This window comes from Carassius gibelio, chromosome A22 (genome assembly GCF_023724105.1).
Source record: "Carassius gibelio isolate Cgi1373 ecotype wild population from Czech Republic chromosome A22, carGib1.2-hapl.c, whole genome shotgun sequence".
NCBI lineage: Eukaryota > Metazoa > Chordata > Actinopteri > Cypriniformes > Cyprinidae > Carassius > Carassius gibelio.
The window spans coordinates 14,712,804-15,261,998 of record NC_068392.1 but is presented as its reverse complement, the minus strand read 5'-3'; the positions used below and the strand labels follow the sequence as shown (position 1 = coordinate 15,261,998).

At 38.9% G+C, this 549,195-nt stretch overlaps 28 protein-coding genes and 4 long non-coding RNA genes across 107 annotated transcripts; 26 read left to right on the top strand and 6 right to left on the bottom strand.

The window, feature by feature from the left end:
* The first annotated feature begins 3,460 nt into the window (after positions 1-3,460).
* LOC127943439 (RNA-binding protein 20) lies at positions 3,461-60,508 on the top strand. 4 transcript variants are annotated; one of them, XM_052539910.1, is made up of 14 exons: positions 3,461-3,910; positions 35,342-36,329; positions 37,642-37,703; positions 38,086-38,183; positions 38,765-38,856; positions 50,970-51,113; positions 51,515-51,646; positions 51,715-51,794; positions 52,732-53,353; positions 53,653-53,733; positions 53,855-54,413; positions 55,874-55,981; positions 56,356-56,477; positions 59,225-60,508. In XM_052539910.1, the coding sequence occupies exons 1-14, from the start codon at positions 3,819-3,821 to the stop codon at positions 59,291-59,293; spliced, it is 3,249 nt and encodes a 1,082-aa protein (XP_052395870.1). In that variant the 5' UTR covers positions 3,461-3,818; the 3' UTR covers positions 59,294-60,508. The 4 variants fall into 4 exon arrangements, with proteins under 4 accessions (XP_052395870.1, XP_052395871.1, XP_052395873.1 ...); XM_052539911.1 differs by lacking the exon at positions 3,461-3,910 and adding an exon at positions 6,623-6,825; XM_052539913.1 differs by lacking the exon at positions 3,461-3,910 and adding an exon at positions 14,057-15,816 and having other exon boundaries at positions 35,387-36,329.
* A 294-nt stretch (positions 60,509-60,802) lies between these two features.
* Positions 60,803-69,956, top strand: LOC127943172 (programmed cell death protein 4). Of its 2 annotated transcripts, none has more exons than XM_052539387.1 (12): positions 60,803-60,937; positions 61,393-61,486; positions 61,753-62,055; positions 64,426-64,520; positions 65,059-65,172; positions 65,301-65,522; positions 67,755-67,852; positions 67,933-68,050; positions 68,154-68,261; positions 68,338-68,448; positions 68,527-68,666; positions 69,336-69,956. In XM_052539387.1, exons 2-12 carry the CDS (start codon positions 61,435-61,437, stop codon positions 69,394-69,396), a joined length of 1,422 nt encoding a protein of 473 aa, XP_052395347.1. In that variant the 5' UTR covers positions 60,803-60,937; positions 61,393-61,434; the 3' UTR covers positions 69,397-69,956. The 2 variants fall into 2 exon arrangements, with proteins under 2 accessions (XP_052395347.1, XP_052395348.1); XM_052539388.1 differs by having other exon boundaries at positions 60,832-60,937; positions 61,435-61,486.
* Positions 69,957-74,490: 4,534 nt separating this feature from the next.
* Positions 74,491-89,820, top strand: LOC127943051 (leucine-rich repeat protein SHOC-2-like). 3 transcript variants are annotated; one of them, XM_052539163.1, is made up of 9 exons: positions 74,491-74,615; positions 84,244-85,230; positions 85,436-85,573; positions 85,673-85,803; positions 85,902-86,090; positions 86,305-86,427; positions 86,508-86,645; positions 86,787-86,904; positions 86,978-89,820. In XM_052539163.1, exons 2-9 carry the CDS (start codon positions 84,591-84,593, stop codon positions 87,184-87,186), a joined length of 1,686 nt encoding a protein of 561 aa, XP_052395123.1. In that variant the 5' UTR covers positions 74,491-74,615; positions 84,244-84,590; the 3' UTR covers positions 87,187-89,820. The 3 variants fall into 3 exon arrangements, with proteins under 3 accessions (XP_052395123.1, XP_052395120.1, XP_052395122.1); XM_052539160.1 differs by lacking the exon at positions 74,491-74,615 and adding an exon at positions 76,565-76,742; XM_052539162.1 differs by lacking the exon at positions 74,491-74,615 and adding an exon at positions 76,592-76,767.
* A 2,610-nt stretch (positions 89,821-92,430) lies between these two features.
* LOC127942652 (alpha-2A adrenergic receptor) lies at positions 92,431-95,397 on the top strand. The gene is made up of 2 exons (XM_052538508.1): positions 92,431-92,661; positions 92,836-95,397. The coding sequence occupies exon 2, from the start codon at positions 92,950-92,952 to the stop codon at positions 94,105-94,107; it is 1,158 nt and encodes a 385-aa protein (XP_052394468.1). The 5' UTR covers positions 92,431-92,661; positions 92,836-92,949; the 3' UTR covers positions 94,108-95,397.
* A 70,225-nt stretch (positions 95,398-165,622) lies between these two features.
* On the top strand, positions 165,623-177,109 carry LOC127943411 (putative mediator of RNA polymerase II transcription subunit 26). 4 transcript variants are annotated; one of them, XR_008149643.1, is made up of 8 exons: positions 165,623-166,075; positions 169,385-169,481; positions 172,111-172,182; positions 172,748-172,941; positions 173,490-174,369; positions 174,619-174,733; positions 175,692-175,767; positions 175,871-177,109. XR_008149643.1 is itself a non-coding variant. In XM_052539881.1 (7 exons), the coding sequence occupies exons 4-7, from the start codon at positions 172,771-172,773 to the stop codon at positions 175,702-175,704; spliced, it is 1,179 nt and encodes a 392-aa protein (XP_052395841.1). In that variant the 5' UTR covers positions 165,623-166,075; positions 169,388-169,477; positions 172,111-172,182; positions 172,748-172,770; the 3' UTR covers positions 175,705-177,109. The 4 variants fall into 4 exon arrangements, 3 of the variants coding, with proteins under 3 accessions (XP_052395841.1, XP_052395840.1, XP_052395838.1); XM_052539881.1 differs by having other exon boundaries at positions 169,388-169,477; positions 175,692-177,109; XM_052539880.1 differs by having other exon boundaries at positions 169,388-169,481; positions 175,692-177,109.
* A 17,726-nt stretch (positions 177,110-194,835) lies between these two features.
* On the bottom strand, positions 194,836-196,586 carry LOC127942510 (zona pellucida sperm-binding protein 4-like). 5 transcript variants are annotated; one of them, XM_052538288.1, is made up of 6 exons: positions 196,230-196,586; positions 195,903-196,061; positions 195,646-195,833; positions 195,480-195,577; positions 195,251-195,408; positions 194,836-195,177 (listed from the first exon to the last, which is right to left on the bottom strand). In XM_052538288.1, exons 1-6 carry the CDS (start codon positions 196,549-196,551, stop codon positions 194,870-194,872), a joined length of 1,233 nt encoding a protein of 410 aa, XP_052394248.1. In that variant the 5' UTR covers positions 196,552-196,586; the 3' UTR covers positions 194,836-194,869. The 5 variants fall into 5 exon arrangements, with proteins under 5 accessions (XP_052394248.1, XP_052394246.1, XP_052394247.1 ...); XM_052538286.1 differs by having other exon boundaries at positions 195,903-196,229; positions 196,314-196,586; XM_052538287.1 differs by having other exon boundaries at positions 195,903-196,145; positions 196,230-196,585.
* Positions 196,039-204,420, top strand: LOC127942528 (uncharacterized). Of its 2 annotated transcripts, XR_008149337.1 has the most exons (3): positions 196,039-196,187; positions 203,994-204,119; positions 204,162-204,420. It is a non-coding gene; the product is annotated as an uncharacterized LOC127942528 (long non-coding RNA). The 2 variants fall into 2 exon arrangements; XR_008149338.1 differs by lacking the exon at positions 203,994-204,119 and having other exon boundaries at positions 196,123-196,271.
* On the top strand, positions 197,592-199,679 carry LOC127942525 (zona pellucida sperm-binding protein 3-like). The gene is made up of 8 exons (XM_052538302.1): positions 197,592-198,189; positions 198,430-198,548; positions 198,632-198,735; positions 198,807-198,984; positions 199,080-199,197; positions 199,277-199,359; positions 199,420-199,511; positions 199,581-199,679. The coding sequence occupies exons 1-8, from the start codon at positions 197,656-197,658 to the stop codon at positions 199,658-199,660; spliced, it is 1,308 nt and encodes a 435-aa protein (XP_052394262.1). The 5' UTR covers positions 197,592-197,655; the 3' UTR covers positions 199,661-199,679.
* Positions 202,271-282,849, bottom strand: LOC127942507 (uncharacterized). Of its 50 annotated transcripts, none has more exons than XM_052538251.1 (19): positions 282,563-282,849; positions 282,437-282,520; positions 274,459-274,710; positions 266,617-266,868; positions 258,942-258,983; positions 251,058-251,183; positions 243,205-243,330; positions 235,436-235,477; positions 227,625-227,708; positions 219,741-219,866; positions 211,847-212,014; positions 203,751-204,035; positions 203,494-203,681; positions 203,328-203,425; positions 203,099-203,256; positions 202,833-203,025; positions 202,613-202,760; positions 202,461-202,533; positions 202,271-202,382 (listed from the first exon to the last, which is right to left on the bottom strand). In XM_052538251.1, exons 1-19 carry the CDS (start codon positions 282,798-282,800, stop codon positions 202,306-202,308), a joined length of 2,760 nt encoding a protein of 919 aa, XP_052394211.1. In that variant the 5' UTR covers positions 282,801-282,849; the 3' UTR covers positions 202,271-202,305. The 50 variants fall into 50 exon arrangements, with proteins under 50 accessions (XP_052394211.1, XP_052394212.1, XP_052394221.1 ...); XM_052538252.1 differs by having other exon boundaries at positions 266,617-266,742; positions 266,785-266,868; positions 282,437-282,848; XM_052538261.1 differs by lacking the exon at positions 219,741-219,866 and adding exons at positions 219,657-219,740; positions 227,499-227,582 and having other exon boundaries at positions 211,847-211,888; positions 282,437-282,847.
* Positions 205,470-207,527, top strand: LOC127942523 (zona pellucida sperm-binding protein 3-like). The gene is made up of 8 exons (XM_052538299.1): positions 205,470-206,037; positions 206,278-206,396; positions 206,480-206,583; positions 206,655-206,832; positions 206,928-207,045; positions 207,125-207,207; positions 207,268-207,359; positions 207,429-207,527. The coding sequence occupies exons 1-8, from the start codon at positions 205,504-205,506 to the stop codon at positions 207,506-207,508; spliced, it is 1,308 nt and encodes a 435-aa protein (XP_052394259.1). The 5' UTR covers positions 205,470-205,503; the 3' UTR covers positions 207,509-207,527.
* Positions 211,740-235,689, top strand: LOC127942527 (uncharacterized). 3 transcript variants are annotated; one of them, XR_008149336.1, is made up of 5 exons: positions 211,740-211,888; positions 219,699-219,740; positions 227,499-227,540; positions 227,625-227,708; positions 235,436-235,689. It is a non-coding gene; the product is annotated as an uncharacterized LOC127942527 (long non-coding RNA). The 3 variants fall into 3 exon arrangements; XR_008149334.1 differs by having other exon boundaries at positions 227,499-227,708; XR_008149335.1 differs by lacking the exons at positions 211,740-211,888; positions 219,699-219,740 and having other exon boundaries at positions 227,434-227,582.
* On the top strand, positions 213,323-215,380 carry LOC127942524 (zona pellucida sperm-binding protein 3-like). Its single transcript, XM_052538300.1, has 8 exons — positions 213,323-213,890; positions 214,131-214,249; positions 214,333-214,436; positions 214,508-214,685; positions 214,781-214,898; positions 214,978-215,060; positions 215,121-215,212; positions 215,282-215,380. Exons 1-8 carry the CDS (start codon positions 213,357-213,359, stop codon positions 215,359-215,361), a joined length of 1,308 nt encoding a protein of 435 aa, XP_052394260.1. The 5' UTR covers positions 213,323-213,356; the 3' UTR covers positions 215,362-215,380.
* LOC127942518 (zona pellucida sperm-binding protein 3-like) lies at positions 221,158-223,222 on the top strand. Its single transcript, XM_052538295.1, has 8 exons — positions 221,158-221,742; positions 221,973-222,091; positions 222,175-222,278; positions 222,350-222,527; positions 222,623-222,740; positions 222,820-222,902; positions 222,963-223,054; positions 223,124-223,222. Exons 1-8 carry the CDS (start codon positions 221,209-221,211, stop codon positions 223,201-223,203), a joined length of 1,308 nt encoding a protein of 435 aa, XP_052394255.1. The 5' UTR covers positions 221,158-221,208; the 3' UTR covers positions 223,204-223,222.
* Positions 236,787-238,843, top strand: LOC127942519 (zona pellucida sperm-binding protein 3-like). The gene is made up of 8 exons (XM_052538296.1): positions 236,787-237,353; positions 237,594-237,712; positions 237,796-237,899; positions 237,971-238,148; positions 238,244-238,361; positions 238,441-238,523; positions 238,584-238,675; positions 238,745-238,843. Exons 1-8 carry the CDS (start codon positions 236,820-236,822, stop codon positions 238,822-238,824), a joined length of 1,308 nt encoding a protein of 435 aa, XP_052394256.1. The 5' UTR covers positions 236,787-236,819; the 3' UTR covers positions 238,825-238,843.
* On the top strand, positions 243,140-251,442 carry LOC127942529 (uncharacterized). Of its 2 annotated transcripts, none has more exons than XR_008149340.1 (2): positions 243,140-243,288; positions 251,184-251,442. It is a non-coding gene; the product is annotated as an uncharacterized LOC127942529 (long non-coding RNA). The 2 variants fall into 2 exon arrangements; XR_008149339.1 differs by lacking the exon at positions 251,184-251,442 and adding an exon at positions 243,331-243,589.
* On the top strand, positions 244,639-246,696 carry LOC127942522 (zona pellucida sperm-binding protein 3-like). Its single transcript, XM_052538298.1, has 8 exons — positions 244,639-245,206; positions 245,447-245,565; positions 245,649-245,752; positions 245,824-246,001; positions 246,097-246,214; positions 246,294-246,376; positions 246,437-246,528; positions 246,598-246,696. The coding sequence occupies exons 1-8, from the start codon at positions 244,673-244,675 to the stop codon at positions 246,675-246,677; spliced, it is 1,308 nt and encodes a 435-aa protein (XP_052394258.1). The 5' UTR covers positions 244,639-244,672; the 3' UTR covers positions 246,678-246,696.
* Positions 252,462-254,539, top strand: LOC127942520 (zona pellucida sperm-binding protein 3-like). The gene is made up of 8 exons (XM_052538297.1): positions 252,462-253,059; positions 253,290-253,408; positions 253,492-253,595; positions 253,667-253,844; positions 253,940-254,057; positions 254,137-254,219; positions 254,280-254,371; positions 254,441-254,539. The coding sequence occupies exons 1-8, from the start codon at positions 252,526-252,528 to the stop codon at positions 254,518-254,520; spliced, it is 1,308 nt and encodes a 435-aa protein (XP_052394257.1). The 5' UTR covers positions 252,462-252,525; the 3' UTR covers positions 254,521-254,539.
* LOC127942526 (uncharacterized) lies at positions 258,648-282,774 on the top strand. 2 transcript variants are annotated; one of them, XR_008149332.1, is made up of 6 exons: positions 258,648-258,815; positions 258,858-259,025; positions 266,617-266,742; positions 266,785-266,868; positions 274,459-274,584; positions 282,479-282,774. It is a non-coding gene; the product is annotated as an uncharacterized LOC127942526 (long non-coding RNA). The 2 variants fall into 2 exon arrangements; XR_008149333.1 differs by lacking the exon at positions 258,858-259,025 and having other exon boundaries at positions 258,651-258,815; positions 266,701-266,868.
* Positions 260,304-262,381, top strand: LOC127942517 (zona pellucida sperm-binding protein 3-like). The gene is made up of 8 exons (XM_052538294.1): positions 260,304-260,901; positions 261,132-261,250; positions 261,334-261,437; positions 261,509-261,686; positions 261,782-261,899; positions 261,979-262,061; positions 262,122-262,213; positions 262,283-262,381. The coding sequence occupies exons 1-8, from the start codon at positions 260,368-260,370 to the stop codon at positions 262,360-262,362; spliced, it is 1,308 nt and encodes a 435-aa protein (XP_052394254.1). The 5' UTR covers positions 260,304-260,367; the 3' UTR covers positions 262,363-262,381.
* Positions 268,160-270,224, top strand: LOC127942513 (zona pellucida sperm-binding protein 3-like). Its single transcript, XM_052538293.1, has 8 exons — positions 268,160-268,744; positions 268,975-269,093; positions 269,177-269,280; positions 269,352-269,529; positions 269,625-269,742; positions 269,822-269,904; positions 269,965-270,056; positions 270,126-270,224. The coding sequence occupies exons 1-8, from the start codon at positions 268,211-268,213 to the stop codon at positions 270,203-270,205; spliced, it is 1,308 nt and encodes a 435-aa protein (XP_052394253.1). The 5' UTR covers positions 268,160-268,210; the 3' UTR covers positions 270,206-270,224.
* LOC127942512 (zona pellucida sperm-binding protein 3-like) lies at positions 275,989-278,076 on the top strand. Its single transcript, XM_052538292.1, has 8 exons — positions 275,989-276,586; positions 276,827-276,945; positions 277,029-277,132; positions 277,204-277,381; positions 277,477-277,594; positions 277,674-277,756; positions 277,817-277,908; positions 277,978-278,076. The coding sequence occupies exons 1-8, from the start codon at positions 276,053-276,055 to the stop codon at positions 278,055-278,057; spliced, it is 1,308 nt and encodes a 435-aa protein (XP_052394252.1). The 5' UTR covers positions 275,989-276,052; the 3' UTR covers positions 278,058-278,076.
* Positions 282,850-283,840: 991 nt separating the features above from the next.
* On the top strand, positions 283,841-290,201 carry LOC127942511 (zona pellucida sperm-binding protein 3-like). Of its 2 annotated transcripts, none has more exons than XM_052538291.1 (8): positions 283,841-284,438; positions 284,679-284,797; positions 284,881-284,984; positions 285,056-285,233; positions 285,329-285,446; positions 285,526-285,608; positions 285,669-285,760; positions 285,830-285,928. In XM_052538291.1, exons 1-8 carry the CDS (start codon positions 283,905-283,907, stop codon positions 285,907-285,909), a joined length of 1,308 nt encoding a protein of 435 aa, XP_052394251.1. In that variant the 5' UTR covers positions 283,841-283,904; the 3' UTR covers positions 285,910-285,928. The 2 variants fall into 2 exon arrangements, with proteins under 2 accessions (XP_052394251.1, XP_052394250.1); XM_052538290.1 differs by lacking the exon at positions 285,830-285,928 and adding an exon at positions 290,103-290,201 and having other exon boundaries at positions 283,873-284,438.
* A 23,277-nt stretch (positions 290,202-313,478) lies between these two features.
* On the bottom strand, positions 313,479-333,213 carry ncf4 (neutrophil cytosolic factor 4). The gene is made up of 10 exons (XM_052539633.1): positions 333,075-333,213; positions 332,319-332,403; positions 331,909-332,062; positions 328,149-328,219; positions 327,443-327,570; positions 326,858-326,906; positions 318,878-318,976; positions 316,186-316,361; positions 315,601-315,666; positions 313,479-314,133 (listed from the first exon to the last, which is right to left on the bottom strand). The coding sequence occupies exons 1-10, from the start codon at positions 333,104-333,106 to the stop codon at positions 313,929-313,931; spliced, it is 1,065 nt and encodes a 354-aa protein (XP_052395593.1). The 5' UTR covers positions 333,107-333,213; the 3' UTR covers positions 313,479-313,928.
* pvalb7 (parvalbumin 7) lies at positions 318,937-350,915 on the top strand. Of its 2 annotated transcripts, none has more exons than XM_052539635.1 (5): positions 318,937-319,087; positions 348,041-348,109; positions 348,772-348,904; positions 350,177-350,286; positions 350,448-350,915. In XM_052539635.1, the coding sequence occupies exons 2-5, from the start codon at positions 348,049-348,051 to the stop codon at positions 350,471-350,473; spliced, it is 330 nt and encodes a 109-aa protein (XP_052395595.1). In that variant the 5' UTR covers positions 318,937-319,087; positions 348,041-348,048; the 3' UTR covers positions 350,474-350,915. The 2 variants fall into 2 exon arrangements, with proteins under 2 accessions (XP_052395595.1, XP_052395594.1); XM_052539634.1 differs by lacking the exon at positions 318,937-319,087 and adding an exon at positions 342,983-343,077.
* Positions 350,916-350,997: 82 nt separating this feature from the next.
* baiap2l2b (BAR/IMD domain containing adaptor protein 2 like 2b) lies at positions 350,998-359,303 on the bottom strand. The gene is made up of 14 exons (XM_052539637.1): positions 359,250-359,303; positions 358,802-358,877; positions 358,243-358,329; positions 356,875-356,936; positions 356,677-356,748; positions 356,507-356,596; positions 355,515-355,646; positions 355,290-355,394; positions 353,665-353,746; positions 353,359-353,566; positions 353,203-353,265; positions 352,736-353,135; positions 352,346-352,401; positions 350,998-352,024 (listed from the first exon to the last, which is right to left on the bottom strand). The coding sequence occupies exons 1-14, from the start codon at positions 359,301-359,303 to the stop codon at positions 351,949-351,951; spliced, it is 1,563 nt and encodes a 520-aa protein (XP_052395597.1). The 3' UTR covers positions 350,998-351,948.
* Positions 359,304-360,194: 891 nt separating this feature from the next.
* On the bottom strand, positions 360,195-381,210 carry LOC127943243 (85/88 kDa calcium-independent phospholipase A2). Of its 2 annotated transcripts, XM_052539561.1 has the most exons (18): positions 381,066-381,210; positions 376,727-376,941; positions 375,923-376,138; positions 372,836-373,016; positions 372,559-372,746; positions 372,382-372,478; positions 372,116-372,298; positions 371,183-371,291; positions 370,456-370,572; positions 369,540-369,630; positions 369,298-369,461; positions 369,003-369,153; positions 367,892-368,028; positions 367,672-367,746; positions 367,318-367,472; positions 365,683-365,850; positions 365,451-365,524; positions 360,195-364,481 (listed from the first exon to the last, which is right to left on the bottom strand). In XM_052539561.1, the coding sequence occupies exons 2-18, from the start codon at positions 376,933-376,935 to the stop codon at positions 364,337-364,339; spliced, it is 2,460 nt and encodes an 819-aa protein (XP_052395521.1). In that variant the 5' UTR covers positions 376,936-376,941; positions 381,066-381,210; the 3' UTR covers positions 360,195-364,336. The 2 variants fall into 2 exon arrangements, with proteins under 2 accessions (XP_052395521.1, XP_052395522.1); XM_052539562.1 differs by lacking the exon at positions 367,672-367,746.
* A 529-nt stretch (positions 381,211-381,739) lies between these two features.
* Positions 381,740-388,504, top strand: LOC127942701 (chromobox protein homolog 6). Of its 3 annotated transcripts, none has more exons than XM_052538610.1 (6): positions 381,740-381,881; positions 382,478-382,521; positions 383,831-383,896; positions 384,260-384,326; positions 384,437-385,441; positions 385,942-388,504. In XM_052538610.1, the coding sequence occupies exons 1-6, from the start codon at positions 381,813-381,815 to the stop codon at positions 385,942-385,944; spliced, it is 1,254 nt and encodes a 417-aa protein (XP_052394570.1). In that variant the 5' UTR covers positions 381,740-381,812; the 3' UTR covers positions 385,945-388,504. The 3 variants fall into 3 exon arrangements, with proteins under 3 accessions (XP_052394570.1, XP_052394569.1, XP_052394568.1); XM_052538609.1 differs by having other exon boundaries at positions 384,437-385,465; XM_052538608.1 differs by having other exon boundaries at positions 384,437-388,504.
* An 825-nt stretch (positions 388,505-389,329) lies between these two features.
* On the top strand, positions 389,330-399,029 carry LOC127942700 (GTP-binding protein 2-like). Its single transcript, XM_052538607.1, has 12 exons — positions 389,330-389,705; positions 390,776-390,802; positions 390,886-391,070; positions 391,178-391,283; positions 392,003-392,200; positions 392,344-392,518; positions 392,772-392,991; positions 393,225-393,360; positions 394,134-394,192; positions 395,082-395,253; positions 395,354-395,518; positions 395,757-399,029. Exons 1-12 carry the CDS (start codon positions 389,520-389,522, stop codon positions 395,943-395,945), a joined length of 1,818 nt encoding a protein of 605 aa, XP_052394567.1. The 5' UTR covers positions 389,330-389,519; the 3' UTR covers positions 395,946-399,029.
* Positions 399,030-399,381: 352 nt separating this feature from the next.
* LOC127942699 (apoptosis-stimulating of p53 protein 2) lies at positions 399,382-424,261 on the bottom strand. 3 transcript variants are annotated; one of them, XM_052538606.1, is made up of 18 exons: positions 423,761-424,261; positions 416,933-417,080; positions 416,376-416,489; positions 411,276-411,349; positions 408,941-409,042; positions 408,266-408,443; positions 407,342-407,526; positions 406,918-407,082; positions 406,645-406,822; positions 406,432-406,503; positions 405,260-405,339; positions 404,757-405,150; positions 402,845-403,605; positions 400,957-401,094; positions 400,711-400,844; positions 400,456-400,622; positions 400,139-400,338; positions 399,382-400,037 (listed from the first exon to the last, which is right to left on the bottom strand). In XM_052538606.1, the coding sequence occupies exons 1-18, from the start codon at positions 423,767-423,769 to the stop codon at positions 399,996-399,998; spliced, it is 3,141 nt and encodes a 1,046-aa protein (XP_052394566.1). In that variant the 5' UTR covers positions 423,770-424,261; the 3' UTR covers positions 399,382-399,995. The 3 variants fall into 3 exon arrangements, with proteins under 3 accessions (XP_052394566.1, XP_052394565.1, XP_052394564.1); XM_052538605.1 differs by having other exon boundaries at positions 406,432-406,560; positions 406,645-406,819; XM_052538604.1 differs by having other exon boundaries at positions 406,432-406,560; positions 423,761-424,260.
* A 56,815-nt stretch (positions 424,262-481,076) lies between these two features.
* On the top strand, positions 481,077-491,691 carry LOC127942597 (collagen alpha-1(VIII) chain-like). The gene is made up of 3 exons (XM_052538419.1): positions 481,077-481,201; positions 487,859-488,165; positions 488,919-491,691. Exons 2-3 carry the CDS (start codon positions 487,862-487,864, stop codon positions 490,826-490,828), a joined length of 2,214 nt encoding a protein of 737 aa, XP_052394379.1. The 5' UTR covers positions 481,077-481,201; positions 487,859-487,861; the 3' UTR covers positions 490,829-491,691.
* A 2,435-nt stretch (positions 491,692-494,126) lies between these two features.
* Positions 494,127-496,913, top strand: LOC127942650 (protein jagunal homolog 1-B-like). Of its 2 annotated transcripts, none has more exons than XM_052538506.1 (3): positions 494,127-494,282; positions 494,994-495,105; positions 496,014-496,913. In XM_052538506.1, the coding sequence occupies exons 2-3, from the start codon at positions 495,017-495,019 to the stop codon at positions 496,474-496,476; spliced, it is 552 nt and encodes a 183-aa protein (XP_052394466.1). In that variant the 5' UTR covers positions 494,127-494,282; positions 494,994-495,016; the 3' UTR covers positions 496,477-496,913. The 2 variants fall into 2 exon arrangements, with proteins under 2 accessions (XP_052394466.1, XP_052394467.1); XM_052538507.1 differs by having other exon boundaries at positions 494,198-494,282; positions 494,960-495,105.
* A 17,007-nt stretch (positions 496,914-513,920) lies between these two features.
* On the top strand, positions 513,921-526,867 carry LOC127942649 (adhesion G-protein coupled receptor G7-like). Its single transcript, XM_052538505.1, has 5 exons — positions 513,921-514,243; positions 515,094-515,175; positions 521,918-522,076; positions 525,898-526,057; positions 526,213-526,867. The coding sequence occupies exons 1-5, from the start codon at positions 513,940-513,942 to the stop codon at positions 526,360-526,362; spliced, it is 855 nt and encodes a 284-aa protein (XP_052394465.1). The 5' UTR covers positions 513,921-513,939; the 3' UTR covers positions 526,363-526,867.
* Positions 526,868-549,195: the final 22,328 nt, after the last annotated feature.

Sequence of the window (549,195 nt, the reverse complement as noted above, 5' to 3'; positions counted from 1 at the left end):
TTGGGGGAAATTGGATCCTCTTTCCATCTGCCAACAGCACCAATGCAGTTTTATCTGCCAGCAGATCACTAAACTGATCCAAGAGTCCTTTGGGCATGTCCATCTCTCGTCTCTTAACTGCTCACGCACTTCTCTCTGCCAGATTTGCGACCTAGATCAGCCTCGCAACATAATCAACAGATGAAACCACCCCATAATCACGGCGAGGCCCCGATAAATATCGCATAAATCTGTCCGTGCTTTACAGTCATTCACCACACAAGTTAATTTGTTGTCTGGCAGGTGCCATGTCAAACCTACAAGCAGTTGGTCTTTCCATGTGCCCTTGACTCTGTCAGTCTTTGTGAACGGTGTTGGGGTCCCTTGTCAGTTGTCAGTTTCGTGAGCAGTGGCCTGCTGGGAGAACAGATGCTGCTGTCTCAATGGCAGACATGTTTACAAGTGCCTAAGTCCAAGTGTTATTAAATATTAGGATTTAAAAATTATTATAATAGGAGAAAGTGTATGTATTTTGTGTTTTCGGGAAAGTTGTAATACTCCTTCATTTTTTTTTCCATCTTTTGTTTTCATCTAAAGTTAAACTACTTTAAAATTACTTTTTTCACTTTAATCTACACTCCATAACACCATACAGACCAAGCAAAAAAAAAGGATTAGGGCAACTTAGCAAATTAATAAAAAATAAAAAACCTGATATTGCATAAGTATTCATACCCTTCCCAGTGCTTAGTTGAAGCACCTTTTACAGCTCTGCACTGTAAGGTTGGATGGAGGCTGCCTGGTTTTCTCCACATGCTTGCAACATGGTTTCATCAGACCAGAGAATCTTGTTTCTCACAATCTGAGAGTCCTTTAGGGGTTTTTTGTTTGTTGTGGCAAATTCCAGATGGGTTTTGATCATGAAGCTCCGCTGCAGTGACCATCAGCTTCTTGGTCTCCACTCTGATCAAGACCCTTCTCCATCGATTGCTCAGTTTGGCCAGGAGGCCAGCTCTAGGGAGATTCCTGGTTGTTACAGACTTCTTCCATTAATGGAGGCTACATGTTTATATGAACCAGAAGATTTTCGTTCATATTCAGAACACAAGACATTTTTTGAGTTATCCAAGAGCTTTCTGACCCTGCACAGACAGCAATGCAACTACCACGTTCTAGGCCCAGAAAGGTAGTAAGGAAAAGGTTTGCCCCATAATCGACTAACCATTAGTCAGCGAGAAGAGGATTGGTCATTAACGGCTGACATCCATATGTTCACCTGACATTCATTAATGGCTTATCATCTGAAATATGCATGTAGAAGCAACTTTACATGGCAGCTCAATCTAATGTCTAATGTGAAAAAGTGCACTGTTCACGTGTTTGTGCGGAGTGTGGAAGCTGAACAGTAGCATGCTTGGGCTACTGCAGGACAGATGGAGGCACCAGTGTGAGCATTTGCTCTTCATCGTTTTTGGTCATACAGATAACAGTAATGCATCTTTTGTTTCTGTAGAGATTCTACTTTTATTCGTGTGCACTCAGAAAATCAACGAAACGTTGCACTTTTGTAAAATAAAGCAATCAAGATGAGCTTTCTGCCGTCTCAGTCTGTCAACTTGGGCAGTCACTTTGAATCTCTGTGTATTCTTGTAAACGTTTAAATGAACCAATTCAAATAGGAAACAAATATCTTCAGATTTTGTAATACATATAAAACATGCACATGACTTCATATCTTAAACCAAAAACAAGTGTAACAGAAAAAAAGCACTAGTGTAGCAATAAATCAAAACGTTAATGCGGTGTACTTCCTGTTTTCCCCTAACACATTTATATTTATTATATTTGCCTGTGCGCTGTGGCAAGCTTTTTTCTTTTTATCGTGCACTTATTAGGTTATGTAGATTGCCCACATTTATATGGTTTATTAATAAAATTGTGACTAATAGTTGACTAATGCTTAAAATGAACGACTGCTAGTTGACCAGAACAATCTTTAGTCGAGGGCAGCACTAGTATAAGGACATTGTTAAAATAGTCCATGTGACATCAGTGGTTTAACCATCATTTTATGAAGCTATGAGAATACTTTCTGTGAGAAAGAAAACCAATATAACAACTTTATTCAACAACTTACTCTCTTCCCTGTCACGCATGCATGTGGTGCTGCTGACACAGGAGCTGCAATGTTGTGAATACGCGTCAAAGATTGACACCGAAGAAAATAGATTGTTGAAAATAGTTATTTTTGTTTTCTTGTTTGACTGGGAACTACATTCGTTCATTTTTTTTAAAGCAGGTTTATGTTGTACAGTGCAAAAACGGCCAATCAACCTGAACTGGAATTGGGTTTTCACTTTGAATATCTAATTACAATGATTTCCTGATGTGTGACTGATGAGCTTTTAAATCCAGTGTAGCATAAACATTGGGTCGTATAGGGGCGAGTTATTATGAATGGCATCCACAGCTGTGTCCCAGCCTTTTTCAGAATAGTGATCTAGTGCAAAGAGACCACGTCATGATTTAGCACAGGTCTAGTGAACCGGGGTGCTAATGAGAACTTCCTTGCTTTCTGCCCTTTTTAGAAAGTAAAGTCTCTAGAAGGACTTTTTTTTTACACTACAAACAATGTCCAACAGTGGATATACATAGACCATAGGACAATACTGTAATCTTTGCCTCTTTTTATTTATTATTATTATTATTATTTTCTGTCATAACCAACACACCTAAAATTATGTATTGTATTTTAATAATATTTGGTTTCTGGAATAAAATAAACTAATTTCACAGTTAGCATTTTATTCCGTTAAATGTTTTCACATTTAAATAATTGAAAAAAAAAATCATAAATTACATTTGGAAATGTTTATATTTCAGTTTTCGTTGGCTTTATAATCAAATTATTTTCATGGTGGATTTTCATTGATTGAGAGGCATTTGAAACGAAAATGAAAGCATGATAAAAAGCGTCTTAAGTGTTAAAATGACCGTTATTCATGCACCGCTCCAGCTGTCGTTGTGTTTATGTCTGTTTCTGAGGGGTTTCTAGTGCAGTTCTCCTGCTAATGTGGAACATTTTGTTCGGTGCTTGCAGTTTTAGTGTCATTTCTTAAACCGGATCTGTTTTCCTGCGAGTCAGGAACACTTTGGGATTGTCACTGTGAGTGTCACACAATCCCACCCAGTGTTTTGAGTCAAATGAAACCCAGACACGATATCCTTCAGCCAGCATACAGATCTTTAATAGGGCTTTGTTCCTGGGACTCTCAATGTCCCAGAGCTTTACAGTGAGAGAACCCAAGGCTTTGCACATAGACGTGCACCAGGGGCCTCATTGTCCCTCACAAAATGTTAATGGTCGGAAATGTTAATAATCTGTACATGGGGTTCTGGCCTTTGATGATCTGTTGACGAAACTGATCCGGCAGTTTTGAGTGACTGGTTAATGGCATTCCTCGCACTTGCTCTATCATTGGCTGGGGAGAGAATGAAAGTGTCCGGCAGCCCTCAGGGAATCCCAAATGGTCAAGTGCCTTTAACATCCCGGCTTCATGTCGTATTCCTCCAGCTTTACCACCAGCCCATTTGAGAACCCTTTTTTATCCACACTTTTTTTTTAGCCCGTTTGAGGGTCTGGCAGAAGCTCAGTGAGAGGGCGCGAGTGAGCTAACTTTCATTACCGCTGCTGATCCCAGAGGCACTGGAGGCCGATTCAAAACAACACGGCTGCACCCAAAGACCGGACCTCCATTGGGATTGAGTGCAGAGAAACCTCCTGTGAAGGACTCGTTGGATTTTTTTGTTGTGTGTGTGGGTAGAAATATATTTCTACCATGAAGCAAACTTGGGACAAGGGTGTTTTTGAGAACGGCCAGTCAAAAATTCCAGGGAATGTTGGGGAAGCTTCCACTGAACACCTCCAGAGGCAAGTAATGTGTTGCTGTGGGAAAGTAGTTTGTGTTGCATGGATTACATGTATGTAAAATCAGTTTACTTGTGAGTGTTTTGCCACAGTTGTAGATAAATTACATTTAAGTAGCTAGTACAGTAAGAAGTCTTCTAAACACTTGATGTCACTCGGTTTCTCTCAAGACACCGGGATGATGGATGATGGATTGGTTTGATGAGTGTAACTTGGGAGTTCTTTGCCAGAGTGTAATTCCACTGCAAGTCTGAGCAGTATTACTGTAGCCGAAGGTACTGCAAAAGTAACTATTTTAAATTTAATGCCATATCATTTTAATACAATAAACTGTTTCATTTTATTACATCATCAATCTAATACACTTTTATTTGAATGCATTTTTGTAATCTATTTTGTTGTCAGTTTACTTTTAAATTGACTATTTTTTTCTTTCTAACATTTGTTCTGTTTTAGCTAACGCTGGATATAATTCCTTGGTTCATTTAATAATAGAGCAGGTAACAAGTGTGATAATACTGAGAAAAAAAATCCCAGTTTATATTACGTGTTTTTTTTTTTTTTTTTTCATGTAATTAGTAATTATTTCCATTCCTTACTGATAATAATGGAATAAATAATAGTATTTATTGGAAATTGATCTGGTCAAATTTTGTGACAATAGTTAAAAGGACTTAAGAAGGCTAATTAAATTTAAATTTATATTCAGTTAAATCAGAAACGAATAAGTGTAACTTTAAATGTAATTATTAACATTACAGCTTTTATTTATTTTAAAACTGACATTTGAGAAGACAAAGTTGTTAATTTAGCTACAGAAGGTTTTGAAGTTATTTGTTCCGTTGTATTAATTGCAAAATTAACTTATTTAACACTCTTTAAAAAAATCATTCAAGAAAAGTAAACTTATGCTCTAATATGAGTTTTCATGTCTTGCTTGATAAATTATCTAAAAGTAAATATTCTCTTTAATGCAAGCACTCAAACATTTTTAAATGTAAAACACTGATTTATGGAAGAAAATAGGAAATGATGGAAGATAACTATTCCCTTTCTTTGTTTTGGCAAGTTGAATCACTTATTAAGAAAACCAAGAAAAGTGAAACACGATGAACTTTTTTTTTGGGAGTCATGTATGTGGCCCCGCTGAATGTTTTCAGCAGATGTTACTGGTGACAAACTGCTATTTGCTTGTAAAAGATAAATGCACACGGCATGATCAGTGCTGAAGTGTGCATGTGATGACCACATTCCTGCAGCATGCCTCTCTATGAAATCACTTAGCACTGGCATAATTCTAATCATACACAAAACACTTGTGTTCAATACTGTGATTTTGCAGTTAATATATATTTTGTATTCTAAGCAGTTGTTAAGATGGTTGCATAGGCGAGTTGTCTAAAGAACAACTGATTTTGTTTGAGGAGTACTGCGTAACTTCTAATTACGTGAGATCTAATACTGGCAAACAAAATTAGCCCTGTATACCGGACAAACATGGCAGTAATATGCAGTCTTGAGTGAAACCCCACTGTAGGGTCGCCAGTGGCCGATGTGTAAAATCTCGCAAATCTTCTGTGTGTGTGTGTGTGTGTGTGTGTGTTACTGACAGAAATGTGGACATAAATATTTTTGCAGCGCTAAAAAGGTGTCCATTTATGGTCGGGCCGTCCACTGATTCTATTTTAACCCATCAACATTCTCTGTTTTTGCACGACTCTTCCTGCGAGCAAGTAAAGGCTGTCTTACGTTGCATCTAACCATTCTACATTTCAATATTGATTTTGTGTGTGTGTCTGTATATATATATATGTAAATGTGTGTATGAAAAAAAAGTATAAACAGGGTTTAAGAAATTCACCCTTCCACAAATGTGGTTCCTCTTCTGTAAGTCACTTTAAATGTAATGTAAATTACTATTTTTTTCTGAGCTCATTGGCAGATAAATGTTTGTTCTTTTGTAATCATAATCTCACTCCATTTTGATCAGTTTCACAGAAAACAAGACTTATGTCATTTTGCTACTTGATTAAAGAATCTTTAGACATATGCACTGGAAAACAAAGTGAAGATAAAATAAAGATCAGTTCAGAAAGCACAGTAAAAGTTATTTCCATATTCATTGCAAATGTAACTATTAAAATCTTAAGCATTTTTTTTTTTTTTTACAAGGAATTAAAAATCAGTAGAGAATTATTGGAAGTTTATTTTCAAACCTTGAAGTTTTACTAATACAGCGCATTGGGTTTCTTTAATTTTCTTTACGTATTCTTAAAGGTCTTAAATATACCTTCATAAACCCTGCTAAAACCATTGTCAAACATTGATATATTTAAGCAACAATAGATATATTCAGGATTTTTCAAGTAAGTTGTAAAAGATTTTAAAGTAAACTTAATCTCTCAAGTTAACAGCATTTGCATTGTTGTGTGAAACGGAAATATTTGTATTTATAAACACTTCAAACACTATCAAAATTAATCCGATCGTCAATGGGTTAATTGTTAAACAACCCCTTCTAGGTTGGCTCCTGCATTAAACCCTGGGCTGCCTGTGTGTAGATCTTTGCAGCCAGCGCAAGGACTTGGGCTCTGACAGTGCGCTGAAAGATGGGGTATTTTTGATGGATTGTTTTTTAATAGCGCTGTGGGCCGCAGCATTAGAGCTGGTATTGTCAGGATGTATCAGGGCTTTTTCCTCTCGTCCGCCGCACAGTATCGCTCCCTCTCTTTTCCCATATATCCCTCCTCAGCTGCTCTCTCTATATCACTCTGCCAGCCCGACCCAAAGGGGGAAGTTGCCTCGTACCCCCGGGAACGTGAAGGCTGATGGGAGTCCCAGACGCCATTCTGGTTTATAGCACTTCTGAGTTTTCCGGATACTGCTGTAAACTGCCGTGTGAATATGCCCCTGGAAAGGTACATTTGTGTTTTTTGTTTTTTTCTTTCGTTTGTTTCACTTTTTTCGACTGCAGTGATGGTTGTTGGTGTTGTTTGACCACTGAACAGTTGGATCTAGAAGTTTCAAACCATTTCTTTAGCGATGGCCCGAGCGCTGTGTTGACCTTGGCTCTTCATAGCAAGCGTGTTTGCTGGTATTACAAGGGATGCTTAAATCACAGCTGGGAAATATGTTGTGAATGCCTTTGTCCCTTCAGCTCTTAAGACTAGCGGCTATCGGTTGCCTTTTGTCATTAGCTACATATGAAGGCATATGGTAACACAATGCTGCATGGAAACACTTGAGCTGTTTGATGTGTAGATGCAACAGGAGAGGCCTTTACAATTCTAAAACGACAGGAAAGAGCTGAACTTGAGTCCGTTCTTTGGTTCTGGGACAACATTTTCGTCAAAGTCTAAAAGTTAGGAGGTAAGAAAGGTGACCATGTCTGTATTGGGTTCAAATGGGCTTATAAGATCCCTAACTGGCCTTGCTAAGCTAACTGTTGCATTGCTGTTGTAGTTCTTTATAGGTGTTGGGCAACACTGGATGTTGGGAATGGCTTCCAATCATAAATTCATTCCCAATGTCCACAACATGGTTTCCATTGTCCAGATCAGTGGTTCTCAATTCCAGTACTCGCGCCCCCAGCTCCGCATATTCTGCATGTCTCTATTATTTAACACACCTGATCGTAGTCATCAGCTCGTTAGAAATGAGCTTCGTGCATAAACTGTGTTCCGATTGAAATGGTCCCTACTTAGTGTTCACTGAATAGGGAAATCTGTTGAAGTTTACTTGCAGTCGAATAGAACAAACGTCTGAAGTGATGCATTCAAAATGTGCAGAGTGAGGGGTCAAGAGAACTGGAATTGAGAACCGCATACTATAGACAATGGCGTACAAATAGGCAAAACCGGTTGTCATTGAAGAACTTAATTCGCAACCAAATAACCAAGGATTTCTGAACATTTGTGAAAAGGTTTTATCATCATGTGACAAGAAACAGAATGCCGACGCTATCATTAGCTTCATGTTTAGTAATAAAGTTGTCAAGCAATTAAACACTGCAATATAATTTGTTGTATAGGTGTACAGTCATCAACAGAAAATAATATCATCTTCAAACATTTACAAAAATAACTAAATTTAAGATTTTCGACTTTATTTTATTTGTTTTAAATAAATCATCATCTTTATTCTTCCATTCACTGCGTCGCCTTTTGATATCTCAGTGATCTTCACTTCACTTTTACTTCTGACACCATTTGGCTGAATCCTGAGGTTCACACCGTACGTCTGAATGTGCTTTGCTTCCTGCTGTGGCTTGGATCACATGAGAGTTTATTCAGGAAAGTGTTATCTCTCAAATATCAGCACTCGCCCTTTCAGCAACTATAAGATTGGTGCTGTCAGCTGCTTTGATCGATGAACAATGGAAAAAAACTAACAGCGATTAAATTATCAAAACCAGTTTGGTTGGTTAAATTGGGAAGTGTTAGTGTTTGGAATGACATCGACACAAGTGCGATTTCCTTCACATCCACGGACAAATGCAACAAATACAGTGTGAAAAGATTTGTAGACAAGGCGCCAGTTTAGCTTGGTGAAAAAGTGTTAGGCTTGGCCCTCAGCGGGTGTCAACCGCTATCAGCCTATTTGTGGTGACACTTATTTGTTTCCATCTTTGCAGAACTGTGGGATTCCCATAGTTGCGTTGAGGTTCAGGCCTCTGGGCATGAGTTCATTGCTTTGTTGACACGTAGAAACAACTGGGCTAATCTAGAAGTTAAAGTTTGACAGTTTTATGGCACTAGCAACTTCTGCTGTTTCACTTAAAGGACATTTCTGAACTTGGAACTAACATATTTGGAAGTAAAAGGAACTCCAGAAATTCTGAATTTAAAAGTACATCACAACATTGCATTGGGGATATAATGACAACATGTATAATTGTATGAAATAACTTGCTTAAAGGGGTCATATGATGCTTTTTTAAAAGATAATTATTTTGTGTTTTTGGAATATGTTGACATGCTTTTAATGTTCAAAAAATTTTTTTTCAAAAACTGTACATTATTGTAGCTCATCTATGCCCCGCCTCTCTCAATCACATCCCTCCTCCTGACAAGCACAGTCTGCTCTGATTGGCCAACTGACCTAATGTATTGTGATTGGCCGAACACTGCAAGTACTCATTGTAAATGAACCACCCCTTTCCATAATCACAAGCTTCAAAATAAATGTAAAGAGGGTTAATAAAGTATTTAGTTTTACCTTAAGTTCAAGCGTGGGAGTGTAACAGTCGCATGACAGACACATTGATGAAGCTCGTATGTGTTTGCAGTACACAAGCCACGGATGGTTAAGACTGCTGACTCACTCACACTGTGACTCACACTCTCATTCATTCTCTCACTAACTCTCACTCACACTCATTCACTCACTCACACGGTCACTCTCTCTCACATTCTCATTCACTCACACTCTTTCACTCACTCTTTCACTCTCTCTCACTCACTCTCTCACTCTGTCACTCACACTCTTTCTCTCACTCTCACTCACTCACACTGTCTCTCACTCTCACTCACTCTCTCTCACACTCTCATTCAATCACACTTTCACTCACTCACGCTGTCTCACTCACTCACACTCTCACTCACTCACACTGTCTCTCACTCTCACTCACTCTCTCTCACACTCTCATTCAATCACACACTCTCATTCACTCACACTCTCACTCACTCACACTGTCACTCGCTCATACTGTCACTCGCTCACACTCTCTCACTCGCTCACACTGTCACTCGCTCACACTCTCTCACTCTCACACTCTCACTCACTCACACTGTCACACGCTCACACTCTCACTCACTCACTCGCTCACACTCTCACTCGCTCACACGGTCACTCACACTCACTCACTAACACTGTCACTCTCACACTCAGTCACTCACTCGCTCTCACTCACTCACTCGCTCACACTGTCACTCACTCACTCTCTCTCACTCGCTCACACTGTCAATCGGTCACACTCTCACTCACTCTCACTCGCTCACACTGTCACTCACTCACACTCTCTCACTCACTCGCTCACACTGTCACTCACACTCACTCACTAACACTGTCACTCTCACACTCAGTCACTCACTCGCACTCACTCACTCGCTCTCACTCACTCACACTCTCTCACTCACTCGCTCACATTGTCACTCACTCTCTCTCACTCGCTTACACTGTCACTCTCTCTCTCTCTCTCTCTCTCTCACACACACACACACACACACATACAATGCGCAAATGGGAGTGTTCAAGCGAGGCATTGTAAGGGGGCGTGGCAGACTTTGATAAAGAATATCTTTTTGGATTTGAGACTTTATTCTTTGCTACTTTACAGATCTTCTTTATCTACCAAGAGCTTGTGACACTTCAAAGAGAAAGGAAAATGTATAATCGCATCATGTGACCCATTAAAAAAATCTTTCGTTAATTTGTTCATTCTATTTTTATTTTGTTCTATCCGTATATCGATTTTTTTTGATTGTTCGTTCCTTCTATCTATATATCTCATTTATCTATTGTTCATTTGTTACATCTATCATTAGTTTTATGTATCGTCCTGTCATTCTGTCAGTATATATCTAATGTTAGTTTTCCCATCTATTGTTATTACCTATAAATCTAAATACATATGTATAATTATATTTTGAACTGGGAAGCAGAAAAAACCCCAATAATAATAAATATATAAAAATAAACCTATATTTTAAATAAGCCAAATACTTGACCCTGAGGTCTGATGGAAATTCTCTGCTTTATGTATCATTTGTGGCTTAATCAAATAAATAGTGCCAACTCATCCACCCCCAAGTGGATGATTTTTTATTTTTATAAAAAAACTGCATCAGATGCCATCAGAAATGGGCAGTCAGCCCTGGTAACTGCTTCACACCAACCCCGATGCGGTTTCTCTTTTCAGAAAGTGCTCGATGTGACGTCACTGACAGCTCTATATCTGTCTGATTGAATTATTTGTAATGAGCTCTGCTGTTGTGGTCGTCCTGCTGTGTGCCCAACATATGCTGAGAAACACGTCAGCCAAGTGAAAAGGTCCCTGGGTAAACGTTGTCTAAAATTAAAGGAGGTGTTTATCCGATTTTAATTGGACGTCTGTCCCCAAGCAGAATCGAGGCATGAGGCAAGTCTGCCTATAAACTAGATTTAGCCTTTATTTGATTGTTAAAATACAAGGTCCTCCAGGGACAGAAGTAAAAATCATTGCCATGCTGCTGTAGGTACATTCAGTGTTCAATGTCAAAGTTTTTTTTGGCATTGTGTGTCTGTCTGATAACCCTTGACAATACTGCATCACATTTCACATTAAAGTCAATATGGTTTCCTCAACTTTATCTCAGTGCTTCCTTTAGGTTCCTTTCCTATTTTGTCCACCACATCCCAATCAGTTAATGACCCTTAATCCTGTATGCTCCTTTTAACTCCAATATATTATCCTTTTTAAAAAAAAGAAAAAAGGAGGGGTTCTGTCTATAATTTACATTCATTATTAAGTCATGTTAGACCTTTATACCTATATATGTATGTATGTATATATATATATATATGTGTGTGTGTGTGTGTATGTTTTTTTTTTTTTTTTTTGTTTTTTACACATTATACTTTTTCCCCATTTAAAAGAAACTCAATTATTAATCATGGTTAGTTAACTTAAGACACTTAGTGCTTGAGATTCAGGTTTATTATTTTGTGACTCCTCTCGGCTAAAAGTGACAATTATTATAATTTTATATATAATTACACTTATTAATAGGTTCTCTGGTAAATAAACTGTTAGCATTCTCTCATGCTTGGCACCATCACACGTCGAGAATAACCGTAAGCCATTTTCATCATAATAAGTGTTTCAGATCAAGGTTGATTGAATTTCTAACACCTCGTGTGCTCTATGAAATCTTTACAGGGTTTAGTATAGGCTTGTAAGTGTTAAGTACTGTGCTAAATATTCCTTTTGTTGCTTTTTGTTTTATGGTGTTTTCACACATTCTCTCTTATCAGGACTTCAGTATAGCCGTGTTTCCACTGCTGGATCTAAATAAAGTGCCAGGTAAAAAAAAAATGCCCCTCAGAAAGCCCCTGCTGGCGATGTACTACTTTTTTTCAAAGTTCCGCAACTTTGGGGGGCGGGACTTGGGCGCTAAACATGCTGATAACTATAACTATGTTCAAATGAAAATGAAAGGAGGCAGTGGTATTTGATATCCTATTTCGTTTTATTGTAAATCTACAGTGAGGAAAATAGCAGTAGCCAAGGTCAGCTGACTGATGTTATCAAGTACGCTGCTGTTTGCAGAATTACTGGATTTGCGTCGTCGCGGACATCACACTTCGGAGTCGAATGCGCAAAGTGTGATCTACCGAGGAAGTCCAAAATTTGGTGTACTTAGTATTGAGAAAAGCACCTACAGTAAACCTACGTCATCAGTCTATTTGCCTAATCTTTATGGTACTTTAGACCGCAGTGGAAACGCAGAAAGCAACAGGTCTGGTACAATTGTTCTGGGTAATTTCGGTGGAAACCCGGCATATGTCGTCGAATGTCACTTTAAGTTCAGCTAAAACAGATGTGGCCTGACCAAAGGAAGTTCAGGGCTCACCAATGTGCTTTTGTCTGCAAACGACCCCAAGATAATTCTGTCATGTTTTCAGGTAATACAACAATTTAAGCTGTGTTGAGCATCAATGGAGAAAGACAATAGTCAAAATGTGAAAGTCAATAGTCTAAATAGTGTACCATCAACTAGATGGGAGTAACTGACTGACTGAAGTGTGCTGGACATTCCTCTGGACGGCTTTTAAAAACTAGTGAAACCAAAGAGCCCTATGTGGGAACACCGTCTCTTGTCAGCAGGTGATTGTTTGTTTATCACTAAATGGCACATTCAGAAGAGACACACGCCTATGTTTCCCTTCATCAGTTATATACTGCCTCCACCTTCCTCGTGGTGCGCCTTGACACTTCTAGGCCCTAAATTCTCGCTTTATTAATTCTAAACTCTGACAAGTCATGGCTGATTTGTGGTGTATTCAGATACAGATCAACATACAATATGTGATGAGTAATCTTCTTTTTCCATTCTAAGCCAGTGTAAGGTTCATCCACATGTGAAAGAGAGACGGGCCTGCCAGCAGGTTGCACTGAGGTCTCATGGTCTGGCCAGGTGCTCGGTGTATAAATTACCAGGCAGGGCAGCTCCCACTGCAATGCCCACATTTGCCAGCAGGTGCTCTGAAGGGAAGAAAACAGCAGGGGTCCATATATTTTAATACTGGCCATATGTAATTTTAGATCCTAACTGCTGCCGACGTTAATGGAAAGCAATGCCTGATATTCCTTATGGACTAACAGCGGTGTTCGTCTCGATGTTCGATCACATGACCCCCGTCTATAGTGTGTACTGTGTGTGCAACATTTTGTTGACTTGCTGACAGTTGAAAATAGGTTACCTTTCGATCGCTGCCAAGACGGCGGTAGCCGGTAGCTTTTGTTTAGCAAGCTGGATAAACGAGGAGGATCGAAATTTATTGAACAATCATCCCATAATACACTGGTGCCAGCACCTAGAAGCTTATATCTCATCGACGCTCACTGTTAGACAGTTTTTATGATTTTTAATGGAAGTTGTTATCTTAAATATATCATCTGTTCACATTCATGAGTAAAGATGACCATTTATTTGTTTATCCTAAATGGGAAGAAAATCCGACAAATACATGAAATATTCCTATAAACACTGTTTAACAGTCAGAAAAGCCAATACAAACACACAACTATAGAACAGACCACACATGCTTGAAGCCCCAGAGGGCTTCAAGATTAATTTAGAGCGCATGTTTTACAGCGACTTTACAGACCCTGTGACAGCTTGTCTTTCTCTGAGACTCCATATGATATCCCTCGTAACACAACCCCAGCCGGCCATGCCAAAACAACTCCTCACCATATTAGCAACAAAATTAATAGATGAAGGAGTGTTGGGATGATCTGAAAAGTAATGGGAACAGCATAAAACCTGTCAGGTTTGCCCATGAGTATTAATTACTAGTTTGTTATACAGTTACAATTTCTTCTTTTACATGTTGAACACCGAGTGATGCTAACTCATTGCTAAAACGGCACTAGCCATAGTAGCATTCGTGTTTAGGTGTCTGTTAAGTCCGTTGCACATGGTTCTACATGTAGACTACAAACACGTGTATTTGATGAAGTAGCTTTAGCATTAGTGTTTGTGTTTTAGTCAAATTAAACACAAGTTAACAAGTTAACAAGGTTCTACGTGAGCTTTGTTTTTGATGCATTAGCATATAGCTTTAATGTCTGTGTTTTAGTCAACTGTATAAGTTAACAGGGTTCTACATGAGCTTTGTGTTTGACGCTTTAGCATATAGCATTAGTGTTTGTGTTTTAGTCCATTATGCAAATTGTTAACAAGGTTCTACATAAGGACTACAAATACTATGAGGATGCAAGTTGATGTGCTTGGTGAAGTAGCATTAGCATAGTAGCAACCATTTGTGTTTTGTTCAACTGTGCATGCGAACACTGTTTTAGAGAAGTACTACAAGTACCACAAGGACTTGACTTTATGTGCTTGATTAATTAGAAAACCATTGTAGTCTTTATATAGAAGCTTTCTAGCAGCTTTTCTAAAAATTATATATGCAACACATGGAGAACTGGTTTTCCATTAGCTTTCCAAATTAACATCATGATGAGTTCTATTTCAAAATACTTTTTTATTTGTATTTTAGTTATTATAGAGGAGACACATTCATGTTTGATCATTGAAAACCCGAATTTACATTCTGAAACCGTTTCCTACAGGATTTTAACAGTGTTTCACAACAGCTTCTTTCTACGCCACTTCTCTTCTGACTCAAACTCAGTGTGCACATGTCAAACATTGTTTGTTTTGTTTAGCACAGTGGGGAAGCCAACCCTGTGCTTCTGGTGTCATTAGCTGAACTTGATAAGCTGACCAAAAAAGCTAAAGCTTCCCTCTGGAGGCAGTCTGAGAGGATGACACAGCTGCAGGTTGGCGTTGATTGTCTGTGGGGTGGGATGTGTTAAGGTATGGGCTATTCGTGTTCATTCACAATGTAAATATCAGGCAGATGTATGAAGAGTGAGTCATGTAGACATTTTAAGGGTTGAGGTGACTCATGTCCACCCACAGTCAATCTTGCATAACACCCAAAACATCACTGACGAACAAGAACTCAGGTAGACCTGCTGTTTCTTTAAAACACCACAATGAAGATGCAACAAACAAGTTACTGGAATGTATTTAAACCCTTATACTGTTATTTATTTTTATTTTTTTGTTAGTTTGTTTTAAGTTTTATATATTTATATTTCAATAAAAGTTTATATTTCAATGAAGGACTTTAGTCAAGTGGTGTAACCCTTTTTTTTGTTGTAAATATTAAGGTCATACATGCATATATATATATATATATCTTGTTTCTCATTTTCCTCTTGACAATACTTCTTATATTCTCTCTGAGGTTCAAGTCTGGTTAGTTTGCTGGCCAGTGCTTTTGGCAGTGTGGGCAGGTGCCAAATTCTGCTGGAAAATGAAATCAGCATCTCCAAAAAGCTGGTCAGCAGAAGGAAGCACGAAGTGCTCCAAGATCTCTTGGTAAACGGGTGCTGTGACTTTGGTTTTCAAAAAACACAATGGACCAACACCAGCAGATGACATTGCACCCCAAATCATCACAGACTGTGGAAACTTAACACTGGACTTCAAGCAACTTGGGCTATGAGCTTCTCCACCCTTCCTCCAGACTCTAGGACCTTGGTTTACAAATGAAATACAAAACTTGCTCTCATCTGAAAAGAGGACTTTGGACCAATGGCAACAGTCCAGTTCTTCTTCTCCTTAGCCCAGGTAAGACGCCTCTGACGTTGTCTTTGGTTCAGGAAGGGCTTAACAAGAGAAATACGGCAACAGTAGCCAAATTCCTTCGACACATCTGTGTGTGGTGGCTCTTGATGCCTTGACCCCAGCCTCAGTCCATTCCTTGTGAAATTCACTCAAATTCTTGAATCGATTTTGCTTGACAATCCTCAAAAGGCTGCGGTTCTCTCGGTTGGTTGTGCATCTTTTTCTGCCACACTTTTTCCTTTCCACTCAACTTTCTGTAAACATGCTTGTATACAGCACTCTGTGAACAGCCAGCTTCTTTGGCAATTAATGTTTGAGGCTTACCCTCCTTGTGAAGGGTGTCAATGATTGTCTTCTGGACAACTGTCAGATCAGCAGTCTCCCCCATGATTGTGTAGCCTAGAGAGAACATTTTAAAGGCTCAGGAAACCTTTGCAGGTGATTTGAGTTGATGAGCTGATTGGCATGTCACCATATACTAATTATTTTTGTTAAATGTGAGCCAAAATCAAAACAATTAAAGGAACCAAAAACTTAAACTACTTCAGTCTATGTGCATTGAATTTATTTAATACACGAGTTTCAGAATTTGAGTTAAATTACTGAAATAAATGAACTTTTCAACAAAATTCTAATCTATTGAGATGCACCTGTATATATATTTCCAAATGAAGTTTTAGAATCAAATATGATATTTTAAAAGCCACTTTAGCACATTTTAAACTCGTAAAAAAAAAAAAAGATTATGTATAAAATATTTTGACATTTCTAATGATATAATACTATAATTCTAAATTACATTTTTTAGAAATATTTTTATCTAATTAATAACGTTTATTAAGCAATACCGAAGTCATATTCACAACATTTTTAAAAAAAAATTCCAATTTGCCTTTACAATTTTACATTTTGTTATTTTAGTTTGTGTTCGTATTTTTCTTGTTTTTGTCATTTTAAAAAAAAATCTTTTTGTAGGTTTATGTACACGCATATGCACCTGTTTGCATGTAAAACATGAGTGCACAAGTTCTTAGTATTTTTTAAAAAATGTTTTTTTAATGATATTGATAACAGCGCACTTCACATTACTCAAGGATCTTGCTGCGCATGCAGTGTGAGTCGGTAAAACGCGCAAAGATAAGTTTGATAAGCGATGAATGGCTGTGCAGGTCTTTGTCTATATTGAGATGGTTTGTCGTGTGTTATGCTAATTAGTAATTACAAGCACGTGCTTATACACACGCTGTATATCAATTTGCATGAAAACCACGCTTGGGCCACGTGTCCACCAAAGCGTTTTCAGATAGTACAAAATGCCAGGTGCTCTGGTGAAAATGCTTTTAAAAAAAATTATTGTTGATTTATAACCTGTGCTCTCATTTGCTTCTCAAAGCACTGTCCCAGTGTAGTCGATGGAAACAAACAGGCCGTCACTGCTCTATTCTCAGCTGCTGCTATCAGTGCAGCTCATGGTTATCTCATAAGAGCTTTGACTGAGACAGGGACAGACAGTCTAATGGATGATGTGCGTCTAAGAGCGGGCGTCGAGTTTCATTAGACTTGTGTGTCCCTCACTGATGAATGGAAGGATCTTCTCAGTTTTGTGGATGATGGAAATTGAGTGCATGAATGAGTCAGAATGTGCGTGTGTGATCTTCAAAAGCGTATTGATGACATCTCAAAACCGCAGGTGGCCATAGTGCAGTGAAGCCTGGAAAGTGCACAGCTGTCATCAGCTATAACCTCTCATCAGATGATCTTGCCGAATCAATGGCCCCAGTGGGGAGGAAGTGATGTCGGGGCCTCTCATAATGGCTGCAAATGGGCCCCGGATGCAAAGTTCATCATTGAATTGATTAGCATGGCCCCATCGTATATATATATATATATATATATATATATATATATATATATATATATATATATATATATATATATATATATATATATATATATCCATATATATATCCATCATATATCTATGTATAGTTGTTTTAATTATTTTCTCTTTAGATAACTAAGCAAATATTTCTGCTCATGTGACTGTGTGATGATTCAGATATGAAGCAGGCAGCCTGCCAAACAGTGATATTTTAAGGCTTTACTGCAGTGTTAACTTTATTTTAATAGGGTTTATTTAAAGAAGTGCAAAGTGCAAGCTCATTGTGCGTGTATGTGTGAACTTCATCCACAATATGTTTTAAAACATAATAAAGGCATTTCATGAGCTGAAATTGTAGAAACTCTAGTTTTCTATTAAATTGTATGTCAATTATTTGATATATTTGCAATAACTTTATGAAAAAATGGATGCTCGTCACACTTTAAGGAATAGTTTCCCCAAAAATGAAAACTTGCTGACAGTTTACTCATCCTCAGGCCATTTCAAAATATAGATGAGATTGTTTCTTCATCAGAATTGGAGAAATGTAGCATTACAGTACATCACGAGTCCTCGGTTCATTTGGTCCTTATAATGAAAGCCAGTGGCTCCAAACCCACATTGTATGGAGAAAAAGGCACTGACATTCTTCAAAATATCTTCTTTTGTGTTCTGTGGAAGAAATGATCTCTTAAAGTGTATCCTTGATAATATGAAGTCTTTCTACACTGGCACAATCTCCCTTCAGCTGCTTACAGCTGTGGCGTCTGTCTTTTTGCCAACACTTCATCGGCAGAAATGTTTCATCCTCCACTTCCTCATTTGTCTTCTCTGACAGTCTGTGTGTCTTTATTAAATCCAGTAGGGATATGACACCAATGCGGCCCCTTTTTACTAGTGATTTTCACACAGGTCCCCCAGCTTCCTTGAGTATGTGGCAGCTGTTCACAGGTTTTCTATAATCGTCTGACTATAACAGTCATTACAGTAATGGCCATTTGATAAAGTATGTTTCCGTTCTGTGGAGTAAACATGTGGCCGTTTGCCTCTTGCTCCGATGTTCTAGAATAAAACAGATAGTACCGGTCACAAAGGTGTATGTTTGTACAGTAATTTACAACAGCAAGTGAGATGGAGTTTTACCTTTTCTACGCAGAATTCAACAAGTTTTTTTAACTCTACATCCTATGAATAAACAATATGCATGGGGTGTGTGTGTGTTTTTTTTTAATTTATTTATTTATTTTTTGTAAATTTAATCATTCCATAATTGTCCTTTTTTGCAATTTTGTACATGCAAGTAAAAAAAAAAAAAAAAAAAACTTTGGCTCTAAAGAAAAACCAAAATTTCCGTGTTGTAATTACATGTGTGTTCAAGAACAGAAGACATGTGAAGAGGAACTTCGGATATCTTTCTGAGGGCGAGTGTGCGTGTGTATGTGTAAGTGCATTTGGGCAGGCATAGTTTTCCATGTGAGGACAGAGACAGGTGGATGAGGCACTGGATCCTGATTGGTGGGGAGGACATGTTTCTAGGCAGTTCTTTGTAGTGATTGGCTGAGGAAGGTGGTATCGCTGGGGAGTGACAGGGCGTGATTGGCATCCACAGGCTGATGGTGCTGACAGATGGAAAAATGCTACGCAAGCTCTGGACAGATCTCACTCACAGGGTGGTGGTAGTTGGGGCAGTCAGGGGCCGTACTGTGGGGTGGTGGGGCAAAGAATGCTGGAATGGATGCCTTGAGAATGTTCCCCTGAACTTATGTTTGGAAACATCGCACTTTTACAAATATATATATGTGTGTGTGTATCTATCTATCTATCTGTATATATATATATATGTTCTCTTGTGGCAACTTGATTCACTGTGACATTGCAATGAGCTGCATTTCAAAACCGGTTTGCCTGCAAATTGGCTAATTAATCTATTTTAGTTCACACCCTGCCTCAGGGACCTCATTTAAAGGAGTAGTTCAACCAACAATTGAGATTATTTATTAAAAAAAAAATGTAAAAGTCATGTGGTGCAACCAAGATTAATAGAGGCTGAGACCCTCATGACTGTGTCAAGGTCAATAAATCTGTTAAAATGTTAGATGGTTTGACCTTTTAATGACGAGGCAAAGCTGGGCCAGGTTGTAAAATGTCATGTGATGCGACTTCTCTGGAAAAAATAAAAAATAATAATAATAATAATTAATTTTACTTTTATAAATGGTTTTTTTTTTTTACTTTTTGAAAATAATGATTACGATGTGTATTCCTAAGCGTGTAGGAAACGATTACATTATTTCATCGTTCATTTCATTTTTACGCCAGAACAAATAATAACGCAACTCTGTAAAGCACAAAGTGAAATAAAAACGTTTTGAGTTTTATATTTGATACATCAGGCTTTTGTGGATCTTATAAGTTGATTATAAGAGAATATGGAGCTCATACTCAGAAAGAGAGAGAGAGAGAGAGAGAGAGAAACACCTACATTTTATTTTTATTCAGAGGTTAAATCTGAGCAAAAAATGTGACATTTAATGCAGCTGCTGATATTTCTATGTAAATCTAAGATGAAATTCTGATAGCTTTTAATGTTATTAACATACTACTTACATAAAATGCATATATATGAGTTTACTTTTATCTCACAATAATATGTCTTAGATGATATTTAAATGCTTTGTTTTATGATCAAAGCCCTTTAGTTTTTATTTTTGGGGGCAAAACCTATATGCAGTGCAATACAATGATGGCTGAGAGATGAAAAATTAACTTTTCCTCAAAAGCCTGATGATCATATTTATTTTTTTGTTTGTTTGTTTGTTTTTTTTTTTTAAAGAAAAAAGATGGATAATCAAGTAAACCCAAGTTGATTCAGTTCTCTAAGATTTCGTTTTGAAATATTACTAACAATGATATAAAAGTTATTTTTAGGTTTACTTTATAAAAGTCAGTAAAGGTTTCATAGCAAAAAGGCGTGTGAACCACAACCTGGCATTTTTATAATTGCGCTAAAAGGCCTTTCACAAGCTAAAAAAGGTAAAAACTATCAACCAGAAAGCACGTAGATTGTGTATAACAGGTTTTTCAACAAAGTTTTGATCATATTGATAATTTAGAAGTCTGTTCTAGATGTGGTCATCATGTCACTTTTATCCTTTTAAATATTTTTAGGAGGTGGTGGAAGTGCACATCAAGGAAGTCCATCTTTCCAATTTCTCTTTTTCTGTGCAGTCTGGACTTGAGCCAGCGTTGAACAGATTGAAGGCCGTCTGTGTTGGCACGAGTGTGTGAATGTTGAATGTAGTCCACATTATGATGTGCTTTGCCGGCTGGACTCAGAATATTCACAGACGGGGGGTCCCAGAGCCAAACGCTGTGCAATCATCTGGCCCCTGCCCTCAACACGTGCTTTGACATGTACTGTCAGCAACCTGCAGGTAGGTGGGCGTCTTTTTCCTGTGGCTGTCAGCACAGGGGTGGGAGCCAGATCTGCACTTCCCAAACCGACCAATCATACTGATGCAGTGTGTCCAAAAACAAGGACCTGCTGTTAGGAGCTCAGTTCCAAAACCTAGTGAGTGGCTCTGCCGCCTATATAGGCAGCATCCTGAAATGGAACCTTGCGAATGACCGATTTGGAACGCTCTATATTTGCAGCAGCTCTGGACGCCTCACAAAATGCATCCTTGCAACTGATTTGAGTGGATGTTAGCATGTGGACAAGCTTAACAACATAATACTCTGATTACAGCCATATGACATGAAGAACGCGGATGGAATTGCAAAATCCAGTCATAGATTTGCTTGTATAATGTGGAATATCACTGCAAAATTTGGATGAATAAATCAAAAGTATGGTTGTACACTCAGGCCGCATTTACCTTACATGGTCCAAGTGATCCAATTCCATTTCTTTATTTCTTTATTTTTCCATGTGGCACAGATCGGATATGACTCACAAATTTATAGACAGGAAAAAGCATGTGGATTCCAATATTCTGAGTTTGGTTTCAGGCCTCACTCGTATGTGGAAATAAATCAGATATGTGCATTTGTGTCTGCCATGTAAGTGGACAGATGGGATAGTGCCCTGTCAATGAGTCGTACATCACTGATAAAGCGATGGTGTCAAAAGACGTCAACTCGGACAGAATGCGCAGTGTTGCCAAGTCTGCCGTTTTGCTGTGGAATTGGGGTAGTTTTGCACCCCACCCCCCACAGTTCCACTGGAGAAGGATCCCCCAGAATGCAATAATGGAGGGGACCTTTAATGAAGGGGAAAACGTGACCGGGTTAATTTAGGCTAGTTCTGAATAGCAGTTTGTTTCGCAGATCTGGCAACCCTGTTTAGTGTGTTTCACCAAGTGTATAATGTAAATGCAGATATCAGTTATGGGTCACTTTTCAAAAAATACTGTTAATTTAAGTATGGAGTCTGTATATTCTGCACATCTATATTCACCATTTGTTAAAAATGTCATCATACATGGAAACACAATTACAAGCCACCAAGCATTTTTTTATTATTATATTTATATTTTTAAAATGAATTACATTGTTAAAGTTTTATGCATTCATATGATTACCACAGTTTTTAATAAATGTAACATTTATTTTAAATCATCAAACACTGCTTTCAGAAAAAACGAAAATCAAAACCAATGAATTTGGCAAAAATTCAAATGGAATTAAAAAAAATAAAAAAACTGAGAAAAAGAAACTGATTTCTAAACTATACAATTACCATAAAAGCATTCCACACACACACACACACAAACATTAAAGAAAAAAAAAACCTCAATATTTATGTCTGATGTATTAACTTTTCCCTCAACTCGTTCACCATCTTGGGTTTATTTTTCTCTGAGCTTTTCGCCGTGCATTCTGGGATTGTTTTCTCTGTGAATATGTCTTTGTGTCAGATTAGTGATGCTTTAAAATGCTTCTCTTGGCAATTCGTAGCTATTTTACATTTTATTTATTTTATTTTATTTATTATATTTTGTCATGTAGTGGCTAATTCGTTTAATGTTTAGGGGTGGAGCTTCATGCTTCCTCTTTTTTTTCATACAGATCACATCGAACAAATTCATAGGAAATCACTACCTCATAAAAATACATATTTTCTCATGAGATCAGGCTGGTTTTGGATCACAACCAGCGTTGTGTGTTCAGTTTAAAGCATGTAACTCTTAGTATATAGTAGGCACTAAACAAGTCTTTTTAAAGTTTAATTTCTATGCTTAGGTCGTGACAATTTTAGGCTGCTTGCTTTGTGTGAACACTGTAACACCAGTCATCACCTTTGATGCACAATTGTATCAGCTATTTTATATTTATCGCTGGTTTTATTACACAGAATTGGGATTCAAATGTGGGAATTAGGTAACACAATGTGTGACACAATGCCCTACTTGTTCATGCATGTTTTCTTACTTTAGAAGTGCTTGTAAAAGTCACCATATGGCATGACTAAATGTGGACCTTTTAAAAACCTTTCGGGGGGAAAGTGATGTGATGATTGTGACGTTACTACAGTATAGCGCTTGAATCATCTTCTAAAAGCCTGCGACGCTACGCTGTTGCTTCTTGGACTAGACTGTGGTTTGGGTCACACCAGAACATCGTAAAACACTCTCTCCTCAATGGCGCTTTGCTCAGACACCTCCCACATCTCCAACTAGCCAATCCAGACCGACTCTAATGACTTGGCCAAGTGGAATAGGCTGGGTTTGCTGAAAGGTTGTTAATGTCAGGGTGATTTATTGAAAGCTGGTTTGAAATGATATGCGTGCTTCACATTTCTGCTTTCTAAATTGTTATTTTATACAATAGTAATATATGTGTTTATAGTGTAACCACAGTGATTTTTATAAAACTGAAGTTGCGACCCTAAAATCTGGCTGATTGAGTCGTACATGTGAATTTTGGTAGACTCGGGACATTGAGCTCTTCACTGTAAGTTGAGAAAGCTCGAGAAACTTTTACTGTTTTTAGAGAGTATAGACTATAAAAAATATTTTTTTCAAGTTTAAAATAAAGTAGTAAAGAATATAGGAGATTGCATATATGTTGTAAAGATTATTGGGGTGTTTATAGTTTTATGGTGCGTCTATTTCAATCGTGTTACTTCAGAATTTCAGATTTGATTCAATATGTTACTTGCACTTTCCTTGCCCTTCAACTGAGGAGAACAAACTGTTTAAGTCAGTTTCAAACCATTTTTCCCCCATTGTAATCAACTTATGGAAAAAGTGCTACATATCAACAGTTGGTCTGTCCTTTGATAAAACAATACAAGTTCTTTTTTTTTCTTTTTTTGTAAGTATCTTATTTAAATTGAAGGTGCTTCACAAAGAGAACACTAATCACCCGAATGGTGACTTTAACTGTAGCACAACATTTACATTTATGCATTTCATAGACACTTTTATCCAAAGCGACTTGCAATGCATTCAGGCTATACATTTATACCAGTATGTAGATATAATCATGATACATCAGGGTTAGTATCATTAATGCAAACTTAAAAAAAAAAAAATAGTTAAACTAAAAAATGAATATTAGTTGAAAAAAAATGGAAATAAGACATGAGTTCAGGGAGAAGCACTATATATAAGGGATATAAAACCCATATATGTAGGTTTGAAAGTTATTAAAGTTTTCCTTTAAGTATTTTTAAGGTAACACAGCACTGCTAGTGCTACAGATGCCTCAAAAATGTCACCTCAAAGTGAGCAGAGACGTGCTGTTACTTTTCTAAGCAAACAGATTTGTGAATTTGGCAATGAAAATCCCGAACACTTACAGAAGCTAAGAGTCAGTTGAGGATCCTCTGTTAACTCTGTGTGGAGTATGATATCTTGTGAACCAGCAGATGTATCCTGCAGTGCACACTGCCCTCATTAGGCCATATGTGGGTCATAGGACACAATTAATGTCTGGGATGCTTTGGTGACAGTCAGAAATCTGTCAGCACCATCTAGTGGATTTGCTCATTTTCTGCTTATGGCAAAGAATGAAATCAATCACTTGAAATGACAGTTTGTCAGGGGTTACCTTAAACCTATGTAACATTTTATTAATGTATTACATTTTATTACAATGTTTTTTTTCTACTATTTGTCTGTTTCTTTTCCATTTGTTTCCTTTTTATTATTATTATAACAATTACAATGTTTTTTACGTGTTTGTTTTAAATTTAAATTTGTTTTCCTTTATCTTCGTACTATTTCACTTTTGAACAAAAACTCTATACCAAAGCTTTAAATAATTGTTGCTTTCGATACAGTTTTATTTCTCAGATCAGTGAGTGTTACTGGTTTTCTTCCTCTCCTTTGTTTTGGCGCCAAATTAAAGGTTTAGTATCACAGCAGTCATGTTATATTTGTCAGAAAGGTCTGACTTAGTCCTGTGGCTAAAAAAAGGGAAAGAATGTGAAATGCTGGTTGTTGTGTCGTCCGGCCTGAATGCCAACAGATGGCTGGCTGTAAATCTGTCACATTGGCACCTTGCTGGGAATTGGATGATGTACCGTTTGTGTACAAAGGCCTGTTTATGGCAGGCTGTGAAGAGCAAAATTACAGACTAATGTTAACTAACAATAATAAAGAAACAAATGGTTGCTGGATTATCTAAAAAATAAACAAAGTCACAAACTTGTTTTATTTGTAAAATGTTTTAGTTGTCAGACCCTCGTCTGAGAAGAATACTTTTTGTCAGAGCGTGATGTAGTAGGAAAAGAAATACAACGTTTGAAATGTATTAAATGCTAATGTATTTGTGTTTGTAATTTACTGCAAATTTGAAAACAAAAACAATGTATAAAACACTAATTGCAAAGGTAAGATACAAAAACATAAATTTAATTTTGAATAGAAGTTTTTAATTAGGTGTGTGAAACGAACATACAAAACTACTGTTTAAGAAAACAAGTGTCCGTTTACTTTGCAGTGGTTTTGACGTAAGACCTTGTAGATAGTGAGATAAGTAGTTATTGTGTAAATGTAAGATGGTCTATGAGACTCTGTAACTGAAAGCATGCCTCTTGTGTTTGAGGGCTGAGTTTGGACCGATTTCAGCTTTCGGCTGGTATAGTCTCTGAAGATATAGACTCTCGGCTTTAGGGTTTGGTGTCCACATGTGTTTCACGCGAGTTTCACGTTTCACTGGTTTTACGTTCAGATGAATTCATTCTGTTTTATTATTAATCAATTATTCTTGGAATATTTCATGGAGTATCTTCATAAAGTGTTTTCGAACAACGACCAGGGCTGTGCACTACTGAGAAATCAATTGAGAATGGACTTACAATTGAAATTCTGTTGCTGGGTCTAAATTGAAATGAAATCAAGGCCGTAAACAATTAAAATTAAATGATATTCTTATAACTCCTTTTTTTTAATGAGTATCAGTTTTTCCGTTTGAATTTCATGTAAAAAACAAGTTATCAATCTTGCAATTTCAACATTCAAATTAAATATTCATTAAATGTAGTGACAAAACAAATAATTACATCATTAATTTTAACAACTTACTACCATATTAAATAATATAAAAACAACGTTTATTAAGTTTAAAACTGACAGAAATTAACACCATCAAAATATCTTACCACTAATAGAAATGTAAGGTTTATTTTACATGAAATTACACTTAAATTTCTGTTACTTAATGAAATTCAATCTTAAAATTAAACATGCTGTTCATTCATGGTGGAACAAGACTTCATTTTCATGGAAGAATTTAACTTAACCAAAAATTTGATTTGAGTATTCATAAAGTTATCTGAAAACAACGTGGTGAACATATTTATTTGGAAAAATGACAATTCAGTTCTGACTTTCAGTAACTAAATTTCCCTTCACGGCTGTATTTTATAAGATATAGGCTATTTTCCATATTTTTTGAGTATACTTACAATACTATTGCAATTTATCGAAACTGTAAAATGTTTTGCAACAAACACAATTAAGCTATTTTGATTATTGCGTGATTACGTATTATTTATTTTCAGATTTCGTCAGTAATTTTGTCAAATATTTCCTGCCGAAGTTTGGACGTGCTTGTGGTTCATAATGATTTTCTGTTGTGTGTTAATATTCCCAATAGCTGAAGTAGGTCTGTCCGGGTGTTGTGTTTTATCCCAGACGCTGTCAGCGCTTCAGTTTATCAAGATAAGCAGGTGACAGCAATCACCTGTCACTCCAAACGCAAGGATGTTCCTAATTAAAAATGTGAAAACTAGGACCGAAAGAAACTCGACATTTGACGTTCGGAGCCAGGTGTGCGTCTTGGCAAAGACCGAATGTTGTCAAACAAGGATCACATTCAGGATTTAATACTCTAAGATTATCCTACAAACTTGTACGTGACTCCTGGAGAACATTTATGTCTGGATTTGGATTGCTCTTGTTTCACTTAGATTTCACTAAGAAGGTCCTACAAGAGTATTTTTAACATCTGTATTGTAACATGCATATTTTGCATTTTACTTCAATTTGTGTGGCTTACTTTGCTTTTCTTGTCAGGATAAAAGTTTATTAAATTAATTTTTCTTTTAATGAAATTAAGTTACATAAACTTTTATGAACTAACCTTTTAATTACATTACTTTTTATTTTTAAGTCATCTCTTTTATAATTATATGTATACATTTTATATGAAATATATAAGCGTCTTTTTAGTTTTTGCTAGAAAAATTAGTGTATTTGTTTACTCATGAATTACTAGCAAATTTCACAGTTATAAAGAAACGGCAAGTAGCAAGTTGAATTTAACATGAAATTTTGAAGTAGAAAAACTAAAATGGTATTTTTTTTTCATAAAACATACTCCAATAACCTTTTTTTTCAAACTTTGGAAATCAGTGTAGTTAATTAAAATTAGCTACATATACTAATATATTAGCTGTTCAACAAAAACACATTATTTATTGTTATTTGTTTGATTTTAATATGATTAAATCAACATGACTACATTAATTCACTGTTATTACACTGAATTTAAACAACAAACAAAATTGATGTTGATAACGACACTGTTGTCTTCTGTAGCGCTGCTTTACAGCAAAAATTTAATTTGTTTCATAATTCATGAATTTTACAACATACATTTTACTGTTTATTACTCCAAATCTGTATCATATCAAGTAAAAAATAAAATAAATTTTTTTTTTGCAAAATTTAACTAGAAAATGAGTTCAAACTAAGTTAAATCAAGTCAAAAATGGTCATCCATGGTAAAGTTCCTACATCTGGTAAATAAATATGCGTATAGAAACCATACTTGATGCATCGGATGAAGAAACACATCCCATTTAGGAATGGTTTCATCCCAAAGGTTTTAGTTCACGTAACATCGCCCTCCCTGTTCTCCCTTCATTCACTTTTGTGAAGCACATGTGACTCTTCATAACTCCAGCCGCTATTCCAGGCCAAAGCAGCCTGCTGAGCAGCACACATTCAAGGCAAAGGGGACTACAGGCGGCTAGTGAACGCAGAGGCTGTTATAAAGAGACAAACCTGCAGACTCGAGTGAAGGAACAGCGCGAGGTAAGAGCCAGCGGCCTGCTGATGTGTTGACTGTGCTTTCTGCCATAAATTGTGAAGTGGCTGCCAGGTTTTTTTTTTTTTTGATTAAATGCACTTTTAAATCTGTTTGTCACACATTTCAAGGGGCGCTAATTTATTATTTCCTGAACGCAGCAGACAGATGTAGTGTGTCAAAATGTGAGGAGGTTTGATGTTTGTGGTGTGGTGTTGTAGGACTAGCGTGATAGATGTGCTGCTGTACGCAGAGACAAAGATGCGGATCGAGTATTAGAAATTTAACACTGAGTTCAGTTGTTGAGCAGTTTTGGAGGTTGCAAATTTTACATTTTGGGTATGGGTGCATTTTTAAATGTTTGTCTTTTGGTGATGTGTCCTAAAGCGTCTAAAGAAACTGGTTTAATTGATGTAAAAAAGTTTTTATTTACTCAATTTAACATAACTGAATCAACCTCATTACACTCTCATTTTATTTTTTAATATATATATATATATATATATATATATATTATTGGTTAGATTCGATTAAAATATTATTGGAAGGAAATACTGTTTTAATGTTTCTACTTCCAAATTTCATGTTAAACTGAATGTGTTACTTGACGTTTTTGTGTAGTTGTTTGTGAAATGTATTATCAATTTCTGAGTGAAAATTGATTTCCCATGGAGTTACACCAATCAATAAAAGGAACAGACAGGTTGAAAAAGGTCCTTAATTGAACAGTTGCACGTTCAGTGTTCGCAGTATCATTTAACATAATTTTGTATCAAAGTGATTAAAATTTGTATGTTTCTGAAAAGGAAGAATTCTGATATTGATAAAAAAAGGCTGCATATTGCATTTGAAATACATTATCACATACTTATAATAAATGGAATAAATAACAGTACAGTATAAACACAAATAATTTTTTTTCTCTTATAAAACTAAAGTACTTGTAATGTATAATCATTTGTATGTTTACACTTTTAAGTTCAGTTAAGTGTGCTGATGTGAAAAGAAAGCTTCTACATGCAGTACATTACAGACACCAGATGCCCCTGTAAGCAGTAACTGAATACGGATACTGTATATATGCGCAACATTATAAGTTTGTAAGGGTTTTCAGTCAGGATAGACGGTCTCTGATTTCCTTGTTGAACTGTTAATATTAATGTTTTTTTATATATATAAATTAAAGGGGAGATGTGTTTCTTGAGACTTCTGAATTAAATGTAAGATTTTATGGTTAAGTACAGTTTAATTCCCAAATTAAACGTGTAAATTTATTTTAGCATTACTTTTAACATGCCAAAAAATTATCAAAAGGGGCAATAAATCAGAGTCGCTTTAAATTGAGAACAGTTTTCAATTTAAAGAATATGTAATGCTTTACAGGAGCAGAACATCACACACAACATTTAAAACATGAAACTACGATAAATAAAACCAACGTTACAGTAAATACAGCCACATAACTTTCCAATATCAAACTAAAAACTATACTAAAACCATTTTTAATCATGTTTGCTACCTGAATGCCTGGTACTATTTAACATGCACGGTTATTGTTATGTACTATCAGTAGGCACATGGGTAGACGATGTTAAATATATTTTCAGTAGTTGTGGTTTCTTTGTGGATTTTCTCAATTCTCTGTTGCCTGTGCTAATAAATGCTGTTTTTGAAATATTTTAGTGAATGCAAATGTTGTTGCAAGACTGGAGAACTACTGTTCAAAAAAAAAAATTGTTTTTGAAATAAGTCTAGTCTCTAATGTTCAGCATTTATTTGAACAAATATACAGTAAAAATAAAAAATTGTTATATTATTACAATAACTGTTTTCTATTGGAATAAAATTAATACTGTAATTTATTTCTGTGATCAAAGCTGAATTTTCAGCATCATCCATTCTTCAGTCACATAATCCTTCAGAAATCATTCAAATGTGCTGATTTGATGCTCAAGAAACATTTCTTATGATAAGTGTTGAAAACAGTAGTGCTGCTTCATATTTTTGTTGGAAATGGTGATTAAATTTCTACATTCATTGATGAATAGATAATTCAAAAGAACTGCATTTACTCAAAATATAATTTTTTTGTAATCAAAATACATTTTTACTGACACATTTGAACATTTTAATGTATTGTTTTATTTTTTTAAATGGTTACACTTTATTTTACTGCACTGTTGTACTGTACTGTTAGTACATCTAACAGTGTATTTAACCAAGAAAGTACCGGGTAATAGATGGTATCTTCATGGGTTAAGGTTAGGTTTAAGTTGTCGGTAGCACTTTATTTTACAGTCCTGTTCCTCATGTACATACTATGTACTTATTATAGTAATTAGAATAACTATGTAACAACTAAGTACTAACCCTGAACCTACCCCTGAACCTACCCCTAAACCTAACCCTAACCCATATAGTTACCTTGTATTACCAGAACTTTCTTATATAAATACACAGTAAGTACATTATAAGTACATTTAAGTACACATACTGTAAAATAAAGTTCAACCAAGTTGTCAGTGTAATAGCTACAATAACAATAACCATAATAATATTTTTTGTATATATATGTTCATCATTTCCTTTTTATGTTTGCTCAAACAATGCTAAAACATTTCGTCCACTTTTGTTAACGTACTGAAGAGCTGTTTTATTAGAAGGTACTGCAGACTGAATCTGAGGCATGATGTCATGCATTTCCAGCCAATAAAAGTTCAGCTCTTATAAACAGTTGCTTTCGGGACACAGTTTGTCACATCATGAGGTCGGCAGGGCGTGACCTCTGTGCTCTTGCCAATTTACCCCAGGATTATCTAGAGACAGACGAAGAGTCACAGATTGTTCCTTCCCACGGCCCTGATTGGTGCAAAGACATGGTACATGCACAATAGCGTATAATTATGCTCCGCACATTTCCTGTCCTAAGACGGGCTTTTATTAATTGGCGAAGGGCATTTGACACCTGGATCCTCTGCTTATATGAGACGACTCGAGTGCAGAAGCCAGCGGGCAGCTGTGAGAGCCGTATTGGTTTGTGGTGGTAGATGAGCATGATGTGTTGTGTGTCACTGGTGTATTTTGGGCTTTTGAGTCATGAAGATGTAATATCTAGCAGTCCTCTTTAGTGGCGCAAGCAAACTTTGTTTATCCAGTTTTGATTTTGTCAATGATATTCAATCATTTTGATCAATTTTATGACAAAATACCAAAAAAGTAACACTACAACTTATTAACAATGTGCAAATAAGGTTTTTAGAGGAATAAAAGCAAATGTGTCAAACGAATCTATTAAAATAAACTAAATGTGCTTTAGGAATTAAGCTTTACTTAAGTGCAACTAACGTTACAATATTTTTGAAACCCAAACTGAGAGAGTCAGTGGTTGCGTTTACGTGCACTTATGATGTGTAAGATCATATTATAGCATGCCAACCGTGAAACTAGACTTTTTAAATCCATTGTTGGCTCCCTTTCTGCACTCTTAATTGTGGTATGCTACAGTTGAGCAGCTGTTGGGTCTCAAAGGCCAGTTGTACCATAAAATCTCATTTATGTATGTTGTGTCTTAGCCCAAGATTTCCGTTACATTTTTGCATGCCGTTTCACATGCCAGGTTGTCCAGGCTAAATAGTAGCTTGGTAATAGACACCCATATTTAAGTACCAGTTTACTGCTTGTACTGCTTATAACAATAAAATAAAACTGTATGTACATTTTTTAGTTTCCACAAAGATATAAAGTGCCTTTCAACACATAAGTAGCTCTTAGCTACAAGCTGTTTTGCTAATAACAAACCTTTAATGAAACTGATATCTATATCTATTTGTGGTCTGAGAAATAAGTTTTATTTTAATGTCCACAAAGATATTATTATTATTATATACCTTTCAAGTCATAAGAAGCCATGCTACATGCTAACAACAATCCAATATTATAACTATAGATGTGATCTGAATAATGATAATAACAATAATAATAACTAATAAAACTTATTTTATGTGCATTTCTTAATGTTTTTTGCATTTTTAAGCATCATAAACCATTAGCTACATGCTAACAACAATGAAACCAATATCCATATGTTTCTTTGTGGTCTGAGAAAGATTAAAGTCAACTGCAACCACTCATGGTAGTCTACTTTTCCCAAACCAATCCATTCCTCATCATATTAGCAGTAACCGTGTATTAACTAGCAGTTGGTTAGCCTAACTCTTGCTGTGTAATGTCATTGAGAGATGAAAGTCTCTATATCCCTGCATAAATATCAGGTTTGCTTGTAACAGAGGTGGCCTGGTTGCCAATTTCTCACTGCAACTCTATATTTATTAGACTAATGCTAGGAATAATGATATAACCATGTGCTTTGGATATAGATATTTTGATTTGTTCTTACACATTCACCCTGGGATATTGTATGTTCCAATAGTGCCCGGTTTACCTCTTCAAAGTATATTCCACCATCTTTTTGGCCATGTCCATGAGTTTTTCCTCCCATTTAAAAAAAAAAAAAAAAATCCATCCACATGATAGCGCAAACACATGCTATGAAACACTGTTAAGAGCATGCCAAGCCAACAGGTGGCAATATATTCTGAACTGTAAAGCCATGTTGGCCAATCAGAAACCTGAAAAAGTTTACCTTAGACGGAGATAACTGCGCATGCTCTGACGTCACAACCCAAAATCTCACATTTCTCTGTCTACATGATAACACTGCAACCGGAGTTTTTGAAAGTCTTCTCTCTGGCAGGAGTTTTCAAAAATTTTCTGTTTCAGTAACCTGGTACTGTGTTTGCGTGTGGACGAACGGCCAAACCACATAGAAAAAACTGCGTTTTTGGAATAACCAAGCGTTCTTGTGGACAGGGCCTGATGAGACTCAAAATCATAAGGAGCCCGTGAACTACCAACTCTGTCCATGGCAAGCTCTATGATCCATATGTTAATAGGCAATATATTTTTTAAGGTCTTATGAAAAGATTTTTTGTAAAGATAAAATCAAATTTAAAGATCCAATCACATGAGGCCAAAAAAACTAAACAAAAAAAAAACAATAATGTTTTGTTAAAATCGAAAGTGGGAGGCCATGCCCCGAGGAAAATCTGAAAGAAGCCAATTAGAACTCAGCTTCAAGTCACATGCTTTTCAAAAGTTTACAGATCTAATATGGCGCTTTTCCACTGCATGCTATGGCATGGCAACGTAAGGTTCACTTTTGGGGGGTTTTCCACTGGGCACAGTACCTGGTACTTTTTTTAGTACCACCTTGGTTGAGGTTCCAAATGAACCATACCGTTACCAAAAGTTGACACATAAACTCTTCTGATCATGGATTGGACGGAGAGAATTGTCACTACCTGTGCCACTGAACTTGCGATGCAAACACAACAGAACCGCTAGATTTAAATCAGCAGAGCCAGTGAAAGCCGTGCCGAGCCAAGCCAAATCGTACCACACAGTGGAAAAGCGCCAATAGACACCCATTTGTCTGTTGCCCTGTGCTCACACACCACAAACGAAATGCAGTTTTGATTTTTGATATTTTGCAATATATATATTAAACTTATTTTTAATATGTTCTTAAACATATATAAGTAGGCTTCTTCCCTGGCTAACTTGAGGGGGGTGGCGCCCAAGCACCCTTAATTGACCAGCCGCCACTGCACAACCAAATCGCATTCACTAACTTAACCGGTCTAAATTAATTTATATGTATTTATATCATCTGTGAAAGTCATAGGACCATAAAATGTTCGTCCAGTCATGTGCCTCGATCCCTCTGAGAGCAACGATAGGCTGTAATACCTACCTGTCAACATATGTATTTGCATGCCTACACGCACCCTATTCACACAGACATGATATGTCTTCGGAGCATTCCAGTACACTATTGCAGACAGAGCTAAAATGGATAGTGTTATTATTGTAATATTACGCACTTTGAACTGTAATGTTTTCACACCGGTGAATGAGACATGAGGAAATCTGACAGCACTGCATTCAACCCTCCACCAACACGTCTCTCATCATGTCGCTGGTTAGTCTCTGGTCTGACTGTTTGCGTTCATGTGTATTGGAGGAGACATGGCTTTGGAGAGTAATTTGCTGGGAGGGTGTATCTTGTTTTCAAAGCTAGCTTGCTATTCCTTGCCTATTCGAAATCACCTACCCAACCTTTAACAGGAAGTGGAGAGATAAATTACCCCTTAAGTCCTGAACACTACGTAGGTGTGCTGTAAATCGGAATGCAACTGTGATCGGTTTCCTGCATGCAAATCTTTAATAAAATATTTTTAATAAATGTGGACATTTGTGTAATGAGTACAAAAGCAGAAAAAAACTCTTATCTTATTATCTTCTGGTCTGGGGGATAACTTATTTAGAGCCGGTATTGATGTGTGAACTTTATGACCTGTAAGTCCATGTCATAATCTTAAATGACTCCAGCACTACTCTGGAGAGGTGTAAATCCCACCAAAAGATTCAGTTGCACAAATTCAGATCTGAAAGGATCTGAGGGCCTCCCCTTGTTCCAGCTGTTTCTTGACTGCTCATGTATAACCTTGGTGTGTATTTGAAAAACCAGAACACCTGGAATGTACTTTATAAACAACCTCTGAGGTTATAGGACTACAAAATCCCTTTATCATGGCCTGTACCTTTGAGAAACATTGTTGTTCCCTTTTTCACCACTAATACAACTTTCCCTTGGGGCTTTGCCACTTATTTCGTTTCTTGGCTTGGAGGGTGTGTGCTCAGCTAGAATGGTATCAGGCTTGCATAGATGTTTTGATTGATAGTAGTGCTTGCTAAATTTAGCAAGCATGTGAGTGCATTAATCAGTCCACTGAAACAGGGACAGTGAGTCTAGAGTTTCAGTTCTCATGTCAGGCCAGGAAGAATGTTTCTGAACTGTACAAAAACCCATTTCAGCACCTTGAGGTTTTGCAAAACAACACCTTTCAGTTTTAAGAGTTCTCAGTAAATTTGTGACCCATGGAACAGTTTGCATAGTCACTTGTTGATGTGTAGTTTTTACTGTGTACATTTGCCATGTATCTTGGTCATTTAACTGACGAAGTGTTATTTTTCTCTCCACAGTACCTCAGGAGAAAAGCTTGATAATAAGTCTGCTCCTCTGTCTAGTGCTCATGGTGGAGTGGGTCAGAACCTGCTGCTGAGTCCTGCCAGTCTTCAGCTTGCGCAGCTTCAGGCCCAGCTTACCCTACACCGCCTCAAACTCGCCCAGACCAGCAATACTGCCACTGCAGCCACTGTCCTAAATCAGGTTCTTTCCAATGTGGCCATGTCCCAGCCACTCTTTAACCATCTACGGGGTTCCAGCATGGCCCAAGCCCACAGTGGAGCCTTTCCACCACCACCCATAGCCTTCCCACCACAAAATGCTTCACTGGGACAATTAGTTGGTGGTGGCTTTGCCCCAAGTCCCACGGGAATTAGGCCCACCAACTACAGTGGGGTGTCCAATCAGAAAGCTGGTCAGCACAACGATTTCACCAAAAAGGCTGGAAAATTTTCGATGGACACGGACCGTCGCTTGCAGTTTGGATATCTGGGAGGGGCTTCAGTGGTTACTAGTAAATCATGTGATGGGAGACAGTATGGTGGAGCCACACAACCCGGAAGCAATGTCCACAGCAATTTTTACTCCTCAGAAACACCAGTACAACAAACTTGTTTCATGGGAGGAAGCAATGATCAGAATCTTGGATCAGCCTCTAAGGATCAATGGAAAGGTCCGATCAACTTGGGGAAGATGGATTTGGGTACAGGAACAGGTTCTGGTGGTTGGGTACCACCTGGACCAGGGTTCGTGGGTCAGAGAGCGGAGTTGTATAACCCAGAGGAACCAACAGCAGATCTTAAATTCAACTCAACATGTGGCCCAAGGATTGGGCCACCCCTTGGGCAGCAAGGGGGATTTCAACAGCAGCCACAGGTTTCCCAGAGTGAGGAAAGGGTGACCTTGCAATTGCAACCCCACCAGTTCAATGACTACAATGGGAAAACACCTTCACACCTACCCCATCAGTGCACCATTTGTGAGAAGAAGGTTTACAACCTAAAGGTGAGTAGTTAGATCTTGAGTAGATCCTGTTGGTTGAGTTGAAAGGAAATGGCCCATTCACACCACTCTCAAAAATATAATGGCATTCACACTACCAATTACTCTGAATGCTGGCTGGATCAGACAAAATTTTGGATTCCGTTACAAACTGTATTTAGGAATTTCCAGTTGAGATCAGATGACACAAGATGGGATCAAATTGGTATTGGGATCTCAATACTAGGTTTGAATGTAATTAAATAGCTAAGACAAACCTCCCAAAGCTTAAATTGTTTCCCTACATGTGCCAAATTTATGTTAAGCTTTGAATTCTGCAAATGTACTGTGCACCATATCTACATAAGTTTGTCCTGATGTCTCAGCTCCAGCATTCAGTATACAGAATTGAGATCCAGTTGTCTTGACAGCAGCAACTGTTCTTTCCAGCTATTTCTGCAGAACTGAGAGGGTTCTCTTGGGCCCCATCCACACGGAGACGCGTTTCTGTGAATACGCACAAATGTTTTATCGGATAGGCGTTTCGTCCACACGGATCCGGCGTTTTCGCAAGGTGAAACCGCTATTTTTTTAAACCAGGTCCCAGAGTGGATAAATTTGAAAACGCCGTCTTTGCGTTTTCGTCTGCAGGGCTAATCCGTAAATTTTCTGAAACGAAGACGTCATCAGCCCACATCTCCCCCCTAGTCAGACACCTCTCCGTCACGTAACAGCAACAAAAACATGAACAAACACTAAACGATTGTCTTTTTATTAACTAAGATTAACACTGATTATTAAATGTATTGTTCCATGTTCGTTTTTGTACCACGCGCAAGGTTTATGAGCATAGTCCAAGTCTTCTTCTCTATTTTTTGTGTATCTCTGTGGCAGAATTACAGCGCCACATACTGGTCTGGCATGTATACTACATCATTTTGCGGTTTTGTGTGGACGCGGATATTTCTTGAGACGAGGAAAAAAAAGAACGGATTGGGGTAAGCTCCGTCTCCGTGTGGACGGGGCCTTGATTCTTGTTTAAAATGGGCTCATTGGTTACACTAGGGTGTGAATGCTTTTGTAGCAGCTGGCATGTGCTGAGTGGAGGGAGGTTTAGAGGGGGCGAGGACACAGTTGTTCTGCAAGATTTTGCCACAATCGCATTCGTTCTCAACTATTGCTTGGCTTTTCTCTGCTGTGAACCACTAGCTTTCTAATTGGCCCAGGTTCTGGCTACACCAGGGGGAATCTCTCACTCATAGAGAAGGATCGTAATGAAGTCTATCTGACAGGCATATCGTGTGTGTGTGTGTGTGCGTGTGTGCGCTGTTTTCAGGACTGGGACCAGCATGTGAAGGGCAAGTTACATCTACAGAACTGTTCACTCTACACCGAAAGGTGAGTACAAAGAAAATTTCCTGTTGTACCATGTTACAATAAAAAAGTGTATTTTTAAGTCTTATGATTGTGATAATCCATCAGCTAACTCTGATGCATGGGCAGCTACAGTAATAGTTGCTAACCTGGTGTAGAAACAAGATAGTTTTAATGGGACTGTTATTTGTCTATTTTGATCTGAGTTACGTATCGGTCATCACCTGTGATTCTCTTGTTAAGCGTTTAATGAGTACAGCCAATCTCCGTATTAAACACAGTTATTTTATGAAGAGTCTGCTTCTATATAGAGAGTGTTATGACCTGAATTTTGAACTGTCATGAGATCTAGTCAGACCAGATGCACTGGGATTGATGATCTAAATGCAGTGCTGTCTCTTCACAGTCCAACGCTCGGAGCAGTGCACTTTCCAGTATCATCTGAAGGATGTCTCAACATGGTATTGAGTAACACTATGGCATACACGTCGGCTGCCAGTCAAGGTAACTCAGATCTCCTAATCTGTAGTACAGTGTAAGTGCTGAAAATTCAGGAGGCTGAAAGCTCAGGGACATGATTTTAGAGGACTCTATTTTTAGGGCTGTGGCGGGGGAGCGGAGTGTCTACAAACTTGCACACTGAGCGACGTGCTAACACCAGTTTGTCAGAAATGACCGAAAAAACTTGTCACTGTCATTTTTATTAAACGTGTTTCTTGTCTTGATATCTTTTTAACTATCTTATAGATTAGCTTTTGTGCCATTTATACTAGTGTACTAGTGATACCACCGTTGACTAGCATTATCAAGACACAACCCAGATAGCACGGGTACGTCTGCAAGATGTCTGTTAAAGAACACTTCATCTGCATCAAGAACTGCAAGCCCTCCAGTATTCCTTGCCCCAACTTCCTGTTTCAATAGAAAATACATCAACAGAAAAATACGTTAGTCGAACTATTTAGTGTTTCCTCAATTCTTTTGCTGATCAGATGTGTTCTAGACAGATCAGATGTATTGTAGACAATTGTACTCGACATTTATTATATAACTATATCTGAAGTGCCGTTTAATGTTTTCTACAGATGTTTCAACTGGAAGTGCTTCGTATTTGCCTGCCACAGCCATGAAGTCATTTCCTCTCACAGGGGCGGGATTTACTTCGCACCAAGCAGGGGTAAGGGTTAAAATGGACAATTAAACAGATGTTTTTATCTTTATTTTTATTTTGATTAAGATTCACATGATATTTGCCGTTGGCTTTTTAAGAAACACAATTTAAACATTGTAGTAGTGTGCAATTTTAAAAATGTCACCTAGCTCTAGTTGATGAGGTCTTTATTTGTGAATGTTTGTTGGGTTACCTCATAGCGGTGTTATTTTTGCCTTTTAGCTCACAGGGTTTGTAAAGAAGCCAAGAGTGTTGAGATACAGAGTGTGCTATATTTAGGTCACACTATTTCACTGACTGACAGATTACTTAGTGCTTATTATCACAGTCTAACGGTTATTATTATTAAGGACAACTGAGCCATCTCCACTGCTAGAGCTTGTTGAGAGCAGGTGGAAGCCAGCAGTTTTGTATGGCTCAGTCACTGTTAGTAAAGAGTTTAGTTTGGTAGCATCAATATGGGATTGTTTCTGTATCAAGGGTTGTGAATATATAGCTTTGAAAACTTTCCAGCACAATTGCATTTTTCAGGTAAATCAATAGGTGCCGATCACACTCGGTTCAGGTAGTTATGTTGTCGTGCTGTTGTAATAAGGTGGGAATTCATCAGGCCAGACAGATCTTGTCCCATGTGAAAACTAACACTAGTTTTTGTTGTCTGGGGACTTTATTTAGCTGTGTGATCAGGCTCCAAAATTAACTTTTTGCCCGACCTGCCAGTGCTGAGTGATTAGAAAAAAAATCTACCACCTATAATACAAAGCACAGTATCATGGTCAGAAAGAATACATTTTATATATATATATTTTTCATATTATATATATTAATATTTGTGTATATATGAACAGTTTGGTTCCAAAACGCAATAAATAAATTGGCAAACATTCACATAGCATCTCTATGTTATTACGTAAATTCAAATCGTTCGTAACTTTTGACGTTTTAGCGGTTAATAAACAGAACTGCTTGCGTCTTGCTACTTCTCTCTGTTTATGTCTATGAAGAATCACAAAGGAACTGGTTTACTCCGCCGCGGTATCCCCGAAGCAATCTAAAATAGTCTGAATATAAACACTTATTATAGGTGCACCCTATTGATTCAGGACAAGCTAAAAACACAGTTTGGAAAATGGATTCATGGTGTACTCGCTTATTATATACATTTAAAAAAGTTATGGACCGCAGCTCTGATTGGCTGTTTCTTAACGGGAGCGGATGAATTTCTGCAAATGGCAATAGGAGCACTGGGAGGAGCCAGAGGAGCTTTATTTTTTTCACAGATTATCTGTCTCATATTCTACTGTCAGGACATAATGATAGCACACATATTTTTACATATTTACAAATATGTAAAAAATACATTTTTCACAAAAGTTACCTACTGCAGCTTTAATATTAAATTGTATCGCCCTTCCCCCCAATGCAATAAATCCATGATACTCTTTTTTTCTCAAAATGCAATAAATCCATTTAATCAATATGAAAGTAATTTTTCATTTCGAAACTGATGAAAATACACAACATAGTAAGTTGATCCACATATGACAGCCTCTGAACTTTGTCAGTACTATTGTTATACAGAGACACTGGACTAAAATACATTCATCAGTCAATCTGTTCCAACAAGAATTCAACGGGTCATCTTGTTAATGCTATAAATTAATTACAGCAATAAAATAAAATTTCAACAAGAAAAACATCACATTAGAACACAGAAATTCAAAAATGACATTTCCCTTACATTCAACTTCCAAAAGTGCATTCATCTTTGTCATGTTACGTTCATTTAGTTGACTAGAACTATGTGCTGTATTAACAAAAACATAAATGGCATTAATAAAAACACTAACACTGACAAGCTACACAATATCGCAATATTGCGTTCATCTAATGAATTATGTAGCCTAGCTTGTCAGCTTTGTGTATTAAATGCATCTGAATAATTTCCATCTGAAAGCACGTGAAGGAGAATAACCAGTAATATTAATCACAGAATCAGCTTTACTGACGAGATGCGGATGGCAATCAGATGCAATTTATCATGCAGCCCTTGATTGTTGATCATAAAGTACTAAGTAGATGAGGAAAACTAGGATGTGGAGTGTATTCAAAGCGATGCCATTACTGTCTAGAGTGTGTGGAATGGTGCGCTGTGATTGGTTGTTACAGTTTACAGTGCGTGGAATGGTGTGCTGTGATTGGTTGTTACAGTTTACAGTGCGTGGAATGGTGCGCTGTGATTGGTTGTTACAGTTTACAGTGCGTGGAATGGTGTGCTGTGATTGGTTGAGTGGATATATCGCATTTTGCAAAAAAGGTAGATTGTCGTTTATCGTAGTTTGGAAATTTTTTTAGAAAACATGACCTGATAACTCTGCGAATATCGCATTTTGTGTAGAAATAAAAATTGACTTTTCAATACCGACCAGATATGTCAGGGTTTGGGTAGAGGGATGAGGCGAGGACTCAAGGATGCAGAGAGAAGGGCTCTTTAATAGCAATAAAAATAAAACAAACAAAAACTACCCCGTGGGGGAGAACAGACAAACCTGACTGGCAAGGCAGGGCAAGGCAAGGCAAGGCAAGGCATACACAGACAAATATTAGACGACGAACTAGCAACCAGACTGCAAACACAAGGACAATAAATAGGGAGCTAATAAGGAGGGTAACGAAGGAACACATGTGGGGAGAATTACATCAATAATCAGGTAACAAGATGGGTGGGGTCAAGACAATTGACGAGAGCACATGGCACGTAGGGCCTAAGACAAAAGCCATGTGCTCACACAAAACAAAAAACACAAGCACATGGCCAGCAAACCAATCGCAAACCATGTGCTTGAATTGGACACAAACACGCAGCTAATGAGCAAGCTCATACGCCGCGCGTTCACACAAACACGCAGCTAATGAGCAAGCTCATAACCCGCGTGTTCACACAAGACAGCACGCAGCCAGTAAAAACTAAGCTGCGTGCGACAGCACAAGACAAAATATAACAAGCACACAGCCGATAACTCGAGCTGTGTGCAACAATGCCACAATAAAACCGAACATGGAGCGCGAGTGTTCGCTCCCCGACACGAAACCGAAACTCAGCAAGACATGAGTGCCGGGATCCGAACACCACGCTCCAACATGAAACAGGACACGCAGACAAGAGCGCACAGCTCGAGCGGTCTCGAAGCCGCGCACTCACATGAAAACAATGACAGGAGGAGAGTATCAGGGCTCTGTCACAAAACATGAAAACCACTAGACTGAAGTGACAGAACCCTGACACTAGCCCCCCTCAAAAGGGACGCCACCTGGCGTCCCTAACGAAGAACACCCAAAAACAAGACAGGCACGAGACAGCACAGGCATGGCAACACAAACCCGGTACACAACAGAACACAAGACATGGAAATCAAAATACAGACAAAATACAGGAGGGAGGGGAGGGAGGGAGGGAAGGGAGCCCAGTCAAGCAATATGAAAACCCAAGCAGTTATTAAAGGGACCAGGGAGGGGCGGGAGGGCTGAGCCAAGGAGGCTCAGGCAGTCCAGGAGTCCCAGCAGTGGACCAGGGTGGAGCCGGAAAGATGAGCCAGTGAGGATCTGGCCTAACAGAAACCCCGACAGACCACCAGGGAGGAGCCGGAGGGACGAACCAGTGAGGATCTGGCCTAACAGAAACCCCGACAGACCACCAGGGAGGAGCCGGAGGGACGGACCAGCGAGGATCCGGCCAAACAGGAACCCCGGCACACCACCAGGGCGGAGCCGGAGGGACGGACCAGCGAGGATCCGGCCAAACAGGAACCCCGGCAGACCACCAGGGCGGAGCCGGAGGGACGGACCAGCGAGGATCCGGCCAAACAGGAACCCCGGCAGACCACCAGGGCGGAGCCGGAGGGACGGACCAGCGAGGATCCGGCCAAACAGGAACCCCGGCAGACCACCAGGGCGGAGCCGGAGGGACGAACCAGCGAGGATCCGGCCAAACAGGAACCCCGGCAGACCACCAGGGTGGAACCAGACGGAGAGACCAGGAGGCTTCCAGCCAAACAGGGACCCCGACGGATAGGGAGGGCAAAGCCGGCAAGGCACTCCTCAGGGGTAGAGCTGGCATCAGGGCAGGGAGCTTAGACAGAGCCGGCATCAGGGCAAGGAAACTGGGCGGCGCCGGCAGGGCAAGGAGACTGGGCGGCGCCGGCAGGGCAAGGAGACTGGGCGGCGCCGGCAGGGCAAGGAGACTGGGCGGCGCCGGCAGGGCAAGGAGACTGGGCATGACTGGGATGACCTCCAGGCCAGCAGTGGGCTCCTGAATGGCCTCCAGGCCATGTGGGATGGAGGAAGCCTTTCTTCTCCTCCTCCTCCGTCTCTGAGAGGGGGGCGCTGCAGCCTCATCAGGCTCCTCTGGGGGCGCTGCAGCCTCATCAGGCTCCTCTGGGGGCGCTGCAGCCTCATCAGGCTCCTCTGGCAGTGGCGGGGTAGAGCCATTCCTCTTCTTACCCCTCTTCCGTCTACGAGAGGGAGGTGCTGCAGTCTCTTCGGCCACCTCTAGGGGTTCTGCAGTGTCGCAAGTCACCTCAGGGGGTGCTGCAGCTCCTTCATCCACCACAGGTGGATCTGCAGCTTTGACAGGGACCACAGGCAGCACTGCAGCCTCCTTAGCTGGGGAACGTGCCACAAACTCCACAAATTCCCCAAACAACAGGTGGTCCAGCCCCCTCATTCTCCACCAGCTGAGAGGCTCATCAAGGGCGTAATTGAAGAGGTCCTTGAGGGCCGCATCATTGACCTCCAATCCCTCTGCAGTCCCACTGAACTCCAGGGCAAAATCCCTCACACCAGTACCTTGTTGATGAAGAGAGAGCAAAGTCTTAAACTGGAGCATGCGCTGATAATGGGGGCTGGAAAGAGTGGAGGCTGGTGGACAGTGCAAACCCTTCCTCCGCTGAGTCCTCATACTGGCTAGTTCGTACTGTCAGGGTTTGGGTAGAGGGATGAGGCGAGGACTCAAGGATGCAGAGAGAAGGGCTCTTTAATAGCAATAAAAATAAAACAAACAAAAACTACCCCGTGGGGGAGAACAGACAAACCTGACTGGCAAGGCAGGGCAAGGCAAGGCAAGGCAATGCAAGGCATACACAGACAAATATTAGACGACGAACTAGCAACCAGACTGCAAACACAAGGACAATAAATAGGGAGCTAATAAGGAGGGTAACGAAGGAACACATGTGGGGAGAATTACATCAATAATCAGGTAACAAGATGGGTGGGGTCAAGACAATTGACGAGAGCACATGGCACGTAGGGCCTAAGACAAAAGCCATGTGCTCACACAAAACAAAAAACACAAGCACATGGCCAGCAAACCAATCGCAAACCATGTGCTTGAATTGGACACAAACACGCAGCTAATGAGCAAGCTCATACGCCGCGCGTTCACACAAACACGCAGCTAATGAGCAAGCTCATAACCCGCGTGTTCACACAAGACAGCACGCAGCCAGTAAAAACTAAGCTGCGTGCGACAGCACAAGACAAAATATAACAAGCACACAGCCGATAACTCGAGCTGTATGCAACAATGCCACAATAAAACCGAACATGGAGCGCGAGTGTTCGCTCCCCGACACGAAACCGAAACTCAGCAAGACATGAGTGCCGGGATCCGAACACCACGCTCCAACATGAAACAGGACACGCAGACAAGAGCGCACAGCTCGAGCGGTCTCGAAGCCGCGCACTCACATGAAAACAATGACAGGAGGAGAGTATCAGGGCTCTGTCACAAAACATGAAAACCACTAGACTGAAGTGACAGAACCCTGACAAGATAAAATACTGATTTGGCGGAAACCACTCATTTTAATTTTGGTTTTTAGTTTTGATTGATTTATTTATTTATTTATTTATCTTGGTTTGCATTCCAGCTAAAAAAATTGATCGACATTATTCTGGTCATTGGTTTGTCTTCTGTTTTTCATTTCACCTCTCCCGCTCGTTCTTTAAGTGAATTGTAGTTATGCGAGTCATGCTCAGACAGACGGCTGAGTGTGACTGATGGGTCTTCACATATGGACGATGTGAAGCATTGTTTAGGATTAGATTCTCTGACCTTGCACAGATGTCTGCCACCTATAATTGAAAGCATGTCCTGTGTGCAGGACAGTATTTTATGCGGTTGCCAGCTTGTGGATTCAGAGATTTGCCCAAAGATTCTTTATGGTCGTCTTTTTAGCCAAGTTATTTATGATTTAGTCCACTGGAGAGGCATGGGCTAATGTTAGCTCCTATTAAACCCACCTGTTTTATAGCAGCTGTACCTCAGCGGTGCTTTTATAACTCTTTTAGTTTTCAGTTTATCATGTGAAAGGATGCATAGACTCACACTCTGTTTCAAAAATCAGTAAGTTACACAAAGAAATTCATGGTTTTGACAGATCCGGGCAAGTAGTCAAAAAGTGTGTGATGTGTTCCAGGATTTTTTAAAGGCTCTGTGGCTGGGAATTCAGTTCGAGTCCACAGAATCGTAACCTGATCTTTGGAGGATAAAGGCTTCCTGACAGTGGGAATGCCATGAGATTCAGATGAAATTCAGAAAGTGCATCCTATAGATTTCAGACGAACCTGTTTCAGGGCCTGTGTGAAGCAGTTTAAACCCTCTCTAGATAAGTGAACAGATGTATCTGTAGCGTGATACGGTGTCCATCATCGCTAGATCTCCAAAGAGAATGCCTTTCGTTCTCCTAATTTATGATGTGCTCACGACAAATCTCTTCATTTGTTGCCAAGTGTCATTGTCTGTTGACATCCATGATATAGCACTACTGTATTCTGTTACAGTTGAATAAAAAATAGATGTAATCAAAGTACCAATACATTTTTATAACAAAATAAATGGTGACAGATGTTGGAGTAGACAGTGACTGAAAAATATTTTTGCTATGTGGAAAATTCAGTTACATTTTACTGGTAATAATGAACATCATCTATGCTACATATCATAACAGTTTTGTAGATAATTGGAGTATGTTTTATAAGGAAAAGCTGTTTCAGTTTTTCTACTAGAAAAATTCACAACTAATTAAAGTGTTACTTGTCATTTCCTTGTAACTTTTAGTAAAAATAACAATAGCAATAGCAAAAATAGCAATTTCTGAGTTAAATATGAAATATTTTAATGAAAATTTTGGGATATTGCTTTAAAAAAATTCTAGATTGAAATTGTATTTATGCATTTTATCCAAAGCAGTTTGTTAAACCCGTGACACTGACACTGCTAGCACATCTAAAAAAAAAAGTAAAAAAAAGAAAAAAGAAAATGAATTCATTAAAAAGTCATGTCACTGTTCCATAATGTCACATGACAGAATTATTCAAAATAATGTGTTATATGGATTTTCCACACAAATTACTGTATGTTCGCATTTATATTGTATAGAAATATGCCATATTTGTTGCCATACAAAAGACATTTAACAGTTATCTAATCTCAGATATATATATATATATATATATATATATATATATATATATATATATATATATATATATATATATATATATAGTTATTTCTCATCTTTATTTGGTGTTAAAATGCGTTATCACAACTTAATTTTATCACAACTTATCACTAATGTAGTTAACTAAAACTAAAGTGTGACTATATCACACATTGTCTTATTTGAAATAAAATAAACGTTTACCAAATGAAAGTATAAAAGTCGTAAAAATTTATATTTTATGCAAGCCAAGGCAGTATTCCTTATTTTCATTTGCTGTAAATTGATGTTCAAAAATACCTACAATTAAAACTAAAATAAACTATATATAGAAAAAATGTAACACTAAAAAACTAAATTACTAAAATTTAAATGAAAACTAAAAAATAAAATGCCTAAAAATATTAATAAAAAGCATATTGGTATTAAAATAACCCTACAACTTAATAACCAGAGGCAACTTTGTAGGTTGATTTCACATCAAAATGCGCCTTTGAAGCCACTATTGATTTCAAAACATTGAGCTGTTGGTTTACGAATCCCGACCAGCCCAGCATAGCAACACCGACTTAACCAATCGCACGAGTTTGGGGGTGTGGCTATCCGTTTGGCCAACCAATGACTAACGGAAAATGTGATTGGGGAAACCTGTTTGAAACACGAATTTTTTTTAACAAAACAAAATATGTACAATACAGCTGCAGTAACCTTTTGAAAGGAATACATTTTTACCATTTAGGGGTAAATAAGGTACACATGTAACTTTAAGCTTTTGTATCTTAAGGCCCCGATATACTTCAAACGAAATCAAAGAACGAACTGATATGACGTCATTTCGAACAAAATCAGACCAAAACAAAGATAGTTTTGAGTTAGTTTCAGCAGTTCGAAACAGCTGAACAAAGTGAACTATCTGGGGGAACTCGTTTCGGCTCCTAAACACCTTTGAGTTTCTATTGGTCCGTGGTTGTTACGCAGTTGATGGGTGTGTTCTGAAACTCCACCTTCTTTGACGTACGATTTATTTTTTGGTTCGTTTCTCATTTAATGAAGGTAAGGCAAGACAGAACAAAATCTCCTAGTCACTAACAACTTGAATACACTGTAGTGTCCAATGGCTGAGCTGGCACAAATATAACTGCACCTATGCGATCACTAACGGAAAGACTTTAAAGATTCAGAGAAAGCATTAATTCCTAGAAAGAAATTGAAAAGAAGCTAGGTGTCAACACCCTGGAGTTATGCAAAAAGCGACGCAGAGAGATATCCAAGATAAGTTTTCCAAAGCCATGAAAGGAAAGAGTATAAATGTTACACCAAACTGCTGCTGCTGCTCCTGCTGTTGCTCTTTTAATAAGCGAATTTAAAGGCTATACAATAAATGAAATGCCAAACGAACATACAATAATAAACCTTTGTTTTTATTGAAAGTAAATCATGACACCACATAAAATATAAAAAAGGTGTAACAATTTATCCAGTTTAATGAAGAATGAAAATGAACTTTGTCTGAAGTATACCGGGGCCTTAAGGGTACGGCCTCAGTGACAGCTAAGATTTTTCGCTGCTTTGGTGCTTTGTTAGAACAACCATAAAAAAAAACTTATTTTGATTGGCATCTCATGCCCACCAATCAGCAGCAGCCACAGCCCCTCAGGGTTTCACTGCACTGCCAGAGTTATGTTTCACCCAGCATTTCAACATAATCACCTTCACTGCCAGAACATGGAGCCACTCAACAATCTTCGACTGCCTACAATAAGCTGAACGAACTCCAAAACACTGGTGTTGCATTTTACTAGCCCAGCATACAGAAGCCATTCACGGTTACACACTGACTTATATAGCATATAGCAGAGGCATAAACAGCCTGTTTGGTGGCCTATTGTGGTATGTGTTTATGGAGGTAGATCTAATGTGACCTTTTTGGCACATTTGGCCAAAAGGAAAGTCTGGCAGGAAGCCATTCATAGAATTATCAGGAGCTCAGCTCCGACTGTTAGAGTCGGTCAGCGGCCAGCCACAGATAAACCCAGAAATCAACCGTGTCTAGATTAACATTGTTTTAAGGCTTTGAATTTGCTAGGGGTTGTCACATTCTGTGCCTTTTTGGCACCTATTTGAGATCCGGTTCGAGTCTGACGATTGAATCATTTCCACGGATGACAGGATCGTCACGATCAGCAGTCATGATAATTAATAATTTCTCACACTCTGGATCTCTGTGTGCTAATACTAATACTTATCATGTGGTGTGTAAATTGCAGTGTAAACCCTGACCCTCGTCTCTGACCCTGTGCTCATGTGGGCTGAGCGGCTCTCACACTTGCTGCTGTCAATCAAGTCCTGCCACCTCCATGTGAAAACTCCCTGTACACATCCAACCTCAATCTAGCTTATATTACTGTCAGGGAAATTACATTAGCATGTTTTTTACAGTATTTATATTTTGCTGTATGTACAGGTATAAAAAGGTAGTTTTCATTTTTTTAATTATATTTCCTGTTGAATAATATACATCATTTATAAATAAATAATAATAATCATATTGTGGTACAGGTATAATATGTGCTACCATAAAAGTTTGTCATAAGTCAGAATTCATTTTTTTTTTTTAAATTGTTGCAAGAAATGAAAACATTTATTTAGAGAGAATGCATACAATTTATTAATTCTAAGTAAAGACATTTATAATGTAACTCTTTATAATATATATATTACAAAATTTAGTTTTCTGTTTATTAAATAATCTGAAAATTAATAATAATAATTCACAGTTTCCAATGAAAATATGAAGCAGCACAACTCATGTAATAATAACAGAAGTTTCTTGAGTATCAAATCAACATATTATAATTATTTCTGAAGAATTATGTGACTCTGAAGACTGGAGTAATGGCTTATAATTTTAAATTTAATTTAAAAATGGCTTATAATTTACTTAAATAGAAACGGTTTAAATTGTAATAATATTTCACAATATTGCTGATTTTACTGTATCTTTGGTACAGCCTTAATGAGCAGAAGAAACTTTTCAAAAACAGTAAAAATATTTCTGATCACAAATGTTTGAATTGAAGTGTAGATCAATCATTAAATCAACATTTATTTATACAGCCCTTTACAACACTTGAGGTGATCCAAAGTGCTTTCCAATAAAAAAAGAAAATACATATAATACACAAAAATTTTACAACAATTGCTAAAAGCTAGTCTAAATAACTAAGTTTTAAGCTTTGCTTTAAAAAGGCCCAGGTCAGTAATGGTGCGCATATTGGCCGGAAGCTTATTCCAGAGTCTTGACCCAGCTACAGAAAAAGCCCGGTCACCCCAGTGTTTGTACCGTGACCTTGGGACTTCCAGCAAAGTTGATTTGTTGACCTAAGAACCCCGTGTGGTTGACGAAAAAACCAGCATCTCCGTTACATAAGGTGGGGCAAGACCGTTGAGTGCTTTAAAAACAAACAAATACAATTTTAAAAACAACTCTAAAAGAAGCCAGTGGAACAAATAAAGAATTGGGGTCATGTGCTCACGTTTGCGTATGTTAGTTAAAAGACGGGCTACAGCATTCTGCACCAGCTGAAGGCGCCTAAGAGATGACTGTGATACACCAGTATAAAGCGCATTACAATAATCTAATCTTGAACTGATAAAAGCATGAATAGTTTTCTCAAGGTCAGAGCGATCCAAAAATGGCTTAACCTAGGCCAAAAGATGTAGCTGAAAAAAAAAAACTATTTTTAACCACGCTGTCGATTTGTTTATCAAATTTCAGGCTACTATCAAAAGTCACACCAAGATTTCTGACAGTTGGTCCAAGCTTTGAGGTCGGCACATCAAAGTCAGAAGTTCCAGACTCTCCAAATATTATATATTCATTAATTTAGTTGAAGCTAATTTTGCTCTAGCCATAGTTTAATATCATAAATAAAATCAATTAGTGACCCAACTGCGTCAGCATTTTTTTGGACTCATAGGCAAATAAATTTGCAAATCATCAGCATAGCAGTGAAAAGCTATATTGTGCCTGGCTATAATGGACCCGAGAGGCAGCATGTAAAGTGTAAATAAAATGGGGCCGAGAATAGAACCTTGTGGCACCCCGCAAGAGAGAGAAGTGGTGGAGGAGGACAAGTCCCCAATCACTACAGAAAAGGTTCTATTGGTCATATATGATGAGAACCACTGAAGTGCTGTGCCTTGAATGCAAACAAAGTGATTAAGGCGAGACAGAAGGACTTCATGGTCCACTGTATCAAAGGCCGCCATGAGATCAAGTAGCACTAGAATAACAGGGCTCTTGGCATCAACAAACCGAGCAATATCATTGTGCACCTTTAACAGTGCAGACTCAGTGCTATGTCGCGATCTGAATCCAGGTTTGGTTTGGGCATGTTTTGTGGCAATGCTAGGTGAATGTTGTATTTCAGCAGCAGTAGGGGGCATTAGTGAGCACATCAGGGGCAGGTTTCAACACACACAGAAACTGCTAATCACAGACATCTTAAATATGAACATATATTTAATCTAAACATTGTTGATGTATTTCATTCGTAACATTAAGACAAAGATGTAAAATATTTAATATCTAATGAATCTATGTTGTGTCCTCAGTTTCTTCAGCGTAAAGCGTGTCCCGGACGAGTTGTGCACATCTGTAACCTCCCGGAGGGCAGCTGCACAGAGAATGATGTCATCAACTTGGGACTTCCCTTCGGCAAAGTGACCAACTACATCCTCATGCGCACAACGCATCAGGTAGGATGCAATTTCAGCTCTGAAGAGAAGATCGCAATGATATACCGTACAGTTTGTCTTACATAAAACCATAGTGCTAGGCTGAGCAAAAATAGGTTTAGATGAGCACTTTGTGTACTTTATCTTGGTGTATTTAAACCCTGACACCGATGATGTCTCCATCACCCCGATTCATTAATCACATTTGACTTCTTGATTGGTCCTGTTAGTACAGACTGGATCCAATTCTGGGTCCAGTGCCAAGTTTGCCATGTGCCTGAAATGCCTGGCATTGAATTGACCTTGTAACTGTCTCGAAGATTTATCACACAATTAAAAAGAATATCTTGAAGATCTGCTCGGATCACATCTGACACCTTTTATGTTTCATGCATGCTTTAACGATTTGATGCCGGCGTCAGGCTTTTCTGGAAATGGCATACGTGGAGGCGGCGCAGGCGATGGTGCAGTACTACCAGCTGCAGCCGGCTACCATCAACGGACACAAGCTACTGATCCGCATGTCCAAGAGATACCAGGAGCTGCAGCTGAAGGTATGAAGCTCATCCTGATCATGGGATTCAAACAAAACCAACTCAAAGTGTTTTCCTCTCTGATCCAGAAACCAGGTAAAGATGTTGACTCTATAATCCAAGACATCACTTGCCAGAGAGAGCGAGACGAGATGCAGGAGATCGACAGGTGAGAAATATTGAGATTTTTTTTTTTTTGTCTGGATCTACTGATTTACTCGACAGTGCATAAAAATGGCAATTCATATTTATAATAAACTGGATGCATCTCTTCTATTATTGAAGTTCAAATTTTAAAAAAATCTAAATTCAAAACTAAAAATTGCTTTTTGGAGGGCACGAAGGCTAAAAAATGCAGGGAGATGAAACCGTCCTCACATCATAAAGAAGAAAAAACATTTAAGTAGTTTGGTATAATCTGCTACTTGTATATTATTATATTTAATATAAATAATGTTTTATGTATTTTGCAAATCTAAGTCGTGGTGTGACCAACGTGCAGAAAACAAAAACATTAAAATGACATCACAGAGATGACCACTGCAGACCTTCATGACTGTGTGTTAATATAGAATTATTAATAAAATTCCAATGTTCTATTTTAGGTTTAATATAGATTAATTGGTTAAAATTTAATTTGTTTTAGATACTTAAATATAGTAAATATAGAATACTACTTTTATAAATTTTTTAATCGAAAACTGGAAAAATAACAAAAAAAAAAAATTCATTATTGGTTACATAATTTTTATTGTATTTATAATATTTAATGTTTGGTTAATATTTAGAAATATTTTATCAGATATTTTATTCAGTTTGTAAAATGACTTGGTGCATCTACTCAAAAAATATATATTTATGAATTAAAAATTCATTGTAGTTGTAAAAACACAAACAAACTAAAACTTTTCCCTTTAAAATATATTTCTGTTACAAACTTTTTTGAAAATTTAAGATGTGTAAAATCACATGGTTGCCCCACATGACATCATTAAAGATGAACTTTTCTTGAAAATGGTATGAAAGCTTTTCAAAGTAATAAACCTGCCACAGTTTGTCACTTTGTGTTTTAAACTTTTCTCAACCCCGCTGCTGTTTTTGTGCAGGTACCTGCCGGAGCGTGCCAGATCACGCAGTCCAGTCAGTCGTTCTCTGAGTCCGCGCTCACACAGTCCCAGCTTCACTTCCTGTAGCTCCGCCCACAGTCCACCGGGGCCGTCCTGCCGGCCTGACTGGAGCAATGGCATGGGTCCCCGCCGGGCCTCTTGGGACTGGACATCTCATTCCCGATGCGACGAAGACCCCCGCGAGAGAGACGACTGGAGGAATGACGAGGAAGAAAGACACAATGGATGGCTCTCTGAGCGCAGGAAAGCCTACCTTAAAACCGGGGACCGGATCAGCCCACGTATGGGCCCCGGGGACGAGCGGGGCAGGGACTGGTACCCCCGCGGAAGCCCCCAGGGTTCATCCTTCTCCTCCTACCACTCCAAAGATGATTTTTACAAGAAAGACTCACTGTACAAAACTGATAAACTGAGCAGGCCGCAACATCAGAGACATGAAGGGAAAACGAAGAGAAGGGAAGGCAGCGACTACCACAGACCCAGACGCTCAGAGTCAGACGTGACGGATGACACACACTCCAACCGGACAACTGAAGACAGAGGACGGAGCAAGAGGCCGAGCCGAAGACAAGATCAAGAGGAGAAAGAGTCCGAAAATCAGGTACACCCTACACATTTGAGAGACTACTGTAATACTGTGTATAATGTTCAGAATGACAAAACTGAAGTTTTTCTTAGAGTTAAGAACATTAAAGAAACATTCAAAATATAGTATAATTTACTTAATCCATTTTGTATATTTATATTACTTTTTTATTTGAATATTATAGATTATTTAAATATTTAGAAAAATACTTTAAATATTTAAAGATATTTATATTTTATTTTATGTGCCTGCATATGTTTAAATAGCACTGTTTTTTTTTTTTTTCATCTTTTTTTTTTTTTTACATATTACAGAAGGAAGAATATAGAGCCAAAGAAAGATCAGCATCTCCCAATAACAGCAAACCTGCACAGTCTTCACAGTGTGACAGAGAGGTAAACATTCATTCATATGCATTTTTGCTTTCTTAAAAAAAAAAAAAAGTATTTTCTGTCACATTTGGTCAATTTGTTGCATCCCTGCTAAATAAAAGTATGAATTTCTAATGTCTCTCAGGGACTGGAAAGTGTAGATGATGGAGAAGAGGAGAGCTGGTATCCTAAAAGCATGGAGGAACTGGTGACCGTAGATGAAGTCGGAGAAGAGGACGACTCTATAGTTGAACCTGATCTACCTGATCTTCACGAGGAGGACCAGAGAGTCGAGCCCAGCCAGTCGACAGCAGAGAGCCCTAAACCAATCGCAAAGACCCCCACAGAAGGTGAGGAGAGCACGGTGGACCCTCTGTCGCTTCCACTGCTGGATTTGGTTTCAGCAGAAAGCTCTGGAGGTGCTCAGTCCAAGCCTGGAGAGACGCCCCTGAGACCATCTGCCCCAGAACAACCGGTCTGTCAACTCATCCTCTTCCCGTCCCAGGAGTTCAAGAGCGCTTTGGAGGAGGCCTGCTCCACCACTCATATGGATACACACATCGACACAACCACGCCAGCTGGTCCTCTAAACAACAGCAGCACATGTGAAAATGGGAAAGTGAATGACTTGAGTAATGATGAGAGAAAGACGGCAGAGATGGACGACAAGGAACCATGTCTCAAAGTTGACAGTCAGAAGAAAGGTATACCCACAACTGACCTCAGTTTGTTAGTGAATGTCTGTAATGACCCGTCTAATGAAAATATGTTCCAAAAACGTTTTTCTAATGTTTCCAATACGTTATAATAATGTTATTTCTGAATGGTCTCTGAACGTTCAAGATGTCCAGTTTTTAAAAATTAACATTCCATTTGAGAATTTTGCAAATATAACGGGAACGTTACTTTTAAATATTGTCTGAATGTCCAACTACAAGATTTCAGGAAATAATGGTCCATGAATGATATATATATAAGATTTTAGCGCCAAGATTTTAAGAACATTATTAAAGATGAGCATTATAATAATGAAAAAAATAACGTTTAGAGATCCTTGGGTGTTGGGTGTTTGGGAATTTTACTTCTTGATACTCATACAATAATAGTACTTGGTAGTTCCTCATACAGATTTACCGTATTTTCCGGACTATAAGTCGCACTTCTTTTCATAGTTTGGCTGGTCCTGCGACTTATAGTCAGGTGCAAATTATTTATAAAAATTAATTTGACATGAACCAAGAGAAATGAATCAATAGAAAACATTACCGTCTTCAGCCTTGAGAGGGCGGCTCTCACACTGAGCAGCATAGAGCGCCCTCTCACGGTTGTAGATGGTAATGTTTTCTATTGGCTCTTGGTTCTAAATAAATGCGACTTATAGTCCAGTGCGACTTATAGTCCGAAAAATAAGGTAAGTGTGGTCACTGTAATTTCAATAGGAATCCTCATTAGGAATTATATTGTGAAGGGTGAAGGATTTCCCCATTCAGATTTTGCATCAGGTTCAAGTTGGTTATGCAATTTCCCCACTTTGAGTATCGGAAAGAACTTAGTGACTTCTGTGTGAGCTAAGTGCTTGCAAAATTGTGCTAATAAAACTGCATATGTAGTTTAATTACAGAATCATATGATTAAGATTGCTGTTCAAAAGCGGTTCAGATTCACTGACTGAGCAAGTCTACTTTAAACCATTAACTCATGAGTGAGTTCTGCTAATATTTGTTTTAATGCAGCAAGCATAAATTTCCCAAAACCTTGTTAAATTTGGAAAGCTTTTGTGGAAAAGCTTTGACATTTTTAAAACAACTTTTTTGTGCGTGTGTGTTTTTGTGACACGGATAGGTAGATGATGTCAGAATTTTCAATTCCTAGCAAGTAATCTTCGGAAACTTGATTGAACTAATGAAATTTTGCTTTTTGGTAAAATTTGAAAATTTCAAATTTCGACAAATTGCTTTTTACCTCTAAATTTTTATTATTTATTTATTTATTTTTTGAAGTTGCATTTAAAATCATACTCGCCTCAAATATCTTAAGAGGCATTTTTGAAAATTTTGTAGCAGTTTAATGTGATTACAAGCTGTAGATAAAAAAAACTACTTCACGGATCAATGGTACAGAACAAACACTAAAGCATTTAATTCCACGGATTCATCTGTTCCAGATATTCCTGAATCATTACGTGCCCCTTCACCTCTGGTGACAGACATCTTTACTGCGTCACCCTCTCAGGAGCAGGAGAAAGCCATCAGTGAACACAGCATACCGTTAGGTACGTCCCCCAGAATTCATATGGGCCAAGTACCATTTGGTCAGGATGAAGAAAGTATGAGCAATAATAATAGCGACGCTTTTCTGCGCGAGCGGCACTAATGAACGGCTCTGGCTGTGATGTGGGCTCTCAGTGGGTGACTGAAGCCTTTAAGGCCAGCTGATGTCAGTGGAGCATTTGTCATCCTGCTGAGTGAGGTGTGAATTGCACCCTCGAGGCCCAGGCTTGTGTACTCATTACCACACAGCTAACACACCAGATTCTTTCACTGAAGAGCTGACTTTACACCCCTGCACACACTCACAGAGCCGTATATGAAAATGTATTTGTTTGGAGTCGCTCTGATTTCTGGCTGGTTGTGTTGTTTTTGGCAGGTGTGGAGTTCATCGTGCCAAGGACAGGATTTTATTGCAACCTGTGTGGTTTGTTTTACACCAGTGAACAAGCCGCCAAGACGTCACACTGTCGGAGTACAATTCACTACAGGAACCTACAGGTCAGAACCATACAGTCTTCCTTTCTCTTCCCACCCAAATATGAAAGGTTCTCTCTTTCTTAACATTTTCTGTGTTTGAAAGATTGATGATTCAAAGAGCTTTTGGATGACACATTTTAACTTTTGAATTTACTGAAGTTCTTTTATAATATAATAAGCCATATTATACTTGAGTGTGATAAGGAGCAGGTCTGATATTTTGACTACACTGAAGCTACTTAAGGGACTTCAATCAATGAATTGTTTCCTAAAATCTCTTCCCCAATGAACTGATTCACTTAAATGAATCAGACTTTCCAGCAGTACACATGAGACTACTTACTTTACCGACTACCTATCTACACTGAAGCTACTTAAGTGACTAAAATCAGTGAATCAGTCAACTGTTTCTTAAATCTCTTCCCCAATGAACTGATTCACTTAAATGAATCAGACTTTCCAGCAGTACACATGAGACTACTTACTTTACCGACTACCTATCTACACTGAAGCTACTTAAGTGACTAAAATCAGTGAATCAGTCAACTGTTTCTTAAATCTCTTCCCAAATGAACTGATTCACCAAAATGAATCAGACTTTCCAGCAGTACACATGGGACAACTTACGTTATAGACTACCTATCTACACTGAAGCTACTTAAGTGACTACAATCAGTGAATCAGTCAACTGTTTCTTAAATCTCTTCCCAAATGAACATATTCACCAAAATGAATCTGACTTTCCAGCCGTACACATGAGACAACTTACGTTATAGACTACCTATCTACACTGAAGCTACTTAAGTGACTAAAATCATTGAATCAGTCAACTGTTTCTTAAATCTCTTCCCCAATGAACTGATTCACCAAAATGAATCAGACTTTCCAGCAGTACACATGAGACTACTTACTTGCCTTATAAACTACCTATCTACACTGAAGCTACTTAAGCGACTAAAATCAGTGAATCAGTCAACTGTTTCTTAAATCTCTTCCCAAATGAACTGATTCACCAAAATGAATCAGACTTTCCAGCAGTACACATGGGACAACTTACGTTATAGACTACCTATCTACACTGAAGCTACTTAAGTGACTACAATCAGTGAATCAGTCAACTGTTTCTTAAATCTCTTCCCAAATGAACATATTCACCAAAATGAATCTGACTTTCCAGCCGTACACATGAGACAACTTACGTTATAGACTACCTATCTACACTGAAGCTACTTAAGTGACTAAAATCATTGAATCAGTCAACTGTTTCTTAAATCTCTTCCCCAATGAACTGATTCACCAAAATGAATCAGACTTTCCAGCAGTACACATGAGACTACTTACTTGCCTTATAAACTACCTATCTACACTGAAGCTACTTAAGTGACTAAAATCAGTGAATCAGTCAACTGTTTCTTAAATCTCTTCCCCAATGAACTGATTCACCAAAATGAATCAGACTTTCCAGCAGTACACATGAGACTACTTACTTGCCTTATAAACTACCTATCTACACTGAAGCTACTTAAGTGACTAAAATCAGTGAATCAGTCAACTGTTTCTTAAATCTCTTCCCAAATGAACTGATTCACTGAAACAAATGAAACTTTCCAGCCGTACACATGAGAGGACCAATTAGCAGATTGTATTTGACTATAAAGCTGCACTCAACATGAACAATGTGAAATCCAAACAGCGATGTAGCATTTGGCCATGCTACACTGCTACACTGTTGTAAATAGAAGCTTGTTACTGAAAAGGCTTACTTAGTTACTCCCCACCCCTGGTGACTGCCGTGTAAGATTGACTGACGCAAGACGCCCAGTGCTCAGGGTGGGATATAGTTCCTCATTATAACCCTTCAGAAACACACGCATACAGACAAACACACTTTCCAGCACAACATAGTTGAGGCGGCAAGGAGCCGGACATTCCCCGTCATCACAGTCAGACCACAACCAGTTGTCGTCTCTCAGACTAGAGCGGTCGGCCAAAGAGCGTCACCTCATACTTCACTTCTCTGCCTTGAGGTCTGCCAGCTGTGTTGAGTTTACAAGAAGAAGAGAGTGAGAAGGTGACAGATGAATATAACACCAGAAGAGCAAGACAGGTGAAACCAAGAATGACAGAGAGAGAGAGAGAGAGACTGTAAACACTACAGGAAACCTGCTTTCCTCCCACATTTTAACCTTGTTCCGTTTCAACTTGTTCCTTGTTTCACTGGTAAACAAATACGCTTTTCGGAAGCACATTAAATGTGTTTCATCAACTCTTATGTCATTAAAACTGACCTCAACAGGAAGTCCAATAGACCATGAGTGCAAAATTACTTTGCAACTTTAAAATAGCTTTTAAAGTGCTATCTTTTAGTTTATTCAAATTATGAAAAAATGTGACTAGATCATTTAACGGTGTGCATTAAGGTTACTTAAAAAGCCAGCTATGAAATTAGCCTAAGTATGACAAAGTTTCACCAATTTTATCCACTAGTAGACATTGTTAGTGATAAAATTAAATAAATTAATGGGTTTCAAAAATATGTTGTGATAGTGTTTAATTTCTAAGACAAACGAGCCTAGAAACACGCGATATCTCAATGTAGCTTGAACTTTCTTGAGTTTAACAGTCATAACAGATGCTGTCAGTCAGCCATCTTAGTCAGAGAAACCAAACTGTTGCTCTTCAAGGCGTTAAAGCTGTACTTATGCCTGTGATTTAAAAGTGAATGGTCATTTGTGTAATTTAACAGACGGTTGTTTGTGTTTTTATAGAAGTATCTGTCAAAGCTGGCGGAGGAAAGTCTCTTAAATTTCCACACACAGTCGCCAAACACTGAATGAAGCTCACGTGAGACTATCAGGACTGCACCACTGCTGGGACATGGACACAAGAAGAACTGCAATTGGGTTATTTGTGTACTCGGGTTCATAGCAATACAAACTGTATGAAAGTTTTCAGGGATTAAAAAAATGGCACATTAAATATCTTAGCTTTTAAAGGAATAGTTCACTGAAAAATGTAAATTTCAAACACTTTTTTGCTGTTATTTTTCTGTACAGTGGAATTGAGGGTTGGCTGTTGCTCCAAAATTTTAATTTAAATCATAAAAGTAGTCCATGTGACATGTGCAACAATATTCCACGTTTTATTTTTGAAGCCATAGCGTTAGAAACAAACTGAAAATTATAATATATAATATAAATATATAGCCCTAGTCCCCCATTCACTTTCATTGTATGGAAAAGAGCAGCAGGAACGTTCTGTAAAATATCTTCAGTTGTGTTCCACTGGAAAAACATAAGTCTCTCATACAGGTTTGAAACATGAGGAACAGTAAATGATGACAGTTTTCAGTTTTCTGTGAACTCTAATGCGGTGTGTGTGTCTTCTGTAGTCCAGCATTGACTTTTTCTTACACTGTGAAATATATGCATCAGAATGTGAAATGCACTGGTAAGTGTTGTGTTTACATCATCTGCATCTTCCTAGTTCATACTCCAAAGCTTGCATATGTGTTGGTTTTTCCAAGCGGTGGACAAATATGAACTCCACTGCAGAAGTGCCTAATTTAAATTTCTATTTTAATTTAAAGAGGTGTAAAATGATCCTCAGGTCAATACTTGTGAATATTCTGTTGATGCTTTTTAAATTATTATTATTCTGTTTCAGTCTGAATTGCATTTTCTGTGGTTATATTTGTCAGTCTAATGCTTGAAATATTAACTTTTCAAAGTGCCTTGTAATGCATTAAAAGCCCCAGATGCTTAATAATCAGCTGAACACCAGGGAACGCTGCTTCTGTATAATGTCTGTCATACTATTTTGTTTTTCATCATTGCTGTACACAGAGCTCAGACTTTTGGGATACTTGAACTGGACCATGTTTATTTAACTCATATCAAATTTATAAAAAGCTGAGTTGTTATAATGCTAGTATATAAGCAGAATGGTTCTGGAAAACTTTGTTTTATATTCTGTTAATAATAGCACAGCATTTTATGGAAGAAAATTGTATAGCACTGATGCAAATGTTAAATAAACATTTTGGAAAATAAGGTTGCCTGATGTTTATGTGAAACAAATAACTAAAGAAAGTCTCCCATGGTGGACCTGGAAGATATGTCTGGGCCTGTACTTTTTTTTTTTTTTTTTTTACATATAATATATGCCAATTTAATAATATAAAAAGACAGAGGGACTTCATCTTCACCCCATGAGCAATCTGTTACATAATGACAAATTCTGTTACAGCATCCATCGCAGGGCGGAAAGTCACGATCTTTACCGAAGACCTCATAGAAAATACGAGAAAGACCGGATTCATTTCAACTCAATTTTCATTGGTCACTTTGTCATCCGCCTCTATTTTTCCAACCAATCAGAGAGCGCGCAGGACAGCATTACGCTATCGAGTTGCCGGGCAGAGAACACAGAATCAACATCAACGGAGCGTCTACTCGAACTTGGACTACGCGATAAAACAGGTTAGTGGGATTTATTCCTTATCGGCTGTATATTGTTTCAAAGCAACGTACTCTGCGATATTGAAGAAATTCGAATGTTTTATTTTAGACGCTGTGTCAAATATAGATAAAAATGGCGTTTGTTGGCTGCTAGTTCCGAGGCTTTGTTTATGTTTATGTTGCGCTCGTGCACTTGTTCGTGCTCGTAACACGATATATTGAATGCATGCTCTACGTCAAAATTTAAACGCATTAATGATCGTTAGTACAAAAACTAAGTATTCCTCATCCAAAACACTTTGTTTTGGAGACTGCAGGTCTTCTGTCTGTTTGGTAATGGATACATTCATTGTATCAGGCTTATGTTGGAGCCAAATGGACGCTGCTGATTGGAGCAGCTGCTTGTTCTCATTTATCCATTCATTTTTGCTTCACAAAGAAACTAACATATTAACGTTAATATTTCTGCATTCTAGGTGCAAAGGCACATTTTATACCCCGTAAAACTTAATTTTCAGATGTTTACCATGGCAGCTGACTGTGAGGCATGGCTGAATGCAAACCCTGTTGGTAAGTTGATTTTTACTGCGATATTTAGGTATTTAATATCACAGTAAATGTTTCTAGGTCAGTGTTTCAGAATCGTTTGCCCTCATATTTGGTATGTGATATGATAAGTCTGTGCAAAGTTGCCAAGGTCAAGCCTATCACTTGTTTCTACTCTCTCAAATATATGTATAAGTGGCCCAAACTTTGGTCTCTAGTGCTAATGCTGTTTTAAAACATATGTTTAGTCTCATATAACACATGATATGCATATTCACATATAAACACAGAGGCTGGAAATCTCAGCGATTCCTTCCCCTCCGGGGACGAGGACAGCACCTTCACTGGAAACGTTGATAATGAAATCAATGGAAACTGGATCTCGGCTCCCACCGGCAGCATCCATGAAGCAAGACTCAAGGCCAAGGTGAAGAGACGCCTGAGGAAGACCTCCTCCAGGGACTCGGGCCGGGGCGACTCGCTGAGCGATAACAGTGATGTGGTCCGCTCTGTGGTGCCCCCCACCAGCCCTAAGGGCAAACTACTTAACAGGAGGTCGAGGATGGGCAAGGGACGAGGACTGCCCAAGAAAGGTATCCGTGCTGTTTGATTCCTTAACCAAGAACGATAGCTATATTAGCATCCACACCAATTGACAATACCATTCGGTTTATTATAAGCATGCTGCATTTTCCGATTATTATCCTCAAGGTTTTAAAAATCGTTCTGAAAGTGATTCCAAATGTATCGTTTTTCTGTCGTTTTTGTTGTGGTTTGGAGTTATTTATACTCGTCGATTTAAAACAATTAAAACCTTGTATAGTTAATCAGTTTATATCATCGTATAGTTCTCAAGTTACCGCCCCTGGAATCACTGGGGGGTTTTCTGTTTGGAATGTCGAGATTGGTTCAGTTGGACTCGGAATGCACGCATTCAAAGAAACTGGATTTAGAGAATTCTGAAAGTTCCGGAACTCCAGTGCAGGTTGGGATTTATTGGCATCAGTTCAGAGCTTAGAAGTGTTGACTTGGTTCCGTTCCAGCATCCGTTGTTTAATTTTTGCCAGTTTAGACTTGACTTAAACATCCGAGCGTTTCTTCACGCAAGCGGACTGACGCACTTCAGCAACTAAACTCCACCCACATTCACTCATACACCCTAAACAGACAGTCACTGCCGTTCATTCAGTCGCTGAGGGTTAATCACCCTTGTGTGCAACAGACCTGAATAATATAAGCAAGACTGCAAAAAATATTTAGATTTTGCCTCTCGTGACCTTTTCACCTCCCCCATCCCCCGCGAGATAACTTCGTGACATGCTTCTCTTTTTGATTCGGTCTGCGCTGGCACATTCGACCCCGTTTGTGTTATGTAACCGCTGGTTAAGTCGGACTGCAGGGCTAGAGTTCCTGTTAGCGGTCTTTGGACAGAAGCCTTCAGATGAAAATATAGTTCATCATCATGAAAAGTGAAAACCTGACAAAACTGGATTACAGCATATTGACAATCTTCTTTGGAGGCTTTGCGGTCAGGCTGAGCAGAACCTAGTTGTCGTGGTTTGCATTTAATCAGGGATTACAAATTGGTGACAAATTTTCATTGTCAGATAGTAATTAGTAATAAACAATCGTGATTACTAAAGGAATAATTTTTTTTCTTTGTCACTGATTAATTTGATAATATTAGGTTTTTAATCAAATTACAGTATTTTAATTTAGCTTTAATTCAGGCCATTTTTGTAAAGATTTTTTTTTTTTTTTATTATTATACTTTATTATGGTTCTTCTGTAATTCTGTCGTGCTAATTATTATCGTACTACTTATTTTTGCCTAGTGTCAATATTTTGGTAAATATTTAGGTCGGGGACATTTTAGAACATCTATCGTTAATTATGTAATGCTGTTGAAGTACAGATATGTTTTTGCACTAATGTTGAATGTTTTTAAAAGAGATTATGCTTTTGCAAGGATCGGAACGTTCTAGATGTTTCTGGAACATTCTGGAATGTTCCACTGCTTTCTGGAATATTGTGGGACTAGTCAAACAACGTCATCTAACGTACACTTCTTGAGTTTTGGATGTCTCACTTTTGGTAATAGTTTGTTATATATATATATATATATATATATATTATAAATTACATTCTGCAATGCCATACATTATTTATTAGTGTCAGTGGAAAGTGGATAAAAATGATGACTTAGAAATACTTAAAATGTTTGTAAAAATATAAAATATATAGGTTTTTTTTGTTTGTTTTTTTTTTTACAAAAAAACACTTTACCAGAGATTATATACAGTATGCCTATTTTATTGTTAATGAAATCAGTTCCTTTTTTGAATCCTGAGGAATTGGGAGGAATTGTTTTTGGATGGAAAAAAAAAGTATTCAAAGATTTAAGTTGACCAAAAAGAGAAAAATGTATAAATATATTGATATTTAGGATCTCTTTATATATTTGATATGCTAATTGTATTATGAATCCAAGTTAAATATGGAAAACTTGTAACTATTTTCAAAATGTAGTTTGCGTAAATGTGTACAGTCTTTAAATTCAGTCAAACGTTTATTAAGTGGGTAGTTCATCTAAAAATAAAAATGATTATTTACACACCCTCTTACCACTTCTGAACTTCATGATTTTATTTTGCGGAGCACAAAAGAAGATATTTTGAAGATTAAGAACCGAACAACACCGAACCCCATTGACCTCCATTGTAATAAATAAATATTGTGCCACAGAAGAATGACAATCATTCAGGTTTGGAGCGACGTGAGGATGTAGCAGAACGTCACACTTAGCCTTGCGTGCACAGACTGCTGTATGCTCTTCTGCCATTGAGAGATGATTTCAGCACAGGGCCTGTGTGGGCAACATGACAAAGACACTTTCATTGACTTTCTTCTTTCTGTTCTCTGTCGACATGTCTTGGCACTGTTTCTGTGTTTTGTCTTCATAGGTGGGGCAGGAGGTAAAGGTGTATGGGGAACACCTGGGCAGGTTTACGACGAAGATAAAGTTGACGTTAAAGATCCCAATTACGATGCTGAGCAGGTAAAAGCCACACAATGTGCTTGCTTATGGTTTTTAAAGTAATAGTTCGTCCTAAAATAAAGCTTTGCTGAAAAATTACTTAATCTCAGATCAGAACCAATGGGTGCTCTGCACAGTGAATGGGTGCCGTCAGAATGAGAGTCTAAACCGCTGATAAACACATCACAATAATCCACACCACTCCAGTCCATTAATGTCTTGTGAAGTGAAAAGCTGTGTATGTAAAACTGTCGAAGTTAAAGATCGGACTGGAGTGGTGCGTGTTATTTCTGGATTATTGTAATGTTTTTAACATCTGTTTGCAGTCTCAAGTCCAAAGCACACTTTGGCCATGGTACGCTCATGCAATTTACTCATCAGAAGTGTCTGTGAACGGCCCATGAGTCGTCTATCTGCACTTATCTGCTGAATTTCTCCAAATCTGTTCCCATGAGGAAACGAGGTCGAGAGAATATTCAGAAAATGCTTATTTTGGGCTGGACTTTTCCCTTTAACCATGAAACGGTCACACAATCCATCAAACGTTGTGTTTCTGCAGGAGAACTGTGTGTATGAGACGCTCGTCCTCCCTCTGGACGAAGAGACGTTTGAGAAGACGCTCACTCCTATCGTTCAAGAGTACTTTGAGCACGGGGATGCTAATGAAGTGGCGGTGAGATTTATGGCTGTGTTGTTGAATGAGGCGGTTCATATCTAATTGAGTGTTGTGCGTTTGAGTAAAAAACCTGAGGATCACGCTGCATTCGACTATAATCCGGACATCTGTCTCTGTTCCCGCAGGAACTGCTCGCTGAGCTGAACCTGGGCAGCATGCGAGGCGACGTGCCCATGCTAGCCGTGTCGCTAGCGCTGGAGGCCAAAGCCAGCCACAGGGAGCTGACGTCACGACTGCTCAGCGAGCTCTGCGGGTGTGTGCTCACAGCGGGCGACGTGGAGGCCTCCTTCCACAAACTTCTCAAAGAGCTGCCCGACCTGGTGCTGGACACACCTGGAGCTCCACAGGTGACCTGCTACAACTAGTGTAGAGTCGCTCCAGTGAGGCCCTTAACCGTGCACACTAAACAACAAAATATATTACCATGTATGTGTTTATATATGTGTGTGTGTGTGTGAAAAAACAAACACACACATACACACAATCATATATAATTTGTTATATTTTTATATTTACCTTTTTATTTCGTTTTTAAAAGCCATAGTTTGATTTTGATATTCATTAATTTTACTATTAATTATTCCAGTTCCTTTTTTGGACCCTGTGGAAAAACAAAAAACAATATGTTTGTTAAAAGTAAATATTTAATATTTCTAGTTATCTGTACAAGTGTTTTTAATATATATAAAAAAACGAATTAGTATATATTTCTGCATGTATTATAGAATTGATAAAAATTATGTATTTAAATATAATATTATTATACTTAATTAAAATTCTATAATATCATATTTTTTTTATATTATATTTGACAGTATGATCAGAAAGTGTACCAGGTTGAACTCAGAAAAAGATTGTAATTCTTTGCATAATTTTTTGTCAAATTTTAATATTATATTTGATGTATAGGCCTCATATTTAATACATTATTTATATGCACATATATAAATGTATATGATTTATATGCGTGTATACATTATAATTTAGATATGAATATATACATAAATATATATTATATTTCAGATATCATATCTTATGTATTAACATAAATATATAAATGTTAAATATTGTTATATACCTTATATTAACAGCATTTACATTAAAATATTTTTCTTTATGGCAGTATTTAATGCTTTATTTCTTAATTCTATATATCACTACTATATGACCTAAGTTAAAAACAATTTTAAGTCTATGAACAGAAGTGATGATTAAATTGTTAAACACAACTTTGTTGTATGACATTTAATGATCAGCTACGCTTCATAATCATGAAGCGCTCTAGTTGAGGAGTAGCTTTAATTTTTGCAGCGTAACATTTGCCCCAGTTTCTGAGCTGCACGTTTCCTCTGCTAAAGGCTGCGGTTAACGATGGAAACTCTGTGGTCGGTCGGAGCACGTCTGTGTGATGCAGAGACTTTCAGCTGTTTCCTTTGGCTTCGTAGAAACAGCAGTGAGCTTGTGTGCAGAATGCTGGGTCAGCGCTGTGCATCAAACACATCATTACAGACACGAGGGCTCATGTTGCTCGAGCGGTTGAACTGGTTAACAGCCAACACAATCTGAATACAAAGGGTAGACGTGTCTAAACAGCACAAGAACAAATATTGACCTCCGACTGCATTCGTATGAACTGATGCGTGCTACTGCATCACAGACACTGTGTGTCCTCCAGCTTCACACACAGCTGCACCGCTTACAATAACACACACACACACACACACCAGTGTCTCGAGGAGGAACTCAAGGGGCCTGTATATACTCTTCAAGTGAAAAGATTCAGTTCCTCTTTTTTTGTATCCTATGAGGGGTTTTGTGTGTAAACAAGAAATGTGGAGAGCTCTTAGAATGAGCTGGAAATATGAAATGTTGATTTTTTTTTTTTAATGACAAAGATATTAAATCTTTAAATCTTTATTTTAGAAGAAATCAAGTTATATATTTTCTAAATTAAAAAATATTTAAATATAAGTATTTAATATGAGTAAAATTAATAAAAATATATACAAATATATTTTATTCAGGAAGGTGTGATTTGAAAATAGAGAAAAAGGTTGCCAAAAATGAATGATCTGTATATATTTTAAAATGTAACATTTTATTATTACTATTTAATATTACTGTTTAATAATATTTCATACTTTTATTATTTGTCAGAGTTTTCAAAACCTTAAAAGCAATTGATATAGTTTAATTACGAATAATAAATGATTTCTTGATGTTTTTGTGTCAGTAAGAAATATGGAAATAATTTCAGAATGAGTGATATTTATCTGAAAATATTATTGTTGTTGTCGTTTTACGCGTGACTCAATTAATGGTAGATGGTACAAAAAAAAGCTAATGTTTGAACCAAAAATGGATCAAGATTAAAGCTGATCAAGCATTTGTAAATAATATTAATACTTCAAATTATATCTAATATTGAAATAATATAATCTGTTAAATAATTCAAAAATTGAATATCTTTAATATTTGTCAGTGTTTTAATATAGGAAAACAAGTCTTTTTTCCTCAGTATCTTGTGAACTCTCCGAATGAGTGATCTTTAGCTGGAAATGTTTCCTTTTGTCTTCCAGATGCTCGGTCAGTTCATCGCTCGAGCCGTCGCAGACAACATCCTCCCAAAGAGCTTCATAGATGGCTACAAAGGACGTGTGGATTGTGAATACGCCAGGTACTGCGTGCGTTCCTCTCGGTGGGTCTGGTTCTGTGTTTTGACGGCGTGTTTGACGTGGGTTTGTGTGGTTTGATCAGAGCGGCTCTGGATCGCGCCGCCGTGCTGCTGAGGATGAGCCGATGGACCGGCCTGCGCATCGACAGCCTCTGGGGCTCGGGCGGCGGCCAGAGACCTGTCAATCAACTCATCAAAGAGGCAAGGACACGCCCATTCACCGCATCCTTCGTCTATGAGCTGGAAGATGTTGAGCAGCACCACATATATTCATTCTCTAACTCCATGATGGCTGTTGTTGCAGGTGAACCTCCTGTTGAAGGAGTATCTGTTATCAGGAGACACGGTGGAAGCCGAGCGCTGCTTGAGAGAACTGGAAGTCCCACATTTCCATCACGAGTTCGTTTATGAGGTAATAACGGCAACAGAACCGGGTCTTTCGAGGAAAGCTTGTGCCTGATTGTTAATAGTTGTGTTATATTTCCCAGGCGGTTATCATGGTTCTGGAGTCTAACGGCAACAGGACGCTTCAGATGATCCTGCAGCTGCTGAAGTCTCTGTGCGCCTCCACGGTCATCACTGTGGACCAGCTGAGACGGGTACGGCGCCACCCGCCGGTCAGTTTGAGTCACTGCAGTTTAAAAAGCAGATGTACAGTGAATGCTGTCCTCTTGCAGGGCTTTGAGAGGGTGTACGTGGACATGGCTGATCTCAGTATCGACGTGCCGTGTGCGTATTCGCTTCTGGAGAAGTTTGTGGAGCAGAGCTTCGATGCCGGCGTCATCGATAAAAAACTCCGAGACCTCTGTCCTTGTCGGTGAGTGAGGCCTTTTCTGTATAACAAACGTATATAATTTTATTATTATAAAAATATTTATTCTGTTACGTTCCATCTCAACTATTATCAAAACTATTTTTTTTATTTATCCAAATAAACGTATTGTTTTCATTGTTGTCATTCGTTATGGATAATAGTAGTGTATAAACACAATATTTATTATTACACACAGAAATATTTAAGAATTTATACAATTATTATACATCAAAACTTTTTTTTTTGTTATGTACCCGAATTAACTTTTCTTTATGAATGGTAGTAACGAATAAAAAATTATATACAAAAATATAAATTACATCAGAAATATTTAGATATCTTGCACCCAAGTGAACTAATTGTTTATATTATATTATTATTATTATTAGTAGAGGTAGTAGCACTGTATATTTATTCTTATGAATAATAATAATACATTTTTACATAAATTATTTTGCATAATTTCTGAATAGCAGTAATGTACACACACACACATATATATATATATATATATATATATATATATATATATATATATATAAAATATGTTTATACATTATTGCTATTCAGAAATGACAAGTGTGAGATTACATATATAAGAATAACATTTATTACTAGTGTACTAATGTTGTCGTATCCGCATCTGTTTCGTTCGGTCTGTTTCTGTGTCAGGGGCCGTAAGCGGTTCGTCAGTGAAGGAGACGGGGGGCGTCTCAAACTCTGCAGCTTCTGAGTTCAGGAGTCCTGCGAGCCATTTCTGTGGCAGCTGCTCCAGTCGTGACCCTCGCTGGAGTTTTGTATTTCCTTCATGTTGCTTTTATTTGTCACGAAGCTTTAAATACTAAAACCTTTCCTCCTGTCAGAACACAATGGGACCGAAGGGCCAGGCACTTTCCAGTCTGAAGGAGGCGCAAGATCCTTCTGATATCACTTGTATAAGCTAATCCTGAAAGTGCCACACTTATGAGCTAGTCATTCCCTGTTTAGTATTCCTGAGTTCACTGCCAGAGCTCTCTCTCTCTCTGCTCCTGGGCTGCTTTTGTATTCTGTGCTCCAGTTTACTCTTCCCTTTATCTCCTCTGACTTCTCAAAGATGTCACTTCTGATGGTCACCGACGAAAGGACAAACCTGAGCATCGCACAGCAGCTGGGGATCATTTCACAGGAGTGTGTCCAGAACATTTATTTTTATATTTCAGGAGACTGGTGGAAGTGAAATGCACCTAACTTACTTTTTGTTCAAAACGGTTGATGAATAAATAATAAATTGTCGTCATCATTGATTACTGGTAATGACTTGGGAGTGTGTGGTTTCATTAAGACAATATCTTTTTTTTTTTTTTTTTTTAGGGTGAAAAATCCATCATGACATTATTAAAACCAGCATAAGTTACAATAAAATTATTAAATATTACTTTACATTTATTTAACATCTGGAGTGGAGGGAAATATACCAGACTACAATTTATATAATTAGCGATTAAACACTGAAAGTGTGTATTAGATGATAGACACAAGGAGAAATGAAACAAAATATTTAAATTAATGTATTTTTAATCAATATTCACTACATATTGAAAACAGTATTCAATACATCACAAAATAGCTAAAAATTGGCCCAATTATTGAATGCTTTTGAAAGTCTCTTCAAGGCTGCATTTATTTGATCAAAAATGCAGTAAAATATATTAAAAATTTATATATACAGTAATTAATATATATATTATTGAATATATTCCTGTTCTGGCAGAGCTGGATTGTTGGCAGCCATGTTTTTGTGGAAACGGTGACACTTTTTTTTTTTTTTTTTTAACTAACTGAATGAACATTTCTCTCCATAAAAACGGTTTTGTAGTTTTGAAGATACATATATATTTAAATATGATATTTACAAAGGGGAATGTACTTTAAAACTAGACGAGGGATGTGCCCTCTGACCGACTGTATGAGTGATACATGCAGATCTCCGGTTGTGATGATGGACGTGTGTCCTACTCTGCTCTCTCACACTCCTTCAAAGCCCGTTCTTGTTGTCTGATGAGCTCCTGAGCGTCCTGCTGCATCTTCTCCAGTTTCTCCAGCGTCACGGACTTCAGAGGAAGCAGTTTGGGTTTGCACAGGACCATGGTGGGAACATCCTCCACGGAGAGCTGACCTGCACACACACACACACACATGTGCTGGCTGTCAACGAGATACAGACTAGAGTTGAGCTAAGGGTGAGAGTTTGAAAAGCTGCGTGCTACAAACAAATGCAGCAGCGCTGAGCAAAACACCACAAGAGCAGTCGAGAAAACTCACCTTGTTGAGGGAGAACCTCTCGAAACACTGACTTCACTTCAGGCATCCTGCTTGAGCGAGGAATCCCTTAATGTCACGCAAAAAAAATAAAAATAAAATAAGTTCGAGAGTTTACCTTTATTTTTCTGTATTATAAGTGTCCGGATGTCAGTGAAGGACCAACGTCACCGCTCATAAACGACTGTTGGTTTACATTAACAAAAACGCATAAAACACGCTTTGCTTCGTGGATTTACTGTTGTTGATCTCGTCAGCTGGTGTCACACGCTCTTCCGGTTCCGGTCTCGCTCTGTTGCCGCCTCGCGACGCTGACACGCGGATCTGTGTTTCAGAGCACACATCGGAGACGGGATCATTTTTTGCTGTTGCTTATTATTTTTGTTTAATTAATAGATATAGTGTTCATAAAGCGAGCTGTCTGAAAGTCAAACCTACGGCTGTTTGAATTTGCCATTGGAAATGTTTATAGTAGAATTACAGACTTTGTTTCGCTTCATAAAAGCAACTCAAATACAAATAATATACATATTTCTTTATTTATTAATTAATTCATTGTAATTATAACAATTATTATTATTGCTGTTGTTGTTAGTGTTATTATGTTATTGCTGGTTTTTAACACATACTGATCATTTTCACTCCAAAATCAAAGGAAAAAAAGTTAGAAATGTTATTTTATGTAAAATAAGCCCAATTCTTGACCGTTATTTTATATATACAGGTTCTGGTCATATAATTAGAATATCATACATTAGAATATAACTAATTCTATTCAAAAATTGAAACTTGTATGAGAGCCCAGGTTACTCTGATAGTGCCCTTCAGCTCTTCTGCATTCTTGGGTCTGGTTAAGGTCAGGTGAGTTTGCTGGCCAATTAAGAACAGGGATACCATGGTCCTTAAACCAGGTACTGGTAGCTTTGGCACTGTGTGCAGGTGCCAAGTCCTGTTGGAAAATGAAATCCGCATCTCCATAAAGTTGAGCAGCAGCAGGAAGCATGAAGTGCTCTAAAACTTCCTGGTATACGGCTGTGTTGACCTTTGACCTCAGAAAACACAGTGGACCAACCAGCAGATGACGTGGCACGCCAAACCATCACTGACTGGAAACTTTACCCTGGACCTCAAGCAACGTGGATTGTGTGCCTCTCCTCTCTTCCTCCAGACTCTGGGACCCTGATTTCCAAAGGAAATGCAAAATATACTTTCATCAGAGAACATAACTTTGGACCACTCAGCAGCAGTCCGGTTCTTTTTGAAGCGAGATGCTTCTGACGCTGTCTGTTGTTCGAGAGTGGATTGACACAAGGAATGCGACAGCTGAAACCCATGTTTTGCATACGTCTGTTTATAGTGGTTCTTGAAGCACTGACTCCAGTTGCAGTTCACTCTTTGTGAATCTCCCCCACGTTTTTTAATGTGTTTTGTTTCACAATCCTCTTGGTATCAGTCACGGCCGTGGCTTGAATATTTTGTAGATCGCGATGCATGCTTTTGTTTTCCCTGTCGAGTGTTTGTTGTTGCTTTCTATGAAAATGACACGTTAGTTTCGACAGGTTTTCGAAACTGGATAGCAGCATTAGAACGTGACCGTGGTCTTCAAAAACATGCATGGAGCCAAGCATTTTTGATACATGTTCTTGCCATTTTAAAACCAGCTAATGCCATCCTACAGTCTTAGCATGTTGATTTGTGAAGTGCAGCTGAAGTTGTGCAGGGATGTCTTGCTGCACTAAAAGATCTCAGAGAAAATGACACTGAATTTCAACAGTACTGCGCTGACATGTCTACTGTTGAGCCCTCACCAAAACGTCTAAGGACTGTGAATCCCTCCTATGGTGACTCTGTCATTTTTTCACCTTTAGGGCAAGAAGGGCAGTCAGGTTCTGAATGTGCCACTACATCTCTAAGACGACAGATGTTGAACATACTAGATAGAAAACAGGTTTTCCACAAAGGATTTACAGCTGATGCAAGCCCTCTCAGGTTTAATGCCAAAATCCAACACAGTTCTTGACATCCAGTTGCTTCAACCTCTCTGTAGTCTTGCAGGGGTTGCAAAAACTGAACTCCAGAATGAAAATCTTGTTGTCAGACCAATGCTGTAAATATATTATAGTGAAAGAAGTAGATATTTTTTAAGACCTGCCCTGTTTTCCTCAAATCTAAAGTCACTAAACTGATACAAGATCTATTGTGTGGTAAAAAAATATATATATATTGTAAAAGAAAAAAAAAAATATATATATATACATATAATGAATGTACAAAATAACAATGGCCAAAAATCTGTAATTTTATACATATTAAGAGCCGTGAGACTAATTCTTAAGAAAAACAGTATTTCAGACAAAATTTACATTTTTAGTTTTTAACAAGTTTGTTTTAGTTGATGTAAATAGTTAATTTAAAAGAACTGCCCCTTTTATCAAATCTAAAGTTACTTAATTGATACAAGATCTGTTAAGGGGTCAAAAAAATTGCAAATGCAAAAAGAGGATGTAAAAGTAAACATGTTAACCATTTATATATACACTAATAAGTTACTAATAGTTGCAAAATATGTACAAAACATATTAAAAAAAATAAAAATAATAATAATTAAATGTATGCATTTAACAGACGCTTTTATCCAAAGCAACTTACAGTGCATTCAGGCTATCAATTTTTACATATAATGTGTTCCCATCGAACCCCCAACACAAACAATAGCAAACAACCCTAACAAATTAACCCAAATTAACTTAAAATTAGAGTGTGGCACCAGGTGTCTTCAATATTGAACCTTTTCACAATATTCAAATTTTCTGAGAGACTGAATTTGGGATATTCCTTAGTTGTCAGTTATAATCATCAAAATTAAAAGAAATAAGTTTCACTTTTTGAATGGAATTAGTGAAATAAATAAACTCATTGATTATATTGTAATTATATGACCAGCACCTGTATATGTATGTGTTTATACTCATCATTGATTTTATACTTGCAAACAAAAAGAGAATAATTATAAATGTTATTTCACATAAAATACGCCTAGTTCTAGACATTTATTTATTTCTGTTTTTATATTATTTTATGTTATGATATTGCCTAGTTATTATTTTCTTGTTGGTTTTAAACACACCTGGGTTATATTTAACTTCATATTTATTACTTTTATTGTTATTATGTTGTTAGTTTTAAGACGTATCGGTCAATTTGTAATTGTTGGCTTGAACACCTCTGCGTTATATTTCACTCCACAATGATTATTTTAATTCTTGTCATTTCCATTATTATGGTTATTATTTTATTGTTCGTTTTTAAGATGTACTGGGCACTCCAAAATCATAAGAGAATGATGGGAAATGTTATTTTACATGAATACAGTTATAATAGTATTGTTGTGTGCCAGTGATTAAAGTACTAAATCTCATTGCTTCACGTGTTCAGCTACATCTGAATAAATGCACATTTACGCCAGAAGATTAATTACACGCCTTAATCAGTTCGTGCATGTTTCGATATTTCCAAACAGAAACCAAGCAGAACTGCATAGGTCTCGAGACGCGTCTGTGACGCGTGCGTGTGACGCGCGCTGGGAGGGAGCGCGAGCTGCAGCGCTGCTGGAGAGCAGGAGGACACGAGGATGGCGGAGTCACGCGTCCGAAGGTAAATTTCTTTAGAGGCTCTGAGTCGCAGCTTCCGCGGCGCGGGGTTGACGCTCGCCCCGATAAACGTCCGCGTCCGGGGTTCAGTCTCGGAATGGCCGCTGCTTTATGTGTGTGTATAGAATGGGTTGTCTTTTTTTTCTTGCAGAGAGAGAGAGAGAGAAGAGAGAGAGAGAGAGAGAGAGAGAGAGAGAGAGGTATGCGTGCGGAATGCGTCTGAGCCACCCGACAACTAACAAAAGAGTGATTTGTCCCAAAATGGTCACAGCGTCAGAGTCAACAGAGCTTGACTGACTGATTGTGAGCCTACAATTTAAATACTTATCGCACAAAAACATTTCTTTAAAACTAGAAACAAGTTATATTACATGCACAAAGGACGAAAAAGAAAGAGACACGGTCACAGAAAAAAAAGATACATTAAAAAATAATAAATATATTTATAGGTGTCAGTTCAATACACAGTAGAGCACGACTGCTAGTGCCCGCGCACGCACACTAGCGATGTGAGATTCGTTAACGAGTCGTTCTTTTGAATCGGATCTTTTCAGTGAATTGATTGAACCGGTTCAAGAAAATTAACCAGTCCGTTTGTTACTTGTTGGCCAAAAAAATTTGACTTAATCCCCAAACTTTTTACTTATTATTATTACTTAATTTTTTTTACAATTGGGCTAGTTTTGATTAGCAGTTGTTTCGCAGTCCTGGCCACCCTGAGAGCAGTATGACACTATAATGTCCAGTTATGACATTTTGATTAAAGTTTACAAGGACATAAATGCACAATGAATTGTTCAGATCTATAATATGAATATGTTAAGCTTCGGTGTTGTGGAAAGTTACTTTCAAAAGTAATGCATTACAATATTGTGTTACTTTATAAAAAAAGTACTTAATTAGCCTATGTTATTTTACGTTGCTTTTACGGAAAGTAATACGTTTTTTTTCTCATCTGCCTAGCTTCATGTTTCTCTCTTCAGAAACAAGCAAACAAAAAAGAACATAGATTTTATATTTATCTAAAGTCATTTTTGCTTAATAGTGGTTGATCATTGAAGGTCAGCAGTAAACAGACTGGTTAATAAAATGGAATTAAATATATAAAGGATATTTTTGTTATTTAACATGTTTGCGCCATGTCCTAAGTTTGCATTGGACTATTTTTATTCAGTTTGACATGTCTAAAACTATAATAAGTTAACCATCATGTTCTCTCAATATGCGGGCAGCTGTCAGTCAATACATGAGAAAACAAAGTAACTGGCATAAAAAAAATAAATAAAAAAAAAAATAATAATAATTTATTACTAGTAGCTTGAAAAAAGTACTCAGATTACCTAATTCACAATACTTGTAATGTATTGGAGCCCCGCACATGGCATGCAGGAAAAAATAGTAGGCTAAATTGTGTGCATTATTTACTAATTCTTTCCCTCTATGTACTAAAACGTGCACACGATTACTATTGCGTTCCCTCGATTTACTATTTAGTTCACTCGATTTATAAATTGTGCACACAATTTACTAATTTTTTCCCTTGATTTGCTAAATCGTGCGCACAATTTAGCAAATTGAGGGAACGCAATAGTAAATCGAGGGAACACAATAGTAATCGTTTGCACGTTTTAGAACATTGAGGGAACAGATTAGTAAATCATGCGCACAATTTATAAATCGAGTGAACACAATAGTAAATCAAGAAAACGCAATAGTCATCGTGTGTACGTTTTAGTACATCGAGGGAAAGAATTAGTAAATAATGCACACAATTTAGCCTACTATCTTTTCTTGCATGTCATGTGTGGGGCTCCGTAGTAATGCTATCCCCAAACAATATTAGGTTTTTATTTTTACGCTGACTAGCTGTTGGCTGAATCTGGCTCTTTGAACCGATTCTTCTAAACGAACCGTTCGAACGAACCGATTCGCGGAAAGCGAGCCGGACGTTCCATCCCTGACGCACGCGCAGGCCGCGTCTTGAGCTCTTCCCGCTTTGAGCTCGAGGTCTGTTCGGCGGATGACAGTTTGTTTTCACAGGGCCCTGTCTGAAAACAAGAACCAGCGCTTGCACCTTCAGCCACGGGAACCGAGTCTGTTTTCGTCAAGATGAGACCGCTTATTCCCAAATGTACGCGTTTGGTGAGAAGCATGAGGTGACACTTGTGTTTTGTACAGTTTGTGTGTGTGAGAGCTCGCTAATGCTGTTAGCCGAAGCTGAAGGGTGGCTAATGCTAGCATAGAGATTTCCGTAGCCAGCTTTTTATCTGTCCGTTTGTGCCGTCAGAAATCACGACACAGACTGTTTTCGTGATTGTTTCCTTTAGTCAGCAGTATCGTGTTAGTCGATAACAGTGACAGCTGTGTGGGTGTATATGTGGTTTGATAGCACGGAATAGTTAGCTAGCTAGCTAGCCGTATCCAAACAAACGCCCATCAATCAGCAGACAATACAGATTTTTATTGCTTACCACATTTAAACGTTTTATTACACTTGTAAATGCGCTTCAGGTTAATAATATGGTTTGTTTGTAAACGAAATTAAGCATTTGATGCTTTCGCTGACCCGTTTGCTGAAATCTCTTTATGCTTGTGTGTGTGTGTGTTTGTGTAGAAGTGCATCTGTGGGCTTCTAGGCCTTGTTTGAAAGGCAACAACATATAGTAGAGCCGAGCAATTGAAATTGTCATTAAGTAAAATCATAACCCTTCAGGTGTTAAAATAGACTGTATATAACATCCCAAGCTGATGATCAATGTTATAGGCTTGTTTTGTGTGTGTGTGTGTGTGTGTGTGTGTGATCACAGTATGGTGCTTTTGTGATTGAACTGTTCTGAGTGCATTTAACAGATCTTTTAGTACTTTTTTTTTTTTTTTTATAAAGAAATATTTTGGGGAAAATCTTTCCAGTCTTCACTGCTGTCAAATGATGAAATGATTATGAGACAAGTTTTTAAGCAGAGTCATGCACAATTGTAGGTCACCTCAAATCAAACGTGCATGTGTTTATTTTTTTGACCTTTAGTGTTTAAACATAATGTCATCCCTGGGCTTTCTGATGAATATGGCAGATTTATTTCTGGTGATGTATGCAGGACTTGTCCTGTCATTTAGTCTGTTTTAACTCCGCCCCCTGCTAGCTCACATTCATCAGCCCTCACATTTTGAGTGCCACGCCCACATCTAGGTACCCAACAAACAAACAATACATTAAACAAAGTCCCCGCCTTACATCTTTCTATTTCAGTAATTCGTTACATGTAGGTGTGTCACAGACAGAAAAAGAAAATGCTCTCTTTTACATTTAGACACATTCGTATGAATTTGTGCGCTGTACACAAAGTTGCGCTTTGCTCACAAACACTGTTTTATCAGGCATTTAATGCAAGATGAAATGAAAATGACATTCAAAATTTTCTCAAGACAGTCGGTTTCCTTCTGAAATGCAGTGATATAAAAACACCCCGCTGGTTTTTGAAGAAATAATAAACATTAATCAGTCAAAATCAAAATAATATGCACTTGTCAACCCTCTACATTACGACTAAATCTTCCTTCTGGCTACTAAATGATGTATAATATTAGCCAATGGCTAATAAATTCTCAGGATTTACTAGCCAGTGTGTGAGTTGGAGGCTAAGTATAAGTATAGCACAGATATATTTTCACTCGCGAACACTCAGCTGACTCTCCGTAAGGCGATCTGTGCTTTTTTTCAGTTCATCTCAATGGATGCGCAGCGCACCTGTATTTAATGTACCTTAAACTGTAGTGTGAAAGCGCACAAATTGCCGTCGCTTTCTCTCACACACACGCAGAGAGAGAGAAGTGACATGCTACAATTAAACCATATTCTTTGTTGTATTTTACTGTCGAAATAACAGCGTTCCTATGGAAATCTTCAGCTTTTAAGAACAGCCAGGTTTTCCGGTAGTGGGTGGAGTTAATGCGCAAACGCCAATCTCATTGGCTGGCACTCACCTATTATCGTCCCTGTTTTGATTTCAGAAAATCAGTTTGAGTGAACGCACACAACCTGATTAATATTCATGAATCCAGCAGCTCATTAACCCTTAGTGTTTTTTAGTTCTTATTAGTAGGAATTGTATTATTATTATCATATTTTCAGTATTTTTTTTTTTATAACAGGAAAAGCACCACCACCAGTCCAGTTAAAATGTTGAGTTAAAACGACTAATAAGCATTCAAACATGGTTATCAACCAAAAGCTTGACTGACTGGCGAGTAAACTAAAATAATTACTAGCCAAACATGATTCAATTGCCAAGGTGTCCGTAGAGCGTTGCTTGTAGCTTTAAAAACTTGACCGCAAACTCGTGTGTAAAGAACTCTGAATGTAATTTTCCACAATATATTATATATATTGTACATATATTTCCTAAGAATATACATTTATTGGTAACACTTTAGAATATCGGTCCATTATTTAATGTTAGTTAACTAATTTAGTTAACATGATCTAAGCAAGAATGATCCTTCATCAATCATAGTTTGTTAATTTCAACATTTGCTAATGCATTATTCAAATCAAAAGTTGTGCTTGTTAACATTAGTTAATGCACTGTGAACAAGCATGGACTTACAGTGAATAACTGTAGTTTCATTAACTAAAATTAACAAAGATGAATACAGTAATAAATGTATTGTTCATTGTTTGTTCATGTTAATAAAATAATTAACTAACAGTAACTAATGGACTTATTCTAAAGTGTTTGTGTGTATTTATACGTGTAAATATACACAGCTGTAGTTCTTTTTTTAATTAACCAGTTGAAATCTTAAAAAAAATATCAGCTAAAACTGTCATACCAAGAAGAAGAAAAAAAGAACAATGTGATAAAGCAGATAAATGAGAGACTAGGAAGTAAGCATGGCCATTTTTAGTTGTGTTTGCTCATGTACTTCACATGTAAACCTAGTGTGAGGAGTTTTACACACTTTCTCTTGGCATTTGTATATGTGCATTTTTAGGTCAGATGGATGTTTGGCTATAGGATTCAATTTTGATGCTTTTTTTCAGGATCTTGCACCACATGTGGAACAAAATTAGATTTTTTGACACATTTTTTGTAACTTGTTACAGATTTTCAATTGATACAAACTCTTTTGATAAGCTTAAAAAGTCCCACAATTAGTGTCACTTCTGAGCACTTGTGCCCATCCACGTTAGAAGAGTGAAGAGATGGCTACATATTGTCACAGCCCATGTTTCAAAAGCCAGTAAAGTGATTTTTTTGAGTGTGTGTTTAGTTGGATGGGGTTCTGTGTGTTTATTGATCTGCACATGGTTGTTTAGTTTTACTCTTCCCTCATGACAGGCTTGTTCTGTGAAACAGGTGGCTCATTCAGAAGTGGTATCAAGTGGGATTTCTGCGAAATATCACAGCTTTGGGATTTGTAGGGAGCTTATCTGAAGTCGTGTGGGCTTACCTGCATCTAATTTAAAAGAGTCAAGCTATACGAGTGTCAGCATCTAGAGTTGACAGATCCTAAAATGATTCAAAGGCATGGAAGTGGCTGACAAAGCGACCTGTTTATAATGCAAACAAAGCGGTTTTTGCCTGCGTATGAAGACGGGTCAGCAGAAACTGCTGCAGATCACTTGTGCACTCTGCTCACCTCAAGATTTAACCAAGATTAGTTTGTGGAAGGTCATGAAACTGAAAGTTATTTTTCAATTGCATTGTGTGGCTCGGTTTGCGCCTCCACTCTGATTAAGTACTAGGATTGGGTATCGACTGGGTTTTTTATGATACCGGTGCCATATCGATACTTTTAAATAGGGATACACCGGTTGACCGGCCATAAATCAGAACCGGCTGGTTTTTGCTGAAAATACGCGATTGGCAATCGGCCGGTTTTTTGTCTTCTTTCAGCCGATTTTTCCGGAAGCGTGGCCGCGTGCACAGACTACATTGTAATCGTTCGCTATTTCATTTGTGTGGAAGTATTTCGAAATCTGTGCGCAGGACACGGGCAGCCGTTCAACATTGGAAGCGCAGAGCTACATGTCTGAGGCACAGCAGGAAGCGATCAGCCGTTGGTATTACTGGCGCACAAATAAGAGTCCCTTTTCTGCCCGCACTAAAGCTGCGCGAGCGTATACTGTTACCGGTCCGAGCCCTGAACACGAGTACTAGACCGTGAAGAGATGTTCAGATCAACTTCTCACGTGTTGGATGAGAAACGAAAAGGACTAAACTGACGAAACTTTTTTTTTTTTTAAGTGCGACTTGCATACACGTTTGAAAAGCTAGAAGTAAACGACAGTTCTGTATAAGATGATTATTTTTATTTTTACCTTAAAATTACATCGACTCAATTTGATTTAAAAATCACCTGCTGTAGCACACTGAGAAAAAGTGTTTCATTCATCCAATTAAAAAAAAAATAGGGTAATGATTCACATCTATATTTTTTTACTTGAGAGACTAGTTATTTATTTTTCATTGGCTCAAGTAAAAAAAAAATATATAGATGTAAATCATTACCCTTTTTTATTGGATGAATTTGTCTTGAATGTAGGCTACTTACTTTGCAGTTACTGCTGTTAATTTCAGATGGTTGCAGTTATTGTTTTCATTAGCCAAAAGCCAGTTTGGCTTATTAAATACCAAATAAACATCTTGTTTATGCACACTTTCCTTCTTTCTTGTTTATTGCCTAAAGATAAAAAAAAAAAAAAAAAATCGGAAATCGGTATCGGAATCAGCCAGTTTGTTTGTAAAAAATCGGTATCTGAATCGGCCATGAAAAATCATGATCGGTGCATCCCTACATTTAAAAAGGTAACGTGGCTGAACCGATACTTAAAAAAAAAAACATTAAAAAGATTTAATATAAAACCACACATAATGTTTCTACTGTATCTCTGTCAATCAGGATCTTAACGTCACCCTGTCAAAATAAAAGTCCGGTTAAAGACTATTGTTCAGCACAATGTACATAGCCTACTACTAAAAAAAAAAAAAAAAAAAAAAAAATCAAACATTATTATTATTATAATTTTTTAAAGGTTTAATCACACAACATTTCTTACTATTTTTAATAGTAAATCCCCTTTGTTTACCAAAAAGTTAAGTTTGCTTAGTTTTCAATAATTAAAAGATAAATTCAATTAATGTTTTATGTGTTTATTGTTCAATGTGCATCTCAGAAAATGCTTTATTTAAAACCCCAACTGAATGGCACTTAAATGCACTTAATTCGTCTTTCAACTTTATTGTCGTTGTTCACAGTACAAGTACAGACAGAGAAACAATGGGTAATAATTACATTTTTATTTTTGATGTATGCATTGCATTCTATGCATTTAAAAAATAAAAATATTTGTTTTTCTAAAAAAGGAAACTTAGTTGTTAATTTTAAGAGACCCAGGAGTCTTATTTTCTCTTGCATAATTAATATTGCACTTTAAGCAAAAACTAATTTTATCCGATTAATCAATGGAATTTTTGGTAGAATACTCTTACTAAAATGTTCGATAGCTAAAGGCCTAGTTACCAAATTCTGTTTGCTCTAGCTGGATCCACTCCTTGGCGATAAACAAGAGGGACATCTGCACTTCCTCAACAGACCTCAAAACAGCCATTATTTTGTTGTTTAAATAAAGGTGCAGTCGTTTAAACTGTTGCGTTCGTTCAAAAAGTTAGGTCGATCCTCGCTGGCTGTGCTGATTTAATCTAGCGGGTCTAGTGTGTCGTGTCGCAAGTTCAATGATGCAGGAAGTGGCAAATTCTCTCCGGCAATCAGTGATCAGTGACCAAAAAGCAAGCTGTGCCATACCATGTAGTGGAAAAGCTTCAGGTAACCTCAGTTACACATTCAGTGGTAGTGGAGGTCAGGTAATATTTGACAAATTGCTTCGTTGTAAAGGAATAATGCACCCCAAAAAATGAAAAAGTGCTAAAAATTTAGTCCATCAAAGATGTAGATGAGTTTGTGTTTTCATCAGAACCGATTCCGAGAAATTTAGCATTTTATCACTTGCTCATCAATGGATGCTCTGCAGTGAATGGGTGCCGTCAGAATGATAGTCCAAACAACTGATAAAAACATCCATAGGTAATCCACACCACTCCATTCCATCAGTTAACATATTGAGAAAAGCTGTGTGTTTGTAAAATACAAATCCATCATTAAGGCGTTTTAACTTTTAACCATCACTTCAGTCCAAAATATGAGTCCATAATCCATAATAATGCTTCCTCCAGTGAAAAAGTCCATCCCCTGTTGACTCTCACATCAAAACCCACTAACATGTTTGTTCAGAACTGTTTTGGACTTTTTTTTATCTTGTAAACAGTACTTAATCTGTGCATATTTCTCTCCTAATTCAGACCGGTCAAATTTTTCACCAGAGAAAACTAATATTTTGGATTATGGACTCGTATTTTAGCTAGAAGCAGCATTTTGAATATAAAAACCCCTTAATGATGGATTGGTTTCTTACAGTGACGCAGCTTTACGCTTCACAAGACTAATTAACTGATGGACTGGAGTGGTGTGGATTATTCTGATGTTTATATCAGCCATTTGGACTCTCATTCTGACGGCACCCATTCACTGCTGATGATCCACTGGTAAACAAGTGATCTAATGCTACATTTCTCAGAATCTGTTCCCATGAAGAAAATTGTGTATATCTTGGATGGTCTGGACTCTGGGGGTACATTTAAAGGAATTTGTATTTTGCCATCTGTCAGTATCTTAGCATGCGAGTCTTCATGTGCACTCTGAGTATTGCTTTATAAAGAATATTTAAATAGTACACCTAAAAATAAAAATCAAGCCATTTGAACTAAACCTGATGTTGTTCTAATGACCGTCTTTCTTTTTAGATCAGAAAAAAAGTTTTCAAAAAATGTCCTGCATATAATGGCAGTAAAGAGCAAAAGAGTCTTTTTTGGCTACATGTATACTCAAAAAGGGTGCACTGGTGTCATGGCCTCATGAACAGACTGACCCAATGACCAAAGTCAGGGTTTTCTGATTTTAATATTGTTTTTCATTTAGATTTTGGTTTGTTTTCCAGCAAAACCACATGCCTTCAGAACACTTGGAGAATACTGTGAAAGAATACTGACTTTTCATTTTTGGGTGGACTATGACTTAAACAGTTTTCTTTAGTATGATGACAATCTAAAACCCAGCTGTATTATTTGGGAATCAGACGGGTCCAGTTATGTTTTTGATTAAGAAAGAAAGAAACGGCTTGGCTTGTTCCACATCCTCAAAATGGCTCTAATGCATTCTTATCAGTGAAACGCTCCCAAACCTTTCCTAGTGTAAAAGCAGCCAATGTCGTTTTTCTTCCAGGGTGCTTAATAATTTCCCGCAAATCCTCCAGTAAAGGATCATCTGATGCATCGGCGATTTAATTGCTCTTAATTGCCCAATTGGCTGACCATTGACGGCCTGAAGCTTTCTTCCTGAAAGCACTTGTGGTACAAGCATACAGGAAGGAACTGAATGTTTATTAGTTAGTGGCTCACACGTGAGTCAGAGGAAAGCTCATACCTTTCTCACATCTGAAACCGAACGCAACTTTTGTCTGCAAGTCATTCCCAGCATTATACGTCTGACCTGTAACCGTTTGCTTTGTTTAACAGCCACAGGATGTGAATCCCCACGACCTGTCTGTGTACCACAGCTGTAGCCGAGCCGAGGGAAAGAGTGCAGTTCAAACAGGCATGAGGCTGTTGGCCTCCTCGCCACACCGACTACAACAAACACGCGTCGTCCCAATGACGTTTTAACCCCTGCAGGAGTACACACTGCTTGGTCCACCGAGGCTGGTGAAGAAACACGGGTATGTATGAGCACACGCAGATATAACCACCCCTCCCTTTGGTTCGACGCCAGAACTACCCTCGATTAACGAACAAAACACAAGAGCGATAGAAAGAGAGCGAGTGACTGAGGGTCCCATGTGCCATTGGGCAGAGGGGCTTTCGCCATGAGCAGTACTCTGGGCAAAGATAAAGACTCTAAGGAGAGGGAACCCAAAGCTGAAGGGAAATCCAAAACCAAAGGGAAAGATGCCAAAGACGGGAAGAAAGACACGAGCGGCGCTTCGCCCGCGGTGGCCTTCACTTTGGACAGCACGATAAAGCGACCCAACCCACCGCCCAGCACGCGCAAAAAATCCAGCAATGCAGAGGTCAGCAAGGAGCTGAACAAGTGCCGAGAGGAGAACTCGACGCGCCTGGACCTGTCCAAGAGGTCCATCCATCTGTTGCCCTCCTCCATCAAGGAGCTGACCCAGCTGACCGAGCTGTACCTGTACAGTAACAAGCTTCAAAGCCTGCCGGCCGAGGTGGGATGCCTGTCGGGGCTGATGACGCTGGCGCTCAGCGAGAACTCTCTCACCAGCCTCCCTGACTCGCTGGACAACCTGAAGAAGCTGCGCATGCTCGACCTGCGGCACAACAAGCTGCGGGAGATCCCAGCTGTGGTCTACCGCGTCACCTCCCTCACCACGCTCTACCTGCGCTTCAATCGGATCACCACCGTGGAGAAGGACATCAAGAATCTGTCCAAACTCACCATGCTCAGCATCCGAGAGAACAAGATCAAACATCTCCCCGCAGAGATCGGTGAGTGACACTTTTCATTTGAACTCTTCAAAGTACATTTCCCTTAGCTTTACATTTGGCATCCTCTAGCAGTCACTTCAAGTTAAACTGACCCATTTTGAACATATTTTAATAACAGTCTAATGTCATTCAAATTTCAGAATGATTAGCAAATCTCAAAATCAGTATCTGTATCATATCAGTTTCCTGCCGGCTTGTGTTGTAGGGGAGCTCTGTAACTTGATCACGCTGGATGTAGCCCACAACCAGCTGGAGCACCTTCCTAAAGAGATCGGGAGTTGCACTCAGATCACCAACCTTGACCTGCAGCACAACGAGCTTCTCGACCTACCGGAGACTATAGGTGAGAATCGCATCTTTATTGCCAAACGGCTCTTGTAAATTAGATTAAATCAACAGTTTACGCATTTGAATCATAAACCGTGATGATTTGCTGCTTTAGGTAACCTGTCGAGTATAAACCGTCTGGGTCTGAGGTACAACCGTCTGTCAGCGATCCCTCGATCTTTATCGAAGTGCCGAGAGCTGGAGGAGCTCAACCTTGAAAACAACAACATCTCAGTGTTACCAGAGGTGAGGCTTAGTTCAGCTCGGTACAGCTTTTAAAAATCAGTGGTTTATATTGTCCCCTTTTATAAGTATTACGTTGGTCCCTGTCCGTTTCTCCTCAGGGTCTTCTCTCCAGTTTGGTGAACCTGACGAGTCTGACGCTGGCACGAAACTGTTTCCAGTCTTACCCAGTGGGCGGCCCGTCCCAGTTCTCCACCATCTACTCACTCAACATGGAGCACAACCGTATCAACAAGATCCCTTTTGGCATCTTCTCTCGAGCCAAAGTGCTCAGCAAGCTCAATATGAAGGTGAGAGCGCATGGACTCAGTCACTGCGGAAGGTAACAAACTCGCCCTGAAGGAAACACATAACTAGAGACCAGAATTTGGCAGAGGGTTGTTAGTGTTTCTTTTTTTTTTTTTTTGACCTGGACCAATAAGCATCCACCCTAGCATTCCTGTTGCTAGTTTTGCATGCCCAAGCAAGAAATTATAATACCATTTTTTAAAACTATTTTTACAGGACAACCAGTTAACGTCTCTTCCGCTGGATTTTGGGACGTGGACCAGTATGGTAGAGCTAAACCTGGCAACAAACCAGCTCACCAAGATTCCAGAGGACATCTGTGGACTGGTGTCTTTAGAGGTGACCCTCTTCTGTATTTTACCATCACTCACATTCTTGCCTTTGTGTTTTAGCTCATGGTTTTCCTTTGGTACCTTCAGGTCCTCATATTGTCCAACAATCTCCTGAAGAAGTTGCCTCATGGGATAGGAAACTTACGGAAACTGCGAGAGCTTGACTTTGAGGAGAACAAACTGGAGTCCCTCCCGAATGAGATCGCATACCTTAAGGATCTGCAGGTAAGCAGGTTTTTCAAGCCAGTGCAGTTGGAGTTTGTTTTGTTAGTGTGTTGCTAAGCTAACAAAGCGAAACACTCGCTCGTAAACAAATGGTATAGATGCTGTTATAGTGGTTGGTGTGAAACCCATTTTTTTTTGCAGAAACTTGTGTTGACCAATAATCAGCTGAACACTTTGCCGAGAGGAATCGGTCACCTGACCAACCTGACATACCTGGGCTTGGGAGAGAACCTGCTGCAGCACCTACCTGAGGAGATCGGTACGAGCTCACCGCTGTCCTCAAACGCACACATACACAGCTCGCTTACACCCTCTCTCTCTCTAACCCTCAGGTACACTGGAGAACCTGGAGGACCTGTACCTGAATGACAACCCTAACCTGCACAGTCTGCCGTTCGAGCTGGCGCTGTGCAGTAAGCTGTCCATCATGAGCATCGAGAACTGCCCCCTCAGCCACCTCCCGCCGCAGATCGTCGCCGGAGGCCCGTCCTTCATCATCCAGTTCCTCAAGATGCAGGGTCCCTACCGCGCCATGGTCTGAGACGGCTCGCACACGACGTTACCTTCGTCGTCATTGTATCTAGGACAAGAAACTGCGTAACTGGCTTCCTATCGGTGGAAGAGTCAAAGCCAGTTAGGTCTCCTTAGAAAACAATGTCTAGACTTCACTTGCCAAAATCAGTGTACATTAATGATTCTGAAGAGGCGCTCCTTAAAAAAAAAAAAAGTTTGTCATTTTGCCAATTTATTGAAAGTCATTACAGGGGTTTCGACGCCAGGAAACAGTTGTATGCAAAAACAGAACAATTCATTTTTGCTGCTCCCGCCATACTGTATGTGAGAGGTTTTATGTTTTTTAGTTTTTTTTGTCATCCCACAACCAAAAGATTTGTATTGTACAGAGCACCTGTTTTGGAAGCATTGAACAAATTTTAGTTCTTCTTTTTTTTTTTCTATTACTATGAATTAATTGTAGAATCGTGCCTATTCAGTGCAGTTGGGTGGTTTGTGTCTGAACATTATTAGCCGAGAAGTTTTTAATGCAACAAGGATGAATTTACAAAAGTATAATTTATTCCGTAATTCATACTGTCGATTTATTTTGTCGCGCCCTTTTTGGAAACATTCATTCCTCTTCGCTGTCAGGACGTGTTGGTGCGTTCGAGCTTTTAAAACGATGAATCCACAATTCTTTTTTTTTTCTGTGAAGTAGTGAAGTAACATGAATCGCAGATGTTTTCTTGATAGCAGCCTGTCTAGCGCGTCTCTGTCCTGGACGTGGGGTTTGTGATTGTCCACAGGTTTGCGCTCTGCTCATGTCCTGTCAGTGAGAGCAGCATCTACGAATCGGGTGCTGAACAGTGCTAGCAGTTAAAGGCCAAGCGCCCATTCAACATCACTTCTGTCCTCTTCTTAAATTCCACATTTGAAGGATTTCCTGGTCAGTGTCATCGGACCGGTTGAAACCATTCCCTGTGATTTTCTGCTCTTTTAAATCCACAGAATATTAAACAGTGGTCACCAGGGGGGTTTGAACCATTTGTCCCACATACCGCTCTTCTTATGCTGCTGCTTCTAATGCACTTTGTATTGATATTCGGCATCCCCCTCAAGTAAAAGGGTCGCGGTATTTCATGTTACCGATTAAACATATGGAAGGGGGCATTTATTATTATTTCTGAAGTGTTTTATTTGAGTTCTCGATCATGTATGTTTTAAAACCGTGAATGAAAACGTTTGCCTCAGCAAATTCGAACTATAACATTCTCTTAAGAACTTATTTTCTTTTCTCAAGGCGTTGATGCCTTTTCTCTTTATTAAATGTTTTGATTTAAACTTCTGACTAGTTTGTGTTTCTATATATTTAAAACCTCATATCGGTTTCAAATGGTGCAGATCATCAAAGTATTGCGATTAAAAACCCAAATGTGGCCATTATACATATTTGCAAACTTTTATTCCGCCTTTACAACGTCGTTTTGTTCTTGATGGAAGTTCTTTTGGTTTAGTATTATATATATATATATCAAGTGACTGTAAATTTCCGCCTCCACTTTAGTCGATCAAGCCAAATGTATTTTGTGTTGTGTCCACATTTTCTCTTTTTTTTTCTTTGTTTACATTTCCTCGCTCTTTCCTTTGATTCGTAAGGACATTGTGCACATCGGCGGCAGTGGAAAGGCTTCGGAGAGGCACTTCGCGTTCGTGGGGCCATGACAAGGACACAAACCGCTGCTTTTTTTAATCAAACCAGCAGAACCTGTTGCTGCTTATGGACCTCCTAGAAACGTAATGCTGTAAAAGAACCGGCCCGCGCGAGACGTCACGGACTGGCTTCACGGGCCGGTTTCTACCAGCACAGACGTTCTGCCACAGACGAAATCCCTCTGGACCTGCTCGGTGCATATCTTGCACCTGATGCAGATGCTGAATAAAACACACAAAAACGACAAACATTGTAAAAAGGGCTTTCTCTGTTCATGCTTAACTATACACCAGAAGCATTGCATTCCTGGTTTTGTATAAAAGCTTTCTTTTGTTTGAGTGTGTGTATGAGTGTGTGTGAGGGAATAGTTAGATGTTAACAAAATGGAATTGTTATGTGACAATAAATGCCTTTGAGTACTTCAAGTGAGACGTGCATTAGGGACGTGGCCTTGTGACGTGTCCCATTTAAGTTTAATTTTGTCCCCGCCTCAGCATTCATATGCCATTTATTGCAGGGGAGGTGGGCTGGATTTAACGTAGGTTAACAGTATGATCGGATGAGAGTGCATCACAAATCAGGAATGTAGTCAAAAAAGACAATACATACATAATAATTGTACTTTTAATGGTGAATACTGACAGCGCGGTTATAATCAGCCGAGGTGGCGATTTTAATTTTGATCTTGTATTTTTCTGGTGAATCCTTATGATTGGAGTTTTTTTATATATATTGTCTGTGCATTTAGGTCATATAAATTGTAAAATGAAGGTCATTTTCCATGGTTTTGTTTTTTATTTTTTTATTTTAAACATAGGAATATTATGTTTTCCTGCATTTTTTTTCTTGCCTTGATATGTGTAGGAAACAATGTTTATTTTCTTTAATTTTTTTTTCATAATTGTCTGGTTGGTTGGACAGGGATGTAAAAAAAAAAATACACACGATAAAAATGTTGCTCTTTCTTAACTGCAAAATGTTTTTTTTCCTCTCTCTCTGACAGTTCATAGGGTATCAAGTGTTGTGCGGACATGTCTAACGTACTTTTCTCTAGAAAAACAGCCTTAAAGGTGACTCTAGGTTTCTTTTGTTTCTGACTGCGCGCGAGCGAGTAACAGGACACTCTTCCATCAGATCAAGTCTTTGCTTTGATGAGCATTCTTCAAATAAATGTTAATTTGACTGCCTTATGAATGTCAAATGTGCTCCTCTCTCATATATATATATAATATTATAATGACCTTTCATGCAGTGTGTGACGCACAGCTCTTAGTGAATGAAAACATCTGCAGTTTTAAATCTGAAAGGGCACCGTGTATGGAGTTATTGTCTCTCAAAAGAAAGAGTCGAGTCTGAATCATTGAAACGAGTCGTTTTTAAAACGATTCCCAAGCCTAATGTTGACGTCAAAAAGAAACATTAGCATATTGCCCGCCCACTTGTTCTGAATGAAACCGCAAAGTCATTATTTGACACTAGGGGGCGCTTTTGGAGTGTAAAAATAGCTGTTTCCTTGGTAACATTGTAAACAAAACCGCACTGCACTCACAAACACTACTTTATCAGGCATGAGATGAAATGAAAATGAGACAAATCGGACCAATCCCCGCAGATTAGCATCATGCAAAGAAGGGGTTTGAGAAAATATAATAGTGAAATTAATAATTTGGGAGTCGTTGAGCAAGTAAAGAAAAGAATAACTACATATTTTTAGGGCCGGGACTCGATTAAAAAAATAATCTAATTAATTAGAGGCTTTGTAATTAATTAATCACATTTTAATCGCACAGAAATATTTGACCTGAGAACAGTGATAAGTAATTTTTTTTTCACATGGATTTATAGTATACCATTGAATAATGACTGAATACATAAGCTTAAGCAACAAAATATTGTTTATTTTTGTTCAACCAAGTCTAGCAGACCAGTGCAATTTTTGCCATGAAGAGTAGCAATAGCATATTTAGAAACAATTTAGAAATAGTACATTTCAGAAATTCAGGAAGCTTATAGGTGCTGGAACCTTCTGTAAAGTGTTTTTTAAGTAAAACACAATACTGTCAATTACATTCAGAACATTGGAAACACTGACTATTAGAAAACATCTCTCTGTTGCTTCAGAGGCCATAACATACTAAGTCCAACTCTCAATAACCTTGGCCAAAACAATAAAGAGTTCAACATAAACTGTTGCACCAACAAAATAATACATAGTTCAACATAAAGTGTAAAGTCCACGCTAGCTGCTATATGTTTTGCGTTGAGGTGATACTTGAGGTTCGATGTGCTGCTGCGGTGATATGCGAACGCTAGTTGGTGCTCCAGTATAATCGGTCCGCCGAAACTCAACCAGTGAGAAAAATAATAAAATTGTAACTAATTTTAACCGCGGTGCAAAAATAAGTTATAAAAAATGCGGGAAATGTTTTTCTGTAACTAATTAATCTTAATTAACGCGTTATTTTTTGTGTAATTAATTAATCTCAATTAACTCGTTAAAGTCCCGGCCCTACATATTTTAAAAAATGGAAAGTGTTTTTTGACCTTACATGCATGTCAACCTGTTGTTAGGGACTCCCAAACCCAAATATGGACCTTTCATTACCCATAATAGGGGCACTTTAAAACTAAATGTAAATATTCTTAACTGATGAGTTTAAAATGATATTGAATTAAAACACCCCAAAAATGACCAGCATATATGTGAACTCCTATACTGCTTAAAAAGCATCCCATGATGAGATGGAGAATTTGTTTTACATTGCTCACATTTGTTCACTACATAATTCCCATCTATCATCTCTGGTCTATCCCATTTTTGCCTTCCTCCCATTTATTAAAATCTAAAAGTTATTAAAATGTAACTTAATTTTTAGACTGGTACTTGTACTTAAGTAAAATTTCATAAATGTAATGGTACTTTTGTACTCTCTCCACTTCTGCAAGCTCATCAAGGTCTTCGAGATTGCCATAAAGCTACAGCCAGGTACTTCTGCTCGGGATTAAAGCTTAAATCTGCAGTAAAGTGCATCTCAGCGGCCAGAGTTTCCCGTGTAAATACATACAGTGTGAATACAGCGTGCTTGTGTTTCCGGAAGGTGTCGCTGTTTCCTCGCTGAGCTGCATTGTTTACATCTTACTCATTCATCACGTCTCCTCATCCTTTAAAAACTATTTTCCAGTAAAGTTTTCAGATATTATTAGGGATCCCACGGACATGGAAATGTGAGGGAATTGTAAAAAGGTTGGTTTTCAGCCATAGATTATTAAATTGTAACTGTATAAAAACAAGCGTGTGTTTATTTTTAGACCAATAAATCCATGATAATTTATCAGTGATAAATAGTTTACTATCTCTTGTTCAGGCAAACACTACGACAAGTAGTTTAACTGATTTAAACCAGTCAGGCGCGTTTAAAATGTGTTTTCAGTGGTTTCTGGACACGCTTTTCCCGCCGCGCCTCTCTTGGTGGCTGCTAAACAACGTGGATTCGGAGGAAAGAGGGCGGGGCTTGCGAGGGAGGTCGTTTAGAACGCGCGCGCACTCACACTCTGCCAGACGCCCGTCTCTCCCGCGCACACACGCAGCGCGCGCACAGCAGGCACACGTGCTCGCGCCTCGATTAGCTCCGTGCGCGCACAGCTGATTTGAGCGCTGGTGATGAAGCGCCGTCTTCACATGCTCCACCGACGAGATGCGAGAAATTAATCACGCCGTTTTTTCTCATGCTGGGCGACTTAGTTACACTCTGAGGAAAGATTTCTTGGATTCATAAGTTGGTGCTTCGTATCAGGCTTTTTTTCTCTAAGGTAAGGTCCATTCCTGTCGTACTTTTTGCTGCGAGTTGTGGTATTTTTGAACAAAGTGTGAGAAATAAATCGATTATATTTTTTATATTATTACTCACCTTTGTTTCTATATATATATATATATATATATATGATTATTATTGAAATTTAAATTGTTTCCCCTCTTTTTTTTAGATGACAAAATGACCAAAAAAGTCACTTTGGTCTTCAATAATATGGAAAAAATGACGTGTCATCAACCAAAAACATAATTTCAGTTGTGAGAGGAAGAGCTTGGTATTCTCAGCAATGAGGTGTGACAATTCGACCAATGGGACAGATACGCCATACACCCTGCTGGTGGCCCTTCCTATGAGCGTCCTGGTGGGGCTCCTCATCCTCCTCATTGTCTTTGGCAATGTGCTGGTGATCATCGCCGTGTTCACGAGCCGGGCTCTCCGGGCTCCTCAGAACCTGTTCTTGGTGTCGCTGGCCTCCGCTGATATACTGGTGGCCACTCTGGTGATGCCGTTCTCGTTGGCGAATGAGCTGATGGGATGCTGGGTCTTCGGACAGGTTTGGTGCGAAATCTACCTGGCTTTGGACGTTCTTTTCTGCACGGCCTCGATCACTCACCTGTGCGCCATCAGTCTGGACAGGTACTGGTCGATCACGCAAGCCATCGAGTATAATCTCAAGCGCACGCCGCAACGAATCAAGCGCATTATTTTTATAGTCTGGATCATCGCCGCCGTGATCTCCTTCCCGCCTCTGATCACCATGAAGAAGGAAGAGGGGAACACCTGCAAAATCAACGAAGAAAAATGGTACATTGTCTCCTCTTCAATCGGCTCGTTTTTCTTGCCCTGCATCATTATGGTCCTCGTTTACATCCGAATCTACCAGATCGCCAAGAAGAGGACCAGAGCGCCCCCTGGGGACCGGAGGAAAAAGGACGCCGGCAAGAAGGAGAACGACCCCCATGAGAAGCTCAACGGGAATCCCAACCCTAAACCGGACATCAAGGGTGAGATAAACGGCGTGGACATGGAGGAATCGTCCTCCTCGGACCACAAGGTCTCCAACCCCTGCTCCCTCAAGAAGAAGAGCTCCAAAGGAAAGACCAAGCTGAGCCAAATCAAACCGGGGGACGGCGACAAGAGCGAGGTCCTTCAGACCACCAAGACCAGCAGGTGGAAGGGTCGTCAAAACCGGGAGAAGCGCTTCACGTTCGTGCTGGCGGTGGTCATAGGCGTGTTCGTCGTCTGCTGGTTCCCGTTCTTCTTCACTTACACGCTGACCGCATTCTGCAAAAGCTGTGTGCCGGAAACTCTCTTCAAGTTCTTCTTCTGGTTCGGCTACTGCAACAGCTCCCTCAATCCCATTATATACACCATCTTCAATAACGACTTCCGAAGATCCTTCAAGAAGATCCTCTGCCGGAGAGATAACAGGAGAGGGGTGTGAATGGGTTGCTTTTTCTTTTAGCCAGTGCAATTCATCGCCCGGCGTTTATAGGAAGTACTTGTGTACAGTAAGCCAACGTGTCTGAAGAGGAAAAAACGGACTCTTTACGTGCTTTGTACAATCGCGACAATGCATGATTATGCAATTAGGGCACTATTCAGATTCGTCCATTTCTGAAGTGTATTGTTGTGTCGTTCTTGATATACAGTGAGTTGGTGTGGTTTCGTAATTCTGGTAATTAGGCATCCGCCAACGTGGGGGGACGTAGTCAAAGACAGTGCATCACAAACCATGCCGGATGCTGATTAAAATGTGAATTATTATTATTTTTTTTAAATGTCAAAGCACTACAAACTTGGCCTTCAAGCTTCATAATGTGCTGCAAAACTGTTGTTGCAACGTGCATGTCGATGTGTTTTCTCGCAGGGCCCCGTTTATTTTCCCTGACATATTGCGTAATTAATTGTGAAGGTGTTGATATTGTTCGGTGGATTTATTGTATTTTTTTTTATCCTTGCCAGTAACGGTTCATTTGAAATCTGGCTGTGGACCATTAAGCAAAACGAGGTTGAGCTCGTCTGACTGGAAACTGACAGACCGGTGTCACAACAGATTTCTCCGGCTTCTGATGTACTTTATATCTGTCACCATAGACATAATGGATGGATCTTTAGTATGACAACACAAGGGATAGTGTCAGCCTGCGACTGATAAACTGTGTCAAACGGGCTGGCAGATTTATAGAAGTGCACAACAAAATAAAGTGGAATATTTAGCAGGATATTGAATGACTAGCAACAGAGTTTCTCCAGGTCAAGATGAGGTCAGGTGGTTTTTTTCCTCTTCGGGATGCGTGTAGTGTCCCCAGATCCAGTTGTGGAGAGATAGAGTGAGTGTCCAGTCCGATTGGATGTAAACCAAGGTCTTGAATGACATCTACAAAACTACCTGTCACTGTGCGTTATTGCCATAGCTCAAAAACCTATGTATGGCTCACTTCAATATATTGGTTTTCCGTTTGTGCTTTCAACGTGTTCAACCATTGAGGTCTGAGAAACAAAAAAAATGGTGTAAGCACATATAAAAAGAGAAGAAAAAAAAACACTCAAAAAATATAAATAATAAAAAGTGCAGAGCCTTTTTTCCTTTTTTTTTGTCTGTCTGTAATCATTCTGGAAAGGCAACTGGAGAATGTTTTCTAATGAAAAGCAAAGCTCCACTTACGGGATCAGACTCTGAAAGAGCTGAATGTGTCTTCACAAAAGCAGAAATTGTGTTTACAGCAATGCGTTTACAATGGAAACAAAGCGCTGACTGGGATAAATACCAAAATACACAGTTTTGAAAGTATAAAAACAAAAACGAAGCAATTTTATGTAGCTATAGACCGATTCCTGACTGACAGCATCAACTAGATTATTCTAGAAAAGACTTTGAGTGACATGCAAACTGACCAATCACGCGTTAATCTGATAAATATTCCTCTAACTCTCTTATTTTGTACCTTTTCTAAGCCTTTGATAATCGCATGGAATTGCTCAATCTCCTCGACTTTCTCACATTTAATGAACAAATGAGAAAAGTTGCGATTATCTGCTGGCGATTATCTCGTCAGTTTTAATTATTTCGCCCGTCTCTCAGCTCAGTTTGACTTGAATGTCTCAGTTGACCGTTCACCCCAGAAACCCGGTCGATTGTGTGCCTGTTTGCTCTGCATGTGATTTACGCATTTCATATTTTCCCCCCTCAGAGCAAATTCAGGAATAGCATTTAACAAAAAGCGTAAAACCGCGCCCGCGGTGAAGATCCCCAGTGGCAGCGATACACTTATATGCTGGAGAGAGTGTACAGAGACCTTCATAATTATGATGGATCGAGATAATTTAATCTCTTTTATAATCATCATTAAATCGTCAAGACAGCGGGGTGATAATTACGAAATGTAAAATAAGGTTTTATTACACGGACCTGTAGCGCCGGTCCCGAACCTTTTACGAACTGACATAAAAGCATTAAATGGGAACCCTAAAGATATGGCAGCCCCACAGCGTTTGAGATATGTGACCTGATGTGAGCTGGAGGGGGCGTGATCCTGCGGGCCGTCCTGAAGAGTGTGTGGGAGACCAGAGAGACGCTGATGGACACGGACGTTCAGTGGGAGTGCAGGGGGTTGTATTGATGAGCTGCACTTCAAAAGTGTGAAGGAGGGTGTTTGGTCAACTTTGAGAGAGAGAGAGAGAGAAACTTGATAGTTAATTACATCAGCGCAGGTGAGGGCTGAGAGGATTTTCAATTGCTAGCTTGACAGAGACAGGGCTGTGAATAAAATCAATCAAACAAACAAGTAATATTTTATTTTTATTTAACAATTGTAATAATAATAGTAATTATTATTATTATCAGGGAAAGTTTATGCTTCATGCCACTCTTCAATGAACAGACCCCAATAATTCTGGACAAAACAGTGCTTATGTCTTTGAAATGATTGGTTCTTATTACTTTTGTGTTGACAAATAACAGACTACATGTTTTATGATAATTTCCTTGGTGTTTATGAAAAAAGAATCACAATAATTATTAGAATTTAATGTTTAGAAAAAAATATATAATATCAATATTAAATAATAATAATGATTATTAATATTATCTTATAGATACCTTTGTACAATTATCGTCATAATAATATATTGATTTTATAGAATAGCAACAACTGTTGTTATTATTGTTGTTGCTGTTTTATCTTAAAATACCTTTACACAATTATAATAATAACACATTATACAATTAAAAAAACAACATCTATAAATCTGAACAAAAATCTGAAAATAAATAAAAATAAATGTTACGCCTTAGTAAAATCCCAAAATAATAAAATTAAAGAAAGAATAAAGTAAAAAGAAAATAAAAAAGGAAAGAAAAAATTCAATAATAATAATTAAATATATTGTTATTATATTGCAATAATTATTGTCGCAATAACTATTATATGAACTTAAAAAATATATACATTAAATATGACTTTAAAATATACATTAAAAAGAATAATAATGAAAATAATAAGTCCATATATTGTACGCTAATTTCTTTAATTTGTTATTATTACATAAGCATTAAGTATCATATATAATAATAAAATATATTACTATTTGAATTTAAGTTAATAATCATAATTACATTTCAAATCATTAAAATTAAGATAACAAAGATAATATTGATATAATTAATTATCTAACAGTCATTCTTGTTGTATTATATATATATATATATATATATATATATATATATATATATATATATATATATATATGTATGTATATGATGGCTAGTTCGGTGGAGAAATTAAATGCATAGAAGAGCATTTCACAAAATATTAGACTTTGTAATTTTACTTACCTGTTAGTGATTAATTAATTATTTAATGTATGTTTAAATAAATCGCCCTTCTGGGTTTGAAATGAGCTTATTAATTAAAGGAATGTTCTCTGTAATCTCTATTGACAGCATCTGATTACCATTGTATGTGACAACAATCTCATCTAAAATAATGAACTTTAGAAACGGAAGTCTATGTGGAATTCTAAAAGCAACTGGGGGCCTTCAAAGAATTGTTCCCGGGGCCTCCCAGGACCGTAATCCAAGTTTAAACAGGAGGCAGGCTAGACAAAATGACTGAGAAAATGAGCGTCACATCATGGCTTTTGAGAGCTAGCATATGTTGCACTGCATGATAAACTTTATTTGTACCTCACCGCAGCAGATGACTGCACTGAATGACAGAACCAACAGCCAAAACGCTTGGGCTCCAGATTTGAGACTTGGCTCGCAGCTATCCGCATGCGTAGGTACGACAGATCTGAGTTTTTATCCACTTTAAATTCAGAAATTTGAGAAGCCTCAAAGGTCAAGTTAAACAGAGGCTGAGTACTTTCAAAAGATACCCCGCTGCTTTTTTTATTCAATGTTGTTGACAGTTTCTCTCTTTTTTTTCTTTTTTTTTACAGCAGACAAACAAAGAAGCAGACATCTTATTATTAAAGAGAGCGATGGGAAATGGGAGGGATTTGTTTGCCCCATCCTGGACCCTACTTTTTGCTCGCAATCCACCCTGTGGGAAATCAATTTGTGTTTGTCAAATGAGCAATACACTTAAATCCACTGAAATGCAGCTGTGTGCCAGAGAGGCAGCGTGTGTGTGTGTGTGTGTGTGTGTGTGGTAAGCACAGTGAAGCAGTCTCACAGTGCATTTGAGAAAAAACAAACAGAAGAAATGCAGCGCTTCGAGTGTTTAATTGCAGAAGGCAGTTTATAAAATTAGTCAGCGGGGACACAAACGACATGAGATGAATGCTGATGGGGTCCATTATTTCAATTCAGTGCGCAAAGTTTGAGAGTGACACCATTTGAAAAAGAACATTGCAAATGTTTCTTTTAGACTCCAGTGAGGTTATATAGTGAGCAATGGACAATTCCATGACATTTCCTAAAATGTCATCATTTCTACGCATTCGCAAAACCATGTAATTCATATGACTTTTGAATATTTTTAACCCAAAAGCATCAATGTTTTACTATAATAAGAGATGCACTGATCACAATGAATTAATTTATCAGGATTGAAAATTAGTCACATAGAAATATGAACATCAGAAAGATCAGGCCCTTTCTAAAGGAGCATGCTACACAACTTCTTGTCCAGGCCCTTGTCTTTTATAGACTGGACTACTGCAATGGTCTTCTGGCTGGATTTCCACAAAGCACAATCAAACCTCTACAAATTTTTCAGAATGCAGCGGCACGACTGGTCTTCAACGAGCCCAAAAGAGCCCATGTTAGATGTTTGAAAGAGATGTTCGAAAGGGCATGCTCCGTTAGAAAGGGCCTGATCTTTCTGATGTTGTGCAATGGAAACCTGCACATTCAAGAGTCTTTGCAATGTGGATTATGAAGGTCAGCTGGTCATCAAAGGTGGTTATGAACAAAGGCGAAGTTTCTCCGTGTCTGGGGATCGTCAGCGCCGCGGATCATTGCATGAAGCTAACAGCTATAACACCAGAATTAAAGACTTTTTAAAATAAGTTGAGCTCAAAACTCACTTTCAATCAGCAACGAGTAGTATTTGAAATAACTTGATCCGATGTGGATTATAGCAATGCAAAAGACTGTGCACGCTAGCCATTACCGTTACCATTGTAAACATGGAAAATTTGACCGCTGGAGAAATCAGACGTCAGCTTCTTATTCTCTATCAATTGTGTATTTATTTAGTAACATATTTTATCTGTCATGTTACACCTCTCTTTATCTCATTGCACTTGCTACTGGTTGCGGCTCAAATCAAGTTCAAGACATTGATGCTTCCACATAGAACAGCCCCAAGCTCAGCACCCCTCTACTTCCACTCACTATTACGAATCTACATCCCCGCCAGAAGTCTTGAGATCCGCTAGCGAGCGACGCCTCGTGGTACCATCACAGAGAGGCTCAAAATCACTTTCCAGAACACTCTCGTTCACAATTCCTGGCTGGTGGAATGATCTATCTGGGATGCTGAATCCCTGACAATTTTCAAGCGACAACTAATTTTTTTCGAAACAACTTGGTTATGTTGTAAAAAATATTTATTTATTCTTTCTTTTTCTAGCTTGTACTCATTTGAACAATGTATAAAACTTGGTATTGCAAGCACTTCCTGTGTCTGTGCCTCTTTAAGAAGAATCACTTTCTGTATCCCCCCAGTTGTAAATCGCTTTGGATAAAAGCATTTGCAAAATGACTAAATTTAAATGTAACCAATCCTCTAGCCCCAGCTGGCCTGCTTTGGCACAAGGTTTTCGCCGAAAGTGGAAACCCAGCCATTGGTAGCTTAAGGGTTGGGCTTGATGTTTATGTTTGGGTCTTACATTTTTTCATGACCCAAGTCATAAGTTTACTACTGATTTAGCCATCTCATACAAATTATGATTTTTCATGAACAACTGGACGATCAGGAATTTACTTGCGTTCTGTATAGTTTTAGTTAAAGATTCACTTAAGGAATTATGCAAATCTGGGAGCATTTGAGACACATGATCACATTCAATGACAATTCGCAAAATCTCAAAATTTGTACAAGCTTGCGAAACCATAATATATTGTACACCTTTAATACTTTTTTTTTATCCCTACAACAATCATGGGTAGATTTACAGGTTAGGCTTTATGCTTAGGTTTTGGTCTGGATCTTAGGTTTTTGCGCCGACCAAGTTCTATGTTTTGCCATTTCGTACAAATGATTACGAGTTCTCATGAGACCAGGTTGGACATTTTCTATGTGCGATACATGTGTTCAGTATTTTGTATAGCCTATCTATTTTTATTTCTTCCTTTTTTTAAATTTTACATTGGACTTTTTCATTTCGTCATGATACTTAAAAAGAACTGTTCCGAGAGCTCCATTAGATTAGACCTGAGCTTTAAAAGACCAACATCTGAGTAGTAAAAGTTTCCTCTGGGGATATTTTACATTCATTCAACAACCAGGTCATCGTAAAGACGCTAGCTGTCACTTTGAACTCAGGAAAGCTTGCGAGTTGAGATGTAAAAATAGAATTTAACCTTGAGATTTAGTCCCTGGAGAATGTTCATAAATTTTGTCACATGAACTGAAAATGGCCTAAAGGTCAGATAGCTTCATGTCGTTATGATGATGTTGTGGTTTGGATGAGGAAGGCCACAAATGTCATGAGACACTTAAAAAGTAAGTAGTTCCTGCGGTGAGCAAATCAGCATGGAGTAAAAGCAGGCTCCTCCGGTAGTCCGTTCACACAGGGTCCGCTGGGAATCTGTAGACAGTGTTTCAGACGGTTTCCTCTATGCATCTGTTGCCCCGTTCCCTTGTGGCTGTTTTGCTAAGAGGAAAGTTGCTGCAGAGTTTGAAGACCTGCCAGACAGAGAATTCATGTTTCTCTTAGAACGTATGTGCATTTTGTGTGCGTGTGTGCTTGTCAATATTAAAACAGAACAAATTGGAAATTGAGGTAAACATTGGATCACCCAGGGAACACAAGCAGTGGAAAATAAGTGTTTTAGTTTTAATGAGGCCATTAGATGCTACTGAATAAAATTATGCTGTAGTTTCTTCCAGTGATTTGGAAAGAGCCCCTGACATGCTTTCTAATATTAAAAATATTGGAGAACGTCTAGATGCACTTCATCCATGAAGGTCTGTACCTGGAGATCTATCCGTTAGTATTCCCATTTATTTTAATGGCAGATGCATACTCCATAATATTTTCCATTCATTTTATATATTCCAAACTGCCATGTCTGGAACAAGCGACAGACTCGTTTGAATAGCATCTTTTAACTGAATCAGGTTCACAAAATGCTCTAAACGATTCATTTACGAACCGAACTAAATGATTCAATCACAAATTGGACTGTTGATGCTCAAACCGTCTCTTTCGGACTCGTTGCGTAGTAATCTGATAGAGATTCTGTCATCTGTTAGTAAGATAAGCTTTTTCACAAAGACTTTGAAACCTTTTCTTAAGAACTGATTTTCCGAAACGAGTCGGACTTTCATTACTCCCTCACGTTTCTGTTTTCGCGCCATCACGTTAGGAAGCCCCGCCCATAGCAAAACCTCATTGGTCCAAAGTCCCGCTCAATGTGTTTGTATCAGGCGGGAAGGAAGTTGACTGGAAGTTGAAGTCGGCTGCATGCTGCCATCTTGTAGCAGAACGTCACTTGCGTTAGCATTCCCATTGACTCCCATTCATTTTGGCGTCACTTTGACAGCGAATAACTTTACATCTGAGGCGTTTAAAGACTCCATTTGTCCATTATTTATTTCTAAAGATACACGACAATGTATAAAGGGCTCCATTACCTTCTATGTTACATTATGGCCCCGTACAAATAGTTTTTGTAAAAAATAGGCTAATGATTGCATCATAACCACTCGACCCTCTGTCGCACAGTAGAGAAATTACCGTACAGACAGGAGGAGAAGCTCGCAGGCAATTAACTTAATATGGCGTACTGGCGTTACATTTTAAAATACTATACAAAATAATTAATCAGAATACTTACTCCTGCTCACTCACGACAAAGAACTCCCCGCTCAAGCTCGCCGTCTCTGCAAGATTAACGATGGCAGTTTGCACGCACAGCCACTAGAAGATTTACATCTGTCAGACAGGTTGCTGACGTCGTCAAGCTTCGTTTGAGTCTGCGCGTCAGAAACGGAAGTGCTAAAAAACGCTAAAAATGGGCTTCACTTGTCTCAGTTGAGTTCCAATGGGGTCTCTGTGTCCATTTCTTTTACTGTCTATGGTTTGTATATTAAGAATTAAATCTGATTGGCTGTTACACATTTACCTCAGGGAGCAGTTTTACTCTTAGTGTGGAAAAACTTGACGTTTGACAATGTAAGTTCTCTCAACAGCATTTAATAGTGTATGACAGTAAATATATAACAATGTTCATTGTCACAGACAATAATTTAGATTTGCTGAGTTTGTAAAAAACGCTGGTAACAGCTTCACACGTACAAAGGCAGTCTGTGGGTGGTCTTTTGCTGGTAAGTTGTTCATTTTTACAAAATGAGGGATGAGTTTAAATTATACGCTGTGGTAACTGATGGTATTTCACAGGTACTGTCGATACAGCCTAACTTTTATTGAACCCAGAACATTAATTTTAATGTTTTACTTGAAAACGCTCGTAAATCTTTGCCAGTAGTTCACCACTGGTTTTATTAAATTCTTTTATTTGCTTCATTTTGTCATAAGAATGAGAGAATCCATGGCACCTTGCACACATGGCCAACATAAATTAATAGTAATCTAATCACTACGAGAAAAGCTTGTGTGAGCAGGCCAGTCGTGAATCCACGCCAGCCAGTCTCATTCGGTTTAATAATGCCACAGCTAAGATGGACAAATTTAACCATTCTACCCGAGGCGTTCGTCTCTTCTGTCTTAATGCTGAACAAAAAAAAATGAAAAAAAAAAAAAAATGGTTCTAGAAAGAAGATGTGATGGACTTCCGAGGTGGCAAAGTCAGTTTGTAGACAAATGTAAATTTATAATCAAGGATGCAATTGATGTTTAGTCTATTGTTTCCTCTTGATGAAGAATAGCGATAGATAATTGGTTGATGAGCTCACAGACTTGTGCAATCAATCTACATTTCCCATGATTCCCTCTGGCAGCAAAACATCAAGTACACACAAAATGTGCATTCATTGTTTATATATCGTTGTTTTAGTCCTAAAAGAGGAATATGAATTTGCCTGGAAAGTTCTGACTGAAATCATCTGAACGCATGTGATTCACATCACCCATATTTCTTTATAATGTTTTTAAAGAACGAGATGAACAGACCATGGTGAGCAAGTTTCCTCTGTGTACTTGTTATGCAAATCATGTCCCAATCCATTTTAAAACCATTTTTATTGAATATTTTCCATTTCGTGCTTTTGTTAATGCCTTAATATATCTTGGCCCCTTTTGAGATGTCAGTTAATTTATTGCAAAGTTCCCAATCCAGCAGATGAATCATGCTCGACATTACTGAAAAAAATGCGTTGAATGAATCCAGGTGACCGCGGTCTCAAGTACCAATATATAGCATTATATAAATTCTGGACATGATTCATTCAAAAGGATTTTCATTTCAAAATAAAAATAGAAAAATAATGGGTTGGGGCAGTGGTGGCATCAATTTCCCTTCATTCTTTCATGCCCACTCTTGAGGACACTTACTCATAATTCATGTACAGGTAATTGGCGGAGTCTTTTGGGGTCCCTAGGGGACAGATATAGTGAGGGAGAGAGAAAGAGAGTTGACATGAAGTGCTGATTCTAATCTAAAGAAGCAGTACTTGAAAACAGTGAATGTCTGGTGATGTGATATTTTATTTATATAAATGTAATATAATATAGTATTGTTGCATATTAGTTATACATTAATTAGTTTAAAGCATTACTGTATCAGTATGTTATTTCATTGTGATTCATTCATAGAGAGCCAGACTGGGAGGTATAATGTGTGTTTCATTAGCAAAGCACAAGGTGTCCAGTACTATTGCACCATTCAATCACATCAGTTTACTCAGTGCTGACACACACTTCCTCTTTCTGTTTCCCACGTCAGTCAACTCAAGATTCAAATTCACATGGCGATCCTGATGCTCTCACTGTGTGAATCCCAGACCTCAACCTTCCTCCGCAATCAAACACGATCACACACACACACACACACACACACACACACATACACACACTCATGCGCACAGAATAATTGACTCGAGTGTGTAAAGACAGAGGGCAGTCATCAGCAGAGATGTGCTCATAAATGTGCCATAACCCTGAGGTCAGAATTGCTCCAATTTGGAAATTAATTTTCCACAAGCAATTAGTTTGTTTCTTTTCAGATTTGTCAGATTAAATGATGTAGCACAGAAATTAGGTATTTCATATGACCAATCAGAGTTTAAAAGAACCGCAGTTGATTTAAAGTTAAAGTTAAATAAAGGTTTAATTATGCCATAGTGCTCCAACAGTCTCATCCGGCTTTATTTTGTGACTCGTGTCATACCTAGTTATGAATGTGTTTATTATAATGAGCTCTTTCATAAAAGTTGAAAAGTGAAAATTAGACTTGAGTAGTACGAATTATGAAAAACGGCAGTCTACTTTTAATATAGCGTCTAATTCAGTATCATTCTAACTAACAAAAATAAAGCAAACTCTTTATCACGAGAGCTCAAGAGTCAAACCAGCAGTTTTTATTTTGTTTTAGTTTGTTAAAAAATAAACTTAATGAAGATGTGAAAAGTGATCAAACCAAATGATATTTTAGTTTTTGCTCAGAAAGTAATTGAATTAAACAGGACACATTCTGTATGAAAAAATAATCCTATAATATATATACACACACTATACAGTTCTCTTATGTGGCCCTCTTGAGTGTGAAGTTGAGTGGCTCTTTATTTGCTGTGTAGCTGAGGAGGACCATCACAATGAACGTGTGATTTTACATAAGATGTTTTAAATTCTGAAGAGCATTTTTTTTTGCCGCCTCTGTAGCCCACTCTGATTTCTGATGCACTGTTGGATGCATTAGTACCTCGATGCTTCCCAAACCCCCTACCCCCCGTTCCTGCCAAACAAGAGCCATTCTGTCAGTCACGTTCTTCCAGTCACTTTAGCTAAATCCACACTTGGCAGCTAATTAAGAAGAGCGCTGCGCTCTCGTGCGCGTGGCAAGAGAGTCACATTTTGCATGCCAGTGCAATCGCACAAGTCTTTGTTTTCCAGTGCAAGCATCTAAATAACCATTAAACAAGATATTTACTTGGGAACTGATTGATTTGTTGGTCTTATATGTACCAAAATGGAGCTAAATCAGTGCTATGTTGTTAAAATATAAGATACATTGCTAGATAGTGCACAGGAACATGTATTATGAAACTAAATAGTGTCATTTTTGATTTCATGTTTATTCATCTGTTAGCTTAACTCGATTAGCCCTTGTTTTTTTATCACGCCAACAATGCGTGTGTTGTTCTCTAAACCACGTTATTCACACTTGATTCAAGGTTTAGTCATCTATATAGTGTCATTAGGTTGTGGCTGTGATGCAAGCGCTCTCCGGATATCCTATTGGCCGATATTTTTCAGCTGTGGGCTCTTCAGCTTATTAGCGCCGACGCATTTGTGGAGTATCTGGAGCTCCGCAGCCCTCCGTCCTCCAATAATTTCCTTTTGTCTTTATCTTCTGACAGCGCTCATACATTGTGCGTGTAATCGCATGAGCTAATATCTAACTGCTATGCAGCTTCCCGAAACATTATTAGTTAATCAGTCCTTCTTCGCCTAGAGCACAGTAGTTACAGTGCTGTGCTACACAGAGGGATCTCAAATGTACAAATATATATGCATGCATCCTTCTGAAGCGTAACAACACAGGTCAACAGACAGATACAGTCCCTCAGTTTCTTAATACTTTTCACACCTCCTGGCCATTAAACTGCCTGCTGTTTTCCCACAACATTGGCTCATCTCTCTAATACAGCATGCTGGATGAAGAATTATTAATTGATTTAGACTAAATATTTATTTTGAGCCGCAGGAACATGTCAGTCGTGCTCTTTTTGCATTGAAAATGCGTCACCAAAGTACATTAAACGGCTCTTGTGTAAGTTAAATGATGGTTAACCACAAAGGTGAATTACTCATATTAGCTCCACGCGCATGTGTCGCTAAACACTGGACTGAATAATTGAGGAATTAGAAGAGTAATGTGCTCCTACTTTGATCTGTGTGTTTTATTAATATTTAAACAAAGCTTTGTGTAAGGTAGAAGTACACAATGATCCAAACAATTATTTTCACATAACAGCTTGTATCAAATGGGCACAAATGGCTCAAAACGACCCTTATTATTATTATTATTATTATTATTATTATTATTATTAATTGGTTCCATAATATATTGTTTTATTGAATATTTATTGTATTTTGGGCTGTGCCTTTGAAATGCATTTGATATAAACTTTTATTTATTTATTTGTTCATTTAAACAAAATTACATTCATCAAAATAAAGTACTTGTTTACAAAATGAAATGGTAAACAAATCTGTTATTTATTGTTGTTATCGCATTTCATGGCCCAAAGTATTTCACTTTATCAATATATATATATATATATCTTTAAATATGCTTACCTTTCATTCATTTATTAATTTATTTTCAGGCATATATGCAAATAACCATGGCACTAATTTGATGTTTATTTAATGAAACATTTCATATCTTTATTCGTATTCAAAAAGTGCAACACATCGAGTATGATGAACTTTCATATCTTAAATTTCACATCTCATTTTGATTGCAGTAACAAACATTCAAGCATGACCTTGGCTTTGCTAGCATCACAAAGAGCATTGATTTATTCAATAAAGCATTTTGAGTTGATTTATTGAGTAAATTCTCAGTAAGAAAATGGAAGTTACGCATTTGGCTGAATCTGTCCTTGCCATCATCACTTCAGCTCGGGCATCTCTTCAAAAAGTCGGTAAACAATAGTAAACACTGTCGTTATTGGAAAATGAAAATGTCCCAGCACACACCCTTTTAAACAGCCTGTCAACATTTATATATGAGATGTACACAATCGTACAACCTAAATGCAAATCTATGAAGTTGTCCCAGACAAAGCCTGGTGAAAGTGTTGGGCTTTAAGAGATGAGCCATCACCTGGATCTACATCCCGCTACAGATGGTGTGCTATTTATTGAAAAGTCTCGCCGAACCTCCGTCACCCACAACAGGTTCTGTCTGAATATGCCAGTACTCCGAGTTAATACTCTCTGGATCTCATCCAGTCCGCTTGTCCAATCTCCCATCCAAATATATACTGTACTTTCAACTCGGGAGAAGTTTTTAGATTTGTGCTCAGCCAGTTTGTACAGTTAAGTTACAATAGAAAAGTTAAAATGATGATAAAAGTTCACTATAGCTTTTTACAGCCCCCCCCCCTCCCTAAAGTTTGCGATTAAATGCAATGCAATTAAACGTGTCTTGTTTAATTGCATTGTTTTCTGTGCAAAAAAAATAACGACTCCATGATTTGCCATGAAGATATCCTCTTAACTGTCATTCAGTGTAACAATAGTTCACATATAAAAAAATGTCATCAGGGATATAGAACCAGAATCATTAGATGACATTAAACAACCCTATTGGAAGATCACAGTGCAGCCACCAAAACAAATCTTTTCTTCGAATCCTGTTTTAACTGATCATCACTTTATAGAATTGAATCTTTAATCTTACTTTCCATTTTGTTAGTAGTCTGTCACTTAACTTCTTTCCAAGCGGACAGAATATCCATATCGGATAATATCTGAGAAGATGGAAAAACACTTCCAATCATTATTGGACAGACATAATAGAAGAGCGCTTAAATGTCTTTCATTGAATTTGCTCACATTTCCAATGTCAGGTAAAACTGCGAGGGTCACACTTCTTGCAATTTAAATATGAATTATGCAGCAGTCCCTAAAAAAGTCATTTTTATTTTCTTGAAAAATGTATTTCACTTGAATTTGACACCTGAACAGTGTTTTGGCAAAGCAGAAAGAGTGCATTTATACCTATGTTCATAATGTTTATTTGTTCATTTATTTATTATTTGATGTTTTTTTATATAATTTGATTACATTTTTTTAAGAAAAATAGAAAAAACAACTTAAATGCCAACATTTCTTAATAATAATATAAAAAAATAACAATTACTGAATTAAAGAGCTAGGAATGACCTGTTTTTAATAGACAAACCCCATGTTAATTGAAGCAGCAGTGTGAAATTGGCTAAATGCACTTTAGTAATGAACCTCTGTGTGGCAGAAATTGTTTTGCCAAAAATAGAAGCTGAAACAAAAACAAAAACAATATAGCATGGCAAAATGCTAACTTCACTCATTACCATGATGGCTTTGTCTGCGCTAGATTTAATGGTTTTGCCAAGGGTGCAAATTTGTAGCTAATCTTCATTGCTAATGCATGCTAGTTATTAGGAATACTAAGGCTTTGGGTTGTCAGAAAGTGCTTTTAAAATCCACATGGGATTTACCTTCTACTGTGGCATAGCTCACTTCTGTCAGAGGGGAAGGAACAATCTGGGACATAGAGTTTCAGAAACGAACAGATTTCCCCCCCTGAAATCTTCCAATGAAATTTGTAAAAGTGATTAAAGCTTGCAGCTCCTCTTGTGGCGCATGCATTTTTGCTTATTATGAAAACTGCAGGTCAGACGCTCCTGAAGTTTCTGTTAAGAAGGTAATCACGTCTGAAAAAGAATTTCAATATTGGCTTGTTATTATGGATTGGATGTTATTTGGAGATTTCATAACATCTCGTCCCATTACTAACGGCAAAAACTCAATTACGGGGTTAGGACCGAGCGCATCCGACTCCATTGTGGCTTTAAGCCAATTCTGTGTTTTGTTGTCATAAATTGATATCAGTGAGGCGGTAATTTTGTTCCGCATATTGAACACGACTTACTGTTACAAAGGAGATCCGCATTTCTGCTGTAACCTCTGATGCCCCCAATGATTTCACATGGTTTGTATCCAGGCAACCCACGGCAACATAATTATCATTCAAGTAGGGAAGCGTCCACTTTTTTTATTTTTTCATGCATGCTCAACCATTCCCTGTCATTTATGGATGCAACAACAAACAAAGGATTTACAAACCCTATCACATCCCACTAAAAGCACCTAAAATAGCCAGGCGAGAACATATTCTTCTAATGCCTCTCTGACTTCCGCTCGTATTAAGGTTAAACTTGCGCGACACGCTCCAAACGGAAAACCCACCGCATTTACAGCCAGTTGTGTTTAACAGAGTCTTCGCAAGGGTTAGCGTCGAAAGAAATTCGCCGAACTTCCTTGTTTAATCTAGTCTGTTTTGTTTGAATGCAAATAAAGCGAGAACACCATGTCAACAAAGCAGATTGATAATATTAGTTCACAGTAATAACATTTCAAGCGCGGCACACATATTGGGTTTGGTGTCTAGATCATATCACAATCCCGCATCCTGGACAAACGGATCACGTTCATTATGTTTCAAGGTTCTCGTCATTCTCGGTTTTCAGGTGTTTTCCCAGAGCGCAACACACCCGTGTTCTTCATTACTCCAGTATGGACCTGCCCAACAGCTCGTAAAGTGTGTTTCAAGGCTGCAACTCAAATATATTAGCCAGAGCACGGCTCATTTGGCAAGTGGAGTTGGTGTGCATCTTTGCACTGTATCGGGTCGTGGGCGGTCACATCCTGATTACACAGAGTAGAGTAAACACATCACTCAGTATTGGGGTTAGGATGTTCTGTACATAAAATCACAAAGACATGCACACAGTACCAGAAACATATCATGAGGAGCACGAGAGGGTGGAGTAAATCGAAAAACGAGGGGGGAAAAATACAGTTGAGTGGAGATCTAGAGTTGTATTAGACTGACATCATGGAAAACACGGTGTTCCCAGACTCCCAATCTATTGTTGTCGACTCAGAGCCACCACCAGAAGCTCTCAGAGCGGCGATCCTTAATCAAGCCAGGGCGAACAATAACACTTAGACAATCGCTGTTGCTTAGAGCACGGCCACCACGGGAGCTAATAATGGGGAAATTGATGGAGTGGATGATGACGGCTCTTAGTCATTCATAGAACATTCCGCATTAAATCCTTTCGGAACACACTATGTGTTTTAAAATTAAAGGAAAAGATGACGGTGTAACAGTACTAAGCTGTAAAATACACTTTCCAGCCCCGTTCAGGCTGTAATCGTTTCTCAGCGTGACGTTCGTGAAGGAACATTTGGTCTTACGTGATAAAACTCACAATTGAGGAACGTTTCAGGTTTAAGATCCGTCGTCTCTATGGGTGTCGATTAACACAGTAAATCATAGATGTTCACCGAGCTTAGTATTATAACCTGTTCAAATTTGAAACTTATTCAACCAAGGGTCCGTGAAGGTACGGCAGAAGTCCATGGAGAAAATAGAAGAGAATCTAGAAAAAAAACATTTCACTTATATAGTATAATATATAGAGAAATCATATAAATATATATTTTTAAATGAAATCTTATTGTGAATTTAATAGCTATTTTTTCTATATGCCATTTTTTTTACAAGCCAACATATTTCCTTTGACTTGCAATGTGTTGAATGGTCACTTTAAAAGCTTTGTCATTGGTAAAAACAAATATTTCCAAAATATTCTGGGGCCTGTTCATTTTTGTAAACTCAGAAATGTTGATTTAGATGAGATGTTATTACCTCAAAACTCTGTTGTTTGTCAGGAGATGGTAATTAAATTAAAATTAAATGTAAATTTATGCATTCAGCAGATGCTTTTATCCAAAGCGACTTACAGTGCATACAGTCTAATATTTTTTACCTTACATGTGTTCCCTGGGAATTGAACTCACAACCTTTTGCGCTGATTATGCAATGCTCTACCACTGAGCCACAGGAACACTTAGATCAAATTTTCCAGCCAAAACACAATATGTATATCACCTTTGATGGTACTTTCCACAGGGTTGCAATTTTGACGGCTATAAGTGATGAAAAAGACAAATAAAATTACCTCAGAAAAAAAAAAACAATTATCATCTGTAAAGGTGTTATGGTAATGCACAGTGGACCACGCTCTTATTCATATTCTCCAAACGAATGTTAAGAGCATCTGTCTTATTGACACAGGAATCCAACTGGTGTAGTCGAGGATGGATAATGAACCGGGTCAATACTAGGTCAGTCCCTCAGGGCCTCGGACAGTCAGGGGCCTTCAGCGCAGAGGCCCACGATATCCCCACACCTGGAAGCAAGCCACTGCACATGTACAATTTATATAGATGGACAGGATGCCAGATACAGGTAAACATTTCAGTTAATATGCTGCCTTAGAGAGCAGCTGTCTATGTAGGCAGTGAGGCAGCTCACTAGATTAAATTTTTTTTTTTTTTAACAAATTAAATTAAATTAATTTAAATCTTTAAGTCTGTATATCTATGCATTTAGCAGAGACTTTTATCCAAAGCGACTTACATTGCATTCGGGCTAACAATTTTCTCTTAACTTGTGTTTTCTGGGATTCAAACCCACAACCTTACGCTTACTAACACAATGCTCTACCACTTGAGCTACAGGAACATAGAAAAATATATTACACCGTAATCAAAGTCATCAATTTAGAAAAATATTTTTGATCAAAGATATTTATAGATAATGATCAAAGATTCATTCAAAATGTATAAAAACAATCGTTATTCACCTTTGTGTGTGTGTGTGTGTGTGTGTACTAAATAAATATGAATGATCAAAGTAGCATGTATATAATATAGAAAAATAACATGGATAAATTCTAATACAAATAACTAGATTTCTAGCTTCAGATTTAGAGATGTTTTATTATTTGACCAGTATTTTGATATTATAATAGCATGCTGTACTCGTGAACTTGATTTGTATTGAATGGGATGCTAACAGAGCGTGTGGTGGGGTGTTATAGAGCTGGTGGGTTTGTGCGTGTGGCGAGGGGACAGCAGCACCTGTTGGGACACTTTAATGTCCTCTCTATCCACAGAGCTGTACTGAGAAGAGATAGCACAGGACACGGCTAATGTGGTTGTGCATGCTATTAGCCTCTGGGCGATACAACCAGCCTTGCTCTCTCGCTCTCTCTCTCCCATTAGGAGAACAGCAAGGGTCCTCAGCATTAGACAGAGTGGCAAGAGGGCAGCACACACCCCCATTTTTGTCATTAAAACGCATTAACCACCTCTGAACAGACCGCCGTGTGAGGAGAGCGTCACCTGGCTTTAGACGGAAAATACTTTTACTTATCCACTCTTTCACAGCTCTTTGATTACCGGACGCCTCTCCTCTGAGGGCCGTCTGAAAGCCGTCCGATGATGATCAGAATGCAGAGAGTGGTTTTTTTCGACATAGGCACTTCGGATGCATCTGGAATAGCGTCTGCTTTCATTTAACCGTCAGACACGAGCATTGTCATGGAAACGATTCCCTCCAGTCTATGGTATATGGAGAAAGCGGAGATAATTGCGTGCGTGAGTTGGGGGGCGGGTGGGGTTTGCACTTGAAAACCAAACTGTTCGCCATAATTCATCTGATTTGTTCAGCGGCATCTCAGATTAAGGCTACGCTTTCAGAGCAAGACATAACCAGCTCTTCACAAGAACTGTAGCTTCTCCAACATGAAAACTTCAGAAGCATTAAACTGCTAACTAATGGGATAAAACCCTCAACTAGCTGCATCTGAGATTTTTGAGCATATTTTGAGTGGTTAAAAAATGTTATGTATTGACTTTTAATGAAAATATTTGTAAACATCATAAACTAAGACTCATCTATTTTCAAAAAACAAAAAAACAAATTGCATATATTTTAGTAGGTATTACCGATCATTTCTATAATTTTAGAATCATTTCGATAATTGACTAGCAATGCATTATATATATATATATATATATATATATATATATATATATATATATATATATATATATATATATATATAAATATATATATATATATATTAGTGTTCCTGTAGAGCATTGTGCTATCAAGCGCAAGGTTGTTGGTTCGATTCCCCGGGAACACATTATAGGTAAAAATTGTTATCCTGAATGCACTGTAAGTCGCTTTGGATAAAAGCGTCTGCTAAATGCATACATTTAATTTAATATATTATATTTTAATTATTTCACTATTATTATTAATATTTTATTATTCTGATATTATATTTTCATCTAGTACAATTAAAATTCAATAGTAGAATGACTATCTTTTCATCAATAACGCAGGCATTGAAGATGTTTAAACAAATTTTAAGTGAAAAATGACACCTCAATGACACGCAAAAGAAGAACCCTTGGGTGACTTATCAAAACCAAAATGAATGATTTTAACTGTGCAGAGGAAGACGATTTTAAGCTGATTCTGGAATAAGTGCGCAAATTCATCTTATCTTATGTTTAAAACATTCTGAGTGGCATCTTAGAGTGGAGGGTTACACAATAATGCTCACTGAATATATAAATGTAGTTTTAAATACCTCCTTTAAAAGCCAAAGAGAGCTAATACAGGCAGAAAGAGGAACAGAGAGAGTGACAGATTGATGAACTGGAGGAATTAATGAGATGTCGACATGCAAGAGGTCAAACTCTTGCTGTGGAACTTTTAACAGCAAAAGCAAAATGCTAATTCTTCATGAATATTTTCTGTCTCTTTTATCTCTTTCATGCTTAATGGTAATGGTTACCCCCCGAGGGAAACCATAAATCTTGATCTTCTACTGCCTTATGGAAATTGTTCACCTTAATGAACTGATGATTTTCATCTGGCAAACATGTAATGTGTGACTGCTAATCTTGACGAGTTAAAAATGTTGCTTACTTTTGACTATGCAAAGAGGGACTGTAGTTATTTTTCAGTTGTATTAAAGCAGCATGATTTGATGACTTGATGATGATCTGCAATCATTTTCAGTCGTTTTATCCTGGAGGAAGCATGTTTGTATTCTTTCAAAGCAGTTATATTGATCTGCAAAGGAATTTGAAATGCATTTTGTGACCAATATGTGGCTCAGGGATGCACAACACAATGAAAACAAGCCACAACGGAATGGAATTAATACAAATTGACAGTTTTCAAAGTCACCACAGAGGCGCTGAGGACAATACATAAGTTTGACTACTTGTATACCATTGAAGAAAAAGGTGCATTGCTCAATGTTCATCAACGGCAGTTTCTCAAGATTGTACCACTGTAAATACAAAATAATTTTCCTTAGAGAGAAAACACACACATACAAAGACTGACCCAGTTGCCGCAGTTGGGACAGAATAAGGACACCATCTCCTTATGCACACCCTCAATCTCGAATTTAAGATTCAAGTCTCTTGCACTTGCTAAACAGGAGCTCTACTTCATATTTCATCCTGACAGACCGACTGCAGCTCTTTACAACTCTACAGTCTAATGCAGGGTGACATATATCGATCAATTTCACACCGTGTTTGAAATGGGGTCTGAAGTCGGGGTCTGAAAGACACTTAACTCCAAGTTAATTTATCAATATGACTGCACCAACACTATCTCCCTCGAATGAGAGCAAAACTTGAACTGAATTAAGCTGGATGATGGCGCTATTGTCTTCTGTAGAGCTGCATTACTGCTGAATCCCAACTTCCTACATCAATCATGTAATCTACAAAAATGTGAGTTTTTGAAAGCGATGACGTCATGCACATGTATATTACGCGTGTTTCTTAAAGTGACATTGATGTCCAAGTGAACGTGGATTGTTCTGACAACATCTATACACTAGGAGTGGGCGATATGGAAGAAAAGTTTTTTAGAAATGTCACGAATCACGATTTTATCACGATTCTTTGTCATGTTGGTTTTACTATTTTGCAAGTTGTCTGAGCTTTACAGCCAAACTAATTTCCCTATTGTAAAGACAAAGCCTTTCAAGGTAACAAAGAAAAAAAAAGAAAAGAATGGAAGATATTTAGGCCAAAGAAAAAAAGTCTTTGTTCTTATTTTTTTATAACGAAGATAAAAATGACAAAGATACACATTACAACTACACATAATATACAAATAAAACAAACAGTGCTTTATTTTCAGGCACAATAGGTGTATTTAGCAGCAGCATTCAAGAAATCGATTGAACAAATATAAAAAATAAAAGACTTTAACTGATTCCTAAAGCAACTGAATTACATTTCTTCAGTCAAGAGCAGTGAGTGGTTTTTCTCTGTGTTTTGTTGTTTTATTTACATTAAATAGTTCTCCCAAAAATAAAAATGGTCAGCTGTCTGTCAATTTTGTCATAGTGTTTTATATTTATACCACCATTTACTCACTCAAAATTGGTTTTAAACCTTCTTCTGAACATAAATGCTATTTTGAGGAACGAGGAACGTGACTAAATAATGACAGAATAAAATTTTAGGGTGATCTATCCCTTGACAGTAATGACAGTAGGCTGCATGTTTAATAGGCCTACTGTCCCTTTAAGACCTGCACGCATCTAATATACAGGCATGTATACGTTTTTCTCTCAACTGTTTACTTTCATCTTAAACAACCAACTGAGTCTACATGTAAACCTTGTGTGTTTTGACAGTATTAGCGCAAAAGATAACTTAGTTCAATAATCAGGCGCTGTTTGACAGGTTTAAGCACGCGCTTTGGGTGCATAAAACTGCTTTAATGAAGCATATGTAAAACGAATGAACCGGAAGCGACGAGATCCGGTTGACAGAATACGGAAATCTGTTGTGCACAACTTCTATTTGTACATTGTTGTCATTTAAACATACCTTTAGAATCAAATTTGATGAGACAAATCACTGGGATTCCACATAGAGATGCATAAAAAGCATTGCGCCTGGTGAAGCATCACAGACATAATGAAAATACAAGGTGTGCATTATTAATTTCACACTCTTTTGTGAGTGTGAGAGAGCATGGAAACAGAGAGATGTCAAATACTTCAGAAATCACTCACGTTACTTATAAATGGGAGAAAGTGCAATATGGAGGAATAAGTCTTCTTTTAGAAGGAGAATAGCCTTCTAAATAAAATCCAGTCGCTAACACGTGAAGTCACTGAATCCCTGCAGCCGCTGTTTGAAGCATAGAAACAGTCACCTGTGCTGGCTGGTCTAGCCTGCAAAATAAGTTTTGACCAACAGAAACAACATTATGGGGCAATTCATGTCCGATTTTGTTGCTGATTTGATAATTCATAGCAATTGTTTTGAAATTTCAGGATTTCTCCATTCAAGCAGACGGGACCTGGATGTCTGATTTAGCTACCTGTTTCAAATACGGCCTGTAGTTCCTTGAAAGGTAACTATTATAATCTGTTGCATGACTGATACTGCTGCTTCACGTTCAGTCTGGATCATAGTGTTACCGCTGATAAACAGCTTTAAATTGCAGCTTCTGTCTTTGTAAAAATACTGCTTTTAAAAGCCTGTGGCAGGGTGAGTAAATTGTACGATTAGGCATTTACGAAAATAACAGGGTGACATGTCTAAACAAACCCACAGGAGTCTGAACACATGAGCTCAATTGCAGCCGTGCAAATAGCACCGCGATTAGTGACATAAACAACATCAACGAGCGCTACAGGATTTTACACCACGCTTGCCGTTGTGCCCGGCAGGATGAATGGATTTTGGGAAATGCATCAGAACTCTATTTCATCTCGAGAAACAAAGCTGAACCGCTGACCTCCGCTCTCCTCGTTCTCAGTTTTCTCGGATCAATCGAGGCTCTCAGGTAAAAAATCCAGCCTTTTAGGTCTGCTATACGCTGATTCCAGTCTTTCACACAGTATCTCTTCTTTCCTAAAATACTATCCATTGAGGAAAGGCCTATTCCTGACGGGTCAGATTGAAGGAAGAGTTTCCAAAGCTGGAAATAGATAGATAGATAGAAACAATGTCATTGTTGTTTTTATTACAATCTGTGGGCAACTGTCAAATTACAAATTTGCACAAGTTTGCATTTCTGGTCTCCTGTTTTAACACGTATATGAACGAAAGTCGGTGCAATGAAAAGTGTAGTGTGTCCACTCTTTAATACAGATGGGGAGACTGAACTGTCATCAAAATGACAAAAATTCATGCTGGCTATGGAAATTAGTAAGAAAAAGAACAAATTAAAATCCCAACAACTACAGATTAACGCTTTATTCTCTTGCTGATGCTTCTCACTCTTTTCTAAAACTTTTTTTGCACACTTTTGTTCTGCCGCAAAATGTGATTGGATTTTGGACACAAGGTGCTTTGTTGTATCCGCAATTCGTTTTGTCTTTTTATTATCATTATTATACCTGAACGATCTACATAAAATCCCTTATTTGTTTCATGCGGTAATTTTTATACTTAAAGGTCCCTTGAAGTTCCTTGAAACGTGCAGCATTATTCTATGCGTTGATGTAACTTCAACTGAAACAGGAAGAGAGGGTGGGACATATCTAGCAGCCCCGCCCCCTTTTTCAAATAGCCAATAGCTTTTTTTTTATATCTGCTCAGGCCTAGATTCGATATGAAACTGCTAGTAAAACAAAATATAGGGTCATAGTCATGCTGAGGCTGTGTAGTTGTAAAAGTTTTTACTAAATGCCGACTTGCACATTTGATGCGCTCCATGTAATCACATCTGTGCCGGAGCCAAAGTCCGGATCAGACTGTGTGCACTGCCGCGGTTTGCATGAAACAACGTGAAACCTGTCTGAAGCGTTCCTCTGCTTATAAACAAATGAACCAAAAACCATTTGACAAAAAGAAATTCATTGCAATCTCATAAATTCTTTTTTATCAACACTTGAATATGAATACGATGATGGGATAGATCGCTTCCATCAACAAATCCAAATCTTGCACGTTCCTATACCGCTTCCTGGATAGTCATTTCATTCGGTAAGGTTAGACAGTTTTGATTTATATGCTGTTTAATACTTGATGACCTCGTTATTTTACATATGCATCTGTCGTTCAATACGTTGCAGAAGATGCATAATAGCGCCCCCTATCGTACATCAGTGAATTCCTTCAATGGCGGAGAAATAGTTAACAACCGCATAGCAACACCTTGTCAATCGCATTCACACAGCAACCCCCTAAAACTAGAAACAACTATTTAGCAAGAGCGCAGTGATGCCATGTCAGTGGATGACTCATAACACCTTAGCAACTGGATAGCAACATCTTGTCAACCATCCGCTACACCCTTATATAACATTTCTTTAATAATATGTAGAGACGAACTGCTGTTTTATAACTGAGCCAAGTTTCTTTTCCCACCGTCTAGAGTTTCTTTAACATCATAACAAATGAAATTTAAGACTGATATTGCCTGGCGGTCCACACACACACACACACCTGAGAAAATGAATACATGTGTATAAGCAGAATGCTAACTAGATGGATTGCGAGGCTGTATGAAAACCTCATTTACCAATTTGAGAGTTGATCTTGGATTGTGTTTCTGTCAGTCTGGATCAGTTGTAGCTACTTTGAGCAGTTTGGCGATGAGCAGAGCTGATCTGGTTCCAGCACCCGTATCGGCTTTGTAAACACGGCCTCTAGTCTCTGGGTAGCGGTTATTCACAACGACAGATGGTGACACTCAAAACTCCCCAAGTCTCTCTGTTCTTCTCTTCCATTGAGACGAGCCGCTCGTGCTCTCTCTCTCTGGATGTTTGCAATAATTAATCGGACTAAATGTCAATGCCCACTGGCTAAAGAGTGTGAGATTACAGACACCATCATTTAGCAGGTCATGATTTTGATAAGGGCAATTAGACAACAAGCTGCTGGAGAAAAATCGATGTGCCATAGCCAAGGCCTGGCGAGAGAGCTTCAGACCACCCGTGAGCTCTAGGTTATGCCACCAGGGGCTTGATAACACACACACAGAGATGACACTTTCACCTTCCACAGCTACATATCACAAGAAAATACTAGTGCATCTGGAAATCCTTCTTCAATTTAAAGCTGCTGTATGTAATTTCGTTGAGCTACTAATGCATAAAAATAGCATAATATGCGTATAAAAAACACAGCGTATGAGCACATGGAAAGCAGCAAACGAACTGGGCCAGAAATCACATATTCTACCCAACTTAAAAAGCCTCGGCATGAGTATAAACACTCTATTGCCAGAGGAGCCTGTCCTCCAACAAAAAATGACCGTATAGGTCGTTTGTGCAAGCATTTATTACGACCTATATTTACGTTTTAAAGTTAAGCGCCCTCTAACGGGCGTAAAAATAATGACAGTATAACGTCATTACCAATCAAAATGAATGTTTATTTAAATGCAATCTGTGGGCGTTTTACACCGATCTCACAGTATTTCCTACATATTTTACTACTGTAGGTGGCTTGTTCGTTCAAATTACCACACCTAACCCCACCCCTATACCTAACCCTCACAGAAATCATGCTAAATTATGATTTATTGGGCATATACATTTTTGTGCACGTCCGTTCCCTGGGATCAAACCCATGATAGCATGATTACATATCAAGGTATAACGCAATAATCTACTAACTGAGCTACACGAAATGCAAACCAGAGAGCAAATAAAAGAGTACAAAACATTAATATGAAAACGACCTTTTGCCGATAGGGGCGCAGTTGTAGTATACGCTCTAATGCGTCGTATTTCAGGGATTTGGACAAACGACCTATACAAGCGTATTGGTTGGAGGACAGGTTGTGCCAGAGGTATCAAAACGTGGAGAATTAAACTCATTAACTTAAAGTATAAGGCGCGTCGCCTTTCATTGTCAGTTGCACTTGTTTCATGTCCTTTGGTTTTCCATTGGTTAAATTCTATTTCATCAAAAGTATCAAAAGAATCATAGTTCATATCCTTCATGATGACGAATTTGGATAGTGACTGTGAATTTATAACATGATGATTGTTTGTTTTGGTTTTGGATGTTGGTTATTTCTTCTAAAGGATATTAGATGTGAGACTGATGAGGCTTTGGTTTTGAATGCAATAAGCTCTTAGTGAAGCAGATCAATAAATCCACTTTGCTGACATATTAATTTCTGAGCCCCAGATTTTTCTTTTTTTTTTTTTTTAGCAGCCGGCATAATCAATTCAGCAGCAATGATTCAGGAGAGATAGCTGACACTACAGTCATGTGTAATAAAGGCAGAGTCAGTACAATAAAGATCTTATTGCATTTTGCTGAACCTCTTCATCTCTTCAGCCCTCTTCATCTTAAGAGTCACAATTTACAAAGCCAAGCTTAACCCTCTGGTTTTAGCGTTTCATCAAACTTGGCTTCTGGAGTATCTTTGGATATTTTAGGCATAATCCCGTTGAAACTTTCGCATTTTGCTGCAACATACAAGTAAGGATTTGTTTCTGTGTGTTATTGGGAAAAAAAAAACTCTATTACAGTGAATTAAATTGGTTCAGTCTCATGAAGCACCTTGGCAACCACGTAGCAATGCCCTGGCATCCAATGATTACCCTAGAAACCACATATTAATGCTCAAAACTGATGAACAACTCCATAGAAACACCCTGAAATTCACTCAGAACAGCTTAGCAACAGCACAGCAGTGCCTTGGGAACCACTCAGAACACTTTATCAACTACATATCAACACCCTGGCAACTACCCACAACACCCTAACATTGTGAAGCAAGATGCTAAGAAGTAGGTCTGCCCCTTAATAGTCGAATAAGCGTTAGTCGACGAGAACAGGCTTCAATCAAATGTGTAATAATTGTTATTTTTACAGATTATTAACAGCTGGTCTATGTGGTAATTACAGTACATTCGACATCCAAACGTTAATTTCGTTCATCGACCTCAAATGTGGCTTACGATCGGAAACATGTAAGTAGTAGCAACATTACGTGGCCGCTCGCTCTTATACTAACTTAGAAAATGTGTGTGTTTGTGTGGAACCTGAAAGATACTTCTCAACTAGAAAAATCTTTAGTTGAGGGCAGCCATACTAAGAAGCACTCGGAAAACTGAATCACAACACCCTGGAAACTAGAGGTGTAACGGTACGCAAAAATCAGGGTTCGGTACGTACCTTGGTGTGTAAAGACACAGAAAACGCGGAGACTTCCGCCACTTAATATGTTCGTTTGGAAACACGAAGATGTACCTATGTTGCGCAATAAAAATATTGCATTCGGTCATTCGGTACACAAGTGCACCGTAACGAAAGCCCTGTACCGAAACGGTCCGGTACGAATGCACGGAATACCATCCACAACTCCATAGCAGCTGAACAGCAAAACCCTGGCAAACACAGAACACTCTTAAAAGTTCTTATAGAAACGTGCTAAAAAACAAAACAAAAAAACATCCAGAACACCTTAGCAACAACATTGCACTGCCCTGGCAACCACCCATAGCACCCAAACAATTTTATAGCAGCATGCTAAAATCCATTCAGAAAACCTTAGCAATCTCATAGCAACCACCCACTATACCCAAGCAATTGTTTCGTACCATGCTAAATAAGTGGTCAGAACCCCAACAGAAACTGCATTGCAACACCCTGCGAACCATTCAGAGCACTCAATACAAACAATTGTATAGAAACATACAGAACACCCTAGCAACTGCAAAACAATACCCTGGCAACCACCTAGAAAACCCCTAACAATCACAGAACAACATGGTAAACAAATGAAATTAGCCTCAACATTTAAGTGGATTTGGGAAATGGCGTCGGCATCTTTGGATCTTTCAGGCATAATCCTGTTAAATCTTTGAGAGTCACCTTCTGCTGCAACATACGAATGTGGATTTTCTTTTTGGTACGTTTTTGGGATAAAAATCACTCACTCACCAACACACACACACACACACACACACACATTCAAAAACACACTTGTTGGGTTTACACGTTTTAGGGAGATATTCCATAGGCCCAATGATTTTTATACTGTACAGTCGGTATTTTCTATCCCCTTACAGTAGACCTAACTTCGTTCTGTATGATTTATAACCTTGTTTTCTCATGGGGACCCAAAATAGTCCTGAAAAGGCTAAGGATTTTAGAGATTGCCATCTCTCTCTCCCTCTATCTCAAAAGCACTGAGCATGTCTAGGGCATATTTCGTCATATTTCATTGCCTTTTACATAAAGAAAACAAGGTTTGTTTTGTTCAAGGAGGTTTCTCATTTGTGCAAAAGTTCAGAGTGATTTATCAAGGCTGATCATGCCTGTGTTTAACATTCAGGGTAATTAGATCCTAATGCAAACGATGTCGGCGCAAACATGTTCTCCTGTTTCAGATATGGTAACAGCATGCATACTGAACATGTCGAGGGTTGCTGAGCAGGTTTGTATGTAAAAATCCACTGAGACATGGGACAATTGGATAATGGGTTTTATTTTAATGTACACACACTAAAAGGACCAAGCTCTTATGCTTGTGTAAGTGTGTGAAAGTTCAGGCAGTGCGTCTGCATGTGTCAGCACCAGTGTGTGTGTGTCTGTGTGTTTCTCAATATGTGCATCATGCTTGTGTCCCTGTTGCTGGGACAGCATCAGCCCATTAGTGCATTCTCCTCCGTCCAGCTTGAGGAGTTTTCCCAGCATGCAGCTGAGGATGATGGGACCTCAGCAGGTGCTCCTGTACCAGTAAACTCAGCTCAATGACTAGAGAGCGAGACAGACTGAGAGAAAATGATAAGCTGAAGAAAAAACATATAATGCATTTGTAATTGCATGATGTCAGTTATGTATTGCGGGAAAATGTATTCCAGGTGTCCTTGAAATTCACACCCACAGACAAATATTATTGCTTTACTGCTTTAGCCTACTTTACTTTTCTTTCTATCTTTCTTATTAACTTGGAAAGGGGCTCTTTTTCCAGCAGTTTTGGTTTTGCTTGTTTTGTTTAGTTTTTGCTCTGTTCAATGTTTTTTATTTGTATTGTTTTGTTTTTGCCTTGTATTTTTGTTTTGTTTTGTTTGTACAAAGTTTTTTTTTTCTTTCTGTTTTTGTTGCTGTTTTGTTTTGATTAAATTGTTTTGTGTTTTATTTGTTTGATTTATTTATTGTTTGTATTATGTTGCTTTTGCTTAGTGTTTCTTTTTTTCTATTTGATGGTTAAAACACTGATGAATAGAATAAACAGACACAGTTAAATGTGTGTCATTCGTTCATTTGATTTGATTTCATATTGAAAAAAGAAAAGCGATTTCTTAAAAAAGAAAAACAAATATTCAGTCTTATTTGTGTTTGCATTCAGAGGTAGAAAATCAGTAAACATCTTGTATATTCAATCTTTACATGAAGGCAAGAATAAAAAGCCCCTTTCTGCGAACTGATCATTTTTCTGCTAAGATCAAACCGTGCGGTCATCAGTTCTCAATCAATTCAGTACAGGAGAATAATAGTCCTCTGCTGTATTGATTCATAAAGCATTTATTACAGATACATTTCTATCTTTTTCTCATCAAACAACCAGTCTAACAAATGGCTCGACACAAACTGTATCAGGGCAGAGTTGTGACTGGGCTTTCTTCTTTGATTAAATAAATTCACCTTACACGTGAAATGGCATCACTTGGATATGGCACGGCTCTAATTTAATTGATTTTTAATTTTTTTTTAGCACAGTGTTTAGCATTTAAAAATACAATAACTGTTCCTTTTTCTTTTCTTTTTTTTTACTTGTCATGGTTAAAAAACAAATGGACGAATAAGTACACAGATCATTGTTCTATGTTTTTTTTTTCTCTGTTTCCTTTTTTGTTTAGTTTTAGCTTTGTTTAGTTTTTTTGTTGTTGTTTTTACTTTGTTTAGTTTTAGCTTTGTTTAGTTTTTTTGTTGTTGTTTTTGCTTTGTTTTGTTTTGGCTTTGTTTAGTTTTTTTGATGTTGTTTTTGCTTTGTTTTGTTTTTGCTTTTTTTAATTATTGTTTTTTCGAAAAACAATATATATATATTTTTTGCAAGTGTCTTTGGTACAATTTTCCTTTTTCTTTTGCCTGTTACAAATCAAAGTTGTTTAGAAATGTATAATTTATTCCTTAAAATCTGTAAAGTAGCCTAAAGTGGGTCCACTGTTTTTGCTCTTTGCATAGATGCTTTGGCATTGTCCTGCCAATAATTTTAAATAGGAGAGAGCATGAGGAATGAAGGAAGTGAGGTCAGTCTTCATCTTAGTTGCTCACGCACATTGAATTACAGAAATGTGTTAAGACTAAAGAACAGAATGAAAAGAGACACAAACACCTGTTAAGATGATTGTCATGTCACTCTGTCCCTCCTCCACCTTGATCTTCTTTCTCTCTGCTGTACCGTCTCTCTCGTACACACACAGTTGTTGAAGATAAAGATGACTCACAGGTGTTAACGTGGGAGGAGTGGCACATGAGGTCAGCAGTATCTCTCTGTCTTCATTACTGATGACACACACACACACACATGCACATACTCACAGCCGTGCACACATTATTTAAATGCTCCATGCACACGTCTCTTGGCCTATACAGTACATGTATTGGTCACTATATGTTAAAACAGACCTTAAGTTGATACATAACTGAAACACACTGTAAAAAAGTACAGTTTTATACAAGTTGTAAATATAATAAAGATAATAATAGCACATAAAAAAGTATTCATATAAATAATGTCTGTCTTTACATGTTATTTGCCTTTTCTTGATATATATTTTTTTTCATTGCAGGTAATATTGCTGTAACAATACTAATGAACTAAATATGTTTTAAATGAACATTTAAACACTATTTTCATCATTAATAAATCCAATTATACATGTTAATTAAAAACAAAACAAAACATTCCCACAGCTAGGCATATTTTGTTTTCACAATAAAAGCTGTTTGAATAAATGCATTTTCAAAATATGATAATTTTTTAATAAAATCAAGATGCAAATAGATAACAGTAAACTATGGCATGATTTTTTGAGTGCAGAAACCATGCCTATTTAATATACAACTGACAAATATGTATTTAATATGCAAGTTTAGTGGTTTAAGTTAAAAATTGAAGAACTTGTCTTTATCCAATTCTAACACACACACAGTATAAATATGTGTTGGTCAAACATATTAGGTGTTATTTGGTCATTATTGTTATTGCTATTATTATTAGTAATAGTAATAGTTATTTATTTATTTACATGCTGGCTTTGCTAATGTTAGCGTTAACCTCTAATTATATGTGGAAAATAATTGTTGATTGTGTGTATATATATATATAAAATTCTTTTTTTAACATCTTAATAAATAAAAATAGTTTTTGTTTGCTTTCTAGTTGTATCTATGTCTAATATTAATTGCCCAATACATTGGAGGACGGAATGAAGGTCTAGGGCCCTCTTCTGTCTGAAATAAATAATGCATTAAAAAATAAAATCCACACCTGGTCCTTTATCAACTTCGTTATATTATATTTGCTCTTTCGCTGTTCTTTTTCTTCGAAGCGTCAGTCAAATGTCACAAATCTTTAAGTCATTCGTTTGTGTAAATCATCATAGAATAATAAAAGTCAAATGTTCAGGGTCATTCTCAGTACTGACTACAGGACATTTCACTTTGCATTACGTGACAGATTGAACTCTGTAATGCAAAACCATTTTATCAGCATTTTATTATAGTTACACTGTCAAGCTCAATAGTTCAAGCCTGTCATGGGGGGAAAATCACATAAATGACCCACAAAGTATGTTTTAGTATAATGCCATGCAATCTGTCAAGGTAAAGAATCACTTTGGTTACAAAAGCATGAGTCATTTCCACCATACGGAGATGCAGCAATAGCTGAATAGCATTGATTATGTTTCAATCCTGGGACTCTGAACCCACCTGAACCTTGTCAATGTTCATTTCTACTTAGCAACTAAGTACAAACACATTGCGCTGTCACCATCTGTTGAATTGTTAACAAAGCATGCTGACCTGTGGATGGAATGCAGATATATGGTGAGGCTGCACTAATAGTTTACTGAGGATGTTACACAACATGATATTTACTAAGAAATGTCAAACAGCATCTTTTGGATAATGATATTCGTTCATCTGGAACTAAAAAAAAAAAAAAAAAAAAAGTGAAAATGTGAAAATGCGGGCCAAATAACCATTCGTCTATGAAGAGCGACTACCTAATAATTTAATATTTACTATATTTCCACCAAGATGGGAAACATTTCGGGTAACAGTTTATTTTAAAATAAAAATAATGAGAAGACGAAGACAAAGAAGAAAAGAAGAAAAAGAAGAAAATAAATAAATAAAATAAAATAGAAAATAATAATAATAATAATAATAATAATAAAAATAATAAAAAAAAATAAAAAAAATAATAAGAATAATAATAATAATAATAATAATTATTATTATTATTATTATTATTATTATTATTATTAGTATTAGTATTATTATTAGTAGTAGTATTAGTATTATTATTTTAGGGCCATAAATATAAATTATTACTGTCTTGTTTTCTATATTTTTATTTAATAATATATTATATTATATTATTTAAAAAATCTACCCCCAGAATTCAACAAAAATTTATAAAAACTAATAATTTATGATAAATGTATGTAATATAATTAACATTTCTGGGACATATTTAACCACATAATTAAAATCAACAACAACATTAAACAACAACAACAAACATTTTAGGACTAAAGGTGTAAATATGATATCATTTTAATTTTAAATTTTAAGCACATTTACCTCTCAATATTCTTATTGCTGTTATGCAAAAAACAAAAAAAACAAACAAAAAAAAACCAACTAAAAACAAACAAACAAACAAACAAAAAACGGAAGAAAAAAAACAGTCAGTACCAAAAAATAATACGAAATATTTTATTTATAAAAAAAATACAATAAGTAATCAGACTTTTTAATGTTTTAAATTCATAACAATGTTGTGAAATTCATGTTTTAAATCTAAAAGGTTGAATACATAACTACTATTTGATTGAAATGATTTAAATAACAGAAATGACTGAGATGACACACACATACACATAACTGTCAGCAGGTGGCTGATTTTTATCACTGAATCATTCATTCAGTTGATTCGTTTGAACGGCTGATTTATTCAGGAACGTAGCAAGTGACTGTCTCTATGGGTAACTGAATCATTTACTCACTAGATTCATTTGGAGCTGCGCGTGCAGCCGCTCAGCTGTGACTGTTTCTGACTATTTACGTTGAAGAAATATCACAATTAATCCACAAAACTAATTATACATTCAAAAGTAGTCTATTGTGCAATTTTTTCATTTAAAAGTACTGATATATGAACAAAAGTGTATTCCTATAACATAGTAGCAGTAACTTATAACATTCATGTAATGAAATTAAATATAAAAGAAGCTATTTGTCACATTTGTACAGCTATTTTTTTAACTTGCCAGCCTTAATATAGATAAATAGATAGATAGATAGATAAATAGATAGATAGATAGATAGATAGATAGATAGATAGATAGATGTGTAATTTTTCTATGACTTAAAGAATTCTTCACAAGAATGCAGAACGTTTTTGTTAGTTATCTAACTCACAGAGAAATGATGAACTGACACAAACATGCATTAGCATACTAACAAACAATTTGCATCTAATTTACATCTTAATGTCCTTGTGGCAAGATGAAATTCTCGCTCTCTGTTTCCAAAGGTCGTACTCCGGTTTAAACGTTGCCGTTGTGTATGTTCTGTGGCCGGTCAAACACACCGAGTGACAGATTCAGCGTCTCTCTGAGACCGTGTACACAAGCTGCATGCGTGTGGGATTTTCCACAGCTTCTGTAAACAATCCTTCATACGGCTTTTCTCCGCACGCTTACTCGTCTCAGCAGTAATAATAATAAATCTGTCTGAACGTGTGACGGGTTGTGAACATGATTGTGTGCAGTCTGTACGGGGCTGATGGGACACATGTTATCAGTTACACACATGACGCATGACATTAGAGAACAGGAGAGAGAGAGAAATGAAGCTAGCTGCTATTACTGCCTGTTATAAATGTATCAAATGAAAACTGAATCACTTTCAAACAGTGTTTAAAATGCAAGAGTACGAGGGAGTTAAAAAAAAGCATTATATTACAGGGCCCTGCAAATCATGTGATGAATAATAAAAAAGAAAAGTATATTGAGTCCATGAATTAAGAATCCATTTTGAACCACAGCCACGTTGTACTAATTAATTCCCTCATTTTGATTTAATTAAATTAGTACAACATGGCCACGATTGTATGGAATTTTGTTTGTTTCTACCATGGGATAAAAAAAAAGAGTAAGTGAGACTTTATCTGACTTATTTCCTTGCAATTCTGAGTTTAATATCTCACAGTTCTGGCTTTATTTCAGAACAGCGAGATGAAAAGTCAAAACTGTGAGACGAAAATTCGCAATTCTGGGAAGAAATGTTAGAAATGTTAGATACAAACGTGCAATCGTGACAATAAAGTCAGAATTGTGAGATAAAAAGTCGCAATTACCTTTTTAGATCTATTTTCATTCCAAAGTGGGAATAAATAAACAGATTTCAACTCAGAATTCAGAGGGAATGAGTCAGAATTGCGACGTATAACCTCAGAATTGTAAAGTAATAATTATGAGTTGATGTCTCGCAATTCTGACGTCTTTCTTTGAACTGCGAGAAAAATGTGTAAACTGTAAAAGAAAGGTCATAAATATGAGATATAAACTCGATGTCAGGACAATGTGTCTGAGCATAGAGGCCATTTGTCAGATTTACACATTTCACATTTTCACCGTTATTACCCAAGAGATTCCTTTAATAAACGCAGACCTTATAATGGGGTATGCTGTCACGATAGGGGAAATATTAAACCTCATATACGGTTGAATATTATCCAGCCCTCAGCAGAAGCAACAATAGTAGTGATGCTTGCACGTTAATGCAATAACATGTTGTTTCTTTATTGTACACTAGAGAGCACCCTTGAGCTTTATATGTAAATGCAATAGACCAGGACATTCAAATATCTTCAGAGCTGACTGTAAAACAGAGTGCGTTTGTTATTTTAATCAACACTTGTCATGCTCATACCAGCCTTGGTGTTCCTCAGCTCGTAGTTTGTTTGTAAAATCAGGTTTTGTGTGCGTGAGGATGTTCGATCTCAGATCTCGTCCTCAGGGCAAGGGGTGAATTATATTTTGACTCTGTGTTTTTGTGTGTATGTGTCTGGGATGTTAAACTTGGCATTTGTGACGGTGTGGTCTTGGCGTGAAGATGCTCGCAAGTTTCTGTCAGCGGGTCAGCAATCCAGGAGGCCACAATCCGTAAATAACCACCGGAGACAGACTGGAACATTCATCCGTCCCTCCAGCTCTGTCTGAACTGGTCCAGTTACTAGAGATCTACGTTCACTCACTGTATACACAATCCCAGCCAACTAACATTAAACAGGTATGTGCTTCGTACAGTAGTGGTGGAGCTCTAAAAGTGCAACCTGCTTGATAATAATGATTTTTATGTGTCTATTTCTCAGACAGTCTGTCACTAGTCAGTCAGTACACAGAAAAAAAATCATTTGATTCTTTTTTTTTTTACTCCAAAAAGACAAATGACTACATTATGTGAAGCCCCCATATCCTACATTCCAGCTGTCAGTCAAAAGTTATTGGTTGCAACTGTGTAATTGTCTTCAAGCTGACACATCTCAAACTCTTTCAGCCTGTGCTTTGTCAGACAGTGACTCTCAGTGTGGGCCAGACAGGCTTCTGTAGACCAGCTTGCTGCAGGACGCAGTGCTGGATATGTGACCTTCTCGAGTCTACCTGCTAAACTGTGTCCTCTGTGTGAGGGAGGACGTGTGCTATTTTTACACAACGACAAATTGTGAAGGAAATGAAGCGAGAGGGAGGGTTGAGAGTGGGCGACAAGACCTGTAAACTCCTTGAAGCGAGACCTATAATAGAGAAATTTCTGTAATGAGACATCTTTAATATTTTTCCTAGATTACTTGATCTTAAAAGCTTTTCCTAAATTAACTGTAGCAAGCAATGTAGGCTTTATGGTGAAGATTTCCTGCTTTTCGAACGTTCAAGTCACACATATGTTCTGTACATTTTAAAGGACAATTCAGTAGAATCTGTGCTCAGATTTATAATTATATCAAAATCAGAAATGATAGATCTCAGTATGAACTCGGATTTTTACACTATTTTCACTATTTCCAGGACCAAACGATCTGAGCGATGCGATCAATATTAATTTTACTGGTATGTTCTCTCCTGATCAAACAACAGAAATTATAATTAGGCATTTGATCAGTGTAGCACGTCCTGATTTTGCTGAGTTAGATGTGTTCCTAGGTCAACATATTTTGTTGACCCTGGAACAACATTTTACTCCAAAAATATATTCTTGACCATATCCCTAAACCTAAACCTAACCTTAACCATGAGTAATCCCTAAAATCAGAGGAAATGATAGATGAATGACACTGTGATTTTAAGCATAAACTTCACAAAATCTATAAACTGGATCTTCAAATCTGATTGGTTAATCACAATGTTGTTCCAGGGACAACAAAGATGTTGTCCCAGGAACATGTCTCACTTGGTGAAATCAGGTTCTGCATCAGGCACAGTGTATAGGCTGAGCTAGCTGGCTAACTGTCTTGCACAAATGTCTTGCATTCCTCCAATAAACTTTGCATTCTTTCACAAAATGTTTGCATTCCCCCAAGAAACGTTGTATTCTCTTGTGAAAATTTACGTTCATTCACATAATTATTGCATTCTCTATTGAAATTTAAATTTACTTACGAAACATTTGCATTTTCTATTGAAACTTTACGGTCACTCGCAAAATGTTTGTGTTCTCTATTGAAACTTTACGGTCACTCGCAAAATGGTTGTGTTCTCCATCAAAACTTTGCGTTCACTCACAAAATGTTTGTGTTCTCTATCGAAACTTTGCGTTCACTCGCAAAATGTTTGTGTTCTCTATAGAAACTTTACGTTCACTCACAAAATGTTTGTGTTCTCTATCGAAACTTTACGTTCACTCACAAAATGTTTGTGTTCTCCATCGAAACTTTGCGTTCACTCACAAAATGTTTGTGTTCTCCATCGAAACTTTGCGTTCACTCACAAAATGTTTGTGTTCTCTATCGAAACTTTACGTTCACTCACAAAATGTTTGTGTTCTCCATCGAAACTTTGCGTTCACTCACAAAATGTTTGTGTTCTCCATCGAAACTTTGCGTTCACTCACAAAATGTTTGTGTTCTCCATCGAAACTTTGCGTTCACTCACAAAATGTTTGTGTTCTCCATCAAAACTTTGCGTTCACTCACAAAATGTTTGTGTTCTCCATCAAAACTTTGCGTTCACTCACAAAATGTTTGTGTTCTCTATCAAAACTTTGCGTTCACTCACAAAATGTTTGTGTTCTCCATCAAAACTTTGCGTTCACTCACAAAATGTTTGTGTTCTCCATCAAAACTTTGCGTTCACTGACAAAATGTTTGTGTTCTCCATCAAAACTTTGCGTTCACTCACAAAATGTTTGTGTTCTCCATCAAAACTTTGCGTTCACTCACAAAATGTTTGTGTTCTCCATCAAAACTTTGCGTTCACTCACAAAATGTTTGTGTTCTCCATCAAAACTTTGCGTTCACTCACAAAATGTTTGTGTTCTCCATCAAAACTTTGCGTTCACTCACAAAATGTTTGTGTTCTCCATCAAAACTTTGCGTTCACTCACAAAATGTTTGTGTTCTCTATCAAAACTTTGCGTTCACTCACAAAATGTTTGTGTTCTCCATCAAAACTTTGCGTTCACTCACAAAATGTTTGTGTTCTCCATCAAAACTTTGCGTTCACTCACAAAATGTTTGTGTTCTCTATAAAAAATGTACGTTCACTCACAAAATGTTTGTGTTCTCTATCAAAACTTTACGTTCACTCACAAAATGTTTGTGTTCTCTATAGAAACTTTACGTTCACTCACAAAATGTTTGTGTTCTCTATAGAAACTTTACGTTCACTCACAAAATGTTTGTGTTCTCTATAAAAAATGTACGTTCACTCACAAAATGTTTGTGTTCTCTATCAAAACTTTACGTTCACTCACAAAATGTTTGTGTTCTCTATAGAAACTTTACGTTCACTCACAAAATGTTTGTGTTCTCTATAGAAACTTTACGTTCACTCACAAAATGTTTGTGTTCTCTATAGAAACTTTACGTTCACTCACAAAATGTTTGTGTTCTCTATAAAAAATGTACGTTCACTCAAAAAAATTTTTGATTCTTTATTGAAACTTTGTGATTACTCACAAAAATGTTCATGTTTTTCCAATCAATGTTTTTTGGTTTTAAATGTTTTGAATTCCTCCAATAAACTTTGTGTTTAGCTAGCTAGCGATAAACACATCAACTTTAACTATCTTTAAACACCATTCAGCAATATTTTCTTGAAACTGTTGACTCGAGACATAAAATGGACCATAAAAGAAGATATTTTATGCTAATATGATATAGGACCCCTTGTGGCAACATTGAGAGTGTTAGAATTCTGACATTCTGACATATTTCCAATCAACAACAACAACAACAATAAAACATACAAAAGCAACCTTGTAAAGGTAAAAATAAATGTTTCAGACAGGAACTCCCTGACTAACAGACAAAAATAAAGATTGCCTACATAGATGTCACCTACGAATAGTATGACACACACACACACACACACACACACACACACAAAACACACACAGCTTTATCTGGATGGTACCCAAATCTCTCCCAGTGGTCTGCTCTCTGCTCGGGTGTGTCCACCCGCCTCAGGACGGGACAGAATAGACTATTGTTAACCTCAGAAGACACAAAAATTTCAAACAATTCAACACACACACGCTCACACAGCCTGAAGTAAATGGCAAGTGTGTGTATGTGTGTGTGGCTGGAAAGATTGGTAATGAAGGGCTACAGTTGGCAGAGCGAAAAATTTTCTCATTGTTATCAGTCCTCAACAAGCCTTTGTTCTGCTGTTTGTCCTTTCTGCTTTGTACGTGATGTGGTGGAATTATAGATGTAAGTGTGTGTTTGTGCGGTATGCATGGAAAATTTGACTTCTTTGTAGATCACACACTGACTGTAATCATAAGAATTTAAATTAAAGCAAGTGCCTGCGTGTGTGTCGCAGTTTGATTTGTGCGTCTTTCAGCATGACTGCAAAGTCATCATCAAAGCTGTCTTTTAGCCCGCAGAGTCAGTCCGCACACACATACACACACTTTGAAGTCAAGCCGGGTGACTTGCTGAGTTGCTGAGAGTGTGAGAATGAGTGTGACATATGTAACACCTGATCTCAGCATATCCTGCTATTCACATATAAACACTTAAGACATACTGATCTTCAAGAGCCCATCTCTCTCTCTCTCTCTCTCTCTCTCTCTCTCTCTCTCTCTCTCTCTCGTTCTGAGGGTCTGACAGTGCTGTTCTGTTGTCAGGGATGGAGTGTGTACTACAGTGTGACTGGCAGTGAGTTATATAAGAATGCTGCTGCTTGGTGCCGATGATGTTATACTTTACTGTATATTCATGTAATGTAATATTCATATAATTTGTTGTATTTAAATATATATTACATAAGTAATACTTCACATGCATTATATTACAGATTTAATCATTTATATTAAAATGAATAATAATACATTTTATGAATAAACATTTATATACATATACATACACACACACAGGTGCATCTCAAAAATGTTGAATATAATGGAAAGTTCTTTATGTTTTATAATTTAAATTAAAAAAGCATACTTTATTATATTTGAAATTAATTGCACACAAACTGAAATATTTAATATAAGAGTTTTTTGTTTTAATTCTGATGGTTATGATTTACAGTTTACAGCCCTCATTAAATCTCTCCCTCCAGCCGAGATTTCACCAGCTTGGAAAGAATCGGTTCGGCTTCCCCTGTATAAGGGTGGTGATCAGGCTGGCCTAAAAAGTTACAGGCCAATCTCCATCTTGCCTTGTGTGTCTAAAATTCTGGAAATACTTGTCAACAAACAACTAATCTATCATCTTAATGTGAACGGTATCATCTCCGGGGCACAGTCTGGCTTCCGATCAGGGCATGGTTGTGTTACAGGTACCACTAAAGTGCTCAATGACATTACATCTGCGTTAGATAACAAACAACACTGCGCTGCTATTTTCATTGACCTTGCAAAAGCTTTTGACTCTGTGGACCACAATACACTCATCCACAGACTCTGCAGCATTGGTGTCACTGATCACTCACTGGTTTGGTTCTCAAATTATCTCTCTTACCGGGTTCAGCGTGTAAGTTTTGCAAACCTTTTCTCCCAATCTCTCCTGGTTACCGGGGTGTCCCCCAAGGCTCCATCCTTGGCCCTACACTTTTCTCAATTTATATTAATAACATTCCACATGAAGTTGGTAATTCACTTATATGCTGATGATACAATCCTTTATGCACCCTTCAATACACACCACTGTGCTCTATACTCATCTGTTAACTGGCCCTCCCTTCACAAATGCCGTAAAATTCACTGGTTCACCTTCATTTACAAGACACTTCTCAGCCACTTACCTCCTTACTTAGGTCACATGTTGCAGCCAAAGCCCATCACATATGGCACTTGGTCCTTACTTCATCTTCAACTAAGCATTCCCAAAACCAACTCTGCATTTGGTCTTGCATCTTTTCAATCTGCTGTCACTCGTGACTGGAATGCTCAGAGTAACATTCTCAAACTGGATAAACTAATTTCAATTTCATCCTTCAAAACTAGTATATCATACTATCAGTTGCTTCTCTACATAATTATTCATTTATGTGGTGACTCTTGATGCACTGAATCCAGCTTCAGTCCACTGCTTGTGAAGCTCTCCCAAGTTCTTGAATTGTCTTTTCCTGATAATCTTCCCAAGTCTGTGGTCATCCCTGTTGCTTGTGTACCTTTTCCTACCACACTTTTTCCTTCCAGTCAACTTTCTATGAACATATTTTGATACAGCACTCTGTGAACAGCCAGCCCTTTCAGCAATGACCTTCTGTTGCTTACCCTCCTTGTGGAGGGTGTTGATGATCATCTTCTGGACAGCTGTCAAGTCAGTAGTCTTTCCCATAATTGTGGTTGCATGTTCTAAACTAGCCTAAGAGCTGCCCAGTATTTATACTCCAAATTAATCTAACTATTAAAGCTCAAAATGGAATATTAAATGTTTTTTGAGATATTGAAATTTTTATCTTCCTAGGCTGTAAGTCATAACCATCAGAATTTAAACAAAAAAACTCTTGAAATATTTCAGTTTGTGTGCAATGAATCTAGAATATAAGAAAGTTTGCTTTTTAAAATTAACATTTTCCTTTATATTCCATTTTTTAAAGATGCACCTGTGTATATATAAACACACACACACACACATTCAGCCTTCCGTCTATATGTTTTTCCACTCACATATTCATCCATGTATATTTACATTTATTCCTCCATCATAATCCATAATTTTCAGTCCATCTGCTGGACTGTGATTTGACCTCGGCTCCGTTGACCTGCCATCTGCTGATGTTGACAGGACAGTCTCCATTCTCCATTGCTCAATGGCAGCTCAGAAAAGCATTGGAAATTTTGCCCCAAGGAACAAATTAGCAAGAATTTCACTCAGAAGAAATCCCCGTCTCTGCTTGACGTCATGTTTCTTTGTTCCACATTTCTGCAGCATTCTGAAACACTGCTGTTATTTCCACATTGTTCAATGTCTGTCATAAAATGCCATCGCTGTTATGTTATGTGTGTGTGCATAGCAGTTAGCTGAACAAGGACTTGGCACGTCTATACAAGGCCTGTTGACCTCCTCTAGCTATAGTAGTACAGTGTGTGTCTGTGTGAGTGTGCAGAAGCCTATTGTCTGTATGCCTGTTATCATTAGACTGCAGTTTCCTATGTTGTAAAGGAAGGAGAGAGAGAAACTTGTTAAAAATATCTTCAGCTTTCAGCATAGATAAGCTGCAGCAAAACCACCAGTTAATGCATTTCAAACACAGTTTTCATGAAAAAAAAAAAAAAAAAGTTGCGTTAAAAGTTAATTCACAGACTTGGTGCTCTTTATTCAACTGTCTGTCTGCAAACACACAAACACGAGACGTCACACACTGTGACCTCAGCAGAAAGGAATGCAATTGGAAATAGAAAGAGACGCAGTAGTTGGGGAGGGGGGGGGGGGCAGTTTGCTTTTGAGGTGAGAGAGAGAGAAAAGTGAGAGAGAGACAGACGTGCAGACAGACGGACGGTAAATGCCAGACTAAAGTAATAATACAGGTGTCTGTCACTCACTTAATGAGCGGTTGGGACACTTTTACACACATAAACATAAAATGACACATAGCAATGACTGAGTCACTGCTCAGGTTCCTGTAAAATGACATTTCTGCTCAGGAAGTGTATTACGTTCCTAGACACTGATGTTTGAGTCTAGAAAAAGTTTTATGGATAAGAACTTTGACAGTCTGATCAAAGATCAGTTTTCTTAAAGGAATAGCGCACCTAAAAATAAAAGTCTAGTTTTAGTCACCCTTGTATCGTACCTAATGTGCTTAACTTTCCTTCTTTCATGAAAAACTTAAGGAGATGTTTGATAGAGTGTTCAAGCTGCTCTTTTCTTTAAAATGAAAGTGAATAGGGACTAGGGCTGTCGAGCTCCAAAATAGCAAGAAGGACTATATAAGGTCTACATAATATTCACATATGCACATCATAGGGGGCATATTGTATCAACCCTACAGTAATAGCATTAAAAAGCCTACTTTATAAAGATTTAGCTATTTTATCTCACAAATTCTGACTTTTTTCCTCGCAAATGCAAGTTTAAATCTCTTACTTCAAACTCAATTTAACTCAACAACTGCAGGTCTGTCAATTCTGAGGGGAAAAAAGCCAGACGTGTGGGATAAGAACTCATGATTCTGAGCCTAGGGGAAAAGAGCCAATGACGAGTTGATTTTTCTCATCAGAATTGTGAAATCTAATCATCGAAGTGCAAGTTTTTATTCTTTTATTCCTTGGCTTCCGTAGACTACTACTTCAAAAAAGGTCATTTTCTGCCACCAGAATGTCATTTGCAAAAACCAAATTTGGTCTTTAGGAATATAGACTAACTGCATAGCCACCAAAAATGCTAGATTCCTGAATGTTCTTGGAGCATTTGTTTACGCTTGTAATAATAATAATAAAAAAAGATTATTCGAAATTCTTTGAACAAAACGAGGATGAGTAAACGATAACAGAAGCCTCATTTTTGAGTGAAATGATTCATCAAACAGTTTAAGTATTTGAATCAATAGCAATAAAATACTTATACTGTGCAAAATCTGATCTAAAATCAACTTCCAACCCTTGATATGTAAATACGGATCTGTAAATCCAAAGCCAGACTGAGGCCGAGGTCGTTCCCTCAGCATAGACTGATGATGTCATGCATGTGTGACTCAGCGGGGTCCCTAATCCCTCAGGGGCCACATTCCAGGACGGGCCACTCATCTGAGTCAAGGAGTCACTCTCTCTCTCTCTCTTTTGTCATTAATTAACTTTCTATATGTCCTTCAACAAGCAGGAATTCTTAACCGATGACATCAGCACTGGAGGTGAAACCTCCTGCAGGAGGAACAGTGTTTCCGTGAGGACCTGTTTTCAATGCATTACTGCCCAATAAGGAGATATTCCTGTCTCTTGCACACAGGTTAGTCACACAGGATTTTCTCATCCTGTTTGCTGTTTCAGCTAATGGTTTCAGCAGCTGAGATGGAAGACGTGATGTGTGCCTGACTCATGTGGAGCTTATATACTGTACATTACGTCTGGTTCTCTGTCCTGACATTGATCACTTTGAGCCATTTTGCTCAATGTTTGGCCTCATGCACAGACGCCTATTATGTCTGAGGAAACCCATCATCATTTTTATGATCTATGATTATGATAATATGATAACCATGGGTAATAAAAAATGAAAGACTATGAAAACACTATTGACAATAAACATTTATTACATAGAAATAATGAGGGCAGTGTTATTTAGCACTATTTATATACTATTATAGTATTTTTTATATTTTGAGTGACCTTTATTTTGTATGTTTTTTGCTTTCTAGATTAGTTTTAGCTTAATTATAAATATTTTGGTAAAGTTACAAAAAACTAAATGAGTAATTAAATTTTTTTTTAGTTTTCATAAATATGTTTTCATAAATATTTCTGTTTAGTTTTAAGCCAAAGTTAATGTTGAAAAAATATTTAAAATAATAAACACTTTAATATATATATATAAGTATGTAAATAGTTTTTAAGTTTTTTTTTCATGAAAAATATTTGTATTTTGTTTCAGCTTTTATTCTTTAGGTGAGATTTTAGAATATTATTTTATTTTAATGATTTTATAATAAATCTAACAGAAACACACATGCATTATACTGTAAACCATGGAATAAAAATAAATAATAATAATAATAATAATAATAATAAAATGAAAAATGTAATTATTTTGACTTTTAATCTCACAATTCAGCCTGTGAAGTTTGTCTCAGAATTGTAATAAATAAATAAAAACATAAGAATTGTGAAATAAAAAAGTGACAATTACTTTTTTTTTATTCAGTTGTGAAAAAAATAAAATAAAATTGCGAGATGTAAACTGTGAGAGATGAAAAGTCAGAATTGTGACATAAAAAGTCGTAATCATTCACAATTAGTCTCTGTTATTTTCTTATTCGGACTTCCATAGTAAACTGAAATTATAAACCAATCTTGCATATTAAAAGCTACTTGGATGGAGGCATCTTTTTTTTTCAACTCTTCCTTTAACTCGCTCGGCTGTGTTTGTGTGTGAGGGAATGTTACCAAGGAAAAGCCACAGTCCAGTGATGACCCCAAAGACACTTGCTCAAGCACTCAATAGAGCCATTGATAGAGGAAAGAGTGGAAGCAGAGAAAGAGAGAGGAACAGATTTACGATTGACGCCTATCAAACAAAGGTGTAGTCACTGATTCAGAGGCATCGTGATCGTCTGAGGTCAAACACGCAAGCAGAATCAAATCTTCCACTCCCTTATCTGTTCATTGTTTGTGTCTTGTAGAAAAGACACGATTTATATTTAAAATTCGGTCTTTTTCATTTATATTTATTTATTGTTATATAAAAATATATAATTAAAAAAATTCTTTTTATATATAATTATCAAAATATATTTTTATAATAATTATATTTTTCTATTTATAAAAAAAAAAAAAAAAAAAAAATATATATATATATATATACATATATTGCTACATTCCAATCTGCATGACTGCACAGATATCTGCTGGTGACAGTATTTTCATTCATATTTTAAAAAATATATAATAACAGAATGGATCAGTATTGATGTACTATCATTTAACATACTATTATAGCTTTATTCTTATTTTGAATTAGTTTTAATTTTCATATTGTCCATTTCATTTGACATTTTACAAAGGTTCAATTAGTTAATTTAAACTAAAACTGAAATAAAAATGATTTAAACATAAACTAAACTACAGTGGGATATGGCCTTGGCAATTAACTGAAATTAACACACACACACACATATATATATGTGGCGAGTGGGGCGGGGCCGAGAGGCGTGGGAACGAGGAGTGAGGCCAGGTGTAGTGATTGGAGATGAGCTACACCTGCACCCCACCGCCGGTCTCGAGTCCCACGTAGGAGATGGAAGGATATAAAACTGGAGTGATGACCGTGAAGGACGAGAGAGGACCAGGCCTGGGACGTTATTTTATGTGTTTGCTTTTATTTGTGCGCGTCAGTCGCCGTGAGGGGCTGACGCGCTGTTTTGTTTATTTTTGAATATTAAAATGTTTTTGATTGTGCGCCGGTTCCCGCCTCCTTCTTCCCGATGTATGTGGAGTTGCATATCGTTACAATATACATACATATATATATATATATGTGTGTGTGTGTGTGTGTGTGTGTGTGTGTGTATATATATATATATATATATATATATATATATATATATATATATATATATATATATATATATATATAATTTTGTTGTTTGTCTATTTAATTTTTATTGTACCTATTTTTATATATTTTTTAAGTTATCTTATTTTTTTATAAATTACTTAAATTGTATTTTAGTTAGTTGCAAAGGCAAAAGCTGAAGTACTAAAATAATTTCAACTAAAATTTAAATAAAAATGACCATATAAAATGAACTATAGACTTATAGACATAAATATAAACTAATATATATTCTAGTGCTGTCAAACGATTAATCACGATTAATTGCATCAAAATGAAAGTTTGATTGTGATGTAGGCATGAATAAAATAAAATAAAATAAAATAATGTAGTAGCCAAACATAACATACTCTTCTGTAATCAGGGATTGTGGTTAACCAGAAATCATGCATGAATGCATGCATTCCTCAAAAATGACATAATATGTCACCTTTGTCATATTATGTCCTCCGCTTGATGATCTGGGACACACTAATCCTAATCCCACATACTATATAGGACGCATGCGAATTGGGTCGTTGTGCATCTTTCCCCGTCACCACTGCAATAAAGCCACTCACAGAGCATTTCCGTGGTCACACACACAGAACTGATCCAGAACAGCTGTTGTTGTTGTTTTGATTGTTATACACCACATGCTTGTGTGTGTAGCCGTTCCAAGCTGTTGAAACATGTCTTTAGTGATAAGGTCTCTTACTGACAGCCATTCTGGATGAGGAGTAATCAGTGATTCATTGGAAAGAAAAAGTGAAAGGCCTGATATGTTTGAACCTGCTTTCAGCAGAAATATTCAGGAGTTTCAGACAGCCCCCAAATATTTCTTCACGGGATTAACCTGTTTGTGGTGTAAAAGCTGGCATGGTGTTAGACTTTGGGCCCTATTTTAACGATCTGAAACGCAAGTGTCAAAGCGCAAAGCGCAAGTAAGTTTGTGGGCGGGTCTCGGCGCTGTTGCTATTTTCCCGGCGGGATAAATGGCTCTTGCGCCCGGCGCAAATCTAAAATGGGTTGGTCTGAAGTAGCTTCATTATTCATAGGTGTGGTTTGGGCGTAACGTGAAATAAACCAATCAGAGCGTCGTCCAACATTCCCTTTAAGAGCAGGTGCGCAAGTTCCATTATGGATTGCTATTATTATGGCGTATTTACCAGGCGCACGCCAGGAGCGGTTCACAGCCGAGGAGACTGATGTTTTTGTAAGAGCAGTGAAAGACAGAGAAGTTGTGTTGTATGGGGATGGGAGAATAATTAGCCTGAATAATTTGTAAGCTAGATTTATGCCTATTTTTTTCACATCTTCGTGTCACACCACAATGATTTCCGTCATCTCATGTGTTAATATTTTTTTAGTGTAACAATTTATGATTTGCAAAAATAACTGTTGCATCTGTGTAGATTACATGAGCAAAGTGTATGCGCGTTGTGCACGCTATACATTATGGTCAAGCATGCGCCCTTAAAATAGCATAATGAACAACGCGCAACGCGCCACTGACTTTAGACTTGGTTTTTTCTGGTCAGTGGCGCAATTGTTTAATGGAACAGCAAAATAGCACCAGGGATTGTTTGCGCCGGAACACGCCTCCTTTTTTGCGCTGAACCGCCCAGGGAGCGCAAGTTCATTCACTAGTTTAGCGACGTGCTTCTGTGGAGGGAAAAGCGCGCTTTGCGCGGGTGCAAAATAGGAATGACACATGCGTCGGTGTACAAAGTCAATTGCGCTGGGTGCAAGATAGGGCCCTTTATGTCTCTTTTGTGAGGAAGTATGGTCTCAAGTGGTTTACGCTCCATTATATCAGATTAATTATAAGATTAAGGTTTAAAGTGGTTTGTTTCCGCTTTTCGCTTCCCAAAAAAATATAACAGAGTAGAAATTTCATAATCAAAATAATCCACAAGTAATCCACACCATCAATTAATGTCTTGTGAAGCAAAAAGCTGCATGTTTGAAAGAAACAAGTCTATCCTTGAGAGGTTTTTGATGCAAGCAGTTGCTTCCGTCTAAAAGTATTGCTTTCTTCAGTGAAAAAGTCAGCTCGTCTGAATCAGGAGAGAAATATGTACAGAATAATCTCTGTTTTCAGGCAAAAAGATCTTAAAACTGTGGTAAACATATATTTTGGTGGATTTTAATGTGAGAGACAACAGCGGATGGACTTGTTCTATTATGGTTTATGGACTCATATTTTATAGTTATAGTTGCTAAAAGTTGGTAGCTTTTTGTATATAAAGCATTGCTGTTACTATTGCTTATCATTGGGATGTGAACGAACCCCAAATCATAAAGTTTAAACTTTTGCATGTAATTTAATATTCTGGGACATTTTTGCTATCGACAAAGCATATAGAAACGTGTGCTGTGACGTTTGGCACTTTTAACTGTTTTCCTACATTTTGTGCATACTAATATACTCAGCAGTGTCTCAGTATCGCTACTAAATTTACAGCGTGAAAATTTTCACTTTTATGATTTGAATCTTCTTAAGCCCCTTTCACACTGCACGTCGGACCCGCAATATTTCCGGAACATTGCCGGGTCGCCTTTTGTGTGAAAGCAACCACGTCCCGGAATTGATTACCGAATTTAACCCGGGTCGGGGACCTAGTAACATTGCGGGGTTCGACCCGAGACGAGCGCTGTGTGAACAAAAGCCAGATCTAATTCCGTGTCGAAGTGATGACGCGCGTTATCGCGCGACTCTTTTACCCGCTGTTTTGAAGGAAGATCAACATTCGCGACGAAAACATATGTGCAAACTGTAATGAAGCAGAGATCAGTTAGTTCCTCACTTTCCGCGCTGACACAGAGATCGTTTGCTTGCTTCAGAGAAAGTATAACGTGCCTAGCGTTGTCGACTCGTACATTACACGTCAAGCGCTGATGTCACGTGTCGTTACGGGATCTTCAAGGGTTGTGTGTGAAAGCACGGACATATACCGGGTCATCACTGGCAGTGTGAAAGTGCCAAATCTAGCGACCAGGGAGCTTTAGTGAATCAAAAACAAACAGCACGATGAGCGTCGTCTGATTCCTGAATGAATGAGTCTTATGTTCATGTGACAAATCTATGCAAAAAATAAAAAAAAAGGTTGGTATGTTTTTGGTATGTTTCTTGACATTTTCATATTGACAACATTGGCAACATTTTATAGTTGCAGTTCGGGAGTGAAATATCCAATGAGTGGCACTAAAAAGTTTTTGGAAAATGCTTTTTTGCATTTGGCGTACTCTAAACCTGCCAATAGGTTAACAAAAGCAAGCATTAAAATAAAAACACGTAGGTTGAAGCAACCATGCATTTTTAGCTTGTTTTGAGCTGTTTCATTGGACTCGCACATGAGCGCTCTGAATCACAAATACAGTGCTCTACCAGGTGTGCTGCGGAGCAAGTTTACTACATCAGAAAACCATACATATGGAGCCGGTGATATGATGCAAATCATGCACTATGGTAATATTCTATAATAAGTCTATAATATATGATAACCTCCCCCTGTGATCGAAATTTGTGTAAAACAAAGTAAAGGTTGTGGGTGTTTTACTGCCACTAGTGTTCATTTCACCTGGAAATGGCAGATCAATTGCAGTTGAAACATACAAATGCATGTATTGGTGCATTTTTGTAGTTGTGAAAAAATGCATTTCTTTTTCTTCAACTTTTTCTTGTGTGTGTATTCATTAAAAGCATCAAAAGTATTTTTAATGTAACTGTTCAGAATGTAAAAGCTGCATGAAACATCTGTGATGGGAAGTAAACATTAAAATTCATGTGTGATAGACACGGACAGAAAGATAATTAATCCCCGAGGGAGAATCTTCTAACATTCTTCTATAAATTGTTGTATAAATATTGCAGGAAAGCCCAGACAAGTCGCTCTCAGATTTTGTTGGATTGCAAGCCGAATAGTTTTAGCTTGAGCTTATTGTTTGTTTCAATGTAACCATTGGAGTTTTATAATAACTTTATGTTGAAGTTTATATTTGAGACAATGATGGTTAAACATACGGACTGGTTTTAGACACCTTTGAAAGCTCTGAAGGCTGCCTGTAATCTCACAGATGTTTCTGAAGAGTGTGTCAGCAGCCGTTCAAGTGAACTCTGCAGTATTTGTCATCTAGGGGGAAAATTAAATACCAGCATTATTCTGCCCCTCCTGCACCACAAGAAAGAGAGAGAGAAATAAGAGGGGATACCCTTTTCTGCATCTGAGTCATGCTGGAGACGTTGATGCAGAGTTTTCCAAGCTGGAAACACCGCAGCGGAACAGGAACGCAATGACACTTGGGATTTTCAATACAAACAATAACAAACATAGCTCAGGAAGAACTAATGCTAAAGACGTTACGTGTGTGTATTAAACATGAATGAAAGAGTGTGTGAGTAGATGGCAGAGGGAAGGGGAGTATTGTATTCAGAGGAGGATGTCTCTGTTCTGTCACTCCTCTGATTAAGCAAACATAACTCTCCTGTTACCTGGAAGCTGAGATCCCATCAAGGATGCATGTCCTCCAGCTCAAAATAACAATTAACCAACATTTACTGCACTGTAATCCAACAGCCTCTCTTGCACCTGTTTTCCTTTTATCTATCTATCTATCTATCTATCTATCTATCTATCTATCTATCTATCTATCTATCTATCTATCTATCTATCTATCTATCTATCTATCTATCTATCTATCTTCTATCTATCTATCTATCTATCTATCTATCGTCCATCCGTCCCTCCCTCCATCCGTCCGTCCGTCCGTCTGTCCATCTGTCCATCTGTCCATTTGTCTCTCTGTCTGTCTGCCCATCCGTCTGTCTCTCTGTCCACCTGTCTCTCTGTCTGTCTGTCTGTCTGTCTCTCTGTCTGTCCATCTTTCTCTTTGTCCATCCGTCTCTCTCTCTGTCCGTCTGTCGCTCTGTCTGTCTTTCTCTCTGTCTGTCCGTCCGTCTGTCTCTCTGTCTGTCAGTCGATCCATCTGTCCAGTTGTCTCTCTGTCTGTCCATCTGTCTCCGTGTCTGTCCGTCCATCCGTCTGTCTCTCTGTCTGTCTGTTTGTCTGTCTTTCTGTCCGTCTATCTGTCCATCTGTCTCTCTCTCTGTCCGTCTGTCTCTGTCCATCTGTCTCTCTATCCGTCTATCTCTCTCTGTCCATCTGTCTGTATCTCTGTCTGTCTCTCTGTCCATCTGTCTGTCTCTCTGTCTGTCTGTCTGTCCATCTGTCCATTTGTCTCTCTGTCTGTCCATCTGTCTCCGTGTCTGTCCGTCCATCCGTCTGTCTCTCTGTCTGTCTGTTTGTCTGTCTTTCTGTCCGTCTATCTGTCCATCTGTCTCTCTCTCTGTCCGTCTGTCTCTGTCCATCTGTCTCTCTATCCGTCTATCTCTCTCTGTCCATCTGTCTGTATCTCTGTCTGTCTCTCTGTCCATCTGTCTGTCTCTCTGTCTGTCTGTCTGTCCGTTCATCCATCCATCCTTCAGTCAATTTGTGTGGTGAATCAGTTGATTAGAAAATCGACGATCAGCTGACAAAATCATACACTGATTGTTTGTGATGTCATCACCTCATTGTTATCGGTCGGATGTTTATATTGTTCTGGCCTTCCTTTCCACTGTAAATAAGCAGTATGTACCACATCAACACCCTTCCTTAAAACTCATCACCTGTGTGTACTTACACAATCATTGTTTTGAACAGTCATCTTTTCACAATAATTCTGTCAACAGAATCAGCTCAAACACCTTTATTACAGCTGTAGGCTCAAACATGCTAAATACACTGAACACACATTCAGAATGAGCCCAAATCTTTCTACATCATCAACATTTTTTATGTTTTAATATAAATTTAAGAACCAAGTATTTGGGTGGAGTTGCACACAGGTTCAAATAGTAGTAGTAATAAATACTCCTATTCAGCATCTTAGATTATTATTGTTACTTTAATTTAACTATTATTGGTTTAATTAATAACATTATTACAACTAATAATAATGTTGTAATTAATTCATCATTGATGAATCATCTTCAATTGATTAATAATTATAATAATAATAGTTATTATTTGTACTATTTATTGTCTTTTATTATTATTGGTTTGATTACTATTATTCATATTAATTGTAATTATTATTATTATTTATTATTAATAATAATAATAATAATAATAATAATAATAATAATAATAATAATAATAATAATAATAATAATAAAAATAATAATAATAATAATGTATTCCTGTAATAGTGAATGTGCTGTAATTGTGTTTGTGGATGTAAGAGAGAAGCTTAGAAGGACATTTGCACTATTTCCACTAATACACACTTTTTTCCGTAGTTGAGAGAGAGATCTGTCTGCACCATTAGAAAGTCAATACGTGAAAAAAAAAAAATGAGAGAAAATGACAAGACTCAGCCAAACCCATGCTTTGGCCTGAGGCGGCATCTCTATCATGTGGTTTAGGTAGGAAAGGTGGATTTTCCCCATCTCTAAACATCAACATAACCTCATCCACAACTTTTCCACATCCCTCGCTCTCAAATTCTCCTGCACACGACAAACATTATCATATCTCGACAGCTGAGCACATCTTCCCAGACCTGATGTCACTGGGTGTGAGTGGATGTGTGCGTTTACTGTTCTGGATCATAATTTCTGTCCTTTGTTCTGAGCGTTGGTGTATTATTGGTATATGGCACCACATACACTTCACATTTTCCAACATCTCACTGATAATACCATGACAAGCAGAGAACACCTTCGCCCCTATTAAAGCCACAGAGGTAACAGTAGTCATGAAGTCATAGTTTTTTGGTCTTTTAAATTTTTAATATGTGGAAGCATTTGGAAGACTACAGAGCCCCGCACATGGCATGCAAGAAAAAATTCAGAGAAGTGACTGAAACGATCAGATGTCAAGACCCGCTGAAGTCCTGCGGTGTGTGTGAATGTGCTCTGACCAGCTACACAGACAGGAAATGGAAGGGACACTGGATGTGTTGGAGACGTTTTCTGTCTGGTCACCATTCTGTTTTTGTCTGTCTGCTTTAAACCACTTCTCATTCAGTAATCAAATTCTGTCATCACAACTTTCACTCGTTCATTTCTCCCTGTCTTCCCAAGGCCTTTCTCTTCCCCTCTCTCTCAAATAATGTGTTCCCTGGCAGAAATTCAGTGATGCGTGTAGCTGCATGCCTGATATTAATATCTTGGTAAGATAGAAGCTCTCCACCATCAGATAATACCATCAGAAAGAGCCCAGATTCAGCCAGTACACTTATTGACCATCACTGTTTCCAACCAACAACAAAATTATATTTCAATAGGACGGTCATTTGGGATTCATTGCAGGAATAATTGGATAATTAAATATTTATTTGATTCTAAATCTCTGCTACTTTTGCAGAATTAACAGAATGTTTATAGTGTTGTAGCATAGCATGTTTGCAAGAGGTTATGCTGGTTGGCTAACTTTTTTAAAATGCTAACCACTAGCCAAATAAGCTACTTCATAAAATTTTGCTCCATTCAAGTATATAAACTCACCCACCTTGCAAAAAGCTATTGAAGACTGTAGTGATGAGGTATTTTTGTAGGCCAAACCAGTTGTTCGTATCATCTTGGTTACCTTGACAAAAACCCTGTAGGATTTTTCCATGGGCTTTGGATTATTGCCGAAAAGTAAACTCTGTGACCAACAAAACTGTATGATTCTGTTCATCATTATAATATTCACTACTGAACACAACTGTAATGAATTTTGAAGGCTAAATGCAATCACCAGAGGCAAAAAGCTTAGACTTCAACGTCACCACCATTAAGCTTGAGTTTGAGTTAATAGTTTGCAAGAGTGTGCAACAACATTATACATTATAAACACAATGAGGCTGTCAGTAGTCAAGTCAATTTTAAAGCAAATTCAGCTTTATTGTCAATTCTTCCTCATGTACTGTACAGTACATACATACAATTGAAATTGTGTTACTCTCAAACCTTGCTGCACACAGATAACACTAACAGTAGAACATGAAATACAGATAATAAAATAAGTTCGGGAGTGATTTCAGCTTCCTGACAGCCTGATGAATGAAGCTGTCTTTTAGTCTGCTCGTCCTGGCATGACGACTTCACAGTCTCCACCATGATGGCAGCACACAGAAGAAGCTGTGTGTCATGTGTGTGGGATCACCTGCAATGCAGAGGGCTTTGTGGGTGAGACGGGTTCCATAAATGTCCTGGAGGGAGGGCAGAAAGACACCAACGATCTTCTCAGCTGCTCTCACTATGCATTGAAGAATCTTCTGGCAGGACGTGTTGCAGGCGCCATACCACAAAGTGAGGCAGCTCGTCAGGATTCTCTTGGTGGTGTCCCTGTAGAAGGTGCACAAGATGGGGGGCGGGGCTCTGGCTCTTCTCAGTTGGCAGAGGAAGTAGAGACGCTGCTGTGATTTCTTGGCCAGTGCTGCTGTGCTTTCAGTCTAAGAGAGGTCCACTGTCATGTGCACACCCAGGAACTCTCCTGAAGTCAACAACAATCTCCTTTGTCTTCTCGATGTTCAGAGAGCGATTGTTGTCACTGCACCATCCAGCCAGGTGACTCACCTCGCTCCTGTAGTCTCTCTCATCTTTTTTTTTTACTAATAAGACCTACCACCGTCGTGCCATCCTCAAACTTAATGAAGAGGTTGGAGTTGTGTGACGGTGTGCAGTCGTGGGTCAGGATAGTAAAGAGGAGGGGGCTCAGCACATATCCTTGGGGGGCCCCAGTGTTCAGTGTGATGGTGCTGGATGTCTTGCTGCCGACCAGTACTGCCTGAGGTTTTCCAGTCAGAAAGTCCAACAGCCAGTTGCACAGGGAAGTGTTGAGACCCAGCTGGACCACTTTGTTAATGACTTTTTGAGAGATGATAATGTTGAATTCTGAACTGAAGTCTATGAACATCATTCTGATGTATGAGTCCTTTTTGTCTATATGTTTGAGTGCTGAGTGGTTGGACCGATATGTAAATTGGAAGGGGTCCCGGGGTGGCAGACTTGATGTATTGATTGACTAGCCGTTCAAAGCACTTTATTAGAATGGGGGAAATGGAACTGGACAGTAGTCAATGAAGCAGGATGGAAACGGCTTCTTCGGGACTGGAATGATGGTGTTAACTTTAAAGCATGTGGGAACAACAGCCTGACTAAGCAAGATGTTGAAAATGTCTTTGAAGACATCAGTGAGTAGATGAGTTTACTCAGTGTGACATTCAACCATTGTAGTCACATTTATCTACTTGTTAGCAAATACTGTTTTCAAGTAAAGGCTTTTAAAATAATCACTAACCCATTCAAAAAACTGACTTCAGGACGGTAGAGCTGGAAGAAAAAAATGTCTTAAAAGTTCTCGCCTTCCCATGTCTTTGAGTTCACTGCATGCATTCCATAAATAGCTCTTTCTCCATGTCACTCTCTCCTTCTTTCTCCCTCACTTTTTCTCTCCCTCCTCCTCAAACATTAATCAACAATGACAACAGTGTGCTGACTGCCATATGGATAAACCCCTGCCTGTCGCAAAGCAACCTGCTTATACTTTATATACTCACAGTAAAGTTCTTTTTCATTCTTTGCTGATCAGTAAAAGGGAGTGTGAACCATGCATTTTAACAAACATCATGACGCTTCCCATACTTCACAGAGCAGCATTTCGATGAATATGTAAATATTCAGTAACAAACACAAACAACAGAAATGACAGTGGTGAAAAAAACAGCAGTTAAGAAAGCATCTGATCATAGAGATGTGGATATCTTCAGGGGCGAATTTAGACATTTTGGGGCCCAAGGCAAACACAGACATGGGGCCCTCTACATCTCTTGTTTCCCTCCTTTTGTCAATCCTTTTTTTTTTTTTTTTTTTTAAAGCCCTACTTGTTACTTCTCTTCAGCAGTCTTCACACAGCAATGATGTATAGACATCTGGAGTTGTATCTGTAAGAAAAAAATTAGAAAAATAAAAAACACAGAACAACATTCTGTTTAACAAATGTATCCTCTGTAAAATTGTATTTACATAAAATTTTCTCTGTACAATAATATGTATTGTCTATTTACACAGGGAAGAGCTGTCATTGGTTGTCATTACCTTGGTTGTTCTGATAGTATCTTCTATATGGATCTGCTTGCTGCTACATGTTGTTTTTGGACTTCTGTCTTGTGTTACTAAAGTGAGAAGAAACACACAAGACAATAAGTGATCAGTTATGGAGACATCATTTTAGTAAAAATAACTTACCTTTTAAAATTTTTACCTTTTTTCTTTCACTGACTTCCTTCTGCTCTCCCTTTTTTTCTGACCATTTCTTCATTTCCCTTGTCTCTGTTTTTGCATCTTTCTCGTCTTCTCTCTTTGGTCTTTGCCTATATTTTTCTTCTTCTCTCTTTGGTCTTTGCCTGTCTTTTTCTTCTTCTCTCTTTGGTCTTTGCCTGTCTTTTTCTTCTTCTCTCTTTGGTCTTTGCCTTTCTTTTTCTTCTTCTCTCTTTGGTCTGTGTGTGAGTGAGTGTGTCTGTGTGGGTGAGTGTCTCTGAGTGAGTGTGTCTGTGTGGGTGAGTGTCTCTGAGTGAGTGTGTCTGTGTGAGTGAGTGTGTCTGTGTGTGAGTGAGTGTCTGTATTGTCATGTCTAAAGCACTATAAACTGACCTTGCGAGCTTTGGCCTCAGCAAATCTTGCTATCACTGATTCCATATCCAATGACTTCCTGACTTCCTGCTCGATGGAGAGAACAGCTAGAGCAGACAGCCTGTCCTGTGACATAGTTGATCTGAGGCACGTTTTGATTAGTTTCAGTGATGAGAAACTTCTCTCACCCGAAGCTACTGTAGCAGGGAGAGTGAGGAGGAGTCTGAAAGCTATACTCAAATTTGGATATATGTCAAGTAAATTCTCTTTATATATATAGTCAAGCATCTCAAATGGTGATGAGACATGTGGCGGGAATGACCTAACTGCACCCTTAACCTCAAGCTTCAGATCTTCTGCATCAATGTCATCCATCCTTTGCTCTAATCTGTGGCAGCATTCATCCAGCTTCCCTTCCTTCTCAGTGCTTCTCATTATTCACTGAAAGTGAACGCGGAAGTTTTGTTACCTGCAGCTGCAGTTGAAGGATCCTCCTCATCCTGTAAAATTGCCGTGCATGTAACGTTAGCAGCAATATCACTTAAGCAGCTTGGGCTAGCACTGTCGGCGCCGGCGGCAACGGGTAGCTCCTCCACGCTAGCAGCAATGCTAACAGTCGTGATGGTGTTAGCGTTGTTGTCATTGTCAGCGGGGCCGGGCATCACAAAAAAGTTTGTTACCTTCGGCAATTTTGCTAAAAACTTTTTGCTTTCCTCCTGTTTCTTCCTTTTGTCAGCACCGCTTGGGTAGCTTCGCTTCATTTTTACTGTCAACACTCTCTCTCTGTACACTCTGTCAATCACTTCTACTTCGTCAGTTTTTTGGCGCATTTACAGCCTTGTCACTTTCGCAGATGCGCAGTAAGTGAAATAATGGAATAGTCCAATGTAGTGAGGTGGGGGGGGGGGGGGGGGGGCTCCTGTCTGCGACACTAATGATTTGATGCCATTTTTCGCAAATGGAGTTTAAGAAATATATATTTTGCACGAAGTAAAAAAAAAAAAAAAAAAGAATCTTTAAGCAAGTTAATGGGGCATTTTGCAATTGCCGACCTTTGCCTAATGGTAAAGTCCGGCCCTGGATATCTTTGCACAAGCTCTGTAATTCAGCACTCCAGTTAAGTCAAGTTCATTTATATAGCACTTTATACAACAGATTGCTTTAATTAAACCCAAACCCCCAAAAAAGAAGAACTATATATATATATGTATATATATGAAGGTTTAAGTTTGTTCAAAAGTGTTTTAGCAGTGAGGTTTCAAGTTGTGGTAAATAAATAAGCAGCAAATATTTCTTGTTGCTGGGAGACTTCAGATAAACACAGAAGGATGGTTACTAACTAGTCACCAGTCTGCTTACTGCATCACACGTATCTGACTCCTAGATCTACTGCATGTTAATAGTAATGTGTCTTTGTGATCATGATTCATGCTCCATATATATATATCTTCTTACACTTAACACTGGAAGCTGGAAAATCTCACTAAACTGGAAATAAAGACTTGATGTACCCTCACTCTGTTCAGGGGTGCTTTGTCATGGAAATACACACACGTATGTGATAAGAGGGTGACAAAGATGGCAACATTTGTAGATACAAACAGAAAGGGCATACTTACTGTATAATCACACCCACCCACACATACACACGGAAGACCACAGATAGACTCTTCACACCCTTGACACACGTTCACAGTTTTTTTTTTCATTATGCACCAGAATAGCCCAAGTTCTTCATTTGCTGCCGGGACACGCCTACACTTACTGTATGGAGCTGGGTGGTGCTCTCACAAAAGGTGATGCCGCACCATCTTTGTTCCCTTTTGACACTAAACACCTACTGGAAGCAAAAATCCAAGCTATATTTGGTTGGTTTGGAGAAACGGTCATTTTCTGAATAAGAATGTAAAACTGAACTTCCTGTTCTGGCTTTATTTAGCGGTTGGTGACTCTAAATGAAAGCAGAACCATTTTGGGGGTAATGATATTTTAAATTTATTTCTAAAGTACAGAGATATTAGACAGCTCATTTCCTGTGTTCTATCTCTGGTGTTCTGGCATAGAATAGAATAGAATAGAATGTCGGAAGGCTCATCTGTGCTAATTGCTAAACACATTGGGCCATTACCCCCTAACCCATTCCACATTAAAGAAAGGAGCTATTGTAGCAATATGAACTGAATAAGTGAGTAACACTCAAAAAGAATACAGAGATTGCCAGAGAGAATGGTTAAGGAGAAATACTAGAACACTCAAAACACATAAAAATGCTCATAAATCTCATATTTAAACATGCAATTCCAGAAAACTAGCATTCAGGTAACCATAGTGTACAACCTGAGCATTCTAGCAGGAAACACACAATTCATGTTCATTCTAAATCATTACTTGGTGAAACATGCCATGGAATCTTCCATGATCTAGTATGATGGGAGGAGAGATCTAAAAGCCCACAATTCAAGAGTAAATATGTATATTTTTATGGTGGTCTGGAATTCATTTTAGATCCATTCATTTATGTTTCCAAAGAAAACTTGGGCATTGGGTGTTCGCAATCATTCTGACTGCGTCTCTGACAATGCTGAAATAGGTTTTTATTATATATACACTGTAAAACCGAACAGTGAAATTAATCAAATGAAATTAGTTAATTGCACTCAAATAATAACGAAAGTTCATTGGACTTAATTTAAATAAGTTCTGTTAACTCAAAAATTTGTTGTAGTGAGGTGAACTAAAAATGATTGTGTTTTCTAGTTCCCAGCATGCTTTGCATCAGAAAACAAGGAAAATAAATTTAGAAATTAAGTGTTATTTTGTGTGTTTTTACACAAGATTAACATAGAGGGACATAAGTTAATACATAAATGTTGTGTTATATTAGATTTTACAAAGGTTTATGTTATGTTGGATTTGTAGTGTTACCGTTGTGGTGAAGAGTAGAGCCTGTGGTTAGACTGAGGATGGACAGCAAAAGCCTAATTTTGAGTGTATTTCCCACATTATAGGAGTTGAAAAATAGATAAAATTATGAGTGAATTACTCCCTAATTATAAGTTCAGAAATATAATTATTTAAGATAACTCTGAGATAATTTAAGGCAACTGGAATTAAATTTTTTAAGTTTATGTAAACTTAAAACATTTAAAAACATCACTTAAATGTTTTTGTGTAATCTGTTACAAAATATTTTTTGAGTTCTGTGAACTTATCAGGGTTTACAGTGTATATATATATATGTATATATATATATATATATATATATATATATATATATATATATATATATATATATATATATATATATATATATATATATTACATTCATGACTACAATTATATTTCTTGTAATTGCAACTTCAGTTCTTATATTTGTGACTTTATCTCACAATCAAATTCACATATCGGAACTGCAACTTAATTTCTCATTGTGACTGTACTGTATATCTTACAGTTTTCTAACAATTGTCTGTTTTTTGTAATTGCAACTTCATATCTCACAATTGCAACTTTATTTATCGTAATAGCAAATTCAGTTCTCATATTTGTGACCTTTATCTCACAATTTATACTTCAAGTCTCATAATTTGACCTTTTCTTTGTAATTGCCACTTTAGATATCATAATTATGACTTTATGCCCAGCAATTCCATCTTTGTTTCCATAACTGCGACATTGTCTCACAGTTGTTACGTAGTATCTGACAATTTCAATGTCATGTCTCACACTTATGAATATGTCTTGTAATTTCAACATTATATATCATAATTTAAGCTTTATGTTTTATAATTGTTAGTTCTCATATTTGTGACCTTTATCTCACAATTGACTTTTTTTTTGTAATTGCATCTTTATATATCATAATTATGACTTTATTTCTTGTAACAGCAACTATATTTTGCTATTGTAATTGTATTTCTTGTAGTGTTATTTAATATCTCAAATTTGGGACTTTTATATCTTGGTTTTCTCATAACTGTGACATCACCTCTAACAAATGACTTTTGCGTAATTGCGACTTCATTTGACTCACACTTTAGGATTTTTTCTTGTAATTGCAACTTCATAACTTACGATTTCAACATTATTTCTCATAATCGTGACTTAATGTCTCAAATTTCCATCTTTATTTGTTCTAACTGTGACAAATTGCAAGTTTATTTAAGACTTCAATCATTTCAAGTCCAATTAAGACGTTTTTTCTAGTAATTGTAACTTTATATCTCAAAATTGCAACTTTATTTCTTGTAATGAATACAAAAAGGATTCAACTGATAATCTATTGACTAAACATGTTTTAAGTCTATTGTAGAAGCTGTGACTACACATGTTTTTTTTAATGTTGATTAGATTGTGTGTTATTATAGTATTCCAAAGGCTTTAATAGATGTACGTACACACGTTCACACTACAAATCATGTCTAATTATGGGCCAGTTAGCACACAGACAAACATGTTTCAGTGCGAGCGCTGACCTGTGGGGCCTACAGAGGAGTTCTGGGACTGTTAGGGCAAGTCCTTCTGTTTGACTGTACAATATTAATGAGAGGAGGAGCGCATATGAGAACAAGGGAAAGACTGAGGTGTGTGTGTCAGAGTGAGTGAGGGCGGCCAAAGTCCCTGTATTCCCTCAGGTACCGTTTTCCTCAACCTCTGAGGACTTGGAGCAGGAAAGGAGAGAACATTGGAACGGATGCTCTCAGAGTTTGAGAGAGAGAGACCCTTCATGCTCTGGGACTTTTCCCAGAACCTTAAAACACTTCTCTGAGACCTTAAGTCACACGTGCTTTCAACATGCAGCCACCTGTGAGAGTTAGGAACACAACAAATCAAAAAACGTACTGTCTAGGAGAAACAATCGAGGTATCAAAGAGACCTCATGGTGATTTTTACGTTCCCACAGGGTTGCAGAGCACTGTCCGAAGATTAATGCTTGGGTGTGTTTGGGTTCTGGGTTAAGTTGGGAGTTGACTGGTTAATTCGTACACGTGTTTGACAGGTAGTTGGTTATTACAATATATTACAATATATCCGCCTTCAGTAAGAAGATATATGTGTTCAAATATTGATACTTTTGTCCTCCAAAAAAAAAAAAAAAAGGGAAAAAAGTTTTGTCACACTTTAACTAGTTCACCACTAACAATTTTTAGACAAATTCTGTTGTTTATTTTATCTTTATATCATTCTGTGATGGAAACGACAGTTTTTACATTTCAGGAATTAAATGTCAGATTCCTTTGTGTTGCTTTATCTAATTTCATAGCTGGCATCTTATCCATTCTTATAATATTTACACACATTTTGCTTAAATTGACAAAATTACAACTTGATTAACAATATGTGATATTTAGCTTGATATTTCTTTGTTTTCCTTACACATCATACATATTTCCTTTCTTCTTCTTGGTAAATAAATGCACCTTTTGGGGGAAATAAAGAAGAAGAAAAAACATTTGACAATTTGGTGTGGATGAAATGACACCTTGTCATTTTTTTTTATTCTATACATTTGACACAACAAATATTGAATTTGAAAACGTTGAATTCAAAAGTTTTAATTCATATTTTGAAGAAGGATTTTCATAGACTGTAAAAATAGATTTTTCAAAGATGAAAATAGAATTATGATTATACGAGTATATTCTACAAGAAAATCCTATTTCAGTCTTCCTGTGTAAAAATGTCACTTGTCGTTTGTTCGCCATTATTTGTGAAATTTGCTAGCAGTTTCTAAGCGAAAATTGTTTCAAGGTTTGAGGTTGAAAATCTGAGATAATGGTAAAACAATAAAGTCTATACATAAAACTCATTTGAAAAAAAAAAAAATGAAGGCATGGTAAAACATTTTTAATGAGATACATATAACACACACACAAACACAAATTCAGCTCTGTTTTAATAAAACAAAACTGATTATGAATCTCCAGAGGTTCCTTTATCCATCTGTGCACTGTATTCAAAAATTACAGATACTTACCATTTTCAGGCTAAAATTTCAGTCAAGCTCATATTGTTGGTATGTGAGGTTTGGACTGAGTTTCAGTGACAGCAGGTGTCAACAGTGCTGAATTACAGCATGCCTCAGTTTCCACTTCCCATCCAATCAGCCTCCAGTACCTCTGAGGGAAAGACTGTGACTCTGAAGGTAACCTCAGCCATGAACTTCAATCTGGACCAGCTAGTCAGCTTGTAATTTAACCAATAAATGCCTCTTTAACTGGACTTACTGTACATGTGAACATAGCTTGCTCTGCACTCTCAATTTGTGCAATTACCGTCTACCTGTGTTCTCACTGATTATTAAGCATGTGTGAAGATCTGACCCCTGAATATTTGCGGTTGGCCTCCCATTAGCTGTGCACATGCCTGTGGGACAATTCCTTTACCAGTGGCCCCGGCTCCTGTGGTAAGACTAACCCCTCACTCACAGAAAACACACCTAAGTTTGCCCATTCATTAAGAACCTGACACCAATACCTCATGCTCAACTGTGTAACCTCCCAGACTTACATGACAAACTTTCATTCACAAGCTAAGCAAAAGCTTGTACTTTTGCAAACACTTAATCAGAAACTAGTTTCAACTAGAAACCCGACCTGTTTCCAGCTTTGCTCTCAAATATATGATGCAGGGAAACAGTGGAAGTAGTAAAAAAACTTTGATTCTTTTTACTTATGCGTCTGTGTCTCAGAACTTCATAGCTCAAATAAAATAATCTCACAATCTCACAATTTTGCTTTCATCTAAATTTTATACATTTTATTTATCTTATTTGTTTCTTGTTAATGAAACTATTTCTCATGATTGTTTATTTTTTCTGCAACCTTATATTCCGTTTGCCTTTTTTTATCATTACAACTTTATTTCTCACAATTACGTGATATTTACAGTTGTGTTTGTAAACTGTTACAATTACAGCTTTATTTCTCATAAATGTTACTTTTTTCATAATAGCTTTATATCTAAAATTACAATTAACAAAGAACAATTGCAACATTGCGACAGTACCTTACAATTAAAACTTTATTTTTCATAATTGTGACTCTCTTACATAGTTGTTGCTTTTTCTTGCAATTGCCATTTAATATTTTAAAGTTGTGACTTCATATTTATAACTGCACTTGTTAAGTATTTCACAATAACTACTTTATCTCTCGTAAATGTGAATTTTACTTCACAATTTCCACAATACATGACAATTACACATTTTATTTGCAAAAGAGAATGGCATCTTATCGCAGTGGCAACTTTTCATTTTTTATGTGAATGTATGCTTCACAATTACACAATTTTCACTGCGACTTTATTTCTCACAATTACAACTTTTTTCACAATTGCGATTGTGAAGTATGTCACAGTTTAAACTATATTTTGCATAAATGTGACGTTTTTGTAATTAAAACTGTATAATAATACAGTAAAAAATAAAAAAAACATAAAAAATTCGAACTTTATAATGAACAATTGCAATTAACAACTTACAATTTCTAACAATTGCAATGTTATTACTAAACAAATACGACAGTATCTAAGTATAATTGTGACTTTTTCTCGCAATTGTACCTTTATATTACAATTATGACTTTATATTCACAACTGCAATCATGAAGTATATCCCAATTACAACTTTATTTTTCATAAATGTGGCTTTCTTGTTAATGAAATGTATATATAACCATTTCAATTAAAAACAAACAATTGCTAATAACTGTGGCATTATAATTCCACACAATTAAAACTATATTTTTCAGAATTGCAACTTTCTTATAAGTTTAGATTTTTCTCACAGTTGCACCTTTATATTTTCCATTTGTGACTTCATATTCACAACTGTATCGAGTGTCACAATTGCAGCTTTATTTCTCGTAAATGACCTTTTCTTGTAATTGCATCTTTGTGACTTTTTCTCACTTTTTCTACATTTGCTAAGAGTGCACTAACCAAACTCTTTTTTTTTTTTTTTTTTTTTTTTACACAAGAATGACTGAAGATATAGTTTTGGAAAACATAAACCCAAGTTGCGTCCTTTAATCATCTTGAATTATGCATTTGACAATGAATTGTAGAAGTCCCGGTGAAAGAGTTCTAGATTAGTCAAACTCTGTCTGTATCTGTTTGCATCTGATTTGTTGTGTATAAACAAGCACGGTTTGATTGGCAGAGATTTGTTGCCCATTCATGCAATGACCAAAATGGTGGGAAGCCAGATATGAAGATGTGAGATATATGACATGCTCGAGCTAGAACAGAGGCTGGAGTGTCTTTTATCAGAGGAGTGGATTTCATGTTGGCTTTGGTTTAATCGTGGATTACAAACCACTGATTTACAGATATGCTTGAAATTTGATCTTAATGTTGCCAAATCTCAACGAAACAAGATATCTCTAAAAAGAGACTGCAATGACTTACATGACTGCAATACCAAACAGAGTTCATTGAAAGCATTGGGTTACAGACATGAGTTATACCTCAAATTATTATACTTATCAAGCTGATGTCTGCTATTATTTTCTAAATGATTACATTTTCCCCCTGATAAATGATAAAAAATAAAAAACTCCCATATGCTCACATTAAAAGAAGAATGTAGAGACTATAATCTGAGGCAGGACAGCAAGAGATGAGATACAATTTCTGAAAATTCAGCTCTGGATGACAAAGACTGTGTATAACATGACATTAAGTTTCTGTTTCAGAAGAGGAAGCTAATGAGGGATGTATTTATAGAGCCTGCATAAATATTTGAGAGTGGAAATTGTAATCGTATTCTGGTGCTAAAACTGTGCATGTGACACTATAAAAAAACACACTGGAAAGATCATCAATAATAATAATTAATGTGTTTATATGGCTAGTAGTGACATTTAGGTAAGGTGTGGGTGGCACATGTGTGGAACATTAATTGATAAGGGCCTTGTTTTAATTTAGGGAGCACTGACAAGAACAGAAAATTAGCATTTTAGCCATCCATTAACATGACCACGTGGGCTTGAAAATCCAAACCCGAAAACGGGTTTCAAAGTGCCTGTCTTTAAAAACGATGCTGTTATTATTTCTGTGTAAACTACGATATGAATACGGTGACATCATGAGCAAGCGTATTATAAGTTCAGTCTATAGGAATGCGTGTGTACACAGGTGCATGGTGTTTCTTTACAATGTGACATCGCCAACTACTGGTCTGGCATGAAAAATACAATGTTTTAGGAAAAGCTTTTCTTTTTTTAGTTTCGATTTCCGTTTATAGTGAAGCTTCACTTCATCTAGAGAGTAAAAAGTTTCACAAAACCAGTATTTCTTTCACTCAGCATAAAGTCAGGTCTACATCGCAGCTTATTTTGTCCATGTAATGCCCACTTAGACAGGAAGAAACTGTTTAAGAACATGCAAAGCTTCCGGCTACTATTTTCTTTTTTTTTTTTTTTTTTGTAAATGCCACTTAGGTCTGGGTTTATCAAAAAAAAAATCATTCAGTTACAATTTTGATGTTTAATTAAACTAAATTTGTGCTCAAGAATCATTAGCGAAGTGTCGGTGCCAATTGGTGCATTCACCACTACATCTACAAGATGATTAATAAAGTGTTATGTTTTTATTTAATTAATGAAAGTCTTGTAAATGCAATGCAAATCTGTACATGCACCTTAGTTTTATTGTATATATTATTCATAATTTTTATTCATCTTAATTAATAAACAAATTTACTCTCAATACAGACTCTACTGCTTCTGCCTTATTTTCTCACATGTATCGAACTTGAAAACTCTGGGCTTAAAGAAATTCTAATTACAATTTTGTGGTGGCATTTATGTGCAATCTTTCTGACATGACTTGAATGCACCAAAATTATGCCTAAAAACAACATGCAAAATGGCCACCTGGGATCGTAACCAAGATGACCACCAGGTGACTTGACTAGTCTTAAAGGCACATTGGTGTGATCTTACTGTAAATTTGTAAATATGGTATGTTTTAGAAAACCCACTTTTGACACTATATATATATCTAAAGCATCTTAAACCATTTTGCGCTTTTGTTCTCAGAACTTTCCACTCCCATCTGCACTTTTATGGGATTGCACACTCATGCTAATTTGCTGTTTAGTAAATCTTTCCCGAAAAGGGCAGATCTGTAAATATAGGGAGATAAAGATATAACACAAACAACTAATTGTGGATGTTTTCTTGCAGACAGCTGCAGTGGTAATGATTCTGTACAGGTCGAGGCGTACAGTGAAGCTCTGTGTCTCTCTATGATCATTGGGTCGAATCCAGAATCCCGGCTCCACATTAACACCAGTTAGAGGGAAAAAACCATCAGCGCAGCTTCCTGTTTTCTCCTCCAGCCTGGAACGGTGATTCCCTCATGACCCGCTGCTATGATGATCGCACACAAACACCTAAACACAGCGACACATTGAGAACAGTTGGGCGTTAGCAACCAATCAAATATGTAATTCACCTGGCTCTCCACACTCTCCTTGACCTCCAGTTCACATCATCAAACTATCAATCCGTCCATATATTTCATTACCAGATCCTCATATCCGCCGGCTGTCTTCATCTGTTATTATACTCATTGCATTAGCCTTCCGCGTGCAGCTGCTATTCGTTAGCTTATTGTGATGTTTGTATATTTAGCTGCTGCATTCATTTCCTCTACTGTTGACTCGGGGAAAACACATACAATGCACAAACAGATGCCCCCCACCCCACTCGCTCCCACCCGCTGTTTTGCCCTCTACAGGTCCACATCTGTACGCCACCTCCTCCTGCCACCCTTCAGTTTTAAAAGAAGTGAGTTGAGAACGAAAGCAGGGCGAACTTCACAGCATGCAGGCCGTGAGCTCGCCATTGTTCGGCCAAAATTCCCAGACAATCAGGAGATCAAGCCTGAAATTCCCTACTAGCTCTTGTATCCTTCAGGAAAAAAAAAAAAGAAAAGAAAAAAAGTATTTATATATATCTCCATAATTACTATTTTTATATTTTATTTCATGGTCTGTCTGGATACTCGATTCTGATTGGCTGGCGGGTATGCATTAAAACAGTTTAATGCACAGGTAGTTCCAAGTCAGTTTAACCACCGATCTGTTTAACTGACACACACAAACGCATTTACACACACACACACACACACACACACACACACACACACACACACACACACACACGCACCCCAATCGTACAGAGAGAGAGACTGGAGATCCCACTGCACACAGAGAAACATTCAAGTGTTGGACAACACAAAGACTTTTATTTATAAAAATGGCTTAGATATGGGTTCTCTGCATTATATTTCTTAGCAACGAGGAGGTAAAATCTAGTCTAATCTAAGTAACTAAACTCACAAATTGTTTGTAAAGAGAGATGCACAGTTATTTCACTCAAACAATTATATTATATTATATTAATATTGTTGTTTAAGCCCTTTACAGGCCCTGCACCAACTGTGAGCCAGTGGCATTGCTTCTCCTCTCCTTCTCTTTAACTATCAAGCACCAGGTCACAGAGTTGGTAGTTAAAGCTGGTCATCAGTTGAGCACCCCCCTTCATTGGTGCTTCACCAATTTAAGCCCATGACACTTCGGGAAGGCTCAACAGCAGATTCTGCGTCCTAGATCTACCCCTGCTGACCACCACCAACTCTATGTCGTTGTTCGTCCTTCAATTGTCCTCCCGCTGCATCCAGATCCAATGAGATGCTGTTTCAGTCTGTTCAGTAACCTTGCCTACCAGCTGTTTCGTGGCCATCCCTTCAATACCCAGCAGCCCAAGGGTTCTCCGGAGTGACTGCCCAGCAAAACCTCTGCAGCCGTCCTCTACTGGGAAATTTCAGGCCTGCCATCCATTTTGCTGGCTTTCAAGGGATAAGGTCTTGATATTTCTTGTGCTTCAGTCATGATCCTCCTCCATGCTTTTTTCCAAGGGTACTGTTAACTCTTTAAGCACCACCTGCTTAGTGCCACTAGACCAGAGGACAATATCCGCTCTGAGGCTGGTGTGTATTATTATAGGATGTTTTATTATAATAATCTATAAAAATAATTGTTATTATTAGTATTGTTGTCATTTATTTTAACATCATAATTGTTATCATTATTTAATAACAACAGCAATTATAATTATGATATTTCAAGAAATAATAATAATTATTATAATAGTTAAAAATATAACATATATAATATTATTCTATTTTGTTTAATGCTTATAAGGTTATAATAGTAATTAATATTGTTTTTTTTTTGTATTTTTATTTCCTAATGAAAGTATTATTATTGCTATTGTTCTTAAAGTACAGCTATTATTTTTATTTTTAAGAAATAATAATAATAATAATAGTTAAGAATATAACATAAATAATATTATTCTATTTTTGTTTATTGTTCATATGGTAATTATAATTATTATTATAGTTTCCCCCCCTAATAAATGTATTATTATTGCTATTGTTCTTAAAGTATAGCTATTATTATTATTATTATATATTTTTGATTATTAAGTAATAATAATAATAATAATAATAATAATAATAATTATTATTATTATTATTATTATTATTATATTTTTGCCTGACAAATTATTAAACTGGTGATTTTTTTTTTCTTTTTTCCAAACTTGAGATGAACAAAGAGCCCGAGCTATGCAATGGCTACAAAAAAGCCAAATAATTAAATAATAATAATAATAATAAGAAGAAGAACTAAATAAATAACTTCTTGCAATTAATGATGTACAACTGCTCTGGGTGTGTGTACACAGTGTGTGAGTATGTTCACTGCTGTGTGTGTGCACTTTGGATGGGTTAAAGGCAGAGCACAAATTCTGAGTATGGGTCACCATACTTGGTTGAATGTCACTTTCACTTTCACTTTCACAATATCTCACTCAATAATTACTTTTTTTTTCTACTATACATATTAATTATTAGATATTTACCATAAATGTTACATTTTTGTCCTCAATCCTGCCTACTTTTTGATACTAAAGCATCTGTGATCTGTGGCAGACCCTCCCTCTGTTTTCAGATTGGATTTCACTGAAGAAATTCCTTGGAAATCTTGGATTCTTTCAGTGAGTTCTGTTAAGGCAGAAGAGAAGCAGTGGAGGGCAGTGGGGACGAGCAGGAGCAGCTCCTCAAAGCCTGAACATTCAGTTCAGGAATTTTGGCTGGCCTACTAATGGAGGTGGAAAATTGGCTTTATCAATTAAATCAGAGAGCCAGACAGGACTTCAGTCTGCAGTGACACACCGGGACTGACCCAGAACACTCTCACACTCTGTCAAATCTGACTCACTCTGTGTTTCACCTGATCTTATCTTAATGACATCACCTTATATTTGTTTTTGTGACTTTTGTGTGTGTCAGAGTTAAGTCTGATCTGAAGTGCAGGTGATCAGTAGCTCCTGTGGCTCACAATAACCTGGGTCACGTCAATCACTCACTGCATGTGGATAGAAAAGGTCAGCAGGTTTATAAATAGCCCCCAAGAGACATTCAAATGTCCGTGTCACTTCCTGCTGCTGCGGTAAAGGGGGCCGGCGTGTCCCTGTGACCTCTGACCTCTCATAGTTTGTGATGTGTGATTTTCCCTGAAAGCGGAAGAGCTGGCAAACACCGTACGTGCAGTGAGACGAGAGGATCTCACATCTCATTTTAAACTCCTCCGTCTCCAGACGTCAGGTCAGACCTTCACAAACATTCTCAGGCTCCCTGGAGGTGACTTCAGCTCCATGATGTCATCGCTCGACTGGAAATCCCAAAAACACAAAACCTTGTGAAATCAGAAGCTGAGGTATTTCACTTTTTAGTTTCTCTGTTGTGCAGTGTTTATATCTAAAACTATATCAATAGTAACACACATAACTGAACTAATGATTTCCCAGTATCTTATCTAATAATTCTCACGAAGCCTGTCGAGAATGTGAGTCATATTTCACTCCAAAATCAAAAGATACATGTATATTTTTCAATTAAATGTTTGATAAAAAAAAAAATGAAATAAAATGAAAATGATTATTATTATTATTATTATTATAAAATGATTAAAATACAAAAATACATATGTAATAATGATTGTTTAAAAATGATGGTTGCTGGCTAATTTCGCTGGTACTTGTAACTAGTGACAATAAAGGGCTACTACTACTACTACCACTAATATTTTTATATTTTAGTGAATCTCAAAAATGACATTTCTCTCCAAATTAAAATTATATACACAAAGATGATTCATTTATTTATCCATCTACCATAAAGAATATGAATTCATCCTCTTTAAGACCCATTTAAGATATGGTTTTGTGATATTTACACGACAAGAAGAGCATTGATTTTCTTGAAAATAACGGCACAATTATTGCTAATTGATTACTTTTTAAATTAGCATCAAATGCAGTACAATAACTTAATGGTGCAAAAACGGCACTTTAGTGAAACGAGACAGAACAGGTGGCTGTGAGAAAACGGTTGCCTTTTTCCCAAGAAAAGTCTCACTTCGAGAATGTCAGGTCATGTTTGAAGAGCACCCCCGCTCCTCTAATCGTTCGCCTAATATGGAAACATCAGTCCAGCCTCGAATCACCTAGCGAGCCAATCAGAAGACAGGAGGGGCGTGGTTTGTTTTTTAAGATTGAAGCTATAGAGAAGCGCTGCAGCGCGGTTTTAAAGCACCTGAGACACGCGCTACATCACAACAACTGCATGCGCGCCAAGAGAAGTCGCATTCTTGCAGCGTTTAAATGAAAATAAACGGGGTATTTATGAAATGAACATACTGGACGTATCTTACTTGGATATATAAAGCTGTTGTTTTAAGCGGAGACTGGGGTTTTAGTTTTTATTTCCTTTCAAATGTTTCATTAATATGCGTTTTTTGACGGACCGTGACCACTTTCTTTCCACACTGGAGATTTCGGATACGCCGTTAAATGGCAAACAGGATCAGCTGGCACGGCGTTCAAAGTGACTCAACCCCTCTGGAATAAACTTTCCTGCGGCTGTGTGTGTGTGAGAGAGTGTTTGACAGCGAGAGAGACAGTTGGATGTGCGCGCATGATGAGCTCGCGGCTGCTGCTGCTGGTGCTCGCGGCGCTCGCGGCGTGCCTGCGGTCTGGTCGCGCGCAGGTAAGCTTCACCTGATTGACGTCACGCTCGGTTTGAGTTTGATTCATATGTCTCACTTGACAATAGCTGCATTCACGGCGCGCTTGATTTCGAGGATGAAATTCAAGCAAACCGTAACAAATGCCCTCATAAGCATGCCTGACTGCGCGCTGGCCCCAGAGTGGAGGAGAAAAGAGAAACTATCCTTGATTTGATGCTTAATCTATCTGTATTTGTTTATGTCTGCAACTCTAAACTCAAACAAAGACACTGTTAGGGTTGCCAGCATTAATGTGCACTGGATGGGTTCCAAGATGGACCACTGCCAAAAACAAATCACTCAGCCCAAGAGCATCACTGTCACTGCCTAAACCACAGTTATGTTATAATGCATTTATCACTACAGTACGCCTTTAGCCGTGTTCAAATAGTGCTGTGAGTTGCTTTAGAAGAAGGTCCTCTAGAGGGTTACCACGGTCATAGAAAACTTGAAATTGTGTTTTCCAGACTAGGAAAGAAATCATGTGAATTCATCAAATCTTTTGAACTCACGTGCACAAAGACAAAATGTATTTATGTAAAAAAAATAATAATAATTACTGTGGGAATCCTGGTAATAATAAAATATATTTTGTATATTGGTCAATATTTGGCCATTCTGGGTTTGTCAGCTGACTCATCAATGGCTAATGTGCATATATATATATATATATATATATATATATATATATATATATATATATATATATATATATATATATAATTATATTTTTTTTTTGGTGGGGGTGATTTTTCTTTTAGTTGTTTTTAAATGCAAATCTTTTTTGGAACAGTATGCTACTGTCAGCCCTCCTGCTCTCTAAATATAGGCTATCGATATCTACCATTAAATACATTCATTCGTGCATCTTCGATTTGGGTTACAGATTCTTACATATGCGTACTGACCTTTACAGAAAGGTCTTTATGACATGCTCACCAATTCCCGTCCTCTCTCTCTCTCTCTCTCTCTCTCTGTGTGTTTCTCTCTCTAAGACCTAGATCCCCTTGTGATGTTTCTGTAATCCGTCTCTTGAATATCACCATTGCATCACCAGCAAACCTACAAAAAACTTTATATCAGGTCTACCCTTTAAACACAGGTGCTCTGATTTGGACCGTTTCAGGGAGTTTAAAAGGGCACCGCTGATGGGATTTTAGTCCTCCAGCTGATGCATCATAAGTCTTGTGTATAAGTTATATAAGAGAGAGAGAGGAATAATCTAGGCGACACTGTGAAGACGTGTGGACGGGATCACATAAAATAATTTGGGTCTCTCGGGGCATTATTGAGTGTCATGGATCGAGGGCTTAAAAAAAAAAAAACGTAATTGCTTTTGCAGACATGACTCAGGAATCGAGCGAATGAAAACTGAGCCGAACAACTGAGAGGAGCCAAACAAATGTGCATCGAATTAATGACTCGGTTTTGGAAAATAGAAGATGGATCGACCTTATTGTGCTTGTGCTTATGCGTTCTTGTAATATTTAATCTCTCGCTATGTAAGCGTGATTATCGAAGCTTGATCCCTCTTTTTATGTTTCTTTCAGTGCATCTATTTATGCAACCTCTGTGTTTGTATGTGCAGGTGTGGATACAGTATTTCTTTATGTCTGAATTCAGTTATGGCAGACTGCCATGTGGCCGCCCTCTAATGTTTCAAGTGTGCGCGTATAGCAATCCAGGTCCATAATTATACCTCATTCCTCCTCAACTTTTCCCCTGGATGAACTATTGGCATTCCAGTGTCCCATGATTCATTAGGGCATGTGGCAAATGGGAGTGATGTCATCCCTTATAGGATCAGTATATGTGTTACAGCGCACACACACACACATATGCACTTGACAGTGGGTATGAAATCTTTTTTAGTGCATGTGTGTTTTGCAAAACAGCTATTTTGCAGGGGGTCAGGTTCATACATATTTTTTCTATGATTCTTATAAAAACGAATGAAAAACGTATGTTTGAAGTTCCATCTCTAAACTTACCTCTCCGTGGGGCGAGGGTAAATCGAATGAAAATGCATGAGTTCGGTTGTACATATTAAATAGCTACGAATAGTTACTTGTTAAATCTTCAAAATTATTACAAGTTGAGTGATTATATGCCATGACCGTAGCTGAGCTGAAAAACAAAACTCAATGTAGAAGACTGTTGAAGAACAGCACCCCTTGTGTCCACATTGAGAATGCATCCATACTGTTGCGTTAAAACATTTTGGAATAAAATGATGGATTAAATCAAAATTGCGTAGCTACAAGTATTAACTTAAGTCTTAAATTAAGTTCTGCCCCTAGACTCATGCCTCAATGGGACGAATTTGTTTTATTAATTTATTGCACGAACAAATCAAATTAGTTACGAATTGTCATGAGACTTGTATTGTAATATTAGCATACTAAACGTGGGCAGTTGTATTATATTCAAGGGTGTGATATCATATGTAACGTGATCTGATTTTAGTCAGTTTAAATGGTTGCAGCTTTGCGAATTTTAGCACAAAAACACTATTTATACATTGCTAATGGAGTGATTTTCTGAAACATTTTGGTTGGATGTTTAAAAAAAGAGTCTAACTTAAAAAAAAAACCCATAATACTACTTTGATCAGCTGGTTATATAACTAATACACTTTAATGACAGCTAACGAGATTCACTTAAACTTACTAAAATGACTTGCTTTACTCAAAATGGGGAACTACTATTACCAATAACAACGGTCTATAACGTGGTCTATATTGGTCAATTAATCAGCCTGACCAAAATTTATATCACTTATCTGTATATAAAGTATATCAAACTCATTTAAAATGCAAGATAAATCAATTGCTTTCATGTCACTTAACAGCATAATGCTGAAAAGTACTCCAGTACACTATATGAAATTACGAATTATAACACATTTATGAGGAAGCACTGTGTGGTGGTGTGATTTTTGATTGGTTTGTTCCTTATGGCAATATGTTTTATTTATATATATATATATTTATTTTCCCACTGTGTGCCTGCCACATGACACTGACCACATCACACGCACATAGAGCGACCTGATTATGAGTAAGGCAGCTTAATAAAGGACAGAGATAGAAAGAAACACAAAGTACAAATGGAGCTCGCCACACATGCTCTCTGTAATTCTGCAACACGTGTGTGTACTCAATACTCTGACTAGACATGGATACGCGGAGGCTATTGAAATTACAGGAACTGGTTTTTCACTCAGACAGGTGTGTCTGTTCTGGTCATTTTTGACCATCTCTTTTTCTCTCTCTTTTTTTTTTCGTCAGAAGGATCCTCTCCCTCCATCTCTAGTGGATTTAGTGATGAACAGTCCAATCTCATCTGTAGATGATCTGAAGAGGCTTCTGGACGTAGAATCCGTAGGTAAAGCTGATCCCAAATAAACTATAACCAAGATAGAGCATAAACAACATAACAATTTATATGTGTATGTGTGTGTGATTTTAAAAATGGTAAAAAAATACTAAAAAACTAAGTTTTATTATTATTATTAATATTATTAATAAATTATTATGATATATTTATACTGTCTGTCTAACATTTTATATATATTAAAAAAGGATTAAAATCATTTAAAACATAAAATAAAATACATGAATACAGTATGATAAAATGCATATACAATTGTATTAGTACATTATATATTTTGATGAGTTTTTATGAACAAAATATCAAACCAAGTGCATTTACTTAATAAATAAATAAAATAAAATACATTTAAAGGGATTCTCCACCCCAAAATAAAACATTTTACATTAACAATTTACCCCCATGTCGTTCCAAACTTGTAAAAGCTATGTTTGTCTTCCGAACACAATTTAAGTTATTTTGGATGAAAACCGGGGAGGCTTGTGACTGTCCCAAAGACTGCCAAGTAAATTGCACGGTCAAGGTCCAGAAAAGTGTGAAAGACATCGTCAGAAGTAAAAAAAATAATTACGGTGATTTGGGGAGAGACAGAGAAGACAAATTGTTAAATACATTTGTTAGTTTAGTTTTATTCACATACAAAAAGTATTCTCATCGCTTCATAACGTTACGGTTGAACCACTTTTGGCAGATGGACTATTCTGATGATGTCTTTCATACTTTTATGGACCTCGACAGTATAACAGTCTATGGGACAGTCACAAGGCGAAGAGTATCCCTTTAATTGTCTTATGAAATTCATAAATTTGGTTATATTCGGTTATATAGTTATATACTGTTACATATATATTGACATTATATCTTGCACTGGCCACCTTGCTCTCTACATATCATCATAGGACATTGAAAAACTCATATCAGCACTACTTCAAACTAGTAAATGTCTCGTCATTTGTGGAATGTGTGTATTTTCTGGAGTGTGTTGAGTGGAAATGTGAGGCAGGAAAGAGTGAAGGGTCTGGAATGCAGTGCATGTGTGTGTGTACACGTGTGTGTGTGAATGCGTGTGGATAATGGTAATATTTACATGAATGGGCAGTGCATAGCTTTTCACAGGCACAATAGCAGTGACCTTGAGCCCAGTCCAGCTCTAAGTTTACAGAAGGGACACAAACACAAGGCTACACTATTGTTCCCTATACCGGTTTGTGTATGTGTGTGCATTTTAGCCAGATTTAACAATGTTTACGACCCTTACTTCAAGAGCTATTATACCAGACAAACGGCACTTATGGATACTCTTGATTAGATATATGGCAAGGTGCCAGGACAGTGGAATCAAGAGGATTCAAATGGCAATCTAAGACACAGCAGGTCTTTAGGATGAGACATACAGAGACACAAATGCACTGACAGAGTTCCAGTCGTATGTACAGGTTCAAATTGAAAAAAATGAGCATTTCAATAGAGGATTGGTTGATGGAATAGTTGTAAGTTTACAGCGTTTGTGATGCCTAGTAACACTTACTAAACAAATTAAGTAGAAATGCTTTAACTATACAGTACAATCCACTTATGTCCAAAATTCGTATGTCCGATAAACAAAAAAGCAGACTCGTCATACAACATCATAGAATCAAACAATTCTTAACTGTCTGTGTTGGAGGTTCTTTTTCTTACACTATTTTACTGGAGTTTCTCCCCAAGAGGGGAACATATAGGTTCCCTAAAAAGATGAGAAAATTAGGAAATAAATCATATACAAATAATATTTTGAAAATGTACAGTATTTCTGTACATTGGTAGATCAGGCATAAAAGGCTTATTCACACCATGACATCTATATTAGCATCCACTTTCTGTTAATTATTATCGCAATTCTGCGATATCAGTTGTAAAAAAAAAATTCTGAATGAGATTTGAATGAAATTGTTCCTCTTTGTCACTATTGTTATAGTTGTAGTTAATTTTCCCTAACTAGGACGTTCACATACAGAATAATAACTATAACAATAACTACTAGCATCTGCATTAACAAATGCTAACCTTAAGTTTATTAGAGGCATGCATTGCCATTTTGTCATGAGCCACTGTAAATTTTCCAAGCACTTTAATGTTGGATGGATTCTGATTGGCTATCTTTATCATTCATTAGCTAAAAGCTGTGCTGTGCTGGACTTCTCTGTATTCTCATAGTATTAGGTTCATATAAAATAACATAAAATGCTGTTTTGTGCATGCCAGGCCAGTAGTTGGCGATGTCACTTTGTAAAGAAACCCTAACACGTTATGCTGTGCATCACAACTTCACATTTTTATATTTAAACAGAGACAATAACTTTTCAAAACCTGCATTTTGCATTTTATGGCCCTCATTTTATGGCCCTTGTTGGGTAAATGAACGACTTAAACACGTAAAAAGTTTTCAGTTGAAATGCCGTTATGTAAACAGCACCTAAGATTGATTATCAAAACTTTATAATTATCATTATAATTATATTTACTTGTGGATTTCAGGAGTTTACAAGATCTGAAATTAGCTTTAAAGTTCTCTAACTACCCAAAATTGGTGGACAATGTAACCGATCTTTAATCCCTCCTTCGTTTTGTCTTTCATCTTTAGAGGAAGATGATGAAAAGCCAGAGAATGAGGTGCAATCTAACGGAACACACAGACGTCTTCCCAGAAGCCTTAGTAAGTCTTCTAGCATTCCCTTCCTTCCTCTCTTTGTCTCTTTTCCACACTCCCGTCTCTTCATCTTTGTCCTCTAGCAGGATTTCTATGTATTTACAGACTGTGGCGATTATTTTGAGACACTGTGGCATCTCCATTCCACAATGGTGTTGTGGCTTTGTGGTGTGTTTGTGCGAGTGTGTGAGATGTGCTTATATGAGCCTGGAGTCTGCTGTTGCATCTCTGTGATTGATTAGGTCTCATCCTGTCTCGCCGCATGTCCTTAGGTCACCCTCAAACACACACAAGTTTCAAAGCTCAATTTTACCACCCACGCTTCTTTCGCACACATACTCAAACCCTTATGTTTTTTCTCTCTTTCTGAGTGCTCACTTTCAGACAAGTGTACCTCAGATCTGCAAATTTTACAACAAACACACTCTGACAGCACTGAGAGGGTGAATTATAGTAGTCCTGTGAGTCTGGTTTGTCCTCCATCCAGTTTGACTGCTGCTATGTGGGAGTTTGATAAATAAATGTTAAATAAACATGAAATCAACCACTGTTATTTCTGTCTCTCTCATAGGCGTTCAGGTGGCCCAGCAGGCAATGTGTAAGGTGAGAACAGAAGTTATGGAAGTGACCCGTTCGATGTTGGACAAACGGAACGCCAACTTTTTGTTATGGCCTCCATGTGTGGAAGTGCAGCGCTGTTCGGGCTGCTGCAACACACGCATTCTACAATGCACGCCAGTCACCACAGAAACGCGACATTTACAGGTATTTATGCGCAAAATTGTAATGACTTTGTACCTGCTTTTAGACAACAAGTTGGCCAAATTATTAAGCAACATTACATGAATGATTTACTGAGAAGGTCATCCCAGAATGCATTGCACTTTGTGAAAAAAAAAATCTTGATCTAAGATATCTTCATCTATTTTTATGTTATGCCAATTGGTGAATAACATTGCTAGCTTAGCAACATGCTAATGCTTAAATAGGTCAATATAGTTATAAATACATTGATTTACATAATATTTATATGTACTGTGCATTTCAATGTTAATTTGTGTATAACATTGTTAGCTTATCAACATATGCTAACATAAAATTCTAATTACAAATAGCCAATTTTACCCAAATGTAGTGTGTAATGTTATGCAGATTAGCATATCACATTGTTAACATAACAATTCTAAAAAAAAAATAGTAATCTAATTACAAATTGAATATTTAACCCAGTATTTACAAGTAGGTTATTATAATTTTTTTATGATTGTAAATATCATTATTTTGATCTCTCGTTTTTTTTTTTTTTTGTCTAGATGACAAAAATACAGTTTATCAACCGACAGCCAGTCTATGAGAAGGTTGTCATACCCGTGGAGGACCATGTGACTTGTAGCTGTCAATCACGTGTTTCTGCACATCCCCCACGGCTCCAGACCACACCCCTTCCTCCGCCCAGACTCCACCATAAAGTTACATTACCAAAGACGCAATCGAAAGAGGAGCTACACCGCAATGATGAACTTAAACATAATCAAAGGCTCCATTTGGAGGATGGAGAGAGTCAAGAAGCACAATGGCAGTCCAAATACACAGTCACACACACACAGGGCTACAGACAAAGCCCATACCAACATACACACACGCCAGCTTATACAAGCAGAGGAGATGTTCCCACCAGACCAACAACATTGGTAGATCCACGCATGATGAGTGACACAACACAAACAGAGGAAGTCGAACACATGAAATCCGAAAACAGTGGCGATGGCATGACAAAAAAGATGCAACAGCATTATGACAAACATCTGCAAGAGGATCAACAGACGAAACAAAATCAAACGACACCACAGCAACCAAAAAACAGTCCTACCCACAATTCCGTCCAATCAGAGAACAGAATGCCGCACAGCAGCCAATTAGATGGTCTTAGTCACACTTACAGCCACGTTGAGGTCATCGGCCAATCCAGTGGCTTATCAGAAGTACCAAATCATCACTCTGATCAATCAGAAGTTAGAAAACATCATCACCACCATCACCAATCAGAAGCGAGTAATCAAAATAAGCAGGAAAGGGAACAGCAACAAGAGGAAACACAACATCATCTTCGCCACCAACACCACAGACACCATCAGCTTCAACAGCATACAACACAAGCAGTTAGCCAACAACAGACTAGCGCACAAAGAACAGGTCAGTGTCTAGATTGTAAATGGAGTTATTGTGTGTGTACACATTGTATTGTAATTAGCAGCTTATGCTTCCTGTTATTCTTTCTATTTCTTTAACGTCAGAGTTAGCTTATAAAGTCAAGGGTTAACAAACCATGTAACGCTAATATTTTGATAGCTGCCTTGAGATTAATTATTTCAGCCTTCATCCAACCGTCCTTCTAACCACATTCTTTATGTGTTCTATTTTCTTCATTATCTCATAATGAAGCCCCTCCCAGCACGCCCTCAGCCCCACAGACTCCGCCCCCTCTCCAGCCCCCACGGAAGCACCGGCGGAAACACCGGAGGAGGATGAGCAAGGCCTCCATGAGAGCGTTAATAATGTAATTTAATTTTATTATTGTTTTAAGAATCTAATGTGTGGCTCAATGACATGACAAAAAGACACAAAAGCCTCAATAAAATAATCAAATTATTGATAAGAAAGTGGCAGTTCACCCAAAAATTTAATTTCTGTCATTATTTATTTACACTAAAGCTGTTCCAAACCTCTATGAATTTCTTTTAGCTGTTGAACACGAAGATATTTTGAAGAATGTTGGTTACCAAACACTTGGCGGTAGCCAATGACTTCCATAGTATTGAAAAAAGAAAAAAAAATACTATGAAAGTCAATGGCTACCAGCACCAAAACAGGAAATGACACAAGATTGTAAAAAGTCATGTGGTATGATTTCCCAAAAATGTAATGATATTTACCCTGAATCCATGAAAACTTGTTTCCTTGAAAATATTTTTTTTTTTTCAAAACGTTTTTGAAAATAATTAGGTAAGATGTATAAATTAAGTTTTAGGGAAAAAAATATATATACTTTAGATTTTACACCACATGACACTTTTAAAGTCATTAAATTTAAACTTGAAAATTATACAAAAGTGCTTAAAAATGATATGAAACCAACAAGAATACAAAGAGCATATTGGCACATATGCTTTAAAAGATTATTCCTTGTGAACACACTTACGTGTAACTGACCCGTACCTCACTAAATATAGAATACACCAAAACCAACTCATTTCTGCGTAACTAGTAACATTAAAACAGAACTGCAGAAATGTTTTCCAACACCCAGTCTACCATTGTTGGATCAACAATGCTAAGGTTAATAGCATCCTCCATATATAAATACTATTGGTTGATCCCATTTAAACAGACTGTAGTTCAGTTTGATACCCTTAGTGGCGTGGAAATGACACACTGTGGCTTTAACAAAGCAATTCAATTTTCAAGTGAAATCTAATCAAAGATCTAACCAGATTTGGACCCTTATCCTCTTACAGGGTAATGTCCTGAAGAATACCAAGACTTTGAACTGCTGCCAAAGTCCCAGGAGCAACCACAAGGCTGGGAGTCAGGGTGGAGACACATGCGCACACACACACACACACAGGATATAGCAGAGACGCACTGGAAATGTCTTTATAATAACTGGAAATTTCTTTGATCTTTGCCAAAAAAGCTCCCATGAACTACATTTCCCATCAGCCATTGCAGTCATTGGAGGCCACCAGTTCTACGGTGTCTGCCCTATGGGAGTTGGTCGCACTCAGGATTTCCTGTGAGAAAGGACTTAAAAAGGATTCCATATGGACGCAAACACAGCCTGCCTAATAGTAAGACTGTATTTAAAACAACAGCGTTACGGTCTGCCAAATACACTTCACACTTCGGTCAGCAGAACAACTGCCAAATGTGGTGCAATATTGACTTGGCTGGCCAAGAACGGGCTCAAATCAGTGATAAGCTGCTTGGGGAAAGTCAAAGTAGCCTTCAAATGCCAATGAATGATGTAGACCTACTGTGGGTCGGGTTGGAAAACAACTGTGGACTATTTATCCACTGGACGAACTACTGGAATAGCAACTGGAAGAAGTCAAAACTGGAATATGTAAAGTTGTGAGGACTTTGAACTGGGCATCTCAAAGAGCAAAACAACTGGAGATATAAAGCTCAGGACTTCCAGAAAAGGATAAAATGCAAATAAATATTACACGTATAACTCAAAAGGTATAATCTGTACATTTTCCAAGCTACTTGAACACTCCAAGTTTATTAAATAGCAAAATATCAGCTGGCTAGATATAAAATCGAGGAGTAAAAGCACTTACTAAACAGTCTTTTGGACATTTACCATGGTAATATGATGGTGTTGGTTGAAGTACTTTGGAGTACTATGTATATACCATATGGTAATCCTTCTGGTACCGCCTCAGTACTTTTTTGTAAGGATCTCTCAGTATCATGCACATTATTTAATTGGTGCAGAAACACTGGAATGACGTACACTGGAGATTATTAACTATGAAGTGCTGAAAGCACTCAATGTTCGCATGTTGGTAGATGCACAGTCAAATAGTTCCTAATTCAATATTTAAATGGAAATAAGAAGACTGTGTTTAGCTGTAATGAGGTAACAGTGAGATACTCCCATCCTGTAGGGGGCGGTATTGAGCACTCTGTCATTTTATGCCTGCTGTTCCCAAACATCCGTCTGTGCATTCAGCTGCTTCTGGAATCTTGTAAAGCTATAAAATAACTGTTTGTAAATTGTGCATTTTCGGGCTTTTTACGTAACTTATTTATAAAAGGTAGATGCACTACCTATCTGCTTCCAAGAGTAATTGTTATATGTTTTGATGGAAATTATTGTTAATGTAATAATGCTATTTTAATATAAATATGAAACATTTTAAATTTATCATTGGTTTGATGTTTTTTTTTCTTCTTCTCCCCATTCAATTTTGCAAAAAACGTTTGAGATTTTCATCCAGAGTGGCATATACTGCCAATGCTTCCTCAGAAATCAAGTCATAAACCAAATCCAGATATAATCAAAATCTCTTGAAGTAAAACCGGTTTCGGCGGCCATCTTGGAAACACATGTAGCATTAGCTGAACCATACAAAACATGTCATACAAATGCAGTATCAAACAAACAAGGTCAAGATCATGTTTATCTACCAATCTGCAATACAACTTGAGGAAAAAAAGTCTTAAATTCTACTCTAGCATCTCGAGTCAGGATAAACACTACTTTTTTTTAGACTGTTCCTGCTAATACACATGCAAATGCTCCCACGAAAATCAAATTTCGCAGCTCTTCAAAATGTTGTTTGTGTGTCTTTACATATGGATGATTCTGCACAGCATGTAGCGTGTGGTGGTCATATTACAGTTGTGATTTGTGTGTGTGAGGGTGACAGGTCGCAGTGGTTACCGACAGTCGTCCTAGCAGCACAGATGGACGTGTATGCAGAGGGAGATCAGGTGGTGTAACAGATACCAGAGGGCTGGCCGGGAGGAGATGAACTGATAAATGTTACACAGACAAAGCAAATCGACGAGAGGGCAACAGAAAGCCAGCAGAAGTGAGAAGAGAGGTACAGGAAGAGAGGAGAGTCTGAGAGAGGGCAGACGAGGAGAAAAGGGAGTGTGAAAGAAACAGAAAACCGATGACATGTAGGGAGTGACACGGAGTAAGAGGTAAATCTTTGTGAACGTAGACCATCTAGTCTTCACAAGTGCTCGGTAATCTCAAAGTGGGAGTTATGTGTGTGTCTGGGGCCCCCGACATAGAGGCTGCCTCTTCAAGTGAGGGTCGAAGTTTCGAGCATAAAAAAACAGACACGGCAATCATTTGTAGACACCGCCAGACCCCTAAGTTATGACCGAGACCTTAAAAACAGTCAAATATTCTCCACATGAAACTAGTTGAGTTGCAATACTGTATACTGCCTACAAGGCAGCTGCATACTAAATGGAAATGGCCTGCAAGGGCGCCAATTCTTGTGGAAACAAGAAACTACTGACATTCCAACAGAGCTTGACTTAAGCATGTTGCTGAGCTAACGGCAAAATACTGTAATTAGCATAAAAACATATACAGTATGTAGGGGTGCTCCGATCACGATCAGCCGATCGTTAATGCGCATCTCGTCAGTAAACCTGATGGAATTAACCGCTAATTAGAGAACCGGCTTTACTGACGAGATGCGCATAACGATCAGCCCTAACTGTATGATATTAAAGTAATGTTTCTAGTGTCGTCAGTTCCAGTTATCTGGACAAAACAGTCTTTTATTTTGATTGATTTTGCAAACTGGTGTTATTTTAAGCATTATTTACCTATATAGTGGCTAAGAAATCAGATATCTCTTTAAGTATGCAATTATAGTATAAAAACATCATTACAGTGTTGATGTTAGAAATGTCTCTTAAGACACACATACATATCAGCTAATCTGAAAAACAAAATAGAAATGAAGTACTTTTCAAGCATTTTATTTTGTGCACTTCATTCAACCCAAAGAGAAAAGTTTCAGACCAGAAGGAGGATTAAATAAAAAATTATTTGAGTGTATGGATATCCACCCGCGTGTGTGTGTTGTGATGCATGGGGTGGTTTTGGTGTGTTCGTGTGATGTGAGAGCTCCAGCTGAACCCTGGCACACCCTGCAGCTTACCCTCACTGAACTCACTCACACCTGGGCTCCACCTGGCCTGGTGTCCCCTGCCCCGGTCAATCCTCCATCCATCTACACTGCTCAAATAGCCACGGTACACCTCTGCGAATTAACACGTGTGTGTGCATCTAATATAAAGTGCAGATTTAACCACAAACACATCGGTGTGTAGTGTTTGCACAAGAGAAAGGTAAAGAGGGGGTCAAATTTGCTCTAGAATCACATGGCTAGGTCGTTCTAGAGTAAGAGTTACTAGTCCCTTAATAAGAGTAAATAAATAGAACATTACAAATGTATTCAAATTTATAAACTTTATCCGGTTTTTATTACCTATTTACAGGTGTAAAAAAAAAAGCTCCAAAATACTGGTTAGAAATAATTGATTTGCAAAGGTTTCGTAGCTTCACAAAGCAGTGTTTCGAAAGCATCCATCACTACCAATTACTCATTTTATAACTAAATTACAATTTTGAAGCAATTTTCTTTGCCAGTGATGTTATCTAGGCCAGGTAGGCTATTGGTTAAGGATAGGTCACTGTAAAATTCTGCCAAATGTAGCAATTCTAACTCAAAATCCTAAAGGTTCTGTAAGCATTTTCTCAGCTGGTCTTTAACAGTAGGTAAAGAATACATTTTTTTATGAGTTCCTGGTGGTGTGTTTTGGCTTTGGTTTTCTGTGTGCGTTATTTATACATTTGTGTGCTCTGTGTGTTTTGGCTGGCACAGATAGAGCTGATAATGCATGCGTGGAATAAAGTCTGAGTGTCATAATCACCATCAGATCGTGCAGGGCTCGTAACGCTACACACAGACCTGTGCCAGATTTAGCAGCTCTGTGTAAGGACACACTCTTAAAGGGACAGATACAGCCCACAGCAAAAATATGGGACACAGATTGAGATAAAGACAGGGACAGACAAACTGGACCATACTATAATACTGTATAATAATAATAATAATAATATTAATAAAAATCTAGATAAATGTTGATATATCCAAATTGCTGGAGAATTAAAAAAACAAAATAGCCTAAAATACTTCTTACTGGCTAATTTTTAAGTTTAAAATGCTTTATTCTTAAACACAATAGTAATCTGGTTGTTAAAGATAAAACGAATCATATTTTAATTTGAACTTTGCGATATCCAACCCGATCTCAAGGGAAAACGTAACTATTTTTACAAGGTGGCGATTTCATCCAATCTGATGCATATTGTACGAAAATGTTCGAATGAGGTTTCATACGAATTACATAACAATTTGCCGAAACTAAAAATGTTACGAATTGTCATGATATTGTGTTATGAGAAATTAATCAGAAAAATGCTGGATGGAAACATTAAAATGCACAAAAAAAAAAAAAGTACTTCCTAGAAATGTCTGATACAGATATATCTGTCACCAGGCACGTGCACAGGTAGGGCTCAACCTGTGCAGAGCACATGCCCTTTTTGCCCTTACACTCTGAAGTGCCCTTTTTTTGGTGGTGTTTTTTTTTTTTTTTTTAATCAATGCTATTGGTCACCCTTTACGCCTGTCTGTCTGTTTTACCAAATTAAAGTTCTTAAAACAAGCTTGTGTAAATCTTATTCGATCCTCAAGCTGTCAGTAAGCTGATAACTCCGCCCCCTCTCATTGAATCAACTGAAGTTCCACAGCAGCCGCACAGTAGACAACAGCTGAGCTGAACAAAGTTTTGCGAAGGGTAAATAAATATCTTGTTGTTTGAATAAGTACTACTAAACACTGTCTATAAAGGCTCATATTTTATTTATTTGATGTCTGACTGACTGACTGAGAAATGTGGGACGTCGCCTGAGAGAGGGGGCTAGCATTTGCCATCTAGTCATAGCCAATATATAGCCAACACTTAAATAGCCTGTGCATACAGTAGCATTTCATCTTTTATAAAATGCTAATTTGGCCAAATGCATTTTACCACAGGAAAAACTGAGCGCTCCGTCTATATAGCTAAAAAAAACTAGTTTGTAAACTAGATGAAAATGTAATGTGATCCCGGCAGCGGCAGGCGCCGTAGCCGTTTTAATGACGGACAGAAAAAAAAATCACATTTGCACACATTCGCTGGTCAAAAACGATATATTGATAAGTAATACAACAACATATAATTTGTTTTTACCATCGGGAAATCATAACAGGTGCGCCCCCGCGCTGTTTCATACTGGAACTTACACAGCGACGAGTGATCTTCGTCACCTAGATAACTATATTTCTAAGAAATTTCTTCTTTGATTTATGATTGCTGATACACTTAATTTATTAACATTTAGCCTAATCATGTTATGGTATACTCTCTGTATACTCTCTGTATAAAATGTTATAAAACATGGTTTTACTACAGTAATGTAGTAGTAACTAAAAAAAAAATTTTCAGAAGATCACTGAAATCTTTATATTTTATCATGCAGAATGTAATTCATGATTCATGCCAAGGCTTCATTTATTTGATACAAAATACAGCAAAATCAGTAATATTGTGTAATAGTTTTACAATTTTAAATAACTGTTTTCTATTTGAATATTTTAAAATGTAATTTATTTTTGTGATCAAAGCTGAATGTTCAGCATCATTACTCCAGTTCAGTACTCTTCAGTGTCACATGATCCTTCAGAAATGCTTTTCACTGCAACTGTACATTTCACACTATTTTTATTTATTTTTTCATTGCTGGCTTATTTTAGGGAAAGTGTAGTGAATAAGAGACCTTCAAGAGACCAACATCCCTGGTCCACCACAGTATAAATTTTTTGCCAGATACATGGCTCACAGAAGGTTGCTGTTGTATTAGGTTTAAATAAGCCCTTAAAACCCTGTTTATCTATATTATCTAATATTATTATTATGGATGTTATTAATCGTGAATAAATCTAAAGCTTTTGAGACTATTATTTTGTGTTACTGAATTTGTCATGAACATGTGACCATTTCTTCCTTTTATGCAGGCTTACTAAATAATCTTAATATAAAAAAAGGGGGGGGGGGGTGCCCTTTTTCAGTTTCAGCACATGCCCCTCAAAAGGTCTGTGCACGGCCCTGTCTGTCACCAATCTGAAATTCTTCAGAATTTGTATTCGCAATATAAACCAGAAGTAATTTATTACTAGTATAAGCTACAGTGGCAATTTTGTTCTCTTGAGCACATGCGATTTACATGCAGCTTTAAAGCTTGTTCACGCCATTTTCATGAAAATTTGGTCACGCTTTGTGTGTAATTTGCATCAAAAAAGTTTTCTGCCTTTGATATTCACTGGCGCTTAGCGAAATACCACTAGTCAGTTTTATGTAACTAACATCAGCAGCTTTGGGCATGTGACCAAAAGTACAAATAAAATTGGTTGGACAATTTTCTTAACAATGCGATGGAACAGAAATTAGTGAAATATATATATTTTAAAATCCTTCATATTGCTGGCATTCAAATGTATGTGCTGGTCTGAACAGGCACATTATCAGCGAAATTAGTGTTTAAATAAATGTTTGTCGAACCAAATATTTGTCTTTTCCCCCAGTATATTTAGAATTATTTTCGATTTAACAATTTATAATTTAGCAATTGATGTTGTAAAATGAAGTACTTTACATTTAATATTATAATATTTTTTAACATTTATTTCGCAACTTGAAAGGAAAGCTGTTGCAAGTATAAATTAAAACTTTGGCATTCCTAAAATGTACATATTTTTTGGAGCTCTCCTTGAATCATTTTGGACTTTATTGGTGGCGGAATGTGCATAGTACTGACAAAAAATCTGGATTGAACACAAATGTGTACTATTACACAAACAATCACAGTGCTTTTATTAATAAATATCTAGATTTGCAATGCAAGTCACATACACACATAAGATGATGAAAAAACGACTTTTTCACCAATAAAACTGACAACACTCTTAAGATCCTACAGTTTCCATCGCAGTTTGTAATCACCGCATTCATCCCAGTATTCAATCAGACTGTTAATCGGAACAGTATCTTAACTCTTTAATCGGTTTTGGGTCATGACCTAATCTCGCTGTGACTAATGTCTTCCCCTCAGACAAAATATCTGACACATATCGCATTACTCAATGCCTGCAGGCTTCACAAACATGGACAAGCATGCTGACAATTCAGATGTTCTACTTTCACAGTTATTTTTAGGTTACGCATCCATGACATTCATCTGATCTTGGGAATGTACTGTAGATGCAATGGTTTCTCCCTCATCGTGCAGTACGGTGTCAATATTGTCAGTCTGGCAGACCTCTCAACTGCACCATGACTGTGTGTGTGTGTGTGTGTGTGTGTGTGTGTGCGTGTGTGTGTGTGTGTGTGAGAGAGAGAGAGATCACGGCCCCACTCAAGCATCTGCTATGAGCTGGGTGTTGTTTCACTGACTGACTTCAGAGAAAATACACATACATACATACAGACGTCTAAAGCTACATTAGCGAGAACCTCTCATTGACATTTTCAAATCCTCTCATAGTTTTAATATAACTTACCCTGATCTTATCTCTGCAAATATGTTAATACATAATAATAATAATGTAAATTATATAGAATGCTTGTTGTAGGCTCATCTGCCCATTTTCCACTTTCACACATCTGGATGTCACAATCATTCACAACCTCCATCAAGAAAAATACTGAATGAACTTTTTGACACTCAGCGTTTTCTTTTTTGTGCATTCTTTAAAACACAAGATTTAAACTCCTGATGCAATTGTACTTGAAAACAACTTACTAAGAACTGAAATTGTATTTGATATTGTATTTTCTTTTTAAATGAGATGTGTTTAGCAATTTGTTAAATCTACCTCATTAGCTTCCTAAAGCTACTAGCTGCAAACAAAATAGCAAAAAATCTTTATACTTGAATTTCATTAGGAAAACTTTACTGCTAAAGTTGTGTATCGATTGATTAAATGACATGTTATCTTGAGACTGTGAAGGACTGAAGTACATTTTGTCATACTGTTGTGAACCAAGTTGCTGGTGAAAACATAAGCATTAAAACGCATTTCAGTATATTGTTAAGAATTATTTGGCCAACAAAAGTTTCAAATGTAGTTTTAGTGGCATAAACATTGTCTGGAATCCTTTGCTATTGGATTCACATTCATTTCATGTTTGTTTTTGCATGTTTTGCAATTTACCGAAAAAAAAAGAAAGAAAAAAAAACTTATTTACAAAAGTTTTAGCAGTATATTAAGACAGTATTTTAAATGTAGAATTAACGATTGTAAATTTGCTAATATTTTAGCCTTTTTATGCTTTTCTTTAATAAATTTGATTACATTTTAGTAATATGTTGATATTAGCTAATGAATGAACCTGCTTTTGTTTTTTTTCCCCAAGTTACTTAGGCACAGACTGGTTTGGAGGAAAATCATAAAACTACACTTTTTTTAGGGGGAAAAAATAAATCAATTTGACAGTTGAACGATGCATTGAGCCATACATAGTGAAAAAAACTATATATTTTATTTTTAAAAAGAATGTATTAGTGTGTAAATCTGATTTTTGTTTCTTTAAACATTTTATTAAAATGTAAGCATTATGTTTAAATTAGCTAATGAATGACATTAAACACAGATTAGAAAAATAATTCAGGAAAATTACAGAAATGTAGCCTCAAATATTTCTTATTGGCTAATTGTAAGTTTAAAAATGATTTATTCTTAAACACAATGGTAATCTGGTTGCTAAAGATAAAACAAATCATAATTTAATTTTAACTTTGCGACATCCCAAAAAAATCTATTTACTCTGAGGGGGAATCTTGAGCCAACGACAGAGAGCAGAACATCTTAGAAACTTAAATGAGGGCTCTTTTCACTTGGGACAGTAAGTAACCAACACCCTAGCATCCACATAGAAACACCCTAGCAACTGCATAGCAATGGCCTGGCAGCCACATCCTAGCATTCCTCAGAAAATGTAAAATCTAGTTTCTTCTCTTTTGTCCCCTGGTAATGTCCCATCTCTAATGTACAATTACTTTGGGTTCTTCAGATAAAATAAAATTTGCTTGTTTAATCGAAAGTAAGAAGGCCACCTATTTCCTTCTCATTTTAACATTTGGAGAAGTTAAAAACCGTTGGCTGCTTCCAATCCTCCTTTCATCATGCCATCAAAACTTCATCTAAAAATATCACGCAGTAAACAAATGTTCTGTGTGAGCACAAAAAGCGGAATGTCTCCAAATAAAAGCCATGGATCTTTGTGAAAGTGTTTCGAAATGTGAATTGTGAAATGCAGTCTTGTCCCTCTTGTCCTCGGCTGTTGTTTTATTTAGATTCCGGTTGCCATAGAGGTGTCTGGTGTTAAAATGCACTGATGGTTTGAGATATTTTAACCCGTCTCAGTGCAGAGTGAATGGTGTTAATTGGATCCTTGACCTCTGACCTTCTCTCACACTCCATGGCTTTGTATGTCTCACAGTTTTCGTTTTTCTCCGAAAACCCCTCAGCACAACTGCGTTTAATCCTGGCCGTCAACCCTACTTCCTGTTAGCAGCTGCATTAGGCTTTAATTCACTCTCCTATTGTCCCTTTCAGTTACAAGACCTTTTCTCGCCATTTCCCTGGTTCCCATTTGATCATGTAGAGATATTTCTAGTTTGTGAGTGTGTGTGTGTGTGTACACTGCGACACACCCACTTCAGAAGCTGATTATGTGAGGGCTTCATCAGGCCGCTGTAACTCAGCTCAGTACAGATGAGTTATGAAGTGTCTGCTCCACTGCACATTTATTACAGCTGAGCTATTACAGCCATATACATACACAACTGGCACCCCACATGGGGGAACCTGCAAACGTCAGAAAAAGAATGTGGGACATGTTTTTATACACATGCTATACAATCTGCATTGTATAAAGTGCTAAAAAAATAAAGGTGACTTGACAATACAGGACATGTTTAAGTTAAATTGTGTATGTGCTGTATACATTTTATTGTATTTTTTTAAAATTATATATATATTTTTAACCAGTAAAATGAATTAACTTATGAGTCACATTTACCTTACCTGTAAAATATACTCACTTATATCCTGTAATGTTGTTTAACATTGTTGCTGCATGTATTTTTTTGTTTACATTTTTTTTTGTAAACTTATAAGAAAAACACATACGGACAGAACTTGAGGAAACATGAGACAGACGGATGGACAGATAGACAGACAGACAGTGAGACAGATAGACAGAGAGACAGACAGACAGACAGGAGACAGACAGTGAGACAGATGAGACAGACAGGCAGAGGATACAAACAGAGGAGACAGACAGACAGACAGACAGAGGAGACAGACAGTGGAGATAAACAGACAGAGAAGACTGACAGAGGAGACAGACAAACAGAGGAGACAGACAAAGGAGACAGATCGACAGACAAACAGACAGAGGAGACAGACAGACAGAGAAGACAGATAGACAGAGAGACAGACATAAAGAGGAAACAGACAGACAGACAAACAAAGGAGACAGGCAGACAAACAGAAAGGCAGAGGAGGCAGACAGACAGAGAAGACAGATAGACAGAGAGACAGACATAAAGAGGAAACAGACATACAGATAGACAGAGAGTCAGAGAAGACATACAGACAGACAGACAGACAGACAAAGGAGACAGACAGAAAGAAAGAGACAGACAGACAGATAGACAGAGAGTCAGAGGAGTCATACAGACAGACAGGGGAGATAGAAAAACAGAGGAGACAGAGGAGATAGACAGACAGACAGTCAGAGGATATAGACAGACAAACAGGGGAGATAGACAAACAGGGGAGACAGACAGAGAAGATAGACAGACAGACAGTCAGACGATATAGACAGACAGACAGGGGAGATAGACAAACAGAGGAGACAGACAGAGGAGATAGACAGACAGACAGTCAGACGATATAGACAGACAGACGGGAGATAGACAAACAGAGGAGACAGACAGAGGAGATAGACAGACATACAGAGGAGACAGAAAGACAGACAGACAGGGGAGATAGACAAACAGAGGAGACAGACAGAGGAGATAGACAGACATACAGAGGAGACAGAAAGACAGACAGACATACAGAGGAGACAGACAGACAGTCAAAGGAGACAGACAGACAGACAGTCAGAGGAGATAGACAGACATACAGAGCAGACAGACGAGACAGATAGACAGACAGACAGAGGAGACATACAGATAGTCAAAGGAGACAGACAGACAGACAGACTTATAGATAAAGGAGACAGACACAGACAGACAGATGAGACAGACAGACAGACAGATGAGACAGACAGACAGACAGACAGACAGATAAAGGAGACAGACACAGACAGACAGACAGACAGACAGAGGAGACAATCAGAGGAGATAGAGGACACAGACAGATAGTCAAAGGAGACAGACAGACAGATAAAGGAGACAGACACAGACAGACAGACAGACAGACAGATAAAGGAGACAGACACAGACAGACAGACAGACGGAGGATAGATAGATAGATAGATAGACAGACAGACAGATAGATAGATATGTCCCAATCAATTAGTAAGCATGACTTTATGACCAATGACTAAACATTTCTGTAGTTTTGATTTGGAGCCCAGACTTAAAGACATGATTACACTGAAATGTCATCAGTGTTGTCTAAGAAACAGCAAGACAGTGGAAACAATAGCAGCAAAGGTTATTTAAAAGCACTTGCAGAAGAGTTACGCCAGAAAGCAGGTATTACTGTTCAACACCCGTATCTAACGCACACACACACGCTCCGTCTGCATCAAATATTTATAACAAGTTTAGAAAAACAGGAACATTGTGCTCATGAAAATATCTGCTTCCCTTTTCTCCATCCCCTTTAGCAGAAGACAAAGGCATTTTTCATGAGTGAGCATGAAGGATGTGTACTCAGACATTTAGGGAACTCGGAGCTGATGGGAGTGCTTGAGTGTTACGCGTCAACATGAAAAACAAATTTATGGGTGACCCCATTTGTGAGCTTCATGGTGAGGGTCACAGTGCTGCAACTCACCATAAAAATAGTTTGTTGCCTGTTTGAGAGTGCATGTGTGTGTGTATTTACGCTGATATTTGTCCCGTGTTTTCCATTTCTTGGAAAGGAAATGGTACCTAGCGACCAGCGACAAGATGAAAACACAGGAAGTGCAAGCTGCATTCCTCACATTCCAGCATTGTCTCTACGTGCGGACACACACACACACACACACACACACACCGTAATTTGTAAACAACAAAACAAATGCATACACAAGTAGCACCTGCATGATGATACACATCACAAGTCCATTATATTATATAATATTAAGTCAAGTCACCTTTATTTATATAGCACTTTAAACAAAATACATTGCGTCAAAGCAACTTAACAAGATTCATTAGGAAAACAGTGTGTCAATAATGCAAAATGATAGTTAAAGGCAGTTCATTATTGAAATCAGTGATGTCATCTCTGTTCAGTTTAAATAGTGTCTGTGCATTTATTTGCAATCAAGTCAATGATATCGCTGTAGATGAATGTGACCACAACTAAGCGAGCCAGAGGCGACAGCGGCAAGGAACCGAAAATCAATCGGTGACAGAATGGAGAAAAACACCTTGGGAGAAACCAGGCTCAGTTGGGGGGCCAGTTCTCCTCTGACCAGACGAAACCAGCAGTTAAATTCCAGGCTGCAGCAAAGTCAGATTGTGCAGAAGAATCATCTGTTTCCTGTGGTCTTGTCCTGGTGGTCCTCTGAGACAAGGTCTTTACATGGTATCTGTGGCTCTAGTTGCCCTGGTCTCCGCTGTCTTTCAAGGGTTGTAGAGGTCCTTTCTAGGTGCTGCTCCACCATCTGGTCTGGATACATACTAGATACGGGCGACTGCAGTGACCCTCTGATCTGGATACAGACTGGATCTGGTGGCCACGGTGACCTCGGAACAAGAGAGAAACAGACTAATATTAGCGTAGATACCATTCTTCTAATGATATAGCAAGTACATCGGGAGTTATGGGAAGTGTTCCCGGTTCCAGTTTACCTAATTAATGCAGCCTAACAATCCTTTAATGGATTTGGATATTAAAAGCCTATTAGTATGTAATGTGTAAGCCAGGTAAAAGAGAAATCTTTAATCTAGATTTAAACTGCAAGAGTGTGTCTGTCTCCCAAACAATGATAGGTAGGTTATTCCAGAGTTTAGGCGCCAAATAGGAAAAGGATCTGCCGCCCGCAGTTGATTATATTTTAAAATTATGTTTATAATACAATAGATTAGATAATTTGATCTGCTTATGTTCTTGCATCTGAACCAATTGCTGCATGTACGAGACTCAAAGTCAGACTCTCTAACCATTAGGCCAAAACTTCCCCACACATTATATAAAATTATATATATATATATATATATATATATATATATATATATATATATATATATATATATATATATATACAGTATTGTTCAAAATAATAGCAGTACAATGTGACTAACCAGAATAATCAAGGTTTTTAGTATATTTTGTATTGCTATGTGGCAAACAAGTTACCAGTAGGTTCAGTAGATTGTCAGAAAACAAACAAGACCCAGCATTCATGATATGCACGCTCTTAAGGCTGTGCAATTGGGCAATTAGTTGAAAGGGGTGTGTTCAAAAAAATAGCAGTGTCTACCTTTGACTGTACAAACTCAAAACTATTTTGTACAAACATTTTTTTTTTTCTGGGATTTAGCAATCCTGTGAATCACTAAACTAATATTTAGTTGTATGACCACAGTTTTTTAAAACTGCTTGACATCTGTGTGGCATGGAGTCAACCAACTTGTGGCACCTCTCAGCTGTTATTCCACTCCATGATTCTTTAACAACATTCCACAATTCATTCACATTTCTTGGTTTTGCTTCAGAAACAGCATTTTTGATATCACCCCACAAGTTCTCAATTGGATTAAGGTCTGGAGATTGGGCTGGCCACTCCATAACATTAATTTTGTTGGTTTGGAACCAAGACTTTGCCCGTTTACTAGTGTGTTTTGGGTCATTGTCTTGTTGAAACAACCATTTCAAGGGCATGTCCTCTTCAGCATAGGGCAACATGACCTCTTCAAGTATTTTAACATATGCAAACTGATCCATGATCCCTGGTATGCGATAAATAGGCCCAACACCATAGTAGGAGAAACATGCCCATATCATGATGCTTGCACCTCCATGCTTCACTGTCTTCACTGTGTACTGTGGCTTGAATTCAGAGTTTGGGGGTCGTCTCACAAACTGCCTGTGGCCCTTGGACCCAAAAAGAACAATTTTACTCTCATCAGTCCACAAAATGTTCCTCCATTTCTCTTTAGGCCAGTTGATGTGTTCTTTGGCAAATTGTAACCTCTTCTGCACATGCCTTTTTTTAAACAGAGGGACTTTGCGGGGGATTCTTGAAAATAGATTAGCTTCACACAGGCGTCTTCTAACTGTCACAGTACTTACAGGTAACTCCAGACTGTCTTTGATCATCCTGGAGGTGATCATTGGCTGAGCCTTTGCCATTCTGGTTATTCTTCTATCCATTTTGATGGTTGTCTTCCGTTTTCTTCCACGTCTCTCTGGTTTTGCTCTCCATTTTACGGCATTGGAGATCATTTTAGCTGAACAGCCTATCATTTTTTGCACCTCTTTATAGGTTTTCCCCTCTCTAATCAACTTTTTAATCAAAGTAGGCTGTTCTTCTGAACAATGTCTTGAACAACCCATTTTCCTCAGCTTTCAAATGCATGTTCAACAAGTGTTGGCTTCATCCTTAAATAGGGGCCACCTGATTCACACCTGTTTCTTCACACAATTGATGACCTCAGTGATTGAATGCCACACTGCTATTTTTTTGAACACACCCCTTTCAACTAATTCAACTAATTGCCCAATTGCACAGCCTTAAGAGCGTGCATATCATGAATGCTGGGTCTCATTTGTTTTCTGAGAATCTACTGAACCTACTGGTAACTTGTTTGCCACGTAGCAATAAAAAAATATACGAAAAACCTTGATTATTCTGGTTAGTCACATTGTACTGCTATTATTTTGAACAATACTGTATAGCAATCATAATCGTAAGCAAACCACATCACATATTTTGAACAAATTTGATTATATCTAACTATATGAACCAATAATACGTATATCTAAATCTTGAATTTGCAAATAATTAATATAGTTTACAGAACCTTAGAATACAGAACCTTATTATAAAAATCTCGCTGTATTATGCATATAATATGCTCAGGTCATCAGCATAACGAACTGATGATGTCACATTTAAATCTTTTTAATGAAGTTGACCCCAAGCATGCCTTGCCACATACACACACACACACACACACACACACACACACTGCATAAGCCTTTGATCTTTGATCTCTCTTTTCGGATTACTGCGAGTGATGTTATTTTCTTTGAAAGCCTCCAGTGAAGCATCTGTTCTTCCCTCATTATTTACACCTTTTCTATCTGTGATAAATAATTCATCTTTTTTTTTTTCTAGAAGAAGAATTAGTGTACTGGATTGCCTTGGGTCAGAATCACTAATACTATTTCTTTATACTTAGTGTTAGTGATTTGGAGAACAAAAAAAATAAATAATTTGCAACCACACGGCAATGCCCCTGCAACCACCCCACAGAACATAAGACCTTCATAGCAATGTGCTAAAAAACGCTCAAAAACATTTTCAACCGCATAAATATCCTGACAATCACCTTGAACACTACAGCCACCCCATAGCAACATCCTGGCAACCACCCAAAAACCTTACCATTGAAACAGCACATTTTTGGTATAGTTTTCTTCTTACAGTGCCTGGTGCCTGACAACATGATAACACTAACGAGCAAGATCATTAAAGGGTTAGTTCATCCAAAAATGAAAATTATGTCATGGATAACTCACCCTTATGCTGTTCCAAACATGTAAGAACTCCTTTTATCTTTGGAACACAGTTTAAGATATTTTAGATTTAGTCCAAGAGCTCTCAGTCCCTCCATTGAAGCTGTGTGTACGGTCTACTGTCCATGTCCAGAAAGGTAAGAAAAACATCAAAGTAGTCCATGTGACATCAGAGGGTCCGTTGCAATTTTTTGAAGTGTCGAAAATACATTTTGGTCCAAAAATGGCAAAAACTACGACTTTATTCAGCATTGTCTTCTCTTCCGTGTCTGTTGTGAGAGAGAGTTCAAATCAAAGCAAACTGGATATCCGGTTCGCGAACGAATCATTCAGTTCACCAAATCGAACTGAATCGTTTTAAACGATTCGAATCTCTTATACGCATTAATCCACAAATGCCTTAAGCTGTTCACTTTTTTAATGTGGCTGACACTCCCTCTGAGTTCAAACAAACCAATATCCCGAAGTAATGCATGCACTCAAATAGTACACTGACTGAACTGCTGTGAAGAGAGAACTGAAGACTGACTATTATACTGTATATACTGAATGCTGTATAAAGTCGTCGTTTTGCCATTTTTGGACCAAAATGTATTTTCGACGCTTCAAAAAATTCCAACGGACCCTCTGATGTCACATGTACTACTTTGATGATGTTTTTCTTACCTTTCTGGACATGGACAGCATACTATATACACAGCATCAATGACTGAGAGCTCTTGGACTAAATCTAAAATATCTTAAACTGTGTTCCGAAGATTAAAGGAGGTCTTACATGTTTGGAACAGCATAAGGGTGAGTTATTAATGACATAATTTTCATTTTTGGATGAACTTACCCTTTAAGTAATTAATCTCATTATCTAAATGTGTCTTTTCATTGCAAATGGACCCATTTACATGATAAATCACATGAACACACTCGCAGTGAGGAGGTCTTGGAGCACCAGACGACCCTCATCAGTCTTTCTGCAGCTATATAAGAACTGTAGTCCATCACCATGATGGAAAACGAGCATTCATGAATACTGCATGCATACCCTAACTTTAGCACCGCACAAATAGAGACTACAAGGATAGTCTGACCTCAAATTTAGCTACAACAAGCTCAACAACATTAAAGACAACAAAACCTTCAACAGGAAAGCAGTTGTATATTTCCAAAAAGGTAACCTTTCATATCAAAATCTATCCAAGAGTAATGCTAACTAGCTACTGTTATTTTGTTGTACTCTAGATTACTTGTAGTAATCGAATAGGTGAAATGATAACCTTGACATTGTAAAAGGGATAACTACTATGAAACTGCATAGTAATGTGCTAAAAACCACACAAAGACACCCTGGCAACCAAATAGAACAACAACAACAACATAACACCCTGGCTGCATGGCAATATGCTACAACTCTCAGAACAACATTTAGCAATATTCTTCAATTATCTAGAAAATCATTGCAACTGCATAGGAACATGTTAAATATCCATCAGAACACTTTAACAATAGCTTAATCACAGACTGGAAACCAACCATAATACCTTTGAAACCACAGAACAGTGTGCAAAGGATCACAAAATAATACTTTTGCAACTGTATTGTAACAAGTTAAAACACCTTAGTAATGCCAGCACATTGGAAACTACCCAGAATCCCCATGCAACTAAATAGCAACAAGCTCAGAACAACTTAGCAACACCGCACAACAACATTTTACATTTCAAATGTTCAAATCTATTCATTAAGCATAACAACTACTTAGAATACATGAGAAACCACATAATGACACCCTGACAACCAACCAGAATATTCTAGTAAATGCATTTTATTGTACTAATAATCAAAACAAAGTAGCAACACCCTGGCGACCAGCTGGAACATTCCATTACCAGTATACCGATTAATGTAAAACTGCTAAAACATCTTGGAAACCACCCTGAATCCTTTGCAAATGCATAGACGTTAGTAACACCCTGGCAACTAACCAAACAGAAACATAAAAACTATTTAGATTACCATAGCAACCAAATAATGACACTCTGGCATCCAACAGGAAACATCCTAGCAACCACATTTAGCATTGAGCTAAACAACACTCAGAACAACATAACCAACTGGAACATTCATAGCAATGGGCAAACAATATATACACACACATATACATATATATATATATATATATATATATATATATATATATATATATATATATATATATATATATATATATATATATATATATATATCAACCTAAGAACACCTTAGCATTTGCATTAACACCTTGGCAACCACGCAAAAACCTTTTGCAACATGCTAAAACTAGCTCAAAACAACTTAGCCACACTTTGGCAAATAAAAAACATTATATGCTGCACAATCTACATCTATTCATGGACTACCTTAGCAACCACATAATACCATAGCAAGCAGAGAGAGAGAAAAAAAAACATTCAGAACACTTTTGCAACTGCATCTCAATGAACTAAAAACACTTAGGACTTCTTAGCAACTGCATAACACCATGCGACCACTTAGGTGTGACTGGTGGTTGTTAAATACCCACCATAATGTCAACCAATCCTCACAAAAACAAAATCAGGCTCTCAGAAAACAGTGAGAGGAATGCAAAATGAGTTGAACGGAGGCCCGTAAAGGTACATCAGAAGATCTTCTGACTGTCATTACACGCTTGAGTTTGGAGATCAGCCAAAATTCAGTCGTGTTCGAGGCCTATGACAGGTCTCAGCACAGTTCTCGAAGGGACCCCACCTCCAACAGAGAGCAAGAAGAAAGCAGCTCTTTCTTTTTATTCTAAATGACTCTTGCATATCTTGCTTGTGAATGACAGTCCTGCAGATGGAGAGAGAGCGAGACATTCATCAGAAAGATAGGAGCATGGAGGAATGTATCGCTCAAGGGCTACTTACACTCATCTTTTATTCTTTCTTGTGATGGCCAGCTCAAACCAGAAGGAAGGAGGAGAAGAAAGGATGGAAGGGATTAAATTTAGAAGAGTTTAAAAGACCATGTGGTACACTTGTAGCATTTTTCACAATAAAGTTCATTTATAGCTGCATTCACACCATCTCAGAATTACTGAGTAACATCTCATAACTATAATCACTGTGCCTAAGAGACTTCAATAGGTAAAGTTCCTCTGAAATGGCAAAAGGACAGATGGGATGATGGTTGTAGTAGTGTTCAAAGCCCCTATCACACTGCGATTCCGGAAAATACATGGGTAAAGTGTTCCGGCAATTGTTCCCCGGGTCAATGTTGGGGTCAGTCCTCTCCATAACGTGCACCTCAACATACACAGGCTCTCGCAGGACTTTTGTGATGGGATAATCAGCGTCACTGTAGTAGGACGTGTAGGCCTCATCCCCTGAGGAACAACACTGGGGTTTAACCGGACTCCAGTTTGAAAGGCTTTAGGCAGACACAGGACAAGACCTTACCTTCAGCACAGCCTTTGGTGACACATTGGCCATTGGCCAGTCTGAGCTCCACCCTGAGAGGTCCAGGAGCGGCTACTGGTGGAGGTGGAGGAACGGAGTTGACCTCCACAACCAGAGCTTCCACAGAAGTTCCCGAATATCTACACTGGAAGAGAAACCTGGACGACACACAGCGAGCTTGTAGCATTTATCAGGGATTAGTGGTCACACCAAGTCATGGATCACCTACTCAAAATGACTGTCCCTTGTGATGGAACCATATGGTCCAATCCCCACTTCATACGATGAGGTCATTCGGTTTTCATACACCACATATCCACCGTCCTCCTGTCAATAGAAACGGTGTCAGCATCCAGTCCAAGCTATGCAGAATAAAACCAGTAGCAGCTGCTAACCATCACGCTCGTGCCACATGCGGTCACAGGGAACTGGTATATAGCAAAGGAAGGTGTAGACCCCACAGGAGCACAAGGTGGGTCGTTTCCACCCAGTAGTTGAACCGAATCCAGACTCAGTCGAGGCAAGGTAACGTCTCGAGACACCACTACCACAAACTGACCATCTCTAATACACTGGACAGTCACTAGAACAAGAGCAGGTTAAATTCAGAGAAACGGTTTAACACGAACAGAATAAGATGGAGAACGCTTACCTGCCCTCCCATAGAAACACTGCTGTCCGTTAAAGCAGCAGTTGATAGCTTCACACGCAGCACCACTGATCCCAGGTAGACCGCATTGGATCTGCTCAGAATCAGCTACAGCACATTTATCAAGTTGAACTGGCTTCTGAAGCGGAAACTGCGGCTTAGGTTGTTGTGGAACTGGCTTCTGAAGAGGGAACTGCGGCTTAGGTTGTTGTGGAACTGGCTTCTGAAGCGGAAACTGCGGCTTAGGTTGTTGTGGAACTGGCTTCTGAAGCGGAAACTGCGGCTTAGGTTGTTGTGGAACTGGCTTCTGAAACGGAAACTGCGGCTTAGGTTGTTGTGGAACTGGCTTCTGAAACGGAAACTGCGGCTTAGGTTGTTGTGGAACTGGCTTCTGAAACGGAAACTGCGGCTTAGGTTGTTGTGGAACTGGCTTCTGAAACAGAAACTGCTGGTTAGTTAGCTGTTGAACTGGTTTCTGAGGTGGAAACTGCTGGTTAGTTAGCTGTTGAACTGGCTTCTGGAGCTGAAACTGCTGGTCAGTTTGCTGGATCATCAGAGCTTGAGCATTCTGAAGCGATTGACTCCACTGTGGGACAGCATGACAGAAAGCACAGACCACCAAAATCTGAGCCAAACACCAACTTCCAGCCATTGTTCAACAGCTAAACACAAAGTGAAGCTATTGCCCTTTGGTCTTTTTGTATTCTACAGGTTCCAGCTAATTAACGATAGTCCCTCCCTCTTCATTGACAACTGGGTGATTCTCATTGGATCTCGAGATTCAATTCTTATTGAGAGAAAACGCGTATAAAAGCAACACAGAGGCTGTGTCCACATCTTCACTGACAACTCTCTCAAGACTCGTTCACGCGGACGCTAAACATTCTTTCCAAATCTTTATCTTCGTCTGATACAGGCTCAAACATATCAGGTTGGATGCCTAATCTCGCCATCGTTCACGCTGGACAGAAGAGATCTGCGCTGTGAAACAGCCAATCAGAGCAGAGCTCAACATTATTGTTCATGACCCTTCCAAATAATTCTAGGGACAAATCCCAGGGTTGTAAACGGACATGTAAAACCGTTCCAGAGAATTTTTGCCCATACCCAAGCCACGTACCTTTTTATGTAGATCTCATTTAAAATATTGTATCAATGCATTCTATGGCACCTTTAGTTGGGATTATGAGATCATATTTTGGCCGGAAGCAATCATTTGAATTTCTCAACGATGGATTTGTTTCTTATAAACAGACAACCTTTCCCTTCACAAGACCGTAATTGATGTGAATTACTTGTGGATTATTTTGATATTTATAATAGCTCTTTGGACTTTCGTTTTGATGCCACCCATTCACTGGGGAGCAAGTGATGTAATTCTACATTTTTCCAAATCTTTTCCAATGATAAACTAAAAACTCTTTAAAAAAGAGAGAGAGAGATTTTTATGAATATTCTCTATTATTTGAGTCATATCAGGCGCTTTTTTAATGACATTCTTTGTCTATCATAAACACACTTTCAAACTTTAATTGTAAAATTGTGAATAAGTGTAGATGAAAATCTCAGATCCTTATCAAGCCTTCCATTGGCTAGTGACATTCCAGAACGTTCTCATTTGTTAATTACAGGCCCAGAGACCTTTGGAGGTCCAAAGGTAATCAATCAAGCTGAAAGGGGAGGAGCCGCTTAAATTCAAAGCTGTACTTAATGGCAAAGACGAGCACTGGTGGGTATTGTGTTAACGTTTGTCAGGATGGGTCTTTTGCAATGTCTGTTAGTGCTGGTTGTGCTTGTGGTGTTTGATCTGAAGAATGCTATTGGAAGTTTGAGTTCCAGTCAAAGTCCAAAAAGCAAGAAGCATCAATCATATCCAGCTTCCAGAGTGCCTGTTTCTTCTCAAGTGCTCGGGAACACTTTGCAGAAGGCCTCTCCGTTTCAGAGTCTCGACTACAGAGGATTTGCACAAGAGCCTCTTGGTCTTCAGGAGAAGCAGGTGTTGCAGGGTCCAGTGAAGCCTTTGGACTGGAGGTTTCCCATTGTTCCAGAAGTGCCGAGTGAGATGGCGGTGGATTTCCATTTGAGGCAACCTGTGACCCCCAGTAGTGTAGCTATTCAATGCGGTGAGAACCGGATTCATGTGGAGGTACAGCAGGACTTGTTTAGCAATGGTGAACTGATCCAGCCATCTGGTCTGACTCTGGGAGGATGTCCTGTTGTCGGTTTGGTCCCAGGCTCTAAGGTGCTCTTCTTTGAGAATGAACTGCAGGACTGCAACAGTGTCTTGATGGTAAGAGCTGTTAAGTGTTACTAGATTTATTGAACCCTACTAAAAATGGGGCCCTTGTTTTGGTATCGACGTTCTAGATTCAGGGAACCATCCATGGGACGGTTCTCTTATAGTGGGAAAGACTCTTAATAACTGCTTACTCGGGTAACCAAGTGTTATGGCATGACTTGCTAAGATGCCTTTTGGAATGGGTTCTCTTTTTCGGAGAACCCTCTTGGTAACCACGTCAGTCTCCTATAGATGACCAAGGATGAGCTTGTCTACACCTTTGCCCTTACCTACACTCCTGAGGCGTTTGCTGGCACTCCGATTACCCGTGCAGGTGGTGCAGTTATTGGAGTTCAATGCCACTATCAAAGGTAAGCGACCTTTTGTGACTTGTGGCATTGCTTGCAGTGGTGGAACTGGAAGCCCATTTAATTGGTCACTTCTTGAACTGCAGGTTTCAAAATGTCAGCAGTAGTGCCTTGAAGCCAACTTGGGTCCCTTATGCCTCAACGGAGGCTGGTGAAGAAGTCTTGGTGTTCTCCCTGAAGCTCATGACTGGTTTGTGCAGTTTCTCTAGACCTTCTGCCTTCTGAACGAGGCTGTGCCTAAGCAGTTCTTCCCTCTTGCAGATGACTGGTCCTATGAGAGGCCTTCAAACTCTTACTTCCTGGGTGACGTTATTAATGTTGAGGCATCTGTGAAGGTATACAACCACGTCCCTCTGCGTGTGTTTGTGGACAGCTGTGTGGCCACCCAAGTACCTGATGTGAACGCCCTTCCGAGATATTTGTTCATTGAGAATCATGGGTGTGTTCATGTCACCAGATGCTGCAGAGTTGACTTGTTCTCGAGTTTGCTCCTTGTAACCGCTTTGTCCCTGACAACTACTTTTTACTCCTTAGATGTCTTGTGGATGCCAAGGTCACCGCTTCCAGCTCGCGCTTCATGCCTCGATCCCAGGAAGACAAAATCCGGTTCCAGCTGGAGGCCTTCATGTTCCAGGGGGGATCCAGTCCTTCTGTATGTATTATGAGTGTTGGAGAATGACCTCTCCCATTTGCTTTGGTTTGTGTCCCCTTACCCGTGGTGTCTCTTGCAGATCTACATGACGTGTGTTCTGAAGGCCACTCTTGCTTCTGCACCTAGTGACGCGCTCCACAAATCCTGTTCCTTTGCCAATGGGTATGTTCATGCCACTTACGAATACATTAAAGGTGCCATGTCTGATTTTTCGTATTGCAGGTGGCTTGCTGCTGATGGGAACAACCAGGTTTGTGGTTGCTGTGACTCAACATGTGGTCCTGATGGTGGAACTGCTGCTTCTCCTTTTGGAGGTAGGAAGGTGCTTTTAAGCTTGGTTTTTGACCCTTCAAGCACTTAACTTTGGTGTCTGCTTTTTCTAGGCCTTCGGTGGGAAGGGAAGGCCTCGCTCGGTCCTGTAGTGGTTCAAGAGCACAAGAAGACTTTAGCTGGTCTTCAATAAATGTGGGGGAGCAAACTTATTCTCGTTTCTGTTTTTCTTGTCTAGTTTAACCAATTGATTTTGTGCGAGGAAGTGGGTAGTCCTACTGTACCTATTCTCTTGCCAGAAGGAAAGGCTCCCTTTTCTCGTTAGGGAAGTTAATAAACCTTTTTAAAGGGACCTGCTGTGAGCTCCCTTTTTTAGGAGTACTGTAAAGGTGGAATACATTGCCCATGATGCTGTAAAGGGAATTCTGTTAATTGGCACTTGTGCCAAAAGAGTTCTGCGTGAACGTCCACTTCCTTGAAGCACTGCAGATTTTTGCGTGCATCTTATGCAGTGAACTTGATTTTCTTCGTGTTGGTAACTTCAAATGAGCAGTTTAATTTCCCCCTTGCATCCCCCAAATAGGTTTGATCAGTTAAATTTGTTTCCTAATGCTCTTTGTTGACATCTCTCATGCTTTTTAAATCCATGTACAAGAGAAGCGCACTCCCAGTATCAACACTGGCACCACGTTTTCCACCTTCAGATGGGTTATTTATAGGCTTTACATTTTAGGAAAACGGCAGGCATCGCTTAAGTTTAGTATTTGGTGTGCCGAACCTGTACTGACGTAAGGGGTTTTTTGTGCAGTAGCAGGTCAGTTAGAATTCTGAAAAATCATTGACGAATTGACTCCCAGTGAATGACCTTTTTTGGTTTGTCACTTGTGCAACATCTTGGGCGGTTTCAATACTAAAGGGATACTCCACCCCAAAATGAAGATCGTCATCACTTGCCCCCAAGTCGTTCCGAACCCATAAGCGCTTCGTTCATCTTCGGAACCCCACTTATTTTGGATGAAAACCAGGAGGCTTGTGATTTGGCCCACAGGCTGCCAAGTAAAATGCACTGTCAAGGTCCAGAAAAGCATCCTCGGAGTAGTCAGACTGTGTACGTTCTTCTGTGTCAGCCGCGCCACAAGCATATGTTCTCCTCGCTTCCTAACTTTACGGTTCATCCACTGATGGCAGATGGGTAATTCCGATGGTGCTTTTCTGGACCTTGGCAGTATATGGGATGGTCACAGGCCTCCCGGTTTTCATCCAAAATATCTTTAACCCCTTTGCTGTCAAGGATAGTCACCGGCCCCAGATTGTTTTACTTTCACAGCACGTCAAACCTCTCTGCTGACAGAGACCGGATTCGCCCGTGTCTTGTCCATCATAACTGTGCATCATATCCCGCCCCATCCTACCCATGATGCATTTCCTGTACACATCTGTGTTGATATCTGACCACAACAACACAGAGAAACCTCTGTACCCATGAAACATCCAAATAATTAACACACGATTACGTTAGTTAATGGTATGTGATTTTGGGCGTTTTTATAACATAAATGTACATCTGAAATGCTAACTTGTGCAGCGACGTAAAAGGCTATAAATAGCATATTTTTACAGCAGTAAAATTCCACATGTGATCGCAAAAGGAGGTTATTACAATCGGTTAATTTTCATGAATAGTCTTATGTAGCTTGATGCTAACGTTAGCTCTAATGCAGCTACATAGCAGGTGCAGTTCTTCTTCATAATGCATTTTGTAATCATTTTGTCAAAGGTTGTAAGAAAATGTTTTGTTGTAATTTTATAGTAAGGCTTTTGATAATAGTGGGGTAAATGTATACTGGAATAATGATAAATGAAGAATCAGGATTTTGTGTCATACCTGGCCCATGTGTGAAAGGCTCGTTTTGTAACAACAATAGAATCATGAATGGGGCAGTTTTGCCGGTCCAAACAAGAGATAATTGCATTCCAGGAGTCATAAATCAATTTTACTAGCCTTCTCTAAAAACACACATGACACGGTCTTAGAAAAGGTTTCATAAAATTCACACTTTGTGAGATTATATTCTGAAATGTCAAAATGAAGTATTAGTAGACTTGTGGCTTTAGCTTCATTATGTATCTAAAATCATATCCTACATCACTTTTAAATAGGTTTTTAATATTTTTACTGACATGTTTGAGCTTACATACATCTCTATTATAACCGTCTAAGTAATTCTGATTCCTGAACAGTAAACTTTGAGGTGTCAGCTGTGTGAACCGATGTTGATTATGTATCTAGTAAGAAAGACTCCTTAGCAGCAACCTTTTAATTTTGGGCATGTCATTCGTGTCTCCATGCTGAAAATGGGGGGGTGACAAGTAAGGGGTTCAATTGTGTTCCAAAGACGAATGAAGTTTCTACAGGTTTGGAACGACACGGGGGTAAGTGATTAGTGACACCATTTTCATTTTGGGGAGGAGGATCCCTTTAATAGCATTACTTTGAGTTGAGGACAATTGACACGGTTTCGTGTTTGCTTCAAGACAGTCGAGAATTGATTTCCATTTAAAACTTGAGCTGGATTTAAAACAAAAGCCGCAAGTAATCCACATAACTTTATATTGTGAATATCGGGAGCCAAACTACCGTTTGGAAGACAAATTAAAATAGGGGAACCTTGTGCTGCCCCAGGTTAACAACTGGAGGATGGAGAAAGGAATGCCTTGGTTTAATGGTGCGAGGAAAAAACAACTGGGAAGAGGCACGTAATCCCGGATTCTGTCGAACCAAAACAATAGACAAAGAGATACCTCGGGGTTCTGCAGGGTTTATTAAAAACACTAGATTTACATGACCAGAGTAACTTCTCCACTAGAAACCACAGTCTGCTCCCCAGAGACAGCCTTGATACGGGTGTCTCTTCCTGAAAGAGAAGTGTTAGAAGTGAGAACGCACTTCTAAAATGCTCAGTTCCTCTTGTCGAGAGAAAGCAAGAACTCACGTTTCCTGGTGCAGCTTTGCTCACAAGAGCCAGATGATGGATGGCACACCTCTGTACTGCAGTGGATGAAGACCTGACAGGGAAGAAAGAGGCTCAAGTCATAGAATCCACAAGTAGTAAATACACAAATGTTCAAGTAAAGGGGGGCATACGGTTTCCTGCAGAGCAGCCAGTGAGGCTGGATCTACAAATGTGAACATCTTCACAACAAAGCGCTTGTAGTGGGTTGGGAACTGAAGACCAGACGATCCAGTCACTGGAACCAGTGTGGTCAGATAGCGGTCGTCCTGGTAAGGGCATCTGAAGACAAAGGAGAAGGTTAGAAAGGGTCTCCCAGCAGACTAAAAGGATGAAGATTGGCTGTACACTCACCCGTCGATCAGAAGGTCCCACTGGGGGAGACTGAGTGGACTGGGGGTTGAAGTAGTCCAACAACGTCCCAGCATCAGGACAATGTTGGGGTCAGTCCTCTCCATAATGTGCACCTCAACATACACAGGCTCTCGCAGGACTTTTGTGATGGGATAATCAGCGTCACTGTAGTAGGACGTGTAGGCCTCATCCCCTGAGGAACAACACTGGGGTTTAACCGGACTCCAGTTTGAAAGGCTTTAGGCAGACACAGGACAAGACCTTACCTTCAGCACAGCCTTTGGTGACACATTGGCCATTGGCCAGTCTGAGCTCCACCCTGAGAGGTCCAGGAGCGGCTACTGGTGGAGGTGGAGGAACGGAGTTGACCTCCACAACCAGAGCTTCCACAGAAGTTCCCGAATATCTACACTGGAAGAGAAACCTGGACGACACACAGCGAGCTTGTAGCATTTATCAGGGATTAGTGGTCACACCAAGTCATGGATCACCTACTCAAAATGACTGTCCCTTGTGATGGAACCATATGGTCCAATCCCCACTTCATACGATGAGGTCATTCGGTTTTCATACACCACATATCCACCGTCCTCCTGTCAATAGAAACGGTGTCAGCATCCAGTCCAAGCGATGCAGAATAAAACCAGTAGCAGCTGCTAACCATCACGCTCGTGCCACATGCGGTCACAGGGAACTGGTATATAGCAAAGGAAGGTGTAGACCCCACAGGAGCACAAGGTGGGTCGTTTCCACCCAGTAGTTGAACCGAATCCAGACTCAGTCGAGGCAAGGTAACGTCTCGAGACACCACTACCACAAACTGACCATCTCTAATACACTGGACAGTCACTAGAACAAGAGCAGGTTAAATTCAGAGAAACGGTTTAACACGAACAGAATAAGATGGAGAACGCTTACCTGCCCTCCCATAGAAACACTGCTGTCCGTTAAAGCAGCAGTTGATAGCTTCACACGCAGCACCACTGATCCCAGGTAGACCGCATTGGATCTGCTCAGAATCAGCTACAGCACATTTATCAAGTTGAACTGGCTTCTGAAGCGGAAACTGCGGCTTAGGTTGTTGTGGAACTGGCTTCTGAAGAGGGAACTGCGGCTTAGGTTGTTGTGGAACTGGCTTCTGAAGCGGAAACTGCGGCTTAGGTTGTTGTGGAACTGGCTTCTGAAGCGGAAACTGCGGCTTAGGTTGTTGTGGAACTGGCTTCTGAAACGGAAACTGCGGCTTAGGTTGTTGTGGAACTGGCTTCTGAAACGGAAACTGCGGCTTAGGTTGTTGTGGAACTGGCTTCTGAAACGGAAACTGCGGCTTAGGTTGTTGTGGAACTGGCTTCTGAAACAGAAACTGCTGGTTAGTTAGCTGTTGAACTGGTTTCTGAGGTGGAAACTGCTGGTTAGTTAGCTGTTGAACTGGCTTCTGGAGCTGAAACTGCTGGTCAGTTTGCTGGATCATCAGAGCTTGAGCATTCTGAAGCGATTGACTCCACTGTGGGACAGCATGACAGAAAGCACAGACCACCAAAATCTGAGCCAAACACCAACTTCCAGCCATTGTTCAACAGCTAAACACAAAGTGAAGCTATTGCCCTTTGGTCTTTTTGTATTCTACAGGTTCCAGCTAATTAACGATAGTCCCTCCCTCTTCATTGACAACTGGGTGATTCTCATTGGATCTCGAGATTCAATTCTTATTGAGAGAAAACGCGTATAAAAGCAACACAGAGGCTGTGTCCACATCTTCACTGACAACTCTCTCAAGACTCGTTCACGCGGACGCTAAACATTCTTTCCAAATCTTTATCTTCGTCTGATACAGGCTCAAACATATCAGGTTGGATGCCTAATCTCGCCATCGTTCACGCTGGACAGAAGAGATCTGCGCTGTGAAACAGCCAATCAGAGCAGAGCTCAACATTATTGTTCATGACCCTTCCAAATAATTCTAGGGACAAATCCCAGGGTTGTAAACGGACATGTAAAACCGTTCCAGAGAATTTTTGCCCATACCCAAGCCACGTACCTTTTTATGTAGATCTAATTTAAAATATTGTATCAATGCATTCTATGGCACCTTTAGTTGGGATTATGAGATCATATTTTGGCCGGAAGCAATCATTTGAATTTCTCAACGATGGATTTGTTTCTTATAAACAGACAACCTTTCCCTTCACAAGACCGTAATTGATGTGAATTACTTGTGGATTATTTTGATATTTATAATAGCTCTTTGGACTTTCGTTTTGATGCCACCCATTCACTGGGGAGCAAGTGATGTAATTCTACATTTTTCCAAATCTTTTCCAATGATAAACTAAAAACTCTTTAAAAAAGAGAGAGAGAGATTTTTATGAATATTCTCTATTATTTGAGTCATATCAGGCGCTTTTTTAATGACATTCTTTGTCTATCATAAACACACTTTCAAACTTTAATTGTAAAATTGTGAATAAGTGTAGATGAAAATCTCAGATCCTTATCAAGCCTTCCATTGGCTAGTGACATTCCAGAACGTTCTCATTTGTTAATTACAGGCCCAGAGACCTTTGGAGGTCCAAAGGTAATCAATCAAGCTGAAAGGGGAGGAGCCGCTTAAATTCAAAGCTGTACTTAATGGCAAAGACGAGCACTGGTGGGTATTGTGTTAACGTTTGTCAGGATGGGTCTTTTGCAATGTCTGTTAGTGCTGGTTGTGCTTGTGGTGTTTGATCTGAAGAATGCTATTGGAAGTTTGAGTTCCAGTCAAAGTCCAAAAAGCAAGAAGCATCAATCATATCCAGCTTCCAGAGTGCCTGTTTCTTCTCAAGTGCTCGGGAACACTTTGCAGAAGGCCTCTCTGTTTCAGAGTCTCGACTACAGAGGATTTGCACAAGAGCCTCTTGGTCTTCAGGAGAAGCAGGTGTTGCAGGGTCCAGTGAAGCCTTTGGACTGGAGGTTTCCCATTGTTCCAGAAGTGCTGAGTGAGATGGCGGTGGATTTCCATTTGAGGCAACCTGTGACCCCCAGTAGTGTAGCTATTCAATGCGGTGAGAACCGGATTCATGTGGAGGTACAGCAGGACTTGTTTAGCAATGGTGAACTGATCCAGCCATCTGGTCTGACTCTGGGAGGATGTCCTGTTGTCGGTTTGGTCCCAGGCTCTAAGGTGCTCTTCTTTGAGAATGAACTGCAGGACTGCAACAGTGTCTTGATGGTAAGAGCTGTTAAGTGTTACTAGATTTATTGAACCCTACTAAAAATGGGGCCCTTGTTTTGGTATCGACGTTCTAGATTCAGGGAACCATCCATGGGACGGTTCTCTTATAGTGGGAAAGACTCTTAATAACTGCTTACTCGGGTAACCAAGTGTTATGGCATGACTTGCTAAGATGCCTTTTGGAATGGGTTCTCTTTTTCGGAGAACCCTCTTGGTAACAACGTCAGTCTCCTATAGATGACCAAGGATGAGCTTGTCTACACCTTTGCCCTTACCTACACTCCTGAGGCGTTTGCTGGCACTCCGATTACCCGTGCAGGTGGTGCAGTTATTGGAGTTCAATGCCACTATCAAAGGTAAGCGACCTTTTGTGACTTGTGGCATTGCTTGCAGTGGTGGAACTGGAAGCCCATTTAATTGGTCACTTCTTGAACTGCAGGTTTCAAAATGTCAGCAGTAGTGCCTTGAAGCCAACTTGGGTCCCTTATGCCTCAACGGAGGCTGGTGAAGAAGTCTTGGTGTTCTCCCTGAAGCTCATGACTGGTTTGTGCAGTTTCTCTAGACCTTCTGCCTTCTGAACGAGGCTGTGCCTAAGCAGTTCTTCCCTCTTGCAGATGACTGGTCCTATGAGAGGCCTTCAAACTCTTACTTCCTGGGTGACGTTATTAATGTTGAGGCATCTGTGAAGGTATACAACCACGTCCCTCTGCGTGTGTTTGTGGACAGCTGTGTGGCCACCCAAGTACCTGATGTGAACGCCCTTCCGAGATATTTGTTCATTGAGAATCATGGGTGTGTTCATGTCACCAGATGCTGCAGAGTTGACTTGTTCTCGAGTTTGCTCCTTGTAACCGCTTTGTCCCTGACAACTACTTTTTACTCCTTAGATGTCTTGTGGATGCCAAGGTCACCGCTTCCAGCTCGCGCTTCATGCCTCGATCCCAGGAAGACAAAATCCGGTTCCAGCTGGAGGCCTTCATGTTCCAGGGGGGATCCAGTCCTTCTGTATGTATTATGAGTGTTGGAGAATGACCTCTCCCATTTGCTTTGGTTTGTGTCCCCTTACCCGTGGTGTCTCTTGCAGATCTACATGACGTGTGTTCTGAAGGCCACTCTTGCTTCTGCACCTAGTGACGCGCTCCACAAATCCTGTTCCTTTGCCAATGGGTATGTTCATGCCACTTACGAATACATTAAAGGTGCCATGTCTGATTTTTCGTATTGCAGGTGGCTTGCTGCTGATGGGAACAACCAGGTTTGTGGTTGCTGTGACTCAACATGTGGTCCTGATGGTGGAACTGCTGCTTCTCCTTTTGGAGGTAGGAAGGTGCTTTTAAGCTTGGTTTTTGACCCTTCAAGCACTTAACTTTGGTGTCTGCTTTTTCTAGGCCTTCGGTGGGAAGGGAAGGCCTCGCTCGGTCCTGTAGTGGTTCAAGAGCACAAGAAGACTTTAGCTGGTCTTCAATAAATGTGGGGGAGCAAACTTATTCTCGTTTCTGTTTTTCTTGTCTAGTTTAACCAATTGATTTTGTGCGAGGAAGTGGGTAGTCCTACTGTACCTATTCTCTTGCCAGAAGGAAAGGCTCCCTTTTCTCGTTAGGGAAGTTAATAAACCTTTTTAAAGGGACCTGCTGTGAGCTCCCTTTTTTAGGAGTACTGTAAAGGTGGAATACATTGCCCATGATGCTGTAAAGGGAATTCTGTTAATTGGCACTTGTGCCAAAAGAGTTCTGCGTGAACGTCCACTTCCTTGAAGCACTGCAGATTTTTGCGTGCATCTTATGCAGTGAACTTGATTTTCTTCGTGTTGGTAACTTCAAATGAGCAGTTTAATTTCCCCCTTGCATCCCCCAAATAGGTTTGATCAGTTAAATTTGTTTCCTAATGCTCTTTGTTGACATCTCTCATGCTTTTTAAATCCATGTACAAGAGAAGCGCACTCCCAGTATCAACACTGGCACCACGTTTTCCACCTTCAGATGGGTTATTTATAGGCTTTACATTTTAGGAAAACGGCAGGCATCGCTTAAGTTTAGTATTTGGTGTGCCGAACCTGTACTGACGTAAGGGGTTTTTTGTGCAGTAGCAGGTCAGTTAGAATTCTGAAAAATCATTGACGAATTGACTCCCAGTGAATGACCTTTTTTGGTTTGTCACTTGTGCAACATCTTGGGCGGTTTCAATACTAAAGGGATACTCCACCCCAAAATGAAGATCGTCATCACTTGCCCCCAAGTCGTTCCGAACCCATAAGCGCTTCGTTCATCTTCGGAACCCCACTTATTTTGGATGAAAACCAGGAGGCTTGTGATTTGGCCCACAGGCTGCCAAGTAAAATGCACTGTCAAGGTCCAGAAAAGCATCCTCGGAGTAGTCAGACTGTGTACGTTCTTCTGTGTCAGCCGCGCCACAAGCATATGTTCTCCTCGCTTCCTAACGTTACGGTTCATCCACTGATGGCAGATGGGTAATTCCGATGGTGCTTTTCTGGACCTTGGCAGTATATGGGATGGTCACAGGCCTCCCGGTTTTCATCCAAAATATCTTTAACCCCTTTGCTGTCAAGGATAGTCACCGGCCCCAGATTGTTTTACTTTCACAGCACGTCAAACCTCTCTGCTGACAGAGACCGGATTCGCCCGTGTCTTGTCCATCATAACTGTGCATCATATCCCGCCCCATCCTACCCATGATGCATTTCCTGTACACATCTGTGTTGATATCTGACCACAACAACACAGAGAAACCTCTGTACCCATGAAACATCCAAATAATTAACACACGATTACGTTAGTTAATGGTATGTGATTTTGGGCGTTTTTATAACATAAATGTACATCTGAAATGCTAACTTGTGCAGCGACGTAAAAGGCTATAAATAGCATATTTTTACAGCAGTAAAATTCCACATGTGATCGCAAAAGGAGGTTATTACAAACAATCGGTTAATTTTCATGAATAGTCTTATGTAGCTTGATGCTAACGTTAGCTCTAATGCAGCTACATAGCAGGTGCAGTTCTTCTTCATAATGCATTTTGTAATCATTTTGTCAAAGGTTGTAAGAAAATGTTTTGTTGTAATTTTATAGTAAGGCTTTTGATAATAGTGGGGTAAATGTATACTGGAATAATGATAAATGAAGAATCAGGATTTTGTGTCATACCTGGCCCATGTGTGAAAGGCTCGTTTTGTAACAACAATAGAATCATGAATGGGGCAGTTTTGCCGGTCCAAACAAGAGATAATTGCATTCCAGGAGTCATAAATCAATTTTACTAGCCTTCTCTAAAAACACACATGACACGGTCTTAGAAAAGGTTTCATAAAATTCACACTTTGTGAGATTATATTCTGAAATGTCAAAATGAAGTATTAGTAGACTTGTGGCTTTAGCTTCATTATGTATCTAAAATCATATCCTACATCACTTTTAAATAGGTTTTTAATATTTTTACTGACATGTTTGAGCTTACATACATCTCTATTATAACCGTCTAAGTAATTCTGATTCCTGAACAGTAAACTTTGAGGTGTCAGCTGTGTGAACCGATGTTGATTATGTATCTAGTAAGAAAGACTCCTTAGCAGCAACCTTTTAATTTTGGGCATGTCATTCGTGTCTCCATGCTGAAAATGGGGGGGGTGACAAGTAAGGGGTTCAATTGTGTTCCAAAGACGAATGAAGTTTCTACAGGTTTGGAACGACACGGGGGTAAGTGATTAGTGACACCATTTTCATTTTGGGGAGGAGGATCCCTTTAATAGCATTACTTTGAGTTGAGGACAATTGACACGGTTTCGTGTTTGCTTCAAGACAGTCGAGAATTGATTTCCATTTAAAACTTGAGCTGGATTTAAAACAAAAGCCGCAAGTAATCCACATAACTTTATATTGTGAATATCGGGAGCCAAACTACCGTTTGGAAGACAAATTAAAATAGGGGAACCTTGTGCTGCCCCAGGTTAACAACTGGAGGATGGAGAAAGGAATGCCTTGGTTTAATGGTGCGAGGAAAAAACAACTGGGAAGAGGCACGTAATCCCGGATTCTGTCGAACCAAAACAATAGACAAAGAGATACCTCGGGGTTCTGCAGGGTTTATTAAAAACACTAGATTTACATGACCAGAGTAACTTCTCCACTAGAAACCACAGTCTGCTCCCCAGAGACAGCCTTGATACGGGTGTCTCTTCCTGAAAGAGAAGTGTTAGAAGTGAGAACGCACTTCTAAAATGCTCAGTTCCTCTTGTCGAGAGAAAGCAAGAACTCACGTTTCCTGGTGCAGCTTTGCTCACAAGAGCCAGATGATGGATGGCACACCTCTGTACTGCAGTGGATGAAGACCTGACAGGGAAGAAAGAGGCTCAAGTCATAGAATCCACAAGTAGTAAATACACAAATGTTCAAGTAAAGGGGGGCATACGGTTTCCTGCAGAGCAGCCAGTGAGGCTGGATCTACAAATGTGAACATCTTCACAACAAAGCGCTTGTAGTGGGTTGGGAACTGAAGACCAGACGATCCAGTCACTGGAACCAGTGTGGTCAGATAGCGGTCGTCCTGGTAAGGGCATCTGAAGACAAAGGAGAAGGTTAGAAAGGGTCTCCCAGCAGACTAAAAGGATGAAGATTGGCTGTACACTCACCCGTCGATCAGAAGGTCCCACTGGGGGAGACTGAGTGGACTGGGGGTTGAAGTAGTCCAACAACGTCCCAGCATCAGGACAATGTTGGGGTCAGTCCTCTCCATAATGTGCACCTCAACATACACAGGCTCTCGCAGGACTTTTGTGATGGGATAATCAGCGTCACTGTAGTAGGACGTGTAGGCCTCATCCCCTGAGGAACAACACTGGGGTTTAACCGGACTCCAGTTTGAAAGGCTTTAGGCAGACACAGGACAAGACCTTACCTTCAGCACAGCCTTTGGTGACACATTGGCCATTGGCCAGTCTGAGCTCCACCCTGAGAGGTCCAGGAGCGGCTACTGGTGGAGGTGGAGGAACGGAGTTGACCTCCACAACCAGAGCTTCCACAGAAGTTCCCGAATATCTACACTGGAAGAGAAACCTGGACGACACACAGCGAGCTTGTAGCATTTATCAGGGATTAGTGGTCACACCAAGTCATGGATCACCTACTCAAAATGACTGTCCCTTGTGATGGAACCATATGGTCCAATCCCCACTTCATACGATGAGGTCATTCGGTTTTCATACACCACATATCCACCGTCCTCCTGTCAATAGAAACGGTGTCAGCATCCAGTCCAAGCGATGCAGAATAAAACCAGTAGCAGCTGCTAACCATCACGCTCGTGCCACATGCGGTCACAGGGAACTGGTATATAGCAAAGGAAGGTGTAGACCCCACAGGAGCACAAGGTGGGTCGTTTCCACCCAGTAGTTGAACCGAATCCAGACTCAGTCGAGGCAAGGTAACGTCTCGAGACACCACTACCACAAACTGACCATCTCTAATACACTGGACAGTCACTAGAACAAGAGCAGGTTAAATTCAGAGAAACGGTTTAACACGAACAGAATAAGATGGAGAACGCTTACCTGCCCTCCCATAGAAACACTGCTGTCCGTTAAAGCAGCAGTTGATAGCTTCACACGCAGCACCACTGATCCCAGGTAGACCGCATTGGATCTGCTCAGAATCAGCTACAGCACATTTATCAAGTTGAACTGGCTTCTGAAGCGGAAACTGCGGCTTAGGTTGTTGTGGAACTGGCTTCTGAAGAGGGAACTGCGGCTTAGGTTGTTGTGGAACTGGCTTCTGAAGCGGAAACTGCGGCTTAGGTTGTTGTGGAACTGGCTTCTGAAGCGGAAACTGCGGCTTAGGTTGTTGTGGAACTGGCTTCTGAAACGGAAACTGCGGCTTAGGTTGTTGTGGAACTGGCTTCTGAAACGGAAACTGCGGCTTAGGTTGTTGTGGAACTGGCTTCTGAAACGGAAACTGCGGCTTAGGTTGTTGTGGAACTGGCTTCTGAAACAGAAACTGCTGGTTAGTTAGCTGTTGAACTGGTTTCTGAGGTGGAAACTGCTGGTTAGTTAGCTGTTGAACTGGCTTCTGGAGCTGAAACTGCTGGTCAGTTTGCTGGATCATCAGAGCTTGAGCATTCTGAAGCGATTGACTCCACTGTGGGACAGCATGACAGAAAGCACAGACCACCAAAATCTGAGCCAAACACCAACTTCCAGCCATTGTTCAACAGCTAAACACAAAGTGAAGCTATTGCCCTTTGGTCTTTTTGTATTCTACAGGTTCCAGCTAATTAACGATAGTCCCTCCCTCTTCATTGACAACTGGGTGATTCTCATTGGATCTCGAGATTCAATTCTTATTGAGAGAAAACGCGTATAAAAGCAACACAGAGGCTGTGTCCACATCTTCACTGACAACTCTCTCAAGACTCGTTCACGCGGACGCTAAACATTCTTTCCAAATCTTTATCTTCGTCTGATACAGGCTCAAACATATCAGGTTGGATGCCTAATCTCGCCATCGTTCACGCTGGACAGAAGAGATCTGCGCTGTGAAACAGCCAATCAGAGCAGAGCTCAACATTATTGTTCATGACCCTTCCAAATAATTCTAGGGACAAATCCCAGGGTTGTAAACGGACATGTAAAACCGTTCCAGAGAATTTTTGCCCATACCCAAGCCACGTACCTTTTTATGTAGATCTAATTTAAAATATTGTATCAATGCATTCTATGGCACCTTTAGTTGGGATTATGAGATCATATTTTGGCCGGAAGCAATCATTTGAATTTCTCAACGATGGATTTGTTTCTTATAAACAGACAACCTTTCCCTTCACAAGACCGTAATTGATGTGAATTACTTGTGGATTATTTTGATATTTATAATAGCTCTTTGGACTTTCGTTTTGATGCCACCCATTCACTGGGGAGCAAGTGATGTAATTCTACATTTTTCCAAATCTTTTCCAATGATAAACTAAAAACTCTTTAAAAAAGAGAGAGAGAGATTTTTATGAATATTCTCTATTATTTGAGTCATATCAGGCGCTTTTTTAATGACATTCTTTGTCTATCATAAACACACTTTCAAACTTTAATTGTAAAATTGTGAATAAGTGTAGATGAAAATCTCAGATCCTTATCAAGCCTTCCATTGGCTAGTGACATTCCAGAACGTTCTCATTTGTTAATTACAGGCCCAGAGACCTTTGGAGGTCCAAAGGTAATCAATCAAGCTGAAAGGGGAGGAGCCGCTTAAATTCAAAGCTGTACTTAATGGCAAAGACGAGCACTGGTGGGTATTGTGTTAACGTTTGTCAGGATGGGTCTTTTGCAATGTCTGTTAGTGCTGGTTGTGCTTGTGGTGTTTGATCTGAAGAATGCTATTGGAAGTTTGAGTTCCAGTCAAAGTCCAAAAAGCAAGAAGCATCAATCATATCCAGCTTCCAGAGTGCCTGTTTCTTCTCAAGTGCTCGGGAACACTTTGCAGAAGGCCTCTCTGTTTCAGAGTCTCGACTACAGAGGATTTGCACAAGAGCCTCTTGGTCTTCAGGAGAAGCAGGTGTTGCAGGGTCCAGTGAAGCCTTTGGACTGGAGGTTTCCCATTGTTCCAGAAGTGCTGAGTGAGATGGCGGTGGATTTCCATTTGAGGCAACCTGTGACCCCCAGTAGTGTAGCTATTCAATGCGGTGAGAACCGGATTCATGTGGAGGTACAGCAGGACTTGTTTAGCAATGGTGAACTGATCCAGCCATCTGGTCTGACTCTGGGAGGATGTCCTGTTGTCGGTTTGGTCCCAGGCTCTAAGGTGCTCTTCTTTGAGAATGAACTGCAGGACTGCAACAGTGTCTTGATGGTAAGAGCTGTTAAGTGTTACTAGATTTATTGAACCCTACTAAAAATGGGGCCCTTGTTTTGGTATCGACGTTCTAGATTCAGGGAACCATCCATGGGACGGTTCTCTTATAGTGGGAAAGACTCTTAATAACTGCTTACTCGGGTAACCAAGTGTTATGGCATGACTTGCTAAGATGCCTTTTGGAATGGGTTCTCTTTTTCGGAGAACCCTCTTGGTAACAATGTCAGTCTCCTATAGATGACCAAGGATGAGCTTGTCTACACCTTTGCCCTTACCTACACTCCTGAGGCGTTTGCTGGCACTCCGATTACCCGTGCAGGTGGTGCAGTTATTGGAGTTCAATGCCACTATCAAAGGTAAGCGACCTTTTGTGACTTGTGGCATTGCTTGCAGTGGTGGAACTGGAAGCCCATTTAATTGGTCACTTCTTGAACTGCAGGTTTCAAAATGTCAGCAGTAGTGCCTTGAAGCCAACTTGGGTCCCTTATGCCTCAACGGAGGCTGGTGAAGAAGTCTTGGTGTTCTCCCTGAAGCTCATGACTGGTTTGTGCAGTTTCTCTAGACCTTCTGCCTTCTGAACGAGGCTGTGCCTAAGCAGTTCTTCCCTCTTGCAGATGACTGGTCCTATGAGAGGCCTTCAAACTCTTACTTCCTGGGTGACGTTATTAATGTTGAGGCATCTGTGAAGGTATACAACCACGTCCCTCTGCGTGTGTTTGTGGACAGCTGTGTGGCCACCCAAGTACCTGATGTGAACGCCCTTCCGAGATATTTGTTCATTGAGAATCATGGGTGTGTTCATGTCACCAGATGCTGCAGAGTTGACTTGTTCTCGAGTTTGCTCCTTGTAACCGCTTTGTCCCTGACAACTACTTTTTACTCCTTAGATGTCTTGTGGATGCCAAGGTCACCGCTTCCAGCTCGCGCTTCATGCCTCGATCCCAGGAAGACAAAATCCGGTTCCAGCTGGAGGCCTTCATGTTCCAGGGGGGATCCAGTCCTTCTGTATGTATTATGAGTGTTGGAGAATGACCTCTCCCATTTGCTTTGGTTTGTGTCCCCTTACCCGTGGTGTCTCTTGCAGATCTACATGACGTGTGTTCTGAAGGCCACTCTTGCTTCTGCACCTAGTGACGCGCTCCACAAATCCTGTTCCTTTGCCAATGGGTATGTTCATGCCACTTACGAATACATTAAAGGTGCCATGTCTGATTTTTCGTATTGCAGGTGGCTTGCTGCTGATGGGAACAACCAGGTTTGTGGTTGCTGTGACTCAACATGTGGTCCTGATGGTGGAACTGCTGCTTCTCCTTTTGGAGGTAGGAAGGTGCTTTTAAGCTTGGTTTTTGACCCTTCAAGCACTTAACTTTGGTGTCTGCTTTTTCTAGGCCTTCGGTGGGAAGGGAAGGCCTCGCTCGGTCCTGTAGTGGTTCAAGAGCACAAGAAGACTTTAGCTGGTCTTCAATAAATGTGGGGGAGCAAACTTATTCTCGTTTCTGTTTTTCTTGTCTAGTTTAACCAATTGATTTTGTGCGAGGAAGTGGGTAGTCCTACTGTACCTATTCTCTTGCCAGAAGGAAAGGCTCCCTTTTCTCGTTAGGGAAGTTAATAAACCTTTTTAAAGGGACCTGCTGTGAGCTCCCTTTTTTAGGAGTACTGTAAAGGTGGAATACATTGCCCATGATGCTGTAAAGGGAATTCTGTTAATTGGCACTTGTGCCAAAAGAGTTCTGCGTGAACGTCCACTTCCTTGAAGCACTGCAGATTTTTGCGTGCATCTTATGCAGTGAACTTGATTTTCTTCGTGTTGGTAACTTCAAATGAGCAGTTTAATTTCCCCCTTGCATCCCCCAAATAGGTTTGATCAGTTAAATTTGTTTCCTAATGCTCTTTGTTGACATCTCTCATGCTTTTTAAATCCATGTACAAGAGAAGCGCACTCCCAGTATCAACACTGGCACCACGTTTTCCACCTTCAGATGGGTTATTTATAGGCTTTACATTTTAGGAAAACGGCAGGCATCGCTTAAGTTTAGTATTTGGTGTGCCGAACCTGTACTGACGTAAGGGGTTTTTTGTGCAGTAGCAGGTCAGTTAGAATTCTGAAAAATCATTGACGAATTGACTCCCAGTGAATGACCTTTTTTGGTTTGTCACTTGTGCAACATCTTGGGCGGTTTCAATACTAAAGGGATACTCCACCCCAAAATGAAGATCGTCATCACTTGCCCCCAAGTCGTTCCGAACCCATAAGAGCTTCGTTCATCTTCGGAACCCCACTTATTTTGGATGAAAACCAGGAGGCTTGTGATTTGGCCCACAGGCTGCCAAGTAAAATGCACTGTCAAGGTCCAGAAAAGCATCCTCGGAGTAGTCAGACTGTGTACGTTCTTCTGTGTCAGCCGCGCCACAAGCATATGTTCTCCTCGCTTCCTAACGTTACGGTTCATCCACTGATGGCAGATGGGTAATTCCGATGGTGCTTTTCTGGACCTTGGCAGTATATGGGATGGTCACAGGCCTCCCGGTTTTCATCCAAAATATCTTTAACCCCTTTGCTGTCAAGGATAGTCACCGGCCCCAGATTGTTTTACTTTCACAGCACGTCAAACCTCTCTGCTGACAGAGACCGGATTCGCCCGTGTCTTGTCCATCATAACTGTGCATCATATCCCGCCCCATCCTACCCATGATGCATTTCCTGCACACATCTGTGTTGATATCTGACCACAACAACACAGAGAAACCTCTGTACCCATGAAACATACAAATAATTAACACACGATTACGTTAGTTAATGGTATGTGATTTTGGGCGTTTTTATAACATAAATGTACATCTGAAATGCTAACTTGTGCAGCGACGTAAAAGGCTATAAATAGAATATTTTTACAGCAGTAAAATTCCACATGTGATCGCAAAAGGAGGTTATTACAAACAATCGGTTAATTTTCATGAATAGTCTTATGTAGCTTGATGCTAACGTTAGCTCTAATGCAGCTACATAGCAGGTGCAGTTCTTCTTCATAATGCATTTTGTAATCATTTTGTCAAAGGTTGTAAGAAAATGTTTTGTTGTAATTTTATAGTAAGGCTTTTGATAATAGTGGGGTAAATGTATACTGGAATAATGATAAATGAAGAATCAGGATTTTGTGTCATACCTGGCCCATGTGTGAAAGGCTCGTTTTGTAACAACAATAGAATCATGAATGGGGCAGTTTTGCCGGTCCAAACAAGAGATAATTGCATTCCAGGAGTCATAAATCAATTTTACTAGCCTTCTCTAAAAACACACATGACACGGTCTTAGAAAAGGTTTCATAAAATTCACACTTTGTGAGATTATATTCTGAAATGTCAAAATGAAGTATTAGTAGACTTGTGGCTTTAGCTTCATTATGTATCTAAAATCATATCCTACATCACTTTTAAATAGGTTTTTAATATTTTTACTGACATGTTTGAGCTTACATACATCTCTATTATAACCGTCTAAGTAATTCTGATTCCTGAACAGTAAACTTTGAGGTGTCAGCTGTGTGAACCGATGTTGATTATGTATCTAGTAAGAAAGACTCCTTAGCAGCAACCTTTTAATTTTGGGCATGTCATTCGTGTCTCCATGCTGAAAATGGGGGGGTGACAAGTAAGGGGTTCAATTGTGTTCCAAAGACGAATGAAGTTTCTACAGGTTTGGAACGACACGGGGGTAAGTGATTAGTGACACCATTTTCATTTTGGGGAGGAGGATCCCTTTAATAGCATTACTTTGAGTTGAGGACAATTGACACGGTTTCGTGTTTGCTTCAAGACAGTCGAGAATTGATTTCCATTTAAAACTTGAGCTGGATTTAAAACAAAAGCCGCAAGTAATCCACATAACTTTATATTGTGAATATCGGGAGCCAAACTACCGTTTGGAAGACAAATTAAAATAGGGGAACCTTGTGCTGCCCCAGGTTAACAACTGGAGGATGGAGAAAGGAATGCCTTGGTTTAATGGTGCGAGGAAAAAACAACTGGGAAGAGGCACGTAATCCCGGATTCTGTCGAACCAAAACAATAGACAAAGAGATACCTCGGGGTTCTGCAGGGTTTATTAAAAACACTAGATTTACATGACCAGAGTAACTTCTCCACTAGAAACCACAGTCTGCTCCCCAGAGACAGCCTTGATACGGGTGTCTCTTCCTGAAAGAGAAGTGTTAGAAGTGAGAACGCACTTCTAAAATGCTCAGTTCCTCTTGTCGAGAGAAAGCAAGAACTCACGTTTCCTGGTGCAGCTTTGCTCACAAGAGCCAGATGATGGATGGCACACCTCTGTACTGCAGTGGATGAAGACCTGACAGGGAAGAAAGAGGCTCAAGTCATAGAATCCACAAGTAGTAAATACACAAATGTTCAAGTAAAGGGGGGCATACGGTTTCCTGCAGAGCAGCCAGTGAGGCTGGATCTACAAATGTGAACATCTTCACAACAAAGCGCTTGTAGTGGGTTGGGAACTGAAGACCAGACGATCCAGTCACTGGAACCAGTGTGGTCAGATAGCGGTCGTCCTGGTAAGGGCATCTGAAGACAAAGGAGAAGGTTAGAAAGGGTCTCCCAGCAGACTAAAAGGATGAAGATTGGCTGTACACTCACCCGTCGATCAGAAGGTCCCACTGGGGGAGACTGAGTGGACTGGGGGTTGAAGTAGTCCAACAACGTCCCAGCATCAGGACAATGTTGGGGTCAGTCCTCTCCATAATGTGCACCTCAACATACACAGGCTCTCGCAGGACTTTTGTGATGGGATAATCAGCGTCACTGTAGTAGGACGTGTAGGCCTCATCCCCTGAGGAACAACACTGGGGTTTAACCGGACTCCAGTTTGAAAGGCTTTAGGCAGACACAGGACAAGACCTTACCTTCAGCACAGCCTTTGGTGACACATTGGCCATTGGCCAGTCTGAGCTCCACCCTGAGAGGTCCAGGAGCGGCTACTGGTGGAGGTGGAGGAACGGAGTTGACCTCCACAACCAGAGCTTCCACAGAAGTTCCCGAATATCTACACTGGAAGAGAAACCTGGACGACACACAGCGAGCTTGTAGCATTTATCAGGGATTAGTGGTCACACCAAGTCATGGATCACCTACTCAAAATGACTGTCCCTTGTGATGGAACCATATGGTCCAATCCCCACTTCATACGATGAGGTCATTCGGTTTTCATACACCACATATCCACCGTCCTCCTGTCAATAGAAACGGTGTCAGCATCCAGTCCAAGCGATGCAGAATAAAACCAGTAGCAGCTGCTAACCATCACGCTCGTGCCACATGCGGTCACAGGGAACTGGTATATAGCAAAGGAAGGTGTAGACCCCACAGGAGCACAAGGTGGGTCGTTTCCACCCAGTAGTTGAACCGAATCCAGACTCAGTCGAGGCAAGGTAACGTCTCGAGACACCACTACCACAAACTGACCATCTCTAATACACTGGACAGTCACTAGAACAAGAGCAGGTTAAATTCAGAGAAACGGTTTAACACGAACAGAATAAGATGGAGAACGCTTACCTGCCCTCCCATAGAAACACTGCTGTCCGTTAAAGCAGCAGTTGATAGCTTCACACGCAGCACCACTGATCCCAGGTAGACCGCATTGGATCTGCTCAGAATCAGCTACAGCACATTTATCAAGTTGAACTGGCTTCTGAAGCGGAAACTGCGGCTTAGGTTGTTGTGGAACTGGCTTCTGAAGAGGGAACTGCTGCTTAGGTTGTTGTGGAACTGGCTTCTGAAGCGGAAACTGCGGCTTAGGTTGTTGTGGAACTGGCTTCTGAAGCGGAAACTGCGGCTTAGGTTGTTGTGGAACTGGCTTCTGAAACGGAAACTGCGGCTTAGGTTGTTGTGGAACTGGCTTCTGAAACGGAAACTGCGGCTTAGGTTGTTGTGGAACTGGCTTCTGAAACGGAAACTGCGGCTTAGGTTGTTGTGGAACTGGCTTCTGAAACAGAAACTGCTGGTTAGTTAGCTGTTGAACTGGTTTCTGAGGTGGAAACTGCTGGTTAGTTAGCTGTTGAACTGGCTTCTGGAGCTGAAACTGCTGGTCAGTTTGCTGGATCATCAGAGCTTGAGCATTCTGAAGCGATTGACTCCACTGTGGGACAGCATGACAGAAAGCACAGACCACCAAAATCTGAGCCAAACACCAACTTCCAGCCATTGTTCAACAGCTAAACACAAAGTGAAGCTATTGCCCTTTGGTCTTTTTGTATTCTACAGGTTCCAGCTAATTAACGATAGTCCCTCCCTCTTCATTGACAACTGGGTGATTCTCATTGGATCTCGAGATTCAATTCTTATTGAGAGAAAACGCGTATAAAAGCAACACAGAGGCTGTGTCCACATCTTCACTGACAACTCTCTCAAGACTCGTTCACGCGGACGCTAAACATTCTTTCCAAATCTTTATCTTCGTCTGATACAGGCTCAAACATATCAGGTTGGATGCCTAATCTCGCCATCGTTCACGCTGGACAGAAGAGATCTGCGCTGTGAAACAGCCAATCAGAGCAGAGCTCAACATTATTGTTCATGACCCTTCCAAATAATTCTAGGGACAAATCCCAGGGTTGTAAACGGACATGTAAAACCGTTCCAGAGAATTTTTGCCCATACCCAAGCCACGTACCTTTTTATGTAGATCTAATTTAAAATATTGTATCAATGCATTCTATGGCACCTTTAGTTGGGATTATGAGATCATATTTTGGCCGGAAGCAATCATTTGAATTTCTCAACGATGGATTTGTTTCTTATAAACAGACAACCTTTCCCTTCACAAGACCGTAATTGATGTGAATTACTTGTGGATTATTTTGATATTTATAATAGCTCTTTGGACTTTCGTTTTGATGCCACCCATTCACTGGGGAGCAAGTGATGTAATTCTACATTTTTCCAAATCTTTTCCAATAATAAACTAAAAACTCTTTAAAAAAGAGAGAGAGAGATTTTTATGAATATTCTCTATTATTTGAGTCATATCAGGCGCTTTTTTAATGACATTCTTTGTCTATCATAAACACACTTTCAAACTTTAATTGTAAAATTGTGAATAAGTGTAGATGAAAATCTCAGATCCTTATCAAGCCTTCCATTGGCTAGTGACATTCCAGAACGTTCTCATTTGTTAATTACAGGCCCAGAGACCTTTGGAGGTCCAAAGGTAATCAATCAAGCTGAAAGGGGAGGAGCCGCTTAAATTCAAAGCTGTACTTAATGGCAAAGACGAGCACTGGTGGGTATTGTGTTAACGTTTGTCAGGATGGGTCTTTTGCAATGTCTGTTAGTGCTGGTTGTGCTTGTGGTGTTTGATCTGAAGAATGCTATTGGAAGTTTGAGTTCCAGTCAAAGTCCAAAAAGCAAGAAGCATCAATCATATCCAGCTTCCAGAGTGCCTGTTTCTTCTCAAGTGCTCGGGAACACTTTGCAGAAGGCCTCTCTGTTTCAGAGTCTCGACTACAGAGGATTTGCACAAGAGCCTCTTGGTCTTCAGGAGAAGCAGGTGTTGCAGGGTCCAGTGAAGCCTTTGGACTGGAGGTTTCCCATTGTTCCAGAAGTGCCGAGTGAGATGGCGGTGGATTTCCATTTGAGGCAACCTGTGACCCCCAGTAGTGTAGCTATTCAATGCGGTGAGAACCGGATTCATGTGGAGGTACAGCAGGACTTGTTTAGCAATGGTGAACTGATCCAGCCATCTGGTCTGACTCTGGGAGGATGTCCTGTTGTCGGTTTGGTCCCAGGCTCTAAGGTGCTCTTCTTTGAGAATGAACTGCAGGACTGCAACAGTGTCTTGATGGTAAGAGCTAGTAGATTTATTGAACCCTACTAAAAATGGGGCCCTTGTTTTGGTATCGACGTTCTAGATTCAGGGAACCATCCATGGGACGGTTCTCTTATAGTGGGAAAGACTCTTAATAACTGCTTACTCGGGTAACCAAGTGTTATGGCATGACTTGCTAAGATGCCTTTTGGAATGGGTTCTCTTTTTCGGAGAACCCTCTTGGTAACAACGTCAGTCTCCTATAGATGACCAAGGATGAGCTTGTCTACACCTTTGCCCTTACCTACACTCCTGAGGCGTTTGCTGGCACTCCGATTACCCGTGCAGGTGGTGCAGTTATTGGAGTTCAATGCCACTATCAAAGGTAAGCGACCTTTTGTGACTTGTGGCATTGCTTGCAGTGGTGGAACTGGAAGCCCATTTAATTGGTCACTTCTTGAACTGCAGGTTTCAAAATGTCAGCAGTAGTGCCTTGAAGCCAACTTGGGTCCCTTATGCCTCAACGGAGGCTGGTGAAGAAGTCTTGGTGTTCTCCCTGAAGCTCATGACTGGTTTGTGCAGTTTCTCTAGACCTTCTGCCTTCTGAACGAGGCTGTGCCTAAGCAGTTCTTCCCTCTTGCAGATGACTGGTCCTATGAGAGGCCTTCAAACTCTTACTTCCTGGGTGACGTTATTAATGTTGAGGCATCTGTGAAGGTATACAACCACGTCCCTCTGCGTGTGTTTGTGGACAGCTGTGTGGCCACCCAAGTACCTGATGTGAACGCCCTTCCGAGATATTTGTTCATTGAGAATCATGGGTGTGTTCATGTCACCAGATGCTGCAGAGTTGACTTGTTCTCGAGTTTGCTCCTTGTAACCGCTTTGTCCCTGACAACTACTTTTTACTCCTTAGATGTCTTGTGGATGCCAAGGTCACCGCTTCCAGCTCGCGCTTCATGCCTCGATCCCAGGAAGACAAAATCCGGTTCCAGCTGGAGGCCTTCATGTTCCAGGGGGGATCCAGTCCTTCTGTATGTATTATGAGTGTTGGAGAATGACCTCTCCCATTTGCTTTGGTTTGTGTCCCCTTACCCGTGGTGTCTCTTGCAGATCTACATGACGTGTGTTCTGAAGGCCACTCTTGCTTCTGCACCTAGTGACGCGCTCCACAAATCCTGTTCCTTTGCCAATGGGTATGTTCATGCCACTTACGAATACATTAAAGGTGCCATGTCTGATTTTTCGTATTGCAGGTGGCTTGCTGCTGATGGGAACAACCAGGTTTGTGGTTGCTGTGACTCAACATGTGGTCCTGATGGTGGAACTGCTGCTTCTCCTTTTGGAGGTAGGAAGGTGCTTTTAAGCTTGGTTTTTGACCCTTCAAGCACTTAACTTTGGTGTCTGCTTTTTCTAGGCCTTCGGTGGGAAGGGAAGGCCTCGCTCGGTCCTGTAGTGGTTCAAGAGCACAAGAAGACTTTAGCTGGTCTTCAATAAATGTGGGGGAGCAAACTTATTCTCGTTTCTGTTTTTCTTGTCTAGTTTAACCAATTGATTTTGTGCGAGGAAGTGGGTAGTCCTACTGTACCTATTCTCTTGCCAGAAGGAAAGGCTCCCTTTTCTCGTTAGGGAAGTTAATAAACCTTTTAAAGGGACCTGCTGTGAGCTCCCTTTTTTAGGAGTACTGTAAAGGTGGAATACATTGCCCATGATGCTGTAAAGGGAATTCTGTTAATTGGCACTTGTGCCAAAAGAGTTCTGCGTGAACGTCCACTTCCTTGAAGCACTGCAGATTTTTGCGTGCATCTTATGCAGTGAACTTGATTTTCTTCGTGTTGGTAACTTCAAATGAGCAGTTTAATTTCCCCCTTGCATCCCCCAAATAGGTTTGATCAGTTAAATTTGTTTCCTAATGCTCTTTGTTGACATCTCTCATGCTTTTTAAATCCATGTACAATAGAAGCGCACTCCCAGTATCAACACTGGCACCACGTTTTCCACCTTCAGATGGGTTATTTATAGGCTTTACATTTTAGGAAAACGGCAGGCATCGCTTAAGTTTAGTATTTGGTGTGCCGAACCTGTACTGACGTAAGGGGTTTTTTGTGCAGTAGCAGGTCAGTTAGAATTCTGAAAAATCATTGACGAATTGACTCCCAGTGAATGACCTTTTTTGGTTTGTCACTTGTGCAACATCTTGGGCGGTTTCAATACTAAAGGGATACTCCACCCCAAAATGAAGATCGTCATCACTTGCCCCCAAGTCGTTCCGAACCCATAAGAGCTTCGTTCATCTTCGGAACCCCACTTATTTTGGATGAAAACCAGGAGGCTTGTGATTTGGCCCACAGGCTGCCAAGTAAAATGCACTGTCAAGGTCCAGAAAAGCATCCTCGGAGTAGTCAGACTGTGTACGTTCTTCTGTGTCAGCCGCGCCACAAGCATATGTTCTCCTCGCTTCCTAACGTTACGGTTCATCCACTGATGGCAGATGGGTAATTCCGATGGTGCTTTTCTGGACCTTGGCAGTATATGGGATGGTCACAGGCCTCCCGGTTTTCATCCAAAATATCTTTAACCCCTTTGCTGTCAAGGATAGTCACCGGCCCCAGATTGTTTTACTTTCACAGCACGTCAAACCTCTCTGCTGACAGAGACCGGATTCGCCCGTGTCTTGTCCATCATAACTGTGCATCATATCCCGCCCCATCCTACCCATGATGCATTTCCTGTACACATCTGTGTTGATATCTGACCACAACAACACAGAGAAACCTCTGTACCCATGAAACATCCAAATAATTAACACACGATTACGTTAGTTAATGGTATGTGATTTTGGGCGTTTTTATAACATAAATGTACATCTGAAATGCTAACTTGTGCAGCGACGTAAAAGGCTATAAATAGCATATTTTTACAGCAGTAAAATTCCACATGTGATCGCAAAAGGAGGTTATTACAAACAATCGGTTAATTTTCATGAATAGTCTTATGTAGCTTGATGCTAACGTTAGCTCTAATGCAGCTACATAGCAGGTGCAGTTCTTCTTCATAATGCATTTTGTAATCATTTTGTCAAAGGTTGTAAGAAAATGTTTTGTTGTAATTTTATAGTAAGGCTTTTGATAATAGTGGGGTAAATGTATACTGGAATAATGATAAATGAAGAATCAGGATTTTGTGTCATACCTGGCCCATGTGTGAAAGGCTCGTTTTGTAACAACAATAGAATCATGAATGGGGCAGTTTTGCCGGTCCAAACAAGAGATAATTGCATTCCAGGAGTCATAAATCAATTTTACTAGCCTTCTCTAAAAACACACATGACACGGTCTTAGAAAAGGTTTCATAAAATTCACACTTTGTGAGATTATATTCTGAAATGTCAAAATGAAGTATTAGTAGACTTGTGGCTTTAGCTTCATTATGTATCTAAAATCATATCCTACATCACTTTTAAATAGGTTTTTAATATTTTTACTGACATGTTTGAGCTTACATACATCTCTATTATAACCGTCTAAGTAATTCTGATTCCTGAACAGTAAACTTTGAGGTGTCAGCTGTGTGAACCGATGTTGATTATGTATCTAGTAAGAAAGACTCCTTAGCAGCAACCTTTTAATTTTGGGCATGTCATTCGTGTCTCCATGCTGAAAATGGGGGGGGTGACAAGTAAGGGGTTCAATTGTGTTCCAAAGACGAATGAAGTTTCTACAGGTTTGGAACGACACGGGGGTAAGTGATTAGTGACACCATTTTCATTTTGGGGAGGAGGATCCCTTTAATAGCATTACTTTGAGTTGAGGACAATTGAAACGGTTTCGTGTTTGCTTCAAGACAGTCGAGAATTGATTTCCATTTAAAACTTGAGCTGGATTTAAAACAAAAGCCGCAAGTAATCCACATAACTTTATATTGTGAATATCGGGAGCCAAACTACCGTTTGGAAGACAAATTAAAATAGGGGAACCTTGTGCTGCCCCAGGTTAACAACTGGAGGATGGAGAAAGGAATGCCTTGGTTTAATGGTGCGAGGAAAAAACAACTGGGAAGAGGCACGTAATCCCGGATTCTGTCGAACCAAAACAATAGACAAAGAGATACCTCGGGGTTCTGCAGGGTTTATTAAAAACACTAGATTTACATGACCAGAGTAACTTCTCCACTAGAAACCACAGTCTGCTCCCCAGAGACAGCCTTGATACGGGTGTCTCTTCCTGAAAGAGAGGTGTTAGAAGTGAGAACGCACTTCTAAAATGCTCAGTTCCTCTTGTCGAGAGAAAGCAAGAACTCACGTTTCCTGGTGCAGCTTTGCTCACAAGAGCCAGATGATGGATGGCACACCTCTGTACTGCAGTGGATGAAGACCTGACAGGGAAGAAAGAGGCTCAAGTCATAGAATCCACAAGTAGTAAATACACAAATGTTCAAGTAAAGGGGGGCATACGGTTTCCTGCAGAGCAGCCAGTGAGGCTGGATCTACAAATGTGAACATCTTCACAACAAAGCGCTTGTAGTGGGTTGGGAACTGAAGACCAGACGATCCAGTCACTGGAACCAGTGTGGTCAGATAGCGGTCGTCCTGGTAAGGGCATCTGAAGACAAAGGAGAAGGTTAGAAAGGGTCTCCCAGCAGACTAAAAGGATGAAGATTGGCTGTACACTCACCCGTCGATCAGAAGGTCCCACTGGGGGAGACTGAGTGGACTGGGGGTTGAAGTAGTCCAACAACGTCCCAGCATCAGGACAATGTTGGGGTCAGTCCTCTCCATAATGTGCACCTCAACATACACAGGCTCTCGCAGGACTTTTGTGATGGGATAATCAGCGTCACTGTAGTAGGACGTGTAGGCCTCATCCCCTGAGGAACAACACTGGGGTTTAACCGGACTCCAGTTTGAAAGGCTTTAGGCAGACACAGGACAAGACCTTACCTTCAGCACAGCCTTTGGTGACACATTGGCCATTGGCCAGTCTGAGCTCCACCCTGAGAGGTCCAGGAGCGGCTACTGGTGGAGGTGGAGGAACGGAGTTGACCTCCACAACCAGAGCTTCCACAGAAGTTCCCGAATATCTACACTGGAAGAGAAACCTGGACGACACACAGCGAGCTTGTAGCATTTATCAGGGATTAGTGGTCACACCAAGTCATGGATCACCTACTCAAAATGACTGTCCCTTGTGATGGAACCATATGGTCCAATCCCCACTTCATACGATGAGGTCATTCGGTTTTCATACACCACATATCCACCGTCCTCCTGTCAATAGAAACGGTGTCAGCATCCAGTCCAAGCGATGCAGAATAAAACCAGTAGCAGCTGCTAACCATCACGCTCGTGCCACATGCGGTCACAGGGAACTGGTATATAGCAAAGGAAGGTGTAGACCCCACAGGAGCACAAGGTGGGTCGTTTCCACCCAGTAGTTGAACCGAATCCAGACTCAGTCGAGGCAAGGTAACGTCTCGAGACACCACTACCACAAACTGACCATCTCTAATACACTGGACAGTCACTAGAACAAGAGCAGGTTAAATTCAGAGAAACGGTTTAACACGAACAGAATAAGATGGAGAACGCTTACCTGCCCTCCCATAGAAACACTGCTGTCCGTTAAAGCAGCAGTTGATAGCTTCACACGCAGCACCACTGATCCCAGGTAGACCGCATTGGATCTGCTCAGAATCAGCTACAGCACATTTATCAAGTTGAACTGGCTTCTGAAGCGGAAACTGCGGCTTAGGTTGTTGTGGAACTGGCTTCTGAAGAGGGAACTGCGGCTTAGGTTGTTGTGGAACTGGCTTCTGAAGCGGAAACTGCGGCTTAGGTTGTTGTGGAACTGGCTTCTGAAGCGGAAACTGCGGCTTAGGTTGTTGTGGAACTGGCTTCTGAAGCGGAAACTGCGGCTTAGGTTGTTGTGGAACTGGCTTCTGAAACGGAAACTGCGGCTTAGGTTGTTGTGGAACTGGCTTCTGAAACGGAAACTGCGGCTTAGGTTGTTGTGGAACTGGCTTCTGAAACAGAAACTGCTGGTTAGTTAGCTGTTGAACTGGTTTCTGAGGTGGAAACTGCTGGTTAGTTAGCTGTTGAACTGGCTTCTGGAGCTGAAACTGCTGGTCAGTTTGCTGGATCATCAGAGCTTGAGCATTCTGAAGCGATTGACTCCACTGTGGGACAGCATGACAGAAAGCACAGACCACCAAAATCTGAGCCAAACACCAACTTCCAGCCATTGTTCAACAGCTAAACACAAAGTGAAGCTATTGCCCTTTGGTCTTTTTGTATTCTACAGATTCCAGCTAATTAACGATAGTCCCTCCCTCTTCATTGACAACTGGGTGATTCTCATTGGATCTCGAGATTCAATTCTTATTGAGAGAAAACGCGTATAAAAGCAACACAGAGGCTGTGTCCACATCTTCACTGACAACTCTCTCAAGACTCGTTCACGCGGACGCTAAACATTCTTTCCAAATCTTTATCTTCGTCTGATACAGGCTCAAACATATCAGGTTGGATGCCTAATCTCGCCATCGTTCACGCTGGACAGAAGAGATCTGCGCTGTGAAACAGCCAATCAGAGCAGAGCTCAACATTATTGTTCATGACCCTTCCAAATAATTCTAGGGACAAATCCCAGGGTTGTAAACGGACATGTAAAACCGTTCCAGAGAATTTTTGCCCATACCCAAGCCACGTACCTTTTTATGTAGATCTAATTTAAAATATTGTATCAATGCATTCTATGGCACCTTTAGTTGGGATTATGAGATCATATTTTGGCCGGAAGCAATCATTTGAATTTCTCAACGATGGATTTGTTTCTTATAAACAGACAACCTTTCCCTTCACAAGACCGTAATTGATGTGAATTACTTGTGGATTATTTTGATATTTATAATAGCTCTTTGGACTTTCGTTTTGATGCCACCCATTCACTGGGGAGCAAGTGATGTAATTCTACATTTTTCCAAATCTTTTCCAATGATAAACTAAAAACTCTTTAAAAAAGAGAGAGAGAGATTTTTATGAATATTCTCTATTATTTGAGTCATATCAGGCGCTTTTTTAATGACATTCTTTGTCTATCATAAACACACTTTCAAACTTTAATTGTAAAATTGTGAATAAGTGTAGATGAAAATCTCAGATCCTTATCAAGCCTTCCATTGGCTAGTGACATTCCAGAACGTTCTCATTTGTTAATTACAGGCCCAGAGACCTTTGGAGGTCCAAAGGTAATCAATCAAGCTGAAAGGGGAGGAGCCGCTTAAATTCAAAGCTGTACTTAATGTCAAAGACGAGCACTGGTGGGTATTGTGTTAACGTTTGTCAGGATGGGTCTTTTGCAATGTCTGTTAGTGCCGGTTGTGCTTGTGGTGTTTGATCTGAAGAATGCTATTGGAAGTTTGAGTTCCAGTCAAAGTCCAAAAAGCAAGAAGCATCAATCATATCCAGCTTCCAGAGTGCCTGTTTCTTCTCAAGTGCTCGGGAACACTTTGCAGAAGGCCTCTCCGTTTCAGAGTCTCGACTACAGAGGATTTGCACAAGAGCCTCTTGGTCTTCAGGAGAAGCAGGTGTTGCAGGGTCCAGTGAAGCCTTTGGACTGGAGGTTTCCCATTGTTCCAGAAGTGCCGAGTGAGATGGCGGTGGATTTCCATTTGAGGCAACCTGTGACCCCCAGTAGTGTAGCTATTCAATGCGGTGAGAACCGGATTCATGTGGAGGTACAGCAGGACTTGTTTAGCAATGGTGAACTGATCCAGCCATCTGGTCTGACTCTGGGAGGATGTCCTGTTGTCGGTTTGGTCCCAGGCTCTAAGGTGCTCTTCTTTGAGAATGAACTGCAGGACTGCAACAGTGTCTTGATGGTAAGAGCTGTTAAGTGTTACTAGATTTATTGAACCCTACTAAAAATGGGGCCCTTGTTTTGGTATCGACGTTCTAGATTCAGGGAACCATCCATGGGACGGTTCTCTTATAGTGGGAAAGACTCTTAATAACTGCTTACTCGGGTAACCAAGTGTTATGGCATGACTTGCTAAGATGCCTTTTGGAATGGGTTCTCTTTTTCGGAGAACCCTCTTGGTAACAACGTCAGTCTCCTATAGATGACCAAGGATGAGCTTGTCTACACCTTTGCCCTTACCTACACTCCTGAGGCGTTTGCTGGCACTCCGATTACCCGTGCAGGTGGTGCAGTTATTGGAGTTCAATGCCACTATCAAAGGTAAGCGACCTTTTGTGACTTGTGGCATTGCTTGCAGTGGTGGAACTGGAAGCCCATTTAATTGGTCACTTCTTGAACTGCAGGTTTCAAAATGTCAGCAGTAGTGCCTTGAAGCCAACTTGGGTCCCTTATGCCTCAACGGAGGCTGGTGAAGAAGTCTTGGTGTTCTCCCTGAAGCTCATGACTGGTTTGTGCAGTTTCTCTAGACCTTCTGCCTTCTGAACGAGGCTGTGCCTAAGCAGTTCTTCCCTCTTGCAGATGACTGGTCCTATGAGAGGCCTTCAAACTCTTACTTCCTGGGTGACGTTATTAATGTTGAGGCATCTGTGAAGGTATACAACCACGTCCCTCTGCGTGTGTTTGTGGACAGCTGTGTGGCCACCCAAGTACCTGATGTGAACGCCCTTCCGAGATATTTGTTCATTGAGAATCATGGGTGTGTTCATGTCACCAAGATGCTGCAGAGTTGACTTGTTCTCGAGTTTGCTCCTTGTAACCGCTTTGTCCCTGACAACTACTTTTTACTCCTTAGATGTCTTGTGGATGCCAAGGTCACCGCTTCCAGCTCGCGCTTCATGCCTCGATCCCAGGAAGACAAAATCCGGTTCCAGCTGGAGGCCTTCATGTTCCAGGGGGGATCCAGTCCTTCTGTATGTATTATGAGTGTTGGAGAATGACCTCTCCCATTTGCTTTGGTTTGTGTCCCCTTACCCGTGGTGTCTCTTGCAGATCTACATGACGTGTGTTCTGAAGGCCACTCTTGCTTCTGCACCTAGTGACGCGCTCCACAAATCCTGTTCCTTTGCCAATGGGTATGTTCATGCCACTTACGAATACATTAAAGGTGCCATGTCTGATTTTTCGTATTGCAGGTGGCTTGCTGCTGATGGGAACAACCAGGTTTGTGGTTGCTGTGACTCAACATGTGGTCCTGATGGTGGAACTGCTGCTTCTCCTTTTGGAGGTAGGAAGGTGCTTTTAAGCTTGGTTTTTGACCCTTCAAGCACTTAACTTTGGTGTCTGCTTTTTCTAGGCCTTCGGTGGGAAGGGAAGGCCTCGCTCGGTCCTGTAGTGGTTCAAGAGCACAAGAAGACTTTAGCTGGTCTTCAATAAATGTGGGGGAGCAAACTTATTCTCGTTTCTGTTTTTCTTGTCTAGTTTAACCAATTGATTTTGTGCGAGGAAGTGGGTAGTCCTACTGTACCTATTCTCTTGCCAGAAGGAAAGGCTCCCTTTTCTCGTTAGGGAAGTTAATAAACCTTTTAAAGGGACCTGCTGTGAGCTCCCTTTTTTAGGAGTACTGTAAAGGTGGAATACATTGCCCATGATGCTGTAAAGGGAATTCTGTTAATTGGCACTTGTGCCAAAAGAGTTCTGCGTGAACGTCCACTTCCTTGAAGCACTGCAGATTTTTGCGTGCATCTTATGCAGTGAACTTGATTTTCTTCGTGTTGGTAACTTCAAATGAGCAGTTTAATTTCCCCCTTGCATCCCCCAAATAGGTTTGATCAGTTAAATTTGTTTCCTAATGCTCTTTGTTGACATCTCTCATGCTTTTTAAATCCATGTACAATAGAAGCGCACTCCCAGTATCAACACTGGCACCACGTTTTCCACCTTCAGATGGGTTATTTATAGGCTTTACATTTTAGGAAAACGGCAGGCATCGCTTAAGTTTAGTATTTGGTGTGCCGAACCTGTACTGACGTAAGGGGTTTTTTGTGCAGTAGCAGGTCAGTTAGAATTCTGAAAAATCATTGACGAATTGACTCCCAGTGAATGACCTTTTTTGGTTTGTCACTTGTGCAACATCTTGGGCGGTTTCAATACTAAAGGGATACTCCACCCCAAAATGAAGATCGTCATCACTTGCCCCCAAGTCGTTCCGAACCCATAAGAGCTTCGTTCATCTTCGGAACCCCACTTATTTTGGATGAAAACCAGGAGGCTTGTGATTTGGCCCACAGGCTGCCAAGTAAAATGCACTGTCAAGGTCCAGAAAAGCATCCTCGGAGTAGTCAGACTGTGTACGTTCTTCTGTGTCAGCCGCGCCACAAGCATATGTTCTCCTCGCTTCCTAACGTTACGGTTCATCCACTGATGGCAGATGGGTAATTCCGATGGTGCTTTTCTGGACCTTGGCAGTATATGGGATGGTCACAGGCCTCCCGGTTTTCATCCAAAATATCTTTAACCCCTTTGCTGTCAAGGATAGTCACCGGCCCCAGATTGTTTTACTTTCACAGCACGTCAAACCTCTCTGCTGACAGAGACCGGATTCGCCCGTGTCTTGTCCATCATAACTGTGCATCATATCCCGCCCCATCCTACCCATGATGCATTTCCTGTACACATCTGTGTTGATATCTGACCACAACAACACAGAGAAACCTCTGTACCCATGAAACATCCAAATAATTAACACACGATTACGTTAGTTAATGGTATGTGATTTTGGGCGTTTTTATAACATAAATGTACATCTGAAATGCTAACTTGTGCAGCGACGTAAAAGGCTATAAATAGCATATTTTTACAGCAGTAAAATTCCACATGTGATCGCAAAAGGAGGTTATTACAAACAATCGGTTAATTTTCATGAATAGTCTTATGTAGCTTGATGCTAACGTTAGCTCTAATGCAGCTACATAGCAGGTGCAGTTCTTCTTCATAATGCATTTTGTAATCATTTTGTCAAAGGTTGTAAGAAAATGTTTTGTTGTAATTTTATAGTAAGGCTTTTGATAATAGTGGGGTAAATGTATACTGGAATAATGATAAATGAAGAATCAGGATTTTGTGTCATACCTGGCCCATGTGTGAAAGGCTCGTTTTGTAACAACAATAGAATCATGAATGGGGCAGTTTTGCCGGTCCAAACAAGAGATAATTGCATTCCAGGAGTCATAAATCAATTTTACTAGCCTTCTCTAAAAACACACATGACACGGTCTTAGAAAAGGTTTCATAAAATTCACACTTTGTGAGATTATATTCTGAAATGTCAAAATGAAGTATTAGTAGACTTGTGGCTTTAGCTTCATTATGTATCTAAAATCATATCCTACATCACTTTTAAATAGGTTTTTAATATTTTTACTGACATGTTTGAGCTTACATACATCTCTATTATAACCGTCTAAGTAATTCTGATTCCTGAACAGTAAACTTTGAGGTGTCAGCTGTGTGAACCGATGTTGATTATGTATCTAGTAAGAAAGACTCCTTAGCAGCAACCTTTTAATTTTGGGCATGTCATTCGTGTCTCCATGCTGAAAATGGGGGGGGTGACAAGTAAGGGGTTCAATTGTGTTCCAAAGACGAATGAAGTTTCTACAGGTTTGGAACGACACGGGGGTAAGTGATTAGTGACACCATTTTCATTTTGGGGAGGAGGATCCCTTTAATAGCATTACTTTGAGTTGAGGACAATTGAAACGGTTTCGTGTTTGCTTCAAGACAGTCGAGAATTGATTTCCATTTAAAACTTGAGCTGGATTTAAAACAAAAGCCGCAAGTAATCCACATAACTTTATATTGTGAATATCGGGAGCCAAACTACCGTTTGGAAGACAAATTAAAATAGGGGAACCTTGTGCTGCCCCAGGTTAACAACTGGAGGATGGAGAAAGGAATGCCTTGGTTTAATGGTGCGAGGAAAAAACAACTGGGAAGAGGCACGTAATCCCGGATTCTGTCGAACCAAAACAATAGACAAAGAGATACCTCGGGGTTCTGCAGGGTTTATTAAAAACACTAGATTTACATGACCAGAGTAACTTCTCCACTAGAAACCACAGTCTGCTCCCCAGAGACAGCCTTGATACGGGTGTCTCTTCCTGAAAGAGAGGTGTTAGAAGTGAGAACGCACTTCTAAAATGCTCAGTTCCTCTTGTCGAGAGAAAGCAAGAACTCACGTTTCCTGGTGCAGCTTTGCTCACAAGAGCCAGATGATGGATGGCACACCTCTGTACTGCAGTGGATGAAGACCTGACAGGGAAGAAAGAGGCTCAAGTCATAGAATCCACAAGTAGTAAATACACAAATGTTCAAGTAAAGGGGGGCATACGGTTTCCTGCAGAGCAGCCAGTGAGGCTGGATCTACAAATGTGAACATCTTCACAACAAAGCGCTTGTAGTGGGTTGGGAACTGAAGACCAGACGATCCAGTCACTGGAACCAGTGTGGTCAGATAGCGGTCGTCCTGGTAAGGGCATCTGAAGACAAAGGAGAAGGTTAGAAAGGGTCTCCCAGCAGACTAAAAGGATGAAGATTGGCTGTACACTCACCCGTCGATCAGAAGGTCCCACTGGGGGAGACTGAGTGGACTGGGGGTTGAAGTAGTCCAACAACGTCCCAGCATCAGGACAATGTTGGGGTCAGTCCTCTCCATAATGTGCACCTCAACATACACAGGCTCTCGCAGGACTTTTGTGATGGGATAATCAGCGTCACTGTAGTAGGACGTGTAGGCCTCATCCCCTGAGGAACAACACTGGGGTTTAACCGGACTCCAGTTTGAAAGGCTTTAGGCAGACACAGGACAAGACCTTACCTTCAGCACAGCCTTTGGTGACACATTGGCCATTGGCCAGTCTGAGCTCCACCCTGAGAGGTCCAGGAGCGGCTACTGGTGGAGGTGGAGGAACGGAGTTGACCTCCACAACCAGAGCTTCCACAGAAGTTCCCGAATATCTACACTGGAAGAGAAACCTGGACGACACACAGCGAGCTTGTAGCATTTATCAGGGATTAGTGGTCACACCAAGTCATGGATCACCTACTCAAAATGACTGTCCCTTGTGATGGAACCATATGGTCCAATCCCCACTTCATACGATGAGGTCATTCGGTTTTCATACACCACATATCCACCGTCCTCCTGTCAATAGAAACAGTGTCAGCATCCAGTCCAAGCGATGCAGAATAAAACCAGTAGCAGCTGCTAACCATCACGCTCGTGCCACATGCGGTCACAGGGAACTGGTATATAGCAAAGGAAGGTGTAGACCCCACAGGAGCACAAGGTGGGTCGTTTCCACCCAGTAGTTGAACCGAATCCAGACTCAGTCGAGGCAAGGTAACGTCTCGAGACACCACTACCACAAACTGACCATCTCTAATACACTGGACAGTCACTAGAACAAGAGCAGGTTAAATTCAGAGAAACGGTTTAACACGAACAGAATAAGATGGAGAACGCTTACCTGCCCTCCCATAGAAACACTGCTGTCCGTTAAAGCAGCAGTTGATAGCTTCACACGCAGCACCACTGATCCCAGGTAGACCGCATTGGATCTGCTCAGAATCAGCTACAGCACATTTATCAAGTTGAACTGGCTTCTGAAGCGGAAACTGCGGCTTAGGTTGTTGTGGAACTGGCTTCTGAAGAGGGAACTGCGGCTTAGGTTGTTGTGGAACTGGCTTCTGAAGCGGAAACTGCGGCTTAGGTTGTTGTGGAACTGGCTTCTGAAGCGGAAACTGCGGCTTAGGTTGTTGTGGAACTGGCTTCTGAAACGGAAACTGCGGCTTAGGTTGTTGTGGAACTGGCTTCTGAAACAGAAACTGCTGGTTAGTTAGCTGTTGAACTGGTTTCTGAGGTGGAAACTGCTGGTTAGTTAGCTGTTGAACTGGCTTCTGGAGCTGAAACTGCTGGTCAGTTTGCTGGATCATCAGAGCTTGAGCATTCTGAAGCGATTGACTCCACTGTGGGACAGCATGACAGAAAGCACAGACCACCAAAATCTGAGCCAAACACCAACTTCCAGCCATTGTTCAACAGCTAAACACAAAGTGAAGCTATTGCCCTTTGGTCTTTTTGTATTCTACAGGTTCCAGCTAATTAACGATAGTCCCTCCCTCTTCATTGACAACTGGGTGATTCTCATTGGATCTCGAGATTCAATTCTTATTGAGAGAAAACGCGTATAAAAGCAACACAGAGGCTGTGTCCACATCTTCACTGACAACTCTCTCAAGACTCGTTCACGCGGACGCTAAACATTCTTTCCAAATCTTTATCTTCGTCTGATACAGGCTCAAACATATCAGGTTGGATGCCTAATCTCGCCATCGTTCACGCTGGACAGAAGAGATCTGCGCTGTGAAACAGCCAATCAGAGCAGAGCTCAACATTATTGTTCATGACCCTTCCAAATAATTCTAGGGACAAATCCCAGGGTTGTAAACGGACATGTAAAACCGTTCCAGAGAATTTTTGCCCATACCCAAGCCACGTACCTTTTTATGTAGATCTAATTTAAAATATTGTATCAATGCATTCTATGGCACCTTTAGTTGGGATTATGAGATCATATTTTGGCCGGAAGCAATCATTTGAATTTCTCAACGATGGATTTGTTTCTTATAAACAGACAACCTTTCCCTTCACAAGACCGTAATTGATGTGAATTACTTGTGGATTATTTTGATATTTATAATAGCTCTTTGGACTTTCGTTTTGATGCCACCCATTCACTGGGGAGCAAGTGATGTAATTCTACATTTTTCCAAATCTTTTCCAATGATAAACTAAAAACTCTTTAAAAAAGAGAGAGAGAGATTTTTATGAATATTCTCTATTATTTGAGTCATATCAGGCGCTTTTTTAATGACATTCTTTGTCTATCATAAACACACTTTCAAACTTTAATTGTAAAATTGTGAATAAGTGTAGATGAAAATCTCAGATCCTTATCAAGCCTTCCATTGGCTAGTGACATTCCAGAACGTTCTCATTTGTTAATTACAGGCCCAGAGACCTTTGGAGGTCCAAAGGTAATCAATCAAGCTGAAAGGGGAGGAGCCGCTTAAATTCAAAGCTGTACTTAATGGCAAAGACGAGCACTGGTGGGTATTGTGTTAACGTTTGTCAGGATGGGTCTTTTGCAATGTCTGTTAGTGCTGGTTGTGCTTGTGGTGTTTGATCTGAAGAATGCTATTGGAAGTTTGAGTTCCAGTCAAAGTCCAAAAAGCAAGAAGCATCAATCATATCCAGCTTCCAGAGTGCCTGTTTCTTCTCAAGTGCTCGGGAACACTTTGCAGAAGGCCTCTCTGTTTCAGAGTCTCGACTACAGAGGATTTGCACAAGAGCCTCTTGGTCTTCAGGAGAAGCAGGTGTTGCAGGGTCCAGTGAAGCCTTTGGACTGGAGGTTTCCCATTGTTCCAGAAGTGCTGAGTGAGATGGCGGTGGATTTCCATTTGAGGCAACCTGTGACCCCCAGTAGTGTAGCTATTCAATGCGGTGAGAACCGGATTCATGTGGAGGTACAGCAGGACTTGTTTAGCAATGGTGAACTGATCCAGCCATCTGGTCTGACTCTGGGAGGATGTCCTGTTGTCGGTTTGGTCCCAGGCTCTAAGGTGCTCTTCTTTGAGAATGAACTGCAGGACTGCAACAGTGTCTTGATGGTAAGAGCTGTTAAGTGTTACTAGATTTATTGAACCCTACTAAAAATGGGGCCCTTGTTTTGGTATCGACGTTCTAGATTCAGGGAACCATCCATGGGACGGTTCTCTTATAGTGGGAAAGACTCTTAATAACTGCTTACTCGGGTAACCAAGTGTTATGGCATGACTTGCTAAGATGCCTTTTGGAATGGGTTCTCTTTTTCGGAGAACCCTCTTGGTAACAATGTCAGTCTCCTATAGATGACCAAGGATGAGCTTGTCTACACCTTTGCCCTTACCTACACTCCTGAGGCGTTTGCTGGCACTCCGATTACCCGTGCAGGTGGTGCAGTTATTGGAGTTCAATGCCACTATCAAAGGTAAGCGACCTTTTGTGACTTGTGGCATTGCTTGCAGTGGTGGAACTGGAAGCCCATTTAATTGGTCACTTCTTGAACTGCAGGTTTCAAAATGTCAGCAGTAGTGCCTTGAAGCCAACTTGGGTCCCTTATGCCTCAACGGAGGCTGGTGAAGAAGTCTTGGTGTTCTCCCTGAAGCTCATGACTGGTTTGTGCAGTTTCTCTAGACCTTCTGCCTTCTGAACGAGGCTGTGCCTAAGCAGTTCTTCCCTCTTGCAGATGACTGGTCCTATGAGAGGCCTTCAAACTCTTACTTCCTGGGTGACGTTATTAATGTTGAGGCATCTGTGAAGGTATACAACCACGTCCCTCTGCGTGTGTTTGTGGACAGCTGTGTGGCCACCCAAGTACCTGATGTGAACGCCCTTCCGAGATATTTGTTCATTGAGAATCATGGGTGTGTTCATGTCACCAGATGCTGCAGAGTTGACTTGTTCTCGAGTTTGCTCCTTGTAACCGCTTTGTCCCTGACAACTACTTTTTACTCCTTAGATGTCTTGTGGATGCCAAGGTCACCGCTTCCAGCTCGCGCTTCATGCCTCGATCCCAGGAAGACAAAATCCGGTTCCAGCTGGAGGCCTTCATGTTCCAGGGGGGATCCAGTCCTTCTGTATGTATTATGAGTGTTGGAGAATGACCTCTCCCATTTGCTTTGGTTTGTGTCCCCTTACCCGTGGTGTCTCTTGCAGATCTACATGACGTGTGTTCTGAAGGCCACTCTTGCTTCTGCACCTAGTGACGCGCTCCACAAATCCTGTTCCTTTGCCAATGGGTATGTTCATGCCACTTACGAATACATTAAAGGTGCCATGTCTGATTTTTCGTATTGCAGGTGGCTTGCTGCTGATGGGAACAACCAGGTTTGTGGTTGCTGTGACTCAACATGTGGTCCTGATGGTGGAACTGCTGCTTCTCCTTTTGGAGGTAGGAAGGTGCTTTTAAGCTTGGTTTTTGACCCTTCAAGCACTTAACTTTGGTGTCTGCTTTTTCTAGGCCTTCGGTGGGAAGGGAAGGCCTCGCTCGGTCCTGTAGTGGTTCAAGAGCACAAGAAGACTTTAGCTGGTCTTCAATAAATGTGGGGGAGCAAACTTATTCTCGTTTCTGTTTTTCTTGTCTAGTTTAACCAATTGATTTTGTGCGAGGAAGTGGGTAGTCCTACTGTACCTATTCTCTTGCCAGAAGGAAAGGCTCCCTTTTCTCGTTAGGGAAGTTAATAAACCTTTTTAAAGGGACCTGCTGTGAGCTCCCTTTTTTAGGAGTACTGTAAAGGTGGAATACATTGCCCATGATGCTGTAAAGGGAATTCTGTTAATTGGCACTTGTGCCAAAAGAGTTCTGCGTGAACGTCCACTTCCTTGAAGCACTGCAGATTTTTGCGTGCATCTTATGCAGTGAACTTGATTTTCTTCGTGTTGGTAACTTCAAATGAGCAGTTTAATTTCCCCCTTGCATCCCCCAAATAGGTTTGATCAGTTAAATTTGTTTCCTAATGCTCTTTGTTGACATCTCTCATGCTTTTTAAATCCATGTACAAGAGAAGCGCACTCCCAGTATCAACACTGGCACCACGTTTTCCACCTTCAGATGGGTTATTTATAGGCTTTACATTTTAGGAAAACGGCAGGCATCGCTTAAGTTTAGTATTTGGTGTGCCGAACCTGTACTGACGTAAGGGGTTTTTTGTGCAGTAGCAGGTCAGTTAGAATTCTGAAAAATCATTGACGAATTGACTCCCAGTGAATGACCTTTTTTGGTTTGTCACTTGTGCAACATCTTGGGCGGTTTCAATACTAAAGGGATACTCCACCCCAAAATGAAGATCGTCATCACTTGCCCCCAAGTCGTTCCGAACCCATAAGCGCTTCGTTCATCTTCGGAACCCCACTTATTTTGGATGAAAACCAGGAGGCTTGTGATTTGGCCCACAGGCTGCCAAGTAAAATGCACTGTCAAGGTCCAGAAAAGCATCCTCGGAGTAGTCAGACTGTGTACGTTCTTCTGTGTCAGCCGCGCCACAAGCATATGTTCTCCTCGCTTCCTAACGTTACGGTTCATCCACTGATGGCAGATGGGTAATTCCGATGGTGCTTTTCTGGACCTTGGCAGTATATGGGATGGTCACAGGCCTCCCGGTTTTCATCCAAAATATCTTTAACCCCTTTGCTGTCAAGGATAGTCACCGGCCCCAGATTGTTTTACTTTCACAGCACGTCAAACCTCTCTGCTGACAGAGACCGGATTCGCCCGTGTCTTGTCCATCATAACTGTGCATCATATCCCGCCCCATCCTACCCATGATGCATTTCCTGTACACATCTGTGTTGATATCTGACCACAACAACACAGAGAAACCTCTGTACCCATGAAACATCCAAATAATTAACACACGATTACGTTAGTTAATGGTATGTGATTTTGGGCGTTTTTATAACATAAATGTACATCTGAAATGCTAACTTGTGCAGCGACGTAAAAGGCTATAAATAGCATATTTTTACAGCAGTAAAATTCCACATGTGATCGCAAAAGGAGGTTATTACAAACAATCGGTTAATTTTCATGAATAGTCTTATGTAGCTTGATGCTAACGTTAGCTCTAATGCAGCTACATAGCAGGTGCAGTTCTTCTTCATAATGCATTTTGTAATCATTTTGTCAAAGGTTGTAAGAAAATGTTTTGTTGTAATTTTATAGTAAGGCTTTTGATAATAGTGGGGTAAATGTATACTGGAATAATGATAAATGAAGAATCAGGATTTTGTGTCATACCTGGCCCATGTGTGAAAGGCTCGTTTTGTAACAACAATAGAATCATGAATGGGGCAGTTTTGCCGGTCCAAACAAGAGATAATTGCATTCCAGGAGTCATAAATCAATTTTACTAGCCTTCTCTAAAAACACACATGACACGGTCTTAGAAAAGGTTTCATAAAATTCACACTTTGTGAGATTATATTCTGAAATGTCAAAATGAAGTATTAGTAGACTTGTGGCTTTAGCTTCATTATGTATCTAAAATCATATCCTACATCACTTTTAAATAGGTTTTTAATATTTTTACTGACATGTTTGAGCTTACATACATCTCTATTATAACCGTCTAAGTAATTCTGATTCCTGAACAGTAAACTTTGAGGTGTCAGCTGTGTGAACCGATGTTGATTATGTATCTAGTAAGAAAGACTCCTTAGCAGCAACCTTTTAATTTTGGGCATGTCATTCGTGTCTCCATGCTGAAAATGGGGGGGGTGACAAGTAAGGGGTTCAATTGTGTTCCAAAGACGAATGAAGTTTCTACAGGTTTGGAACGACACGGGGGTAAGTGATTAGTGACACCATTTTCATTTTGGGGAGGAGGATCCCTTTAATAGCATTACTTTGAGTTGAGGACAATTGACACGGTTTCGTGTTTGCTTCAAGACAGTCGAGAATTGATTTCCATTTAAAACTTGAGCTGGATTTAAAACAAAAGCCGCAAGTAATCCACATAACTTTATATTGTGAATATCGGGAGCCAAACTACCGTTTGGAAGACAAATTAAAATAGGGGAACCTTGTGCTGCCCCAGGTTAACAACTGGAGGATGGAGAAAGGAATGCCTTGGTTTAATGGTGCGAGGAAAAAACAACTGGGAAGAGGCACGTAATCCCGGATTCTGTCGAACCAAAACAATAGACAAAGAGATACCTCGGGGTTCTGCAGGGTTTATTAAAAACACTAGATTTACATGACCAGAGTAACTTCTCCACTAGAAACCACAGTCTGCTCCCCAGAGACAGCCTTGATACGGGTGTCTCTTCCTGAAAGAGAGGTGTTAGAAGTGAGAACACACTTCTAAAATGCTCAGTTCCTCTTGTCGAGAGAAAGCAAGAACTCACGTTTCCTGGTGCAGCTTTGCTCACAAGAGCCAGATGATGGATGGCACACCTCTGTACTGCAGTGGATGAAGACCTGACAGGGAAGAAAGAGGCTCAAGTCATAGAATCCACAAGTAGTAAATACACAAATGTTCAAGTAAAGGGGGGCATACGGTTTCCTGCAGAGCAGCCAGTGAGGCTGGATCTACAAATGTGAACATCTTCACAACAAAGCGCTTGTAGTGGGTTGGGAACTGAAGACCAGACGATCCAGTCACTGGAACCAGTGTGGTCAGATAGCGGTCGTCCTGGTAAGGGCATCTGAAGACAAAGGAGAAGGTTAGAAAGGGTCTCCCAGCAGACTAAAAGGATGAAGATTGGCTGTACACTCACCCGTCGATCAGAAGGTCCCACTGGGGGAGACTGAGTGGACTGGGGGTTGAAGTAGTCCAACAACGTCCCAGCATCAGGACAATGTTGGGGTCAGTCCTCTCCATAATGTGCACCTCAACATACACAGGCTCTCGCAGGACTTTTGTGATGGGATAATCAGCGTCACTGTAGTAGGACGTGTAGGCCTCATCCCCTGAGGAACAACACTGGGGTTTAACCGGACTCCAGTTTGAAAGGCTTTAGGCAGACACAGGACAAGACCTTACCTTCAGCACAGCCTTTGGTGACACATTGGCCATTGGCCAGTCTGAGCTCCACCCTGAGAGGTCCAGGAGCGGCTACTGGTGGAGGTGGAGGAACGGAGTTGACCTCCACAACCAGAGCTTCCACAGAAGTTCCCGAATATCTACACTGGAAGAGAAACCTGGACGACACACAGCGAGCTTGTAGCATTTATCAGGGATTAGTGGTCACACCAAGTCATGGATCACCTACTCAAAATGACTGTCCCTTGTGATGGAACCATATGGTCCAATCCCCACTTCATACGATGAGGTCATTCGGTTTTCATACACCACATATCCACCGTCCTCCTGTCAATAGAAACGGTGTCAGCATCCAGTCCAAGCGATGCAGAATAAAACCAGTAGCAGCTGCTAACCATCACGCTCGTGCCACATGCGGTCACAGGGAACTGGTATATAGCAAAGGAAGGTGTAGACCCCACAGGAGCACAAGGTGGGTCGTTTCCACCCAGTAGTTGAACCGAATCCAGACTCAGTCGAGGCAAGGTAACGTCTCGAGACACCACTACCACAAACTGACCATCTCTAATACACTGGACAGTCACTAGAACAAGAGCAGGTTAAATTCAGAGAAACGGTTTAACACGAACAGAATAAGATGGAGAACGCTTACCTGCCCTCCCATAGAAACACTGCTGTCCGTTAAAGCAGCAGTTGATAGCTTCACACGCAGCACCACTGATCCCAGGTAGACCGCATTGGATCTGCTCAGAATCAGCTACAGCACATTTATCAAGTTGAACTGGCTTCTGAAGCGGAAACTGCGGCTTAGGTTGTTGTGGAACTGGCTTCTGAAGAGGGAACTGCGGCTTAGGTTGTTGTGGAACTGGCTTCTGAAGCGGAAACTGCGGCTTAGGTTGTTGTGGAACTGGCTTCTGAAGCGGAAACTGCGGCTTAGGTTGTTGTGGAACTGGCTTCTGAAACGGAAACTGCGGCTTAGGTTGTTGTGGAACTGGCTTCTGAAACGGAAACTGCGGCTTAGGTTGTTGTGGAACTGGCTTCTGAAACGGAAACTGCGGCTTAGGTTGTTGTGGAACTGGCTTCTGAAACAGAAACTGCTGGTTAGTTAGCTGTTGAACTGGTTTCTGAGGTGGAAACTGCTGGTTAGTTAGCTGTTGAACTGGCTTCTGGAGCTGAAACTGCTGGTCAGTTTGCTGGATCATCAGAGCTTGAGCATTCTGAAGCGATTGACTCCACTGTGGGACAGCATGACAGAAAGCACAGACCACCAAAATCTGAGCCAAACACCAACTTCCAGCCATTGTTCAACAGCTAAACACAAAGTGAAGCTATTGCCCTTTGGTCTTTTTGTATTCTACAGGTTCCAGCTAATTAACGATAGTCCCTCCCTCTTCATTGACAACTGGGTGATTCTCATTGGATCTCGAGATTCAATTCTTATTGAGAGAAAACGCGTATAAAAGCAACACAGAGGCTGTGTCCACATCTTCACTGACAACTCTCTCAAGACTCGTTCACGCGGACGCTAAACATTCTTTCCAAATCTTTATCTTCGTCTGATACAGGCTCAAACATATCAGGTTGGATGCCTAATCTCGCCATCGTTCACGCTGGACAGAAGAGATCTGCGCTGTGAAACAGCCAATCAGAGCAGAGCTCAACATTATTGTTCATGACCCTTCCAAATAATTCTAGGGACAAATCCCAGGGTTGTAAACGGACATGTAAAACCGTTCCAGAGAATTTTTGCCCATACCCAAGCCACGTACCTTTTTATGTAGATCTAATTTAAAATATTGTATCAATGCATTCTATGGCACCTTTAGTTGGGATTATGAGATCATATTTTGGCCGGAAGCAATCATTTGAATTTCTCAACGATGGATTTGTTTCTTATAAACAGACAACCTTTCCCTTCACAAGACCGTAATTGATGTAAATTACTTGTGGATTATTTTGATATTTATAATAGCTCTTTGGACTTTCGTTTTGATGCCACCCATTCACTGGGGAGCAAGTGATGTAATTCTACATTTTTCCAAATCTTCTCCAATGATAAACTAAAAACTCTTTAAAAAAGAGAGAGAGAGATTTTTATGAATATTCTCTATTATTTGAGTCATATCAGGCGCTTTTTTAATGACATTCTTTGTCTATCATAAACACACTTTCAAACTTTAATTGTAAAATTGTGAATAAGTGTAGATGAAAATCTCAGATCCTTATCAAGCCTTCCATTGGCTAGTGACATTCCAGAACGTTCTCATTTGTTAATTACAGGCCCAGAGACCTTTGGAGGTCCAAAGGTAATCAATCAAGCTGAAAGGGGAGGAGCCGCTTAAATTCAAAGCTGTACTTAATGGCAAAGACGAGCACTGGTGGGTATTGTGTTAACGTTTGTCAGGATGGGTCTTTTGCAATGTCTGTTAGTGCTGGTTGTGCTTGTGGTGTTTGATCTGAAGAATGCTATTGGAAGTTTGAGTTCCAGTCAAAGTCCAAAAAGCAAGAAGCATCAATCATATCCAGCTTCCAGAGTGCCTGTTTCTTCTCAAGTGCTCGGGAACACTTTGCAGAAGGCCTCTCTGTTTCAGAGTCTCGACTACAGAGGATTTGCACAAGAGCCTCTTGGTCTTCAGGAGAAGCAGGTGTTGCAGGGTCCAGTGAAGCCTTTGGACTGGAGGTTTCCCATTGTTCCAGAAGTGCTGAGTGAGATGGCGGTGGATTTCCATTTGAGGCAACCTGTGACCCCCAGTAGTGTAGCTATTCAATGCGGTGAGAACCGGATTCATGTGGAGGTACAGCAGGACTTGTTTAGCAATGGTGAACTGATCCAGCCATCTGGTCTGACTCTGGGAGGATGTCCTGTTGTCGGTTTGGTCCCAGGCTCTAAGGTGCTCTTCTTTGAGAATGAACTGCAGGACTGCAACAGTGTCTTGATGGTAAGAGCTGTTAAGTGTTACTAGATTTATTGAACCCTACTAAAAATGGGGCCCTTGTTTTGGTATCGACGTTCTAGATTCAGGGAACCATCCATGGGACGGTTCTCTTATAGTGGGAAAGACTCTTAATAACTGCTTACTCGGGTAACCAAGTGTTATGGCATGACTTGCTAAGATGCCTTTTGGAATGGGTTCTCTTTTTCGGAGAACCCTCTTGGTAACAACGTCAGTCTCCTATAGATGACCAAGGATGAGCTTGTCTACACCTTTGCCCTTACCTACACTCCTGAGGCGTTTGCTGGCACTCCGATTACCCGTGCAGGTGGTGCAGTTATTGGAGTTCAATGCCACTATCAAAGGTAAGCGACCTTTTGTGACTTGTGGCATTGCTTGCAGTGGTGGAACTGGAAGCCCATTTAATTGGTCACTTCTTGAACTGCAGGTTTCAAAATGTCAGCAGTAGTGCCTTGAAGCCAACTTGGGTCCCTTATGCCTCAACGGAGGCTGGTGAAGAAGTCTTGGTGTTCTCCCTGAAGCTCATGACTGGTTTGTGCAGTTTCTCTAGACCTTCTGCCTTCTGAACGAGGCTGTGCCTAAGCAGTTCTTCCCTCTTGCAGATGACTGGTCCTATGAGAGGCCTTCAAACTCTTACTTCCTGGGTGACGTTATTAATGTTGAGGCATCTGTGAAGGTATACAACCACGTCCCTCTGCGTGTGTTTGTGGACAGCTGTGTGGCCACCCAAGTACCTGATGTGAACGCCCTTCCGAGATATTTGTTCATTGAGAATCATGGGTGTGTTCATGTCACCAGATGCTGCAGAGTTGACTTGTTCTCGAGTTTGCTCCTTGTAACCGCTTTGTCCCTGACAACTACTTTTTACTCCTTAGATGTCTTGTGGATGCCAAGGTCACCGCTTCCAGCTCGCGCTTCATGCCTCGATCCCAGGAAGACAAAATCCGGTTCCAGCTGGAGGCCTTCATGTTCCAGGGGGGATCCAGTCCTTCTGTATGTATTATGAGTGTTGGAGAATGACCTCTCCCATTTGCTTTGGTTTGTGTCCCCTTACCCGTGGTGTCTCTTGCAGATCTACATGACGTGTGTTCTGAAGGCCACTCTTGCTTCTGCACCTAGTGACGCGCTCCACAAATCCTGTTCCTTTGCCAATGGGTATGTTCATGCCACTTACGAATACATTAAAGGTGCCATGTCTGATTTTTCGTATTGCAGGTGGCTTGCTGCTGATGGGAACAACCAGGTTTGTGGTTGCTGTGACTCAACATGTGGTCCTGATGGTGGAACTGCTGCTTCTCCTTTTGGAGGTAGGAAGGTGCTTTTAAGCTTGGTTTTTGACCCTTCAAGCACTTAACTTTGGTGTCTGCTTTTTCTAGGCCTTCGGTGGGAAGGGAAGGCCTCGCTCGGTCCTGTAGTGGTTCAAGAGCACAAGAAGACTTTAGCTGGTCTTCAATAAATGTGGGGGAGCAAACTTATTCTCGTTTCTGTTTTTCTTGTCTAGTTTAACCAATTGATTTTGTGCGAGGAAGTGGGTAGTCCTACTGTACCTATTCTCTTGCCAGAAGGAAAGGCTCCCTTTTCTCGTTAGGGAAGTTAATAAACCTTTTTAAAGGGACCTGCTGTGAGCTCCCTTTTTTAGGAGTACTGTAAAGGTGGAATACATTGCCCATGATGCTGTAAAGGGAATTCTGTTAATTGGCACTTGTGCCAAAAGAGTTCTGCGTGAACGTCCACTTCCTTGAAGCACTGCAGATTTTTGCGTGCATCTTATGCAGTGAACTTGATTTTCTTCGTGTTGGTAACTTCAAATGAGCAGTTTAATTTCCCCCTTGCATCCCCCAAATAGGTTTGATCAGTTAAATTTGTTTCCTAATGCTCTTTGTTGACATCTCTCATGCTTTTTAAATCCATGTACAAGAGAAGCGCACTCCCAGTATCAACACTGGCACCACGTTTTCCACCTTCAGATGGGTTATTTATAGGCTTTACATTTTAGGAAAACGGCAGGCATCGCTTAAGTTTAGTATTTGGTGTGCCGAACCTGTACTGACGTAAGGGGTTTTTTGTGCAGTAGCAGGTCAGTTAGAATTCTGAAAAATCATTGACGAATTGACTCCCAGTGAATGACCTTTTTTGGTTTGTCACTTGTGCAACATCTTGGGCGGTTTCAATACTAAAGGGATACTCCACCCCAAAATGAAGATCGTCATCACTTGCCCCCAAGTCGTTCCGAACCCATAAGAGCTTCGTTCATCTTCGGAACCCCACTTATTTTGGATGAAAACCAGGAGGCTTGTGCTTTGGCCCACAGGCTGCCAAGTAAAATGCACTGTCAAGGTCCAGAAAAGCATCCTCGGAGTAGTCAGACTGTGTACGTTCTTCTGTGTCAGCCGCGCCACAAGCATATGTTCTCCTCGCTTCCTAACGTTACGGTTCATCCACTGATGGCAGATGGGTAATTCCGATGGTGCTTTTCTGGACCTTGGCAGTATATGGGATGGTCACAGGCCTCCCGGTTTTCATCCAAAATATCTTTAACCCCTTTGCTGTCAAGGATAGTCACCGGCCCCAGATTGTTTTACTTTCACAGCACGTCAAACCTCTCTGCTGACAGAGACCGGATTCGCCCGTGTCTTGTCCATCATAACTGTGCATCATATCCCGCCCCATCCTACCCATGATGCATTTCCTGTACACATCTGTGTTGATATCTGACCACAACAACACAGAGAAACCTCTGTACCCATGAAACATCCAAATAATTAACACACGATTACGTTAGTTAATGGTATGTGATTTTGGGCGTTTTTATAACATAAATGTACATCTGAAATGCTAACTTGTGCAGCGACGTAAAAGGCTATAAATAGAATATTTTTACAGCAGTAAAATTCCACATGTGATCGCAAAAGGAGGTTATTACAAACAATCGGTTAATTTTCATGAATAGTCTTATGTAGCTTGATGCTAACGTTAGCTCTAATGCAGCTACATAGCAGGTGCAGTTCTTCTTCATAATGCATTTTGTAATCATTTTGTCAAAGGTTGTAAGAAAATGTTTTGTTGTAATTTTATAGTAAGGCTTTTGATAATAGTGGGGTAAATGTATACTGGAATAATGATAAATGAAGAATCAGGATTTTGTGTCATACCTGGCCCATGTGTGAAAGGCTCGTTTTGTAACAACAATAGAATCATGAATGGGGCAGTTTTGCCGGTCCAAACAAGAGATAATTGCATTCCAGGAGTCATAAATCAATTTTACTAGCCTTCTCTAAAAACACACATGACACGGTCTTAGAAAAGGTTTCATAAAATTCACACTTTGTGAGATTATATTCTGAAATGTCAAAATGAAGTATTAGTAGACTTGTGGCTTTAGCTTCATTATGTATCTAAAATCATATCCTACATCACTTTTAAATAGGTTTTTAATATTTTTACTGACATGTTTGAGCTTACATACATCTCTATTATAACCGTCTAAGTAATTCTGATTCCTGAACAGTAAACTTTGAGGTGTCAGCTGTGTGAACCGATGTTGATTATGTATCTAGTAAGAAAGACTCCTTAGCAGCAACCTTTTAATTTTGGGCATGTCATTCGTGTCTCCATGCTGAAAATGGGGGGGGTGACAAGTAAGGGGTTCAATTGTGTTCCAAAGACGAATGAAGTTTCTACAGGTTTGGAACGACACGGGGGTAAGTGATTAGTGACACCATTTTCATTTTGGGGAGGAGGATCCCTTTAATAGCATTACTTTGAGTTGAGGACAATTGACACGGTTTCGTGTTTGCTTCAAGACAGTCGAGAATTGATTTCCATTTAAAACTTGAGCTGGATTTAAAACAAAAGCCGCAAGTAATCCACATAACTTTATATTGTGAATATCGGGAGCCAAACTACCGTTTGGAAGACAAATTAAAATAGGGGAACCTTGTGCTGCCCCAGGTTAACAACTGGAGGATGGAGAAAGGAATGCCTTGGTTTAATGGTGCGAGGAAAAAACAACTGGGAAGAGGCACGTAATCCCGGATTCTGTCGAACCAAAACAATAGACAAAGAGATACCTCGGGGTTCTGCAGGGTTTATTAAAAACACTAGATTTACATGACCAGAGTAACTTCTCCACTAGAAACCACAGTCTGCTCCCCAGAGACAGCCTTGATACGGGTGTCTCTTCCTGAAAGAGAGGTGTTAGAAGTGAGAACGCACTTCTAAAATGCTCAGTTCCTCTTGTCGAGAGAAAGCAAGAACTCACGTTTCCTGGTGCAGCTTTGCTCACAAGAGCCAGATGATGGATGGCACACCTCTGTACTGCAGTGGATGAAGACCTGACAGGGAAGAAAGAGGCTCAAGTCATAGAATCCACAAGTAGTAAATACACAAATGTTCAAGTAAAGGGGGGCATACGGTTTCCTGCAGAGCAGCCAGTGAGGCTGGATCTACAAATGTGAACATCTTCACAACAAAGCGCTTGTAGTGGGTTGGGAACTGAAGACCAGACGATCCAGTCACTGGAACCAGTGTGGTCAGATAGCGGTCGTCCTGGTAAGGGCATCTGAAGACAAAGGAGAAGGTTAGAAAGGGTCTCCCAGCAGACTAAAAGGATGAAGATTGGCTGTACACTCACCCGTCGATCAGAAGGTCCCACTGGGGGAGACTGAGTGGACTGGGGGTTGAAGTAGTCCAACAACGTCCCAGCATCAGGACAATGTTGGGGTCAGTCCTCTCCATAATGTGCACCTCAACATACACAGGCTCTCGCAGGACTTTTGTGATGGGATAATCAGCGTCACTGTAGTAGGACGTGTAGGCCTCATCCCCTGAGGAACAACACTGGGGTTTAACCGGACTCCAGTTTGAAAGGCTTTAGGCAGACACAGGACAAGACCTTACCTTCAGCACAGCCTTTGGTGACACATTGGCCATTGGCCAGTCTGAGCTCCACCCTGAGAGGTCCAGGAGCGGCTACTGGTGGAGGTGGAGGAACGGAGTTGACCTCCACAACCAGAGCTTCCACAGAAGTTCCCGAATATCTACACTGGAAGAGAAACCTGGACGACACACAGCGAGCTTGTAGCATTTATCAGGGATTAGTGGTCACACCAAGTCATGGATCACCTACTCAAAATGACTGTCCCTTGTGATGGAACCATATGGTCCAATCCCCACTTCATACGATGAGGTCATTCGGTTTTCATACACCACATATCCACCGTCCTCCTGTCAATAGAAACGGTGTCAGCATCCAGTCCAAGCGATGCAGAATAAAACCAGTAGCAGCTGCTAACCATCACGCTCGTGCCACATGCGGTCACAGGGAACTGGTATATAGCAAAGGAAGGTGTAGACCCCACAGGAGCACAAGGTGGGTCGTTTCCACCCAGTAGTTGAACCGAATCCAGACTCAGTCGAGGCAAGGTAACGTCTCGAGACACCACTACCACAAACTGACCATCTCTAATACACTGGACAGTCACTAGAACAAGAGCAGGTTAAATTCAGAGAAACGGTTTAACACGAACAGAATAAGATGGAGAACGCTTACCTGCCCTCCCATAGAAACACTGCTGTCCGTTAAAGCAGCAGTTGATAGCTTCACACGCAGCACCACTGATCCCAGGTAGACCGCATTGGATCTGCTCAGAATCAGCTACAGCACATTTATCAAGTTGAACTGGCTTCTGAAGCGGAAACTGCGGCTTAGGTTGTTGTGGAACTGGCTTCTGAAGAGGGAACTGCTGCTTAGGTTGTTGTGGAACTGGCTTCTGAAGCGGAAACTGTGGCTTAGGTTGTTGTGGAACTGGCTTCTGAAGCGGAAACTGCGGCTTAGGTTGTTGTGGAACTGGCTTCTGAAACGGAAACTGCGGCTTAGGTTGTTGTGGAACTGGCTTCTGAAACGGAAACTGCGGCTTAGGTTGTTGTGGAACTGGCTTCTGAAACGGAAACTGCGGCTTAGGTTGTTGTGGAACTGGCTTCTGAAACAGAAACTGCTGGTTAGTTAGCTGTTGAACTGGTTTCTGAGGTGGAAACTGCTGGTTAGTTAGCTGTTGAACTGGCTTCTGGAGCTGAAACTGCTGGTCAGTTTGCTGGATCATCAGAGCTTGAGCATTCTGAAGCGATTGACTCCACTGTGGGACAGCATGACAGAAAGCACAGACCACCAAAATCTGAGCCAAACACCAACTTCCAGCCATTGTTCAACAGCTAAACACAAAGTGAAGCTATTGCCCTTTGGTCTTTTTGTATTCTACAGGTTCCAGCTAATTAACGATAGTCCCTCCCTCTTCATTGACAACTGGGTGATTCTCATTGGATCTCGAGATTCAATTCTTATTGAGAGAAAACGCGTATAAAAGCAACACAGAGGCTGTGTCCACATCTTCACTGACAACTCTCTCAAGACTCGTTCACGCGGACGCTAAACATTCTTTCCAAATCTTTATCTTCGTCTGATACAGGCTCAAACATATCAGGTTGGATGCCTAATCTCGCCATCGTTCACGCTGGACAGAAGAGATCTGCGCTGTGAAACAGCCAATCAGAGCAGAGCTCAACATTATTGTTCATGACCCTTCCAAATAATTCTAGGGACAAATCCCAGGGTTGTAAACAGACATGTAAAACCGTTCCAGAGAATTTTTGCCCATACCCAAGCCACGTACCTTTTTATGTAGATCTAATTTAAAATATTGTATCAATGCATTCTATGGCACCTTTAGTTGGGATTATGAGATCATATTTTGGCCGGAAGCAATCATTTGAATTTCTCAACGATGGATTTGTTTCTTATAAACAGACAACCTTTCCCTTCACAAGACCGTAATTGATGTGAATTACTTGTGGATTATTTTGATATTTATAATAGCTCTTTGGACTTTCGTTTTGATGCCACCCATTCACTGGGGAGCAAGTGATGTAATTCTACATTTTTCCAAATCTTTTCCAATAATAAACTAAAAACTCTTTAAAAAAGAGAGAGAGAGATTTTTATGAATATTCTCTATTATTTGAGTCATATCAGGCGCTTTTTTAATGACATTCTTTGTCTATCATAAACACACTTTCAAACTTTAATTGTAAAATTGTGAATAAGTGTAGATGAAAATCTCAGATCCTTATCAAGCCTTCCATTGGCTAGTGACATTCCAGAACGTTCTCATTTGTTAATTACAGGCCCAGAGACCTTTGGAGGTCCAAAGGTAATCAATCAAGCTGAAAGGGGAGGAGCCGCTTAAATTCAAAGCTGTACTTAATGGCAAAGACGAGCACTGGTGGGTATTGTGTTAACGTTTGTCAGGATGGGTCTTTTGCAATGTCTGTTAGTGCTGGTTGTGCTTGTGGTGTTTGATCTGAAGAATGCTATTGGAAGTTTGAGTTCCAGTCAAAGTCCAAAAAGCAAGAAGCATCAATCATATCCAGCTTCCAGAGTGCCTGTTTCTTCTCAAGTGCTCGGGAACACTTTGCAGAAGGCCTCTCTGTTTCAGAGTCTCGACTACAGAGGATTTGCACAAGAGCCTCTTGGTCTTCAGGAGAAGCAGGTGTTGCAGGGTCCAGTGAAGCCTTTGGACTGGAGGTTTCCCATTGTTCCAGAAGTGCCGAGTGAGATGGCGGTGGATTTCCATTTGAGGCAACCTGTGACCCCCAGTAGTGTAGCTATTCAATGCGGTGAGAACCGGATTCATGTGGAGGTACAGCAGGACTTGTTTAGCAATGGTGAACTGATCCAGCCATCTGGTCTGACTCTGGGAGGATGTCCTGTTGTCGGTTTGGTCCCAGGCTCTAAGGTGCTCTTCTTTGAGAATGAACTGCAGGACTGCAACAGTGTCTTGATGGTAAGAGCTAGTAGATTTATTGAACCCTACTAAAAATGGGGCCCTTGTTTTGGTATCGACGTTCTAGATTCAGGGAACCATCCATGGGACGGTTCTCTTATAGTGGGAAAGACTCTTAATAACTGCTTACTCGGGTAACCAAGTGTTATGGCATGACTTGCTAAGATGCCTTTTGGAATGGGTTCTCTTTTTCGGAGAACCCTCTTGGTAACAACGTCAGTCTCCTATAGATGACCAAGGATGAGCTTGTCTACACCTTTGCCCTTACCTACACTCCTGAGGCGTTTGCTGGCACTCCGATTACCCGTGCAGGTGGTGCAGTTATTGGAGTTCAATGCCACTATCAAAGGTAAGCGACCTTTTGTGACTTGTGGCATTGCTTGCAGTGGTGGAACTGGAAGCCCATTTAATTGGTCACTTCTTGAACTGCAGGTTTCAAAATGTCAGCAGTAGTGCCTTGAAGCCAACTTGGGTCCCTTATGCCTCAACGGAGGCTGGTGAAGAAGTCTTGGTGTTCTCCCTGAAGCTCATGACTGGTTTGTGCAGTTTCTCTAGACCTTCTGCCTTCTGAACGAGGCTGTGCCTAAGCAGTTCTTCCCTCTTGCAGATGACTGGTCCTATGAGAGGCCTTCAAACTCTTACTTCCTGGGTGACGTTATTAATGTTGAGGCATCTGTGAAGGTATACAACCACGTCCCTCTGCGTGTGTTTGTGGACAGCTGTGTGGCCACCCAAGTACCTGATGTGAACGCCCTTCCGAGATATTTGTTCATTGAGAATCATGGGTGTGTTCATGTCACCAGATGCTGCAGAGTTGACTTGTTCTCGAGTTTGCTCCTTGTAACCGCTTTGTCCCTGACAACTACTTTTTACTCCTTAGATGTCTTGTGGATGCCAAGGTCACCGCTTCCAGCTCGCGCTTCATGCCTCGATCCCAGGAAGACAAAATCCGGTTCCAGCTGGAGGCCTTCATGTTCCAGGGGGGATCCAGTCCTTCTGTATGTATTATGAGTGTTGGAGAATGACCTCTCCCATTTGCTTTGGTTTGTGTCCCCTTACCCGTGGTGTCTCTTGCAGATCTACATGACGTGTGTTCTGAAGGCCACTCTTGCTTCTGCACCTAGTGACGCGCTCCACAAATCCTGTTCCTTTGCCAATGGGTATGTTCATGCCACTTACGAATACATTAAAGGTGCCATGTCTGATTTTTCGTATTGCAGGTGGCTTGCTGCTGATGGGAACAACCAGGTTTGTGGTTGCTGTGACTCAACATGTGGTCCTGATGGTGGAACTGCTGCTTCTCCTTTTGGAGGTAGGAAGGTGCTTTTAAGCTTGGTTTTTGACCCTTCAAGCACTTAACTTTGGTGTCTGCTTTTTCTAGGCCTTCGGTGGGAAGGGAAGGCCTCGCTCGGTCCTGTAGTGGTTCAAGAGCACAAGAAGACTTTAGCTGGTCTTCAATAAATGTGGGGGAGCAAACTTATTCTCGTTTCTGTTTTTCTTGTCTAGTTTAACCAATTGATTTTGTGCGAGGAAGTGAGTAGTCCTACTGTACCTATTCTCTTGCCAGAAGGAAAGGCTCCCTTTTCTCGTTAGGGAAGTTAATAAACCTTTTAAAGGGACCTGCTGTGAGCTCCCTTTTTTAGGAGTACTGTAAAGGTGGAATACATTGCCCATGATGCTGTAAAGGGAATTCTGTTAATTGGCACTTGTGCCAAAAGAGTTCTGCGTGAACGTCCACTTCCTTGAAGCACTGCAGATTTTTGCGTGCATCTTATGCAGTGAACTTGATTTTCTTCGTGTTGGTAACTTCAAATGAGCAGTTTAATTTCCCCCTTGCATCCCCCAAATAGGTTTGATCAGTTAAATTTGTTTCCTAATGCTCTTTGTTGACATCTCTCATGCTTTTTAAATCCATGTACAATAGAAGCGCACTCCCAGTATCAACACTGGCACCACGTTTTCCACCTTCAGATGGGTTATTTATAGGCTTTACATTTTAGGAAAACGGCAGGCATCGCTTAAGTTTAGTATTTGGTGTGCCGAACCTGTACTGACGTAAGGGGTTTTTTGTGCAGTAGCAGGTCAGTTAGAATTCTGAAAAATCATTGACGAATTGACTCCCAGTGAATGACCTTTTTTGGTTTGTCACTTGTGCAACATCTTGGGCGGTTTCAATACTAAAGGAATACTCCACCCCAAAATGAAGATCGTCATCACTTGCCCCCAAGTCGTTCCGAACCCATAAGAGCTTCGTTCATCTTCGGAACCCCACTTATTTTGGATGAAAACCAGGAGGCTTGTGATTTGGCCCACAGGCTGCCAAGTAAAATGCACTGTCAAGGTCCAGAAAAGCATCCTCGGAGTAGTCAGACTGTGTACGTTCTTCTGTGTCAGCCGCGCCACAAGCATATGTTCTCCTCGCTTCCTAACGTTACGGTTCATCCACTGATGGCAGATGGGTAATTCCGATGGTGCTTTTCTGGACCTTGGCAGTATATGGGATGGTCACAGGCCTCCCGGTTTTCATCCAAAATATCTTTAACCCCTTTGCTGTCAAGGATAGTCACCGGCCCCAGATTGTTTTACTTTCACAGCACGTCAAACCTCTCTGCTGACAGAGACCGGATTCGCCCGTGTCTTGTCCATCATAACTGTGCATCATATCCCGCCCCATCCTACCCATGATGCATTTCCTGTACACATCTGTGTTGATATCTGACCACAACAACACAGAGAAACCTCTGTACCCATGAAACATCCAAATAATTAACACACGATTACGTTAGTTAATGGTATGTGATTTTGGGCGTTTTTATAACATAAATGTACATCTGAAATGCTAACTTGTGCAGCGACGTAAAAGGCTATAAATAGCATATTTTTACAGCAGTAAAATTCCACATGTGATCGCAAAAGGAGGTTATTACAAACAATCGGTTAATTTTCATGAATAGTCTTATGTAGCTTGATGCTAACGTTAGCTCTAATGCAGCTACATAGCAGGTGCAGTTCTTCTTCATAATGCATTTTGTAATCATTTTGTCAAAGGTTGTAAGAAAATGTTTTGTTGTAATTTTATAGTAAGGCTTTTGATAATAGTGGGGTAAATGTATACTGGAATAATGATAAATGAAGAATCAGGATTTTGTGTCATACCTGGCCCATGTGTGAAAGGCTCGTTTTGTAACAACAATAGAATCATGAATGGGGCAGTTTTGCCGGTCCAAACAAGAGATAATTGCATTCCAGGAGTCATAAATCAATTTTACTAGCCTTCTCTAAAAACACACATGACACGGTCTTAGAAAAGGTTTCATAAAATTCACACTTTGTGAGATTATATTCTGAAATGTCAAAATGAAGTATTAGTAGACTTGTGGCTTTAGCTTCATTATGTATCTAAAATCATATCCTACATCACTTTTAAATAGGTTTTTAATATTTTTACTGACATGTTTGAGCTTACATACATCTCTATTATAACCGTCTAAGTAATTCTGATTCCTGAACAGTAAACTTTGAGGTGTCAGCTGTGTGAACCGATGTTGATTATGTATCTAGTAAGAAAGACTCCTTAGCAGCAACCTTTTAATTTTGGGCATGTCATTCGTGTCTCCATGCTGAAAATGGGGGGGGTGACAAGTAAGGGGTTCAATTGTGTTCCAAAGACGAATGAAGTTTCTACAGGTTTGGAACGACACGGGGGTAAGTGATTAGTGACACCATTTTCATTTTGGGGAGGAGGATCCCTTTAATAGCATTACTTTGAGTTGAGGACAATTGACACGGTTTCGTGTTTGCTTCAAGACAGTCGAGAATTGATTTCCATTTAAAACTTGAGCTGGATTTAAAACAAAAGCCGCAAGTAATCCACATAACTTTATATTGTGAATATCGGGAGCCAAACTACCGTTTGGAAGACAAATTAAAATAGGGGAACCTTGTGCTGCCCCAGGTTAACAACTGGAGGATGGAGAAAGGAATGCCTTGGTTTAATGGTGCGAGGAAAAAACAACTGGGAAGAGGCACGTAATCCCGGATTCTGTCGAACCAAAACAATAGACAAAGAGATACCTCGGGGTTCTGCAGGGTTTATTAAAAACACTAGATTTACATGACCAGAGTAACTTCTCCACTAGAAACCACAGTCTGCTCCCCAGAGACAGCCTTGATACGGGTGTCTCTTCCTGAAAGAGAGGTGTTAGAAGTGAGAACACACTTCTAAAATGCTCAGTTCCTCTTGTCGAGAGAAAGCAAGAACTCACGTTTCCTGGTGCAGCTTTGCTCACAAGAGCCAGATGATGGATGGCACACCTCTGTACTGCAGTGGATGAAGACCTGACAGGGAAGAAAGAGGCTCAAGTCATAGAATCCACAAGTAGTAAATACACAAATGTTCAAGTAAAGGGGGGCATACGGTTTCCTGCAGAGCAGCCAGTGAGGCTGGATCTACAAATGTGAACATCTTCACAACAAAGCGCTTGTAGTGGGTTGGGAACTGAAGACCAGACGATCCAGTCACTGGAACCAGTGTGGTCAGATAGCGGTCGTCCTGGTAAGGGCATCTGAAGACAAAGGAGAAGGTTAGAAAGGGTCTCCCAGCAGACTAAAAGGATGAAGATTGGCTGTACACTCACCCGTCGATCAGAAGGTCCCACTGGGGGAGACTGAGTGGACTGGGGGTTGAAGTAGTCCAACAACGTCCCAGCATCAGGACAATGTTGGGGTCAGTCCTCTCCATAATGTGCACCTCAACATACACAGGCTCTCGCAGGACTTTTGTGATGGGATAATCAGCGTCACTGTAGTAGGACGTGTAGGCCTCATCCCCTGAGGAACAACACTGGGGTTTAACCGGACTCCAGTTTGAAAGGCTTTAGGCAGACACAGGACAAGACCTTACCTTCAGCACAGCCTTTGGTGACACATTGGCCATTGGCCAGTCTGAGCTCCACCCTGAGAGGTCCAGGAGCGGCTACTGGTGGAGGTGGAGGAACGGAGTTGACCTCCACAACCAGAGCTTCCACAGAAGTTCCCGAATATCTACACTGGAAGAGAAACCTGGACGACACACAGCGAGCTTGTAGCATTTATCAGGGATTAGTGGTCACACCAAGTCATGGATCACCTACTCAAAATGACTGTCCCTTGTGATGGAACCATATGGTCCAATCCCCACTTCATACGATGAGGTCATTCGGTTTTCATACACCACATATCCACCGTCCTCCTGTCAATAGAAACGGTGTCAGCATCCAGTCCAAGCGATGCAGAATAAAACCAGTAGCAGCTGCTAACCATCACGCTCGTGCCACATGCGGTCACAGGGAACTGGTATATAGCAAAGGAAGGTGTAGACCCCACAGGAGCACAAGGTGGGTCGTTTCCACCCAGTAGTTGAACCGAATCCAGACTCAGTCGAGGCAAGGTAACGTCTCGAGACACCACTACCACAAACTGACCATCTCTAATACACTGGACAGTCACTAGAACAAGAGCAGGTTAAATTCAGAGAAACGGTTTAACACGAACAGAATAAGATGGAGAACGCTTACCTGCCCTCCCATAGAAACACTGCTGTCCGTTAAAGCAGCAGTTGATAGCTTCACACGCAGCACCACTGATCCCAGGTAGACCGCATTGGATCTGCTCAGAATCAGCTACAGCACATTTATCAAGTTGAACTGGCTTCTGAAGCGGAAACTGCGGCTTAGGTTGTTGTGGAACTGGCTTCTGAAGAGGGAACTGCGGCTTAGGTTGTTGTGGAACTGGCTTCTGAAGCGGAAACTGCAGCTTAGGTTGTTGTGGAACTGGCTTCTGAAGCGGAAACTGCGGCTTAGGTTGTTGTGGAACTGGCTTCTGAAGCGGAAACTGCGGCTTAGGTTGTTGTGGAACTGGCTTCTGAAACGGAAACTGCGGCTTAGGTTGTTGTGGAACTGGCTTCTGAAACGGAAACTGCGGCTTAGGTTGTTGTGGAACTGGCTTCTGAAACAGAAACTGCTGGTTAGTTAGCTGTTGAACTGGTTTCTGAGGTGGAAACTGCTGGTTAGTTAGCTGTTGAACTGGCTTCTGGAGCTGAAACTGCTGGTCAGTTTGCTGGATCATCAGAGCTTGAGCATTCTGAAGCGATTGACTCCACTGTGGGACAGCATGACAGAAAGCACAGACCACCAAAATCTGAGCCAAACACCAACTTCCAGCCATTGTTCAACAGCTAAACACAAAGTGAAGCTATTGCCCTTTGGTCTTTTTGTATTCTACAGGTTCCAGCTAATTAACGATAGTCCCTCCCTCTTCATTGACAACTGGGTGATTCTCATTGGATCTCGAGATTCAATTCTTATTGAGAGAAAACGCGTATAAAAGCAACACAGAGGCTGTGTCCACATCTTCACTGACAACTCTCTCAAGACTCGTTCACGCGGACGCTAAACATTCTTTCCAAATCTTTATCTTCGTCTGATACAGGCTCAAACATATCAGGTTGGATGCCTAATCTCGCCATCGTTCACGCTGGACAGAAGAGATCTGCGCTGTGAAACAGCCAATCAGAGCAGAGCTCAACATTATTGTTCATGACCCTTCCAAATAATTCTAGGGACAAATCCCAGGGTTGTAAACGGACATGTAAAACCGTTCCAGAGAATTTTTGCCCATACCCAAGCCACGTACCTTTTTATGTAGATCTCATTTAAAATATTGTATCAATGCATTCTATGGCACCTTTAGTTGGGATTATGAGATCATATTTTGGCCGGAAGCAATCATTTGAATTTCTCAACGATGGATTTGTTTCTTATAAACAGACAACCTTTCCCTTCACAAGACCGTAATTGATGTGAATTACTTGTGGATTATTTTGATATTTATAATAGCTCTTTGGACTTTCGTTTTGATGCCACCCATTCACTGGGGAGCAAGTGATGTAATTCTACATTTTTCCAAATCTTTTCCAATGATAAACTAAAAACTCTTTAAAAAAGAGAGAGAGAGATTTTTATGAATATTCTCTATTATTTGAGTCATATCAGGCGCTTTTTTAATGACATTCTTTGTCTATCATAAACACACTTTCAAACTTTAATTGTAAAATTGTGAATAAGTGTAGATGAAAATCTCAGATCCTTATCAAGCCTTCCATTGGCTAGTGACATTCCAGAACGTTCTCATTTGTTAATTACAGGCCCAGAGACCTTTGGAGGTCCAAAGGTAATCAATCAAGCTGAAAGGGGAGGAGCCGCTTAAATTCAAAGCTGTACTTAATGGCAAAGACGAGCACTGGTGGGTATTGTGTTAACGTTTGTCAGGATGGGTCTTTTGCAATGTCTGTTAGTGCTGGTTGTGCTTGTGGTGTTTGATCTGAAGAATGCTATTGGAAGTTTGAGTTCCAGTCAAAGTCCAAAAAGCAAGAAGCATCAATCATATCCAGCTTCCAGAGTGCCTGTTTCTTCTCAAGTGCTCGGGAACACTTTGCAGAAGGCCTCTCTGTTTCAGAGTCTCGACTACAGAGGATTTGCACAAGAGCCTCTTGGTCTTCAGGAGAAGCAGGTGTTGCAGGGTCCAGTGAAGCCTTTGGACTGGAGGTTTCCCATTGTTCCAGAAGTGCCGAGTGAGATGGCGGTGGATTTCCATTTGAGGCAACCTGTGACCCCCAGTAGTGTAGCTATTCAATGCGGTGAGAACCGGATTCATGTGGAGGTACAGCAGGACTTGTTTAGCAATGGTGAACTGATCCAGCCATCTGGTCTGACTCTGGGAGGATGTCCTGTTGTCGGTTTGGTCCCAGGCTCTAAGGTGCTCTTCTTTGAGAATGAACTGCAGGACTGCAACAGTGTCTTGATGGTAAGAGCTAGTAGATTTATTGAACCCTACTAAAAATGGGGCCCTTGTTTTGGTATCGACGTTCTAGATTCAGGGAACCATCCATGGGACGGTTCTCTTATAGTGGGAAAGACTCTTAATAACTGCTTACTCGGGTAACCAAGTGTTATGGCATGACTTGCTAAGATGCCTTTTGGAATGGGTTCTCTTTTTCGGAGAACCCTCTTGGTAACAACGTCAGTCTCCTATAGATGACCAAGGATGAGCTTGTCTACACCTTTGCCCTTACCTACACTCCTGAGGCGTTTGCTGGCACTCCGATTACCCGTGCAGGTGGTGCAGTTATTGGAGTTCAATGCCACTATCAAAGGTAAGCGACCTTTTGTGACTTGTGGCATTGCTTGCAGTGGTGGAACTGGAAGCCCATTTAATTGGTCACTTCTTGAACTGCAGGTTTCAAAATGTCAGCAGTAGTGCCTTGAAGCCAACTTGGGTCCCTTATGCCTCAACGGAGGCTGGTGAAGAAGTCTTGGTGTTCTCCCTGAAGCTCATGACTGGTTTGTGCAGTTTCTCTAGACCTTCTGCCTTCTGAACGAGGCTGTGCCTAAGCAGTTCTTCCCTCTTGCAGATGACTGGTCCTATGAGAGGCCTTCAAACTCTTACTTCCTGGGTGACGTTATTAATGTTGAGGCATCTGTGAAGGTATACAACCACGTCCCTCTGCGTGTGTTTGTGGACAGCTGTGTGGCCACCCAAGTACCTGATGTGAACGCCCTTCCGAGATATTTGTTCATTGAGAATCATGGGTGTGTTCATGTCACCAGATGCTGCAGAGTTGACTTGTTCTCGAGTTTGCTCCTTGTAACCGCTTTGTCCCTGACAACTACTTTTTACTCCTTAGATGTCTTGTGGATGCCAAGGTCACCGCTTCCAGCTCGCGCTTCATGCCTCGATCCCAGGAAGACAAAATCCGGTTCCAGCTGGAGGCCTTCATGTTCCAGGGGGGATCCAGTCCTTCTGTATGTATTATGAGTGTTGGAGAATGACCTCTCCCATTTGCTTTGGTTTGTGTCCCCTTACCCGTGGTGTCTCTTGCAGATCTACATGACGTGTGTTCTGAAGGCCACTCTTGCTTCTGCACCTAGTGACGCGCTCCACAAATCCTGTTCCTTTGCCAATGGGTATGTTCATGCCACTTACGAATACATTAAAGGTGCCATGTCTGATTTTTCGTATTGCAGGTGGCTTGCTGCTGATGGGAACAACCAGGTTTGTGGTTGCTGTGACTCAACATGTGGTCCTGATGGTGGAACTGCTGCTTCTCCTTTTGGAGGTAGGAAGGTGCTTTTAAGCTTGGTTTTTGACCCTTCAAGCACTTAACTTTGGTGTCTGCTTTTTCTAGGCCTTCGGTGGGAAGGGAAGGCCTCGCTCGGTCCTGTAGTGGTTCAAGAGCACAAGAAGACTTTAGCTGGTCTTCAATAAATGTGGGGGAGCAAACTTATTCTCGTTTCTGTTTTTCTTGTCTAGTTTAACCAATTGATTTTGTGCGAGGAAGTGAGTAGTCCTACTGTACCTATTCTCTTGCCAGAAGGAAAGGCTCCCTTTTCTCGTTAGGGAAGTTAATAAACCTTTTTAAAGGGACCTGCTGTGAGCTCCCTTTTTTAGGAGTACTGTAAAGGTGGAATACATTGCCCATGATGCTGTAAAGGGAATTCTGTTAATTGGCACTTGTGCCAAAAGAGTTCTGCGTGAACGTCCACTTCCTTGAAGCACTGCAGATTTTTGCGTGCATCTTATGCAGTGAACTTGATTTTCTTCGTGTTGGTAACTTCAAATGAGCAGTTTAATTTCCCCCTTGCATCCCCCAAATAGGTTTGATCAGTTAAATTTGTTTCCTAATGCTCTTTGTTGACATCTCTCATGCTTTTTAAATCCATGTACAATAGAAGCGCACTCCCAGTATCAACACTGGCACCACGTTTTCCACCTTCAGATGGGTTATTTATAGGCTTTACATTTTAGGAAAACGGCAGGCATCGCTTAAGTTTAGTATTTGGTGTGCCGAACCTGTACTGACGTAAGGGGTTTTTTGTGCAGTAGCAGGTCAGTTAGAATTCTGAAAAATCATTGACGAATTGACTCCCAGTGAATGACCTTTTTTGGTTTGTCACTTGTGCAACATCTTGGGCGGTTTCAATACTAAAGGGATACTCCACCCCAAAATGAAGATCGTCATCACTTGCCCCCAAGTCGTTCCGAACCCATAAGCGCTTCGTTCATCTTCGGAACCCCACTTATTTTGGATGAAAACCAGGAGGCTTGTGATTTGGCCCACAGGCTGCCAAGTAAAATGCACTGTCAAGGTCCAGAAAAGCATCCTCGGAGTAGTCAGACTGTGTACGTTCTTCTGTGTCAGCCGCGCCACAAGCATATGTTCTCCTCGCTTCCTAACGTTACGGTTCATCCACTGATGGCAGATGGGTAATTCCGATGGTGCTTTTCTGGACCTTGGCAGTATATGGGATGGTCACAGGCCTCCCGGTTTTCATCCAAAATATCTTTAACCCCTTTGCTGTCAAGGATAGTCACCGGCCCCAGATTGTTTTACTTTCACAGCACGTCAAACCTCTCTGCTGACAGAGACCGGATTCGCCCGTGTCTTGTCCATCATAACTGTGCATCATATCCCGCCCCATCCTACCCATGATGCATTTCCTGTACACATCTGTGTTGATATCTGACCACAACAACACAGAGAAACCTCTGTACCCATGAAACATCCAAATAATTAACACACGATTACGTTAGTTAATGGTATGTGATTTTGGGCGTTTTTATAACATAAATGTACATCTGAAATGCTAACTTGTGCAGCGACGTAAAAGGCTATAAATAGCATATTTTTACAGCAGTAAAATTCCACATGTGATCGCAAAAGGAGGTTATTACAAACAATCGGTTAATTTTCATGAATAGTCTTATGTAGCTTGATGCTAACGTTAGCTCTAATGCAGCTACATAGCAGGTGCAGTTCTTCTTCATAATGCATTTTGTAATCATTTTGTCAAAGGTTGTAAGAAAATGTTTTGTTGTAATTTTATAGTAAGGCTTTTGATAATAGTGGGGTAAATGTATACTGGAATAATGATAAATGAAGAATCAGGATTTTGTGTCATACCTGGCCCATGTGTGAAAGGCTCGTTTTGTAACAACAATAGAATCATGAATGGGGCAGTTTTGCCGGTCCAAACAAGAGATAATTGCATTCCAGGAGTCATAAATCAATTTTACTAGCCTTCTCTAAAAACACACATGACACGGTCTTAGAAAAGGTTTCATAAAATTCACACTTTGTGAGATTATATTCTGAAATGTCAAAATGAAGTATTAGTAGACTTGTGGCTTTAGCTTCATTATGTATCTAAAATCATATCCTACATCACTTTTAAATAGGTTTTTAATATTTTTACTGACATGTTTGAGCTTACATACATCTCTATTATAACCGTCTAAGTAATTCTGATTCCTGAACAGTAAACTTTGAGGTGTCAGCTGTGTGAACCGATGTTGATTATGTATCTAGTAAGAAAGACTCCTTAGCAGCAACCTTTTAATTTTGGGCATGTCATTCGTGTCTCCATGCTGAAAATGGGGGGGGTGACAAGTAAGGGGTTCAATTGTGTTCCAAAGACGAATGAAGTTTCTACAGGTTTGGAACGACACGGGGGTAAGTGATTAGTGACACCATTTTCATTTTGGGGAGGAGGATCCCTTTAATAGCATTACTTTGAGTTGAGGACAATTGACACGGTTTCGTGTTTGCTTCAAGACAGTCGAGAATTGATTTCCATTTAAAACTTGAGCTGGATTTAAAACAAAAGCCGCAAGTAATCCACATAACTTTATATTGTGAATATCGGGAGCCAAACTACCGTTTGGAAGACAAATTAAAATAGGGGAACCTTGTGCTGCCCCAGGTTAACAACTGGAGGATGGAGAAAGGAATGCCTTGGTTTAATGGTGCGAGGAAAAAACAACTGGGAAGAGGCACGTAATCCCGGATTCTGTCGAACCAAAACAATAGACAAAGAGATACCTCGGGGTTCTGCAGGGTTTATTAAAAACACTAGATTTACATGACCAGAGTAACTTCTCCACTAGAAACCACAGTCTGCTCCCCAGAGACAGCCTTGATACGGGTGTCTCTTCCTGAAAGAGAGGTGTTAGAAGTGAGAACACACTTCTAAAATGCTCAGTTCCTCTTGTCGAGAGAAAGCAAGAACTCACGTTTCCTGGTGCAGCTTTGCTCACAAGAGCCAGATGATGGATGGCACACCTCTGTACTGCAGTGGATGAAGACCTGACAGGGAAGAAAGAGGCTCAAGTCATAGAATCCACAAGTAGTAAATACACAAATGTTCAAGTAAAGGGGGGCATACGGTTTCCTGCAGAGCAGCCAGTGAGGCTGGATCTACAAATGTGAACATCTTCACAACAAAGCGCTTGTAGTGGGTTGGGAACTGAAGACCAGACGATCCAGTCACTGGAACCAGTGTGGTCAGATAGCGGTCGTCCTGGTAAGGGCATCTGAAGACAAAGGAGAAGGTTAGAAAGGGTCTCCCAGCAGACTAAAAGGATGAAGATTGGCTGTACACTCACCCGTCGATCAGAAGGTCCCACTGGGGGAGACTGAGTGGACTGGGGGTTGAAGTAGTCCAACAACGTCCCAGCATCAGGACAATGTTGGGGTCAGTCCTCTCCATAATGTGCACCTCAACATACACAGGCTCTCGCAGGACTTTTGTGATGGGATAATCAGCGTCACTGTAGTAGGACGTGTAAGCCTCATCCCCTGAGGAACAACACTGGGGTTTAACCGGACTCCAGTTTGAAAGGCTTTAGGCAGACACAGGACAAGACCTTACCTTCAGCACAGCCTTTGGTGACACATTGGCCATTGGCCAGTCTGAGCTCCACCCTGAGAGGTCCAGGAGCGGCTACTGGTGGAGGTGGAGGAACGGAGTTGACCTCCACAACCAGAGCTTCCACAGAAGTTCCCGAATATCTACACTGGAAGAGAAACCTGGACGACACACAGCGAGCTTGTAGCATTTATCAGGGATTAGTGGTCACACCAAGTCATGGATCACCTACTCAAAATGACTGTCCCTTGTGATGGAACCATATGGTCCAATCCCCACTTCATACGATGAGGTCATTCGGTTTTCATACACCACATATCCACCGTCCTCCTGTCAATAGAAACGGTGTCAGCATCCAGTCCAAGCGATGCAGAATAAAACCAGTAGCAGCTGCTAACCATCACGCTCGTGCCACATGCGGTCACAGGGAACTGGTATATAGCAAAGGAAGGTGTAGACCCCACAGGAGCACAAGGTGGGTCGTTTCCACCCAGTAGTTGAACCGAATCCAGACTCAGTCGAGGCAAGGTAACGTCTCGAGACACCACTACCACAAACTGACCATCTCTAATACACTGGACAGTCACTAGAACAAGAGCAGGTTAAATTCAGAGAAACGGTTTAACACGAACAGAATAAGATGGAGAACGCTTACCTGCCCTCCCATAGAAACACTGCTGTCCGTTAAAGCAGCAGTTGATAGCTTCACACGCAGCACCACTGATCCCAGGTAGACCGCATTGGATCTGCTCAGAATCAGCTACAGCACATTTATCAAGTTGAACTGGCTTCTGAAGCGGAAACTGCGGCTTAGGTTGTTGTGGAACTGGCTTCTGAAGAGGGAACTGCGGCTTAGGTTGTTGTGGAACTGGCTTCTGAAGCGGAAACTGCGGCTTAGGTTGTTGTGGAACTGGCTTCTGAAGCGGAAACTGCGGCTTAGGTTGTTGTGGAACTGGCTTCTGAAGCGGAAACTGCGGCTTAGGTTGTTGTGGAACTGGCTTCTGAAACGGAAACTGCGGCTTAGGTTGTTGTGGAACTGGCTTCTGAAACGGAAACTGCGGCTTAGGTTGTTGTGGAACTGGCTTCTGAAACAGAAACTGCTGGTTAGTTAGCTGTTGAACTGGTTTCTGAGGTGGAAACTGCTGGTTAGTTAGCTGTTGAACTGGCTTCTGGAGCTGAAACTGCTGGTCAGTTTGCTGGATCATCAGAGCTTGAGCATTCTGAAGCGATTGACTCCACTGTGGGACAGCATGACAGAAAGCACAGACCACCAAAATCTGAGCCAAACACCAACTTCCAGCCATTGTTCAACAGCTAAACACAAAGTGAAGCTATTGCCCTTTGGTCTTTTTGTATTCTACAGGTTCCAGCTAATTAACGATAGTCCCTCCCTCTTCATTGACAACTGGGTGATTCTCATTGGATCTCGAGATTCAATTCTTATTGAGAGAAAACGCGTATAAAAGCAACACAGAGGCTGTGTCCACATCTTCACTGACAACTCTCTCAAGACTCGTTCACGCGGACGCTAAACATTCTTTCCAAATCTTTATCTTCGTCTGATACAGGCTCAAACATATCAGGTTGGATGCCTAATCTCGCCATCGTTCACGCTGGACAGAAGAGATCTGCGCTGTGAAACAGCCAATCAGAGCAGAGCTCAACATTATTGTTCATGACCCTTCCAAATAATTCTAGGGACAAATCCCAGGGTTGTAAACGGACATGTAAAACCGTTCCAGAGAATTTTTGCCCATACCCAAGCCACGTACCTTTTTATGTAGATCTCATTTAAAATATTGTATCAATGCATTCTATGGCACCTTTAGTTGGGATTATGAGATCATATTTTGGCCGGAAGCAATCATTTGAATTTCTCAACGATGGATTTGTTTCTTATAAACAGACAACCTTTCCCTTCACAAGACCGTAATTGATGTGAATTACTTGTGGATTATTTTGATATTTATAATAGCTCTTTGGACTTTCGTTTTGATGCCACCCATTCACTGGGGAGCAAGTGATGTAATTCTACATTTTTCCAAATCTTTTCCAATGATAAACTAAAAACTCTTTAAAAAAGAGAGAGAGAGATTTTTATGAATATTCTCTATTATTTGAGTCATATCAGGCGCTTTTTTAATGACATTCTTTGTCTATCATAAACACACTTTCAAACTTTAATTGTAAAATTGTGAATAAGTGTAGATGAAAATCTCAGATCCTTATCAAGCCTTCCATTGGCTAGTGACATTCCAGAACGTTCTCATTTGTTAATTACAGGCCCAGAGACCTTTGGAGGTCCAAAGGTAATCAATCAAGCTGAAAGGGGAGGAGCCGCTTAAATTCAAAGCTGTACTTAATGGCAAAGACGAGCACTGGTGGGTATTGTGTTAACGTTTGTCAGGATGGGTCTTTTGCAATGTCTGTTAGTGCTGGTTGTGCTTGTGGTGTTTGATCTGAAGAATGCTATTGGAAGTTTGAGTTCCAGTCAAAGTCCAAAAAGCAAGAAGCATCAATCATATCCAGCTTCCAGAGTGCCTGTTTCTTCTCAAGTGCTCGGGAACACTTTGCAGAAGGCCTCTCTGTTTCAGAGTCTCGACTACAGAGGATTTGCACAAGAGCCTCTTGGTCTTCAGGAGAAGCAGGTGTTGCAGGGTCCAGTGAAGCCTTTGGACTGGAGGTTTCCCATTGTTCCAGAAGTGCCGAGTGAGATGGCGGTGGATTTCCATTTGAGGCAACCTGTGACCCCCAGTAGTGTAGCTATTCAATGCGGTGAGAACCGGATTCATGTGGAGGTACAGCAGGACTTGTTTAGCAATGGTGAACTGATCCAGCCATCTGGTCTGACTCTGGGAGGATGTCCTGTTGTCGGTTTGGTCCCAGGCTCTAAGGTGCTCTTCTTTGAGAATGAACTGCAGGACTGCAACAGTGTCTTGATGGTAAGAGCTAGTAGATTTATTGAACCCTACTAAAAATGGGGCCCTTGTTTTGGTATCGACGTTCTAGATTCAGGGAACCATCCATGGGACGGTTCTCTTATAGTGGGAAAGACTCTTAATAACTGCTTACTCGGGTAACCAAGTGTTATGGCATGACTTGCTAAGATGCCTTTTGGAATGGGTTCTCTTTTTCGGAGAACCCTCTTGGTAACAACGTCAGTCTCCTATAGATGACCAAGGATGAGCTTGTCTACACCTTTGCCCTTACCTACACTCCTGAGGCGTTTGCTGGCACTCCGATTACCCGTGCAGGTGGTGCAGTTATTGGAGTTCAATGCCACTATCAAAGGTAAGCGACCTTTTGTGACTTGTGGCATTGCTTGCAGTGGTGGAACTGGAAGCCCATTTAATTGGTCACTTCTTGAACTGCAGGTTTCAAAATGTCAGCAGTAGTGCCTTGAAGCCAACTTGGGTCCCTTATGCCTCAACGGAGGCTGGTGAAGAAGTCTTGGTGTTCTCCCTGAAGCTCATGACTGGTTTGTGCAGTTTCTCTAGACCTTCTGCCTTCTGAACGAGGCTGTGCCTAAGCAGTTCTTCCCTCTTGCAGATGACTGGTCCTATGAGAGGCCTTCAAACTCTTACTTCCTGGGTGACGTTATTAATGTTGAGGCATCTGTGAAGGTATACAACCACGTCCCTCTGCGTGTGTTTGTGGACAGCTGTGTGGCCACCCAAGTACCTGATGTGAACGCCCTTCCGAGATATTTGTTCATTGAGAATCATGGGTGTGTTCATGTCACCAGATGCTGCAGAGTTGACTTGTTCTCGAGTTTGCTCCTTGTAACCGCTTTGTCCCTGACAACTACTTTTTACTCCTTAGATGTCTTGTGGATGCCAAGGTCACCGCTTCCAGCTCGCGCTTCATGCCTCGATCCCAGGAAGACAAAATCCGGTTCCAGCTGGAGGCCTTCATGTTCCAGGGGGGATCCAGTCCTTCTGTATGTATTATGAGTGTTGGAGAATGACCTCTCCCATTTGCTTTGGTTTGTGTCCCCTTACCCGTGGTGTCTCTTGCAGATCTACATGACGTGTGTTCTGAAGGCCACTCTTGCTTCTGCACCTAGTGACGCGCTCCACAAATCCTGTTCCTTTGCCAATGGGTATGTTCATGCCACTTACGAATACATTAAAGGTGCCATGTCTGATTTTTCGTATTGCAGGTGGCTTGCTGCTGATGGGAACAACCAGGTTTGTGGTTGCTGTGACTCAACATGTGGTCCTGATGGTGGAACTGCTGCTTCTCCTTTTGGAGGTAGGAAGGTGCTTTTAAGCTTGGTTTTTGACCCTTCAAGCACTTAACTTTGGTGTCTGCTTTTTCTAGGCCTTCGGTGGGAAGGGAAGGCCTCGCTCGGTCCTGTAGTGGTTCAAGAGCACAAGAAGACTTTAGCTGGTCTTCAATAAATGTGGGGGAGCAAACTTATTCTCGTTTCTGTTTTTCTTGTCTAGTTTAACCAATTGATTTTGTGCGAGGAAGTGAGTAGTCCTACTGTACCTATTCTCTTGCCAGAAGGAAAGGCTCCCTTTTCTCGTTAGGGAAGTTAATAAACCTTTTAAAGGGACCTGCTGTGAGCTCCCTTTTTTAGGAGTACTGTAAAGGTGGAATACATTGCCCATGATGCTGTAAAGGGAATTCTGTTAATTGGCACTTGTGCCAAAAGAGTTCTGCGTGAACGTCCACTTCCTTGAAGCACTGCAGATTTTTGCGTGCATCTTATGCAGTGAACTTGATTTTCTTCGTGTTGGTAACTTCAAATGAGCAGTTTAATTTCCCCCTTGCATCCCCCAAATAGGTTTGATCAGTTAAATTTGTTTCCTAATGCTCTTTGTTGACATCTCTCATGCTTTTTAAATCCATGTACAATAGAAGCGCACTCCCAGTATCAACACTGGCACCACGTTTTCCACCTTCAGATGGGTTATTTATAGGCTTTACATTTTAGGAAAACGGCAGGCATCGCTTAAGTTTAGTATTTGGTGTGCCGAACCTGTACTGACGTAAGGGGTTTTTTGTGCAGTAGCAGGTCAGTTAGAATTCTGAAAAATCATTGACGAATTGACTCCCAGTGAATGACCTTTTTTGGTTTGTCACTTGTGCAACATCTTGGGCGGTTTCAATACTAAAGGAATACTCCACCCCAAAATGAAGATCGTCATCACTTGCCCCCAAGTCGTTCCGAACCCATAAGAGCTTCGTTCATCTTCGGAACCCCACTTATTTTGGATGAAAACCAGGAGGCTTGTGATTTGGCCCACAGGCTGCCAAGTAAAATGCACTGTCAAGGTCCAGAAAAGCATCCTCGGAGTAGTCAGACTGTGTACGTTCTTCTGTGTCAGCCGCGCCACAAGCATATGTTCTCCTCGCTTCCTAACGTTACGGTTCATCCACTGATGGCAGATGGGTAATTCCGATGGTGCTTTTCTGGACCTTGGCAGTATATGGGATGGTCACAGGCCTCCCGGTTTTCATCCAAAATATCTTTAACCCCTTTGCTGTCAAGGATAGTCACCGGCCCCAGATTGTTTTACTTTCACAGCACGTCAAACCTCTCTGCTGACAGAGACCGGATTCGCCCGTGTCTTGTCCATCATAACTGTGCATCATATCCCGCCCCATCCTACCCATGATGCATTTCCTGTACACATCTGTGTTGATATCTGACCACAACAACACAGAGAAACCTCTGTACCCATGAAACATCCAAATAATTAACACACGATTACGTTAGTTAATGGTATGTGATTTTGGGCGTTTTTATAACATAAATGTACATCTGAAATGCTAACTTGTGCAGCGACGTAAAAGGCTATAAATAGCATATTTTTACAGCAGTAAAATTCCACATGTGATCGCAAAAGGAGGTTATTACAAACAATCGGTTAATTTTCATGAATAGTCTTATGTAGCTTGATGCTAACGTTAGCTCTAATGCAGCTACATAGCAGGTGCAGTTCTTCTTCATAATGCATTTTGTAATCATTTTGTCAAAGGTTGTAAGAAAATGTTTTGTTGTAATTTTATAGTAAGGCTTTTGATAATAGTGGGGTAAATGTATACTGGAATAATGATAAATGAAGAATCAGGATTTTGTGTCATACCTGGCCCATGTGTGAAAGGCTCGTTTTGTAACAACAATAGAATCATGAATGGGGCAGTTTTGCCGGTCCAAACAAGAGATAATTGCATTCCAGGAGTCATAAATCAATTTTACTAGCCTTCTCTAAAAACACACATGACACGGTCTTAGAAAAGGTTTCATAAAATTCACACTTTGTGAGATTATATTCTGAAATGTCAAAATGAAGTATTAGTAGACTTGTGGCTTTAGCTTCATTATGTATCTAAAATCATATCCTACATCACTTTTAAATAGGTTTTTAATATTTTTACTGACATGTTTGAGCTTACATACATCTCTATTATAACCGTCTAAGTAATTCTGATTCCTGAACAGTAAACTTTGAGGTGTCAGCTGTGTGAACCGATGTTGATTATGTATCTAGTAAGAAAGACTCCTTAGCAGCAACCTTTTAATTTTGGGCATGTCATTCGTGTCTCCATGCTGAAAATGGGGGGGGTGACAAGTAAGGGGTTCAATTGTGTTCCAAAGACGAATGAAGTTTCTACAGGTTTGGAACGACACGGGGGTAAGTGATTAGTGACACCATTTTCATTTTGGGGAGGAGGATCCCTTTAATAGCATTACTTTGAGTTGAGGACAATTGACACGGTTTCGTGTTTGCTTCAAGACAGTCGAGAATTGATTTCCATTTAAAACTTGAGCTGGATTTAAAACAAAAGCCGCAAGTAATCCACATAACTTTATATTGTGAATATCGGGAGCCAAACTACCGTTTGGAAGACAAATTAAAATAGGGGAACCTTGTGCTGCCCCAGGTTAACAACTGGAGGATGGAGAAAGGAATGCCTTGGTTTAATGGTGCGAGGAAAAAACAACTGGGAAGAGGCACGTAATCCCGGATTCTGTCGAACCAAAACAATAGACAAAGAGATACCTCGGGGTTCTGCAGGGTTTATTAAAAACACTAGATTTACATGACCAGAGTAACTTCTCCACTAGAAACCACAGTCTGCTCCCCAGAGACAGCCTTGATACGGGTGTCTCTTCCTGAAAGAGAGGTGTTAGAAGTGAGAACACACTTCTAAAATGCTCAGTTCCTCTTGTCGAGAGAAAGCAAGAACTCACGTTTCCTGGTGCAGCTTTGCTCACAAGAGCCAGATGATGGATGGCACACCTCTGTACTGCAGTGGATGAAGACCTGACAGGGAAGAAAGAGGCTCAAGTCATAGAATCCACAAGTAGTAAATACACAAATGTTCAAGTAAAGGGGGGCATACGGTTTCCTGCAGAGCAGCCAGTGAGGCTGGATCTACAAATGTGAACATCTTCACAACAAAGCGCTTGTAGTGGGTTGGGAACTGAAGACCAGACGATCCAGTCACTGGAACCAGTGTGGTCAGATAGCGGTCGTCCTGGTAAGGGCATCTGAAGACAAAGGAGAAGGTTAGAAAGGGTCTCCCAGCAGACTAAAAGGATGAAGATTGGCTGTACACTCACCCGTCGATCAGAAGGTCCCACTGGGGGAGACTGAGTGGACTGGGGGTTGAAGTAGTCCAACAACGTCCCAGCATCAGGACAATGTTGGGGTCAGTCCTCTCCATAATGTGCACCTCAACATACACAGGCTCTCGCAGGACTTTTGTGATGGGATAATCAGCGTCACTGTAGTAGGACGTGTAAGCCTCATCCCCTGAGGAACAACACTGGGGTTTAACCGGACTCCAGTTTGAAAGGCTTTAGGCAGACACAGGACAAGACCTTACCTTCAGCACAGCCTTTGGTGACACATTGGCCATTGGCCAGTCTGAGCTCCACCCTGAGAGGTCCAGGAGCGGCTACTGGTGGAGGTGGAGGAACGGAGTTGACCTCCACAACCAGAGCTTCCACAGAAGTTCCCGAATATCTACACTGGAAGAGAAACCTGGACGACACACAGCGAGCTTGTAGCATTTATCAGGGATTAGTGGTCACACCAAGTCATGGATCACCTACTCAAAATGACTGTCCCTTGTGATGGAACCATATGGTCCAATCCCCACTTCATACGATGAGGTCATTCGGTTTTCATACACCACATATCCACCGTCCTCCTGTCAATAGAAACGGTGTCAGCATCCAGTCCAAGCGATGCAGAATAAAACCAGTAGCAGCTGCTAACCATCACGCTCGTGCCACATGCGGTCACAGGGAACTGGTATATAGCAAAGGAAGGTGTAGACCCCACAGGAGCACAAGGTGGGTCGTTTCCACCCAGTAGTTGAACCGAATCCAGACTCAGTCGAGGCAAGGTAACGTCTCGAGACACCACTACCACAAACTGACCATCTCTAATACACTGGACAGTCACTAGAACAAGAGCAGGTTAAATTCAGAGAAACGGTTTAACACGAACAGAATAAGATGGAGAACGCTTACCTGCCCTCCCATAGAAACACTGCTGTCCGTTAAAGCAGCAGTTGATAGCTTCACACGCAGCACCACTGATCCCAGGTAGACCGCATTGGATCTGCTCAGAATCAGCTACAGCACATTTATCAAGTTGAACTGGCTTCTGAAGCGGAAACTGCGGCTTAGGTTGTTGTGGAACTGGCTTCTGAAGAGGGAACTGCGGCTTAGGTTGTTGTGGAACTGGCTTCTGAAGCGGAAACTGCGGCTTAGGTTGTTGTGGAACTGGCTTCTGAAGCGGAAACTGCGGCTTAGGTTGTTGTGGAACTGGCTTCTGAAGCGGAAACTGCGGCTTAGGTTGTTGTGGAACTGGCTTCTGAAACGGAAACTGCGGCTTAGGTTGTTGTGGAACTGGCTTCTGAAACGGAAACTGCGGCTTAGGTTGTTGTGGAACTGGCTTCTGAAACAGAAACTGCTGGTTAGTTAGCTGTTGAACTGGTTTCTGAGGTGGAAACTGCTGGTTAGTTAGCTGTTGAACTGGCTTCTGGAGCTGAAACTGCTGGTCAGTTTGCTGGATCATCAGAGCTTGAGCATTCTGAAGCGATTGACTCCACTGTGGGACAGCATGACAGAAAGCACAGACCACCAAAATCTGAGCCAAACACCAACTTCCAGCCATTGTTCAACAGCTAAACACAAAGTGAAGCTATTGCCCTTTGGTCTTTTTGTATTCTACAGGTTCCAGCTAATTAACGATAGTCCCTCCCTCTTCATTGACAACTGGGTGATTCTCATTGGATCTCGAGATTCAATTCTTATTGAGAGAAAACGCGTATAAAAGCAACACAGAGGCTGTGTCCACATCTTCACTGACAACTCTCTCAAGACTCGTTCACGCGGACGCTAAACATTCTTTCCAAATCTTTATCTTCGTCTGATACAGGCTCAAACATATCAGGTTGGATGCCTAATCTCGCCATCGTTCACGCTGGACAGAAGAGATCTGCGCTGTGAAACAGCCAATCAGAGCAGAGCTCAACATTATTGTTCATGACCCTTCCAAATAATTCTAGGGACAAATCCCAGGGTTGTAAACGGACATGTAAAACCGTTCCAGAGAATTTTTGCCCATACCCAAGCCACGTACCTTTTTATGTAGATCTCATTTAAAATATTGTATCAATGCATTCTATGGCACCTTTAGTTGGGATTATGAGATCATATTTTGGCCGGAAGCAATCATTTGAATTTCTCAACGATGGATTTGTTTCTTATAAACAGACAACCTTTCCCTTCACAAGACCGTAATTGATGTGAATTACTTGTGGATTATTTTGATATTTATAATAGCTCTTTGGACTTTCGTTTTGATGCCACCCATTCACTGGGGAGCAAGTGATGTAATTCTACATTTTTCCAAATCTTTTCCAATGATAAACTAAAAACTCTTTAAAAAAGAGAGAGAGAGATTTTTATGAATATTCTCTATTATTTGAGTCATATCAGGCGCTTTTTTAATGACATTCTTTGTCTATCATAAACACACTTTCAAACTTTAATTGTAAAATTGTGAATAAGTGTAGATGAAAATCTCAGATCCTTATCAAGCCTTCCATTGGCTAGTGACATTCCAGAACGTTCTCATTTGTTAATTACAGGCCCAGAGACCTTTGGAGGTCCAAAGGTAATCAATCAAGCTGAAAGGGGAGGAGCCGCTTAAATTCAAAGCTGTACTTAATGGCAAAGACGAGCACTGGTGGGTATTGTGTTAACGTTTGTCAGGATGGGTCTTTTGCAATGTCTGTTAGTGCTGGTTGTGCTTGTGGTGTTTGATCTGAAGAATGCTATTGGAAGTTTGAGTTCCAGTCAAAGTCCAAAAAGCAAGAAGCATCAATCATATCCAGCTTCCAGAGTGCCTGTTTCTTCTCAAGTGCTCGGGAACACTTTGCAGAAGGCCTCTCTGTTTCAGAGTCTCGACTACAGAGGATTTGCACAAGAGCCTCTTGGTCTTCAGGAGAAGCAGGTGTTGCAGGGTCCAGTGAAGCCTTTGGACTGGAGGTTTCCCATTGTTCCAGAAGTGCCGAGTGAGATGGCGGTGGATTTCCATTTGAGGCAACCTGTGACCCCCAGTAGTGTAGCTATTCAATGCGGTGAGAACCGGATTCATGTGGAGGTACAGCAGGACTTGTTTAGCAATGGTGAACTGATCCAGCCATCTGGTCTGACTCTGGGAGGATGTCCTGTTGTCGGTTTGGTCCCAGGCTCTAAGGTGCTCTTCTTTGAGAATGAACTGCAGGACTGCAACAGTGTCTTGATGGTAAGAGCTGTTAAGTGTTACTAGATTTATTGAACCCTACTAAAAATGGGGCCCTTGTTTTGGTATCGACGTTCTAGATTCAGGGAACCATCCATGGGACGGTTCTCTTATAGTGGGAAAGACTCTTAATAACTGCTTACTCGGGTAACCAAGTGTTATGGCATGACTTGCTAAGATGCCTTTTGGAATGGGTTCTCTTTTTCGGAGAACCCTCTTGGTAACAATGTCAGTCTCCTATAGATGACCAAGGATGAGCTTGTCTACACCTTTGCCCTTACCTACACTCCTGAGGCGTTTGCTGGCACTCCGATTACCCGTGCAGGTGGTGCAGTTATTGGAGTTCAATGCCACTATCAAAGGTAAGCGACCTTTTGTGACTTGTGGCATTGCTTGCAGTGGTGGAACTGGAAGCCCATTTAATTGGTCACTTCTTGAACTGCAGGTTTCAAAATGTCAGCAGTAGTGCCTTGAAGCCAACTTGGGTCCCTTATGCCTCAACGGAGGCTGGTGAAGAAGTCTTGGTGTTCTCCCTGAAGCTCATGACTGGTTTGTGCAGTTTCTCTAGACCTTCTGCCTTCTGAACGAGGCTGTGCCTAAGCAGTTCTTCCCTCTTGCAGATGACTGGTCCTATGAGAGGCCTTCAAACTCTTACTTCCTGGGTGACGTTATTAATGTTGAGGCATCTGTGAAGGTATACAACCACGTCCCTCTGCGTGTGTTTGTGGACAGCTGTGTGGCCACCCAAGTACCTGATGTGAACGCCCTTCCGAGATATTTGTTCATTGAGAATCATGGGTGTGTTCATGTCACCAGATGCTGCAGAGTTGACTTGTTCTCGAGTTTGCTCCTTGTAACCGCTTTGTCCCTGACAACTACTTTTTACTCCTTAGATGTCTTGTGGATGCCAAGGTCACCGCTTCCAGCTCGCGCTTCATGCCTCGATCCCAGGAAGACAAAATCCGGTTCCAGCTGGAGGCCTTCATGTTCCAGGGGGGATCCAGTCCTTCTGTATGTATTATGAGTGTTGGAGAATGACCTCTCCCATTTGCTTTGGTTTGTGTCCCCTTACCCGTGGTGTCTCTTGCAGATCTACATGACGTGTGTTCTGAAGGCCACTCTTGCTTCTGCACCTAGTGACGCGCTCCACAAATCCTGTTCCTTTGCCAATGGGTATGTTCATGCCACTTACGAATACATTAAAGGTGCCATGTCTGATTTTTCGTATTGCAGGTGGCTTGCTGCTGATGGGAACAACCAGGTTTGTGGTTGCTGTGACTCAACATGTGGTCCTGATGGTGGAACTGCTGCTTCTCCTTTTGGAGGTAGGAAGGTGCTTTTAAGCTTGGTTTTTGACCCTTCAAGCACTTAACTTTGGTGTCTGCTTTTTCTAGGCCTTCGGTGGGAAGGGAAGGCCTCGCTCGGTCCTGTAGTGGTTCAAGAGCACAAGAAGACTTTAGCTGGTCTTCAATAAATGTGGGGGAGCAAACTTATTCTCGTTTCTGTTTTTCTTGTCTAGTTTAACCAATTGATTTTGTGCGAGGAAGTGGGTAGTCCTACTGTACCTATTCTCTTGCCAGAAGGAAAGGCTCCCTTTTCTCGTTAGGGAAGTTAATAAACCTTTTTAAAGGGACCTGCTGTGAGCTCCCTTTTTTAGGAGTACTGTAAAGGTGGAATACATTGCCCATGATGCTGTAAAGGGAATTCTGTTAATTGGCACTTGTGCCAAAAGAGTTCTGCGTGAACGTCCACTTCCTTGAAGCACTGCAGATTTTTGCGTGCATCTTATGCAGTGAACTTGATTTTCTTCGTGTTGGTAACTTCAAATGAGCAGTTTAATTTCCCCCTTGCATCCCCCAAATAGGTTTGATCAGTTAAATTTGTTTCCTAATGCTCTTTGTTGACATCTCTCATGCTTTTTAAATCCATGTACAAGAGAAGCGCACTCCCAGTATCAACACTGGCACCACGTTTTCCACCTTCAGATGGGTTATTTATAGGCTTTACATTTTAGGAAAACGGCAGGCATCGCTTAAGTTTAGTATTTGGTGTGCCGAACCTGTACTGACGTAAGGGGTTTTTTGTGCAGTAGCAGGTCAGTTAGAATTCTGAAAAATCATTGACGAATTGACTCCCAGTGAATGACCTTTTTTGGTTTGTCACTTGTGCAACATCTTGGGCGGTTTCAATACTAAAGGGATACTCCACCCCAAAATGAAGATCGTCATCACTTGCCCCCAAGTCGTTCCGAACCCATAAGAGCTTCGTTCATCTTCGGAACCCCACTTATTTTGGATGAAAACCAGGAGGCTTGTGATTTGGCCCACAGGCTGCCAAGTAAAATGCACTGTCAAGGTCCAGAAAAGCATCCTCGGAGTAGTCAGACTGTGTACGTTCTTCTGTGTCAGCCGCGCCACAAGCATATGTTCTCCTCGCTTCCTAACGTTACGGTTCATCCACTGATGGCAGATGGGTAATTCCGATGGTGCTTTTCTGGACCTTGACAGTATATGGGATGGTCACAGGCCTCCCGGTTTTCATCCAAAATATCTTTAACCCCTTTGCTGTCAAGGATAGTCACCGGCCCCAGATTGTTTTACTTTCACAGCACGTCAAACCTCTCTGCTGACAGAGACCGGATTCGCCCGTGTCTTGTCCATCATAACTGTGCATCATATCCCGCCCCATCCTACCCATGATGCATTTCCTGTACACATCTGTGTTGATATCTGACCACAACAACACAGAGAAACCTCTGTACCCATGAAACATCCAAATAATTAACACACGATTACGTTAGTTAATGGTATGTGATTTTGGGCGTTTTTATAACATAAATGTACATCTGAAATGCTAACTTGTGCAGCGACGTAAAAGGCTATAAATAGAATATTTTTACAGCAGTAAAATTCCACATGTGATCGCAAAAGGAGGTTATTACAAACAATCGGTTAATTTTCATGAATAGTCTTATGTAGCTTGATGCTAACGTTAGCTCTAATGCAGCTACATAGCAGGTGCAGTTCTTCTTCATAATGCATTTTGTAATCATTTTGTCAAAGGTTGTAAGAAAATGTTTTGTTGTAATTTTATAGTAAGGCTTTTGATAATAGTGGGGTAAATGTATACTGGAATAATGATAAATGAAGAATCAGGATTTTGTGTCATACCTGGCCCATGTGTGAAAGGCTCGTTTTGTAACAACAATAGAATCATGAATGGGGCAGTTTTGCCGGTCCAAACAAGAGATAATTGCATTCCAGGAGTCATAAATCAATTTTACTAGCCTTCTCTAAAAACACACATGACACGGTCTTAGAAAAGGTTTCATAAAATTCACACTTTGTGAGATTATATTCTGAAATGTCAAAATGAAGTATTAGTAGACTTGTGGCTTTAGCTTCATTATGTATCTAAAATCATATCCTACATCACTTTTAAATAGGTTTTTAATATTTTTACTGACATGTTTGAGCTTACATACATCTCTATTATAACCGTCTAAGTAATTCTGATTCCTGAACAGTAAACTTTGAGGTGTCAGCTGTGTGAACCGATGTTGATTATGTATCTAGTAAGAAAGACTCCTTAGCAGCAACCTTTTAATTTTGGGCATGTCATTCGTGTCTCCATGCTGAAAATGGGGGGGTGACAAGTAAGGGGTTCAATTGTGTTCCAAAGACGAATGAAGTTTCTACAGGTTTGGAACGACACGGGGGTAAGTGATTAGTGACACCATTTTCATTTTGGGGAGGAGGATCCCTTTAATAGCATTACTTTGAGTTGAGGACAATTGACACGGTTTCGTGTTTGCTTCAAGACAGTCGAGAATTGATTTCCATTTAAAACTTGAGCTGGATTTAAAACAAAAGCCGCAAGTAATCCACATAACTTTATATTGTGAATATCGGGAGCCAAACTACCGTTTGGAAGACAAATTAAAATAGGGGAACCTTGTGCTGCCCCAGGTTAACAACTGGAGGATGGAGAAAGGAATGCCTTGGTTTAATGGTGCGAGGAAAAAACAACTGGGAAGAGGCACGTAATCCCGGATTCTGTCGAACCAAAACAATAGACAAAGAGATACCTCGGGGTTCTGCAGGGTTTATTAAAAACACTAGATTTACATGACCAGAGTAACTTCTCCACTAGAAACCACAGTCTGCTCCCCAGAGACAGCCTTGATACGGGTGTCTCTTCCTGAAAGAGAGGTGTTAGAAGTGAGAACGCACTTCTAAAATGCTCAGTTCCTCTTGTCGAGAGAAAGCAAGAACTCACGTTTCCTGGTGCAGCTTTGCTCACAAGAGCCAGATGATGGATGGCACACCTCTGTACTGCAGTGGATGAAGACCTGACAGGGAAGAAAGAGGCTCAAGTCATAGAATCCACAAGTAGTAAATACACAAATGTTCAAGTAAAGGGGGGCATACGGTTTCCTGCAGAGCAGCCAGTGAGGCTGGATCTACAAATGTGAACATCTTCACAACAAAGCGCTTGTAGTGGGTTGGGAACTGAAGACCAGACGATCCAGTCACTGGAACCAGTGTGGTCAGATAGCGGTCGTCCTGGTAAGGGCATCTGAAGACAAAGGAGAAGGTTAGAAAGGGTCTCCCAGCAGACTAAAAGGATGAAGATTGGCTGTACACTCACCCGTCGATCAGAAGGTCCCACTGGGGGAGACTGAGTGGACTGGGGGTTGAAGTAGTCCAACAACGTCCCAGCATCAGGACAATGTTGGGGTCAGTCCTCTCCATAATGTGCACCTCAACATACACAGGCTCTCGCAGGACTTTTGTGATGGGATAATCAGCGTCACTGTAGTAGGACGTGTAGGCCTCATCCCCTGAGGAACAACACTGGGGTTTAACCGGACTCCAGTTTGAAAGGCTTTAGGCAGACACAGGACAAGACCTTACCTTCAGCACAGCCTTTGGTGACACATTGGCCATTGGCCAGTCTGAGCTCCACCCTGAGAGGTCCAGGAGCGGCTACTGGTGGAGGTGGAGGAACGGAGTTGACCTCCACAACCAGAGCTTCCACAGAAGTTCCCGAATATCTACACTGGAAGAGAAACCTGGACGACACACAGCGAGCTTGTAGCATTTATCAGGGATTAGTGGTCACACCAAGTCATGGATCACCTACTCAAAATGACTGTCCCTTGTGATGGAACCATATGGTCCAATCCCCACTTCATACGATGAGGTCATTCGGTTTTCATACACCACATATCCACCGTCCTCCTGTCAATAGAAACGGTGTCAGCATCCAGTCCAAGCGATGCAGAATAAAACCAGTAGCAGCTGCTAACCATCACGCTCGTGCCACATGCGGTCACAGGGAACTGGTATATAGCAAAGGAAGGTGTAGACCCCACAGGAGCACAAGGTGGGTCGTTTCCACCCAGTAGTTGAACCGAATCCAGACTCAGTCGAGGCAAGGTAACGTCTCGAGACACCACTACCACAAACTGACCATCTCTAATACACTGGACAGTCACTAGAACAAGAGCAGGTTAAATTCAGAGAAACGGTTTAACACGAACAGAATAAGATGGAGAACGCTTACCTGCCCTCCCATAGAAACACTGCTGTCCGTTAAAGCAGCAGTTGATAGCTTCACACGCAGCACCACTGATCCCAGGTAGACCGCATTGGATCTGCTCAGAATCAGCTACAGCACATTTATCAAGTTGAACTGGCTTCTGAAGCGGAAACTGCGGCTTAGGTTGTTGTGGAACTGGCTTCTGAAGAGGGAACTGCTGCTTAGGTTGTTGTGGAACTGGCTTCTGAAGCGGAAACTGCGGCTTAGGTTGTTGTGGAACTGGCTTCTGAAGCGGAAACTGCGGCTTAGGTTGTTGTGGAACTGGCTTCTGAAACGGAAACTGCGGCTTAGGTTGTTGTGGAACTGGCTTCTGAAACGGAAACTGCGGCTTAGGTTGTTGTGGAACTGGCTTCTGAAACGGAAACTGCGGCTTAGGTTGTTGTGGAACTGGCTTCTGAAACAGAAACTGCTGGTTAGTTAGCTGTTGAACTGGTTTCTGAGGTGGAAACTGCTGGTTAGTTAGCTGTTGAACTGGCTTCTGGAGCTGAAACTGCTGGTCAGTTTGCTGGATCATCAGAGCTTGAGCATTCTGAAGCGATTGACTCCACTGTGGGACAGCATGACAGAAAGCACAGACCACCAAAATCTGAGCCAAACACCAACTTCCAGCCATTGTTCAACAGCTAAACACAAAGTGAAGCTATTGCCCTTTGGTCTTTTTGTATTCTACAGGTTCCAGCTAATTAACGATAGTCCCTCCCTCTTCATTGACAACTGGGTGATTCTCATTGGATCTCGAGATTCAATTCTTATTGAGAGAAAACGCGTATAAAAGCAACACAGAGGCTGTGTCCACATCTTCACTGACAACTCTCTCAAGACTCGTTCACGCGGACGCTAAACATTCTTTCCAAATCTTTATCTTCGTCTGATACAGGCTCAAACATATCAGGTTGGATGCCTAATCTCGCCATCGTTCACGCTGGACAGAAGAGATCTGCGCTGTGAAACAGCCAATCAGAGCAGAGCTCAACATTATTGTTCATGACCCTTCCAAATAATTCTAGGGACAAATCCCAGGGTTGTAAACGGACATGTAAAACCGTTCCAGAGAATTTTTGCCCATACCCAAGCCACGTACCTTTTTATGTAGATCTAATTTAAAATATTGTATCAATGCATTCTATGGCACCTTTAGTTGGGATTATGAGATCATATTTTGGCCGGAAGCAATCATTTGAATTTCTCAACGATGGATTTGTTTCTTATAAACAGACAACCTTTCCCTTCACAAGACCGTAATTGATGTGAATTACTTGTGGATTATTTTGATATTTATAATAGCTCTTTGGACTTTCGTTTTGATGCCACCCATTCACTGGGGAGCAAGTGATGTAATTCTACATTTTTCCAAATCTTTTCCAATGATAAACTAAAAACTCTTTAAAAAAGAGAGAGAGAGATTTTTATGAATATTCTCTATTATTTGAGTCATATCAGGCGCTTTTTTAATGACATTCTTTGTCTATCATAAACACACTTTCAAACTTTAATTGTAAAATTGTGAATAAGTGTAGATGAAAATCTCAGATCCTTATCAAGCCTTCCATTGGCTAGTGACATTCCAGAACGTTCTCATTTGTTAATTACAGGCCCAGAGACCTTTGGAGGTCCAAAGGTAATCAATCAAGCTGAAAGGGGAGGAGCCGCTTAAATTCAAAGCTGTACTTAATGGCAAAGACGAGCACTGGTGGGTATTGTGTTAACGTTTGTCAGGATGGGTCTTTTGCAATGTCTGTTAGTGCTGGTTGTGCTTGTGGTGTTTGATCTGAAGAATGCTATTGGAAGTTTGAGTTCCAGTCAAAGTCCAAAAAGCAAGAAGCATCAATCATATCCAGCTTCCAGAGTGCCTGTTTCTTCTCAAGTGCTCGGGAACACTTTGCAGAAGGCCTCTCTGTTTCAGAGTCTCGACTACAGAGGATTTGCACAAGAGCCTCTTGGTCTTCAGGAGAAGCAGGTGTTGCAGGGTCCAGTGAAGCCTTTGGACTGGAGGTTTCCCATTGTTCCAGAAGTGCCGAGTGAGATGGCGGTGGATTTCCATTTGAGGCAACCTGTGACCCCCAGTAGTGTAGCTATTCAATGCGGTGAGAACCGGATTCATGTGGAGGTACAGCAGGACTTGTTTAGCAATGGTGAACTGATCCAGCCATCTGGTCTGACTCTGGGAGGATGTCCTGTTGTCGGTTTGGTCCCAGGCTCTAAGGTGCTCTTCTTTGAGAATGAACTGCAGGACTGCAACAGTGTCTTGATGGTAAGAGCTGTTAAGTGTTACTAGATTTATTGAACCCTACTAAAAATGGGGCCCTTGTTTTGGTATCGACGTTCTAGATTCAGGGAACCATCCATGGGACGGTTCTCTTATAGTGGGAAAGACTCTTAATAACTGCTTACTCGGGTAACCAAGTGTTATGGCATGACTTGCTAAGATGCCTTTTGGAATGGGTTCTCTTTTTCGGAGAACCCTCTTGGTAACAACGTCAGTCTCCTATAGATGACCAAGGATGAGCTTGTCTACACCTTTGCCCTTACCTACACTCCTGAGGCGTTTGCTGGCACTCCGATTACCCGTGCAGGTGGTGCAGTTATTGGAGTTCAATGCCACTATCAAAGGTAAGCGACCTTTTGTGACTTGTGGCATTGCTTGCAGTGGTGGAACTGGAAGCCCATTTAATTGGTCACTTCTTGAACTGCAGGTTTCAAAATGTCAGCAGTAGTGCCTTGAAGCCAACTTGGGTCCCTTATGCCTCAACGGAGGCTGGTGAAGAAGTCTTGGTGTTCTCCCTGAAGCTCATGACTGGTTTGTGCAGTTTCTCTAGACCTTCTGCCTTCTGAACGAGGCTGTGCCTAAGCAGTTCTTCCCTCTTGCAGATGACTGGTCCTATGAGAGGCCTTCAAACTCTTACTTCCTGGGTGACGTTATTAATGTTGAGGCATCTGTGAAGGTATACAACCACGTCCCTCTGCGTGTGTTTGTGGACAGCTGTGTGGCCACCCAAGTACCTGATGTGAACGCCCTTCCGAGATATTTGTTCATTGAGAATCATGGGTGTGTTCATGTCACCAGATGCTGCAGAGTTGACTTGTTCTCGAGTTTGCTCCTTGTAACCGCTTTGTCCCTGACAACTACTTTTTACTCCTTAGATGTCTTGTGGATGCCAAGGTCACCGCTTCCAGCTCGCGCTTCATGCCTCGATCCCAGGAAGACAAAATCCGGTTCCAGCTGGAGGCCTTCATGTTCCAGGGGGGATCCAGTCCTTCTGTATGTATTATGAGTGTTGGAGAATGACCTCTCCCATTTGCTTTGGTTTGTGTCCCCTTACCCGTGGTGTCTCTTGCAGATCTACATGACGTGTGTTCTGAAGGCCACTCTTGCTTCTGCACCTAGTGACGCGCTCCACAAATCCTGTTCCTTTGCCAATGGGTATGTTCATGCCACTTACGAATACATTAAAGGTGCCATGTCTGATTTTTCGTATTGCAGGTGGCTTGCTGCTGATGGGAACAACCAGGTTTGTGGTTGCTGTGACTCAACATGTGGTCCTGATGGTGGAACTGCTGCTTCTCCTTTTGGAGGTAGGAAGGTGCTTTTAAGCTTGGTTTTTGACCCTTCAAGCACTTAACTTTGGTGTCTGCTTTTTCTAGGCCTTCGGTGGGAAGGGAAGGCCTCGCTCGGTCCTGTAGTGGTTCAAGAGCACAAGAAGACTTTAGCTGGTCTTCAATAAATGTGGGGGAGCAAACTTATTCTCGTTTCTGTTTTTCTTGTCTAGTTTAACCAATTGATTTTGTGCGAGGAAGTGGGTAGTCCTACTGTACCTATTCTCTTGCCAGAAGGAAAGGCTCCCTTTTCTCGTTAGGGAAGTTAATAAACCTTTTTAAAGGGACCTGCTGTGAGCTCCCTTTTTTTTTAGGAGTACTGTAAAGGTGGAATACATTGCCCATGATGCTGTAAAGGGAATTCTGTTAATTGGCACTTGTGCCAAAAGAGTTCTGCGTGAACGTCCACTTCCTTGAAGCACTGCAGATTTTTGCGTGCATCTTATGCAGTGAACTTGATTTTCTTCGTGTTGGTAACTTCAAATGAGCAGTTTAATTTCCCCCTTGCATCCCCCAAATAGGTTTGATCAGTTAAATTTGTTTCCTAATGCTCTTTGTTGACATCTCTCATGCTTTTTAAATCCATGTACAATAGAAGCGCACTCCCAGTATCAACACTGGCACCACGTTTTCCACCTTCAGATGGGTTATTTATAGGCTTTACATTTTAGGAAAACGGCAGGCATCGCTTAAGTTTAGTATTTGGTGTGCCGAACCTGTACTGACGTAAGGGGTTTTTTGTGCAGTAGCAGGTCAGTTAGAATTCTGAAAAATCATTGACGAATTGACTCCCAGTGAATGACCTTTTTTGGTTTTGTCACTTGTGCAACATCTTGGGCGGTTTCAATACTAAAGGGATACTCCACCCCAAAATGAAGATCGTCATCACTTGCCCCCAAGTCGTTCCGAACCCATAAGAGCTTCGTTCATCTTCGGAACCCCACTTATTTTGGATGAAAACCAGGAGGCTTGTGATTTGGCCCACAGGCTGCCAAGTAAAATGCACTGTCAAGGTCCAGAAAAGCATCCTCGGAGTAGTCAGACTGTGTACGTTCTTCTGTGTCAGCCGCGCCACAAGCATATGTTCTCCTCACTTCCTAACGTTACGGTTCATCCACTGATGGCAGATGGGTAATTCCGATGGTGCTTTTCTGGACCTTGGCAGTATATGGGATGGTCACAGGCCTCCCGGTTTTCATCCAAAATATCTTTAACCCCTTTGCTGTCAAGGATAGTCACCGGCCCCAGATTATTGTTTTACTTTCACAGCACGTCAAACCTCTCTGCTGACAGAGACCGGATTCGCCCGTGTCTTGTCCATCATAACTGTGCATCATATCCCGCCCCATCCTACCCATGATGCATTTCCTGTACACATCTGTGTTGATATCTGACCACAACAACACAGAGAAACCTCTGTACCCATGAAATATCCAAATAATTAACACACGATTACGTTAGTTAATGGTATGTGATTTTGGGCGTTTTTATAACATAAATGTACATCTGAAATGTTAACTTGTGCAGCGACGTAAAAGGCTATAAATAGCATATTTTTACAGCAGTAAAATTCCACATGTGATCGCAAAAGGAGGTTATTACAAACAATCGGTTAATTTTCATGAATAGTCTTATGTAGCTTGATGCTAACGTTAGCTCTAATGCAGCTACATAGCAGGTGCAGTTCTTCTTCATAATGCATTTTGTAATCATTTTGTCAAAGGTTGTAAGAAAATGTTTTGTTGTAATTTTATAGTAAGGCTTTTGATAATAGTGGGGTAAATGTATACTGGAATAATGATAAATGAAGAATCAGGATTTTGTGTCATACCTGGCCCATGTGTGAAAGGCTCGTTTTGTAACAACAATAGAATCATGAATGGGGCAGTTTTGCCGGTCCAAACAAGAGATAATTGCATTCCAGGAGTCATAAATCAATTTTACTAGCCTTCTCTAAAAACACACATGACACGGTCTTAGAAAAGGTTTCATAAAATTCACACTTTGTGAGATTATATTCTGAAATGTCAAAATGAAGTATTAGTAGACTTGTGGCTTTAGCTTCATTATGTATCTAAAATCATATCCTACATCACTTTTAAATAGGTTTTTAATATTTTTACTGACATGTTTGAGCTTACATACATCTCTATTATAACCGTCTAAGTAATTCTGATTCCTGAACAGTAAACTTTGAGGTGTCAGCTGTGTGAACCGATGTTGATTATGTATCTAGTAAGAAAGACTCCTTAGCAGCAACCTTTTAATTTTGGGCATGTCATTCGTGTCTCCATGCTGAAAATGGGGGGGTGACAAGTAAGGGGTTCAATTGTGTTCCAAAGACGAATGAAGTTTCTACAGGTTTGGAACGACACGGGGGTAAGTGATTAGTGACACCATTTTCATTTTGGGGAGGAGGATCCCTTTAATAGCATTACTTTGAGTTGAGGACAATTGACACGGTTTCGTGTTTGCTTCAAGACAGTCGAGAATTGATTTCCATTTAAAACTTGAGCTGGATTTAAAACAAAAGCCGCAAGTAATCCACATAACTTTATATTGTGAATATCGGGAGCCAAACTACCGTTTGGAAGACAAATTAAAATAGGGGAACCTTGTGCTGCCCCAGGTTAACAACTGGAGGATGGAGAAAGGAATGCCTTGGTTTAATGGTGCGAGGAAAAAACAACTGGGAAGAGGCACGTAATCCCGGATTCTGTCGAACCAAAACAATAGACAAAGAGATACCTCGGGGTTCTGCAGGGTTTATTAAAAACACTAGATTTACATGACCAGAGTAACTTCTCCACTAGAAACCACAGTCTGCTCCCCAGAGACAGCCTTGATACGGGTGTCTCTTCCTGAAAGAGAAGTGTTAGAAGTGAGAACGCACTTCTAAAATGCTCAGTTCCTCTTGTCGAGAGAAAGCAAGAACTCACGTTTCCTGGTGCAGCTTTGCTCACAAGAGCCAGATGATGGATGGCACACCTCTGTACTGCAGTGGATGAAGACCTGACAGGGAAGAAAGAGGCTCAAGTCATAGAATCCACAAGTAGTAAATACACAAATGTTCAAGTAAAGGGGGGCATACGGTTTCCTGCAGAGCAGCCAGTGAGGCTGGATCTACAAATGTGAACATCTTCACAACAAAGCGCTTGTAGTGGGTTGGGAACTGAAGACCAGACGATCCAGTCACTGGAACCAGTGTGGTCAGATAGCGGTCGTCCTGGTAAGGGCATCTGAAGACAAAGGAGAAGGTTAGAAAGGGTCTCCCAGCAGACTAAAAGGATGAAGATTGGCTGTACACTCACCCGTCGATCAGAAGGTCCCACTGGGGGAGACTGAGTGGACTGGGGGTTGAAGTAGTCCAACAACGTCCCAGCATCAGGACAATGTTGGGGTCAGTCCTCTCCATAATGTGCACCTCAACATACACAGGCTCTCGCAGGACTTTTGTGATGGGATAATCAGCGTCACTGTAGTAGGACGTGTAGGCCTCATCCCCTGAGGAACAACACTGGGGTTTAACCGGACTCCAGTTTGAAAGGCTTTAGGCAGACCTAAACTCTTCTAAACTCTTACTTCCTGGGTGACGTTATTAATGTTGAGGCATCTGTGAAGGTATACAACCACGTCCCTCTGCGTGTGTTTGTGGACAGCTGTGTGGCCACCCAAGTACCTGATGTGAACGCCCTTCCGAGATATTTGTTCATTGAGAATCATGGGTGTGTTCATGTCACCAGATGCTGCAGAGTTGACTTGTTCTCGAGTTTGCTCCTTGTAACCGCTTTGTCCCTGACAACTACTTTTTACTCCTTAGATGTCTTGTGGATGCCAAGGTCACCGCTTCCAGCTCGCGCTTCATGCCTCGATCCCAGGAAGACAAAATCCGGTTCCAGCTGGAGGCCTTCATGTTCCAGGGGGGATCCAGTCCTTCTGTATGTATTATGAGTGTTGGAGAATGACCTCTCCCATTTGCTTTGGTTTGTGTCCCCTTACCCGTGGTGTCTCTTGCAGATCTACATGACGTGTGTTCTGAAGGCCACTCTTGCTTCTGCACCTAGTGACGCGCTCCACAAATCCTGTTCCTTTGCCAATGGGTATGTTCATGCCACTTACGAATACATTAAAGGTGCCATGTCTGATTTTTCGTATTGCAGGTGGCTTGCTGCTGATGGGAACAACCAGGTTTGTGGTTGCTGTGACTCAACATGTGGTCCTGATGGTGGAACTGCTGCTTCTCCTTTTGGAGGTAGGAAGGTACTTTTAAGCTTGGTTTTTGACCCTTCAAGCACTTAACTTTGGTGTCTGCTTTTTCTAGGCCTTCAGTGGGAAGGGAAGGCCTCGCTCGGTCCTGTAGTGGTTCAAGAGCACAAGAAGACTTTAGCTGGTCTTCAATAAATGTGGGGGAGCAAACTTATTCTCGTTTCTGTTTTTCTTGTCTAGTTTAACCAATTGATTTTGTGCGAGGAAGTGGGTAGTCCTACTGTACCTATTCTCTTGCCAGAAGGAAAGGCTCCCTTTTCTCATTAGGGAAGTTAATAAACCTTCTGTGAGCTGCCTTTTTTAGGAGTACTGTAAAGGTGGAATACATTGCCCATGATGCTGTAAAGGGAATTCTGTTAATTGGCACTTGTGCCAAAAGAGTTCTGCGTGAACGTCCACTTCCTTGAAGCACTGCAGATTTTTGCGTGCATCTTATGCAGTGAACTTGATTTTCTTCGTGTTGGTAACTTCAAATGAGCAGTTTAATTTCCCCCTTGCATCCCCCAAATAGGTTTGAGCCGTTAAATGTTTCCTAATGCTCCTTGTTGATCTCTCTCTAATGCTTTTAAATCCGTGTGCAATAAAAGCGCACTCCCTGTATCAACACTGGCACAACATTTTACACCTTCAGATGGGTTATTGATAGGTTTTACATTTTTGTTAGGAAAATGGCAGGCATCTCTAAAGGTCAGTTTAGTATTTGGTCTGCTGAGCCTGTACTAGCGTAAGGTTTTTTTTTTTAAAAAGGTTTTTGATGCAGTAGCAGTCTGTTATAATTCTAAAAAAATCATTGACGAAATGATTCACAAATAGAACTGTTTAGACTCCCAGTGAAACTGGGGGGGGGGGGGGGGGTTGAGGTAATCCAGCGCAAGCAAACAGTCATCTGGTTCTGCAGCTATTAAAGAGCTGGTCAGACGCACTTTCCAGACTGGCGGAACAAAGTGGTGAGGGGTGGGGTGGTGAATGCATATCCGTATATATGTAAGAGTTAATGTATTTGTAGGCCTGGAGAGTTGCGATTCTCTCGATGCCTCAGTCCGCAGATTATACAGCAAGTTGCAATGGAGACAGCCTTGGTCAGGTCCTAGACAGAGTCAACAATCAGCAGGTGTCTGTGGGCGTGGTCGAGGACCGCGAGAAAGGTCTGGCTACACTGCTTGCCTGGGAGAAAATTTGGAGAGAAAAGAAATGCGACCGCCTCCGTTGAGAGCTGAAGAAGATGGGATATGAGTTTAGAAACACAGTGTAGCTAAAGCCACAAGTCTATCACCCATTCGTGATTTTCAGTTCAAGTTTATTTGTATAGCACTATTTACAATACAAATCTTTACAAAGCAACAGAAAATTATGTTTCTACAATATTTAGTAGTAGCTTATAAGTGGTGACTGTCAGTTTGTGCACGTATGACAGGATTTTTTTGAAAAATTAATATAAGACATAGTCAGCCAAACGATGAATATTATTAATAATTATTATATGATGCAGTCACACTTGTAGCAATATTTGTTAGTTATGTTTGTTGATTCAGGGTTAGCATCATGTCTTCTCAGGTGTTCTGGATCCAGATTAGAGCTTGTGCGGCAAAACAGAGAAACAAATAGAGACATAATTATCATAGCTGCTGTTCCAACAAAGTAAAATTAATTAGTTTAACCCAAGCTAAAGAATAAGAATGCGCATTTGATCAGATGCAACTGCAGTCACAATTTAAGAGATACATAATTTGAATGCTTGGTGTAAGAGATGCGTTTTTAATCTAGATTTAAACCGAGAGAGTGTGTCTGAACCCCGAACATTATCAGGAAGGCTATTCCACAGTTTGGGAGCCAAATGTGAAAAAGCTCTACCTCCTTTAGTGGACTTTGCTATCCTAGGGACTACCAAAAGTCCAGCGTTTTGTGACCTTAGGGAGCGTGATGATTGTATGGATTGTAACATGGTAGAAGGCTGGTTAGGTGTGCAGGAGCTAAACCATTTAGGGCCTTATAGGTAAGTAATGATAATTTGTAACTGATACGCAACTTAATAGGTAGCCAGTGCAGAGACTGTACAATTGGGATAATATGATCATTTTCTTGACCTGGTAAAGACTCTAGCTGCTGCATTTTGGACTACCTGTAGCTTGTTTATTGAAGATGCAGGACAACCACCCAGAAGTGCATTACAATCGTCCAGTCTAGAGGTTATGAATGCATGAACTATCTTTTCTGCATCAGAAACAGATGGCATGTTTCGTAGTTTGGCAATGTTTCTAAGATGGAAGAATGGAGTTTTTGTAATCTGGGAAATATGATTTTCAAAAGTTGCTTTTTGACTGTAGAGGAAGTAACAGTACATCCGTCTAGTTGCAAATTGTAATCTACAAGATTCTGTGTACAGTTTTTTTTTTTTTTTTTTGGTCCAATAATTAATATCAGTCTTATCCGAATTTAATTGGAGAAAATTATTGGTCATCCAATCTTTTACATTTTTAACATAAACCAAGATTAGAGTATAAGCCAGACTTATTTTTGGTAGATTCGGTTTCATAAATCAAATTTAAAGTTCAAACTCCGTTACCCCGGCAACTTATGCTGGCAAATTAACCTGGTCCGAGGCAGGCTAACTGTCAGGCTAAGTCTGAGTTCAGGCTTAACGAGCATACCATTTATACTTACCTGCTGGTATTTCTATGTCATTTTATTTTACTTAACCACTATTAATAAAACATTTTTTTAAATAAATAAGGAAATGTACTTTACTAATAAATGTAAGAAATTATAAGGTATAAATACACTAAGAAATGTTCAAAACTTGCGTGTTTAATTGGTGAGTTTGGTTAATGAGTTTGGTAATTAAAAGTATATAAATAGGGAGCTGAACTCGTTTCCAAACTAAACCATGGCTTGTCCTTTAATAGATGAGGTGGTGGATGAAGGAGCTATAGTCTTGTGGGGGGCATTTCAAAGAGAGAGAACTTTCAGAGACAGGTCAGACCCATTGGCTTTTAATGACAGCTACCTGTATGACTGATATAGGTTCTCAAGAGATGGGTTTTGCATATATTTGTAGGTTACTAAGACCATACATTGCAAATAATACACGCCGCAACAGAGCGCTCACAGTCCCACAGACGGTGTCCATTGCACTTTGCTTTTTTGCCAGTGGAAAATTTTTATACACAGTTGATGATGCAGAGAATATCAGCAAAGCAAAAGGTCGTATAGAGATGGCATTTGGGCTGATAAAGTCAAGGTTTCAGTGCCTGAAGCACATCAGAGTAACTCCACCTAGGGCATGTCACATTGTAGTTGCTTGTGTAGTGCTCCATATCATTACTTGTCTGAGGAAAGAGAGGCAACCAAGGATTGAAGAGGAAGACTGGGGCAATGAAGCAGTATTGGAAGAAAACGAAACAGGCAGACTTATACGAGACACATCGACTTATAGGCCGTTAAATTTTTCCACTGGCCCCTCAACTTTCTCCTTAGTTGAACAAACACAAAGAAGTCAAAGTATTTAATGTGATTTGTCTTTATTCAGAGTGAATCTGTCTGTTAGGGGTGAAAACACACAAATAAATGTTGTGGAAAGTGATCAAAAAGGTAATGTTTTTTTTTCTTTTCCTTTTTTAAAAATGGTAGTTCTACTTGCATTTTTCTGTAGCTGTTGAATTTCCAGCTCCAACTTCCTCATCTTCAGTTTTTATACTGGATGTCAATATCAAATCACTTCCATTTGTTTAAGGAGGTAGCGTTTATACACTCCTTTAATGTTTTCTGGGTTCTGTAGCAACATAGATTTAAGTTATTTAATTGAATACTCTTGTCACATTGTTTTCATTTCTTAATACTCACTTTGTCACATGTGGTCCCAGACTGAGAGGGCTCTAGAACAGTGTCAGCATCCTGAAAACACATTATGATCATTTTATCACACAAGTACACTTTTTAATATTCAATACATTATCACATGGAACCTGTGACTACCTCAGACCTCCTTGAACATACAGACACAGTCTCCTCATCCTCCTCAACTGATGGGCATCTCCCTGTGACCACTGATTAAACTCAGTTAAACTCATTAGCTTACATGACTGATTTAAAAGGTCTCATACTCACAGGCAACATGATGTCTGGTGGATCCATAAAGCATACAGAATCTTGATAGAAAAACTATTTTCTTTTTTTTACCAAAATTCACCATTACAGTAGCACAAGTACTTCTACGTGACATTACTGCTATGATGTACTTAGGCTTACAATGCCTAAGGAAGGAGGAAATCAGTTAGTCAGGAAGGAATAATGATAAAACACACACACACACACCACTCCTTATACTACGTGATATAATTTTAGATGATGTCCCCCCCTCTATTCCCTCAAGGACGGGCCTCCCTTTATTAAATTCCAAAGCCAGCTCCTCTGCAGGAGTGAAGCTGGCTGGTGGTGGCCCTCCCCCAGTGCCAGCAACCTCAGTCTTTTTTTTGGTCGCTGCAATAAAAATAAAATACATTAAAAAAAAATCTGAATAGTTGTAACTTCAAGCTGGAATTGATTACATATATACATAACATTAGATTTACTTACCATTCTGAACTATATTTTTATATTTTATTTTATTTTTCCTTCACTTAAGTTGCTGCTGCGTGGAAGCAATTAACGTTACTGTTATTCACACACAAACATTGCAATGTATTGTGACATACATTCAATGTTGATAAAGTATTTTAAATAGCTTACACCGCTACTTACGCATTGAGACGATCAGCAATTTCAAATTGCTTCATTTATTGCTGCTGTGTTGCCTTTTTTGGTGATGACATCTTTAAATTCATCATATGTTTCCAATAGCAAACGCTGTTCTGTTGCCGTGAACATCGCTGCTCTATCTTTTCCTTTTGTTGCCATGGTAGCCCACAGTAAATCGATTGACCCATGCTCGACTTTTCAGGACTTTTAAACAATGGTGTGCACGCGCAATTATCTAGACTATTTAAACCTGACTCAAATTAGTAAGATCACATGATCCTCAACTTACTGTTATGGAACCAATTTAAGCGTGGATGATTAGCTCGGCTCATTCAAGTCAGGTTTTGGACTTTAATCCCCACTTTTCTAAGCGGCTTTTATGGAACAGCCCCCTGGTCTCGTTGAGATATATAGCTGAGTATTATCAGCATAACAGTGGAAGCTAATTCCATATTTTCTAATAATATTACCAAGGGGCAACATGTATATTGAAAATAGAAGGGGACCCAGGACGGATCCTTGTGGCACTCTGGTGATAAATGAGATGACTCCCCATTTAAATAAACAAAATGGTAGCGATCGGACAGGTAGGATCTAAACCATCTTAGAGCCTGCCTTTGAATACCTGTATAGTTTTGTAATCAATCTATGAGTATGTCATGATCTATGGTGTCGAACGCAGCACTAAGATCAAGTAAAACTAGAAAGGAGATCCAGCCTTGATCTGACTCAAGAAGCAGGTCGTTTGTAATTTAACAAGTGCAGTTTATGTGCTATGGTGGGGCCTGAAACCTGACTGAAATTGTTCATACAGTTCATATTTGTGCAGGAAGGTGCTCAATTGAGCAGACACAACTTTTTCTAAAATTTTAAACATAAATGGAAGATTTGAAATAGGCCTATAAGTTACTAGTTCACTAGGATTTAGTTTTGGTTTCTTAATAAGAGGTTTAATAACCGCCAGCTTGAATGGTTTTGGGACGTGACCTAAAGATAACGACGAGTTAATGATATTGAGAAGCAGTTCTTTATGGAGCCAAAAGAGTCTCAATAAAGATAAATGCACACACTACATTCACATATGCACACATAGGATTCATACTTGCACACACATAATTCATAAATACACACACAGGATACACAAATGCGCACAAAATTCACAAATGCACACAAAAAAATTAAAAAGCACAGAAGATTCACAAATGCATACAAAATTCAGAAATGCACACAAAATTCAGAAATACACACACAATTCAGAAATGCAAACAACATTTACAAATGCACTCAAGATTCACAAATGCACAGGACAAGATTCAGAAATGTATTTCTGATGCACACACACACATATCTTGATTTACAAACTGCTTGCGGTCTGTGAACTTCACTGCATTTGTGTGTGAATTTTGAGACTCCCCTGCGCTTTTTTAATTTATATTTTGTAAAAAATAATAAAAAATAAAAACCTGAATTGTAATCTAAACATCTGTATTTAGCCACTGGGCTAAATAAAAACCTTGGGTTGTTTTGGTTATTTTCTATGAGTTTGTGTATATGCTAGCAGTTTTTAGAGCCTGTCTATAGCTGGACATACTGTTTTTCCCAGCAATTCTAAAAACTTCCAAGTTAGTTTTTCTCCATTTGCTTTCAAGACTACGAGTTACTTTCTTGGGAGAGTGAGTATAGACCAACGCTACTTTTGCGTCATCGAAGGTTTACGCCCCTTTTTGGGGGAAAACAAACGGATTCCCTTGATACAGAACTCGCTCTAATTTCTTGATAACAAAAATGGCACAAACATACACACTCTCTTTGCCGCCCGAGGACTGTGAGAGGTATTTAAAGAAGCTACTGGATACGGTGTTTACAGAGGTGTCCCTTTGAAATGGTCTAAAACTGGATTAATAACCCCACGCAGTGGCCAAATATGGACATCTAACGTTATCATTATCTCGTGGAAGCAACAAGTAGCCTATTTTTTGTCATTAACACACTCACAGTATGATAAACTAGACGATGAGGCCATGTCAAGAGGAGTCGGTGGCTTACTTGGATCATATTTCACTTGATTTAAGCTATTGACAGTTTTGTTGTAGTTAGAAATACGATGCTGCTAGCAGCTATGTGATTAACGTTAGCTCTCAATTAGGCACGCTACCTTGGCTGTTAACTGATTTTACGTTTGAAATATTTGTAGGCTAGGACTAGACAATTTCTGTTTGAAATTGTGTCTGACAGGCCTGTACACATCAGAAACAATGAAAAACAAAAGGTCCCTGGAGTGAGTTCTGTATCAGGAATCCATTTGTTTTCCCCCAAAAAGGGGTGTTACCCTTCGATGACGGAAAAGTAGCGTTGGTCTATTACTGTTATACCATGGCACAGTATGTTTTTCTCTAACCCTTTTCAATTTGATGGGGGCAACAGCTTCTTATATATTAAAGAAAATAGTGCTCATGTTGCCAGTCATTTCGTCTAGTTCATGTGTATTTTTGGGTACAAATAGAAGTTGAGATAGATCAGGCAGGTTTTTGCGAATCTGTCTTTGGTGGCTGGAACAATAGTTCTGCCCAGACGGTAACGCTGAGACATATAGTTAATATCAGTGATACGCAGCATGCATGATACAAGGAAATGGTCTGTAACATCATCGCTTTGAGGTATGATATCTATATCAGTAAGATCGATTCCATGCAATATAATTAAGTCTAATGTATGATTAAAATGATGAATGGCCCAGCTGACATTTTGCTTGACTCCAAAAGAGTTTAATAGGTCAGTAAACGCAAGTCCTAATGCATCATTTGTATTATCAAAGTGAAAATCTCCCATGATTAGCGCCTTACAACTGTAACCAGAAGGTCTGAAAGGAAATCAGCAAATTATTTTAGGAATTCTGTATACGGCCCTGGTGGTCTACACAGTAGCCAGAGCAAGAGATACATTAGATTTCTTTTGCATGTCTGACAGTGTAAGATTAAGCAGAAGTATTTCAAATGAGTTAAACCTGTATCCTGTTTTCTGGGTAACATTGAGAATATCACTATATATTATTGCAACACCTCCTCCACGACCAGTCTGACGGGGCTCATGCTTATAACAGTGTTTGGTGGAGTGGACTCATTTAGACCAAAATAGTAATTTGGTTTTAGCCAGGTTTTAGTCAAGCAGAGTAAATCAAAACTATTATTTGTGATCATTTCATTTACAATAACTGCTTTGGGTGTGAGTGATCTAATATTTATATGCCCAAACTTTAAAAATAGTTTTTGTTCATTTACTTAACATGTTTCTGGTTTAATCACAATAAGATGTTTTTCTAGATCCTACATTAAATTTATATTTAGACCTCATTATTCGGGGAACAGACACTGTCTTAATAGTTTTTACAGCGCAAGTACTTTTATCATTTAAGCGGGTGGAACAAAACTCATCATAATAGTTATTTGAGATTTGTCTTACTAGCCACATGGAGCAAAGTGTCCTGGAGATGTTGTCAGAGAGCAGCTCCGCTCCACCTCTGCTGGGGTGCAAGCCATCAGCGCGAAACAGCCTAGGACGCTCCCAAAAGATTCCAATTATTAACAAATAACAGTTTCTGTTCTTTACACCATGACAAAAACCATTCATTTAAAGCAATAAGTCTACTGAACCTTTCATGTCCTCGTCAATACGTTGGCAGTGGTCCTGACATGACGATCGTCGCCACGGGCTTCGTGCTGCGAACCGTCTTGATCAGGCTCCTGGAGTCCCTCTTCAGTGTCTCCATCTGCTGCAGCGTGGTGTCGTTATCCCCGGCGTGAAGCTTGACCTCTCCGGGGCTCTCGTCGGCCTTCAGGATCGTAGGTATCTGCGCAGAAACATTGAGAACACGAGCACCAGGGAAACAATGAGTGTGCACTTTACCTTTGGCTAACGTAGCACGAACGTCTCCGATGATGACATCGTTGTGTCCTGTCTCACGGAGGGGAGTGAAGCGGTTCCAGGTTGATATCTCAAAGATCAGAGGGGGAGAAGTCATCGCCCGGGGCCTGGCTCGCATCCTCCACTGTGGATGCACCCAGGGTCGGTGGGTCGCCCGGTGCCGGAGTGAAGGACATCTGGGAAGATCGCGTCCTGGGTGCACCGGGCCTGTGCAGAGAAACACACGGAGTAGACGTGGTGGGACTGTTAACAGCACGCTGTATACTTATGTGGGGATCTACACAGGCAGGCACACAACATAGCTGCATCACATTGACACAACAACCAGGATCACATGATATTTTGAAAAGTCACATGACCAATTAGGAAGTGATAAGTGTCTGCTGGTTGCAAGGCAGATTCTCTTTGTGTTGGTGCTGGACACTGTTGTGCGCGTTGGGCTTCCTTGTAATGTAGGTATTGTTGGTCATGGTAGAGCATGATTAATCACTGCTATTTGAATTTTAATATTTACTTCGCTTTATCAGGGTAATTTCTAGAAGTGCGTGTCTACTCTTCATGGAGGAACACAGGCTTCTGCATGGAGTTTTAAATTTTGTTGTGATCACCTCATTGTGAATGAGCTGCTGGGCTGCATCTGTAAATGCTTTAATATGCACATTTGCCATTGAGTGTTTTATATCTGCATTGGAACATGTTTTAAAATACTTTTTTCTGTCCGTAGAAAGGGAATGTTCACCTTTGTCTTCATATGTCAATGAGCTGTGGGACAGTTGAGCATACTGAAAAGGTGGCCTATATTTTCTAACCATTTTTTAGTTGACTATGCTATGCTGTTTAATGAGGCTGGCAACTAACATGATTGTTTATTTACAAAAAGGGACCAGGCCAGCCACTGTTTTCTTGTGATAAATATGCATTTTTATTTCATTGTTTGGTTGGTTTGTTTGTGTGACTGTGTGATGTGATTTTGCTTCTGGGCCTACCACCCATGTGCCCTACTTGCAGTAGCATTGTTCCTTAACTACTGGTGCGATCAATGCTGGTGGTTCTCCTCCCTAACTATGTCTTCTGCTTAGGCTATCCCTGTACAAAGCCGGATCCACACTGATGCTTTGCCCCTTCTTGCCAATGGACCACATTGTTAGAGACATTGGTTTGGGGTGTATTTATAACCATAACACGGAGTGAGATTTTTGTCGTGGTATCTGAAGATCTTGAATATGTGGTGCTTGCTGTGTTGCATGCTTCTTCTGGTGCTGGGTTGCTGTCTCCTGTTTCTTTGTCTCACCAGGGTCCTCCTGAGCAGGGGTTTCGCATTGGCTGATCCGACCTTCCTAGACTGAGGAGAATCCACCAATTGTTTATAGCAGTATTTAAGATCCATTTTAATAACTTTTTCACACTTTTTGTACTAAATTGTAATAAATTTGAAATACATTTATATATGCCTCTTGTCAACTGTCCCTTTGCGGGGAAATCCCCGCATCAGTGGGTGGCATAGTCAGACCGTAAAGAAGATTGTAAGCGTCAGCCCGGGATGATTTCAACGCGCCTCTCCGCTCTCTCAGCTAGGCCTGCCTCACCTCCAGGTGGCGAATCTGCTTGTAAGCTGCTCATGCCACCCTCCAGGTGGCGAATCTGCTTGTAAGCTGCTCATGCCTAAAGAAGGGGAGTGGCAATACTGAGAGCGTCCTCTGTGTTCCTCATGATGCGCTGGGGAAAAGGAACACCTGTGTGGCATTAGTAATTAGAGGGAAGCATTATAAATGTATGATGTGTTTGTTGTTGCGGGAGGGTTGGTTGGGTTGTTGCTGCTGAGTTCCTTGCCAAAGCTGCCGTGCCGGGACGTGGGTTTAGGATTGTTGTGCGACCCGTGCGAATCGATCGGGAGGGATATTTTGCTGGGGTTTTCGCCGTTTACGTTTGGCGGCCGCCGTTGAGTTCACTGAACGCAGAACCCACATCCGGAAGCGGGTAAGAAAGCCAGCAGTACATGTTGTTTTATTATTGTGTTGGATGTTAATGTCTGTTCCTGCTGTGTTTGCCGGGGAGGCCCTGATGTATGTATGAACCTAATGGTCCCCCGGTGCTATTTGTGTGTAGAGTGAGTGCATGTGTAAGGGGGTGGGCAGGTTATCCTTTCCCATATGCCTCCTATACAGTTGACGACGGCTAGATATTTAGCACGAGTATGATTGACGGTTTGTGGTGATTAATATTTGATATACATTTATTGGTGTGGTATTTATGACTATTAGGTTTTGCAGTGTAATGAACTTATGTGTGAGAGGTGATCACGTGAATATATTTAATGCATGTATTGACTAACTACTGAAATCTTGTGCTGAGTATATCCTGTTGGTTGTTACTTTATTATGCTGGAAGTTAACATCTTTGAAATCGTTCATTGCTTCTTAATTAAATTTAACCTGTTATGACTGCATTAACCTGCTGCCCCTGGGTTTTAATATTATGATTGTAAAATAATAAAACTATTAGTCAAGGAGTTTTGGGTATTTGAGTGTTTTCTTGGATATTGTCCCACTTAAAGTATTTAGTCCAATAGAGAACCTGTAAACCCTGGGTAGAGAGAGTTTGTGGGGGTTACATGCTTCTCCAAGGCCTCCAGTTCGAGCTTCACATAATGCAGCTCAAACGTGTCCTCACCTGACATTCATCCGCCATTAAAGCAAGTAACAGTTAATACAGCAATGGTAATGTGTGTGAATAGAGTACTAGCAATGTAAGTGCAGTTAGCAGCAACAACGCTTGCTGATGCTAACGGCTATAAGTTAATAGCGGACCCAGGAGATCAAAATAAAACTAGTGATAATGAGGTGCTCTGATTGTTTTTGTTGTAGAATACAATAGAGAATATATTCACACGTTATGTAAATGCAAATGATTGTGTATAAAATGTATTTTTAAGATAAAAATAGTAGATAAAAAGAATATAGTGATAGAGCTCAAATGCAGTACAGGCGCCAACAACAAACAGGAAGTGACGGTGATTCTATTGTTCTCACCAAACTAGTCTTTCACACCTCCGCCAGGTATGACACATTATCCGCATTATTCTTTTATCATTTATTCCTTTGCTTTTATTCCACCTTCATCAGCCTTTGTTGTGGTATTTTAAGCTTTACAATCCACTAAATTGCTTTCTCACTTCAGACTCTGTATGCATTTAGCCCTTATTTATCAAAAGTCTTACCATAAAAATATAACGAAACATTTTCTTACGACCTTACGTGAATTGTTGTGACAGAAATGCATTATGAAGAAGAAATTCACCTGCTATTAGTAGCATTAGAGCTAACGTTAACATCAAGCTACATCAGACAATTTATGAAATTAGTAGTACACTTTTACTCAAAACTCACTTTAAACCCCGATCGAGTGTTTGTAATTTCCTTTAGCGATCAGGGGTAGAATTTGGTTGTTTACTGTTGTAAAAATATGCTATTTATAGCCTTTTACATCATTGCACAAGTTAGCATTTCCAATGTATATTTTCAAATTGTTTTTTATAAAAATGCCCCAGATCTCAAGAAAATCTCATAGGTAATCATAGGTTTATTATTCGGATATTTCATGTGTACAGAGGTGTATCGCTGTTGTTTTGGCTAGATAACTACCAGGAAGTGTACAGGAAGCATGTGAAACGATGTGGGGGTGTCCGGTTTTGACTCTCTAAAGATTGACAAGGCGAAAGACCAATCAGAGTTTGTCGGACACAGAGCATGAGCACTGAGGGGCAAACACACCAAGACAGTGCTGGGAGAGGCTGTTTATCATCAGATCGCTTAAATCAGTGGAAAATGAATAGAAATGACGATTCTGTCTGAAGAAATATGAAGTAAACATCAGTAAATATATCCATATATCTCCGCGGATATGCATCTTTGGTTTATGAATACATATTGATGCTGTCTATGTGAACACAAATAAACCGCTGCAGACGTGACTGAATATGAATTAGTGGTGAATTTCTATTCAAAATGAGGCATAATACGGATTTATTATTTTGCACTCCTGACTCCTGACAGAAACCGGATTCGCCTGTGTCTTGTCCATCATAACTATGCATCATATCCCGCCCCATCCTACCCATGATGCATTTCCTGTACACTTCTGTGTTGATATCTGACCACAACAACACCGAGAAACCTCTGTACCCATGAAATATCCAAATAATAAACACACGACTAAGTTGAACCTGTTAACTGTCACCCGTCCACTCTGTGGGACGCCTACATTTACTTCACTATATTACAATTAAATCTAATCTAATCTTGACAATCTATATATCGTTGGAAAGGTCTAAGACTGCCAAATATATATTTTATCAGTGTTTTTTTGCTAAAAATTATGTAGGAAAAGTAATTGATTAATTTATGACAAGAGTGCACCCTCAAAAATCTAAATTATAACTGGAATTTTGAACTTTGTTTTAAAAAGAAGACTTGTTTGTTGCCTTTTTCTCTTTCACATTTTAGAAATCATCAGAAGTTATATATCGACTGAAAACTTAAAATCTCAAAATTCATCCTTTAAAACCCATTTTAAAATTGCATTTCCATGTAAATGGTACATAAATATCATGTTACAAAATATTTTCATTCATGAATTATAAAAATTTAAGTTTGGATCGTGCACTACAAAGTCAATGTTCAAAAATGTGAGTGACAGTTATTAGTTAATGGTTGGTTTGTGATTTTCTTGAGATTTGGGATATTGTTTGTATATTTTATAACGATATTAAAAATGTACATCTGAAATGCTAACTTGTGCAGCGATGTAAAAGGTTATAAATAGAACTTAAGTAAAGTTCCACATGTGATGGCAAAAGGTGGTTATCACAAACACTCGGTCAGGGTTATAAGTGATTTTTTGAGTAAAAGTGTACTAATAATTTCTTAAATAGTCTTATGTAGCTTGATGCTAACGTTAGCTCTAATGCAGCTACATAGCAGGTGCAGTTCTTCTTCATAATGCATTTTGTAATAATTTTCTCAAAGGTTGTAAGAAAATGTTTTGTTGTTTACAGTAAGGCTTTCGATAATAGTGGGGTAAATGTATGTTTGAAGTGTCAGCTTTGTGAACAGATGTAGATTATGTATCTAGTAAGAAAGACTCCTAAACAGCAACCTTTTAATTTTGGGCATGTCATTTGTGTTAGAGGGTGACACGGGAGTGGATTTTCAAATCTGTCCCAACCTACTCCCACAAAAAAAAAAAAAAAATCCCGTCCCATAACAATAACACAAAAGAAATTGGTGGGAAAAGCCCGTCCTGTACAATCCCAGAAGAATGAATCCCGTTCCCGGCCACTCTCGGTTATATTTTTTTTGGCTGGATTCTGTCAGGTACAGTAAAAAAATAAAATAAAAAATACAGTTGGCTACAGATCACAGCATGCCAACTTTAATAAAATAAACTTTTTAAATTTATGTGTATATATATATATATATATTGTGAGCGGTGTCCCGGGCACCTATCAGCGTCGCCCTGGCAACGAGGGAGATTCACCTGCCCGCAATCACAGTGGGCTGATCGATCCCAGCTGAAGCGGATGAGGAGAGGACCATAAAAGCTTAGCCTGAAGATGACACAGGGAGAGAGGATCTCCAGACGACAGAAACCAATGTTGTGTCTCTTGTCCCTCCAGAAAGCTGCGGATCGACCAGCCTACCACCCGAGAACCGGACACCAAGTCCCATTGCACTCAGCCGGCCAGCAAACAGGATCACATGGCACCAAGGACGAGCACCTGACACCACTGGCACCTTCACGGTTTAAAGCACCTGTCAATAAATACACCCTCCGGGGCTTCACTTTTGCACTAAACCCTGTCGTGTGATTCTTCAGCCCGCCACACTGGTGGAGAACGCGGGCAAATTGCTGAAGGATCACTGACCCACACGACTTTACTGGCTCACCAAATTGTTTTTTTTTTTTCCTCTGGTTTTTCGTCAGGCGGTGACTCCCTCCCCAGTTATGGAAAAGCTCCTCAAACACCTGACAGAAGTAAGCATTCGACAGCAGCAGATTGTCGAGCACAAGGCCACTCGGCAAGGAGAAACGGAGCGCGAAGTCGCGAAGTCGCTACCACCACCACACCCACCCAACTTCGTGGTTCAGAATGGCCTGCTGTACTGTGTCGAGCAGCAGAGAGGGGAGGAGGTAAAGCTGCTGGTAGTCCCACACACGAGGACACAGACGATCGTCAAGCTCACCCATTACCATCCTATGGCGGGCCACCTGGGGCGCAGAACACCACTCAACGAATCCGAGACAGGTGCCATTGGCCCGGCATGGAGGCGGAGATCAAACGGTTTTGTCAGGCTTGTCACCACATACTCCTCCCCCAGCTCTGCTAATCCTGCTGCCCATCATTGAGGTGCCCTTTGAGCGGATAGGAATGGACCTAGTAGGGCCACTGCCAAAGTCCGCCCGGGGACACAAACACATATTAGTCATCATGGATTATGCGACCCGGTACCCCGAAGCCATTCCACTGCGCAAAGCCACATCCAAGGCCATCGCCCAGGAGCTCTTCCTGCTGTGCAGCCGGGTCGACATACCCCGGGAGATACTGACCGACCAGGGCACCCCCTTCATGTCCCGGATGATGGCTGACCTCTGCCACCTCCTTAAGGTAAAGCAGCTTCAGACCACCGTTTACCACCCTCAGACCGATGGGCTGGTCGAAAGGTTTAACCAGACGTTAAAACAGATGCTCCGCCGCGTGGCTGCGGACGACCGACGGGATTGGGATCAAATGCTACCGTACGTCCTCTTTGGCATCCAGGAAGTCCCCCAGGCCTCCACAGGATTTACACCGTTCGAGCTTCTGTTTGGGTGGCAGCCCCGTGGCCTGCTCGATGTCACCAAAGAGGCCTGGGAGCAGCAGCCGACCACCCATCGGACAACGATCAAGCACGTTAGAGAGATGAGGGAACGGATTGACTGTGTCATGCTCCGCGTCCTGGAACATCTGGCAGCAGCCCAAGAAGCTCAACGTCGACGATACGACCGGGCGGCCCAACCACGGGAATTCCAGCCAGGGGATTACGTCCTAGTCCTCATCCCAACAGCAGCATGTAAATTTCTCGCTAAATGGCAAGGCCCGTACATCATCGCCGAGAAAGTGGGGCCCGTGACTTACAGAGTACGCCAGCCGGGGCGCCGGAAGGAAAACCAACAGTACCACATCAATCTCCTGAAGCGTTGGGAGGAGATGAGGACTCGGGTTGCGGCCCTGGCATCCGCCTCCTCACTCGTGATTGTTGACGTCAGCCCCCACCTGTCGGCCGCCCAGAAAACGGAGCTCCAACATCTGGTCGGTCAGTTCTCTGATGTGTTCTCCCCACATCCCCTGCTACTGCAGCATGATGTGCGCACACCTCCAGGGACCATTGCGACAGCGGCCCTACCGAGTTCCGGAGGCCCGGTGACACACAGTCGAAGGGGAGGTACGAGAGATGCTGAAGCTAGGGATCATCGAGCCCTCCCGCAGTCCCTGGTCCAGTCCCATAGTCATGGTCCCTCTGTAACGACATCCGCCGCCTAAACGAGGTCTCTGAGTTCGATGGATACCCGATGCCCCATGTCGATGAGCGGCTGGGGAGAGCCCGGTTCATATCCACGCTCGATCTCACCAAGGGCTATTGGCAGGTACCGTTAATGGTGGCTGCCAAACCAAAGACCGCCTTCTCCACCCCCAGTGGCCACTGGCAGTACCGGGTTCTCCCCTTCGGGCTGCATGGGGCTCCAGCTACCTTCCAACGGATGATGGACATTTTGCTGAGACCCCATCAAGCTTACGCCGCAGCCTACATCGATGATGTCGTCGACTCGGAGACCTGGGAGGACCACCTGGAGTGGCTCCGGAGGGTGCTTCTCGAACTGCGACGGGCGGGGCTAACTGCCAACCGCAAGAAATGCCACCTCGCCCAACCTGAATCAAAATACCTTGGTTTCCTGGTGGGCTGGGGCCTGATCCGTCTGCAAAAAGGAAAAGTGGCAGCCATTCTCTCGGCCCCGAGACCCGCCTCCAAGAAACAGGTATGGGCCTTTTTGGGGTTGGCTGGTTACTACAGATGTTTCATACCTAACTTCTCCTCCCTACAACAGCCCTGACAGACCTCACTAAGAAGGGACAGCCGGAAAAGGTGAAGTGGGGAATCCAGGAAGAAGCATTCAGAAGGATAAAAGCGGTGCTCACGTCTGATCCAGTGTTGCGCGCTCCCAACTTTAACTGTCCCTTCTTATTGCAGACGGACTGAGTGATGTGGTGTTGTTCAGTATAAGACGGAGGAGCCAGAACTGCAGCTGATAGAATGAGCGCTGCAGCACGATACTACATTACTTCAAAAGCATATTGTAGAGACATTTTTGTAGAAAAATCTTCATATCGCACACCCCTAGTTTATTTATATAAAAGGTAGGCTATATTTGTGTATAAAGTTGGAACGACACGGGGGTAAGTGATTAATGAGACAAAACTTGAGCAATTTGAGTTGTATTTAAAACAGAATCCTAACCCCTAAGGGCCACGGCCACCACTGTATAAACTCTGACCCCTCTGAATCTCTGTGTAGCTGTTGCGTGTGTGTGTTTGGTGCCGCTGGCGCTGGCGCGTGTGCCGGCATGCGTGTAAAAACACTGCCTCTGATTGGATACCATGAAACACATGACTCTGCCTTAGCCAATCACAACTGCTTATCTCGTCTTTAACCCACCTGCTAACTTGCTGTGTGAGCCAGGGGTCCGTTCAGATTGCATAGTTTATTAAATCAATGCATAGTAACGCACCACATTTAACGTTCAGTAACGTTAACGGCGTTGTAACGACGGGAAAAGTAATTAGTTAGATTACCGCGTTACTGAAAAAAATAACGTCATTACCTAACGCCGTTCTTTTAAACGCCGTTATTCAAAACACTGGTCACTGAAAATTTAGAATTATCACATTTTTCAAAGTATGGGACTGAAAATTTATAGATCTATTTAATTTATATAGTTTCATATATTACTATAACACGAAGAGTTACGTTTTTCTCCAAAAGTCAGCATTATTCCAAACGTAATATTGTTTTATACAAAAGTTCAATAAACAAGAAGTTAATATCAAGAGACTTACGTTTCAACAACGTATTACCTTTTTTATTTATTTTATTTACCTATTTCTAAGAACAAAAATCATTCCAAACACAGCCACCGTTTTGCGTCTCCAAGTGGTAGAGTTTCATTCCTGAATGAATCAACCGTTTAAATGACTCTATTCAACTGCAATGACTCACTTATTAACAGTGACTAACTGCCACCTACTGGCAATTTTAATTTCACATTTAAGGTACCTTTTAATTTTTTAATTAATTTTTTTCTCATTTCAAACATCAGTTTTCAATGTTTTAAAATTTAAAACATTATAGCTTCTGTTTTCTCTGCATTGCAAAGATCAAATTTGTTGATACTGATTGCATTTGCTTGGTAACAGCCCAAATGCAAGTGTTTGACCTAAAAGATGGTGCATACTTAAAAAAAAAAAAAAATTCAGGATTCAGCTGTCAGCACAATTAGAAATAAAATATCAGCACAATAACACACTCAGCAAAATATTGTCTATTTATAATTATCGATAAAAAAAATCACAGAAACATCATTTTTTTGTTAATATTGCAAACCCCTAATTTTTTTTCTTTATTTTGGTGTGCCACCCCAAGATTTTCTAATAATACATTGGTGCATTGGGATAAGATATTTACCAAATCCTGTTTTGCATGATATATCGCTGTAACCAGCTATATGGGGGCACCAAACAAAGACAAATGGAAAAAGGTGATATGGATGGTGGTTGATGAAAACAGTATAAGGGGGAAGGCTGTGACTAAAATGGAAAAAGGAAAGATGGGAAAGAGTGAAACAAATGGGATGATGGTGGTAGTAGAGTTTAAGAGACAGCTGTCAGTGTAAAATCTAAAACAGGTCGTGAGATGCATACAGGGGGCCAGGTGGGAATTAAAGGAGGTATGACTAGGGTTGAGACTTTGGGAGATTGAGAGTTTAAAGAAGAAGAGGTGCACGAAACTGTGAAAGTGTTTCTGTAGGAAGTGGAATGGTTGGGAAGAGGATGCACCTGATGGAGGACAGGAACGAGGGATGAGTGAAGGTGTGGAGAGGTGGGTCATAAATCCTGAGGGGGGTGTGGCAAACACAGCTGTTTCAGAACAAGCCAGATGTGAAGTACGAACAAAAGGATTAGAACTTTAGAATGTTACTTCCCCTGCACTGTTGCTTATGAACTTTTAAAGCATGAGTTTCAGCACAAATCTTTGGGATATTGGGAAGAAGTTACATGCAACTACTGACTTAGTGGGGAGAAGTGTTATGCGGCCCACAGATAGGTGTGGAAGATACAGGTGAGATATCCATCCATCAGACTAGTTGACATGCAAACTGCACATTCAAAAGATTATTTTGATTGAATTCATCCAAGTTGTAAAAGTGAACCTCTGTTCTGTCGTGCATTTTTACGGAGCATGACAGAATACCGCCTTATCTCTATCTCTTTAGATTTGTGCAGGGGCACCGTTGTTCAAGGGACAGCTGTTTCCTTTGACAAGCAGACCTTCACTGCCTGGAGAAACACATGGGCATGCACAGGACGTCTCGAAATGAGAGTGAATGCTAATCACTCATTCTTAAGAGTCAAACAGCTGTTCACTGCACACGTCTACAGTCATTCAGAAAACACACAAGGAAAGCATACACAAGGGGTGACGAAACAAATGGTGCTCTTCAAAGTGGTAGAGAGATATGTTTAGAAATCAAAAGAGCCGAGATAACACAAGAACTTAAATTATTTGTATTTGAGAGACACTTTTCTCCAAAGAAGCTTAAAATATGTTTATCAGCACATGGGGGAACTGTGCTGATAAAGCATGAACCGAACCCCGGGAACCGAACCTACGACCTTGGCATTGCTGAGCTAAAAAATGTAATCAGCTGTAAGGTTGAAGTTCACCAACATTTTAAATGAGAAAATAATACAGGAATCTCTTACCTTTTTCTAGCTATCTGTGCACAGTTTGAGAAAATCGTGAGATCTCTTTTGAAACTTTAGACCAGTAGTTCTCAGCAAACTTCCAAGGTGATTTGAAATGATCCACAATTCGTGAAAACGAGCTTTGAAAAAGAGATGAAACAACTAACATCATGGTAATCCTTTTTTAAATTCACCCCTAGACTACTTTTTACAACCATGATATTTGAGGTAGCTTTATTTTAAAAGTATGAAAGTATGACCGGGAAAATTAACTTAATAAAATGCTAAAACCTCATGTGCTATTCTATATTGAAAACAGCATTTCTTCTGGTTATAGCAAGCTCTAAGCAATTTTATATAAAGAGTATATAGAGTATAAATTGTGAGTAAAAATGTATTTTACAATGCTTATCCTCAAACCATATCCAGTAAATAAACCAAATAATGGATCGCGGATTAAAACAACTACCAAAAGTCATGCGGGAACTACATTTCAGTGCGTGAAACAATAATGTGTCAGTCCTGCTCCTCGAAAACCAATGATTTTGGCTCCATTGTGCCTCAACACATGTGCCTAGAGGTTTCTAGTAATCCTGATGGTTTTGATTAGCTGGTTCAAGTGTGTTTAACTGGGGTAGGGGCTCAACTCTGCAGGACACTCCTGGCATTATCCTAAGTCTCAAACTACAGTAGATAATGTAGTACTGTGATACCCTCTGGTGGTCACTGCAGAAACAGCAGCCAGTTTCTGTCATTTCCTTAGAACATGGGAAAACTGGGGGAGGGAAGTTGGAGGTCTGAGGCTGGAATGGACCATCTATTCCCATCACATTCCCAGTGGAACACAAAGACACAAGGCATGGAGCATCAACATGGAAAATCACTCGGCTGTCCTCGGTTTCAAGGCGGCCGTGGTTATTGGCATTAGCGGTTAAGATATTTTCTTGCATTGAACAACAAATCTTTGGCTATCATATTCATCTACCAGTCATCTATAATTATGTCTTTATACAGAACTTTATGACTTCCCTTTCCAGAAATTCTGGAACATTCCAGGAATAGAGCCTAGAGTTAACTCACAATGAGGACATCTACAATCTGAGTATTGCTGATACCAGGACCCTTCAGTTCGGTACAGCAGGGGAAGTGGTCCATCAGGGCAAGCTATCAGTAAACAGGATGTGCACACAGTCAGCTTACGACTGTGTACTAGGTTTAGAAGATTATAGGCCTCATTTATATCTAGTATTACAGGGTTAGATCAGAGTCAAGGAGGAAGAGATGTTTGGACACATGGAGAATCCTGAATTAGCTACAGCTGGTGAAGAGGAAAGTTTTGATAATCCCTAACAAATGAGAATAATAATTAAAGATGAGTCAGAAACGTCTCTGTATGAAGGACAGCAGGAGAAGCAGCTGAGCATACGTCAGATCGCTCGTTCTTCACTACTGTGATGAAGCTGAGGCTCTGCTGGTCAAACTGACATCCTAATGTGTTGGGAACTTATTTCAGTCTGGGCCAACTTGACTGGAAGGTTTTTTTTTAGTTTTTTATTACTGTGCTTTGCTTGCAGATTTCATTGTGCCAGATGATTCCTTCTCCAAATTTAGAAGGTAAAACTACAAAAAAATAGGTAGCACTTTATTTTACAGTCCTGTTGTACATATGTACATACTATGTACTTATTATAGTAAATACAATAACTATGTAATAACTAGGTACTAACCCTGAACCTACCCCTAAACCTAATCCTACCCCATGTAGTTACCTTGTGTTACCAGAACTTTCTTAGATAAATACACTGTAAGTACACTATAAATACATGTTAGTACACGTACTGTAAAATAAAGTGCAACCAAAAAAAAAGTAATTATATATATATATATATATATATATATATATATATATAATGTATATATATATTGCCAGTCTAATAATCTATTATAACTAAATAAAAAAGAATCTAAATATAGTTCTTAAATTTCATTTTAATTTGTAAAAAAAAAATATCAATTTAGAAATAGAAAATATGAAACATTATTATATACTGTTAGTTTTATTAGATATTTAATTAGTGCTATAATAATAATAATAATTAATATTTTTTATCATTTTATAATTTTTATATTCAAGAAATTAAAATAATATTTGGATAAAATATACAATATAAATGTAGGATATATATATATATATATATGTAATTTTTTTTGTCCTTCTGACAATTAAACTGAAAATGTATAGGAACACATATTATATTATATTATATTATATTATATTATATTATATTATATTATATTATATTATATTATAAAATGTATTTATCATATTTGCTGTTCTATTTTATATTTAATATCCTAAAAACTATATATAAAACTATAGATATAAAACTATAGATATATTAACGTAACGGCATACCATTTTCAATTATTAATTCCGTTGCTTCAGTATACAAATATTAAATATTAAAATCAATAACTATTGAAATATTATTATTTTAATATTGTTGTATTCGATGCATGAATTAATTTAGTTTTATATGAAATAAAATTTTCAAATTGTATTTAAAAGCACTGAAATGAGAAAGTAATATGATATGATATTATTGATTAATTGATTAAATGTTTAAAATATTACAATTAATAAATATTAAAACATATATATATATATATATATATATATATATATATATATATATATATTGCCTATTCTGTTCTTGAATGAAATTATAACAAATATTAAATTAATTGTGTATCATATTAATTTCTTAAATGTTTTAAATATTAATTGTATTAATTGTATTATTAAAATGTTACATTAAGAATAAAAATATATTACATTCAGATTTTTTTATTAATTTAATTTAATTTAATTTAGCACTCTTTTGTCCAAAGCGACTCACAGTGCATTCAGGCTATTATATCATATTTATATTAAATGATATGTTTTTTTTTTATGATTTTGGTTGCTTAGTTTATTACGAGGTGAAAATAAATAGTAAACAAATTATTTGAGGTAACATTCATATCAGTCGTACAGTAATGTAGTTTAATACCTATGGCTAGAGAAGTCACTAAGTATGAGCGATGTGTTAGCAAAAGCTTGCCTTAGCAAACACAGCTAATGATTAGCTGTAGCTAATTCAGGTTGAGCACATTCCTCACGCTGATAGATCCGTCGATCAGCCTCCTTCCACACTTTCATGAATTAAACTCACACTTACCTAAAGAGTAATCATGTTTTTTTCTGTAAGTGTGTGTGTGTTTGATATGCATTAAATGTGTAAATGTGTGATCAGCTCTAATCCCTGCTCACATTAATGTACTGTATAAAATACACATACACACAAGTCAAGATGTATCATGTCGTCAACCGTGATTTCTGAAAATACTTTTTCTAGCAAAAAAGAAAACTGAAAGAGGAAGTTGGATAAAAACTTCACACAAAAATGTTGCAGATGTCATACCACTAAAAAGTGCTAAAAGTACAGAGGATAATCTGTATTTATTAGCACTGAAAACTTCTAAAAGATATACAGCAATAGATTCCATTGTGAAATACTGTATTAAAGAATTAGACACCCAGAAAATACAATTTACTCTTTAATTATTCATCCTCATATTTATATCCTCATATATCAACAACAATAAACACAAACTGAGGGTTTATAGCTTCAAAAAGACCACAACAGCAGAGATGGATGCTTTATTGTAATAATCCGATATACAAGAAAACACTTTTTTTCACTTTTTTTTTTTTTTTTTTTTGGTTGTTAATGCTACATTTCTTATTTTGGTTTAGTTTAAATTGTAAATACTAAAACAACTAAAACTAAATAAACTATTACGTAAAATAATATTATATATATATATATATATATATATATATATATATGATAAATTGACACATGCACAAAAAAAGTGTGAAAACAGATCACGTGAAAAATACAATTTCTCTCTCTCTATATATATAAACTATATTAGTATATTAATGATAACACCGACTGATATACTAACCGAAGGGTGAGTAAATAATGACAAAATTGAAATTTTGGGGTGAACTATCCCTTAAATAACCAAAAATTGTTTTCAGTTTGAAAACCAATTAAACAACGTGCAATGATTCTGAAATTACGAGGAACATTTCGAGGTCCGAGAAAGCATTTTCTTTAACTACTCGGTGTTGTAGACGGTCAGATCTTTGGCATGTGTTACCAGCAGCTCCCAGGGAAACTGATTCACGGGTCGCTTGACCTTTGACCCTGTCTGTTTGCTCTCTTGCACCATGAGAGTGATGTCTTCATCGTCTAATATCCGTATCAGATCACCCTCGGGGTCCCGGTAGTTCAAAGCAATATCTTCCACTTGAAAGATGCCCCTGAGGGGGGAATCAAAAAGTACAAATATAATTAGTATAATGCAATTTGAGGCCTCCATTTTGTCGCAGTCATGTGACCTTTATGCAAATGATACAACAGCAGCATTCAATGACAGAAGTATATTCAACATCATGCAAATGAGTTGTATTATTAAATATCAATCCAGTGCTACTCAACACGTGGCTTTCGAGACATCGTTTTGTGAACTTTGTGATGTCGTTTGTTAAAAGATTATTCAGTAAAGAAAAAGAAAAATCAGGCATTGAGACTTAAGAGTATTCTCTTGTTTTTGAAGACCTGTTTTCTATACTGCAATAAATGTTGACATTTCACACATCGGAAATTGTTATTTTTAATTTTAGAGTGTGACTGATTTAGCTATAGAATATGTTGTAGATGGTCTTAATTTAATAATCAACTGGGTTTTTCAAATAAAATTGGATATTTTCTTTTTAATTGGTAAACAAATAATGAAATTTAGAAAAAGAAAATAAGATACATTATTATATGTTGTTAGTTTTTTACATATTCAATTAGTGTTACAATAATATTAATGAATTTTTTAGATATAATACTTTTAATATTTAAGAATTTTTATTAAAAATGTAATAAAATATACAATATAAAATGTAGGATTTTAATATATATATATATATATATATATATATATATATATATGATTTTAGTAATATTTAAATTTAACAAATGTATACAATATTAAATATATTATTATTTATATATTTTTAAAGTTTTATTAAAAATATATAATATAAGTGTTAGATTTAATGCTTGTAAAAACAATCTGAAAAATAAAACAGAATAAAAAATGTTCATTAGCATTTTGCTAATCTAATGACACAAAACAGTTATTTAAAAAAAAAAAAAAACATTTATTCAGCAAACATGTATTTACATGCATTTGTCTATTGTATTATTTTAATGTTACATTTAACAACGCTTTTAAACATGAAATAAATTAAAATCTTATTTAGACATGTCAATTGTTTTTCAAAAAGAGATTTTCTGCTAGATGTTTTCTAGATGAGAAATTTTAGGGGGGAAAAAAAGAATAATTATTACACTGTAACAAAATGTATTAAGTAAAGCTGTGTTATTGTTTTCTAAAGCATTTTCTGCTGGTCAGACCGAAAAGTTTGACATTTAAAAAAGACCGTCTTTCACTCCTGGATGTTTTTCTGTTCTTTTTTTCTTGGTGTGAATATTAAAGAGACACCAGCTCTCCTCAGTGTGAGAAGAAAAGCAGAATTAAAGATGCTGATGATGGAAATGAGAGAATAAATGTAAACACAAGCTGATTAGGAGACACTTTAACTATATTAAATGGCAGAATATTCAATTAATGAGGCTTTCTTTTATGGTTTTCATTCTGGGGCAAATTGCGGATATAAAACATATCAAACAAAATAACCTGATAAGAAAGCTGAACAGGACAGGGATAAAGGTACCTCATTTGGGAAAGCAGATCTTTGTAAGACGGCTGAATGGAGAGATCTTCCTCAACACAAACGTCCCTACAGCGGTCAATAAATACAGCAACACATTAACTGAGAAACATTCATATTCAACATCTAGGGGGTTGCCAGGGTGTTGTGACGTGTTTGCTTAGATGTTTAAGTGTGTTTATAAGCATGGAAGTGATTTAAAGGATAATATCTTTAGATGAACTGAACTGATGTGTGTGTGTGGGGGGGGGGGGGGGGGTGCTCTTGTTTTTGTGACATATCAGGACACAACTCTGTATAATGACATGGGTATGACACAGGTATTACAAGGAGAGGGTGACTTATGAGGACATAACCCATGTCCCCAATTTTCAAAACACTTATAAATCATACAGAATGAGTTTTCTTGAGAAAGTAAAAATGCACAAAGTTTCCTGTGAGGGTTAGGGTTAGGTGTAGGGTTGGTGTAGGGCCACAGAATATACAGTTTGTACAGTATAAAAACCATTACGCCTATGGGATGTCCCCATTTTTCACAAAAACAAACGTGTGTGTGTGTGTGTGTGTGTGTGTGTGTGTGTGTGTGACCTTGTGTCGATGCCCTCGGGCTGCAGCAGATAGCAGCGCAGGCAGCTGTATGAACTCTGAGCACGTTTCCCACTCTTGGAAACTCCGCGCTCTTCGTCAGAGTCACTCTCGGGAAGAGGTTTAATAATGTTCACGAACGACTCGGGAAAGATTCCAGTTTTGTCCCTCACTGTGCCCTACAGAGAGAGGACATACAGCATGAGCAGATGAAGACCTCAATTTCCTGTCTGTCTTTCTTTCTTTCTGTCAATCTTTTTGCCTGTCTGTCTTTTTTCTGTCTATCTGTCCATCTTTCTGTCTGTCTTTCTTTCTGTCTGTCAATCTTTCTTTATGTCTGTCTGTCTTTTTTCTGTCTAGCTGTCCATCTTTCTGTCCATCTGTCTTTCTTTCTGTCTGTCCGTCTTTTCGTCTGTCTATCTATCTATATGTCTGTCCATCCATCCATCTATCTATCTGTGTGTTATTGTGAGATGATTTGTTGTATCTGTAGCAGGGGAGATGAACTGATATGACAGATAGAGGGACACAATAAGGTAGGGGCATTAATGTCCCCAGAAGTGGGAGGAATAGTGCTTGCTATGGCCCTGATCTTCAGACACATTAGGTGCATTCAAGCAAGAAAAATTAGTTTCTGAGGCAATGAACTGTGAGTTACGACTTGATCTTTCTCTTTCACCAGCTCTTATCTCAGTAATTTTATTTGAGGGTCTACTGCATGTCTATGCAATATCTAATTTTGCATCCCTCTCTTTCTGTCTCTGCAGTTCAATTCAGGTGAAATCATTCTCTTTTATTTTCATGATCTGAAAAGACTGCAATGTGTTTGAGTGAGTGTTTGTCCAGATCAGATCTTCTCACTTTAAATATCCCACTCATTGACACATACTCTAAGACATAAATGTCTCTTGACATTTCCTCCTTTATGTTTTTTCCACCATCATCCTTCATTCAAAACCCAATCTTTTTAGTGCTCCGTCAATTACTTTATACATTAAATTATTCCCTTCTTCTTTCCTTTAGTTAATACCTTTCTCCATCATGTTTTCTTGATGCTGTATCTCCACCCAGAGTGATGTATGTTTGTAGGTATTTGTACGTTCATTGTACACACACATTTTCTTTTGTACAGACAATAAACATACAGTATAATATCAATGCATTAAGTTTAAACCCTCTTACATATGAAAACATTATATATGTACAAATATTTGTGAGGCCTCTGAAGTCAGTCAAAACTGAAATTGCCAGACCCTTTGTAAAATAGAGACCTTTTAAATGGAAAACTGAATTATAAATAAAATCCATTTGGGACTAATAAAAGTTAAGTACAAGTATGAAATGTATGTAAAATACAATGTCACAATTATCTGTATTATCATATTTGTGCATTTATGTTATATAAAGAACATTCATATAGCACAAACAGTTCAAGGTCATGGGTTCAATTCCAAAGGAATGCATGAACTGATTAAGTGTAAACCTTTAACACAAGGCAATTTAAATAAAAGCATCTTCCAAATGTTAAAAAAACAAACAAGCCAAATGAGATTTAAGTATTAAGTAAATATGAGGATGATATTTAATTTATCTCATATATACAATAAATATATGCAAATATATATTATCTCATATATATACAATAAAAACACCATTTGAATTTTAAGTATTTTACTCTTTTCCTGGTATATATGCTGCTTCAGATGGAAATCTGCATTGTTTTGCAGTGTAAAGATGTCTTTATTCTTTTAGAAAAGTCAGAATTTAAAAAATCATTTTTAAAAAATCTAAATGATTTTTTTTCCCTAAGATTTTCTAAAAATGACTTTAATTTTATTGCTGTTGTTGTTATTAATAGCAGATGAACACATTGTTATTATTAATAGCAGTAGTGGTATATATTCATTTGTAATTATTACTATTACTAAAACTACTACTACTACTACTACTACTACTACTACTACTATATTGATGATGATTACTATTTATTAATAATAATAAGAAGAAAAATAGTACTTATTATTATTATTATTATTATTATTATTATTATAGATATTATTGCTGTTGTTGTTATACCCCATTTAATAATAATGTTACTTTAAATTCTCTTTATGATTTGGTTATTAAATGGGTGGGACTTTCCAATAAAAGGCCAATAATTTGACATTCACCACTGTAAATAAAGTGCTACAAATTTAAATCAATATATTTAGTGTTTAGAATATTCTTTTTAAATGTACCCATTTATGATTGATAGAAAACAGTTCTGAGCTACTTTAGTACACTGTAAAATGCAACCTTCTTATCTTTAGGAGGTATTAATATAACACTTATTATTCTAAAACTAATTTAGTTTTGTTGATTAGTTTAAGTTGATTTAATAATGTTAATTTATATTTTTTAATTATATTTTTTTAATACGTTTTTTTCAATGTATTTTAAGAAGCAACTCTTAGAAGCAACATTACAGACACAGACACATATATAAATGTATGTATGCTATAATCACACTTACACATAAATACCTCCAAACATAAATGAGATCATGCTTCTCCATCCTTTTTTCACTCCCTCCCTTTTTCTCTCTTACAAACCCTCCTCCTTTCTCTCTCCTCTCCTTCTGCCTACCTATCCTTTTCTACCTCTCTCTCTGCTTCTATCCTGTTATCTTTCTCTTCCTCCATCTCTCTCTTACCTCCAGCCAGTCTGCATTGACTCTCCGCAGAAGGAAGATCACATCTCCAGCCTTGAGACTGAGCTCCAGGCGTCCGCTGCCGCTGAAGTCAAACACCGCCTAATACACACACACACACACACACACAAAGCAAGGACACGCAAGCAGGAAACACACACACCGATAGAGAGAAAGAGAACAAAACACATCCTGATTGAGACCAAACTGCAGGTAAGAAATCCTTGTTCTTAAAGAACTTTGAATAGAGTGAATGAAAAGAAAGGATAAGATTTTTTGATAGTGTTTGATAAAATAGGATGAGAGGATGCTAGTAAGAAAAAAGAAACTACTAGACAAAGTGGTGATAAGAGAGATTCAGGAGTGAAGATGCTATTCACAAAAACTTAGAAGTAAAGAGATAAATGTTTTCATTGTACTTTTCTTTTTTGACACTTGCAAAATATTACTATGGAAATACTAGGTATTTCAAGTATTTTTACAATTTTGTAGTATTTTTTTTATTCTTGAACCATGGTAATTTCAATGAACACCATGGTATTCTAAGCATATTATTTCAAAATGTGTTCAATAACTGGACTTTGTAACAGATAGTAATACAATGTTTTGTTGTACATACTGCATATGATTGATAAATAAAGAACATTTAATTAAAAAATACCACTTTTTACCATAGTACATATACTACATGACATAAATGGGTTTGGATAAGTACAATGATAATACCATGGTATAACATTGTATTCTTTAAATAACACCATGTTTAACAAACATGTCCAAATACCATGCTTTTTCCAACATGATAAAAAAACTAATTCTGTGAATTCTATGAAGAAAGCACTGTTAAAGCATGCGCTTACTTCATAATTATGAAAAAGAAAACAAAAAGAAAGTGATGCACAAGAATAAATGGAAATGAGATACAGAAGAGAAGAGCATAATTTCAGATAAACAGTGCCTGACGAAGAGAAGTGTTGTGCTATACAAAGGTGGTGAACAAAGGAAAGATTGTGTCAATCCTTCAAGCTTAGTTAATTCAAAAGAGACCAAGGTCAATTAATGCAGAAAAGCTCCTTCAAATCTCAAGATATAGAATGGTGCTCTCAATTACAAATTGTTCAACTATGGCAAGTTTGTTTTAGATGCTTCTTTTAAAATTCTTTGGAGAAATAGACACACAAGAGGCATACAGTTACAGCTATAAAATGACAGCACAGCACAGCATTTTATATACTTTCTAGATAGAACCTTTTGTATTTTTAAAATACAAATATTGTATTTTATTTATATACGTTGCAGTTTCTCTCTCTCTCTCTCTCTCTCTCTCTCTCTCTCTCTCTCTCTATATATATATATATATATATATATATATATATATATATTTGTAACAATATTTTGATTTTATTATTTTATATATGTAATATATACTATATACTTAGAAATGCACACTGCTGCAATCCATTATGACCGCGGAACGCTGCAGGGTACACTGGTGTTTCAAAGTGCTGTGTGTAACTGTATGCTAACACGTGTATGTGTGAGTGTGTGTGATGGGCATGAGTGGGCATCTGTTCTCACTCTGGCATCTCTGTATGTTTAGATAATGCTGTAAATCTGCTGAGCTGTGGGTTGCTTGGTTTGTTTGCATGAGTAGGAGTGTGTAGGTGAGACGTGTTAGATGTTACCAGTTAATTACATCTTGGCAGTTGCTTTAAGTGTGAGCACGCAAAGTGTGTATGTCCGTGCATGCTCGTAGGCAGCTTCTGAACAGAAAGATACAATTTGTGCCAAAACTCGATGTGAAAATCTCCACAAAGTTAACAGTACAGAGCAAGTATCTGAGTGCAGGCTCACTAACATCAGATGAAGAAACTATTTCAGTACCACTGCTGCTGTGAAACCCTAAAAATGGCTTTTGGGTCATTTGTGTGGGCTAACTTTGTTATATAGTGCAGGAAAGTAACTCAGTGTAATAATTGGCTTCAGCCACACCATGATAAAGTTAAAATTAGACCATTTTAAGCAAATGGAATTTTGTTTGATATTCCTTAAGAAAGAGGACAGTACAAATTAACACTCAGAAATGTGAGACAACCCGACAATGCTAGAAAAATCCTGTTATAACCAACAAACTGCAGGATGTCGGACTAATATCAAAACCTAACAACAAAATAACACCTTTCTTCCTCATATTGTGTTTTCTTTTGCGCCTAGTCACTTGTCTTTTTATTACATGGTTAAACCACACTGGAAATTAAACAAGACTTGGAAATATGTGAGAATCTGCCACAAACACACTCTGCTATGTGGAGATGTGACAAAGCAATTTCCTACCCCTCATTTTCCCAATGTAATATATGTGCTAATTAGCCTAGCGCTGAGAAAAGCTCTCAGTAGCATTAGCATTGCCACCGTACCCTGCAAAGTACCAGTCTTTTGAAGGTCATATTCTTTTGTATTTTTCCTCAGTCTTCTGCAATTGATTCATCTTAAACCACTAAATTCACAGGCTACATTCAAGTTGTAGATCATTTTGGTATTTGTTGTGCTAGCCATGTTGGTTCACCTAAAAATGAAATTTCTGTCAATTTTTAACTAACCTCATGTTGTTCCAAATCCCAATATTGTGAAGAAATATTTTTCACACAAGCGCAGTCATTGGAGTCCAAACAGAATATGGGAATTTTCATTTTTGGGAGAACTATTATTTTAAGAATTTTAAACTGAAAATTAAAATTTAATTATAGAATGTTTGGCATTTAAATAAACACAGTGATGTAACCATGGTATTTGAATACTTAATTCTGATTATTTTACATTCCTGCACTCATTTACACACCGAATTTTGATTGATCTTTTCTTTCTTCTATCTGTCTACCTTGTATAGTCACCTACAGAACAGAAAATATGGTGTCAATTTTTCTAGACAAACAAAAACCTACTGAGTATCATGACAATAGCAATGCCATACTTCATTTTTCGTACACTTTAAAAAGAGTGGATTGACTTAAAACATAAACACCTCAAAAGACAACTTAAAACATCCAAAGGGTAACATTGTAGAGAGTGCAGATGGGCAAATGTGCAAAAAATACATATTCCTGATGAAAATGTATATAGATGTTATAGACACTTGAGTGACATATATTTGCTTTTTAGGCAATCTAGTTAGCGATAAGTCGGGAAGTTAGCTGAAAACTATGAATTAAGTGATCTGAAGACCTCAGGGCTTGCACTGCACTCAATATCAAGGAGAAGTAGGTCGAGAACAAACTTAGATAGATCGACTAAAAAGGCCTAAAAATACGTTTATAAAGAAGGGAGTGTAAGCTATGTTGGCCAAATATGTCAACTCCTGGTGTTGACCAAAAAAATCAACAAAAGACACATTTAACTGCAATAATACTCTATCAATCTCTTTCACTTAGCAGAACTGTACTGAAAGGGCTGTTTGGTTATATTCAGTGAGTTATTTTCTGCATGGGATCAAGGAGTCAGAGAACATATCTAATTATAGTATGACTCTGGGGGTCACAAAGCACTCTGATTTCAATTAAGGAGTCAATGACCTCCGAAATGAGCTCATTAGAACACGGCCAGGCAAAAGGGAGGTGTTTTTCCTACCTAAATGAGTGACCCAGTTTGGCTCTTCTCAGCTGGGGGATCAGGGCAGGATATAAAGAGAAGAAAGAGATCACTCTCTGGGGCCAGATTTTAACCAAGAATGGGTGTCAGTTATTAACCTGCTTATCAAAGCTTATAAATGGCCAAAAGTCATTAATCTGCAAAAGTAATGGGTTAAAAACGAAAAATTTGAGACTGAATATACAAAAAGTATGCCTCTCTTATATCATAGAGATAACCATCCAAAACTTTCGCCCCCAAGCTGTCAGCCAAGATCAGGTGTGAAATAGCTGTCCTTTTCGAAACGAACCATGAAAATAACCGTGAAAGAACAATAATGTGCAAGTGTGAATTCATACTGTGTAATCAGTAATAGCCAACTTTAATGCTTCTCCTATATCGCTCATACCGGTAGCAGTATTTCTTATAGCCAAAGTGAAGTACTCTAATGGAAACAGATCCATTGAAACACCATCTCTAATCTGTCTATAATGTCTCTCTCTTACTGTCTAAACTCGTTTCAGTGATACAAAAGAAAATAAAAGACTTGGATTTTCAATCAAGCCCTCTGTCTTATGTACCAGGAAATATACATGTAATTTTCAGAGCCATCACATAACAATTGAAGCAAAAGATTCTGTGATAGCTACATGACACTTCTGAATGAGTTAATTTTTTACTACAGGATCAGTCTCATTTGAGAAACCTGGATTCATTTACTCACCCTCATGTTGTTCCAAACCCCATTGGCTTTCTTTCTTCAGAATCTGTGGCACACAAAAGAAGAAATTTTGAAAAATGTTCATGCTGCTCTTTTCCATAAATAAAGCGAATGGGAAGCAACTCTAAAAATAACAAAGAAGCACCACAACAGTAGTCAAAATGACTTGTGCCATATATTCCATGTCTTCTGAAGCCATATGATGATTATGTTGTCAACATTCTTCACTTTTCACTCAAAGTCCAGCTCTCAAATGTAACATTTGCTTCCACATATTCAAAATTCCTGCATCACAATCAAGCCCCTTTCACACTGATAACGTGTCCCGAGAGTCCCTGTGTGAAAGGGGCTTCAGATTTCTGGTGCCATTCATATCAGTTTTGTTTATCAGAAGATCTGAAATATATAGCACACAGGTCAAGTGGACAACTTTTATGGTGTAGCCTGTGATCACTGTATGCTTCCCTTTGTAGGAAAAGAGCAGCATGAACATCCTACTCAACATTTCTTTATGTTTTTAAAGGAAGAAAGTAAGTCAAACAGGCTTGGAATGACATAAGCATATAAAAATGATGACAGAATCTTCATTTTTTGTTGTTTTCTCCTAAATAAAATCTTGCTCAAGGCTAAAATAGTGACAGCTCATGAATCATCCCTTTTAAAGTTCGAACCTGCAGCCTTTACCAAATATTTATCCGCTAAGCAACACCACCCACATATCTATCTTTCCTGGTCTTGCTTTCCAGATCTTTTGTTGTCCTATCTGGTGTTATGCGAAGTGTAATCTGTCACTTACGCTGTCTCTCCCGGCCACACATCCACAGCAGAACAAGGTAGAAGTCTCTTCCGCTGTGATCTCCATGTGGAGAGCAGCGTTTTAAATCATGTACAGTCGCCTAAGAATATGAAGACAAATGTCTAGCACCATCTGAGATTTATCAGCACACCTGCTACATCTATCATGATAGGGGATCATCGTAGAAATGTTTTGAGGAGATAATAAAATACAGAGGTGTGTCAAGTTCGAAAGTGTGATCTTTTGGCTCAACCAAAGGCATTTTGAAACACTAGGAATTTAATATTTGTCCAAATAATGGAAGACAAAGAGAATATGGTAAATGGGAATCAACCTAAATCTCATGAGAAAACTAGCTGATGAGGTGGACATTTTGTATGAATTCGTACAGTGAGACTAGCTCAAAATTATAAAATAATAAAAGTATGAAGGTCCACCCCTAAACCTAAAGGCATAGTTCACCCAAAAATGAAAATTTGATGTTTATCTTACTCCCAGGGCATCTAAGATGTACAGTAGGTGACTTTGTTTCTTCAGTAGAACACAAACAAAGATTTGTAACTCAAACCGTTGCAGTCTGTCAGTCATATAATGGACAGTCAAAAAATCATACAAAAACAAAACCAAATAAAACCCTGCGGCTCATGACAGTACACTGATGTTTAAAGACACAAAACTATCAGTCTGTGCAAGGAACTGAACAGTATTTATAGTTTTTTACCTCTGATTCAATGCAATGTCTGAGCTGTCCTGAGCAGGTTCTCAACAGTTGGCGTGTGATGTGTCTTCTTCTTCTTCTTGCTTTATGGAGGATCCCAGACTTATAAGTGCATTACCGCCACCTATCTCCCAAATGGACCATTGACACTCTATCTAAAGTACAATATCAATTAAGAGTTTGTGTTCTAATGAGGAAACAAAGTCACCAACATCTTGGATGCCCTGGGGGTAAGCAGATAAACATTACATTTTCATTTTTGGGTGAACTATCTCTTTAACGATGAGTGGGTCAATTAAGCATAATGTACAAATTATATTATACACATTTTTGGACATTAAACTTTGACTTACACACACATATTCACACACCTTTCTGCCCTTACCTACAGATGTGCATGTGCTATAAATCACGTTTTATTGTATTTCTTTGTGGTCATATCTTGTGTGAATGGAATGATAGAATGGCAATCCAGTTTAACAGCATTGGGAGACACACACGAAAGAAAAAAAGGAGCAAACATTCTTGTAGGAGTGAAAGTAGTCCAGAGGGCACAGAGGGAGTGATGCATTTAAGGATGGTGTGTAAAAGCAAAATAAGGAAGCAAGATTGATGGGTGAACTGTTGAAGAGATTAAAGGAGGGATGAAAGGATAAAGTTAAGAGTGGAATATATATACAGACAAAGAGAAAGAGAGGCAGAAGGAACAAGACTGAGAAGTAGGTGGAAGACAGTGTTTAAAGGAACCACATTTTTTTTCAACCCCTATGCCGTTCCAAATCCTTATGTCATTTTCATCCATAAGTCACAAAAGGGAAATTTGTGCAAAATTTCCTGTTTGCTCTTTTCCATGTAATTACAATGGATGGAGATTCAAAATATTTCGAGCTTCAAAAAGAAAGCAAAATCACATGAACAGAATCATAATAGTCCATTCGACTAGTTCATCATGAGTAATCAGTGAAGTGAACTTGTGACCTAGCTCAGTCTGATTTGAATTATATAAATTCATTTGAGTCAAATCTTTTGGTTCAGTAAGTTCAATTGGTTCACAAACCTAGTATGTACAATTTATACATGAATCAAATTGACCTATTTCACAAGTTCACTTCGCTGATTCAGTGATTCAGATACAGTATATAATGCAAAAGTCATGTGGAAGATACTTATATGGCGCTTTTGTGTCCTTTTGAAGCTTGAAAAACTCCATTCATTGGAAAAGAGTTATCTGTACTTTTTGAAAAATATCTTCTTTTATGTTCCATGGAAGAAATAGAATTAATTGGGCAAAAATTTGACCTAGAAAACAGAAAGACACAAATGTCTCTTTCTGTGTCTGTATAAGAGAAGTGCCACTGTAAATCTATCACTGCACCACAGAACTACATTGTAGAATCAGCAAACTAGATTTTGACAGTTTCACAAAAAAATGTGTGGTGTTTGCCGACACGAAACTTGTTGCCATGATTGCTGGGGTGTTTTGGGTGAGTGCCAGGAATTGCTGTGTGGATGCTGGGGTGTTCTGAGTGGATCTGAGTGGACTGCTGTGCCGTTGCTAAGGTATTCAGAGTAGTTGCTAGGGTGTTGTGGGTGGTTGCTCAATAGCCCAAGTCAAAAATTCTCACCCTTCAAATCTTTAAATATGACTTAGGTGCTTCTTTCGATCTAAGCCTATGAGATTTTTAGCCAAAATACAAGATATTATGAAAAGTAACAGCATACTTCTCAACAAGCTAAAATTTGAGATATGATTCCTGTCCCTAACACTAAATCTCTGAGACAAATTACATGCTGAAGTTTAAACTTAGAGTTATGGATTTGGTCACATCAAATTTGGTCAAAATTAGCTATATTTTCTACTTAAATCAGTGTGGATTATAGATACATATCCAGAATTCTCTATAAATGAAGCAAACTGTAAGTGACAATGAGGGTGTTGTGGAAGAGTCTCAGCCTCCACAGTTTTGTCATAATCCTCAAGTTTGAGGTGTATGTTGTGTAATAACCTCCTGACCAAATGTCAGAGCTTTGTGTGGTGCCTGCATGCTTGAGCATGTAAGTATGTGTGTAGTATGTAGAGTGTAGGCTGATAATGAAAGTGTTTCCAAGGAAACGCTGGTATACCTCTGCTCTGGGTGCGGAGAGAAGGTCTGTTTTGGGCTTTATGGTTTTTCTAGTAAGAGAGAGTGAAAAGAAAGAGCATTGTGAACTTCAGATGAATAAAAAAAAAAGAAGTGGTTTGTTTCTACAACATTTTCTCTCAAAGTATGAGACAGTCAAATTGAAAGGACGGCAAACCTTTTTCTCAGAAGATATTATTTTGTAGCTCCAGAGACATTTAAATATAAATTTTGTCTCGGATGTTTCTCCAAAAACTCCTTAGCTCAGATAAATTGGTCTTAGAATAATTTGATAAGAAGTATTCAAGACGTTTGATTTGGATCTTGTCAAACAACCTTCTGTGAGACATTATTGAGCTCTTATAGACATAGAAGCAGCTAAAGTCTCCATTTGCTCTCTATTTAATCACATTAAATGAGAAATTAAATGCATCTCCTTTGTGGTTTCTATACACATACATGACTGACAAAGCCACAAAAGGTTTCTATTGGATAATGGCAGGAGAAAGTTAGCAGAACAGCATGATCCTGTAAAATTATGCAGTGAAGTGCTGGAAGGAGAATTGAAGGATTGTGGGTAGGTTCCTACACTTTGCGTGTGGGGGGCCGCAGGCGGCGCAGGGCCCGGGGGACCTGTTGGCTGTCCAACTCGGTCTGGTAGAAAAACATCCGTATCAGATCGTCCAAGAGTACCCAGGTAGGCAGACAAAGCAACCTCTAAAGTACAGAGAGAGAGTTTAGACTTGTTTAATAGGATTTTTTTTCACTGGAAATGAAATTGAATGTTTGTTTTTATTAGGTAAATTTCATATTTTAATATACTATTGAATGCTATTCAACAGAAAATGCCATTTGAGATGTGAAAAAAACTACACTGTGGTGGGAACTTCCATGACGTTTAGAAAAAAGAACAAACCGTGTAATTCTCCATTTGCATGCATATGTGCTTTATATCTAATAATAAAATATAAAATATATCTATAAATTAAATCAGTAATAATGTAAAAAGCTCATTTTCTTAAAGTACACAAGCTCAAAGTTACCATAGTTGAAGAATCACCCTTAAATTAAATCAAAATGGACAGACAGTGAAATAGGTTTAGAAAAAAAAGAGAAGTAACAAAATGGGAACTGTTTTTTTTTTTCTTCTAGTAATCCAACACAGTGCTGTTTGTACTGCAAAGATTACAACCCCCAAAACACATGAGTGCAACAATTACCAAACACACCTCCTACCAATGCAAAATGACTGTGATAAAACTGAAAACGCTTACGAAATTTCAAGACTGACTCACCTTCATGTAATTGTTGAGCTCTGGGATTCTGGTCTCTGCGATCTCCTTTTTGTTTCCCATAAAAACCTTGCCTGTGGCAAATCAAACAAGCGGCAGAAATGAGTATTTATGTTTCGAGCAAATTAGTTTGTTAACCAAACAATCAAAAGCTAGATGAAGGGTGTCTTGCAAACTCTTTACTGCTAATGCTAATTAGCTTAGTGTTATGTGTGCCCAAATATTACACTAAATTACTTTCTCAGTTGTATTTTTGATTTCACCCAGTGGAAATGATAATAACATGCACAGTGATGAGAGGTCTGTCATTAGCGTCTAAGCACTTTATGGGATCTGAATGGGAGAAGAAAAAAATGATGAGGGATCCATTCATATAAGTTGGTTGGAACCCAATATTAACACCGTTTTAATAGCTATGCAATAATTCTATTTAATCTTACAGAAATCTTCTGATTGTCTTCACTCTGTCTTTTCTAATAAGCTTCTTCATTATAAATCTATGTTAAATAAGCATTAGTGAGATCTGAATGGTACAAGCAAAGCAAGGAGACGTCCCTTTATAGCCCTTCAGAGCAGTCATTGCTAATGTCCTCAAATAAACTTGACAATTATCTTTTCTTTGCATAATATTGTATAATCAATGCATATTCCTCATTGGCTCGAGCAAACAATTGGCATGAAGACAGTAACATCTGAGGCTAATTTGTATTATAATTGGGCTTGATTTAGCTTGGCTCCACTGGGTTCAGGTCTAGCTGGCAGGGAGCGTTGAAGAAGCTGTGGTGGAAAGTCATGGAGAGACACAGAAGCCAGTTGGATTGCAGTCTTTAGGTGACCTTAATGAAAAATTGGGTAGGGTGCCAAAGAACGACCTCTCCTTCCTGTTGAATTCAATTATAAATATACTTGTTTGGTCAAAGACGGAGAAGGGGACAGACTGACGAAAAGAACGAGACAGACAAAGAGACAGTGAGAGAGCTGAGACATAAGGCTGATTAAAAAAGGATCAGAGAAGAGGCTAAAGATATTAGAGACTAGAGAATGAAATAAGAGTAGATAAAAGTACTACGATGACGTAGATGACGATATTATTTCTTCTATAGGGTTAGTGCTGAAGCAAGTACTGGTTCACATTGGATTTAAAATTTGACTGGTGATGATTCTGCTCAGGCAGGCTCAGGCATTTGGGAACTTGCAAACAAATTAAAACAACTTTGAAAACTGTATTTCCTTTTGTGTGCAAATAGATGAAGAGGAAGCAGACGAGGACAAAAAGAGTCAGACAATGGTTTCATTCAAAAGTATGGCACTCATCTAATTTTCCTAAAAACATGGTATTATAGTCTTCATCTGTCTCTGCTGTTTTCACTCTCAATCATAGAAGTTCTAGATAATTAGTAACTATGTAGGAAACAGTTTAAGTACTCGAAGGACAAAATCATCCTGAGAAATGATCTGATCCATGATCTGGTGTTTTGAGATCCTTTCTATAACCTTAAGAGTTGGTTCCTACTCTAGCTCTGGAGTGTCCGATCCTGACCCAGGAGGTACAACATCCTGCAGAGTACTGCTCCAACGTTTCCCAACTTATCTGACTGGAAGATTCTAGTAAGCCTGGTGATCTTATTTACCATGATTCAGGTATGTTCAATTGGGACTGAAACTGAACTCTGTAGGACAGTGGCCCTCCAGGAGCAGGATATGGCACAGTTTTTTTAACATCTTTGATTTTTCTGAAGCAAACCTCATCCAGGTGAAAATTAGGTGACGGGTTAAAGTTATGGCCTCAAAAATCTTATCTATCTGGTTGTACTTGTTTCTTGTGCTTTCACCCTGACAGTACCTGCCTTATCCTTGTCAAAGGTTATTCAGTGTTGAAAGTCGAGTTTTGGGACTTGGGTCAGATTGTCAAGAGAGATGACTTTTGGCTGCCATCAGTTTGGTGACATTCCTAGTCATGATCATTGCACTCTTATGTGAGGCACTGGACCTCAGGTTCTTCAAAAGCAGGAGTGTCCAATCCTGATCCTAGAGGGCCACATTTCTGCAGAGTTTAGGAACAACCCTAAGCAAAGTCACCTGAGCCAGCTAGTCATCAAAATTGCTTTAAACTTCCAGGCAGGTGGGTTGGAGCAGGTTGTGGTGGCCCTCCAGAAGCAGGACTGGACACCCTAACTTAAGGTGTACTGATCCTGTAATAGGTTCATGGCCTTTTTGAAGGTTGTAGAAACCAATTCCACTAGCTCTGGTTGTGCGGTGAACCTTAAGCTAGAACATTCATGGACTATGCAAATTTACACAAAGCATCTAAGCAACTTCTTGTTCAGTTCAGTTCTGTACATACTGCCACAAATTTATTTGAAGGGGTCATATGATGCGATTTCAAGTTTTCCTTTCTCTTTGGAGTGTTACAAGCTGTTTGTGAATAGAAAAGATCCCAAAAGTTGCAAAGACTAAAGTCTCAAACCCAAAGAGATATTCTTAATAAAAGTTTAGACTCGTCCACACCCTCCTAAAATGCCTCATTTAAACATGCCCCCACATGTCTACGTCACTGTGTGGCAAGATTTGCATCACACCACCCAAATGTTCACGCAAAGAAAGAAGGTGTAACTTTGATTCTCACTGTTGCCGCCTGCGCCATGTTGAGGAGACACTGTTTCATTGTGAAAGCGACAACATTTTTTGTTTGGTCTTCCAAAAGAGGACACCACTAGAAATCCATGGTTAATTTGTATTTACAACACTGTTCCTGAACAGTTCAACCCAAATATTGTGTGCAGCACATTTTATTACAGAGCCCCACACATGACATGCAGGAAAAAAATATTAGGCTAAATCATGTGCACGATTTAATAATTTGTTCCCTTAATCTACTAAAACATGCACATGATAACTATTGTGTTCCCTCAATTTACTATTTAGTTCACTCGATTTATAAATTGTGCACGCAATTTACTAGTTCATTCCCTCGATTTGCTAAATTGTGTGCACAATTTAGCAAATCGAGGGAACGCACAACATTGAGGTAACAAATTATTAAATCATGTGCACAATTATTATTTTTTTTTTCTTGCATGCCATGTTAGGCTTTGTATTTTATGGAGGACTGTTTCCTGATTCTGTTTCCTGATGCAACACAATGCGTAAAAAGACACTATAAGTCATTAAAACCTTAATTATGTCCCCACTGGATGCAACAAATGGCTCGTTTGTATTGTTTTTTATTGTTTTTGTCTCATCGCGCCGGCGTTCTGACTGGGACATGCATCCCAGTATAGCAAGAGGTGTAACATTTCCGTCACACACTTGAGGCATTCTGCCAATCATGACACAGTGGATAGCTGACCAATCAAAGCACACCTCACTTTTCAGACAATGACTTTTGTAAAAATCGACACGTTTCAGAAAGGCGGGGCATAGAGGAGTAAAAATAATGTACAGTATGTGGAAAATAATGTTTTTTTTTTTGTTTACCTCAATCCGCATAAACATATTTTATTACATCAAATACACAAAATAATGTTCTTTTTAGCAACATCATATGACCCATTGAAACTTTTCAGTTTTTGGGGAGCTGAATTTAGCTGTTCTTATGTGTCTGCTGTTCCAAACGGGATTAGGTACTTACAGCAGTAGTGAAATGACAACCATATTTAGATGAAGTGTGTTTATGGCCTGTGCTACTGAACCTAGATTTCCCCTGAGCTCTATAGTGCTGTTGTTTTAGTTGAGGCTGTGCAACAGCGGCTTAGTCACAGACCTGGCAGAGTAGGTAGTTGGCAGGTGTAGTATCCCGGCTGGGCTTCAGCTGAGTATTTAAGCTCCAAATTCTGGTGCAATGCAAAGAACTGGCTATACCTTCTATAGATCAGGTATTTACTGTTGCCTTTGGTCTTCACCTCAATCACGAACCTCTGTAAGAAGGTGAAAAAGAACAAACAAATCAAAGACTATGGTATGCAGTAGTTCAAGAAATGTAAAAACATTCTGAGTGACACAATGGCAAAAGATACAAGTCTGATAGGTGTGTACACAGACATCTAGTATTTTGTGGCTGTTGGTTAAACATAAAGAACTGGTAATATGCAGACTATAAAGCAGACAAATTATAGAAAACCGGCAGATTAGAGGAAAGGTCAATGACGGGGATTCAGGTCTGGAGAAACTCACATAGTAAACAATGAAACCTTTCTTCTCCTCGATATCAGCAATGGTTGCGGTGACAGGGATGTTGTCTGGAAGCTGGTCGAAATCACTGTCCAGTAAACAAATGTTACAAACATTTTGATTAACACAGAAAATATGACCTTAAAATATGTGTTAAAATTAATGTTACAGTAATTCATTTACAAGAAAACAGTCTGTTCCACCATTAAAAGCTAATTTTGTGTGTACGATATGTCTATTTTTTTTAATTATTATTATTAAGGGACTTTTGTTGTTATTATTATTAATGATAATAATAATCAGTCTAAATTATTCTTTTTCTGAGATGAGAATACTTTTCTATCACAGTTTTAATATAAAGTTTCTGACCCAAAATGTTATTTTTATTTTTAAGTTATGATGTGATACACTTAAATACTTTTCTGAATGATCAGCATTATGCCACAATCTTGTATAAGACACTGAAAACGCTCATTTGCCCAATGTTACAGATTCATTAGTTGTTGTTTTTTAAATCTGGTTGGTTAGTATGCCTACCTGGCAGTAGCATAGTATGATACATGTTAAGTGAACTACACTAGACTAAGTTGTCTATTTTGAATAATAGTAGCTATACTACAACCATGTACTGTACTACTGAACATTATTATAGTATCTATACCAGAGTTTAAGTGTAGTTAAACTGAATAGAACACACACACTACACCCTAACTCATTAATTTCATGAGTAAATAATTACAAAGACATGATTTCGCTCACCTTTCATCGCGCAGCTGTTGTGGGAGAGACATTCTGGATGACGCGAGATTCAGAACTCTTCAGACGCTCAGAGAGACAGACAGACAGAGTTTAGATCAGTAAAGTGGAAGTGAAGCTGCTGGTGTTTTTCTGAGGCGGGTTTAAAGTTTTATGTAAACCAAAGGGGAACTGAAAGAGTACCGGTGGGGGAATTCAGTATGAGATGTTAAGCGGATCGAAACATGGAAACAAATTTGAAATTTTATTTTTACTTGATGCGTACTAGTATTTAAAAACGCTCAGCGAGTCCAAGAGATGCGTCAAGTCCTGTGTAACGCCCACGTAAACGTGATTGTATTAACCTGACAATAGAATAAGATGGAAGGACAGAAAGAAAGTGAAAGAAACACGTATGTGTAAATAGCTATTCTAAGCCTACTTTAAAAAAAATATATATTTAATTTCTTGCACAGGTCACAAAACATTTCAGTATCAAAGTTGTCTTTATCTTATCTTTAATCTTTATGTTGCAATTTCTGCACAATGCTATTGTCACTAAATGGAGTTGCAAAAATATTGAATGCTCTACTCCAGTCTGTAAACAGATAGCCCCGCCCACTACTCACGATATTGGTAAAAATAAAAAACAAATCAAAAAGGATTTTGATATGGCCACAGTGATAACTAATAATACATTAATAAATATTCAATTTTATTATCACTATTATTTTATAAATAATAGGCTACCTATTTTGGAAACGTGTTTGAAAAACAATAATAAATTCAGCATTTATATTTGGTGCCACTGTAACAGTATAATCAGAAATTACACACTTAAACTTTAAAGGTTCACTTAACACATGTAGTCTATAATAAATAGCAGAAAAATGTTTTAAAATTGCAGGAGGACGAGGAGATTGTTTATTTAGGGTTTTATTTTATTTTTGAGTTATCTATTCCAACCAAGGAACATCAGTTCAATTACAGGCTTGTGAAGGCAGTGAAATGATTGACAGCTAGGTGGCACCAAACAGACCATCTGCAAAGTAACAATTGGTTTAACGGTCATAAACAGATAAATGTTGTCAAGATGTATATAAGACTCTTGTATATAACAGTATATAAACTATATATAGCAACACTATGTTGGCAGGCCAGTCTTTTATGGGAATTTGTAACAGACTGTATATTTACTGTTCTGTTCATATTACTATCTCACTGTAAATGTACTTCTAAGGTCCCTTCAGCCTGGGAATGGCAACAGTGTCACAGCAGTTTTAATCCAAGAGGGTGAACCTTACAACATTGCAATCATATACATACACATAGACGCTACATTAAGTTCAAGGTCATGGCAGCTGTGATGATTTTTTTTTTGTTTGTTTGTTTGTTTGGTTTGTTTTCTTGCTTCCAGCTCCAGGGATCATGTGTGTGTGTGTGTGTGTGTGAGAGAGAGAGAGAGAGAGAGAGAGAGAGAGAGAGAGAGGGAAAGAGAGAGAGGTTTCACATTGCAACTTCAGCAAGAAATAGCGACTGTGTCATGATCTCAATTCAAGGCCATTCGCTGCCTCATGTCGAAAACTCAAGCTACAGGTTACACACATGCCTATGTTTACTGCTCGCGCATATGTTGTCACAAAGCGAGACTAGGACAGTGTAAAGATTTGATTGACAGGGCTTCTTTGAATCTGGAGATTGTTTTCCAAACAGTGTTATGCGCTTGTATTAGTAGGTAGGTCAGAGGACACGTTTTTTTCTACTCACTTCATAAAGTCCTGGAAAGAGTTATGCTTTATGTATGCATAACATGCAATTATATAATGATGTGTACTGATTAGGGCTGTCAAAAACAGTTATATTTTGTTATTACAACCCTGCCTTGCATTTATGTCATTAAAATGTGTTGCAAAAATAATTGAATGTTGACTTTAAAACTGATGTCAGTCACATTAGTCTAAAATAAGATCGCTTCAACTAATTTTGGTATCGGCATATACAGTATGTGCGGATATTGTGAAATGCTGTATTGACCGATACAGGACCAAAACTATTCACTTTATAATCAATGTCATAATGAATGAAGTTGTTGATACTGATTATAATGTAGCGTTTTTTGTTTTGTCATGTCGTGTCTCAATTGAAAAGCAAGGTTATTAATTGAACCTGAACTCCATGTTTTTAGCAAGGCGGGAGTGCAGCTGTCAAATACGTTTGTTTATCCTAGCACATTTACATAGAAGAATAATGGGAAAGTAGCACATTTTGTTGTGAACAACTGTATGCTCCTTTTGACCAATCCACCATTTTCATCCCCCTTCTCCGTCCTCTCATCACTTCTTATTTATTAGCAGAAGGACAGTCCATTTGTGGATCCGTTTTCTTTCTATTTCTGTCTCCCTCTGCCTTTCTTTCTGTCTTCGTTTTTCTTTTCCACAGCCAGCCCTGTGTGTGAGTATTGCTGAGGCAGGGTAATGTAATAGGGCTGGAAGAAATAGTGAAACACTCTTGCATGGTGAGAGAACAGAGGGTCAGACAGTACAGAGAGAGAGAAAGAGAGACTAAATTAGTCATGCAGGCAGGATCAAGCCACAGTAACAATATTTAGAAATGTAAAAGATGGGAAGTGCTGTGTTAAAAGGGAATCCCTAAAAGGAAGATTTTTGCCTTGTCGGGGATCCGTTTCTTGTTCTGACCCATGAAAACCATTAAAATATATACACTAAACAAAATTATAAATGCAACAATTTTGTTTTTGCTCCCATTTTTCATGAGCTGAAGTGAAAGATTTAAGACTTTGCTATGTACACAAAAGGCTTATTTCTCTCAAATATTGTTCACAAATCTGTTTAAATCTGTGGTGGTGAGCACTTCTCCTTTGCTGAGTTAATCCATCCACCTCACAGGTGTGGCATATCAAGAGGCTGATTAGACAGCATGATTATTGCACAGGTGTGCCTTAGGCTGGCCACAATAATAGGCCACTCTAAAATGTGCAGTTTTACTATATTGGGGGGTCTGGGGTCTGGTCTGTGTGTTTATGCTGTAAATATTTCACATCAGTTGAGATGACAGGATTGAGTACCACTTTCCAAGGTGACAAAGAGAAACTGCTGAGAGTTGACAAGCACACACAGTCATTCACATTAATCTCGATACGACAGGCTGCACTGTGACCAACACTGTAGAAGTCGCGATGCATCAAATATACACTGTATTAAAAAACAAAACTCACGAACACCTGCTTATACATATTACACCAACACAGACCCAACACTGTCACAGAGTGTGGAGATGGTTGTGGCCCCCCACCTTAACTGCCACCAACATGAGGAAACATCTCAGGTTACGAATGTAACCATGGTTCCCTGAGTATGGAACGAGACACTGCATCCTCTAGGGGTCGCTATGAGGAACACTTTGTCGTGACCCGTGTCTGAAGCATACATTGCATACATGGCTGGCGAAAGCCTCTGACGTCACAACCGGCGGGATTATAAACAGGCACCAGGAGAACACGTCATTCACTTATTCTCAGGATCTCATGCTTCCGAAGCATGGCAGGGAGCTAGAGGACGCAGTGTCTCGTTCCCTACTCAGGGAACCATGGTTACATTCGTAACCTGAGACGTTCCTTTTCAAGGGAACTTCGAACTGCGTCCTCTAGGTGTCACTATGGGGAACAGTTTACCCACGCTGCCGTGCTGAGGGTAGTGCAGGCCAGAATCATGTCGAACACTAAGTACGAACTCTGCCATTTCCATGGGAGTTGCCCCTGGGATATTTAGACGGCTGTCTATGGCAGTACCCCTTACGGCCAAAGGCCTAAGCTACATACCCAACTTAATTGTTAGGGCCTCAGCCTAGGGTCAAATTGAAGCCATGGAATCAAGAAAGAATCCTTTAAAGTGATACTGCTAAGAACCTAGTATTTTATACCAAGTCTTGCCTGTCACACAGGGGCTACTGCTAGCTTTTGCATATGCTTGCTGAAGGAGCTGTCTCAACAGATCTCATGTAGCAACACCCTGTTTAGATAGATATCCGAGGATACATAGGCGGAGTGGTGCCCAAGATGAATGGGGCTTTTACCAAGTCAAGAAAGAGCACAAAGCAACCACGCAAAGCCCTCACCATATAGGATTTTAGAAAGAACACAGAATACTAGTGTGCAAACTTACCACAGTGTGAATTTCAGAAAGTGCGCAAAGACTTCACGTGCACACTTACCATAGCATGGATTTTCAAAATACTGTTCTAAGGAGGGGTTCTCGTGGCACTCTGTTAGAGCAGCTCAGATCATGCATCTCAAAAACAACATGTTTAAAAATCATCAACTCGATCTGTTGAAATAATACTGGAGCACTCTGGGGAAAAACCAGAGAACTCAGTCTCACATGAAATGAGTACTCCGAATTCGGAAAGAGAGTAGCGCACTCATAGGCAACCCTTTTTTGAAAATTTGAGCGCTGCTTAACTACCACGAGAATCACCCAAATAGCCCCTCATGTTAAGGGAAGCGTTGCTTGAAGTGTATTCTCTGCAGTGCTGTTCCAGGCTTGAAGGAGGCTCCCGCAGAAACCTGTGATCTCAGCTGCCTAAAAACGGAACATAAAGCCGGATGGCTGGTGCTGACGAGTGCTTAGTAAACACTGTAACTGAGCTCTGCAAAGAAAACTCACAGAGCTTATTAGAAGACACATAACCACCAGCAATTTAATACATATAACTACATACAGAAAGGTTACATACTCACCCACCCTCCTGCGCTGGAGCCCAGCTCAAGGGGCACCTCCTTTTAGTCCGGACCATCAGTAAGGTGGTTCCTATGAAAATAGAACCAGCCAAAAACATCATAGATCCAGCGTAGGAGACTATTATGTGAGAGGTTTCCACCTAACCTTGATCAGGTTGAGAGTTGGTGGTTACAGGGAATTAGAAGGAGGAGGATAAAAACAGAAGTTAAAAATCCCTAAAGAGAAAGAGTGCCTTATCTGGATCACATCCCTTAGGTTCTGCTTACCTATCGTGACCCATGATTCTTCTTACCCCTGCCCACAGGTGGGAGAGGAGCACAAATCACAACACTAGCCTTCTGTGCCCGTCTTTGATCCTCAGATTGAGACAGGCCAGGACCCCTGTGTTGTAGGGGCTCAGACCTGGACCTTCGTGGAATGAAGTATCTGAAAGCAGCAGAGCACGCCTTCGTCTTCCTGAACTTCTCGATCACCATCTCAATGGAAATACCTAAAAGTTCAGAAGGCAAACCCTGAGCATTGAGAAGAAAGCCTTTTCTTTCTTTCAGATGTCTGCCAGGTTCATCCACAGATGTCTCTCCGCTACCACCATGGCCGCCATAGTCCTGCCCATGGTGGAGGCAGCCTGCTTGGTAGCATGGAGAGAGATCTGTGGTGCGGAGCAGCTCGGCTACCTGATCCAGGAGAAAGGCTCTTGCCTCTATCCAGGTCTCTAAGCAGATCAGTCTGATATGCTTGAAGCACCACCATCGTGTGTAATGAAGCCACAGCCTGACCTGCTGCCACGTATGCCTTGCCATTTAAGCGAGATGTATTTCTTGAAGGGGCTTAGATGGTAAGGATGGAGATTAAGAGAGGATGTCTCCCCAGCAGAAAGAAAGCCGCCATTGTGCATTGCCTCGATGTCAGCACAACTCTTATGCCGATAGGCCCCTTCCATTTCTTTTTGATGTCTGTATGGAGATCAGGCAGAAATGGAAGGCTCACCTGAGCTGGAGGGCTATGGTCAGAAAGATAACGCTCATCGAGGCGGCCTCACGGCATCACCTTGTTAGCGCGCTTTCATGTCAAGTCCAACTTTGCTGTGGCTCGATCCATAACCTCCAACAGCTCTACATACGCAGAGCAGGAGTATTGAGAAGGCTCAGCCTCGGCTTCTTCACCATCCTCAAATATCTCCTGCTCTTCCTGGGTAAAAAACCCAGCAGAGCACTAACCTCTATATAACATCATATTTACCGCCAACGAGCACAAAAGGGAAAGTCCCTCTCTATACCACTCAGACAGATCCACCTGTAATTCTCACGAGCTCATTCTCCTCCGTGCTTCAGCAGCAGTGGTTCCTGATCGGCAGGAAGCAGATGGCTGCCTTTTTTTTCTTTTTTCCTCAGAAAGAGAGATGAATGAGTGTGAAGGTTTTTCATTGAAACAATGCTCACAATGAAAGCAGATTGACTCCTCAAAGACATCGTGTGCCTGCTCTTCACCCAAAGAAATAATGCAAGGATTGTGTGTGTCATCGAGTGTCAAATAACGCCGACACGGATGCACACATTGTCTTAACGCTTGCTAGTAGTCACATGATAGACAGAGAAAGATCACTCTTACCAGTTCTTTCAGATGCACGCTTCAAACAGAACAGTCAGTGAAGACGAAGAAGAGAATGATGTGTTCTCCCAGTGCCTATTTATAGTCGTGACGGTAGTGACGTCAGAGGCTGTTGCCGGCCAACTCGTTGGTGTTTTTTCAATGTATGCTTCAGACATGGGTCATGAGGAGGTGTTCCCCATAGCAACCCCTAGAGGACGCAGTTCGAAGTTCCCTTGAAAGGGAACCAATACATTTTCTTCACCAAGAAATAGAAAAGAAGCGACATATCACTGGTTAAAGCTCAAGTACATACTGTACTAAAAAACCTTGAGTAGAAATGGGTAATTTATCTGCAAAGAGGGAAATAAGCTGATTGAGGAATGCTAGCACAGCTATAGAAAGTGATTTATAGGACAAGGGACATCTGAGACCCAGCTGGTTTGATATAGATGTTATTGTGAATACAGTGTCACATTACAGGGGATCACGCAGGGCTATGTATACCCACTATGCACTGGTGTTGTGTGTAAACATGTGTAAGGAGGTTCTCCCTGTCTTTCGTCAACTGTTTTTAAGTATGCATTATGTATGAGTGAAACCCTTCCCGTTTTTTTTTTTGGTGGGGCACGTGGCTCAGTCACCGTAAATCCTGGACAAATATATTTCAACACCAGGGTGATGACAAAAGCTTAAAGATATAACTTATGGCATGTTGCATTCCACCTAGGAAGTCTCAACTTGCAACTATTTGGGAGAAAAAAAGACCATTGAATGTTACCTCATTTCACACATGAACTCTGATGTCACCAACATGTAGTTGTATGATATCGCAATTTGGAAAATAATACAGCACTCTGTAGTTTTGAAGTTTTACATTTGGAAATATTGCAGAATTCTGAAGAAAGTTCAGGAGTTCAAATTTATATATCTTTTTTCTCAGAAGAACAAGTCAGAATTGTGAATTATGAACTCTAAAAAAATTCTGTAAACACAGTGTCATCGAAATACTTGTGCACACACGAAACCACTGAAACTCACTCAAAACAATTAAGTAAACATGCCAGACCAGTATGTGTCACTCTAATTCTGCCTCAGAAATACACTGAAAACACAGAAGAAGACTTGGAGCATGTGCATAAACCTTGCGTGCTGTATACAAACATTTTTATTTTAGTAATTTTTATTTTGCTTTAGTAAAGCTAATAGGCTCAGTAGCTTCTGCAGCACGAACACAAGCATGTAGTACACCATTGTTGTAGCTGTTACGTGACATAGTAGGGTCTGAATTGGGTCGAGACGTGGGGTGCTGACTAGGGATGGAAATCGTTAAGGTTTTAACGGTATTACTACTCTTACCGATACTGTTTAGCGGTCTGGTACTTTAACGGTATACTTATCGGTACTTTGTGTTGTGTTAGGCAGTCAAAAACTTTGCATTTCTCTGTCTGCACATAATGGACTTTTGAAAGATGCTTTGACAGATTGCTTGTGTTTCTGCCCTTATATGCAAAAATGTGTTGCACTTATGATAACGAGTGTTGTCTGCATCAACTCTAGTGAAGTATAACCACACTTTGGAACGTTTTGCTCTCTCTGCCATCGTTGATCTTTGTATTAAGCGGGAGTTTTTGTACTGTAAGGGGCTGTTCACATATCGTGTCTAAAAAACGTGTGGAAAACGCTAGGCGCGCCGCTTTCTGATTTTTTTCACAAATCCTTCGGCACTTGCGCTCCTGATGTGTCTGCCGTTTGCTAAGCTACCATGACCCGCTTTCTCCATGAAGACGCGGAAATTTTAGCAATGGATATATGGATTTGCAGCACAAAAAATTGCTTGCAGTAGCTCTGCTACAAAATTAATAAAAAAATCTACATACAGCTATGATCAGCTGTTCCTTCATCTTGGCTGAACTTTCAACGTTGTTAAGGAAAAGGTAAGGAAGCTACATGACCTGTGGTGCGCTTGCGGCATTCTGAAAAGTTGAGATGTTTTTAACTCGATGCGCGTCGCGACTGCGTCGCTTCCATTATGAGCGCACATACCGTGCGCCTACATTTGAAATAACGAACTTGAGCACGCAAAAGACGCGATATGTTAACGGCCCCTTATGCGTGTGCGTGCACCGCGCTCATTCTTGTTGTGTGTGTGTGACTGACAGACAGCGTCCGCGGCGCGCATGAGAGCTCTCGCAGATCTCACAGACAAACGTCTTAATAATATTGCAAATTAGAAATGTTTGGTAAGATAAAATGTGCATGAAAACATTATTAAGCAAATCTTTTCTCCATTGTCACTCTTTATTATTAAGTGGCAGTTTTCGTACTGTGTGCGTGCGCCGCGCTTGTTGTGGTGTGTGTGTGTGTGTGTGTGTGTGTGTGTGTGACTGACTGACAGACCGGGTTTCGGTACCAATCCCTAGTGCTGACATAATTGTTTCACAAAATATATGGATTAGCTATAAACACGAAAATGCTGGAGTGTCATTTTCAGATTTATCCACTCTGGAACACGGTTTAAAAAAAATACCGGATTCAGGCTCCCAAAAATCCATCTCGACAAAATGGTGATATAACACAAAATTTGTATATATACAGCTAAACTCTTCTCCGTGTGGAAAGGCTCTTAGACACATTCCCAAAGCCACTACTGTTACATAAAATTACAACAAAAATAAGAACAGCTGATGAAAACAAGAATATTGACTTCTGGGTGTAAGAAAAATGTATTTGCATAGAAGTCTTTTTGTTCAGGGGTATTTCTGATTTTCTATAAGTTCTGCCTACTGTCAGATAATGAAATTACAATTTCTTTCAGTTTGTCTTCCATTTTTTATTTTATTGGTCTGAGCAGACAAATCACATGCAAAAACTGGACTGAACTTTTCTTGTTTGAAGCCTTACGCTTCACATAAAATGTATTTTATACTTAGGACCAATGACATAAAGTCGATAGCTATATATTGTGCCATATTTTTTTTTAATTCAGTTTTGTCATATGCAATGCTTTGTTGGATGAGTAGTTCATTTATGTACTTTTGTATTTTTTCAATTGTTTTTAAATATATATTTTTAATGTAATTTTGTACTTCATTTCAGAGCTGGTTGGTTTTGTTAAACATCTAGATTTTAGAAGTCTTGATAAATTTTTTTTACATGCCTATCAAGAAAATGAATGGGAAAAACACTTCAGTACCAAGGTCACTGAGTAAGTGAGCAGTCTCTTTTGAGCTCCAATGGAATGAACTGGTAGTTAATTTGAATCAATTGTGAGTCGCGTCTCCTGTGGTGTACATAGTTGCTGTCCAGGAGGAGCATTTCAAATCAGTCACCTATTTCAGTCAGGATGTAGGCAGTATACAGCAAGGCAGTTCACTAGGTTTGGAATGGAGCTTTAGAAGCTGAAGACAGAGTATAAGACAGAGATTTACTGTGAGCACACAAGTAGTCAAATGGTACCTGATTATTAATAGTAGCATTTGATTCGTTAGTGCCACCAAGAAAGTGATCTCACACACAAACTCAATCCTTCATTCTCCTGCGTGTTGCATTATGACCCAGTCTATCCTGAAATAGACATAGGGTAAGCCAGAGTATATAAGAGGCTTGGTGGATCCCCATCTCTCACCTCTGGCTCTCTCTCTCTCCAAGTCTCTCTTCCCACCAGCTTTCCCTTCACGGAGGTAAGGTTAGAGTTTAGGCATATCATTCTTCTTCTTTGTAATGGGTTGTTTGCATAACCTGGTTTGCAGTTTAACGACACATACTAAAATAAGGGTTCCAAAAGTGGGGTTTTGAAGTGGTTCTATTTTTGTTTCCCCAAAGAACCTTTCAGGAAACTGTAATAAAAAAAAAAAATTCTTAGTGTAAAGAACATTTTAAAAATCCACAAGAAACTTTTTTCCACTATAAAGAACCTTTGGTGCAATGGAATGGTTCCATGGATGTTCTTCATGGAACCATAGATGCCAATAAAGAATCTTTACTATAAATAGCGCAAAAGCAGCCAATGTAAAAATCAAAGGATACTTAAGAGACTATTTGGGGTTCCTCAGATCTGAACCTGAGAACCTCTAGGCCCTTTTAAAGGTTTCTCCAATATCCTAATGGTGTTTTTTAGGACCATAACTATATACAGTATATAATTAACCACTCTTGCAGTAACTTGTGTGTTTTACGGGTTCCTCAAAGAACTGACATTCTCCAGAGGTTTACACTGGTGTGACCCCAAAAGGTGCCATGGTAATATTTATTTTTACACTGTAAACTGAGCTTGTGACTTTTCTGTTTGTCAGAAAGTCTGAAATCCAAATAGTCAAACAACATTTTGACAGTCATTGTGCATTAGAACTTTCTGTGTGATTTATATCCATTTGTAGTTTTCATTGGCAAACTTTGCAAACAGGCTTAAGGTGGCAGCTACATATATAATTTGCTTAGAGCTCGTAAATGTCTAGTGTTCAAGGAAGAATTGTTAAGAGAACACCATCTCATCTGTCATGCCATATATTTTCACATTTGAATTATCATCGTTTGTTGCCCTAGGATTAGCAAGCTAATGGTTTATTTTAGTATTCGGTTATCTCTTGTGGTCTCAGCATGACAATTTCAGGATACGTTTTTTGTAATTGACTTGGAAAATGTCAAATGTACACTTTTGTACATGCAACATCTGGTTTTAAATGCCGTGCTCTGATTGGCTGTTGCAGTTGTGAAGTGTTAGATGAGGTTAAGCAGTCAGATCTCTCATAGCATCATACCGAAGACACCTCAAATGTCACTTCATAATCTATGATCTCACTCCCCCCCAAAACACACACATATATAGTCTAAACTACAGAAGGATAGAGTTTCTCAAGAGGGCAAACAAATTCTTCTCCGAAGGCCTTTATGCCCAACCCAACACACTTGGATGAAACATACCTTAACTTAAATAGACAAACATACAAACACATACACAGCTGTCATGCCGTACGCATGCCACCTTTGCAACGTATGAATGCTGTAAAGTTATTTACGGCTGACAGGAACTCTTGCAATCATGAGAGGCTGAGATGAGAGCAATCAAATCTGTTCTCTTGGCAGCGGAGCTCATTGTTGCTTAGTGTTCATTACAGCAGTTGCCTGAGCTTGGACACTAATGGATCTAATAGTAAGCTGATACAGCAGGAGGATTTGGTTTAACATCAGTACCTTTGGAATAGTAACTGCCATTTGCCATTTGGATATTGACAGGAAAATCAAATTAAAGGGTTAGTTCACCCAAAAAAAATGTGTTTCACTCACCCCCGAGGCATCTTAGGTGTAAATGATTTTCTTCTTTGAGACTATTCCAGTCAGAGTTATATAAAAAATCGTCTTTGATCGTTCAAGCTCTATCATTGCAGTAAGTGGGTTGCATTGCTTCAGTCCAAAAGACGTGGAATAAAAAGGCGCCCTTCCATTTAAAAAAAAAAGTGTTTCACACGGCTCCAGGGGGTGAACAAAGGCCACCTGAAGCGAACGGATGTGTTTTTGTAAAACAAATATCCATATTCCAGACGTAATAATCACTTTAATCTAGCATGTTCTCTGTACTGTTGTAAGTGTTGTTTGCACATGCGCCACTCAGAAGTGACGCATGAGGAATCGCAGCAGAGAGATTTAAACAGAACAACGATTACTAATTAGAAGTAGAAAATGAGGATTTGTAAAGAAGAATGTCAGAGGATTTCGATATAAGCCAAAAGGAGAGTGGTTTTCCTTTTGCTAAAGTAAAGAAATGTTGCTTCTTTTGATTCTGTAAACAAACATTGGTTTTCACGAGATTCACCGGCGCATGCGCAACACTGACCTCATACGTCATCCGCCAGGAGCTGCTAACATTTTACAATAGTGAGTGCAAGCTAGATTAATTTTTTTTTTACAAAAATGCATCGATTCGATACAGGAGGCCTTTGTCACCCCCCAGAACTGTGTGAGACACTTTTTGTATTTTTTTTTATTTCACTTCTTTTGGACTGATGCATGCAACACCTGCTGACTGCAATGACAGAGCGTGAAAGATCAAAGACCATTTTTAATATAACTCAAACTGGATTCGTCTGAAAGAAGAAAGTCATATATGGGGTGAGTGAAACGCAGCCTAATTTTCATTTTTGGGTGAACTAACCCTTTAACTTGAGAATCAAAATTGGTCTGCAACATTTGTGGTATCACTACTTAAATTTGAAACAAAAACTAACAACTAGTTTCTTAAATTTTTCAATGCTATTTAAATTTATCAACAAGTTGAACTCATCAAACAGTTTTTGTAAAAGCAAGAACACAATTTCATTCTATGAAATGCATGAATACCAAAGAAGAATTATAATTATGCTAATTATACTATAGCGCCCCTTGTGGACACTAGTGGCAATTTCAACATGCACCTGTGTGGCATTAGAAATTGAGTTTTGGTGCATCATAATGCATCAACACATGAAACCAAGCTTGAAATCACAGCTAAAAGCGTATGTGTTTGTGTACTTTATTAAAAGTATGATTCAGGTTTTAGAGAATGGCACACATTACCTGTACAGATGAGGTTAAATAAGAAATAAAAAACCTTCATGTAGTTGTAAGACTTTTAGTTAAATTAATAGCTAGCCATCTCAGAGGGGAAAGGCATGACTTACATAAACAGATAAACAAGACAACACAACAAAATTAGCACTGGATTAGAGACATGACTGTAAATGCCCAAGCAATAAAAATAAACTCAACCCACTTCCATTTCATAAGTCTACTATTGCATAAGTGCATTGTGCTATGAATGTCACATGCTTAAATTGCAAAACAGAATGTAATGAATTAGATAATAGTTTTCCTGGCAAATGGGAAAAAAGACTAAATGACTGAAATATCCTTCTGTGAGGAGCACAGTGTCCTGCTGTACTCCTCAAAGCCTGCTGGGAAATCCTGTAGTGTTGATTGACACACACACACACACACACACACACACGTTTACTAATGGTTTTTATACTGTACAAACCGTATATTCTATCGCCCTACACAAACCCTACAACTAAATCTACCCCTTCAGGAAACATTCTGCATTTTTGCATTTAAAAATAATTGTTCAATTTATTTTTACACCAGTTTTACCAATGAAGACATACCCGAATGGAGGTTTTTGGAGATTTTGTGAGGTTTAGCTCACTTCTGAGTACAAATTTGTCCCCAAAAATGCTTTTGTACACACCCACCCACACACCCACAGTTTATATCAGTTATTACATTCTAAAACAGATGGTTCTTTAAAGGTTCTTTATGTATAGAACCAGTTCTATTTGGAACCATAGCATCCTGAAGAACCCTTTTAATGCTGAAATGGTTCTTAGTGTCAGAGTTTATTGTTCTTTTTTTCCCGCCTTTTTGTTTTTCGAATCTGTAACTGTCAAAGCACTTCATTACTGAGTTTCCTGAGTTCAGGGATCCAACTACAAACTGTCAACACACTCTCAACAGGTAAGTTATTTCATTCTTAAATTAAAATACACATTTTACTTTAAAATTGTATCTGGTTTTCAAACAAACATGTTCTTTTCTCTTCTTTTTTTTATCAGATGTCAGTGTGAGCAGCTCTGGTTGAGCATACTCCTCTTCTCCACAAAAGTAACAGAGACATTTAAATCATAATCGATATTGTTAGAAGTTTTTTTTTATAATTACTTATTTATCACTAAAAGAGGCTTCACTCCAAAAAAGACTGCTCATTTGGCCTACTGATTTTCTGGAGTTCAGCTATCCAACTACACAGACTGGTAACGCAATCACAGCAGGTCAATTATTTCTTTCTTAAAATTTCTATAACTTTTAACTTGTTTTAACAACTAATTGTAACTGGGTTCTTTTCAGTTTAAGAGAACATGTAAGTGTGACCAGCCCTTGTTAAGTTAAGGATACTTCTCTCCTCTTCACCAATAAGTAACAAATATATTTCATTTATGGCCCTTTTTTTTTTTTGTTTTTACAAAAACAAATGAAGGGAGACACATTGTAACTCTGAACTAACTCAATTATGTATTTCAGATGCGGTCACATCCTACAACCAGAAAGAAACGGCCACTCAATCACACCAAAATACACATAATGACGGACTTACAGGCATCATAGAGGATTATGAAAATACAGAATTTCACTGGAACTTTGGTCTTCATTACTTTTACCTTCACTATTTCTTGTTTCTTCTTTAAATATTTATTTATGTTCAGTGTCAATTGTCATTTATTAATGTACTCTGTTAATAACTGTTCTTAGAGCACTGTAATTTTTGGTACAAATAAACGTCATTACATTTTCTTTTTAAACCCTAACAGACACTGCAGGATATTGTAATACCAATAAATAATGTATATAAATAATAATAATAATGATATTAATATGTCAATATACTAATATGAATGAAAATAAGCTATCAATAAAAATGTTATTTATAACACCATTGAGGTTCTTTATAGCATTTTCAATGCATGTTTTTATGAAACCTTATAAAAGGGTTCCATTTAGCACTAAAAAGGGTTCTTCTATTGTTACAAGCCGAAGAACCCTTTTCTGGTACTGTTTAGAACCATTTTTCTTAAGAGTGTAGCACTTAATATTCCTCTCTCTCTCTGGATCTTTTAGTTGTCAAGATGGCCATGAAAAACCTTTTGAAAGAAGATGATATCAAGAAAGCCCTTGATCAATTCAAAGGTGGGTTCAGCAGTAAATAATAATTTGCATAACTTCATAATAATGTTCCGTTTCTTAATATTAGTTAATTACATTATTTAAAGGCATAGTTCACCCAAAACTGAATCACCCTCATGTTGTTACAAACTTGAACGAGTGTCTTTTTTTTGTTGTAATTACCGTTTTTTTTGTCGATTACCAGATCAGTCTATTTTAAAAACAACAATTAAAAAAATAGACATTTGAAGCTTATATTTTTGTTAAAACACTTACATTAATTCTTCCACAAAAAAAGAAACGTTTTTTATTTGAGCTTTTATAAAGTCAATTTTTATTTTATTTTATTAGTGGGACTATTTATTTTGGCGGATGAATCTGGTTATGCAATGTATGATTCTTGTGGGTTGAGTTTACTTAAGTAACAGTTAAAATATGCCACTGTTCTCTTTCTGGTATCATGCTATGCTATGTTGTGTTTATAGTCAATATTGGGTATAATTAGCCTCATATGATGTACTTTGCATTCTTTCGATTCAGTGTGTAATTAAACATGTTCTGCGTAATGTCTTTGCCTTACAGTCAGTCACATGCCATACAGTACATGTCATTTTTGGTAATTTTTACTAACTTGTTTTCTGCGGTCGGCGCAATGTCATCAGCTTAAGTGTGCTTCTTTTAAACAGCTGTGGACAGCTTCGACCACAAGAAGTTCTTTGACGTGGTGGGACTGAAGGCTCTGTCTGCTGATAACGTGAAGTTGGTCTTCCAAGCTCTGGACGTGGACGCCAGTGGCTTCATCGAGGAGGAGGAGCTAAAGTGAGAAGCGGTTTCATGGTTTTATATTCGTGGCATCTCCCTGCGAATAAAATCCTTTGTGCAAGAGCCATAAATTTGTTTTATTCGCGTGTCGTTTGTCCCGTCTTCAGAGCCTTTATTGCTCTCTCCTGTTGGCCTCAAGGACAGAGAGGGGTCGAGACCGATCCCCCTTTTGCACTGATTGACTCTATATATCTCCTCTGGCAGCATCCTTGCTCCCTATTATTCATTATCAGTACATGACTGTCCATCATTGGTCAACAGTAGGGAAGTACTGGGTTGCCAGATTGAAAATAAGACAATAATTCTGCAGAGAGTCATCAGGAAAGACCGATTTTGTATACAACTCCAAAATTGCTATTTCAGTGGTAACTGATATCTAATGTTTACCTCGCACATGAGAACAGTTTTCAAGAGTATTCGAATTATATTATCATACTTAGACACTCAAAAATAAAAATTAACCCATGGTTTACTCACCCTAAAGCCAACCCAGGTGTATAAGACATTCTTCTTTGAGACAAATTCAATCTGAGTTATATTAAATAATGTCCAGGCTAATCCATGCTTTATAATGGGGGTGGATAGTGGCCCAAAATTTCAAGTCCAAAAAATTTCACCAATCCTTCATAAAAGAAGTCCACACGGCTCCGAGGGGTTAATAAAGTCATTCTAAAGCAACACGATGCATTTGTGAAAGAAAAATATCCATATATATATACAACTTTATAAACCTTTATCTCTAGCTTCCGCTAACTTTGGTACGCTCGTTCACGAGAGAGTGGTGATCCAGTGGATGATGAAGGCGTAGCATAAACTCTGGAGAGAATATGCCACAGTCTTGCGAGAAACAGGTTTTGTTTACAGCAAAGGAAAACCAGTGTCCTTTTGGCTCATATGGAAATCCGACGACATTTTGTGCTACTAATTCGTGACCGGTGTTTTTTAGCTCTCTCCCCCTCTTCCACGTTCGTCACTTTTTGCCTATTCTATGTCTTCAGATTGATGGCACTCTATCGTGAACGAAGCTAGAGATAAAGGTTTAAAAAGTTGTGAATATGCCTTTTTTTTTTTAACAAATGCATTGCCTCACTTCAGAAGTCCTTTATTATCCCCCGGAGCTGAGTGGACTTTTTTGGACTTGATGGATGGCTTAAGGTTTAGTTAATCATGGGGTAATTTTCATTATCACTATAACACTATCCCTTTAACTGTTGTGCCTAAGCTGTGACCTTGGTTGCCAGATTGTGCTTTATCCCTTATCTTGGACAGGTTTGTGCTGAAGGGCTTTTCTGCAGATGGCAGAGATCTCACTGATAAGGAGACCAAAGCATTCCTCACTGCTGCCGACAAGGATGGAGATGGAAAAATTGGCATAGATGGTGAGAAAACTAGTGCTCTTAAAGGAGCAGTACCCCTAAAAATGATAGAACACTGTGCCTCATGTTTTTATTTATTTAATTTATTTTTTAAGATAAGAAATTGCCTAGAATTACAAAAAAAATCTAATCTAATCCACAATCACCTGCAATTTTCTTTTCAGAATTTGAAGCTTTGGTGCACGAGTAAATCGTCAATATTTGGCAACCCTTTACACCACTACTCTCCTGTGAAAACCTACAGCCAATCATAGTGTACGTCTCTACACATCCTGCCATGAGCCAGGAGCAGAACCGCCTCCTTTAACCCAGTTTATTTATATAACTTTTCTTTTTTACAATCTCTGTATATTTTAGTTAGCTAACCATGTCTCACATAAAAACCTAGATATTCCTGTACTGCTTTAACCCCCCATCTTTTCTTTTTTGTCTATTTTGGCACATTTCTCTGTTTATGCCTCAAAATGCTCTTTTCTTCTTCTTATCTCACTCCATCTGTCATCCTTACCCATTTTCGCTCCTCTCTTGTGATAGAGCCACTGAACACGATGAATACATGAGGAGATGGATGAGACGAAATGAGAGAAAAATATTTAAGAAAGATTCAAATAAAGCCATGCGTTGAGAAAAAATAGTGTGTTTTTTATTCATTTCATTGACTCATCTAGTGAAGTGTTAATATAATATATATATATATATTTAGTATACAAAAATGTGAAGAATAATTAAAGGACTATTATTAGCTAAAATTGGGGTTTACTTTTCCAGCTTGGGCTGCCAGTTAAATTAATTAAATGACATGACAAATTAATAAAATAGATCATAAATGAGTGCACCAATGCATTAGGAAATGTACAGTACACAAATTAAATGCACAAATGAAACATCATGCTTAACTGTGTTTTTGTGCATATTTTTCTTTTCAGTTAGTCCCAGTAAATTAATTCATTGAACTGACAGCCCTAAAAAAAATTCTGTAAATAATAACATTCAACTAGACAATCACACAATAAATATACATGATTTGTTCCTTTGTAATAAATAATAGTTCTTGAACACAAAAAAAAACTTTTGTAAAATTTGTGCTAAACCTATTAAAAAACGCTCACAAAAACATATACATTTTATATATATCAAATACACAACATTCAGACACATATGCACACATTAAAACAAATATAGTAATCAGACTTAAAACACCATAAAACAACACAATCTGAAATATTATGAATTTAAAAGAGTCAAAACGTTTTTCAACTTAGCAATTATGTTGATTATTTCAGTCCAATTAATATTTATGACCATTTAAACCCTCTCCCTTCTGTTCATGTGTAAATATGGAAACTTTGGAATATGGAAATTTGTCCTTTTTGGACAACGTTTTTATAGTATGCCTCATTCCTTTTATCATAAAATAACCCCTTTAAAAGATTTAGGTCACCCGACTTAGCTGAAAGAAAATGTAAATAATGCTCTGAATGATGCTATACAGCTGGAAATAGCCATTCAAATTAAACAATAAGTTAGTTTACAAAGTGCCATTAAATTAAGTTTCTTTTCATTCTAATATTAAAGTTGACTTAAATTGTATACTTATCAACAAATTGAGAAATTTAGTGCAGACTCTGAACCAGTCAGAGTGCAGGCGATGTTTTGCAATGACTGTCAGTGGATCCTTGGTGCCGATTTGTCGTTGGTGACTGTGGGACGGAGCTTCACTGTGGCAAAAGGATTTGATCCTCTAGGAAACAGGAAGATGAAACACAATTAAGCACATTTGACCCCAAATTGTAATGACTGTAATGATAAATAAATAAATACTCATTACTGTATTACTGTATTTATTACTGCAATATTGTATTTAAATCAGTATTTTATTTAAATACTAGCATGCCATTTTTAAACATACACACATATTTCACTGGAGAAATATATGCGCATAGTTTAATAAGTATGAATTATTATCATTTATAAATTATATGTCATAAGTTACAAACTTAACCTCTGTTCCCTGAGATATGTGAATGATTAAAAGTCTACTAAGACTCAAGGTGTGTAATACCTGGGAAAAAGCGGGTGCTCTGGTGGTTGTCCATGAGTGGTTGGCCTCTGCAAACACTGAACAGATTTTATTGTAATGCTCAAATTCACACAAAATACATACTTAGACTTCACTAATAACTTCATCCAAGATCAAGTCGAATCAGAGCCTTGAAAAGAAACTGAATCTGACTGAATCAGCAAATTCTTTTGCAAATAAACATAGCACATTCAATGGAAATGATTCAATTTGTTGCCTGATGCCTTTTTAAAACAATTCCCTATGTTTTCATTGTGAGAGCTTTAGATAAACTATTAAGCTGATTTTGCTGACATTTTGACCTTACAATGAAAGGAATTTCATACAAATTTAGCCTCTGATGGAAAACTACAGCACAGATTCAACACTTACCTCAGAGGTTGATTCGGTCTTTCGCTCAGGGAGAGGAGAGTTTGGAAGGGGCGGAGCCGGAGGCGGGAGTTCATTATAATTTTTATGCTCTACTTTGCTCTCAAAATGAGACTCCGCCCTCCTGTCAGGGAGGGGAGATATTGGTCGAATATCAGCTGATCCACGGCGGAGCGGTGCGGCTGGAAGGGGGATCTCATTGTAGGTTTTCTGACTGGTTTTGACCTCGTTGTTAGACTCTGCCTTCTTTTCAGGGAGGGGAGAAACTGGACGAAGATCAGCCGACGCACGACGCATAGGTACCACTGGAGACGGGATGTCACTGTAGCCCTGAGTGTCTGAATATTCTGATTGGTTGGTTGGCTCCAGGAGGTTGTTCATGCTGTGGCTTCGGTGCGATGTGCTACTGAAAACATCAAGACGTTAACATCAAATTATATAAATGTAAATACTCATATACTCAACTTTACCTTGAGCCCAAAGGTAGAAAGTCTTCAGTAGATCCCACATAGGCAGCAGGAAACCAGCCTTGACTAAAAAGAAAGAAAAAAACAACAAAACTAAGGTAAAGCAATGGGAAGTGTGACCGCACCTTTAGCAAAGATACTGATAGGAAACGCTCTCACCGGAGGCTTGAGTCATGGCGTCCGTACAGCCAACCATTGCGTGGTTCTGGTATAAGCACAGTCACCATGTCACCACGGGCAAATGGCAGCAGGACTGGATTGGATGAAGCGGGATGGGAGACAATGGTCCTCATTGAGCGCCCGCCACCTAGACCCAAAGACTCGCCCACAGAGCTGGAGCGGGAACGGCTAGGGAGAGGAGATGGAGCTGAGAAGAAATTTTGACAAAGAAGTCATTCTTAACAGGCCATTAGGGTAAATCACACACTGACTTTTATGGAGTCAAAGTTAGAGCAATCTCCAGACCTCTAGAGGGCACTCTGCCCAGCGGCTCACGGTCCATTTCTCGGTCTCCAGTCTGCAGCAGAGAACCCAGAGAGCTCTTTAACTGCAAGAAAACATCAAGATAGACCAGAATTTTAGGTTACAATGCTTCTAAACAGTACACAAGTGTGAAATATGACACACAATTGGCTTTTCAGAGTAAAATAAAGTGTTTACTATTAGACCCTTATCAGACTTTTAGAATAAGTTGAAATTATTAGAGTTAGTTGAAGTAGCAACATGCAAACATCAGACTCTATTAGAATGAACTGAGAATATTAGAGTTTAACTATTGAGATGTTGATAGATATATATAGGTAGAAGTCATATTAGTGGCTGTTTCTATGGGCAGCTAAAAGTAAGCTGTTTGCCATATTGGAACGGTCAAAACCAGTCCGTGAACACTCGAGCACGTTGCCTGTGTGTCTGCAACCCAACATATGCATGTATGAATATTTATATCTGCAATAGACTTACGAAGATTATTTTGCTAGACTAGCAGAATACAACAAGACAAAGCAGTTAGCTAACACAACATTTAGAAGGTAGTATGGTTTAAAAACCTGTAATACTGAGTTAATGTATATTAAAACCACAAACCAACACCTGTGAAAGTTTAAATTCAGATGGTTTTTACAACAAGAGGCTGCGCAATGTTGTGGCAACTCGTTTATTATTGTGAGTGACGACACATTGACGTATCTGGAGTGGTTGAATGTTGCATCTACCTATACACATCTATGGTGATGTTCGCTTAGCAACATGCTAACGACAGACACTATTATAATAAGTTTGAAGTACTGTGACATTAGCTTAGCAATGTGCTGAGACTGTTTGAGTTTGTTGAAGTATTTTAGATGGTAGCTTAGTAATATGCTAATGTCAGACTCAGTTGAGATTTTAAGGGGTTGCTAAATCTTACATAAGTATGCTCAGCTAAGGAAATAGTCAATAAAGCTTAGGATGGTTTTAGCTGTATTTCTTTCAGCAGGGTTACTGGGAAAGTAGAACATGTATTATACAATAATACTAAAAACAAAATATATATATGTATGCATTTAGCAGACGCAACTTACAGTGCATTCAGGCTAACATTTTTAACCTAACATGTGTTCCCTGGGAATCAAACCCAAAACCTACCTATATATATATATATATATATATATATATATATATATATATATATATATATATATATATATATATATATATTTTTTTTTTTTTTTTTTTTTTTTTTTTAAACACACAATTGTAGTTTAGCCACACAAACTTTTCTTTTCCCCCCACTTTTTTAACTTTCTTAATTGCTTGGCCCCTAGTTATATGTAAAAAAGCACTCCAGCAAAAACAAGTTGTGTATTGCAAATGACATTTTACAACTAGAAATGATGCAAAACACAATTTCATGGCTTGTAAATTCACCCTCAATTGACAGATGTGATAAAAAGTTAATTTTGGATTCTGCACGCCACACAAAGCCACCCATCTGTTCTATTATGTGATTGTGGAAATGTCTGGGCCCGGCAGTTAGCCTAAAAGCGCATGGAAAAATGGGCCAATATGGATAGATGAGCAGTTACTCTTCATTCCCATCATTCCAGTGTCACCTGAGCTTCTTGATCTGATGGAGTGGGTGTTCGAGGTCTGGAACTTCTGCTCTCACTGACTTTTTCTTTCCAACCATCTGCTCTCTGTTGGAGAGATACTCCCGTCTGTCAACACACGGAAAGATGGTTGTGCAATAAGCCGATACGGTTTGGATGGAACTGGAAAGAGGATCTATATGACTGAGTGCACACTGGCTAATGAACTCCAGTGGAAAGCAGCTGTACCTTGTTGATAAGGTATAGTAGTGACTGTGTAAGTCCACAATGTTTTTCAGCAAGGAAACGATATCTCCTTTCTTCCTCTTTGAGAATTTCATGCTGGCTCTGCCTCAGGTACTGCATGTACTCACTGCCCTCCTGCACACACACAAACACACGCACTGAGACACAGGCTCTGTTCCAAAACCTAGTGAGCTTCACTGTCTTCACTCACAGTGGCAGTAGCCACATTGCGCAAAAAGCTGAAGTCGGCTTTGTCATATTGCCAAAAGTAGTTTTTTTTCCCATGTAGCTTCAAATCTTCAGCTGTCACGGAAAATCAATGACTTGCGGACATCTTGTCACAACAATCTGTAGGTGTGAGCAACCCCCAAGACAATTTTGTAGAGTTATGTTTACACCTGAAATTCCCAGTGAAGAGTTTAAGACTTGTGTGGTTTCTTGCGATTACTAATAAGGTTCACCAGAGCAGTGGCGGTAATATGACTACAACCAATGGAAATGTAGGCAGTAAAGATTACGTGATCCGCCTTTTGGTTGCACTTTATTTTACAGTACGTGTACTTACATGTACTTATAGTGTACTTACAGTGTATTTATCTAAGAAAGTTTTGGTAATACAAGGTAACTACATGGGGTAGGGTTAGGTTTAGGGGTAGGTTCAGGGTTAGTACCTAGTTATTACATAGTTATTGTAATTACTATAATAAGTACATAGTACGTGCATGAGGAACAGGACTGTAAAATAAAGTGCTACCCCTCCTTTTGTCAAAAATGCATGCCATAGTTAAATTTGCAACTAACAATACAACGACACGGTGATCTTCGTTGATGTAATCCCTGTCAGAGCGAACACATCTGATGAAATTCAATGCAATACTTGGGGAAAACTTTGTTGACAAAGGGAACATAAAACCGACGACTTGGGTGACTTATCTATAAACCAAAATAACATCAACCCACAAATATGCATGTAGTACGAAGACTTATGAACTTACCAGTGAGTCTCTGAACACACCACGTCTCAGCTGTCGCTCCAATGCTGCAGCCTGATTTCTCACTTCCAATTCATAAACTCTACGGCTGCCCTACACATATACAGACAATATATCAGCTCATACACATATATGCACACGTCTCAATACATAACACACGGTTCCATACTCACTTCGATGTATTCCTCGTCCAGCTTCACATTCTTGTCCATGGCATGCAGAACCTCTATGTGAAACCATTGGAACTGGAAGAAGATGGAAGCAATGAAGACGGTTTATGAATCCAATCAGACGGAGAGACTTGAAGGAAAAACGGTTTACTTACCAGAAAAACCATTAAGATTGAAAAGACAGAAAAACGATTTATTTACCACACCCTCCACTTCAGCAGTGAGCTTCCGCTGGGTTTCTGATATCTGAATCAACACGTCACCTGGGCAAACAACAAATACATTAATTCAATAATTGATCTTGAATACATATTTAATAAGTGCAGACATGGAATGGTGTTGATATCATGGGGATCTCCAGCTTTTGTGGTTGTGTCAGTCAATGCAGTCGAACCGTAATGAACGAAGAGACCAGAAATAAGCAACTGAATTTAATGATAATCTAGCAATAAAGGGATAGTTCACCAAAAATTAAGTCCTCATTGACTCATTTTGGTTGTTCCAAACCTGTATGACTTTCTTTCAGCTGGAAAACACAAAATAAGATATTTTGAAGAATGTTTAAATAGTTTTTTTTTTCCATATATTGAATGTCAATGGGGTCCAAAAAATATTATATATTCTTTGGACCCCATTGACTTTTAATTTATGGACTATGTTTTTTTTTCAATGTATGAAACATATATCAAAAATATATTTTTGTGTGTTCCTCAGAATAAAGAAAGTCATACAGGGTTGGAACAACATGAGGGTGAGGGAATTATGACAGAAGTTTCATTATTAATATATGAAATATGTTAAATATCACAGTGATTCAACTGAACTGATAAGTCTTGTAAATTAATTAACCAACCATTCGTATAATTATGCATATTTGTCAATTATAGTAAGGATTTATTATGATTAAAATACCTATAATTACTTATACCAAATTATATTAATTCTGGAAAGTTTGGAAAGTTTTAAAAGAAAAGTCTTAACATTTATCATGTAGCTCGTACAGTATGTTTCCATCTTTTATTAAGGTTATTATATGTGCATCGTAATGATGATTGTAATGTGCTGAGGTGAATCAATTAATTTAAAAGGGTAGAAGAATGAGACCATGCATTAATAATTTAAGTCTCAATGCTCACATGGACACCCGATCTCTAACACACACACACACACACACACACACCTGTCTTTTCCCATTACATGCAGGTTTATAAACCTGTAGTTATTTTGAAATATATAAACCTTGTATAATTCATTCCATCTTAAAGCCTCTAAACCCTTCGTTCTGCTGTTCATCACAGCCACGGCGCTCTGTACATATGACTGGAACTAAAACTCATTACATGGGCAGTGAGCCAAAGGTTTCTGTTAGCCAAATCTTGTGTTTTATGACAGAGGAGAGGAAGCATCTGCCACTGGACACCATTTGCTGAAACATCTATTGCATGAAGTACAAACAAGCTCTGATACGGCCAGAAAGTATAGATTAAAAAACTCAGTGGACATCTTGCTGCACAATCTGCCCAACTGGCATTGGTTTTGAGATGCAGAAGCACACATTTTGAGTCTTACCAAGTGATCTGGATGATAACGTGTTGAGAGCTTGCTCGCCCATCTTAGCAAGAGCGCTGAAGTAGGCCTCGCTTGTCAGAGCCAAAGCTTTGATACATACACACATACACAAAACATCATGAATTCAGGCATTTTTTTTCAGCATTTCATAATAACAGCTAAAACCAGACTTTGGTGGTTAACTGCTTTTCTTTTCTTTAACTTGACCAGCTGAAGTCCCCTCTAAAACTTCAACAAACAGACCAGCCTAAGCAAACAAATCAGACTAGGAGACTAGATAACTTTAAAATATAAATTAACTGAATAAAACGCAAAACAAAAAGATTATTAATAAAATATATATAACAATAAAAAAAATTAAAAAAAATTAACAATGAAAACAAACAACGTTTTAAAAAACTATTTTAAGGAAAAAAACAAACAAAAAAAATAAACACGTTTTAACAAAACAAATAGTTTAACAAAACAAAAAACTTAACTTCAGTCAACAATCAATTCAAAAAGTTTGATACACTTTTAGGAGTCTTTGTGTTTGAAAACACACACACATTCTGCTCACCTTGAAAAGCCTTGATGTAGCTGTTTCCTAAAGTAACCAGCTTTTGCAAGCCAGGATTAAACTGATCCATGAGGTTCTGAATAATCCAAAACAACACCATTTTACTGTCAATAATAATGCTGGAGCATCATAAATATATGCTTCACGGTAACAAATAAAGGGGTTTATTTTGAAATAATCACTGGCTGTTTGTTACACGACGATTTGCCAAATAAATTAACTACCGGACATGGACATTTTTAATTTGACTGTTTTTTCTTTTTTTGCTCAAATAAATTTATAGTATACGGTTTAGTGCTTTTTTAAAAAAAAATTAAAATGGTTTGCCAGCAGAATGTCACGACTGACCAATCAGAATCAAGTATTCCAGAGAGCCATGTAATTACATCAATAATTAATGAGTGTTCTCCTTTGATCTCGGCTTAAATGAGAGTATCAGAAGACTCACATTATAAACACTCAAGGTTGATCTATGAAGAAGGTCACTGTTCGCACCAGACATTCTGTTTCTGTTGGAAAACACACACAACACAAGCTACACAAAACTACAACGAACATGTAAAATCAACTTCAGAGAACATTATCATAACATTTACAGAAAAACACCGGAGACATTGCGTTACGTACCTGTGATAGTGAAAGTTTTCACACTGGAGTTATGCTGTGTGTGATGGCACACTCTCTTTATGTCTATAATGGGGATTTTCAGGTCTCTGTTGATGCCTATTATAGGACGAGAAAGGGTGAGTAAAAGAGAGAGAGCGAGGAGCCCACATCTGATACGGCCTGGTGTTTTAAATTATTTACCCGTCCCATGACAGAACATGGAGAAGGGCGGCCATCTGACAGGCGGCATGGAGACACACTTTAACTGAGAGAAGAGCTGTACTGACACTTTAGCTGGATACACCTAATGAGACACTCAACCACAATCAGGATCATGGAAAACAACTAATTACTGCTAACTTTCATGAATCAATGTGACTTGACATTTTTACTGCCGTTTTCTGTGTGTAAAATATTAAATAAATGCATGAAGTAAAAAAAAAAACATAATATTATTTATCAATGCACCTATTTGTAAACAAATATAAGCGTTTGTTGTTTACTTTAATCAATATACAATAATAATAATAAAAGAAAATCTTCTCATTTTGACTCTACAAACTGTACAGTAAAAGTTTAAAAATAACAGTATAGGAAATAATAATACTAAATAGTGATATAATAATAATAAATTATAATACAGTAGATACAGTTTAGGCTATGCTGATTGCTTTTATATTAGGTTGCATTAGTATTTATTTTTACTAAAATATCAGTAAAATCACATTGTATATATACAGAAAAAACAAACAAATTCACATATAGAAAACACGAGAAATACTACCAGTTTTATTAATCATCTGTGCTTTTTTTATTTTAAGTTTACATCACTTCAGCAAAAGGGTTCAAATCAGTGCCACAGCAGCAGGTTACACAGTAGGTATAAAGTGAATAAATGCTTATTTTGGTCTCTGAACAACAGATCTGTAAGTCCAGTGTCAAGTATAAGTTATCACCAAGTTTTTGAAGAAAAGTGAACTGTAAATATGTAAAATATCATTAAACCAAACAAAAACACAACAAGGCAAATGAGAATGTAAGAGGTTTAAAAGTTATACTTGATGCATATTAGTTGCTAAAATGATCAGTATATTATACATTTTCTTAGATCATACTTTTTATACATCATAGCTATACTTCACAGATAATACCAGCGGCTGCTTTCAAATGTGCAAGTATGCGAGGTTATACATGACATGACAAATACACAAATGATAGAGAGACGGCACACAGAAATGTTATGAAGATCATTTCATAGTGTAAGGATAAATGCATCACAATTAGTAAATGAAAGGAACTACTCGGTATTCAGTCACAGTGGTTATAGTTTGACCATTATCGTCGCAAGTCCAATAAACTTCCAGGAAAAAAAAAGTCAGTTTCCCTTCCAATGTCACACATGATATAATAAACTAAATTAAGCTACATATCGATAAACAAGGAGTAAAAATACTGCTTTAAAGGAAGCACCGACTGCACCTTGATCAGACCAAATGACAAACACAGAACATGCTAACTTAGCAATTTAGCATAAATAAAATGTATTGCAATATAAAAATATATCACAGTTCAAATTTTGGATTGGGCACTGGTAGATCATATAAAATTACACTATGAAACCTTTATGTATGTTGTAATATTAACCTTGATCCAATTTGGTATTTATGATGCCTACAAAACATATGGGGAAAGCATGTTATTATGTGTGAGTGAGTGTGTGTGTGTGTGTGTGTGTGTGTGTGTGTTTATATATATATATATATATATATATATATTAGGGCTGTCAAAAATAGCGCGTTAACGCCGTTATTTAGTTGTTTGTCGTTAATTACGCCAAATTTTTTAACGCATTTCACGCATGCACAGTGTGACAATTTATTTAGGTAAGGAAAGTCTCGTCGATCTCAGCGAAAACAGCAGCGAGCCCCGCGACGAAAACACAGAAGAAGCTTAAGGTTATACCCCAGTTACTCTCAAATACATTCATGCCAAGCTCGATAAACAGAGACGACTTTGGTAGTTGATACGCTGGAGCTTCTTCCTGTTATAGCGTCCTGTGTTTCACACTGCGCATGCGCAGAACGCATACATGCAATGCAGCGAAAATTAAAGCTGTTTGGAAAAGCATATGCATTTTTACTTGGTTTTACTGGCACTTGAAGCCTTCAGAACGTGAAAATATCGATCCTAAAGTATTGTGGCAGAGCAAATAGACACCTCCCAAAAACAAGAGTGCCCAGAGTGCAGAGGGCGCATGTTTGTGTTTATGAGTTCATTCTTTCGAGTTTCTCTATGCATAATTTCATAGATATGTGGCTATATTTAACCACTGGTTCACCTAAAACTCTTACACTATCTGTAGTTAAATGGCATGGTTTGATATAGTGCTCAGGTAAATTTGATTAAGTAAATGTTAAACTTTTGAAATTCCGAAAAAAAGAACCACATATTGATGAATCAATACATGAAAATTATGTATCTGTGTCTTGTTATTTATCTTTTGGTATTAATTTCAGAAAAAAAAAAAAAAATGGTTAGGATTCAGGTGTAATTGCAAATAGTGATTAATCCTGATTAATCCACTGAAAATTCTGATTAATTTGATTAAAAATTTTAATCATTTGACAGCCCTAATATATATAATATATATAGCCCCTTTCACACTGCGATTCTGGAAAATACACGAGGTAATGTGTCCCAGCAATTGTTCCCGGGGCGCTAGATTTTGCCCCTTTCACACTGCCAGTGATTTCCCGGGATATGTGCGTGCTTTCACACACAACCCGTAAAGGTCCCGTAACGACACGTGACATCAGGGCGTGACGTGTAATGTACGAGTCGAAAACGCTAGGCACCTTATACTTTCACTGAAGCTGGCGAACGATCTCAGCGTCAGCGTGGAAAGTGAGGAACTAACTGATCTCTGCTTCATTACAGTTTGCACATGTTTTTTCATCGCAAACGTTGATCTTCCTTCAAAACGCCTGGTAAAAGAGTCACACGGAAACGTGCGTCTTCACTACGACACGCCCTTTACGGCATTAGTTCTGGCTTTTGGATCAATCCCAGGACGTGTTTGCGTTCACACAGAAGGCGACCCGGCAATTTTCTGGCAATTTTACGGGTCCAATGTGCAGTGTGAAAGAGGCTTATGTAGGATTGTCACCGAGTGGTTGAACTAGGTTTCACAAACCAAAACAGAGACTGAGGCCACGTCCACACGAAGCCTTTCGCCATCCAATCTTTTTTTCCCCCATCATTTCAAGAAATATCTGCATCCACACGAAACCACAAAACGATGTAGTACACATGCCAGACCACCATGTGGCGCTGTAATTCTACCAAAGAGATGCAGAAGAAAACTTGGACTATGCGCATAAACCCTTAGAACATGTAACAACACATTTATTAATTTGTGTTAATGTTAGTTAATAAAAAGACAGTCAGTGTCTGACTAGGGGCGAGACATGGGCTGATGACGTCATAGTTTCAGAAAATTTACGGATCCGCTGTCCAGACAAAACGGAAGGGTGGCCTTTTCAAATTTATCCACACCGGGACCCGTTTTTAAAAATGATCGGTTTCACTCTCCTAAAATGTTGGATCTGATTGGACAAAACGCCTATCTTATACAAAATGTATGCGTATACAGCGAAATGTGTCTCCATGTGGACGGGGCCTGACATTCCTGCATGGACGCACATTTTCTGAGGAGAATAACTGTAGCATTGTTTTTCAGCTAAACAAGTATGTTAACTTAGCATGTTTCTTAACCCTTGTGCGTTCCTCATTTGGACATCACACTCATGGTATTCGCGATCAAAAGTGACCGGACACCTAAAATTTAACTTCTTTTCTTCTGTAAAATAAATCTAATATATTTTTGTTCAAGAATATATTTTATTTTGTATTTTGAGAGAATTTTATGTTACTAATTAATATCTATTCAATAATTATTTTACATTTCTTCCTGTGAAAAAAAAAAATCTATATAAAAAAAAGCAGTATTTCAGATTAAAATAGAGACTAGGCCTTTAAAATCTAATTTTGGAAGGCAGAATAGCACCTCCTGGTGAGAGCAAAAAAAAAAAAAAAAAAAAAACTTTAATTCCTTGTGTCTGTTCTGATTTTAACCTCTTATTTCAGTCTTCTGACTCATTTTAGCTATATGGTTATGGCCATACCAATTAATTTGAGTATATATACACATTTGTATGTGTGTGTCTGGGAGTGTGTGTAAGTAAGTGTGTGTGAGTGGATGCATTTGATTCACACTCCTGATGTTTTGGAGTGTAACCACCTTTTTACTGCACTGTAGTCAAATGATTAATTTTATTTACATAGTTGCAGTGTTATAGTCATACCGGTTAATAGGTGTGTGTGTACGTGCGTGTGTGAGTTGGTGTGTAGATTTAGCATGTTTTAGAGTTTCACCCCTTTATTGCTGTGCAGTTCTTTTCTGCATTGTTTGTTCTGCATTTGTAGATTGTACGAACAAATTTTTATTTTTTTTCATTTCCCATACATTTCCAATGGTCGGTCATTTTTAGCCATGAGCCATTCGTGTGACAATTTTTGTTTTGTTTTGTTTTTACAACCACTTAGCTTTTTCGAATCATGCCCTCGTTTTTTTTGTGTGTTCATATATCAAGTGCCATAAAAGTAACCAAGTTTCATACCATTCTGGTGAAGCTCCGGTTTTTTAAAGTGACCGAAGACAGCACAAGGGATTTATCTGCAAACACATTATGGTTTTTATGCTTTAGTAGAGTCAAAACCGTACATACAGCAGCTTTAAATTAATTAACTGAACATGTCACAACAACAAACACACAACTGTAATCAGATTCATTATTTGTATAGGATAAATCAGTTATGCATATGAAGCAGCCAAAACCCTCTCCATCGCCCTCAGTCTGGAAGCTGTTGTCAGAGCTGCAGTAGATGCTGGCAGAGGGTCTGTATGACATCTCTGTGCTCATACAGATACATCTGAGTCTCCCACAGCATGTCAACTAACACTGCGTCACTGACCTCATCCAGCATCACCTCCTGAGACAGCTGAGGACTCAACCTGAAGCACAAGAACCAAGGTAGGAAGTGGAAGCCAAACAAACAAAAAAATTGGTTATAAAATTGAATGAAAGGTAGAAATGAAAAGAAACAAAATAATAGGAGGAAAAGAAATGAAAAAGACAGAGAGAAGGAAAACAGGAACGAAAGAAACAACATGAAATTAGTTGAAATCATATGTAGGAATGAAGGAAATAAAAAGAAGGAAGGAAAAATGATAGAAGAAGGGAAGAAATTTGTAAGCGAAATGAAGGAAGGATTTAAATTTAATTAAATAATAAAAAGGGAGAAATTAAGCAAAATAAGAAATTAAAAGGAGAAGGGAAGGTTGGGGAAAGGAAAGAATTATTGAACAAGAGAACATTAAATGAGAAGGAAAAAAGGAATGAAGATTAATGAAAAAGGAGTAAAGAAATGAGGAGATAAGAAATGACAATGGGAATGAATGAAATAAAAAGCAGGAAGGAACGCATTAGAAAGATGTAAATGATTGAAAGAGGCAAAAAATTAGGTGAAATTAGGTAGAAAGGAAGGAGGGAAGGTAGATGGATGCAGGAAAGAATGAAGGAAGAGTGGAAAGAAGAAAGTAAAAAATGGAAGGGAGGATGGAAGGAGGGAGAGACGAAAGGAAGGACAGAAAAGAAGGGTAGGTAGGAATGAAGAAAAAAGGAAACGAAGGAAGGAAATGAATGAGAAAGGAAATTATATAAAGAGAAGAAATTAAAGGAAGGAAGGAATGGAATAGATTTATAAAAAAAAATGAAGGAAACAAAATGAAATGATAGAAGCGGTGGGAGATATTTGAGGTCACAAGTCAAAAAAGAATTATAGTACACAATGATGTATAAAAGAAGAGAATAGAAGATGACAGACAGAAGGAAGAGAACCGAACAAGTGCAGAGATTTACAGAAACCGCAGAATAACTGTTCAAATGAGACTGTGAATCATGATCAGGTGCTCACAACTGACCTGTGATAGTTTATATCAGCCATCTCACACCACGCTCGGGCTCGGTCCACTGCACAACCGTCCGAGTCTGTACACTGACATAAACACACAAATACAAATCACGCATTTCATCAAGAATACCATCGGCACGACTCACTCCACCCAACACTAAGTGACTACAACTTGCACCTAAAACAATGGTGCTTTTATATAGACAATTGGAGGTTTTTGTGAGGTTTGTACACAAACTCACACAGTCCACAAGCATCTTGCCCAGCTCTTTGACGCCAAAGAAGGTCTTGGCCAGCTCCAGTGGATTTGAAGGCCTGAAAACGTCCACAGAGTTCACTGCCACCTGAGGAGGTTTACCGGTGCCCAATGAGACGACCGCGCCTAACCTGCACACTTCTGATTCACGGCCCTGGTGGAGTGAGAAAAAGATGCACGTTTGACTAGAATACATTTACAATTTCAACAGTGTCCAATAGATCCGAGTCAGAGCTGACACTGGGTTCCATTTAAAGCAGAAAAGTAGTCTGTTGAGTTCAGCTTCATCCGGCTCCACCACACCACACCCAACCTGCCCAATCACTTCTAAAAACTAGTCCAATCGCGTTTCGTTCCAGGCAATAAAAAACACTTTTTTTGGCAGGTTCCCTTGGTAAAATTAGCATTTTAGGGGCTAAACATCACTTTATTTGTATTGGGCTCACTTCGAACCGTGGACATGAAAAACAACCGCAGACTTGGCAACACTGGTTGGCCTTTACTACACAGAGCCGTAGTTCACTGACAAGCCACACAAAATCGATTACAAAATCACAGGCGATTCTTTGTCGATTTTGATAGCGATTCAGTGTAGCTTATCAGTGGACTATGGCTCTGTGTAATAAATGGTCTGCAGTCTTTTTTCATGTCCACGGGTTGAAGCGACCCCAATTCCAATAACGTTATTTTTAGCACCTAAAATGTGAATTTCACCAAGGGAACCCTGCCAAAAAACATGTATTTTAACCCAGGGACGCAATTTTTCACCGGAGAACCTCCTGGAAACACAATTGGGCTAGTTTTGAGAAGCAAGTGGGCAGGATTTGTTTTGAAAACCTGGCAACCCCGATCTGAATGCACGTGCTGGAGATGTACTTCTAATCACAGTAGCACTTTTAATGATGATGCTCATGAAAATCGCATTCGATTTTATTTCACAGCCCTATCTGACATTTAACAATTTTAGTAGGCTATTGATCAATCTTTGAACTGATAAAAATTATGTTGGAATAAAATACAATTGAAATTAATGAAAAAATCATATGATTTGGCAACATGATGCAGAAAGTGTTAAAATTAGTCCAACATGACATTATGACACATTATCATTAGGCATTAATTATGAATGGCGCATGCAGTTAAAATAGTTTTGCCATTTATGTGCTCTTAAAGATAATTTCTAAAAAAAGAAAATCAGGGGCACAAGGCAGGGAGCGACACGAAGAAGAGAAGCAGAAAAATATCAATATAGAGTTAAATCACAAGTTAACGATTTTATTATCTTATAAATACGGGGCCTCTTGAGGCCAGTGATGCCAACTTGCAGACCAACTTTGAAAAATCGTACTTGGAGCAAACATTAGGTGCACTGTCTTCAGATGGCGAAAATTAACACACAAATAAATACCAAAGCATACTTCGGGCTTTAGGACACATCTGATTTTCAAAACCCATTCTGAGAAATCCACTGTATTTTTGGGGATGAATGAATTATCTGCTGAATTTTTATATAATAATAACTAAAACCAATTTTACGAAATTTTGTTGACAATACAATGAAACGTGTTGCAAAAGTAAGTCTTGAACAGGTCATTCTTGTGACCAAATTTGTGAATCAGACCTGTGCTTTCAGGGCTTTGTTGTACTGGTGTATTTCTGTCATGGCATCTAGCGTTGGGTTATTGGCCAGCAGCCCTCCATCCAGAAAACGACCCATTGGCCGAAAGTAAGTGGGAGCAGCTCCACTGGATCGGGCGGCACGCCAAACTAATTGCTCTGAAAGAAAGAGGAAGTGACTGAGCGAGAAAACCAAGAGAGCACAAGTTGATTAGCCTCCCACGAACAAAGTAACGACTGCTTAGTTCCAACATTGGGTACGACTGCGCACCAAACACCAGTAATCATGCATACTGTGACCTTTCTGTTCCACATACACACTCTCTCTCTCTCTCTCTGTCTCAAAAAACACACACACCTTCATCCGTCACCTTCCTACGCTTTCTGGGAGGTCGAGTATATCCTAATACCAAAAGATCTTCGTCTTCCCACCCTGTAACAGTCACAATGAAGCTTTTACGCCTTATTTGAGATTGAGGATAACTAAGAAACCCAGAGCACGAACATAAACATTTTTACCGGCACAAAGATAATTAGTGTAACGACATCCCGAGAATGAAAGTATGCAGGAGAATTACCCTTCGGCACAGTAAGGGGTTGAAATGTGGCTGTAGATGTGTACGGAGGGTCTCTTTGGAGGGCTGGTGGGTCGTAATTACGAAACAGATGCAGTTCACCAGGATGTCTGTCAGCGAGAACGCTAGTCACCATTACTCTGAGGAAAACAGAGAAGATAAATTAAAAACAAGCCTTTTCTGAAGAATATGTGTGATGTAGGCTTGTGCAAAACTCGCTGGCCCTGTTCCAAATGGTTTTCAGGAGTATCAAACTCAAAGCAAAAATATAAGTAACTGTCCTCAAGACCACAAGTACATATGAAGTGTGCCATCTGGGACAGGACCAACGCTGACAGTTGGTGTTTTGTTAAGGTGTTTGGGTTGCCTATGGTTTATCAGGCAGTTGGTGTTCGTAGTATATAAACTAAGGATGTTAACTGTTCACTCAAGTCACGATTTGATTCACAGTTTTGATTTCACGATTAAATTGACCTATTTAAAAAAAATAAAAAACACATTAAGAAGAAGGGTGTTGCTAGGTTAGTATGGTTGGTGGTGTGTTCAGGGTCTTCACCGAGACATTTCTATGTAGTTCTGGGTGTTTGTTATAGTAGGGCATTGCTAGGGTGTACAAGTTTGTTTCTAGGGCACTGGGGCATTTTTGCTAGGTTATTTGCTAGGCTTTAGGTGGCTGTTAGGGTGTTCTGAGTCTTTGCAAGGGCATAGCTAAGAAGTTATGTTTGCTAGCCAGTTGTTAGGGTGTTTGGGGTGGTTTAAGGATATTGCTATAATGTTGTGAATGGACACATGGGCATTTAGGCTGATTGCCAGAACATTGGCAGTAAGGACATTGCTAGGTTCTGAAATTCAGAGGGGTTTCTAAGGAGTTATCAGGGCATTTCAAGTGGTTTCAAGAATATTGCTTGGTTCTGAATCATCACACTTGTATTTTGGGAGGTTATCAAGCTGTAGTTGATCTGAGTGGTTGCTAGGTCATTGGTTGGGCATTCTGGTGATTGATAGTGGATTGCTAGGCAGTTGTTTTTATGTTATGTTGTTGCTAGATAATAAGTGGGTGGGTGTTTCCATACCGTTTGTTTTCGTTAAAATCCCAAACCTTAAATAAAAGTACCTTGGGTGAGTGACATCCGCCATCTTGGTATTTTCTCCAAACTCATTCTTGAGAAATTCCTCCAGAGGGCCAGACTCATACGGCCGAGAACCTTTAAATACCTGTTCCTTCATCCTGAAGTACAGACAGCGCAGATATTCCATTGATTTACCTGCTCACAAATACAACAAACACAATTATACTGACGCACACAGTCGACAAGAACATATTTTATAATTATATATCAAAGATCATTCTGTTCTGGATGCTGATTGGTCAGTGTGATGTTATAAATAGGAAATACTACATCAAATACCATGTATAATAGCTAGGGCCAGTATGCCGCCAGTGCTAGTCCCAGACACCCAGTCAAACAGTTCCCTGATGGGCCGTCCTGCTTCTTTCTCCAAAGCGATCAACATTTGGATCAGAACCAGTCCCTTTATTCCACCACCATCTAGACACAGCAATCTGTCCATTCTTGAGAAAAAGAAAAGCAAGTGAGCAATCAATCCTGTGTAGGCTGGTTCTCATCAGTGTTAAATGTATGTGACATACTTCTTGCTTCCTGTCTGGAGCCCATCGACCTCTGCAAATCCACGACTCATGGCCGTGACAGCTACCGCCACATGCATGATGTCATCAAACCCTGTGGACCAATTATGGGTAAGAACGGTACAACTGATGGCAGGTTGACTCTATCATAGATTTGCAATACCTAGAGACCGCTGTTGCAATAAGTGTGATACACAAGCATGGCCGCCGTCAAACTGGAAAGGTCAAGATCCACCCGTAAAAACACATGCAAGTGATGATGCAACAAGCACCATGCTTTATCAGCATTCTCAAATGTGAAACACTACCCTCTGTTGTCTCGCCGGTTTGCATCATAGGCTGTACACTGTCATGGCATTTGTATATGTGTAATTATAGTAGACTGGTGAGTGATTGTTTGAGTTCAACCCAAAATGTTGACCTTTCCAAGATGGCAGCTGCTACTGACAAATCTGAATGAGTCAAACGGGGCATCTAGGTATGCAAATCTGGTTTTTATGACCAAAGGAAGCTATAAAAAAAAAAGAAAATTGTGCCAAAATATACTTATTTTACTGAATATATCTGCATTTTACGCTTTTTTTATACCTGCATTTTACATTTTTACACTTAGAGTGTCCTGTTGTTAGCTTAGCAACATGCTAACACCAGAACATTATTAAAATCAAATCGTGAGTCGAGTGCTCTTTATGTGAGGAACCCCATTTGCATAACACAAGAGCTGCTGCCAATGTAAAACATTCCAAATCGGCCACTCAACAGCCTAAGTAGGCAGTAGCTAACCAGGTTTTGGAACAAAGTCACACATGTTCTTCTGAACACTTCTTAAAACACAACATAAAAAGTACAGAAGACGACTGAAGGACAGAGGTGAAAGATACTGGCGGGAAAGCAGAAAGTTCGGGGGCGGGGGCTTTACCTATGCCAGGAGGCGGAGCTTTGACGACACTCAGGACAGGGCTGTTGTGGGAGGGGGGGTTGCACCGCTCGGCCCCTACACTACACAGCATGTTCAAGAGCACCTTACGGTTGGGACCTTCAGCAGAAGCGCAGGATTAGACACACACATGCCGTCACACACACACGGAAGAAAGAAAGAGTATGTGTTAACTGAATGCATGAATGACAAAACAAAAGAGCATGACATTTCATTCTTGTAGTCAAAAACTATCACGACACGCAGGCTGTTACATGCAATCACAAGAATTTCTACAACCAGTCGAAACATCAGGAACTATCAGACAGCTTCTGCCATTTTTTTCCAGGCGAGTCTAACACTTTTTGTGTATAATAATAATAAAAAAAATAATACATACATATTTTTTAAATAAATAAATGTATATATTTAAAATAAAGTAAATCAATTTATTCATAAATGTATTTTTCACAGAAACATAATTAACAATATTTAATTTAAAATTGTAATGAATAAAAAAAATTTTAAAAAAATTTAACAAAAATATATTACTTAAAATAAATAAACAAATGATAATAACAACACAAATTATGTTATGCTTGCATGCAAACCCCTCAAAAGATGTCATGCAGCACACTTAAACAAAAAGCTCAGTGACTGAAGAGCTTGAATACACTGGTGACTGTTCTGCTAGCCTTCGACTGGGTGTCTAATCTCACATCTCTCTCACCCTTGCTGGTACGGGCTGCGATGAGTCCCGGTGTCTCTCCCAAGTCATTGTGAACTTCCACATCTGCTCCAAACACCATGAGAGCTTTGATCAGGTCCATGTGGTCCAACTGAGAGTCCAGAGGTTACAGCATACAAGAAAAAAAAACTGAAAAAAGTGCTCTATACCAACAATTTATGTTAACTTTCAAAAATCTATATATTCAGTCAACTAGAGTGTGATGACAGTTGTCCTAAAATCTCATTTTTATCCTTTAAGGAGTGTCACACTGTTCCACAAAAGTGGTTTTATTTGTTTGCAAAAATTAAATTTGACTTAGTTTTGTACCCAGAGTAGTTTCCGATAAATATAACTACTGCAATTTCTTTCATTGAAATAAAGCTAAAATTAAATATTAATATTAGATGATGTCTAATACTATAACTGGTTTAAGATTAAGTACTTATTAAAGTATTCATTTGGAAGTACTAAATTAAAGTTGAAATAGAAATATAGCACAAAAAAACAAAGATTAAAATGCAACTAAAACTTAAATGAAAACAGAAAATATAAAAAGCATTATAATTAAATTAATATAATTACATTTCTTATATGAAAATAACACTGTACCAGTATTCTCATGACAAAAAAAAACATAATGCAATTATACAATTTTACATTTGAGATTTCTGAATTTTTAATAACCGTGTTTTATTTTTAGTCATCATGCAATAAATACAAACTTTCATAAATTAATACACAGATACATATTAATAATAAAAAAAAAATATATTGTAATACAAAAATTATTTAATAAAAATTGCATAAATAACAGGCAGAATTGATTTTACACAAACACACAGAATATAAAAGTTTTATATTTGTACATCTAGATTGAGGTGAAATATGAGCCATAAATGTTCTTGACAGGCTTTATGAAATACTCTCTCATACCTTCATGGCGAGGTGCAGTGCTGTGTTTCCATCCTGACCCTTAATGTTGGGGTCGGCTCCATGGGTCAGCAGTGTCATTGCGGCCTCAAAGCGCCCCCTCTTGGTCAGGATGTGTAACGGACTCTCTCCTGTCTTGCTCAGGTAGTTGATATTACATCCTCGATCCAGCAGCACACGGCTCATCTAGAGAGAGAAAACCGGGGAAAGTCATGCATCTAACACTCAGAATTCCTCAAGCACAAACAGCAAAGGGAAGTGTTTCTGACCTCGGCAGTCTTGGCCCAGTGAAGAGGTGTTCCTCCATAAATCGGATCCTCCGCGAGAAGTTGATTTGGGTTGGTGTTTAAAATTACTTCGGCACAACTAGGAGGAGTGAGACTGAGTAAGAAGCCTGCATGTCAATTATCATTTAAAAAAGCAAAGACAAGATTCTTGTTCTGCACCTTTTCGCACTAAACTTCATGGTGGTGTGAACTGGATAGCCATTGCTTCCCATGACGTCACAGCGGGCTCCGCCACCCAGCAGGCCTTTGACCGCCTCGACCTTCCCGAGACGGCATGCAATGTGCATTGGGGTTTCCCCAGCAGCGTTCAGCTCATTCACACCCACGCACATCTGTGCACACAAAACCTACGAGCGACAAAACCAAAAAATACAATCATAGACACTCGAATTTGGCATTCTGCAGATAGCATGTAAGCCCTTAGTTGACCTCTGACCTCTATAACACCAGCAGAGTCTTGTTTAGCAGCGCAGTGCATGGGCGTCTCTCCGTTCTTGTCCTTGATGTCCGTGCGAGCCTGACACTCTTCCAGGAGCTCACGCACGCAGCCCACATCTCCTCTCTCGCACGCAAGGTGCAGCGGGGTCTGACCCTGGGCGTCACGGGCGTTCATCTGACTGCAAGGGGCCACAAACAATGTTTTAGATTTTGTACTTGATTTAAAGGGTTAGTTCACCCAAAAATCACAGTGATGTCATTAATAACTCACCCTCATGTCGTTCCAAACCCGTGAGACCTCCGTTCATCTTCGGAACACAGTTTAAGATATTTTAGATTTAGTCCGAGAGCTCTCAGTCCCTCCATTGAAGCTGTGTGTATGGTATACTGTCGATTAGAGGTCGACCGATATTTGATTTTGCCGATACCGATAACTAGGTTGGACCACACTGGCCAACACCGATTAATTAACCGAAAGTTTTTAAAATGGATACTGGAAAAAAAAAAATATTATTTACAATAAAAAGTGGTAGTAATAATTATAATAATAACAGTCATAGTAAATGTTGAAATTACCACACTGTAATAGGGCCCTATGAAATCTGTTTAATTTTTTTCCTTTTTTCATTTCCAAATTCTGTTATTTAATTTTTCTGGATTCAGTTTTTTCCATCTTAATTTTACTCCACTCCTTTTTTAACAGTTAAATTAAAGTTTATTCATCATAAATTAAGTCTAATTAAATAAAATCATGAAACTTACACATTTTCAAATAAGTTTAATAAAATGAAAGTATGAAATGTTTTGTTTCTCACCATATTTTTTTATTGTTACCAAATTCTGTTTTAGCATGTCTAATTATTTTGAATGCAGAAAACAACTTTATTTCTTTTTTCTTAAAGAAGCATAATGATTTTTCCCCCCTCAAAAATTCTGTGTGTATTTACATTTTTATTGTTATCAAATCAAGGCATGAAACATGCATTTTATTTGTTTTTAATTACTTAAAGTTAAACAAACTTTTTTTTGGCAAACAAGGTGATTACTATTAAAATTAAAACATGGAAGAAATGTTGTGTGATTATTCCTTAAAAATAAAGCTCGTTTCATTTTAGTAGTAGTAGTAGTAGTAAACTATGTACATTCTACTGAACAATAGACTTAAATTTTGTTCAAAATAAATGAATACCTCTACAATTCTGTGCATGTGATATGATGCTTTTTCTCAAATGAAACGTTCAGATGCTCATGAAGTGACTCTCAGAGCAGTTCTGGAGATGTTCTTCATGTGTTTTCATCTTCATTTAGTGAGACGGCAGACACTGAAATCACCGCAAGCGTCACACGCGCTAAACTGTGAATTCCATTTATATGAATGGATTCCACGATTCCGGTGGCGTTTTCTGCATCGCGGAAATCATAGAGCCCTACAATTATACCGGCACAATGTATACTCTCAAACTAGAACTGCTTCTATTATTGAACACACAAGTGATCATCTAATCAATATAAAAGAGCAGCGCAGAGTCTAGAAGAACTTATTTGTATCACACACACTCAGGATGCGTCGCGTTTAACTCGAGCAGTGGTCTAAAACAGTTTATTTATTCACCAAATGGACACAAGTTGACTTCAAGAATGAACAATGAGCCAAAGATAAGTTTGAAGTTCAGTGTTTAAAAAACGGTGCAAAAGTAAAGAGCGATCTATATTATAGCTCTATAAATGAAGCATACAGACTTTATTAGAGCCATGGAAATGCTCAATATATAATTCATTATGTACAGTAACAACGACGAATATAATGTAATTTAATTTTAAACTATGTGAATGGCACTCTGAGGCGCGTCAGTATTTTCTGAAGTGTCCCTCTCCGTTCAGCATGCAGCATCACGTGTCTAAACAGAGAAAACAGAGCCTTCTCAGCAGCTCCAGCAAGGGAAAAAACGCGGAAAACTATCGGCATGGATTTTTGCCAATAACCGATTGTTCCAGCAATCAACTATCGGTACCGATGAATCGGCAAAACTGATAAATCGGTCAACCTCTGCTGTCCATGCTGTCCAGGTCCAGAAAGGTAAGAAAAACATCATCAAAGTAGTTTATGTGACATCAGAGGGTCAGTTAGAATTTGTTGAAGCATCGAAAATACATTTTGGTCCAAAAACAGCAAGAACTACGGCTTTATTCAGCATTGTCTTCTCTTCCGTGTCTGTTAAGAGAGAGTTAACTGCAGTTTAGTGATATCCGGTTCGCGAACGAATCATTCGATGTAACCGGATCTTCTTGAACCAGTTCTTTAAATCGAACTGAATCGTTTGAAATGGTTCGCATCTCTCTCCTCGGTTCTCGAATCGGACGGGTCTGACAGAAACAGTTCTTGACTCGAGAACGAGTCAACTGTTCGTTCGTTATCTGTCTCGGCTCGGTGTTCATCTTCAGTTCTCTCTTCACATCAGTTCAGTCAGTGTACTGTTTGAGTAAATGAATTACTCCGGGATATTGGTTTGTTTGAACTCAGAGAGAGTGTCAGCCACATTAAAAAAGTCAACAGCTTAAGTCATTTGTGGATTAATGCTTATTGGAGACGTGAACAGTTTAAAATGATTCAGTTCGTTTCAGTGAACTGGTTGAAGAAGATCCGGTTACATCGAATGATTCGTTCGCGAACTGGATATCACTGGATATCACTGATGTCACATGGACTACTTTGATGATGTTTTCTTACTTTTCTGGACATGGACAGTAGACCGTACACACAGCTTCAATGGAGGGACTGAGAGCTCTCGGACCAAATCTAAAATATCTTAAACTGTGTTCTGAAGATGAACGGAGGTCTCACGGGTTTGGAACGACATGAGGGTGAGTTATTAATGACATAATTTAGATTTTTGGGTGAACTAACCCTTTAAAGTTTAGAATCAGAATAATTGTTTTTAGGTTAGTTTGAAAATAGTTTGGTTTTTGTAAACTATTTATATATAATATTTTAAATCATAAATTTAATATAATTAAAAATAGAATGTGGAAACTTCACAGATTTAGTGTTTACGTGTCCTTTGAACTTAGTCCTTTTCTATCTCACCTCAAAACGTAATTGTGTTTGAGACAGTCTCTCAGTCCAGTATCCACAGCGATGTGAGCCGAGCTCCAGTCGGGGTGATTCCGCACACAGTCTACGATCGGCTGGAACATTTCAGGTTTCAGCGGTGGGCGGAGCATCTCATAAAATGGGCGGAGTTTGAGGGCATACTGAGGGAACCAATTCATGGCGTCTTCCTCTGAAGCAACCTGGAACATCCTGAGCACAAAGAGAGCACATCCAAAATTCAGGAAACTCAGTTATGATGAGCTGATGAAGTTCATGAAAATGAAAAGCCATATTCAGGGTGGTGGCGTGATTTAACAAGAGTGTGGATCCACAATGGTTCTCTGTGGTAAAGGCTTCCCACTGCTGGATACAGGCATGTGCTGATGGGAAAGCAAACCTATTTGACATAATGTTAAAGAGATACTCCACCCCAAAATGAAATGTTTCATTGATCATAACGTTACGGTTGAACTATTGATGGCAGATGGACTTTTCTGACAACATCTTTCATACCTTCATGGACCTTGACAGTGTAACAGTCTATGGGGCAGTCTCAAGCCTCCTGGTTTTTCATCCAAAATATCTTCAATTGTGTTCTGAAGATGAACGAGTTGTTACGACAGGGGGGTAAGTGATTACTGATAAAATTTTCATTTTGGGGTGGAATTTCCCATTAAGTAATATGGGAGTGCACAATTATGATGAAATCACAGGACCGTTGAGACTTTTGCAGGAATCCAATTTATTGACTGAAGATGGGTTGCGCTGTATTGTGCGTCTTAACTAAAAGAGTCTCACCTCAGAGCCACAGATGAAGATTCGGGGCAGAGAAGCAGACAGTCCCATGAATGGCTGTGTTGGTTCCTGTACAAGACCAGCCTGCCTTCCTGTTTCAGTAGCACTTTGCCATTATAATCCGACAGCTGCACATCCCTCACACGGTATGGGTTGGAGAACAGAGTCGACACGGAGCTCACCGTGTCCAATATACGGCCCAGGAACTGCATGGTGACCTGAGGTAAGAGAGGGAAGTGGAAAGCTGATATATATATACACACACTACGGTGCCTGTGAGAGGGTAAGATTTTAATTCGAGGAAACATCATATTAACTTGTGGGAACATCGTATGATGACGACCTGCGTGACCATAGCAAGCCGGGATTATCAGAGATTTATTCATTAATATTTTATTTTGAATCATGAAATTAATTTTTTATTATAGAAAATACCATATGCCTTCGCTACTGGACTTTATTATGTGCGATAGTCAGCATTCAAATCAAGTTTTTACAGTAGGCTATTATTTACAAAAGTATTCAAAACGTTAAGTAAAGAGATTGAAATGAAGCAAAAAAAATATTACAAACAAATATAACCAATAATAATAGTCTAATAATAATAATATACAAATATTAAAGGGGGAAAAGACGATCAGTTAATGGACTTACAAGACTGTAGGAGGCATAAAAATGTTTTCTTGTAGGCCTATTTAATATTATGCACTACATGTAACATTTCTCCATGATAAACTTCATTTGAATGCTGACTTCTGCACATAACAGTGGTGACTCCAGGATTTTTTGTTGGGGGTGCTGAGGAGGGGTTTAATCAATGTTCCCTCTAAGCCGCAGAAGAAATATGTGCCACGCACATGCAAAAATGAGTTGCGAAAGCTATTTCATAGTATTTTTAGTAAAAACAGAAGAATTGCAATGTTCGGGTTAACTGCTATAAAGTTGATGTCACTATAGGGTAAGAACCGGTGAATGCGGTTTACAGGTTCTATAGAAAGAGAATGATGTGCTCCAGAAACCGAATAGGGTAGTTCAGTGGGCCGTGTGGATGAAATAGCTCTAATCATGTAAATGCGGTGTGTTGTGCAAACTACACTTCATAGGGATGTTTAGATAGCTATAGAAGAATTCATGTTCAAGCTTTTTTTCTTTGAAAATATTTAAATTGCAGATCACAGTTTAAATGCTTCAGTTTGTTTTGATATTATATTAGATTATGTTAGGCCTACATTATGAAACTAATAAATAATTGACCTTGTTTTTTAATGGAGTCACTTATGCTCATCAAGGCTGTTTTAATTAGATTAAAATTAAAGAATAAAAAAAACAGTAATATTGTGAACTATTAGGCTATTGCAATTTCTAAGGCCCCGTCCACATGGAGACGGAGCTTACCCCAATCCGATCTTTTTTTTTCCTCGTCTCAAGAAATATCCGCGTCCACACGAAACCGCATAATGATGTAGTATACATGCCAGACCAGTATGTGGCGCTGTAATTCTGACACAGAGATACACTAATAACAGAGAAGAAGACTTGGACTATGCTCATAAACCTTGCGCGTGGTACAAAAACGAACATGGAACAATACATTTATTAATCAGTGTTAATGTTAGTTAATAAAAAGACAATCGTTCAGTGTTTGTTCATGTTTTTGTTGCTGTTACGGGACGTAGAGGTGTCTGACTAGAGGGGAGACGTGGGCTGATGACGTCATCGTTTCAGAAAATATACGGATTAGCCGTCCAGACGAAAATGCAAAGACGGCATTTTCAAATTTATCCACTCTGGGACCCGGTTTTCAAAAGATAGCGGTTTCACCTTGCGAAAACGCCGGATCCGTGTGGACGAAACGCCTATCCGATAAAAAATTTGTGCCTATTCACAGAAACGCGTCTCCGTGTGGACGGGGCCTAATATTTGAATATTTACAATATATTTATTTAATCATGTGACACTGAAAATTCAGCTTTTATTCATAGGAATTAATTATATTTTAAAATATTTAAAAATATAAAACTTTTATTTTAAATTCCAATAATATTCCAGTATTTATCATCAAATAGATAAAGCCTTGACGAGCCTAAGAAACTTCTTTTTTTTTTCATTTACTGATTCCAAACTTTTGAATGGCAGTGCATTGTAAAAAATAAATTCTTATTCTTAGAAAATCATATAGTTACATCAAGGGTCAAATAAATAGAAATGGCACATATATAAAATAAATAGCACATCAAAGTTAAAAGTTACACAATATTTTTGTGTGTCCGCTGTACAGGTGTGGTATAAAGATTGTTTTTGCTCAGGTTATCGAAATGTCCATCCACTAGAGAAAAGTTTTGCTCGGCAAAAAAACAAAAACAAACAATTAAATTGAGTGAAATTAATGAACGTCTATATGCTTCAGCTACATGTATCTAAATAGCATGCAAATCCAGCCATCTTGTGTGTTTTTTTAAACAGCTTACAACAGCTTCTCATATGACACGGTTATTAGCAATGTAACTTCTTATGCCAACTACCAAATATGACGCTTACAAATTAATACAATTTAGGAACGCACATAGGAAACAGAGAAAGTAGGGATTTTTTTTCATTGTTTTACTAAATTTTTCACACTATTTAGTCTGGTTTTTTTCTGACCAATTGTCAGTCATTCTCAAAGCAAACTGGCAGGAAAACATGGTAAATAAATTCTAATTCTAAGTGCAAACAATTCATACAACTATTTACACACAGTTGCATAATGTACAGGTACGCCCTCTGGTGGTGCCCCGCGATAACCTCCCCGTGCTGAGATCACGCGTCAACAATAGCAATATTAAGAGGATTTAGCATTTCCAATTATTGTAGTCATGTTACATTCTTCTTATTATTAGGCCTGTTATTATTAGTAGTAGCAGGTTACTTTAATTATTTAATTGCATAAAAATATTACCCCCAAATTTTTCATAGCGCAGTCAAGAATGGAAATTGCGAGCAGCTTTATTTCGTGCACTGATTTCCAAAAACAACCTGAAATACGTCTCTTCTCATGTTTTTCACTATACGGACCACAAGACAAATATTAAAGGGGTAATGTAAGACAGTTATATACCCTTATCAACATATGTTGAAGTAGTTTAGTCTCTCATTGTCTCGGAGAACATGCATTGTGCATATAATGCAGCCTTTGAAAGCTTTGTCAGTTTTTTTACTTTCACTTTCTCTGCAGTGACCTGATTGATGTGGCATAACTCTTGCACAGTTTGAGAGTTGACTTGCTTGTGTTGCTTGACCCCTCCCCCATAATATCAAATGTTTATAGGCCACATATTAGGCACTTTTTTATTTTTAACATTTAAACGTCTTAAAGTGACACCAAAAAACAGGAACGTCATTAGAAAATCCTTGGTCAGGGGAGCTGTGTCTGGGCTAAGTAAGTTTCTGATGGGGCTATAACACAGAAATGTAGTAATTTTACAATAAATTGATATAATAAAATAATTAAACTGTGTTTCACAGTCAATATGTGGCTATTTGGCTATGTTTAAAACAAGGTAAAGCACACTTTTAGATAAACCAGGCAACATCATAAATGGACTGGACTGCTTGTAATAAAGATTTAAATGCAAAAGAAAAGGCACTAGAGTCGACTTGTTTCTGTCAGTGGGGAGTTTTAATTTAAAATGTTTGTGATAGCCTACTTTTAACACGAAATGTAGGCTATATAATGTGTTTAAATGAGTGGCAACTTGCTTGTACAACAGTTTATATAAACCTAGAGGTCAAATGCATGAATAATAGGATGTTTATATTTATTTAAACTAGTATCTATGAAAGATTTTTACTGTACTGTGATAAAAGAGGAGCACGATGGTGAAAATGTGTCTAATTAATACTTTAAGAAGCATGAACTGATGTACTAATAAACTGTATTCCAATGTCCAGCAGAGTTTTAGCTTTAAGGGTGGCTAATGTAAATGATGAAATGAGAGCTGACTACAGTCCTCGGCAGGGACGGGACATCTCTACTGTTAGCGATCAATGATTAGCTGGGCTGATAATGAGGTGTATTTTAGTGTATCACTCGTGTAGCCTGCAACCGAAATGATCACCTAAGCTGTTAGTATTTCACAGCCCGCCGTTTATTCGTTGGGTTTAGACTATCACTATTCAACTGATAAAAAACACAACTTGTTTCTTAAAAGGCTGCCTGCCACAACCCGGCTAAACCGTCATTCATCCGGGCACGACCACTTGATAAGTCGGCAACAGCTAGCACTCGTTTTAAACCAAATACCACAATTAATCTTACATTTTGACTGAAATATTACATTGTATACTTCGCTAAATGCCTTACCTTTTCGCTATTTCATTAACCCGTTCGGAAGCGGATAACCAGACTCAGCAGACCGCTGACTTTTGACGGGTTACACTCACATCAACAATCACTGCGTCACAACCAGCCTTGTGCAGACTTGACTGACAGACATAGTAGCCAATCAGTAACCGAGTTTCCAGTGAGCAACCGCGATTCCAGCCAATGAGGCTGAGGGGGCGTTTATTGTCGACAAAAAAAGCAGCTTATTTAGGACTCACGCATATAACATATTTAATAAGGGCTTTTTTTTGTTTTGCGTTTGATAACGAAACCAAATTCTTTATAAAAAATTGCTGTAAACTATTTTTTTTAATAAAACAAAAATAAAACTCTCAAAATAAACAGTAGGTAACGTTTATCCGCAGTACGTCTAGGCGTTTCCTATCAGATGTCAAATAGATGTTTAGAAAGGTGTTAATTGTCTGTTAGAGATCGCTTACATGTATTCTAAACATCATAAACATCTTAAAGACATCTTCTAAACGTGCTCAAACCAGCAAAATAATAAAAAAAAAATCACCACTCTCTTATTGAGATACAGGAAAACGAAAATGATTTTTATATTTATTTTATTTTAACTTTATTAATTTGTCGTATGTATCAAGATCGTTTCCATGACGACAAGGGCTATTTGACCCCGGACCACGTGACAGGTTTGTTGCGGTGAGATATTTGTAAAGTGTAGAGCCGCGAGACAGAGCAGTGTGGAGCGAGCGCGCCGAAAACATGGAGGTTTCCGCGGTCGGAGAGCGGGTTTTCCCAGCGGAAGCCATTCTGAAAAGCCGCGTTAGGAAAGTGAGTAAGGAAGAATGGGGTTTGGGGGGGATTGGAAATGTTTTTCACGTTCTTTCGCGTGTCTCGCGAAGCGGAGTTTCAAGGCGCCTGTAATGACAAGAGTGGGAGGCCTACTTGCAGATGTTTCCCGATTCTGCGACCCAATCCATTTACATACATTGTCAGATTAGAAATAACAAGTCGAATGTGGGACCTTTGGATATGCAACTTGAGATTAATGTTGTAAAATTGGGTTGTGCTGTGCTGGGAACTGACAGCAGACCGCTAAAAGAGCAGCAGGGGGAGGAGGAGGCTGAAAAGGAACAAAGTGCCTGGCATGAGTCCATAACAAAATCAATGCATGCTGGCAGACCCAAGATTCACAGATCTCAACAATGCACCAGGGTCGAGTAGTTTAAATACTGCACAGTAGTGTCGGGCCACATAGTTTAAGATGTTAGATGTGCTCTAGTAGTGTATATGTAGATAAACACACCTTACTGAGCCACAAAAATTAAATAAATGGGCGTGAGTCTTGAAGTAGAGCATGTGTTGCTCATGCTTTGTTTAATTAGTGTCAAATAAATAACATTTTCCTCTGTTTTTCCTCTTTGTAGGGTCGAATTGAGTACCTGGTTAAATGGAAAGGTTGGGCGCTGAAGTAAGTTTTTAAAATATAAACAATGCAATGGGTATATTTTGCTGTTTCAGAGTTGTGCACTGTTTTCTAACTTCTTCTGTAGTTTGAGTGGAAAGGGATATATATATATATATATATATATATATATATAATTCTCTTTAGGTTGGATTCACAGTTTGTGCACGACTAGTGTGTAAACAAAGAGAAGCGCAGCTGCAGCTCTATAAGGAAAATTAAGTGATTTGTGTTACTGCTTTGAATGATTCCTTTCATAGCTAATCTAATTTGGATAACATCTGCGTCCAAATGGTAAGTAAAGGACAACAAATGGACCCAAACTGTAACTTTAAACTTTAAAGAATTTAGCAGTGGGAAATTACTAGTAATCCAGTTTTTATATCAACTATGCATTCCATTTGTTTTATGAATTGGTATGTTTCAATGGGCCACAAATAAATATAGAACAGAGTATCATCAGCTTAGCAGTGCAAGCTATCATCATGTTTCCTGATGATATCTCTCAAGTGTAGCATGAAAAGTGTGAAAAGCAACAGTCCTAGTACTGAGCCTTGTGGAACTCCATACTGCTAGTCTATTCAAAAGAATGTCGTGGTCGATCGTGTGGAATGCAGTGCCAAGGTCCAGTAGCACTAATAGAGAGATACAACCACAATCGGATGATAAGAGCAGGTAATTTGTAACTCTGATGAGAGAAGTCTCTGTCTGTAGTCTGTACTATGATACGGTCTAAATCCTGACTGTAAAACCTTACAGATACCATTTTTTTCTAAGAAAGAACATAGTTGTGGGGGGACTACCTAATCTAGTGACAGAAAAGGGAGATTTGACTTGGTCTGTAATTGACTTCTGGTAGCACCTCTTTTAGAATAGAAAGTGTTTGTGTGCCTGTTGCTGCGTGTCACTTTAGTGGTCATTGTGAAACAGGCCTTATCATTGCAGAAGTGCATTTTGAGTAGCTGAAAGGTCAAGCAGTGTTGTGTTCTGACTTGATGATATACTACTATACTTGTACATCTTAAACTATTTTAAACTACATTTTTTTTATTATAGTGCATCCAGTTTTGATGAACTGGTTTTAATTGAGTCTATATGGACAATTAAAAAAGCTGGCACGGTTAAAAATGTCACATCATGGGACTAATTGAATTAACTGAAATAAATAAAAATACAGTGCTGTCAAAATACAACATAGATAAATATATCAGTTTTACTACTTAACTCTTAATGGGAAAAAGAGAAAAGTTGATGTCATTGATATTTCTTAAATACCCATTACCATTTAAAACCTTTCAAATGTTTTCCAATATAGACACAGCACATGGGAACCTGAGGAGAACATCTTGGATGATCGACTCCTCGCAGCCTTTGAACAAAAGTGAGTGTCACTTAAAGATTTGAACTGTTAAAACTTAATTTCTGTATAAAGTGTAAAGCGCAAAAATATTTATTACATACTCATTATGCATATATGTGTGTTTGTATGTGTCTGTGTCTTTATGTTTATGTATATATGTGTGTGTGTGTGTATATATATGTACAGTACAGACAAAAGTTTAGACACCTTCTCATTAAAAGAGTTTTCTTTTTTTTCATGACTATGGAAATTGTAGATTCACACTGAAGGCATCAAAACTATGAATTAACACATGTGGAATTATATTTGGCCTTATAACAGGCTTGACACTAAAGTGATATCATATTTTCCTTGGATTAATTGGTGCTCTCCCACAATTCATAGGGAGCGGCAGCAGGAACTTTATGGCCCAAAGAAACGGGGACCTAAACCAAAAAACTTTGTACTGAAGGTTTGAGTTTTCTTAGAAATTTTTCCATATTCTAATTTAAAAATATATTAATAAACTTTCTGTCTGATGTTTTAGTACATACCGGTCACATTTGCTCTCTGCTTATCTAGGCACGGGCACACGCGGGTGATAGACCTCGAAGCTCAGATACCCAACGCACTCCACCTCAAATCTCAAATACCCAACGCACTCCACCTCGAATAACTGCCAAGCTTCCCTCCTCTTCCTCTTCTGCAAGTTCAGCTCCTCCTCAGCCTTCATCGTCCTCTTCCTTCTCCACCGCTCCAACCCCCAGAGTGCACTCTCTCGCCGCTGCTCATAAACTGAAGAAAGACATCCATCGTTGTCATAGGATGTCTCGACGACCTTTGCCTCGACCCGACCCCCTAGGCGAGCCCACAGGATCCACAACCTCATCCCGTCCTCCCATCTCTCCATTCTCTGAAACTGTCCGCATCCTCAACCGCAGAGTCAAACCGCGGGAGGTTAAGCGAGGACGTATAATCTTGAACCTGAATGTCATTGACAAATCCGAAAACAGTGGAGTAACAAGTAGAAGGTCACCACAGTCATTCGGGGCACGGGCGAAAATCCCATCTCGAAATCGCATCATTGGGAAAAAGCAGGGTGACATGCCTTACAGGCCTTTTCAGCATCCTATGAAGATGTTGGGTTTCCCGATGTATGGCCAGCCATTTGGGCTCCACCCCTGTGGGTCAGTGTCCTCCATGGCCAATGAAGAATCCAAAACTGGAGCCAATCAGAGAGGTGGAAACTGCTGTGATAGCCATTCCTCTGCTAGTACACAGAAGTTTCAATATCAGCATCCACCTTCTCCATCCAGCTCCAGTGGGTCTAACAACAGCTCCCTTTCACTTCAGAAACCACAGACTCCACTTGAAGCTCCCATGTCTCCAACTAAATTGGACTCATCAGCCTCATCACGTTCCCAAGATGCCTCCCAGCCTCACCAGAAGTCCAGCTCTGCGCCATTCCTCCCTTCCTCACACTCCTATTCTTCCTCTCCTTCATTCTCTCTTGAAGATGAAGACCAGGGCTCTCAGAATCTTACTACTTCTCGAGGCAGAAAAAGGAAACTTCAACACCGAACCCAGGTGGGTCGAGCTTCGGTCTGCCAGGTTAGTGACTGCACTACCACCCCACTTCCTGAGGAAACTAGGGAGCCAAAAGAGGGAAATCCCGATTGGCACCCTGAAATGACACCCAGCTGTACCAATGTAGTCGTGACTGATGTCACCACAAACCTTCTCACAGTCACCATCAAGGAATTCTGCCAATCGGGAGCAGGTTCTAAACCTTCTTCCCCTTGCCAAGCTGACAACCCACCCTGACCCACAACAGCTGCCTCTTGAAAGTTCTCTGTAAACATCTCCAACAAGAATATATGCCCACTAAATTCCATGAGTACTTACCATAATGATATTCATGCATCCTAAAATAGTTGGCTTTAATTAAAAAGCATTTTTGGTGAAATTTAATAAATATTGAAGTAATCTTTACAGGCAGGGGTGCTTCCCTTGACCTCTGCATTTTAGACATGTTATGATGGTTTTGAAGTACTTCATGCTTTTCTTCTTCTTCTTTTTTCCCCCAGTGATCCTGCCTTTCCACAGCCTTTTTCCCAAGTAAATGCGCCTTGTTTTGTCACCTCCAGTCCTGTAGAGACCGCCATTCCCATATCTCCAGACCTTAAGTTCAGAATCCACCCAAGAAATGCTGATCTCAACAGCTTTCTTGGACTTGAGATGTTGCACCAAGACATTTCTTTTCATTTGAAGTCCATTTTCATTGGGATTATGAGCACAGGATGCTTCACTCCTGCTTTGGAAGTGAAGATTGTGTATCTGCACAATGATTCATTGATCTCACCAACTTTTTCCTGTGCTGATGAAGAACCCAAGTCATTGTGGAACTTGCTATGGTATACAGGCATAGACGTGACTGTATTTATATGGACAAAGCTGCAAAATCCTGAGGACAGTTAAGTTATTTCCTTCCGCTTAAACTCTGCTCCGATCCAGATGTCTGCTGAGACTCATTACTGATTCAAGTGTGAATGCTGAGGACTGCATTTGTAGTATGGTACTGTACATCAAACCTTCCACATAATCAACTACCCACTTTCGCTATTGGAGAAGTACCTTCTCATATTTGCCTTCTGACTACAATAGTTTGCGTTTCATGAAATGGTTACTGTATTTTCGGGGCCGGTAACCAGAGGTAATTTCTCTCAGAACTTGATTGAAGGAGTTCAAATACCATTTAGGGACATTTACACTAAGTGGGTCTCAAAAAAACCAAATATAACAATAAGCTCTCTTTCGCGCTCTCAGACGATACAGTATGGGACCACGTGTGTTGTGTGTTAGGCTGGTGACTGCATCTTGTTGGCCCTTGAGCTCGTCCCATGTTGTCTGCAGGTCCGACTGGGCGCTAGCATTGACAATACAGACCTGGGATAAAGCTAGCTGGCTTAGTTGGTGCTAGGGATGTGTCAGTACTTATATTTTGGAACTTGTCCAATACTGTGTACTCATAAAAGTGCTCCAATACCAATGCAACAACTCTGTCTATCTATCTATCTATCTATCGAGTATTGGTATTGGTTAAGTGAATGGGGACCAGGGTCTGTAATTCTCCATTGCTATGTGTGAGGAATGGATGGAAAAACATTGTCTTGCTAGCCTTGGCCACCATTCACTTTCATTGTAGTGAAAAGAGTGGCTTGGACATTCTGCTGAAGAACTCCTTTTATGTTTTACTGAAGGAAGTCTCAAAATGCAGGAAGGTGAGTACATCATCACAATGTTTGTGTAAACTTCATTTAATATTTAGCATTTTACTGAAAGCTAAATGGTTTAGTTGCAGCATAGCGCATTTTATTATTTTAGACTTTATGAAGGTTGTGGGAAGCTTTTCGCTTAGGTTCGCTTTTGTTTTTGGGCAGTCCAGCAAGCAATATTATATTTAACCTGCCACATTAGACTTGAAGTAACAGGTTAACACAATTTATGGCAGCTAACTTGGTTGTACCGAAGGATGATAAAATGTCAAGACTCCACCGGAGGACAAAGGCAAACCTCATAAAGTTCCACTTTAGTCATACCGTCGTCCTCTAATAGAGCACTATAACTCTTTTATCACTGTGCCTTTAGGGAAATATGAAAACCTTACAACATTTTTATGACTTTTTTTTAAAAAATGTTCCCCGAATTATTTACAAATATTGACCATTTTTCATATTTTTAGTATGTGTATATAATAACTAACTTTTATTAACATTAAGATGGTTTTAGTTTTCTGGCTTCCAGACATTAATGTGAACTTAATTCTTTTCTTTTTCAACGTTCTTTAAATGGTTAAATCAATTATTGTTATTAATATGAAATCATAATCGTGTGTTTATCCCAGGTCTGAGATAATTAATGTTCTGATCATATCCCTGGTGCTGCCATGCATAGGGCGCCACATGTGGTGCATCTGTACAATAATATCTACAGTTATATTGAAGCATGTGTTGCCTTTAGCTGCTCTGTTTAATCCCACTGTTTAAAACCGTCAAGTCCTTGTTTACCTTTACATCTTTAATGTTAGAAAATGTCACCTATGGTGTGTAAGATGTTTTCTCCTAAACAGGTAGCTTAGCACTATGATAACGTGGCCTACATTTGGTGCAGTAGGGCTTGCCATTTGTAGGTTGTAGCCACCAGGGACCCTCACTGCACAGACAAGAAGATATTGTTTAAAATGGTTAGGATAAAGGTATACTGGAGGTAACATCCTCTAAAATGAGTGTCTGATATGTTTTTTGTTTATGTTAAGATTCATTATTATTAATTTTTCCATGCCGTAGAAATGAATGATACGTGCTGCCTTTATTTTATAGCCATTGTTGTTCAATTTTACTAGTCTACTTTGGGTTTGAAAGAATGTAGAACCCGAAAAAAAAGAACTAAGTGTGATTTCGGAGTTATCCGTTTGGTAATGTGTACGGTTAATGCCATTGATGAAGCCGATTATGATAATGGACTTGTTGCTTTGACATTGTAATGTAGTGGGTGCATGATTTGAGAATCCTAATTGTACATTTAAGTGTCATAATGTTGTTGCTTTGTGTTTTCCTTGAAAGAGCTTTGAATAAAATCACTTTAAAGACACAGTCTCTTTGGTTTGATTTTACTGTTATAATAGAGACTAGTCTGATTAGTGAGATATTCCATCTTTACAGCATTTATCCCAATTTACTAACATTGTATGGTAAAGAGCAGCATGAACATTTTGCTTGATATCTCCTGGTGTGCTTTGAATGGAAAACAGAAAGTCACAGGTTTGGAACATGATGGTGATGTAATGATTTCTCCTAAAATGATGAACTGATGGAAACGTGCAGTATTGGAATCCCAGATAGATAGATGGATGGATGAATGGATAGAATCATCCCAGATTGTCAGAGAGATAGACAGTCAGATAGATGGATAGATAGATATATAAACAGATAGATAGAATCCCAGATAGATGGATGGATGGATGGACAGAATCATCCCAGATAGTCAGACAGATAGATGTATTGATAGATAGATATTTAGAATCCCAGATAGATAGATAAATGGATGAAAGGATGGACAGAATCATCCCAGATAATCAGATAGATAGATAGATAGATAAACAGATTGATAGAATCCCAGACAGATAGATGGATGGATGGATGGACAGAATCATCCCAGATAGTCAGAGAGATAGACAGACAGTCAGATAGATAGATTAGATAGATAGATAAACAGATAGATAGAATCCCAGATAGTCAGACAGATGTATTGATAGATATTTAGAATCCCAGATAGATAGATGGATGGATGGACAAAATCCCAGATAGACAGACAGACAGATGGATGGACAGAATCATAGATAGATAGATAGATAGTGTTTGACACATTGCACAGAGGGATGACGAATGGTTGACTATTATTGGAGGCGGTCTTTAGACTAGAGCGGAGGGTGTAGCTGCTGCAGTCATGGCTCCCAGACCGCGTATACCAGTGCAATACTAAAAAAACTTGAAAAGAAATGCATTGTTCATGTTTAAAACCGAGAAGTGCGATTTTAGGATCCATATTTACAGTTTCAGATTAAAACCGTAGCTTTATTTTTCTCTCCCTTAAACGCGAGCGAGCTATGGATGCGCAGGTTGCAAACCATTGCAGCATCAAGTCTGCAGCGAAAGCGAGCAGCCCGCAGAATGCAGCTGAAAGCCGCATCGAAAACGCACCGAAGAAGAAATCCCGCACGAGAAGAGGCAGAAGAGGAAAGCGACGGAGGGGCAAGAAGGCCAACGAGCCCCCGCCGTTTCTGCCACCGGAGGTAAATATAGATGTGTTGGCGGATGCTAACCATTAGCCAGCGGAGATTATGTGTACTGCATATCAATAACCATACTGCCATTCGATATTAAGATATAGCCTAACGATTAATAAGGCTATTAACAATATTAAGATACATTATATTATATTTTAATATAGTAATATTAACACAGTAACAGTGTTACAAGCTGCTGGCGACCTATATTTAAATGCACCAAAACTGGTAAGAGCTGCTGCCAAAATACTGTACAGTTATTTACTACTGTAAAAATTATAATATATTAGGCTAATACTAGCTGGTGCGTCTTTTGTTTTCATTTGGATGACAGGTAGTTAATATTAATTTAATACAGTAACAGCTACTAATGATGGTATATATTTGTAAGACCAGAATGTGCCCTTTTTAGGTGAAAACAGAAAAAATAACTTAAACCATGTTTTTTTTTTTTTTTAAAAACATATGCATTATAGATAAGTTTTGATACTGGTTTATGCTGGATCCTTTACTGGTATACGGTTTTGTTGGTTAATGCTGTTCCTTTGCTGGTACTTTTTTGGTTTAAGCTGGTCCTTTGATGGTTTATGCTGGTCCTTTTTTGGTTTATGCTGGTCCTTTGCTGGTTTAAGCTGGTCCTTTGCTGGTTTATGCTGGTCCTTTGTTGGTTTATGCTGGTCCTTTGCTGGTTTAAGATGGTCCTTTGATGGTTTATGCTGGTCCTTTGTGGGTTTAAGCTGGTGCTTTCCTGGCTTATGCTGGTCATGTGCTGGCAAAGGACCAGCGAAAGGACCAGCATAAACCAGCATCCCAGCGTCAATCATACCTTGCCAGCATATGCTGTTTTTTTTTTTCAGTAAGGAAATAAAATGTAAATTACAATAAGTTAATAAATAAACAACAACAAAAGTTAGATCCATAGTGCCAAAGTGTGGTTATTATTCATTTTCTAGTTCTTTCCAAGGTAGTATTTTGTCCAGTAAATGAATTATGTGCAAGGACTGATTTTTGCAAGACTGCATTTAAATTTTTATTTAATTGATTGTTTTTTTGCCCACATATCCTTATTTTTTTAGGCTGAAGAGGGAAACATTGAATACAAGGTATATAATCACGAAATTAATAGTAATACATTTTATAGGATTTTATATGTATTTAATAGCATATTTATTCTCTGTTCACTCAGTTGAAGCTGGTGAACCCCACGCAGTATCGGTTCGAACACTTGGCCACGCAGTTGAAGTGGCGACTGCAGGAGGGCCGGGGGGAGGCCGTGTATCAGATTGGGGTGGAGGATAACGGTCTGCTGGTTGGACTTACAGAAGAAGATATGAAAGCCTCACTCAAGACACTTCGCAGAATGGCTGAGAAGTATGTATTGAATTCATCAACCAATTAGTTTTCTTTGATGTCAATGTGTAGGAAGTGGCTTACAGGCGTGTTGTGTTGTCTTGGTAAGACTCTGTGACTCTGCGCAGGGTTGGAGCCGATATCACGCTCCTGAGAGATAGAGAAGTGGACTGCGATAGAGCTCGACGGAAAATCGCTGAAGTTCTTGTGCGGAAAGTTCCAGATGACCAGCAGGTGAGCTTGTGACGCTTTAATCAGTTTCCATTTAATTTCTGTTGTAAATTTTGGTTGATGTGGTTTTAGTTTTAGTTACATTTTTAGAATATTGCATATATAACAGTACTAAGTTTTGCTATTATTTTGTAATTTGCCAACTTTTTTTATGATAATATTTAAAATGTTAGAATTAAACTTTTTAAATTTTTTTACATTTTTGAAAATAACTTTTTTATTGGAATAAAATAATCTTTTATTATTATTTCTTAAAACATTTTTAGAATAATAAAAAGGTTTTGTAAAAAGGATATATACTTGAAAATTACAAAATTATATTTTATTCTTCTTGGAATAAAATTATTGGAATATATAAACTTGGAATCACTGGGAACCATTTTTTTTTGGTACTGTTTCTTAAAAAATACAAAATAAAAATGTACAAAAAAATAAAAATAGATAATAATTAAATTTTAAAAAATAATACAATAAAAAGCTTTTAGGAGTTTGCCTACTTTTGAACAATTTATATTTTTATTTTTTTTATGGAAAACACTTTTGTCTACAAACTACAATCCATTGGGTATAAATAACACACATGAAGCTGTTTAGTTGTTTTAACTTTTTTTAAGGTTATTTGTTTTCATCATTATAGTCATTCTTATTTGTGATTGACCCAACAAACTAATGATGCATTATGTATCGTCAGGTGATTGTGATTTCTGTGTTTGTGTGAGTAGTTCCTGGATCTCCGTGTGGCTGTTCTGGGTAACGTGGATTCAGGCAAGTCAACTCTGCTGGGTGTGCTGACTCAGGGCGAGCTGGATAACGGACGGGGCAGGGCCAGACTCAACCTCTTCAGACACCTGCATGAGATTCAAACGGGACGGACATCCAGCATCAGTTTTGAGATCCTGGGCTTTAACAGCAAAGGAGAAGTGAGGCAGATATTTAAAACCCTTTAGTACACTTTTATTTCTACTACTTTTTTTCAGTAGTGCGTTAACTGGGATTTAAACCTTCTACTTGCTCGCATATAAGCATGTTGCTTAGATTTTTTTTCTTTCTCTTATGGTTTTAGGTCGTAAACTACAGTGACTCTCGCACAGCAGAGGAGATCTGTGAGAGCTCTTCTAAGATGATCACTTTTATTGACCTGGCTGGTCATTATAAGTACTTGAAGACCACAATATTTGGCCTGACAAGCTACTGCCCAGACTTTGCCATGTTGGTGGTGGCAGCCAATACTGGCATTGGTTAGTATTTATGCATGTATATTTATATTGCTTTAAAAGTTGATTTAAGGGCAATTTAATGCATCCTTGCTTAATACAAGTAATTATTAGTAATTTTCTCATTTTTTTCTTAAAAAATCATGATGAGCTTATTTAGCCCCAAACCTTTAAACTATAGTGTGTATTTCAATGTGATTAAATCACATTATAAATCATTAACCAACCCATATTATAACATATTATACCTTATTCTGGCATTGTAAAACTCTCCCAGCTGGCACAACAAGGGAGCACCTGGGTTTGGCGATGGCGCTGAAGGTGCCCATATTCATTGTGGTGAGTAAGGTGGACCTCTGCGGTAAAAGCACGGTGGAGAAAACGGTCCGCCAGTTGGAGAGAGTGCTCAAACTGCCCGGATGCAACAAGGTCCCCATGGTGGTGTCCAACCCTGATGATGCCGTCACGGCTGCTCAGCAGTTCGCACAATCCTCCAGGTACAAGTCAATATTTCTTGTTACATAAACAGCCATACTTGATTGTTTCCTGACCAGTTTCCATGCTCTCTTTGAGCATAACAGGTAAACAGCCTGTTTTTGGTACTGTGCCTTTAAAACTTAAGGATGTAAATTACTTGAATACAATACAAAGTACCTTACAGCTGATAGCTGTTCAACTCTCTAGTTTGTGCAGTACTTATGTGTGTAATGATGTGTTTTTCTCCCCACAGTGTGACGCCCATCTTCACCCTCTCCAGTGTGTCTGGGGACAATCTGGACCTTCTGAAGGTCTTTTTCAACATTCTTCCGCCTCTGAGCAACAGCAAGGAGCAAGAGGAGCTCATGCAGCAGCTCACAGAATTCCAGGTACAAACACACTCTTACCAAAGGACATATCATGTCTTAATTCTAAGATATTCAAAGATATTCCAAGATATTTAAAGGTTAAGGTTGTAGGACCTCCCACTAGAGGGCGCACTATCAAAACAATAACAATCGCGTGGTTTGATGACGCTAGGAAGGAGCGTGGGATGATGGGATGTGTTGTCTTTTACCCAACCGCTGACGGCCATCAATCAGACGGAAAGATAAATCATGGATTTAACGCGAGTTCAACGATTTGCGCGAGTAGATTACATACAAAGTCAATGCAAAGACGCGATCAGACGATGGATCAGACGCATCCTCGCTTGGGTCTAGAGATGCGATGCCCCGCGTTTGGCGTGTATGCCACATAATACTAATCTTGTTGATCGTTATAATAGCATATGTTTTCTGTAAAGATACGAATCAAAACAACTCACCTGTCTAGTAAAACACAAGCGAGATCGGCATCTCTTTCTAGATGAAGTTTGTCGCGAAGCTACTTCCGCATTTGTCCACGAAACTGTTGTAATGTGGTTTCTACGTCAGTAAAGGCGGTAACAAAGGGATAACGTCACTGACAGGCGACTGCACTGCCCCGTGTCACAGTTTAAAATGGGAATTTTCTCATGATTTACAAGTAGTTGAAAACATTAGAGATATTGTTAGTAAACAGCTGGACAAAATCTATAACACTAGCCTAGTGGATTTTGGATATTTTACTGCTAAAATTTTACAAATTGTACTTTTAATGTCAGATTGATGTGTTCTTGCAGGTGGATGAGATTTACAGTGTTCCTGATGTAGGGACGGTAGTCGGAGGTACACTGTACAGGTCAGTCCACATCTGTTGTTTCAATCTTATCTGTCTAATAACTGCCTGTCGTCCACCTAGCAATGTATTAGCAACCACTCTAAACTCTTTATCAAATCATATAGCAAAACCTCTGAAAGACAACTCCTAATGCCTTAGCATTACTAGCAACATCTTAGCATCCACCCAGAAAACTCTAGCAACAACAAAGTAACATACTTACAACTACTTATAACACTAGTTATAACACAATGCCCTAGCTTTGTAAGCAACCGCTTAGAAACCACATAGCAATGCACTTTCACATGCTCAGAACAACTAAACATTTCACTAGCAACACCTGAGAAACCACCCAGAAAACTCTTCCAACCGTCTTATCCGGCTTTTTCCTGAGAAGCCGATGAGCGCCGCCATGATGGATTCTAACTTCCGTTTGGATGCTCGTGTTCTGGTCTCAGTGTTTTAATGGGGTAAAAAGTACGATTGAGTTAATTAAACCGAAACTTTCTAAATATATCTAAATATAAAAATATGTACAGGGTTAATCTCGGAGTTCATTTCGCAAGAGACATCAGAGACTGGAAATGTTAAGCGTCTTTCCGTTATGTGACGGATGAGACGTCCGTGTTCAGGAAAAAGGTGGATAATTGTATCATAACCACCCAAAACGCCCTAGTGACTGCTTAGCAATGCCTTAGTAACCACTTAGAGCGTCTTATCAAACCATAGCAACTCAGAGAAACCTATTTACTGCCTAGCAATGCATTGACATTGTAGCATCTGATTTACCCCCACATCTCAATGCCCATCTTAGATCACCTTCGTAGCAAAGCTCCAGCAACCAGTCAGAACAACTTACCTACTGCCTAGCAGTGTTTTAGTTCGTAATTGACTTTCCATTCACACGCAGTGGTGTGTGTCGTGAAGGAGACCGGCTGGTCGTGGGTCCCACTGATGATGGCCGGTTCCTGAGGTTGAAGGTGTGCAGTATTCACAGGAATCGCTCCGGCTGCCGCGTGCTGAGAGCCGGGCAGGCCGCCACTCTTGCACTCGGGAACTTCGATCGCTCGTTACTACGAAAGGTCTGATTTCAAACTGGAGCAAGAGGAAAAAGACTAAATTAAGTCTTTGTGTAGCCATATCTTCATGACGTCTTTTTGATCTTGAGTGTTTGTGTTTTAGGGCATGGTCATGGTGAGCCCCAAAATGAACCCTACTATTTGCTGGCAGTTTGAGGCTGCAATAGTCCTCCTGTTCCATGCCAAGACTTTCCGCCGTGGTTTCCAGGTCACGGTGCACGTGGGGAATGTGAGGCAGACCGCCACTGTGGAGTGTCTCCTTGGAAAGGTGCTTTTTTTATTATTATTTTTTATTATTTTAGCTCTGTTAGCATACAGTTTTTAAAATAAAGTTCTTTCTTGTTATCTTGTGTTCCATGAAGAACCATAAATATCAATGAAATCTTGCTGTCGCACTAATGGTTCTTCATTGTGGAAAAATATTCAATAAAATGTTCTTTGGGGAGCCATAAAAAATTCTCTTTTGTAACCTTTATTTTCTAAAACTGTGTGTATTTGTCCTCTAGGAGGAGCTGCGGACAGGAGAGAGAGCTGTAGTGTGTTTCAGATTCTTAAAGCACCCTGAGTATTTGCGTGTGGGAGCCAAGCTGCTCTTCAGAGAGGGGGTGACCAAAGGCATCGGACACGTGACGCACCTCCTACCCTCCACCCAAAACTACGTGCCTGATCAGAACCGCAACCAGAACCACAGTTAGACACATTGGGAGTGATACCATGAATCAAGAGGACATTTGACTGCAGCTGCAGTCACTTGCCTTGAGTTTGCATCCTCTAGTTCCATTGTGCACCTTTCATTTCCACTCTATAGATTTGCCAATAATTGCAGATTTGTTTGTGTGTAAATGCTCTCGACTCCTGTGACATTTGGACGGTTTTGGTACAGTGATTTACTGATTAGAGTGTATGTTTTCCAGGTGTAATGGAGCATGAAAACCTCTCCTCTTTTTGCACTAGTGCGTGTTTCACATCTTAAGTTAAAGCTGGCTGACCTTTAGTGAAGCATGTGGGATTTCAAGTCACTAAGTTGGGTATCTGGAGCAGATTTCTGCAGGAACAACTCCTTGCCTGCATCCTGCATTTTAGATATGAGAACATAATAGTAGCATTCAACTTCAGATCCTAGGTAGTTTTAAATATGTGATGTTACCCCAGTAGATCTGATGACAGTGATTTACACAGGCAGGTCAGAAGCAAGAATCTAAGGCCCTGTCCACAGAAACGCGGGAATTTCAAAGCTGCAGCTTGTTCTATGCGGTTTGGCCATTCGTCCACACGCAAACGCCGCAGTAGGTCACTGAAACCAAAATGTTTGAAAACTCCTGGCAGAGTGAAGATTTTCAAAAACTCTGGTCGCAGTGTTATCCTGGAGACAGGTTGAAAAACACATAAAGTATACTCCCATTGAGCTCCCATTTTTCGATTTTACTGTTCTTTATGATGGTTGTTTGTCAGTGTGTAAAATATACATATTGTTGCGAATAGTTTGGTTCTGTTGCCAGGTCAGCTGTACTACCTGAACTTCGTAGGTGGTTAATATTTGTCACAAAGGCGAATGTGAACATGATACATTAAGCCAGTGGTTTTCAACCTGTGGTCCGCGGCCCCCTAGTGGGCCACGGTGGTATTGCAGGTGGGCCGCCAATTATTTTCTGTTCATTTCCAGTCCATTCTAGGGCTGTGCGATTAAAAGAAAACGTCCTAAAATCACGATTTGAGCGTGCGCATATGCCTAACTCCAGGTTCACACACTGTCTGTGATGCGCCTTTTTTCTGAGCCAATGTTGATCAGAGCGTTCTCACTGCGGTAAAAGGCTAGAAATAAAAACGTGCGAAAATAATTCATGTCTAACACATGAGCATAGAGTGAATTTGTTAGTGAACAGGATGCAGTTTAAGTGAGAGGAGACACGTTTTAAGTGTGCACACTCTCTCCTCGCAAAGCAGCGTGTATCTGAGCAAGCACGACCGGTTTTGTGACAGAGCAAAGGAAATCTGCTGCGAACAGAGAGATTCGCACTTGTGCATTATTTTAATGTGCTTTCGCGTTATATTTATGCGCTCTCACTGCTGACCGCATACACATACTGTATACACACTGCAAACACCTGAGGCACCGCTACAATTAATGAGCTCTATGAACAATGCATGGCAAAAAAGAAAAAAAAGTCTCTGTATACAGGATTTTTATTTATTTATTTTGCCACAAGTCTATACATTTTTTTACATCTTCACTATAGTGATAATTTTGACTTATGTCTGTTCTAGAGATGTTACAACTTTTTGATAAAGCTCTGATTGGTTTTCTTTTGGAAATATGTTTCAAATTAATCCTGAATGCATTTATGACTGTAAAAGCACAATTGCAAAATTGATCAAAAAAATCGCGATAGTTATTTTTTTTTTTGTCCATATCGCACAGCCCTAGTTTATTCAATAAATATAGTTTAAAATCTAGCTTCTGAGTACTAAGTTATTAACCCAAGAATAGCGGGGTCAGTTAATTTTTTTGAAGTGGGCCGCGCAAACATATGTGTTTGGTTGTGTGGGCCACGAGTTGAAAAAGGTTGGGAACCACTGCATTAAGCGATATTGTCTATTGTCTGCACAATACAGCGCAAAGCTGGCTGCAGACACAAATGAAAACAGTTGTAACGGACAACAGTTATTGCATTCGATGTTGTCATTTTATAGTTGTTCCATTATGATCGAAAAAAATGTTGAAAAATGTCCTTACACAAATTTTAGTGAACAAGAAACAAAAATGTTAATGGAACCTAAAACGCGCAGATTTGAATTTTAATGAATCGGATAATTCACAAATAATTTTACAAACACTTGACACTTTTATTATGTTTGAATTTCATGAATAAACAACCACAGCCTTGTTTTTGTTCACGTATTGTGGCATCATTTTGATGCGTTAGTTGGTGCGTTGGAACATCGCCCCCTATCTTCAGGACAGGAAAGGAACAGAAAGGGAATTTTTGGAGCTCTAGGGTTGTACGAACAGTCAGGCATGATTGGTTTTCCAGTAGCTTGATTACATTGTGCCTAGTTATAGATGCATTCACAGATGACTCCAAAAAATGTTGTGCATATTGCACGATTGTTTGTAAGCAAATATAAACAAGGTTTAGGTCATTTCCAATGGCTTACAGGTTTAACTGGGTTAATATTTTGGCAGCTTTGTGTGATGGGCATTTGTCTTGAGCATGCACAGGAACCCAGCTAACCATTGTGTCGTGTGCCCTGTTCACCCATGAACTCCTATTTTAGATATTGTGCAATTATATAAACATTGAATGTACTGATCATAGATATAATTGTACCATTTGAAGTTATGAAAAGAATAATGTGACCGCTAATACATAAAAGCTTATTTCGATTAACAGTATTTAACCCTGGGCGTTAAGTCTTTAAACATGAGCAGAACGCATTTACAAGTGTAAATAACTTGTAAAACCTTGTTTTTACAGAATTTTTAACGAAGAAATTTGTTCTGCTTTTGTTTAGGCAATGAGGCCCAATCGCTTTCAAAACTTCATTTGTTGGTCAACAGTGCATGTGGTGCTTACACAAATAATAATTAATATTGTCTGCAGTGCATCTGGTCGGCTTTACTACATTTGAGATCTATCTTCATTTCATGTACTTCTGAAAAAAGTCCTCAAAAGCCTAGGAACCTAGGATCTATTACTTTGCTATTAGTTCCTATGTAATAAAGAATGTATGTTTTATTGTGCAAACCCTTTGTAGTTAATTAAAGACAAGAAATACAATTCTTTGTCATGGAAATTACAGGTTAAAACAAGGAAGGCTCTTGTAGTCACACTATATTTAGATTATTTTGAATTGCCCCATATTTGGAGTTATAAAAGAACACAATAGGGCAAGTATCAGCAGAAATGTTAAGTATTTTTTGTATAAAGCATTTTGCCTGTAGGTTACCTGGTTTGGTCTCGGTTCTATACTTTTGAAACGGTATATTTTAAATGTTTAGCTTATTCCAGTGCAATGCCTTGCTGCGTAGACTTCGATCGCAAAAGTATTACCATAAATGTTTTTTTTTTTTTTTTTTTTACCAGAAACAGTCTCACAGAAACCAAATGGGAAAAAGACAAAAACAGCGAGTCAAGAGTTTTGACAAGTTTTATTATGATAAATGAAAACTGTCTTTGCGCAATAAATTGTTAATTGTTCACAGAACACACTGTTGTAGCATAGCAGCAAGCACCATAAGAATAGGTTAACATAACATGGCATTATGAATAAAATAAAAAAGAAAAACAAATATTATATAAAACTCTTTATTTTCAATTTTCATTTTCAAAAGATGAATGCTTTTTGTTTTGCACATTGTGAAACAAATCAGCATTTGTGAATACATAAACTTTGTTCAAAAAGATTTTTAAAAAAGTACATCACTAAATCTGACCCTTCATATGAGAGATAATACTCAGATGACTATTAATGCATCTGTACCATTCACACATTCTTAATTTCTCTTTTACTTAACAATACATGCTTGAACCTGCTTCTGAATGGTGCATCTAAGTCTATGTTGTCTTCCATAGCTTTTAACCTTAAAAACATGTATAACATACCAACATGAAACTTTTCTTATTTGTTCACCATGTAAATGAGACGCGTTCATCTTCAAAACTTCCTTTAGCTCTGCAGAACTAAGCGACTGTTGAAATGGTAGACAAAACTCCAGGCACATAAGCGCTGATTTGGAGAGTTGCTTAAGCAAGGCTCCTCTGTCTGGGCTTGATTCTGGGGTATAACTACAGAAGAAAAACAAATATCAGCAATCTTTAACAAAAAAGGATGCCCAAGAATAAATTACATGGAGAAAGCTTTATAAAAAAAAAAAAAAAATCCTCACCCCGAGGAGGTTGCGAGGTATATAGCCCTCATTGTCGGCACATCTTGCCCACCACCATTCTGTTTCTTCACTGTCCTCTCTTCGTAAGACGGTCAAGCAGTCTCCTTCCTTAAAGGACAACTCATCTGGGCTCTCAGCATCATAGTCCCACAGGGCATAAACAATGCCCCTGTTCATGATGCCCATCTTCTCCTGCACACCTGTGAAAAAAAAACAAAAAACACCTCAATGCTACAGATTTATTGCGATAAATTACCAGTTGAGCTACAAGAAGTCCTCTTTCGTAAAGTTTCATAATGGGAGAACAGGTTTCTCACCATAGAGAAACTGTGAGCATTGGGCGTAACCCTCTTCCATCTCCTCGCACTTGTCTGCCGCCGTCTGCATATCGCTGTAGGTTGTGGCGTATACAGCAGCTCCCGATTCCACCAGGAACTTGCATACTTGCACGTTATTACAAGAAGCGGCGCAGTGCAGGGGAGTCCTAACAAGAGAGAAAGAGACATTTCATTTTGTTGTATTCAGATTACGGACAGAATTTTACGTGGTTTATATACGTGTTTTTTGCTCACCAACCATCGCTGTCTGCGGCATTCGAATTCACTCCAAACTGCACCAGGAACTTTACGATTTCCGTGTGTCCAGCACACACAGCATTGTGCAGAGCAGTGATGCCCTCATCATTGGGTAAACTGGGGTCGTCAACCTGGAAATGACATAGAGACATATACTTGAAATGCTAACTAGCTATAAATATACGTCAAGTTGTTATATTATTAGTGGACCAATTATGTAACTGATCTTAACCTGTTCCTTACCTCATATATGATCCTCTGGACGAGGTCATATTCACCCTCTAAAGAGGAGTCCAACAGAAGAGCCAGAGGGTTAAAGCGCACACGCATGCCGTGGTTGATTCGATCCGACTCCATCTTACGAAGGTTTGTTCTTTTGCCCTGAAAGGATGGATGAATATATATTTGGTTATATACAAGAACGTAATGCTGCTTATTTGCTTAAGTTCTTGGATGTGAAGTACTAATACTAGGTGTTAGCCTGACATGACTTGTTCATCTTGCCCATTGAGGGCCACTGGGTGCTACTTCTGCTCCATTTAAATGTTTAATGAGATCTGCGTGGAGTGCTCAGAATCTTAGTGTGGCTAGTTGCTAAGCGACTGCCTAGAATGGATGGTCTGATCGGAATCTCTACTGACCTGACTTGACTTCACCCTCGTTCTCGGTCTCTCTCTCTTCTCTGTCTGTGGCCATACTTATGTAGGCTAAATGGCAAGAGTCCTTCAGTATTCTATAAAGACAAGGAACCTGTCCCAAATGTTGCCTCATCCCTTGGACTTTTCTTCTAAGTCTACACTTCGGATACGTAATGCTGCATAGCATGCTGATTCATAAAATGACAAATGGTACACTTTATGGTCTCTTGGACTTTAAGGCCAAGAGACCTTAGAGTGTCTTAATTGTCAATTTATGACTCAACAGGCATAACCTTTTGTGGCCATGATACACCCTCTATGCATCCTGTTATCCCATAGACGGTAAAAGAAATGGACACAGCGACCCCATTGGAACTCAATTGAGACAAGTGAAGCCCATTTTTAGCGTTTTTTAGCACTTCCGTTTCTGACGCGCAGACTCAAACGAAGCTTGACGACGTCAGCAACCTGTCTGACAGATGTAAATCTTCTAAGTGGCTGTGCGTGCAAACTGCCATCGTTAATCTTGCAGAGACGGCGAGCTTGCGCGGGGAGTTCATTGTCATGAGTGAGCAGGAGTAAGTATTCAGATTAATTATTTTGTATAGTATTTTAAAATGTAACACCAGTATGCCATATTAAGTTAATTGCCTGCGAGCTTCTCCTCCTGTCTGTACGGTAATTTCTCTGCTGTGCGACAGAGAGTCGAGTGGTTATGATGCAATCGTTAGCCTATTTTTACAAAAACTGTTTCTACGGGGCCATAATGTAACATAAAAGGTAATGGAGCCCTTTATACATTGTTGTGTATCTTTAGAAATAAATAATGGACAAACGGAGTCTTTAAACGCCTCAGATGTAAAGTTATGCTCTAACGTAAAGTTATGACGCCAAAATGAATGGGAGTCAATGGGATGCTAACGCAACTGAAGTTCTGCTACAAGACTTCAACTTCCGGTCGACTTCCTTCCCGCCTGTGTTATCCAGGTACACCATTTCGAACGCCATCCATGACTCCATACATAATATTGTCTGTTTTTTTTTTTTTTTGTGGAGGGAGTTTGACTGTAATGTACTGCTCAATGATGAGTCAATATCTGACTATGCTTAAGTGTTTGCACACCTTAGCAAAGCAAAAAATACTTTTTTAAATTCAACCAATCCACCAAGAACCCTGCTGCTGGGGTACTCCCATCGGTACACATTTTAGATGTCTACCTTATAAGACTCACTCATTTCAGGTGCCTTGGAGTCTCAACGATCGAATAGAAGAGTTGAACCAAGTGTGTTAGATTAGAAAGAAAGCTAAAGATCGCAAATGTGCTGTAAGGCTGGTTAATAGAAGGACAACTTCACCAACTTGAATCCAGTTTTCAGGCAACTTGTTCTGAAACTAAATGACTTTGGGTCACTACAATTTGCTTTCAGTATAAAAGTCCCTTAGGTCCCTCCATAGATATGGTTTTTCCTTTTGGGAATGTAGTAGTACCTACCGGTGGTAGCATGACCTGTCCCGTGACCTCTGGAGCCTTCATATTGATACTGTCCTCCTCATGTCCCTCCTGCTCTTTCATGCTGGGATATGGAGGTGGAGGATAAGGTGGGTACTCCTCAACATAAGGCTCTGGAGCTGCTGGGCCATAGACTTCCTGTTCTTCCTTCAGTGGTGAATCCTTCGGCCCAATTCTAGAAATGGTGCTGTCATCCAGGATAGGCGATCGAGGTGGAAGTGGTGGAGGCGTCAGCTCGTCCTCCTCTTTCTCAGATTCAGGTATTGTAGTATCACAGTGTCCCTCTGGGGGTCTAGTGCTCTCATCAGCTACCGACCTGCATCCATCTTCGCCTTCTGTCTGAAAGAAGGTAGCTGGGGTTATAGTGGTCTCCATGGCTGCCAACGTGGTTTTTTGGTAGAGGAGCTTCTGGATGTTGGGTCCACCAGGCCCTTCAGATTCAGTTATAGAGCCACGCTTTTTAAGAGGCCTGGGTGCGTGGTGCAGTCTCTTCCTCAGGGCCTCCAAATCAGCATCGCTCTGGAGCCGATGGGAAGTTGAGAGGAATGGGAGAAGTTTGGTTGGGCTGAGGGGCCGGGGAACACGTTCTACCTCCTGGCCATCAACAGAGGAGGATGCAGGGGCCATATTGTTGCTCTGGTCCACTTGGTCACCATCTAGAACTCCAGTTTTCTCAAGATAACTGCTGTCCTGCATAAGAAACTGCTGGCCTCCATTGGATGGAATGACAGGTTTCCCATATACTGTGAGAGGAAAGGAGTGAGGATAAAACATCCAGTAAAATCTATAAAATAAGTTGGGTGTTAATTTCCATTTATATTATGCAACCACTAAAAAAAGAACATTACATCTCCATGTGACTTTATTTTTTCGTTGTCTAATCCACAAAGTGTACTTTTGCAAGAAGAGCAATTTGCCTATGTGCTTAAATTTTAAAGATATGCAAATCAAAGCTGTGACCAAATTACTTTAAAGTTATGTAAGAAAGGAATGTGCCTTTTCTTATCTCTTTGTGATAAGTGAGCATCACTATGAACCCTACTCAATCTGGAGGGTAGAACACTACTTGTATTGCCATATGCACAATTTTGGTAAACACTATGAACTCAAATATGGCACAGACATTTTATCTTGAAATTTTACTTTGAAAATAAATGTATACAGCTGATTTTTATGGCAAATAAAACTTTCATCCCAAATAAGGTTTCATTTATGTCTTTATAAAAAGGTGAATAAACATCAATACTAGCAGAGCAATGTAGTGTCGACTTGCTACAGCATCGTTTAAGGGCACAAAAAAGCCATTTGGAATTTTCCCAATATCTAAATGAAATCTATTCAGAAACAAGCCAGACAGACTTTCTGTTGTAATAATTAAGCAGCTTGATTTAAATACTGCATCCAACCCAAAGGCTGTAATAAATCCTTTGCTCTTAATTTGTCTCTGCCCTAAAGAACTTTTTAATTAACTAAAGCACGTTTTTTGAACTTTAGATTCTTCAGACGCAAAGTTCGGATTAAAACATGCTTATTTTAAGCCAAACAAATCCTGTTATTAGACTTTCAGTCATTTACATAACTACAGTATATGGAACACATAAACATTTACAAAGAAATGTTTTCCAAATGGTGCAAATGTTTTCCACTTCTGTGCTGCAACAGCTCTCAAATCTCAGACAACAATTTGACATCAAAACAAGGGGAACTAAAGAAGAAGTTGTTTTGGGGTGAACCATTCCTTTAATATTAGATTAGATTATTTAATATCTTCTTTAAAGTTGATTTGGCAGCATGTCTAGTGTAACATTGCATCTTGTGAAATAGATACTTATCAAATTCCATCACAAGGTACCTCTAAATTTGTTTGGGTGTCTGTTGAGGTAGCGGTACTCACATCGAGGCTGTGAACGGGTCAGCGTACTTTGCCCTTGATAACCCTTCCCAAGAGTGCTGTGTTGGGTGTACATGGAGTAGATGGAGCTGGCTGCCACCGTCTGGGGTTTGTGAAGGGTAGTGGGGGTGGAGGTCTCTTTCCCTGCCATAGTATCTGACGTGAAAGGACGTACTGTCGCGGCAGGTAAGGTGTCTGGTTTAGGAGGCAGAGGTAGGGGTAAGGTATTGTTGTGGGATGGAAGGGGCATTGATGGTTTCTGATTGGCTGGTTTAGCTTTGCCAGTAAAGGTGCCCGTGCTGTAAGGAGGTTTACTGCTGGTGGACTGCCCTGTTAGAGCAGGTTTGGGCTTGCTGGGAACAGGAGGTGGAACCTTCCCGAAGAGTCTACCTGCAGACTACGATTAAAGAGTCATTAGTATTTATTTACTATAAAATATCTCTACATTAGCACTGATTTATTGCTAATTCCTGAAAACTGTTAACATCAGGCACTCAGTGCAGTACCTGGGTGTCCCTCAAGAGATCCTCAGTACTCTGGTTCTTGCGGAAGGGCAATGGCGGAGGTTTAAAATCTGCCTCAGAATCTGAAACAGATATAAAAATAAAAAAAAATCAGTTCATGATAGATTAATCAACGCTCTTGAAGTTTAAACACTACGATGTCTTAGACCCCATCCAGACGAAGATGTGTTTCACTGTATAAGCATACATTTTACAGGTTATTCGTCCACACGGATCTGACTTTTGGGAGAGTGAAACCGATATTTTTTTTTAAACTGTTGTCCCAGAATGGATACATTTGAAAATGCTGCCCTTGCGTTTCCATCTGGACAGCGAATCTGTATATTTTCTGAAACGATGACATCATCAGCCCACATCTCGCCCCTAGTCAGACACCGCTACGTCACATAACAGCAACAAAAACATGAACAAAACACTGAACGATTGCGTTTAATTAACACTGACACAGATTAATAAATGTATTGTTCATGTTCATTTCTATATCGGGCGTAAGGTTTATGTGCATAGTCCAAGTCTTCTTCTCCATTTTTAGTGTGGCTCTGTGGCAGAATTACAGCGCCACATGTTGGTCTGGCATGTATACTACATCGTTTTTTGGTTTTGTGTGGACACAGATATTTCTTGAGATGAGGAAAACAAAAAGATTGGATAGGGAAAGCTCTGGCTTCGTGTGGACGTAGCTCTAGTGAAAGCATCTTCTGACTGGATCGAGACATGGCAGAGGTGCCCAATCCTGTTCTTGGAGATCTACCTTCCTGGAAAGGGTCTCATGCCTGGTTCACACCTGAACCAGCTAATGAAGATCCTCAGGAACATTTGATAATTACACACAGCTGTTGGAGTAGAGTTGGAACTGAACTTTGCAGAGTAGGTAGATCTCAGGAAACATGACTTGGCATCCCAGTATATGGAGTTGTATTTTGTTTAAAAGGTGACGTGTTGTGGATGTTACAATACTTTCGCTTATCCCAGTTTAATGGAGACACAACTTTAAGTAAGCCATCTGCGGCTAACTTTCCAGAAGAGTGTAAACACTGTGTCTCCATCAAAACATTGCTTTGTTTGTTTAAGCGGTCTGACATGTCAACTTTTGGCCCAAATAATTGCATGAGTTTGAATGTGGTTCGTTAAAGGTTGGAGAGAGTGTACCGTACCTTTCTCCAGGGATCCGTGGCTGGTCATGCGGGGAAGGGTGGAGGACTGGCCATGGGTGTTGCTGGTAGTTTCTGTGTTGGAAAAGAAATCTGTCACCTTGGAGATCTTACTTGTCAAGAATCCAATCCCTGGCACATGGAAAAAGAATTAGGATGTGATATTAGGGATTACTGGTGCGATTGGTGGTAAATATTTTAGATATATACACATACCCGTGGTCGGTTTAGGGAGAGGTTTGGGAAGGGTGGCCGTGCCGTCGGGATATGCAGGTTTCACCAGAATCTCCTGTCTGGGAGGAACCGGAGGAGCCAGGGTGGTCTGGATGTACGGCCCAACAGCGGCAACCCTAGAAGAGCCGGTGGGCTGAGAGCTCTGCCCTTCAGATGGCTGCTGGAAGTGGAAGAGAACAAAATCGTTTCTGTGCATCACAAACTATATTTTTGTCCAAAAAGAACAAGAAATGTGAACGTTATAAAGTTGCTCACAGGCAAGTTCTCCTTCTGTTGGAGAGCAGCTTTTTTCTTCCAGAGCCTCTCTCTCAGTTCAGCCACTCTTTTGTCCATGGTGGCCATTTCTGAGTTCCTCTTGTTTAGATTCTCTCTCTGCTGCTGGAGTTTGGCACTCTGCTCCTGGTTCAATTTATTCCTCAGCTGCAGAAAAGAGAAAATGTCAGAACAAAAGTAGGACTGTTTAATTTTGTGTGTGGGACTACGGCCTTTCAATTCTTTCGTTTTTTTCTTCTCAGTTTTAAAAATAGAGTGTATTCCTGCTATATTTTTTTCTCAAATAAAAACCAACTGGTTTACATTTTTCATGTTTATACATTTTTATGTGTGTCCAAATATCACTGTATGTGTGTATAACAGGATTGTGTTGCAGAAAGCTGTAGAACAACAGGAAAAAAGCTACCTGAAGCTCTTTGTACAATCGCTCTAGTTCTCCGCTTGAACTCGGTCCAGCCTCGTGTGGGACGTCCATTTTGCCGCCACGTAACATGTCGAGTTGTCGACTCAACTCCTCCACCCTGCTGACGGCCACCACCAGCTCCCGCTGCTTCTGCTGAAACAGACCATTCATCTGCTCGATCTCTTCCACTAAAGACAGAGAAAAATTAGGCAGATCATTCCCTTGTTAATTAACTTCTCGTTCCCATAAGCATGATCGTTTGTTGTTGCCTCTGTTGATTAATGTAGTCTCTAATGGCATTTTTATACAACAGAAACACTAGAGTGAACTTTTCCATTAGTGGGCAAATGATCCACGACAAATGACATCTTCGTAAATTAATCTGGAAAAAGTTCTTAAACATCTTTTTTAATAAAATATGGATAAATGTCTAACTTACACCTCAATATACATCATAATTAAAGTAAATCTAAATTATTCAGTAGAAAACCTAAGAACTTATAGAACTTTTTTTTTTTTTTTTTACAAATTCAATATTTTTTTTCTTTATTATTATAAATTAGTCTAACAAGACAACTAGTCTGTAATACAATAATACCAATATATTAATGATATTAATAATGTAGACAATATTAATATAAAATTATAATAATAATTTTCAGTCAATTTAATTGGTTTTAATGAAATTGTTTTACACCACATTAAACAAAATAGCAAAATACTGTTTATTTTATATATATATATATATATATATATATATATATATTCAAAACACTTCCCATAATCTACCAAACAAACGAGTCACAACACAATTTGTTGCCACCAGTAGAGCAAAAATGACAGACTTCATCTTGAACCATTAAGGTCAACTTTAAGCCATTTTCAGTTTTCTAACCTACTTCTGCTCATGGATTTACAGGTCCTGACCTAGTTTGCTATTGCTGATCCGTTTCTGTTCCACTTGTCCTTTGAGAGCTCGAACCCTGTGCAGTTTGGCCTCCTGGTTCTCTGCGTTGTCCCGCAGCAGTCTCAGTTTCTCCTGCTCAGATAGCTGCTGCTGCTGCTGCCGCTGGTCCTGCAGCTTCAGGAATCGCAGTCTCTGTTCCTGTGTGGAGGCGTCACGTTACAATCTCCCCAGTACTCATTTTCAGACATCATTGAGTCTCAGAACAATATATACCTATTGTTTTCATTCCCACTGATAATGGACAAAATGGTAATGCTTTTGATATGGAGACGGTAGAGTTGTTTTATTCAAATTACCATAACGCAAACCCTAGTGTGAAACCAATAACACCATTTCATGGATGACTTCAGACCTCATATTTAAACGAAATGTTGTTTTAAACTAACAAACATGAAATGCTGGTCTTTAATGAAAGTGGATGGGGACCAAGGACAGCCTTGGTCACCTTTCATTTCCATTGTATGGAAAAAGAGCAGCTTGGACAATCTGCTGAATATCTCCTTTTGTGTTTAACGGAAGACAGAAAGTTAAAACACACATTTCCAATGAGTATATAACTTCTTTTTTGTGTGTGAAATGTGCCTTTAAGTTGTAAATAAACATGAAATGGTCCTTTTCGTCATTGGCGCAGCTACCTTTGTTGCCAAAAGTTGTTGTTGTGCGTCGATCTGTTGTTGTTGCCGTGATGCCATCTCTTGCAACTCGCTGAGGGTGATGTCCATATGAAGAGCTGCCATCTAAAAATATATATAATTATAATGAATGGCTATGGGGAACATTTTAAAAGGTTTTACAGGATGGTAAAAATATGGTAAAACTTAGTTTTTGATTCAATTATATGCAGATGTACATGTAACTCTGTTTGCTGTGGATCAAATTATGTGTTGACCCTCATTCTGTTCCAGTCTCCTCAGTTTTAAATCACGTTAAGGCATTATTTAACAGTTGTTGTTTTTTCTAAGATGAATAGTGCTTTGCAATGTCACAATTAAGTCCAGTCCCTCTTACTTTAAGTTTTGTGAGGTTTTATATATACACTTATGGCGCTTTTCCATTGTGTGATACAAATCAGTTAGTTACGGCTCAGTATGGTATGGCACGGCTCGACTTGACTCAGCTCGGTTTGTGTTTCCACTGCATTTTAATACCGCTTCAGAGTGGGCGGGATATTTACGCTGCCTCTACCCCTGCAACTTGTGAAAAACGTTTTAATTCCACGCCCCATCAAGCTCTCGCTGGATCCACTCCTCTGCTATCAACGAGAGGAACGTTTGCATTTCCTCAACAGACAACGATACAGCCATTTTTGGGTTGTTAAAAAAAGGGCGCTCATTCAAAACAGTTGCATCCGATCCTTCGCTGGCTATGTTGATTGAAATCTAGCAGTTCTGTTGAGTTTGTGTCTCAAGTTCAGTGACCCAGGTAGTAATGATTCTCTCTGGCCAATCAGTGATCAGCAGAGTTTACACATCACGGTTTGGTAATGGTATGGTTGCCATACCATGCAGCGGGAAAGCGACATTAGTTACTATGGTAGGCTGTCAGGGTCAGCCAGGCCTTCTCTGCTGGCTTATACACAGAATCACTGACTTGGTTTTAATATATTTCTTCCATCAATGTGTATTAAATTATTCCAGATAGTCTATTCTATTCATTTAATAGCTTTTATCTTGGCTGCTCTGCTTCCAGTAGTGTATGTTTATATTTGAGCCTCTGTCCAATCATATTTCAGCAATCATGTGTTGCCAGGGTCAAAGAAATCTGCCTTGAGGTCTTCAGAGTAAACAGTGCGAGCACCTGTAGCTTCAAATAAATGGGAATGAAACCGTTGCTTTAACTGATTAAATTTCGACTTTTAACGCCGATATTTTCACGTCCCTTGATTGGATGGTCAGAGAGTGTACTAGTAGTCAGAGCGAGCAAACAATACAGTTTTCACTATTGTATACTCCGGTTTCTTACTGTATACGCTGTATACAGTTTGTTATTGTAGATTTTCAATGCATTCTGGGAAAATATTAGCCTACTGTAAATCTAATATTTACAGTAGTACTAAATGGCCGCGAAAAACAACCACACACCTCCTCGGCAATGGCTCTGAAAGCCCCCTAGACGGCATTTTCAACTTTTTAATTGCTTTATATTATATATTTTTCTATTGTTTTATTCGGATGTTATTTGCAAGATATAAAGCTAGGTTTAAGATCCCGTAAGAATATCCAAGGACTCAGTCAAGTTGGGCAGATGCAGACCAATGGGTAGACTCGTTGGGAAGATGCAAGTCTTAAGAGTATGTTAAATTGGCATGTATAAAACACACGTGTACACTTTTCTTCATCATCTTTTATGAATTATTTCAATGTTACTTGCTCACTTTCCCAGTAAATCTGTGTTAACTAGTATTTTCCTCCCACAGCGGCGCTGGCAGACTTGCGGTGAGACTCATGAGGAAGAAAAGCTGTACGGTATGTTAAATTGTTAGGTCAACTTTAAAACACATGCATTTGTCTTATTTGTTTTATACCAGCAAAGGACCAGCATAAACCAGCATCCCAGCATCAAAACATACCTAACCAGCATATGCCGTTTTATTTTTCAGCAGGGAGGTGTGAAATGCATGGGCCACCACTGCTTAATTACATACATTTATTACATACAATACTTATTTCTAATTATAAAAAATAATATAAATGATGCTGAGTAATTTATATGCAGTTCTTTTGTTAGGTTTTCAAAGCGAAACCGAGTCAATCCTCTTCCCAAAGTTTGATTTTCATGTTAAGACATAATTAAAAAATGTATTTAAATCATATAGAAGTGTTTTTCAATGTCAAAATTCATTCCTGTCCACGTAAGAACACAATTTAGCCACTTTATGTGCACGGTTTACTGAATATTTCCAACTCAAATCTGAGTTAGCAACTGTAACCAAGGGGGGGTTAACAAATCTCTGAGGGAATTCATACTCACTCCATTTTCCATGTGTGTGTCCAGGCTCCCCTTCACCACGTTTCTCCTGGCAAGAGACTCTGGAGCTCTGTAACCTGTAGTTAGGAGACAGAATTAGCAGTGTTGGCTAAGCTAAGCACATTTTCGCTCACACTTAGCGTTAGTGATTTGTATTAAACTTTGACGGGTAATTAGTCAAGCACCATTTGAAGTTAAAACACAAATGATACCTAAAATCATGTCGCTTTTTGTGGAGAATTGTATATTTAGACTTTGACTCAAAGCTCAACAGTTAGCATTTAGCAAACTAGCATTTGAACACACTAACAAAGAAGGTCAGGAACCTTTAGCCTGAAAAGCCTAGCTGTGCTGGGGTGAACCTCATTATATAATCACTCTTTGGCTGGAAAAACAACTAGCGCACAGTTATCCAGCATATGACTGCCAGGGTCCCACTTACATAACATAAACACTGGCGCCGCTAGCGCCGCTTATGTGGGTTACCGGATGAACGAGTCTAAGAGCAAAACAAAGCCCAAATAATGTTCTTGCTCACACTCCATAAGGGTAAATGAAAAAGGTCATAAAAAGGGTTTACTGATTACAACAAGCATATGGGATTACAGTGGGGGAAAATATTTATTTGATCCCCTGCTGATTTTGTAAGTTTGCCCACTTACAAAGAAATGAAGGGTCTGCAATTTTTATGGTAGGTTTATTTGATTGTATAGAGACAGAATACAAACCAAAAAATCCTGAAAAACACATCATATAAAGGTTAGAAATTAATTTGCATTTCAGTGAGTGAAATAGGTATTTGATCCCAAAGTAAAACATGACTTAGTACTTGGCACAGAGGTAAGAGTTTTTTTGTAGTTGCTCACCAGGTTTGCACACACCGCAGGAGGGATTTTGACCCACTCCTCTTTACAGGTCCTCTCTAAATCCCCAAAGTTTATGCGCCCTCCACAAATTATCTATAGGATTGAGGTCTGGAGACTGGCTAGGCCACTCCATGACCTTAATGTGCTTCTTCTTGATACGCTCTTTTATTGCCTTGGCGGTATGTTTAGGTTCACTGTCATGCTGGAAGACCCATTCATGACCCATCTTCAGTGTTCTGGCTAAGGCAAGAGCTCCAGACCAAGGCTGATTAATTTTTATTTATTTCTTCCATTTCAGAGTAATTGCACCAACAGTTGTCTTCTTCTCACCAAGCTTCTTGCTGATGGTCTTGTAGCCCATTCAAGTCTTGTGCATATCTCCAATCTTGTCTCTGACATGCTTTGACAGCTCTTTGGTCTTGGCCATGGTGATAGGAGAGGTTGGAATGGAAGGTACAGATTGTGTGGACAGGAGTCTTATACATCTAACGAGCTGACATTAGGAGTAACTTCTTAACGTGGCAGGACTAATCTGTGTTCCACATGAGCTCATAAACAATCTGTGGGAGACAGAATTCTTGCTGGATGGTTGGGGATCAAATATTTATTTCACTCACTCAAATGCAAATCAATTTTCTAACCTTTATATAATGTGTTTTTTTTCTCTCTCTAGATTTCTTGGTTGATTTTCTGTCTCGATCTGTCAAAGTAAACCTACCATAAAAAATTACAGACTCTTAATTCCTTTCTAAGCGGGCCAACTTACAAAATCAGCAGGGGATCATATAAATATTTTCCCCAATGTAACTCAATTCTGTGTGGAAACAAACCACACACATAATTGCGTGTAATTGACATAATTATTGTCGACAGAGAAATAAGGAACTCTTTGTGAAGTAAAGCCAGGCGTACAGGGCCGATGTCACACGCATTGTTGTGTAACAGCCAGTCTTTGTCCAGTGAAGAGGGCCAAAGTCACTGAGAAATCTGAAACCTCACACATGGTTTCACACAACTGGGATGTTTAAACTTCTCGGGTGAATCACTTCAAAAATGCCATGTAAACAAACTAACAGAAACTGCGACAAAAGGTTTTAATGACTTAAACATAATATGCAAAACAACTGACGAAAAACTACTTCAAACTGTGTGCAATATTATATTTGTATTATATATTTTTATATATATTTCCAGTTACAAATAAATTAATAAATAACCTTATTAAAATTCTGTGGTACGATAACCAACAGATTAATAGCAAATAAAAATAATACATATTTTTAATACATATTTATAATTTAAAAAAAAAAAAAAAAAAAAAAAACATAAAAGAACAGAATAGACAAATAAGTAAAATGTATGTGGTGCCATAACTTACACAACAATAACAAATAAACAAATAATAAAATATATAAATACAGAAACAAAAAGGGGTATTTATGAGTTAAAAAACTGTATGCAAAACAACTGACCAAACATTACTTGAATTAACTTAAATTAATTGAAGTTGTTTGAGTTTTTAAATATATAATGTAATATAACATACAAAGAACAAATCTGTAATAACATAACTTGCACAAAATACAAAATTAATAGTTAATTTATTAATAGGGGACCACTTTTGTCACATAAATTATGTGCTATTTCGGTGTTTGATTATATGGGAGTGGCAAAAAATCATAAGAATAAGAGAAAAAAATGTGTGTATTGAATATGTGTGTGTGCAAGAGTGTGTGGGCATATGTATTGGAGACTGAATGCTTGGATGCATTCAGATGGAAAGTGATGACACACACACACACACACACACACACATTACTCCTTCATTACTCTCACACAGGTGTTCCTGCACCATCTGAACTCTGCAGTATGAGATATAGATTTCAGTATTATCTTAATTGTTTTTCTTATACAGCATTGTGATTAAACAGATACCAGATTTGATTCTTAGAAATGTATTTTAAGAAAAAGGACCAAGTTATCTCACATGTGTTTCCTCTGGAGTGTCAGAATGTCTCAAACTGTGCTTAGATTTGCCAAGATACCAAAGTGTGCAATTATATGTCAAATACTGTCATATTTGTGACACTTTCAATTTCTTCTTTTAGGTGAAACATAACTAAATACCTTATAGATAATAGCTAAAAATTATCTCCTATTCAAGAAATACAGTTTTCCATTGCGTGTGCATGCTTTTAGGACACAAGATAAAGATCCATTCTTATCTATTCCAAAGCCCCCTACCCTTAGGCAGTGCCCACAAAACAAGCTGTTCTGCGGCAAATTATTCATGCCTCAACACAGCCATAACCATGTCAAATTTATAACCCCTCTATTCACAGTCGCCCATAAAAGGAAATGACATTCACGCCAATCCGCAACAATGGCACGTCCACACTGACAGCAGACCGCCGAGGGGGAGAGGATGTAATCGAATGCGTCTGTTATTTGGCATGGAAAAAAAAGAGCCAGTCTATATTCAAACTGCCATTCAATCATACAGCAGAGAGTAAACAATAAACAACACCAAACATTCTCCAACACTTTTTTTTACAATTCTAACAGTTTAACTATAATTTGCAATATAATAATGGCTTCTGAAAGGTAACAGGACTGATGGTAACAGGTTTGACAGTTTAATTTGACAGTTTAATTATTTATGGAAGGGTAATTGCAATACTTTATTTGAAAATAGACTATGTTTCATACAAAGAGAATTTAATCCAGAAATGTTTAAGAATATACATTTTTCAATTAATAGTTGTTTACTATAAATAATCATGGTAACAGGGTTGCACAGTATTGGTTTAATGGTTTATTACTTTAAAAAGAAAAAAAAAATCCTTATTTGTACTAAATATATATATATATCCTTTTTAATTATTAGTTATATCGTATACAAAACCATGGTAACAGTACTGACATTTTTAGACAGTTCCCAACTAACAAACATAATTCAACTTAATATAAGTTGAATTAAAAATACTTTAAGTTGGCCTTTTAAAGCTAATTTCTTGCATGGATGATGTCATTGTGACATTTTTATTTATTCATTTATTATGTTGTTTCATTACTTTAAAAAAGAAAAATATATATTAGTAACAGGGTTGACGGTCATACAGATTCACTTGACGTGCTAAATCTACAATATTCTTTTGACAAAAAGAATGACATCCTGAAATGTCTAGGAATATATCCTTTTCAATTATTAGTTGTTTACCATAAAATAATTATGGTAACAGGGTTGACATTTTAAAACAGTTCCTAACTAACAACCATAATTAAACTTAGGATGTAAAATCACTCACCTATGCAACTAAATCTTCACTCTTGGCAACTAAATGATGTCTAATATTAGCCAATCTCTAATGAATTCTCAGATTTTACTTGCCAGTGTGTTAGTTAGAGGATAAGCATAAGTTTAGCACAGATATATTTTAACTTGCCGAACACTCGCTGAGTAAACGCTCAGAGTTTCAATCTCCGTCAGGCGATCTGTGATATTTTTCAGTTCATCTGAATGGATGCGCAGCACTCCTGCATTTTACTGTAAACTGTACTTTTTTAAGGCGACGAAACTGATTCGGACGGAGTAGCAAAACAAACTCAGCCAATCAGCAGTAAGGGGTGTGTCTACTCATGATGTGGAGGAGAGAGCGTTCAATGCACAGGACGGACATTAGCCGAGCCTAGCCACAGAAAGATAGAGATGGCGGATAAAAAACAAAATAGGAAAACAACTCCGGAACAAAAGAAGGCTTAAGGCAAGAAGCAGGACCTGTGTAAACCAGTAAGACCAGCGCTGGAGAGAACTGAAGGAGAGGAAGGCATGCGATCAGACGCTGAGGTAGCTTTGCCTTTTCTCGACAGAGAATCATTTGAAATATGTGTAAATACATCATATATATATATATATATATATATATATATATATATATATATATATATATATATATATATATATATATTGCATTTGCTAATATAGCAAGGAAAAGCCACTAATACACAGGTGGGGACAGGCCAAGAATTCTTCCACATAATGAAACGAAATTTGTATATTAACACATAGTGAATGCATTTTTTTCCCCACACATATTCATGAGGGTCAAAAGCACAACCAGTTTTGTAAAATGACCCAAACACCTTCTGTAAAAATTCAGTGACTTTTGAAAGCACTACTCTCTCTCTCTCTCTCGCTCTCTCCCGCTCTCTCCCGCTCTCTCTCGCTCTCTCTCACCTGTATCGTGGCCAGGTGCTCGGTCATGGCGCAGGAAGAATCGCACCTCTGTCCTTTGCTGACCCCAGCGCTGCAGTACTTCAATAATTCGCTCGCTGTCACCAACCACACGCTCTTAAAAAGGAAGCAACCAATAGGAAACAAGGAATGCAAATCAGGTGGCAGAGATCCATTCTAGAGTGATGCATCACTGGGCCTTTACCCCACAGTCACATGGACAGGTGCAGAAAGATGATTTTCACTTTTGTAACAACTTTATTAAAGGCATAGTTACCCCAAATAGAAAATTGTCATTAATAATTCGCCTTCAAATTCATTCCAAACATTGATGACTTTCACAAAAGGAGATACTTTCACAAATGTCCATGCTGCTCTTATAAACTTTAAACTTCATAATTGAAAAATCACGAGAGAACTTTAATGTAATCTTGAATTCATTCATGTTTAAATGTCAAGTTTAAATTGGTGGTTGCTTTAAAAGTGAAGCCATATCAAAATAACATTTTGGAATAACTTTACTCCATAAGAGAAACAGAAAAGTGCAGGTCAGCACATACCAGATCCTCTCCACATCTCGGCCAGATAGCAGTCCACCTCCCCCGGCTCTTTACACATGTCCACCACATCTCGACACAGCGTCTCCGGCGTGAAGGGAAGCTCGGTGAAGTGCTTGTCACTATTGCTGAGGTACACGGTTAAGAACATCTGAGTCCAAAAAAACAAAACAAAAAAAAAAAATAGGAGGTTATAACAAAAAGACAGAAGAAAAAAACACTCTAGAAAAGAACACTGATGATTTTTGGATTCTTTAGTTCTTTAAAAAACCCATCTATAAATCCATACCAGAAATTATTTCTGATCAAAAGCAATGTTATTTTAGTATTATTTATACACTATGAAAGTATTTACTAATATTTTATATTAAATTTAAATTTAATTAATGCATTTAGCAGACGCTTTTATCCAAAGCGACTTACAGTGCATTCAGGCCATCAATTTTTACATATCATGTGTTCCCGGGGAATCGAACCCCCTACTATTTTATATATATATATATATATATATATATATATATATATATATATATATATATATACATATATATTGGGTAATTAATTTTTTATATAGTTTAATAGTTTTGATTACACACACACACACACACACATATACATATATATACTGAATATATATATATATATATATATATATATATATATATATATATATATATATATAACATTCATTTATTTTATTTATATAACTTAATTATTTTATTTATTTTATAACTTAATCTTATTTTATTTCATCTACAAATGCAACATTTCTAATTTTCATATTAGTTTTAGTAATTTTACTATATCAACTTTTTAATTCATCCAAGTGTTTTTCGGTTAGCTTCAGGGAAAAGTTTATGTTTTAGGGTTTTCATCTAATATTTATATTTGATTTCAGCTTAAGTTTTAGTAATCTTGTTATGTGCTTTCATAATTTGTATTAGTTTTTTATTAATTTAATGTCGCTTTAATTTATTTTAATTTCATTTTTTATTTTAGTAATTTTAGAAAATCAACTTAAACGTGTACTATTATACAACATTTTTTTCTAATACATTTTCTTTCCAGCTATATTTCAATTAAACATTTGTATTGTTATTTTTTAGTTAACAACAACACTGAACTTAATATGTTACAAACAATGACTTTCCATCTCTCAAGATCCATTCAGACAATTCAAATTATGAATGCTCTCAACCATCCAGACTGTTCCTAGATTTGTGACTACATGCCAGATGCCCACGTGATCTTATAATACAGCTGTACATGTGGGTGAAACTGCCAAGATGAATGGTTGACAGCAAAAAAGATGCTGTACTTCTGTCTTGGCACTTTAATTGCAGTCAGCACAGATGGCTGTCACATCAATAGGGTTCTTATCCAGAAATAAAACACAAGCACAGGGTAATTAGTCAGAAAGCAAGGAGGTAATTGATTTGTAATTCAGAAGTGAACAGCAGTTTTGGAGGAAAAAGACAAGGTTATTGTCAATGTGGGTTAAATCAATGTATATGAATGAGATTTTTATTATTAAACTCAACATTTGAACTAATAAAGAGTAAGCATATTTTTAAGTTAGTAAGTTTATTTTCAAACTATCGGCAGCAGAGTTGTTATCACTGCTGATAAGAGTGCAAAAACACTGTTCTTCTGTTAATGTGTGTGTGTTTTCATGCTTTGCCAAGTGAAGCTGAGGTACTACTGTCACACCAGATGGGTAGAGGCAAAACTCGGCGGCTCTTCCACTTTAACCTGAGTCACACACCGGGACAGGAAACAGTGCTGAATAACTATTCCTGAACACACATATTTTCTCACACGGTTCTGATTCTGATTGGTCAACTGCGACATCATGCAGTCAAATGGGTTTGTATAATGGCCATTAATATGTCAACTGTTTAGCCATCAACTTTATTATCGTATACTTTATTATTTTATACATTTTAGCATATTAAGATGAATATGCTAAAATTATTCCACTATGAAGAACCCTTTGTGGAAAGGAAAGTTTCCAAGAATGTTAAGGAACCTAACCCTAACCCTAACTCTAACCTACAGTAACCCTAACCCTAACCTTAAAAAATAAATCAATTAAAAAAACTCTATTTTTAAGAGTGTTTATTGGAATCCATGGTTCCATGAAACACCTTAAACATCCACGTAACCAACCTTTCCATCCACAAAAGGTTCTTCATAGTGGAAAATGTTTGTCAGATTCTAAAAAAAATGATTCTTTTAAAAACTGTTCACTTACTGTAAAGGTTCTTTGGAAAACCTAAAATGGTTCTTTTATGCCAAGGGTGTCAAAATCAGTTCCTGGAGGACCTCAGCCCTGCACAGTTTAAATATAACCCTAATTAAACACGTCTCATCCAGCTAATCTGATCATTTAGGCTTATTTGAAAACTACATGGTGTGTTGGAGCAGGATTGGAACTAAACTCTGCAGGGCTGTGGCTCTCCAGAAACTGAGTTTGACACCCCTGATTTATAGCATTTCTGTGAAAAAACTCTTTTTGGAACCTTTATTCTTAAGAGTGTAGAGCTCAGTCCTTCTGTTTAAGATAGATGGATGATTTTATTTATCTCAGACAGTTCTGTCTGAATCTCTTGGGCTGGCCAATGAAAGCCTTTATTAGATGAATGACCCTTGCTGGAAATGGAATTTCATTCATCTTTTTTAATGTATGTCTTCCTCTAATGTCCTTGTGTTGTAAATTGCATATGTCTAAAATCAAGCTAAACGCGAACCTCATTTGTCTCTGGGTTATGGTTTATAAGATGAGCTCTTAAAAGATCCCAATTGAATTATGGATGGAGCATATTGCCTCATGTCTACTTACAAACCGCAGACCTCTTACATAGTATTTTCCTTTTCTGAGATGTTAATTTAGTGTAATTCTTTATTGAACGCATATGGTTATAAATTCTTTCTACGATGATTTAATAGTGTCTTGGAAGCCATTACCAAAAATTCTAAAAAGTTCTCATTAAACACACAAATCATTGCAATCATCATATTTCCAAGACATTCCAAATAGCTAATGTGGCTATTTTCCAAATTTTAGATACAGTGCTTTGTAATTTGGTCCCGGTGTCAACGATTTTAAGTAGGACATGTGTCTTCAAGTCTGCCTTTTGAATTCGCGTTTGTGTCTATAGCACATTAAGTCCTAGAGAGATCACAAACTGAAAAGCCCTTGTGCCAAAGACCAACTTGTGGCTGTGATCCCTCACTTGATCCCCAGAGTATTATTTCGGAGAAATCTTAAATGACACGATGTTTTCCTAAGGCATGGGAAAGAGCTTTAGGATTACAGTAATAAAGCACTATTTGCAACAGGACACTCTTTATGTTGCCACAGGTAACCATAGGTGAAGCATTCAATTCTCACTGAATTTCCAGGAGACCTCATTTGTCTTTGGGTTTAAAGAGAAGTTAAGTTTAAGTTTAAAAAAGAGAGTCATTAACACACAAAAGTGTTTTTCAAATTTTTTTTGGACGGGGAAAAAGGACACCATTCTACCATTCAAAGTCAACGGCGTAGCCTGGGGGCAACTTTGCATTTCAAGCATCAAAAGAATAAACATTAAACAAAAGTTTTGATGACTAAACCATGCCTTTGTCTAAAGTCAATTTGCAACGGAGTACACCGCTTTGACGTAATGATATTTAGGTTAACGCCTACACTCATTAACCCTAGAAAGTCTTAAAACTAACCAAGTCACAAAACCTCATAAATTGTCTGGCATTTGCTACATATTTCCATCATAGGAAGCATTCTTAATTACTTAATTACAATGCATCTAATTAAACAGTAGATGCATTGTTCAACTCAGATGAATAACCAATGACATTGTCTGTTCTGCAACATATAATGCACATTCAGTGCCTGTACTGCGTGTTTTTCATTAACCGTAAACGTTCATCGCCTTGACTATTGGAGCTTGGACAAGGTGGGGAGAAATCACATTCGACTGGATGAATGGAAAGCAGTTAGCCACAAAGTCGTAAGAAAATCTACTATGCCAAAACAAAGAGATAATCCAACGCATGCTGAGAGCATCAATAATTAAGTCTGATCACCACAAGAGCACCTGTCAATACATGCTCTGATCAAACAACACTGGGATTACGGTTTAGCTACTCTATAATGCGGGTTTATTTAGGCTTTCATGCTTTGTTAAGAAGTAGCTGCTCGGTGGTTCTTTAAGTCACAGGACAGAACCGGCAGATTCAGCCGGCTGTTAGCCCCGCAGTGTGTGTGTGTGTGTGTGTGTGTGTGTGTGTGTGTGCATATACGGGCACAGAATCAGCCATATGGCCCCTGCAGTGGACTGACACAAAGCACGACTCGTGAGTATTAGTCTTGAGTTCATACTCTATCCTCCCGCTCACACACTGACCCTCCCTTCGGCTACCGGGGGAATAAAGTTGATTGAATAAAAATGCTGAAGCTTCAAAAATATTGTGTCAACACGTTCAAGGTCCTTGATGGTTTAATTTAAACTAAAGAACAGGCAAGCCGACATCCTATGTCCTCTGTTCAGCAGTACAGACCCCGTTTATTGTAGCTAGAATTATCTTAAAGGTCAAAGTTAAAACATCTCAAGTGCCTGGTTACCGGCTGGTCCTCGGGAGCCTGGCGTTCCAAATAGAGACTCCTCTGCATAGCAACAATGTTGTGGTGTGGAATGTGATCTTGGCAACGGTTGCCGTGGCAACTGGCCGCCGTAATCCTGGTCATTGTTTCCCGCTGAGGCCTCAGGTGTCTGAAAGGGTCCGACAACAATCAATGATATTTATAACTCCTAATGCACAGCCTTTGAACTGAAGTGGGATATGGAATTAAATTACTACAAGCTAATCTTATTCCACAAATTCAAGTAATCTATTCAACTTTCAATTCAATTTAGTGTCATGAAAATAGCTGCTCTGGGGACTTCCACTATGGGAATTGTACAAAGTACATGACCACACGAGGACTGTACAATAGCTTTCAACAGAGGGAAGCTATGCAGCCATAATAAACTTCCTCTAGGAGCTATAGACAATGCCTTGGTATTCTGAATGCAGTTTTAGTTCAAATCACAACAAGGACAATGCAGGCTGGTTCTTTAAAAGTCACACTGAGAGGAATATCCCATTTCGACTTTTTTTTCAAACACAATTGTTGTTCCTTTGAGAATTAAGGGAGCTAGTGATTCAAAGCAAAAACAATGAACTCAGCGTCTGAGGTAAGGAATGATTTATGGAACAAAGAACGCAGTCAGTATTCAGACAATTCGCATTGCTAAAAGAATATGCTTCATCACAAAGCTCAAAAACAATGATTTTCTCTCAAACACAGTGTATGACCTCAAATAGCTGCTTTCCTTCACTTAAGATTATCTAGCATCTAAAACTGACCATGACTCAAACTGAAAATGATGATCCATTAAGACAAATATTTATCTGCAAAGCTAAATATACAGTGCTTTTGTATCCGCCTCAGATACACATCAGTGCTCTGTACTGAATATAAGAACACTAAAGGAGCTAAACACTAAAGGGATTCAAAATAGCACATTTCCATTGAAACAATACTTAGAAAGCAAGATGCCTAAAGCTTTTGTCCTCACAGGCCATTCGTTTCAACATAGACATTTGAAAATCCATAAAATATTAATACTCAGGATGTCTCGTTCGAGTTTATACACAGGGATTATAATTTACATCAATGCTGAAAAGCTATAAATCCATGGATGCTACTGATGATTTATTCAGATTGAAGGTGGGCATCCAGAGGCAAAGCCCGTGGAGGTTGAGGACTTGCTTGAAATGAACTCAGAGAAAGCAATGAGTTTTACCCAAGACTTAATGTTTATTAGAAATGTACTATGAAAAGGTCAAGACATTGTCATCAATGTGGACAGAGGTGACATTGTCATATGTTTTTACTGTGGATGGTGGGTGAATGAATGTGTGACTCTCCAACACCATGAGTGTCTGAAAAGAGATAGCAGACATGTAGACCATGCCATCAAATTACACTGTTTCTAATCTTTATATTCTAACCATAAATAGTCTGTCAGGTAAACAATATTGTGTACCATTATGGATCGATTGACTGATTCTTAAAACTGACCTTTTATGCCAACCAATTCTGAGTATGGCACCTTGTTTAACCCAAGAGCTGCAGAATGACTTCACTTGAAATGAAGATAAAATCATTCTTGCATTGCACCCTTATTTACCTATATTTGATCCGTTTTTAATTATTTCAGACATCTCTAAGGAATAATTTACCCTGATAGCAAACAAATACATCACGGAGACGCCTGCATTTACATCTGCAATAGAGCGTTTGCTAATCTGCAAGATGTTTCCAATCAGATGTCAGATAGACGTTTAGAAAATATCTTTAAGATGTTTAGGATTTAGAGCGCATGCAAAACTGACATCTTAAAAGATGTTTGTACACAGCAGATGCTTTCCAGATGAAGAGATCTTAAACAGACGTCTTGCAGATGTACAAGTCCTACCTGTAATTAATTAAAAGATAAACAGTGCTCTGGATCATTCTGTGATTCTTATCAGAAAACAGGATATGAAATCTAAACAAGATAAACCTTCCATTTATTCCCCAGAATACCCTTGATCACCATTATAACGAACGCTGCTTCCTAGAAATATATGGGTTTATCTGTTATAATCCATCTGATACAATCAAAGCAGCTCGGTTTTATAAAATAAATAACATAACCAATGCATTGCTGATTTCATCAATGAAGAAGAAGCAATGTTGATGTTTGGAGATGTTGTATATCAGCGCATCTCCAATGAACTTACCGGCATCATATTGAAAAGAACCTCCAGATATTTGATATTCCTTATACTGAAAAATATAAAGACTATTCCCTGGTCTCCCAAGAAGTATTTCTTATAGTCGTTTCATATGCAGGTGAATTGTGCACGTATTGTCCTCTTCATTTACGTAGCCTATCATTATTTAAGATTAGTCTCCTCTGATGCTGTCCGTCAGCTTTGTAGCGCTGGTTTATTATTGAAACCTGTTGCAGAATGAACCCGAGATGAACCCGGTAAATACAGTCAAGTAACTTTCTTATCCGAATCGCTCAGACGTAGGGAACCGCAGACCTCGGACAGCCCCGAACAATTTGTGTACGCAGCGATTCGCCTCCGCCATACAATAAGCGACATAGAGATAGAACGTCTTGTATCATCTACTGCCCGCTAAGCTGATTGAAGGTCCACATCATATCCGTGCGAGCGAGGTTTTTCGCTGGATCAACAGACGCAACCCAACCCAATGATGACGCTGCGCGTGATTCCGAATATCTCCCCGGCGCGTGCTTGACAAACTCCGCCTCGCGCCGCCCGCGCGCTTCCCGCCCACTTTACCATCATTATCTCTGAGGAGCTGTTCAGCGTTCAAGAAACGGTTTGGAGATTTTATATGGATTTGCTTTATTTAACGTGCCCCACACACTTTAGACGCTTTTGAGGTGAATATTGAGGAATATGAAGGACCTGGAAGTAATATTGAACGCGCGCGATAAATGCAAAACCATGCTGTCCGTACAATACTCGTTTAAATTTCTTTCAGTTTCAGTACAATTATACACAAACTATAACTGACAAAAAACTTATAAAATGCAATCGAAATACGTTAAGAAATGCCCATAATATAGTAGAAATTACCAAGTTTTTCTAGTGAACGCTCTGGCTAAGGCTGAGGTAAAATGTAAAAAGTCCCAGAAATAATCGTGTGTTACTGGACATGGTAGGTAGCCTACTTTGTATTTTGGACATGTCATGTCAATATTTGGATATTTTATGCGTGGATATGACAATCATTAAGTCATTCACTATATCAAAGTAGGGCCAGAACAGGGTGGAGGGTTACTTGAAATACACTATTAGCCAGCTTTTTATACATGAAACAATAGAGGTGCACTAATTAATAATACAATTGAGATACTTCTGAGATTTTCACTAATTAGAGCAAAACTATAATATTAATTTAAATGCAAGAAGTCAGAGTGTTACAATTGCCCCCTTTGTGGGAATTTATAACACTGAAAATTAAGTCATATTAATCCACGGTATCTCAAATAAAAGCCAACCTCAAAGTAATCACTTTACTGCTGTGGCATCATTTATTTATTTGTTTCAGGCATCATATACATCAAAAAGTAAAAAAAAAAAAACTTTTTTTATTTTTGCAGAAGACAAGTGGAAACTAGATTTTTTCATTCATTATTATTATTTAAATATATATTTTACTCATTACATATGGAAATATGAATTTGTAATTTTTCAATGTAGTTTTACACACACACACACACACACACACACACACACACACACACACACACACACACGTGTGTGTGTTAATTTTATAATAGAAAAAATATGTCTACACAGACAAACAAGGTGTTTACACTGGCCATGTTGCAGCTATGATACAATCTTGTATGCTAGGTAGAATCACCTATATTAGCATATGTTGTTCATGTTCATTTATTTTCAATAACCTAGAGATACAATGTATGTAAGTTTAAATTCACAGTCAACTTAACTTTAAACCGGATAAGAAATATACTGCACATCCAAAAAGTAACTTTTATACCTCAAAATCATTATTTTGTTCTGCTGAGGTGAAATAATCATGCTCCTTTTCCACAGGCAGAGAGAGAATACTGAGCATGTGCAGATTAAGTGTCTTTACTCTAGCTTGTTTCTGATTGGAGGAATTGAGTGTTACAACTGCCCACAGTCTGGTTTTACCATATGACACCATCCCTGTTTTTCTTTTTTCTTTATTTTTATTTTATCATGTCAAACTTAGAATAAAGATGGAATAACCCTTCTGAAAAAAAAAAAAAAAAAAAAAAAAAACTAAACAGCACCAACAAAAAACACCTAAAATCAGCCTAAAGTGGTTGGCTGGTCTTAGCTGGTTTTATCTGGTCTGCCTGGCCAAGTTGGTTTATCTGGTTGGCCAGCTCTTCCAGCCGGATCAGCTACGACCAGCCTTACCAGCTTAGGATGGTTTTACTTTTGACAAGTATATACTGTGTTGACCAGACCTTCCTGACCTGACCTACTTGGGTAAGGGCTGCCGTTGTACATCAGTGGCTAGTCTTTAATGGCAAAACTGGGGATAACTCAAGTATGATGTAAATACCTCTGACAGATCTGTTCTCTTAACTATAAGCGGAATGTCCTTTCAGCACTGCGGTTGAGATGATAGCCTGGTGGTGGTCTGCATGAAAGCATGGTCTGAGAATGCTGTTGAGTGGTGTTACATCGTGCTAACCATTGACAAGAAGGTTAGCCTTGAAGACAAGAAGCACCTTGAGCAAAAGCTGCTATAATCGTTGTTGAACTCCCTGAAATCATGAGAGAAGAACTACAGGGAGGAGCTGCCATAGAAAAACAGCAATAATCAAATATACCTTTAATAGGGATTGATCCATTATTGTGGGTTTCATAGCATTTAGGGATTCAAACAAACCACTAACCCTACTTCAACACAATTCATTTTGCACCATTTGTGCTACAAACATGAAATATACCTCAACTACAACTTCTGGGTGAACAAGCACCACATTTTCTTTGGAAGAACCTAATTAAAAAGCTACAACCATTTAGGCTACATGTTGTATATATATATATATATATATATATATATATAGGGTCCTATTTTAGTGCTTGCAGAGACCCCTTCATATCGGTTTCTTTCCTGTTCCTTTTGTCTTTTCCCATCTCTCTCTCTCTCTCTCAGTGTTTTTCTTGACTTTGCAGAGCACCCATCCATGATTGATAGGTTGGGGACAATGTTATGGCAGGTTCCGTACATTCTAGATTAATGATGTTTGGTTCAGATTTACAGCCTCTGTTGAATGATCATCATAGATTTCAGTGCAATTTCCAAAGTAAAAGCTGTCAAAAGGTTGTTCAGGATGTGGGACAAGTTGAATCTGTTTCCTTTCAATACACTTTTTTTATTATTATTATCATTTTTTTTCTGGTGCTAATTTTTGTGAGTGTGTTCATTCTGTCCTCTACTGGACAAGAGCAGTTATGAAAGATGCCTAACCACTCCCCAAAGTAAGGTCCTGTGGTCTCTGACGGACATTGCTGATCTAGGATCAGGTTGGATCTTTCCTTTGTTACTTCACCTTAAAATACAAAACTGAGCCAGAAACTGCAGTTCTAGTTTGACAATCGCCAGGGGGCATGGCATCAGACCTTATTTAGTGCGTGTTTCAGACAGGGCGGTGGATGTTGTGACGGATGGTCTGGTCTGGGGGTGAGGCAGGTGGAGGGATGTTTTTGACTACTGCCAGATTACACTTGTCCCTGAATGTCCCAAAAACACACAAACAACCTCTGAAGGCTCTAAGTAATTTTACAAGAATAATATAATAATGTGTATATATTTGTTTATATTCAGTGCACATTGCACTGCCAGTAACATTACTCAAACCAACATTTGCAAACGTTTTTTTTTTTTTTTTTTTATCACAGATTATTATTATTTTATTTTTTTTATTTTTATTTTTTACATAGTTTTCACAGGATCAGAATGCATTTATACTTTAATTACAAAAGGAAATTAGATTGATTGTACTTGACTGTTTTTCCTCATCTTAAAAAGCAAACAAACAAACAAAACCTTTTAATAATCAACTGCTTCAGTTTTTCAGACATGCAAATTGTATCTACATCTAAGGTCAGCTAGTAAATATGAAAATATGTATTTTAAGAAATTACTAAATAGATAAAACAAAATATTAATATATAAATACATTTTTATTTTTTATGAGTTGATTAGTCAGGCAGACAGTGATTGTCCTGCAACATCGTCTTTAATACTCTTAAGGTAAGTTTTGATTTACTCTCTCTCTCTATATATTATATTTGTATATTTTTTCAGCATCAGCTTAATTTATAATATACATTACTGTCAACCTAAATACTAAAATAATATTTTCTTAGGTGTGAATAGAACTCTTACTGTAAGAAATTACAAAATCACAGTCCACTACATTTAAAGTGCGTTTATGAGGTGAGTCTTCATTTGTTAGAGCTACTGTTTATATCTAATTGGTGTTGTAAATGTTCTTTTGTGGTTGTTTAGATCACGACGCTGTAATGTGTTGTTTTTTCACTAGATGGCGCTACGAAGAAGCATTTAATACAGTGGAATGGGACAACACTTTCCGTGATGCAGTGAACCTGTGATCATGGTTGAATGCCATGTGCAGTAGCTCACTGCTTCTCCCAAACTGTAATGTGCCATTATCTTCCACGCAAATTTGTATTTACTAAGTTTGAGACTGCTTGTGATTTCTCGAGTATGTGAAGCCCGTGGAATTTGCTACAATACTTTTGTAAGTACATGCTTTAAAACACTATGAATATTTTCTTCATCATTTACACATAACACATGTCATAATTTCAACAAACTCTGTAGACATAAATCATTTATTCTATAACCACAAATGTATTATTAGGGTACAAAGCAGATTTATCCTTTCTAAAGGAAAAGTGCCACCCCAATTTCCACATAGCGTGAACCACTGCCCATTGTGCTTGGTGTGTTTGAGGGAGGGAGTGTCTTTTTATAAATCCCTAAAACTCATTATAGTTTAGGATGTGCACATGAAAAATGTCCAATCAATGATGTGACTGAATGACTTGAACGCTTGACATCATATATGTTTCCTTATGCACGTTTTGTCTGTTGCCACATGGATAGGGCAGCAGAGGAGATGAACAGAGCAAGGGAAGCGAAAAAAATAATACTGTTGGAGCGTGCTTCTTGTGCTGTTTAATCTCCAGACAGTCCATAATTTCTCTAATTATCAAGCTGCTAAGCAAACAGAGGCAAGCAGGCAGGAATTGGCCGTCTCCTGCGGCTTGCACTTTGGGGGGTCATGTCTAATTTGAGGGAAGACCCAGTCCATATCTTGCACAAACACATCTAGGGCTAACACACCCCTACCAGCACGGCCCCTCCTTTTCGACCCCTACCCACACGCTCCAGCGTTATGGCAGATGGCGTAGTTCACCCTCCCTGTGAACCTCCATTCCACCCCCACCCTCAGCAGCTTTTGTGCCCCTGTGCGTGCAATGTTAGGGGGCTGCGACAACAACGGCCCTCCCCACTGCTTCCACCCGCCCTGGCCCTATTGTAAGCAGGGTTCAGGCTTGATGCGTGGCGCGGTGATCAGGTGCCCTAACAGGGTTGTCAGCGCCCCAAAAAAATCGTTTTAATCCCAGTAGTTGTGCATCAGGGCCACTGGAGTTCATAGTACTTTCCTGATCCCCAACAATTGGGAGAATCAAAGGAACATTCTAACGGCCTTTTTTCCAGTTTGTTGCAGTACTGAATGTTTTCAGTAACTACTGACTTGTTTGCATAATTGTTTAGTATAAAGATTAAATCAATGCATTTAGCAGACGCTTTTATCCAAAGTGACTACAATTGCATTCAGACTAACAATTTTTTTCCTAACATGTGTTCCCTGGGATTCAAACCCCCAGTCTTGCGCTTTCTAACGCAATGCTCTACCACTTGAGGTACAGGAACACTATGAGATGGTTGCACAAATTCATAAGTTACCAAAATCCACTTGCCAGTGCTTCTATTGAAGCTCCTTTGGTTTGGTTCCTTTGCCAGGGTTCAACGATAGGTCTTCACCACAGCTACATACTGTGCCTGATGTAGGTAGTGCAGCAGGCAAAGATTCTGCTTGGTCAACAGTGTTGAGATGAAAAAACCTTGAGCAAGTTCAGAAATTGAAAAATTATACTCGCATGAGGCTTTGACCAGTGTTATTAAGGCTTTTACCACTGTTGTTTCTATGCCAAGGTTTGTTCCTTTTTGTAGCTAAATACTTTATAAATACAGAAAATATGGGCAAAGATTCTGCTTGGTCATGAGTATTATGTAACTGCTAAGGGATTTCTATTTCCCTGAGGTTATCTCCATGACAACAGGGTTCAAGTCTCTTGGGACTTTTGGCACGCGTGCCCTTTCTGTGGGGCAAGACCCCTGGGGTGTGGGGGTAGGGACACGTGTGGGTTAAAGGTCGCTGGACACCGTGGACACTGAAAGTGAATTGGGAGAGGGTTATAGTGACGGGCTGGGGACACCTAAAAAAAAAGCTTTGCATCCATAGCATTAGTTGCGGTCAAAAAAGTCCTTTATGGTCATCAAAACCGTGATGACCCTTGGAGCGAATGGCACACGCCATCAGTTTAATCCAGCCTAAACAACTAACCTAACTCACAATCCTGTTTCACCCTCAGTTTAGCTAGTTTCTTTCTTTAATAAATCTATGATCGTCCTCTTGCCAAGTAGGTGAGTCTTTGCCTGTTTTGCATTCTACTACCCATGGAGATTTTAGGAGAGATTTGCTACGGGTTACAGTTGCCCCTCTCCAGAGCCATAACCACCTTCCACAGTGAGAAGGACTCATATGACTCCATACCAGAGGTGTCAAGTAACGAAGTACAAATACTTCGTTACTGTACTTAAGTAGAAATTTGGGGTATCTATACTTTACTTGAGTAATTATTTTTCAGACGACTTTTTACTTCTACTCCTTACATTTTCAGACAAGTATCTGTACTTTCTACTCCTTACATTTTAAAAATAGCTTCGTTACTGCTATTTCATTTCGGCTTGTTTTCATTCCGGCTTGTCATCATTCAAAAAAAAAAAAAAACCTATCCAGATAAATTGCGCCATCTGGATGGAGTGAATTTGATTGTGGTTGGATGAGAAGTATACACATATACCATTCTGACACCCTATTGGTCTGTACGCGATCGATCGCACCTGCACGTGACAAATCACATCACAGTCCAGCCAGGACATAGACAGTTTTGGGTTCGTTCATCAAAAAATATTTTTTAAAAGTAGGGTTGGGTATGGAACCGGTATCCGATCGCCTCAGAGTCAGTCCGCTTAAATTTCACATGAAACCAGCGTCAGACCGGTCTCCTCTCCGTCTTTGAGCGCGCTCTTCAATCCGCAGAGGCGCAGAGCGCGAACGGAGCAGCGCATGCGCACTTAAACAAACAGAGGACACGAGGTATGTGTTTTAAGATAGATTGTTAGAATATCCATATCTGTGCAGTTCTTTGTCATAAATACAGTTTACAACAGGTCACGAGGTAGCAGTCGGCTTCTCGTCTGTAAAGTTTTCGCTCATCACACCACAGCCGTTTCCTCCAGCGAAAATCTAGCCCTTAACACATATGAAGGAACGTATACTTTAATTACACTTATTTAAATATACTTAATTTAATCATACGTACTTTATACATACACTACTGTGCAAAAGTCTTAGACACGTTAGTATTTTTACTTAAAAGAATGGTGTTCGGACAGTTATTTATATATTTTGCTGTAGTGTGTCAGTATAAAATATCAGTTTACGTTTCCAAACATTCATTTTGCTGTTGTCAAACTGCTTGTGCATTCAAAATAGCACTAGATTATTATTAAAATTAATGGCAAACTGATATTTCCTACTGACACACTACAGCAAAAGATATAAATAACTGGCTTAAAACCCTTTTTGGGGTGAAAATAAATTTTTTCCATAAGACTTTTGCACAGTACTGTATTTTAAAAACGACATTGTTGCTACTTTATAAAAAATGACCATACAGTAATTCACACAACTGATTAAAGACAGTGACAGACAGCACTCATCTTAACTAAATCAGAGTGATTGACAGAGATACAGTAGAAACATTATGTGTGCTTTTGTATTAAATAATGACCCAGATTGTGAAATACATTTATTAGCCTTAGATTAAGGGAAGCACAACTTGCACAACAAGCTATGGATTTATTTTAAATATTTGTAATGTTCTTTAAAGTTATCCATAGTTTTTTTGTGGTTCTTTTTTTTAAAGTATCGGTTCAGGCACCGTTTAGGAGCTGGTACCATTTTAAAAGTATTGAAAAGGCACTGGACCCTACTTAAAAGTTATTATTTCTCACTACTGGCTCATTTACCAAATGAGTGCTTTTTCTTCGTCCTCCACAAATTAAACTACAGTAGGTAGTTTGGTAGCGAGACGTTTGAATAAATTAGCGTTTTCTATTGACAATGCGATTGACAATGTTGTGATAAGTAGGCTATACCAACTTTGTAACTCGTTACCCCCCGAACACTGGACATAGCAGACGTATGTACCAAATACAAGAAGCTATCAATCAAGAAAGTATCAGGATTATGATTTCTTTTTCAGTTTTAGTTTTTGATTAATCACTTGGATTAATCATTCATTTTGACAGCACTATAATGTTTATTGTAAATAGACAACGATACAAGAGTAATTGTTACTAAGCCTGCACCAATGTTCTTGTTCATTGCCCTCGCAGATTCCTGCAGCTAAGCTTGGATGTACATTTACATTCCATTAAAAGTTATTGATGACAAGCCTCTGAAGTTTGACTTTTTGCACCATAACAATACTTAATGGCATTCATCATATCTCTAGTCCTTTAATGTATTTGGATTGTACTAAAGTGTGTTCATTTTAAATGGGCATATATGCGGCTGAGGAAGACCTGAAGGTCGAAACGTTGCTTGATTAAATTCCTCTGGAGCAGTAGTTTTCAGTGTTCAGACTTCACTTCTTTATTTGTCTATATCAGTTGTCTTGCACCTGCGTCCTTATTGGATGTTTGGGATGTGCACACCATTCCCAAACAGGAAGCCTAGTGCTTCCCAAATTTTTCAACATGAACATTTTAATATAACATTATAGTCATTATGGCCTATGGCCTTTAGAAAAATGTTTTTTTGAGGCGGTGGGGTAGTACACAATAGGCCCCTGTGGTGCGGCCTAAGCTTTTGTTATTAATGGCATTTTTTCCCCCTTACATTACTTTTACTTTTATACTTTAAGTATTTTTTTAAACCAGTACTTTTACACTTTTACTTGAGTAAAAAGCTTGAGTTGATACTTCAACTTCTACAAAAGTCTTTTTAAACCCTAGCATCTATACTTCTACTTGAGTAATGAATGCCAGTACTTTTGACACCACTGCTCCATACTATAGTGGTTCATGAATATGGGTTTTTCAAACTTTTAAATTTGGCTACACCTTTGCCCCCTTTCCCTTCAGTTTTGGGCTACTTTACATGATTTGGTCTTCAAAGTGTAGGAAACAGAGTAATGAGTCAGATAGAAGGTGGAAAGAAAAAAATCAATACTTTGCGTGTCCAGTGGTGTATACGGATGACAAATGCAGCAACAGAAGACACCAAGATCAGTTGGCCAATGTAGAGAGAGATAGAGTAGAACGAAACAAAAAAAAAAATACAGGGAATGAGTTGGGCCCCCACTCTCTCCTTCCTCTTCCCTTTGTTTTCCCTTTTTTCTTTTCTTGTGAACTGTAACGTGTTCCTCAGTTTGCATTGTTATTGCCTGACAACCTGCTGACACTCATCAACCAACTCCCTGAAATTCTTCTTGCCTCTCCCACAGTCGTCCCTTCTTGATTTCACATCCATATTTCTGTTCCACGTCCTTACATGTCATATTGTATAGTTACAATTTATTACTTTCTACACAAGTTAAAAGAGTCTGGGAAGGAAAAGAAGAGAGAAAAGAAGGGCGTCGGGATGAGATTTGTGGCTGTGGTCATTCCAGCAGCTCTTGTCCCACCTGCCATCCGTCCATGATGGAGGGGGTGAAAGAAGAGTAGAGTGGGGCGCTGCATCTCTCTTTCCCTCGGCTAACTCACCCTGACAGGCGGGAACACAGACTGCAGAGAGGAGGAGGATGAATAGGAGGGGCCTCAGCCCCCACCCTCCAATCAGACGCTCTCTTCACTCTCAGCCAGTGGCAGCGGGGCAAAAACAGTAGCAGGGCTAAAGCTAGTGGTCCTCTCTTCTCCTCTCCTCTTCTGCCTTCTCGTTTCCTAACACTCTAGGCATGGAGTACTATTCCTCCATCTCCTGGGCGTCACGCCTCTCTCCTCCACCCTGGCTGACCACTGCAGTGCATCCACGAGGTACTCTCTCCCTCTCTTTTTAATATCCTTTCTCTCTTCCTTTGGCTCTCTCTCACGTACATTCTATTTGGCTTGTTGCTATCGTAGACTGTTCAAAACAACTTTTTCTGTCAGTGTTCCTACTCTGTTTGTCCTAACGAAACAAGACCTGTTAATGTTGGAAAGGACTATGTGATTAATTGAAAAAAAATTGCACTTTTAATGCACCTGATTATCCTAAATATTGCTCTCATGGGTTAAGTTCTGCCCTGCATATTTTATGCACTGCATTGCTTTCTGGGTTGTAAAGTAGTAAACAACCGTTTATGTATTGACCCCACCATGAACAGCAGGTGCTGTGGTGCAAAATACTCCCTCTCTTCACACTTGATTGTAAACTTGATGGAATGCAATTGCACAACTTTTAATTTTCTATTTCAATGTGTATAAATGTTTAACATTTGACTGCAGCACGCCTGTCATGCATTCAAAAACAAGCAAACAAACATGTATCTGCCTTTTCTGATAGCTGTAGAAACATGCATGAAAAAAGCAGAACCGCATTATGCAGATATTTATTCACAATCGCATTTTCTGCACTTATTTTTCAACAGAGAAAAATAGATGAGCTTTTAAGGGATTTTACCATCTCAAATGCCAAAATAAAGTTTAGTTTTGATATTCAGATATTTGTTTATAGCAGCATGGCACACTTGGGCATGGCATCTCAAATGGAGAACACATTTACAGGCTGCACAGTGTGTCCACCCACTCTTCTGTCCCTTGTATTGATTGGTTAATGGCATTATTTGTGGAGTGTGCCTCTCTGGACATAAGCCCTTTTTGGCCCCCTTGCTGTATTTGTATGTGTGTGATTGGTCAATAGAAGGCCATTGAGGCCTGACCAATGGTCATCTTCCAGCGTTATTTGCTTTCACACCAGAGGTCGAGGGGGTCATAAAGAGTCAGGGGGTAATAAGTTTAACCCTGATAGGGCCAAGGTCACTCATAGCATGACTCCAAATGAAAAACATAATCAATACTCCCCTCATACCATCCTTTTTCTCATATTCTGAGCAGGACTCTTTCCTTATTCCTCAAAACTGATGAGCAAGCATCTCATATCACCATGTGCAGAACCATAGGTGTTACAAATGTTCATTGAAATACCTTGTAAATATTTTATTTTTGGTATCACGCCACTTGTTTTAAGTCAAATGTTCTGCGGCTTGTTTAATTTTAAAGCCATTCAAAGATGTTCGTGTCGTCTTAGGTGCAGCGAGCCAATTGTTGGAGGCAGCGCAGGGCAACACCCACCCGACAGATTTGTGAACCTTCTGGAAATTATTCACTCTGCGCTTCTGCACCTGCACATCTCGTTCTTAAACTGATAATACTTTCACAAAATCCAATATCACTGTTAAAATGTTTTATCTGAAAAAGACACGGCGATACAAAGTATTTAAAAGCACTGCAGTTTGCTATGGATTTTTACTTTACATCACAAGTCCTGAGAGAAAAACAGCAGGTATTTGTGCACTATACCTTGCGATAAAGACCAGCGAAATGTTTGAACATGAACCAAGTACAAAGAAATGGTAGTGTGGGAAGGCCACCGGCTGGGCCACCGCATACGATAAGAGCGTCCATCTTCACTGAGTCAGCCATTTTACTACAGTACTAATCATCTTCTGGTCATCCGGCCTAAACATGCTAACAGTAACACTGGTATTTTTAATTTTTTTACAAAATGTACAAAGATTTTTACTAAATTTTGCTAAATTTTGATAAAATTCTCAATCTTCAATAATCTACGAATACACTGGTCGCTATGTATGAAAACCCGAAAGGCATGTGCATGCAATGTGATCGTAAATGCAACTGTAAATCTCATTGAAAAATCATGTTTTTTTTTATGTAAATATAATGACAACATTACACTGGTAAATGCACCCTTCCCACGAATTAGTTCTACCAATTTTTGCCTGAATTCTGCGTATCGAGAAATCAATTGTGATTCGCTAACAAAATTCAGAAAAACATTTTATTTTTTTTCTTACTTATTATTATTATTTTTTAAAGGATTTACGCACCAAATAAGACAATATTCGAGATGAGAGAGCACAGTGTAAATGACCGTGTTGAACTGATATTTTACGTATTGCCATAAATATAGTCTGAATTATTTGTACTCGCCAAATTGACCGTTTCAGATTCCTTTATGACTAGAAAGTTTTCCTAATTTGTTTATTTACATACTGGTAAGCAGAGGCACACGTATCCTTTGATCTTGTTGCGCTGTAGCCACAAGGTTGACAAAATTTACAACACTAGACTTTACATAAAGGACAAAAACTAACCAAAACACAGACTAACCACTTTCAGACAGAATTAGTAAGCAGATGCACAAGAATCCTTTGATCATCTTATAGCGTTAAAAGCATGCTGATGAATGTACATCAAATAACATTCAAAAAAAAAAAAAAAAATATGGATTCAAATTAAAACCTAAGAGTTCTACTTCGTAAAGTATTGATTTAAGCACACGCGTTATGTTAGCGTACATCATGCTGTCAAAACTCCTTATGTCTCATCGAGGGAAACTTTGCAATAACTGTGTTATAATATGGACTATGTATGTGGAATATACTCCTGTAAACATAACCGTACTATACAGTGTCACCCCTTTAACCTGGCTAAATACACTCAGTGCCCTTTAACACGAAAATACTACATTCCTCCTGTCCAGCCGGACAGAACAAGGGGAAAGAGGGAAAAGGGACGTGCTTTTTTCCCATTTTTCCATTTGTATCTCTATCTCAATAAATCCTCCTCATGATCACAGCTCTCTCAAGAAAACAAAGCAATGGTTAAACAGGAAGAAGTGAGGCAGGCTGTAGATAGATCAATGAAGGGGGGCCATGTGCTGCTCTACAGTCAGAGAGATAGGGTGGGATTTCACAGGCTAGCAGCACATGCTCTCACCACTCTGAGAGCTGAAAGACGTATAGTGCACGTGTGTGGATGCGTGTGTGTTTGCAGTAGAAAGCCTGGGTGTCTTGGGACTGTCACTTTTGAGGAAACGTAAGGTAAGATGCCTTTACGATAATAAACTGAATTTATCCAGCTGTTGCACATTTATGTTTGAACAGGGCTTGAATGATCTCGAATTTCGAAAGTGTTATGCAAAAAGTATTTAGTGCATGCTGTGTACAGCATTACTTCAGTGTAAATTGTATGTTTTGCAGATTTGTTAATTTGATTAATTAATTAATTTAAAAAGAAAAAGGAAAAAAGAAAAAAAAAGTGCTTTGTCACCATGGGCCCCTGGCCCATATGGCACCGCCAGTAATTTAGTTGATTGCAGTAATGCATTCATTGATTGATCACTGAAGCCACTACTGTACAAGCACATCTGCTCATTTCAGAACGAGACGAAGGCTAACTGATATGACACAATGCTACAACTACTAATAATGTTTGTTAATATTATTTTACTAAATATTTTATTTCAAAACATTAAAGTAAAAAAACATAATTCATTGATTCCATCCTCCGTACTTGTGTACCAAATGTAAATGTGTACCAGTTGGTGGAAATTGTCGCAGATTTGGCTTTAAAAACATAACTGAGACATGGGGTGTAAATGTTTAAATATGCATACATTTTTTTTTCAAAATACAGCTTAGGTTACGCTGTAAATGTTGGAACAGTTAGTTGATTATAGTATGATTCAATTTTGGCAGGGGGTCGATGACAAAAGGCTTCTTTTGTCTGTAAGCTATCACTAATTAAAGATGACTATTACTCTAATTACAAAAACGTCCAAGACGTCCAGGGTAACAGAGTAGCAAAACTTCAGAGAACACAACTATAACAGTCCTCATTAATGAGACGAGTGGAACACCATGGATCCTTCTGTCAAGAACTGGTCATATTGTCTTTTTTTTTTTTTTTTTTAACCAGACAATATAATAACAGAAGGGGGTCCCAGGCCACATCCACTGCCAAAGAAGCTGTTCTACTTTTTCCATTGTTTTCTTCCTTCTCGCCCTCTGCCCCTGGTGGGAAAGTATTTAGGACTTTAGGTCTGTGACAAATAAAAATGTCATCCCTGCTCAAGTCTGCCGTGATTGTTTGTGGGCAAACTGGTGCTCGGAGGTCTTGAGATGTTGCCTTACATTGAGAGGAGAAGCAGGGAATGGCTCCATCCTCTTCACACACCACCTTTGGTCAAGCCCAAATTCTGGAACACCGCTGGCATTTTCTTAACTATACCACACAGGGGGTGCCTTCGAACCCAGAGCTCAAACAAATTCACATAGAAACACCATTGTACAGTAAAAGCCTTTTGAATACGACCACCAACTGACACATCTCATCTCAATTTGAGGGAGGAGGAAAGTGTCTGGAGAAAAGTGACTCAGAAACAAGTAACGATGAAAACGAAATGTGTAGATTTGGAATAGTGGAAAAATGAACAAAAGCAAATTACTATTTAATTCCATTATTTTAACTAAAACAACTGCGCATTTGGAAAATGGCAATATCTGTAAAGCCTGCGCCACTAGAGAGTTATTGGGAGGGGCACATTTATTGTTTTGAAATTACCAATTTTAAAATCTGACATAATATATGCAAATGGAGTAGGCTAAAATTGTTAATGTTTTCTGGCGTTGTTTTAGTATTTAAAAAAAGAGCCATGTTCACACCTGTGCGAAATCTTTCTTTTGGAAAATATTTACGGAGCACAAAGCACGGAGCAAAACACATTAGGCAATATTTGTAACTCGTCATCGGGTGTTCAGTTAAACATAAAAATGGCAAACAAAAAAAAAATCATCTCTCTTTTTGCAAGAATATTTATAGAGCCAAGGGGAAATGCTGTTCCACCCTTCAACCCTTTTACTTCTGAAATGGGCTGTGTCTGACATTGACCTAGTTTTGACTATCGAACATTTCTGATTAAGTTAGCTTTGCAAATATTTGAAAAGATTTATTTAATATTTCTTTATTTTCTTATAGTTTTTTTTTTTTTTTTTGGTAATTAAGTATTTGTGCTGTGAAACTTAAATTAGTGAACAGCACAAATCAAGCAATGAATGTCCATCAAGGGTTTTTGAAAAACTACAATAAAATGCTATACTGATCTTTAATTTACAACCCTAATTTGTATTCATTTTGGAGTGTGTTTAATTAAATAATGAAACTGTAAACTGCAGCATACTGAAGTGCTCGTGTTCACTACATTTCTTTGGTGGATATCAGGTGTTTAGTAGTAAACCACTTTTTCAGCAATAGTTGAAATGGTCAGTATACAACTCCCCCCAAAAAAGCTAAGCCCCTCTTGCTTTGTAAAAGGTCTGCTAGTTTTGGAAAGAACTGGCCTTTGATCTGGCCTACACGACTTAGTCTAGCAAACACATAACGGCTACTCTCTCTCTCTCTCTCCCTCCCTCCCTGTTTCCCTTTCCCTCACTCCTTTCTTCAGTCCTTCTCAATTTGTTGCAGTGTTCAGGGGTGTCAAAGGACCCGAGCTGTGACTCTAAAGAAGAGCCGGCGAGTGGGACATACACATCGGACGCTCTGACAATGCCGGCTCAGGTTCCTGTGAGTTTGCCATGGCGACCAGTGGGCCCTGACAGCAGCGGGGATCACGGTCTTGCAGAGGAAGGGTGTGTGTGTAGTTGAGGGGGTTTGGGGTTATTGGGGGACACACGCCAGATGCCGTGGGGAGACGCCCTTCAGCTCACCAGCTGGGAGAGGCTAAACTGCCCCTCACGCGATTGTTTTTGGACTTTAACGGATTATAGTTATATGTAGTTTGTTTATGGCACACTTCGGCTATCATACGGTCACAAACACACATAAAAAAGATCAGTTAATTGGTTTTACATTGGACATTATGTGGCAACAAGGTACTAGGTACAGAAATAAAAACATTTTCTTAAAGTAACCATCAAATCAAAACTGACAATTTGTTTTAATGGAACATTGGAGTGTTTATTAGAAATTAAATGAATTATTTATAAGTACTTCCCCTTGCACTCTTTAGTACAGATTAATAAACAGGGTTTTCACAGCAATGCCATAGAATAACTATTTTGTTCCCTAAAGTAACTGGAAACGGCAACATTTTCTACGAAGAACCATTTTTTTTTACTTCGTATAAAGAACATTTAAAAAATCCAAAGATCCTTTTGCCGCTATAAATAACGGTTTGTGGAATGGATAGTTTCCACGGACGTTAAAGTTTCTTCATGGAACTATAGATTCCAATAAAGAACTTTAATTTTTAAGAATGAATGGATGCTAAAGGTTCTTCATGGAAGCATCAATGCCAACAAAGAATTTTTGAAACAATAATTCCATCCCCAGCAACCTGTAATTTATGAGATTAGAAAAGACTATGATATAATCAGTATCCAATGGGTAAAAACAAGTCCCGCCCTAATTCTTTTTTTTTCATTCGTGAATTAATTTCTTTGGGATGTACATAACAAAAAGAAAGAAAAGAAGCTTGCGACTCACATTTCATGCTGAATTTAAAATCAAACATTGACATTTATTAATGTAAGACAAAACAATGTTCTAAATGCCATAGGATGAACAAGAAAACTGTTAACCATGTTTGATAAGTGTAATAGTTTCACACTCTCGGCATATAATAATTCACGCTAATGAAACACATTGCCAGTGCAAACCATGTTCATCCTGTAAACTATATTTAATATAGTCTACAATGTGTTTATTTTACCTTTAAAAATGTCATTCATGGTGCTCGAAGATAATGGCATGTTATGCAAACTGTCCATGTTAGCATATCTACCAAAAATACTGCTCAGTTTGATTTTGAAGACAGCATGACATTTTTTTTTTACCCTATCTATGTACAAGCTATGGATCTTAAATTTGATTTTTACCCCATTTTTATTTGATCTGGTAATTAGAATGTCACAGTGTAACCATGGTGATGTATGTCTTCTCAAATATTCCCTTCTACTTAAACACGGCCCTTTTCTTACAACATTCTGCAAGCTCACATTCAGATCTTCCTCCAATCCAAGTCCTACTTTTTTTTGTCTCGACTTGACTGTACTGTACAACACAATATTGAAGATCTGTTGCTAATTCTGTTTCAGTGTGACTTTAATATATGTGTGTGTGTGTGTATGTAAGATTTTTTTTTTTTTTTTTTACTCCCTAGCACATGTATTTAGCATTTAGCATTGTTTTTCTGTGCCACAAGTGATCAAAATTTTTGGGTCGTAACCCACCATTTGAGAACCACTGATGCTCAGTTTAAACCCAACTTCTTTGCTATTTACTAGCAATACATCTAACAGCTAAAGATATAATGGACCGACTGGGTAATCTCTGCAGGCAACTGTGATGTGAATACAGTCTCACATTGACCTGTAGGGGTTGAGTAGTCTGTTTACACCCAAAACCTGAGACAGAACTAGCTCAGCTGCACCTGAATCTGACTTTTACTTAAGTGTATAAGGTGCTAATCTCAATGCTAAATTGCTAATCTGTTGTTTTGCAATAACCGCTTCAGTTTACACCAGGATGATCAAACATAGCCTACATCTTATCATGGATCAAGGAGCTAAAGTAGTGTGTTACCATCTCTGGGACGCGAACATCTACACACACCCTGCTGGAGGACTCTAGTATTGTGAGGCTGATTTTTGGCATAATCTCAGCTGGCAACTGTGAGTAGTGTGTTACCCCTCTCACAGGCGCTGCTGGGGTTCTGTCACACACAGCACCTGCACACCATGACAAAATAACACTGGTCTCCATCAGATAAAAGAGAGCAACCTGTGGAAAAGAAGTCAAAGAATTATAGAATTACGCTCAAATCTGTGGCAAGCCTGAGATTCAGATGTTTAAAGTGTTTGTTATTCATTCATAACATTAACTCACAGACTTGTTCACTATAGTCCATCCATCATCAATGGGAACTTCTGATCTGTGATAACTTTCTGATGTTGGTGATACTGCATCAGGAACTGATTGGATGATATCTAGGAGCCATCAGTTCTTGATGCACTCCCTTCAGCATCGAAAGAGACACCAGTGAGTCTTTAACTCATACAATCTGGTACACAGAAGTTAGTGGACCCTATTAAACCATAAGAGGAATGTTACTGGAATTGTTTTGAACAGTTTATGTATCATGTTACAGAAATTATATATCATTTATATTATTATAGTCTACATGATCTGTTTGTTTGAGTGGCCAGAATATAGTAACATTGCTGTGGTTATTTTTCTAACTTGTATAGCACTGGTTAAACATCATGTAACGCATTTTTCATAACTTTTTCCACAGTTTTCAATAAAGTTATAACGATGCATTATTTTTTTCTGAATATAATTGCTCTCTGCTCTTCATATGACACCAACCTTTAACCGATATACTTGAAAAGACATCCAATGTGCTTATTTTTATACACACAATAGACCCAAAAAAGTATTCTACAGTAAGACACACATGTCTGAATGTAAATGGATTAGAGGATAAAATATCTATAAATATATATTTTCACTCTTTAATAACTAAATGCAATATGGTTCGATATTCGCAAGGAGATGACATTCAGACATATTAAAAGGTTCCTCAGTATTATGTGGACTGCCACAGTTTTTCCTGATAAATGATACCCTCTGCCGGTTAACTTAATTCACTGCAATAGTCTGAGCGGTAGAGCCTGTTGAGTAAACATTTAAATTCATAATTTTTATATAGTGAAACCTGGTTGTTGTATATAACACAGAGAAAAATATATTTCATATTAACGCGGGAAACTGCTGAAAAATAACAGTAGGCGGCTAGGCGCTACAAGTACTGTATGTGCTGCTGTTTATTATCGCCCCTAGTGGTCGCCAAATGCTATTACCACGAATCACCACATTGAGTAACATCGCTTCACTGTGATTGAAGTTCCTTTTAAAATTATTTGCAGTTTGAGAGCGTCAATAGCTTTGTCCTTCAAACATCCTCAGCTGTACATCTTAAGTTTTAAAAACACCACCAGCTCATATGAGCTCGAAGGAAGGGAGAGTTAAACACCAAAAATGTGCGTAATTTGGATTCGGATGATGCACCTTCATTAAGTCGCAGTCGATAATCAATGATTATTATAAATATTATACTTGCCGGGCAACATTCGGACACCTCCATCTAAAAATGAAAGAATATCAACACACAGGCTCAGCGAACCAGATGCTCCAACATCAAAACAAGTGGTCAAAGATGAGCCATGCAGCCAGGTAAACAAACAAACAAACAGCGATAGTATAAGTTGGTCATTCGTCTTTCTCACGAACAAATACTAATGTGTACCATTAATAATGGATAGCATATAAGATGCCGCTTCGTGATGGCTATACATTTCTTTAGACATACTTTTTTTTTTATCATAAGAATGTTTTGTCTTGTCCTCACCTCTGTGTTTCCATCATACTGGAAATGGATTGTATTCATTTTGTCACACTCATGTGATCTGATCTGAACACATTTCAAATTATTACTTTTTTTCTGCTTTATGGCATTTAGGAATGACCCTGACACTAAACAATAAAAACATAATATAAAAAAGGTATTACAATTATATTTAATGTTAATAATACAATTATTTAATAAATGTATATAATATTATAAGTGAAAACTATTAACATTATTGAAAATTATAATTTTGTGTGTCTTGTTGAATAGTTAGGCTACAATTAAGAATGAGAAAAGTGTAATAATCAAATTGTACAGTGTTCTTCAGAAACTAAATGCACATAACTGATTAAAGTGACAATTGCCAATAGCCTACCAGTAAAAAAAAACAATTACAAAAATTACACATAACATTTCCAAACGTGTTTTTTTATTATGAATATGTAATAATAAATACAAATGACAAAGACAAATGCAGTAAATTGTGCCTTATTTCAGATCTGCTTTTCGATCCGGTCATGAGAGCAGATGGCAATTCATAACACAGCAAGCGTTCTCCACGTTCTCGTGTTTTTAACTGTATAATTGAAATTTTAACTTCTACATCCACTATTAGACTATAGCAGTCTCTTCTGTACTGTACAAATGTACTGCATTGCCAGCGTGTTTACATGGCAGGATTTTAACTTTGTTCGGTTTATAGAAAGGTTTATCCCACCCCTCTCAAACCTATTACAATTTCATTCGTTTGGGCATTTTTATTCCGATTGGACTTTTAAACTGATTACAATGCTCCATGTAAATGCACCTACTTATTCTTGTTCAGTATAATTTTATTTCTTTAATATTCACGTTCATTACTGTCTAGCAGCCGCCGGGAATACCGATCCTGAAATATTAATCCAGGGAATGGGATACAAATGGACAGACACAGACCTGGAGTTTGTCTATCAAACCAAATGGAAAAAGCAAGTTCAACAGGTCCAGGTCAACACATGCATATTTTTAGATGGAATATTAGTGTACTGCATATTATACACTAAACACTGAATGTGATTTTAAAAACTACGACATGTTATGCAATACTAAAAATTTTCACTTGTCATCTCAGAAACATATCTGATTATTTACCATATGTTTAATCCAATATTTTTTCACATTTTGTTTAAAACTGCTGTTAATATTACATAACTTATTAATTTGCATATTGAGAGTTTTGCAAATATAGTACGTAAGTCACCTGGGTATTCTGTGCACACTGAAATGTTGCATATTGCACACACTATACATACACAATGTCACATCCTCTCCTTATTTACCCATTTATGCTTAAACTGATCATAGTCAAAAAAAAATTCTGTTCATCTTGAGAATTAAATTAAACCAAGAGGACATTTTCATGACAATTTGATTTACAGCAAGAGTTAAGCGACTTGCAGAAGTCTGTGAAGAGCATGAAACAAATGCGGGACATGGGCCTTGCTGCACTTGACAAAATACAAACAGAGCTTTCTAAGGTGATGTATGACATATGCGTAATGCATTTATCATAATGTGATGCTAGTGAAACACCTGTCGGATCTTATTATTTGTGGCTCTGGTGTTTTAGGTGGTGTCATGTGAATGTTTACAGCTAATTTCCATGGAAATTATTCTGAGGTCTGAGCTCTAGTCAGCTAGGACTTGATCTTAACACTCTCCTTGTGCACTGCACTACTGCTGAGGAGAAGGCAGAGGTCACCAAACTCAAGACAAGAGATGGAAAAAGCATAAGTATTGAGGTATTAACCAGACAGCTTGCACGCAATGAAAAAAAAAAAAGGCTTTTCTAGTGGTACTTACCAATGCAGAACTTACTCGCATGATGCTAAAATCTTTCCATGTGGTTGCTAGTAGGGTGTTCTGAGTGGTTCCCTCCAAGTCGTCTGTGTCCTTACATCAATGTACAGCTATGGAATGTTTTTGCCAGTTTTATTGTCCAGCAGAAGAAAACCGTCAGCTCAATCGCTAATATATCAGTTCTACATCTCTTCTCAACAATATAAAGTTGTTGCTTCAGACTAGCAGTGTTTAGACTTTTGATACATCTACATTCATTTTGCTTTCAGAGAAAAGGAGGAGTGACTCATGAAGAACACTGACAGCTGTAGAGAGAACATCAACCAAATTAAGGTGACTTCTAGCAAGAGCACATCCTCAGACATTTTTTTTAACTTAAGATGAATTTTTTTTTTTTTTTTTTTTTTTTGTGGGAAGGTAAACAAAGATACTCTGAAAGCAGAAATATCTGTTCTGGATTGCAAGTATAGTTTTAATAATTCTAATTGAGAGAGATTTTCCACATAGCTGTAACAATAACAATACAAAGGAATACTGAAATTGGAAACACGTATATAGTGTTATCATCCAGCTAATAAACAATAAAACTTCAACAGCCAATCAAAATCCACCTGACTTTAAATAGCTAATATAGTTAAATAGTTATCGTTCATGTTGTGATCAGGCCTTTAATCTATACCCAACACATTTTTTGTCAATGAAATTTGCTTTTCACTCAAGTAGGAGGCACCACAGTCAGCTAAACCACAGCAAACCTACTGCTGCTCCTCCTTCTCCAAAACCCTCCAAACCTCCTTCCTCACCTCCTGCCCCCAAACCCTCCAAACCTCCCTCCTCTCCTCTTGCTCCAAAACCCTCCAAACCTCCTTCCTCTCCTCCTGCCCCCAAACCCTCCAAACCTCCCTCCACTCCTCTTGCTCCAAAACCCTCCAAAGCTCCTTCCTCGCCCCCTGCCCCAAAATCCTCCAAACCTCCCATTTCTCCTCCTGCTCCAAAACCCTCCCAACCTACTGCCGCTCCTCCTGCATCAAAACCATCCAAACCTCCTTCTCCAAAACCCTCAAAACTGCCTCTCCTCCTGCCCCCAAACCCTCCAAACCTGCCTCTCCTCCTGGCCCCAAACCGTCTAAACCTGCCTCTCCTCCTGCCTCTTGTCCCTAAACCCTCCAAACCTGCCTCTCCTCCTGGCCCCAAACCGTCTAAACCTGCCTCTCCTCCTGCCTCTTGTCCCTAAACCCTCCAAACCTGCCTCTCCTCCTGGCCCCAAACCGTCTAAACCTGCCTCTCCTCCTGCCTCTTGTCCCTAAACCCTCCAAACCTGCCGCTCCTCCTGCCCCCAAACCCTCCAAACCTGCCTCTCCTCCTGCCCCCAAACCTTCCAAACCTGCCTCTCCTCCTGCCTCTTGTCCCTAAACCCTCCAAACCTGCCGCTCCTCCTGCTCCAAAATCCCCTAAACCTACTGCTGCTCCTCCTGCTCTAAAACGCTCCAAACCTACTGCTGCTCCTGCCCCCAAACCCTCCAAACCTGCCTCTCCTCCTGCCCCCAAACCCTCCAAACATGCCTCTCTTTCTGCCCCCAAACACTCCAAACCTGCCTCTACTCCTGCCCCCAAACCATCCTTACCTCCTGCCTTTCTTCCTGCTCCAAAACCCTCCAAACCGCTTGCCACTCCTCGTGCTCTAAATCGCTCCAAACCAACTGCTGCTCCTGCTCCCAAACCCTCCAAACCTACTGCCTCTCCTCCTGCCCCCAAACCCTCGAAACCTGCCTCTCCTCCTGCCCCCAAACCTTCCAAACCTGCCTCTCCTCCTGCCTCTTGTCCCCAAACCCTCCAAACCTGCTGCTCCTCCTGCTCCAAAACCCCCTAAACCTACTGCTGCTCCTCCTGCTTTAAAACGCTCCGAACCTACTGCTGCTCCTGCTCCCAAACCCTCCAAACCTGCCTTTCATCTTCCCCCAAACCCTCTTCTCCTCCTGCCCCCAAACCCTCCAAACCTCCTGCTTCTCTTCCTGCCCCAAAACCCTCCAAACCTACTGCCTCTCCTCCTGCCCCCAAACCCTCCAAACTTACTGCCTCTCTTCCTGCCCCCAAACCCTCCAAACTTACTGCCTCTCCTCCTGCCCCCAAACCCTCCAAACCTGCCTCTGCTCCAAAACCATTAAGTTTTTTTTATTTTTTTTTATTCCAGATGTTTTTAGTGTTTTTTCTTTGGAGATAATAAAAAAAAAATGTTTGTATTGGCTTATTTAAAACATCTGAGAGTTGACATATTAAAACTCTCACGGATACATTTACTTTCTGTTCATCAGTGTCTAATTGCCAAATAAGGTCCTACTGGAAAATCCAGCTTAGGGTAATGGCTGTGTTTTGGAACATGCTGATTTCTAGCTGGTCCAAGCTGGCATAAAACAACTGGTCACACCAGTTCAGAGGGTTCATGCTGGTTTTTGGGGCACAGATGCTTAAACCCTGCATTCATCTACACACTCTTAGTTTAGCTATATGGACTTCAGACAGAATACCTTTTTAGCCCAAATAAGAAATGTTAGGACATTGCTATGCAATTGCTAAAATATTCTAGTTGGTTGACAGCATGTTTCTGTTTGCTGATAGGGTGTTCTAGGTTGCTTTGAGGGTGTTGCTAGTGTGTTCTGGCTGGTCGCCACTCACACGCTTTGGGTGGTTGTTAACAAATTTCTATTTGGTTGCTGTATTCTGTGTGGTTTCTTGGACTTTGCTAGATGGATGCTAGTGTATTTCTTATTGGTTCCATGGCTAGTTTTTAAGTTGTTGCTAGGCTGTTCTGGGTGGTTTTCAGTACATTCTTATGGAATTAAAAAAATGTATTCTGGTGGTTATTAGCACATTGCTATTTGGTAGCTGTTTTGGGTGGTAAAATTTGTAAGTCTGTTTATTAGCATGCTATGAGACTGCTTTCATCTGTTTGAGCCCCAGTGGTTTCTAGTTTCTGAGTCACTTTTCTTAAGTTAGTTTAAAATGAATGTTGTTGGAGATTATTTAATACTATTTATTTTGTGGTGATTTTTTTTTTAACTCAGGCTGGAACTCTACACAAATATAATATATACATGCATTCCCAGGAATGGTTGGAACATAGTTCTGTAGAGGAAACACATTAACGCTTTGCTGACTCAACCAGAGTCACCCATTTTTGTTGGCTTTGAAACGGTGGATGAGAGACTGTGAGAGAGTGTAAATGTGGTTAACATATCAAACAGCAGGGTACAACTTCCCCTGGGCTTACATCAACAGATTTATGCTGGATCAGTTTAAATCTGTGTTGAAGCCAGCTAAACTTTCAAAACAGAAGATTTTGGAAATTTGGTTTAAGATTTCTCAATGCTAATGCCTTTCAGACTCTAACTCATCCCAGACTGTATTTCAGTATTTCAAGTTAGTATTACATTAGTTTCTATCTAAATAAAACTTTGCAAACCACTTTCATAACACTTTCGATGGATCAAACATTTGAATCTGTCTCTTTTTTACCTTACATAAACCTATCATAGTGCTTAAGAAGATTTTGAATATTGTTCACTGGTAATATTTACTTTAGAGATATGTTTCACACAAAAATGAAAATTTGTTTAAAAATGACTCGCCCTCGGGCCATCCAAGATGTAGCTGATTTTATTTCTTCATTCGATATGATTTGGAGAAATTTAGCATTAGATCACTTGCTCATCAGTATATCCTCTGCAGTGAATGGGTGCCTCAGAATGAGAGTACAAACAACTGATAAAAACACAAGGATCCAAAAGTATTAGACACCACTCCAGTCCATCAATTTACGTCTTCTGATTTGAAAAGCTGCATTTTTGTGATAAAGAATCGTCCATCAGGACGTTTTTAGCTTTAAATAGTTGATTCCACGATCCATAATATTGCTTGCTCTATTGAAAATGTAATCTTGCCTGAATTAGGAGAGAAATATACAAAGATTAAGCACCATTTACAAGCGAAAACAGTCCAAACAGTTCTGAACAAATATGTAAGTGAATTTTGATGTGAGAGGTTTTTGATTTGAATTTTATTATGGACTTGTATTTTGGCTGGAAGTAACAGCTCAACAGTAATATGCCTTCATGATGGATTTGTTTCTCACAAACATGCAGCTTTTCACTTCACAAGACATCAACTGATGCACCAATTCACTGCAGTAAACCCATTTTTGAGCAGTGATGTAATGCAACATTTTAGAAAATCTGTTCTGATCTACATTTTGGATGGCCAGATGATGAGTAAATTTTCAGCAAATTTAGGTTTTTTTTTGGTAAACTGTTCCTTTAACGGTGCTTTTAATCATTTTTGGCTTGGTGCCACAAGGTCACCATTCACTTTTTTTAAAAGGTAAAGAGCAGCGTGAACTTTCTGCTAAATATGCCCTTTTGTTTTCCACAGAAGACAAAGTCATACAGGTTTGGAATAACATAAGGGTCAGTAAACAATGAGAGAATTTAATATATTTGCATGTACTGTACCTTTAAGAGGATAGAATGTGAATGTATAGTTTGTCTGCTTTTTACAGACAGACATTGGGGCAGTCTTTGCAAGGTAGACCAAGAAAAGACTTACATATTTAAGTGAATGATGCCTGCAAAAGCTTCCCAGCTGTACCAACAAGCAGTTTCCTGTGTCCAGACTCATCAAAGGCCTAATAGAGAGACAGGACAGTGAGAACACACTGGCATTAAATCACACACTACTATAACCAACATGGTGTAGTCTTTGCAAGCTATCTCTCTGGCCAATGTCTCAATCAAAAGCAAACTCTAATGTGACACGAGTGACCTCATGGTTGAGATGGATACATTTCGTTCTCTTTGCTTTCACGAGCGCAGCCATCTGCTGTTCACTCTCTGATTTCATTAATGTAAAATGGAGAGAGAGCCGGCTAAAAGGTGAATTCCCATCTTTGCACCTGTCAAGTGTATACCGGGGTTTATGAAAGGTCTTGAGGGTCAGTCTGGGGCGAAAGCTCACATAAATCAACCATATTAAAAATTTACTCCTTGTCCATCGGGATATTAATTTACATTCTACCGAACCTGAGAAATATCTGACCAAACAAATACGTTCTTCAAACTTGGTCATTGTTGGACTTAGTGAGCTGATGGACCTTTTCGACTTGTGTAATTTTAGCTCACTTGTCAGTTAAACCTGAAACTATTTAGTTCAATGACAAAGATAAATAAACGGAGGAATTGTGCGATTGCGAACAACCACGTACTCTCATATCTTTAATGGTCTGTTTTGGTCTGCAGTAGTACTTAATTTTGGCCAAGCTAGTACAGTGCGCTGTTAGCATGCTAGGACCTCATGAAAACCTATTATAATGATGATAAATGCATTGAGCTGGAAGCCACATATATTGGTTTAAGAGATTAGCTCCTGTTTTCGTAGCATTAGTGGTGAGTCCTCAGACAAGGCCAGCACAGAAAGCCAGGTGTCGTCCTGTCCAATGGATACCACCAGTCTCATTTAAAATCCATTGCGCCATTAAAACTAACTCCTTTATTACGGAGGCGACTAGCTCAGGGTTGGGCCTTGATAATAAGCCATGGACTGTGATTTCCTTCCAGCCCAAATAAAGCATGTTCCTTTGTTTTGGCTAGCAAGACAGAAAGGTGCTTGTATTAGAACAACCCCAGCTTTGATCTCTCACACACACTGATCCTTTAATTGTAGTCATTGCTCTTAAGGATTTCACATTCTTATGTTCGTTATCCAAACCTCACTGGAACGCTCTTAGTGCATTTCCCAATACACCCACTAGAGGTCAGTGTGGCTCCAGAAGGCACATGGGTAAACTTCTGATAATTCAGCCAAGGTTTAGCTTGGTAGCATTGCTCTTGTTAGAACCAGGTAGTCACTTATTCTGAGTAAGTACATTTTTGGGGGAATTAACATATCTCAGTTCTTACAATAGTCATTGGATGTGCAAATTTTCCCCCTCTTCCATTTTACCAGCGTGCCATTTGTTTCTAGAGTCCTCTTAAAATGTCAAATAGACCTATTTTTCCATGTCTACTGCCTAAGGTTCAGTGCAGTGATGGGTTTTGGACTGTGGCTGAATTAATAACAGCATATATATATATAGAAATAGCTCTGCTATTTCTGCCATATCAGTGGGGTTTTAAATTATTATTATTATTTTTTTTTTTTGGTTAAATGCCTAAAATAAAGTCTGTGGTCTCAAAAGCAGTTTTATTTATTCTACAACATAAAATATGTCAGTAATACCCCATTAATGATTAAAGATTTGACTTGTTTTGAAAAAGTGACTCAATGGGACTACAGAAGTTGACATTTGTTGCTACAGAAGACATTAAATGTCTAAATTCATACATTTTAATTTGTAGATTTTAAGTAAAGATTTTAAAGAGTTGTGGGAAGATGACGTTGAAGTACCATCTTGTTATTTATTAAACTTATTTTAGCTTTTTACTTCTGCTGATTGTATTTAAGCTTCCTAATTAGCCCTAAAAAATTGTTAATTTAATATCTTAATCAACAAAATTAATAATCAAAAACTTGTTGGTCATAGAGCTTATTTTTTGCAATAATTAAAAATAAAGTGAAAAAATATTTTTGGCATTTTGTTGAGGGAGCCAGAGTGATTCTGGTTCGGCCTACAAAAACAGAAGTGAGCATTCATTGTGTTTTAAATCATCCAGTTTAAATCTTTTGAATCTGTCCACTTAAAAGATTTGTTCAGATTTATTCATAGATTTCTGGAGAGTACATTGTTACACCAATAGGGGGCGACAACATTGACTGTTTTTGTGTGTTATGAGTGATTCACTGAATCATTCTCATCTGGTTCGGACAAAATTGATTGAACCAAGTCTAAAAGTTGTACAAGTCTACTAATAAAACTCCAGAAAGAGAGTTTAAGTATCATAAGCATGAAAACAAAACAGATTTATAATTTCCCTCTCCTATTTTGAGTTTGCTTTTTCACTTTTCTCGACAGCATATCCTTGATTTGTTCACTTGAAAGATTTGATTAAATCAGCGGCATCATTACAGATGTCAAATGTGCATTTACCCTGTTGTTCTGCAATGCCCTAGCAGAGGCAGTCACTTTATCCCAGTCATACCACTGCAAAAGACTGCCAGTCTCTTCATGTAATGTTTGTTGGTTTGGTTTGGAGACAATCTATGGTCATCTCCTGAAGCCAAGAAATATCTCATGGAAGTGTATTAGCGGCAGTCGTGTGAAGTTTGGCCTGGCGGCGTGAAGCATGCATAGCTGGTTCTATGAGTAAGCAAAGTGTAAAACCAGCAACGCAGATAGTCCTGCCAGCCGTGATACAATCCCAAAAATGAAAGCCCTGGTTTTGAGAGGCTGTCTGACAGCATTATTTGATGATCTTCTAAAGTCTCAATGGACTTCTGATCATTTTAGTGAACCAAACACTGCTGGTTTTGCATTGAGAAAACATTTAAGGAGTATGGCACCCCCCAAAATAAAGACTTTATTTAGTACTTAATCTCTGAATTTGCTAAAAATCTGTATCATGAAAGTGGTGCATACAACTTTAGCACTATATTCTAAGACTTCTGAAGTCCTATAATAGATTTGAGTGAGAAACAGAGCAAAATTTAAGTTCTGATTCACCAATTCCCTTCCAGCTGTGACTGGATCAATGGGGTAATGAGACCAGGCAATCATAGAGCAATAGTTCACCTAAAAATTAAATTTTCATGAAATTTTCATAATTTTCGCACTCTTTTCCAAACTAAGACAATGACTACCGTCAACTGTTTGTATTTTCACATAAAAGTATTTTCATCAGACTTAAATATATATATAAATAAAGTGTTCGCAGATTTTTAGCAGACATATTAATACTCCAATGAATGCAAGCTGACATGTAGTTGGAAAGTTACTTATCAACAGTTGTCTAAAGGGGGTAGCACTTTATTTTACAGTACGTTTACTTACATGTACTTGAAGTAATACCTGTTATAAGTTTTTTTTTTCTTTAATAATGCATTATTCATTCATAATAATGCCTTAAGAAAACACTTATAATGAAGCTAACATTCTTGCTAACACATTTGTTATGACATACTCCATAGAGAACAGGTGAAATAATGCTTATATGTTCCTCACCAGATCAAATCATATTTCCTTTATTTGCAAAAATAAATGATAAAACACTTTAAGTGATATAACTTAAAGTACACCCATAATTACACTTTTTGTCAGCATTTACGCTCCTTTGTATCCTTTCAACTCTTTCTTTCGGTTGACCCTCAGCTATCATATAGCTTTAGAAAACTTAAATGGATCATATTTACTGTGCTTTCTCATTGGAAATGAGCAGCACAAACATTTCTCCAAACGTCTCATTGCGGGTTTTACCAAAGAAAATAAAATAATGCAGAATTGGAACAACCTGAGGGTGAGTAAACGATGACAACACTGCCTTATTGAGTGAATTATCTATTTAAATTGTAAGTAAATCATGTTCATCTATGATTGTGCATTGGCTTGCATATAAGGCCTTAAGGCGAGGCAGCAGGAAAGGCCTGAAGTCATTTGTTTTACCACTCCTTGAGGAATGCTTTCAGGAAGAAAGTGGTTTCAGGAGGAAGGGGGAAACAGGAGTGGTGAACGAAGTCTCGAATGAGCACTGGCAACAATTTGTAGGGAAGGCAGTAGAATAAAGCACATGAGACTAAACATTTGGACAGCGTCTAAGTACACACTCTGTTCAGAGAAGAAAGAGGTCGACGGGGTGTCACTGGTCCAGCTGAGGAACTCCAAGACCTGCATTCTTCAGATCCTCTGCTTGAAAATACATGAGGTTCATTTTGTTGTGTTACAGATTATTTGCTATTATCAGCTATTCCAGAAAAAGGTATTGTAACATACCAGGCACTAAAACCCGCTATCAGACTAAACATTCAAACACTTGGCCTTTTAGAGATACACAAAGCAGTTTGGATTAGACATTGTTCCTCAGTGGCTATTGGATCATGAACACTCAATAAGCATCATCTGCAAACCCTGCAGTCTTAGTCACCCTAATATCAGATGTAAACTAAGAACTTGATTACACTAGCTGTGGTTGTGTCCTTTTGGATGATGTTGCATTGGTGGTTGCACTTGATGTGAGCTCCCACGATGCCCTTGGTTTTGGATATCTAAAGAGCCAGCAGTTATCCTTTTTACATCTAACTATTTCAACTAGGGATAGCATTTTATTAGAACCATTCTGATACCGAAAATTCTGAGTATCTGCTGATACCGATCCAATCTGATACTAGCGCAGTTTTTTTTTAAACAATGTGGAATTTCTATATTTTCCTGTGTTGACTTGATCAGCATTCTTTTTTTCAGTTGAACGAAATCTTTGGCCGACTTTTGGTTCTTAATGTTGTTGTGCCTTTCGTGGGGCTCAACAATAACACAGAATAGTATACACACAATATCAGATTTGGATCGGTCTTGTCTGACTGATACCCAGTCTGCAGAAAATGCTAGTACTGGAGCCGATACTGATCCTGAGTATCGGATCGATGCATCACTAATTTCAACAGGAACCACTATCTTATTAGGTAATTAAGGTGCACTTAATAAGTTTGAGCTTAAAGGGGGGGTGAAATGCTATTTCATGCATACTGAGTTTTTTACACTGTTAAAGAGTTGGATTCCCATGCTAAACATGGACAAAGTTTCAAAACTTAAGTTGTACGTTTGAAGGAGTATTTTTGTTCCCAAAATACTCCTTCCGGTTTGTCACAAGTTTCGGAAAGTTTTTTTCGAGTATGGCTCTGTGTGACGTTAGATGGATCGGAATTTCCTTATATGGGTCCTAGGGCACTTCTGCCGGAAGAGCGCGCGCTCCCGTATAGCGAGGCTGAGCAGCACAGACATTCACTGATCAGGGCGATTCACTGATCAGAGCGAGAACTGAATCTGACTGTAAGCCATGGATTGTTTTGGATGATGGTTTTTCCCTCACGATAATGTCAGAGTTTCCACATGCTCTTAACGCAAAAGCCTACTCGCGCTCGTGATTCTTTAGCTCCGCCCACAGGTCACGCCTCCAGCCGGTCGTGTTTTTCCGGGAAAAAACGGTACAGACTATCTTTCTCTTATGAATATAATAAAACTAAAGACTTTTTGGAGTTATGAAGGATGCAGTACTACTCTATAGGTACTCAAGATTAACAGGATATTGAGTGAAAACGAGCATTTCACCCCCCCTTTAAGCTTAGCTTGCTTTTGTTCATGCCAGTAGGACCAGTGGCTTTTGGATATTATACTGACACCTATTGGCATGGATGTATGAAGTTTGTTCACCAATTACTGCGGTTCACAATGAATCTATTTCTCTCTTAAAAAACAACAACAACAACAACCTTGAATAGTTATTATACAGGACCAAGAATATAATATAATATAATACCATGATCAACTGCTGTCCACTACAGTATAATACAATATAATGAGCATTTGATGACAGACCATTGAATTATTACAAGATATTCCACACCAGAGTTGATGATGTAAAGTGGCCACGTCAGGTGTGCATTATTTTCTAATAATTCAATTGACCTGAGTCAATTATTCTGCTTATATTATGGTAAACACACCTTAATATTTGTAAACTTGATTATGGTTGCCCTGAATAGTAATCTGACCAATTCATCTCTAGGACAAACTACATAACACCACCAATTCAAACATGCACTTTCTCTCGGTTGAATACTTTGTCTTGGAATATTAATGGTTGCCATTTGAAAATGTACTGTATTTCATATTGTAATATTATTGTTCTGTACTTGTACTTTTTCACTACCCCCCTTCAAATTTCATTGGATTTTGACCAAAGCCACACAAAATTGAAGACAAAATGTAGTTTTGAATCTTTTTTATGAGGTGAGGCTGACAGTGTTGACCCCAAACTGGCGAGAGGTTGTATCTTAGTAATACTTTGATCTAATGAAACAAGATTATGTATACTTCATTAACACCATAATCTGAGGGTACCTGCCAAATTTGGGAAAAGTGGCACTTACTCGGCCAAATGCACAACCATATATGATAGCATGTCTAATAAATAATATGATTTTGTGGTTGAACATCTTTTTAATGATATTTCTTCAAAGTGATCTCTGTTTCTTTGTTTACACTTAAAAAAATACAGATTATTTATTGGCACTGATAGTTCCATGAAGAGCCTTTAACATTCATAAAATATTTCCATTCCACAAAAGTTTCTTTAAAGTGGAAAAAGGCTATTGTTTAAAATGTTTGTGGTAAAAATGTCTTTCTTGCCAATGTTTAAAATGGTCTTCACATCAAGAATAAAACAGTTATCATAAGAACTTTTCTCTGAAAGGTTCTTTAGGGAACCCAAACGGGTTCATATGGCATCGATGCAAAAACCCTTTTGGAAGCTGGCTGACTGCTCCTTTAAGAAAAACTCATTTGGCCAAATTGTCATTTCAACAATGCTAATCTTTTAACTTTTATAAACAGAGTGGCAAATCCGAATAAATGTCTATGTGAAAATAACATGGAATCAGTTTGTCACACTGACCGTTCACTATCACAGGCTAGTGAATGAATCCATATCCACCCTCTGGAGCGGGCTGAGAATTTGTGAAGGGAAAACAGATGATGTTAGCTTCTGCCTAGGAAGCTCTATGACACCCTAGGGACTCATCTTCCAACATCGAGAGCCTTCCCCATCCCAGACGAACTTTGATTATCATAAATCTCCCAGCCTGCAGCGTAGCGCTGCTGCCAGGGTTGACAGATAGTAGGGAGCTGCATGGTGTGTACACTGGCACGCGGCTGTATGAGTATTTGTCCAATATGTGTTTGGAATATTTGTGGAGCTGTCTGAGACCCTCATAGCCTCGGTATTCAAAAATAAACCATCGACAGAAAGAATTTTAGTGAGCTGATAAGGGGCGAGGGAATATTTGCATCTGTGATAGACTACAAACATGTCTGAAAAGCCCAACAAAGACCATCCGGAGTACTTTCAAGTCTGCTGACTGATGTGGCTGGAGGTTTGATTTTTCCAGATTGTGACCATCTATGTTCAAGCTGTCCAAAATTTGAGCCTTAACCACCCAAAGCCATTCGGCTTCTATGGGAAACTTGCTGTAATTCCTCGCTTGGTATGTTTGGCTGATTAAAATAAAATAATAAAAATAAAACAGTGTTTACATTGTTCTCAGCATGATTGAATGTGTGACCATTAATTATTTCGGAATAATCAGAATGTTACTTTGTTCCACAAAGAAACTAAAAAATAAAAAAGCCTTGGACATATCTGTTGTGTCTGCTTTTGCTTACAGTGTCCCGTTCACACTGCCAGGATAAACGTGTTACACTGAAAAAACGTGAATGAAAAAACCTAATTCCTCACATGCTTTGGATACTGTCTGATTCTGAAGCATTTCCTGTGAGAGACCACAGAAGACGTTCTTCTAAAATCACATTGTTAATGTATGACATCTGCGAGACTGTTATTCCATTATGTACCAAATATCATATAAATTATATTTAAAGGTGTCATATGATGCAATTTCAAGTTTTCCTTTCTCTTTGGAGTGTTACAAACTGTTCATGCATAGATAAGATCCCTAAAATTGCAAAGACTAAAATCTCAAACCCAAAGAGATATTCTTAATAAACGTTTAGACTCGTCCCTGCCCTTCTAAAATGCCTCATTTAAACATGCACCCACAAATTATAATACCGCTCAGATGTTCACGCAAAGACAGAAGCCGTAACTTTGATTCTCGCTGTAGTATTGTTCCCACCACCGCCATATCGTGGAGATGTTGTGTTTCATTGTGAAAGCAAAACTACTTTGTTTGGCCTTCCAAAAGACTATACAATATAACAGTATAACAATATATCAGTGGTTAAGACTCACAGCCTGTAAGTACTTTTTCATTTTAAAGAATTTGCCACTAATGATTCAAACGCGAGTTTTGAGCAATGTAAAGTAGCGCTTGTTGTTTGTCCTTTCTCTGATCACAAATGCAGACATGGTTTTATATTTGCACGATATGCAAAAAGATGTATAAGTCATTATAATCAAAAATTATGTACCCACTTCATGCAAATGTGTTTTATTGTTTTTGTCTCATTGCACCGGTACACAGCTTTACAATATGGTTAGGGACGTAATATTTCCGTAACATGCTTGAGGTATACGGCCAATCACAATGCACTGTATAGCTGGCCAATCAGAGCACACCTTGCTTTTCAAATTTATTTTGAAAATAAACGCGACGAATTTTAAAAAGTTCACCACTTTTTAAAAATCGTCGGGTTTCAGAACGGCAGGGCAGAGAGGAGAAACAATGTACAATATGTGGAAAATTATGTATTTTTTTTTTTTACCTTAAGCCACATAAACACATTTAATTACACCAAATACACCAAATAATGTTCCTTTTTAGCAATGTCATGCTATGCGATTGCTTGGGTATTCTGGGTAGTTGCTGATAGGCCCGAATCACGAAAGCTCCCCCAAATTTCTATGACATTATAGTATCTAAAAATGACTTGGGTTACTCTATGTCTATGTTTATATGTGACAGGTAAAAATCCCAAGTTTGATTGGTTAGAAAACTACCAATGCACCTCTCCTCAACAGCCCACAGCTTCTGAGGCCTCTTTCATGTTTTGGACATAAACGGTCCCATAAAAGTGTGTCTGTATGTGTGTGAGTTCATGTCTTGCTTTAGCAATCACTTTTCACCAGCCATCTTTCTGTTTCTCTCCTACATAAACACACTCACACTTTCTCGGCCACGAAATGAGCATTAATGTTTTAATTTCCATATTTTGTGTAAACGCACATCATGAAACCGAGACTAGTCGTATTTTTTCAGATGGAGTCGGGCAGTGATACCGAACCGACAGCGCTTGAAGTTTTGGGCCGGAGTTCAGAACTCGGCACTACATGGCAATATGACAGGACTTTGGTTCGGTATCAAAGCAACATCTGTTAGAACCATTAAACACTCGCATTTACTGAAAAAGGCTACTTAACAGAGATTTACTAACTGATGTGTATAAAAACACGCATTCCAGTCCAGCGTCAGTATCTGTCCAATTCAAACAGAGCTTGTTTGCGTAATCGATACAAGTGGAATAATTTCACAGGGTTTTTATTAGTCAGCTGTGACAGAATGCGGTCAGTTGGGATTTTGTTGAGGAAATGTTAGGCCAGTGTTTATGTTTGAAATTGTCTGCGAATGTCATGAGAATAGTGGTTCGTAAGCACACCAAACCTGAATGCTCAAAAGAAATAATATAGTTTGATGATATTGATAGTTTTGCATCTTAGCGATATTTAGATGAAATAAGAAAATACTTATCAATCTCTGTGAAGTCATTTCCAGTTGAAATTCACCATCAATTTGAGCTTAACCTCATGTTAAAAGCCCTAGCCTTCACTAAACTGCTCTAAACAGCCAGTTCATCTGATTATGAGCCAATGAGTTGAGTCAAAGTCAATGGGAATGTAATGGAGCGCTTATAATCCAGAAAATGCAGTGTTTTGGGTGATTGCAAAGGTGTTGGTAGATGGTCAAAAGAGCCTGTTCTCAAATCTCTGTGAAACTTTTCTCTAATAAAAGTATATATATATATTATTCTCCTGCACTACGTTCTTGATCCAGATGCAGTTTGTTTTCATTTCCACCCACGATAAATTCCTTTTGCAAAGGAGACGTTTTAAAAAGTATGCATTGCAGAGGTTTACAGGTCCAGGTTTGGTTCAGTTGGCTGTAGGAGGTTTACAGATGGGCCAGATGGTTTAGGTGTGCTTACAGGGTCATACAGGCAAGCTAAAGGCTGATTACAGAGCTATGGCTATAACTCATGTTCAGCACTGGAAAACACCATCCCAGGTAATGGCTTATTGATGAGGTAAGGCGTAAGTTTCCTAAAAGTGTAGTTTTGGATTTCTGTGCCTCCAGCAGGAACAATTTTTATTTTTTTTAATTAATTTTTTTTTATTATTTATTAATTTATTCTAAACAGAATAGATATAATATAATATAATATAATATAATATAATATAATATAATATATGATTCAAATTTTTGGGGTTTGTCCATATATATGGTGTTTTTATCTCTTATACATCTATTTGATCAAAAACTGTTGAATACATGTATTATTTCTTATTTAAATATTTGAATACATTTTTAATAATTACATTTATTACAATAAAAGTACTGCTTTATATTTTAACATTAAAGTCTATGCTGATTTGATCTCAATAAATATTTATTATTATCAGTTAAATCTTTTTTTGCTACTTAATGTTTTTGTGCAGCCTTTGATACTTTTTAGGATTCATTGTTGAATATAATGTCTGTGTGTTTCTGTTTGTGTTTGTGTGTGTGTGTGTGTGTGTGTACTTTAAAAATACAAAATGTCAAGTAAAATTTAATTGAATGCATTCTTGCTCAATATAAGTATTAATAAAAAATAAATAAAAAATAATATGCACCCAAAATGTTTAAATAATATAATATAATTATGCGTATTCAGGACATCCCTTGTCTTCTTATTACTAAGATTGAAATATTTTCCGTGAGGTTTTTGGCTGAAGCACTTGTTCAGAAATGTTGTTGTAGTGTTTGTTCATTACCATGGACACATGCTTGTGAGAAAACAACAGAACTGGAAAGTGGAGAGGAAAATTCTTCTCAATTTAAAGGAAACTATCTGCATAAAATGACCATACCGTGACTCAGAAACTGTTGACCTCATGGGGTCAAACACCTCCAAATATTCATTTGATTTAAACGAACAAGAGGCTCTAGTCAAAATAACCCCATACCGCCACAGCTTCCAGACCACAGCAAAATAATACTAGCTACAGTACATGTGCTAGCATAACAAATAAGAGCCATTTAATTGAGATGTCCTGACGGATACCATGGTAGTCTGGCATAAATACTGCAATTATCACATGAAGCCAGTGTTCCTATGATTTTTGGCATGAATTACTTCCTAAGCACACAAATCAGAGGAACTTAATATTGCCCAAGTGTTAAGGCAATTCTCTAAAGTATAATTTTTACCTTCAGGCTTGTGCATCATTCCCAGTTTATGAGTATTTTATGCTTATAGTTTATATAAATTAGTTGTCAATTTATATTAATTATGAATGAATGTATGAATAATATCAAATCAGTATGGATTTTCTCAATACTTCATGGGTATCTAACTACAGGCCTGTAGTAGATAGTTTCATATGTCCCCATGTTTTATTATACTGTATTTTATTAGTATTTTTTATTTATTCATTTATATGTAGATTTTTGTTTTGTTTTCTTCTTCTTTTTGTTACTTGATTAATTTTTTGTTTTTCTGCACTGTAAAATGTTCATCGTCAAATTAACAGTAATTAACTGGCAATAATTATCCAGTAGTTGCTGTATTTCGTACCACAGTAAAAGTGTTGTAAATCTAAGTACAGTAGCTTTAAATGTACTGTAAAATAAAGTACAGCATTATACTGTTAATTACTTTTTTTGTTATATATACAATAACGGAAGTTATTTTTTCACACCAACATCTTTATTCAGGATTCATCTTTTAAATTTCATAGTTTAACTTAAAGTATACAGTATTGCCATCATATTAAACATATTTAATCAATGAACAAAACTGTAGCCTACTAGTAAGATCACAGTAACACATTGTGCCAGTGGAAAATACATTAAATAATCACAATACTTAATTAACGACAGTATACAACAATAATCATTAAATACATATACTCTTAAAATGTTTAAAAAGGTCTTCTTTACATGACTGCGGGAAGGAAATGCTAGCACCACTTAACTGGGAAATTATCATCCGATCTGATGTTTTTACAGACATTTATGAACAAGTAGCACTGGTATATGTAACAAGCGTAGCTGTGCAAAGTAAAGCGCACGACAAAGAAGATATATATAAAGAATTCTTTTAATGATCAAGGGGAGGGAAAAGGGCACATCCAAACAAAAATCCAAATAATTGAACATCACATTAATGGCGGACAAAGCAGAACTGAACAGACAGGGTTTAAAAAGGCATGGAAAGTAATCAGAGGAATGGAAACAGGTAGGGATTAATCAATTAACAAAATGAGGAACGGAGCCTGACCAAATAGGGATAACACAAAAGAAACAGAAGTCCATGACTGTGACAGTTCGCCCCATACTAGAACGGTGCATTCTCGCACCAATAGAGATAATCCAGCGGAAGGAGGGTGGGGCAGGCAAAGGCCAGGCAATGGAGAGGGAGCATGTGGCATAGTACCAGAAGGAGTGGATGGAGGGAGGATCCAGGGACGAACCCGGAGCAGGAGGAGCAAGATGGTCATCCAGAGGCCAGTCAGGATAGTGGCTCATGGTGGAGTCGATGGCGAGAGGAGTCATGGTGGAGGAGGAGCCGTCAACACCAGGGGGCCGACTGACGGAGACTGCAACGATGGATGAGGAGCCCAGGTTGGAGCCAAGCAGATGTAGAGCCAGGGTGACACAGAGGGTCGAGGCGAAGCCATAGGAGTGGAGTCCTGAGGTGGCGGATGGTCGACAACTGACCAAGAAGGAGCCAGAGGGAGCCCGGTGGAGCTGGTGGGATGATGGGCCATGGTGGAGACGAGGGAACTAGGTGCCAAGGCAGAGCTGATGAGTTCAAGGCTCGGAGACTGGAGGTGGAGACATGGAATCCTCATGCCAAGGCGGCGCTGGAGATTGGAAGTCCCGCGGCTAATCATGATGCCCAGATGGCGCTGACTGAGGGTGAGCTGCAGGACTGACTGGGAACCAGGGGATATGGGGTTGAGGAACTGGCTGGTTTGAAAGGAGGTGGGAGAGGGAGGCTGGGAGGGAACATAGATGGACTTGGGATGGGCGGAACCAGTGGAGACGCAGAAGATTCAGGGCTGGGCAGAACCAGGGAAGACGCAGGGGAATTGGGTAATGCCTCACCAAACAAAATCAATTAAATCTGTAATAAAAATTACAGAGAGAGCTGTCTGGGAAGAAGGTAAGGCACGTCAGATTGAGAAAGGCCCTGGTGTGGTCCTCCGGCGAACGGTCTGACTGCTCCAGGCATAGGAGCTAGACAGCTGGTAGGGCCATTCTGGGAGAGGGGGAAAACAAAAAAGAAAGAAAAATGCCGTGAAACATATTTACTTTTTCGGTCCACTATTCTGTAACACGCGTACAGTAGGTGTGTAAAGTAAAGCGCATGCCAAAGATATACATAAAGAGTTCTTTTAAATCCAAATAAATCCAAATCCAAATAATTGAAGATTACATTAAAAGTGCACAAAACAGAACGGAACATACAGGGTTTAAAAAGGCATGGAAAGTAATCAGAGGATTGGAAACAGGTGGGGATTAACCAATTAACAAAATGAGGAATAGAACATGAAAAAATAGGGAAACACAAAAGGAACAGAGGTCTATGACTGTGACAGTATAAAACAAATAAACAAGTGTGACCTAACAATTTAACATACACTGTAAATAATTTTTAAGCTGTTTTCACAATTTATAACTGTATTCTCAAAGGTTTGTTTCTCTATACGCTGTGTACAGTATGTTACTGTATTTTTTGGAAAATATTAGTCTACTGTAAATCTGAAATACTCTAGTACTAAATGAACGCGAAAAAACAACACATGCCTCCTAGTGCTCTGTGGCAGACTCATTGTGAAGATGAGGTTAACTTTAATTTTCTACTTTTTAATAATGTTATACATTTTATTCTGATGTTACTTAAAGCTACGTTTAAGTTTCAAGACTCTTCGAGAAGATGAAAAGTCCTGAGACTACGTTATACTGGTAGGTATACATTATGTATACACTTTTATAATGGTCTTGTACATACTATTTTAATGTTACATTCTCAATTAATCTGTGCTAACTAGTATTTTCATCCCTGTTTTTATTGTTCTGTTCTGTTTTTGGCTTTGGGACAAGTAATGTGGACTACTTTAAAGCTAAACTCATTTCTGAGGGAATTTCTGAGCAGATTAACAGATGCTGTTTTTACATGTGACACTGACGATTAACAGTTTAACCCTCACATCAAAAAACGAAGCTTTGATCAAGCACCTCAAACCAACAGCCTGACCTCATGACTGCATCTTTTTCCTTGTATATCTCCCTTTCTTGTCTATTTCTCCTGTCAGCTGACTTGATTGATATTGCCCTCACCTCTCGTAACACCATCTGTGAAGACTGTCTGCCATTAAACTGTCACTCAATCTTAGATATAAAGGCCCAAAGGGGAACACATTTCAGTAATAGACTCGTCACGATTCACTGCGAGCCAGTCGAGTTGCAGCTTTGGTTGTATTTCTGCGGTTGGATGCTGTACAGCATCTTCCAACTAATTTTTCATTTCTTTTTCCTCATCACCTTTATCATATCATCTGACATTCGCCTGCACTCCCGCTGCCCTTGCCTGCTTTTATCATTAACTTGACGACTAGAAGGGCCCGCAGGTGCTACAATAAAACCACAAATGTTTCTTCTTGAGTGAAATGTCTTCTGTTTCACAAACTTCCAATCATTGATGAAATAAACTACCAGAATTATGATATTTACTCTACTATGAGTCATGTTTTGGAACTAACAGGTACAACAGAAAACCTACAGAAAGTTTTGGTGGGTGAATTCAGAGGTAAACTGGTCCATTTGAATTATTCTTTGACCTCATAAAGATATCATGTCTGTCCTCTAGAGTCTCTGAAAATATGCTGAAAATATATAAGACGACAAATATCCACTCATAAATAGTCTCTGTTCCAAAACCTATATGTGTGCATTTGAAAGTTGTTGCATTATGCTAACTTCTAAAGTACTTTTTCACATTCGAAAGCAGCATCACATATTTTTTTGCAGTAGCACTTTGATGAGCTCAGTGAACAAAAGTTAAGCTAAATCTAGATTATAAATATAGTTATTAATTCAAAATATTCATAAAAATAGTTAACTGTAATTGAAAAGTCAAATTGTCTTTTTATTAGCTTAGCAAAATGCTAGTGACAGATTTTCCAAATCAACTGAGTCTGAGCCTATAGGTTACAAGTTGGTTTATGGGAGTAAAAAAAGGTAGTTGGAAATTCCAAGTTACTAGTAGGAATTTTATTCGGACCACTAGAAAAATCCAAACAGCAACAACTTCTGTATCCAAAATGGCTGATTAGCACATCAACATACTGTATGTGAGACAGTTGTAATATTTGGTTTATCAGCACTTGTTTTTAATTCCTAGTATTGCTAACAATGGATTTATCAATCTTGGTTTTCTGACTTGTAAACTGAAATGCAGTTATCTTGGGTGTGACGTTAGTTCTAGCTTTCACATCCAGCTTCCGAGGGTAATGGACACGGCATACACAGTCCCGTAAAAAAAATGGTAAATGACTGGTAGCTATGGCTGCCAAACAAAAAACGTAAAATTGAAGTAAAATATCATAATTGAAACAAGGAAAAATCTGTAATATATTTTTTTAATGAAATTTTCTGTAAAATTATTGTTTTTGCACTTTATTTCAATTGAAATGTTTTACTTTAATTTTATGGTTTGTGTTTGGCAGCAATAGCTGCCAGTCATTTACTTTTTTTTAATGATTTTTTATTTATTATTATTATTCTTTTTTATACAAACAAAATATATAAGGTCCAAACAAGCTTATAACAAGCCCATTTTTATTTAGGATTCTGCCTAGGAACCATATTTAGTTATCTTAATAGGTTTTGGACCAGAGCCATTATGAACATTACATGTTTTCTCCATGTGGCCTCAAGAAAGCTACAACTCACCTTTTCAATGGCCCATTGAGAACCTTCTTTAAAAATCCATTATGTGTCACATGTAGCTTTCCAAAGGTTTTCCTGTTTTGGATTACAAACAGAGCACTATGCATTGGATGAGAGCAGAGGGGAACAGGCCAAAATTTGGTCCCAACAAAAGCCATTCAAGGATGTCTGACAAGAAAATTGGTCAAGTTTGGTTCGGTAAGGTTTTAAACAAAGGTGTTTTTAAACTCTTCCACTGTAAATAAGCATAAAGAGTGGGTTAGTAGAAAATGCACCTCTGGTTGGGTCCAAAACGTGCGTTCACTTTATTACAGAGGGACGCGCGGCAGCACAGAAACATGCCAAATATTAAAAATAAAGGGATAACAGTGTAAACTAATATTATTGTATAGGCTGCATAAATATAAAAATGTCATACATGTCATAATTGATAGTCATTGCATGTATCAGAATTAGTCTACCTATATGCTCACTCATGAGCAGAACCATGTGCTCTCTGGAGATGCATTCAGTCTGTAAAATTCTGCAGTGTAAATAGCGAATCCACCATGGAGCAAGCACAATTCACTTTTAAAGGGAATGGAAGATAAGACTCTGATAGTTTTATTGCAAGTTTTGCCCAAAAACCTACGCATTACTCATTAAGAGAATAGGGACAACCCTTTTAAATCAATTGCCGGGAGCGCAGAACGTTTTTCCCATTGTTATATTAACAAAAGTGGATTCGGAAATGCCCTAAGTGCACCTGTGTCATGCACTTTAGACCATGCTCTTAGATAGTTAAAATAGGGCCCCAAAAGTCCAATGTTGGTTTTGTCATTGTATGAACAAAAAAGTTGAGACATCTTTCTAAAAAAATCTTCTTTTTTTGTTCTACAGTAAGTCGTGCAGGTTTGGAATGACATAAGGGTGAGCAAATAATAACAGAATTATCATATTCAGGTTAATTACTATTTTGTGGGCAAGGCCTGTCTCAAAAAGGGGGCGGGGCCTCACAGATTAGTGGTTCACCACTGATCACAAAATAATTGTCTGTTTCCTTTCATTTAAATGCAGTTTTATCCTTTCCTGCAACCAATCCTAACCTCATCCACTGTAGCTAGGGCATTTCATTGGATAATGAATTGAACACAGTGATCTTGCAATGTTTTTAAACTGTTCATGTCTATCATCATGTGCAATGGCTCATGAGTTCAGCACAAATGGTCTGTGGTGACAGCTTTTATTACTCTGACTGATTCAGAGGCTGGACAGGTCGGTGGAAAATAAACAAGGATGTTGTGAAAGGATGTTTCACAAAAACACGGCCTGCCGCCGACATGTTAATATTTGTTGTGGATGTCTGGAAGGGAGCATTTGTATTACAGAATGTGTGTATGCCTCTTGATTTATTTGACCTGTAAATTATAGTCTCTGTGCCATCAGGTCTAAATTCAGACAGATCTTCGATCTCAGAAGAGACAGCAATTTCATACTGGGTGGTTGTGTGGAATAAAACTTTTACAGTTTGATGACATCTGAACATAATACTATGTTCTTCATCTGTCCAATACAGCGGCGAAATCTGTAAAAGAGATGTGTTTTCTTGTGGAATTTCCAAAGGTATTTTAGTATATTTATCCAATAATTATTATCCAACGAGTATTATTTCATACAGTAAACAAGATTATTTTGCTTACCCCATTGGCAGATTATTCCAAAAACAAAACATTTCTTAATTTTGACTAGTTTTTTTTTCTGAAAATAAAATAATTTTTACTTGTCTTGAAAATCCTTCTTGATTTAAGAATTTTTTTTTTATTCTTTTTGATGGAAACAAGATAAGCTTTAAAAGCATTTTTTTGCAGTGTTGAGATGATGGAGGGAGGAGACAGGAGGAGCCAGGATGGACCAGACGGAGGGGAGCCAAGGAGGAGACAGGAGGGACCTGGAGCAGGCAGAGCCAGATAGTACCGAGGCCACAGCCATGAAGGCGACCCAGGGTGGAGCCGATGGAGGGAAGAGCCATGGTGGAGGAAGGGCTGATGACTTCAGGTGGCCGACCAATGGTGTCAAAGCAGGTGGAGGAGGCAGAGAGGGAGAGCCGATGAGCAAGGGCCATGGGGAAGATCCGGAGGGACAAGGCGGATCAGAGCTGGGGATTCGGAATGCCTCGTGGTGCCGTATCAACAAAGGACTGAGGATGAGACAAAGGGAAGGAAGAGTCTGACAGAGCCAGAGGAACCAAGGGTAAAGGCGCAGCCAGAGGAGTGGAGTCCTGCTGGGTCAATCGGCTGATGTGCAGTCTGGGACTCAGAGGCTGGAGGCAGAGGCAAGGGATTCTCCAGGGACGATTGGTTAAGGGTGACCAGACGACAGCAGAAGAGGAGACTGGTAAGTCAGAGGAAAGTGGGAGGAGATTGGGCATGTCCGCATATATATATATATGTATCTAGCTCCCAGTCTATTAGGTCCTCTTCTATGTCCAGCAGTCCCAGATAAACACTCAGTCATGGTGCAGCCGGCGCAGCTCCTCTCCGTGCTCTCGCAGTCTACAGTAGGGCTGTCACTTTTGTGAAAAAATCATTTTCGATTTTTAAGACATACAGTATTGTTCAAAATAATAGCAGTACAATGTGACTAACCAGAATAATCAAGGTTTTTAGTATATTTTTTATTGCTACATGGCAAACAAGTTACCAGTAGGTTCAGTAGATTGTCAGAAAACAAACAAGACCCAGCATTCATGATATGCACGCTCTTAAGGCTGTGCAATTGGGCAATTAGTTGAAAGGGGTGTGTTCAAAAAAATAGCAGTGTCTACCTTTGACTGTACAAACTCAAAACTATTTTTTACAAACATTTTTTTTTTCTGGGATTTAGCAATCCTGTGAATCACTAAACTAATATTTAGTTGTATGACCACAGTTTTTTAAAACTGCTTGACATCTGTGTGGCATGGAGTCAACCAACTTGTGGCACCTCTCAGCTGTTATTCCACTCCATGATTCTTTAACAACATTCCACAATTCATTCACATTTCTTGGTTTTGCTTCAGAAACAGCATTTTTGATATCACCCCACAAGTTCTCAATTGGATTAAGGTCTGGAGATTGGGCTGGCCACTCCATAACATTAATTTTGTTGGTTTGGAACCAAGACTTTGCCCGTTTACTAGTGTGTTTTGGGTCATTGTCTTGTTGAAACAACCATTTCAAGGGCATGTCCTCTTCAGCATAGGGCAACATGACCTCTTCAAGTATTTTAACATATGCAAACTGATCCATGATCCCTGGTATGCGATAAATAGGCCCAACACCATAGTAGGAGAAACATGCCCATATCATGATGCTTGCACCTCCATGCTTCACTGTCTTCACTGTGTACTGTGGCTTGAATTCAGAGTTTGGGGGTCGTCTCACAAACTGCCTGTGGCCCTTGGACCCAAAAAGAACAATTTTACTCTCATCAGTCCACAAAATGTTCCTCCATTTCTCTTTAGGCCAGTTGATGTGTTCTTTGGCAAATTGTAACCTCTTCTGCACATGCCTTTTTTTTAACAGAGGGACTTTGCGGGGGATTCTTGTAAATAGATTAGCTTCACACAGACGTCTTCTAACTGTCACAGTACTTACAGGTAACTCCAGACTGTCTTTGATCATCCTGGAGGTGATCATTGGCTGAGCCTTTGCCATTCTGGTTATTCTTCTATCCATTTTGATGGTTGTCTTCCGTTTTCTTCCACGTCTCTCTGGTTTTGCTCTCCATTTTAAGGCATTGGAGATCATTTTAGCTGAACAGCCTATCATTTTTTGCACCTCTTTATAGGTTTTCCCCTCTCTAATCAACTTTTTAATCAAAGTACGCTGTTCTTCTGAACAATGTCTTGAACGACCCATTTTCCTCAGCTTTCAAATGCATGTTCAACAAGTGTTGGCTTCATCCTTAAATAGGGGCCACCTGATTCACACCTGTTTCTTCACAAAATTGATGACCTCAGTGATTGAATGCCACACTGCTATTTTTTTGAACACACCCCTTTCAACTAATTCAACTAATTGCCCAATTGCACAGCCTTAAGAGCGTGCATATCATGAATGCTGGGTCTCATTTGTTTTCTGAGAATCTACTGAACCTACTGGTAACTTGTTTGCCACGTAGCAATAAAAAAATATACGAAAAACCTTGATTATTCTGGTTAGTCACATTGTACTGCTATTATTTTGAACAATACTGTACAGTAAGTGTTCATTGAATCGATTGTAAAAAAAAAAAAAAAAAAAAGACATTTCCTTTTTTCAACGTCAAATAACGGACGAACGTAAAGAAAGCGCTGAAAACGCACAAGTCAGCAATATTTTTTATTTATTGGCATGAAGTTTCGTGCAGAATAACAAACATTCTCGGAAAAAATATATATGCAGAGGGGATGGCTGCCATAACAAAAGAAAAACATCACTGCAGGCTTCAACCCGGCTGCATTTATGATTTACACACTCCGACCGCACTGATGTCCCAGGGACACTCAGGTACAGCTGCGCAAGGTGGGGGTATTACTGCCAATTTCCCACCACAAAAGCCGGTCACTGTCAGCTTGCAATGGTCCTTTTCATAACTCAGAATCTCCTGTAACTAGATGCGCGAATGAGGCAAATTTGCGTCTACCGCGCCATGAGATATCTAGACACGCGTAAACGCATCTTTACATTGACTTAACATTGAAATCATTCGTGCCAGACACTCTATTCACGTGGCATCAGTTTTCGGATCACCAGTACACTGAACTGAGAACCGCTTTTCTCGGACACATCTGATTTGAGAACCGATGAGCTGATTCTCGTTCTCGAGTCAAGAACCGATGGCATTGGTTTTCGGATCTCCAGTTGACTGAACCAAGAACCGTTTCTGTCGGACAACATCAGATAAGTCTGATAAAAATAACTATATATATAAATATATATATATATATATATATATATATTAGGGCTGCTCCAATCAGCCGATCGTTATACGCATCTCGTCAGTAAAGCCGGTTCTCTAATCAGCGGTAAATTCCATCAGGTGTGTGATTTCACATAGAGCAGCTGTTACTACACAGAGCCGTTGTTAACTGAGAAGATGCGCAAATCCACGTTCATGTTCAGCGTTTATTTGCGCATCTTCTATATATATATATATATATGAAGACCGAAGGCGGACAGAGTACACATATTCATTACTTGAGTAAAAGTACAGATACCCCTTGCAAAATTTTACTCAAGTACAAGTAAAAGTACTACAGTCAGATGTCTACTTAAGTAAAAGTACTAAAGTGCTTGTTTTTTAAAGTACTTGAGTATCAAGAGTAACAATTTTTTTATCTGATAGGCTTTTCATCCACATGGATCAGGCGTTTTGGAAGAGTCAATCCGGAGTCCCAGTGTGGATCAATTTGAACATGAAGAAACATGAACAAACACTGAACGAATGTCTTTTTATTAACTAACATTAACACAGATTAATAAATGTATTGTTCCATGTTTGTTTGTGTACCAGGCTCAAGGTTTATCAAGGGTGTACGCATAGTAGGGGTGTTCCGATCACGATCGGCTGATCGTTAATGCGCATCTCGTCAGTAAAGCCGGTTCTCTAATCAGCGGTTAATTCCATCAGGTGCGTGATTTCACATAGAGCAGCTGTTACTACACAGAGCCGTTGTTAACTGAGAAGATGCGCCAAAAAACGCTGAAAATGAAGTAGATTTGCGCATATTCTCTATTAACAACGGCTCTGTGTAGTAACAGCTGCTCTATGTGAAATCACGCACCTGATGGCATTAACCGCTGATTAGAGAACTGGCGTTACTGACGAGATGCGCATAACGATCGGAACACCCCTACTATGCGTACACCCTGGATAAACCTTGAGCGTGGTACACAAACAAACATGGAACAATACATTTATTAATCTGTGTTAATGTTAGTTAATAAAAATGATCTTGGAACCCTAAGGTGCTGCATGTATTTTTTTTGACTGTACTAAACTATGAAAATACCATAATATATTTACAGATATTTCAAAACATGTTAAGTTGATTCTCTGAAAAACAATGCTACAGCCTGTTATTTCACTTTAAAATGTGTGTGTAGGAATGTCTGTTTTTGTTTTAGTGGAAAACACTTACACAAAGTGCATTGAATCAATGGGAGCCAGCAGACAAACTGGATCAAAGATTGCAGATTCTACCTGACCTAAAAAGCCTGGCCATCCATTTAAATGTCTCAATGATCAGAGGCATAATAAAATGCAGATAAAACAGCTTAGGCTCGACGCTTTCCCTTTGTCCATTGCAATATTTCCTGTTGTGTGTCCACAATCTGGCAAACCACGTGAGCGTTGAGTCTGGGAAGGAGAGGACGTGAGAAACAGCTCTCTCTAATATTTAGAAATTGGACTTAAGTACCCATTTAAATAACTAGCTGTCAACATTTTATACTGCACCTTGAATTTCAACAATCAACTGATGCAGCTTTATTTGTATGTTCTCTACAGCAGAGAGAAAAAAAGTAGTGTTTTTATAAAGTAAGTTTGGTCAGGTAATGCACGACCCAGACAAACCCAAACTGACCCTGATCCTGTTCCATCACAGACAGTCTTGTCCAAGACTCCCCTAGTGGTTTTCACTGCAAGAATACTCTGGTTTCTCTAAAAACTGGATTGTGTGGAAACTTCTATCTAGATATCAAGGGAGGTTTGGTGTTTGGTTTGATAAAAGACTGCTGCTCTGTCTAAACTCCTTCTGTGATTAATCACTTCCTAGAGAGGAGGAGAAGAATAGGTTTGCTCATCATCTTTTGTGTTCAGGAGAATTGTGGTGTCATTTTGCATTCAAGGTGGAATTATTCTGAAGGCTCTGCTAGCATAAATCATCCACCCACAACATTGCTCGTCTCAGAGAAGCATTTTGGACCCCGAATAAGCAAACAGAAAATAACAAACTAATTAAATTAAATTCAATTACTATCAAATATTACGTTTGATTTAATTTCCTAAATCAAAAACTAATGCTGATGTTTGTTCAGTAGTCCACGGTATGATTTTTAGAGGGATCAATCAATGCAGTGACATCATAAGCATATACCTGTAGCGTGAGTTGCGTGTAAGAGGGTGATGACAGGCACATACTTTCAAACTAAAATAACCCTCTTAATATGTTCCACATGATTTATCCTCTGCTGGGATACAAACCAGTGACTGGCTGTGATAGCAAATACCACAAAACAAATACTAGCCTTCGTAGAATTGCAGACTTGGGCTATTTAGAGAAACCTGCATGAAAGCTTATCTTTGCCTAAATGCATTTTTAACATTCACAAAGCAAGACCTGTTTTATATCTTTTGCTCACTGTGTCATGTAATGCTACCATTTCAGTCTACTTTGTCATTCTCTTTCAATTCAACAGTATAATTTTAAGCTGTTTTAAAAACATAATGCTGTAAATTGGAAAATAGTAAATACTAGGGGTGGAACAGTACGTGTATTCATACTGATCCGTCACTGTACAGGCGTCTCAGTTCGGTGCATGAGACCTTGCAACGAATACAGGCAATACACTCGCAATCCAGAAGGGGGTGCCCGCAGCAATGCAACGCTGTTTGAGAACCGGCCGCCAGCAGAAGAACAGTGACCATGTGCGGACTCTGAATGCGTCTCTCACAGACTGACAAAAGAATGTGTACTTTAAAGCCTTGTTTGCGAAATGGTGCTTGTGTATCCTACCTCTCTCATTCAGCAATTCAAAAATACAAGAAGCCGTCTGCTCTCTGGAGCTCTCACGGTGCTTTGTCATACAACAATTGGTCTGCGCAGCACAAACAAAGCCAAAACATGTTTCCTTAAAACAGCAGAATCAACTTTAAACACTTATTATCTTATTAATGCATCACTGTAAAGGTCTGATTTAATTTATGTGCACTCACAATGAAAACAAACCATTGTGATTTCTGTCATTTGAATTTCCTTTCTGTGAACAAGCTGAGCATGTCACAGTAACTAACTGAAACTCAGCATATTTAGGCTACGTTGTTCATCTGTAAGCTTAATCAAATATAATTCAAGAATTTACATGACCCCCGAACTGAGGTATATACCGAACTGTGACATTTATGTACCGTTCCACCCCTAGTAAATATTAATTGCAAATAGCAACTACTGCAAACAGCAAGCAGATCAAAACAGTATTATAACAGAGTTATGAATTTACAAAAAAAATAGATAAAAATTGCAAAAAGAAAGAAAAATAAAAAATACAAGAACGTATTCTAAATAAAACTTACAAATGTACTATATTTATTTAACATTTTTATTTTCACAATTTGTATATAAACTGCACTTTGCCGATTTTGCCTTGACGACTTGCCTTTACTCACTTCCAAGGAAGATGGCAGTAAGTTTGTGTGAGACTTCCAGTATTCTCTGTTGTTTTTTGTGGGAACTCAGTCTCTCTCTGCTTGAGTCAGTACCGAACTGGGTAAATTCTTCTTACACCCTCACCTCATGTTCCAGTCATTCTGCTAAGTCTAACAAGATCGGGATAGGTGTCTTAAGGGGATTGACATACTTCTTGAAGTTTGCTCGGATATCGTGGGGCAATTTATCTATTAGTTGGGATATGTGAGACCCACAAGTCAGTTCTGTATGTCCAGGAATTCCTAACTTATACAGCATTCCAATCAGGGCCCGTATCGTCAGAGCAAAAAGCCTGCATGCTTTGGTGTCACCACTTCTTATGCCGTGTCCATCTATCAGCCCAGCACTGAAGTACAAGTTGATGGGGCTGCCCATAGAATTCTGTCATAAGTTCTATTAGAGTTCTGAGAACCAGCATGGTATGACTGTAAGGGTACCTGGTGTTACTGTAGGAGTCAACATTGAGCAATGCTTCCTCAAGCTTCAAGTGGTCCGTCAATATCTGGAACTTAAAATGCTCTGTAGTGGGCAGAAGATTGTCAATAGCCACCTTTAACCGGGTAAACTCATGTTGATCACCTTAAGTGAAGTCAGGAATAGTATGGGTTGGACAACGGTAGATGTTGTCCAGACTGGGTGGCAATGAGGAATGGTAAGGCATATATGGTTGCTGTTGCCTTGAGGTAGAGCTGTATGGATGCCTTGGGTGCTGGTAGTGGTCATCAGCATGCTGGTCACTCTGGGGTGTTGATGCAGACTCTGGTGCTGACAAGGCTGATCTGGATGTCTTGGAACTCACATTCACCCTCTGAATCTCAAAGATGATCTATTCTGAGGCTTGTTCTTCCATATTGCACATCAAGTATCTGGGTGAATGAACCAGCTGAGATGGAGACAGTGATCTTGGAGAGTGAGTGGTCAAGTGTTCTCTGAGGTCACTTCTAAGTTGGCGCATCTGCGGTACTTAAGGAGAGAAGTGTGGATTCCCCTTGTAGGCAGGAAAGTGATCAATGCCAGCAACCAGGGTTGTTGTGGGGAGGTAATAGACCTCCTGTAGCCCCAACTAACTATTTTTCCTCGTTGGCATGGTCTGAGGTTGTGTGCACTAATCGCCACTTTGGCAAAAAATCCACCTCATAGTCTTCAAGGTATCCTGGCATCTGTGTTTGGTGACGGGAGCAAACTGTAGCATCGCTAATCTCCTCAGCATGTATATGTAACCCCTCTCACCCGGGTCCTCTCTGACGCTCCTCGCACTCGCTCCGAGCAGGGCTCGAACCCGGGTCTTCCGGCATGTGAGGCGGACGCACTAACAAGGAGGCTAAATGGCTGCAGCCACTAGCGTCTGTCGCTATTGCATCTCTTGAGATCGGGGAGTGAGGTTTACCTGCACAGCACTACTCGCTGGCCTCCGTTACACTCACCCCCCTAAACCTCACTCCCATCCGGGTCACAGCACCAATGTAACCCCTCTCACCCGGGTCTTCTCTGACGCTCCGAGCACTCGCTCCGAGCGGGGCTCGAACCCGGGTCTTCCGGCATGGGAGGTGGACGCACTAACAAGGAGGCTAAATGGCTACAGCCACTAGCGTCTGTCGCTAGTGCGTCTCTTGAGATCGGGGAGTGAGGTTTACCTGCACAGCACTACTCGCTGGCCTCCGTTACATATAGACATTATGATATTTTCAGAAGTTGCATGTTCCATCTTGAAAGACCATGTAAAGAATTGTTAAGCTCTTAGGTGGTAATTGATACCCAGTGGCAACCACCAAAAATTGTCTGTTCAGAATTATAAAGTTATGACAGTTTTAGGAGTTATCAGCACACATCACTCATAAGCCCCTTTCAGACCGCACGTTGGACCCGGCATATTGCCGGAACATTGCTGGGTCGCCTTCTGTGTGAAAGCGACCACATCCCGGGATTGATTCCAGCACTGAACCCAGGTCGGGGACCTAGTAACGTTTCCGGGTTCAACCAGATCTACCAGATCTAATTCCGTGTCGAAGTGATGATGCACGTTATCGCTCAATTATTTTACCCGCTGTTTTGAAGGAAGATCAACGTTCGCGACGAAAAAATATGTGCAAACTGTAATGAAGCAGAGATCAATTAGTTCCTCACTTTCCGCGCTGACGCCGAGATCGTTCGCTTGCTTCAGTGAAAGTATAACGTGTCTAACGTTTTTCTTTCTACTTCAGTAATATATTACATTATTTAATTTTCTGTCTCTGGAAGCTCCTGTCACCAAAATGAATTGCTTGTGCGTGTGTAAACATACTCATCAATAAAGCTCTTTCTAAACAACATTCTGCATTTTATATCAGTAGCACATGGCAAATAGGTTTATACAGTGATTGTACAGTGTATAAGAGGATTAGCAAGCGATTAGCTTATAGATACATCAAGAAAAACATTTCTATGAAAACAAATTCACAATAACAGTGTAAATACACAGTATAACAAAACAAATTAACTTACTATTTAATGCATGCACACATGCAATTACCCCTCAAAGCATCGCAGATTAAAATTAAAAGTAGTCTGTCACAGCATTTGAAATAGAGGGAAAAGACTGTAGAGGGAAAAAAAACGGTTCAGAGTAATATTGTGTTGTTGCTAGCAGCTGTTCTTCTGCTAGACTTAATCATTGAATGCTGCTTACTTACTTCTCCATTTCTTGACCAAGTGACTCTCACAGTCAATTTGAAAAAATAAATAAATAAATAAATACCTTACAGACTTGGAAAAGTCTACTGCCGTCTCAGACATATGGCTTAATATTTCAGAAAAGCCAGTTGAGTGTGTCATGATGTTTTTATCTGTTTTATGGACTTTCTTCAGGTGCCATGTTTGCACTGAGAAGGCAAGAATTGCGAGAATTGGAACTAGGAAATGATCTCAAATATTTCCACAGCTGCACTGTATCCAAAGGAAAGCTGCAGCGTAACTACAACAGCAGGCTCACATTGTGCTTTCACAATGAAAGCCTTTCAACAGAAATGAAGCTCTGTACAGAAAACAGCATACATTTTTGGGTTACCACACTGAGTATTTTCTTTTCATAATGCAGATAAAATGTAAAATAGTCTGTGTGAGCTGTTGGCAATTATTATGATCCTAATGTATCTTCCAATACCTTATTTAAAAAAAAAAAGTTTCCCTAACATTAATCCTGTCTGATTTTGTGTATTGGCTCAAACATGGATTTTTTTTCCCTTCTGATCTCGGGACCTTTGAGCTAATAGACTGTGTTTGGGAAATGTGACTAACATATGCCTTTATGCAGGGTCAAGAATCACTCTCGATGTCATGTCAGTGGCCAATGAATTGGGATCTTGAGAGACCAATCTACTTTGTGTGTTAACTAAACAAGCCAATGCACATTGGCATGTGATTATTATATCCAGCTGCCCCGGATCACAGTGTGAGCATAAAAAGGCAGCAGGTGCAACACATACCAGGTTATGGTTGATGCTCTCTAACCGAGTCATTTTTAATTTGACGGTCACCGATGTGACGTCTCCATTCCCTCCTTCAGGGAAGCAGTAGAAGTATTTACCAGCAAACTGAATGTGTCTACAGTAGGTCACCCAAATTGTGAAGATGCATTATTGTTGATGGGCAGCAGGGGGCTCTCTAGATGGGTCATTCTTCAATTAGGATGATTATTTTATGTATATTATATAAAAATGTACTGTACCCAATGATGTCATAATTTCAATTGTTACATTATGAGAGGAGCTTTATGTTATCATGAAACCTGTTTTTACTGAAGAATGCTTGAAATCCACTTGTAAAAGTAGAACAAAGACATGATTATATCATATTCCTGGTAATGTGATAACCGAAACCGATGAAACAGTTAATTTTGAAGTTCAAGACCTCAATCAGTCAAAAGTGTATAAATGAAGAATCACCTATAAAAAGAAAGAAAGGAAATGAACGAGTGAGACTGGAATGAAAACAAAGACCGCTCTCCTAGCTGGTCCTCAAAAAGGCTCAAAACCAGCCTTTGTCTGAGCACCTGCATAGATGATCAACAAAATCTAGTGTTTCCTCAGGAATGGTTCCTTCATTTAACCATTTTGACAAGTAATACTATTTTAGCTATATATAGGTATGTATAAGTACCATTGCAGGAGAACATAGTTGTTCAGACCAAACAGGGAAAAGTCAGAAACATGAAGTAAGACTGCATAATTGGTAGACACCAACCATACTATTGCTTGCTTTGACAGTCAAATGAGATGCCCGAGAAAAAAAAAAAAAAAAAGAGGAAGAAGAAAATTAAAAAGAATGTCAAAACAAAGGATGTTCTAATTCTACAAGGGATATATATATATATATATATATATATATATATATATATATATATATATATATATATATATATATATATATAATCTTTTCTTTGTTTTTTCACCACTAAAAATCAACATTCCATGCAGGAAAGGTTTTGAATGCAAATTTCAAAAGTACATTGTTACCATATCCTGATTTCCAACTGTTTTCTATATATCATTTTCTGTTAAACCTTACTCATTTACTCAAATGATTTGTTCAAAACACTAGTTCATCCAGGAACAAAACACCGCTTGCCTGGAGATGAGTAATTGGAAAACATTATTGTTACTGATGGAGCAAATATAGACAAATTAACAGTCGTGTCTAAAATGTATCATCAACATTCCGTGTGGAATAGATTTTATATACAAATTTTAAACTTTTCTCAGATTTGTTGCATTGCCAATGCTTTTTCTAAAAATGAATTTCGGGAACGTGAATGCCCCTTATGTCAGTATAAAATAGTTCCACCACATAAGAATGAGTCATTACTTGTTCATTGAGTATTAATGGAAGCACTTTGTGCCATTTACACCATTGTGGATCCAAACAATACGATTAAATGTGGTGGTTTGGCTGTCTATGGCCGTGTGTGGCAAATTAAAATAATATCCTGCCATACAAGGCAACATTCCAAAACATAACAGCATAAGCCACTTAAATGGAATGTTGTTGCTTATAAATCTGGCACTTTGTTTTGCCAAAAAGAAAAATTTTGCCACACTTTGGAAAACACATGGTTTAGTGTTTGACAATGTTCCCTTTGTCTCAGGAATGGGGGGGGGGGGGGGGTATACAACCAGAATGAACAGCAGTCTAACTCTTGCAATGATAAATAAATAAGACTAATTTCAGTCAAATATTTTTGAGTTGTTTTTGAACAACAGTCAAGATTTCATGACGCACAAATTGTCCCTGACCTCTTAAAAAAGTGTGTTTTATTTTTTGTTGTGGGGCAGAAATAGTCCAGACGCCTTCACAGCTGCCCATTGACACTGTCCAACAGCACAAAAACAGAGGAGTAGCTGGAGGTTTACATTCACCTGCTAGCGTGAGCCAGCGGATTCAACTGACAATCTCATATATTAAAGTCATTTCATTGCACAGCACGAAACAGAACATCAGTTACAACATAATCCCCCCCCCCCCCCCCCCAGCTAAAACCAGCCTAAATTGTATGGCTGGTTAGCTGGTCATTTTGTTTCCCATCAGGGATATGGACGCACATACTGTATAGGAAGTTTATATTAATATGATCAAATATATGGGGGATTTTGTCCTGACGCTTAGGTGGCGACAAAGAACTATCCTTATGAGTCACCAATCATACAAACAAATAGTTTAAAATACTGGTTGTTAAAAGACTGATTTCAAAATGTCATCACTCTGTTTCTGTCATGTCTTTATTTGGCAGAAATATTATGGTACTGTTATTTCGAAATAAACCATGCACACATTAATATTGCGCCATTTTTGTCACTGAACAACGATCAATTACTGTATTTGGATTATTGTAGGTTGGGGTAGATTGTAGACATTAATTAAACACAAACTAATAGATTTTATTTATTGTTATTAACTGAATCCCTTTTAGCTATCCCATGAGGCCACTGGAGAGGATTTATGAATGACAGTGAGGTCACAGGATACTCTAACAACATGGCGGATGTAATATGTCTGTGTTTCATTCATACTACCCATCTTCATACTTGGGGAAGGTTACTTCTAATATGTATTTCACTACAGATTGCAAAATAAAAAAATGTCATTTAATCAGTAATGTATTTCATTAGATTACACACGTTTTGTAACTTACATCGGAATACTGAATTCTGGAGAACAGAACTGGAGCTTAGGATGCTTTTTGCAGAGTGTAAGAGACATAAATTCACCAGTTGATGTTTACATTAATAATTAAATGTCAATACTAGTCATTGTTGGTCAAATTGTTTTAGTTTATTTACCGTGTTGTTTATCGAGGTTTTTAAATGGCTGGAGTAATATAATGTAGGCTGATATGGGTCATCATATCATCATAACGGAACCTAATAGCATCAACATCCTAGGTGGAGGCTTGCATGATCGCTTTTCTCTCTCTCTTCCTTTCTTTTTCCTCTGCCCACCTCCTTTGAGGAGTTGCCTTGTCCCTCCTGCCTGGCCATAAAAGTGGAAACCATGCTGCCTGAAGCCTTTAACAGCATTTCTCCTTCTGTCTTCTGGATCTTCTTTCCTCACTTCTCACTCAGAGAGGGATAAACCGAAGACAGAGACAGAGAGAGGCCAGGAGAGAGAGAGGTGAGTGCTGTACATATGTAGTGTGTGCTGCAGGGGGAAAATAAATAAAATGAGGAGTGACTTGAAATACTGCTCTTAGTCTTGATATTGATCTGAATGGGAGTGCGCATGGAAAGGGAAATAATATTAGTTCATGATCATGTTTCTTGATCATTCAACTTTTTTTTTCTTTCTTTCCATTATTATTATTATTTTTGTTGTCGTTTTTTTTATTATGAATTTGCCTATATTGTGCAGTAGGTGCACAATGTTTCAGGGTTTCCATTGTTTGAAAAATGAAAGAATAGAATATATATATTCATTCATTCATTAAATATTCAGTTTCTTAATAATTTCATAACTGCTTCTTTTAATATTTGAACAATATTTGGTCATGTGGCTTTCATTACATTACAAAACAAAGATGATTATTTCCATTATTATGATTATTATTAAATAGAGTAAATTCTAGGCAGCGTTGCATTGTTTAATGATTCTATTTTATATTTAGCTTTTACAGTATATATTGCAGATTTAGTTTCTTAATGATCTTAATTATTCTTTTAGTAATTGAACAAGTGGTTGTACAGTAGATATTCATTTAATAAATATAAATTTTTTAGTAAATTACATTATTTTTTTAAATAACTAACAATTGTGAAAAAGTTAGATTATTTAATAAATATGACAATTTATGAAGATTTGTATATATATATATGTGTGTGTGTATATATATATATATATATATATATATATATATATATATATATATATATATATATATATATATATATCATGCCCAAAAATATTGGCATCCTTGGTAAATATGATCAAAAAAAGGCTGTGAAAATTAATCTTCATTGTTAATCCTTTTGATATTTTATTTAAATAATTCACATAAATGTATCCTTTCATTGGATAAGAATTTAAAACGGAGGGGAAATATCATTATGAAATAAATGTTTTTCTCAAATACTCGTTGGACACAATTATTGGCACCTCTAATGATATTTTCCCCCATTTTAAATTCTTATTACCCAATGAAAGGATACATCTTTGTGATTTTTTTAAAATAATAGATCAAAAGGATTAACAATGCAGATTAATTTTCACAGCCTTATTTGATCATATTTACCAAGGGTTCCGATATTTTTGGGCATGACTGTATATATATAAAATGGAACAAAAAAGTCATCTGCATGTGACAATGTGTTAAATATGTCAGATTGGTTGTGTAATGGTCCTGTAAAGAGATATATATATAATATAGACAGCATCCCTGCTGTCTCTCTTTCTCTTTGGATCTTTCCTGGGCAGCTTGATTCATTAAACAGTCGCAGATGCAGCCTAACCTGTGAATGTCCCTCCTTCAGTTCCCTCCCGCTTTTAACAGATTGATGTTTTAGAATTTTGTTTTTGATCTGAATGAAAGCCATGCACAAATAGGGAAACAAAGGAAATCCAAGGAGGGTGAGTCTTGCTTGCGATTTTGTAGGATTTGAGATGGATTGGCTTGGATTTAATAGAACGTATTGTAGTTTGGATCATGAATGCAGCTATTGTCCTGACCTCTTTCTGAATGAAAATCTTCTCTTGGTAGATTATAGAATTACAGGTCTTCTCTGGCAACAGTTTCTCATGTCAAATCAGCATCATACTGAAACAAGAACACCGAAATGTGGCGGAGCAACGGTCCTCTGTTTAAGGAGAGGTTTGGCTCGCCGCTTACATTCGGTTTCTAAGACGCCAGATATCAGAAATCTGACAGGACTCAGGGCTAATCAAAAATGTGGAATAGCCCAGAGTTCTATCACAATGTTTTATTTTTTATTCTTCTCAAAACTGCATGGTAAAAGCTAGAAATTGCAACTTTTAAAGTCAGAACTGTGAGATAAACTTGCCTCATTTAAATATGCAAATTAGCCTCGCCTCCACTCAAATATCAGCCAGCCATGAGTCAGCACCTCCTGATCCACTAGCTAACCTGTAGAAAACGCTATGCAGTGGCAAGTGGATATATTGGTTTAATGAAGCCATAAGTGTTTGAAACAAATATGCTGGTATGCTCGACGTAAGCAAGGTGACTGCTGGCTAACTTCGTGAGGTGACATTATCTGTTTGCGCTGGTTCTTACATAATGACTGATAAAAAAGTATTTACTAGCGGACAATTACAGTGGACGCTGTAACATTCCTTCAAAGTGCCTTAAAGACTCAAATGCAACCAAGTTTGTGATTTCAAATCATGCCCACAATCATTCGCGTGTGATGTGCTGTTGTCAATGCAAGAGAGGTGCATCTTACTCCGTTCTACTTTTACACTGCCGCCGTGGGTTATTATTCAAGTTAGCGGTTCTAAATACTAATAAATAAGCGCTAACAGTATGGCATTATGAAAATATGGGGAAATAGTAATAGTTAGTGGAACATCTACATCTGCATTTATAAACAAACATAAAGTTGATAATGTGATTAATCTTTACAAAAGTCTTATTGCATCAAGTTGCCTTATTATAACAGTGAGGAGACAGAAAGGATTTCTGCTGCCTCATCATGCCTTAAACTGCCAAAAATCTTTTATTACCCATGGATTAAAACGTATGGTTACATGAAAAACTTTCCCTTCTAACCGAGAGAGAAAAGCGAGTGTGTGAGTTATGAGCGAGAGAATGTGTTTTACAGCAGTGTATTTCAGCTACATCACACCAGTAAGAACGCCACTGTACTGAATATAAATTTAATATAGCTACTTCTTTATAAAACGGTAACATGTTTTCTTATTGGTGTAGGGGTGTGGTTAGGTTTTGGGTTTGAAAGTACTGGGTTCAGATCGCAGACGAAAATGTATGTTTACCTTTTGGACACAAACTTTGGACAATATAAGCTACACTTAAAATTTGAAATTTAAAATGGCAAAATTATGCTTTATTGAAAAACAACGATTATTATATTTCTGGCAGAAATCATAGGAAAGCCCTAAATAATGTAGAGCTGAGCATATGACCTTCTTTCATACCAGCATTGATGACATGGTTGACACCCAGCATGCTCTTCTTTATTTGTTTATTTTGAATCGAAGTGAAACATCTGGAAGCAGTCAGAAAAGCAGGAATGGAAATGGGATTATGTTAGAATCGGGGCAGGGCGATAACAGAGCTGTGGCATGAAACCAAGCAGACAAACGCTGCGGTTGTACATTTTGGCCAAAAGAGTGTTGGAAAACATTGGGTCCTGCTCTCTGCAGTGAACGCAAAGGTTTGCTGTTGTTCCATCATGCTTGTCCTTGTGGTTTTGACCCTCGCCTGTTAACATATTTCACATTTGACCTTTGCTTTCAGCATCAAAATCTGTAGGATTTTTATTTGATTTTTTTCTGGCATGCTCGAATATCCAAATGTAGGCCAGAGGGAACAACGTGAGCTTGTCTCAGCCTTGTGAATTTGATAAATGTAAGCATGGATATTCAAACAAGCCAAGTTGTGAAGTTGTTGGTTTCAGAATTAAGCTTAGAGAAGCCATGTTTTTTGTCCCATGACCTCTCCTGAATTACTTGAGATTGTTTTGGCATCTCCTTGGTGATTGATGCTGGGTGGGTAATATGAATGCGAATAAAAGCTATTGATTATGGTATTGTGTATCACTTCATATTTTTCAGACATGGCCAGCAGTAATTGAGAAATGTTCCAATGGAATGAGGCCATGTTTTGATGCCCACAACATTTTTATATATAGAGCATTGGATGGACCTTCACTTTGACTTGCCAGTCTCGTCAAACACAGAGAATGAGCTGTTTTTCCAAAGTTAAGAGTTCTAGACTGAGCTAATAATTATCAGAACACAAGATCCTCTGAAAACAAATCACTGGGTGGAGTTATAAAGTGTTAAGTTAAAATGGTTAAAATTTTGCACTATATAATACATTAATGAATTGCATTTTTTTCTTCATAAATTACATTTCTGGTTGCTTGCATAATCCATTTTCCATAAAAAAAAAATACAATGAAAATAAAAACAAATATTTGTCTTCATTCATTTTTATTGATTAATCCAGAAAATGCTTTATAATTTTGCATAATCTATTGATAATTGTTATTGATAGTTGTTAATTTGATGGAAACTCCTTGTCATCAGTATTAAAGTGTTCAAAATTATTCAAAGATAAATGTAAAAATTCTAATTAATACAATAAAAAAGGTTACGGATTTATTATTGTTTTGTGCTGTAAATCGTCAGTCATGATATTGTATTTTTTAATCATCATTCTTCTCATTATTATTATTTTAATGCATACATTACTGGCTTAAAAATGTGTATGCTCTCCCTTAAAAAACAGATTACAGAATTAGGTTTGAACAGATGATACTGGAGTAGGTTTATAGATGTAAAAGTGAAGTGAAGTGAAGTGAAGTGAAGTTAAATAGGTGGAAAGTATGTTTGGAGTCACAGTTAACCTGGCTGGCAGCATCCCAAGAAAGATGGTTTATGTGTTACTTTGTCTTTTTGTTCTATTCATGTGGATCAGTCAAGATCTCCATTTACAGTAGCTCACAAAAGGAAATCAAAGCTCTGGCATCCCACCGAAACACTGATCCCAATACATCTGTATGTATTAAAATCAAAACCCAGCTCCCTATAAAGCATTCCAGCTTTTATAGGTAACATAACATACACAGTTTCACCTACTCTCATGTTAATCTTGAGTACATATAGAGTAGTACTGCATCCTTCATATCTCCAAAGAGTCTTTAGTTTTATCATATTTATAAAATAAAAATACAACTTTATGATTTTCTCCAGAGAAAGCCGAGCTCCTGGAGACGTGCACTTGCTACACTCCGTTGCTGCCCCGGAAAAACAAACTGCATCCACTGTTCATGTACTGTAACTATGGGTTCTTGGGGAAGCTGAACCTGGTAAACTTTCCCTCACATCCAAAAACACACTTATTTGGAGATATTCGCGAACAAATCCTGTGCAGCGCTGGCGATGATTTCCAGATGAGGTGCGTTGATGTGCGCGGTCTCGCTCTCCTCTGGTTAATGTGTGCGCTGGTGCGCTTTTCCGATAAAAATGCTCATATAAGGAGTTCCAGCATCGTCTACATCATTAGATCCAAGATTGGGGGAAAAAACTTGTGCCAACCCGGAAGTAAGATTTTCGGCACAGTTTTTTTCATACTTTGGCCATGTTTAACATGAGAATCCATCTCTTTAACACTGTGAACAACTCTGAATACATTAAACACCATTGTAGCCCCCCTTTGAGATTTTTCCATTTTCCATCATTCCATTTGTAAATTTTTGGTTTTTAGCGCAGCTATCGGTTGGGTGCAAGTTGCTGGGTTTCCCATGCATCACAGCTTCAGGAGATACCTGAGAGGACATGACTTTATAGACAACAGAAAGAATAAGAAAAATAAGTAAGCAGTATATGTTTTTGTGCAATAGTGTACTGATAATTAGACAGCATGATAATTTGTTGTCATTTTTTTTTTTTTTTTTTTTTTTTTGCATTTGTGTTATTTGCAGGAAATAAAGTTTTGCAAAGTTGGCATCACGTGGTGGCAGTCTACATTTTTATGACTGATATTATCGGCTGATAATTTTAAGGTGTATGTGTGATGTGCAAAACAATGAATAATGGGTTAAAAAAACAATGCTAACAGTTTGCTTTCTCTTCTGATTTTGAGAAAGTAAACTGTTAGCATTCCCACTGATTTCAAAGGCAGTTGCTTAGGATTATTTGCAGTCAGATGGTGTATGTGTAGTTAAGACCCCTTGAGCCACACACAAACTTCCAAACACTATTCATATTTGAGCAGTTACTGACATCTAATGGTCATGTTTAAGTATAACAAATGTTTTGCTATGTTGGTGCAAAAATAATTTAAGAAACTTAAAAAAGAATATATAATATATAGATAAATAATAAATAATGCAGAAATAGAATATATAAGGGATAATGTACAATCAGTTGGTTTAAGATTATTTTAAGATCCTATCCATAGATGTAATGCTCATACTTCATCCACCCTGAGTTGCTACCATGTACAAGTGTTGGCACAAGCTACGATAAAGTAATTTACATTTTGAATGTGGATATTTTTTCTTACAAAAATGCATTGATTCATTACAGGAGGCTTTTGTTCACCCCCCGGAGCTGTGTGAGATACTTTTTTTTTTAATGGATGGGCACTTTTTATTTAACTTCTTTTGGACTGCTGTATGCAACACCCGCTGAATAGCATCAAACAGTTTGAAAGATCAAAGACAATTTTTATGTAGCTCCTACTGGATTATAAAAGTAGCATAGATGCTATTAGTACAAAACAAATATATAAACAAGTTCACCAAACCTTTCTCTGTTCGTTGTCGTGTGCAGTATCGCATATACATTTGAGCATTAGAAAATGGTTTAACATTCATAATTCATGGTTGTTTTTGTTGCAAACAATGACTTTCTAAAACAACTAATTTATAAAAGTAGCAGAAATAACTAACATTATTTTTCCAGAATTAAGCATTGACTGTATTGACATTTTAAGCACTGTAGAAATGAACTAAATTATTAACAAGGCATAGAAGTGCTTTCACTACACTTTCGTGTCAGCCCTATATTGCCAGCTTTCCTGTCATTTTCCAAAATAATTAAACTTGTCTCCTATGCTCCATTCCACAGGACATGGCCGGGCCTCTCCTCTCTGCCCGCTTGTTTGTACTTGTGGAGCAATTCTGTCTGCTATATCATATCCATGCAGGGGCATTTTATAGTCACAAGTCATTGCCCCAACAGCATCAGCCTCTGCCACAGTTACCTCTTCTGTCACATGGCAATGAGGGGATACCCCAACAAATACCCCAATACCATTACCATGGAAAGGAAATGCAACACTTACCATATGGAAATGAGATGCCTTTGCTTCCACAGTATGCAAAAGAACGTCCACAGGCACCCATGCACATGGGTAAACCTATTGTGGGAAAAGGTTGGTAATTTAGCAAATTCCTTAATAATTATTTTGCTTGCAGCTTTTATAAAATAATACTCATTAAGAGACTACATGGAATCTTGGTACTTAATAAAAATCACTCCACAGGATCATTTAAAATTAACTGTAAAGTACTTTGTATACTTCAGTTTTCGCATTCTGTCTTGCACACAGCAGCATCCACAGCCTCCAAAGTATATTTAGCTGGGGATGAGCATGGATGGACAAGTTCAACACAGGCGTAGTACCACATAGACTAGTTCTATCTCAACATTCAGCTAGCACCTGTGCTGCTGTAAACTGTCCAGTCTCACAAATTGGGCTGCACACTGACATTGTGAGCAGACATCTGCAGACACTTCTGGTGAACCACCATCGTCTCATGAGGATGATCAAAATATACTTTGTGCTTAAAGCTGCAATGTTTACAAAAGCTAGCATTTTTAATCTTTCTGTTAGGTTAACCTCGTGAATACACCTGCCATCAGATTTTAATGAGGTTTGGGGCGCTGCTTTTGAGTATGTGTGTGTGTAGATTATTTGTAGTTATTTTGTTATTTATTCTAATTTTAGCTCTGTTCTATTCACTCAGTAGGTAAAATTTATTCATACTGAACATATTTTTGGTCCAAGGATACATTAATTTACTTTTTATTCTTTATTTCAATTTTCAGACAAATAAATTGTGTGTGTTTTATGAACAAGTGTTGACTGTTACTGTGACCATAACTGTTACTTTTTTTTTTGCAGGTGAAACCATTCCAAGAGGAGAGAAAGGTCCTCCTGGTGAGCCTGGTCCAAAGGGAGTTCCAGGGCCTCAGGGCCCTCCAGGACTTCCTGGTCATGGTATCCCAGGACCTACAGGTAAACCTGGTCCTCAAGGTCCACCAGGACTCCCAGGAATTGGAAATCCAGGAATGCCAGGTTTACCAGGGAAACCTGGAGGTATAGGTTTACCAGGACCGAAGGGTGAGTTGGGACCAATTGGTGGTGAAGGGCCAATAGGAATGCCAGGACCTCCAGGTCTTCCAGGGCCACATGGCTTACCAGGTGTGTCAAAACCAGGTGCACAAGGATTTCCAGGACAACCTGGACCTCGTGGAGAACCTGGACAAAAAGGCTTCCCTGGGAACCATGGTCTCCCTGGGCCAAAAGGTGAGAATGGGATTGGCCTCCCAGGACTGCCAGGGGAAAAGGGACATCCTGGACCTCCAGGACCACCAGGTCAAGTAGGACTACCAGGAGTTGGCAAACCAGGACTGAATGGACTACCTGGGGCTCCTGGAGCCCAGGGTAAACCTGGTGCACCTGGAGAACCAGGACTGGCAGGAGTCCCAGGCGAGAGAGGACCACCAGGACCATCAGGACTGCCAGGCTTTGGCAAACCTGGTTTGGATGGCTTGCCAGGGAAACCAGGTATTCCAGGTGGAAGGGGCGAGTCAGGTCCCTCTGGTTTACCTGGAGTCCCAGGCTTGCCTGGTTTTGGCAAACCTGGATATCCTGGCCCTAAAGGTGAAAAAGGGCATGGGGGTTTACCTGGCCCCCAAGGCCCAAAAGGTGAAAAGGGTGATGGTGGTCTTCCTGGAATGACTGGACCACCAGGGCCAAGTGGCCTTCCAGGACCTCCAGGTCTCTTGGGACAACCTGGAGGTATTGGTTTCCCTGGTCCAAAAGGAGAGGGTGGTGCAGTAGGACCTAAGGGACAACTTGGTCCAAAAGGTGAACCAGGGCCTCCAGGACTTCCAGGCAAGCCAGGATTCCCAGGAGAATTGGGACAACCAGGACTTAGAGGCTTACCAGGTCCCATAGGACCTAAAGGTGAAAATGGACATAATGGCTTACCTGGCCTACCTGGAGCCCCTGGAAAGCCTGGCGCAAAAGGAGAGGTTGGATTCCCAGGAGAGAAAGGTCATCCAGGGCCTATGGGAATCCCAGGATTAATGGGTCAAGCAGGACCAATAGGCCCACCTGGTCTACCAGGCCCAAAAGGGGAATATGGACCACCAGGATTCCCTGGAATGCCAGGGGAGGGAATAACTGGGCTTCCAGGCCCAACAGGCCCACCTGGTATACCTGGAGCTGGTGGGCTGCCAGGTCAACCTGGAATACCTGGTCCTCCTGGCCCACCTGGCCTACCAGGACCTCCTGCTGAATCTCCATTTATTGGGCAAATCCTTCCTGAGACAGATCCTGGGATAGATGGGGCAAAAGGTAGTTACAAGAAAGAAATGCCTGGAAGAGCCAGTATTGGTAGTATTGGCATAGAGATGCCTGCTTTTACAGCTCAGCTGACAACACCATTTCCACCAGTTGGGCAACCTGTTGTCTTCAACAAGATTTTATATAATGGTAACCAGAATTACAACTCTCAAACTGGCATCTTCACTTGCAAAATACCTGGAATTTACTACTTTGCTTACCATGTTCATTGCAAAGGAAACAATGTATGGGTGGCATTGTACATGAACAATGAGCCAGTTATGTATACATATGATGAATATAAAAAAAGTTACCTGGATCAGGCATCAGGGAGTGCAGTGCTGCCCTTACAAGTTGGAGACACTGTTCATATCCATTTACCATCAGACCAAGCTGCAGGACTTTATGCTGGTCCATATGTCCACTCATCATTTTCTGGATATTTGTTATATCCCATTTGAATTTGTGAAAAAACATCACTCATATAAAACTAGTGCCACATTTTTCTAGCATAAACTGTATGTGCCATCAGTACAGAGTTACTTGTTATGTTTGAATAGAAAAGTTAATTGACAATTGAGTGACATAGATTAATTGAGGTAAGGTTTATATCATATTGTGGTACAGTGGCAAATGAATATATATTAAAATAATGTTAAATGTATGTTTTACACATAAACATACTTAAATAATTTGAAACAGTCGTACATTATCCATTCATTCATATGGCTAGCACTTTGCTAGAACTATTATCACATTATTTATTTGCATATTTTTGTATTTTTTGATAGTGTATTGATTGTACATAGATGGGGTCACATTTATATCAATGTAAAATGGTGTGATTGTGATATACAGCACAATATAGAATGTTCAGATTGTTGGGTATGCACTATTTTTCTACTGTCTTAGTTTCTCATTGTGCCATCTCAATGAACTTAACGAAAGTATTTAAGTACACAAGTGTTATGTTTTTTACATTAAATTGTTTTTTAGTGATCTCATTCATTAAAAACGTCAGTAAAATGCAAATCGGAAATGTCCTGAACCTTACATTTATGTGTTTTATTCCCAACAGTTTTGAGTAGACTACATCAGGTCATTGTTTACCAAAACAATTTCAAAGTACAATTAGAATATAAAAAGACACTCTGTAAAGTTAAATTCAAATAGTCTTAGGAACCTCTCTGTAATTTATTTTTAGTTTTACTACTGAATGGCTAAATTTGCATATGTGTAAAAAAAGATGGTGGGGCACAAAAAAGAAGGAATTTATTCTTTGTTATTTTTGACAATGGTGCTAAACTGTTAAATATACAGTATATTGGAGTAAATATTTAATGTTGTGGTTGTTTTTCAATAAATCTAATTGACTGGAATTGTGTGGATTTGTAATGAGAGAGTTCCACAAAAAATAAAAAAATCACTGCTTTCAGTCATTATGTTGACCTAATAAATTCTGTATATTATACACTTGGCCAGACAAGAGCTGAAGCCCTCCATATCCCCTAGTCCATGGCTGCATCTGAACACTGAGCCAATGACTTTGCAGGCAGCGTTTTTGAACAAAGGCACCTGAAACTGATTTCGGCCAAACAAATATTAAAGTAATATAATACTAATTTCTAGCTTGAACTAACAGCAAAGGTGCAAAAAGTTAATCAGAAATATACATTTACACATAAACTGACCACCAAACACAACTTTCAGATTCCATCTTTTTTTTTTTTTTTTGCGCAACCATCACGGAATGGAATGCACAGGATTGTGGGATATCAGAGGCAGCAAAGGATACATCTATGCTGCCTTCAAAATTCGATCAGAAGAAGGTACCTCCAAAGACATGAAGCAAAGCAGAATTTGGATTCTAACATGCTTTGATGCCGGCTCCGAAGGCAGCATTTTCTCCGAAGGCAGAGTTTTAGAGTTTTCGGATGCAGCAAACCAGTCAAGACAGGCAGCAACATACTATAGCCTCACTGTTAATTGGATATATTTGAATTGACATTACCATGCAATTAAACAAATTAATTTTGCCGTTTTGAAGCTGGTCCCGCCTTCTGAATCTTTGCCGTGTATACGAACACATCCATCAGGTGCTGCGAAGCAAATGGATAATTGGGCATGTAAAAAACAGCTCCTAATTTAGGTGTGAGAGTTGTCCTCATCTTTTTGGAGATACTGCAACGTATTGTAAATATAAATTTATTATGTCAATCATTCTGTCCTGCTTTATTACGGGTGCCACAAACACGCTCCCCAAACACGATGGTTTGAATTTGCGCATACAGTGAATGACATGGCGTCAGGAGCTGACAAACATCGGGTGGAATGATAAAAGCACTGATGTTCATTTACTATAGTTGTATCCAGGAACTGTGAAACAAATTACTGAACAAATTACTGCATAATAATAATAATAATAATAATAATAATAATAAAATCCTCAACAATCAAACAAGAGATTAGATTAGATAAAGTTTGATTATTATATACATACAGTATTGGGCAAAAGTTTGGACACTTCACTATTTTTTATGTTTTTGAAAGAAACCTATTATATGATCATAAAGCTTGCATTTATTTGATCAACAATACTGAGGAGAAAAAAACAGTAACATCCATCAAGTATGTGTTAAGTTGGTTAAAAAATTATATCGTTACTAAATGAAATTTGCTTAAAATTTTTAATCAACTTAAAAAAAAAAAAAAAATAATTAAAGGACTGTTTGTAGGATTGGTTCAACTATTGCAGTTCAAATTCAAAATATTGGAGAGGGTTTTGTTTTTTTCATTCAGACTTAATGCTCACACAGGTTGCCAGATTGACGACACTAATAAGAATGGGTGAACTTGATGAGGAATTTAAAAGAAATACGCAGTCTATGTTTTCAGCCAACTGGCAACCCAGGGTGCCGAAATACAATTTGGTAAACTGGCAGTGGGTGGGTTACAAAAACCAAAACAAAGACCGACATTCTGGCCCAGAACGCACATTTTCAAAGGTGAATAATTGACTGTAGCATTGTTTTTCAGATAAACAAGTATGTTAACTTAGCATGTTTCTTAAATATCTGCAAAAATATTATGGTATTTTTATGCTTCAGTAGAGTCAAAAACTTACATACAGCACCTTTAAGCAGCACAAACTGTTTCTAACGTTGATAATAAATCTGATGATGTGACATGAAGACTGGAGTAATTATGCTTAAAAATCTGCTTTGCACAGAAATAGATTATATTTAAAGTATAAGTAGTAAAATATAAAACCATTATTTTAAAAGTAATAATATTTCACAATTCCACCATTTTTCTCTCTCTTTACTTTTGATCAAATAATTGTGGGCTTGATGAGCAATTGACTTAAAAGTCAAAAAGATGAGCAAAAGAATAATATAATATAATAATAAAAGAATTATGTGCTGGAGTTTCACATGCAAATGATGTCCAAGTGCAGTCTTTTCTTCAGGTGGTCTGTCTTTATGGTCGAGGGAATAGGCAGCCCACCCATAAAATACTGCCTTGGCCCTGTTTTGGGCTGTTTTGGTATATATATATATATATATATATATATATATATATATATATATATATATATATATATATATATATATATATATATATATATATATATATATATATATATAATGATGTATAAATAGATCGTTTAGGAATCATATTTGGTTTTAATTATTTTTATTGGGGGCAGGAGGCCTCCAAATGCCTGAGAATGTGTATCCGTTGTATCAACCCTCTTTCGGATCTCTTTCCAAATCGTTAGTTGTTCCCACTCCGCGCCAGTGAGGGCGATATTGCATTATGTCCACACGAACGCGCGTGTAGAAGAACGGCTACTTTTGCTTACACTTCTACTGTTTGTGGATGAAGGTGCTTGCTGGTTCGTGTTGAAATAAAGTAGGTATACAGTTTTTGTGTGCATAATTATTATATATATGAGAATTGCGCGTCATTTTTATTTGTAACACCGATTATGACTGTGAATGAACTTCTGTGGTGTCTCGTAGAAATGTTTTTGTCACTCGACCTGTAGGAAGCGTCAGCAAAAGCTGTAGAAAGTGGAATGAGTGACTAATATTTGTGATCTGAAAATTAATTGTATAAGAGTAAAAAAAGGCATTCTCAAGCAAAGGTAATTAATTTGTGAACTCGAATAATTTAATCTTGCTACGGTTGGCTGAATATAGTATCAACCAGCTGTTACAGTTCAGTACAAGGTCGTGAATAAACAACAACTAACTCACAGCGTTTAATATCTTAAAGCTTTTGAAGTAACTTAACGTTAGTCAGCTTCGCTTGCGGAAATGGAGGCTTTACGGTTTTGCTTTGAACAACATACAAAATTGAGTGTATTTACGAATGCGTATAAGATTGGTCTGCATTACTTGCATTCATTGTGTCGTTATACGGTATCAAAGATGTATTTATTTGTACAGCGATTTGGTCAAAAGCAACAAATATTGTACAGTATAACGGTAGAAATATTTGGAAATATAGGCTAATCTGTAATGAAATGGTTATTTTTTAATGTACATATGTATTTATATTGCCTCATTTATACCTCCACAACGAAGAAGTGAGGTGAATCTTACCTTACCTTTACCTCAGGGTTTCGACGGAGGTGGGTTGCCATGGCATCACGAGCAGGACCGCGCGCTACCGGAACAGATGGCAGCGACTTTCAGCACCGCGAGCGCGTGGCGTCACATTATCAGATGAGGTACATATGTGAATTAATCTTAATGCAAAAATATGGCTTTTAGCAGTATTTAAGTCTTATATTTACAGCGTCCCATGAGTAACATCTTTCCCATGTAAGGTTAAGTCTAAAAAATGAACTGTTTTAAAATTCACCATTATGTTCACATGACTGTGATAGTAACTTATGATAAATGAGGAAAATAGACTTGATTTATCATTAATCTGTTCGCCAGTAAATTAAGACATGACGGGAATGACCCATTAAAACTTCTTATTCCATGGTCTGTTGGAATTCTTGAATCTGATTGGCATAAAGTTATTTCTTCTGTTGAACACAAAAGAATACATCTTGAATAATGTGGGTAACCAAATTGCGATCGGTTTGCGAGATCGGCCAAGTGTAGTGAGTATATAGATCGAGTCATAAAACGTGATTATCGGCTGATGCTGAACGATTGGAGCATCCCTAGATCTACAGAAACTGCACTATTTTACCTCTGTGTCTGATTTGAAGCGTGAAGAATGCTAGAGCTATGGTTTAGCTTATGATTTAGAATGCATGTAAAACTGACATCTTATAGACGTCTATCAGATGTCTGTACAAATCAGATGCTTTCCAGATGAAGCAATCTTTAATAGAAATCTTGTATACATGTGCAATCTGGGAACTAGCCGTAACTGATGAAAACAACCATTTTTACCCATTTGGTCAAATATTGCACTTGTATATAACTTGTCAAATGACCATGGAATAAGCAAGATTATCAACGGCTTGCTGTGCATTAAAAGTATTTTAAATGCACTTTGCTTTAGATGGTTCTTCGCCTTCACATCATGCATTTAAAATACTTCAATGCATGGCAAACAATTGATTATCCCTTACATAAAAAAATGCAGTTCCTCTGATCCGGTTCTCAATCCTCTCAGTGTGGCTCTGAAGTCTGAGATCAAGAAGCTGAACATCGCTCATGCAGTGGTCTGGTTGCTTGTAGCAGCACAGGTGGTGGTCAGTCAGCTGAACTTGGTATCCCATAAAGTGGTGGCCTCTCCTAACCAATGGGAATACCCGTATCTTCTGAGCATCATACCTACCGTCTTCAGTTTCATGGCTTTGCCGAAAAACAACATCAGTTACCTGGTCATCTCAATGATCAGCGCCGGGCTTTTTTGTGTCGCTCCTATTCTTTATGGAGGGATGGAGATGTTCCCTGCGGCTCAGCAGCTTTATCGGCACGGCACAGCTTATGGGTTCATCTTTGGCTTCTCTGCTGTCACTGTAATGTACTTAGTTTTGATTATTTCACTTCAAATACATGGCTGGCAGATCTACTACAGCAAAAAGCTGCTGGATGCCTGGTTCACCAGCACACAAGATAAGAAGAAGAAATAAGAGACTGCTGGAGAATAACAGTTGCTTACACGTGTCTTTATTTTCTCTTCCTGATGACTCTTCCATTACATATGTTTTTAAGATTACCTGACTAAGTACTTTGAGCCTAAGAGGAGATCAGATGTGTAAAACCAGGATGTTTAGTGTCAAGCTTCTCATCCACAGGCTCTCGTCCCAGATCAAGACGTCACTGAAGTCCGTTTCTGCTTGGGTTTGAACTGCAGGCTTTTGTAATCCACATGCTGTTTAACAGATACCTCAAGTCATAAAGGGATTCATCGGGATCTAGGCATATCTGGAAAATGTAACCTCAATGATGAGGAACCAGGCAGTGTGTGAAGAACCACAGCAAAAGTCCATGTACTAAAACAGTGTATGTCAGACATTCTGTTCTTTTCCACCAATCAGCTATCAATAAAATTATCAGAAAATGTTAATGAGTAATTTTTTTGCCAGTTTCTGAATAGATCAACATTTACATTTTAGTTGTAATAATATGTAACACATCTAAACAATGAAAAATATTTTTTTAAGTAATGAATGTTTTGTAATGTTGTCGAGCTGCTAAATGGCTGTTGGAATTCCACAGTTCTTTATAGATGGTAACTTTGTATTTGCTCTGTGTTAGTTCTCTGGTTTGACTTTTATTTAAAGATGAAAAACACAAGTTCACAAGTCCCTACCAAGTTTTTTTTTCAAACCGTGTAATGATGCCCTTCCTCTGAATGAAACAACCCAAGGGTATTGTTATATGGAAATGCTCAGCAGATAATTAACTAAGGGTGGATTCACACATAGCATTAGTGTCAGTGGGTGTTTGGTATCAGCATAATTAATTTTTGCCTATGATTAGTATTAATAATTATCGTCACTATCACAAAGAAGAAAAATGTATTATGATTTAGTACTTGCCCGATGCACATCAGAACTGGTTCAAACTTTATGCATTTTTAAAAAAAGGTCATGATTAAAATAAGATGATGTTATTAACAAATTACACTTTCTATAATAAATAAAATAACACCAGTTTGCTAGTGCAGTTGGAGTCGGCGGCATTTACTTTCGTTGAACCTGCTCAGTAGAGTATCTTTCCATTCATCCCAAAATTTTCCTGTCAAGTCTCTTTCAAATGCCAGTTGCACTAAATGGGCTCCTTGGATTGTCATTGAACATCTTAAACGAGTTTTATAGCTTCTATAGAAGCTCCAAATGTTGAGTGAGAACACTAGGCATAGGTTCAAGCATGGTATGACGCTCATGGAGTATTTAAGTGTTAATTTCTTGCAACTAGAAATCAATCTAGCCAGTACTTTATGCAAGAATTGTCAGCTTTGAGCCTGGTGAATGCTTTCCTCCAGCAGATGTTCTTGAAGGCCTTTGTTGATGGTTCACTTTTGGGAGGTCTTGGCATTACAGTGTCATCGGCCTTCTCCCACAGCTCCAAGAAGTCAGATTCACTGTGCAATTTCGTAAAGCATTCTGAAGCATGTTACTAATTTGACTGCACTTAGAAAGTACATGTCCTCTGACTGCATCAGTTTATTTGGAGCATCCAGCAGCTGTAGAATCTTATACAGTACACCATGTGGGCAATGAACTTGAAGCTCGTCTCTGATACTTCCCTAATCAAGCCAGCTGCTTGCATGCGCACCTCCATCTCGTATCTGGGGTTTCCATTGATCTCGGCTAACAACTCTGTAATGTCTTGAAAACAATTCAGAATTGTTTTGACCGTTTGAAGATGTCCTGTTCAAGTAATCTCTAAAGCTGCTGCCCTCCGTACAAGACGGCAACATTTGTTTCAATCGAACCGGGTGTGAAGAGTTGTTTAAAATGACAATTTGCCTAAAAATGAAAATCCTGTCATTTTCAATGTTAATCCTTGTTGTTGTGGCAGCTGGGTGTATCAGTGTTTACAACTCCATCCACAACCCACATGAAAAAAAAAAAAAAACTAGTAATTTATAGTACATACAGTACTAGTGTTTTTAAACCATGCTATAGTAAAGTACTTGAATTAATTTGTTGTGGTAATTTTATAGTTTCTGCGGTAACATAACAATTATAGTAATATAAACAAATTACCCAATACTGCACTAAGTTTTCTACAACTATAGGGTATGTATTACTTTACAATGTAGTTTAATGTAGTAAAAACAAAATAATACTGCAGTGTTTATTACAGTTTATCAGTTCACTATAGTTAATACTACAGTACGCTGTAGCATTCATTAACCAAGTGTTGTAAATACTATAATATATATAGCATAATACACTTAATTATAGTATGGTTCAAAAACACTATAGTATTTATTTACTGTGGTAAGCTACAACAATTAATAAAAAAAAAGGAGAAATTGTCTTGTCATTAGTAAACTTAAGTAGTTCAGAGTGACAGGATACTGTGGAAAACCCACTGACCTCCAGGCAGGAAAATTCACGTCTCGCTGTCTGAATGTTCATTTCTTGTCATCAACAGGTGTCCAGCATGTGCACGGCTGGATATAGTCTATTATATTTATATAGTATAAAGGCAGAAGCAATTATTTATCATAAAGGTTTTTTGCCTTAGGGGGTTTGTGCTTTTGGCCATTAATTTGCATTATCAGTGTTGAGATGTGCTGTTAATTTGCCTGTCGTTTAATGGTGTATATGAAATGACAGCAGTTTGCATCTGAAACAAATCTCACTTTGAATAACAAAATGAAGATGAGTAGTTCCTTTAAACGTGTGACACATGCCAATCTCTTACATAATGCAGTACAGGTGCATCTCAATAAATTAGAATGTCATGGAAAACTTCACAAGGAATGCACTGAGGCTGGGGTCAAGGCATCAAGAGCCACACACAGACGTGTCAAGGAATTTACTGAATCACAGGCAATGTCAGAGGTGTCTTACCTGGGCTAAGAAGAAGACAAACTGGTCTGTTGCCCAGTGGTCCAAAGTCCTCTTTTCAGATGAGAGCAAGTTTAGTATTTAATTTGGAAACCAAGGTCCTAGAGTCTGGAGGAAGTTGCTTGAAGTCCGGTGTTAAGTTTCCACAGTCTGTGATGATTTGGGGTGCAATGTCATCTGCTGGCGTTGGTCCATTGTGTTTGTTGAAAACCAAAGTCACTTCACCCGTTTACCAAGAAATCTTGGAGCCCTTCATGCTTCCTTTTTCTGACCAGCTTTTTGAAGATGCTGATTTAATCTTCCAGGAGAATTTGGCACCTGTCCACACTGCCAAAAGCACCAAAAGTTGGTTAAATGACCATGGTGTTGGTGTGCTTGACTGGACAGCAAACTCACCAGACCTGAACCCCAGAGAGAATCTATTGGCTATTAACAAGAGGAAAATGTGAAACAAGAGACCAAACAACGCTGGTGAGCTGAAGGCCACTGTCAAAGAACCTGGGCTTCCATACCACCTCAGCAGTGCCACAAACTGACCACCTCCATGCCACGCTGAACTGAGGCAGTAATTAAAGTAAAAGAAGCCCCTACCAAGTATTGAGTACATTTACAGTAAATGAACATAGTTTCCATAAGGCCAACAATTCACTAAAAATGCTTTTTTAATTAGTTTATTTAATTGGTCTTATGAAGTATTCTAATTGGTTGAGATTGTTTTTTTTTTTTTTTTTCTTTTTTTTTTTTTTTTGTTAAATTTGAGCTAAAATCACTATTAAAAGAACCAAAGTCTTAAACTACACAACTTAAATTTCAAAATTTGAGTTGAATTACTGAAATAAATTAAGTTTTCCACGACATTCTAATTTGAGATGCACCTGTATTTACTTGGACGTGAAATCAGTTTGTTTGGCAGTGGCACATTAGTAGAGTGCACGCACGCAAAGTTGTATTATGATATTAATCTGCTTTGAATCTCTCCAGAATTTTCAACAGAGATTTGACCTTATGTAAAGAGATATTAGATTAGGTTGTGTATACAAATGTCAAATTATTTACATGGTATCATTACCTATCCACACATTTGACAGGATGAGAAGCTTAAAATACTAAGGAAACAGCAGAATTGTCTTTATTATTTTTATTATCATTAAAGGGATAGAACACCCCAAAATGAAAATAATTCATTCTCATGCCATCCCCAGATGACTTTCTTAGGATGAGAGTGCTTTTCTTCTAAATAAATAAAGTCAGTTATATCTGGGGTGGCAAGTCATTTTAAATTTGAGATAGACTATCAATTTCAAATAGCCTATATTTTCATAATTATGACTACACTTTTTTCAGACAATAGTTATTAAAGCTAGATATGTGTACTTATCAGGTCTGCCAAGTAGGAAAATGATACGATCTGCCCGACCCAACATGTTTATTTTCATTTTTGGTTTTTGCAAAACATTTCACATTACCGTGTCCATAGCTTTTTTTTTTTTTTTTTTTTTTTTTAAATGCAAATATATAATGTCAAACTCAACATATGAGATCCTCCTACATAAGTCATAAACAGACGTTTTTAAGAACCAGATCTGGAACATTAATGGGATGATGATGGATCGCTCCATGCTGCTGCTCTTATTTCTTTCAGGTAAAAGATTATTGTAACATTACAGATTAACTTTCAGAATTGTATTTTTTATTAAAAAATCTTTTATTATTATTATTAGATGTTAGATGTAGATGTAAAATATATATGTATCTCTCTCTGTGTGTGTGTGATGTTTATGTCAATTGTGATATGATTGTTATATTAGATTTTGATACAATTAAAAAAGTTAAATTGTTAGTTCACCCAGTTGTTGTGACAAAAATACCTTATGTATTATTATTATGATTTCTATTTATAGTCATATATACGTCACTAAGCTTTATACAGCATATAAACATAAAATCACTACTAAAAAAAATACTTTTTTTTTTTTTTTTGCAATTTATTTTTGTTGGCTGCCAGATACTTCAGATTCTCCAGTTTTCCATTTTTGTTCCCCAAAGAACTTTCCAGTGAAAACTCTTAAAATAACCAAATATGATAGTGTGATGTTTTTTTAAATAATAATTTTATAATCTACACTTTGAAAAATGTAAGTTCTTTATTGGCAGCTTTGGTTCCATGGAATCTTTCCACTGCACGAATTGTTCTTTTAACTGGAAAATATTCTTTGGATTATTAAAATGTTCCTCATTATATGAAAAAATTAAAAAAATGTAAAGTTATTTTAAAGGGGTTATATGAATCTGTTAATAAAGAACATTATTTTGTGTATTTGATGTAATGAAATGTGTTTAATGCGGTTTAAGGTAAAAAATCAAAAAAACACATTTTCCACATCCTGTACATTTATTGTAAAACATAAAACATTATTGTTTCTCCTCTATGCCCCGCCTTCAGAAATCGCATCAGTTTATTATAATTTTTTTTACGAGGCTCATCTGTCTGAAAAGCGAGATGTGCTCTGATTGGCCTGCTGTCCAGTGCCTTCTGATTGGCCGAATACCTCAGGCGTATGACGGAAATGTTATGCCCCTTAACATATTGTGATATGAAACATAAAAAAAAAAAAAAAAAAAAAACTGTAATGACAAAACTTCCTATTCATCGGGAAGAAGGAGGCGGGAACCGGCGCACAATCAAACAGAAACTTTAATAATCATAAAATAAACAAAACAGCGCATCAGCCCCTCACGGACGACTGATGCGCGCAAATAAAAAGCAAAACATAAAATAAGGCCCAGGCCTGGTCCTCTCTCGTCCTTCACGGTCGTCGCTCCAGTTTTATATCCTTCCATCTCGTACGTGGGACTCGAGACCGGTGGTGGGGCGCAGGTGCAGCTCATCTCCAATCACTACACCTGGCCTCACTCCTCGTTCCCACGTCTCTCGGCCCCGCCCCACTCGTCACAAAAACATTATAAACATGATCTAAACATGATTTCTAGTCAATTCCTCTTTTGGAAGGCCAAACAAAGTAGTTCTGCTTTCTCAACGAAACATCATCACACACCTAGAGTGAGCAGAGGTGGGGGGCTTGAGAACGGTGCTGCCGGAGGATTCTACGAAGGAGTGTCCATTAGGCTTCGTCTTACAGTGAAAACTGATTCGGCAATCCACAGTGCAAAGTTTATATATTTCCTCAGCTACCAGCAAGGATTAAGGATTGGATCCAGGCATGATGAAGTGGATATCGTCCTCTTTAGGAAAGTCAAACAAAGTAGTTTCACTTTCATAGTGAAATACACAGCGTCTATATGAAATGATGCGGCAACAATAATACTACAACGAGAATAAAAGGTACACATTCTTTCTGTGAGAACATCTGGGTGGTATTATGCAAATCTTCCCACATAGTGACATAGAGATGTGGGGGCATGTTAGAACGAGCCATTTTAGGGGGGTGTGGATGAGTCTTAACTTTCATAAAGAATATCTTTTTGGATTTGACTTTAGTCTTTGCAAAATTACAGATCTTCTTTATGCACCAAGAACTTGTAATATTCCAAAGAGAAAGGAAAAATGGAAATCGCATTATATGACCCCTTTAGAAACTGCTCACTGAAAGGTACATTTGGCAACAAAAACGGGTTAAAAAATGTTCTCTGGGTTCTGGAACCCAAAATGGTTCTTCTATGAAAGTGGTTCTCAATTCTAGTTGTCATGTACCACCGTTTGGCATGTTTTGCATGTCTCTTATTTAACACGATTCAGATAACCAGCTCGTTAGAAGAGTGCTCCGTGATTGAATGGTGCTCTGACTGACATGAACATTCATTCACAGATTTGCACTACACCATTTGCACAACAGATTAAACTTACTAGAGAAGTGTGACATAATATACCTCTGTAAATGAATATGATTTAAATTCACATCATGCACATTTTAATGCCTTTTAATGGAACATATACGCTCCCTTTGAACTGGAACCATGTCGGAATATCCTGTGATGTCCACTTCACAGGGCACTAACCGTTGAATAGAACAAGTGTCTGAAGTGATGAGAGAAACGTATACATGTGCCAAGATGTAGTACATGAGGACTGGAATTGAGAACCACTGTTCTATGGCATCACTGTGAAAACTCACTTTTGGAAGTATAAATATCCTTTTTCCAGAATAAAGATCCTTTTGTGCAATGTAAAGGTTTTGTGGATGTTAAAAGTTCTTAATGGAACCATGAATGGCAATAAAGAACTTTAACTTTGAGAGTATTATTTAAAGTGTTTAAAAACAATTTACAAAATCCTATTGTACCAAAAATATAGTGCTGATCTAAACTGAATCGATTTTTTCTGTTTGAACAGCATTTATAAATGAGAGGTTACTTTATGTCAATGGGCAAACATCTGCTACGCTGCTTAATGCGACTGCCGCCCCTGATCTAAACACCAATTCATCTGATCCAATACCAAATACTACAGAAACAGCTACTACTACTACCAATCCTACTACCAGCCCTGTTACCACTACTACCAGTCCTACTACCACCCCTGTTATCACTACTACCACCCCTGTTATAACTACTAACAGTCCTACTACCACCCCTGTTATCACTACTACCACCTCTATTACCACTACTACCAGTCCTACTACCACCCCTGTTATCACTACTACCTACCCTATTACCACTACTACCAGTCCTAGTACCACCCCTGTGATCACTACTACCTACCCTATTACCACTACTACAAGTCCTACTACCACCCCTGTTATCACTACTACCTACCCTATTACCACTACTACCAGTCCTACTACCACCCCTGTTATCACTACTACCTACCCTATTACCACTACTACCAGTCCTACTACCACCCCTGTTATCACTACTACCACCCCTGTTATAACTACTAACAGTCCTACTACCACCCCTGTTATCACTACTACCACCTCTATTACCACTACTACCAGTCCTACTACCACCCCTGTTATCACTACTACCTACCCTATTACCACTACTACCAGTCCTACTACCACCCCTGTTATCACTACTACCATCTTTATTACATCGACTACCAGTCCTACTACCACCCCTGTTATCACTACTACCACCCCTATTACGACTACTACCAGTCCTACTACCACCCCTGTTATAACTACTACCACCCCTATTACCACTACTACCAGTCCTACTACCAACCCTGTTATCACTACTACCACCTTTATTACATCGACTACCAGTCCTACTACCACCCCTGTTATCACTACTACCACCCCTATTACCACTACTACTAGTCCTACTACCACCCCTGTTATAACTACTACCACCTCTATTACCACGACTACCAGTCCTACTATCACCTCTGTTATCACTACTACCAGCCCTATTTCCACTACTACCAGTCCTACTACCACCCCTGTTATCACTACTACCACCCCTACTACTACCCCTGTTATAACTACTACCAGTCCTACTACCACCCCTGTTATAACTACTACCACCCCTGTTATAACTACTACCACCCCTATTACCACTACTACCACCCCTGTTATAACTACTACCACCCCTACTACCACTCCTGTTATAACTACTACCACCCCTGTTATCACTACTACCACCCCTACTACCACTACTAACAGTCCTACTACCACCCCTGTGATCACTACTACCACCCCTTCTACTACCCCTGTTATCACTACTACCACCCCTGTTATAACTACTACCACACCTACTACCACTACTACCAGTCCTACTACCACCCCTGTTATCACTACTACCACCCCTACTACTACCCCTGTTATAACTAATACCACCCCTATTACCACTACTACCAATCCTACTACCACCCCTTTTATCACTACTACCACCACATTAAGTGCTACAACCACCAGATCATCCATAACTACCACTTCAACTACTTCGTCAACATCAACTACCACCCCTAACCCTATTTTGACCACATCTCAACGTAAAGGTATGCATTTCAGATTTCTCTTAAATTCTGGCCTATAAAATAAGTAAGACCATTTCCAGTTTTGGTCGAGGATGACTTAGTTTCATTGCAGGTAATACCTGTCCAGAGGAAACACTCAATGGTTTGACCTTCCCAGTCACTGTGATCGGTCAGATGAACTATTCAACACAGCTTTGCCCTCCAGGAACAGTCAGTGGTATGTAGTATTACAAAGTAAACAGACATAAATACAAAAAAAAAAAAAAAAAAAAAACCTATTTATATATATAAGCATTAGTGAAAAAAGTTATGGCCATCAGATCCTTTATCCTGACAAACTATTAAGAAATATATCATAATTTTACTTTATTATTTGTGTCAGCAGTTGTTTGAAATACAAAATATGCTAAACTGCCAATATTTGGTTTGATATTTTTTTGGTTTGTGTTCTTGAAGCAAGCATGTTTAACTGTTCTTGTGTGTCTTTGATGTCTTCTGTAGCTGGTTTTCCAAAGGGCTCAGCTCAGTGTTTGAATTCACCACTTTTCCCTGCATTTGGTGGAGTTAAACTTATGGACTGTGGCTTGAACCTGGAGGTGTTAGAAAGCAGAGTCAATGTTTGTATTTATGACTTTGAAATTTAATAGAGGACACTGATTGACAATTTTAACAAATTCACATTCATTTTGAATGACAAAAGTTAGTGCAAGTATTATTTTAGTATCAATAGTGTTTATTAATGTTTTGAATGTAATTTATTCAATTTTATTTTTCAAATTAAGCTCTGTTAATTATGTTATCATATGATGTTATACATTTTAATGTTAAAATTGTAGTCCATTCTATAAATTTATTGTATAAAATATAATATTTTAAGTTTGTGGCAGTTTAATAGTGTAAATAAGAGTTTGATTATTGTTAGCAAACAAATTTATTCTGCAAAAAAAAAACAGGATTATATATTTGTAGTAGTTGTCAAATGTAATAATAATAATTAAAAAAAACAATATTACAACTGCCTCTGGTTTACTGTAGTTATTTTTAGTCAATGGTTTGAACTGTGGCATTTTGAGTGCTTTTGATTAAATAAATATTGGCACAATGGTTTTTTTGTTTTTTTGTTTAGGGGACTCTGGAACAGAATTTGAACGTTGCCTCCAGTGTCCAGATGCTCACATCCAAACCTGAGCAGCTGACGTCCGAGAACATCACCTCAGCTGCTACAACTGTCAGTAACCTGCTATCTGCCAGCATGCTAAATGTGGTAAGAATGTACAAACAATACAATATGTTCATTTGTTTGTCTGACAGTGTGACTTCATCATGTAGAAATGTAATAATATTGTAATAATATTAATGATATATCTTTTATACAGTCAGTTGCAGAGTCAGTGGTGGCCACCATCAGTCAGCTCATGCACACGGATAAAGACCGATACTCTGAAGACACTTACAGTGCTCTCGAGAAGTATTTACACTCCACACATACCTGTCCGCCACAAACACACACACACACACTGTGAATGTTTTATAATAACAAAACCACATGTTTCTGTGTAAAGCAATTATATATATATATATATATATATATATATATATATATATATATATATATATATATATATATATATATATATAACTAAATAATAATTAAATAATAGTAATTAAATCCAATGCTCACCAAAGCTTTGGAAAAACAATAGTTTCCATGGCAACATTAATTTATTTTTGTCCAAAACATTTAGTCATCTTACAAGCACAATGTTATGTAATTAACTTATTAAAATTAAATTACTCAAAGATTTGGATACAAAATAAACAAAGTGGAGAATGAAACAAAATGTAAAAAATAGTTATCATGGTATTTTTTTCTTTGCGTGTAAACTTTTTTTTTTTTTTTTTTTTTTTTACGGAGTAATTTTTTTTTATATCAACATTTTTTACAAAATTACAAATAAGCTTTGAAAAGTTTATATGTTTAAATAAAACTTTAAAGGCATCACATGATGCAGTTTCATATTGTCATTTCTCTTTGGAGAGTTACAAGCTGTTCATGAATATGTAAGATCCCTAAAGCTACAAAGACTAAAGTCTCAAACCCAAAGATATATTCTTTATAAAAGTTAAGACTCATCCACGCCCTTCTAAAACATCTTGTTTTACGCCCCCCCCCCCCCCCAACATGTCTACTTCACGATGTGGGAAGATTTGCATAATGCCACCCAAATGTTCATGCAAAGAATGAAGGCTTAAGTGTGATTCTCGTTGATGACGCTGGCGCCGTGTTGTGGAGATGCTGTTTCATTGTTAAAGCTCCAATATGGAGGAATTTTTTTAATTTTTTTTTCGAAAATAACTTGCACAGTGTGATATATTTCCTCCAGTTGTGTACTTACAATATCTCAAAAGTCTCCAAATATTTTTTATTTCAGAGAAATTCCGATTTTAAATAACTGGCCGTCCCGGAAAAGAAATGTCGCCTCTCAGTGACGCAATGTCCGCTCTATACTTTTTTTCCGGTGTAGACCGTGATGTTCCACCACACCGGAATATCACATGGTCAAATGCGGAAGTGGTGGTTATGTTATAGCCGCGCGTATGCTTTGGTTGTCGTTGTTATGGATCACGGTTACTCTTTGGTGAGTATTGAAGTGCCAGTAAAACGTAAGCGTCCATATTCGGATACACGCAGACTGTGTGACAAACGGAGGAATAAAACCAGGATAAATATCGGCCAGGCCTTTACGAGATGGAGAGAGCTGTGCGAAAATCTTGGACTTGACAGAGACTCTGCTCTCGCGAGTGTATTGATAGATGGGTAAGCAAATCAATTATTTATTTTGTTATTGTACAAGTAACGTAATAGTTACAGTAAAGATGATTTTAATAGATATGAATTACACCACATGCCTGTACATTCTGTCACTGTAGCATTTTTTTTTTTATCAATAACGTTACCTGTGAGAAAATAACATAACGTGGCAAATGGACTGTTTCAGTTTCAATAATAGCACTTATAAGCAAAGTTATATTTTTCTTTGTACTAAGGTAAGGATTTTTATCACGTGTGGTGACCGAGATTATGGCAGTACAATTAAATACAATCGGATATGTGTTGTTAAAAATATATTTAGTCATTACTTGCAAATGTTCGTTCAAATTTACTTTTAGAACGATTGGTTTGAGCACGTTAAACAAGACGGCATTAACCATAAACACGTAACACTGCACAACATTAACCCAACAAATCATTTAACAAATAGCTGTAAGTTGTAACGGGATAATATATGTAACGGAGGCCAGCGAGTAGTGCTGTGCAGGTAAACCTCACTCCCAGACGCTAGTGGCTGTAGCCATTTAGCCTCCTTGTTAGTGCGTCTGCCTCCCATGCCGAAGACCCGGGTTCGAGCCCCACTCGGAGCGAGTGGGAGGAGCGTCAGAGAGGACCCGGGAGAGAGGGGTTACATATAGTATAACATTTCACGTTCCTTGCAGTTCATTAATTATGATGACATAAAATAATACGATCAGATATACAGGTTATACAAAAACGAATAAATTACCTCATCCGTGATCATGATTCGTTTATCCAATTTAGATACATTGCTATGGTGAAAACACATTAAAAACGACTTCTCCCATCGTCACCTGCTTCATAGCGTCATCAAGCTTCTCCTTTGTTATTGTTGGAAATGCGCCCTCTTGTGGTCAATTACAAAAATTGCATACTGGAGCTTTAAAGCGAAAATCAGTGAATTAACCCTTAAGCATTGCTGGGGAAGTTTTCGTCCACTAGGGGTTAAAGTTGAGTCTTATTTTGGCAACCACTTTCTCTGTGAATTCTCAGATTTTTGGTGACAAATCTTATTTTGACACATATTTTGGGAAAATCTGGGTGTGCCACATTTATTGTCAGATTACTGTGCAAAATTATGGGACAGTATTTTTGTTGCACTGCTTCCGTCCAACCATACTCCTAGTGGTAATTTGCAGGTCGTGTCAAAATGTCGTTAATTTTAAATGTAATAATTTTCTTCCAAATACGATAATTTTGCACTTATGGTACAATACTTTGAAATTTCCAATCTGGCAACACTGTCTGTTGATGTTGGGCCTGGGGAGGGAGAAACATCCTCATCAGGTGTAATGTTAGGCCTTGTGTCCGGCTGTCCATCAAGCCAAGGATTTTTGCTAAAAAAAAATTAAGAAAGGAGCTCTGCGACATATTGCTAGCTAGCAATGTGCAATCAAAAATTATCTGTTTATATCAAAGACTGCTGGGGTCACAGTCACCTGCTGTTTGCTGATTGGTTGGCAGTCCAAATGTCGGCAGATATATTTTAACAAAAATAATTTAAAATGTAAATTACATTTTAACCTTTTTAGCATTATTGCACCATATATTGGATTCTTATTTCTGTGCTCAGGAGAGTATGATTTAGAACGTTCAGTGGCGTCACAGAACTGCCAGATCCAAACAGCTTTCGCGCGTTGGCTGGCACTGAGCCAGAGACGGATGTGCTCAGCGCTTGTCATATATCACAATTAATATACAATGTTTTCAACCACATAATGTTTATTTTAGGTTTCATACATTTAAATATACATAATCACTAGTAAAACTATACAGTGGTAGTTTGTAAAATACACACTTATGTCTATGGAAGCAGCAAAAACTATCTATCTATTCAAATGTAATTTGCAGACGTGTTATATTCATTTATCAGACATAGCAGAACAATAAAGTTTACTCTATTCTTCGTCCAGTTCAACAGCCACTTACTTTCGTGTATTTCGGGAGAAACTGGGGAATTCAAGTGCTGTACGTTTTATATATGTATATATATATATATATATATATATATATATATATATATATATATATATATATATATATATATGTGTATGTATTTTTTTTTTCTAAGTAAACAACAAAAGCCCAAGTTTAGTAAACATTTTTTAATGAGACTATAAAAATCACTGATCTGGGGGGAAAAAAAACACACACAGAATGACTTATTTTCAATTTAAAAAACTGACTGTGGACTGGATTTTTTTTTTTTTTACCTTTTATCACAGTCTTGGGCATTGTTAGTTTTTGTGCAGCATTAGATTTTTATTTTTTCTCCCTCATTTATTGTTCGTGGTTGTTTTTGCCCCATTGACTTCCATTATGATGAAATTTTTTAATCGCAAAGCCATGACACCATAAAATCACGATTTCCTGATGTCTGGTGGTTTTCCTGTTGGGAAGAGGTAAAATTTGTTATTTTTACAGTTGATCACTAGGTGGGAACATTAAACCTTTAGATAGGCATGTGGAATAAAAGCTTAGTTTCTGGCTTGCATATGGAGCTATATGGAGTATAACAGCATATTGTTGTGTGTGTGTGTGTTTGTGTGTGTGTGTGTGTGTTTGTGTGTGTGAGTGTGAGAGACCATTTAAAACACGAGTTTTGGGCAGAGTAAAGTAACACTTGTTGTTTTTCGTGTCTAAGATCACAAATGCAGACATGTTTATATGTTTATGTGGCGCCATGCAATGCTACACATAAAAAGACAGTATAATTCATTATAATCCATAATTATGTCCCCACTGGATGCAACAAATGCCTTGTTTGTAATGGTTTTTATTGTTTTTGTCTCATCGCGCTGGTGTTCTGACCGGGACACGCATCACAGTATGGCAAAGGGCGTAACATTTCCGTCACACGCTTTTAGGAATTCAATCACAATGCACTGGATGGTTGGCCAATCAGAGCACACCTCGCTTTTCAGACCGATGAGCTTTGTAAAAATTGATGCATTTTAGAAAGGCAAGCGTAGAGGAGAAACAATAATCTACATTATGTGGAAAATAATGTGTTTTTTAACCTCAAACCGCATAAACACATATTACACAAAATAATGGCCTTTTAGAAACATCATATGATCTTTTTAAGAAGTGAAAAAAAAATACTACTGCATACATATTTATTTGTCCCTTTACAACATTTTTTATTTAGATATATTAATTACTCAGCAAAATTTCGGAAAAACAGATACCGTGATAAACTTATGAACTTTCTTAATTAATGAAGAAAATGACTAAGAATTTTATTATAATTATTATTAGGCAACTATTATTGTTGTTGTTGTTTGGATGTATATGTGTTTAACTATTGCATGTGTATAATTTCTATAGTCTCACAGAGACTTTGGAGGATTTTGCTTTGAACATGAGCAACATTAACTCTAGTGTACTGGTGCAACCAAACTTGGTGGTGCAAAGCATCAAGTTGTCACAGTGGACCCCACAATTGCAATTCTACGCTGCAACAGGTCAGTGACGAAACCTCATATAAAGTGTAATTATTATACAGTATCTGTGATATCAGAAAGACATTTCTACTTCTTAAACTGAACTAAGCTGCATTTTACTAGGACTGTCGGAGTATTCTCCAGAAAGAACTGGTCTGGGTGCAGAGGCTGCTAACATGGCATCCTCTTCGGGACGTCCCATTGATCTCCGGTTAAATATCAAACTGCAGAAGGATTCCCAGAAAGACTGGGGTACTGTTTATGTTTCTGTTCTCATTTTGAGGAATATAATTAAAAGTCAAAGTTTTGAATATATATTTCCCTCTGTTTCCCAATAGGGAACAAAAATCTCGGTATTGGAGTGGTGCTTTATGAAAATGATCAGTTTTTCAACTCAAAACTATTTAATAGTGAACTCAATACCAAGAGAAGGGTGGTGTCGGCCAGCCTGTCAGACAGAAGCTTGCTTGATAACGTGGAGTTCACCATCAGGCCAGAGGTAAATGACTGTAAAGTCATGATGATTACATAAAATATAGCAGCTTCCCAGTCAATTGTGTTATTATTCAATAGAATATCTAAATATGAATTAACATACAGTCAGTCGTTACTTCAAATAAATCCTTTCAAGGAGATGAGGATCAAGTATGACCAGTTTGTAGATTGCAACCTGGCCCAAAAGATAACCAAAAAATAAATAAATATATAATGAAATATTGACACGGAATATTTTTTTTTTTTAGATTTATTTTACATATATATTTATACAAATATTTTAATAAATTAATATCATAATACAATTCTAAACTCATATTAATTTTAATAATGCAATCTGTTATAAAGATATAATAAATTAGGAATAAAACAAGTTAATTAGCTAACTAGTTAAAATTTCTCAGTGTATTTCTTTTCAAATTAAACATTTAAAATTGTAGTTTAATAGTAATAATTTTGTAAAAGTTAAATGTTTGTATCTTTGTTGTCGTATAGTTTTAGACTTGTGTGTGTGTATGTATATATATATATATATATATATATATATATATATATATATATATATATATATTGTGTTTTATGTTTCCAGAATACATCCGGCTCAACACCTTATGACTTTGCATGTGTGTTTTGGGACTATGCTCATGGAGACTGGAGAACAGAGGGCTGCGTCAAAATACACGATACCAATGGAATGCACTGTGAATGTAACCACACCACCAACTTTGCAGTTCTTGTGGTTAGTTTAACATACATGTTTTAAAAAAGCTGCTTTAAAAGCTAGTGAGGTGCCTAGATAGGCAGCATAATGGAACATAATTTCCTATAGAAACTCTTCATATATGCAGTAAATGATGTTCCTTGCATCAAGGGCACAGGAGACACAAATCATAACTGATTTCAAGAGAATCTTTCGTTAGCTTACCTCATGTCGTGGTTAGTAATAATACACAGGGCACTTTAATGTTTGGTGAATGTAGGTGAACTATAAACATGTATTATCAAGATTTTTCTCTCCTTGTAGAGCTTTAGAGCAGACTACACTTATTCTGAAGCTTTAAACTGGATCAGCATTGTGGGATGCAGTCTGTCTATTGTGGGTTTGGTCCTCACTGCAGTCTATCAGATTAAGACCAGGTAAATGCACTGGGTACATTTAAGAATAAATGCTCCTTTACTGTACTGTACCATGGTAAAATAATTCTGTCATTGTACAAGTATCCTGTAATTTAGGGCTGCACAATTACTTACATTTCTAATCACAATTACGATTATGGATGCCACAATTACATAATAGTTCAAAGCGCCAATTAATCGTAAGTCCACTTCTTTTCTTTTCTCCCATATATTTGTACCATATCTATATTTGATAATATAAAATTAATTCTTTAAAAATACTATTTTACAACATTGTTACATGTAATCTTTAGCAAATCAATGAATGCCAATGTTTCATACTGTACATTATAATGTGATGCTTAAATTTACCTTTAGCATTTAAAATTATTTAATTTTTTTTGTGTGTTTTAATTTTTTAATTTTGTGTTAAAAATTATTTCAACCATAAAGATCAAATAATTATCAGCATACTGCCCAGAATTGTATTATTTTATTATTGGTGCATCAATAATATTTTTACTGGAAAACAATATTTATTGCATATCATGTATTTCTATTGTATAATGTTCACCAAACTAATAATAATTCTATAGAACTGGTTTGTAGAACTGTCAAAATTAAAGTGTATATTTTTTCCTTCTTTGTAGATTAATCCTCTTGAATTTTTTCTTTTTCATAAACTCTACAGGAAACAGAGAGGAGCCAACTCCACTATGCTCTTGGTGAACATCTGTTTGTGCATGACCACCTACTACCTGCTCTTCATTTTTGGGATCAACAACCCGGTCCAGAACTCAAAGGCTTCTGTTTCAGAGCATAATATTATTCCTTCTTCAGATGTGCAGGAGAATGTCGATCAGGGTCCTTGTACAGCAATCACAGCTCTGTTGCAGTACTTCCTGCTGGCCACGTTTGCCTGGAACATCCTGTATGCAGCTCATGTGTTTTTCCTCATTAGAAATGCCCTCAACGGTCCACCCCGAGCTTTCCGCACCATCGCCATGACAGTCGGCTGGGGTACATTTAAACACACTGATATTAAAAGTCATGACAGTTTAATTCTGTTTGCATAACTTGTAAATAAAGGATAAATGTAACTATGGACCACAAAACCAGTCTTATGTGTAAATTTTTCAAAATTGAGATTTCTAAAATAAATATGCTTTCGATTGATATATGGTTTATTAGGATCGGATAATATTTGGCTGATACAACTATTTGAAAATCTGGAATCTGAGGGTGCGAAAAAATACAAATACTGAGAAAATCGCCTTTGAAGTTGTCCAAAAGAATTCTTAGCAATGCATATTACTAATCAAACATTTTGTTTTGATGTATATTTAAGGTAGGAAATTTACAAAATATCTTCATGGAACATGATCTTTACTTAATATCTTAATGATTTTAGATTTTTTTATATAATACAAATTTATAATTTTGACCCATACAATGTTTTTTTTGTCTATTGCTAAAAATATACCCCAGCGACATAAGACTGGTTTTATGGTCCAGGGTCACAAATGGTATTAAATAGTTTATATTTAATAGTAAAGTTCGGAATGATACTGATTTCATGCCACATTATGTTAATATAAAAATTCTATACTATTTAGTTAATATACATCTATAACAGTAAATAAACAATCATTTTAAATTCTATATGTGAATTTAAGCTTCACAACATTATACTGTATGAAAATGGATATTTATTTTAGATTAGCTGGCATTTAACTGTTATTAATTTATTGTTTAAAGTTTAACTTTAAGTGAGCAAAAGTAGCCTAATATCAAGATATAAAGCATGAGGATAATCATATCATTTATTATAATCATTCTGAAAAATCACATTCATATATAATATGTCTAGGTCTGCCTGCTGTTATTGTTGGCGTCTCACTGTCCACCACCTACAGCTTTAGGGACCCTTTAGGTTATCGACAAGAGCAGTTGTAAGTGAAAAATTACTTCTTTTTTTCATGATGAAGCCAAGTAGTTTCGATGCGTTTCCAGCTGTTGCTTTAAAAATTGTCAGAGATTCAGCATTCTGGGTAGGGGTGGGAAGATCATTCCACCAGCCAGGAATAGTGAACGAGAATGTTCTGGAAATTGATTTTGAGTTGTTTCAATGTTTCAAGTAACAACAACAAAACAACTGAACAAAAACAGATGCATATAAAAAGTAACCATTGTTAATATCTAAACTTAAACTAAATGAAATAAATTAATTTATGTGTGATTTAGTTGCAAATTATGTGAAATGTCTTAGCTAATAGGGATTGTTGCATAGAGCTGTACAGGCATCTAGTGACAACACAATGATTTTACAGTTAAGAATTTGGGCAACTAATGCATTCAGATTTGTGGAACTCACAATGCGCTGAATCTCCACAAATTAGTGTTATTACTACAACAATCAATATAAATATGACAAGAAACTAGTGTCTGAAAAGATACTATAAGTCATCTATCTATCTATCTATCCATCCATCCATCCATCCATCCATCCATCCATCCATCCATCCATCCATCTCTCTCTCTCTCTCTCTCTCTCTCTCTCTCTCTCTCTCTCTCTCTCTCTCTCTCTCTCTATATATATATATATATATATATATATATATATATATTCTGGGGGAGCGCCAAAGGGGATTTCACCTAGGGTGTCAAGTTGGCTAGAAATGGCCCTGTCTGTGAATGTGCAAGACTTCCACCTCATTCGCCACTAGAGTTAAATAACTAGAGAATAACATTCAGATAGCACCACATGTCTGCAAGTTGTCTGTCAAAGATATTTAAATCATCTGCTGTGTACAAACATCTGATAGATATCTTTAAGATGTCAGTTTTACATTCATTCTAAATCATGAACATCTTAAAGACATCTTCTAAATGTATCTTGTTATATTGAGAAAGTTTCTCAAATTTCTTGTAATATTGACTTAGTTTCTGAAAATAATGACTTAGTTTCTTGTAATAATGAGAAACTTTCTTGTAATAATAAGAAACTTTCTCGTAATAATAACTTAATTCACACACACACACACACAAAAATCTTAATCGACACATGCGCAATGGGTGACGGAACACTAACAACATCTATGATCAAAGCCATGCAGTAACAGCGCAAACGTAGTTTTTTCTGTAATTTGAAGTGTATAATGCTATTAAATAATGATTTTAAATTAATTATCTGCATGTAGTCTTTGGTTAATTTGTGGCACTGTTACTCTGCCAGATAGTTATGGCTTCAAACATTCCAGACTAATAATTCAGTTAAGAAATCCAGGCATTTTATGAAGAAATTTAAATCCATTACACATATAAACTTGATTTATATATGTTTATTTAAATTATTTATTATTTTTATTAGCAGTCCCTTTCATGCACACAAGCATACAATGTTCATACAGTTAGTAACCAATCTAATTTCAAAAGCACAAAGCATCGTTGTTCGTTACCATCGCAAACCACTTGGTCTTCATCGTCCCTCTTGTTACAGGACAAACGCTTAACTTGAAAAATACTTAATGTGGCTTGAAGTACAAAGACAGACAGAACCAAATTCAGTATACAACTTAAATGCTACAAATTAACAAAACAGTACATGCAGATAATTTATCTGAAATTGTTGTTTAATGACAGATTATAGCATTAAACACTTCAGATTACAGAACAAGCAATGTTTGCACTGTTACGGCATGGCTTTGACCAACTGATGTTGCTAGCGTGCCGACACTCTTGTGATGCGCATGCATCGATTACGTTTTTTTTTTTTTTTTTTTTGTGGATTTTAAGTCATTATTTCGAAAAAGAGTCTCATTATTACGAGAAGGCTCCTCACTATTATGAGAAACTGAGTCATTATTACGAGAACGTTTCTCATTATTATGACAAACTAAGTAATTACGAGAAATTTTCTCATTATTAAGAGGAAATAAGTCAAGAAATTTTCTCAATAATACGTGAAAGTTTCTCATTATTTTGAGAAAGTTTCTAATTATTATGAGAAAGTGTCTCATTATTTTTAGAAAGTTTCTCGTTATTATGAGATGTTAAGTCATTATTATGATAAAGTTTCTTGTAATTACAAGAGTTTTTCATAACAATGAAAAAACTTTATCAAAATATTTTTCTTGAAAAATGTACAAATCTTCTCATAATATGACATATTTTCTTGAAATAATGAACTATTTTCTTGAAACGATGACTTATTTTCTCATACTAATGACTTTTCTCGAAAAAAAAAAACTCATTATATTGAGAAAGTTTCTCATAATAATGAGAAATTTTCTCGAAATAATGACTTTTCGTGTAATAATGACTTATTTTCAAATAATAATGAGATACTTTTTCAAAATAATGACTTATTTTCTCATAATAATTACATATTTTCTCGAAATAATAACTTATTTTCTCACAACAATGAGAAACTTTCTCACAATAATGAGAAACTTTCTCGAAATGTTGGCTTTCCCTCGAAATGACTTATTTTCAAATAATAATGAGATACTTTTTCAAAATAATGACTTATTTTCTAATAATAATGAGATACTTTTTCAAAATAATGACTTATTTTCTCATAATAATTACCTATTTTCTCGAAATAATGACTTATTTTCTCACAACGAGAAACTTTCTCATAATAATGACTTAGTTTCTGTAAATAAATGACAGTTTCTCATAATAATGACTTAGTTTCTCATAATAATTACTTATTTTCTCACAATAATGATAAACTTTCCAAAATATTGACTTATTTTCTCATAATAATGACTTATTTTCTCTTGATAATGAGAAACTTTCTCATAATAATGACTTAGTTTCTCGTAACAATGAGAAACGGTCTCATAATAATGACTTAGTTTCTCGTAACAATGAGAAACGTTCTCATAATAATGAGAAATGTTCTCATAATAATGACTTAGTTTCTCATAGCAACAAGAAACGTTCTCACAATAATGGCTTAGTTTCTCAATATAATTTGAAAAATAACTTTTTTTTGCCATTTTATGAAGAAATAAAGTTTCTCGTAATTACAAGAAAGTTTCTTATAATAATCAAAAACTTTCTCACAATAATGACTTTTTCTCACAATAATAAGAAACTTTCTCTAAATGTTTACTTATTTACTCATAATGATGACATAGTTTCTCATAATATGACTTATCGTATTTTCCGGACTATAAGTCGTACTTTTTTTTCATAGTTTGGCTGGTCCTGCGACTTATAGTCAGGTGTGACTTATTTCTCAAAATTAATTTGACATGAACTGAGAGAAATGATCCAAGAGAAAACATTACCGTCTACAGCCGCTCTATACTGCTCAGTGCTCCTGTAGTCTACACTAAGCAGCATAGAGTGCCCTCTGGCGGCTGTAGATGGTAATGTTTCTCTTGGTTCTTGGTTCTAAATAAATGCGACTTATAGTCCAGTGCGATTTATAATTTTCTCATAATAATGACTTATTTTCTGTCACGCTGTCAGTCTCTGTTTTCCTCGCTGTTCCCTAGTGAGCTCACTTCTCCTTAGGCACTTCACCATAGGCACTTTAATTCCTCTAGTCTGGTTCTGTCTTCACAGTAATTGCACTCCAATTAAATCGCACAGGTGCTGACAATCCTTTTTCATTAGTCTCCCTATGTATAGCTGTCTTTCTCTGTCATCTGTATGGAGTCCCTACCCTATGTGTTGATATGTTCTCATCTCCCGAGACTTCCCCTTACCTTCTCGTTCCTCCGAATTTCCAGTTTCTTCCGGTTCCCTCTTTTGGTTTTGTTTGTCTCTCAAGACTGTTTATTTTGTATTTATCCTTCTGTTTAATAAACTCATAACTTGCTATTGGATCCTACCCTCTCCTTGTGTTTTTCCCAAACCCAACCGTCAAAGAAGGACTCCATCAGACAAGGATCCAGCGGTATGTCTTTTCGTGTCTCCTCCCCAACCAGCATGGTGGAGCGGAGGGAGAAATATCAAAAGTTGATTTCTTTCCACCAAGGGGGCAATGACGTGGGGACAATGGCACTGGTGTTTTGGTCCTCGGCAGAGGGCATGAATTACAATGATGCGGCCCTCAAAGAATATTTTAACTCTGGACTGGATGACCCGGTTCCTCAGGAGGAACTCGAACAATTGGACACATTCGGGTTCTGGGAGTTTGTGTGCTACCTGCAGCATCGGCTTCCATGGGATACCCCAGCCACTCCTGTCTCCTCCGATAGGATGGCCGCCAGTCCAGAGCCACTACCCATGATGGTCACCAGCCCAGCGTCACAGCACAAGATGGCCGTCATCCCAGCGTCACAACACGTCATGGCTGCTGAGCCAGCGCCACAGCACAAGATGGCCGCCAGCCCAGAGCCACAGCACAAGATGGCCGCCAGCCCAGCGCCACAGCACATGATGGTCGATTCAACGCCTGAGTCTCCAGACAAGGTGCCACCGACTCGCCATCATAGAGGGCGGAGGAGAAGGAGACAGGTGTCTACCGTTCCTCAAAGCCAGGAGGACGTTCCCAAGCGGGTTGCTGCCGTCCAGGAGGACGTTCCCGAGCGGGCCGCCGTCCAGGAGGACGTTCCCGAGCAGGCCGCTGCCATCCTCGAGGCGGTGCCCGATGCTGTTCCGGAGGCCGAGGCGGTGCTCGATGCTGTTCTAGAGGTCGGGCCGGTGACCGAGGCCGTTCCTGATGCGGTGACCGAAGCAGAGGCGTCTCACGTCTCCACAGGCAGTCCAAAGTCAAGTCAGGTGCCCATTGACTGTTCAGAGTTGAGTCAGTTCCCGGTTGACCCTCTAGAGTCGAGTCAGGTGTTCATGGACCCTCCAGAGTCAGGGTTAGTCACCATCGACCTTCCAGAGTCAGGGTTAGTGACCTTTGACCCTCCAGAGTCAGGGCTAGTTCCTGCTGACCATCCAGTGTCGAGTCATGTCCCAGTTGTTCCTCCTGAACCTAGTCAGATCCCTATTGATCTTCCCGAGTCAAGTCAGGTGCCCGTTGACTTTCCTGAGTTGAGTCAGTTTCCGGTTGACCCTTCGGAGTCGAGTCAGGTGTTCATGGACCCTCCAGAGTCAGGGTTAGTCACCGTCGACCTTACAGAGTCAGGGTTAGTTACCGTTGAACCTCCAGAGTCAGCGCTAGTTCCTGTTGACCTTCCTGAGTTGAGTCAGGTTCCCGTGAACTCTCCAGAGTCAGGGCTAGTCACTGATGACCTTCCTGAGTCAGGACTAGGTACCATGGACTTTCCAGAGACAAGGCTAGTCACCGGTGATCTTCAAGGACTGAGTCAAGTAACCGGTGATCTTCGTCCTCCCATTGGGCCGACCACAAAGACGTGGTGGTCTTCCGCTCCGCCCTGGGAGACTCAGGCTTCGACCTCGAGGACGTGGTGGTCTTCCGCTCCGCCCTGGGGGACTCTGGCATTGACCACGAGGATGTGGTGGTCTTCCGCTCTGCCCTGGGGGGGCTTCTGCCTTGACCACATGGTTGTGATGGCCCTCTGTTCCACCCGGGTGGGCATCACTTAATGTCCCCCATGTACCCATGTTTTTGTGTTTTTGTTTTCATTTGTTTTCTATTTATCTCCTTCTTTGGACCTGGCCCTCCGTCCCTCCCCTTCATCCTCCGCCGGTCCACCACCCTCCTGGACTCCTTGTTTTGTGTTACACTTTCCTGTCTCTGCCTTTCCATTCCATCTGGTTGTTCCGTTTTTTCCACTTTACCTGGTTGTCCTGTCTTTGTCTCTCCATTGCACCTGGTTGTTTGTCTCTGTCTGGCCATTCTATCTGGTTCTCCTGTCCCTGTTTTCTGACCCTCCGTCCCTCCCCCTAGTCCGCCGCCGCTTCACCTCCCTCCTATCTCTTTTTCTGTTGGGTTTTCCGGGGTTTCAGGTGGAGCATCTGGGAGCTGCTCCGTAGGGGAGGGGGTAATGTCACGCTGTCAGTCTCTGTTTTCCTGGCTGTTCCCTAGTGAGCTCACTTCTCCTTAGGAACTTCACCATAGGCACTTTAATTCCTCTAGTCTGGTTCTGTCTTCACAGTAATTGCACTCCAATTAAATCGCACAGGTGCTGACAATCCTTTGTCATTAGTCTCCCTATGTATAGCTGTCTTTCTCTGTCATCTGTATGGAGTCCCTACCCTATGTGTTGATATGTTCTCGTCTCCCGAGACTTCCCCTTACCTTCTCGTTCCTCTGAGATTCCCGTTTCATCCGGTTCCCTCTTTTGGTTTTGTTTGTCTCTCAACTCTGTTTATTTTGTATTTATCCTTCTGTTTGATAAACCCATACCTTGCTATTGGATCCTACCCTCTCCTTGTGTTTTTCTCAAACCCAATGTCACATTTTCTAAAAAAAGTAGAAATTTATGAAAAATTTATAAAAAAAAATGTATGAAGAAATTAAAGCCATTACACGTGAACTTCATGAACAGATAATATTATGAGAAACTAAGTAATTATTATGAGAAATCTTCTCATTATTACAAGAAAATAGGTCAATATTGAGAGAATGTTTCTCAATGTTAAGAGATACTATGTCATAATTATGAGAAAGTTTCTCATTATTATGTATTACAGAATCATATTTTTATCAACTGTGGTGGAAACAGGCTTCTATAATTTGTAGTATTGGGTAGGACATTACCTACAAATTCCCCAGTTATTTTTTTTCTCAAGTCTTTATTTATCTTCTTATTTCTGCAGTTGTTGGTTGGCGTCTCTGGACAAGGCGGGAAGGTTTGATCCGAAGCGGCCGATGTTGTGGGGTTTCTTGCTCCCTCTAGCGGTCATGTTGTGTTTTAACACATCTCTGCTTGTCTACTTCTCTCAAACCATCTGCTGTGTGAGTCCCAACCTCAAGAGGTACGTAACTGAACCTTGACAGAAAGGTCTGTTTAAAACAAAGTTTAATGTAAACTTAATTGATGCAGTTAATAACATTAGCAGTGTTTGAGGTAACGAATTACAACTACTCACAAGAGGTCAATTGATAGTGGATTTTGACAATACCGATAGCTAGGTTGGACCACACTGGCCGATACCGATTATTTAACCGATAGTTTTTAAAATGGATACTGAACAAAAACTAAAGTAGTGCTTTATTTAATTTAAAAAAAATGTAATGAGGCATACTAGTGGTAGTAGTAGTAATAATAATAGTAATAGTAATTGTTGAAATTAGCACACTCTAATATGGCCCTATGAAATCTGTTTATTTTTCCTAAACTCTGTTTTATTTTTTCCAAATTCCTTTATTCCTGTTGACATTTTTCTGGATTCTATTTTTTCTATTTTATTTTTTATCTTTTCCTTTTTAATAGTCAAATTAAAGTTTATTAAACAAAAATAAAGTTAAATTAATTATAATCATGAAATGTATATATTTTCTCATCAATTTAATAAGTTTAACAAAAATGACGTTGAAATGTTTATTTTTTCTCACCATATTTTTTATTATTACCAAATTATGTGTTTTAGCATGTCTAATTATTTGAATGCATAAAACAACTAACAGAGACACTCAGAACATGCAGGATTAATATTTAAATAGACTTTTACAGATTAATAGTTACACATACTTGTCCATATCGATTTGATTTAAGTGTAATGACCTAATTTTGATTAATTCATTCAAAATTTGACAAATTCCTTGACATTCCATGTTAAACTGTGAATTCCTTTCCGTGAAAGGATTCTGTGATTATGTCCGCATTTTCCACATCATATAGGGCCCTATAATTATGCAAGCAGAAAGTATAATCTCAAACTTTAACTGCTTCTATTCCTGAACAGTTAATGATTATCTAATCAAAATAAAAGAGCAGCACTGAGTCTAGGAGAACTCACCTGTGTCACACACACTCCGGACACATCGTGTTCAACTCGAGCAGTGGTCTAAAACAGTTTATTTGTTCACCAAATGGGCACAAGTTTACTTCAAGAATTAACAATGAGGCATAGATATATATTATACATCGATCTATAGTTCTATAAATGAATGTTTGCATGATTAATGAGGAGAGGTCACCCATTCAATTGATAAATTGACATCTAGTTAAAGATGTAAAGGAAACTGAACTACTATAGTATTAATTACAAATAGACTCTAACAATCAATCTCTTGTTCTCCTTATGTTTCTATATGCATGTTAACACAATTCAGCAGCAATTGAAGACTGAAGCAGGTTTTGGTTTTTCAAAAAACTTTTTACTTAAATTGCAGTTTAATAAGAAATAATTGAAGTCACATAAATCACTATTTACAAAACTGACTTAAATTACAATGCTCATTTACAACATTGCGGACTTATATTACACTGCTCTTTTACAACATTACTCACTTATATTATACAGCTCATTTACATTACATTGCTTTCTTACATAACTCACTTACATTAAACTGCTTACTTACATTACTAAAATATGGTAAAGTTAAAATAAGGTAAATAATGTAAATACTTACGTTACCCTATTTTAAAGACACAAATAAACAGAATGAGCAAATGTTTACGATTTAAAATTTTGTAATGATAATTCATGAATATTGATATGTATGTAAATAAAAGCCTATATAAAAACTGTTCATAAAGCAAATTTGTCTTTTTAGAAGACTAGGATTAAACCAATTTCAAAGCTTGAAATAATGAGTGCCTTGAAAAAAATGGATGGACATAAGAAAAAAAATTAAACATTCAAATATCTATGGCATTATGTGGTAGTTTTGCCATTGGTATTGAAAATGATCGGTCTTCATAAAATCAAAAATGACCCTACTTACTTTTTTAGTGCACATTTCTAGTCTTGTGGCAAACAACTGAACAATGCAAGTCAGTACACTGGGGGAAAAAAATTGTCTGGGGAGAAAGGTATTGTAATAATACAAATTATATTAAAAATAATGAATTTTTCAAACAACCCAGCATGAGACCATGTTCTAAGTTAACAAAATACCCCCAAAACAAAATGAAGACTTTGTAAAAGAGTATAATAGGAACCCTTTAACTGCTCCAATGCAACCTTAAATCTCTCTTATGAGCAAGAAGTGGAGTGGAGGTGCACCACGTTAAAACCCTGCCCTTTATTCAATATTCCATTACACCTGGAAATACATCACAACACTGAAGTCTGTTGCAACTTATGGTTCACGGATACTTTGATACTGATATCTTTCAAGATATTGAAGAATACCTTGAGAAATTCCTGTATCATGATCACGACTTAACATACTTTGTCAATAAGATAAAAGTGGGTTTTGTTCAAAGTAGCTTTTATCCACATAGATCTTTGATACTGATATTTTTGGCAATTCATTAAATATCAACGTCTAAAAAGTAACTAGTAATTAGTACTCTGAGTAGAGGGGTGCTTTGTACTTTTACTTAAGTAGTGTTTAGACACCAGCACTTTTACTTGTAATTGAGTATTATTTAAGCAATGTAACAGTAATTGTACTTAAAGGGGGGGTGAAATGCTATTTCATGCATACTGAGTTTTTTACACTGTTAAAGAGTTGGATTCCCATGCTAAACAAGTTAAAAAAATTAAGTTGTACGTTTGAAGGAGTATTTTTGTTCCAAAAATACCTCTTCTGGTTTGTCACAAGTTTCGGAAAGTTTTTTTCGAGTATGGGTCTGTGTGACGTTAAATGGAGCGGAATTTCCTTATATGGGTCCTAAGGCACTTCTGCCGGAAGAGCGCGCGCTCCCGTATAGCGAGGCTGAGCACAGACATTTCACTGATCAGAGCGAGAGAGCGAAACGTCACAAAAGAAGTGTGTTTTTGGTTGCCAGGGCAAGACAACCCTGCACAGATTACCAAAAAAAAAACAGCATTAAGGGACCAGTGGATGGAGTTTATTTTTACAGAGCATCAACGGAGTTGTGCAAGTGTTTTTGTTTTTTCCCTGCATTTCGAAGATGCTTGTTTTACAAACAAGGCCCAGTTTGACGCCGGATTTGCACATCGTTTATTTCTTAAGGATAATGCAGTCCCAACAAAAAAGGGTCACGATCGTGTGTTGGAACTGCAGGCGGTGAGTAAAACTGCTTAAAATATCTCTGTGTTGTTAACTTAGCAATCGGCGCGTAAGCACATCAAGTAAACAACATGCGATGTTGTCATCAAACTGCACTTTCCACATGTACAGCTTAAAAAAAAAAAAAAAGACGACATAAAGTGGAACTTAGTCATTTTCCAAAACCGTTAAGCAAATATATACAGTTTCAGTACATACCACATAGAGACGTCGTTGCTGATGCTGCTCATGTTAAATTTCAGGCTCTGGATCTGTGTCATAGCTTCCAAACGCTCTCAACGCAAAAGCCTACTCGCGCTCGTGATTCTTTAGCTCCGCCCACACGTCACGCCTCTAGGCGCTCGTGTTTTTCCGGGAAAAATCGGTACAGACTATCTTTCTCTTATGAATATAATAAAATTAAAGACTTTTTGGAGTTATGAAGGATGCAGTACTACTCTATAGGTACTCAAGATTAACAGGATATTTAGTGAAAATGAGCATTTCACCCCCCCTTTAAGTAAAAATGTTCAGTACTCTTTCCACCACTGCAGTTTTGGTTTGAATATAGTTTGAATTCTTTCATGTGAGCAGTTTCTGAGGTGTAATTTTAAGAGTGCTGTTTTTTTAAATTTTCTATATTATTTAAATGTTAATTTTGGTTCTTTAGCTCACGAGGGATTTCTATGAAGAAGAAGATTTTGAGTAGTTTCTCTCTGGCTGCGGTGCTCGGTTTGTCCTGGATCGTTGGTTACTTTGTGCTCATCACTCATGAAAAAACACTTTACATCATTCTCAGTGTGGTCTTCTGTCTCTGCAACACGACACAGGTGTGTTAATACACTATACTTAACATTTTTGATAAACTGAAACTAAGTACTGTATTTTATGTTCAGAACATATTTTTGTTAAATTTATTCAAGCTGATGTTTTAAGATTTTTGCATTGATTGGTGACTGACCACTACATTTTCTGTTCTTCAAAGGGTTTTCAGATTTTCCTTTTATTCACACTGCAGTCTTATCTCAGGACAAGGACTCGACAAAAACAGGATTCTGATGCTGAATCAGTGGGGGAGCCTTTTGCTGCCTTCATGTTCTATTGGAATTATCGTAAATACGAGTTTCCCAATTAGAAAATAGACATGAATGCCTCTGAAGTTATATTTATTACTGGGAAATTGGGAAATAATTTTTATACCAGATTTCCCCGAGTTGGGCGGGTCATAATCTTTATACATGGTGGAGGGGACAACCATGGCTGCTGTAAATGCTTTTCTCACAACAACTACGTAACTTTGTCTTGATGCTAAAATAGTGTATTTATAGGCTAGATATGAATGATCATTCGAAGCATATTGTATGTGTTATAAGGAGTGAAAGAAGCATGTATTTGACCGAAATCCCAGAATTGTCAGCAAACTGCATAAGTAGTGCACTGGATGCTTATGATAGTCAACTAATGGGATGCTACATTTTATGCTTTCCGACATTAAAGCTCTTTAATACGACAAGCTCATAGTCCCGACTTCAAGTGGGAAGTGGGAAATGGGAAATTTCCGATAGCATGTGAAGGCAGCATAAAAAAACCAGACAATCATATACAACACTTATTATTATATTTTTATTTAAACTACTGTATTTTAGTGATAGAAAACCATTTGTCTGTTGACTTAATTAAGATTAAGATCTTAATTTTATTTTAATATCAAATGCATAGTTTCATATAATCATATTGTACAAGTAAAGTTGAGAGAAATTTCAGATATTACAATGCAGAGAGTCCTTTAACCTTTACAAATAATTGATTTACATTTACATTGTAGCCATATAAACATTATCTGGAAATGAATGTGGTTTGTTTTATGTATTCTTTTTTTGCTCTCAAGGTACAGGCAATGTGAAACAACACTACTTTAAACTGTTGTTTTGTGTGTGTTTGTTATATAGTAACACAAAGTCATGGGTAGGTTCCACTAAAAGCAAGATGAAAATCTCATCTAAGATCTAACAATATTTTCTAAAATAAGTCTAAACTCTCCCAAAAGAAAGGCACAGAATGACACATGAGTAACAGGAGAAACCAAACCCCAAAAAAGAGAAATATACATCATCATTTACTCACCCTCATGCTATTTCAAACCTGTATGAGTTTCTTCCTTCTGTTGAACACAAAAGTTGATATTTTGAACAATGTTGATAACCATAGTTCCATAGTTGTCTTCCATAATTCATCAAAGTATCTTATTTTGTGTTCAACAGAAGAAAGAAACAGACAAAAGCACAAATAACGAATCCTATACTCTAAAACAAAGAGCCATTTTAGCATAAAAATATTCTACAGGATGATAACTAAAACAGTTACTGCAAATAAAGAACCATTTTTTTATTTAGAGTGCAGGATACCGGGAACAAGGAACTCAGAAGATGAAAATAATCTCAATATAAAAGACCATTAACATAGATGACTCAAGTAAATCTTAAATTGTAGATTTAAACCAAACATAAAAAAAAAAAAAAAAAAAAAAAAAAAAAACCCATATGCAGCAGTTGGACAAAATAATGTGAACACGTGGGAAATAAGCAAGTTTATTATTAAGATGTTTTACCACTTTTTACTGCATTTGCCTTTAGTACGGATTTCAACCTCCTTAGAATAGATTCATACAACTTCTGAATAGTTTCCAGTTTAATGTTGTCTATACAATAAAAGCATCTAGTGAAAGTTGTGACAGATGGGTATCATTAAGGTTTTAACGGTATTACTACTCTTACGATACTGCTTAACGGTCCGGTACTTTAACGGTATTCTCATCGGTACTTTGTGTTGTGTTACTTTGTGTTGTTTTAGACAGTCGAAAACTTTGCATTTCTCTGTCTTTTGAAAAATGCTTTGACAGATTGCTTTTGGTTCCGCCCTTACATGCAAAAATTTTGTTGCACTTATGACAACCAGCATTTTCTGCAAGCCTAGGGCACTTGTGCTCCTGAGGAGTCTGCCGTTGCTAAGCAACCATGACCTGCTCTCTCCATGAAGACGCAGAAATTTCAGCAATGGATAAATGGATTTGCAGCACTAAAAACTGCTTGCAGTAGCTCTGCTACAAAATTAATGTAAAAATCCACATACAGCTATCAGCTGTTCCTTCATCTTGAATGAGCTTTCAACGTTGTTACGGAAAAGGTGAGGAAGTTACATGAGATGTTTTTAACTCGGTGCGGACGCGCCTGGAAAAAACGAGCTCGTTGCACCGCGTCGCGACCGCGTCGCTTCCATTATGAGCGCGGTATGTGAATGGCCCCTTATGCGTGTGTGTGCGCTGCGCTCGTTCTTGTTGTGTGTGTATGTGACTGACAGACACCCTCCGCGGCGTTCATGAGAGATCTCGCAGATTTCACAGACACACGTCTTAATAATATCGCAAATTAGAAATGTTTGGTGAAATAAAATGTGCACGATAACATTATTAAGCAAAAATACGTAGTACATAAATTTTTCCCTTCCAGTACCGAAAGCAGAACCGATACCGTCAGATCTTACTGATACTACGGTATTTCATAATTTAGCCCCGGGGCCATTTTAAAGAGCCTCACAGATGGGAAATCAAAAATTACCTGTATTACAGTGTATGATGTAGCTGTCCATCAGTGTAAACAATGTGCAAATTATTAAACCAAAAAGTACACGATTTATAAAGTAAGGAGTTGACTCTGAATCGATGAAATGAGTCGTTATAGATTCCAAATCTTTTGCCCATCTCTTTGTACGTAACGAGAACACTTTGCATAATAATCTCCGCCTACCGTCTTGGGAGAAACAAAACTCTGACCTGCCCCACCCCCTACACAGACACTCTGGTTAGTAGTTGGTGTGATAGCATCATGACGAGGAGACAGTGTGTTTTTAATTGTAAATGCAAGTTTGTTTTATTTTCACTGCCAAAGAATGAAGATCAGAAGAACCAATGGCTAAAATTAATTTTTACCACAATACCTTACGCATTGTTTACCATGAAGTTGTGTACAGAACAACCAATCAAAACTTCAGTCATGGGTATTGAGCGTGGAAGAGAGCGCTGTTCGTTCATTCCCTCCCACCTACAACTCCTGCCAGCACCGAGACTCAAACCGGTGACCTTCGGGTTACATGTCCAACTCAAGTTCACGCAAAGCAGGAATGCATTCTTATTAGCATGAAGTAAACAGTGAAGGAACATCCGATCCATGTTGAAAGATACACTATAACTTACTGAATGTGTATCATGTAATCACTTAATGAGTGTTTCAACCGCAGAAAGACAGCAGCTAGAAGATATTAACAGCAGAAAATCCACTAGTGTCCATAAACTAGTGAGAAAAATGTAATGCAAATATAACATTTATATATTTACTCATAATTGCTTTTTATTAGAATAAAAATGTATAGATATAACATTTTTTTTCTGTCAGGGACCTCCTGAATTAGCCTTGGCCACCCCATGTATAAAACTCTAGCTCCGCCACTGTCTCCAAGAATAAAGCAACATGTCAATAAAGTTTGAGCAGGGCTGTCCAGTGACCTTTGGAGGGGCAGGTGCTCAAAGTATAAAAGGGCGCATAGATCACGGCTTTTAATAGGGATGTGCTCTGTGTGCTGATGCTTCTGTGGCTCAGAGGTAGAGCATCGTGTTAGCAGCACAAAAGGTCATGGGTTCAATACTGATTAAACATAAATAAATAAATAAATAAATATACTTACAGCTTTGGATAAAAGAGTCTGCTAAAAAGTTCAAATGTTAAAGATTTTTCTCTGCAGTTTTCTTAATCTGGAATTAGAAACTGAATTATTATTATTGGGTTTACAAGTTATGGTGTTTTTGCTGTTCTAAACACTACTGTTGTTATTGAAGAAAAAATATCTTTGTCTTATTTAAAATAGAATTATATTCTATTCCTGTTCTGAATTTATTCTTTTTTTATGATGATGATAATAAAACAGGATTGATAAGTATAATTCGGAGGATGAGAAAATCAGAATATCAATATTGTGATAATCATTTCAATACTCTCAAAGTTTTTTAAATAAATACTGTTATAAAATAGTTCAAAGTATGAATAGTTTTTAGTCACATAATATAAATAAACAAGATCCCTCAATGCCCTTTAAACATTTCTCATTTAAACAGTAAGAGAACAGGCACCTTTGATTATATTGCTTTGTGTAGAACAACGTTAGCTGCATTTTTAATATTTAATAAATATTTAATTTTATTAAATATTTAATTCGTCCCCTGTACTTTATTTGGAAAGGTGTGTTCACATAGAGGTTTCTAGATTTAAATCTAGATTTAAATTCAAAGAGACAGTATCAATGGTGTAAGCCTGACCTGATGTTTTATTCCCATCCAAAGTGAGGAGAAAGTGAATATCAGGAGCGCTGAACTCTCTCATGCAGTGTGCGTTTCATTCATACTCAAAGCCAGCTTTTGCGCTGAAAGTCTAAAACAGACTCATAGAAGTAATAACTTATGACATACAGGAAATCTCCAATATCCACAGGCTATACGCAGCGGTGCATGCGGTCTTCACGTTGTTCTTGCATAGAAGATATTAGTGCACAAAATTTCTAAAGATATCTGAACGTGAGGGACCATCCTGGTAGAGATTATCAAGTGAAAGGTCATCATTTGGATACTTTTATTTAAAGGTAAATTATTACTAATAGTTAGATTGGACAGGCCTTCACAAAAGGGATATATAAAAAATAAATTGCCTTGACAAAAGGGCACTTTATGCATTAAAGGGATAGTTCACTCTGAAATTACATTTTGGTATGTTTTAGCTTACCTCAAGGGCGCCCAAGATGTAGGCTTCTTTGTTTCCGCAGTAGTTTCAATTTTGATATTTTTAGGTCAAACCGTTCTTGTCTGTCACTCATATAATGCAGGTCTATGGACACCACCTTAAAGAGCATGCACAGAGAAGTCCAAATTAAACAATTCCCCATCGTAAGTACACATTGATGACCTAAGACACGAAACAAGCAGTTTGTGTGAGAAAATGAACAGCATTTATATAGTTTTTACCTCTTATACACAAGCATGTTCAAGTGATCTGAGGGTGTGCGTGCTTCCTGGTGTTTGCATGTGCGCGCATTCTGGCTTAGTCTGAGCAAGCACCGGAAAGCAACGGAAGCGATCTCTTGCCTGTGTACGTAACTCATTGTTTACTGTTTACCACACGATACGACATCAATCTACACTATCTGAAATATAATGCAGCAATTGTAATTAATTCATTGGTTTATAATGGTAACACTTCCAAAATCTCATTGTAAACAATGAGTGGCAATTGCGTTAGACTAAACCAGAACGCGTGCACACGTCACACAATATTTGACACCTCTGGACATGCATCATCACCATGTGTAATCAAGGATCCATGTTCTGAACAGCTCATGTTTTTTCATCAATCATAACAGTGATGTGATGTTTGATAAAGATGTTGAGTAAGACCCTTGAACTCAGATGTGTTCCTTTTCGAAAGCTACAGTCGATGCTGCGCTGCTCAGCGCATTGGGAAACATCTTAATAGTGACCAGCTGTGAATAATGTGTGTAACAGGCCCAGAGGTAATATAGCCTCGGTTGATGACATCATCGAAGCATGCCCGCAATATGGGGCTATAAATAGATAAGCCACAAGTGCATCAACAGGTCTTTTGTCTTCAGATCATTCTGTGCATGTGTGCTTCAGGGAAATTATTTCGTCTGCTACAGATCTTCATTAGGATGAGACAACGAAACGGCAAGTGTTGTGTTCCTCCATGCTCCCTTTTCATTTCTGAGCCAGATACACACGATTACTGTTTTGCTTGTATGGGAAAAGCACGCAGTTCTAGCTGTAGAGAAAGGCAAGTGCGAGCATGGTGAACTGTTCACAGTTAACTTCGCTCTCGTCTGAACTATTTCCAGACCGCACCCACATTATCATCGTAGGGATCTCGTAGGGATCTGCGTGATGAGTGTGCGGGTCCATCCCTTTCACTTGTTGCATTACCTGATCTCTTTTCGTGATCTTAAAGAGCGCTCCGGTGCTGCTTCAGTTCACAAGGGGGTTGATATACAGGCTGGTGCTGCGCTGCACACTATGGTAGTGTTACAGGCATACCAGGCTGACCTGTTGAAGCACTTGAGTGTGGGCAGTAGACAATCGCTGGGGGAGAACGGTGTACACTGCATTACACGGTGCCCGTCTCTCCTCAGTGCCCTCTGGAGATCGTTCGGCCAACCCTGCCATTGTTCCAGGGCGCAGCGATCTCTGGTGAGTGCTTCTCTCAGTTACTGACCGGAAACGTAGCAGTGCTAAGAGGTTCGCTACCTCTACAGAGGACTCTAGAGCAGTTGGTACGGTCATCCCCTGCTGGTCTGCCGCATCAGGACACTGAGCTAGTGGCTCTAGGTGCAGCGTAGTGATCTCCGGTGAGCGATTCTCTCAGTTACCGCCAGGAAACGTAGCGATGCTAAGAGGCTCGCTACCTCTATGTAGGTCTCTAGAGCAGCTAGTACGGTCATCCCCTGCTGGTCCGCTGCTCCAGGGCACCGAGCTAGTGCCTCTAGGCGCACAAGGAAGCATTTACTGAGCTTCATCAAGCCACAGATTTGTCTCCCCGTGCGACCAAGCAATTGGCTCATGCCATCGGCCGTACTATGTCAGCTTTGGTCAGCATGGAACAGCATCTGTGGCTTAATTTGATGGGCATTGAAGAAGCATTCGTCAGTTTCTTTCTCACCGCACTCAAGGGGAGGGGCCATCAGCACAGCATACACGGTGCCCGTCTCTCCTCAGTTCCTTCAGGAGATCGTTCTGCCAAACCTGCTGGTGTTTCAGGGCACAGCGATCTCCGGTGAGCACTTCTTTCAGTTACCGCCTGGAAACGTAGCAGTGCTAAGAGGCTCGCTACCTCTACAGAGGTCTCTAGAGCAGCTAGTACGGTTGTCCCCTGCTGGTCCGCCGCTTCAGGGCACCGAGCTAGTGGCTCTAGGCACACGAGGAAGTGTTCGCCCCTTCCCGTTACCCTCACAAAACCCCTCCATCCCCGCTACCTCTCGTGCTTCGGGGGGCAGTGGTTTCCAGTGAAATATTGGATGTTCCAGTGTTTCCTGCCATCATTCAGGACACGGAACATCTAACGTCCCCTCAAAAGGAATTGTTAAAATTGTTACCACTCTCAGAGAGTCTGACAGCCAGGCATTTCTGCGTGGGTGTTAAGCACAGTACAGATAGGGTACAGGATCCAATTTATTTGTCGTCCTCTACGTTTCATCAGCATGGTCTCTACTTCTGTGAAACCGGAGCTGATGCAAGTACTGTCACAAGAGCTGCAAACTCTTCTGAGCAAAGAGGCCATAAAACATGTTCCTCTTCCAAGGAGTGAGTCGGGCAATTACAGTAAATACTTCCTGGTTCCCAAAAAAGGCTTAAACCATACTGTCAAAGCACTCAAGTTCAAGATGTTAACCATCAAGACAGTCATGTCCCGAATCCGACATCATGATTGGCCCCATTAATCTGAAGGGCGCATATTTTCACATAGAAATTTTGCCACAACAAAGCGTACCAATTTCGGGTTCTTCCATTTGGCCTAGCCTTATAACCCCGCATGTACACAAAATGCACGGATGATGCGCTGGCTCCGTTATGACTCCAGAGCATTTACATTTTGAATTACATCAACGATTGGTTGAAACTAACACAATCACAAGAGATGGCGCTATAACACAGAAACATCAGGTTAGGTCATCTAGTTTCTCCAGGGTTGAGACTCAACACCAAGCAAATTGTTCTTTAATCGGCTCAGAGAACGACTTATGTCTGGATCATTTGGGATTCGATCACGATGCGGGCACAACTGTCTCCTGCTTGAATCAAGACCATTCAGCAGACCAAGAGCGAGATCAGGCTAGGCCAAGATCGCACTGTTCATCAGTACCAAATGATGTTAGGTTTCATGGCATCAGCATCTGCGGTGATTCCTCTGGGGCTTTTGCACATGAAACCGTTTCAGTTGTGGCTAAAAGCCAGGGGATTTCATCCAAGAGCCACTCCTCAAAAGCAAATAAAAGTGACGCTCTGCAGGCTTCGTACACTATCTCTGTTGCTCAGACCCCGGTTCCTTTCCTTGGGTCCCACTCTAGGGGCACTGTGTCGTCGCACACTGCTAATGACGGATGCCTCCCTGATGGGCTGGGGAGCAGTCTTTGTTGGCCATTGTTGGCTAAAGAGGAACGAGAGGGTAATCAGCTCCATTGGCACATCAATTGCTGCAAGCTGATGGCCATATTTCTGGCTCTGAAACATTTTCTCCATCAATTGAGGGGCTGTCATGTCCTAGTACAGGTGGACAACACAGCGACAGTCTCTGATATAAATCACCAGGGAGGTCTGTGCTCACGCAATCTGAACAGTATAGCAAGGCAGATTTTTCTTTGGGTCCAAGACAAGTTCCTGTCAATCAGAGCTGTTTACATTCTATATGGGAGCATATTTACTGTCCAGTCAGACACTACCGGTGGGGGAATGGAGACTCCACCCGTAAGTAGTTAAACAGATTTGTAAAAATTTTACAAAGCAGAGGTGGACCTCTTTGCCTCCCAACAGACAGTGCAATGTCCCCTCTACTTCTCTCTGGGTCACCCAGCAGCCCCTGGTTCTGGATGCGATGGTGCACACATGGCCCAAAATGCTTCTGTATGCATTTCCTCCAGTTTCTCTGCTCCCGGGAGTTCTAGCCAGAGTTCGCCAACAAGGGTCTTGCCTCTTGCTGATAGCACCACGTTGGCTGAACAGAGTGTGGTTCTCAGAGATAATATCTCTCCTCAACGACTTGCAATGGGCAATTCTGGAGAGGAGGAACCTTTTGTCTCAGGTAGAGGGCACGATATTCCATCCCAGGCCCGAACTGTGGAATCTTCATGCTTGGCCCCTGATGGGTACCAATTGAGAACCACAGGGCTTTCGCCGGATGTTATTGAGACAATTCTAAGTACTAGGGCTTCCTCCACTAGATGTGTTGTACACAATGTAGATCCAGTCAACTGCCAGATTGCTTCTGTTCTGGACTTCATGCAAGAGAAGTTATCAACAGGCGCATGCCCTGCCACTCTTAAGGTTTATGTGGCCGCTCTTTTGCCTTCCACCCCTTGCTTGACAGGGTGCCACTCGGGAGACACCCTCTGCTCGTTCTCTTCCCTCATGGAGCCAGGTGACTGAGGCCTGCAGCAAAAACCAAAATGACTTCTTGGGACTTCGCCTATAGGTCTTCCAGGGGGGTCGCCTCCTCTAGTGCTTTAGCAAGGGGTGCCCCCCTTATAACATGTTTGTGATGTGGCAGGTTGGTCCTCTCCGCACACATTCATAAGATTTTATAGTTTGGATGTACATGCTACTCCAGGTTCTCATGTCCTTGAGTCAACATCACAAGCTAATGTCTGAAGCCTTCTTGTGGTTTTGTAGCACACCTGCACAACCTTAGGGGTCCAGACATTTTCAAGCACGGTGGCGTGGGTATTCTCCTTCCCAATGCGCTGAGCAGCGCAGCATTGACTGTAGCATTCGAAAGGGAATGTTCTCGGACTGTATCTTCGAGTGGACACTTTGGGGAACAGAATGCCCACAGTCCAAAAATATATAATTATCCCAATCCCTACCCCTACATTAAAGGATTTTAAATGCACATTGACCTCTGGTTAATTTAACGTGTTCACTGAGAAAGCAGAACGAGATGCTCTGCTGCATTGCAGTGCTGAAGATGTCCCAGGACTGCTCTTCAGACAAAATATCCTGTTGAAGCACCTGTGGCTTATCTATTTATAGCTCTGTGTTGCGGGCATGCTCCAATGACTTCATCAACCGAGGCCAATTGTATCGACGTGTTACACACATTATTGACAGCTGGTCACAATTTAGACATTTCCCAATGTGCTGAGCAGCGCAGCATCTCGTTCTATTTTTTTAGGAAACAAGGTTACAGTTAAGTAACCGGGAACGTTCCATCAGTGGATGGAAAGAATCTACAAAAAAACTTTGCATAGCCTTGCTAAAGATCTGAGCTTTAGAAATAGAAATGCATTGCTGAAATGGGATTAAAAATGCATTGCTTCAAAATCCCAAAAGTTTTTATTTTTATTTTGATGTTTAAATTAGAATTTGAATAATAGATTTACAGTGTGACTCTACTGAACACAGTTAAACCATTAAGTTTAATCACTGCTCTTTGATGAACACACACACACACACACACACACACACACACACACACACACACAAAGTGAGAGAATGTCTTGGGTTACGCATGTATAGTTCCCCAAGAGGGAACGAGGGAACAAGATACTGCGTTCTCTAGGGGACACTTTTGAGTACAGCCACCAGAAAGACCATTGAAGCATGTGTTACACAACTCCAATTCCATTGGCCCATATACTGTAGCCTGTGAAGTGGGGACCTGCAGAACATGTCACCAACTTGGCTTTTGGAGACTTGAAAACAGGCAAGCCGTAGACATGCGGGAAACTATGGTTAGAGAAAATGCCCTACATTAAAGGATTTTAAATGCACATTGACCTCTGGTTAATTTAACGTGTTTGCTTGACGCAACTCTTTATAAGAAACCATGATGTTGTAAGTTATTAAAAAAAAAGAAAAAGAAGAAAAAAATAAAATATTAATTTGCAGTGAACATGCACTCATTCCAAGAAAATCATTATTATTATTTTTTTTAGCTTTAAGATACTAGAACTGTACTTCATACAGTAGGTTTAAATTGATGCATGAGGCTTTTGCTGTGCATGCCAGACTATTTCTTTAAGTTCTTGTCAGTTCAAAGTGGCCGATAAGGCAGCAGAGTCAATGTAGAGGTTTCTAGGTCAGTACATTCTCTATGGATGCACAGTTGCAAAGCTTTAATAGCTTACGCAGAATAACTGGTTTAACCTTTGCACCTAGTTCAGATTTATTTCTTTATTTGCAACAAATTTCTGTCTTCATTTCAAATACACTGTCAGTAATAATCTCACAGTAGTTTTCAATGTTATCATCACCATTTCATATAGGCAGCTGGGTTCAGTGTATGTCAGTTTTCACAGCTCTATCTAGAAGCTACAACAATTAATGAAGAGAGAAAAGAGAGAGAGAGAGAAATTGTTTCTTTATTAGTAAATGTAATTAGTTCAGACAGGATGCTGTGGAAAAACCAACTGATCTCCCTCTGTGAATGTTCTCATATATTTAGGTGATCCAGCATGTGCATGGCTGCATGTAGTCTAATATATTTTATACTATAAAGGTAGAAGTGTTTCTTTATCATAATGGTTTAATGCTTTTGGTTCGTGTTTTTGGCCGTTAGTTTGTGATATCGGTGTTTAGCTGTGCTGTTAATTTGCCTGTTGTTCAGTGGCATATCTGCAATTTGCATCTATTACAAGACTCACTTTGAATAACAAAATGAAGATTAGTAATGTATCTTTAAACATGTGACACGCTAATATTTTACACAATGCAGTGTTTACTTTACTTTTTACCTGAAATCAGTTTTTTTTGACAGTGGCACATTAGTAGAGTGCACGCACACATAGTCATATTGTTGTCTCAATCGTGTGCATTCTACTGAAAATGAAAATATCAGCATTTCAGCGACATGGCAAACACAAACCAGTTCTTCCTTCTTCTCCGTCGGAGCGCAACAAGACCACGCCCCCCTTTTTGTGAATTCATGTGGGCGGAGGTTAGTCAAAAAACAGTTTTAGTGACGTCATTGCTGCAGGAACTAGAGGGCTGTAGTCCAAACGGGTCGTTTTTTGTAGGCAAATTCTGTTAAATAAAATATCTCGCTTGGCATTGAACTTTGAGCTTTGGAATTTTACAGATATCATTTATACTCTAACAACAACATTACACAGTAACTAAAGTTTAAAACATGGGATCACGAAGAAGGGGACCTTTAAAATACAAAGGAAACAATTTCTTTATTATTTGTATAATTATTAAATGGACAGAACACCCAAGAATTAAAATAATTTACTCTCATGCCATCCCCAGACGTACAGACTGACTTTCTTAGGATGAGAGTGTTCTTCTAAATAAATAAAGTCAATTATATCTGGGTGAGTAATTTAAATTTTGAGATGGATTATACATTTAAAATAGCCTATATTTTCATAATTACAAATACACTATTTTCAGACTGTTACTAAAGTCTAGATATGTGTACTTATCAGGTCTGCCAAGTAGGGAAATGATACGACCTGCCCGACCCATGTTGTCAATTTTTTTTTTTTTTTTTTGCAAAACATTTCACATTACTGTGTCCATAGCTCTGACCCCCACCCCCCAGAAAATGCAAATATATCATGCCAAACTCAACATATGAGATCCTCCTACATAAGTCATAAACAGACATTTTTGAGAACCAGATCTGGATGATTAATGGGATGATGATGGATCGCTCCATGCTGCTGTTCATATTTCTTTCAGGTAAAGGATTATTGTAACATTACACATTAACAGAAAAATAGATTAATTATATATTCCTTTTTAGATGTAGGGAGATATATATATATATATATATATATATATATATATATATATATATATATATATATATATATATATATATATATATCTGTGTGTGTGTGTGTGCGTGCGTGCGTGCGTGCGTGCGTGCGTGCGTGCGTGCGTGTGTGTGTATGTGTGTTTTATGTCAATAGTAATGTTATCATTGTTATATTTTATAAAATGTAGAAAAAAGTTTGATTAAGTGCAAAATAGTTATACTGCACAAATAAAAACTGTACTGTTGTTTTGACTAAAACATATTTTTTTTTTTGCCTGCCAGATACTTCAGATTCTCCAGTTTAGACTGATTTGAATGTGTCACAGGGATTTAAAGAATTATGTGCTGGAGTTTCACTTGCAAATGATGTGTACCTGTAAGTGCAGAGTTTTCATCGGTTGGTCTGTCTTTATGGTATACTTATTGGGTACTTATATTACTTATTGTGCCAGGAAATAAGCAGCCCACCCATAAAATACTGTCTTGGCCCTGTTTTGTGTGCAGACATAAGCTGCAGATAAACTCTACACTCTGTAGAAGAGCAATTTTGGTTCCCCAAAGAACCTCTCAGTGAAAACTCTTAAAAGAACCAATTATATATTATATTCTGAATAATAATAAAAATAATAATTTTATAATCTACACTTGTAATAATAGAAGTTCTTTATTGAGAGCTTTGGTTCCATTGAATCTTTATTATTAGTACTATAATTTCAATTTATATTCATATAGCTTTATATATAAAAATAATCTCACTTTTTTTTTTTTGTATAAAGATTCTTTATATTATTAAAATGTTCCTCACTATAAGAAAAAATCTGCTCACTTAAATGTTCTTTTGAGAAAAGAAAAAGAAAAAAAAAGGGGGTTCAAAAGTACTCTTTAAAGGGTTTTGGAACCCAAAATGGTTCTTTTATGGCAGTGGTTCTCAATTCCAGTCATCGTGTACCACGGCTCTGCATGTTTTGCATGTCTCTCTTATTTAACACCTGATTCAGATAACCAGCTTGTTAGAAGAGAGCTCCATGAATGAACTGTGTTCCGATTGACATGAGCATTCATTCAATGGATTAGCACTACATCATTTCCTGCAGCGTCTTCACACACAGATGAAACTTACTAGAGACATGTGACATAATAATACCTCTGTAAATAAATACAAAATATCATCATGCACACTTTAATGCCCTTTGAATGGAACATTTAAACTCTCTTTGAACTGGAACCATGGTGGAATATCCTGTGATATCCACTTCGCAGGGCACTAATTAGTGAAAAATTATTAGAGAAACATATAAAATGACTATTTAAAGTGTTTAAAAACAATATATGAATACAATGTGGGGCGTGGGGTTTCACCTAAAAGTATTTTGTGTGTGTGTGTGTGTTTTCGTTTTCCAAAAAGAGGACAATGTGGGGGGTGGGGGATGGTGGTTTCACCTAAAAGTATTTTGTGTGTGTGTGTGTGTGTGTTTGTGTTTGTTTTGTTTTTATAATAAATGAAAAAAAAAAAAAAAGTTTGAATATAAAAAAAGTGTTAGAATGCTAGTGTTCTATGCTGTGTTATGCTAGTGTGCAAGGTCCACACACTTGTTCCAAAGTAAGGTATCCAGTGGTGGCTGAAGGTTTCTTGTGTGTTTCATCTTTTCAGCACACAGAGTTATTCAATTTAAGTTTAATTCTAATCAGATTCTATTTTATTAACTAATCTGACTTCATTTTAATATTTCCTCAAATTTATATTGACATAAGGAATGGTTGCTTGCCAATTTAGAATTATTATTATTATTCTGACATTTGATAATTCTATTTATTCTTTAATATGATTGTGCTTGCTAATTTGGGTGCTCATGTCACTCAAAAATATCCCTTTGGCGTATCTTACAGTCACATTCTTACTTGAATAAAGCAACATTATTTCTAGTCAGAGGTCACGACTACTAATAGGTAGCCTATAAACTGACCAACATAACTTTCCCTGAGTAGTTTTGCTATGGTCATACCATGGTTTCCCATGTTCACTTAGCTAGGATCATATGACAATAAACAGATGTTAGGATCACCCTATTTAGGTTGGTCGAACAACATCCAGCTGACCTAAACAGAAATTCCCTATAAGCTCTTACATCTAAGTACTCTTGAACTAATACCAAGTGTTAGCCGGATCTCAAAAAAAAAAAAAAAAATATGGTCGGTGTGCCATATCTCAACTAAATTTTAGTCCTTTACTAACCTGAAGCAGGAAATGCGGTAACAAGGATAGAGCATAATTTACCAGAGAATAAAACTGAATAGAATCCAATTTATACATTTTTCATCAGTCAGGTAAATATGTTTTATGTCAATTACATAGCCAATTCAAAGTTATCAAATTAATCCAAAACATCAAATTCTCAAAGATGAATTTAAGAGTAAGATGCATACCTGACTTTTAGAAAATACATAATATAGAGAGTTTGGACACACTCCATACCATGGGCTCATCTGGCTACAGAAGCGCCCTGACCCTTGTGTTGCGATCCTTTAATATAAAACCAAGATAAAACATCCCCGAAATGGAGGCATATACAAATAATTGGAATTTGCATTAACCCAGGTCCCAGACCGGGGTAGTTTACACCTCAAAGAGAACAGAAGGCAATTTACATGAAAGACCCTGGAAAAGGGCACTCCTATTACATTAAGCATAACATATCTTGACTCTTAGGATCTGTACTATCTTTTAGTCTACTTTTGTAAGACTGAGACCATTGTTCCCCTCATCCTGAGACTATTCAAATGATAACAAACATGACTGTAAATATTACTTGCATTCTTGTAGAACATTATACTATTGACCATTCTGAGTGAACCAAGTGGAGGGAAGATGTGTAAGGAAGGGGATGATAAGGAACTGTTTACATATGTGAGAGAGGCGTTTCCTGCACCTCCACTCTGTGGGGTGTCTCGAATATGCCCATGTATGTTTGTATTGCCTATTTCTCAGGAGATCTGAGGTTCTTTCATCCTGACACGTGTTAGAAGGTCTTTATTTATAATAAATAAAAATAAAATAAGTAGAAAGAAAAGAAAATGCTAGTGTTAAAGACTATTTTTTTCTTTATAAATAAAAAAATGAATAAAAAACAAGCCGATAAAATTGTAATTATCCTTATAATAGAGAGTGCTAGAGTTAGAGGGTCAAATGAAATTTAAAGAGATGCGTTCTCAGCTGTTTCTTGAAAAATGATTAAAGGGGTCTCATGACGTTGCTAAAAATAATATTATTTGGTGTAATGCAATGTGTTTTTGTGGTTTAAGGTTAAAAAAACACATTACTTTCCACATAATGTACATTATTATTGCTTCTCTAAGGCTTGTTAGAATGAGCCATCAATGGTTGACCCAACTTTATAAAGAATATCTCTTTAGATTTGAGACGTTAGTCTTTGCAGCTTTACAATCTTTTTTCACCAAAAGCTTGTAACAGTCCAAAGAGAAAGGAACATTTTAAATCGCATCATATGACGCCTTTAAGGACTCTTGGATTGAGTTGGGCAGGTCATTCCACCGGGTGAGAATAGTTAATGTAAAAGTCCTTTTTAAAAGTTTTATCATAGGTATAATGCTAAATGTTTCAATAAAAGCATTTCATTCAAATGCATATTTTATGCAATATTTCAAACCTTTAACCCACTTGGGAAAATCAACCCACGGCAGCAGTTTAAAAGTGACCAATTCTGTGGAAAAAACGCGGACTCGGCAACCCTGCATTCAGCAAAAATGGCAGGAGTCAGATTTGACTGACAACAGGACAAGAACAATGAGAAATGACAGACAAGAGTTGGAGTATTTGCTGGAGTATTTGCTTCTCAACAGATCCTGAGCTCATTGACAAATATCCTTTACACAGAGTGTGTGTGATCGTGAAGCCTGGATGCTCATTCAAAAGGGATTTAAATACTCTGCATACTGAGAGCGACTCCCTGATGTAGCAAAATTATTTACAATATTAGAATTTTTAAAGTAGCGGAGGACAAGGAAATTGCGAAAGCGAAACAAGTTGCATAAACCAGGCGGAAATGATCACAGATTCAACGGGAGCATTTTGGGCGATTAAGAAATCCCGGCCGGCCAGATTTTTATTTAGCTCCAAAAAGAGAAAATGTCCGGAGAAAAGAGGATGTATGGTCATCCTAACTAGCACCCCTATTACCACTACTACCAATCCTACTACCACCCGTTATCACTACTACCAATTCTATTACCACTACCACCCTGACTACCACCACATTAAGTGCTACGGCCACCAGATCACCCATAACTACAGTACCACTTCAACTTCTTCGTCAACATCAACTACCATGACACCTGATAGTCATTTCACTGATTTAAAACACCTCTGAACAGATGGACTCTAATTTCACATTAAATTTAACAGCTAATCAGAGATTCACAGATATGCAATATTGGATAATTTTCCTGATGACATCATATATATATTACCACACTAAAAGTTTGAATATTTAGTTATATCACTGTTCACAGCTCTATCCACAAGCAACAACAATTAATGCTTGATTAGTAAACTTTCAGCCAGGATGCTGAGGAAAAACCCACTGACCTCCCGCCATTAAAATTCTCATCTCGCTGTTTGAATTTTCACATATTCAGATGTCCAGCATGTCCACAGCTGCATATAGTCTCTATATAATATAAAGGCAGAAGTGTTTCTTTATCATAATGGTTTTCTGCTTTTGGGGGTTTGTGCTTTTGGCCGCTGTGTTATTAGTGTAAAGATCTGCTGTTAATTTGCCTGTTCTTCAATGGCGTATCTGGAATGACAGCAATTTGCTTCTAATACAAGGCTCACTTTGAATAACAAAATGAAATTTAGTAATTTATCTTTAAACGTGTGACATGTCAGCCTTTTACACAATGCAGTGTTTACTTGGACGTGAAATCAGTTTGTTTGGCAGTGGCACATTAATAGAGTGCACACACGCATAGTCGTATTGTGATATTAATCAAGTGCGCGTGCCTGCTTTGCATCCCTTCAGAATATTCAACAAATATTTGATCTTATTTAAATAGATATTTAGGTTGTGCATACAAATGTCAAATTATTAAAGTGATATCATTACCTATCTACATACATTTGACAGTTTGAGAAGCTTAAAATACAAAGGAAACAGCAGCAATTTCTTTATTATTATTATTATTATTATTATTATTATTATTAAATGGATAGAACACCCCAAAATGAAAATAATTTACTCTCATGCCATCCCCAGATGTACAGACTGACTTTCTTAGGATGAGGGTGTTTTTCTTCTAAATAATGAAAGTCAGTTATATCTGGGAGGGTGAGTAATATTTATTTTGAGATGGACTTTCCATAATAGCCTATATTTTCATAATCATGACTACCCTTTTTTCAGACTAGTTACTAAAGCCTAGACATGTGTACTTATCAGGTCGGCCAATTAGGAAAATGCTACGACCTGCCCGACCCAACATGTTTCTTGTCATTTTTGTTTTTTCGCAAAACATTTCACATTACCGTGTCCCTAGCACTTTTTTTCTTCTTAAAATGCAAATATATCATTTTAAACTCAACATATGAGATCCTCCTACATAAGTCATAAGCAGACATTTTCGCGAACCAGATCTGGAACATTAATGGGATGATGATGGATCGCTCCATGCTGTTGCTCTTATTTCTTTCAGGTAAAAGATTATTGTAACATTACAGATTAACTTTCAGATATTTTTTTAATTATGTATTATTTTATTTTATTTTTTAGATTTAAGGTTTATATATATTTATGTAAATAGTGGTATTATGATTGTTATAATAGATTTGGATACAATTTTAAAAAAAGTTATATTGTGTTTAAAAAATGTTATAATAATAATAATAAAAACATTAGTGAACTATGTGGTTTTGAATAAAATACATTATTTATTAGTACTATAATTTCAATTTATATTCATATATATCTGACTAAGCTTTATATATAAAAATAATCTCACTTTTTTTTTTGTATAAAGATTCTTTATATTATTAAAATGTTCCTCACTATAAGAAAAAATCTTCTCACTTAAATGTTCTTTTGAGAAAAGAATAAGAAAAAAAAAGGGGGTTCAAAAGTACTCTTTAAAGGGTTTTGGAACCCAAAATGGTTCTTCTATGGCAGTGGTTCTCAATTCCAGTCATCGTGTACCACGGCTCTGCATGTTTTGCATGTCTCTCTTATTTAACACCTGATTCAGATTACCAGCTTGTTAGAAGAGAGCTTCATGAATGAACTGTGTTCCGATTGACATGAGCATTCTTTCATGTCTTCACACACATGCAACTTGATGAAATATTAAACTTAATAGAATTAAGAATAAGCTACTGCTTCATCTCACTGTCATTTTGTATTGTATAATGTCTTGGAAAGAGGGTTCTTTGTGGATTAGCAACAATGTTGTGTTATATATTTTGTTTTAAATTATATTAAAAAAGAGTGACGTAATATACTTCTGTAAATAAATATGATTTAAATTCACAACATGCACATTTTAGGGCACTAACGATCGAATAGAACAAACGTCTGAAGTGAGGAGAGAAACAAACAAAATGTGCCAAGCGGTGGTACAGAAGGACTGGAATTGAGAACCACTATTCTATGGCATAACTGTGAAAACCCACTTTTGAAAGTATAAAGATCCTCTTGTGCAATGGAAAGGTTTTATGGATGTCAAAAGTCCTTCATGGAACCATGAATGCCAATAAAAAACTTTAACTTTTATGAGTGTAGCTGTCAATAGGACAACACTCTAAAACAATATATGAAATCATATTGTACCAAAAAGATAGTGCTGATCTAAAATTAATTGTTTTTCTTCTGTTTGAACAGCATTTATAAATGAGAGGTTACTGTATGTCAATGCAGAAACATCTGCTAATACTACGCTGCTTACTACTAATGCTGCCACTAATCTAAACACAACTTCATCTGCTCCTGTGACCACCGTACCAAATACTACAGCAACAACTACCACCGCTGTTACCAATAATACCACCCCTACTACCACCCCTATTATCACTACTACCAATCCTACCACCACCCCTCTTACCACTACTACCAATCTTACTACCAGCCCTGTTATCACTACTACCAATCCTACCACCACCCCTCATATCAGTACTACCAATCCTACCACCACCTCTCTTATCACTACTACCAATCCTACTACAAGCCCTGTTATGACTACTACCAATCCTACCACCACCCCTATTATCACTTCTACCAATCCTACCACCACTCCTCTTATTACTACTACCAATCCTACCACCACCCCTGTTATGACTACTACCATCTCATACCATCACTACCATCACATAACTACCACTTCAACTACAACTACCATCCCTAACCTGCTTTTAACCACTTCTCAACCTAGAGGTATGCATTTCAGAGTTCTTTTAAATTCTGAACAGTAATAAAAGTAAGACCATTTAAAGTTTTGTTTGAGGATGACTTATTAGTTTCGTTGCAGGTAATAGTTGTCCAGAGGAAACACTCAACGGTTTGACATTCCCACTGACTGTGATTGGTCAGATTAACTATTCAACACAGCTTTGCCCTCCAGGAACATTCAGTGGTATGTAGTATTACAATGTACCAGTCATAAATAATAATAATAATAATAATAATAATAATAATAATAATAATAATAATAATAATAATAAAATATACATTAGTGGAGAAAAGAAAAAGGATCTGGCCATCAGATCTCAGATCCTTTATCTTGACAAATTATATATATATATATATATATATATATATATATATATATATATATATATATATATATATATAAAAGTAATTTAACTTAATTTGTGCCAGAAGTTGTTTGAGTCAGAGATACATAACAAAATATGCTTAACTGCAACTATTTAATTTTGGGTTTGATACTTTTTGGTTTGTATCTTTGAAACAAGCATGTTAAACTGTTCTTGTGTGTCTTTTATGTCTTCTGCAGCTGGTTTTCCAATGGCCTCTGCTCAGTGTTTGAATTTACCACTTTTCCCCGCATTTGGTGGAGTTAAACTTCTGGACTGTGGCTTAAACCTGGAGGTGTTCGACAGCGAGGTCAAAGTCTGTATTTATGTCTTTGAAATTCAATAGGGGACACTGGTTGACAATTATAACAAATTCATTTTAAATGACTAAAGTTGATGCAAGTATCATTTTAGTTTTGAATGAGATTTATTTCATTTTATTTTTCACATGTATTACTGTTAATTATTGTATTATATTATATGATCCATTTTAATGTTAAAATCGCAGCCTATTCTGTAAATTTCTTGTACAAAATATAATTATTTATAGATTGATATTTTAAGTCTGTGGCAGTTTAATGGTGTAATTAAGAGTTTGATTACTGTCAGCAAACACAATTCTTGCGGCAAAAAAACTGGGCTGGGTTTCCGGATAGCAATTGATCTTAACGCTTAGGAACGTTTTCTAAGGGCTGGGTCGGTCAGGCTGAGGTGCGACCGCCCCGAATCGCCCCTTCCCATTCCCGCCTCCGTCGTGCGGCACCAGGCCCCTCCATCCCCCCGCCTCGGGTGTTCCTGTCACGCTGTCAGTCTCTATTTTCCTGGGTGTCCACTAGTGAGCTCACTTCTCCTTAGGCACTTCACCATAGGAACTATAATTCCTCTAGTCTGGTCCTGTCTTCACAGTAATTGCACTCCAGTTAATTGCACAGGTACAGGCAATCTATTGTCATTAGTCTCCTTATAAATACCTATCTTTCCCTGTTGTTTGTATGGAGTCCTTACCCTTCATGTACCTATGTTCTCGTCTCCCGAGACTTACCCTTGTTATCTCGTCCTCCAAGTTCCCTGTCCGTTCTATCCGGTTCCCTCTTTTGTTTTGTTTGTCTCTTAAGACTGTTTTGTTTGATTACCCTTTTTGTCAATAAACATACCAGCAATTGGATCTACCCGTCTCCTTGTGTTTTCCTGATTCACGATCGTCACAGAAGGACTCCATCACCCTGAGATCCAGCGGTATGTCTGCAAGATTAACAGTCTTTTTAACAGGGCAGAAACAAGGTTCATCAATGGTTCTTTGACAGTAACTTAATTGGATGAAAGTGAGTTGCTGTGCGCCACCACCATGCAAGGAGCTGAAGTGAGTGTCATCGCCTCGGGAGGTTCTGAAGCATGTGCCACCACTTCTGGATTTTCAGTGGTAGTGTACGCAGCTCAAATGCAACATAAAACAATCCCCATCATGGGAAGCACTTCAGACTGGGGAATCAGTTCCTGCACAGGAGGGGTTGAGCACGCTGGTTTTGGGATACGCCAGTCTGGGATGCCGAAAAGCTGACCTACAGACTCTGGGTGCAACAGACAAGATGTGATGAGCCTCTAGAAGTTAAGTTGTGAAGTGACGAGACTCTGGAAGTTCATCTGAGACATGACAAGTACTATTTCCTCAGCCATCAAGCAGGAGAGAAATGGTTTTGAGGGCACTCGACAAGTTGTGTTCCGTGGAACCAGGGGAGGTTGCTCCAGAGCAAGCAGTCGAGGGGAGGTCTGGAAGCGATCTCCACTGTGGGCTCCCGTTTACCCAGGGTTCGGTTGGGAGCCGCCATTTTCCCATTATGACCATAGAGAGGAGAGGAGACGAAAATCAGCTGAGCCAGCGCCGCTGCACAAAATGGCCGCCAACCCAGCGCCCCTGCTCGGCATGGCCGCCAGCACAGCGTCAAAGCACAAAGTGGCCACCAGTCCAGCGCCACAGTGCAGGATGGCCGACAGCTCAGTGCCAATGCACAAGATGGCCGCCAGTCCAGCGCCAACAGCACAAGATGGCTGCCAACCCAGCGCCAAGAGGCAAGATGGACGCCAGCTCAGCGGCAAAGCAAAAGATGTCCGCCAGTCCAGCGCAACAGCACAAGATAGCTGCCAATCTATAACAACGACAAGTTGTGTTCCGTGGAACCAGGGGAGGTCTCTCCGGAGCAAGCAGTCGAGAGGAGATCTGGCAGCGATCTCCACTGTGGGCTCCCGTTTACCAGGGGTTCGGTTGCGAGCTGCCATTTCCCCACTATGACCATAGAGACCTCCGTCCATTTTATTGGACAAAGACGTGGTCATAACAGGCCTGGGTCAAACAATGGCAAACAGGTATATAGAGGGCAAGACACAAGAATAATACTAGGGCAGGGGTGCCCAACCCTGCTCCTGGCGATCAACTTTCCTGCAAAGTTTGGCTCAAACCCTAATCAAACAATCCAGAATCCAGAACAAAGGGTCAAAACACGAGTAACAGGGCAAAGCAAGAAAAAGGCCTCTAGAAGTTAAGCTGTGAAGTGACGAAACTCTGGAAGTT

Bases quoted from the DNA above. Each gene is read 5' to 3' on its own strand.
- LOC127943172 (XM_052539387.1), top strand. From the start codon at position 61,435: ATGTTTACCATGGCAGCTGACTGTGAGGCATGGCTGAATGCAAACCCT. The intron at 64,521-65,058 runs GTAAAAGCCACA...GTGTTTCTGCAG, and splicing joins CCAATTACGATGCTGAGCAG to GAGAACTGTGTGTATGAGAC. The intron at 65,173-65,300 runs GTGAGATTTATG...CTGTTCCCGCAG, and splicing joins GGGATGCTAATGAAGTGGCG to GAACTGCTCGCTGAGCTGAA.
- ncf4 (XM_052539633.1), bottom strand. From the start codon at position 333,106: ATGTCTCTCCCACAACAGCTGCGCGATGAAAG. The intron at 332,404-333,074 runs GTGAGCGAAATC...TTTACTGGACAG, and splicing joins CAACAGCTGCGCGATGAAAG to TGATTTCGACCAGCTTCCAG. The intron at 316,362-318,877 runs GTAAGAGAGAGA...CTCTCTCTGTAG, and splicing joins TCAATGCAGACTGGCTGGAG to GGCACAGTGAGGGACAAAAC.
- LOC127942520 (XM_052538297.1), top strand. From the start codon at position 252,526: ATGGGTCTTTTGCAATGTCTGTTAGTGCTGGTTGTGCTTGTGGTGTTT. The intron at 253,845-253,939 runs GTGTGTTCATGT...TTTACTCCTTAG, and splicing joins TTGTTCATTGAGAATCATGG to ATGTCTTGTGGATGCCAAGG. The intron at 254,220-254,279 runs GTATGTTCATGC...TTCGTATTGCAG, and splicing joins TCCTGTTCCTTTGCCAATGG to GTGGCTTGCTGCTGATGGGA.
- LOC127943051 (XM_052539163.1), top strand. From the start codon at position 84,591: ATGAGCAGTACTCTGGGCAAAGATAAAGACTCTAAGGAGAGGGAACCC. The intron at 85,231-85,435 runs GTGAGTGACACT...CTTGTGTTGTAG, and splicing joins ACATCTCCCCGCAGAGATCG to GGGAGCTCTGTAACTTGATC. The intron at 86,905-86,977 runs GTACGAGCTCAC...TCTAACCCTCAG, and splicing joins GCACCTACCTGAGGAGATCG to GTACACTGGAGAACCTGGAG.
- LOC127943411 (XM_052539878.1), top strand. From the start codon at position 166,004: ATGATGAGCTCGCGGCTGCTGCTGCTGGTGCTCGCGGCGCTCGCGGCG. The intron at 166,076-169,384 runs GTAAGCTTCACC...TTTTTTCGTCAG, and splicing joins TGCGGTCTGGTCGCGCGCAG to AAGGATCCTCTCCCTCCATC. The intron at 174,370-174,618 runs GTCAGTGTCTAG...CTCATAATGAAG, and splicing joins GACTAGCGCACAAAGAACAG to CCCCTCCCAGCACGCCCTCA.
- LOC127942507 (XM_052538231.1), bottom strand. From the start codon at position 282,800: ATGGCTGGAAGTTGGTGTTTGGCTCAGATTTTGGTGGTCTGTGCTTTC. The intron at 258,984-266,616 runs CTAAGCCGCAGT...TTCCACAACAAC, and splicing joins GAAGCCAGTTCCACAACAAC to CTAAGCCGCAGTTTCCGTTT. The intron at 202,761-202,832 runs GTGAGTGTACAG...CTTTGTCTTCAG, and splicing joins TGGGACCTTCTGATCGACGG to ATGCCCTTACCAGGACGACC.
- LOC127942518 (XM_052538295.1), top strand. From the start codon at position 221,209: ATGGGTCTTTTGCAATGTCTGTTAGTGCTGGTTGTGCTTGTGGTGTTT. The intron at 221,743-221,972 runs GTAAGAGCTAGT...AGTCTCCTATAG, and splicing joins ACTGCAACAGTGTCTTGATG to ATGACCAAGGATGAGCTTGT. The intron at 222,741-222,819 runs GTATGTATTATG...TGTCTCTTGCAG, and splicing joins AGGGGGGATCCAGTCCTTCT to ATCTACATGACGTGTGTTCT.
- LOC127942650 (XM_052538506.1), top strand. From the start codon at position 495,017: ATGGCATCACGAGCAGGACCGCGCGCTACCGGAACAGATGGCAGCGAC. The intron at 495,106-496,013 runs GTACATATGTGA...CAATCCTCTCAG, and splicing joins GCGTCACATTATCAGATGAG to TGTGGCTCTGAAGTCTGAGA.
- LOC127942523 (XM_052538299.1), top strand. From the start codon at position 205,504: ATGGGTCTTTTGCAATGTCTGTTAGTGCTGGTTGTGCTTGTGGTGTTT. The intron at 206,038-206,277 runs GTAAGAGCTGTT...AGTCTCCTATAG, and splicing joins ACTGCAACAGTGTCTTGATG to ATGACCAAGGATGAGCTTGT. The intron at 207,046-207,124 runs GTATGTATTATG...TGTCTCTTGCAG, and splicing joins AGGGGGGATCCAGTCCTTCT to ATCTACATGACGTGTGTTCT.
- baiap2l2b (XM_052539637.1), bottom strand. From the start codon at position 359,303: ATGTCTGGTGCGAACAGTGACCTTCTTCATAGATCAACCTTGAGTGTT. The intron at 356,749-356,874 runs GTAAATAAATCG...ATCTTCTTCCAG, and splicing joins CTGCTGAAGTGGAGGGTGTG to TTCCAATGGTTTCACATAGA. The intron at 356,597-356,676 runs GTGAGTATGGAA...GTATATGTGTAG, and splicing joins TGGACGAGGAATACATCGAA to GGCAGCCGTAGAGTTTATGA.
- LOC127943439 (XM_052539910.1), top strand. From the start codon at position 3,819: ATGAAGCAAACTTGGGACAAGGGTGTTTTTGAGAACGGCCAGTCAAAA. The intron at 36,330-37,641 runs GTGAGTAGTTAG...CGCTGTTTTCAG, and splicing joins AGAAGGTTTACAACCTAAAG to GACTGGGACCAGCATGTGAA. The intron at 56,478-59,224 runs GTCAGAACCATA...GTGTTTTTATAG, and splicing joins TTCACTACAGGAACCTACAG to AAGTATCTGTCAAAGCTGGC.
- LOC127942701 (XM_052538608.1), top strand. From the start codon at position 381,813: ATGGAGGTTTCCGCGGTCGGAGAGCGGGTTTTCCCAGCGGAAGCCATT. The intron at 381,882-382,477 runs GTGAGTAAGGAA...TCCTCTTTGTAG, and splicing joins TGAAAAGCCGCGTTAGGAAA to GGTCGAATTGAGTACCTGGT. The intron at 382,522-383,830 runs GTAAGTTTTTAA...TTTCCAATATAG, and splicing joins TGGAAAGGTTGGGCGCTGAA to ACACAGCACATGGGAACCTG.
- LOC127942522 (XM_052538298.1), top strand. From the start codon at position 244,673: ATGGGTCTTTTGCAATGTCTGTTAGTGCTGGTTGTGCTTGTGGTGTTT. The intron at 245,207-245,446 runs GTAAGAGCTGTT...AGTCTCCTATAG, and splicing joins ACTGCAACAGTGTCTTGATG to ATGACCAAGGATGAGCTTGT. The intron at 245,753-245,823 runs GTTTGTGCAGTT...TCCCTCTTGCAG, and splicing joins CTCCCTGAAGCTCATGACTG to ATGACTGGTCCTATGAGAGG.
- LOC127942512 (XM_052538292.1), top strand. From the start codon at position 276,053: ATGGGTCTTTTGCAATGTCTGTTAGTGCTGGTTGTGCTTGTGGTGTTT. The intron at 276,946-277,028 runs GTAAGCGACCTT...CTTGAACTGCAG, and splicing joins GTTCAATGCCACTATCAAAG to GTTTCAAAATGTCAGCAGTA. The intron at 277,382-277,476 runs GTGTGTTCATGT...TTTACTCCTTAG, and splicing joins TTGTTCATTGAGAATCATGG to ATGTCTTGTGGATGCCAAGG.
- LOC127942649 (XM_052538505.1), top strand. From the start codon at position 513,940: ATGCTCTTGGTGAACATCTGTTTGTGCATGACCACCTACTACCTGCTC. The intron at 515,176-521,917 runs GTAAGTGAAAAA...TTATTTCTGCAG, and splicing joins GGTTATCGACAAGAGCAGTT to TTGTTGGTTGGCGTCTCTGG. The intron at 522,077-525,897 runs GTACGTAACTGA...TTGGTTCTTTAG, and splicing joins GTGAGTCCCAACCTCAAGAG to CTCACGAGGGATTTCTATGA.
- LOC127942525 (XM_052538302.1), top strand. From the start codon at position 197,656: ATGGGTCTTTTGCAATGTCTGTTAGTGCTGGTTGTGCTTGTGGTGTTT. The intron at 198,190-198,429 runs GTAAGAGCTGTT...AGTCTCCTATAG, and splicing joins ACTGCAACAGTGTCTTGATG to ATGACCAAGGATGAGCTTGT. The intron at 198,736-198,806 runs GTTTGTGCAGTT...TCCCTCTTGCAG, and splicing joins CTCCCTGAAGCTCATGACTG to ATGACTGGTCCTATGAGAGG.
- LOC127942699 (XM_052538604.1), bottom strand. The intron at 408,444-408,940 runs GTAGCTGCGCCA...GCCTCCACACAG, and splicing joins AACAACTTTTGGCAACAAAG to GAACAGAGACTGCGATTCCT. The intron at 400,038-400,138 runs GTGAGGATTTTT...TTTCTTCTGTAG, and splicing joins TACCTCGCAACCTCCTCGGG to TTATACCCCAGAATCAAGCC.
- LOC127942510 (XM_052538284.1), bottom strand. From the start codon at position 196,551: ATGGCTGGAAGTTGGTGTTTGGCTCAGATTTTGGTGGTCTGTGCTTTC. The intron at 195,409-195,479 runs GTAGGTGATCCA...TGTGTCGTCCAG, and splicing joins ACAAGGGACAGTCATTTTGA to GTTTCTCTTCCAGTGTAGAT. The intron at 195,178-195,250 runs GTAAGGTCTTGT...GTTGTTCCTCAG, and splicing joins CACCAAAGGCTGTGCTGAAG to GGGATGAGGCCTACACGTCC.
- pvalb7 (XM_052539635.1), top strand. From the start codon at position 348,049: ATGGCCATGAAAAACCTTTTGAAAGAAGATGATATCAAGAAAGCCCTT. The intron at 348,110-348,771 runs GTGGGTTCAGCA...TCTTTTAAACAG, and splicing joins AGCCCTTGATCAATTCAAAG to CTGTGGACAGCTTCGACCAC. The intron at 348,905-350,176 runs GTGAGAAGCGGT...TATCTTGGACAG, and splicing joins ATCGAGGAGGAGGAGCTAAA to GTTTGTGCTGAAGGGCTTTT.
- LOC127943243 (XM_052539561.1), bottom strand. From the start codon at position 376,935: ATGCAGTTCCTGGGCCGTATATTGGACACGGTGAGCTCCGTGTCGACT. The intron at 369,462-369,539 runs GTATGTCACATA...CTTTTTCTCAAG, and splicing joins CTCCAGACAGGAAGCAAGAA to AATGGACAGATTGCTGTGTC. The intron at 367,747-367,891 runs GTAATTCTCCTG...TGACTGTTACAG, and splicing joins ACCCCTTACTGTGCCGAAGG to GGTGGGAAGACGAAGATCTT.
- LOC127942652 (XM_052538508.1), top strand. From the start codon at position 92,950: ATGAGGTGTGACAATTCGACCAATGGGACAGATACGCCATACACCCTG.
- LOC127942517 (XM_052538294.1), top strand. From the start codon at position 260,368: ATGGGTCTTTTGCAATGTCTGTTAGTGCTGGTTGTGCTTGTGGTGTTT. The intron at 260,902-261,131 runs GTAAGAGCTAGT...AGTCTCCTATAG, and splicing joins ACTGCAACAGTGTCTTGATG to ATGACCAAGGATGAGCTTGT. The intron at 262,214-262,282 runs GTAGGAAGGTGC...TGCTTTTTCTAG, and splicing joins TGCTGCTTCTCCTTTTGGAG to GCCTTCGGTGGGAAGGGAAG.
- LOC127942511 (XM_052538290.1), top strand. From the start codon at position 283,905: ATGGGTCTTTTGCAATGTCTGTTAGTGCTGGTTGTGCTTGTGGTGTTT. The intron at 284,798-284,880 runs GTAAGCGACCTT...CTTGAACTGCAG, and splicing joins GTTCAATGCCACTATCAAAG to GTTTCAAAATGTCAGCAGTA. The intron at 284,985-285,055 runs GTTTGTGCAGTT...TCCCTCTTGCAG, and splicing joins CTCCCTGAAGCTCATGACTG to ATGACTGGTCCTATGAGAGG.
- LOC127942513 (XM_052538293.1), top strand. From the start codon at position 268,211: ATGGGTCTTTTGCAATGTCTGTTAGTGCTGGTTGTGCTTGTGGTGTTT. The intron at 269,281-269,351 runs GTTTGTGCAGTT...TCCCTCTTGCAG, and splicing joins CTCCCTGAAGCTCATGACTG to ATGACTGGTCCTATGAGAGG. The intron at 269,905-269,964 runs GTATGTTCATGC...TTCGTATTGCAG, and splicing joins TCCTGTTCCTTTGCCAATGG to GTGGCTTGCTGCTGATGGGA.
- LOC127942597 (XM_052538419.1), top strand. From the start codon at position 487,862: ATGGCCGGGCCTCTCCTCTCTGCCCGCTTGTTTGTACTTGTGGAGCAA. The intron at 488,166-488,918 runs GTTGGTAATTTA...TTTTTTTTGCAG, and splicing joins TAAACCTATTGTGGGAAAAG to GTGAAACCATTCCAAGAGGA.
- LOC127942524 (XM_052538300.1), top strand. From the start codon at position 213,357: ATGGGTCTTTTGCAATGTCTGTTAGTGCTGGTTGTGCTTGTGGTGTTT. The intron at 213,891-214,130 runs GTAAGAGCTGTT...AGTCTCCTATAG, and splicing joins ACTGCAACAGTGTCTTGATG to ATGACCAAGGATGAGCTTGT. The intron at 214,899-214,977 runs GTATGTATTATG...TGTCTCTTGCAG, and splicing joins AGGGGGGATCCAGTCCTTCT to ATCTACATGACGTGTGTTCT.
- LOC127942700 (XM_052538607.1), top strand. From the start codon at position 389,520: ATGGATGCGCAGGTTGCAAACCATTGCAGCATCAAGTCTGCAGCGAAA. The intron at 391,071-391,177 runs GTATGTATTGAA...GACTCTGCGCAG, and splicing joins CTTCGCAGAATGGCTGAGAA to GGTTGGAGCCGATATCACGC. The intron at 391,284-392,002 runs GTGAGCTTGTGA...TTGTGTGAGTAG, and splicing joins AAGTTCCAGATGACCAGCAG to TTCCTGGATCTCCGTGTGGC.
- LOC127942519 (XM_052538296.1), top strand. From the start codon at position 236,820: ATGGGTCTTTTGCAATGTCTGTTAGTGCTGGTTGTGCTTGTGGTGTTT. The intron at 238,362-238,440 runs GTATGTATTATG...TGTCTCTTGCAG, and splicing joins AGGGGGGATCCAGTCCTTCT to ATCTACATGACGTGTGTTCT. The intron at 238,676-238,744 runs GTAGGAAGGTGC...TGCTTTTTCTAG, and splicing joins TGCTGCTTCTCCTTTTGGAG to GCCTTCGGTGGGAAGGGAAG.